Source organism: Pseudorasbora parva, chromosome 8 (genome assembly GCF_024679245.1).
Source record: "Pseudorasbora parva isolate DD20220531a chromosome 8, ASM2467924v1, whole genome shotgun sequence".
NCBI lineage: Eukaryota > Metazoa > Chordata > Actinopteri > Cypriniformes > Gobionidae > Pseudorasbora > Pseudorasbora parva.
The window spans coordinates 36,915,358-37,492,073 of NC_090179.1; the positions used below are offsets into that span (position 1 = coordinate 36,915,358).

The window sequence follows — 576,716 nt, forward strand, 5'->3', positions numbered from 1 at the left end:
TAATAAAACCTAAGATCACCAGCCACAATGTAAACGGATTCATTAACATGCTAAATTATGTTTTTTAGAAAGTAAAAATGCAGAATGGATAGGTTTAGGGGCAGGGGCAGTGTAGGATACAATACAGTTTGCACGGTGTAAATCGAATACGCCTATCGAAAGTCCCCACAATTCACGAAAACACAACTGTGTGTGTAGTTTTGGGATCACAACATATACGAAAGAAATAAACATATCATGCACAAGAAATAAAAATAACATTAACCTCACTGCCCCGTATGAATAGAAGAGTCAGAGTTTGTGAGACACACAGATGCAACTTCCCGGCTAACTAACCCCTTAATAGAGTGGAGTATCCGCCACACTGTCTGCCTCTGTTGGCTTCCACAAAGATCTCAATATCCATGTGGGGACATTTATAGGACCCCATGAAGAGAACAGCTCATAAATCACCAATTTATGTCTCGAAAATGTAAAAATGCTGGGTAGGTTTAGGGGTAGTTTTAAAGAGTTAGGGTGGATCTAGAGATTGAATGAGTGTTGATGAATCAATGAATGTTCTCACAAAGATAAACACATCTGTGTGTGTGTGTGTGTGTGTGTGTGTGTGTGTGTGTGTGTGTGTGTGTGTGTGTGTGTGTGTGTGTGTGTGTGTGTGTGTGTGTGTGTGTGTGTGTACGAGGAAAGTCAACAAACACCTCATCACTGGAAACTTAATGAGTGCTGATATGAAAGAAGGAAATGGGCAGAGAACACCACCACAGCCATCAGTACAACATGAACCATGCACTTTGAAAACTGACAAAGCAGCGAGCCTATTCATTCATCAAAGCACACAGAGATCATGTATACTGCCATGAATCAAAAAGTGGGCTTCATGATTCTGAGTCATGGACGTGATAAAATGAATGGTCAGCCTGAGACACAGTGATCATGTTTGAAAATACCAATTTTAAGCATTATAAGTAGTGCATCTATTATTTACAAGTAACTGTGGAAGAACTGTGACAAACTGTTTTTTTCCTCTGTTGTAAGTAGCTAACTTAGGCTAAAACCATCTGCTACAACATGCATCAATGTACAAAGATAAAGCTTTATCTTTAAAATGACGATGTAACTGAAATAGCGGCAGATGTTTTTTTTCCATATTGTGACGTACATCCAAATTGAGGGGGAAAAAAGTTGTACTTTTTTTGTTGTACACCACAGCCATCACGTTGTACTGATGGCTGTGGTGGTGTTCTCTGCCCATTTCCTTCTTTCTTATCAGCACTCATTAAGTTTCCAGAGTTGAGGTGTGTGTTGACTTTCCTCTTGCACACACATGCACGCAGGCACACGTCTGGATGGGAGCATATGTTGTTGTAGAACTTGGATATACCTTTCAGCATTGATGGTGCCTTTCCAGATGTGTAAGCTGCCCATGCCACACGCCCTCAATTATTATTATTGCATTCCTTTTTTATGCACAATTTTTACAGTGTTCGTCCCCCGGTGACCGGTCCCAGTATAGCCAACCCTCTGTGTTTTCTAATGGACGTGAGGCAAACTAAATAAAATTAGACTTCAAATATTTTTTCCCAAAAGTTAGTTTATGTCACTGAAGGCAGTTATCATCACGATGATTTCAGTTTTTAAGTGTTCGTTTTTAAAATAAGTTTAGTTTTAGTTAGTTATCTGATGCTATAAAAACGGAGGTGTGACGTCATGATTGACAGCTGAGATCGACGTCTTCTCTGAGTGAAGTTGTCATTGAGGCACTAACAGACTTTTTTAAGGATTTTTGGGAGCAGATTGGAGCTTTGGTTTTGATTTCAACATTTCCATAACTGTTTATTTCACACCAACATAATTAATTGTTCTGCATCTGTGAGAGTGTGGGCGGGCTTTTGATATCGCGACTGTACTTCCTGCTCTACTTCCTGCTCTCTACTGCTTAACTCCGGTCCTGAAATCTCTACTGCGCAGACTCGGTCCCAAGATGTCAGCGCTGTGCAGGCCGCCTGAAAGCTTCAACTCTGGCAAGTGGAAACAGATGATGTTGAGTCGTCCATATTTTTTTACAGTCTATTTCTGACCTGTAAGGTTGCCAGAATAATAATCATACACTGTTTGTAAATAGGCCAGAGGAGAACTGGCACCCAACTGAGTCTGGTTTCTCGCAAGGTTTATTTTTCTCCATCATGCCCTGGTGGAGTTTTGGTTCCTTGCCACTGTCGCCTTTGGCTTGGCTTGCTCAGTTGGGGACACTAAAATTATGATTAAGTTACTAAATATACAATCAAATTAATTAATTGGGTCTTATTTAATTCTATAAACTATAATACTGATCTGCCAACATTGTCGCTATATGATAAAAATAAGAGTATAACATCACTGTTTTCTTCAGAACGACTACATCCAAATCAAATTTGGTTACAATATTATCCTGTTTAACACTGTGAAGCTGCTTTAAAATGCCAGTGTAAAATCGCTATATAAATTGTATATTTATTACAATAAAGTAAAGTTAATTAAATTGATTGATTGATTGATTGATTGATTGATTGATTGATTGATTGATTGATTGATTGATTGATTGATTGATTGATTGATTGATTGATTGATTGATTGATTGATTGATTGATTGATTGATTGACACACACACACACACTGATCATAGATGCCTTTAGAGACTGTTCTTATGTAAGCTTGGCGTCACTGGAACAGTGAAAGACAGCCATGAACATTCGAGAGCAAGTTGACTAAGCATCTGCAACCATAGCTATATGCATGCATGAATATCTATATATCTGCAATAAACTTCAGCAGATGGTTTTGCTAAACTAACACAATACAACAAGATGTTGTCAGCTGACATGACATTAAAAAGTCGCCAGAGTAAAAACCTGTAATATAAAATTAATACATAAACACAAACTAATACATTCTCACCTGCAAGGTTATCCCATTTCTTTGGGAATTTAAATCTTGGTGGGTTTTCAACCACAAGCTGCGCAAAGTTGTGGCATTATTAGGTGTGTTCAACTTGAAGTGTTGCACAGGCCGATCGGCGACATCAAAACAGCAAGAGCTGACGGCTCCATATGCTTTCGAAATGCTCTCATTGTACATTAATGTCATACACAGATCGGTCTGCGCAGCGCCGTTTCACGTTGAACACACCGAATGATCCTGTGAGTGACGACAGGCTGATGACAGACGTTCCAAGATGGCGGGCGTTCCAAGGTGTCTGGAGCAGTTGAATGTGGCGCCTACGTATAAATGTCTATGTTTAAAATTACCATTAGCTAATATTGTTACCTGACTGCTCAAAAGATTTCTAAGCCCTGCACGCTCCTTCTTCACAGTGAACATCTTGAGCATGTTATGACCCATCACACTGGACCACATAACTAACACAACTCAACTGAAACCAATTCACTCAATCTCACACACACAGCACACACAGTGATATAATGATGTGATAATTAAAATCCCCCTCATTTCTCGGCCTGAGTGTCCTCTAAATTCTTCCACCAGCTGACTCACACACAGGGGCTGAATCAGTGACTCACACACACTTTGTGGAGCATGCTGGGATTTTTCTCCAGACATCAGCCACACAAAGCGGAACACAGGATAAGCTGACCTCAAAGTTAAGACCGAAATGAACCTGACAACCGGCGGATATTGATGATGACACTTTGAAAAAGCACTTCCTCCAAAGCAACGCAACTTTAGCGATATCATAATCATAAATGGAGAGAACATTTTTAATACTGGATTACCTGTCATATTACGCTGCGGAATTGGGAAGCAGCAGCTAAAGGTAGAGTTTATTGGAGCTAAAAAATGACTCCGGTTATGAAATAAGGAAATCGCAGTGTTATTCCTGTCAGACCGGCAGTGAAGATTGACTGAAGTGTTAGCCGTTCCAAACACACTTGCTTTTTTACCTGTCTCTGGAAATGTACTGCAGTGGGATGAGAAGCTTTTATCCGGTTTAACACTCATCTCAATTTTCCTTCACAAAGTGAGTGTGTCAGAGTGTGTGAATAATTTGAAAGAAATTAAAAAAGAGATTCATTCATTCTCACTAGCTAAGTAGGGCAAATGATACGCTCCAGCTAGCGCACAGACCTAGACACAAATGTAGAGTGCCTGTTGTTACACGAAACTTTTCTTCTTTTCAAAATCAGCATGTCAAAGCTAATACAATATATCCAACTTTCATATTTAAAGCTATGTGTTAGAAGCACAAAGAGATACTTTGTAGAATGTTCCTGACAGGGTCGGACTGGGGAAAAAAAGTGGCCCTGGACTTTCTGGCACAAAGCAACCGGTCCGCAGCACGTCAAGTCAAATCACCTTCATTTATATAGCACTTTTTACAACGCAGATTGCTTCAAAGCACCTTTACAGTGATAGTAGGAAATTAATTTTGCTTTTGAAGAAAAGTTTTTCATTCCACCATTAACTCACCAGCTCATTATGCACAGAGCAATTTTAAACACCACTTACTAACATAAAAATATACGTGATATTTATACAGAAATATAAATGTTTTTTTTTTAATTGAAATGCTTATCATTAAAATTAATGAATGACTGGCATAACTTCTAGGTTATAATTGGTCTTTCCTGGTGCACATGGCAATTAATACAATACAATACAATACAATACAATACATATATATATATATATATATATATATATATATATATATATATATATTTATATATATATATATATATATATATATATATATATAAAACATATATATAACACTAAGACTTAGTATGTAGTGCAGAATGTGGACTTATTGGTGCCTTTCTAGTGATTATTTGTCCTTTCAGGAGCTTGACATCTGTCATTTCATGAAATAGAGCTCCAATTGTTTAAAAATTAAAGTAAAAAAATATATTGGTCCTGCAATTTTTTTAAATGAAAAATACAGCATATGAGAATTATTAAAAATGATAATAAATTACATTTTACAATATATTCACAACAGCTGTTACAAATTTTACTAATATTTCTTAATATTTTGTTTTTACTGTATTCTTAATCAAATAAATTCAGCCTTCTTTCAAAAACTTTAAACGTCTTAATTATTTCAAACTGTTATTGCTATAATAATGCATGTGAACTAACTAGCAAATTATAGCCAATAGTTATTACAGGTCCTTCTCAAAAAATTAGCATATTGTGATAAAGTTCATTATTTTCCATAATGTAATGATAAAAATTAAACTTTCATATATTTTAGATTCATTGCACACCAACTGAAATATTTCAGGTCTTTTATTGTTTTAATACTGATGATTTTGGCATACAGCTGGCATCGTCTGAATCAACTAATGAACTCTAAACACCTGCAAAAGATTCCTGAGGCTTTTAAAAACTCCCAGCCTGGTTCATTACTCAAAACCACAATCATGGGTAAGACTGCCGACCTGACTGCTGTCCAGAAGGCCATCATTGACACCCTCAAGCGAGAGGGTAAGACACAGAAAGACATTTCTGAACGAATAGGCTGTTCCCCCCCCCAGAGTGCTGTATCAAGGCACCTCAGTGGGAAGTCTGTGGGAAGAAAAAAGTGTGGCAAAAAACACTGCACAACGAGAAGAGGTGAGCGGACCCTGTGGAGAAGGACCGATTCCAGACCTTGGGGGACCTGCGGAAGCAGTGGACTGAGTCTGGAGTAGAAACATCCAGAGCCACCGTGAACAGGCGTGTGCAGGAAATGGGCTACAGGTGCCGCGTTCCCCAGGTCAAGCTACTTTGGGCTACAGAGAAGCAGCACTGGACTGTTGCTCAGTGGTCCAAAGTACTTTTTTCGGATGAAAGCAAATTTTGCATGTCATTCGGAAATCAAGGTGCCAGAGTCTGGAGGAAGAGATGGGGAGAAGGAAATGCCAAAATGCCTGAAGTCCAGTGTCAAGTACCCACAGTCAGTGATGGTCTGGGGTGCCATGTCAGCTGCTGATGTTGGTCCACTGTGTTTTATCAAGGGCAGGGTCAATGCATCTAGTTATCAGGAGATTTTGGAGCACTTCATGCTTCCATCTGCTGAAAAGCTTTATGGAGATGAAGATTGGTAAATGGTTTACTGACCATGGTATTACTGTGCTCAACTGGCCTGCCAACTCTCCTGACCTGAACCCCATAGAGAATCTGTGGGATATTGTGAAGAGAAAGTTGAGAGACACAAGACCCAACACTCTGGATGAGCTTTAGGCCGCTATAAAAGACCTGAAATATTTCAGTTGGTGTGCAATGAATCTAAAATATATGAAAGTTTAATTTTTATCATTACATTATGGAAAATAATGAACTTTATTATAATATGCTAATTTTTTGAAAAGGACCTGTACACTAGACTTTGTAAATGTATTATTATTCATTCTTTATATATATTTTTATGTAGCAACGGACCGGCCTACCGGCCTACTTTGTCCAGCAGCCCACCGGGAAAACGCCCGGTGCTCCCGATGGCCAGTCCGCCCCTGGTTCCTGCTGCTCTTTTCCATACAATGAAACTGAACAGGAACCAAGAGCTGTACCAGTCTGGAAAGACATGAGGAGGAATACATTTTTTTTTTTTTTTTAGATGTAATATCCCTTTAACTTTACTAGTGCTGATCCAGTTACCCATACTGGTCATGCACAATTTCTCAAAACTCATGACAGCATTTCCAACACTGGAAATAATGCAAAGCTAATACCCTGCAGAATTAAAGGCATCCAGGTGGAACATGCTGTGTTTTCACAGGGAAATTTTATTATTATGAAGGATTTGGGGGATAAATATATTTGTGAGGGAAGGAAGTCTGAGCTACGGATGGAAGATGGCGTGTGTTGGGCTGAAGAGAAGATAAATGACACACAGGTGTGTCTCTGAGCTCTCCATTACACACTGGTTAATAACTGGCGCTCTGCTCACTGAGGCTTTACCGGTCTCTCGCTGTGTGTGTCAACACATGTTAAAGACACACTGTATCTTTGTTAAAACAAGGCCATCTTAACAGCATGACAACAGAAACTGAGCTAGGGATGGGCGATACTAATGCTTCTTCTTACCAAGCGTCAGGCAAATATCAGTACTATAATAGGCTAATGCTAATAGCTTTTTTTTAAATATTGGTTTGTTTTGATTGATTAAGCCAGAAGCCATTTCACCCTGTAGCCCAAGACTGAAGCTGCAGGGTAAAACCGGATCAGTACCTGGATGGGAGACTGTTGGAAGAGGTGTTAATGAGACCAGAAGGGGGTGCTGACCCTGTGATCTGTGTACTAACGCCCAACTATACTGATAGGGCCAATATACTGCCAAAAAGCACCGTCCGCGGGGATGAGAGGTTAAACTGAGGTCCTGACTCTTCATGAAAAAATCCCAGGACGTCCTTTGAAAAAGAGTAGGGTTTACCCCAGCATCCTAGCCAAATTTGCCCATTGGCATCTGTCCACCATCATGGCCTCCTAATCATTCCCATATATAGATCACTCTGTCTCTCTCCACTAATAAGCCGGTGTGTGGTGGGCGTTCTGGCGCACTATGGCTGCATCATGCAGGTGGATGCTGCACATAGGTGGTGGTTGAAGCGATTCCTACTGTAAGTAAAGAATTTTGAGAGCTGAATAAATTACTAAATTAATAACATAAAAATATCAGGCTGCGAATGGTGCAAGAGGTGCAGGATTTTATTAAGGCAACCGGTGTGAGAATCAGCTTCACGGACAGAGACCCTGTAGCGCTGAGGACACGTTTAGGTGTGACACTCGGTCAGCTGGCATCAAGCGCCGAGCCTGCTGTCCCTCTCTGCCTTAAGAGCAGCATATTCAGATCTATCTAAAGAAATAGTTCATCCAAAAAGTATGACTGAGGACATTGTTTGTCCCTCAGGCAATACAGCTTTTTAAGTCATCCCTGTAAGCAGGGCTTTATTTATTTATGTATTTTGGACTGACTGCTTGTCTTGATTGGTTTGTATTAATTGTTGCTACCGGAAACTTGAATTTACCTAGCGATGGATGGATGGATGGATGGATGGATGGATGGATGGATGGATGGATGGATGGATGGATGGATGGATGGATGGATGGATGGATGGATGGATGGATGGATGGATGGATGGAAGGAAGGAAGGAAGGAAGGAAGGATGGATGGATGGATGGATGGATGGATGGATGGATGGATGGATGGATGGATGGATGGATGGATGGATGGATGGATGGATGGATGGAAGGAAGGAAGGAAGGAAGGAAGGAAGGAAGGAAGGCAGCCATCCATCTATCTAGACCTTAGCAGCATGAAGATAAGATCTTACGGATCTATGAACCAACAGCTCATTTTAAAATCTTCCTGGTCGATTGAAATTTATGACTTGCGTTTCAAACATTACAATGCTCATGATTTCTTTAGTTAATTCTACAATAAGTAAATCCACTTCACTAGCTAATTACATTGGCCCTGTCTGAAATGGAACCCTAAGTTCTTGTGCTATTCATTAAAGTCTACAATTTCGTGACGTACTGCCTCTTTGACTTTTGGGTAGAAGTCTGCTGCGGAGGGGTTTGTCAAAATCGAGGGCGCATATGTGCTCACAAGCAGTCTTCTGAAACCTAAAATGACAATTGGGGCAGCCTACGGTCTTATGGACTTAACAGGCACGCTGTGAAGGTCATTGTAAGTCCACAGCACAGTAAGTGCACATAAAGTAGAGGCCCATTTGGGACAGCCCAAAGTGATGTCATACCTGCACCACTCTATTCTCGCTATTAACTAGTTGCTTATTAGCATGCTAGGATATTGCCTGTTTGGTACATAAAATATATTAATGCCTTATTCTGCATGAAAATGCTCTCATTAATTACTTACCCTAATGTCGTTTCGACACCCATAAGACCTCCGTTCATCTTCGGAACACAAGTGAAGATATTTTTGTTGAAATCCGATGGCTCAGAAAGGCCTTCATTGACACCAATGTCATTTCCTCTCTCAAGATGTCGTCACAAAGCCCATCTCACTACAGTGGCTCTACAATCCTTTTATGAAGTGATGAGAATAGTTTTTGTGTGCACAAAAAATTTAATATCTTATACAGTGATGGGCCGATTTCAAAACAAAGTATTGATTCATGATACGGATCGCCAGTGTCAAACTGCCAAACTGCTGAAATCACGTGACATTGGCGATCCGAATCATCAATATGGGGGCTATGACATTTTTGTGAAAATTTTGTCAAAAACTCAAAACAAAAATAAAAAACTAAGCTAAAGAACATGAAAAAACTCAATAGAACGACAGATTAAAACAAAACAAATAGACAGCAGAAAAAAGAACGCAACTACACTGAAAAAAAAGGAAAACACACATTGTCCAATTTATTTTATCTTATTATTTGCGATCTACGCAACAAAGTGGTGTTTCTCTTTTAAACGTGATTTCTTTGCGTTCGATTAATGTAATTCTCTAAAATGTGCAATCTACTAGATTACATTATTTGGGTTAAATGTAAACCAATGAAGTACTCGAAATTGATTTTTGCTTAAACTGTAGTTCCCAGCATGTTTGCTTGGGACTTGACGATAAGAGTAAAATTGTTAAACTTACGTGTTATTCTATGTGTTTTTTGGGCAAAATTAGATAAGGGAGAAGACTATAAACTGTTAAATAGTGTTTAATGTTTTATTATGTTGCAGTAATTAGAACCATTTAGTTATACTGGGTTACCATAGTGGAGAAGAGTGGAGCGATTGCTTAGGCTGTGGACTGAGACAGCACACATCATTAAAGAGCATTTCATAGCACTTCTTGACATGTTCTTTATGTGCTATTACAGTCTTATAAATCAGTCAAGTGACCACAAAAATATACAAAACCAAATTAAGCTTGTGATTTGATGAATGAGGCAGGGTCTCCAGCCCCCCTGTGGACACCACTGTTGTCAGGAAGCCATATTAAAATCATTTTGAGATTGGGTTACTTAAAAATTACTTAATTCCATGATGTTGAAGTTATGTGAACAAATCATGTTGGTTTAACTTAATTGAATCATGTGGAACAGACGTACATGATTAAATCATGTAAATCCAACACACCTTTTTTTTCAGTGTAGAATAAAACACACAAAAACAGAAGAAAATAAAAAAATACTATTTTTTGTTAGTGTGCTGTTATTTAAGCTGTTTCATGCTGTGAGCTGGCCATACAGTGTGCACAGGCAGTGATGTTGAAGATTGTTAGTCATTCACATATATTATTAGCCCCATTTCACCGGTCAGGACCCTGTGATGGCAGGAAGACCTGACACTGCCACATAATTAACCTACAGCCAGTAATAGAGGCCAGACACACACTCATGCATTCACTTGGCACTTGTTTATGGGCATTAAGATGGATTATGTGGGATACATTGTGTGATAAATATATTAAGTTGATTTTTAGTCAAAATGCAAATCTTCTAAGCAAAGAAACATCAATACGCCAGACAAAACTGTATTCCTTGCAGCTATACGATTAATTGACTGCTAATAAGGGAATTAGAGAGATGATTCTCCTATCACGGTCTCTCAATTGGTACTAATGTCGCACTTACAAAAAAATAAAAATAAAAAATAAAAACCTGTTATGAGGATGAATTTAGTATTCTGTAAGAAAGCAACCAGAAGCATTCTGTTAGGGTCTCCACTTGCGTCCCTCTCTAGGTGTTGCTGTCATTTTAAGCAGTTTCCTTTTTGGCAGTGGACAGCTCAGACTGGCTCCAGCTCCAGCAAAATCTGCCTGTTTGACAAGAAGCCCAGAGCTTTGGGCATCTCAGCCACAAAACAGAGCTGCCACTGGCTCCATCAGGCAGTGGGTTAGTGTTGGATTCAGAGAAAGGTAAGAAAGCAGTGGTGATGGCTGTGATTCTGCCAAGTAGGACATGTTCCTGGATCAACATCTATTGTTGATACTGGAACAACATAACTGTCTTCTTCTTACCCCTATAGACCTAGAACTAAAACTAGCGCACACTGCAAGACAAGCTCGTCTAGTCAACACAATTAAAGGTGGGTAAGTGTTATTTCAAAACCGTTTTAGAAAAAGAACTCGGGCCGAGTGGAATAACAAACTTGTAGCCAATCAGCAGGTACGGGGCGTGTCTATGGTGAGGAGAGAGGCTCTGTGTACGTCATTATTCAAAACGCACGAGTCACACATGACGGACAATAGGCGAGAACTAGCCTCATATGTGCTGGCTTTTGCTTGAATGCTCATGTGTCATGTTCGCTTGTTTGTCCATTTGCGATCGTATTGTGTCTCACTTTAGCGATGATAAAGACCTGTTCATTTCCACACCGTATGGAGCGTCTAAATCTCCTCACTGTGTGCTTCAAGCGTCAGCTCACACAATGTCTCCGACAAGTAAGATACTATACTCCTAATATATGTTTGTTTCCTCTTTTTTATGATCTATATAACCCTCATCCGGTCATAATTGTAATATGTCGTTAGCTGCACTATTGTGCTTGTGTACTATCGAGTTGTTCATGAGAACTATTTGTTTTGTGATCGCTATAACTCTAATCTCGTCATAATTGTAACATGTCGTTAGTTTTACTGTCGTGTTTGTGTTCTATCGAGTTGTTCATGAGAACTGTTTGTGTTTTTGTGATGAAGGGGTGACTTTTTCACTGAATATTCGACCTGGATTAGTTACACAGGTTTTGCTACAGTCGTTGCCTGGGTTACGTATGTGTGAGGCGGAGCTATCAAAATAGGGCCGAGACCCTTTTGGGGTTTGGGGCGTGTTTGTTTTGGTGATTTGAAATATCAACAACGGTTACCAGATAGCACTCACCCCATCTTTAATGAGGGCAATGGTCATTAACAGGTTTTTTTTTTTGTTCGGTAAGATAATTGTAGCAAGGTTTGTTGATAAGGGAAGGAAGAGGCCGGAACTATAGCAAACGTTCAACATAACTCTAATAATAACAAAATGAACAACAAAATGAACGTAAAGCGACAGCCACTGCAGGGATTAGTGCAAAGCCACATTAACTTAAATAAAGGCTTGCCACAATAATTAAACATACTGCTGACAAAAATATAATTCTTTGAAATACCCAATCATAGTAGATAATGTTGTGAATGATGCACTTAAACTGCGTGATATTACAACTTGTAAACTTGAACAAACTTGCTATTAGGTACTAACCACAATGTAAATCCAACACTCAAAACAAAGAATTGGTTTGAGTAGAGCAAACTCCAATTAAACAAATTAACTCCAAAAAACTATCTTTTCTCTTGAGTTCTCAAAACTGCCACATTTTAAGTAATCTACCAGATTACACAAGCACTGCTACGCGGGTGCAGAGATATCACGGCTCTCATCTTCACGTCCTCCGGCTGTTGAGCGATCGCAACGTGTTGCGTGATATCTCTGCGCCCATATCTAAATGTAGGAAAGTTGTTGAATAAGCCATATTTCTAAAAACGGTGGAGTGTTCCTTTAACAAGAGCAAAATTGTAATGGCTAGACGACTGGGTCAGAGCATCTCCAAAACTGCAGCTCTTGTGGAGTGTTTTCCATCTGCAGTGGTCAGTATCTGTCGTCTAGCAACTTTCAAATACCCTTCTGAGCTGTAAAAACCAAACTCTGGTCAGGCCAATCACATTGTGTATAGAGTCGGTGGGTGGGGCTTAACATAATGACGGCAGAGTTGCGCTTGCGTGCTTCTAGTAAACACAGAAACTGGCGAACGGCGGTCTTTCATCAGCTTTGACCGTGACTCTGGAAGACTTGGAGTTAAGCTTTTCTCTGAGAAAAGAACGGCACTGAAGTCATTCTTAAGACGGGAAGATGTGTTATGAGTTTTGCCGACCGGATACGGCGAAAGTTTATTCATCAACTCGCTCCTCTTCAACTTCGTTGCTCTAGTTGGTTGGGGCGCTATCCTATTGCGTCCAGAGGAAGTTGACAGATGGCCTCACTTTGTCTCTAGAATGCAAGCTACCCAGGTCCTTTGGCTGCAAAACAATCCCAAATCATCACCTTTCCCCAGCATGCTTGACTTTTGTATGGTGTTTTTGATTATGTTATTTTGGTTTTAACTAAATGTGGTGATGTGCATTTTTTCTTTGTCTCATCTGTCCAAAGAACATTGTTCTAGAAGTCTTAAGGTATGTTCAGATAAAACTTTGCAAACCTAAGCTGTGCTGCCATGTTCTTTTTAGAGAAGAGGGCTCCAAATAGGCCATACTTGTCTGGACTTTTTCTAATTGTACTGTCATAAAGTAACATTTAGCATGTTAACTGACACCTGTAGAGTCTGGGGTGTTCTTCTTAGGCTGTCTGTGATTTCTCTGACCATTGCACACTCAAATCCACACGTTTTGAATGCCTTACACTTGTGAATAATTTTACTCACTGTAGAATGATGGACTTGGCCATTTCACCCTTCTCAGATTGATGGACACCAACAATTGCTGCTCAAAGATCAATGCTGATGTCTTTCCTCCTTGGTATTGTATTAACACACAACTGAATACTCCAGATCAGCAAAACTGACAAAACTTTTGCTTTTATGGTGATGATTACACTGACGAATAATCAATCAATCAAAGCCATTTGATTAGCAGAGCCTGACTGTTATTTACCCTCCTAATTCCTGTTACAGTAAACTGTTTGGGTGCCCTTAGTTTGCAGCATACAAGTTAACTTCACAGAAACAACCCATTTCAATTCAGAATAAATTTCCCTTATGGACCAAAAAAAAAACCTTTTATTTGGATGATGAATTTCCTTCAGCTGGCTAAATTTACGGAAGACAGTGTGTGACATAAGCCTAGATCAGTGCGGCACCTATTTCATAGCGGTGTGAAATAGCTTTTCTGTCACTTGTCACAGATCATTACACTCACCGTTTGTGTTATGATTAAACAACTAGGAGACAAGGCACTTTAAAGGCTGGGATCAAAAGTGTAGTTTAAACATTCCAATAAATCCAATGAATGTTTAGCTGTATAAGTGCATTCAATGGCCACCTTGTCAGAATCCAGAGACGACTGAATAGCATTGCAGCTATTGTTAGTCATGTGTTACACCAAAGCACCACTATGTATATATAGTGTGTGACTGACTCAGATTAATTTAACAAGTGTTTTGCTTATTTCTTTGACAAAGAAAAAAAAACAGCATTGCCATTTCGTGCCTTCAGAGTTAAGCAAGACATTTATATTTTATAGATTAAAGCTATAAAGTAGGAATAACCCTATGACTTTGGATGAACGCAGCATTACTTTGAACAGAGACAGAAACTGGCAACTTCTGTGTCTGATCTTAATATTATGCCCCTTTTTCTTCACACAAGACCAAAGATTTCAGCTTCATTCAGTTGCAGAGCTCGGGAAATGGCTGTGACCTAGTTCACTCAGCATCAGGCACATTCTCTTTTCTTACAATAACATTCAAAGTGTATGACCGTTATTTAGTGTTGGATAATGTTTCTCTGTCTGCCAATCTGTTTGAATGAATGCTCTCAATAGTACCACCAAAATGGTACTGATATTCATGCCATTTGCCAGTTGTAAGTTCTAAACCTTTTTCATAAGAAGTATGTTTTGACGTCTGAAGTGGATTTAGAAATGTTGTGTCAATACAAGCTGCTATTGATGTTAACTGAAGGCACACAGGTTTATGCCCACCCCACAAAACAAGGGGGCGCTAATTCTGGGCTTGCTTTTCCAGACAGGGTTGCTTATTTCTCTAGCGAAACACTGCTCAAAACTGCATTTCAACATTTCTCAAGATAAAGGCAGTAAAGAATGATGAAATGGTACGAACAAATCGGATAATTTACTTGATGGCAATCTGTCAAAGCTGTGTAGAAATACCCAAGACAAAACAGAGGACAGCAAGAGACAATGCTTTAGAGACAAGGTTAGAGTTGCAATTTCACATTTCAATTACTTTTGTGGTTGTTACAGAGATATTTATGGGGTAGTTCTGATTCTAAAAAGCTTTCAGCTGTATCATCAGCTGACCTGTAAGAAAGAACCACTCCATTCAAAGTCCCATCTGACTCGACTGCCCTCTAAATGTCTAAAAGAGCGCACAAATCACAGTTGGATGTGACGTGTTATTAACGTAGGTAACTATAGTGATTTTTCTTTTGCAGTTCTTTCCTCTTGTGCTCTCTAAATTTAGGCCCTAAGTTGTTATGAGTAAATGAAGCCTTAAATTCAAGGCACTGGTTCTTCCGTTCTATCCTTCCTTCTGTATTTTTACTAGCGTTATTAGATCTAGAGCTGAACAGGACTTGGGAATTAAATTCTTTATTACCGTCACCACAACTAAAAACAGAAGCTTACATTCATTAAAACGACATGAATTTTTTTTATCAAGTATCTGCAAGGACAGCAAGGGTGTACTTTAAGCTAACCAGAATTGCATCCCTAAGGCGAGTCTTGGAATGCAAACTGAGCCTTGGCTAAAACAAGTCTTAATCTTGGGTACAGTCAATCAGGTGATCTATTCCATACATAAAAAAACACATTCCTCTACAGACTTAAAGTAGGGAGGCAAGAGTAACATCAACAACCAGAGATATCTTTGGTCTTGTTCTTTCTTTGGAAGCGTGTGTCCGAGGGATCGAATCCCCTTTCTCCGGCCCCAAATAAGGCCCAGCTGGGGGTCTTGGCCATATAGTCCATTGCCGAGAAGCTCTTGGTGCCCTCACTCTCCTCGTATTCTTGAATGAGCTCCTGGAAGCGCTCGTAGTTAATCCACGTCCACCACTCCCCACCGACTTTAAACTGCAGACACACAGGAAAGAAAAGAGGTAAGACAGCAAGTCATAGGGTACTGCGATGATTAACACACACAGGTGAAGATTGGCTCTCCCTGGCTGACAGGTGTTCACTTTGACTAATGATGCCTGATGGTGTTTTCCAAATGTATACACTGCCAACTGGGCAAAGCTCTGTTACTGAACAGCAAGACAAGTTGAATCAGAGGAAGCTGCTTTCGGAGAATACAGAGATGGTAGGCTTTCATTTAAAAGACTTTTGTAGCCCACACTCAGTACTTGACTATTCAGGGTCCCCACCAAGCCCCCAGGTGGCTGGCCCCAGTATAGGTCATCAACCCAGACCTCTTGGGACAAACTAAACAATCAAAATTACACTTCAATTTTTTTCTCCAAAGATGGTTTCTGTTAGCCTGACAAGCCAGATCCACGTCAAGATGTTTGATCTGGAAACTCACCATTAACAGGGCTCAATCTGAGGGGCGGGATAAACGGTTGTCTTTCAAACTCCCTCTGCACGCAATTGGATAGTGCTTTAACCAACCAGAGCAACGAAGGTGAAGCGGAGTGAGTTGATGATTAAACGTTTGCCGTATCCGGTCGGCAAAACTCTGAACACATCTTCCCTTCTTAAAGCCGGATGCACACTGTGCGATTTTGCCGCCTGAGACAAATTTAGCAAATTCTAAAAGATTCCTCTGATCCTAGGCTAAAATCTGATGTCTTTGGTCGTTAGTTTGACATGTTCACCGGCAGCCGATTAATGAGTGCTGCGATCAAATTTTACCTCAGACGAAATTCTGGCAGTGTCTGAAGATTTGGCACAATCCTGCAGTGTGACTTCTCCTACGATGATTGTCAAATATCTCGTTTTTTCAAGACAAACTATGACCAAAACGAGAGCTAGAGATTTCTTTGTTGCCAGCATTTTAGGCCCGCGTGTAATGCAGCTCACTGTCACCCAACGCGTCACTCCTTGATAATATAAAATCCGGACAAGTTTTCTTGCGCGTCCATTTTTAGCGCGCCTTCACTATCGTACAGTCTGACATTAATGCCAACTGACATCTTACAGTGTGACATGGCTTACATCAGTGATCATGTTCGTACAGTCTGACAAGGAACATTCGCAAAGGATTTAAAAAAATTAAAAATTAAAAAATAATCGCACTGCAGGACCCATAAGAATGACTTCAGTGCTGTTCTTTGTTCTTTTCTCAGAGAAAAGCTTAACCCCAAGTCTTCCAGAGTCGCGGTCAAAGCTGATTTGAAAGACCGCCGTTCGCCAGCTTCTGTTACTAGTAGCAAGCAAGCGCAACTTGGCCATCATGTTAAGTCCCGCCCACCGACTCTATACACGATGTGATTGGCCCGACCAGAGTTTGGATTTTACAGCTCAGAAGTGTATTGAGAGTGGCTAGACGACACTCGCGGCAGAATAAATTTGCTGCCGCTAGGGTGTTTCTAGATTTCTAGGCTAGGCTTCTGTCATTTTAGGCAGTTTTTAAAAATCACACAATGTTAGTTCAAGTGTTTGTTCTTTAAACAAGTTTGGTTTTAGTTAGTGTGATGATTGACAGCTTCTCTAAATGAAGTCGCCACTGGGGCGCCAAAATACTTTTTTTCTGAATCTTCAGGAGGAGATTGGAGCTTTTATTTTGAAATTTCCATAACTGTTTATTTTACATCAACACGAGTTCAGCAGTCTTCCAGACTCGGGCTCCAAGTTCACTACTTTGCAGACTTGAGACTCAAGATGTCAGCGCCATTTTGGGACTCTGGTGGCTTCACTTACTACAATGGAAGAGTAATGGACTTACTACTGTTTTTTTACAGTCAGGGGTGAACACTTGAAAACTGTACACTTCAGTACATTGGGAGTGCAGCTCCAAAGGAGGCACTTTCAGCACCTTTCACAATCACGAGATATCAAATGGGATGCTCTACAGTGCAGCAGCGGCTTCATCAAAAGTGCCAATTAGGGTGTGGGCTGTGCTAGATTATTGTTGAAATGCAGGGTTTTTTTTTTTTTTTGCACAGACCTTCTGTTTCAATCAATCTCGCCCAATCTTGACTTTGGTTGGACAAGCTTTGGTTCTATATGAGGGTGTAGGCACAGCTTACTTCTGCGTGTTTGCCCACCCTATACATTTAATCAATTTCCATCAACACCTCTAAACCATTCTCCAACAACAGCATAAAGAGTCCTAGTGGGGAGCTGCACTGATTACATTTCACACTGCACTGATGAGATGCTGTACTGTGATCCATGCTCAGCATGGTGATGCAATCAGCTATAGGTACCAGACTACTGTTTCTCCCATCTCTCTACATGCCCTTTCGTTCTTTCTCCTAATTGCCACAAAATCGATTTAGGTGTAGTAGATTTTGCACATTGCTGAGGTTTCTGATTGGGTTGCTAGAGGCTAGGGTCGAAGGACAAGCATTTAGGAGAGAGAAAAGTCTTGAATGGGAGTATAACGCTGTCAAAGGAAACATGCTTTCTAGTCGAGACTCGAGGAAACAGATCAGTCCAACAAGAAAAGGACATAAGCAGTCTTAGCTGCCCATATATTGCACATAAATTCAGGAAGAGAAATGTCCTCTCAACTACGGACTATGTCCAGCAACTAACAAAGCTTTCAAGAGTGGATCAGGCCAGAGACGGCTCTTGATAACAACAACTATTGTCCAGGTTGCTGAAAGCTGCCCAGTGCCTCAAAGACAACTTGGTCACGTGCACCACGACTGAGATGGAAGCTTAGCTTTGCACCTCCTCTTACCGCAGAGCCAAGCATGGGATTATTGTCCTTGTCTCATTTTATCTTTGTTTAGCTGCTATCCTGAAGCTTCCTAGTGGCAGCCTCAAATGCTATCTCAGTCTGCAGTCAGTCTGTAAAGCCTTAAGCAGGTTGCATACTCTGGGGAACCTTCTTCCTCAGCTGAACGTTTTCATTACAGAGTTATTTGCTGAGGTGAATCACTCCACAGATTCCTTCACAGATACTCAGCAGTCAGAAAATGAAGGTTCCCATGGGACCAAACTCGTCTCTCCGGAAAGGCCATGGATACACCCCAACCACTTTTAAGATCACTTCCCTTCATTGTCATTCTTACACATGTGATTCAGCTCAGCGTTCTCATATATTACTTACAAAGGAGACTATTGCTGGGGAGCAACTAAAAATAGCATTGCTACTAGGTTGTTCACACTTAGCAAAATGACTGGGCAATAATCACAATCACTCATCTCACTCCTAAATAGTGCCAAAAAGTCTAGTTGAACCAAATGGATTGATAACCAATAAAATTAATATAGGCATTCATAATATGCTGTAATCCTAATCGATATCCACATAGTGTTTTTGTCAGATAAATATCCCAAAAGGGTAGTGAACTATAAATTATAGATTGGCAAGCAATATTTTAAAGGTAACTTCCTCAACATAGTCCAAGATGAAGATAGGCAGGAATACTGAACTTTAGATGCCATATAAGTGAGTGGGAAAATAGCAGCCCTTTTATTTTCGGAGAGCAAGATTACCCACATCTGCCACACCAACAGATGGCCTTCCACTGAGAGAGAGTGCACTTTAAGGTTCCATTCATTTGTAAAATTACTTCTGCTACAGGAAGCACTAAGCATATGAAGCCATAATGCAAATTTGGTTTTGGGATGCCACATAACCCAACACAGATTGCAGCTCCTCTTTCATTCCCTAAACACTATAAACATCCCCCCAAATTAATGATGGTCTGTTCTGTAATGTTGTGCTGTGTGGGGGTTCTACATCTGGTGTAGTTACTGTGAGACTACTGGGATTCTAAAGCTTCGGTAATCTTATTTATGAATTAATAAAATGTTCATAAGGCCAGCTAAGGCTTTTGAAAAATGCAATATGCTTCAAGACCACATCTCTTATTAGCGGTGCTTGCTAAGCCAAGCATCTCTATTACTACAGCTCAAACTCAAGGCTGAAAGTACATCGTCCCTCAGTTTCACAGACAAGTCTTAACTCTAGCCCCAGACTAAAAGGCACATTTGAGCCGTTTTAACTGAAAGCCTTTTTCTTTTTTCTAAGGCACGTTTATATGGGATACTTAAAATGCCCTAAACAAAGGCCTGATCCTGGTATAACTGTCCTTACTGTAAACCAGGCCTGTAGTAAACATGTTATAGACATGAATTATATACCGTTCTGCTCGATGTAGAGAGGCGTGCTATTACTTTTCTAAGCAAAATGAAAGAGAAAAATGGCCTGAAAGAGGGACCCACATTTACATTTAGTAAATCACATAGAAATCACCCCCAAAAAACCTATATTACCTAAAGTAGCAGCATCTGTAAATTATGTTTGAGTGTTTTGCATGGGCCACCCATATTTAAGAAAATCAAGTTTCTTCTACCTGTAAAACTCTGGATTTAAATCCTTGTTTAAACCTGCCTTACATGCTTTTCTTCCTATAGAAAGTTGAGCATGGGAATTATGAGGGAACTTTATGAGGACACAACTTTAAGAGATTATAAATAATCACCTCCACACAGGCGAGAACTGTAAATTCATTCAAAGGGTCTTACCTCTTCAAGAACGTGGATAAAGGGCGAAAGTTTGCAACCCTGAAATAAGAAAAACCTGAACATGGCAGCTAAACAAATTCAATGCACTGAAATACTGTCGGTGGCCTTCCAAGGTCTAATGTGAAAAATGGCTTCTTATTATAGGAACAATGAGCCTTTTTAGCACCCTTGTGAGTCACGGCCGAGCCAAACAGAGGGCGAGAAAGACAGTCCCTGTGCGGTCTGCGGTGACGTGGTGAGGAATGAATTTTTACATCAAATTCAATGCCTTTTCATTCAGATGTCTGTCACAGGCAATGCAAAGAGAGCTCTTTAAGATGCATAAAGCAGGAAAAAAAAGCCTTTCAGAGGAAGGCATTGCAGCTCAGTGCCGGGGACTGGCTTTATCACAGCGTCATTTGAATTTCAGAGGCAGGACAGTGTGATATAGCTGCAGATGGAAGAAAGAAAAAAGTGATATGAATTTTAATAAAATTGGGGGGTTGCTGTTAAAGTTTTCCTATTACACCCTAACAAAGTAGGATAAGCAGATCTAAAATTTTCTGGGGCATCTTTCCCAACGAATCATGAATGCAGTGCGCACATTAATCTCCATCCTACAAACCACACACCTATGAAAATAAAGTCCTTCATTAGTCTGTTGTTGCCGTTACCACTGTACTGGCACTCTACCCTCATAAGTCTTGCATTCAGCCTCCTCGGCTGCCTACCAACAAACCTCTTCACCTTGTTTTCAAACAGCTGAGCACCTTCTCATGCTTGTGTGGGCTTGAGTAGTGTTTGCTCTGGGGATTCACACCAGCTATGGCTCTCCACTACTGCAGCTCGTTTTTAGCAGTCATGGTTGTAGGTTTTCATCATGACACAGGAATTGAATGAAGGGGTTTTAAAGGATGCAAACAAGTGAACACAAAGGGTGTAAACAGGTGTAATTACACATATAAGCTCTCCACGCCTGGGGAGAGAAAGAAAGCTGAATTAACTAAAGGGATGTTTAGAAATCAAGATAATAAATGAGCAACATGTTCAACAAAAGGAAGTAAACAGAATGGGAATGGAGAAGCTTGTTGCGTTATTAGATACTATTTTGAGGGGGGGGGGGGGGGGGGGGGGGTTGTTGAAAACTAAAATTCACATTGAACAGAAAGATATTTATACAAACAGTCTGACAAAATATGTTTTGACAGACAATGAGCTCTGACATGATGCACTATATGAGTTTTTCTCTTGATAAATATGCAAGTTTTGAGGTGTCCTATTTTACATTGTCTGTAAATGACTTGTTCCCACTGATTCTTAAAGGCACGTTTTCATATTAAACTATGTTATTCCCTCAACTAAGATGAGTTGATACCAGTGTTGGGTGTAACTAGTTACTAAGTAATTAGTTACTGTAATTTAATTACTTTTCCCTTGAAAAAGTAAAGTAAGGAATTACTCTTATTTTTTCTGTAATTTAATTACAGTTACTTCTGATGTAATTAAACTAAATACTAAATATAATTCTACATAATTCAATAGCTGAATTAACATCAACATTTAAAGTCTAACTTTAAAATATATGTTTTTATGTATCCTCACATTTTTAATACTTTGGTCAGTTAATAAGAGTAAATTATGTAGTTTTATATTATGTATTTAAATGATTTAAAAGAGCTGTTTCATGTCAACCCTTGAATTGCTTAACTTGTTGGTTTATATAGGATTTAGAAAGTAATTAAAAAGTAATTAGTAATAAGTAATTAAATATTTTTTGGAGAGAGTAATTTGTACAGTAATCTAATTACAATATCGAAGATGTAATTAGTAACTAGTAATTAATTACTTTTTTAAAGTAACTTACCCAACACTGGTTGATACATACCTCTCTCATCCCAGTGCATGCACTTAATGGCTCTGACGCGCGGTGACGATCTGATAGCATTTAGCTTAGCCCAGTTTATTCACTATAGTACCAAACAGAGATCAAGTTTTTATACTGTTGTCTGAGGTCAACTAATGATATTCGTGTTGTTTTTACATTCAAAAACATCATAACTAATAAGTAATAGGCTATTTTCTACACTAGTTTTGAGGCTATCTTCTGAACGCTGGGTTTTGATGGGCATGCCGCTTGGAAGTAAATGCCCACGGCTAGGATTGGAGAAGATTTACATATTTAATGAGCTTCAGCTCCGCTGTCATATCTATGCCCCTGTCAGTTCAGTTCACACGAGGGAGAGATTATTTTGAAAGTGGCAACTGCAATTTGTCTTTATCAAACAAACACAATGATTTATTTCTCATCCACCCGCAATTGTATTACATGGCCCGCACCTGCACGATCGGTCGATATAAGTGCGAACCGCGCTCATACACGCGCGCCCAGATCAAGAAAGACTTTCTGCCGACGGGCGTATATGTTTTGGTCTGGTACAGCCCCGGAACAAGTACAATTACATATAAAAAAGACGCTTTATTTACAAAAATGTTGGTTGCACCATTCCTGTCGGAGCCAATATAGAAGGCACAACATTGTGTCTCCAAATCCAGCACTTGAGACTTGTTTACAAACGATTCTGCAGTGAAATGAAGCGAACACACAAACGTTCTTCCCCACGTGAGCTGGAACTTCATTAAAAATAAATGAAGTATCACACATTCCTAATATTATGATCCGAAGGAAGCTTATGCAGCGCCCGTGTTCTTATCTTGCCATCATCTTCCACATGTTTATTGCTGCTGGCTTGAGATCGACCGATTAGCTCCATGAGTCGGTGGACGGGGCTTCTATATATGAAAAGCTCAAGGGAAAGTTGATTTCTCAATTCATCACCCCTTTAAAGGATTTGGACCACATCAACTTTCATAATTTGGCGAAAAGCTGCAGAAACATTCTTCAAAATATATTTTTATGTGAAAAAAACCCACATAGGTTATCATGACAGGATTTGCATTTTTGGGTGAACTATCCCTTTAAACCAAAGACTGTTTGCCGGTCTTAGCTGGTTAAAGCTGGTCTCCCAGTCAGGCTAAGCAGGTTTTCAGCTTGACCAGCTCACAAGTGCCCAAAACCCCTCTAAATCCAGCAAACAAAGCCTGACCAGGCTGGGAGAATCTGAAAATACTTGATAAAACATTTCCCATTGTGTGTGAGAACACTGAAATATTCACCATAGAATCACATGCAGAAATCTATGGTACTTGATTTCAGAATACAAATCATAAAAGGATACTAAAGCACCACATAACACTTGCACATAAATATGTTTTTTGTTTGTGAGAGAAGAGCGCTGGTAAGGGCTCACTGCCCACGCAAACCATTAGAGAAGCTGTCACAAGAAACGAATGTAAAACAAGAGCGGCTGTAAGAATGACTAGCCCTGTGTCAGGAGACGGCATAAAAAAACAGGAAGGAAGGTTTAACCCTTCACCTGAATGGCAGTTTATTGCAAGTGCCCATATCAACACTTTCTTTTCAATGACATTTACAGAAATGGCAGTAGCATCTTTACTTGTAACACCTTTAAGTGGTCGGAAAGAGAAATTACTGAGTTTCTGTGAAACGGTGCGGGAGCGGTGTGTCAAGTGCTGCAGTGTTACCTTGTGGTGTGCGAGTAACAGACAATTGGAGTGCTCGTGTTCGCAGGCAATTTCATAATCTGGGAGCAGGTTGGCTAGCTGCTGCACAAAGTAGATGACCTCCTCGTGCCAGGGTACGTTGGCCATTGTCAGGCTACTGGCTGAGCTCTCGCCACAGTACGTCACTCCCTGGATGAAGGGCAAAAAGACAAGAGGGACGAAGCTATTAAATGCAGTGCAAAAGTTAAAAACATTTGATGATAAATTTGTACAAATCTATAAAAATAAAATGCATTAATTTTATTTCAGGTAAAGCTTAGGGTGTTTTCGCATTTGGTTCCTAAACTCTGGAATAGCCTTCCTGATAATGTTCGGGGCTCAGAGACACTATTCCAGTTTAAATCTAGATTAAAGACATCTACACAATACATCTCATAACCTTGTACTCCAGTTATATCAGATCAAATGCATTATTATCTTTGCATGACATTATGAACAGCAGCTATGCTAATTATTAAAGGCCAAGCACTGAAGGTGCATAGGCACCTATTGTATCCATTGGTGTTCCTATTATTATTTTTCTGTTTCTTCTTCTTCCACTCTGGAAGTCTACGGCAGCCCATAGAATCATATGGTAAAGAGTTTCAGTGAAGGGTCAGTCTGAACATCAACCAGAAAAACCTTTTTCAAACTCCTCTTTTGGCAGTTGCACTGATTTTCATGAAAATCGAACCAGATCATCTTTAGAGCATGCAGACTTCAAGTTATTAAAGTCAATTTATCAAACCGTTCTTGAATAATGTGCGAACAAATTAGCCAAAGTGCCCACCAAAATGAGAGGCATCGTCTCCACAATGCTTTAGCATATTCTGACCAAACTTGAGGCTACATGCACAGTTTCAGCACAGTGTCACCTAGTGGTCGGCAGATATGAAAAATATTTATTATAACTTCTCAATGGTTAGGACTTCAGATGACGTAGACTCTGAATAAACATACACAACTTCTAAATTGTCATATATGTAATTATGTTCACAACTTCACAATAAGCATTACTTCAATAAGATCATCGTTTCTTTCTTAAATTAATACATTAGCTAACTGCAGGATTTGGTTTGGTAATCTCTTAGAACTGGAGATTTCTTAAATATAGACACACAGTACCCTCTGATAACAGATCACTCTAAATTGTAATGTAAAAACATGCATTTTCTGTAAAGCTGCTTTAAAACTATATTTATTGTGAAAATAGCAATACAAAGTAATTTGCATTTAATTATTTTAAATTTAATAAACTTGGACAAAACAGTATATATTTAAAAATAATCCTGTTATTAGATCTTTACTGTAATCCTGTTATTAGATCCTGTTATACATCTTTTTTTATTGTATTAGTAATGCTGTAAAGCTGTTCAAGGTGGCACTGTAATTTAGTTCTGAGTCAAATGAGGTTTAGGTTCTCCACTTTGGGATTAATCAATGTATGAAGATTATATATATATATTTTTTTTTTTTTTAAACTAACGCACAAACATGCTTTTTCAAAAACAGAGTTTTTAAGAGGCAGGCCAATATCAGCTGTTGAAGATTCATGCTGATGTAGAACTGTGCCTCTGTTCAAAAAAGGGACACAAAAACACTCAGAAACATATCTGCGCACACACAGCCTAAGGACACAGCGGCGCGTGGAGGCTGATTTGGTATTTCTATGGATGATGGAGACGACCAGATCATCTCATTCAACACCTACACACACACACACACGACAGGACAGCATTCACGTCACACCTCAAATATGTTGCTGTGATTAGAACAAACAGGCTATGATGGCTGCATGTACACCACATGCTGGGAATGAAATTTCAGTTTACATTAATAATACGATTTCGGTCATCATGAACTCTGATGTCTGATTGGATACTGAAACAAACTGGTGTCAAGTCAGGTCACGTACTCTATTTTAACCTTCACACACTATGAAATGTAGTCATTAATAATCCTTTGCAACCAAACGAGTGACGACACACCGCTGGATGAAAATGAACTCATTTGTAGCGTGGCCACCATCAGTTCATAGGTCTGTTTGTGTGTAGGAGTTGTGCTGTTGAAAAGACATTACTTATTCTGTGATAGAGTGAAAACCCATTCTGCAAGGCTTTATCCTATTTCTGTATTCATCACTAGCAGCTGTTAGGACTGTTACGCTGAAAAAACGATAGATGAACCAAGGCATTGAGAGAATAAAAAAAGACATCATATGAGAGAGATATCAGATACTTCATACCTGTAAACAATGTGTCAATGATTTAAATGGTTCATTTTGGCCTTGTGAAACACACCACAAGGCCAAAATAATGGAGATTAAAAGCATATTAATTCTAAATAATGTGAATTCTTAATGAATCTCAAGAGGCATTTTGTAAGCGAATGATTCATACAGAATTTCCCAAAGCTTTCTTTTACCTGAAGCTAATGGCTTATAATTATGTATAAGTATAATTATGAACATACTCATGATGAGAGATCATGTACAATACAGTTTTTTTAATTGCACATTATTTATGTGCAATTGTCAAATACTATTCAGAACTGAATTAGTTTGAACTCTACATTTAAAAAAAAAAATTATATATATATATATCGGTTGTCTCTCTTTAAAATGCCATGCAATCTTTAAAATGTCATTACATCGTTTCACAAATAACAGACTTCTAATACTCACATAATCATGGTCACACATTTAAAGAGTATAATGCAATATAACACAAAAATTGGTTCATTAATGTATTATGGTATGAGCTATGAACAGATAAGTATTATAAAGCATTATGGCTGTATTAGCATTCCAATGCATTTCATTCCTCTCTGAGAACATAGACAGTGGAAATGAAAGGACAGGTTTCTGGTCCATGGCTGATGTCCAAAGCTGATATTTGGGGTCAGGTACAGAATTAATGAGCCCAGCTCTTATCTGGCTGCTCTGTAGCCATAGAGAATAATGATTACCTACAGAAATGCCTTTATAAATCAATGAGGCGAGGAAAGCAAAGGCGTTTCTCCAGCCAGTCTACGCAATCTAACAATCCTACAGATTTTCTGCTATGGACTAACAGTCTGACTCTAATAAGACAATGTTTATACACTGATATAAAGCTGAACTGTAAAAGGTGCAATGAAAAATAATTTAACTGCAGGATGTTTTAATGTGGGATTAGTGGTAGATGAATAATTCTCTAATAGTTTCTCAGTTTAGTGTCCTCAAATGTCCAACCTTTTGAATAACTAAGGTGGAGATAATTTGGGAGCCCAGCACAGACGGTCCATCTTTGTGTCGGGACGAACATCTCCGAAATGCTCTAATTGTGCAGGAATAATGGTTTGATCAATAACTGCACAAAGAGGACGATTCCTCCTCAGCACTGGAGGAAGGAACAGGACACGTGCGCTACACATGGAGTCCTTCAACTACAAATTAAATTGTGTCATTACATTTTATTAGTGATGTACAATATATTGGTAGTATTTTTTTCCTGTTAGTCAGTTTTTTCATTCATATCAATTCATTTCCCTTGACCCAAAATTGACTCAACTCCTGACAGAAATAAGTTCCTGTTTACAGGATAGCGTTTTTGTTTTTAAAACGGGGTGTTGTGATGGTCAAGACCTTGTATTAACAATGCAAGAGACAAGCACTCTGTAAAGTTTCCTTTCAATGAATTTAAGGTCTGGACTCAGAGGTATCAATTTATGTGTGAAAATAATTCTTCATGCTCCCACCTAACCATTTTTTTTACAACATGAGCCTACTGAATCTTGACATTGTCACCCTGGAATATGGCCATGATGTGTCTTCCTACATGGTTGTTTAAGAAATGAAAAGCTACACAGGGTCAAAAATAAAAATGGCCCTGAAATGTCACAAACATTAAGCAATCATGTTCATTTCAAATACTTCTATCACTGACAACAGTAGTCCGGCCAGGATATTGTCATTAAAAGTTGTTGTTGCAGCCCTCAACTGATGTTGATGTTGTCTTGTTGTGTTTTGGCCTGAAGCTCCGCCCTGCACTTATCGACCAATCACAAAGTCAGTAGTGTTTGGGCATCCGGGTTGCCAGATCTGCTCTAGTTACCACAGCTGCAGCTACAAACGCTCCTGCTGATCCTGCAGCCTATCTGCAACCTCGAGTCAGGGGGGAGGGGGAGAGGGGTACACCTGCAGTACAAGTTTTGGCCACAATCTTACATAAGCCACGTTTCCACCCCAGGAACTTTCAAGGGCGGGACTTGGGCGCTGAACATGCTGATTGGTTTAGCTCACGCAGCATTTTATTTCAACTGGCATTTTTAAAAGTCTTTTGTGAGGTTCGTTCTGCGTTCAGTAAATATCAGTCTTGCTCTCTGTCTGATGGCGCGCATTCGTCTCAGCCATCTCACATTCAATGTCCGTAATAGCTGATAATAATATACATTGTCATTTTAAATCTAGTTTTACAAGCTTTCTGCATATGCTGCTCTTTTCTGTCATTGTTAATGACCTCTTTAGTAAACCTATACATAACCAGCAAAAGCAGCACAGCTTGAATCTCTTCCATACTCATTATTAATTTTTTTACAGTCTATTTTTCACCATGTAAACGACCTGACCGATTACTTTTAAGTGTGTGTCCTTACATGACGTGACAGCGCGCGCCGCGCTCATGATGACAAGAGAGGAAAGCTCATTTTTCTGAGGGGTAAACGTTTTATTTCGTAAGTTATGAAGATAATGTTGGAATAATGAGAGCGTATATTGCCCCAGGCAGTTTTTACTTTAACTGCGCCTGACAGAAGAATTTTTTTTTTCTGAGATGATTATTACACTTTACACTTTGCAGTCCTACATCACCGGAGTAATCTGCCTAATCTTCACAGAACTTTAGATCGCGGTGGAAATGCAGACAGTTGCAGGTCTGGGGGGAGAAAAGTTCCTGTAAAAAAGTTCCTGGTACAAATTGTTCCTGGTAATTTTGGTGGAAACGGGGCTATACACTTTCTTTAATATGTTTTTTTTCCTCCAATAAATATCATCTGTTTTCTGACAGTTTGAGTAAATATTTCACCAGGAGTGTGCAACAGGTCTGGCAGATCCCGCATGTACAAATAAAAAAGAAGGGCACACAAAGGTGTTGAGAAATGTGATAGGTAAGGAGCAGCTGTTGGGCACTGTAATTACTGCGAGGAGCTACACTTTGGGTTGAACACCTCCATAACTCACAAACACATATCAAACTTGCTCGGCTACCACCAAACTTAATGACCCTCTGCATATATCACTCACTACCCTGTTTCAGGTCTATAAAAGTGGCCAAACACAGACAAAACAATGTTGCCACTGCTGGTTGTTTGATGACTGGATCAATGGTGTCCAATAGAAGTAAATGAGATGTCAAGAAATTTGATGTCTGGCTACATACAAACAATGTATATTTGCTAGGAGAAACTTATGAGCTGATGATAAAGCATCAGCCCATAAATAAGAAATATGACTTTTAAAGTTGTGGCTAGAAACAAAGCAAGTCCCTTTAGTTCAAAACTAAACAAAGGTTCATAGGTTTTATTCCAAAAAAAGGCATGAATGGATAAAATGTCTAATATGAACGCAATGTCTACAAAATTGCCACCTTTTTTTAAAAAAATAACGAATTTTAGCCAGATTTAACGTCTTTGTGCTTCCCATATACTGGCTGCCATATAGATGCACAAAATGATTGACTAGCAGAAAGCATCTCATTAGTTCAAGAATGCAGAACTTTACAGCATTTTTAACTCCGACAATAAGGATTTTTTTTTTCAACAATAAGGCTTTTTGCCTGCTTGTCTGGTTGGGCCAATCTGATTTGCTGTTGAAGAAAGATTTTTATTATCAATGCTGAAAACATGGTTTTCCAACCATGATACATTTTTTTAGCATTTTGTCATGAATAAGAAGTTGGCAATGCATTACGAAATGGTTCGTAATTTTCAAATGATTCTTAAATGATGCTAGTTGTCAGTCAGCCATATAATTATTTTATTTTTTCACATAATACATTTTGCAACCAAATGTTTACGTTTGCAAAGCATAAAAAAAAACATGGTCATGCTTATAATCCAAAAAAAACGACAAAAAAATCTCCTAATGGCCCCAAAGCAAAATCCTTATTGTTGAGACAAAGCAATATATATATATATTTTTTTTTTTTTTTTTTTTTTTTTTTCTTCATTGGGATGTCAACATTAAGTTAAAGGTGTCATAACTGGCTTTTTTTCTTTTTTTATACTGTTGTCTGAGGTCAACAAATGATATTCGTGTGGTTTTTACATTCAAAAACATCATAACTAATGAGTAATAGGCTATTTTCTACACTAGTTTTGAGGCTATCTTCTGAACGCTGGGTTTTGATGGGCATGACGCTTGGGAGTAAACGCCCACGGCTAGGATTGGAAAAGATTTACATATTTAATGAGCTTCAGCTCCGCTGTCATATCTATGCCCCTGTCAGTTCAGTTCACACGAGGGAGAGATTTCTTTGAAAGTGGCAACTGCAATTTGTCTTTATCAAACAAACACAATGATTTCTGCTGACGGGTATAAGTTTTACCTAATAAAAAAGACATTTTACTCACATAAGTTTGTTGCACCATTCCTGTCGGATCCAATATAGAAGGCACAACATTGTGTCTGCAAATCCAGCACTTGAGACTTGTTTATAAACGATTCTGCAGTGAAATGAAGCGAACACACAAACGTTCTTCCCCACGTAAGCTGGAACTTCATTGAAAATAAATGAATCACACATTCCTAATATTATGATCCGAAGGAAGCTTATGCAGCGCCCGTGTTCTTCCACAATATCTTGCCATCTTCTTCCACATGTTCATTGCTGCTGGCTCGTGATCGACCGATTAGCTCCATGAGTCGGTGGGCGGGGCTACTAAATTACACGTTCTGTAGAGCCGGTGTTTCGTAGCGCTATGACGTAAGAATGAAGCACACGATCGTTTTCTGGGCCTGGTGTCTATAAAAGCTTTTCTTTGACTAAAAAGGACGTTTTCAGCTCTGAAACTTACAGGATAATCTTATATTATCATGAACTTTTATATATGAAAAGCTCAAGGGAAAGTTGATTTCTCAATTCATCACCCCTTTAAAAAATGAACAAACGATCTCTTTAAATTACTTATTCATTATTATTATTTAAATCTTACTGTTAGACCTAGTATGAGAACAATCCGTTCAAGTTTACATCTAACTACCCCACAGTAATGAAGCTCAAATGCCAAAAAGCAACAACAACAACTTGAAAGCAGAAGTCTAGTTAAGATAATTAACCCAGAGCTGACAAATGATTAAAATGTGAGTGCAGGCTCAGAGATTTAAGCCAGCCTGCCTCTGTTTGAGTAAACTGCAATATTTTCCTCACACTTTTTCATAGCCTTTATTTTATCCCATAGAAGGCGGCGTAAATCCTCGCCTTCTGCGGTCTATGAAAGTGGGCGATTATTGTTGCTAGGTAACAGCATGTCATAGTTGAAGTCGGCTTTACTTTGGAGTGGCTCTGCTTTGAATGTGAATGCGCTGAGGCGGGCTCCCTATGGGGCAGGTGCACACCGGTCACATGACTGGCTGTTGACTCGTAATGAGATTATGGGCAATTCTGTGCTCCTCTATTTAACAGCCCCCCTCTTTCCTCCGTTCGAAAAAAAAAAACCTGCTAATGTGAAGATAAGACCGCAGGAGAGAATACCTGAAAGAATTAATGCAAATTGCAGCTGAACAGGGAAAAGAGGAGAAACAAGGATGAATAAAACTGTAATTTAACTTTGGAAGATTGTTTTTCTTTTTAACATGAAAGATTGCGTTTTTCCATCTGGAGAAACTGCACGCATTTCTTAGAGATTTAACAAAATATGTGTCCCTCATCCGAGCAGGTTTCACGCCATGGTGGTCTGGGACGCACGAGTGAATCAGTTATCATATACAATTAAACCAGGACTGTGTAATTACACAGGTCAACACACTCCAGATGCATTAAGGCAAAGAAAAACTGACTGAGATGAGGACAGATTTAATCAACTGCATTAATCTTGAGGACAGGTTGATTAAGTAAGAGAAGGGGTTTATTTGCTGATAAAGAAACTAACTAACATTTAATTAAAAAGCCATTATCACTAGTTGACTATTTAAAAGCTACAATCTTGGCATTTCATGGAGGACTGACTCAGCCTTGATCTTCATGGATCATTATATAAATGGAATAAAACGTAAAATGCATTCTGAATCAGAACGTAATGATTTATAGCTCTTCATTTACTAAAATTAAAGAAGAAAATTTATATTAAATTAGGGCTGTGTGTGATATGGACAAAAAAAGATACCATAATGTTTTTTTTTATAAAAAGTGCAATATATTATCAATTTAATCATGATTTTGAAACAATATTCATTTATTATTTGTTTATTTGATCAGGGTCAATACACCGTAATAAAGCATAAAATATGTAAAATGAGACAAAATTGGCAAATGTTCATCTGTAGTCCCTTAGCAGGTTGATGAGAAGCTCTATGAAAATGCTCACACTTGATTTAACAGTAATGGCGGGCACCATATTCTTGCACAAATTGTATGTGACGGCATCAGTTACTTCATGCATTTTTTTTACTTTTGCATATGTTGTGCAGTTTGCAAATACCTTTTTATTCTATTATTATTTATGTTCAACTGGTTCGGAATGTGCCATTGTTTTTGTAAACTTTTTGTAATCTTGTTTCTTGTAGCATCTCACGCCTTACGGTGTTTTATGCAGCACTCAAAGTAAAACAAGTTAAAACGTGTCTGCATCTTGTGTTTTTAACCTCAAAATCACGTTTTGTGTGCCCTATACTCCGCTTTGCTGCAACAAAAGTTTGACAGGTCCTGCAAATTACCTGGCTCTATAATATATCATCTCTCCAGTATTAAAATGCCATCCTTTATGCTGCCCTGAATTCACCTTCCCTGGATCCGGTGCTTTTTTCCATGTCGTAACAGTAAACCCACTTTGTTCTGTTTCATCCATGCTACATTCTGCTGCACACTGAGGGGGCAGGTGGAAAAATCGTGCTATCTGTGGTTTAGAATTTGCGCATGCTCACATTTTTACTACGACTATTTCATCGCAAAACTAAAAAAGAAAAAGCCAACAAACTTTTTGAAGACAATCAGTTCCCTTAAGAGATGCATCCATATAAACTCCAACCCCCATTGCAAATGCAATATTTATACTTTCCGTCTTATATTTCATGCAACATGAACAGTGAGCTGGCTGTGCCTGGTACAGTTTCTCTGCTGGCCTGTCAGTGTTCTGCTCTCTGTGCCAGTCTCACATTCATGAGATTTCATTACAGAAGTAGAGATTCACAGGCAAATTCATTAAAAAAACTATGTATTCCAAGTCTTCAAATGCTTTGAATGGTTTGTTTATGAACTCACAACTAATCTGCTTTCGTTGAACTCATTGATCACAACGGTTAACAGCTCACTTAATTTTAAATCAGGGGATATGACTTAAATTTGAGTTTCTTCATAAAGTTATCATACCTCAAAACACTTGCAATACAACCCAGTCATGGATCACTTATGTGATGCCTTTGAATATTTTCTTTAAAGCTTCAGTACCAGTTGAAATTCAATGAAAAAGAGTGATGAGCACATTTTTCTAAATTTCTCCTTTTGTGTTCTACCAAAAAAGCCATACAGGTTTGGAAATGACAACGCGAGTAAAAGACAATTTTCATTCTTAGGTGAACTATTCAGTTAACTGGCATAAACTGAACAGAGATGAACTATTTTAATTATAAATGAGAAAATAGATATTATGCAACATTTCATAACAAAATGCACTAAAATTGTGAAGGATGCTTGATACAGCAATTCCAAGAAGATATTTTTAAAGTTTAATATCCTTTAATAATGTAGCATTCAAGTCAAAATCTCTGTAGCACAAATGTTTCATTAGTCACAACATTTTATGGAGTAGCACGTGCTGAAAAAAAGTAAATCTCATCTGAGATCAAATCAATCCAATCTAGATTCATTGGCTTTCAGTGAAGGACAGAGAACGAATTTAATTAGCCTGGTCATTACCTTGTTTTTCTGCAAAAAGGATTAGGAGGAAATGATTGGGATTCCATCAAAAGCTTAATAAAGATTTACCTATTAAAGCCAAAAGGGTTCAGAGACCCTCATTAGAAGCGGATGCCTGAATTAGGAAGGTGAGAAGCATACCTTGACCTCGATGAAATCTGGCTGGCCAAGGGCGATGAGATCTGAGTAGGCCTTCAGCTCATCCACATTCCAGGCCTTCACCAGGGTCAGTCTGTACACAGTGCGCTGTTGCTAGAATAGGAAACACAAGGAGGAGCTGTCAAATTACTGCTAAATTAATCCAACACCTGGGTTTGAGAAAACCAAATGATATATGCAGCCCACTTCTGTAATGTGATGAATGTCTGAGCGAACCCAGATGATCAATGAAAGAAAAGAAAAGAAAGGGGGAAAGGGGGGGGGAGTGGGGGGAGAATCATCTTTCACAAAAATAATACAGAGACTAATTGTTTCTTTTGGAATAGCATGCATTAATGAAGCACTATATAAGGGATGTGTTTGAAGAACATTCTTTTAAAATTATTAAGATAAGGATTTACTAGTAAAATATTGGGGAGACTCAGTGGCTGCATTATCGATATAAAATGATTTAATTACAGAAATAGAGACTGCTGAAATGTAAAATATTACCCAATAAACGTTTTTTTTTTTTTTTTTTTATACCTATGTGTATTTTTCTACCCAAACATGTAGAAAAAAGGTGTACAAATCATACATTTAGGGATATAACAGCTTGATTTCAAACAAACTTTTCACATTGTCATTATGGGGTACTGTTTGTAGAATTGGGGGGGGGGGGGGGTTAATAAATTTAATCCATTTTGTAATAAGGCTGTAACAATGTGGAAAATGTGGAAAAAGTGAAGCGATGTATGTAGGGATGGGCGATATGGACTCGATATGATGATATTTTCTGGTATTTATTGCGATAACGATATCAATGACGACATAAATTGTTTTTGACTACAAGTGATCTACAGTAAAACACACCCATCATCAAAAAGGCTCCTATAATAAACCAGTTACATAAAATAATAATATTTTTTAAAATAAAAATCCAGACACCAGCCTTTTCAGAAATGGAAAAGTTGCAGATATACTTTTCTTCTGTAAAAGTGCAAGTAATGTTTAAATAGTGCAACTGTGCTGAAAAACATTAACATTATACAACACAATACAAACAATGATAATTCAAATCAATAAGTTTGACATGTAAACACAGATTCTGCATTTATTCATATTCTCATGGTGCAAACCGTTACAAAAGTAGTGCAGAGAGCAAAATTAATAATCCCAACCATGTCTTCAGATTATTATTATTTTTTTTTTTTTTTTATAAAAATGCAAATAATGATTTAATGCTAGAATTTAGGTAATTTGAGCTAAAACTTGGTAATCATGTGCGAATAAAAACATATGAATGCATATGTCATTTTAACTGAATTTAGGACTGGTGGTGGTGCTTAAGACATTATTCGTCATTCAGTGTTTCCATAAAAAAAAAAGAATAATAATAATAATAATACTGATAAGATAATACAACAAATTCTTCTACTAATAAAAATAAACCGCACTAAGGTTGATGGGTTCATGGATATTAATCATGTTGTCAGAATTCACTCAAACCGATTTGCTGAAATCAAAACATGGACAGTAATAGATGAACAGCAGCCAATGAGATCGCTGTTTGCGCATTCGTTTTTTCAAACTGACAGCAGGTTGTGCGCCTCACAATAGTTTACTGTGCATCAAATACACTGTGCATTCATTGAGGTGAACTGAAATGGTGTGCTTGACAAAGAGAGAGTCTCTCAAGCGCTCAGCGCGTAAAAATGTGTGTTGTACAGGTTCCAGATTGAAGCGGTAACTCATCGTTTAGTGATAAACTCCTCCGCAGCTTCCGCCATAGTTGTTTTTGCTCTGCACATGAGCTTCAAATGGGTCGCGTCATCAACTAGGCTTTACTGTTATTATTGCAGGAAGACCAATTTTTATCGTGGGGAGAATTTTTACCAGTATATCGCAAAACGATATTGCAAAAAGATATTTTTGATTTTTTAAGATATTTTATTTTTGAAAAAGATATATTATAGCGCCATCCCTAATGCTGTGAATACTTTCTGGATGCGGATGCACTGTAATAAATAATAATAATAATACAAGTTCAAGAAAAGTTCTTGAAAAAAAAAAAAAAAAAAAATTAAACATATAAACCAACCAAAATGTACTAATGGTCACAGCCAAAGCATACACCTTGGAATGAAAAAGAAATAAATACCTAGCTAAACTTTTGATGTAATAAAGGTAAGATATTCAGCACATCTCAAGACTGACGAATAATTCAGAGCTTAAAGTGAGATTTCTCCATTTCTAGCTATTGCATCAATGTAATCTTGCTGATGGTGCTTAATATTATCACTGACAAGAGAGTCAGGTGAACATGGAGAGAAGGAGCAAGACATTTTAATAAGAGAGCTTCTCCAAGCTCCAGCCTCCGGTGTCTGGCCCTGGGGTCCTGGAGTTGGAAGTGCTCCGGCCCACATCGTTATTCACACACTGATGCCCTAAGGGGAGGAAGACCACACAAAACACAGCGAGTGATAATGGACGCTCATGCCTCCCGTTCCTGTTATTGCACCTTGTCAATCAAACAGTCCGACTGTCACAGTCTGACATTGCTCAGAATAACCATGTCCGTCCCAATGCCTTTGTATGTTTGATTGGTTGGTTTCTACCGTAGTACAGATGTCAGCACAGTCAGCATTGTTCCTGATCCATGCTAACTGGTTGATTTGCAAGGCAAGGACTGATAGGAGGGATGGAAGCCAGCAAAAGCTACGGAGGATCTGGCCTTCACAGGTATGCTCATGAATGTGTGTGCAAGAACCAGAGAGAGGAGGACAGACATGAGAGATGGATAATTGGAGTGATGTGGCAGCGGTTGAGGGTATTTAGAGCAGCAACCCATTTTAGACCTGTCAAGAGATCTTCATCTGTCCCATACCTGAGACTGAATCAGGAGCAGGTGAGCAGGTCTCCGTAAAAACAGACAGCCACATGCTAGATCAGAACAGAAGCATGCCAACATAGAGTCTGCTGTATGTGTAGCGTGAAGAAGTGCTGACACATAGCCTGAGGTTTCACAATAAGCCAAGCCTCACTATTATTATTGCACATATTTGGAGAAATCAATTAAAGCAATGTCTTCTATTTAAATATTTTTGTTCTAAAATCAACCAAAAAAGTGTCAGGGCATTTTTTAGGTTTCCACTTCTATGATATCCTGTCCACATCATATAATAAATATCAAATATGCTTACAAAATACACAAGACACTAATTAGACTTTATGAAGACATTTGAAATGTATATTTTGGTCCCTAGATATGGTTTGCTGCTTAGCTTCAGAGACATTTGACACGTCTTTAAATTAAATCAAAAGGAACTTTTAGTTGTCTCTGATGTCCCCAGAAAATGAAAGAGTTAAATAAGTCTCTGATGTCCCCAGAGTGTGTATGTTGAGTTTCAGCTCAAAATACCCCACAAATTATTTTTTGTTGCATGCTAAAAATGGGGGTAAGGAAAAACTCACCATTGTGTGTGTCCCTTTAAATGTAAATGCTTTTAGTTCATAGTCAGACAATGATGGGAAATGCAACAGGACATTTCTGAATGGTTAATCGATGAATATATGTAGATGATGAGGAGTTAACTATCTTTAAGATAGTTCGATAGCTCTTCAAGCATCAATTAGCATGTTCCTTCATGATAATCTATAAATCGCTGTACAGGTACTCGTGTAGGAACTTTTGTAAAAAGCCTACAAAGTTAGAGATTATAAGCTGTATGGACATAAAACAAGTATAGTTTAATTGCAGTTATAACTTAGTTTGTCATCTTGCTCTTATGACATGCTATTGCATATTGCAATAAAGATGAAAAGACGGATGCCACAGCTTGAGCAGACTGACAGATATATGAATGACCATCCTGGACTGGAGCACGTTTGTTTAAATGTGTATTCTCTTCAGAACACATGTAAAATTTATCAAGTCGACTATGGTCTATAGCAGTGGTTCTCAAACCTGTCCTGGGGACCCCTCACCACTGCACATTTTGCATGTCTCCCTTATCAGACACACCCAATTCAAATCTTAGAGTCTCTACTAATGAGCTGATGATTTGAATCAGGTGTGTTTGATGAGGGAGACATGCAAAATGTGTACTGGTTGGGGGTCCCCAGGACAGGTTTGAGAACCACTGGTCTATATGGTATGTATAAGACTTTGATTTTCTACAGGACATTACCCAATACTTTAGGCAATATAGTGTGTGTGTGTATATACACACACACACACACACACACACACACACACACACACACACACACACACACACAATTACATATACACAAGGATACTTCAAGGGGATTTATTTTTCTCAGCAAGACAAAATGTCTACATGCACAATAAAAGTAATGTTACTTTCCCTCAACGTTGTTTGACAGTTAAATTTTGCACCAAGTGAAGTGGTGATATTGATATCTTAACTGCAGCAGAAAAGCTTAAAAATTGTTAATATTCTGAATTAATAGTCTGCATAAACTAAATGTGAAATTTGGATGGAAACATAGGCTAAAACGACCCAGAACATCTTAGCAACTATATAGCAATGCTGTGGTAACTGTCCAAAATACCCTGGTATATAATTCTAGCACATGGCTCTTCATCTGTCATGTGCTGTATTTATACTATTTCCTTGGAAAACAAGAGAGATGTGCAATGCATTTTAACGCAAAATGCACTTATCAAGCATGAATGCTAGAGATCCCAAGGAGACACTTAGTATGGAGGGAAGGGTTCTGTCTATGTGCCCTTAACTAAACCCTACACCACTCAACCAAGCAAGGGCACACACAAACCCCTGTCTCCGATTTGTAGAGACATTGAGTACTTGAGATGAATTCCAATGGATTTTCTTAATTAAATATTGAAGACTCTGTTTAAGAATAAATAACTTATTTGCATTTCAGTATTGATGTTGATGTTAGTCCCCAACTAAACACAGAATTGCATGTGAAGTAAGATGAAGTTCATTATACTTTACCTCATACATTTTATTTGTTACTTTTCTAAGCCAAGGCAAAACACTGCATGCTGCATACAGAAGAGAACTAATCCATAAAGTTTGAAGTTTGATTAAAATCGATATGAACTTAAAAATCACTTCCTTAATAAATGTTCAAGTGTTCACAATTCAATGGGTTACGCCATTCCAAAAGGAAAAAAATCTAATTGATTCCCTATGAATAAAATGACATCTTGCATCATATTTTTTGTCATTTAAATAAATTTCACATTACAGTAATGTGCTGCAAATGACATTTAGTATTGACTTCAAATATAAAGGTACTAAATTTTTTATCTGACACATCTGAAGACAAATGACCCCATAAAGCCAGCTTTATTGACTTCCATCATTCAGAGGTCCCATATTAAAACTACAGCAAGTCGATCAGTCACTATCTGATTCCCTGCAAACTGCTGCTTTACACCTCGCTCTGTGCATTTGTGAGAGCTCAAACTATTTAAATGTGCAATAACAAATTAATCTTTCATCAATTTCATTGTACTTCATAGTACATAATCTCCAACAAGCCGCTTTAACACAAGTGTACTACAGTCAGCAATGGTTTATTCTACAAATTTGGAAAACCATAAGGTCTTTATTCAGGGGAAATAAAACTATTATAAACGATTTGCAGTTTATTTATAGTGTCATCTGTGATCTACATGTACATGTGTCCAATAGACAATCACACACACACACACACACAATAAAAGGCACTCATTGAGAAGAAAAAAAACAAAAAAATCAAATTAGTCATGTTTCCCTGCTCTGCAACAAAGCAGCACATTTAGATGAAATTATGTGAACGAAAAAAAAGACAACAAAGGAAGTGTCAGAGACCGGATGCAAAGATGTCCATTCCAGCATCTCCCAAAGGATTCTACCTATTTCTTAATTAACTAGGGTCAGAGCCCTAGTTTCATATTTCTCTCTTTCTGAGCAAGAAAAAATAAGAATTATTTATGAAAAACCTTTTTTGTTTGTGGTTCATCATAAATTTGTTTTCTGTATATTTATACACATAGAAACTATTAACATCCCCAAAGATGTTGATAGGATCATGATAAGATTCTTATTTTGAAATCAAATCTGTACTAATCTACTTATCTGCAAGTTTTTACTAACGTTGATTAGAAACATTTTTTAACATACACGCAATAATTCCATTCGTGAAATTTCCTCACTAGTAAATATTCCATGGTCAACTGTTAGTAGTATTAGAACAGTAGTATTAGTAGTGGAAGCATTTGGGAACAGTAGCAACTCAGCCATAAAGTGGTAGGCTAAGTTAAAAAAATAATTCACAGAAGCCCCTTTCACACTGCGATTCCGGCAAATACACGGATAATGCGACCCGGCATTTGTTCCCGGGCCACTATATTTGGTCCATTCACACAGCCAGCGAAATACCGTAATATGTGCGCTCACACACAACCCGTAACGGTCTCGGATCCTGATTTGACGTATAATGGCGAGCGATCTCAGCTTCAGCGCGGATAGTAAGGAGCTCCGTGGTCTCGACTTGTGTCCAGTTTGCGCACATTTCTGCTTGTTTAATTTTAGTTTCTTTTGTATAAGAACACTCTCTGCGTTTAAAACACCGACTAGCTCTTCTGGCACTGCAGGGTTGTATTATTGAAAAAACAAGCTCTTGGAGTTGCACGATAACTACGTACAGTTTGCGGCATTAGTTTTGGCTTTTGTTCACAGAGAGCTCGTTCCCGGATCGAAACCCGCAATGTTACTAAGTCCCGACCCGGGTTCAATTCGGTAATCAATTCCGGGACGTGGTTGCTTTCACACAGAAGGCGACCCGGCAATGTTCCGGGAATATTGCGAGTCCGACGTGCAGTGTGAAAGGGGCTAGAGTGGGGTCAGCCCATGCTGAGGGCGCAGATGTCAACAGCTTTCTGCAGATAAAATATTTACAGACCTTAAACTTTGTGTCCTTCAGATTAGCTTGAGAACAGTGTGTAGAGAGCTTCATGGAATGTAATGTAAAGCATGCCACCACTGGACTCTCAGAGCAGTGGAGACATTCTCTGGAGTAACGAATCATCCTTCTCTGTCTGGTGTGGGGTTGGGCTTGGCCGCTTAGTTCCAGTGAAAGGAAACCAAGACATTTTGGACAATTTCATGTTTACAACTTTGTGGGAACAGTTTGGGGATGCAACCTTCCTGTTCCAACATGACTGCCAACAGTCCACAAAACATTGTCCATAAAGACATGGATGAGCGAGCTTGGTGTGGAGGAACTTGACTGGCCTGCACAGAGTCCTGACCTCAACCCGATAGAACATCTTTGGGATGAATAAGAGCGGAGACAGCAAACCAAGCCTTCTCGTCCAACATTAGTGCCTGACCTCACAAATACGCTTCTCAAAGAATGGTAAAAAAATTGCCATAAATACACTCCCAAACCTTGTGGAAAGCCTTCCCAGAAGAGTTGAAGCTGTTATAGCTGCAAAGGGAGGGCTAACTCCATATTAAACCCTATAGATTAAGAATGGGATGTAACTGAAATTAATGTGCATTAAAAAGCAGACCTCCCAAAACGTTTGGCAATATAGTGTATATATGTGTGCGCATATAATATTCTACTAAATAATATCTACTAATTCCTTTTCAGGGTCATTAAGTAACACAGGAGAACATGCATCTCTGGCAGCGCAATTGTCAAGGTATATCAAATTATTCATGCATGTTTAATCACAAACGGGTTTTAGTTTTCCACAGTGCAGAGAAAACATGAAAAAAACAACACAATTAATCTAAACAAGATTAAAGTATATACAGACTGTTGGCCAATATCTGAGAAGAACCAATTAAGCAGAATGAAAACTAACAACAAAATTAACAAGGACGTTATGTTGTAGACATTGAACATGTGAAAGGAAAAAAGGAATCTAACTGTTATGGTGATGAATGTTGAGAATAAAACAGCCATTGATTTTGTTTTTATACTTGAGTCACATTTATCTCTGACTCAAATAGAAGCCAGAAACAAATCCACTGTAATTAAATCTTGTAGATGTGAAATGAATAAGCCATAGAAAAATTAGTATACATAATGGCTGGCAAATTCTCTCTCGTCTCACAGAGCCAGAGTTTCACCATCAGCATAAAGTCTGGAGAAACTGCAACTTATTCTGGTCACAAATCTCTCACGGAAACAGGAATGGAAAAAACAAATGTATACTTATTCCCTCGGTTTCATTGCTTCTTTTATTTGTCACTTTGAACAAAAGCCCAATTCTGAATGCCTCACAATCCTGCTGTCTACAGTGCCATCACTGTTGAGTTGCTCTCTTCAGTCAGAAAGCGACACTGCAGGTGATTTCAACTCATTAGAAAACAGAAGAGCACTTTCTTTTCGTGTCTTCCTTATGACTCACATATGCACATATGTACAGACACACACACACACACATAGACCAAGCGGTCTGTTCAGCGGAAAATGCAGGGAAGTCATTACAGAAGTTTAGCACACAGACGCAGTGAATCATCTCTGAATGATGGCACTTAAAATCATTAAGCAGTAATGCCAAGGCCTCCGTGTAACAAACGGCTTTTGTCATCACAGCTTTCTAAACTCTGATTAAAGGCCACTGATGGACAGCACCTACGCATCGGGCTAGCATTTTTAACAAAACTTCACCTTAATATCACATTTAAAACATTTGAGGGCATCCGGCAACTTTTATTCAACACCCATTTCTGATGTAAAAAAAGACATTGCTAGAGACAAAGCAGGTTTTGCTCTTATTACTCAGATAAATCAGAGGATTTAGGTTAAGATGAAATCAATCCTGGAGCTTTGTGGTCATGTTTAGAATTAACATAATCGATAGCAGGGATTTCCAGAGTATTTTGTACAAGCCTGATATGAATTACGGGAAAAATGATGAATGAGGCAAAGGGAGAGGAAAACAGATTTTGGCAATTAAACAATCAATTTTAGGGCCATCGACAACTGAGGTTTTACACGCAGCAATGCACAACAGAACTATTAACCTTGTAAAACACTGAATGTTGACTTTTTGACTGGCGACTGGGGAGACCATAATGATTTCTGAAAGAAATACCACATTCTCTTTCTGTCTTCATTACCTGGCCTGTGCAAAGACACAATGATTATTAGTGTCAATACAAGTAATTTAAGTGCAATGGTGTTGATGTGCTGATTCATTAAGATCTGTACACCATTTAAAGACCACAAGAAACAATGTTACCCTGGGTCTTGTACTCTTGGTAATTGCAGTTCTATTTAGGTTTCTTGCTAAGAGAGGGTCAAAAGTTGGCCAATATCTGAAACAATTAAGAAGAATGCAAACTAACAACAAAATTAACAAGGACGTAATGGTGTAGTTACAGGGAGAATGGAAAAAAGGAATATAAGTGGTATGGTGATGAATGGTGCGAATAAAATGGCCATTAATAATACTTGTGTCTTATTTATCTCTGACAAATAGAAGCCAGAAACAAATGCATTGTAATTAAATCTGGTAGATGTGAGAGATAAATAAGCCATTTAAAGTAATTTAAGGGCAATGGTGTTATTGATTCCTTAAGATCTGTACACTACTTAAAGGGATAGTTCACTTTGAAATTAAATTTTTATGTTTTAGCTTACCTCATGGGCATCCGAGATGTAGGGATATTTGTTTCCCCAGTAGTTTCAATTTTGATCATTTTAGGTCAAACCGTTCTTGTCTGTGCCTCACATAATGCAGGTCTATGGTCACCACCTCAAAGAGCATACACAGAGAAGTTCAAATTAAACAATCCCCCATCGTAAGTACACACTGATGGCCTAAGACACGAAACGAGCAGTTTGTGTGAGAAAACGAACAGTATTTATATCGTTTTTACCTCTTAACCACCACTACGTCCGACTGATCTGAGGGCGCGCGTGCGTGTTTCCTGTTGTGACATTCGCGCGTTCTGGCTTTAGTCTGCGCAAGCGCGGAAAACGCCGGAAGTGAATCTCTCACGCGTGTACTGTCTCTCATTCTCAGAAATTTGGGAAGTGTTACCTTTCACTGTGAAGATCTAAACACATTTAGACGTACAGGACATCGCAACGGAAGATTTCGATATTAACAGACAACGTTGAATTTTTTTCACAACCATATTTATTTGAACCAGAATACACTGATCAAGAACTCAGAGCAATGGCGGAAGCATCCACTGCATCTGCACGTCTTCGAGCCTCAGAGAGACAGAGATATCTTCAAAATTGGGGGTGTTCTTGTAGCAAGTGTTCTGCTACTCAACAGAAGTGGAGAGCATATGTTGTCACGAATGGAACATAGCAATGCCACAACTACAAGACGACGACGAGGACATTGACAGTATCGCATCACACACCTGCCTGACTGAAGATCCTGAGTTTTCTCCGCTGTTGAGTCGCAGCGTTTTGAACATTGTGTTTAGTTTGCTATGTACAAACTGGAGGCGACGTCCAAGGCCAGAGGGACCCAATGGCACGCTGTCAATAGAGTGAGTAATGTGTTGTAAAATTAAATATTTTTTTTTTATTATTATTGCAATGATTGTAGGTAGGTATGTCAGTACTATGCGATCCACTCCTTGCTTTGTAAAATCATCAGAGGAAAAATGATCGCTGCAGACCCTCCACAACTTTAGTACGTTTATGGGCGTGTTGATATCCAGCCAAAGAGCAATCAACCATAACTCCAAGAAAGCACCCTCATAAATTGGGAATTTGTGAAAACTCACCACTCCCGGATGAGTTCACGCAAGCATACGTAATTGTTTTCTTTTACATCTGTTTAAACATCCAAGATAAGCACAAATTAGTACCATTTTCTATTAGACATTTCACCTATAATCTCTGTTTTGTGTAAACAATGAGAGACGTACACGCGCAAGAAATTTCCAACGCTTTCCGCGCTTGCGCAGACTAAAGCCAGAATGCGCGAATGTCACAACAGGAAACACGCATGCGCTCCCTCGGATCAGTCGGACGTAGTGGTGTACAAAAGGTAAAAACGATATAAATACTGTTCGTTTTCTCACACAAACTGCTCGTTTCGTGTCTTAGGCCATCAGTGTGTACTTACGATGGGGGATTGTTTAATTTGGACTTCTCTGTGTATGCTCTTTGAGGTGGTGACCATAGTCATTATGGCATTATGTGAGGCACAGACAAGAACGGTTTGACCTAAAATGATCAAAATTGAAACTACTGGGGAAACAAATACTCCTACATCTCGCATGCCCATGACGTAAGCTAAAACATATCAACATTTAATTTTAAAGTGAACAATCCCTTAAAAGACCACAAGAAAAACACAATGTTACCCTGGTTCTAGTACTCTTGATAATTGCAGTTATATTTGGGTTTCTTGATAAGCAAGGGCCAGAATTGGTGATTGTTAACAACAGTTGGTCCTAAAAAGACTAAGAATGCAAAAGATGCCTTGTTTATCAGTCTAGGACAGTAATTTTGGACAATAGTTTTCCCCCATCTGACGTTAGTGAGATGGCAATATTACAAGCTTAGAACAAATAAACATTTCTAACACGGTCTTGTTTCATCTGGACTATGGCACAGTGGACCTACCTTTTCACCAAGCGCTCTGAGACTGTCCAAAAAGCGCTGCCAGAAGTCTTTGAAGAGGGGACGGTCAATTTTCTTCAGACTGTCTTTGGTGCTGGCATCAACGCTGACATAAAGCTGCGTAACAGGCACAAGGTTCCTATAAATAGAGAGAGTTGGAGGGAGAATAAAATTAACATTGAGCACAAAAACTATTGTTTTTTAACATATTAACAAGACTGAAGAAAATTTGAGTGCATAAGCATCAGGATCTAACCCATTTCTGGCCAGCCAGAGCAACTGGCTCTATTGTATGGGGTTCTTTGTCACTGTGCATGTGTACAACACAAAGCAATACACAGCTGAGTGATGCGATATATAAACTGGAGTTAAGCCAGGACTAGATAATGCGTGTTCAGACAATGCCATACCAACAACTGCCAAAACTGCATTAGCCAAATAAAAAACTCAATCACTCAGTTCAGCTCTAGACTGTCCAACCAGATCAACCCTATCATTTTAGTCAAGATATGGCATTTCTAATGAGGGGCTGTCAGTGTCCACGGTGTAAATGTTGCCGCCCACTATGAAGTACGAAGGGAAAGTATCTGAGTGATAACTTTTTTGGTTTCCCTATGGCCAAAGAGAACGAGTCAATACACCCACTGGTTTTCAGAACGGACAAGCTGACCTTTTGTGTCCTTCAAACATTGGAGTCATCCTACAAAACATATTGAAGAGTGGATTCACACATAAATCCCTATAGACAATATTGAGATTAGTTATTTATTAGCTATTGAGATTAGAGATATACTTAGTTATTTTAATCCTCTTTGTAAGGCTTTTAACACTAGCCCCGTTCCCGTTACCCTTCAAAATGTACAAATTGAAATTGCGAATTGGAAAAACGGCCAAAGGAAGCACGTCAATTTCGAAGAAGAAAAAAAAAAAAAAGTTTACCCGCTTGCAAAAAACTTTTTTTTTCAGGGAATGTTCGAATATTTCCTAAAACTGCAATGGACAGTTTTTTTTCTCTTGCATTTACAGGTCACTTTGCATACGTAAAAGTCGATCATTCTTTAAAGATAGCGCAGTATCTTTGGACAGAAGATGAGAGTTCTTTAAACTCATAAAAGACAAAAGAATTACGAGAATATTGGATTCAAAACAACAAAGAAATGCAACAATTTACCAAGTATAAGGGGCTTTCCTTGCCATTAATTGCCTTTGATTAAAAGTAATAGCTACACTCTCAGAAAAAAAGGTGCAGTGCTGTCACTGGGGCGGTACCCTAAGGTACAAAAGTGAAACGGTACATCTTTGTAAATGGTAAATGGACTGCATTTATATAGCGCCTTTATCCAAAGCGCTTTACATTTTTGCCTCACATTCACCCATTCATACACCGACGGCGATGTCAGCCATGCAAGGCGCCATCCAGCTCATCGGGAGCATGCTGGGGTTGGGTGTCTTGCTCATGGACACTTCGACACTTGGTCAGGTGGAACCGGGGATCGAACCACCAACCTTTCGGTTTGTAGACAATCTACATGAACCACTGAGCCACTGCCGCCCTCTTTGTACCTTACTAACCCCTAAATGGTACATATTAATACCTTAAAAGGTACATATCAGTACTTTAAGAGTGTGAATTAGTACGTTAAAGGAACATAGTAGTACCTTAGGGGTACATATTAGTACCTTTTTTGTTTTGTACCTTAGGGTACCGCCCCAGTGACAGCAATGTACCTTTTTACCTGAGTGTAGTACGGTGCTGTGATATACGTAAACCTACCAACATCTGTTGCCATGACGTTTGGAATGACTTCTCGTGAGAGATAAAAATGTATTACATTTTGGTTGCATAACATTGGTTAAGGGAAATGCTGTCATTTCGCAATAGTTTTATATCACCTTTTAGAAAATTTTGCAAAAGTTGTGTGCAAATCTGTAATGGAAATCCTGTCTGCCAGAATATTTTCCACATATTAGCATTTGGCATCACTGACACTGTTCTCCACTGGTTATTATCATTCAATAAAAAGGCACACATTTCTACTGAAAATAATAATAATAATAATAACATTTAATTCTGCTGCCATTGCTCACTGTTCTGGGTCCTTTCCTTGGGCAAATAATTTGGTGCCACGTACTCAGATTTCATTGCTATTTTCTCTTCCTATACCATTGCATCCATGAAATCAAAGTGTGTGTGTGGCTGCTAAAACAACCATGAAAAAAATAATCTATAAAAATCACTTTTGTGTATTTAAAAGTTTTATTAAAGCAGGGGTGGTGAACTTCAGTCCTGGACAGCCACAGTCTTGCATAATTTTGCTTCAGCTCTAATCAAACACACCTGAATAAGCTAATGAAGGTCTGAAGGGTTACTAGAAAGCTGCAGACAGGTGAGTTTTATCAGGGTTGGAGCTGAACTCTGCAGGAATTAGGCTACGTCTACACTAATCCGGATAAATTTAAAAGAGTTTTTGTCTAAAAACGCTCCACGTACACACTATCATTTCAATCGTTTTACAAAAAAATTTAATCTGCTGAAACTTTGACATTTTGCGGCAATGTCGAGAAAAGGAGTTTTTTAACAGTATGTACAAACTGAAATATTTAACAAGGCTGTCAAAACAGAAAGCATACAAAACAACTGCTGTACAATGTCTTTCACCATCTTGGCTGAATTGGTCATATGACTGCATCACATGGCTAAAAATGTGTTATCGTATTAAAATGCCTCTGTTTTCACAGTCCACACTACGACGCGAAGACGGCGTTTTCAAATGTATTCGCTTTGGAGATCATTTTCAAAACGATACGTTATCATTGATTTCAAACACTGTCTCAGTGTGGACGGAAGGCCAAAACGGAGAGAAAAATATACGTTTTCAAATTAAAACGTATTAGTGTGGACATGGCCTTAGGCTCTCCAGGACCGGAGTTCACCACCTCTGTATTAAAGGCTTTACCCACTATACCATTCAAGGTGTGATTTTCAAATGTCCTTTCTTCCACTTCCATAAAACTGGTCTTGCACCACAACATGAAGGTGATCTGATTCAAGTCCTCTCCTCCTCTGTCTAATTATTAACAGTTCCCAGGTTAAGAGACTGCTCTCCATTTTCAAAACCTAATTAAAACTCTTCATTTTACTCAGGATTATTTAAAAATGTTTATGAATCTAACTCAATATTGTGATTGCAATTATTTTATCTTGTTTGGGCCTGTACTTATTTCTCTAGCTTTTTTGTATGTGGCCATTTTATCTTTTTGGTAACACTTTACAATAAGGTTCCATTTATTAAAATTAACTACATAGTTTCAACATTTACTAATACATTATTAAAATCATAAGGTGTAACTGTTAATAAAATGCAATGGTCATGAGTGAACATGATCAAACAATAAACAGTTGTATTTTTTATTAACATGAACAGATTTTAATAAATACTGTAAGAAATATATATATAGTTAATTGTTAGGTAATGTTAGTTAATGCATTAACTGATGTTAACTAATGAGATTAGTTTAACTAATGAGATTAGTTAACAGTTTTTTTGTCACATGGTTTACATTTTTTTTGTATTTTTACTTTGTTTCAGTTGTTCAGTGTCATGCATTGTGATACTAAACTCTTTAAAGTCAAATACAAGCTCTTGAAATATAAAACCAACCAAGATGATGAGAAAATGCATTAAATCAGTAATGTTTTGAGTTGTTAGTGGCTTGTGTCTGTGTACCATTTCATCCTTTCCTCCAGAAACAAACACAATACAAAATTAGCATATTAATATGAGTAAAGCAGCAAGTCTGGGATCTCATTACAATGCCATTTGAGAAATAATTTTTGAGAGAAGGCTCAATGCTGTGAGGTTCATCATTGAGGCTCTGAGTGAATATATTTTTTTACTTTAGTTGGTTTGTTTATCATCAGAAAAGGCCTGCCTCAGCAGAGCAGCGTGACGAAGCTTGCAGCTACGAGATAAACAACAACAATTGACAAGTGTTTCTCACTTCCTCAGCACACTGCCAACACAATATTCCAGCAGCTGAGGTGACGTCCCCTCACCCTCGGATAACCTGCCCGATCTGTGAGAGGATTCAGCATGCAGCATTCGGAAGAATGAGGTGAGGATGTATTTTGCATTAAGCCGGGGAGCAGAAAGAGAGAGATAGTTAATAGCTTTTTGGCTGCTCCTTCTAGAGGAATTGGAGGAGCTGGGAGTCAAAGAAACTGTGATTTGCAATTCAGGGCCTGATTATGGCTTATCAGTCCTGTTACAGACCGAGTGGGACTTCAAAAGACGGAGGGAAAAACTTAAAGCTGGAGGATGTTCAGCAATTACATCTACTGCTGATACACAGAGAACAAACGCATACAAAAACAGCCTTTGTCTGTAGTCACCAGATCAGAATCACTGAATGATATATGACAAAACATATAACAACAGCTTGCACTCACAATCAGGGTCATAACATCATAGACATTGAGGGGAATGTGGCCCCACAATATTAAGATAGATTAGTGGTTGACTGATATGGGTTTTTCAGAAACTGATTCTTCATTTAATCTCCAAGATCATGAATATATGGTTCTTAACTCCCACCTGATCTCCTCAGGGAACTGGGCATTAGTGACCAAGAAGCTGGATATGTTCTGTTGGTGAAGCAGTCGAAGAAAGGAGTTGATCTCAGGATACATGATAGGTTCGCCCACCAGAGACAGAGCACAGTGCTTCACTGTAAGGCCCTCTTCAAAACGCTCGGGACGTACGCCTGGAACTCCTGTCAAGTGATAAAATACCACAAAGTTCAAATTTAAAGTGGTCCGATCGTTTATTAAAGCTTAAGTATTTAAATTCTTTGCAACTAGAGCCACAAACAGTATTGCAAATATACATTTCCAAATATTCCATTGGCAAATCAAAGCAGATAACCCAGGCTGAGGTGCGTTTCCCATACTGCATACACTGTTGGAAAAATGATCTTGTTAGACAAATCGGTTTCCAGAAAGCGCTGTAACTTGATCACAAATCATTCTTTCAGATCATGTCAGTAAAATGATATCAAACTGTGGTTAATTATGTCACATAGGTGACAGAGTAATAACTTCTAATTCGGTTCAAGATCAAATTAATGTCAGATTATTGCTGTGATAAACAAAGAATGTGAGGAATACATTTAGTTTTTTGCTTTATTTCTAGATGTCTGATCCAATGTTTGTCAATGGTACTGGAGCAAATTCACATGTGCACTATTCAAACAAGGCCCTTTCATTCTCCAAACAGACTAAAATATGAGATTCATTTTGTATATATACAGAATGACATAAGGAGTGTACTGCATGTTAGCTTGCTTATTTTGCTCAAAAGCAAAAAAATTATTTAAAACTACACAGCGTAACTTTTTTAGCTTATTCTTAGCTAAAAACACTTAGTTCTTTCAAAAATATATCTGCTCATTAATGTATATTTACTTCTTTCAAGTAATAAAGTATTCTCTTAAGTTTATAATATGCCATTGAAAATACATACAGGTGAGGGGTTTGAATGCTGGTCGCCATGTTGCCCCTCCATCTTGAAAGTACATTAGCCAAACAGGGACAGACCTATAAATTCAAGCTTCACCTTTCACGTTTTAACACTCAATGGCACCGTGTTGAATGTGAAGAGGGGGATTGCCATGTTAATCTTGGACTAAATCCGCCGCCGAAACTAATATTTCCTGGATGGTCATATACCTTTTCACCGATAGATGGGGGAAAATATCACACAGTGTAGCTTTAAGGCCAGTGGGTATTCCAGAAAGCAGGTTATGCCACATACCCAGGTAAGTTCATGGACAAGCAAGCGGATAACCTAAACTTTCAGTTGCAATTGAGAGTGAGAGAGTACATATGCATGTATATATTATAACGCAACTGGGACTCCTGGATTATGTTGTGAAAATCTGTGTTTTCACTGTGAACATACTCTGGGTTCACCGAACTTACTCACGGATGCATTTTTGAAACCAGTATACCTGGAGTAAGCAAGGTTCGTGTTAATCAACCGAGAGTTTTTCACATTTATATGTACAGCACTTTTCAGGGTATCTGTGATGTTAAGTAAACATTGCTTTCTGGAATACTATGCACAGGCTGAGAGATGTAGTTCCAACCACAAAACTTTGCGATGTTGTTTGCAAATGTTTATTTTTTTAGGAACAATGGTTTCATGAAATCACATAATTGCTCAACTATATTGGTAACAATAAAATATCATTTTCTGGGAAACACACTCTAGGTTGAGTTGCTCAAATGGAAAAGTTTTTAAAGCACCAATTAATAAGTGTTTACATTTTTAAAGAAAATCAACTGATCAATAAATATTTGAAAAGTTGTCTGTGCAAATAAAAAAAATGGAGAAATGTAAATACTTTATTCAATTCTAAGACCAAAGAGATACAGAAAATTGGTCATAAATTCAATATATATTGCCAAAACATTTCAGGAGGAACAGGAAGGACTGCATGCAAACTCAAACTTATTAATCTTACCAAGAAAACACTTAAACTGACCATCTAAGTTCTAGTAGCCAAACATTTTCTTCTCTCTTTCTTGATCACTCGGGAGTCTGGCTCCATGCTCTGTACCCTCGGCACAGTGTGCCTCTTGGCCTTTCATCCGCTCTTTCTGTTCAGTTGCTAGTGCGTTTGTTTACTCAGACCTGGGTCATCATGGCTTACTTCTGCTACAAGGAGCTGTGATGTCACTGCTAAATGTCAACTGTGCCACCAAGCCAGAGAGGACGCTGAGACCAAGACGAGGATGCGGAGGTGGTGCAACAGACACAAACTTGCACACATACACATCTGGCACTAACTCAGACACTGGAACAAAACCTACAGTCTCCATCAGGAGCCTCGATTTCTCTGGCTCAGGTGCATTAAAAGTGCGAAACTTTAGACCCAAAAAATATGTACTGCTTTATCAAAACATTTTCATGTCCATTTCTCGAAGTTTAAAGGGGAAAAAAGTTGCTAGACAGGAACATTATTAGATTTCTGAAAAATAATTCAACCAGAACAGTAGGCCATGAGCAATGCTCATTTCAGAAAAATACAAAAGTTTGACATCTGTACTTAAAGCAAATGATCAAAGACCGATGTCTTAAGTTTCAAAAAGCAGAAACTTTGATTTACGAATGATAAAATCGAATCAAACTGACTTTGGGACTGTTCCACTCCACCTAATAGCATTCCCAGCAGATATCATCAGAAAACTCCCTCTCTTTGCTGCAGATCTGTTTTGTAGCCATCTATGCTAGACATCTCTGATACATTTTTCAGACTACTGCAGATAAAGGGAAAAAAGCCACAAACAGTCTCCAAATCACCCCATATTCTGGAATACGAAAGCAGTGAGGTAAAACAAAACCAAGGATGTTAAGGGAGTCGCTTCAAACGCTAAGAAAAAGAACAAAAGGACTTAGTTCCCATCTTAAGGTTCTTGAAAACCCATCTGGTGTGCCCCCTCAATCCTAAAAAAAAGTCTGATCCAGATGTCCACCAAAGTACTGAGATGGAAGTTGAACTCTGGAACTGGCAGTGAAATCACAACTCATTATGAGTTGACGTCACCTGATTGTGGAGATGAGAAATGAGAGACAGGAATGCGTTACGTCCCAACGGGCACATTTTGGAGGGAGGAGGAAATTTGCTGGCATTAGAGAGTTTTATAACACAGTATTGGTATGTCATTGCAATAATAGTCCTAAGAGTGGAGGACATCATTTTCTACAAAGAATTTGCAAACAAAACATTTCTATTGGCAGTAACATGTAAAACATTTGAAAAGCAGCATGATTTATTCCACCGTTTAATTTACTAATCTGTCATTTAGCTGATGCTTTTATCCAAATAAATTTACAAACCAGTCAGGGTTTGGGAATTGGCTCACTTTCATGTAATGAGCTGTATTATTACAATTAAAATTACAGCAGTTACATCAATTTCTTACCATTTAAATTCTAATTCTTTGAACTCAATTGACAATTTTGCATCCTGTCTGCGACCTCAACTGAAGTTCAGGAAATTCAAGTTACGGGAGGTCTTATGATCGGGATGTGTGAAGTCACAAAACCCACTGAAATAAAGATGCATATATATGATTATATTCTAAAAAGACATGTCTAATTAAGGAAAGTATTTGCAAAATGTTCTAAACTCATGATGAAGATGCACACCCTGGCAATTCAATGATAGCAAATGCTGATTTATCTTCAGCTGTGGTATTTGATCAAGGTCAAAAAACATGTACCACCATGAAATACCACAATCACAAGCATTCCTATCCAGATAGAATTAGATTTCTCAGAGGATGACTGGATTAGAATGAAAACACTAGATCATTTGCTCCATTGTTTTTACCAAGGTTGTTTGATTCAGATGTTACCAGAAAAATCACAAAACACATCTGTGAAATAAATTTTCCGTAGGAAATCTAAATAGGGCTAAAGAATTTTCACTTTACCAAACAAAACAAACCGGAGTCCATGTCCCCTTAATACTTCTGTATGCTGTTTTGGGAATTATCTGCAACATAAGCAAATAAAAGCTCTCAACTGTTGCTTTACAAGAAGAAAGTCTCAGTAAAACACCCTTTTCATCAGATCTCTGCCTGTCAAACAAATCCAGCCACAAACCCAGACTCCTTAATGCTGCTGAAAGCTGATGGATCCACTACTGATCTGATGCAGCAGATGGCAAAGAAAGTGACAGGGTGCAAATGAATAAATTAGACCCAGTCGAACTGCACTTAGAGCCTGTCCTGTTACCGCCTTCTGCAAACCGTAGTGACAGCTAAATATACCCTGGTGTCTGTTGGACAATCTCTGAATCTGGGAGGGTTTTCAGAGTGTAAAGACGTCAACATGGTGTTATGTCACACAATGTTTGAATAGCTTCCAACTGGATACGTGCCTCTGAGGAAAAGGATTTAAATAAAACAAAAAGTTATTTCTGTAAAATTACAGTGTAAAGGCCTATTAACAGCAGGTGTACATTTTCTGCTCAGGTTTTTGGCACAATATTTCCAGAGTATACTTTCCAGAAACACTAAAAACTAACAGAGACCAAAATAATTCACATCGGATTTGGTGCACAGACAATTTATGGCATTTATTTTTAAATTATTATTACTTATTTATTACTTACACACACAAAATAATAATACAAATAATAAAAAATAAAATAAAAAATAATGGAAAAAGGTTAAAAGTAATGAATAAATCAGTAATGAATGAAATTTTATATTTATTAATCTTAGGTAACGTTAATTCCTACATTTTCTAATAAATTGTTAAAATCAATGGTTGTATCTGTTAAGATTAGTTAATGCACTGTGAAATAACATGAACAAACTATGAACATCTGTATTTTTATTAACAAATTATTAAATTTTATTAATAAATTATTAACATTAACAAAGATTTATAGATTCTGTAAAAAAATATATGTTAGTTTAGTACAATTACAGTATGAAGGCCTATTTACATCATGCCTTAATATTCCGCTCAGTTTTTTGACAGGTTTCCAAAAAATGTCCATTTCACATGTACACCAAAACTAAACAAGGACCAGAAAATTCACATTTCACAAATTCACTGGGATTTGGTGCAAAGACAACTTTTGTAATTTATTTACATAAAACTTGATTTGGTTAGATGCAATTGAAAATGAATAGTCCAGTTGGGTAGTGCACATATTAAATAATACCGTTACCGAGGTAATAAAAGCATAACATTTTACATGAGGCTCCTTTAGGACCTCCTGAATGATTTCAGCCTAGGAGCCCAGCTGAAATATTGAAATTGTGTGTCAAATCACTTAAAAAACAATATTCATGAAGAAAAATATTGTTTGTTTCACCTCAAAAAGCCCAGTATAACAGGCGAAATTATTAAAAAACGCAGCAAAAATGTTTACATTTGCCGTCCGTTACTTTTTGCACGGTTAATAAACAGAGCTGCATGCGTCTTGTGGAAGAACATTGCAGCCAGAGCTACTTCTCTCTGTTTATGTCTATGGGCGAGTCACGCAGGGACTATGCTCCTCCGCAAGGGTTCCTATCAAACCGATCAGAAATAATCCCAATATAAACACTTATTATAAGTGTAACATAATGATTCAGGGTAAGACAAAAACGCAAAAATGGATTCATGTTGTACAGTCTCATTATATCGTTTTTGTAAATCTTGAACACAAAAAAAAGTTACGGAGAGCAGCTTTAAATGTTAAGGGATCTCTTTTATTTTTATTTTCATATCTACGTAGTTCTTAGTTTGGTCATTAATTTTATTTTAGGCTGCATCACATCACATTAAATCTTATTTGTGTGTGACAGTACATAACTACAAAACAGAATCCAAAAAAGTTAGTAACTTGGGACACTGTACAAATTGTGAATAAAAACAGAATGCATGGATGTGGAAGTTTTAAATTTCTATATTTTATTCAGAATACAACATAGATGACATATCAAATGTTTAGACTGAGATAATGTATAATTTTAAGGGGAATTAAAATTCATGACATCAATACATTTAAAAAAAAGTTCGGACATGGCCATGTTACCACTGTGTGGCATCCCCTCTTCTTTTTATAACATCTGCAAACATCTGGGGACTGAGGAGACAAGTTGCTCAAGTTTAGGAATAGGAATGTTGTCCCATTCTTGTCTAATACAGGCTTCTAGTTGCTCAACTGTCTTAGGTCTTCTTTTTTTGCATCTTCCTCTTTATGATTAAAAAAAAAAATGTTTTCTATGGGTGAAAGATCTGCAGGCTGGCCATTTCAGTAACTGGATCCTTCTACGCAGCCATGATGATGTTGTAATTGATGCAGTTTGTGGTTTGGCATTGTCATGTTGGAAAATGCAAAGTCTTCCCTGAAAGAGATGACGTCTCAAGCTTCTGGATCATGTTTAGATATGGCTTCTTTTTTGACCTATAGAGGTTTAGCCGGCAATGGCGGATGGCATGGTGGATTGTGTTCACTAATGTTTTCTGGAGCCCATGTTGTGATTTCCATGACAGTAGCATTCCTGTATGTGATGCAGTGCCTTCTAAGGGCAGAAGATCATGGGCATCCAGTATGGTTTTCCGGCCTTGACCCTTACGCACAGATTGTTCCTGATTCTCTGAATCTTTGGATGACATTATGCACTGTAGATGATAACTTCAAACTCTTTGCAATTTTTCTCTGAAAAACTTTCCGATATTTTTCCACTATTTTTCGCCGCAGCATTGGGGGAATTGGTGATCCTCTGCCCATCTTGAATTCTGAGAGACACTGCCACTCTGAGAGGCTCTTCATTATGTTCACATCAGGGATTATGTTGCCAATTGACCTAATAAGTTCCTTATATGTGCATTTAACTTCCCTGGCCTCTTATTGCTACCTGTCCCAAATTTTTGGGAATGTGTAGCTCTCATGAAATCCAAAATGAGCCAATATTTGGCATTACATTTCTAAATGTCTCACTTTCAACATTTGATATTAGATATTGTGAATACAATACAAGTTTATGATTTGTATATTATTGCATTCCTTTTTTATTCACAATTTGTACAGTGTCCCAACTTTTTTGGAATCAGGTTTATAGATGTACTTTCAGTTATTTTCTTTTCCTATTGTTGCAGGTCGGAATGTCTTGATTTGTTTGTTCTTTTAAGCTTGCATAACATTAGTTTCTGAAACATCAACATGGAGCTGAACTGGGCTCTATGTATTATTTGCCAGAAAGACACCTGTGAACCCCTAAGATGTCCCTCACAGACACCTGGGACAAGTGATGTGAAATTTGATGCCTATAGATAATTTCTTGCTAATGTCGAGCAATTCTGGGCATTTGAAAATCTTCCAACTAAAGTCAATTTTGGGAACGATAAAACTGCTAGACTTACTGATTTTGCTTCTTAGTACAAATTTTGCCAACTTAAGTTGAACAATTCAAAGCATATGAAAGTGACAAACATACAGAATTCTGTTGAATCTGGAGGGGGAAAGCCAATGAAACGCCAACGACTGGATGTTCGAATGTGCTTCTTCTGTGAGGGTGGCATAGAGCAAGGTGCTCTCCACGCACCCCTACCCCCAATAGAAAATGGTATTAATGTTAAGAGATATTGTGTCTCGACAATATCATCGTCCATCGCAACGTTTTACTGTAAACATCATCAACTGCCAATTTAGGGGACATCACACAACCCTACTTTAGTAATGTACTAAAGTTAATAAACATAAATAAACATAAAATGTTAACTTAATTTGAAGTTTAATTTGATTCATTTGGACACTATCTTGTGCAGAAACTTGAAAATCACTTTTTTTTTTAGCATATTTCATTGATAATGGTATTCTTCTAATATGACATGTTACAAAGTTTTCTTCTGAGGGCTCCTAGGACAAAATTGCACTATATACCCTAAGGAAACACCATGCAAAATTTGGCACTTTTATCACTAAATTAACAATATGATTTTTTTTTTTAATAATTAAATGGCCTTTTAATCCTCCCTTGTTTGTTTAAAGGCAGCAGGAGAGGTTAGCTGAAGGTAACAGACAGTGGAGCTCCGGGGAGCCATTACCTCTGAATTGCCGAATCATGTTCCTGTGGTTCTCCATGGCCTCCTGAATGATCTTCTCGGCCGGGTCCATTTTCCAGCGCCACTCTGTGCCCACTGGGTTGGTGTGGTGTCTGTTCGGAGAGAATGAGAGAGGACAGCTCCTGTCAGCACGGCACAGTCACAGAATTACACACCCTGGACCACAGTCTCATTCCCCTGAGAACAACACCTGCACCCCCACTGCCAGCAAATTAGCATCCTGTGACCCTTTCAACAGCTCTCACATCACATAAAAGGGCATAAATGCCAGGCAATGTGGCTTTACTTCCTTCCCCTGCCATAAATAGCAACAGGAGATGTGAAAATGCTGGATGTGACGCCATATCTCTTCACTTCACCAGGGGTAGAGCCAAATCCTATTATGAGGATGTGCAAAACTACATTTTTAAAATTGACAACTCAGTGGGTTGTCTGAACAACTAGCCCACAAGCAGGTTGTATTTTTTCCATTTGTTTTCAGTTGCAAGCGTATTTAGTTATAGTAAAAAAATATATTAAAAAAATCACTTAAATAAATAAATGCTGTCAGGGCAAACTTAAACATGTCTGAGTAAAAAAGCTTTAAAAAAAGCATTGTTTTTACTGAGATTATAACTCTAAAACCCCGTGACTTCATCCATCCATGATCAATAAATAAAACCTAAGCATGTAGAAAATATTAAAAAATATAATAAAACAATACCATAGAATTTATTTATATTATTATTTATTATAGCAGGGTATATACAGCAATCCTTAAGGTAAATTTACTACTTTTTAATACCTTTTTTACTACCTTCAGAATATTTTTTAAAACCATCACGAAACTGAATTGCAAGTGTTAATCAGCGACCTTTCTATTATTTACACAGATTTTGACATATATAACAAACAAAAAAGAATAGATTTAGAATCAACACCAGGAGGAAATCTGTTATCATTCAGACACAGTAAAATAGATCTCAACATTCACAAAGGTTGGTTAAGGAGAAGCTTTACTGCACACACATTTAATTTCAATTAATAATTGGTAATTCAGCAATTAAATTATTTAGTGTTCTTTTCCAACAACAAAACCTGAGTCAAATATTACATTTCTATAACTGTGATAAGTTGAATTTAACAAAATACTAAAAACTAGTGCTGTCAATCGATTAAAAACTTGAACTAGATTAAATCACACATTTTTTCTGTGATTAATGGCAATAAAAAAAATGTTTTTGTACGTTTTTAATACATTTTTTTATATAATAATTTCACAGTTAATCAAATTAATGTAGAAACAACATAAAGACAGTATATTTTAAATACTTGTAAATGCATCTTTTTATGAACGAAGGCCAGTATTACTGATATTAACACAGCAACTGATGTTTTTTTTTACCTTCATTATTAGGCTTCAAAAATATAACAGTTTTAATTTAAGTAAACTTAAAACAATGCTAACATAAACCCATAATAAATATCATGTTTACTCCTGCCCTTCCTGTCTTAACAGTTAGGAAATATACAGAAATTTAATAAAGTTATCAAAGTTATATGCAGTCTGCACTGCATAAACTATAAATTAAATAGTTATTAAAGTCCTTATTAAAGCTACAAAAGTTATTTAGTCAAGAGCAGCGAGTTATTTTCTCTGTTCCCTTTGTTCTTTAACTTTACTGACAGGAAGCTTTATTGGCTTCTGTCCCTTTAAGAGCAGACAGACACACGGATCTCACTGTTTATATACTGTCTATGGACCGCGCCTCATTCTCTCACAACTCTTTTTGTTCATTTTAGACTATATATAAATCGTTTAAGATTGCTCTTATGAGGATAGTCGTTGAAGATATGCCTTGAAGCAAGTCTAAAATAAAACGTAAGCCAGCCACTTCTGTTGAGCGCGCAGTGTTCTGAGATGATGCCGAACGACCGCTGAATATGACGTCAGCATCAAACATACGTTGAGACGGAGACGAAAGATCTTTGATTATGTGCCCAGATATGCTAAAGCCCATATTTAAACGAACTAACGCAAACGCAGATAGAATTTAAATCAGAATAGGACACCTGATAGTTAGAAAAAAATAATACCTAATTTGGAAAAAAATAATACCTCTGAGACCACATTTAACACTTTTAATGGCCTTAAAATTGACAATTTTGATTGATCACTTTTTAAAACCCCGCGGACACCCTGTATGTATTTCATTATATTTGTACAAAAGTACATGCATACAATTATAACCTTACTAATTAGGCCACAGTGACATTCATATCCAAAATTTGTGAAAACACTATGTAAACAATGAGGCAAAAAAATGTATCCATTATAAAATCAAATTGTAGAAACCAAAATATGTAAAAAATAAAACTTAAAATAAATGTTATTTTTTATATATAAATTGTATATAAATATATACATCTATATTATAATAATACAACAAAAAACTACCATTAATATTATCATTAGTATGAATCAGTGCCAAGAACCAAACACACTGATGATGTCTGAGACAAATTAAGACCAATAGCAAATCCTGGTCTAGCAGTATTAACAATAAACAGACTTGATCTTTCTGCCCTCGTGCATTTATCAAGATGGGCTCCTGGGCTGAAGAGCCAATGTTTGAGATGGCTTTAAGAGCTTTTCCTCTAATGCTTTTGCTCAGTTTCAAGCGATACCACCTAAATTATCCAACCCATTCATATCAAGAGGCCTCTTCAAACTCATAAATTTCAAGTGCCACTTTTAACCAAATTACTCCCCTTATGCAAAGTTCAATATTTCCATCACATTCCATGAAAGCGGAGGACTAAACGACTTCCGCATTTTAAAGTTCTTCAGCACATTTATTTGCATTATGTCATTAACTGTGTGGCATTTGAGGACGCTCACAGCATGTGGCAACGAAACGGATGCAAAATTTGATTAGCGCAACGCTCTGAGTCACAGCGGCACAACACAAAACACAACCCACGATGCCAAAGACGAGATCCGATACACCGCTCATACACAAGGGCATAAAAATAGATTTCACTGACAATCTCAAAACGATGATTTCTCTTCATAATGTCCCATGACGCCTCAAAATCAGCTGATTCAATGAGGAAATTGAATGGGAAATGACAGATTTATTCAACAGCAGGAAAGTCAAAGTCTCTGAGACACCCTCAATCTGTTGCGTTAATCTGACAGCGCAGCTCAAACTACAGACACAGCAGTTGGGTTTTATTATTGGAGACCCTCCCCAGTATGTCCTGTCCAAAAGCTGTAGGACAGACACAGTGTCCTGTTAGTTTATTGGTGTCTTTTTGTGTCACATTCACAGTGATGTCTTTAAATCAAGTCCATCTCTGTCATAAGCTGTGCTGTAGGGCAACTAAGGGTCACACACAGTGGAAATCATCCCAGATGCACTCTTCAGAGGAGGTGCGCTGATGCTCTATGAAATCTCCCCCCTACCTCCAACATAAAACCTCACAGCCAAATGACAGGAATATTGAATACTACCTTCTTTCCACAAGTGTCACTATGAATCAGCAGTGCATCTACGTCGCACTTACAATTCATTCAGATGGACATCATAGTTTGCTCAGGCATCTCATATAATACAGGTTGATATTTTGAATTACAGTTTAAAAAGTGTGACTTTTTAACCTTTAACCCATTTTTTTATCCCACTTTATATTAGGTCCCAAATTACTTAAAAAGGGATTTGTTAGTTACAATGTACTTATTGCGTTCATGTTGTATTACAAAACAAACACTTTTGTAAGGTGTCCTAGTTACAGCATAATAGTATTAATATTATACTATTATAGTACATAACAGTACAGTAATATTAATTAACATGCACTTAATTACTTAGGGGTTAGTTGAAACCCTGAATTTGAAAAACTACCTCCAGCAGAAAACACATTTGTTGGCACAGGCCAGGCTCGGCGTGGTCTCCATACATCGATGTGATTCAATCCCGTAGAAGGTGTGTTTATAGCAGCCTCCTCTCCCTCTCAGCATTGACTAACACAAAACAAAGGGCAACATTTGTTTCATTTATACAAAGAAAAACTGTTCCTGCCTGGAAAGATTGTGCTGCTTTAAAACAGAAACTTGCTAAAGAGTCTTGACAACAAATCAATAAAAGAAAACAACCTACCTTAGTCCAACGACAGAGTTTCACCCCAGAGTGACTTCCTATTAGTTTATACCCTGGAAACAAGGCATGTAGACATTAGCAAGTTTTCTTAGTACTGACTGAGCTAAATAAACATAAAAAAGACATCTTACCGTGCCTTGCAAAGAAATCAAATACAAAAACACTTGTCTAAAAAATGCTTAGTATTTTAACCAATTAGTCACCAACATGATCGAGTTTAGAGTTAGGAAATCTCACTAATATGGTTGGCCTATTGTCTGGGAAAATATATCAATTATTGCTACCAATTATTGATCATAATAACATTTTAAAATGCAATTTTCTTTTTATTATTTTCATGTCATGGATAAAAACAAATTACTGATACATTCTTTCTTTTTGATTGTGCTGTTTGAATTTTAAAAAAAGTGCTCATGATAATAGAGGAGGGACTTTTGGGATGCTGGTTAGGTCCTGCAAACAACTTATCTTTTTTTTTTTTTTTAAACGTATCAACATATAACGGTTTCCACAATATTTAGCAGCACAGCTGTTTTCAACATTGATACCAATAAGAAATGTTTCTTGAGCAGCAAATCATCATATTAGAATGATTTCTGAAGGATTATGTGACACTGAAGACTGGAGTAATGATGCTAAAATTAAACTTGGCCATCACAGAAATCAATTACATTTTAAAATATTATAAAATATATATACATATATTTTTTTTACCATGTTCAAACTCAACATTTGAAAGCATCAACACTATTTTAATCTACAAAAGTGCAGTAGCTTAAAACAGCAGTATTTAACATATTTTGCATCAGAGATGCTATGGAAAGCAATGAAATAGGAAGCCTAAAAAAAAGGTGCATTTATAATGTACACCTTGTACTAGCACAAATCATTCCATTCTAAAGTTTGCTCAGGCTCTTAAACATCTGGCAGGAAAAATGGCAGAAATTTTCCAACAAAGCTCTTCAATACATCTAAGCAGTCTGGAAGGCCACATGTGCTTAAGCCTGCACTTTTCCAGTTAAGCACTTGACGCCCATTTCTAAGGTGCAAAGCCTCATTCTCCCACAACTGCGGTGCGTCCCCTTGGGGAATCCGACTCGATTTAGACTTTAATCCACATGTAAGGGCCATCACTGGGGAAACCATCACTCCCTATAGGAGTCTTAATAAAACTGCACAATATAAAGGCATCGCTCTGTGCTGAAAGGCCTATTAGAGTTCACATCACACCTAAACGAGTCTTCCTGTTGGAGGAGAAATAAACCTCTCCTAAAACCACTTGGCACTGCATTGCTAGTTTACCCAGTTTTTTAAATATCATAATTTGTGATGCATACAGACCTAAATAAGTCACTATTCACCAAACCTCATTACATTTGTCTCAAGATCAACAAGAACTAGTTGTTGTTCTTTTTTGTGGGTTAATAAATTATCATCCACTTTTGTTCTCTCTACAAAATCTTTTGTATGTGATGAAAGGAGTAAATATAATTGGGGGTGAGTAAACAATGTCAATTTTCATTTCTGGTGAGTTTTTTGCATAAAGGTGCATTAAGGAGTGCAAGTGGTAAGAAGAACCGAAGGAAAGAAGCACCATAATAATGATCCCAATCTTGAGTCTCTCTCCCATGTTCATTAGCTAAACTCCACATCAAACACATGTTCTTGTCTTTTATGTCTGCAAATAGCTCGCTGGGGCTGAGGATGTAGGGGAGGCGCTCGCTTGTCTCTCTCTGAAGAACCGCATCTGTTTGGATACAGCCGGGATCAGAGAGGTTTGGTTTCAGCTATGAAGGCTCTATATTTGGGCAGCTGAAAGTCAACACATGCTGAATCTTCACATGCTGAGGATTTATGTGCATAAAAACTGAAGCGTGGCACATCAGTGACCCTTAAAAACTGAGTTTACAGCCAGGTGATATAGCTAGAAATCATTACACTTCAAGATTTCCAAACTTTTGATCAGATTTGATATACAAATCATAGTATTTATAATGATTTTGAAATGTCAAATACTGAAGAATCCTTTATTTGTGGTGTTGGTTCATTGAAATTCTGGATCAGACTCGGACATGCATTTTGTCAGGGCTCGCAAAGTCCAGCTTCCCGGGGATATGTGCTTTTCAGATGGCTACCAAAACGTAAGCCTGGCCTGCTGATGATCTCTCTTACATAATGAAATGATATTCTTGATCATCATTGTTCACTGTCTTGACTTGAAGGGCAGGCATGTGTGTGTGATTACACAGTTTGCATTTATAGCCCCTTTTCGCATGGGCCAAGTAATAAAAAATAACATTCCAATCAATCGTGGGTGAATGAGAGATAAATCATTGTTTGTTTAAGAAATACATTTTGCGAGCCCAGTGAGAGAATCATTCCGGTTGCCATTTCCCCACACGCTACCAAAACAGTTCACACATGCACTGACAGGGGAGCAGAAGCTGATTAAATATGCAAAGCTTTTCCAATCATAGCAGTGAGCGTTTACTTCCAAGTCTTCAGTATGGCACGCGTTTCTTAAGAGAGAGTCAAATCCAGGGTAGAAAATAGCTTATTACTTATTCATTATGATGTTTTGAATGTAAAAACCATGCAAACATCATAAGTTGACCTCAGACAACAGTATAAAAAAAAACATTACTTCACTTCAGAAGGCCTTTATTAATCCTCTGGAGCTGTGTGGATAACTTTTATAATGGATGTATGCACTTTTTGGGGCTTTAAAATCTAATCCTCAATTCACTGCCATTATAAAGCTAAAACTAGGACGTTATTTCATATAGCCTCGATTGCATTTGTATGAATAAAGTAATATACACACAGGATGTCTTCAGGGTGAGTAAACCAAGGGGTAATTTTCATTTTTGGGAGAACTAACCCTTTAAAGCTTCATTATCTAGAACAGCAACAGCCTAAAACAATGACTTAACAGCTTTTTGGCTAAATGAATAAAGCTATTTTTGCCACCAGCACAATTGTTTTAGAGAAGAAAAACATTTTCTTTGGAGTAAAATGCACAATAAGACCAGGAGTGTGTTATAGCAAATGGGGTTACTTTGGAGTTAGTATGCTGAGCAACACCTACAAAAAAAATCCTATTGAAATTCGGGGATAAATTGCTGACTACTTTTTACAATATATCCATAAAAGGAATTCTGTCCGGTTTAAATAAGTTTAATCTATCAAGGTTAACCAGACATATCCTCCTTTTTCTTGGACTTAAGATTGAGATTGCGCTGAAAGAATATGCTGTACCGTGGTCGACTAAACCAACTCCTCATCCTATGATAAACTGGATAGATTCCAGTATGGATTCTTGAGGAATTGTGAGTATCATTTATTAATCACTTGTGGTATGTGGTACTCAAATATTCTGACTGTGGGCTTCTGGGAGAGAGAACTTATGATTGACTGGGACACTGTTTGGAGAAATATTTTTGCTACCTCAAAAAACCCAGCTTACCAAATGATTCATTATAAATTAATCCATAAGGCATATGCCACCCCGTTTATAAAAAATAAAAAAAAGATTGCCTGATCCATTTTGCCACCCTTTGCAACAGCGCAAGTCAAGGTACATATATGCATATGTTCTGGGACTGTTCTCAAATCGAGCTGTTCTGGTCCTCGGTGCAAGGCAAATTGACTGATCGTCTTAAGACTCGGATACAAAAGGACCCACTGCTTTTTTTTATTGTTGGACAATTCTTCATTTTCACTGTCTGTCAATCAAATGAGGATACAGTGTGCTGCCAAACAGGTTATCCTGAAACTCTGGTTGGAGCTACCCACGCCATGTTTACCTGGATGTCCTATTTGCTGGACATTGCCCTCTGTGTACCACAGCCAAAGTGCATGACACCACCAGAAGGACAGTACAATTTTGGTAGGACCTTATTGAGACTCCACCAGATCTCTTGAAATCTTGAGATGTACTAGTTACACTTGTAAATAATGCTTCCCCCTTTTTTCATCTTAGGCTCTAATGTAAACAGTTATAAAACGTAAAATGTTTAAATAAAGAATCCAAAAAAAAAAGGTTAAACATACATAAACAAGGGCACAGTTCATGGATAGTCTGCCAGATATGCAGCGTTTCCTTACAATTTATTCTCTCTCAGGACCATAGGAAGCTAACAGGAACAAAAACGTCACACCAATGATGACGAACAGCACCAAAAAACAACTTCACAAGATCAGTGACGCACTGTTATGGGATGATTTTAGTTTCATTACCTCAGGTTATTTATTTCAAGCTGTTATTTATGGCGTGAGGTGAATGAAGAGGCTTTAATAGAAAAAAAAGAGAAAAAAAATCCACCAGCCTCCATCACTCTGTCCAAACACATTTGCCCTCTTTTTCTGCTCTAGCTGCAGCATTTCTTCTGCTGTTAAGGGAAGTGAATTAAAGCAATCTCAGAGTTCTTAGCTCTCTCCCTCATTCATCTTTAAATCATCGCTAATAATGCCGGAGGGAATCATTTCAGTTTATCATTAAAAGAGCAAAAATAACAGCGAGCGAGAGGAGGTTACCAGTCAGCCCCACAGGAAATGAGTGTTATATAATCTCAAATCAAAACCTTCTCTAGACTGCAGGCAAGATCAGCTGAATTACACACATTTGATGTGCGTCCACAGTTCACAACTTCACAACCTCCAGGAGGTCACTTCATTTAGGGTGAATCTTACGATGAAATGTCTAGGTTAATATTTCCTTGCAAAATAAAATAGAAAAAATGTATATATTATAAAAGGGATACAAAATTCTAATAGTCAAATATGCAAATATTAATATGTAAATAAACACCTATTATGTGACTCATAATATATAAATAATATGAAACGAAACCCCCTTTTTTATATCCGTGTTTTAATCACACGGTGAGGGTTTATTTTGTGTGAATAACAAACAGACTGTACATTTATTATCTTCCATTATGATATAAAACCCAGCTATGTTCATGTTATAGCAGACAACAGATAAATGGCTGATATATAATTTTTAATAATTTTACTACTAAATGATTCAAGCTAATTTACATCTCACAACATTAATGTACAGCATGAACGGCGTATTCATTTTGAGATTTCATAAAATTTACATTTAAGATTATTCATTTTTTCTACTTTACTAAGTGAGCCTTGCATTTCATGTTGTCTAAATGTAAAAAAGTGTAATTATCATTAGAAATATTGACTGCTTGATTAATAAAAAAAAATCTCTAGTGCTATGGAAATTATGGAGTTATGTGAGAAAAATTAAACAAGCAAAAATGTTACTGCAAAATGCTGTCATTGAATAATTAGAAATTAAGTATTGCAGAGAACTGTGTAGTAAAGAAACGTATTTGTTCCTTATACATTTTGGATAAGAAATGACCTGGGGCCTTATGTATAAATGTTGCAAATGCAAAAAAATGGGGATAGAAGTGTGTCCAAGCAATTTTCCACGCACACATTGGGATTTATAAGAAATAAACTAGGTGTAAATATGCATTCTTTTACTAGAGTGAGTGAAGTAATAAAGTAAATATGATTTAAAGGATTAGTTCACCCAAAAACTGTTATTGTTATTAATTACTCACCCTCATGTCATTTCAAACCCATAAGACCTTCATTCATCTTCTGTGTTTGGCAGGAAAAGAGTTATGTTTGAACCACAGTGGTCACATGGACTATTTTAAAGGGGTTGTTGCATGCGATTTCACTTTTTTAACTTTAGTGTGTAATGTTGCTGCTTGAGCATAAACAGTATCTGCAAAGTTACAGCGCTGAAATTTCAATGCAAACGGAGATATTGTCTTTTAAAGTTAGGCAGTTTATTTCCTACAAAAACGTCCGGTTTGGACTACAGCGCGCTTCTTCCTGGGTTGGTGACATCATAAACCCTTGCTAGTCTCCACAGATTTGACTTCTGCCCGTAATGGTAAGGGCCCTGGTGTTTCCGGACAACCTGTGCTTGGCACTTCAGCCGATAAAAATACAGGAAACTATATTTGGCCATCTTACCAATCTAAGACCATTGCGTTTGAGGGATGGGCTTCATAGAAGCAGGAAGCAAACGTTCAAAGGACAGTGGAGACAGCGGTGTGGAATAAATATTTGAAGTTGAATTGCTTTTGAAGACTTTTCCTGTGACATGCTCTGTTTTTATGGTTTGCGTACGCACACTTTTAGGAAGGAATCTACGGAAAGTTTTATACATGAGGCCCCTGGACACATTCTAGACAGGTTGGGAAAAATTCCCCATAAAACAAACTGCATTACTCACGAAAGATTTCACGAAAAACAGGAAAATATTTGCTTAATGCGCATCTCGTACTGTGGAGATCTCGCGGACTCTAGTGATTGTGAGTTTGCAATATCAAGCATGTTAAACTAACAACATGCTCCGAGTTGTTGCACATTGCTGCAAGCACAGTGGACACTGATTGGTAGTACACACAACCTTGGTGGAAATGTGAGTGCTGGCCAGCCTCTGATGAGCAGTGTGTGTATGTGGCTGGAGGCAGACTGTGCTAATGAAAGGTGTGGAGCTAGAAACTCAAGGGAACTCCAGCAGCAGGAGAGGAGTAATTGGGCTTTGCTGCATCATTAAGCTCCGTTAGACACAGTCACACCATCAGAGGCTCCATCAGAAACCAGGAGACGGGGTGAAATTTTTAGCACACAATAGGAGAAAACTTGCAGCTCCACAGCCAGTTTATTAATAACAAACGTAAGAGAACACTTACGGAAAGTAGAAACTGTCAAAAGTCTGAAAAACAATCATAAATGGAACTAGGTTTACAACAACGGGGTGACACTTTGTCAGCGCCAAGGATCTAATTACCATCAGGGCCTTGGCATCCATTTTTTTTTTTTTTTTTTTTAATAGATGAAAACAACCATCTCAGACGTACTCATTTAAAGCAGCTAGAAAAACAGGAAACAACTGTCCATCATCAGGGAAATGGGACACAGTAAACAGTGAGGCGTTTGTGGAGCTTGTGTGCTTAAACTGATACAGAAGCTTATTTAAAGCTATAGCTGTTGATCTTGCAAAACTAGTTTAATTTAATTTCTATTGCTCATATTTTAGGTTAGGGATGTGAACAAACCTTAACCACATGTTTTAAAAATTAGTGCATAGTCTTGCAAACTCCGCACCATGTGTTATGGACATGACATTAAAATATCATTAATCCAGTCTGCAGTGTCACATAATCCTTCAGAAATCATCCTAATATGTTTAATATTTGTGTGTGGAAACTGTCAGACTTTCTTTGATGAATAGAAAGAACAGCATTTATTTGAAATAGATGTAAATGTAAATGTCTTTCCTGTCACTTTTGATAAATTATGCTGCATCCTTTTAATAATTTCTTAATACATTATTTTAAAAATATATATATACAATAAAAATCACTGACCCCAAACTTTGAACGATAGTGCAACATTTATTTAAAAAAAAAGTAATATTAATGTAAAATATTTTTTATATAATAATGTATAATTTTTTTTAATCAGATGTAGAATTAAAAGCAAAGCAGACAGATGAAAAAAGCATGTATGTACATGTGCAAATATCTGCCGTACAACAACTTTCATTCTGTCACAGACATCTTTCTTTGCGCGAGTGAATAATAACACAGCCGGGTTAAGGTCATGCTGTACCTTGTTTAGTCAGAGCATCTCTCAAGGCAGGAGTGATCATCTCTCTCCGCTCCTCCTCTGACTCGCTCTTCCTCACTCCATTCTGCTTTGACAGCTTCACCCTCTGGGACTCCTCTTCATCTCCCTCCATCCTCTGCAGCACATACAATCACAAAGAAAAAAAGACAGAAAACCAGTCACATATTGGAAAAATAAACCTCATTCATAGTCACACAACCAAAGGTGGTGTGTCAGTGAAACAAAAGGCGGAACAACACGCACACGCGATGGTCAGGTGTTTCAATCTCTGCCATCTCATATGAGGATATGAATGCATGAACTTCATCTCCAGTCACTTCATGAGCATTTTACCGTTTCATTTCAACTCGTATCATAAACACTTCCGAAGTCTTGATTACAAGCTCATTGCATTCAAAGTTTGACTTGAGAGGGCATTCATGTCTGAATTTTTAACTAGGAAACTAGTTATGATAATCCTGATAGCACATGAAATCAAAAATGTAAGTAATAATCACAATTTTCACTCCATGTTTTAACAGTATAAAGTTCAGTTATGCAGCATGTTGTTTTGACAAAAAGTTGTTTAATTTCATATGAATAAGAGATAAAATAAATACCAAAAAAATACACAACACAGAATTTGTTGGGGGGGGGTTCTTAGAAATTTAATTTTAATAAAAAAAATACATTTGATTTATAAATTCAATCAAGTAGCTAGTAGCCAGTTATTGAGGCAAAGATCACTAAGAAATCAAAAAAAAGTATTACCGAATTTAAGGGTAAAATGTGAATGGTACCTAAAGCTAGTAGTTTACATGAAAAAAGTAATATGGTGACTGTGAATCATGGAACGCCTCACTTATTTGATGTTATGGTGAAATTTGTTACTATTCATGTTAACTATTTTGACCCCAAAAAACACTGTGGCTTTAAATCAGCACAAACAGCACAGCAAAAATAGACTCAGCGCCGAAACGATCACAGCACTACTGCTTCTGCTCGGCTGCGTACTGCCACGCCACCTCGGTGTACAGTTGGAATGATCTAATCGGTTAACATGAGCACCAAAATAAAATAAAAAATACACTCTGCTTATGCATCCAGTGTGAAACAGGCCTTAAAACATGCAATATTTTAGGGAACAAATGAGGTTTTCCATTGGTCATATAATCCCACAACAAATTTAAAAACTCCACAGAGCTTAATTTCATAATGACCTGTAGTTAATTTCATAAATAAAAAGCTAGGAAACAGCTGCTTTGAAAATTATTGCACCAATGGGAAGATTTAAACAGATATGACACTTACAGCCATATGGTTCTGATGAGCCACACTGATGAAGGTCTTGGACTCCCATCACTGACCTTCAACACTGAAACACTCTTATGTGAACAGACTGCATTGAACTTTATTGTGATTCCAGGTTGCACACAGTCCAGAATATACAATCAGCTGGAAATCAACCCTGACTTATAGTTCCTGCTTCTTTTCCCTGAATGTCACCATTCCATATTTCTGGAAATCAAAGACGACTTATAGCTCCTGCTGCTTTTCCCTAAATGTTTCATACCAAGTATATGATGTTGGTATTTGCAATTTTTTCCTCTCTAAAAGGTCAGAGACAGTCTGGATTTCAGTTTCAGACACTGAGTCAAAGATGCAGTGCTGCATATGGCAGATGAAGAGAATAAGCTGTACTCCATAGGTCATATTAGATGTTCTAACCCTGACAGCATGTCACAGTGCATTCAAAGGATCTGTAAGAAATGTGCAGTACATAAAACAGGTTGTCAAAAAACTAAAAAACACACCAATTAATCAATGTAAGACACAGTTTCTGCTCTTACCATACCCTACAATCTACATCAATATACATCCAAAAAAAAAAAAAAAAAAAGACATAGTATCAATATTTTAGCTTATTCATCTTCAATAAATAAAATATTAAACAAAAAACAGAAGAACAAAAAACTATTTTAAGCCTGTTCTCACCAATGATCATTCAAACATGTTCATATATTGTGGGCGGCAGTGGCTCAATGGTTCATGTAGGTTGTCTACAAACCGGAAGGTTGGTGGTTCGATCCCCGGTTCCACCTGACCAAGTGTCGAGGTGTCCATGAGCAAGTCCCCAAACGCCAGCTGCTCCCGACGAGCTGGATGGCGCCTTGCATGGCAGACACCGCCGTAGGTTGTATGAATGAGTGTATGATTGGGTGAATGTGAGGCAATATGTAAAGCGCTTTGGATGGCCATAGGGTCTGTTGAAAGCGCTATATAAATGCAGTCCATTTACCATTTATATAAACAAACATGCACTCCTATCAAAACCTAATGCCTTTTTCAACTGTAATGTAGGGCTTCAATTCCTACAGGGGCTTCTTACTCATATTAAAGGTGCTGTATGTACATTTTTGACTGTACTAAAGCATAACAATACTATATGTTTGCAGATATTTAGGAAACATGTTGAGTTCACATACTCATTTCTCTGAAAAACAATGCTACAGTCAGTCATTTTACTTTTAAGCGTGCATTCCGTGTCGGAATGTCTTTTTTGTTTTGGTCTGTGCGATACCGCATGTTGCCAGTTTACCCAAAAGTATTTTGACAACACAGATTGCCAGTTGGTGTAGTAAAAAAAAAAAAAAAAACTGCCTGCCATGAAACCCAACAAACAAACTAGGCCAGAGATCACAGATTCTACCCGACCTTAAAAGCCTTGGCATACATCTAAAGAAAAAAAACTAAAAGAAGCACATTCAGATGCAGAACAGCACCTTTAAATTTCCTACAAGTGCCACATCTCTCCGCCATCATAATCGCTGCTTTGGTTTGTTCTTGCTCTAAACTTTAAGGGTTCCTCAACATCCGGTCTGAGAGACAGGTGCTAAACAAGCCACTGTGTTTCAGTGTTTGTGTTTCTGTGACTTTGTTTATTTGAGTACACAATGTCCCTTGAGCAAAATCCAACAACAAGAGCGGGTGGAAGGCACCAGGTGGGGTTGGGTTGGCAAGCTGACATTATGCCCTTTCACAGCGAGATCGGTCGTGGAACTGCCATGCACAACGTAGAGTTGACTAGGCTGCAATCTGTCATGCAAGATTTATCTCGCAGTCGCTGCGTTTTTATGATCCAAAGCTTCCTTACTGCAGAGCACTGGCTCTCTGCACCCCTCCTCTTTCAGACAGACAGAACTAAAGCAGCTCTCTTCTGCTGGAAACGCTCCATTTCCCACAAACCACCCATGCAAGTGACAGCGGCAATGCAGGCAGTGGCCTTGCAGAGTTCAGGCTGAGCAGCTGATACATTCAGACTGACAGCCAGCCAAAATGACAAGCCGCTCTAGCTGCCGCCGATGTGCCGCACACAGGCTGATGTGGCTGCGGGACAATGCCTATCCCTGAGCCGTTATCTCATTTCCCACCTTGCTAATACTGCACACTGAAAATACTGCCTCAAAACTGCACTAAATATATGCTTAACATTGAAATGTGTGCATTAATGTGGTGTATACACTGATCAGACATTATGCTCTAATATTGTGTCAGTCTCCCTTTTGCTGCCAAAACAGCCCCGACCCATCAAGCCATGGACTCCACTAGACCCCTGAAGGTGTGCTGTGTTATCTGGTACCAAGATGTCAGCAGCAGATCTTTTTGGTCCTGTAAGTTGCGAGTTAGGGCCTCTATGAATTTGTTTGTTCAGCACATGCCACAGAAGATCAATTGGATTAAGATATGGGAAATTCGGAGTCAACACTTCAAACTCATTGTGCTCCTCAAAGATGAACCATTTCTGCCTTTTGGCAGGATTCATTATCCTGCTGAAAGAGGCCACAGCCAGCTGGGAATACCCCTTCCATGAAAGGGTGTACATGGTCAGCCACAATGCTTAGGTAGGTGGTACATGTCAAAGTAACATCCACATGGATGGCAGGACCCACGGTTTCCCAGCAGAACATTGGTTAGTGATGAACAGTGTGATGCTTTAGGCATTTTCAATGGTGGACAGTGGTCAGCATGGGCACCCTGACTGCTCTGTGGCTATGAAGCCCCATACACAACAAACTGTGATGCACTGTGTATTCTGACACCTTTCTATGAGAACTAGCAATAACTTGAGCCATTTGAGCTACAGTAGCTCATCCGCTTGATCAGACCATAGGGGCCAGCCTTTGCTCCACACGTGCATCAATGAGCCTTGGCCGACCAATGACCCTGTCGCCGGTTCACCACTGTTCCTTCCTTGGACCCCTTTTGATAGATACTGATCACTGCAGACCGGGAACACTCCACAAGAGCTGCAGTTTTGGAGATGCTATGACCCAGTCGTCTAGCCATCACAATTTGGCCTTTGTCAAACTCACTCACATCCTTACGCTTGCCCATTTTTCCTGCTTCTAATGAATAAATTGAGGACAACATGTTCACTTACTGCCTAATATAAATCATACCCACTAACAGGTGCCGTGATGAAGAGATAAGTGTTATTCAATTCACCTGTCAGTGGTCATAATGTTAAGAATTATCGGTGTATACTAATCTGCAAAGACTCAGCGGACTATCAGGATAATGTCTCACACAGGAGACACATCATTCAAAAGTGGAATTTTGTCATGCTCCAGATTAGAACACAAAAAAGAGGATTTTTGGAGATAACTTTTACAGTTGCATGGAAAAGATTTGGTCAACGATTCTTCAAAAAAAAAAAGGATCAAATGGTTTTGTTTTACAGAATAATTCATACAGGTTTGCAGCAACATGAGGATGAGGGTGATTTTTAGTTTTTTGGGGGGGTGAGCTATCCCTTTAATAGGAGGCTCATAGATGTTGGGAGTGGGAGTGAGTCCAATTGGAAAGAAGTCAAGTGTCACTTATTTGGGTTTATTCTCAATTGTAGAGAGCATTTAACTGTGTAGAAATAAGGACTACAAGATATATCACATACTTTTTGTCCACTTTCCTGGGGGTTAAAAAACTGTTCAAACATAAAACTTCAAATATATTCAATGCTGTTTAAAAGTTTAAGGTCAGTAAGATTTTTAAGGAATTCATACTTAATTTGCATTAAATTGATAAAACATGAGTATAGACATTTATAATGTAAGATTTCTATTTCAAATAAACACTGTTCTAATGTAAAATGTTTCATGAACAACGAATCAGAATGCCGAAAATTCAGCTTTGCCATCGCACAAATTTCCTTTTAAAATATAGTACGATAGAAAACGTATTTTAAATTGTAATCTTATACAATATTACAGATTTGCTGATACTGATAAATGCAGCCTTTTTTTAATTAAAAAATATAGATCAGGGGGATCTTTAAAAGGTGCAGTGAGCAAATTCTGCACCACTAGCAGCACCATAAGAAACTTTTTTTTACAAAAATGTTGCCACTGGTAGAACAAACCTTTCGAAACTCATGCCAGTGTTTGAGCCAAATGTAACCTACATAGTGCCACTCCAACAAGCAATGCATAAACTGCCGCAGAGCCACACACACACAAGCCTATGAATGGCTTGCACATCGTCTTGCACCTCAAAGTGGTATGACCAAGTACTATAAATTAAACGTATTAACTTTACGGTCAGAAATACATAGGAACAGGAATCATAATGGGAGTTCATTTTATAAAAACGGCACAACTAAAGCAGTGCAGATAATAAAGGAATGCAGGGTTAGGAGTCTGCATTAGTAAAGCCAAGATACAATATGTCTCTAATGCCATCTGGAGCCAAAGCGGAGTAATTCTACACAAGCACGACCCATATCTACACAAACTAGACACTCTGTGTTTCACAACAGTTGTCATTATTCCAGTGTCACTAATAAATAATTATTCACTACTAATATGAATTATGCATGTATATAATGTCTTCTTGCATATTATCTAACATGAAATAATTTGCTAAGATCCTTTATATTATTAGCAAGAACTCTTTCAAAATATATCCACTGCTCCTAAATGACAAAAATGATAAACTACAGCAAAATTAAAGCAGATGAACACTTGAGCGACTGACAGATTCCTTATGTTACCTGAGTATTAAGTGATGGCATGTTTTTTCTCTGAGTTAAACTGTCCTGAAAGAGCGTGAAGATGAAACAAATTCACAGCTAAACGAACCAGTTTATCTAGATCAACATAAGAGCACTAAGGGCATTTGCTGAACCTAAGGGTTATAAGATGCTTGTGATTTTTGGTGGAGCATTGGGCAGTGACTCACACAAACAGTAAAAGGTATACAACAATACTTAAGACACTTCAACTTTGTTTCTAGTTTATGGACTTGTGTTAAAATACCTTATGTGGCAGGTCTCCTACTCTAAACAGTTTAATAAAATAAGCTACTTTACTTCAAATAATAAAATGATGTGCATACAAAAATTGCTAAGTAAAATATTTCGATAAGCCAATTTTTGGATTGTTTCAGTTCAGCATTCACGTGCAACAAATTGACCTTAGGATCTCTGACCGTTGCATCAGTATTTAGCCATAAGCACAGTGTTTTTAAAGACGTTTTTACATACACATGCACATTAACTAAACCCAGTTCAATTAAAATGAATCAGCAAGGTAACTAGCTGTAAGTGACCTCAATGTTTTGTTCACAAATGTAACTGGACTTAAAAGGAGACTCAATGGAACCAAAAAAAGCCCACTTTTGGAGTGCTCAAACAAACTAGTTGTGAAAATGCCCAGGGATACTACATCAAAAGTATTTCAACCTTGTAAAATATGTCTCGAAGCACAGCATTCCCCTTTAAAGGGGGGGGTGAAACACTCAGTTTCAGTCAATCTCATGTCAATCTTGAGTACCTATAGAGTAGTATTGCATCCTTCATATCGCCGAAAAGTCTTTAGTTTTATTATATTTATAAAAGAAAATAGGCTGTACCGAGTCTTTCCGGAAAAAAACGAGCGGCTGGAGGCGTATCGTGTGGGCGGAGCTAAAGAATGACGAGCGCGCAGCTACTGCACGAGAGCTTCTGAAAGCGGACATCGTCAAGCGTGGAAAAGAAAACGTTACCCTAAATAAACCATGGCTATCAATCAGATTCAACTAATACATATATGATCCAGAATCAGATCCGGAGGATGAAATAAATTGAACAGGAGAAACAGCAGCAGCAGGACGTCCGTCTCTGTGGTATGTACTGTATTTAGTGGCCTGTCAACATTTGCGTTTGTTTACTCGTGGTATATGATGACATGATTTGGTTTATGGACTATTGTATGCGACTAAACCTTAGCAGTAGCAAGCAAAACGGTTTTGCACGACAGACTAGTGTATATAAAAAAACAATGGAGTAACGTGCATTTGAATGAAGAAGCACGCTTTGTGAGAACGTCCCCATAAACAAACTGACACCTATATTGGTAAGCTAAACAAATGTATTTAAACACACCATACATTGCATGCTCCATTGATAAATTAACTAGCATTATACACGGTTGTGTTGTTTACTGATGTTTACTTACGCGACGATAGCCAACAGCATAGACATTTGAAGCAGTTTTACGCACCGCCTGCTTCCAAAGCACAAACGTGAACCTTTATCGCTGGGACCGCTCCATCAAAAACACACTTCTTGTTGATTTCGTGAAGTCCTGTGACAGCAGTGACCGTGGAGATCCGCTTTTGAGACACGACTGAAGCGTGATGTGACGCTTCTCATCATTTCTGCGTTCAAATCGGTTCAAATGCAGCGCTGCCTTCCCGGAATGCTGTGCGGGCACATTAAAAGTCGTTTGACGTCACCCATAGGAATAAAGAGAAGTGCGGCGCGACAGAAGTGTTGCTCGGACGAGTGGACCTGCACCTGAGAGCAGTGTTTATGGCCGTGCGTTTCGTCTCTCGTTCTAGTCGCGCGCGCCATACAAGGACCTTCCGTTCTTTCGACGTCAAGCCGACCCATACTCGGAAAAAACTCTCCGAAACTTGTGAGAAACCGGAAGGAGTATTTTTGACACAGAAATACTCCATCAAACGCCCAACTTAGTGTTTGAAACTTTGTCTATGTTTAGGATGGGAATCCAAGTCTTTAACAGTATAAAAAGCTCAGTATGCATGAAACAGCATTTCACCCCCCCCCCCCCCCCCCCCCAATTCTCAGTATTTCTGAACACAAATGCTTTTATTTTTGATGACTAATTTTACTACATTAAAGGATAAGTTCACTTCAAAATAAAAATTCCTGATATTTTACTCACCCCCATCTCATCCAAGATGTTCATGTCTTTTTTGTTCCGTCGAAAAGAAATATTTGAGGATTTTCCTCCATATAAATGGACTTCAACGGCATATGGCAAGCAACAGTTGAAGTTCCAAATTAAATGCAGTTTCAAAGGGCTTTGCACTAGTAAAATAATTTTCAAGAAAAAAAGAAAAATGTATATACTTTTTAACCACAAATGCGCGTCCCCGCACATGACGTCAGAAAGGTCACACAAGGTGACGTACGTGGAAGTACAGACCCAATGCAGAAAAACTCCACCAACTTTAAAATCATCCATCATCATTGTTTTACCTTTGTTTTTGTAAATAATGTTTGATTAAGTCTGTGCACACTCATTTTAACACTGGGTCGGTACTGCAACTTAAGTTGCGGTTCGACCTTTTCGGCGTAATGCCATGACACGCCGTGAAGAATCAAAACACTGAAGTAGAGCATTTGTGGTTTAAAAAGTATATAAATTTTTACTTTATTCTTGAAAACTACAGATCATTTCACTAGTTAACACTATTCCTCAGCTGGGATCGTGCAGAGTCTCTGAAGCCCTTTGAAACCGCATTGATTTGAGCCTTCAACCATTGGTTGCCATTGAAGACCATTATGTGGAGAAAAATCCTGAAATGTTTTCCTCAAAAAACAATTTCTTTCCTACTGAAAAAAAGAGAGACATGAACATCTTGGATGACACTGAGGTGAGTAAATTATCAGGAAATTTTCGTTTTAAAGTAAACTAATCATTTAAACTGACAGCCCCCGTAAATAGATCAATAACTGTATTAAATTCATCAGGTTCTCTCATAACCCTATTTGCTCTCTCCTGTAATTGACTGCCAGCGTATACAAATTCATAACTTCTGGCATTTCATTATGCAATCGGGAACGTCACAATTGACTGATTGCTTGAGCAGCAAACCTCATTTCCAAACACATCTCCTGAAGCCGTTTAAACACCTGAAGGCATCCATAAAGGGATCTTACTGGATTAAAGTGGGTTTGGATCCTCTCGGCTTCACGTTCACAGCCTCTCTATAGCGAATAGGATGTGAGAGAGTGTGTATGCGCGTGTATGGGAAGATTTGTCTGTGCTTCGGTCTCATGAATCACTCCTGCGCACAGGCCTGTAGAGTGGGCGTCAGTGATCACAGTTCACGGTTACGTAAGTCCTCCCAGCGCCTGCTGGAGCTGCTGTAGCAAACCATCTGCCACTCAGTCTCCTTCAATGAAGCCACCGCCGTTGACTGTCCAGCACTCTGTCCTTTTAAAGGAAGACTTCACCTAACTCTGTCATTATTTACTCACCCTCACGTCAGTCCAAAACATTTTTCTTTTCAGTCTAACACAAGTATAAATTTGAAGCATCTTTAAGCAGCTCTTGTCACACAACGTAATGCTCAAAAATAGTACCTTCAAAGTGGTCCATGCTAATTGTAGGCTATATTCCAAGTCCTCTGTGAGAGGAAAAGATAGAAATTTAAAGGGATAGTTCACCCAAAAATGAAAATTCTTTTTTTAAGTCGTTCCAAAACCATGACTTTTTTTGTTTTCTTTGAAACAAAAATTAAGATATTTTTAAATGAAACCAAAGAGATTTCCCTTTCTCCGTTGAAAGTCTACTCTCCTAAAACTTTGACAATTCAAAAAAGTCTATATAGCGATCGTAGAGAAATTCATTTAGGGTTTAATCAAATTCTTCCTAAGAGACCTGATCAATGTATATGATAAAGAAACTTCATTTAGGCTTTTAAAAAAAAAATTAATAAACATTTGATAAACAAATTCAACGCATTGAAACTTTTAAATTTAAAACTGCTTATTATGCAAGTAGCCAATGGGCCTGTTTAACTTGATGCAATGGTTTGTTTTTGTGATTAAAATAAATGTAAAATATTACCCTAACATCCGTCTTCCTGCATGCGGAAATTTGTTTTGCATATTGCCAGCGGCATCCTTGTCATTCCAGTGAGCGCAACTTCAGCGCTGTTGGCAGCAGGACAGCCTTGAAGCCATCCACAGTTGATGCAATCCTTTTTCTGCGTAAAACCTCGATTAGCCTAAACTTTGATGGATAGATTATGTAAATAGATCCCATGTTGCAGTTTAGGAACCATACAGTTTGAGAAAATTGGTAAGATGACTTTCAATTCAATAGTGTTACGTTAATGTTTTGTTCTGTTAGCTTGGGCCATTTTTAGCAGACCTTTGTTCATTTAATTTCAGTTGTCTATTTGATTGGGCCCTGTGTAACGTTTGATGCCCCATGCGCGTGCTGACACGCTCGTCTGTAAACATTTCAGAATGCCTTCCTACAGTTGCTTAATAAAAGCGGGCTTTCCACACAAACAAACGTACGTGTCATTAGTATTTGAGGGAAAAAAAATAGATTTTAACTGTCAGGCTCGGGTTGGGCTCGGACATAAATATTTGAATGCCTGTCGGGCTCGGGTCGGATTCGGTTACTGCTCTGTCGGACACGGGCCCGGCTCGGACAGAAAAATGCGGCCCGATCCGCACTCTAATGTGGTGATGTAAGGGTTGTTAGAATTTTTTTTTTAGGCTTTCTGACCCCAAGACTCAACAAATCTCTGCGATTCTCCATCTGTGATACTTGAAGAGTCTTTATCCACTCAAACGTTTCTCCTCAGCATGCATTAGGACGATACAGACACGTGTCCTCTTTTAGGCAGATTCGTAACATCTTTAGTTGAGTGGAGATTCTTGCCCCTGATGGTGGAAATGGGGATTTTCAATGCTTTGGCTATTTTCCTACAGCCACTTTCTATTTTGTGAAGCTCAACAATCTTTTGCTGCACATATATTCTGTAATTTTACACATTGTGATGAATGATTAAGGGAATTTGGCCTTTATGCCTCTTCATATTTATACTCCTGTGAAACAAGACATCATAGCTGGACAATTTCATGTTCCTTGTCACCCTGGTGTGCTAAATAATAATATTAATGTAAATATACTTTACATTAAAATACAGATATTTTACTCATAACAAATTCTAGGGGTACCAACAATTGTGGCCAATGTGTTTTGGAGAAAATCATTTATTTCATAATGTGATTTACCCCCCATTTTCAATTTTTTTTACTTCAATGAAAGGTTGGATTTTTGTGATTTTTTTTTCATAAAAGATCATAAGGATAAACACTGCAGATTAATTTTTTTTACAGCCATATTTGATCATATTTACCAGGGGTACCAACAATTTTGACCACCACTGTAATTGCTCGAACAGTGTTTCAACCACAGAAAGACAGATTGGAAAATTATATTTATTTCAGAAATGCCAGTCTGTTCAAGCTCATGGCAGCCACCAAATTAGAGTAGAAACATAATTATGTAATTATAAAGTTAGTTTTAAAGTAAGTTTAGCTTTATATTTAGAAAACCGTCCTTGACCCTAATTTAAAGTTCCCATTCTTCGCGTGTTTTCGAAGCTTTTATTATGTTTACAGTGTGCAATATAACATGAGTTCATGTTTCACGTGTAAAAAAACACAGTATTTTTTACACAATTTACTTATCTGTACAGCGCTGTTTCCTCTGTCCTAAAAACGGCCTGATGATTTCCTTGTTCTATGAAGTCCCTCCTTCAGAAATACGTAACGAGTTCTGATTGGGCCAGCGCTTCCCGTGTTGTGATTGGACAGCAGCTTAGCGCACTTTGCCCGGAAAGGTCCCGCCTCGGAGAGATGCAAGCGCTGAATGCGCGCTCTTCTCCACGTGGGAGAGTAACAACACCACACCCCATTTTTTGCGTGTTCTTGTGGGCGGAGGGTTAGTCAACAAACGGTTCTAATGATGTCATTACATCCCTGCACTTCCTGCTGTAGTCCAAACCGGCCGTTCACTGTAGGCTTTGAAAGGGAACTTCTTTCAAATAAAATATCTCGCTTGGCATTGAAATTTGAGCTTTATAATTTTATAGGTATTATTTATTAGGGGTGCACCGATCCGATATTAGGATCGGATATCGGCTGCGATACTGACGACAAAGCTGGATCGGGGATCGGAAAAATGAACAGATCCACAGGCCGATCCAGGTGTTTTTTTTTTTTGTTTTTTTTTTTATATAATCGCAGCAGAACCCTACGTCATTCGTCAGCTTCACGTGTGTCGCGTGCTGGAAGCAACATGGAGCGAGCCAGAGAGTCGGATGTGTAGAGATATTTTATGCTTGCCACGCCAACTAGTTCATCTGTCGGCAATAATACTACCAATTTAATCCAGAAACACCATGTTAAGGAGCACGCTGCATTCCTGCAGCTCAGTAAAACTAAAGGAGTGGACAATATAGCCCAGCAGCTAACTTTGCAGGATGCAAAGAATTAATTTAGTGTAAGTGGTGACTGATAGTCGATAATGCTAATGTAATGAACTGACGGTAACAACGCGCTGTTGACGCTCGCGCATCTTGAGGAGAAATCAAAAAAGCACCACTCACACATAGTAATTGCGGTAAACATTAAAAATGTTACGTTTTTATCTTTATAACATATGATACAGTTAAACAACTTCACACAACCAAATGTGCTATTTCCCTGAATACCATCACGATTGAAAATGTCACTGATTTCCTATGACAGCTCCATAAACAATCATTAACTTTAGTTACTTACATTTTAGATGCAATATTGAGTCTTTTTGTTCTATTTCAGCTGCGAAAATAGTTCCAAACAAAGATTCCAAGCAACAAAGTTCCAAAAAGCAGAACCATAACATGTCTCACGTGTTCTGAATGATTCAGTGGTTGAATCAAAGACTCAATAACCTGTTCGTAAACGACTGTCTCATTCTTAAAGGAATCAGTCGTTTGAATGAATCGTTTGAATTAATGACTCAATGACTCACTCATTAAGACTCACCTATACTGGTGGTTTAGTTTCCTATATTTTTTAACATTTATTTTGTTTATTCAAAAATACAAATCTCATAACATCATTTAATGCAGTAGTAATTTTTCTGGGTACATAATTTAATTTGATTGGTAACATCCCTATAGTGTCTTATTTAAATTTAATGTATAGATCAAATTTAAGAATATAATATAAAACCTGAAGCATAGCTTATATTTAATAAGATTAGGGGAAAATGCCCTTTATAAAGGTAAAATATCACTAATATGCAGATTTAAAATGTCAAATCTGATTGAACACTGAGAACATTGCTTCAGAATAAGTTATATTTACAACTCACACACACACACACACACACACACAAATCTAACTTTTTTCCCGGACAAGCACGACAAGTGAATGACCATTTTACTTATCCGAAGGACAGACATGAGCATGCTTAATGTCGAGCTCTAAATTATATTTTAGATTTGAATGCACAATTGTTTTTTAAATAAATAAGAATTCAACACTTTGCATACATCTGTTATTTTGTCTTATTATCTTTATTTAGTAAAGTCTGGTGCCTTTAGTCTCTTCAAGGAAGGTATACAGTTTATTATTAATTTAACAATAGTATCGGATTGGTATCGGGTATCGACAGATACACAAAGCCCAGGCATCGGTATCGGGACTGAAAAAGTCGGATCGGTGCACCCCTATTATTTATGCTCTAACAGCAACATTACACACTAACTAAAGTTTGAAAGATGGAATCGCGAAGAACGGGAACTTTAAGTGTTTGTAAACAAATCAGTTAACCCTTAAATGCATACCTCGGGTCGTTAGCGACCCGAGACGTCATTCACTACCCTGCTCCTCATTCATTTTTTAAAGTTAGACATCAACCTTATTAGTATTCCTCAATCAATCCATTTTAAACAATATAACAAGAAAAAAAAAAAATAGAATTATAATTGAATGCCTGTTTTTTCACTAGTTTTTTGTCAAAATTGTATAGGGTCGCTAACGACCCGAGGTGTGTAGGATTGTACGTATATTTTTTTGCACAAAAGTAAATGAATCTATAATGAAGAAATACGGTGCAATTAACCTTTATTCCACAAGGTGGCAATGTCTGATACCTAATGATGAAGTGACGTTTCACTCAAAGTTACCTCTGACAGAAAACGAAACAATAATAATTATAATCTGCAAAACTTGAATATGGCTCAGTGATTTACAGCAGAGAACAAGTACTAAACACAATCAAATATTAGTGTCACTGTCTCTTGATAATGGATGTAGTCAAGAAGCTGTCAGTGATCAAAATATTGATTTTGAAGACATTGAAAATGAGTTTGGAGAATATGCTGGAGATCGCGAATATGAGCAGATGCTGAATATACTGGTAAACGAGCTCTGACGAGGACAGATGATGATGGTATAGGTTTTATTCTTCTATAAGTGTTACTCTAATATCAGTAGTTTTATATATTATCACGACAGGTAGAGGTATATCCATGTTAAATATAGATCTGGGTCGCTAACGCCCCGAATATGTAAGAATGTTGAAACAGTCATGCATTTAAGGGTTAATTTTTTAATCTTCAATATTATAGTAATGTAAACTGAATCCCTATATAGTTACCGAATTAGTTAAGAGATTTTTTTTCTTGAGAAAATGTACTGTGCCTGATATATATCCAAATTAGTCAATAACAGAATAGCAAGCTTGTGATTTGGACTCGAATCTTGTGAGTAGACAAAGTGGGGCTGTTTTTGTTTTACCTTGGCTTTCTTCATTCGATTCATTACATTCCCAAGATCCTCCATGTCAATGACGGAGCCATGAGACTTCTCTTCCTCAGCAGAGGACTCAGCATCACTGCTGGACTCCATCAGCTCCTCCTGAAAAACAAACAAGAAAAATTTCAACTTATAGCATGTATTGTTCTGTGACGTTTTTAACAAAAAAATCCCTTATGTGCACCCTCAGATGAAATCAGTGAATTACATCATATTAAAAGTCAACATTTAAATGGCAATGGCAATGTTGGGCAGAATTTTATCCATCAAGATTTGGTTGGATCAAATATAGGATGTATTATTATTTGCTGAAACCTGTGTTCCAGGTGGCGAATTTCTGTCAATAAAGCCTTTATTATATTCTTGTGTCTAGATACGGCTCAAATCCCACCTTCTGCAAAAATTGCAAGTCTTTTTGCCACTTTTATAAATGTGGTTCAGGTCCAGATAAATGCAGTTAATAAATTGCATAAAGAACCGGAGTTAAATTATGGCTCATAACTATGTCTAAAATAAAATAGTCAAATGTTTTGTATGAATTTATAGCTATGGATTTTATTAGTTAGAACTTGATGATTGCATAAAGCTGAATGAAATAACTTAGTAAATAATAAATAGTGCATTTTAATAAATAGTGCATTTTAAACAAACTTGTAAACAAACAGGGATGCGCTCTGTTTATTTGTGGACAGGTTAGGTAGTAGCAGTCAGTTGCGTCATTGCTTAGCTCTGTAATCAATGGAAGCGCAGGCAAGTGTTCAAGTCAAACCCCTTTTGCCATGAAAACCTGAACATTTTCAGTGAGAAAAGGGAATTATAGGAGCTTAACTTTGTGAGAATGATGTTTCCTAGAAGTAAAATATATGAGAGGGGCATGTAAGAGAAGACAATCTCCTCAGAAGCCTGTAATGTCACCCCTGCTGTTCAGATCCCATTTACATGAGTGCACCACAGACTGCAGGGGAACAATCTGCTCTCTGGGTGTGCAGCGCGAGAGCTGTTACCATGACTACATGTGTTCAAAGACATCAGAGAGGAGGACCGGCTTGCCTCAGAGTTGTTCTTCTCAGAGAGCGAGTGACTGTCCTCTGCCTCTTCCTTATGTTTCTTCTTATTCTTGCAGCTGCCTTTCTTGCACTTGCCAGAGCAAGCTTTCTTCTCCCCTTTGGCCAGGGCCTGCATCCGGTTCAGGAACTTCGTTTTCCAGGCCTGAAAATCGGCCTGCACGCTGCCGTGTCGGCTCTTTACGACGTTGCAGTCGCCTTCTCCTCTGGTCATGATCCGTGCGGCACTCAGCATCCACAACCACTTATCTATGTTTTTGCTGACCTGAAAACAGAAAATGTCTTTAGTGCAAGACTAATGCAACACAATCCAATCAAAAACAGATGTTACAATGTAGGCGTGTCTCACGGTGTTGTAATGGCCCACATAAACGGAGTTCCCCAGCCCAAACACGGCATATCTCATTCCCTTCAGGTACGTTTTCCCATATCGGAAGTCAGTGGACGCTTCCTCAAGCCATTTACAGAACCATTCGGCGCTTTCGGTGGGCTGTCCGTCGGTGTATGTGGCCACCAGGAACACACAGATCATCTTGCTTGTACACTAGAGAAGAATGACATGTGAGCATGAAGAATTTTTATTTAAAGTAACATTACCAAGTACTAAATTGACATGATATTATTATTATAGAACCATTATAACTTTTATAAATATAATTTATAAAGGAACTTATGAAATTTAATGACAATTAAAACTTGTTTTATGTGATCCTTTTATAATATAGTATTAAAATTCTCTGCATGGACAATGATTTTATTTTTATTTTTTAATAAAAGAAATTCACAGGTGCCACCATGATGTGTACTTTTTAATTACCTTAGAATGTTTTTCTTCCATGGCATTAAAAGTAGACTTTATCAAAAAATAATGCAGGAGTTCTATGTAAAAATGATCTGGACATTTCTTGACAGTTTTTGAAATTCACCTAAACTTCTTGATGCACGTATATGATCGAGCACGTATAATGCTCCTGGAAGGACAACAACTTTGGTCTTTTAGACTATGAGCGGTACTGTGATGGATGGATTTAGCTTAAATCTGAGAATGGACAAATTCAAATCACATAAACTTTTTTAGTAGTAGTTAGGGATTTTCTTTTATTTCACAGTACTGAAGTCTTTTAAAGGGATGAAATGAAATACCCTCATGTCGTTCAACACCCGCAAGACCTCCGATCATCTTTAGAACACAAATGAAGATATTTTTGTTGAAATCCGATGGCTCAGAAAGGCCTCCATTGACACCAATGTCATTTCCTCTCTCAAGACCCATAAAGGCACTAAAGACGTCGTCACAAAGCCCATCTCACTACAGTGGTTCTACAGTCATGTTATTAAGCGATGAGAATAGTTTTTGTGCGCAAAAAAACTAAATAACGACTTGTATAGTGATGGCCGATTTCAAAACACAGCTTCGTAAAGCTTCTGAGCATTATCAATCAGTGTATCCAATCAGCAGTTCGCCTCGCCAGTCAGCAGTTTGGCACGCCGAACCGAATCATGAATCGATACGCTGATTCATTAGGCTCCGAGGCTTCAGGAAGATGTGTTTAGAAATCAGCTCATCACTGTATTTATCTTTATTTAGTTTTTTTTGTTGCACACAAACTAATTCTCATTGCTTCATAAAATGATTGTAGAGCCACTGTAGTGAGATGGGCTTTGTGACGACGTCTTTAGTGCCTTTATGGGTCTTGAGAGAGGAAATGACATTGGTGTCAATTGAGGCCTTTCTGAGCCGTCGGATTTCAACAAAAATATCTTAATTTGCGTTCTGAAGATGAACGGAGATCTTACAGGTGTTGAACGGCATGAGGGTGAGAAATTAAGGACAGTATTTTCATTTTTGGGTGAACTAACCCTTTAAGGGAACTTAAATTAAATTATGGTAATTTGCTCTTTAATCTCTGAGGGTTTCATTATTTAAGTTCTGGAGAGATAAAATGCTGGTCAGTCGTTTTCCATTCTGCTCAGGGAGAAGTACTGTGATTAACTGCCAGCCTTAATATCAATTTTCCCTTTAAATGTTACCGTGGTAAGTGGTAATTGAAAGATATGAGGCTCCCAGTAATTCCCATTATATTCTTAATTCAAAGAGATATTTATCATAAAATCATGACAAATCTTTAAGTTTAAATGATCCATTTCTATTTCCTCGAAGTTGAAAATCATCCGCCTGTCTGAAATGCAGTATGGGACCAGTCCACCACATTTTTTAGCAGTGAAATAACACCGTAGACATGCTATGCTCACCTCCTCGGACAGTCTGTCATCTGGGTCATACTCTTTCATATCTATAACCTCACACTGGATCCCCAGAGCGCTGACGTCTTCAGCAAGCTCTTTCGCAAACCCCTGAGCAGAGTTAAGAATAGTAAATCACATTTGCATGTCATTTTTTAAAACAGCCATACCGCGAAAGTATATGAAGCCCTTGCAGAATCTGTGAATAATTGTAACCAAATAAGAAAGATCTTATTTTTTAACATTCAGTTTACAAGACGAAAAAAAAGCTCCTTTCAAAAGTTTATAAACTCTTGATTCTTATGAAGATCCACGGCTGTTTTTTTTGTTTGTTTTTTTTGGGGGGGGGGGGGGGGGGGGTTTGGGGGGGGGGGGGGGTTGTGATGGTTGTTCTTGAGTCTCTTGTTTGTCCTGAATAGTTAAACTGATCAACATTCTTCAGAAAAATTGACCAAAATGTCTGCAGTTTTTCAGCATCTTTCACATATTTGAACCCTTTCCAGCAGTGGCTGTATGATTTTTGATATCCATCTTTTCACACTGCGGACAACTGAGGGACCCAAACACAACTGTTAAAAAAGTTTTAAACATTTCCTGATGCTCCTGAAAGGAAACACGATGCGTTAAGAGCCAGGGGGTGTCCAAGTACTGCCCTTCGGAAGAAACAGAAGATCCTGCATGATTCCCAGAAGACAAACTAAGCACAATTTCCCTTGATCTTTAAATTCAAAAAGTATTCACCCCCTGGCTCTTAATGCATCATGTGTCCTTCAGGAGCATCAGGAAATGTTTAAAACTTTTTTTAATAGTTGTGTCCGAGTCCCTCAGTTGGTCTCAGTGTAAAAAGATAGATATCAAAATCATACAGTCACTGCACAGTCACTGCTGGAGAGGGTTCAAATATGCAAAAAATGCTGAAAAAATGAAGAGTTTTTGGAGGATTTTTCTTAAAACACTAGTCAGTTTAAATGTTCAGGACAAACAAAGGGACTCAAGAACAACAATCACAAAAAAAAAAAAAGTTGTGATCATCCTGGTCACGACACACAGTATTAAGAATCAATGGTACAAACACTTTTGAACGGGTCATTTGAATTAATTCAGCTATTTTTAGTCAAACATAATCTGGACAGTACTAAATAAAAATTACATGCATTTTGTATGATCTCTTGTTTTGCCAAAATTATTCACATTTTCTGCAAGGGGTTTACATACTTTTTCTTACAACTTGCAGTGTGTATACAATGTATACAAACCTTTGCTGTTCCTGTCTGTGATCCATAGAAGACTTTGACCCCTGACACATGAAAGTCTTTTTCTGTTTCAGGTGAAAGCTCCTGCTTTTTCGCAGATTTATATAGCGATGGATTAACAGGGTTGACCGTTTTTTTCTATAAAAGAAATATTATATATAATGTTAATTTATTAGAAACTACAAGACATTGAAGGGATAGTTCACCCATAAATGAAAATTCTGTCATCATTTACTAACCCTTACAGTTGTTCCAAGTCGTGTATGAATATCCTTTTACTAATTTAATATTTTGAAGAATGTTGGTAACCAAACAGCATGCTCTTCATACCATAGCACTTTTTTCCCCCACTATGGAAGTCAAGGGGACACATCGACTGTTCGGTAACAAATATTCTTCAAAATATCTTCTTAATTATGTTCAGCAGAAGAAAGTAATTCATACAGGTTTGTAACTTGAGGGTGAGTACATTATGACAGAATTTTGACAGAAGAATTTTCATTTTTGGCTGAACTATACCTTTAATTAGAAGAAAATATTTTTTAGCGTAAACACAATTACCTGTTTGAAAAGCATGTTGACAATAAACCAGACTCCTATGAGAACAGCAGCAGTAGTATAGACATAAAACCTGTTCTGCCACACAGACAACAGGTAACTCCCGGTGTAATCCCAAACATCATTCAAAGTATCTGTGAATGCAAGCAAATACAGTTAGCGAAAACTAATAGCACTTAACCTGTCGGGAATGCAAGCACACAATAAGCGATATGTGTTATTGATGAGATAAACAAAAGATATGGAACAATGGCTCTCTCACAAAACCTAGTAACGTTAAGCTGCCTACCTAAACAGCATGTTTACCTAACCCGCGTAAAACAACAAAACAAAAAACTGCAGAGACTGATAAAGTAACGTTAGTTAGAGAGCTCACAGGGTTTGGCCAACCTAACCGTGCAAAAGTGCATGTGCACACTTTTTAGACAATGGCTACACTATTATATATAATTAGCAGTTTAATATAAGTCATATTATATTGGTTATTATAAGCCATGCGCTTCAAAATAAACCCACCTGACATCTCAGCGCCGACTGTAGAATACACCAAACCAGAAAAGACCGCTAACAACAACATGTTCTTTGGTCTAACAAACAAGACAGTACTGCTAATAAATCTATAACATTAGCCAGCTAAAAGTCCAACTTCATATGTCGCATATAAATAACTGGCTCACTTTACGGCTGCATGTCGAAGGACGCCGCCATATTGTTTTGACAGGAATGCTGGGAAAATGAGGTCATCTCAGGTCATTTAACTCCCCATTTGAGCATTTTGTTGATTTATTAATCATAATACGTAATATATTTAAATCATATCATAAACAATACATTATTATTAGCCTACTACTACTACAATTGTCGATATTATTATCATCCACGAGAGAGTTCATTGGTTGAATCAGTAATCATATAAAATCAATAAACCACAATTATTGTTGCTGTTATTATCATTATTATAATTGAAATAAGTTGATTTGTTTGTATCAATTAATGATCTTATTTCACATACATAGCAGTTTTATTCAAGTTTAGAAATTCCACTTAAATACAAATAACTTTATTACAGATTGTTCAACATCCCACTTTATACTCCTTTATTAAAAACAAAAAAAGTCTGCATGGTCAAAGATATTTTTTGTTTAAAAAAGGAAATACTTAATTTTTTTATTTCTGTCTTAAATTTACTTATTTTTCACACAAAAAACTATGGAAGAGTCTTTTGTCTTGATTGACATTTTTACATGAAACGCTCATAAAAATCATTGACTCTTGTTGTTTTGCTGGGTTTTGTGCTTGTGACGAACAACTGCAAGTGTAGTGAAAAAATTTCCCGCAAACAGAATCAGAAAGCAGAAGCCACTCATGGACACCTATAGTAAAAAGATGTGAAGATATTAGATATTAGATCATTCAAAATCACACTTTCAACACATTTATTCATAAATATGTGAGTGAATTTGGCTTATTTGATCACTTTAGTGTTTTGATGTTGTGGAAAGATGTGCAAAAACAACACTGACCTGCCATTCTTTACATTCAGGGAGCTGAGTCATTCTGAACAGGGAAATACTGTTCCAAAGCTGCCAGAACTGTGACCCAGACAACATTCAGGGTTCACTAAAATTATTATTCTGTTCATAAGGCATTTCATAAGCTGGTCCGTTTTCAATATGTATTCTTTAAAATCTGACTGATTATACTTTGAACATATTATTATTTGAACATATTATTAAAAGAAAAAATACTTACATGACCCAGGAAAAGAAAGGGAAGAAGAAATGTCAGTCCCCGCCACATCCACGACTGAAATCCCTCTGTTTAAACAAAAAGAGTTTAAAGCGGTTTAAAGTGATATACAGCTTTTTACTTAAACTCAGAAACCCTTACCAACAGTCAAATCCAAGTTGTGTCTTTCTCCTAGTGCTTTTAGCCTGTAGAGACACCCACTTTGATAGTAGTACTGAAGACACTGCACAAAGCCTAAAAGAAAAAGTGATACAATAAATTTGCCTTCAAAATTTCTCAATATTGCAGTGTTGGTATTTTTGCACCAACATATGTTTTGTTTGTAGGATTTGTAACTTACTTTGATACAAACAATAGGCCAGAAATTGGTTCCTGAAAGACTGGTATGTTTCACCATCTGGCCTAAATATACATATATAATAACACTATTGTTGTTTAAGTTCAACTGTAATTGCAATTCACTGATTCATAAATCATTCATCATCAAAAATCAAATCATCATTCATTGTTTTAGTTGTGATGCTGCATTTAATATCAAAAGTAAACTTCTGCCTATTCCTGAATTCCTTGTTCAAGATTTACAGTGTTTTTATGTTATTCCAAATAAAACAAGTAGTGTTATTTCAGTACCATATTAGAGTAGTATTCATATTTTAAATTAGCTTTTCAGTGTTCATTTTCATTTTAATTGAAGTGTTTAATGTCAATAAAATAAAATAAAAACACTTTACTTAAAGATTTTAAATAGAATGCATTATAAAAGTATTTTAATGCATTAATAATACTTGTAATTCATATTTTAATGCACTGTATGGTCTCTTATGAGCATGGCATGGTAGAATTGTAACCTCATTGTAATACTTGTTATGCTTTTTAATGCTTTTTAATGCTTTTTATATATTTTAATGTTGTGCCATTAAAATATATAATGCATTAAAACATGACAAACAACCAATTTCAGATGTAACAAGAAATCTGCAAATATTATAATGAATTTTAACTTTGGTTACCACTATTCATTTATGAAAATATATAATTAGTGCTGTCAAACTGATTAATCGCAATTAATTGCATCTAACATAAAAGTTTGTGAATATATGTATGTGTGTGTACAGTATATATATATATATATATATATATATATATATATATATATATATATATATATATATATATATATATATATACACACTGTATACACAAACAAATTTATATTTACAAGCTTTTGTTACATGCGATTAATCGATTTGCCAGCACTATTATAACGTACATTATGAATAACTTATAATGCATTACACATAAAGGATTTAAGTAAGTGTTAGCTTATTTTCTAATTTTTCATGAGCAGTAATATTTAATTTTATTTCAGCTTTATTGCACATCACATTACAAAAATAGAATGGGAATGGAAATGTATGATAACTTGAAGGACAGTAGACTGACCCTGCGTCTCAATCAGCTCCTCTAGTCCACTAGTCAGGGCACTGATTAGGACGTAAGTCAAAGGGCTGACTCCCTGATCAGTGCCCTGACTACTGAACTGAGGAGCTGATTGAGACGCACCCTGAATAAACCTAGCCTGATCTGTCACCGATTTGATTTCGCCCGGCATCTCAGTCTGGAAACCTGTACATTCATTTCTACTGCTTCTGTTACACTTTTGCAGGAACCAATCACAGACTGTCTTATCCACCTGGCAAGCTACTGGCGATTTAACACGATGACAGATAGAGAAAAAATGGCTCGTTGCCCGAGTCATTTGAATTATGCCAGTTGTTCACACCTCTTGTGCAGTAGAATATACAGAGCAGATTCCCCAGACCAATGTTCAATCTTAAATTGAGCTTGGTCTGGTGATAGCCAGACAAGGACAGTACAGCACAGTAACTGGAGACAATGTTTGAGTCAGTCTGAAATGAATAGTCTAAAAATACTCACCAGGTTAGCATGACACCAGACAGAAAGGTGGTAATGTAGTGGTGGAAAACCCACCAGCCTTTAATCCTAAAAATAAAAAAATTAAAGCACACACGGTTGTAGACATGGCACAACCCAGAAAGAGTAGGTCCTTGAGAGAGCTTATTAAATCCATCATTGATCAAACTTTTCTCGTGTGACAGCAGCAGTAGCAACTTCAAACCGGAAAAATCTTACAGTTTCATCTGACAGTTTCTGACCTGGATCCATTGCTGATGAGGACGCTTTCACGGATTGTCAGGGTGCAATAGTACCAAACCAACAGGAAGTTGAGAAGGGCATCAAAAACTCTACAGACACACAACAAAGTCAGGCATGAAATGTGATGTGAAGAAAGGCTCGTCAGACAGACCCTTTGTGAACTCTGTCTCACCTGTAGCTGATGAAGAAGCGACATATGAAGGTCAGCAGGAACAGAATCATGGTCACATACAGCTTGAACCTTTCATACTCATCTTTGTATTCAGCTCTAGATTAAAAAGTGTACAGGCATAAAAAGAAGATACATTGAGAAGCACAATTGTGTACATTTTAGTTTTAAGCATATTCTAAGTGTATTCAGACTTTTAACATGTATACATTTATTTTTTTAACTGGTAACATAAACATTATTTGCGAAAGATTATTTGTGTAATATAGCTTATAGCGACATACACTATATTGCCAAAAGTATTAGGACACCCCTCCAAATAATTAAATTCAGGTGTTCCAATCACTTCCATGGCCACAGGTGTATAATATCAAGCACCATGCAGACACTTTCTACAAACATCTGTGAAAGAATGGGTTGAGAATTTTCTCACTTGGTGTGGTTAAACTTTGTGTGGCCTTCAGATTAGCTCAAGAACAGTGTGTAGAGAGCTTCATGGAATGGGTTTCTATGGCCGAGCAGCTGCATCCAAGCCTTACATCACCAAGTGCAATGCAAAGCGTGGGATGCAGAGGAATAAAGCACTGGACAAGAGAGCAGTGGAGACGTGTTTTCTGGAGTGACGGATGGCCCCTTCCTGTTCCAACATGACTTCCAGACCTGACCTCAACCCAACAGAACACCTTTGGGATAAATTAGAGCGGAGACTGCGAGCCAGACCTTCTCATCCAACATCAGTGCCTGACCTCACAAATGCACTTCAAGAAGAATGGTTAAAAATTCTCATAAACACACTCCTAAACCTTGTGGAAAGCCTTCCCAGAAGAGTTAAAGCCGTTAAAGCTGCAAAGGGAACGCCAACTACGGATTAAGAATGGGATGTCCTTAAAGTTCATGTGCATGTAAAGGCAGGCGTCCCAAAACTTTTGGTAATATAGTGTACTCTCAAACGAAGCGTGCATTAAGTTACCATGTTATTGATACTCCATATATTTTAAATATATTTCAGTAGATCTTTTTTGGTGCTTACTTTGCCTCTTTGCTTGGAAGGTTGACATTCACACTCCCAAGGACAAGACTGAGATAAAGCCTTGAAAAGACAAGAAAAAATAACATGCAGCTTGTAACCACGAAGCTAACCTTGCAAAACAGACTCATTAATAATCTTACCCATTTTTCTTCGGAAGAAATGCTTCCATTTGAAAGATTAGGCTTGGCATATTTTTAATGTGATCTTTGACCTCCTTAACCTCATTCTTCTCCTCTTCAGTCAGTCCTTTATCAAATCTATAATTCAGAGCAGAAAAAACATTTTGAAATTGCTACAATCATCAGAATAACAGCTCATTAAGAAAATAAAATCATTTATTTACTTAGTCAAAGACTTTAAATTCTCCTTTAAATTCTTTTTCTGTCGAGCTATGGAGGCAGCAAAGCTTTTCTGAAGTTTGGAGACTTCCTCTAACTTCAGCAGGTAAAGTCGATGGGTCTCCTGGACACAGAAATATTTGATTTCAACAGAAAAGTTCAGTTTGTTTTGTATGGTCTAAATCTTTTGGACAATAACAAGTTCAGAAAGATAATATCATACCTGAAGCTGCTGTAATTCTTTCACCTGACTCTTGCATTCTTGAAGGGTTGTTGCGAGTGATGGCGGCATGTAAAACTCTGTTACCACTACTCAGTTAAACTAACCAGATTTATCTTTCTTGTATAACTAAGTAAATTCAGTAAAACAAACTGTGATGTAAACAGAAATTAAGATTTCTGTCGTCTTTAAAGAGAGCTTGAGTTTAGAAGCAATTCAATTGACAATCTTCGCCGTATCTCTTATTTTCTTAGCGATTGCAATACAGGCATAAACTTTGCAGTGAACTTTGACAGACCAACTTGCCTGACCTTTGACACACTTGGTTGCCTGCACTTTATGGGAACGACATATTCATGATTACAACACTGGGAATTCGGACATATGAAAAATAATGTGAAGTTGTATTACAGAAACTTCATTGCACATCTAAATCATTATTATACTAGAGAATGCAGTTCAGTTATTTATATACTATAGTCTCGTGCCTTAATTGCATAATCCAATAATACCTCATAAATTCCAGTGATGTTAAAAGAACATCTGAAACAATGAAAACTTGGACTTTGATCGAAAGATAACACCTTTCATACCTTATAGCAGCATTAAGGATAAGTTTGGTTTGGATTTGTTTCAATAATGTATTTAAACTGCCTGGTCATGTATTATAGGAACTTTCAAATCATATTTTTAATTATGTGTGTGTGTGTCTATGCCTTATTTAAATTACATTTTGGAGACCAAATGTCCCCATAAGGATAGTAAATCCTGAGATCACCTACATTGTGGGGACCAGCCAGCGGTCCCAACTTTTCAAAAGGCTTATAAATCATACAGGATGAGTTTTTTTTTTTTGAGAAAGTAAAAATGCAGAATGTTTCCTGTGATGGGTAGGGTTTTGGGGCAGGGGCAGTGTAAGGGGATAGAATATACGGTTTGTACGGTATAAAAACCATTACTGAGAGTCCCCACAAAGATAGTGAACCAGATGTGTGTGTGTGTGTGTGTGTGTGTGTGTGTGTGTGTGTGTGTGTGTGTGTGTGTGTGTGTGTGTGTGTGTGTGTGTGTGTGTGTGTGTATTCTGAAATCCACTGCTGCTTGGTCAGTATTTGGTCTCTGGGGAGTGACTGGGGGTCTGGCCGCTAACTCATTCAGCCCAGCTTCCAGAGATGAAATATGGATTTATTTACTTTTTACTGAAACACTAAAGAATAAAGAGCAATATTGCCTGTACTTCTCCCTGGGGAGAAGAACATGTTATCCGTATGTTTTGAATAACTATATTGTTTTCGGTTGACGCTCAACCAACTCCAACCTTGGAGAAGCTGTATGTGTATGTGCGCTATAGATTAGTATTGAAGGTGGATTACAGGTATCCTTGGGAGTTGGGAGAGTGACATTATGTTGTTCGGGACAAGCTGGCGCCTTCTCCCGACCTGGAAGGACACTATTTTCTCTTAGTCAATCAGAAACAATGCTAGAAGCTAAAGCTAGAAACCCCTTATGAAACAAAAATATAGCAGTATATTGGAAAATATCATGTGTGTGTGTGTATTTGTATTACATTGTTTATATTACATTGTGTGGACCAAATGTCCCAATAAGGATAGTAAAACCTGAGATCACCTACATTGTGGGGACGAGAGAGAGAGAGAGAGAGAGAGAGAGAGAGAGAGAGAGAGAGAGAGAGAGAGAGAGAGAGAGAGAGAGAGAGAGAGAGAGAGAGAGATTATATTTAAATTAGATTTATACATATATGTGTTATAGCAAAAAATATATAATATTTCGGTCCTACATTGTAAAAAATAAAAACGGAAATTGTACTGGTAATTATCTGCCAGTGCCAATACGTAAAATTCCTTCATATTTATGAAGTAACGTTAGGCCTACATTGTGCCATATTTTTACGGACTTTGTTTTACAGTGTAGACATTAATTATAATTAAACAACATTTATAAAAAAAAATATTTGACCTCCTGGGCAACACTGATTCTTGATCTCCTTCCTCGTTTTTAATCAAGAAAAATGTTTATTTTGCGTTTTCAGCCGAATGTGATCCGAAAGTTGTCCATTGGCATCCTCTTGCGTCATAAGATGCTCTTACTTGCGCATGCGCGTTAATGCGACCGTAGTATTATCGACCCAAGCAATATTTAAACTGCGCAGGGGGATGGCCTGTCAAAACACATTGGACTGCAGGACTATGGGTGGGTTTGCAAAGAAATGTATGACAGTGCAACTAAGGCAGGATCTAATCTGATACTATCTGCCAGTACTATTAGTGCGTCTCTCGGCATTCTTCTGATCGCTGATTGAGCGGCGGCACGGCGGCTGGCCAGAGGTGCTGGATGAGACCTACCGGTGTGTATGTTGACTCCAGAAGAGACTGTCGCGTTCTACGTCACTTTTCAATGAACTTGTAGTCATACAAGTTGCTTTACAGGACTGACTTGTTTGTCCGATTGCTAATAGTAATAATGAGCGCCGCGGTTTATGTTTTATCCACGGTTACCGGATATGTGCTAACCTCGGCGTTATTGCTGAAGTGTCCTTCACTGTTGCACCGGCGAAAGAGAGAAACCTTCCGGAGCAGACACATCTCACACCGCGGCGGTGAGTGGACAATATAACGTTACAGCTTATTTGTTTTGTTTATCCTGTCACTATTTTTATTTGTAGTCAAGTCAAAACCCAGTGGACTGTTGTACACTGTACATATGCTGACAATGTAGAATGAACCTTGGGGTCATAAGATTGCTGACTATAAAAACCATAAAGTACAAACTTCAATTTCAACACATCAGCTTACATGATGGATATACAAAGCACTCATCTGTGACCCTGTCGCTGGTTCACCAGTTCTTCATCCTTGGACCACTTTTGATAGACACTGACCACTGCAGAGTGCAGACCGGGAACACAACACAAGAGCTGCAGTTTTGGAGATGCTCTAAGTCTGGCCCAGTCATCTAGCCACCGCAATTTGGCCCTTGTCAAACTCGCTCAAATCCTTACGCTTGCCCATTTTTCCTGCTTCTAACATCAACTTTGAGGACTAAATGTTTACTTGTATCCCACCCACTAACAGGTGAAGCGATGAAGAGATAACTCACTTCACCTGTCATAATGTTATGCCTCATATGTGTATGTAGTCTATGTAATAGATTTTGTATGGGGTTACATTTTTAAGATCCATAATTTGTTGAAATGGCATTAGATTACCATCAATAAAGACGTCTTGGAACCTTATCACTCCCTTGTCACACCAGGACCTGAAGTTAGCATCCATCATCCCTGGTTGAACATCTGGGTTATGTCAAATGAGGGATATAAGATAAATTTCCTATTACCTTCATGTTGTGTCAGTGTTGGTTCAAAGGGTTCATCATTGAATTGATACTGGTCTTTATTGACTACACTGGAGTGTGGACTGTGAACCCTGGGATAATGTAGAAACTACATATAGTCTGAATGTAAACATCACCTAAAGTAACTATATCACTACCAAAATCAATGCTGTGGGCCAACATGGAGCACTGCTGCTACAAAATACATTTTGTCCGATACTTATTTTCTTAATCTTCAGGGGCTGGTGAGAACTTGGAGAACACAATGGAAGCCTTCAAGCAGTGAGTTCATCAATGGGCTGGTGTTTATTGCTTGGATTTGCATTGATGAGTGTGACTGTACTAAAACCTAGCATGCTTAGTTCATTTCATATACTTGATCTGGTGGACTTCAGAAGTATCTGAATTGTATTTTTTCTTCTTTTCCGAAAAAGTTTTATCCTTCCTCTAAGTGGCATTTTCAGTTGATGACTAAATTGTACAAACATATTGGTAGCACTTTACCATATTTAAAAGTCCTGTTTCCAATGTACCTACAATGTACTTATTACAGTTATTAATTACAATAACTGGCCCAGTTATTGTAATGAATTACTGCAATAAGTACATTGGGGTAATAACTAAGTACTATCCTTGAACCTACACCTTAACCTAACCTTAACCCCGGATATAGAGGGTATGCATTGATGACATTTTCCGCTGGAACACACCCCCTCAGCCGGACTGAGTGGCAAAAGAGCTGCTGCATGACTGAATTTAATAGGGGAAACTGAAAACGTGAGTAAAATAAATGATGATTAGTTTAAACTAAAGTTTGGACTCCATATAGTGTTCCATGGATATTGACATGCAGCCAAAAATCGTGTTTCCTCACATTTATATGAGCCTGATTTCAATGCCGGGGTGACGTCACGTGCATACCCTCTATTACCCAGTATTTTCTTAGATAAGTACACTGTAAGTAAATGCACATACACATGCCTTATGGACAGATGCTTTCTTAACTCATCTGTTGTATGTATTCTACTTCCTCAGCGCTGTAAAACTGGGCACTGACATGCTGGAGCTGGACTGTCATTTGACCAAGGATGAGCAGGTGGTGGTATTGCATGATTCCAACCTGAAGAGGTCGACTGGCATTAACGCATACATTTCTGATGTGGCTTACGCTGTGAGTGAAGAAACTTCAAACGTTTCAAGTCTTCTTGACTAATTTGTTGCAGACACAAAACTCTCATGTCAATATATAAATATATGCTGTGATGTAAAAGTATTTATGTGTGTTTCTTAGGAGCTTCCACCTTACCTCTGTAAGCTTGGGGTGACTTTCAAACGAGGTGAGTGTTCAACAAACATGATTTTTGGGTATTTTTTTTTTTTGCTATAATGTAAAACAAATAAGAAAATGTTTCTTTCTTCACTATTTATATCCCTAATTAAATTTGAGCAAATTTGTAACTGATCATGTGAATATCATGTATAGATGGTCCGATCGAAGCATGTGGCATTATTAAAGCTCAAAACCATGCAGGATAACATGATTATTATGAAGATTTTAAAATAAGAAACTTGTGGAACCGTGCAGTACAGTGCAGCTGTAATTAAAGCAAAAGGGAGATGTGCAAACGTAAGACATTATGGAATGAATCCTAACTTTTCGGTTCAACTTTTTAACTCAAATTGCAATGGAAAGAAAATCTAAACGGATGCTTTTACACATTTGAAACTAGCCACTGTTACATGTTTTGTATACATTCAATGGTAACTATGATATGTATGGCATGTCCTTCCAGTTTATTACATTACTCCTGTATTTCAGAGTGTTACTGTGAAGGAGGAGATGACAAACGCATCCCTTTGCTGAGAGACGTGTTTGAAGCTTTCCCAAAAACCCCTGTAAACATCGACATCAAGGTCAACGATGACACCCTCATCAAGAAGGTATGATGACCCTGCGTTCCTCCTCAAATTTTTAATTTCCTTGAATCTTCTGTCTGTGCAGCTGTTTGTCACCACTAAAATTAATCAGGTTAGTTAGACCAGTCTCTCAAAATAGAAGCAAAATAGAGTTTGACCTTTTTTCCGTCAGGTGTCCGAGCTGGTCATCCGATACAACAGGGAGCATTTGACCGTCTGGGGAAACTCCAGCAATGAAATCGTTAAGAAATGTTTCAAAGAGGTGAAACTGTTTTTTAGTAACAGTAAATGTGTATTTTTTGACGGTAAATTCTTTATGGTATGTGAAATGTCAATGTCTGATGTTTTCCTGTGTGTTTTGTAGAATCCACAAATCCCAATCTTGTTCAGTTTGCACAGAGTGCTGCTGTTACTGGGTCTTTTCTACACAGGCCTCCTGCCCTTCGTCCCGCTCAAAGAACAATTCTTGGAGATTCCGATGCCTTCAATCGTTTCCAAGTGAGGAACATATGCATTTGTCATACTAACAAACATTCTCCAGTCATCACAAAAAAAAACTTTAGATTTTGCCTCGGCAGATTCAGACTCTTTTAATTTCATACAGAGGATAAACATTGCTCATATAACTAGTGCTTTGCTAGACATTTTTTTACAAAGATTTTTTGGGAAATTTAAAAAGTGATGAATATTTTCTCTCTTGTAGACTCAAAGATCAAAAACGGAGTCAGCGCTTCATAACATGGGTGGCAGACACGTGAGTATATGTGTACTCTAGCCTAAATGAGCCATGTAACTAAATATTTACATGACAGGGTTTGTGTTTTTTAAAAGTAGTTAACTGCCTGGGGGGTATTCCAGAAAGCAGGTTATGCGACTTACCTGGGTAAATGTACTTAGAGTAAATTGATAATCCTAAATCCTAATTTAATCAAGGTTATATTATATAGTTAGTTTACTTCAGAGGTATTCAGCTCATGCGTGTCCTATTGATAAGTGACTTTGCAGGAAAATGTGTGTGTGTGTGTGTGTGTGTGTGTGTGTGTGTGTGTGTGTGTGTGTGTGTGTGTGTATATACATACACACCAATTAGGCATAAGGTTATGACCAGGTAAAGTGAATAACACTGATCAATATCTCTTCATCACGGTACCTGTTTGTGGGTGGGATATATTAGGCAGCAAGTGAACATTTTGTGACGTTTGATGTGCTGAAGCAGCTAAAATGGGCAAGCGTAAGGATTTGGGCGAGTTTGACAAGGGCCAAATTGTGATGGCTAGATGACTGGGTCAGACTCAGAGCATCTCCAAAACTGCACCTCTTGTGGGGTGTTCCCAGTCTGCAGTGGTCAGTATCTCTCAAAAGTGGTCCAAGGAAGGAACCGTGGTGAACCAGCAACAGGGTCATGGGTGGCTAAGGCTCATTGATGCACGTGGGGAGCAAAGGCGTGTGGTCCGATCAAATGGCTCAAGAAGCTAATGCTGGTTCTGATAGAAAGGTGTCAGAATACATAGTGCATCACAGTTTGTTGCGTATGGGGCTGCATAGCCGCAGACCAGTTAGGGTGCCCACGCTGACCTCCTGTTCATATGCTTTTGATTGATTCTCTTGTTTGAAAGCGCTAGGCTAAAACCTGTCTGAGAGTTGCCACCATGGCAAGTGATGATGTGTTCCAGTGCTGGGAAAATCGTTTAATCCAGGAATTACAAAAGGGCACAATATAACAATTCAGAGCAAAATATGTTTGTCAACAATTAAAATGCTATCGACCATCGAAGGTTTTCAGTCTCAAACCTGAGGGAACACCTCCTGTGATGAATGTTAACCTAAAGCGCTACCTAGGAGACAAATCTCGAATTAGAAATTGTCCTGTTTTGACTTGAAAAATAGAGCTATTTAACTACACAACGATTGGTCATTAAGTCTAAACATTTAAACACGTTTTTTATTTCAAAACAAAACAAGACCATGCATGTTATGAACGGTAGACTGAGGAGGTTTTTTTGGGGTTGCCAGTGAGTATGAAACTAGAACTAACCTTAAGCACTAACTTCTGTTAGTGAAGAACTAACCACTAACTTCTGTTAGTGAGAAATCAATTTTAGGCCTTATGTGGTATAATTTTTTATATCAGTAAGAAGAAAATGATAAACAGTTGAAAACATTCATTAGAAATGTTGAAAAGTAATCAAATGTTAATCAGTTGTATTACTTTAATAAAGTCATTGAAATAGATACGCTACTTATTACATTTTAAATCAGGTAACTTGTAATCTGTAACCCATTACATTTCCAAAGTAACCTTCCCAACACTGGCTCAGGGTATATGTGACGGTAAGTTAACCTTGCTGTCTGGAAACCCCCCTGCTTTAGTGTTTTTGTCCATGCTGGCCTCAGTGATAGTACAGAATAAAGTAACACTAAAGCTCCGCCCATCTTATTCTTCTTTCTATCTTATACTTATTTTAAATGAATGATAATATGGATGTATTTTCAGGCTCCTCATGAGAAAATCCCTATTCGATCATCTGACAAGCAGAGGAATACAGGTGAGTGAGTACTAATCTTCAAATGAGATATAGGTCATACACCACACACGTGCTTCATGAGTAAGCATTGTTTTGAGTGCTATGATGTGCGTGAGCAGGAGCTTTGAATGGAATCTCGCTCTTGTCTGGAATGTCATCATGGGACTTTTCAACTGGTCTTTTCCTTTCCAACCACAGGTGTATATCTGGGTGCTGAACGACGAGGAGGACTTTAAACGTGCCTTTGACCTTGGGGCTACAGGGATTATGACAGACTACCCCACCAAGCTAAAGGAGTTCATGGAGAAAAACAACTACGCTACCACCTTTAAATAAGACTTAAGGCCAAAGTAAACAACCAACACGCTTTTCCGCTGACCTTTGACCTCTGAATGGGTCTTTAAATTACCCAGCATACTTTGATGTTTATGTCCATGAGTGTAGAAGTGGCAGCTATCAGTTCTGCATTAATCTGCAATCAGCATCAGAGCCGTTTTAAAGCACACTGAATGAAATCATTCTGTAGCTTTAATTTCACAGCAATACACAGTTTCCATAAAAAGCTGGAGGACTTGTTAGAAACTATGCTGAATTATCATATTAGGGTGATGTCATGATTGTCATGACGTTTCTGTGAAATTTACCCTATTGGCACTTTCATTGTATTATTGAGTTGCAGTTGATTGTTTGATCACAGCGTGAGGATGTAAATCCTGGTACTCACTGTGCATCAGTTTCTGCAATAAAACTAAAGAGTTGATTGTCTAAAAATTACAATACCCAAGCTACTGTAGTTGTTCAAAGGCACTGGAAATAAACACTTTTTTAAGAGTGTATTATGGGATTGTTGAGAGACCAATAATCATCGTGAATTGGAGATTTTAATGTTTATTTGGTACTGTGTGGTTTGATTGACGTGTATAGTTTGTGTTTGTAAATTTGTTTACAAAACTTCTGAATTGTCAATTTCAAGATTTGTTAAGATAATAAATATAGGATGCCTCACTATTGCTTTATGCGTTGAGCTTAATATATGACCAGTCAGAATTTTTGACACCAATTCAATCTCCATTATTACTATTTCAGCCATATTGTAACATGCAATATTAAAGTGTGTCAAAGCTCATCTTTAAGTTTCATTTAATATCCACTCAAACTAATATATAATAATACAATAAATCTAAATCAGTCAAGTGTGTCCAAGCTTTTGACCGGTTGTGTATGTCTTGCACTGATGAAAGAGGGCGTGTAACTGGGTCACTGGCAAGTGTTGTGTGCGGTCGTGTGACTTGAATGTACTTTTGCTGGGACAGGAAAATATTTAATTTTTAAAATGTTGCTGGTTTTACAGTTAATTAAATATGGGATGCATTCAACATTTACATGACAGTAATTCACTCCTGAATGATGAAGTATTTGTGGAGCTCAAATGTTTCTCCCCCTTTTGTGAATCATATAGGGATATAGTAGCTTTTAGCCTTGTGTTGTGTTTAATTTTCTTGTTCATATTTTCTCCAAGCCACTTTAATTTGTTGTGTGTGAACTCAATGAACTGTTAAATTTGAAGTGATAGTAGGCTACAATACAAAGATGAATTCAAAGATTAGTTCTAGAGCGTATTTGGTTTCAGCAGCACAGTTCTGTTTTGGATTTGTGAATATACTGCTATTAAAGATATTTTATAAATGAATTTGATTTTGAACAATTATATTTTGCCTTGTGTTATTATGTGCTCTCAAATAAATTAAATGCCCCAATAAAACGCTTGTAACGCCATACACTGTTTGGGGTGTTTATCAAACTATGGGCCCTTTTGTGTCTGTGGAAGGACTTTTATTATTAGATTATATTAAACTTCAAAACGTCCAACAGTAGACAAACAGATAAACAATACTACTCAACTCCATGACACATTAAAGGGATAGTTCACCCCAAAATTCTGTAATCATTTACTCACCCACAAATTGTTCCAAACTTGTATGAATTATTTTTTTCTGAAATTCTTTCTTTTCTTGAAGAATATAGGGAGTTGATGGACCCTATTGACTTCCGTAATAAGGTGAAAAAACACCATAAAAATATATTCTTTTGTGTTCAGCAGAACAAAGAATGTTTTAATGTTTGGAATAACTTGACGGTGGGTAAACGATGAAAGAGTGTTCATTTTTGGGTGAACTGTTCCTTTACCGGTAAGTCCCTGTACCTGGAACAAAAAAAATAACACAATTTTACCAGAAGGGGGCGCTATATGATAAATAACAATGCAACGTGTTAGAAATAAGCACTGCGTGTAAAATGTATCACTTTATTGCTAAGAAATAACAAAATATATAATGTAACACCAAGACGTCTACAACCGTACATTTTCTACAAACGAATTGATTATATATAGTTTCCTGTTATTTATTCCCCAATGACGACAGTGCACTTAAACATATTGTTTACAAAGTTTTAAATCAACGATATACTTACATAAATGTATTTGGTCATTTCATCACGGAATACAGTCAGTGAATATCGTGTACCTTTTACTTCCAAGGAAACACTACTGGTCGAACAAACGAGATTTTCAAACACAAGTTCTGCCTAAACTCAGTTAGAGTTGCAGGTAGATACCAGCCCAATTTACGATTGGTTGTTTTTTCGTGTTCTGACCAATCAGCGTAGTGTTGCTATGCCTCTGCGTCTCAGTGATTGGCGGAAATGGGTGTCATTCGCCCTGTAGGTGATGTACAGTGTGATCGTGCCCATACAAAACTTAGTTTACATGCACCACGTCCACACTGACCGCGAGCGAAGCGGGAGAAGGGATTTGTCGTGACAGGAATGCACACGCAAAGTTTGCTGTGAATCCTGATTTACTTAAACGGAAGAGGAGCGCGTGCCACCATCTAGCAGCCCCGTTTTCTTCTTTTCAAAGGTAAATGCGAGTTATTTTAACAAGTAGTCAACATGCAAGTTTGTTATGGTCCCTCTGCTTTACGTAAACCATGTCAACTGATAGTGTCAGTTAGCTGTGTAAGAGCATCAGGTCAGGCTGACGGTGTTGCGTTGTAGTTCAGCTGGATGGTGTGATGTGATGCGCTGCAGGTCCGCAGTGGTGCTGCTGCTGCTGCTTGTTTATCAAAACATCTCCACTATCGCCACATCCAGCATCAGCATCACTGCAGCATCAGCAGTAGCACATGTGTCATCTCTGACAGTGATCTCCTTAAGCGTTCCGTTTGCATGGCGTGAAACGTTAAGTGCTTTCGGTCATAAATGAAGACATCTCTGCATTCATCGCAGCATTAGTGTGCACTTTATCCAGTCTGCGTCACGTCTGAGCTCTCCAGGAGATAAACATCGGAGTATTTGATCACAGACCTACTGGTTGTTAAATATAGTATATTAAACAAATATATATTTAAAAAAAAAAACATTAAGCATAAAGCATTTGAGGTTACACTTTATTATAAGGTTAAATATACTCTGTTACAGTGTAATTATATAATTTAACTACTGAGTAATATTTAGTAACTATGTTCTTTACTGGGGTTAGGGAAAATTTAGGGTTAGTTGCATGTAATTATGCTTAATTTACTGTTTTTACCACCATGGTAAGTGCATGTAACATCTAACAAGGACACTGCAAAATAAAGTGTTAGTGCTTCTGGTTACACTTTATTTTAGTGTTCTTGCTTGAATGTGATTCTAACTTTAAGTACTGAGTAATATTACTTAACTACATGTATTTACGATGGTTTAGGGGTTAGGACTAGGGTTTGATTTAGGGTTAGTTGTATGTTTATGCTAATAATTTATAGTTATTACTTGGCTATCGTAACTAGATGCACCCAAGGACAGTGCAAAACAAAGTGTTACTGAATATGTATTTATTTATGAATGGTATTCAGTAATATTTATGTTTAGAACGTGTCATAAAATGTTAGAGAATATTCAGCATAAATAAAATGAATAATTTAATATTAAAATAAAAATGTAATATACATTTCAGTATATGCTGCATATAGACCGAATAAAAATCTGTTATTTGAATATTTAATATTCAGAAAAAATAATAGAATATTTAGTATAACTGACCCACAGCATAACAATGCACTTCATGAGCACAAATAACATGAGCACATGTCATGGACTTTTTTGACTTCTGAATTTTTTACTTGGACTTGCTTGTGTTTCAAAACTTAGTAAGCTCCCTAACTAGTCAGTACTGGTGGGTTTGAGTTGATAGAGCTTGATGACAGAACTGCAGAACTGAGCAGTAGGTTGAGTTCTCAACATGCTTAAAAGTGCTGTATGAACGTTTTTAACTTTACTAAAGCATAAAAATACCATAATATGTTTGCAGATATTTAGGAAACATGTTCACATACTAATTCCTCTGAAAAAAACAATGCTACAGCCAGTTATTTTACTTTGAAATGTGTGTTCCGTGGAATGTCTGTTTTTGTTTTGGTCTATGCGATAACAGCACAAGTTGCCAGTTTACCCAATAGTATTTCAACAGGACAGGTTGCCAGTTGGCTGAAAACACAACATACTGCTGCAATGGAAGCCAACAAACAAACTGGGTCAGAGATCACTGATTCTACCCGACCTATAAAAAGCCTCAGAATCCATCAAAAAATCTCCACAAACGGAAGGATATTAAAACGTGAATAAATCAACTCATCAACTTCCAGAGTGAGTCTCCTTGCCTTCCATTGTCAATTGCACTCGTTCCTCAAACTGGCAACCCGTGTGAGCGTCGAGTCTGAGGAGGAGTGGGCAGGGGCAAACTATATTTTACTGCAGTACCCATTTCAACCACTAGCTGGCATTCCTACATACTGCACCTTTAAGTGTGATATTCTGATGTATCACCTTTTAACAAATGCCATGTTTAGTATCGATTTTCTCCAGTATGATAAATGTTTTCTATTGCTCTGTGTTGTTGTTCTGGTGCAACTTCACAAGATCAACAAGGTGTGTGGAAGAAAAGCGAAATAGTTTTGGGACGATACCAGCAATGAATCATATGGAGGGATCAAAATTGTCCGAAAATGGAGCTGAAAAGATATTACTCATTATTTTTCCAGCGCATTTTGGTGCTCAGGCCTTCATCAAGGCTAAACGATTTCAGGTGTACAAAAGCTCATTTGAATACAAACAAGGACAAAATTCAAACTTACGTCAGGAGACAAAATTTAAAGCTTCTTGCGCTTCCAGGAGAAAAAAACAGTGCCAGTAGTGCAGTGTGGCTGAAATCCAGCCCCACATAGTGTCTGCTGTCAGTGAATCAGCACTCAGACTTTGAGCTATTGCATGAAGCAATAATAAGAATTGATTACTTTTTTTATTTTCAACAAGCTCTCTCGCTCTTACACGATCGAATTCAGAGAGCTTGAATGCTGACAAGTAATTTCTGAAACACCGTCAAATCCAATCCGGTCTCCGGGGATTACGTTTTTCAATAGTATTGCCTGCAGGTCTTAAGCTATGGTATTATACTGTGACACTCTTCGCATGATAAACTGCATTTATGAATGCAAATGCAGGTCATCAGAAATGGATAATCACAAAAAGCAGAACATTTTAATTTGCATGACCCACTCAGGAAATTACAGGGGCTGTTTAATAATTTGCTATGATGTAACATCGTATTACAACATCTCTCAAAATTATATCCTTAAAAGTAAGGGGGAAGGCTGCAAAAATCATGTCAGAAATGCAGATTAGGAATCCTGTCTATAAGTAATTACAGTAAATGCATCATCAAAAAGACTGTTAAATAAGACGCTAAAGGCTGGACAGCCAGTGAAGGATGGGACGCGACACAAGGACACACATTTTCCCCTCTTTCTGTTGCTGCTGTTATCCCCAACAGCACTGCTCTGCTGGTTACATAAGAAAGGTCCTTGTGTTGCACAGGCCTTGAAGTGATGAGTGCTTACAAGCCCTCTGTCACAACACATGTCTAAGAGCATTCAGCAGAAGACATTAAGTCAATTCACCTTTATTTATATAGTGCTTTATACAGTGAACTTTACAGTGATAACAGGAAAGCAATTTAGTGATGCAAACAGAGTTCATTTCGGCTGTGTGATTGTTCAGCCAATGTCAGTTCAGTGTTGATTCAGCTCTGTTGTAAAGATCATCAATTGATAAATTAGTTCATTTCATCTATAAAGCAGCTCAGCAGAAAACAGCGATGTCATTGTCCAGCACAGTTCAGTTTTAATCCAATAATGTCAGTGCAGTCAAATCAATAAAACTGATGTGAATTAAGTGTCCCGAACTAAGCAAGCCAGAAGCGAGAGTGGCAAGTTCTCCTCTGGCCAACGAACGAACACTGTGATTGTGATTCAGGCTGCATCACAGGTCAGATTGTGGATCGGTAGCATTCAAATATTTCATCCAGTTCCTTTAGCTTGGAGATCGGATTCATCACGCCAGTATGGAGGACTTGTCTGGTTCTTGTGGTATTTGCCGAGGATCTGTGCCGATGGCTGTCGTGTCGACGAGGATTTCACAGGGGATTGTCTAGTTGACAGGATCTCGGCTGACATTCAGGGCTGCGTTGTGGTCGTGTCTAGGTGCAGGTCCACCATCTGATCTGGATATGGACTGGATGCGGCTGACTTACGGTAACCTCGGGATACTGTTCGTCATTATTTACAGTACTTACTATTATGGCTTTCCAGACCCATATGGTGTTTTTTTTCTCATGGAACACAAAAGTAAACATCTTTACACAACTCTTTATGTAAAACAAAGAGTATGGCTACAGAAGACTGTGAGCCTGTCCAAATACCCACACTTGCAGACTTGCAAGACTGTCCCAAGTCAGAAAAATCTCCAAAGCTCAGGGCCCTAAACACACACTAAATCTAAACTTTACTAATCTAAATAAAGTTACTAATATCTAAACTAATCTCTAATAGCGATTCAGAGTAATATTTGAGGCTAAGCGTATACCATTATCATGCATCATGTTCAGGAAATCACGAGAAAAATTCAGATATCATATATAATTTTGGTCGTAAAACATAATTTTTTGCATCTGCTTAATTAGAAGCACCACAATTATTAAATTGCGTTGTCTGTTACCGTGCGTTCACACCGCCGCCGGCGAGAGCATCAAAATTCGCTCTTGCCGCCCTGACAACGACGCTGTAGAAAGCTCCGTGGACGTGCTGCCGCTCTGACGTAGATCGAATGTTTTTTCTTTTTTTAAACTGTATTTAAAGAGGCCGCAAATCAAACAAGCATGTTGATGGATATACTGACCACAAGTAGGGTATAAATTAACTTCATGAAATCGTTTAAATGTGAAAGTAAGAATGAATTGCACACCCGCTGAACAACGAGCGTTCTAGCGCCTATAAAATAGTGTTGCGCGACTTCTTAACAAATTACACATCACTATGAATGATCTTGTCATAAATGATAGGGAAACCCGCACAGCAATGACCAACCTCTCCTACAAATTGCTTGGGAACTAATGTGGTCGGAACCAAAGTTTACAGGCCTGCGTTCTCTGGATTTCTCTCAAGCGGAGCACTTCTACATTCTGACTGGTTGCCGCCGAACCGCGTCATAGCTCATTACCATAAAGTTGAGCTGATTTCAACTCTCCTCGACGCCCAAATCGTCCAAGACGCGCCGTGCCGCTCTCGCCGGAGCTCGCCGCCCGGCTCCCATTGAAAATGAATGACTTCCGGCTAGCTTGACGCTCTCGCCGCCGGCGGTGTGAACGCACAGTTATAGGCTTGCTGTGTTACACAGTGTTCAGCCGCAACCCCCGTTACATCACCTTCCCACTTCGACAAGCCCCCCTCCCCCACTGTCGTTTAGATTTTGTTATAGTAATACATTTTTTTTAGTTCAGTTAGAGAACAGACACTACAATTAAACATTTTATGTGGCTGCTTAATGCAGCGTGAGATGAACAAGAGCCACAGCACCGATGAGCATCAGGAGTCAGATTTCACCTCGCTTTGCCAATTTTGGCTCACTCGACTGACAAGATGATGGCAGAAGGTGTGGTTTCAAAGCTAAATGTAAAATTGTCTATTTAAGCAAGTTTGTCATTGTACTGTGTAAACGTTGTTGTGTTTTGCATTAAGAATAATAATGAACCCACCATTCAAGCAATCCCTTCCATTGTAGAAAAATGAAGCCACCAATGTCCCAATATGGTGACATATTGGACTGATTGTGAAATAGACAGTTACGGAAATGTAGAAAAATTAAAGTTAAAGCTCCAATCTCCTCCTGATAAAATGTTAGTTGGTAGCCTGACGTGGTCATACTCAATTCTAGTCAGAAGAATATGAGTCTGAAACTGCTCCATTGGGCTGTGATTATGGGGCGTGTTTCAACCGAACTAGGAAAGACATCAGTTGGATAGACCTACAACCAATCAGAGCAACGAAGCGACGCATTGTCAAATGTCAACATAGTTCAACTGCACTGTGTTGCCAAGTCCTCGTTTTCCCCCCGCGGGTTGTTTTCTATCTCCGCGGGTTAAAGCGACTATTATGTGATATATAGACCCATGAGTGCGAATTTTAGCAGGCAACCTTGCCAAAATAACACACATTTTACCCCCAAACACCATTTTTCCCCCGGAGAACCCCCGAGAAGCTATTGTTTAGGGCTAGTAGTTGGCGGTTTTGTTGTAAAAACTTGGCAACCCTGTCTGCACGTGCGCTGGTATCAGGCTGGAATACACGATCTTTGCCGGTGTTGTAAAAAAATAAAATAATTTAATGATACACAGAGTACTTACCCAACATGATCATCATTTCTGAGAGAAATTGTGAAGGTGATGCAGATACAAACAAGCTCTCCGTTTAGGATTCAAACAAATATAATCCAAGCCCCTTTGATGACGTGATGATTATGTTAATGTTGATCATCTGTCCATCATCGTCTAAAGCCCGCCCTGATGATTTCATTGGTCGGAACAGTTTCTGTTCGGGGAGAATTACTCCTCTATGGAGCAAGGCCAGACCGAACTGCCCGACCTAAAAATTTCGTGGACGGGGCTAAGTTCGGCTGGCATCCAGGCTAGTTAGTTGGTACCTCAAGCTGTCAATCTCAACTGTCAAGCATGATGTCACACCCCTCTTATTTTTATAGCATCAAATAAATAACTAAAACCAAACGTATTAAAAAAAAAAAAAAAACACTTGAACTTACATCAACATGATAAAAACAACCTAAATGACAGACTATCTTAGGGAAAAAAAATATTTGAAGTGCACATTGATTGTTTAGTTTGTCTCATGCCCCATTCGATTACATGGAGAGGGCAGGTTTATGACCTATATTTAGTTTGTCTCATGCCCCATTCGATTACATGGAGAGGGCAGGTTTATGACCTATACTGGGCCCTGGCACATTGGGGAAACGTTTTAGCTTAACTTTTCATGACTTGTGCAGCACACTTGATTAGGACCACACAGACCACAGGGTGAGCACCCCTACTGGCTTCACTTCTAGCAACCTAGTTTTGTAAGGAGGTCCAGGTAGTGACCACTTAGCTTAGCTTCAGTGGAAACCAGTCTTGGGCTTCAGTGTGATAGCAAACAAGTCAATGGGACTACCTTTATGGTCCTTTTTGTCATTTTTGGAGCATGACAGACCTAGTCACTAAAAAATGTTGTTAAGGAAAGAGTAAAATCAATTTTTGTGTTCCATGGAAAAATAACAGCAAATGTGTTTAAGACGACATGAGGACGACAAATTATGTAATTTTTAGGGTGAATTATTCCTTTAATGCTGGTATTTATGATCTTTAGTAATGTTTTTTCTATGCAGACCCTAAAAACCCCAGCTTAAAAAATCTGATTGAATCTTCTGGCCTCTATCACCCTAGTTTAATCTCTTTAACACTACATACAATTACTATAAGGCTTCTTATAAGATGTGCTGCTCTCCATTCAGCTTGTGTCCAACTTTGTGATCTGTGGCACAGTTTAAGTGTTGGATCAGTGATCAGTATTTGAACTGTTTGTGCCTAAAGGTTCATCAGCGTTCGGATCAGAGCTCAGTGAATATGTTTTTGTCTGCATGATGAAACCATACTAGACTCTCTCCCTTTGCTTTTATCGATCTGCCTGTTATGACACTACAAAACCTGGACTCAATTTGCAGCTGAGTAACAAAGGAGGGATACAAACACGAAATCCCAGGAAAACATGTTGGAAAAAGCAGTCCAGAGGAATAAAAGGCGATTTGATCATTTCTTACTCGTTGGTTCCTTTAGCGTTAAAAAAAAGGATAGTTTACATACCCCTCATGAAATACTGCATTAGGTTTCTACTCTTCTTATGATAATTTATTGATGTTTCCATACAAACCATATTACATTTAAATATTATATACAGAACCAGTAGTCATAGTCTCTCCCAAAGCTTGTGGGAGAGAAAGATAAATCCATTATCTCATCTATTATGCAGTTAAAGCAGTGTCACAAAGTGCATCATTTGGTTGACGGTAAACTGTAAGAAAACACCTTGGGTCCTTTTCAGCATCATGTCCTGAGCAAACTCGCAGAGTCCTAAAATACCCGCATGGGTCAGAGTGTGGAACTGGGGCGAGAGCCGGTCACCAGAATGCTAGAGAGTTTATTTGTGGATGAGTACGAGTGTGCGTTTGCCCCAGTCGACGGTTGTGTGTTTGTGTGGGAAAGCGCTTCGATCCATCAGTAGCCTCTTTATTCCCCAGCCCCACGCTTTGACGGGAAAACAATGGACAGAACACAAGAGCCGCCTTTTTGCTCTGGACTCATAAGACGTGCTCACCCCTGCCTCATCAGAGCCTTCTGACTGATAGAGTAATATAACAATAAAGCATCAGACTGGTGCGTAAAAACAACTGCTAACCTCTGGAAATTCTTAAAGGGGAAGTGTGCTATATCTGCACTGCTGTAGTGAACTAAATGGAAAAGGGATCATGTCAAAGTAATGCCAGGGTGTTGTGGGTGGTTGCCAAAGCAGTTGCTATGCTGTTGCTAAGTTGTTTTGCGAGCGTTGCTGTATGGCAAGTAAAAAAGAGCCACCAAAGTATCTAGTGTCTAATTGCTTAGAAAAGTTATAGCACACCATTCCTCAACAAGCCACATGATTTAAGCAGTATTGTTTTGGGCCGCATGTCCACCAAAGCATTATTTCACACAGCTGGCTGGCATATTTAATTGTTTTCAATGGGAGCGCTGTGTTTTTAGAACGCCTGGAGCCTAACGAGATGCTGAGCGTTCAGCGTTTTTCTTACTGGTCGCCGAGAGTTGAATGTTCAACTTTTGAGTAAAACGAATAGACTGTAAAAAAAAATATGGACGTAGCGTCCGTGACGTCAGCCATAGGATTCTGAAGAGCAGTTCTGAAGCGTAAAATGGAGAAGCGCTGGCCGTTGCCATCTTGCCAGCACGTCACGCCCGGATAACAGAAAATGGGCAAAGAGGCGGGACGTGGGCGGAGCTCAGGTGACGCGATGACTAACAGACAGCAGATAAATGGCCATCCACCTGTCACTCAAAGTGGTCACGCCCTTAATTATGCAGACTTTTAAGGCTATATATAATATAAACGAATGCGTTATAAAAAAATCACCCCCCTCACAGTTTTCATGAAGGGCAAAATTAGCCGTTCAGACCAAAAATCTCAATTTGTACCAGGCTGTAAATATGTTTTTTTCTCCTGTAAAGTTGGGAATTTTAACAAGGTGGAGATTCTGCTCCCTTCTGGAGCCTGTCTAGAGTGGCCAGTTGATGAATTGCAATTTAAGTCACTTTTGTATTGGCTTCAACAGAAACTGGGGGATGTTGCCGCTTGGTAAAACGCAGCGCTAATCACTGTCACATTTCACCCAGCCGTCCAATCACAGTGGAGATGGGGCGGGACAAATACAACACCAACCAACCACCACATTCTGTTTGTACAACGTCAACAATAATTTAAAACCAAAGCCAGAGCAAATACTTTACCTTGTATAAGCAGTTTTATATAGAAACAATACAGAAAAAAATGAACTGTGAAATTAGATATTAGTAAAACTTCTCAAAGTCTCAACTGAAAAAAAACACTGCGCTGCCGAAATGCTCTAGAGCGCGCACAACAAGGCGTTTTCATTGGTGGATATGCGATCTTAGTATTATTTATATATTATTATAGTTTTTATTCATATTTTGAAGTTTTTTGAGTTTAAGTTTTTCACCTAATATTTATATTTTATTCTATTTCATTTGTATTTCAATGATGAAAATGAATTTTAATAACTTTAGTTTAGTTCACAACAACATCAACAACACTGGATTTAAGTTTTTGTTGATTTACTATAAACTGTTTAGAAAAGTTTAGATGATGATTACCAGTTCCACTTTTGATTACTCTTACCAAAGTTGAATCCTCAACGTTTTCATTAACAATTCGTTTAGTATTTTTGACTGCACTAAAACTTTTTTTTCCCCCTCCAAAACTACTGTATTCGATGGGAGCATTATGGGTTTTTTTAAACGGCAGCAGCATAACAAGGTGCTGAGTGTCTTTATGCTCTGCATATTTTTCTGGTCACCAATATTTGAGGACATAGGGCCGTATTTCAGTGATCTGAGCGCATGGTTTGAAGCGCATGTCGCAGGTGCACTTCCGAATCCATTTTTGCTAGTTTAATGATGGAAAAAACAGGTCGCTCACAGAAAAGTGCAATGCAATTCATATTGGCTATGATACTCATCTCAGGACATCCCTGTGTGTGCAGGTGTATACCTCCCACCCCGCCCCACCACGGCCCTCACCTGTGTGTTGCGGTGCTTCCCATGTGAGCCGACCTGGGCCGGCAGCCCCTTCTTGCACCGCCCTCCGACCCGGCCCATGGTCACCATGACGCGCTCCAAAACCTTCCAGGCGTACCTGCCCAGCTGCCACCGCACCTACAGCTGCATCCACTGCAGAGCACACCTGGCCAACCACGACGAGCTCATCTCCAAGGTGATCAATGAGCTGAGAAATTACCACCTGACAACAGGCGCAGGAACAGGACATGAACAAACATGACTGTTAAGCACACAGACTGGAAGATCAACACATGCTGTTTAATGTCACATCAGTTCTGCACGGATGAAAAGCTGGTCTTTAACACAGTTTCAGATTAACATTTAAGTGTGATATCACATGCAATTCTCTTTTTTTTCTCTAGTCCTTTCAAGGAAGTCAGGGCCGAGCTTATCTCTTCAACTCTGTGTAAGTTATTTCTGTTTTTACATGGATATTTGTTGGTACATTCATATTATTTGAAGGATTTTGACATGTGTGCATATACACTCTGCAAAAAATGCTTTTCTTACTTAGTATTTTTGTCTGGTTTCTAGTCAAACTATCTAAAAATTCTTACATTAAGAAAAAAATACTTGACAAGAAAAAAATACTGTTTTGTTTTGGGAAAATATAACTAAAAATTAAGAGAGCTTTGGTTTAAAATTAGCAAAATAATCTTCCAATGGGGTAAGCAAAATAATCTTGTTTTCTGTTTGAATTAAGATTATTTTTCTTAACCCATTGGCAGATTATTTATCTTATTTTAAGCAAAAACTCTCTTAATTTTGGTTATTTTTCCCAAAACAAGACAATTTTTTTCTTGTCTAGTAAATACTTCTTGTTTGAAGAATTTTTAGATGTTTGGACTAGAAACGAGACAAAAATACTAAGTAAGAAAAGCATTTTTTGCAGTGCACTACTGTTGAAAAAGTTTATATGATCAAAAATACAGTAAAACAATTAATGAAAATACAGTATATTCAATATTATGAAGTTTTATTGCACTTTAAAATGGTTGTTTTAATATATTAAATATATAGGATAAATGTCATTTATTCCTGTGGTGGCAAAGCTGAATTTTCAGCATCATTACTTATCATGATAATTTGCTGCTCAAGAAACATTGCTTAGTATTATCAATGTTAAAATTAATAGTTGTGGTGCTTAATATTTCTGTAAAAACCATGATGAATTTCATTTTTCAGGATTCGTTGATGAATAGAAAGTTCAAAAGATACGCATTTATTTTAAATAGGAGTATTTTGTAACATTAGAAATTTCTTCACTGTCACTTTTCATCACTTTAATGCAACCTTGGTGATTAAAACGTTTTGACCGGTAGTGTATAAACTCTGTTCATGTCACCTTCCTGTGCGTGATTATGTCTCACTGGTCTCCTCAGGGTGAACGTGGGATGTGGCCCTGCGGAGGAGAGGGTTCTGCTCACGGGGCTTCATGCAGTGGCAGACATCTACTGCGAAAACTGCAAAACCACACTGGGGTGGAAATATGTAAGAACACACAACACATGGAAAGTTAAAGCACATTTACATAAAGGTGATATCACCTCACAACACAGGTCATTTAAACATAGTAGTCTTAAACGTACAGTAGCAAAAACAGCGGACAGGTGGAAGATGGCTATAAAACTAAATTATACATTTTGTGCGAGACACTTTGGCTAACATTATAATTGGAGTTCACCCAAAAATGAAAACTTTGACTTTCTTCTGAGGCCATATAATGAATAGGGTCCAGAAAATAGAAGAAAGAAAGTCATACAGGTTTGTACAACTTGAGACCAACATAAAATTTTCATTTTTGGGTGAATTATCCCTTTATAGCTTATCGTTTACACCCATAAGCCCTGTGCTCAACACATAGCCTACTCGTAGCGGCATTTACCTGAAGAAACTGAATGTGTTTGCATGTTTACATTGAACGAAAAGAGTCATGATCACGTCGGGATAATAGCACATTGTTAATATGCACGGCTTTGCGCGTTTAAGCTTGCTCATAAAGGCTTGTCTAAGCAGGACACATTCTTTGCATGGTGTCCGTTTTTAATCAGCAGCTGTGCCGCATGCCGATTGTTTTTTTTGGGTGCTGATGGATTTCCGGTCGCCCTTGACATGGAGTGTGGACCGATGCAAACACCAAAATGCACACAAACAAGTATACGTTCCCATAGAGGCCTGGTTATTTATAAACATCTCAGATATTTATGTCAGTGTGAATGCAGACGTTTCAGAGAAGCTTGACCTAGTGCCCTTCTCCAGAAATCTGATGAGTCTCCCTGCTGCCTGCATTCATCAGCTATAAAAAGAAAGGACAAATATTAGATGCTGTGGTGAAACAGCATTTGTCCTACCTATTTAGTCATTAAAAAATACATTAAAATGCAATTTATAAAATACAGTGACTTGAATGCACATCTTATATGATGAGCATGTTTTTAATTACTGAATTAAAATTAATTATGATATTTTTGGGTGGGCATAAAGTCATGAATGTCAGAGATAAAACTGTCCTATATAATAATGAAGAAAAAAGCCTCATTAAAGGGATACTTCACAGCCTTTTAATATTAAACTGTTATTCCCTTAACTAAAACGAGTTGATACATACCTCTCTCGATCTCTCTGACGCACGGTGATGATCTGATAGCATTTAGCTTAGCCCACTAAGCCCAGTTCATTCACTATGGTACCAAACAGAGATCAAGTTAGAAGAGTCCAAACACCTCCACGTTTTCCCTATTTAAATACAGTTACACGAATAGTTGAACGATCAAGTATGGTGACATAAAATAAAACATGGCGCTTTTCTACGCGGATTAAAAAGGAGAACTATAATGTATGGCGGAATAGCACTTCTGAGAGTACTTTCGACTCGGCGCAGTAAAAAGTCTCGGCTGAAAAATCCTTCCTCACATCTCCCCGTCCCCCTTATTGACAGAACTGAGAGAGGGAGGGGGAGAGGTAAGGGAGGATTTTTCAGCCGAGACTTTTCACTGCGCTGAGTCGAAGTACTCTCAGAAGTGCTATTCTGCCATACATTATATTCCCTTTTAAATGAATTCATTTTTTTTTAACAAGATTGATGGTGCATCCAACATGCGTACAAATTAGGGCTGTCAAACGATTAATCATGATTAATCACATCCAAAATAATAGTTTGTGTTTACATAATATAATAATATAACTTATGTATATTTAAATACATACATGTATATATTGATGAAATATATATGACATTTTTCTTAAATATATACATGCATGTGTGTGTAGCATAATTATTATACACAGTACACTCACATATATTATGTAAACACAAACTTTTATTTTGGATGTGATTAATTATTTGACAGCACTAATAAAAATATATATAAAATTCAGAAATTATTTGAAAGAGAGGACATAATTTGACCTTTTTATGAAGTCTAGCTCAGCTAATAGGGAACATCTTCAGAGCTTTGGCTAAAATTCTGTCAAGGTTCTCTCAAAGTTCTTCCAGTAACGTTAATAGAATGTTAGTACAAATTATCTGGGGTGCGTTTCCCAAAACCATAGTTGCTAACTAATTTAGCAACTTTATTGATTGCAATGCGATTTCCCATTGCCAACCAACGAAGTTGCTAACAGGTTAGCAACTTATTTGGTTGGCAATGGGAAATTGTATTTTAACAGGTTAGCAACTATGGTTTTAGGAAACGCACCCCTCGTCTTTAATAATGTTCTCAAAATGTTAGCACAAAAACATTATTTATACATGGCTCACAGGGCACTTTTTCCTGAAAGGTTTCAGTCAGATGTTCGTCTAACTTTTTAAAAATGTTATTACTCGTTTCAGAATATTTAGAGAACATTTAAGTAAAATTCACATAACGTTTTCAAAATGATGAACTGGAATTTTCCCTAAACTTAGAAAATGGACAAAAAATATTCAGACAACATTAAACTTTAAATGGGAATGTTAGCAAAACGTTCTTACGACATATTTTTTGTTAACTGGGTTGGGTTGTAAAATTTCATGTGGTGCGACTCCCCAAAAAGCGCAATATATTTAAAATGAATAATTATTGATATTTGTAAAGATATTTTGTGACTTAAAAATATATCATAATGATTAAGATTTGTGCACACGTATACACGGTTGAAGGAAATTTTTATTTTATTTGATGGTCACACCACATGACATTTTAGAGATCTTTAAAAATGGCATGAATGTTTTTCAAAACGAAATGAAACCAACATGAACAATGAAAGATTTTTTCATGTTTTTCGTGAACAATCTGTCACTGACCCATATATGATGACAAGTTTCACATCCAAGTTAGTCCCGCGGTCAATATGGTTTCTCGCTCTCCTCCTGCCCCCAGGAACATGCCTTTGAAAGCAGTCAGAAGTACAAGGAGGGCAAGTTCATTATCGAGCTCGCCCACATGATCAAGGACAACGGCTGGGACTGAGCGTCCTGGAGAGAGCAAGCAGATGACGGGTGGATGGTGAATGTGTGGGTGAATGACTGACTTTGGTTTGCCATTACCCTCTTAAACCCTCTTCTACCCTCCATCTCCTGCTGACACACACGCCTCTAGCTGGACCGAAATCAGGAGAGCGGGCCGCCCCGGGGGGCTTTGTGTGTCTGGAGGAGAGAGCGCGCATATGTGTGTGTGTGTCCACCCTGGCACATGGGAGCACACAGATACATGAATGCTTACACAAGGTGTACAGACATATGTGTGTAAAAACAACAGCATACCGCATCTCACGCTCAGCTCAGCTCGACTGTTTATACCACAAGCGGGTCTATTCATACACGTATATGACATAAGGCAGGGCTCAGAGGGCACGTTGTGCTTGGCATGATCATGGTCACGAGTTTGCCGAGCTGATGGGGTTTTCTCCTCTTTGTGTCAGTGAGAAACTACCAAGCTGCCCTATCCGAATTCAGCTGAGGTTAGGACCATCTGCGCCAAGCAAGGAGACTTGGCATGATGTCTGAATGGAGCGCTGACGGACCAACACAGAGGCTTAAAGGGTTAGTTCACCCAAAAATTAAATTCTGTCATTAATTACTTACCCTCATGTCGTTCCAAAACCCGTAAGACCTTGGTTCATCTTCAGAACACAAATGAAGATATTTTTGATGAAATCCAAGAGATCCCTGTCCCCTCCATAGACAGCCATTTAATTGCCACTTTTCAAGGCTCAGAAAGGTAGTAAAGACATTGTTAAAATCATTCGACTGCAGTGGTTCAAACTGTATGATATGAAGCGTCGGGAATACATTTTATGTCCAAAAAGTTCATACATTCATACACGCATACATTGTGGTGCGATGCGAACGGCATTGGCCAATGGTGCGCTGAATGCAGATTTCATCAAAAATATCTTAATTTGTGTTCTGAAGATGAGCGGAGGTGTCATGGGTTTGGAATGACATGAGGGCAGAGGTGGACAAAGTACACAACTCTATTATTTGAGTAAAAGTAAAAGTACTACTGGTCAAATATTACTGCGTAACAAGTGAAAGTTGTAAAAACAGATTTTTACTCAAGTAAAAGTACAAAAGTATTTGTTTTCAAAAGTACTTAAGTATCAAAGTAAATTTCCTTTTTTATACCAATGCATTATTTTATTATTGTTGTATAAATGCACACTGTCATCATGGTCAGTGATGCTCCATCTGACGTACTAGCATATGGCTAACTTAAACTCATTTAAATACTTGTAGAAAAGTTACAAAGCTGCTCTACGGCCAAACAAGGCCAAATGCACGGATCCAATACACTGATACACATCTGATATTCTCCAACTTACTCTTCTCTTTCTCCCTGACGTTTTTATTTTTAATATTTTATAAGACATGCATCAAGTGTATGCCAACTAAACTAATCTTTTTTCTTTTTTTTTAACTGAAACATACTTTCAAAGTGTGGCTATGGGTGCACACAAACTTGTGCCTAAGAACCGTCTTCTTCCATTTTGCTATGAACTGATCAGTGTTCAAAAAATGTTGGGAAAATGTATATGACCCTATAAGAGTGATTCCTGACAGACTGTCTGAAACAACAACAACAGCAAAAAACCTTTTAAAAAAGGAAAAAAATCCACCGACTTTCAGAGCTGCTACAGAAACAACTTTCGACCTAGATAGAAATGTAGCGGAGTAAAAAATATGATATTTGTCTTTCAAATGTAGTGAAGTAAAAGTCATAAGTTTCCAGAAAAAATAATACTCAAGTAAAGTACAGATACTCAAAAAGTGTACTTAAGTACAGTACTCAAGTAAATGTACTAAGTTAGTGTCCACCTCTGCATGAGGGTGAGTAATTAATGACAGAACTTTCATTTCTGGGTGAATTGACCCTTTAAACCACCTAAATGTGCTTTCACATTTACTGTTGCTCGGTAAAATTTCACAGACAAAGTCATTTCCAGTCATTTCAATCTATGTGTTTCACATAAGGGCGAAAAAATCCCCTCATGTTCAAGTTGGTCGTGTGAATTCACTGCGCTGACCAACAGGAGACTGCTTTGTTAGGAAGTGACTGATGTGTGAGCTGTTTCATACATCGCTACGCTATTGATAAAAGTCAATGGAGCCTTTTTGACAGCGAAATTTTGCTGAAATATCACTAATGTGACTGCACCTTAAGAAGCGAAAAGTGAACTTTACTGACGTTTTGCATAAAACGACCATCTAACTGATTCGGGAATAAAAATGCGCAAAATTACATGAATGTAAACCTTTGTGTATTGCAGTTTACAAGGTGTTTTATCCGACATCTTTGTGTCTGTGTTCCATGTTCCAACAGTTTGTGCTGGTCCAAGTTTCAGTGTTAATTTCTACTGACTGTTCTTGCGTGCTAATGGACTCTTTAGGAAATAAGGACATAAGATGAGACCATACACTGCCTATCCATTAGGTTATTAAAATTAAAATATAAAAAAGAAAAAAAATACTATTTATCATAGCTCCTCTGTACCCTGAGAAAACTAATTGACACTTCACTGTCTCCAAAAATCACCAAAGACCCAACTGCTAATGAGTTGACCTAACAAAAAAAAAGGCTTTTTTTTATTTTGCTTGGGTGCAGAAAATGTCATGTCTGGTTGTGCATAGTGTAAAAACAAGCTCAACTAAATTTTGATTGACATGTGGATTGACATATATATATATGTGCATAAATGTATTTATTCACCATAACTGATTTTCATTTGTGTCAAGGACTAAGTTGTTGCATTTGTTATCACTTTATGTCTGGACACCAAAATTTACTACTTTTGTATTCCAGGAAGAAGTTTCAAATGTAGTGTATTTTATAAATGGATGATGAGAGGATTATGATATTATTGGAACTCCCATCAACATTGATATAAAATGTCAATAAAACTGAAATATTGATTGATGTGCTTTATGTTTTTATTTTTCAAGGCACTTTTTATGACTGCATGCTGTTTAAAGGTGCTGTATGTAGTAATGGCAGCTAGTGGATGAAATGGGTACTGCAGTCTAAATTAAAAATATAGTTTGCCCCACCCCGCTTTAGACTCGACGCTCACACGGGTTGCCAGTTTGAGGAACGAGTGCAATTGACAATGGAAGGCGGGGAAACTCACACTGGAAGTTGATGAGTTGATTTATTCACATTTTAATATCCTTCCGTTTGTGGAGATTTTTTGATGGATTCTGAGGCTTTTTAGGGTCGGGTAGAATCAGTGATCTCTGACCCAGTTTGTTTGTTGGCTTCCATTGCAGCAGTGTGTGTTATCTGCCCTGATGATTTCATTGGTCCGAACAGTTTCTGTTCGGGCATAATCACTCCTCTATGGATCAAGTCCAGACCGAACTTCCTGACCTAACAATGTTGTGGGCGGGGCTAAGTTCGGCTGGCATCCAGGCAACCGTTATCGCACAGACCAAAACAAAAAGACATTACGACACGGAACGCACATTTCAAAGTAAAATAACTGGCTGTAGTATTGTTTTTTAGAGAAAAGAGTGTGTGAACGCGTTTCCTAAATATCTGCAAACATATTAATTTTATTTTTAGTACAGTCAATATTGTACATGCAGCACCATTAAAAAGAAGGTTCACTCAAAAAAATGTATTTGGTGATTTACTTACCTTCATGAAGTTTCAATCACAATTTTTGATGCATTTTTTGTGGAACCCACTCTTTTTGGAACACAAAAAGAGATATTTAGCCTGTCCATGCTGCTCTTTTCCATACAATGAAGTGGAGTGGGGCTAAAATGTACAGTAGACCAACGTTTTAAGTGGATATAGTTGTTACATTTCTTCCTTTTCACAGGAGCCCTCAAATCTCATTCACACTTGTACATACTCAAACATGAAGGTGATCGAATTTAAAATATTTTTTCCCACTAAATAATGACTTAAACTTCTTCCCCTTTCACAGAACAATGATAATTCTCAAAGAGATAGTTCACCCAAAAATGTAAATTCTGCCATCATTTTACCTTTATGTTGGTTACTACTGACCTGCATTGTGTGGACAAAAAAACACTTTCTTCATCATCATATATGTACATCATATACAGTGCCTTGCGAAAGTATTCGGCCCCCTTGAACTTTGCGACCTTTTGCCACATTTCAGGCTTCAAACATAATGATATAAAACTGTATTTTTTGCGAAGAATCAACAACAAGTGGGACACAATCATGAAGTGGAACAAAATTGATTGGATATTGCAAACTTTTTTAACAAATCAAAAACTGAAAAATTGGGCGTGCAAAATTATTCAGCCCCCTTAAGTTAATACTTTGTAGCGCCACCTTTTGCTGCGATTACAGCTGTAAGTCGCTTGGGGTCTGTCTCTATCAGTTTTGCACATCGAGAAACTGAAATTTTTGCCCATTCCTCCTTGCAGAACAGCTCGAGCTCAGTGAGGTTGGATGGAGAGCGTTTGTGAACAGCAGTTTTCAGTTCTTTCCACAGATTCTCGATTGGATTCAGCTCTGGACTTTGACTTGGCCATTCTAACACCTGGATATGTTTATTTTTGAAGCCTTCCACTGTAGATTTTGCTTTATGTTTTGGATCGTTGTCTTGTTGGAAGACAAATCTTCGTCCCAGTCTCAGGTCTTTTGCAGACTCCATCAGGTTTTCTTCCAGAATGGTCCTGTTTTTGGCTCCATCCATCTTCCCATCAATTTTAACCATCTTCCCTGTCCCTGCTGAAGAAAAGCAGGCCCAAACCATGATGCTGCCACCACCATGTTTGACAGTGGGGATGGTGTGTTCAGGGTGATGAGCTGTGTTGCTTTTACGCCAAATATAACGTTTTGCATTGTTGCCAAAAAGTTCAATTTTGGTTTCATCTGACCAGAGCATCTTCTTCCACATGTTTGGTGTGTCTCCCAGGGGGCTTGTGGCAAACTTGAAACAACCCTTTTTTCTTCTTGCCACTCTTCCAGAAAGGCCAGATTTGTGCAGTACAAGACTGATTGTTGTCCTATGGACAGAGTCTCCCACCTCAGCTGTAGATCTCTGCAGTTCATCCAGAGTGATCATGGGCCTTTTGGCTGCATCTCTGATCAGTCTTCGCCTTGTATGAGCTGAAAGTTTAGAGGGACGGCCAGGTCTTGGTAGATTTGCAGTGGTCTGATACTCCTTCCATTTCAATATTATCGCTTGCACAGTGGTCCTTGGGATGTTTAAAGCTTGGGAAATCTTTTTGTATCCAAATCCACAACAGTATCTCGGACCTGCCTGGTGTGTTCCTTGTTCTTCATGATGCTCTCTGCGCTTTAAACGGACCTCTGAGACTATCACAGTGCAGGTGCATTTATACGGAGACTTGTTTACACACAGGTGGATTCTATTTATCATCATTAGTCATTTAGGTCAACATTGGATCATTCAGAGATCCTCACTGAACTTCTGGAGAGAGTTTGCTGCTCTGAAAGTAAAGGGGCCCAATAATTTTGCACGCCCAATTTTTCAGTTTTTGATTTGTTAAAAAAGTTTGAAATATCCAATAAATTTCATTCCACTTCATGATTGTGTCCCACTTGTTGATTCTTCACAAAAAATTACAGCTTTATATCATTATGTTTGAAGCCTGAAATGTGGCAAAAGGTTGCAAAGTTCAAGGGGGCCGAATACTTCCGCAGGGCACTGCATGTTTGGGAGGACATGAAGGTTAGTAAATGATGTCACAATTATTTTTTTTATTTTTTGGAGGGGGGGTTGAAATATCCCTTTAAAAAGACTTGTAATACAGGGTGCAATTCATATGGGACTATTGTATGTAGTATTTGGTCATTTACAGAGCTTGATTCGCAATTTCCCATTTATTTTTTTATTGTACTAAAAAGAGCAGCTTGGACATTATGCTAATCTCCTCCTTTTGTGTCCAACGGAAGATAGAATACCCTAAAAATTAGGAATGACATTATCATAAATAACGTAAGTAATTTTCATTTTGAGTGGAATATTGGTTGAATTAAAAAAATTTCTCTGTTTTGTCTTAAAACTAAGTTTACATTTTTAAATTCAGGCCCAACTTGATTAGCAGAGACACTGTAAATTAGGTGAAAATCCAGATGTGAGCTCACTCTAACAAAAAGAGCATTAATTCAATACGGAGGAGCTTAAAATACAAGATGGTGGCTGCTCTCCATTCCTCTGTTGTTCCAGGGAGTGTGCCAGCCTTTCAGTTGCCCTATGTCTCCTCTTTACACAGACAGATGGCTCTGTGTTTGCACTGGAGGCCGTGTCTCCTAGCAACTGGCTCTCTTTCTCTCCTCAAGTTGCGGAGGAGGCCGTGCAAGTGTGTGTGTCTGTGAAGGGCTGGTGTCATTCAGTGTCTGGGCCCGGAGTTTATCTCACACAGCTTGCTGACTGAGGTTGTTTAAGGTCTGTCAGAGGGTTGGTGGTGCTCTGGTGGAGTGTGTGGGCGAATAATATAATCTACAGTTGATTACACAGCTCTCCAATGGTTGATAGATGAATATGTAGACAGGAGGTACAAAGAAAAACACATACAGTGTGCATATATACACTGGATTATAACTGTGTGCTTTGTTCCAAGTCCTCAGATGACCTTCCTCTCTTGTAAAACAAGAGTTAACGCCATATGTCTTGTCTCGCCTTTCCCTCAGCACAGTGATTAAACAGAGCAAGGAAGTTATCACATCACAAATAATGTCTGTAGTCACAGAGCTGAATGCCAAGCCACAGCATTTCCAGGTAATTGTGAAACACAAAAAACTGTGAAAGAAATAGTTAAAGGCATAAAACATGAATTTGGATGACAATATTTTATGGCCGGATAAACAAATGAAAGGGTTAGTTCACCCAAAAATGAAAATTCTGTCACCCTCATGTCGTTCCAAACCTGTAAGACCATTGTTCATCTTCAGAACAAAAATGAAGATATTTTTGATAAAATCGGCAAGCTTTCTGATCCCTCCATAGGCAGCAATGTCATTGCAACCTTCAAGGTCCATAAAGGTAGTAAAGACATTGTTAAAATGATCCATGTGACTACAGTGGTTCAAACTTAATGTTATGAAGAAACAAGAATACTTTTTGTGTGCAAAAACATAAACTAACAGACAGCGGATAAATGGCTATCCACCTATCAATCAAAGTGGCCACACCCTTAATTATGCAGAATTTTAAGGCTTAATATAAGGTAAACAAATTTGTTATTTAAAAAAAATTACCCGTTTTACAGTTGTCATGAAGTGCAAAATTAGCTGTATATACCAAAACCACAATTTGTACCAGGCTGTAAATGTTTTTATCTGCTGTAAAGTTGGGCATTTTAAAAGACAACTCTGGTGAAAAATGAACCCAGGGGTAACTAACACATGGTGACCAAGTAGATTGTTCTCTGGGATGCGTTTTCATTAAAAAAAAAAAAAAAAAAAAAGTAAAGAGTTTTATCTCTAAAAACAGATTAGCTTATAACGCTTGTGTATGAGGTATAGAATAAGTCAAATTAAATCACTAGTTAATAGCACTAACAAGGCTCAAAATAGCCTCACACTAACAAGGTAGCAAAACGAGGGTCCCTACATGCAAACCAAAGCATTGAGAACTTTGTTAGCCTAGAAATCTAGACGCACCCTAGCGGTAGCAAATCTAATCTGCCGCAAGTGTCATCTAGCAACTCTCAATACACCTCTGTGCTGTAAACGCCAAACTCTGGTCGGGCCAATCACATCGTGTATAGAGTCGGTGGGCGGGGCTTAACATAATGATGGCCAAGTTGCACTTGCCTGCTTCTAGTAAACACAGAAACTGGCGAACGGCGGTCTTTCGAATCTGCTTTGACCGCGACTCTGGAAGACTTGAGTTAAAGGTCCCGTTCTTCGCGATTCCATCTTTCAAACTTTAGTTAGTGTGTAATGTTGCTGTTAGGGCATAAATAATACCTGTAAAATGATAAAGCTCAAAGTTCAATGCCAAGCGAGATATTTTATTTAACAGAAGTTCCCTTTCTAAGCCTACAGTGAACGGCCGGTTTGGACTACACCGCTGCACTTCCTTCAGGAATGACGTCACTAGAACCGTTTGTTAACTAACCCTCCACCCACAAGAACACGCAAAATAGGGGGAGTGGTCTTGTTGCTCTCCCACGTGGAGAAGAGCGCGCATTCAGCGCTTGCATCTCCCCGTTATGGTCAGAGCGGGACCTTTCCGGGCAAAGTGTGCTAAGCTGCTGTCCAATCACAACACTGGAAGCGCTGGCCCAATCAGAACTCGTTACGTATTTCTGAAGGAGGGACTTCATAGAACAAGGAAATCATCAGGCCGTTTTTAGGACAGAGAAAACAACGCTGTACAGATAAGTAAATTGGGTGAAAAATACTGTGTTTTTTTACATGCGAAACATGAACTAATGTTATATTGCACACTGTAAACATAATCAAAGCTTTGAAAACACACAAAGAACGGGACCTTTAAGAAAAGAATGGCACTGAAGTCATTCTTAAGAAGGGAAGATGTGGTCGGAGTTTTGCCGACCGGATACGGTAAAGTTTAATCTGTCATCTAGCTCCGCTTCACCTTCGTTGCTCTGGTTGGTGTAGCGCTATCCTATTGCGTGCTTTCAGTTTGAAAGACAACCGTTTATCTCGCCCCTCGGATTGAGCCCTGTCAATAGTGAGTTTCCAGACCAAACATCTTGATGTGGGTCTGGCTTGTCAGGCTAGAACTTTGTAAGTGTACAAACAGTTTAATAAGAAGATACTGTCAGGGTTTGTTGAATTGAAAGGAGTGAGGACTCAATTGCAAGAGGAACGGGTTTTATTTAAACCAAGGCAAACAAAATTTACCCCAAGGGGGAAAAACAAGACTTGCTTTCACTTGACGAGTAGTGAAACATGAGGTAGGCTACATATGACGACGATCCAGCACAGAACTGCAAACACAAGGAGACTAAATGGGGAGCAAACAAACGAGGGTAACGAGAGAAGACAGGTGGGGCAAATTAACCAACAATCAGGAAACAAGGTGGGCGGGGTTAGACAATCGACCTGAGCACATGGGACAAAGAAACACATGAACATGTGCTTACACCAAACATGACATGAACATGCAGCTAATGAAAACTCATAAGCTGCATGTTCACACAAAACATGACAACAGGAAAGCATGCAGCCAGTGAAAAACACCAGCTACATATTACACAACACAAGACATGAGCATGAATGTCCGAATCCCAATACCAAACCATAACCCAACTAGACCGAAGTGCTGAGATCTGAACACCACGCCCCACACAGAACTCTCACAAGGACAGAAGAGCACAGCTCGAGCATGCTCAAAAGCTGCGCGCTCAGCCGCTCACAAAAGACAAACAATAGGAGTGTCAGGGCTCCAAGAGAAAGCTAGCCCGAAGTGACAGAACCCTGACAGACTTTATAAAGGCGTATACTGACAGCAGCCATCTTGGAAAACAATTTCGACGAGTTGAGCCACGAACGCTGTGCTCATAATAGTTATGTCATGACAAACCGTAACAATCTACTCTGAGCTGTTTACGAATTGAAAACAATCTGCAGCAGTCAGGTGATACAGTGGTCACATGGTACAGCGCCTCATTTTTAAAACGTGTGTATACAACACACAATTTATGAGAACAGAGTTTGATGGGAAAAGTGTATAGAGCTACATCGGGGTCTGAGCAGACGTAAGCACTTTTCCGTGTGGCAAAGAGTCTGGGAAATGCGGGTATTTAGAAATCTAAGCATTTTTTTGTTGCTTTTGTTGACTGGTGCTGTTTTATCTGTTAATGACATTAATTAGAGACGCCGTTTATCAGGCGGAAATCTGATTCAGCTGCACACCATTACATGATAATTTGCGCTTCATAAATTTCACATCTGGAAAAGAGGCGTATATGTTTTTTCTCTGAATCACATGTACGTACATTTGAGATATGATCGTAAGATCGAATGTAGCATGGTTTCTACTCAACATTTTATAAACGAGGCCCACAGGGCTGAGCTTAAAATTTCAGTATTCCAGTTGTAATTTGTTCTGCAAGGACGTGAAAGTTTACCCTGGCTCCGCCCTCATATGTACTTCTGCTCAATTTTCATTTTCAGTACTCCGTCTGGGATTGCGGTACATTCTCTGTTTTTCTCCGATCAAATTTTAACCGGTCCAATCAGCGAACAGAGGCAGTGGCTGAGAACGATGACGTTGATGTCTTGGGCTACAGTCTATGGTTTCAGGTGACATACGTCACGACCAAACGTTAGCTATTGGCTACGTTAGCTATGATAATATGGCAGATCCAATAGTTTTAAACTTCAACAGAGTACCCGCCTTTAAGGAAGTTAATGCTTATCAATAGAGAGTGGCCAGATTCTCTGTACAAAGTACGAGAGTCTGGTAGGACCAGGCTAGTGGAAGCTTTTTACGATTCTGAACATGTAATAATGGTCATCCTGACATGTAATGAACGCACCTTTTTTACACACATTCTGTTAAATATATTTTGTGTTCCACAGAATGATTGTCATATAGGTATGGAACAACATGAGATGAATAAATGGGGACAGATATTCATTTGTAGGTCAACTATCCAATGAAAATAATGGAGGAATATGAGCAGCACAGAAGCAGAGGTGCTCTATCCAGCCATAGGATGAAGTGTCTAGGGACGTAATGACTCAGCAGAAAATCAAACAAAGAACACCAAGTGCTCATGTTCCAGAAACACAGACTGCAGTAAGGAATGATGATGGCGCTCCGAGCGGATCGGATTCTGTTTATTGGCTAGTGAAAGTGTAGTCCTCAGGGAGAACCGTCTTTTTTTGGCCAGTGACCTCACATCTGCATCCGCCTCCTCGTCCAGCAGCAGCGCTTTTCAGTGTTTACTTGGAACACAAGACTGTAGGCAAAAGAAACTCTTAAAGGGATAGTTCACCCAAAAGTATGAATATCAGTGGAAGGAGATGTTCAAAGCTTTTCCAAACAGAATGTGGATGGTGATCATCTGCTTTATGATGTCCTTTTTGCAGTTTGCCAGCCACAGTCCCTATTCACTTTCATTATATAGAACTGAGCAGCATGAACATTCTCATGAACTTCTTTTTTTGTGTACAGTGTGTGTTCATGTTTGGAACATCATAACGGTGTGTAAATAATGTTGATTTGTGTGTGATCTAGGCCTTTGAAATGCCAGAACCTGGCACACTTGTAGTTTGTCGACTGTTTTGAAGTGACCGCCTGTCCCCACCCTAATTCCTATTTAACAGAGACGCCATTCACAAGCATCTTTCCAGAAGCAATCCTCTCATTCTGGGTTTGGTGTTCAGCCCTCGTGGTGAAGGCAAGGCTTGCTGTAACCTGATGGAGTGTTAGCTGCAGAGGCTAAAAATAGAGCTGTTCAGTGAGTCAAAACTCTGCAGCAGAGACTGACTCAGACAGACTCACACAGACAGACTGGTGCATTGACACACTGAACAGAGAAATCACGAGAGATTCAAAGAGCGCTATGAGACGAGCATGTGGCATATTGCAGTTAAATACTAATGCACTGAGATCACTGGGAGGCGTAGAATTAAACAGGGACAAACTATATTTTCCATGTGGATTAGGGATTGTGGTAATCTCTGCATTTGTTTAAGATTATGCAGATTGATTTATTCCTGTGGTCTACATCGAGGTCCAGTCCATGGAGGGTGTATGTGTAATATTATGGAGGCATATAAGCCCTTTATATCTCACATTTAAAGAGGTCATGAACTGCATTTTTTTATTATTATTTTATACATTTTTGTGAGGTGCACTTATGACAGTATGATTTTTACATCAAAAATGAGGCATTACAGCAAAAAAAGGCATTTTTTTCTACCCTGATTTTAGCCTCTGATTTGAACAGTCTGTTGGAAGGGGTGTGTCTGCTGTGAGACTTTTTTTTCCACGTTTTTACAATTACAGCTGTCGAGAATCTGAAAAGTGTTGCAAGTTTTGAAAGTCTTTAGGATGTGCTGGAGGAGACTTTACAGAGTACTCAACTCTTGCATTGTACTCAACCTCTTGATGAAAACATCAGAGCTTTTATTTTCATCAGGTAGTACATTAATTTTTGGTCAGGATCTTGTACTAAAATGCAAGAGTCCAGCACTCTGTAAAGTCTCCTTCAGCACATCCCAACGACTTTTACTGAATTTAAGGTCTGAACTCAGAGTGTGAAATTTACGTGTGAAAATGATTCTTCATGCTCACTCCTATAACCATTCTTTCACAGTTTGAGCCTGATTAATCTTGACATTGTCATCCTGGAATATAGCCATGATGTGTCTTCCTACATGATTGTTTAAAGGGGGGGGGGGGGGGGGTGAAATGCTGTTTCATGCATACTGAGCTTTTTACACTGTTAAAGACTTGGATTCCCATCCTAAACATAGACAAAGTTTCAAAAACTAATGTTGGACGTTTGATGGAGTATTTCTGTGTCAAAAATACTCCTTCCGGTTTCTCACAAGTTTCGGAGAGATTTATTCGAGTATGGGTCGGCTTGACGTTAATAGAACGGAAGGTCCTTGTATGGGCCGTACGGGCTCTTCTCCCGGTAGGGTGCACATGCGTGACTAGAGCGAGAGAGGAAATGCACGCCCGTAAACACTCTCTCAGGTGCAGATCCAGTCGTCCGTGAACACTTATGTCGGTTATAGTCCGCGCTCCGCTTTATTCCTATGGTTGACGTCGAGCGACTTCAACGCTTCAGCACAGCATTCCGGGAAGGCAGCACTGCATTTGAACCAATTTGAACGCAGAAATGACGGGAAGCTTCACAACATCGCTTCAGTCGCGTCTCAAAGTTGATTTCCACGCCACTGCTGTCACAGGACTTCACCAAATCATACCAAAGAAGTGTGTTTTTGACGGAGCGGTCCCAGCGATAAAAGTTCGGTCCTGCTTTGGAAGCAGCTGGTGAGTAAAACTGCTTCAAATGTCTCTGCTATTGGCTACCGTCGCATGAGTAAACATCAGTAAACGACACGATCGCGTGCTTCTTCATTCAAATGCGCTAACGGTTACTCCATTGCTGTTCTCTGTATAACGTTACACTAGTCTGACGTGCAAAACCGTTATGCTTGCTACTGCTAAGGTTTAGTCGCATACAATAGTCCATATACCGAATCATGTCCTCATAAACTGCGAGTAAAGACACACAAATGTTGACAGGTCACTAAATACAGTACATACCACAGAGACGGATGTCCTGTGTTGCTGTTTCTCCTGTTCAATTTATTTCTGCCTCAGATTTGATTCTGGATCATTATCTGTATTAGCTGAGATAGCCATGGGTTTCTCCACGCTTGAGGACGTCACCGCTTTGTTCGCGATCGTCATTCTTTAGCTCCGCCCACACGATACGCCTCCAGGCGCTCGTTTTTTTCCGGAAAGACTCGGTACAGCCTATATTTCTTTTATAAATATAATAAAACTAAAGACTTTTCGGGAAGATATGAAGGATGCAATACTACTCTATAGGTACTCAAGATTGACATGAGATTGACTGAAACTGAGTGTTTCACCCCCCCTTTAAGAAATGAAAAGCTACACACTCCATCAATTATGGTTAGAAGAACTGATGCCAAACATATACCATGCTAGAAACATAATAATCACTGAAATAATGATCCAATCATTTGCTTGTTAGCATTTGCCAATTTAAATCCAAACAGTGACTTTTTTTTGTCTTTTTTTTGTGGTTAATTTTAACCACATCTCTTTTCTCTCCTCATCATCTCACTAATGTACCAGTGGGCCGCGCCAAATATGCAATGAGATGTGTGGGGTTGATTTGATTCTGCAGAGGCAGTCTTTTACGTCATATTACATCATAATGTGACAAAATTCCACACAAGTTGTTTTCTGAGCTTGGATACAATAAAAGCTAGCGTGACAAGCCAGTCCCACATCAAGATGTTTGGTCTGGAAACTCACCATAGACAGGGCTCAATCCGAGGGGCGGAATAAACGGCTGTCTTTCAAACTCCCTCTGCACGCGATAGGATAGCGCTACACCAACCAGAGCAACGAAGGTGAAACAGAGCTTGTTGATAGATTAAACTTTCGCCGTATCCGGTCAGCAAAACCCCGAACACATCTTCCCTTTTTAAGAATGACTTCAGTGCAGTTCTTTGTTCTTTTCTCAGAGAAAAGCTTAACTCCAAGTCTTCCAGAATCGCGGTCAAAGCGATGTGATTGGTCCGGCAAGAGTTAGGGGAATACAGCTCAGAAGTAGCCTGACAAGCCAGACCCACATCAAGATGCGGGCAGATTAAATTTGCTGCCGCTAGGGTGCGTCTAGATTTCTAGGCTAAATAAAAGCTGATACTAAATAAAAGTTGTACTAATGAGGAAGTTTTGAATTCTGAAACTTACAGGATGTTTTTACGGTGAATGGCCTCTGTCAAAAGATCAAGGATATTTTGATTTCTCAATTCATCACCCTTTAAAATTGTATGTTATAGATTATAGAATATAGAATTCAGTTTTAGATTTTTTGCACAAACTGAAGATGTAATACAATATAATATAATTCTGTATAATTTGTCTAATTTATGCCTGTGCATGACAGACAGACAGATAAATAGAGAGCTAGAGAGATAGATAGATAGATAGATAGATAGATAGATAGATAGATAGATAGATAGATAGATAGATAGATAGATAGATAGATAGATCTCGTTCTTAACCAGCAGAACAAAAGCACTAAACCACCTCTGGTTCATTTCAACAATGATGAAATTGTCTTCTAGAGATGAAAGACTTAAATACTTAGAAAGAAGAAAGATATTGAACACTACCGTTAAGAAATGTATCCCAACACAAAAATAATGCAGTACCTGTATTGTCCAATAGATGGCATAAGAAGCACAAACATGGCCTAGAAGCATCTTGGTCTTTTGCGAGATGTTGCTATCTTTGCAGCGTTCATTCCTTTAAAAAATAAATTTAAATAAAAGCTTTTTTAAACAAATGACAAAATCAGTTACTTACTAGTTTAGAGATGGCATCAGTAGGCTAGCAGGGCACTTGTAGCAGGTCTTGGCACTCAAACATATTCTCTGGAAGGCTGTGGCTTATATTTCATCAATGGAGGATGATTGTTGTCCAGTCTTAGCACCCTCAAAAACGAGTCTGTCAGCAAGCTATTGGGTCTTAATTTATTAGTAAATAATTAATATAAACAATTAAATATATAAGTAAATAAGATAAAATCTGAATGTAAATCATAACCAGTGTTCCATTAGTTTAGTTTTTCTGCAGTTTCTTTAAATGCCAGCAAACATCAAACAATTCACAATTCATACAATGACTCTCACTGCAACTTCCGTTAAAGCAAACTCAATAATACTGAGCAGACTGGCTCCAGTTTGGTTTACAGAAACAGACCAATGATGAGTTTAACGAGAATAATGGTTTAATATTTTGCCAATTTTTATTTTTATGTCCACTGAAAGATTTCAAATGCAGTGATGCCATAGCTCCTGGATATGAAGCATATCAAAATGTCAAAGTGTATGTTAGATCATCATGATCATCTTTTCACAAATGGTATTGCTTTTTACATACATCTAGTTAAAATTATTACATTAAGATTCATTATTAACTAGGCTGTTTAAAAATTTGGTGGCATTTTCTGCATCATATTTATCCCCATTTTTCTACAGATGAAAAAGTGGAAAGAGAAGCTTGACGAACTCCACTACACGAGTTGTAAGGAGTGTGTATATCCCTCACTGCTCCATCTCTATTTAAAAAAATAAATATACCATTGTTTATAAAATGCTCTCCCTGTACAGTATATAGTGGATGATCTATTTATCTTTAAGTATAGAAATTAACACAGATGATTGTTTAGATACAACATTTTACCTGTAATTTTACAGCAGCAGAAAGAAAATGGCTTGAGCAAACATTTCTTACCCTAAAAACTATTACTATTGTACAGCAGAAAAACTACAGCGGATATTTTAAGTTTGACAACAAGTATTCATAGCACTAAAAATTATTTTCATATTCGTATTAATATTTGGGTGTAAATGCATTTTATCTGACTTGTGAGATGATCAGTGGTGCTGGATTGTTATCTTTATTACATGGGCTGAAGTATGGAAAGAGTTTCTCAGTGAAAGACTGACCAGTGAAAGAATAAATGAGAGATCTGGATTCTACATCATAAAAGGAGACCAGACCCTCCTCATAATCCACAAACACACCCACGACCTGAGGCTTCACTCTCAGAGACAGAGAGACAGGAGAAGATTCACGAGCCTCATACTTATTCCCATACCTCAGAACTACAGTCCAGTATCCATTCTCAGGAGTTTCTGTGATATGCCCCTTCCTGTTAATGGATTCTGTGGCCACCCCTAAATCCCACTTAGTCTTTCCCTTTACCTGAACCTCAAAATAAAATCTCCCTGAGCTGAAACCCTGTTTTGCCAGGACACAATAACAAGTGTCAAACCGCTTTGGATTGTCTGGGAGTTTAAGCTCAATGTTTCTACATACCACTTGTTTTCCATCCTCAGACAGGTTGAGTATTGGATGAGCTGTATCAGGATCCAGAATCACGTCCACTGAGAGAGCAAAAAAAAGGTGAATCCACAACTTCACAATATGACAAATGTTTAATCTAAAAGAATCTATTGAGTAGACTTTGGTATGATTTAAAACTCTCATTGTGGAACAATGTAATCAAACAAACTCAAGACTGTACCTGCGTATCGCTGCATCCTCTTCAGCTCTGTGGAGACTAATGACAATAACAGACTATCAGAGAACTTTAATACAGTTTGTATGTTCAGCTTATGCTCTCATATGGATGTTTGTCTCTATTGGTTTTCCTTATTGCTTTTTATAAATGACTGAAACGAATGAATTTTCATGTTTGTGGTGAGATTGTAGTGCAGAGGAGATTCTCTAGAGGAGAAACAGTGTGTGAGGTGCCTTGGCAGAAATCATCCAAACAAAATTCTTTTAATAATATCTAAAATCATTTTTGAGAAAAGCACCTGATTTAAAATGACAAAGCAACACAAATGCGAAGATGAAATGTGAACGCAATTTACACACAAGGGAAAGTTGTCTTCTTCTGAGTAAAGCCCTTAATGTGATTGTACTCATGCACTAATAATGGATTTTAAATCATTAGGATTAGGATTATGTAAGTTTACATTGTATGTTTGATTAATTACTGTAAAAATATAGTCTGGCATTCTCTTACCAGTTTTGTTGAGTTTCTCATCTAGAGTCTCCTGCAGCTGAATCAGAGATCTCATCAGGATCTCCACACTCACGTGTGTGTCATTACTGATCTCAGTAAAGCTGCTGGTGTGTGCAGGTCTGCTCAGAGACGGGTAAATCTACAGCAGGAGAGAGCAGAAATCCCTCAGCATGAGGAGTGTTGTGCTGTGACGTGAGCAGACAGAAGGACCTACACTGACCTGTAGGAGGTGCAGATGATCCTCAGTGTGTGAGAGCTGCTCCAGCTCAGCGTCTCTCCTCTTTAGCTCAGTGATCTCCTGCTCCAGCTCTTTAATGAGCTCTTCGTTCTGCTTCTCTGCTGCTTTCTGCTTCTGCTCCATCATCTCCAGCAGCTCAGAATGACATCTCTCAATGGAGCCGATCAGATCAGTGAAGAGCTCAATACTCTCTGCTTTCTCTTTCTCTGACGTTTCCTGATCAATTAATGAATACATTATTTTTTGTCATTTCTGCACCTTTTTTAGAAAGCAAATTGAAACATTACTTTTTTTTAATTATTAAACTTGATATAAAAAAGGCGATTTTTGATATTTCAATTGTTTCTCATCAACAGCTAGCCTATAAGATTAAATGGAGATCCAATAAAGAAATTTTCTTCTCTAATACTTTTTCCATTACATTTTTTTTTTTAACTCCCAGTAATCTCACATTTACAGTACAGGCCAAAAGTTTGGACACATTATTATTTGTAATGTTGTTGAAAGAAGTTTCTTCTCCTCATCAAGCCTGCATTTATTTGATCAAAAATACAGATTTTTTTATATAATTGTGATATATTATTACACTTTAAAATATTTGGTTTTCAATTTATTATACTTTAAATGATCATTTATTTCTGTGATGCAAAGCTGAATTTTCAGTATCATTCCTCCAGTCTTCAGTGTCACATGATCCTTCAGAAATCATTCTAATATTCTGATTTATTATGAGTGTTGGAAACAGTTCTGCTGCCTAATACATTTGATGAATAAAAGGTTCAAAAGAACTGCATTTATTCAAAATAAAAACATTTTTAAATAATATAAATCTCATTTACTATCAATTTTTTATCAATTTAACACATCCTTGCTGAATACAATTATTGATTTATTTAAAAAAAAAAAAAAAAAATGACTGACCCCAAATTACTGACCAGTAGTGTATATTGTTGTTACAAAAGATGAATTGTTTCCAATTTTGAAAATGAATCATCATATTAGAATGATTTCTGAAGGATCGAGTGACACTGAAGACTGGAGGAATGATATGGAAAAATTCAGCTTTGCATCACAGAAAAAAAATATTAGTATAGTATAATAGTATAAAATAGTATAGTATAAAAGTATAATAAATTGAAAAACAATTATTTAAAATGGTAATAATATATGACAATATTTTTTTTTTTCTGTATTTTTGATCAAATAAATGCAGGCTTGATGAGCAGAAGAAACTTATTTCAAAAACATTACAAATAGTTATGTCTCCAAACTTTTGGCCTGTATTGTAAAAAATCTCAAGTGTCTCAAATGTGCTCAGATTAGCCAAGATACCAAAGTCTGCAAACATAAGTCAGAGATTTCTATATTAACTCAAACAAGTGATCTTGGCTATTCTTTTCATTGCTCAACATTCCTGTCACAGTGGTTTTGTTTTTTATTTCTAAGGAAATGTAACATTTCTCCTAAGGAATTTTATAAAACACCTCTTGAAAAAATATGTAATGAAAACATTGCGGTGACTCACTTTTCTGAGTTTTGCTGAGTGTTTGAGATCTTGAATCCTCTTCATTCTGTCCTGGATCATCTGCTGCACGTCTGTTTGCATCGTCATCAGCTGAGGCTATACAGACAGAAACGAAAAACACAGACACTCAACAGATTCAACACCGTCGGACGCAAATTACTAAAACGTGCTGCTGCTGTTGTTACCTTTCTCTCTGCGCTCGCCTCCTCTACAGAAACAGTGTTGTGAGTCTTGTGGTTTGTCACAGCGCAGAGGAAACACACACATGTCTGATCATCTCTACAGAACAGCTCCAGAGGTTTCTCATGTTTCTGACAGATAAAATCCTCAAGATTCTCCACAGGATCGATCAGTTTGTGTTTCTTTAACTTAGGGACTCTCTGATGAGGCTCCAGGTGAGTTTGACAGTAAGAGCTCTGACACACCAGACACAACTTCAGAGCTTTCATCTTTATATCATCACAGATGTCACAGAGAACCTCAGATGTACTCTCACCAGACTTTCCTTTAAAGAGGAGCACAACCTCTCTGAGTGCTGTGTTGATCTTGAGGTCGGGTCTTTTACTGAATGGCTCTTTACATAATGGACATCTGTAGGTCTGACTGTTGTCCCAGCTCTGGTTCAGGCAGCTCTTACAGAAGCTGTGTCCACATGGAGTGCTGACTGGATCAGTGAACACATCCAGACAGATCGAGCACTGGAGCTCCTCTGCCAGAGGACCACTGGAGGAGGACAGAGCTGAAGACGAAGATAAAAAAACACTTTTAATCATCTACATTTGGAACCGATTTATACAGAAAAATGATTAGGTAAAAACTCATCAACAAGGCTAGCAATTAGTAGGATATTATATGGATGAAATAAAAAAGTAAGCCTCGATCAGTGTCATTTGACCTGAGTTCTTTCTTTCAGTTACTGACTTGTTAGCGGTCTATCAAGACTCCTCCTGGCCTCGCTTTGTTTTGTTGATGATTCTGCCATTGCTCTTTTCTTCTCTTTAAGCCTATAGACAAAATATCCACGCATTAAAAAAAATCAGCACAAAGTTTAATCCTACACAACTGTTGTGTAGGATTAAAGTTTAACTCATAATGTAATCAAAATGTTCAACTTCAGATTTCCCCTCTGATTCTAATTCGCGTGCTATCGGAATTATAGTAAAGAGTTTCCTAGTTTAAAAAGTGCACATGAACAGCCTTTGAAGTCACTCAATTCAATGCAATGAGCTCGTAATTACGACTTTGGAATTGGGAATTACGAAATTTCCGATAGCACATGAAAGCAGCATAGTCTAAAGTTCAGGCTATTCCTGGTTCTAAAGTCTTGACACTATACTTTTTCTTTAAAACAAATCAAATTAAATCTCGATACAATTCTGATATAGGCCTAATTTCAATGACGCTAACTTCATTTAAAAAAATCTGAATTGAACTAGGCTATAGTTATGTAGGCCTATTGACTAATGCCTAAATCCTGGATTTCCCATATTCTAGTTACTGAAGCAGACCATTAAAAACCAATTCAGTAAAATCTTAAGTAGGTTGTTACCTTTGCGTATCAGCTGTGGTCTTTAGAGTATCTGAATAAAGCGTTCGTTGTTTAAGAGAAAAATCGGTTTTCACACTGCTGTTGATTTGACTTTCACTGAAGCTCTCGCTCACCTGCAGTGATGTCATAGCCCCGCCCACCTTATCTCTACAGTACAGAATTTACTTTTGTATTAAATGTCAAATTGTACTGTAGAAAACATCTTCCATATGAAAAAGACAAGTCCCCAAAATCAATAAAAATGTTCTTTGGTGGGCAAAACTTCCATGTACATTTTTTATGCAGCGCTTATATAAAGCACTAGAAGCAGCTAGACTAAGTGTTTGTCTGATTTATTAAATGACTCGGTTGATTGTAAATCGTATAGGCCTGATCATTCGCTGCCTTGATGTCCCACAATCCCGTGCTTTCCATTCACTGACAGCTGAGGCTGAGCTAGAATAAAAGATAGTGTCTAAATGTTGTAGTTGCTATTCAGTTTGTGTGTAATGTAGGCTACGTTTTATCGCCAGTCTATTATTAGATTCCCATCTATGCCCCATGATGATATGCAAAAAACTTTCATTAAACTGTGGTCAGTGAAAGGCTTGCTCATTAAAGGTGCTGTATGTAAAGGCCCAGGGGCGCAGCCATCTTTTCAGAAGTGAGGGGGACAGAAATGTCGTAATGCCATTTATTTAGTTTTGGACCAATATAATTTATCGCATCTCTTGCTTTTAATTGGGCAAAATATCAAATACACTGCTGAACAATAACCACTAATTAATATCTATATATAACATTATTCTCCTATTTTTTGTGCCAATTTTATGATTGGGTTATATACTACAAACACTTGTGCATTAAGACTCCATAGATTTTATGCAATGTAAAAAATATATATATATTCTGATGTAAACCCTGCTGTTCATATGTGAAGATATAGTAAAGAGTAATTTATTCCTGTGATCAAAGCTGAATTTATCATCATTACTCCAGTCTTCAGTGTCCTATGATCCTTCACTAATCATTCTCATATGAGGATCTGATGATCAACAAACATTTATGATTATTATCAGTTGTGCTGCTCATTGTGCTGCTTAATTTTTTGTGGAAACCATCTAAAAATTTGTGGTAAAATTAAAAAAGAGAGAAATTAATACTTTTGTTGATCAGACATGCATTAAATTGATCACAAGTGATATTTTTAATATTACAAAAGTTAATAATTTATTAAATAAATGCTGTCCATTGAACTTTCTATTCATTAAAGAATCCTGAAAAATAACATGTAGGCTATCATGGTTTCCACAACATTTTTAAGCTTCACAACTGTTTTCAACACAGATAATAATCATAAATGTTTCGTGATTATAAAATCATCATATGAGAATGATTAGTGAAGGATCATGTGGCACTGAAGACTGGAGTAATGATGATAAATTCAGCTTTGATCACAGGAATAAATTACTATATATTCACATAGGAAAAAAGCTGTTTTAATTTGTAATAATATTTCAAAATATTACTGTTTAACTATTTTTGATTACATAAATGCAGCCTTGGTGAGCAGAAGATACTAAACATTAAAAGCTGCGTTATTCAGGCTACTTTATTTTAAATAAATAGCCTACATTGAGATGGCTTGAAAAAAACACATAAAGCATATATTTTCACAATCGTCTGATTGTCGTCGTCACGTTTCATCGTCATAACGATTGTTTTCCTTCAGCTGCAGCTCCAGCGTGACTGGATATTACCTCTACGAATACACTTTTGGACTTTCTGTGAGAGAGCGCCCTCCTCATATTTAGATTCGAATAAAATTGTCATGCATAGATTATTTTTTGTCTCTGTATTTAAATCTTGATGTAGGCTATTCACATTGGTTTCTATGTAAATACACTTGCCCGTGACCTCAATAAGCGCGCTATCAACCGAGATTAAAGAAAGCTGTCTTTAGCGTCCCTGTTACCTTGCCCGCCCCCGCGCAGGGTAACGCTGGTTCGAATCCCGCTCGGAGCGGGTCGACTAGGATCGGTGAGACCCAGTAAAAGTGCGGGGGACGAAAATACATTTTATTAAAAGTGAGGGGGACACGTCCCCCGCGTAATCTACGCTCATAAAGGCCTTTGCACACTGAGTCCAATATTTTAGCATGCGTTTTTTCGTATTCGTGATCCGAAAAATTTGCCACTCACAGACACTTTCACACTGAGTGAGTCCGATGCGTATTAAAGGAATAGTTCACACAAAAAGGACAATTCTGTCATCATTTACTCACCCTAATGTTGTTCCAAGCCATGACTTTCTTTGTTCTGCTGAACACAAAAGAAGATATTTGGAGGAATGTTTGTAACCAAGCAGATTCACTACCATAGTAGGGGGAAAATATAGTTGTGAATGGTTGCTCTATCTAATTTGTTACAAACAATCTTCCAATATCTTCTTTTGTGTTAAGCAGAAGAAGAAACTCGTACAGGTTTGGAACAACATGAGGGTGAGGAAATGACAGAATTTTCATTTTTGTGTGAACTAACCCTTTAATATATGGGTTACGGGGAAAAAAGCAAAACAATACAAAATTACGTCTTCGAGTATTGAGGACGATTTTTTTAAAAAGAGAAAAAGAAAGAGGAAATATTGGGTCCATCATCCACTCCTGCGATCTTGTAAAGAGGAGAGTTCTTATCAAGGAGCTGCGGGATTTTATTGTGCATAGTCGATGCTTCAAGCTTTCATGACGTTCTCATGCGCGTTTCATCTGAAACACACGCGAGAACTGGGGTCTCTTGTCTTTTAGTCTTGTTTGTTTCTAATTGCTATTATCATATATTATGTTGTTTGTTTCTATACTGTTGTGAGCATAAAAAAAAAAAAACGACAGCATCTGACATAATCCGAATGACCAGTTTTACGGCGCACGTGTAGGCTACGTCACGCTTCAAGTTAGGTCAAGGTCGCTGCTGGTCGGAAGTGTTGTGAAAGGGAAGTGAAAATATTGTTATTTTTCTTACAAACGCTTATCGTTTAACTAAAGAAATTGATTCGTCCATTGGGATTGTATGGATTACTGTAGTTATTGCTGTATGTGCTGGTACTTTAACTCTTAGAAACCCAAATGAGTTTTCATTAGCAGAGATTATTTATTTATGTATACGACTTTATTCTTTATTTAGAATAAAGTCATATCTCGGACGGCATGAGGGTAAAAGACTAGTAAAAGGTGAGGACATTTCTGCTTGTAGGCTACTGTATTTTCAGTGTAACAGTTACATGAAACAGAATACTAGAGACATGGGATGTAAGATTGTGGCCAATACTGGTACTGCAATCACTCTCCCCTCTCCCCCTTGACTCGAGGTTGCCAGTTAGGCTGCAGGATCCAGCAGGAGCGTTTGTAGCTGCAGCTGTGGTTACTAGACCAGATCTGGCAACCCGGATGCAGAAACACTACTGACTTTGTGATTGGTAGATAGGTGGAGCTTCAGACCAAAACACAACATAACATCATTTGAGGGCTGCAACAACGACTTTTAAATGACAATATCCTCGCCAGACTACTGTTGTCAGGGATATAAGTATTTGAAATTAACATGATTTCTTAATGTCTCATGACATATCAGGGCAATTTTATGATTAATTGAAATACATTTCTTACATACAGTTCCTTTAAGATTCATCTGTGGCAAGGACGAAGGAACAAGAGAAGGATGAAGCCAAGCAAGAGAAATTGATGTTTTGTAAATCTGTTTTAAAAAAAACTTTATTTTTCATTTATAAATAAAGGTTTCCAAGTACTTACCCTGTAACTACACAAAACAAGTGCCACTTTAATTTACAGCCCGCACATTCGTACTTACCCTGTAACTACTCGGATAATTACCCCTTAATTAAAAAAATACTTATAGTATAAATAATTTGTTAATTTTCCTGATAGTTACCCCTTTATTCCCCTAATATTACATATTGTTTCATTATACCTACTTACTTTATAGTTACACTGCCTGCGTCTCAATCAGCTCCCTAGATCAGGAGTCAGGGCACTGATCAGGACATAAGTCAATGGGCTGACTCCCTGATCAGTGCCCTGACTCCTGATCTAGGGAGCTGATTGAGACGCAGGCAGTGTAATTACCGAAAGTTATGCTGTAAATTCACTTTAATAAGGCAGTACTTTCCGGGCTGTAATCTAAAGTGATACCGAAAAATGTTATAATGTAGATTTAGAAAAGATGAACTCAGGCTAGTAGGCTACTATTTAGTGACACCTGGTGGGATAATCTTCAACATGTCAACAGATTCAGTTTTTATTATTGCTCAAACCAATTATTTTACATAACTTAACTCCCTGGTTGCTTAATCTAAAATAGTTACACAACCCTACATCGAAATCTTTCCCTTTGACCTCCAAAAACCTCAGCAATGGCTGACTGTAAAGTTAAAAATGACAACACAAACATCTTACACAAGCAGCATTGAGACAAAACAACCAGCAGTTATATCAATGAGTGAAATATTTATTTAAAAACTGAAAAATAAAACAAACCACACACAGTTTTAGTATATATCATACAAAGATATTCTCCAAAATGTTATTGAGCGGTCTTGTTTTTTTCATTAACAAAAGTGAGAGGCAGTTTAGAGGCTGGCTGAGCTGGTAAGACTAGACAACCGAATCTAAATGGTGGAATAAACCATTACTGGAGGTGATGATGACACTCCAAAAAAAAAACGGAAATTAAATACCCAGTGTCGCAACTTAACATAACAGCCGAAGCAGTGCAACGAGTGAAACAATATGAGGGTATTAAGACATAACAACATGAGGGATATACAGTATATATCATATCTCAGTCACACAGCATCCACCCAAACAGACACACACACACAGAGACATTATATTAGTATTAAAGAACACTCACACATACACTCTCAGCACGTTCATACAGAGTCTACAGGACCCTAATGCAATCATTTTCTCTTTTTGTAGTTACTGACTGGTAGTTTGTGGAGAAGTTGAGGTAACCATGGTTTGTAGATGACTACAAGACTGCATGTCCCTGTGTCCGGCTGAGCGGAGGTTCAGCCGAGCCCTGGCAAGAGCGGTGCTGCTGGCAGACAGTGGTGGTCTACAAGGCGATGTGGTCTACATTGCTTTTACGGGGATGGACAGGCCTCTTGAACCAAATACATTTCATTTCACATTTTATGAAAACATTTTCAGAGCCCTAAGGGACATGGCAACAGGAAAAAATATATTTTAAAAACGGTGTTCCCTCAAGAAAACCTTGCGTTCCTCTAAAAAAAAAAATCTTTCCTATATAGCATACATATCTGAGCCTCATCTGGGCCAAATTTTGCACGTATGGGCCACATCTACGCCCCACACAGCAAGCCACAACTCTACACTAAACACTAAAACCAGCTTGCTGTGTGTGGCTTAGATGTGGCCCATGTGACCTTGCTGGTGCCAGAACTGAGCCAAATGTGCCATAGTGATGTGCCAGATGTGGCTTGAAGTCGGATATGTATGCTATTGCCAGCCACACTCAGGTCGAGTCACCGCTGTCATTCCATGAGGTATGTGGGCCAGAAAAATATGGGAGAGGAGGGCCACAACTGGGCAAGATGTTATTTACCATTATCTGGATTGCATTTGCGCATACAATTTTACTTTGTGTGGAGAAACTATGGGTTCGCTCACAATTTTTTTGCGTTCCCAGTGACACTTTGCCTTCACTCAAAAAACGTTTGTGATGGAAATATCATTTCAATGATTTTGCGAGCAAATACGTTTTCTTTGGGAAATCAACCCATTTGCAAAAGAATATTGAAGTGTAATTTTTCCTCCCATCTCAGTTTTTCCATCAGCATGTTCTCTAAGGGCTCTGCATTTCTTCTTTTTAAATTTGTTTTTTTTAGATATCCACCAAGTTGGATAAGGGGAGCTCAAAAAAACCAAACGAAACACCAGAGTTGAACACAGGGATGAGTACATCTGTTTTCACACCACATGGTTCCCTACTGATTTCATGATCTCAGTTTCGCAATACCAAACTACAACTTTAAAACACTGTCCTAATGCTACTCTAGAACACGATTTTAAAGGTCTCTATGAGGGAATGTGATCCTTGACCCTTTTTCCCTTTTGGAAGGCACAGATGTCTCTCCTCGCCTCGGTGTGAAGGGGGCATGTGTGTGGAGCTAGAAGAAGACAACAGGAATTAACAGATACTGTCGTATTAACAGCGTGTAAACCGTAAGGGACCGTTTTATGGACCTTCACTAATACAATATGGTGCATTATCTATCTGTGCTCAGGAAACCTAAATAGAGCTAATAAAACAAAAACGAGTGACGTGAGGTCTTACAAAAACAGTCAGTTCATAGTCAGTCATGGACTTGAAATTGGTGAAACGCATCAGGACACAAGTTGTGTCGAAATATCATATGTTAGATGAGCTATTTAGCGGGTTGTCCCTAAAAGTGAGCATTAAATCTATTTTGGGTTTCTTATAAAATCAATGCCTCGGGAACATAAGCAAGAGAAAACGGAAGATTTAAAAAAACTACACAGAAAAAGCAAGTCTGTTGAGTTTGCTAGTGTTTTTGGGTGTTAGTCCACAGTGGTCATCATCTACTACGCCCAATGCTCTCGTTTTAGTTCAGAGACCACAGCTAACGGAACTGGGGATGAGCGGACCAGGACGAAGGCAATCCTACACGACATTAAGGAATGCTTTAGAGAGTTGGAAGTCACACAGCTGCTGTTTGTAAAAGTTGAGTTTGGAAGGGTCACGGCACAGTGCCATTTCTTGCAAAAAGGGGTGACTCACCCTTGTGCAATGTATCATGGGATGTTTCACAGGGTGACGGGATTGTTCTAAATGGTTGAGGGTGGGGGAAGATTCTCCATTCCATAAGAAGAGGAAGAGGAAATGAAATACTCAGACAGTTCAGCGAGCCTGGACTTCTCTCTCTGTCCACTAGGTGGTGCCATCCACTTCCTGCCTTCCTCTCCCTCCCCCTTCGTCGCACACTATCATCACACTCCTCACGTCTCCTGACTCCACGGGCAGGGGAGGGAGCAGGTTAGAAAAAAGCACCTTTTATTTGGCTTAAAATGTACAATAAAAGAAATCAAAAAAATTAAAAAGTACAATAAAAAGGGAGATGGGAAAGATAGCGTGTATATAAAGATGTCAAGAGTCCCGTCTGTAGGGCCGCTGCACAGAACACGACAAGTCTCAACCCGTTCCTGCGGACAAACACAAAAGAAAGAGAGCGAATCACGCACAAGCAAAGAAACCACACCCTTTGCACCACCAATTAGCTTGCTGCTCCATCCTCAGCCCTAAAAAGCAGTTTTGGCTGATGGTCAGACAACATTGTTAACAACATGTATTCTTTACTTCAATGAGCCCATTGTTTTTCCCTTAAATGATTACATTGTTTGTTAATACATTGTTAGCTAACTGTGTGATTTGTATATGTACTTCAGAAATCCATAACTTGGACAGTCTCCTCGGATAACAAATCGCTTTAAATTGTAATGTAGAGGCATGCATTTTCTGTAAAGCTGCTTTGAAACGATATGTATTGTGAAAAGTGCTATATACAAATAAATGTGAATTGAATTGTGTTGTCCATGTTTCTGGTGTTACTGGGGGTCTTACCCTCATCCTCATCCTCCCCTCCCCATCCCTCCGCGACGCCCGCGAGCTTGTAATGCTTCTTCCTCAGTTCACCAAGTCGCTCCCTCTCTTTCTGCAGCCGGGTCTCCAGCTCCAACACCAGCACCTGAGACACAATAAATGGTCAGATTTGTTCACATGCTTGCACAAAGACATGGACAACAGGTAGACACTCGCTCACCTGTGCGTCCATCTCTTGCCTCTTGATCTGAGTGAGTGTCATTGCAGAAAAGTCCATAGTGTCTGAAACAAAGAGAGAATTCAGCATTAAATACTTATCAAATTTCATAAGCTTTCAGGCTATTGAGGATTGTTCGTGTTCGCCAGTGTTTTTGGAAAACAAGAACAATCCTCAATAGGATTCTCTTTAAAATGAGAATATGAATGTCTCTCAATTTAAAGAAGAAAGTCATGATTTCACCAGGCTTTTACGTCAATTAAAGGCTACTGGCTATCAATAGCGTCAACCAATCAAAATTCAATAAGCAAAGGAACTTCATTTAGACCCTGGTCCCTGTTGTCAAAACATACCAAGTATCACCCCAATGTCCCTAGATCCTGGGGAAAGTTTCGGCCATAGATATGTATACGTATATCTATGGTTTCCGTGGTGGAAATGTGGCTAATATAGCATATTATCGCAATATTTCACGTGAGGATATTCTATAAATTTACAGATGCAGAGTATCTATCATTTCGGCTCACGATTACGCAAACTGTGCATAACTTTAACCACATGCTCTGCACTTATAATGTAGGAAATAACAGTAATTATTTGAAATCATTCTTTCAGACTTAAATTTCACAAACAGTCTGAATAAATCAGCGCTACTGCATCTATCTCCATTCCATGTTTATATTAGCAAGAAGCATCCAGTTATAATGTTAGAATCACATTTTGACAGTTTTAGTAAATGTATCAGGTAATCCATGTAGTAAAATTTGCAAACTGTACATTGAGTTGTATATCATTCTGGATATAATGATCAATGAATCCAAAGCTTTTAATGAATGAAAGGACACAATGTCAATGTCACTGACTCCATGTGACTGGTCAATGTTGTTTAAATGCCTTTGCCTCCAGGGTAGTACATCAACACAACAGCTGGTATGGAGAAAAGCCTGACTGTGTGTGGACTTGCTCATTCCTGTATCTCTGGAGAGCACTATAAACCAGTTTCCATGGCTATAGTTAAATGTGAAATGGGGCAGTGTAACTGTGGAGGTCAATGAGAAGCAAAATGAGGCTGCTACCACTGTTACTAGTTACTTTTGGCCCTTATGTAATGAACGATGGAAAAAGGACAAAACCTTATGGAGGAAATGCTACAAGCAAGATTCAAACCTGCCCACATGAGCATTACAGCTCTAAAAATAATTGAGGCCCTTAAACACAAGAGGATGTGCTGTACATGCCTAGCAAGACCTTACCTGTATCCTCGATCTGAGACTTGCCGGACTTTGTTGATGCCACGACCCCTGCGGTGGCCTGGGTGACCCCTTTGGATGCCTGCTGGAGGCGGGAAAGGTTTGTACTGCCTTTGTCTGCTTTAACCTGAAAAATAAAATCGATTATGCTTTATTATATTGCTTTAAAATTAATTCAAGTGCAAATTTTGCTGTGGATTTGTAGGTGCTGTACCTTAGACGCTGCAACTAGCTGAGCCGTGCTGGCAGCGATCTCATGCGAACACACCATCAGCTCCTCAAACTTGCCCTTGCCTTGCACCACCTGATCAGCAGCATCACTGCAGGAAGAAAAATAACTTTACTGGAGGCTGCACAATGGAGATGGTTCATATATCAGTCAGTGTATGATTTGGGCAGAATCACAGAATCCAGTCATTAAAACGGAATTTACTGTAAATGCGGAATGCCACGGAATTTAGGCGCACTTTATGTTAAGAAATAAAAAAAGGGATGTACACTTAACAAAAGTAATTGTTTCCAGTGCTTTTTCTGTTGTATTATAAAATGTACTTCTTGAAGTAATAATAATAATCAATTTACAAGACCATTTTTAAAGGATTATCATACAATCAAGTGTTTTCTATGTTTTAATGTATACAGAAAATCTGTTTATTTGACAAAAAATGCAATGTTTTGTTGTAAAGGAACTGTATTTTCATTTGATCACAAGTTTCAGGAATTAATTTGATTACCTCAGTTTTGATGATAAATTTGTATTAAATCTTAAAATTAATCTTAAAAGATTATTTTAAAACATAACCGCAGAAATTCTGAAAATCATAGGGCCCTCTTGTTATTAATACGTTTTATGAAATCAACTGATTATATTTGACTTTTTTAAAAATGTAAGTAAGCCATTAAAATGGAAAACAGAAATCTGGGGGGAAAATACAACATAATTTGGGAAAAAATAAATAGGATTGAATTTTTAATCACTACACCACAGCATCCTACAAAAACAACAATGATTTTTAATTTTCTCACTATCTGTATTTACTCACACCAACATGGTGGCACCCCAGCCCACGGCCTTGGAGGCGGAAATAAGACCTTCTGTCCATCGGGAATTCTTGGCGTAGAACTCCTTCATAGATGCGGCGCCCTGTGAACACAGTACAAACTACATTAACATCTGTTTCCGTCATTTTTTGCTCTACAAAAAAAAAGGTTGCTCACCCTGCCGCTCTCCACAATGTCCCTCTGCAGATCTTTGGAGGACAGCACCAGCACTTTGATGGCCTGCATAAGATCTGTGCAGGACGCCAAGATCCTGCAGGGGGCGACAGAGAGCAACATTTAAATACTCCTAGGCCTGTTTTGCATGCTAATGCATCTGGGTGAATGTAAACGTGCAATGCTGTCCAAGTGAAATAAACTCAGCATTAAGACATTTTGATCACTCAACCTAGACTGGGTAAACCCAGCTTGTTCTGCCGGCGATTTGATTTCGCCCAGCAGCTCAGTCTAGGAACCTGTATATTTCATTTATCCTGCTTCTGTTACACTTTTTGGGGGAACCAATCACACACTGGCTAATTCACAGGCACGCTATTTGTGGGTTTAACACGACGATAAAGATAGAGAAGAGAGGGCAAGTAGCTTTTTGTTTATGCCGCTTGTCAATGGCGCTGTCGCAATTGTTTTAAAAGGTTTCAAAGGCAAGTTTTATTTGAAAAACAGAACAGAAACTTGCCCTGGAACAACTCCTACAAAAGAAGGATGTGTTTGCCTTACTACCGACCGGCTTTGCAAAGTACGTCACCTGGATTGTTGGTCTGATTGGTTGAAGGACTATCCAATTGTGTACAGAGTCATTTGAATTATGCTTGTTTATCACACCTCTTGTGCAGTAGAAAATACAGAGCAGACTCCCCAGACAAATGTTCAATCTAATATTGGTGATAGCCAGACAACACTTCATTCCAATAAGGAATATCACCTAAATAAATTCAGTAAACTATATTTGTTGTAACTGTAACGCTAATGAAATTAAAAATATTATATGCATTGCATGGATAACATGAGGCTCGGTCAGTCTGACCTTTCATTGACTTCCATTTTGATTCCCGTGTCAACTGCCCTGGACTTATTGAGCATTTCCTGTTGGAGAGCAAAGGGGAAAACATTAGGCAAGCAGACTGGAGCGCTTCATGTTTTATTAAACATCTGTCTGTATGGCAGAAAAAAAGCATACAGACTGATCACCTCAATCCTGGCGGCAGCCAACTCCACAGCTGATGATGTGGCTGCCATCTCCTGCTCCACCAGATCTCCCAGCTCCCCTTGCTGCAGTTCCAGACCCCGGGGACGCAACTTCTGCTCAGAGAAAACAGGAATAAGAGGAATTTCTCCACTATGAGGTTGTGTTTAAGATAACATAAGAACATACTTCATACTACTATCAATTGCAAGTATTTAAAGTTTTAATTACTAAAACTAAAAATATGCATTCAAATAATAATAATAATAATATATTAAAGTATTATTAAAGGCACAGTATGTAAGTTTCGCCACTAGAGGTCACTTATTCAAAATAAAGGCGTAGCTTGATGACGGGGGGAAATGAGTGTGGAATCTTTGGAGTTGTAGTCTTGACTCCATCTCCACAGCCGATGGAAAGTAATCGGACGGACTCAGGTAGAAATCATATTCATGAATGAGTGAATGTATTAAAGTTTTATTAATGTTACAGTGGTATGAAGCAGGAGAGCCCTTGAGAGCAAAATGCTAATGAGGGAGACCAACTCGAAACACTGATCTCTGAGCTTTTATTACGCTTATGCTGCAGTCGGCCGTTTCCACTCTTGTTGTCACTCTTCTCGTTGCGTATGTGTAGTAATGCAGTGCTGTTTTAGATGGTTAAAACAATCATACTAAATACATTTGAATGTGTTGAACGTTATGTATTAATGTTACTCTGTACGTTCGCTCTGTGGCTGGCATGAGAGACTTGTTGCACTTTGCAGTAATCTAGATCGATATTAGAATATCATATTAATAAAAACAGAATCACGAAATGAGCTGCTAAATGAAATGCAATTCATGTTAAAATATATTGTATGATGGAGAAAGCTCTCTCTGATTATGCTGTTAGCCACCTGACAAAATGTTGTCTCTGACGTATGGTAAAAACCTAACTCACGGTGAATCAAGAAAACAAGAGATTTAAACAATAAGACTTACTGTGTTGCGCTGTATAACAGTTGCTCACCTGTCTAATAAAATGCAAAATATATTAAAGTGTCTACGGTATTTCCAGGGTAGCGCGATTAAAACATCGTTGACAGGCCATGCAACGACATTGGTTAAAATAGCTGATCGCTCTGGATTTAAACATTGTTGGAAACGTTTTCGATAATGTAAGTACACAGGTCAACAAAATACAAACATTGTTCTAGTGGGTTTTTGGATATTTTAATCTAAAAATCGTACATATCGTGCCTTTAATAAATACTATAATAATTGATGAATAATATTAAAATAACACTGGGCATGCAGTGTGTAGTTAACAATTACTACTCCATACTAGCTTTGGCACAAGTTTAATAATTTAAGAAAAGTGCTAAAAATTGTTCTTTCTGCCAATAACATGCTGCTATTTTTCAATCCACTGATATATTATGCTAAAACAACCTAACTCACCTCGCCCAAAGCCATTACGGTATCCAGTGCCGACGTCAGCCGGCTGCAGTCTGCCGTCCCCATAGACTTCTGCTCCTTAAGCTGGCAAAGCAGCGCCATGGCCTCCGCGCCACACGCCTTCACATTGTCTGCCAAAGCTGACCACACACAAAGACAGAAATGAGAAAGCAGTCAGACGAGCCATCTGTCACCTGCAGACACTCCACATACGCTCGGGAAGACACACATTTCCTGCCGTGCACAGTCATGACGCGATCGCTTGTGCGTGTGGGAACCGCGCATTAGCCATTTTGAGTTATGTCATGTTCCTTTCAAGCATCTCTCCCGAAACAACCAGACCTCCGGCGACGGAGTTATTAACAGAACCGCAGTGACACTAATGACCTTCATGATGTATGGAGACTGACTCACTTTGGATGTCTCTCTATATGTGGATACGGCGGTATCGTAAAATATGAAGCAGTTTAATAATAGAAAAGACATTTATGCTGCCTAGATCAGACAGATAACTCTGTTTCTGGAGGCTGATTGGTCGATGCAGTGTATTAAAGCACAATGAATGTTTCTTTATGGAAGTGCATGCAAAAGCTCATTTGAATACATTTTCATGGCGCCTGGGTGACTGACGTCTCGTGCTTACCGTCAGCTTGTTCCACTGGCACCATGTGGGAGGTGGCGCTGCCCTGCACGATGACATCGCCCACCAGGTGAGCAAACTGAGTCACCGCCCGCACCAGTCCAGACACATCTATGACACACATCAGTGTGAAAATCAGTGTGAAACAGTTAGAGCATGATCATATAAGTGCCTTTCATCACAACTGACTAATTGTTCAAAAGTGATGAAATGGTGTCTGAATGTATACATGGTAGACTGTAATCATTTTACTAATGGATTTTTATCTTTATATCATTGTGATTTTTTTTTTTTTTAAACGTGCATGCTGAGTGGAGAACAGTGATGGAAGTAATATTCAGTAGTGTGAAAATAGCTCAACTGTCTTCAAAATAGTGTGGATTTTTCCGTAGAGACATTTTTTCCAACAGGTAGCAATGTAGGATGACAAATCACTACATCACAGATGTGTCACACAGCTTTCCTAGCATGCGAACCAGACAGAATGTTCTCCTCTGTAGGTTGTTCCAATGGTAAAGAAAACACATTTTGTTGTTTGTTGTAAAGAAAATAAACTCCAAATGAGGTAATCAATTAATTCTGTTCTTCAATTTACTTTTGGCAAAAATGTGAAAATTCTTATGAATGCTTTAGTGTACCTACATTTTTTTAATTAAATGTTAAAATTAAATGTTGTAAGTGTAAATGATGTAACACTTGAACACCTGAAATTTATAAATTACACACACATAGCCATAATGATTTTTATACTGTACAAACCCTATTTTCTATCTACACTGCCTCTTATCCCTAAACTTACCCATCTCAGGAAACATTCTGCATTCTTTCTTTCTCAAAAAAAAAAAAAAAACTCATCCTATCCTGCATGATAAGCCATTTGAAAAATGGGTAATGTCCTCATATTTCACCCTCTCCTTGTAATACCTATGTCATCCCCATGTCATTACACACATTGGTGTCCTGATATTTCAAAAAAACAAGCACACACACACACACACACACACACACACACACACACACACACAGAAACAGACACAGACAGACACAGACACAGACACAGACACAGACACAGACACAGACACAGACACAGACACAGACATAAAATAAAAAAATGTATGACGTATTTTTTAACTAAATTTATACTTTTATTCTCCAAGCATGCATTAAGGCATGGTTTCCCAGACAGGGCTTAGATTAGGGCAGGGTTAGGCATTTAGCTTTTATAAATATGCCTTAGAAAAAAACATTACTTGGTGTGCATCTTGAGACAAGACAGTGGCACTAACATATTTGAATAAATATGTCATGCAAGTTGCCTTCAGTTAAAACAGGTCAAACATGCATTTTAAGTCTAGGACTAGGCTTAAGCATTGTATGTGAAACCGGGCAAAAACTGATCAGTGACAGTAAACACATTTATAGTATAAATTGATTATATTAATTTAAGCAGCACAACTGTTCTCAACATTGATAATAATAAGAATTATTAAGAATGTTTTATTGAGCAGCAAATCAGCATATAAGAATGATTTCTGGCGGACCATGTGATTGAACACTGGGAATGATGCTGAAAATCCAGCTTTGCTATCACAGGAATGAATTACAATTACATTTAAAATGTATTCAAGTAGAAAACATTTAAACTTTATTTTAAATTTTAACTATATTTCACAATATTACTGTTTTACTGTATTTTTGATCAAATAAATGCAGCCATGGCGAGCATAAGACTTATTTCAAAAACAAATCTTACCAATTACAAACTTTTACATGGTAGTACACAATGAGAATTATCTAAAAGACATTTGTCATCTTACGCAGCTTCAACGTAGCTAATTACTATTTCAGTATAGACTAACTTTAATGTTATTTAACTACTTTAAATTATGTGTAACTTCATATCTTGGCAAGCTCCAGTTTCAAAGACACTTTCCCAACACTGTTGAAGTGAATGGTACATTAATGAACGGTAGTTGAGAAGGAAAATGAGAGTGTATGTACGTGTAATTCACCTGTGTTATCTGATACAAAGCCATCCCTGGCCGACTGCAGCCTCTCCACGCACTCCAGAGCCACCTGGCACCTGGACACCAGGTAATCTACACACACAAGAAGGTCCTTTAATATTAATTACGCTCTCGTAGCTGTATGTGTCATCATGTGAGGGTTGTCAGGACATGAGGGTAATTTGAGCTGGTCACTGACCAGCTGAACTGGTGCAGCTGATGTGTGCAGGGTCCTCCAGCTGATTCAGGCTGTCCTGTACAATCCTCCCCGCCTCCTCTAGAGCTGCCCGCAGAGCCGCCCAGCGCAGAGACACCAACTCGCTCTCCAAAGCCTGCTCACGACTCTCCTACAGGCAGAAATACAATCAAAACAGGCATTTAAGACTCCATGACGTCACTTAGCCCTTTCCTCCTAAAATCAAAAAAACTTTTAGCAGATTTACAGCCTTTTTCTTCTGGTATGAGAATTTGAATGGGTAATCTAAACAATTACATAACAATTAACCATAATTGAACAAATAAAATGAATAGTAAACAATCAATATCCCACCTTCTCATTGAGTTGGTTTTGCAGGGCCTCGGCAGCTTTCACACCACTCTCTCTCTCATTGGTCAGACTGCTCTGTACACGTTCTAACTCCACTCCCAAATTTACCAACTCCGCCTCCTTCTGAGAAACAGTCTCCAAAAGCCCCACCTTCTCAGCCTCTAAAGCAGACAGCTGAGTACTGAGCTGCTCACTTGACTATACGAGAAGAGAGAATAAAGTTCAATGAGACCCATCTGTAAAATGCACTCGTTTCTGGGTTTTGGCCTACAAACATACTTCATCCCTACAGCACTCTATAAAGCATTACATTAAAGTGAACTGATACAGTCATGATAAAGATGTTAAATGCGTGTTAATACACAGTTGTCTTTATTTGAGTCAGCAGTGGAGGTGTTGCAGCAGGTTTGTAGGAGACAGAGGGAAGTGGGATAGAGAGGGAGGGAGGCAGGGTTACATATTAACTCCCACATGCAGTCTGGAAACATCAACTCAGGTAATTTAGCACCACACATGCTAGCACAGAATCACCATATCAACCTGCACTGGACTAATCGCAGAGACATTGATACATGGATCCTGTGGTGGGCCGAGAGATGAACAGGGACGTGTGGAAGAGCGTGAAGTAGGGCTGAAAATCGATATGGCTTAGTGCGAATGTCACGTGCGTGCAGCCCACAACACAGTCCTTCAGCTTCTAAGAACAGCTTGGTTAATTTACCGTGAATCAAGCCAATCAGAGAAGCCGAAAACACAGGACCACAAGTTGCCCACATGCAAAGGGCTGAGTTTCAATCTAAAAAACCCACAGCGCATACATCAATTTACCATCAAACTCGTCAAAATAAAAGTTTGATGGCTTAATGTTTGAAAAAAATGAATTAAGATGTCAATGTTAGAACTATAATATAAGTTGTACATTAAATGTAAATTATTTTATTAAATACTCAATTTCTCATTTCATAGTACAACAGCTAAAATATTACAATACTTATTTTTTTTAGTATTTTAACCATAAATCACAATAAAAATCAGAATTACTTGTATTCATGTTTACTGTATTGGTCATGTATATTGCAGAAAAAGTAAATATCGCAATGTTTTTCCAGGATCGTGCAGCTAAAGCATGAAGATTTGCCAAGAATTGCTTGACATTTTATTATGCTTCTTTTATTTTCGACAAGGAGTGGAGAAAGATTCATGACAGAAGTGAAGAGGAAGAGAATAATGGGTGGAGGAGGGTAAGGTCCCACCTGTTGGGAGGAGGTGACGGTACTCTTCAGGGTCTCTAGTTCTGTTCTGCTGGACATGAGTTCGGCTTGTAGAGCTTGAAGCTGCTCTAACTGAGCCTTCTCCTACTCGTGCACATACATGAGGATAGGGACGTGTAAGACAAACATACTACGGATACATCAGGCAGAGGGAGTGTGTGTACAAAGTGTGTGTGTATGTGGCTTGTGTGCAACCTGCTGACTGGCAGAGTCCTGAGCAGCTCTCAATCTGTCCTGCATCTCTTTCTTCACATTCTCCACCTCGTCCTGGGCGGCACGCGCCACCGTCATCTGACGAGTCACCTCTGCGTTCTGAGAAACACATAGATATGTACAGTTTATTACATTCAAACTCTTGGCTGACCCAGTTCCTTTCCCAAGAACGTGGCACCCACTGTCAGATGGCTCTGGGATCAGAGTGTGCTGCTGTATGAGAGCGAGAGTGATGACGGCCTAAGAGTGGCAGAGGAACACAGTGCCAAGTTTCATCTGTGCAAGAAATGGAATCTACTGGGAAAAAATTCTGGAGGAGAAAATAACCACCTGCAGGTTTACTGACAGGCCTTGACACTGAAGCTGAAGCAAGCAGTATGCAAATTCTCCAACTTCATGGAAAACACAGATTTCCGACTGCATTTGCCAAAACAAGTTCGCTGAGTGAGATATTGTGTCCCACAACGCTATCCGCTAGACCCATCCATTTCCAGCATGATGAATTACATGGAAGCAAATATCAGCTACAGTTTTTAACATCTTTCTCCACTAAAAATGTGACTGAACAGCATAAGTTAATTTTTATAAACATATACAGGTCTTGACATTCACATTTTAGTAGTGGTGTGTAACACAGTCACTCCTACTAGCCACTTTGGTGGGTTAAATTTTATATAATATACATTTTTCAATAAAAATGCATTAGGTATAGGTATATTGGCTATATGTATAATGGGTATGTGGCATCAGGTCTTAAAGTGACAGCAGCCTAATATACTAATATAATATAATTACTAATTAAAAATACTGCATTAAATAATATACTAATTTAAATAATATACTAATATAAATTGTGAGATACTTTTAAAAATATCTACGTATAATGCCATTTTTCCCCATGGTATCAATGTCAAAATTGTGGCCAGTGAAAATGTTGAGTGGCTATAACCTTAATGCATGACATTAATTCAAAACCTTACTCAAAAATCATACTATTGATTTCTGAAGGGTGTTTTCTGAAGTGTTTCAATGGGTACTTTGGTGTGCATAAATTTATTAATTATATGGACTCCTTATAACATTTGGTTATTTGGTGTCCTTTTGGAGACTCTAAGTGTCCTTTTTTGGAAAGACACTTACATTTACCATGAAAAAAGCTTGCAGAAAATGTTTGTGATAATCACCCTCCAATCAGAAGGTCTACTTTGCTGGATATAGCAATTGATGTGTTAAACAAGATAAATGGTATATGCTTAATTTATCCACATAAATTAAATATATCCATATACAGCCAGTGCATGTTATCTGAATGGAGATGTTAGGACATCAATTTACCTTTCTTAGCAGATCAGCATGGCTCTGGACTAGCTCTGTGTATTTCTCCTTTAGCTTGGTATAGCGTTGCTCATTTGCTTGTGCTTTTCCTACCAAAAAAACAAACATAAATACAATAATGAATTCATATATCCATTATCAAAAACACAAGCCTCAGACCTTGCTCTCTGTGTCACAGAACAGTTAGCACCACTAAGAGCGTCAGCACAGGCCTTTGTATGTTGTCGTCTGGTGAATTGGACTGTAGATTATATGGTTTATTAGTGTTTGATTGGTGGCTGCTGTGGCTTGGGGTTCCTTCTGGCTATGTTCCCCAGCTCCAGAGAGTCTAAAGAACATCCATCTCTGTCCTGCATCTCTGCACTCTGAAAAGCCCTTTAATATCCACAGTGTTCAGTGGTGCTAAGGGCTTCTGTATAGTGATAGTAAAAGGATGACTGACATTCCAGAAATAGCAACAGTTTTGAACCAGTTAGTTTAAATAAACCAAAGAAGAAGGAAAGCCTGCTTTTTGATTTATGAAAGAGGAACAAAGCAATGATTTGTAGTGAAGCCCTTAATTACTGATATCAATCCAAGACCTTTGAATACTGTGGCGAGGTGGACGAGCGAGAGACATGGGAGGAGCAAGCAAGACCAGGGACGTGATTGTGAAAGTGTCACCTGCGAGACACACCTGTCTCGAGTCCTCTCATGAGGGAGCTCATAGGCATATAAGGAGAGCGAAACCAGTAAAGGACGAGAGAGGACCAGGCCTGGACTTTTTGTCATGTTTTGTTTACGTTTTATTAATTGTGCACGGGCAGTCGTCTGTGAAGGGCTGCCCGCGTTCGTTTTGTTTATTTATTTATTTTTTCCGAGCTCCCTCATGAGGACTCGAGACAGGTGTCTCTCGCAGGTGACACTTTCACAATCACGTCCCTGGTCTCGCTCACTCCTCCCGTGTCTCTCGCTCGTCCACCCCGCCACAAATACTAACTGGCTAATTTTACAAGAATGTCTCATTTTAAATACAATATTTCAAATAAGACATTTCAATTTAACTTTTTCTGACAAAAATATTGTAACTTGTAACATATAACCGATACCAAACTTACTCTCGATTTCGCTCAGGCTGCGCTGCTCTTTCTCTGTGTCCTCTTTGACCCTGCGCAGGTCGTCCAGCTCCACCCTCAGGAACTCGCTCTCACCCAACGCCTGCTGCTTCAAGTGAGTCTGCTCTGCAAGCTCTGCTTCCAACTCATTCACACGCCCCCGTAGTGCTTGACAAAGACGGCCACTCTGAGAAAGACCAAAAAAATCATTATTGAGATATACTACGTACTGTGTGGGTGTATATATATATATATATATATATATATATATATATATATATATATCCCATTACATCATCTGCTCTCATCTCCTGCTCATTACCTCCAATCTAAAAGACTCCAGCTCATCTTTCAGGGCCTGTAGCTCTGCTGTGAGCTGCTCAATCAAGCGGTCTCTGATGTGGATACACAGATTCGTGTCATCGTAATCTGCATCATGTCATCACGATCTTATAAACTCAAAGAGCTCTTTACTATTATTAATTATATTCCAGTATCTTCAAGTCTTACTTCTCATCTTTGCGCATGCCATTCTGATTGTTGAAGTTGAACGGGTCTGTGGCGGCTGAGGTGCCGAAAAGGTCGTCGAATTTGCTGTCCACAACACTCTAATGGAGATAAATCTTTAGATGCTCAAGTTTAAAGAAAATATACATGAGAGCTTTGGACAGTGAGATTGTGTGTGGTACCGGTAAAGGTGGGATGTCCGTGTCCACGAGGTCTTCTGTCTCTACTACATGTTCACTTTCAGGGGATGAAGACTCCACTGGAATCACCACCACCGGACTGATGTGCTCGGACAGGGCTGATGCTCGCAGGAAGTTTGGCGGATTCTGTAAGGCAAGGCAAGTTTACATTTCATACACAATGGCATTTCAAAGTGCTTTACATATAAATTAATTAAAATAGTGATAACATATGCATAAGAAATAAGAATACCATGTGTAAGAATTAAAAATTAAAAAAGGATAATTAAAACAGTTGTAAAGAGAATTAAAAAAAAAAAAAATGGTGATAAACAGATCCCTATCTGCCTGATTCTAAATTTGGGTACCCCTATCTGAGATGGAAGAGATGGAGCAGGTCGGTCTTACAAGTCGGTCCAAGAGAAATGGAGAGAAAAGGAGAGACCATTGGTTGAGCCAATGTCATCATGTAGGGTTGGTCAAAATGCTCAAAACAAATAACAAAAAATAGCTCACTTTTTCTTTAATGTTAATTTATATTATAAGAAATGCCATTAAAATATAAGAAAAATCGATGTTGTTTTATAGGACAGCTTGAAGCATTGTCATAGACTTAAAAATCCTTAAGCTAACAAACTAAGCAGCCAGATATGTAAATGAGTTACATCACTTCTTTCCACTAGCTGTATTTCTGGTCAGGCAGGAATCTGTTTGGTATGCAGGAGTCTCACCTCAGGAAGTTGTGGGATCTGAATCAGTCTCTTGAAATACTGCAGGTTACTGGAGCGATAGAACAGACTCTTCACCCTGGAGAGAGAGAGAGAGAGAGAGAGAGAGAGAGAGAGAGAGAGAGAGAGAGAGAGAGAGAGAGAGAGAGAGAGAGAGAGAGAGAGAGAGAGAGAGAGAGAGAGAGAGAGAGAGAGAGAGAGAGAGAGAGAGAGAGAGAGAGAGAGAGAGAGAGAGAGAGAGAGAGAGAGAAGAGAGAGAGAGAGAGAGCAAAAGATTTGAAATAGTGGCATTTGAAATAGTCTGTGTGACTTAAGTCAGCTGTTCTGACTGGATAGTGACTGACAGACTCACTTCTTAACTGCTCCTGGAAGCGATCCCTGTGGCCCTGTAGAGTATCTGCTGGCAGACCTGGAAGACACAAGAACAAGAGGACTGAGAGAGCCGCTCAACACCCATCACAAACCAGGAAAAGCTCAAGAAAATGACCCTCCACTAACTCCTACCACAATTAGTTACTAACTTGATCAATCTTTCTTTTCTTTTTTAATTCCATTTTATTTAAATTGTTTTATAATATCCAAAGAAACAACACAAACACATAATTACAACTTTTCCACCCAAAAAATCGAATTAATAAATAAATAAATAAATAATTACAACAATTATAATAAATTAACCTAAGAGCATGACCTAATTACACTTGCAGTTATTAGTGCAATAATAGTATCTATTATTTTTAAGAAAAATAATGTTTTTTTTAAAGCTTTCCAGGGTGTTTCCTCAACTATGGGCAGACTGAAATGTGGGGTCAGTTTGGTGGTTTCTACTTTATGTTCCTGTGTGTGTGTGTGTGTGTGTGTGTGTGTGTGTGTGTGTGTGTGTGTGTGTGTGTGTGTGTGTGTGTGTGATGGACTCACAGGAGTGGAGTTGAAGAGCAGTTTGACAGTATAGTCGTACAGATGACTAGAGTCCAGAATGACCTGTATAAGAGGGCCAGACGACACTGACCCGCTGCTGTCACTGACACAGAACGAGACATATCCAACGAGCTGAACACTGTGAAGAAACAAACATCAAAAAACTACCATCATTCCATTATGATACACATTTTTTTTATTATAGAATAATTACTCTCACTCTCCATCACAAAAATATTACTATAAATTATCATACATTTTCTATCCATCCATCTATCCATCTACCTAGAAACCACACAAACGTCATTAGTTGACCTCAGACAACAGTATAATTATTTTTAAAAGCCAGTTCATGACACCTTTACATTCACAAACAGCTATATTTAACATTGCTGAAAAAGGATATTAATTAATTATATTTATTTAATTAAATTAAAACTATATTGAAAGTACTCTAAAAAGCCTTAATTCTTAATCTCTAAATTACAATCCTTGATTTTTTGAATCCCTCAATCCCTCTAGTCCCTTCAACATGCTGTTTTTCTCAATTTATCCCTCTCATTGCCCATTTTCTCATTCACATTCACGCCCATACTCTCTCTCTCCCTCCCTCCCTCCCTCCCTCCATCCGTCCGTCTCTCTGGTGATCAGTGATGCAGGCTCCTGTGAGACCCAGTCGTCTAAGCACACAGAGGTGTGGTTTCCTGTGCCAAGTAGCTGTGTTTCAGCCAACAACACTCCCTTATGCTTCCAGCACGGGCACACAGATATCTATCAGTGTTCAAGCTAGATTTTACTGCATTTTCAGCAGATAGATCTTTACAAAAAAGAGATATCCCCCATTTCTTTCTTTTTTTTTTTACTCTAGAATGCACCTTTTTAGTCTGATCTGAGATTTAAAAAAAGACACATTTTATTGTTCACTTGACATGCTCTTCAAATATAATTTTGACAGATATCAGTCTTTCTCTATTCAAGTAGACTGAAGCTATACATGTCTGCCTACTACCTACTTAGAAAATAGCAGTCAGGTGGGACAACCAAAATACCCGCCAAGTGAAAGGACTTTGCTGATGTTCAAACACCTGCACTCCACCTTAAACTTACCTCCGAGGAAAAGATTCAGCTCACACTCCAAGTAATCAAACATCTCCACCGTCAACTGGAAGCTACTCGTGTTGAGAGGAAAGGGAAACATGATTAAGTCCCATCCCACAAACAAACAGAGCAATTTTGGAGCTTTATTTAATAAAACAGACTGAGAAAATACAAAGCTTGCGAGAAACAAAGCAATACTCACAAATTATTGACGTCGTTTTCACCCGCCTCATCAAGCTGTCTGTTTGACATCTGAAGGTTGCCTGGGAAACGAGGATTCTGGGAAAGCAAGTGGGATAAATGTAATATCTGTGAGTCTGACAGCACAGAGTTTAAAAGAGTTTAAATGCTAGCCGCAGTTGGAACCAGCTTCCTGAACAGATCAGATGTGCTCCAACAGTAGCCACATTCAAATCCAGACTTAAAACACATCTATTTACCTGTGCATTTACTGAATGAGCACTGTACCACTGTATGTCCGACTGATTGCACCCCATCTTATCTGTTTATTCTTTTGATAATTGTTTTACTTTACCTTTGTTCTTATCTCTGGTTATTGTTATTTTATATGTTCCTTGCTTTGCCTAAAAAAAATTTTTTTTTAAAGGCTTGAGAAAGCAATTGCGATTAGATGATTAGATCTAAGTCAATTAGTACATATATTTGTCCCAAATCATTGTACTTGTATTTAAATTGAAAAACGTATGTGACGTGGCATTTAGAAAAGCCAGAGTAGCAAAAGCTTCTTTTAGGGGAAGGGCTCTGATGGCGATGCCATGCCAAGTGATAGAACATGTATATTAATCATAACCCGCCATATTGGCTTGTGTGTTGATATGCGTTACCCACCACGATGGGAACACAAAATATCTGTGAGCTCTGAATAAAGACTTGAAATGGTCTGGAAATTAAAGAGAGGAGATGTGAGGAGGAGAGTTAGAAGATGGATGTTTTGCTTAAATCAACTTCAAGGGCTCAGTCACTCACTTTGATGTGAAACTCCATTTTGGTGATGAGCAGTTTGAGGTAGATGCTGCACAACTTCCCATAGCCTTCACTCAGATGACCCTGAGAAGAGAGAACGAAGTGTAAGGGCGAGAAAAACACAGAATGCTTTAAAAGGAAATGATGTCGTTTCCCTTCTAAAGCCACAGTAGCAGCTAATGAGTACTTGTCTCACTCTCAGCTCATCACTTCACCACTCAAAGTATGAGTCATTAGGGGCAGATTAAGGTCAGGTTGTGTGTGTTTGTTCACATGTTTGTGTACACACATAATAGAGCCAGCTGCATGTCAAGATAATGATCTCATTCTTTCACTTCCTGTTCCCTTCACCACTTACTGTGACGACATAACAGGAAGGGGACAGAGTTGTTCGCAGGAAATGTTTCTACTGAGACTAATCCTAAATCAGCGAATACTCAAAGGGATCCAACTAAAGCTCTTTCCAGTAAACAAAAGATGCAACTCAGCATCCAGTTCCATCTGATCATTCCTTTTGGCTGCCAATACACAGCTGATCGTAAACTGCATCAGAAGCACTTCCATGGCAGACAATCAAGTTAAAATCAACATGAAATTGCATTAACAGTTCACTGTATTAGGGCTGCACAATTAATCAGTGAAAAAATGTTTTCAGAGTCTCAAAGCTGCTCAGTTCGCAGCTCCATGAGCTCCCTCTTTGCATCTGGGACACAATAATATATATGCTATGTGAGAGAAACAGTTAACTGCTTAAATATATATTGGTTTAAACAAAGAAATAACCAAAATATGATTTGGCATATACTGTCTGATCTATTAGATATATCAACTTGAATTGAGCTTCACAAGATATCAAGGATGTTTGATTGGTAAACTAATAACAAGCAAAGTTCTGTAAGCGTTCCTCGAGTGACAAACGCATGCTCACATCATCATTAGCTAATTACAGATCATCTCTGTGCTGAGGTTAGTGTGTCTGACTCATAAACAGAATGCCAAGCTATTCAGCTGTCAATCAGCAATAACGAAATGACTTGTCGACTGATACACTGACAGTTTCCACAATGAGATGGAAACTCAAGGGAACTTGACAAGGCCACATTCAATAATGACAGCGCTATATTGAGCGAGCCTCTGTTTTAGTGGGAAATCATTAAAACCAGCAGCTACAAAACTTGTGTTCATGCACTTACCCACATCCTGCTCATGTCGTTTAGGTCAGCCTTGTGCCGCATGGAGTCCTTAATGACCTGAGGTGACAAAGAAAGACAAGGAGAGCTTAGACAGGGAGAGTTTATTTAAATAAAAAATAAATGAAATTAAAAAATAATAATGATAATGATAAATAAATATAAACCCTAAGATATTACCCTCAAATGAGATAACTCAAAATAAAATAATGAATAGATACCTCATGATATTACCCTCAAAATAAAATAGAATCTGTTATTGGTATTGCCGAATATTGACAGATTCATTTGTCTGTCCATTTTTTGGGACCTCAGATTTTAAAGGGTTAGTTTACCCAAAAATGAAATTTATGTCATTAATGACTCACCCTAATGTCATTCCTCACCCGTAAGACCTCCGTTCATCATTGGAACACAATTTAAGATATTTTATATTTTAGTCTTTTGAACAGACTTTAATTCAGGGGTGTGTCTATGGTGTCTTAAAATGCTGTCTAAGTAGACAGCTGATTATATTTTTTGTAACAGAGCTGTGAGAGTCAATGTGGGATAGCTCATATGGATTACACACACATCACCCGTCAACGATGCATGCTGCGTTTACTCTGGGGAGCTGTTTTGAGTGTGTGAGAAAAATTAATTAATCAAAGGGAGAGGCAGAGTTATCAAGAGACTAAGAGATTGAGAGAACGTGAGAGTGAGGTGGAATTAGACGCGTAAGAGATAATATGGCTGTGTGTACTCACGCTTGGATGGCCGTCCCTCAGCAGCTTGTGGAAGACGTGGCAAAATTTCCAGCAGAGCACTGCATTGCTGGAAAGGGGCAGGCGGTTGACTGCAAGCCAGAATGTGTGAGCCCCCTTCTCATGATGCGTGCCCAATATGCATGGTGAAGACCGTAGTCAAGGACAAAAATGAGGGTCATGCTGTTTAAAGTCTGCATCTCTGAATCATCTTAATCCAGATGCTCAATTACCAGATGCTGATAACCTTTAAGTGGCCAAATATTGGCAGATTACTTGGTCTGTCCAGTATTCTGATACCTAGTATATGGATGGATGGATGGATGGATGGATGGATGGATGGATGGATGGATGGATGGATGGATGGATGGATGGATGGATGGATGGATGGATGGATGGATGGATGGATGGATGGATGGATGGATGGATGGATACAGAGCGGCAGATAGATATATCTCTGTCAGACAGACAGACATACAGAGACAGACAGACAGACAGATAGACAGATAGATAGATAGATAGATAGATAGATAGATAGATAGATAGATAGATAGATAGATAGATAGATAGATAGATAGATAGATAGATAGATAGATAGATAGATAGATAGATAGATAGATAGATAGATAGATAGATAGATAGATAGATAGATAGATAGATAGATAGATAGATAGATGGATAGATAGATAGATAGATAGATAGATAGATAGATAGATAGATAGATAGATAGATAGATAGATAGATAGCAGTTATTTGTGATGCCAATAACCAGCAAATTGCGATTTTGGCTATTTTGAGGTTATCAGGTGATGCCACCTACCTATTCATTGCAAAATATGCTTCTTAATTCTCTTCTATCCTCATATTCCTAAATACAGTATTTATCTTTCAGGGTAACGCAAACAAAAGGATATTCCTGGCATGTTTCTCTTTGACAGCCACCTCCTGTGTGTTGATGGCTTTGTTGATGCTCACTGCCTGTGGAAGAGAAAGAGAGAAGGAAAATTCATTTTTGGGCCCTTCGTTCAGGGTTAAAGATTAAAAAGCAACTCATAGCAGAAGAGTGTTCCTGTGTGCTGAAGGAAACAGTGAGTTTTAGTGTTTCACTGGAGCCTTATTGAGCAACTTTAACCATCGCTGCACAACCACACTGAATACTAATGAAGTTCGGCTCAAGGAGTGTTTAAAGGGGTGGTTTCGTGTTTTTTTTCTAGGCTTAGTTGTGTTTATGGAGCGCAGTATAACATGTCTTAATACTTCTTTTTTTACGACAATTTTTTCTCTTATATTTTTCCTTTATTCCACACCGCTGTCTCCACTGTCCTTTGAATGGCTCGTTTGCTTCCTGCTTCTGTGAAGCCCATCCCTCTGAAAAACGCAATGGTCTTAGATTGGTTAGATGGCCAAATGTAGTTTCCTGTATTTTTATCGGCTGAAGTGCCAAGCACAGGTTGTCCGGAAACGCCACGCCCCTTACCATTACGGGCAGAAGTCAAATCTGTGGAGACTAGCAAGGGTTTATGATGTTACCAACCCAGGAAGAAGCTCGTTGTAGTCCAAACCAGACGTTTTTGTAGGCAATAAACTGCCATAACTTTAAAAGACAATATCTCCGTTTGCATTGAACTTTCAGCGCTGTAACTTTGCAGATACTGTTTATGCTCAAGCAGCAACATTACACACTAACTAAAGTTAAAAAAGTGAAATCGCATGCAACAACCCCTTTAAGAGGCAGCATGACCTAAAATATTATTAGCACTTGGCATTAGCATCCTGCTAGTTTATGATTCATCTCTTAACCATATACCATGCTCATGTCGTTGAGAGCTCTAGATCAGAACAAACTGGAGAGAGGTATTGAGAAAGCACTAGCCATAATGTTCTCTACATACTGTCTTTTTCCTGTTCCTGTCATGCCAAACCACCATCAGTTCTTGGTACCTTCACAGCATAAACAGTGTTCCTTTTTAAACAAGAATCACACATTCAGTCATGGTCAGCTGAATGTAATGAACCCTTTACCGGCCCATCAGATAATGCAAATGGTTTCATAAGCCTATTAAGGTGTGGCAGTTGATTCTCAGTCTTACTTCCTCTAAATCCCAGAATCTCTACAAACACTTTACTTCTAAAATAGCAGCTCTAAAAGGCTACTGCAGTGTCCTTGTGATGCACAAGCTGTCCAAAAAGTGTTTGCATGTATCCATCACAGAGCGGTCAATTCCATGATCGATTGTGAATAACCATAAAATTATGCAAGATAGTAAATTACTATTTTAAATGATTTTAAATTAAAAGGTATGAACTTTTTTTTTTACCAAATATGTGTGCTATGTATTTTTATGCTTAGAGCATCACGTTATCTTAGCAATATGCTAAACTAAACTATCATTTAAAAATTTGAGGTTAGTGCAAATTTTTTAGGTAAAAATTATACTTTGATTTAGCAACAATCCGTTCAATTGATCAAGTGACACTAAAGACTTTTTAAATGGTTACAAATAAATGCTGTTTGTTTGAACCTTAAATTCATCAAAGAATCCTGTTAAAAAATGCTTCGCGGTTTCCATGAAAACTGTTTTCAACATTGGTAATAAGAAGTTTCTTGATCAGCAAATCATCATATTAGAATGATTTCTGAAGGATCACAGGAATAAATTACATTCATTACAAATTTAATTAAAGTTTAATTTAAAAGGTTAAATTGTCATGAATATTTCATAATATTACTGCTTTTAAATTAATTAAAGTTTAATTTAAAAGGTTAAATTGTCATGAATATTTCATAATATTACTGCTTTTACTTTTAATTGAATTTTTTCATACCGACCCCAAACTTTTGTGTAGGTTTTGAAACTGATGCATATGCTTTGGAGCAAAAATTATTTTTGTTGAAGAGGCCAGGGATCATCCTGACAGGAAAGTTTGGCATGGATGCTGAGAGAATGCCGTTGTAGTGCATATAAAAGTGCTGTTGTACACACACAGTGTTCAGTCTTCATCCCCTGTGTCAGCTTCTGCTGCCAGACACACTGTTAAAGGTGACAAGGCATGGCTTTGTGTAGACGAGATAGATCCATGGAATGAGAGTCTCATTAAGTCACAGCTGTGTTTCAAGCATGAGGGAAAGGATGAAGAAGGTTGGAAAAATTCTCATAGACCAACCTGGGGTGCGAATTACACAATGGCCACAAATGCATCTTCATATTTAGAGGTAAACCTTTACCAAACCCTGCCGTAATACGCACCCTGGACCAACCCAACAGAATTTTTTTGCCAATGCGCTTATGCTAAAAAAGGCATTAGGTTTCTTCCATCCCTCTCCAACAACCAATGATGCATTCAGCCCAGATAAACATATGACTAAAACAGTCCATGAGCCATCAAGTCTATAAAAACGAGATCAGTAGAAATGACAACAAATATCCATCAAAACCTTCAAAAATAAAGGACTATATAAACATGGCAGCCTAAGAGAATGCTAGTGTTAGGAGAGGTGTGACCTAATTTGTTCACACTGAGACTTTGTCGTCTGTGTGAATGAGTAGTGCCAGCTGCCCAGGCCTCTTGGCACTGGCGAGAGAATTTACTGGCATCCCAGACCCATTATCTCTCTCACAGTCATGGGCGAATGATAAGATGAAGTGATAACCACTTCATAAAATAACAGGGCTCAGCGCTCGAGATTGTTTGGGCCAGTGATTCAAATTTTTACTTGCCCTGACAGAGCTTTCACTGGCCTCAACACAAAATAAAAGGGTTTTGTTGTTGGTTTGACCCATGTAACAACATTGCATTCCAGTTTTGGCCACAATCTTACATAAACTTCCTTTAATACAATAAAAATATACATCCTACTCAAACCAAACTTTTGAAAGGTAGCGTTTATTTAAAATCTTTTTTGAAAATAAGAATAGAGCTCACTAAAATGTTTCCAAGTAGGAATGTATTAAGGAAAATATTCGTAGCACATGACATTTCTTTTAACAAGAGGTTTCTCTTTTCTAAATTCTTATTTGCAACTTATTCACATTCAAGCACACTATTCCTCACCCACCCACCCTAAAAAACAACAAAGTTCAGTTGCACGATTTGATAGATTAGTTATCCACTAACTATTTTGCATAACATCCCAGCCTGTGTAATCATGGAGCAGCGTGGGTTAAAAGATAACACTCAATATGAGGAGAGCTATTTCCTTACAGTCTCCTCTCCAGGCAGATGGGTCACATGAGGACAGCTGGCCTTAATATCCCTGTAGTGCATTACTCCTGTCTAAGATCCTATTGATTTGATTGATATTGTGCCTTCGGCAGTTCCGTGCAACATGACTGTCAGAATGGTTCACAGCGCAGATGTTTGCAGATCGTCCGTCACATATGCTTTGCTTAACAAGCTTGTGTCAGCTCCATATAGAAATAGTGCTACAGTAATTAAGTGTCTAATAGGTTGATATTGCTGTAGGCAAGGGATTGAATAAACTATTTGTGGCATAACAAGCTGTTTGTAGAGCTTGCTTTGAAATGCAAAAGCAGTTATTCATTCACCATGGTTTCAAGGGAAGAAATAATAAAGCAGGTGCATTGTTTTTGCGTAGGATGGCAGTGCATTTCTGAATGCAAAGCTGAGTGTTGTATATAGATGTGAAGATGATTAAGGACCTGCCAGGCCCCCTGTGAGTCAAAAAATGACCCTTTCTTCTTTCCACTTATAATGAATAAAGAATGTAGCCTAGTACAGAATGGCAAAAAGTAAATTATGACACAGCTGTATTTTTTGCATGAAATATAATTTTAACCCCATGGAGGCTACTGTATCATTTGATGTGCACATTTGATAAACATGTGAAAAAAAATTTTTTTACACAATCCTCTACATGCCTTTTGTTATCTGATTGATAGTTTGTACTTTAACAGGTAACGGTCATATTCAGTATTAGTTGTAAAAACATTACTTTTCAGGTTGTGGTACATATGTCTTTATGCTGTAAATGTAGTATTAATATAAATATCAAATTTAAGTATATGTATTATGTAAGTATCAATATTGTTCTTAATATTTCCAGATGAACACTTACTGCAATGAAGCAACTTCAGTCTAATTATCTATCATCAGTAATTGGAATTAACATGATTTCTTAATGTCTAGTGATATATCAGGACCCTTTTATGATAAATTGAAATACATTTCTTACATACAGTTCCTTTAATTGACCAAAGGTGAAAGACATTTGTGTTTCGAAATGTTCCAAAGACTTTGATATTGTTAAAGATATTGTCCTTAAACGGATGGTTCATCCAAAAATGCCCCATACACTTTAATCCTGATACTGTGAACCTGTCATCAAACTGTGGTCATGTTCTCTATTGTCTCCTGTTTCCGAGGTAGTTTCACAAGGGCCTTCTGATGTCTCGCTCTTCTAGAGCTTACCATCTTGGATCACCCTGACTTTCCCATATCCTGTTGACTGAAGAATGCAGACTCTACCCACAGTCCTCTAAAGGACATCGCAGCCAACCCAAACAACATTCCCAGCTTCCCATTTTGGGTAATCTCACTATTTGAGGTGGTTCAGAGAATAGGCTTCCAGTTTAAAGTGCACCATCTCTCGAAGCACTGCTGATCTGCGGCTTCTCTTCAGTTTTTTCTGAGGTGTGGGTGTAAACCTAAAGTTGAAAGAACTAAAAATACCTCTCAACTTCCTGAGGTGGCACTCTGTTCTCAAGATTAGGTCTGAACACCATAAAATACCAAAACTCTCTCACACTCTACAAGAACATATGCAAGCTTGTTGATGAGTGGGGGATTGATGCTCACACTGAGCCACTAGTGTTTTTTCAGCTAACGCAGTCTCCTACAAACAACTCCACCCCTTTTAAAGGTCACTCCTGTGAAAGGCAACTGTGTACAGAGTTGCGAAAATACTTTTTCTTCCCTTTTAAAAAAAAATTAATAAATTTGACTCATTTATGACTCAGACTTCCTCTTGCCATGAACATTTAGTCAACACTAGTAAGGACTCTGGGGTGGAGGGGGAAAAAACGCACTGCCAACCCTGACTGGACTGGCTTCAGGTGCTGTCACAACAAGTTTTGCACAAATGTAAAGGGGTAGTTAATATCACCTTGCTAAGCAGCAATACTTGACTAGTGGAACTGATTTTCAGGTCTACATTTATGAGGGTATACATTTACTAACACATAGTAAATCATCCGGCTGTCAAAATACTTTGAATACATCTTCACTTTGACCAAATACAGCTGCTAAAAGCAAACCAACATCAAATGCAAACGGATCCTCAATTAATGCACGATTATTCATGACACAATAAATGCAGAATCATCCACAATGCAATAAATGCAGCATCATCAACAACACTTGTCTTTGAGACAGCAAATACCACATGTGTAGAAACACTAAAACACGAGCTTTTTACACAATCCAAAAAACGCATTAAATTAAAGGCCACTGTGAGAATATATATATATATATATATATATATATACACACACACACACACTTGATGGATGAACCAATCTCTCTAAATCCCTCCTTTCCGCTAGCTACTCTGCTCTGATTGGACAGAAGGCCCGTCTGTTGCTGTGATTGGTCTACCGCATACTGCAAGTGCAAACATCCATTACCATAACCGAACTTCAGCTCCGTCTGGAAGTTTCCTAAAGCTCAGCGATTGTACACGCGGTAAAGACAGTAACGATGACGTCAATTTTACCATATCAATCTGAGCTCGTCTGATAATGAAACATTGGACGAACTAGTTTTTTATTCAACCCAAGTCTCCACCGCAGGGACGACTTGAAAGGGATGTTTCTCAGTGATATGTTACTCTAGTATAACTATGCTAGTTTGAGGTACATTATGAGATGTTGCAACTGTAATTCCTCACCATCAGCTAGGGCTGGGGTATTTTTCCAATTAATTTGAATTTAACCTTTTGCCACGATTTTAATATTTTTAAATCGAGAAATCATAAAAATGAATTAATAAATAAAAATTTAAGGAAAAGTTATTGTTATTACTTTTTGGCTAAAAAGTATTTAGGATTTTTCTTATACTATATTATTCCTGAGAATGTAAGATTTAATTTCAGATACATTTGTTGTACAATATTTGCCTTCATATTTCATGTATATTTTCTGCAAAAATATATTAAATAAGTCATTTGTTTAACATTTATATCATGATGATCACTTCAGATGTGTGCACTTTGAATATAATTTTTTTAACCAGATGGTTAATAAAGAGAATCATATTGTAGTTATGCTTTTTAAGGTAACTAGCTAAACTTTCTTTTTTTATTATTGATTAAAGAGTTTGTCGAGACAAACTTTATGTTGGCTTGTGAATGCCGGACCAGAAAGTTTGAAAAAGTTTTCTAAAAAGCTTAAAGTTCAAAGGTTTGAAGTTAAAAGTAATTCAAAAATTAAAGTTTGAAAGTTTTGAAGTCAATACAGATCAGAAAACAGACAGACAGATAGGTTACTATTACTCAGTAGATTTACCACGTTCTACACTGTAAAAAAAATTGGTTGGTTTTTGTTGGTTCAACTTAAAAAAGTAAGTAACCTGGTTGCCTTAAAATTGTGAGTTTATTGAAATTAGAACTTTGAGTTGATACAATGAAGGAAATTAGTTTAATAAATAGAAACTCAAAATATTATTGTATCTGAACCACATAAAAAAATTGATAAATCATGAAAATAGCACTATTTGGCATGTTTCACTGCATCATCAGAAATAACACACACACAATTACCCAATATGCTTACAAAATCTTTTAATAATATTTTAATAAAGGTTGTCGAATCTAAAAAATTTCATTGTATTAACTCAAAATTTTAATTTCAATTAACTCAAAATTAAGGCAACCAGGTAACTTTTTTTCTAAATAATTTTTTACAGTGTAGAATTACCGTACCATGATTCACCACAGTTACATGATTTAACAGTTTACCACAATTTACCATAGTTTACCTCATTTGCCATAGTTTACCTTGCATGGTAAACTAGCATGGTCCTAGCATGATTTACCACATTCTAGTATGATGTACCATAGATAGATAGATAGATAGATAGATAGATAGATAGATAGATAGATAGATAGATAGATAGATAGATAGATAGATAGATAGATAGATAGATAGATAGATAGATAGATAGATAGATAGATAGATAGATAGATAGATAGATAGATAGGTAGATAGATAATGAAGCAGAACTGTGATACATTGAGATTCTAATAAAAAACGACTTGGCAAAAGACTTTATCATGAACTTTCAACTTTGCAGAATGTTTACATTACCAAACAGCTACATTACACACAGCATTAAAGTGAATATTAAAAAATACACAATTGTGGTACTTGTGTTACCTAGTAAACACATCTGAGACGGACAAGTGGAGCAGGTTTCTAAAAAAGCCTCACAGGTTTAGGCCAAAAGGACTGAAGTGCTGTAACAGCACCACTATTGAAAGAAAACTTGAGTTTTATGAGCTTGCTAACAAGAGACCTTCTGAGGACATATCAAAAACTCTAGCAAACCCAGAAGACAGATCAAATTCAATCACTGCTCCTGCTTCTCTGCAAATTACATCAGTTATTGACTTTCTATAAAGCGCGATTTAGCGTCATCGTGGGCAGCACAAACACACACACACACAAATCTCCATTGGGGATCGTAAGTTGGACCCCACTCAAGTAAAAACATGTTTTCATACCATTGTCAAGCAGAGCATGACATGGGGGATTTGAGAACAAGCAGATATTACACATACAATGTTGATAGCAGGTCGGGAGTCAAAGCAGAAAACGGGATGCGGTGATTCAAGTCAAAACTGTGAAATCACGTGTTCAAAAAAAGGTACAGATACCGTCTCTGATCCTACAAGAATCTACAAAGCAACTCAGTCAAAATTCAACATTTAAGTCCTCAAACCCTAAAGTTTATAGGCTATTATGTGCGCATTTAAAAAAGGACAGTTCACCAAAACAAAAGAAAATGTCACTGCTTGCTTAATGTAATAAATAGGCTATTAATGACTTATTAGGCTACTTTCTTCTGCGAAACACAAAATGTGATCTTAGGAGGAATATTAACGACTGACATTCATAAAGTATCAGTCACCATTTACGTTCATTGAGTATTTTACTTACAATGAAAATGAATGGTGACTCAATATGGATAGCATGCCTTGTATTGCAAAGAAATGGTACAAGCACATGAGGGTAAGTAAATGATGACAGCATTTGTATTTTGGGTTGAACTATCCATTAAAGTAAGCTACGTTAGATAAAAACAGGTCGTGTGCTCCATGTTGACAAAACATTAAGACATTAAGAGTCCATTTAAACGCAGTTTCCCACGAAAAAAAAAAGACACATTAGCGCCCTCGCTGTGACTTTCTAAATCCTGGAATGTTTTTGGAAATACTTAATGAGCCCAAACACCCTAATATTGGCTAAAATGCGCAAACGGCTATTGCGCGAGATCGCTGCAACTTGTTTAAACGTAACGGTCTAAGCAGTGGGCGCTCGCGACGGTCAAGGTAAACAAATACACAGGACTGTTGCTCCAAATCATAAAATCCATGATACAAAACAACCCCGCGCGAATCTCTCCCCACCCCCCAAAACGTGTAGATGCACAACACCCGCTAAACATCAGCATTTCATCGACCACCTACCATTTTATTTGAGTCCATAGTTCAAACGGGGTTATGGAAGGGGAGGCGAACCGAACCGGTTCCCTGCTCGGGAATCAAAAGCAGACTGCGAATCCGCTGAGGGAGGCGGAGGGAGCAGGAACGGCCCGTTAACTCAACATGTGTCCGGTTCAGTATCGAACAGTCCCCCTCTCTCCTTTTCTTTCCCGTTCCGTTCTCTTATTTCCTCCCCGTCCTCCTCGCGCGCCGAAGATCCGATTGGCAGATGGCGAGACTCACGCGAGTGGCTTTTCTAAAGCGTTCTTGAGTCACAAGCGTTTAATGGAAGCGCTAGACGATGGACTACATATTATGTGACAGGTACAAAAAACGGATTGTAATGCTAGAGGAGGAGTTCTTCATACACACTGATGTCATTTGCCACAGCTTTGGGCTTAAAAGGGCAAAAATGAGAGCGAGAGCAAAATTCTGTCGAATGTTACATCACTAAAAAGAAACAGAAGTGGACATGTTTGTATCGCAAGACTGATGCAAGGTCTTCGTTCTTACACATACCGTGTCAAAAAAAATAGCATGTGAATGCTTCAGAAGCAAATCAGAATGCACTAAAACTTAACTGCAATGATACAAAAGATCCAAGAGACACACAGCAAGCATAATGCATTATGCCATGTACAGATTTACAGATGAATTATTATCTAGAATTGTTTGCCTAATAAGAGAGTTGTTGTATGCTAAAATATACAGGCTATTATCGATGTGCAGAATCAATGACGTGATTGAAACAATTCCAGTTAAATACTCCTGCACATGATAACGTATGTGATGTTGGTAAATGGCGCCCTCCTCTGGTTACTTTTCCGTCAAGGCATATATTAGAGAAAAAAATGTTTGTACATAACTTGCTAACTGTTAGTGTTACTTTATAAATAACAAGCAAAAATAGTATATTTATTTACCACAGAACTCGTGTTTGCTTTAAAGGATATGCATTTAATTCAAGATGACCTTATGTTCCCATGGCCCATATTAAATTAAACTTTAAACTTAAATTAAACAATTTTTTATTTGGTTCAGATACAATAATATTTTGAGTTTCTATTTATTAAACAAATTTACTTCACTGTATCAACTCAATTTTTTAATTTCAATAAACTAACATTTTTAAGGCAACTAGGTTACTTACTTTTTGAGTAAAACCAACAAAAAACAAAAAAGAATTTTACAGTGTACATATTTTTTTTAAATACTAAACATTAAAAAAATTATTTTAAAAACCCCATAAGAATACAAACATATTAGAATACTTGAATGTTCAAAAGTGAATGTAGGTTTTTTTTTTTTTAAGAAATTAATATTTTTATATACAGGTGCTGGTTATATAATTAAAATATCATCCAAAAATTGATTTTACAAATTCCATTCAAAAAGTGAAAAGTAAAACAAACATTGTATAATCATTTTGTCTGCATCCATTGCATATTACTTCCTTTTCCGGTTAAGAATGTCTTGGGCTGTCTCGCCAGTGTACAGTGCAAAAGCAAATATCGGATACGAGACGCTTTTAAAAGATGATTTAAGTGGGTCAAAAAAAAATCTGATATAGTCACCAAATCGATTTGTGCATCAAGACCTGCAGTGTAAATGCAGCCTAAGTGTACTAACAATAGGGATAACCACACCCAGGATTGTGAAACAAAACCCATTCAAAAATGTGGGGGAGGTTAACAAAGAGTGGACTGCAGCTGGAGTCAGTGCTTCAAGAACCACTACACACAGACGTATGCAAGACATTTTAGCTGTCACACTGTGTCAAGCCACTCTTGAACAGCAGACAGCATCAGAAGCGTCTGGTCTGGGCTAAAGACAAAAAAGTACTGCTGAGTGGTCCAAAGTTATGTTCTCTGATGAAAGTACATTTTGCATTTCCTTTTGAAATCAAGGCCCCAGAGTCTGGAGGGAGAGAGGAGAGGCACACAATCCACATTGCTTGAGGTCCAGTGTAAAGTTTCCACAGCCAGTGATGGTTTGGGGTGCCATGTCATCTGCTGGTGTTGGTCCACTGTGTTTTCTTAGGTCAAAGGTCAACGCAGCCGTATACCAGGAACTTTTAGAGCACTTCATGCTTCCTGATGCTGACCAACTTTATGGAGATGGAGATTTAATTTTCCAACAGGACTTGGCACCTGCACACAGTGCCAAAGCAAACAGTACCTGGTTTAAGGACCATGGTATCGCTGCTCTTAATTTGCCAGCAAACTCACCTGACCTTAACCCCAAAGAAAATCTATGGGCTTTTGTGAAGAGGAAGGTGATATGCCAGACCCAACAATGCAGAAGAGCTGAAGGCCACTATCAGAGCAACCTTGGCTCTCATAACACCTGAGCAGTGCCACAGACTGATCGACTGCATGCCATGCTGCATTGCTAATTCAGGCAAAAGGAGCCCCAACTAAGTATTGAGTGCTGTACATGCTCATACTTCTCATGTCCATATTTCTCAGTTGGCCAAGATTTCTAAAAATCCTTTCTTTGTATTGGTCTTAAATAATATTCTAATTTTCTTAGTTGAGCCTTAGTTGTAGTAGGATTTTCCTTAGTTGTCCGTTATAATCATCAAAATTAAAAGAAATAAACATTTGAAATATATCAGTCTGTGTGTAATAAATAAATATAATATACAAGTTTAACTTTTTGAATTGGATTAGTGAAATAAATCAACTTTTTGATGATATTCTAATTATATGACTATGCAGCACCTGTACATGCCAAGGACAAATTATTCAATTGATCAAAGTGACAGTAAAGACAAAGGCTGTTTTGTAAACTTTCTATTCAATTAAAAAAAATGCATCTCAAAATGTTTCTGAAGCATCACATGACACTGACTAGAAATTGTAAAATGTTACAATTGAGTTCTCATTTCGTGCATTTTAAAATGTAATTTACTCCTGTGATTTATTCACATGAATATATTTAATTTACATTTTAAAATAACATACGTTGCAATAATAGGTTGTAATAATATTTACAATATTACTGCTTTACTGTATATAAATGCAGCCTTGGTGCGCATAATTTCCTTCTGAAACTAAATAAATAAATAATATAAATAATATATATATATATATATATATATATATATATATATATATATATATATATATATATATATATAAATTATTCTATTATTATTTTTCTTCTAATTAACATAAATCCTAAATATAAAATCTAGAGACATCCAAAAATGGTAAAAGATCAAATGTTATAATTATATGCTACCCATGGAGGAACAAATGGGGGGGTCCAAACAAAGCATGCTCTCTAAAGAGAAATCACTTCCTGGTACTGTGTGGTAGGCCCATCGGGGCAGTTTACACTGATGTGTTTCATTGGTCAAGCATATTCAACCCAGTGAGACGCTACGGCAGTGTAGTGTGACTGCCAGTGAGTCAGTGCCCACACACTGTCTATGTCTGTTCATCTCGCACTGACCACAAGCAACAAACAAGTTTCAGACAGACAAGTTTACTGCCCACTTTAAATAATGAATTGAAATGGAAAAAAATGATAACATTACAGTGGATATTAACTGTTCACATTCATTGTGTAAATGTGACCTTTGCTTCTACCCACAGGATTCCGAGATTTAGACCAAGGAATTTTCATGACTTCTCAAAGACTTCATTAAATGCTATTTCTAGATGCTAAATTATTTTGTAGATAGCAATTAAAATATATATTTTATAGAAATGTAAATTATTTTAATAATAAAACAAAAACAATAAAAAAAAGATTTTTCATAAGAAAGACTTTTCAAACTAGGGTGGTGAACAGGAATATTTAGAAGACAAAAAATACAGTTAAGACAGTAAGAAATAAAAACAAAACATACAAATATTTTATATTGTTTACATATTTTATTATATTGCTTATATATTATTTTTTATTAATATTATATATATATATATATATATATATATATAAATGCTGAAAAATCACAGGTTCCAAAAAAATGTTAAGCAGCACAATTGATTCCAACAATGATAAAAATGGAGTATCAAAATGATTTCTGAAGGATCATGTCACAGATGGCTGATGAAAATTCAGTTTTGCATCACATAAATTATATTTTAAAAGTAAAATAATATAGAAAACAATTGTAATAATATTTCAGAATATTCTTTTCAGTATTTTTGATCAAATAAATGCAGCCTAGATGAGCATAAAGTAGTGTGTGTGTGTGAGCCTGTTTATGTGGTTTATGAGGACACATTTGTATAACTACATGGGTATTACACTGGTATTACACTATAAATGTGGTTTATGAGGACATTTCAAATGTCTTCATATTTCAAATAGCTTTAAAAACATACTAAATTATGTTTTTTTTTTTAGAAAATAAAAATACAGAATGTTTCCTGTGATGGGTAGGTTTAGGGGCAGGGGCACTGTAAGGGGATAGAAAATATGGTTTGTACGGTATAAACACCATTACGCCTATGGAGAGTCCCTGTAAACCACATTAGACCAACCAGCAGGTTCAAAGGGCTTCTAAATCATACAGGATTATGTTTTTTGAAAATGTAAAAATGCAGAATGTTTCCTGTGATGGGTAGGTTTAGGGGCAGGGGCAGTGTAAGTGGGATAGAATATACAGTTTGTACAGTATAAAAAACATTACGTCTATGGAGAGTCCCCACAAAAACAGTGAACCAGACGTGTGTATGTGTGTGTGTGTGTATACACAGTATACTGTAAATGGGTCTGAATACAAGAAAATGCATAGTAAGGGGGTCCACCATAAGAGGATCATCATATTTGATCATCATAATTTGCATTCAAAAGTTAGGCTATGCACACAAAAAAAAAAAATGTGTTTTTATTTTAAGGCCTAAAATAATAAATCAACAATCTGCATTTAATATGACTACATCCCCTGCCTTAGATGCATTAATGGTCTGTATGACAGCAGTATGACCCGAACGCTGTTTCTGGCACAGACATCTGGCCGCCACCCAAACTGCATAGGATTTTTAATCCACAGCGAGCGAACGGAGGCCACAGGCCAGGGTCGGTGTGTTTTGCTGTCTCAGGGCTTTTCATACATGCCCTCCTGCTGTCGATGACCCCAACAAACCCTCCTCACCCTCTAAGCCACAGGAGGAGCCACAGTAAATGTCAACATACGTGATGGAAAGAGTGTGAAAACTTAATTTAAACTGAGAAATAGTGAATTACTTAAAGCAGAAAGAGATACTAAAAGGATATTATAACAACTGTAGGAAGTGACACGCTGAAAGTAAAGATTGGCTGCGGAGAGGGAGGCGAGATTACGACTGTCTAGCTCTGTGTGGGTGAGTCCTGGAAAAACAGAGTGGGGCAAGATTAGGCTCCTCCCGAGAATTCCTCCACAGGTACGGTATCAACACAGGAAGAAACACAAGCACAAGAGATGCAGGGTCATAAACTTCACTGTACAGTAATAGAACCCAAATTACCTAAATTTGCATTAAAGTGACAATCTGGCAAATAGAAACTGACAGGTCTTGATTTTGACAGGTTTGGTTCGATTAAAACAAACTCTGCAATTTCTCTGTTGGTGCGATTAATTTGAAGCGTGAACTCTGGTGCACACCAAACAAGCAGACAGAAACGTCTGGAAAGGTGGGTCTCTCGGTCCACTTGCAAAAGAACTCTGGTGTGGTCAGAGGAGCTACGTTGCCCATCACAGTTTCATCCAGGTGTTGAAAATGCCATCAAATTAATTTTAGTTTATAAATACATGCAACAAACAAATTCCTGCCACTATTTTGACTCCTTTAGGGTGCGTTCACACATGAGCTTTTTTTGTGTGTGTGTCAGAACTTGGTGTATTTTCTCCCTGGGTTCAGTTCATTTAGACATATGTGAACACGGCAATCACCCTCAGAACCGCACCAAAACAATTACTCCGAGACTGCCTAAACGAGGCGGTCTCGGCCCATTTGCAAATGAACTGGAACGGTTCCCTTGAGGTATGAAAGCAATCCGACCCAACGGACCAAATCGTTTTATAATTCAAAAGGGGAAATGTTCTATATAAAAAGCAGTAGTGTCTGATTCTGTGAGCACATTATTATCACATTTTGAAACCAAAAGAGCACCTCTGTATCTTAAACTTTTGTGCGATTGCACTTAATGCGAGAATGCTGTCCTGATGAAGCCTTGATTCCTGCTTTAGCTGAATTATAATATTCAAATAGTGTTTGCGTGTCTTGACCATAGACTGTAAAAAAAATTATGGATGTATTGTCCATGACATCACCCATATCCGAATAGCCGTTCTGAAGCGTAAAGCAGAGACAAGCTGGCCGTTTCCATCTTGCCACATTATCACGTTATCTCGCAAAGGAAACTCTGACCAATAAGAGGACAGTTGTACTTGCATGCGACTTGCGTGAATACATTTTGGTACGCTTTGAAAGGTTGCCTTATGAAAGCTAACCGAACCAAGAAGAAAATGCAACATTGTAACAAATGAAGTCTGTGTTTTGGAACAAAACAAATGATCACGAGTTCTCAGTTGGTAAAAATATGTATGTTTATCATATGTATGCACATACAGTGAGTTCTGTCACAAAATATACATCATAATTTTCATAGTTACATGAGTTTTTACATAGCTACACTATGTAACTTTTCTGTCCGCTAGAGGGCGCCTTTTCAAAACAAAGGTGTAGTTTGATGACGCCAAGTTTGAGCACAGCATCTTGGGACGTGATCTTCACCTCACAGCCGGTGGACAAGAATCGGGATAAGACTCGGGCAGAAATCATGTTCATGGATGCGATTATTAATGTTACTGTAGTATGAAGCAGAGCAGGGGCGAGTGTTGAGGTAGCTGAACAAGGCCGCTGGAGCGATCGCAAGCAAGCAGCGGGACTTTTATTATGAAGGGACACAGTCGGCGGGGCCATTTCTGCTTTTCCAGTCATGAGTATGAGGTAACGCAGCTCTGTTTATCATATCAGATCAAGCGGCAACCTCCCGCGATCTCTCTTGAAGCCAATACGGAAGTAATGTAAACTGAAATTCCTCAACTGGCCACTAGGGACAGGCTCCAGAAGGGAGCAGAATCTCATTGAGCCCCATGTTAAAATTCTCAACTTTAAAGCAGAAAAAAACATGTTTACAGCCTGGTACAAATTGTGGTTTTGGCTTATAAGGCTAAATTTGATCTTCATGACAACTGTGAGGGGGTGAATTTTTTTATAACTCATTCGTTTACGTTATAAAAAGCCTTAAAGTTCTGCATAATTAAGGGTGTGGTTACAAGTGGATAGCCATTTATCTGCCGTCTATAGTCATTTCGTCACCTTGCCCATTTTCTGTTATCCGGGAGTGACACGCGATGACTTGCTCACAAGATGGCAACACCCAGCTCGCCCATACTTTAAGCTTCAGAACGGCTTATCGGAATCCTATGGGTGACGTCACGGACACTACGTCCATATGTTTTTAACAGTCTATGTATCAGATACATTGAAGTGTGTTTAAAAAAAATTATGTTAAGACGTTACTCTGTGCGTTCGCTCAGTGGCTGCTGTGACACTTGCTGCACACTGCTAAGAGTAAAGCGTGTCTGCCAAATAAAACCGGAAACCGAGGGTACCGGAGAAATGACGCAATTGGCAGGCGACTCCCTTGGACGTCCAGGGTCCTTGGTTAAAATAGCAATTTTCTCACAATTTACAAATAGTTTGGGATATTGTAAGAATTAAACTGAACAAAATATATAACACTGGCCTCGTGGTTTGGGGATATAATACTGCAAAAATCCTACATAGTGCACCTTTCAGTAATATAAACAAGGATGATTTGAGTGCAACTAACAAAAGTGAAAGTTAATTTTTTGTGTGCGCACTTTGTTTGCTATTCTGATCATTTTTTTAATTTCTTTTTCATTTTGTTCAATATATTTTTATCTTAAATTTTAAATCACACATTATTTGATCTGTGACTGCAATACATTTGGAGGGAATTTAATCCCACAATACAACCCTAACTTTCCTTAACAATTTTAAAAAAACATGCATGAGGATCAACTTTACTTTCAGATTGACTATCTTGAACATTGCCTAATACAAAATGTTCTGCAGGATGTTTACTATACTATGATATGCAGAGGACTTATTTTGGCAGCACTCGCTTAACATGTTTTTATCGGCATAGATTCTGAGGCTGGCCGGATGTCCCTCTGTTAGACTCAGACCACAACAAAGGTTCCCTGCTTAGATTTCCTCCATATAAACCCCAAGTTAAGTAGATGCTGATCTTCTAACATCAAGCCACAAGGCAAACCATGCTTGTGTCATTACAGAGCACCACACTAACATCCTCTCATTTAAAACAGGCTGAACTCACACCACAGAAGGCTCATTAATCTAAACATAGTGTTCCAAGAGCAGAAAAGAGACGGGATATTATGGGATCAGACTTCCTTCAGGCAAACTAGCTGATAAGGATTGCTCACAATAGCATTTCCTACAGAGACCTGATCAGTTTGTGCTGTTTGAAGTATTATTTTTAGATATGAATGTTCATTTTAGGCTTTATAGTTAAAGAACCCCTCTGAAAATCAAGTTTATCATGTTGATTATGTCTGTGTGGTGCTTTAAGACAAACCATAACACCATATTTTGTCTTTAAAACTGTAGTGAGTGTAGCAAAGACCATCTTAGTTTGAAACTGCCCCTCTCCTACCATCACAAATTTCTAACCAACCCCGTCAATGTGTGGGGCGAGTGCTTTTTCAATGATTTTTTTTCTAAAGATGCTGATTTTCAGAAGGCAGCTGTCTGACTCTGAGTTGGCGATCGGGAACATGGTTTGTGTAACATTAGCAAAACATTCTTAGCTGTTTGATCATGTAGTCAAGCTAAAGGCTAATCGTATCAATTACCATTATGTGTCAACTTTTAATCGAATTCTGAATGGATTGTATCTAGCAGGGGTTGGACGATAACCGGCAGACACGTCTCTATCACGGTTACAATTATGTGACGTTGCTGCGCTGTGCGGTCATGTTTGCATGCGTGTTTAAGCGCTGTGGTTTAAACAGTGGTTTAAACGGATTTTAAACCGTTAAAGCACAATTGGCAGCGAAAGAAAACTCATAGCACCACCTGAGAGACGTGCGACATGAAGCCGCTGCTCAAAAGGCATAGGAAATTAACTGATTGCTTTTTGCTGCCTAATAGGGCTTGAACGGTTAAAACCACATACCTGTGTCTCAAAGTGACCATGTATTTGCATGAGTCATTTAGGCCTTAAGTGAACATTAACAGTTGAGAAAGAACTAAGAAACTGAGAAAGAAAAACGCACAAGTATATTGGATCTGTGCAGTCAGTCTTAAAGTAACAGCATTCAAATTTACCTGCTGTCATTTTGTGGCCAAAACTAGTACTGCAATCACTATCCCTCTCCCTCTCCCAATCCCAACTGACACAAGGTTGCCAGATCCAGCAGGAGCGTTTGTAGCTGCAGCTGTGGTAACTAGAGCAGATCTGTCAGCAGAAACACTACTGACTTCGTGATTGGTAGATAGGTGGAGGGCGGAGCTTCAGGCCAAAACACAACATGTCAACATCAACATCAGTTAAGGGCTGCAACAACAACTTTTAAATGACAATATCCTCGCCAGACTACTGTTGTCAGGGATATAAGTATTTGAAATTAACATGATTTCTTAATGTCTAATGACATATCACGGCCATTTTATGATTGATTGAAATATATTTCTTCAAACAGTTCCTTTAATCAAACAACAAAAAAGAGAGACAATCTCTCACTACTCTTGACAGAATCACTTTTGTAACTTTAATAAGAATACATTTAATTTACACAGTAAAGACTATGCATTGCTTTTTTATACATTTGATTACTTTATACATTTTATGTAGTATTTCTAGTGCTTGAAATGTTTCACTTCATTTCATTTGTATCTTTGTTCTGTTGTAGTTTTTTTCTTTGCTCTGTCTTTATCACTGTTTATTTGTCTTCAGTAAGCTCAAGTAAGAGTTTTTTGGGCTAGTATTAGTTTGTGATAAGAACTATGACATTTCAGTGGTATCAAATTTTGATATCCTAAAAATCTAATTTAAAACATAAATGATTATATTGTGATATATATATCATTATTGTGAAATAAGATTTTGGTCATATCACCTAGAAATGACTAAAAAGCTGTCACTATAGTTCGGTTATATTCAATGAAGTTGCCTACATTGTACAATGAATTTCTCATTAACATTGTGTAACTTTGTACTTTGTAACACTTTGTTTAGGAGAGGAATCACGAGCGCTGAACAAAAACTCCGGCGTTTTGACCATGAGTGGATTCTGACTAAATTAAACAAACCTGATTGGTCACTGCATTCAAGAGATCAACAAACATATCTGTGAATGGCTACTTTGCTCAAGGCTGCAAAAACATATAGTAAATAAAAATATTTGATGTTCGCTAGACCGCAAATACGTGCTGGAGAGTTAACCAAATCGTCAATATGACACTACAATATCATCTGAGAATGTTCTTGCTCTCGTTGGAGGGTGCTTAGCACTGCCTGTATAATTTCGCTCTTCCTCTTTCACTTCTGAATCAGTATCTGGTTCAAACATATATGGATGAATGAATCCAATATTTACACTTGGCACTGTGTAGCGTTTACTAGTTGACCAAGTGGATCACTTGCCAAAGCTGATGTGACTGAGTGGAAGTGGCCAGGGACTAATTTGCATATTGATGGATTGTTCATAGAGTTACATTCAAGCTATTTTAAGGCATGAAGAAATTATCTTTAATGAAAAAAATATATACATATTGGTTAGGGTTTGTTCTTAAGGCATAAAAGGATTGACAGGGGGACTTTTGCAACACTCAGGGCCTATTTTGGTTAAACTAAAAATCAGATTGATCAAATAAATTCTAAAAATCAAAAAATGAACAATTAAACTCACGTTTCTGAGTCTGACCCAGAGAGCGGTCCTAAAGGAGTTCAAGAGCGCATGCGTCACATGAGTCGTGCTAATCCATGTCATTGTCCTAATTGTAAACAGGACTGAACTATGCACACTTGAATCAAACATTATGCTGCATATTGTGGACATTGTTATGAAACAAGAAATTAAGCCAATTTTAGTTGATGTCTCAAGAAATCTCTGCAAGAACGAGGTCATGCTGTTTTCAAACACTCTGAAACCCACCAGTAGGGCAGTCGGCTGCTGCTTCATTCATGTGACCTACTTTTCGTGATGGCTGTCTCTGGATGGGGAGGGCAAAGACCCCCAGAGAAGTGAAAAGAGTGCACGTCTGCACGAACAATGAGAATGCATTTCTCCATACTTCACACACTTTCAGCTTGGAGCACCCAGACACTGACTGCATAATTCAATGTGCACTTTAAAAAAGGTCACGATAAACAAGATATTGTTAATTTCTCTCTAAAGACTGAAGACACATCAAAATACACTATAGGCTAATGGCAAGAACCAAAATGCATGACCATCAAACTCAGCCCCTTGGTTTTAGTGCTGCATCTCTGAGCCACTAAAAGCTTTTACATCTGCTCGATACATGGGCATCCGTTTGGAAACACAAGACTCAAGAGGATCTCTTTGATTTTGAAACAGTCTCATACTAATGACTTAAACATCTCATAATGCACATTAATATCATTTTATGAAAAAAGTGTACATGTAATTGAACTCTTAATGGCACTTTGAAAACCATTACCTATATTATCCTATACTGAAGGTCGAGAGTACCAGGTAGAACTTTGTTCCCGTCAAGACACTAGAATGTGGACTGATAAAATTAAGGTGTGATATGTGCAAAGGTTCACTGAACTGAAAGCTGAATTTAAAAGGCCATCAGTTATCTTATTGTAAACATGACAGTTTGCATGCTCGCAATTAAATTTTCATTTTATGATTTGGATAAACACACATTAGTAGGCAGCTTCAGCCAACAAAAATTGTGCACCCTAGCAAGTAAGTATTATGGGGTAACTCAAAACGTGAAAACACTTCCAATAGCTTCACATTTCAACAGATCATTAGACAATGACCTCTCATAAAGCATGCAGATTAGCTTGATTTACTGATACATTGAATTAAAAACTAATGCAATTTCCGACTACTTTTCTCTATAGCACAGTTTGCTTTAGCTCACAGCCATATATTTGCTGCTATAGGAAGAATATTTTTTTAAAAGATGGAAATAATAAATGTTGTTACTAATACTTGTTTCAATCATTAGTAATAATCCAATAGTGACTAGTAGCCTTTTCAATCTCAGTAGTATATATTAGGTATCATTACACAAAATATGGTGTGGGATTTACTTTGAGATCATTTTCTCTCAGAAATTGCTAGTACATTTCACAAATAATTGCAAAGAGATAACAAGTAATACACTGAATTAAAAGTGACATTTTGAAGTAGAAAGACTGAAATTGTACTTTGTTAAATAAGGGTCTATATTTAAGTAATAGGGGTGCAACAATACATACCATCAGCATCATGTCACGATTCAATCCATATCACAATACTGAACTTACGATACGATATTATTGCAATACACCAAAGCATATGTTAAAAGGTTAATAAAAAATGTACTGTTGATTAAAATGCTAAACTTGGTAATACATTGGGGGTGAAATTACTAGGCTTGGACTTGGTGCTGGTAACCCAATGCAGAGGACAAAGGTGACACCATAATACAAATATTCATGATTCTGAAGCTGAAAATACAGAATTATTCTAGACGATATAATAATGTAGGCCACTCTTTACTGGAAAATAAGACATTTGGTATTATCAGGACCCATTATATAGCAGTTTAATGTAGGTAGTACTGACAGTAAAACTCTGTAAAGTTGAACTTTTCCCCTCACATAACTATTAAAAATTAATATTGTCACTATCCACGATACACATTGTTGCATTTTTGTATTGAGATATATTGTATTGCAATATATTGGTATATTTTTACAACCCAATTAAGAAGTCACAACTAGGAAATTCCTTCCATAATTGCAAGAAAGAAATTTTTATTTAACTTAATTAGGTCAAGATCTGTAAGTGGGATTTCAATTCAATTTCGACTAGTTTGTTGCTGGTACAACTGATTTCACTGACTGAATATACTATTCAGCTGAATATTGAGTATATTACAATATATTTTATATAGCCTATTATTAGGCCAATAATTAATTTGGTAAAATGTAAAATATTACTATTAAGAACCACCAAATATAACTACTGAGATAAGACATGCTAATTCTAAAATAGCTAGCTTTACTACTAATAGAAAATGAATAGTAGCCTACTGGAAAAATGACTATTCAGTTTTGGAATAGATAGGCCACATTATCGGAATACTAGTATTAGAAGTACTAATACTAGTATTAATTATAAAAGTAGGCTACTAGTAAACAAACAACTAAAAAAAATCTAGTTAGTTAAGGAATAATTGTAAAAAAAAAAGGGTTGCAAACTCGTTGGCACTGCATTGACTGCATGAAAAAACTTGTCCCGCGGTTGTTACAGTTCCTTACCTGACTTCGCTCGAAGTTTTCCTTTTCAAGTTCCAAACTGTTGGCACCGCCAGGGCGACGGCTGAGCACTTTGGGAATCGGGTTGGGGACTTGCTGCATGGAACTCTTGACGCGGTCCATTCTGGAAAGAAAATCCAAACAGCGCGGGCGACGGAGACTTTTTAAATCAACATAAATAGAGTGCAATAAAAGAGATTTAATCTAGAAATGAGCACGAAAAATCCAAGCCCTCGTCGTTATCACAAAAGGTCATTTTCTGAGTCCACCGCCCATGAATATCATTCCAGTGCTATCCGCTGTCTACTTCGGGAGCGTGCAAAACATGCGTCTCTGCGCACAACCACAGATCTGTAAGCGAAACACACAGTGTCAGTTCGCCCGATATACTATACAAATCGAGTCAACTAAAAGCAGCGCCTGTCAAAGGCTCCTCCCAGCGCTTCCACACACTGACTGGAGGAAAATCATTAGCTCCCGCCCTTTGCCCAAAACAGTTATCTGCCCTGCATCCCAGTGTGCATACTATGCACCCTGTCCCTGTCTACCCTAAATAGTTTTGAATATTAGCCTACTAATGTCACATACTATGGCAAGCCGTTTTAACATTTCATCTTTAAAGCGTACTAGTATCTATTGTCATGCTACTTGTAGAATGCAAATTGAGATGCAGGCCTGGATTAACATTGTTTTAGAACCATGAATATCACATGAATATTTCTCAGATTTATTGTTTTGATTTTTATCAACCATTAAAAAGCATATTTTTGGTATAACAGTTAAACAATCACGTACGAAACGAAAAAATCTAATAAAAATTCATATTTAAGCACAGTAAAAAATACAATGACTCTGAACCATATAAATTGATACAAGTTACAAATAATAGACTACTGATGTTTATCACTTATATTTATCAAATACTTTTGAATGAATGCAGGAAATGGGTCAAATATGTTGATGCTACAAAAAGATTCATATTTTATACTTAATGCCAAAATATGATAACTTAAAAATACAACATAAATATTATTATTATGTTATTATTTAATGCATTTAATACATTCGTTCTTTCTTTTAAAAAAATAATTTAGTGCACTAATAAAAATGTTCTGTGGTGAAGTAAAATACAGAAGAAAAAAAACTATTTTAGTTCAAGAATTTTAAAAACAAAGTCAAGTTTATATAAGTGCTCAATTTAAGATTGTATTAAATTGTAAATATCAACATTATACAACTATAACACTTTCTGAAACTTGTGTTTTCATCATACAATGGGGGATGAATAATTAATAAGGTTGCATTTGTTTGCCAGCTGCATGTATTATCATTGCTTTTGTTGTTAAGTTTAGTAACTTAACAACAACATCTGGAGTTAATTTTCTTCTCAAAATTTGATTCTACTCAAATTGTCAGATCCAGTGAATGTTACTGTTATCGTGTAGTACCAAGTATTGAGGTATCTGTATTTGGATGGGTACAATCACTTATGTTGATATGTTGTACACTATCTACTGCATTATTTACTTAGATGTTCTGAGTAAACTTACAGTTTAAAAGCATTTCTTAATTCAGTGTTGGTGTCCTTAACAGAGTATTGCAAAGTAACTTGAGTAGAAATGACTCAAAAACTTTAACTGGCCAAGTTAAAGGTACTTTTTTGTGTGTGTGTGAATTTTACTTAACTATTAACTTAACTTAACTATTGGGATATTTCACCCAAAAATTTAAATGATCCCATAATTTTCCCACACTCAAGCCCTCCTAGAAGGATTACAATCTGTATACAATCTTCTTTCAGACTAATACAATCGGAGTTATATTATATTAAATTATACTAAATTTCCTGGCTAATCCAAGATTATAATGGCAGTAAATGGCTGCCGAAAATTTGAAGCCCTCAAAAGTGGATCCATCCATTATCGTAAGTTGAACACAGAAGGCAGTCTGGTGAAAGCTAGATATTTTACTTTATAACATGTTAAATATGGATATTTTTCTTACACAAACCTTTATTAACCCCCGGAGCCTTTTATAATGGATACAATTTTTTTAGGCTATACATTTTGGGCCATGCTTGGATTAGGACATTTTCTAATATAACCTCAATTGTATTCATCTGAAAGAAGAAAGTCATATACACCTAGGATGGCTTCAGGGTGAGTAAATCATGAGGTCATTTTCATTTTTGGGTGAACTATCCCTCTGATTCCATATGTGAAATTAACTTAAAAAATCTGGTGCAAAAACTTAAAAAATTAAGTAAATTGTTTTTTAGTGTTTATTTGTTTAATTTTTTTTTTTTGATCTACAGATGTACAAGTCCTTTTCAAACTTAGTTATTTATGTATATGCATATTTTAGAGAACTGAAACAGAGTTAACCTCAACCATAAAAATAAACCCTTCAATCTGACGCTCTCCTAAGTGAGGCCCATATCTACTATCTTTAACTTGTTTTTGTTCCATTTCAAAGTTAAAGCTACACTGTGTAACTTTTTTAGTTTATTCTTAGCTAAAAACACTTAGTTCTTTCAAAAATACATGTGCTCATTAATGTATATTTACTTCTTTCAAGTAATAAAGTATTCTCATAAGTTTATAATATGCCATTGAAAATGTGAGGGGATTGAATGCTGGTCGCCATGTTGCCCCTCCATCTTGAAAGTACATTAGCCAAAGAGGGACATACCCGTAAATTCAAGCTTCGCCTTTCGCGTTTTAGCACTCGATGGCACTGATGGATGAGGTCGAACTGGAAGCCATGTTAATCTTGGAGTAAATCGGCCACCGTAGGAGTTAAAACGAAATTGGAATTGAGAGGAACAGAAACTTGATGGTCATATACCTTTTCACCGCTAGATGGGGGAAAATATCACACAGTGTAGCTTCTGTTGGCAATTAACTATATTTTACTGTAAGACAGTTATAGAGTATGTTACTGTAACATACAAATATAAATTAACATACAACATTTAAAGTTGCATTGTGGGAAATATCCCTCTGGCACCACTAAAATACAGTATTTTTAATTTACTGTAAATCAAAACAAACAGAATTTTTACTGTAAGTTAGTTTACAGTAAGTTACTGGTAACCAGCCGCCAGTAAGTTACTGTAATTTCTACAGGAAATGTTTAACAGTCCAGATTGTATGGTCAGCATATGATGTAGTAGCCATAGGCAGATGCTAGATTTGCCTGTCTGACTTGCGTTATTTTATTTGTATTCTCTTTGTATTTTGCTGCACCAATGAATCTCATTATTCCTTTATCAACAAATATCACTGCCAAACTTTTAGGAGTGGCACCTGCAATCACTAACTGTGTCCTATCTCTATGGGCAGAGGCCAGATTCAATTTCCCTGCAAAGCAAATTCTATCAGAAGGCCGAGTCAGAGTTTTGTTTCAATGATTCAGTGGAATGACGGTGTGAACTGTGAAGTCATTTTGCTCTGTGACCTGCATGAGTGATCATTATCTTCTCTGCTGTCAGTAGAAGATGCCAACCGCAGTCTACACCACTATATATGTCAGCAGAGGAACCTTGAAAACCGACTATATGATTGCTTAACTTAAATATATGTGAAGGGGGAAAATATGTTTCCTTTCAATACCATGCAATACATGTGCAGGCTTTGAGTACACTGTCCTATAGTGCTATTGTCCCACTTAGTGCAATGGGTCTTGTGTCTTATCCTGACACTATCTGACGTCTGACACTTTGAGTGTGTGTTGTTCTGCAATATTCAAAATAGATTAATATGTGGAAACAAGCCCGACACTACTGACCTATATTAGTCGGACATCCTTTTTAAAACCAACCACATCATAATGAAAAATGTCAGTAACTGCAACAGTTGTAGGAGTAGAAATGAAACACTGTAAATAAAGATATTTTATAATATAAGCCTGATATAACAACATACTGAACTCCTTGGCCATAACTAAATGCTAACCTTCAGTTTCACCTTTGTTGGTATTGATTTTATTTACAGTATTTGTGTTGCTGGTATATTTGTATTTATTTTTATTTGCAAATGTATTCAGTTATTCATCTTTTCTTTCTTTCAGTCAGTCACTGTCCTTGTCACTGTCCTTGTGTTTCTCCAATAACTGAAATATCATATTTTGTGTCATATGGCTATATTATAAAATAGATCCTAAATGTGTCGGTCTGCCATCCAGTATAAACAATTTGACAGGATTGTTTTGATGAATGAGGTCTAATGGTGGTTCAGTGTTTCTTGTTTACCTTTCCAAGCCACTATATGATTATGGGACATGGGGTTGTTTGGTTGGCGCAGGGTTAATTACTGGTTCACTGGATGCTGTTACAAAAATATATCACCTAAATGTTTGCCCCCACTATTAAAGCCTGTCAAGGTTCATAAACTAATCATAGCCTATCATAAAAAAATATAGGTTATAAATAAAAAATATTGGGTTGGTTGGTTGGCACAATTTAAATATATAACATTAGTCATATATGATCAGGGGAAAAGCTTTCATCTGTTCCTAGTTATCTATTAATGTTTGTTTCTGCCTGAGATATTCATCAAAGAATAAACATTGTGGCTAGCTAGCTGGATGCATAAAGAAAAGCGGCTAAAGAAAAGTTCTCAATTCTTTTAATTTAGCTACATCTAGTGGTTATACAACGCTACAACACACACATGATAGACATATAAATATATATATATATATATATATATATATATATATATATATATATGTATTTCATTTTTAAAAAGGTCTAATTCAAGAGAAAAAAATATGAATCCTATTAACTATAATTCTGTCGAATTTTCTTTCCAAATAAAATGAAAATATAGCAACATGTGTGTGTTTATAATTGAAATAGAAAATTGCCCCACTGACTCTTTTGAGTCGGTTCTTTTAAGTGAATAGATTCACAAAAGGTGTTTGAACGGTTTGTTTATGAATCACTTTGAACCGTTCCGAGTGGTGCACATTAAATCCTGAATTTTTTGTATATTTAACGCTAAATTTGAGTATAATTTAAAGGTTTACTTATTCATGCTTGGAATTCACTTAATGACTTTATTGCACATTTTTTTCAGAAAGTGTTAAAATTACTAATGCATTAAAAGCCTATTTTTAAATATTTGCAGCGTAGCTGCTGTTTCGTATTGCTTTAACAAATGAAAATAAAGGTTTTGGTTTGATATCTCTATTTTCTGTGGTAATGTTAGAGGTTTATGGCACGAGTATAGGCAGCACCAAAACGCGCTTTTCATTTGTACAAAATTCATTCATAAAGAGTCGCTCGCTACTGTATATACTGTATGTGTTTGACTATGTACTGGAAACAATATTGACGTAAAGTACTGATACTTTTCCTTACTGATAATCCTCATTTATTGATCAAAATATTATTGGTTCAGTACAGAATTTAGACTAATGTAAACGTAATAAAAAAAAATTATGAACATGCAGTCTAACCCTATCTCTTGTAAATTTAGTTTTTGTATTTGTGTAGAGAGTCAGTATGGCATTGGTCCAATATAAGTTCATTTCGATCAGTTGTGCTGAAACCATGTGAAGTTTAAATGAAAACCACTGGTTGGACTGGTTACTTGTACGTTATTTATTTTAATTGCCTTGAAAACAAATGCATTCAACATTGGACAATTGTTTCCTTTTTAATTCATTAAAATGCAGTTAAATGGTATAGCACTTTAAAACACTATATTGTGTGAGATTATGTAATTCAAAGTTTATTGTACAAAGTATAGCTAATAACAATGTATATTCTTATTGGTCACAAAGTGTGTAATTTTTAATATTTGGAATAAGCCAAAGGTACTGAGCATTCAGTATATCATTACCTGTAAAATAATATATTCCTAATATATTGCTTGTGTGTTCTGAAGACATTTGTAATTCCTTTGTAATCTACTTAAAACAGAAATAAATTATACTTATAATAGAAGTAAAGTATACTTAATACCAGTAAGGTGGTTAAGTGATGCCAGTAACGTGTTACTTAGTAACGCGTTACTCTAATCTGACTACTTTTTTCCAGTAACACGCTATTTCCAAACCAGTAATCAGATTAAAGTAATTTATCCAAGTCACTGTGAGTTACTATTTTAGTCATTTTCCTTATAAACAATAAAAATGTGGAGTGCAGTAAGTGATGAGACAAGAGACGGAGATGCGTCGAGTCAGCTTTACTAACACTTCAACATAATTTTCCAACTGTACAGCGAGCAATGTAAACAACTCTCACACAACGTGAAACCGGAACTTCTCTCCCGGAAAAACCCGCTCCCTTAAAGGGGCCGCGTCTGGGTGAATGTCTCATACCGTCTAACTTGTAGGTCACCACACAGGCCCCCCCAGAATTCACCCCCTATAACACGCCCAGCCCGAACAGGTACCCCAAACCGAACAGTCCCGCTCCTCACAGTCCCTAAGAGTCAACGTATAGGGGGGCGGACCACGCGGCCATACCGGCTGCGCTTAACAGGAGGGGGGCAAAGGGCCAGGGGCGGGGCAGGGACAGTGCTAGGGGCATGAGCAGGTGCCGAGGCTGCCGCCGGCGGGCGTCCTCTCCTTGGGGGTTGGCCCAGCTGAATGGGTTCACCAATATCCAGATGAGCAGGTTTGAGACGGTCTATAGCCACCCGCTCAGGCCTACCTCCCATATCCACAACAAAGTTCTTAGACCCTCCGGCCAGGACACGGAAAGGCCCATCGTAGGGGGGCTGCAATGGTGTGCGATGGCCGTCATGGCGGATAAAAACATACTTGGCTGATGGTAAGTCCTTAGGCACGTAGGGCTGGGGGAGGCCATGGTGAGACGTTGGAATAGGGACAAAGGCATCTGCAATTTTCCGGGACACGGCACGATGGGAGGCCCCCGACCACGGGCCCGTGGCATCTGGAAGGAACTCCCCTGGAACGCGCAGGGGCTGGCCATACACCAGCTCGGCCGAAGAGGCCTGAAGATCTTCCTTAGGGGCGGAGCGAAGGCCCAGCATGACCCACGGAAGACGGTCAGCCCAGTTGTTGTCCGTAAGGCTGGCCCTGAGCGCAGCCTTCATGTCCCGATGAAAGCGCTCACAAAGTCCATTGCTTTGTGGGTTGTAGGCTGTGGTACGGTGGACCTTCACCCCCAGGACCTCGGCGAGCGCCGTCCAAAGCTCTGATGTAAACTGCGGACCTCTGTCCGAGGAGAGGTCTGACGGTGTGCCGAAACGGGCCACCCAAGACATAATGAACGCCCGGGCTACTTCAGCTGACGTAATGGAGGACAGGGGACACACTTCTGGCCACCTCGTGGTCCTGTCGACCATAGTGAGGAGGTAAGTATAACCACGGGAGGGGGGAAGCGGGCCCACCAGGTCCACATTCACATGATCAAAACGTCTCTCCGGCACTTTGAAGGGTGCCAAAGGGGCCTTGGTATGACGAGTCACCTTTGCGCGCTGGCATGCAACACAGGCAGCAGCCCAGGCCCTAACGTCCCTCCGTAGGCCTGGCCATACGAACTTGGCCCCCACCAGCTTGGTGGAGGCCTTCCCCCCGGGGTGGGAAAGGCTGTGGATGGCGTCAAAAACCTTTCGCCTCCAGCTAGCAGGAACCATGGGGCGCGGTTGGCCCGTGGAGACGTCACAGAGGAGTGTAGCGTTGGCCGTGTCAAACGCCACATCTTCCATGAGCAGCGCCGTAGGGGCTGTTCTGTAGGCTTGCACCTCAGAGTCCGCAGCCTGCTCCTCAGCCATGGCTGCGTAGTCAAGGCCCAAGTGGACAGACCCAGTGATCGCCCGGGAGAGGCAGTCTGCGACGAAATTGTCTTTGCCAGCCACATGCTGTATGTCAGTAGTGTATTCGGAGATGGCAGAGAGCTGGCGCTGCTGTCGACCAGACCATGGCTCCGAAGACTTGGCCATGGCGAACGTCAGCGGCTTGTGGTCAACGAAAGCCGTGAACTGCCGGCCCTCCAACAGGAAACGGAAATGCCGAGTAGCGAGGAAAATACCAAGGAGTTCCCTGTCGAAGGTGCTGTACTTCCTCTCATTGTCACGGAGCTTCCTGCTGAAAAAGGCTAGCGGCTGCCAGGCTCCGCCCACCCACTGTTCACACACAGCCCCCACGGCATAATCAGAGGCATCCGTGGTAAGAGCAATGGGGGTGGTTGGAGACGGGTGCGCCAGCAGAGCAGCGTTGGCCAGTGCAGTTTTGGCAGCATGAAAAGACTCTGTCATCTCTGGGGACCAATCCAACACGTCTGCCGGTTTTCCACCCCGCAAGGCGTCGTACAAGGGTCGCATGAGTTGGGCTGCATGGGGGAGGAAACGGTTGTAGAAGTTCACCATGCCCAGAAACTCCTGCAGGGACTTTACAGTGCGCGGGCATGGGAAACTGGCTACGGCGTCCACCTTAGCTGGGAGGGGAACGGCCCCCTGTGGGGTGACATGGTGGCCGAGGAAAGTAATGGATGACCGGCCAAACTCGCACTTGGCCGGGTTGATGATGAGACCATGCTCACTGAGTCGGCCGAACAACTGCCTGAGATGCAACAGGTGGTCGTCTGCGGACGCGCTGGCCACAAGAATGTCATCCAAATAAACAAACAGGAAAGGCATGTCCCGCAGCACAGAGTCCATCAGGCGCTGAAACGTCTGCGCTGCCCCCTTGAGGCCGAAAGGCATCCGTAGAAACTCGAAAAGGCCAAAGGGCGTGATGACTGCTGTCTTGGGGACATCCTGCGGGTGGACTGGCACCTGGTGGTAACCACGAACCAGGTCCACCTTTGAAAAGATGGTGGCGCCGGCCAGGTGGGAGAAGTCCTGTATGTGCAGCACAGGGTACCGATCGGGGGTGGTGGCGTTGTTCAGGCGACGGAAATCACCACAGGGACGCCAACTGCCATCAGCTTTGGTCACCATGTGCAGGGGGGAAGCCCACGGGCTGTTGGAGCGTCGCACAATGCCGAGGTGCTCCATAGTGGCGAACTCCTCCCTGGCGATCGCGAGCTTGGCAGAGTCAAGGCGTCGGGGCCGTGCGTAGACTGGGGGGCCCACCGTGGTGATGTAGTGCTCCACGCCGTGCTTAGCCACAGCCGATGAGAATGTGGGCGTGGTGATGTCTGGGAACTCAGCCAGTAGGCGTTGATACAGGTCTCTGGTGGCCAGCGTATTCGACAGACAAAGTGCCCCCGGCCCTCCCAGCGTGCAGGGGTATGAAGCAAAAGAAAGTGCGTCGATAAGGCGGCAGTTTGTAACATCCACCAACAGTCTGTAAGCGCAGAGGAAATCTGCCCCCAGGAGAGACGTAGACACAGCGGCCATGACGAAATCCCAGCCGAAACGCCCCCCGCCGAAACATACTTCCACATACCTCGTGCCATAAGTACGAATGGGTGTGCCGTTAGCGGCATCCATCGGGGGGCCATGCCCGCCAGCCATAGTATCCACAATTTTCGCCGGCAGGATGCTGCGCTGAGCCCCAGAATCAACCAGCAGCCGCCGGCCAGACAAGGCGTCAGTGATGAATAACAGCTTGCAGTCACGGCCAGCACCCATAGCTGCTAATGAGCGCCGGCCCTGGCTTTTCCCTGGGCTCCAAAACTGCAAGGCTGATGACACTGTTTGGCCTTGGCCCCAAACCTGGAATGGTAATAACACCAGCCGTCCTCACGCTGTCGGCGGGCTGTCACAGCAGCTGCCGTGCCATGGTCGTCCCCCGGGGGCGGACATGGGGCAGACGTGTGATGAGGGGGCAACAGCGCATGCACAAACTGCTGCCGGTTGGCAAGGAAAATCCTGTCTGCTTCCACAGCCAGCGCCCGGTAGTCCCTGGAGGAAAGGAGGGAAGAACTGGCCAGTGCGGTGCGCACGGGTGCTGGAAGCTGCCGCAGGAAAATGTGGGCGAAGAGGAATGACGGATCCGCTGCTCCCAACACCGTCAGCATCCTCTCCATTAACTCTGACGGTTTGCTATCGCCAAGGCCATTCAGGGACAGCAGGCGGTCTGCTTTCTCCAGCTCTGACAGCTCAAAGAGGCGCAACAGGAATGCTTTAAGTGCATCGTATTTGCCGTCAGCCGGAGGAGCCTCTAATAGTGCCATAGCCCTGGCTGTCGTCGAGGCATCCAAAGCTGTTACCACATGGAAATACTTCGTAACGTCCTGCGTTATTCCTCTTAACTGGAACTGGGCCTCGATGTGTTGAAACCATGGCCGTGGATTGTTCTGCCAAAAGTCCGGCAATTTGATGGTGGCCGCGTAGATCGCGCCGACATTAGCTGCGCCGACATTAGCCGCGCCGATAGCAGCGGCGGGCGCCGCAACGGCATCATTTTCACCACCGCCGTCGTGTAACATAATCCAACCTTATTCAACTCGCGTCGGGGTCACCAATGTGGAGTGCAGTAAGTGATGAGACAAGAGACGGAGATGCGTCGAGTCAGCTTTACTAACACTTCAACATAATTTTCCAACTGTACAGCGAGCAATGTAAACAACTCTCACACAACGTGAAACCGGAACTTCTCTCCCGGAAAAACCCGCTCCCTTAAAGGGGCCGCGTCTGGGTGAATGTCTCATACCGTCTAACTTGTAGGTCACCACAAAAATATATATTTTTGCTTTCTTCTTCCGTCTCGGGGAGAGTATTTTTTCAGGATATATTTTTTAATTTCAACTTAAAATGTCAGGAGATACATTGTTGACGTTACTGTAAAAAATGCACTTCCAAAAAAGTGAGTGTTGGTAAAAACGGTTGTCATTTCTATTTTGAGGCGGTGGCGGTGTTGTCCGCAACTGCTGAATGTAACTAATAAAATAACTTGTAATATTACTTAGTTACTTTTAAAATCTAGTAATCTGTAAAGTAACTAAGTTACTTTTTAAAGGAGTAATCAGTAATCAGATTACTTTTTCAAAGTAACTGTGGCAACACTGTAGCCTGACGTGGTCATACTCAATTCTAGTCAGAATATGAGTCTGAAACTGCTCCATTGGGCTGTGATTATGGGGCGTGTTTCAACCGAACCAGGAAAGACCTCAGTTGGATAGACCTACAACCAATCAGAGCAACGAAGCGACGCATTGTCAAATGTCAACAGACAGAGCGCAACTGCACTGTGTTGCCAAGTCCGCTTTTTTTCCCACAGGGGTTGTTTTCTATGTCCGCGGGTTGAAGCGACTATGTGATATATAGACCCATGAGTGAGAATTTTAGCAGGCAACCTTGCCAAAATAACACACATTTTACCACCGGAGAACCCCCAAGAAGCTCTTGTTTAGGGCTAGTAGTTGGCGGGTTTTGTTGTAAAAACTTGGCAACCCTGTCTGCACGCGCACTGAAATCAGGCTGGAATACACGATCTTTGCCGGTGTTGTAAAAAAATAAATTAATTTAATGATACACAGAGTACTTACCCAACATGATCATCCTTTCTGAGAGAAATTGTGAAGGTGAATACAAACAAGCTCTCCGTTTAGGATTCGAAAAAATATAATCCAAGCCCCTATGATGACGTGATGATTGCGTTACTGTTGATCATCTGTCCATCATCGCCTAAAGCCCGGCCTGATGATTTCATTGGTCCGAACTGCCTGACCTAAAAAAATTGTGGGCGGGGCTAAGTTCAGCTGGCATACAGGCTAACTGCCACCCGGTGGCTTTATGAAAACGGAGCACGGAGGGCAATATGCATTTAAAGGTATAGATTACCAAAAAATGAAATTTTGATGTTTATCTGCTTACCCACAGGGCATCCAAGATGTAGGTGTGTTTGTTTCTTCAGTAGAACACAAATGAAGATTTCTAACTCCAACCATTGCTCGTATAATGCATGTCAATGGGGTGCTTTCTATGAGAGTCACTAAGATAGTAAAAAACACACAGACATACGAATCCATATTAAACACAGCAGCTCATGGCAACACACTGATGTTTTAAGACACTGATGTTTTTTTTGTGAGAAACCGAACAGTATTTATATAATTTTGTACCTCAAATACAACACTATGTATAAAAGCTGTGCCTGCGCCATCACTTCCGGCAAGACTGAAGTCTTGCTAGCATGTTTTAGAATGTTTCATGTTTTGTACTCAATTGCATATTTTAGTATGTTGCTAGTAGTGCACCACAGTGTTAAACATGTCACTTTCTGTTGCCAGCAGGTGGCGCTATGAGTAACTGAATATCGGCATATAGATGTGTTCAGGTCAGGACCAAGCGGCAACCCCCACGGTTTCTCTTTGAATTCATCGACTGTCCGCTATAGACAGGCTCCAGAAGGGAGCAGAATCTTTTTTTATTCAGAAGGGGGTGAATTTTTTTATAACTCATCCTTTTAATTTATATTAAGCCTTAAAGGTCTGCATAATTAGGGGCGTGGCCACTTGAGTGACACGTGGATTGACACTATGGTCGCTAGGCAGGCATGGTTTCAGCAACCAGGCAACCTCAGCTCCATCCATGTCACGGCTCTTTGCCCATTTTAAGTTATTCAAGAGTGACACGTCATGGCGCGCAGCCAAGATGGCAACAGAGGGGTCCCTAAGTATTTGAAGTATACTTGGTCTGTTTCTTTTGATTGATTAGTCTACTTCAGACATAGGAAGGCCTACTGTTTTATAAACTTGAACTGTTTGAAAATATTGATTTATAAAGAAAACAGATCTGTTCATAATACTTTTATACGCTTAAAAAAGTGTCTATTTAATCCTTACTGAAACACTACAATTACAAGTAGGCCTATACTTCTAATAGGCTACATTGATATTATATACTAACTACGTAAAGTATACTTAAAAATATACTTGAACTTTACTTTATAAAAGTTATAATTAATAAAATTATCTTAAAGTATTTTTGTAAGGGCCATGATGATGATGATGTCAGACAGATGAACACATCTTGAGAATGACCTTTGCCACGAATTGCGATGACTATTATATTTGAGCTTCTGATAACTAGGGCAACAATAGTTCAATTAACTTAAATGCCCCACATCACCTGAACTCTACAGTAAGTGTGAACTTTCACCCAGAAAACTCAGTTATTAGGTCAGCTTAACAGGAAGTTGCTGCAATATGTCAGACGCTAGTTTCATAAAACATGCTCTAGTCTAGTCACAAGTTTAAGACGTGAAAAGATTACTTTAAGCACGATTCACGAAACCATGAATGTTTCTCACAGGATCTTTTAAAAGTTTAAGAATAGGCTACCACCGTTGAATGATCTTTGTACGCTGGGTTTTGTCATTCCTCTCGTACAGTGAAATCCCCTCAGCACACGACCTTTGGACTACATCACTCGTCGCGACGTCATCCACAGTAGGCTATGTCATCAGAATTCCTTCCTATAAAATCCCGAACAGCGCTCGTTCCTCATTAGAGCAACTGAGTCGGCTTGTGAATTTTGTTCAGACAGCACAACAGGTAAATAATACTTTTGGTTACACTGTACTTACTCAAATAAGTAGGCTACTGAGTAATATTAATAAACTATGCACTTATATAGAGTTTGGTCGTTTAAAGTTAATTACTGTATTTATACATGGGCTAATTTACTGTTACTATAGTAACAGTAAAACTACATCGTAACTACGTCACCTAAAAACAATGCTTATTGATAATCATAACTTTTATTGTGTTTTAATTATCCTTGTTTTATTTTTAATTCTTACAGATGGTATCTCATCCAAATGTTATCACTATTTTAATTTATATGTAAAGCACTTTGAATTGCCATTGGGTATAAAATGTGCTATAAGTTCGTCTTGCCTTGTTCAGTTTTCTTTTTGTTTCTGTGAGATGTTATTTACTGGATTAAATAATATTTTGAGTAAATTAAATAATATTAAGTAAATCCATCCATAAAATTAAGTAAATCCAGTAATATTTACTGGATTAAATAATAGTTTGAAGTTTAAAGAAAAATTTGCTATGAATTTGCTATGACAGTTTGAATGTTTTTTTGCAGATTTTCTGCTAATTACAGTAACATGGCTTCTGAGGACATTGTGAGTAACCAGGTGTGCCATTTCATTCTCATTTATACAATTTAATTAGAACAAAATTTACTATGTTTGTTGGTTTGAATGTCCCTTAATCTGTTCATCCCTGTCCGTTCCTTTCTAGAATGTGGTTGACCGAATAGTTCACCTTCCCTTGGTTATTTCCACCTATGGCATGGTATCAAATGTGTACTGCAGCACCAAGAATAACTATCCATACTTAAAGTCTGTGTGTGAGGTGGCTGAGAATGGTGTGAAATCCATAACCTCAGCTGCTATGTACGGTGCTTTACCAATCATTGGCAAACTAGAGCCTCAGAGTAAGTCGACTGTTGTCTGTCAGTAGAGATCAGGACAGATTACAGTGTCTTTAACAAAAGTTATTGTGTCCCCCCTTTAGCCTCTAAGGCAAATGACCTGGCGTGCAAAGGACTGGATAAGATAGAGAAGACTCTGCCGATCCTACGCAAGCCGTCTGATCAGGTATTTAGTCAACTTCACTTCAATATTGTCTAAATTTTAAGCATAAGAGAGTAAAAAGAAAAAAATGTGCGCACATCCAGTAAAACTTTTGCAGATGTGCTAGATTCAATAGAGCATAAATCAAAGTAAACAAATAACAAATTTTTGCTCCCAAAAATATATTTAAAAAGGACAACGTTTCAACCCAAAGGGTCTACGTCAGGCAGTAGCCTATTCGCAACTGTCTGACGAAGACCCTTTGGGTTGAAACGTTGTCCTTTTAAAATAAATTGTTGGGAGCAGCAATAGCAGTTGTGCAGATTTTTGTTTACTTTGATTTAAGCATAAGAGAGGTACCACAGCTTTAAGCACTGCTCTAATGCATTCTTATCTTTCAGATTGTTAAAGAAGCAGTGACGGGAGCCAAGGAAACTGTCAGCGGTACCATGAACGGTGCCAAAGAGTCCCTCAGTGAAGTGATGGACCGAACACGAGGGGCAGTTCAGGACGGCGTGGAAAAAACCAAGACGGTGGTTAGTGGTGGAGTCCAAACGGTGATGGAGAGCAGGGCGGTCAAACTGATGAGCAGCAGAGTGGACACCGCACTGAGCACATCTGAGACTCTGCTGGAGCAGTACTTACCTGAAACTGAGCAGGAGAAAGGTGAGGATAGACCATGTTTATTGGTACTAGGATATGTTGATGATATTTAAACTGGGACAGTTGCTTAGCTTAAGGGTAATTTCTAAAAGATAGCCTCTTTTCTTCCCTATTGTGATGGATATCCTAGTAAAACGATTTCTCAAATAAGGAAAATGTAGGGCGAGAAAAAAATGGCATAGTTTTGTCTATCGGGAATTGATTAGATGTTTGTGGGTTGCTATTGGTCGAGTTCATGTGAGTGACAGGTTGCTCCCCCCTCGCGCCAGTAAACACATCATCAGAGGAGAGATGTTGCTTCAAGAGGGAAGGGGAGTTATTTTAATTAAAGATTATGAGGGCACATTCATTTAAAAACATTAATGATGTGCACAGATCATTTAAAACATATACTGAAATATTAAATAAATAAAGAATTGTCAATTTTGATTTCATGGTGACTTTAAAAGATGCTGTTAACTCAGTCCTCAAAAATGAAACGTCTGTCATCATTCATTCACTGTCATATTGTTCCAAACCTGTATGACTTTCTTTCATCTGAGGATCACAAAGTCAAATAGGGTCAAAATATTGTTTTAGACCTACTGACATTCATTGTATGGACGAAACAAGTCGAAATGGTAACAACATGAGTGTGACTGAATTATAACAGTTTTCATTTATTTTGTGTGACTATTCCTTTTCTTCTATAAAAGCCTCTTGCACTCGTGTACACATACAATTCCTCATATCTTGTGATAGTATTTTGATATGCCTATTATAAAGTATGACTTTTCAGATTACATCGAAAGAACATCCATACTGTTTGCTCTGTTATGAGCACTAAATACATCAAAAGACTGCATTTATAGTACTGGGAATTATATTCCTGAATTCCAATTTCCTGAAAAGAAGTATTAATCCTATTCATGTGTAGAACATCAGAATTAAACACATCTCAAAGAGATCATTGACTAGGAATCTGAAAGTAATTCTTGTTTCAAAAGCCTTACTAATCTTCATTTATAAAATGTAGATGGAAAATTATGAAATCTAACAAATGCTTCTTTGTCCTGTTTCTGTGGTTGTCTTTTTAAAATCTCTCTCAGAGTGTGAAGTGAAGAACACCGAAGGATTTGAAAATAACACTGAAGCACCCAGTTACTACGTGCGACTGGGGTCGCTCTCCAGCAAAGTCAAGGACAGGACTTACCAGAGAGCAGTAGATAAGGTTCGTAATGCCATGCAACGCAGCCAACCAGATAGTCCAGATATCAGCCGCTGAACCACACCAAGGTTAAAAACACAAAGCGATGATGTTAATTCATAATTATGACATAAAAAGTCTAAATTATGACTATCATTATTATGAATGCTAAAAATAAAAAAAGGGTCAAAAGTATGACAAAAAGTTGAAATTATGACACTAATGTCAGACATTTTGAAGTTTTTTGTAATAAATATGACAAAAAATGAAATTATTTATTGAAATATTATTTTTAAACAATTGGAATTTTATGAGATAAAAAAATCAAAAGGATGCTATAAATTAAATAAATTGTATGCTATAATTATGACTTAGTATATTATAATTTTTACTTTTACTTTTTATAGCCATTATTTTGACTGATATCTCTTAATTTTCACTTCTGTCATAACTATGATTTAGAATGTCCAAATTTTTACTTTTCATTGCATAAATTACTTAGCATTTGTCATAAGCGTCTTTTCAAGGCATACTTAATTAGCCCTAGTGTCTTTATTTCGAATTTTTGTCCATTATCATTTAGTATGTCATTATTATGACTTTTCATCTCATAAAGTATGTCTTAATTTTCACTTTTTATGTCTTAGTTATTTAGTCTTTTTATTTAGACTACTTAGTCTTAGTTAATTTAATGTCATCATTTTCACTTGATCTCATCTTACTCATCTTTTTAATCTCATAATTATGACTTAGTATGTCATTTATTATGACCTTTTAAGTCAGAATTTTGACTTTTTTGCCATCATTTTAATTGTTTAATGTCATAATTCTGACTTTTCATTTCATGGCTGTCATAATTTATCTCATAATTATTACTTAGTGTGTAATAATTATGACTTTTCATCTCATAAATTAAGGTCATAATATTGACTTTTTTGTCTCATAAATGACTTATTATTACTTAGAATCTCATAATTATGCTTTAATGTCATAACTGAACATATGTCATGACTTAGTATGTCATTATTTCAATTTTCTTATGTGACGGAAATGGTTATTATCCTAATGTTATTTCCTTTTCTTATTAGATTGAATATACCTGGAAGAGTATTGATATGTCTAACCAGAAGCTACATGATAAACTGAGTTCACTGATGGGCTGGAAGACTGTGACTCGGAGTCAAGAAGAGAACGAGTCAGTCACAGACAATGAAGCTGAGGTATTCAAGATATCATGTAACTTGAAATTATCTCAAAGATACAATCTGAATTTCATGTTTTTAGATAGGTGAATTTCAGTTAACATACTCAGATCTTTTTTTTTCTACAAACGTTTCTTTCAATCAGAAAACAGAATCACGCACATTGACCATTGCCCACAACCTCAGCCAGCAACTCCAGACCACATATCTGGTCTTGGTGTCCAGCCTCAAAGGTCTCCCACAGCACGTTCAGGTCCAGGTCACCTCTGTCAGCCACTCTGCTTTGGAGGTATACAGCAGCTTCAGAAAGACTGCAACCATAGGAGATATGTCCAGTACCATACTCGTCATCAGTCGATCTCAGCTGAGCAAAATAGGAGATTCCATGGATAACGTCATGGACTACCTGCTCAACAATACACCTCTCAATTGGCTGGTAGGTCCGTTTTACCCACGTGCGGGACGCAATACTACAAACGGCCCTAAATCTAACAAACAAAGGACCCTTGAGCCTGAAGTGGAGATGCAGTCAGTGAATGAAGAGCGATGAAATGTCATAATATTAACTATTTGTTTATATCTATATACAAATATAAGAACAAACACACATTCCTGCCAATAAAATATATTCTGTGATAACAATCATATTAAATAAACAACATTTTCCTGAATAATATTTCTGAAGTATTCTAAGCCTGCAGATTCCTAATGTTAGGCATAAAAAGTGCCTTTTACAGTGTTGTCTTTTTATTGTTTTTGTACATTTCTAATAAAAAAATACACTTACAATATTATTTTTTGTGGTATGTGTTGTTTCGAGGATAAACATTTTTTATTCGGCAATAGTATTTTTATTGACATTTTGCAGTAGGATATGCTAGATGAATTAGATTAAAATGTCATAGACCCATGAAGCATCTTAAATGAAACATGGTTGCAGTCATATTCAGTGTTATAAATTAAATGTCAGTAATTTTAATAGACAAAAATAAATAAAGTTACTTTTGCTGTTCTTTAAGCCAGCAAATCGGATTGTCTTGATTGATTGGTGGTTGTGTCATTTTCCGGACTGAACGTTTTTATAGAACACCTCACAGTGTAATGGACATTTGGTTTTAGAGCCACATGATTTGCATCATGTCATGCCCTATTTCCTCTTTTCAGATCTGGCATCAGAGAACAAAAGCTATGCTGATTGTGCAGGATTCAGAGAATGACCTCCGACCTCTAGTGATACAGAACTATTATGATTTGCTTTTAGGACAATTAAACCACAAACCAATCATCATTTACTAATCAAACATCCAAGTCTTATAATTAGTTTGTTTGCAATTATAAACCATTAAGAATACATTACCTTACAATCATCTTCACCCACACGGTGGCACAGAGCACATTTGTCACAAGTCCAAGCAAGGGATCTTTTCTGTGTGAGTTTGCATGTTCTCGCTGTCTCGCTCCGGTTTCCCCCACAGTCCAAACTAAGACATAGCAGGTTAGGTGGATTCGGTATGCCAAAATTGGAGTAGGAGTGAGTACACTTCCAGCAATCTCAATGCTGGATTGTGTTAGTCAGGAAGGGCATCCGGCGTAAAACCTGTGCCAAATCAAATGTGTGTGAAGCGGACCCTGCAAATGAGTGGGAATAATGCTAGGAATATGGATATATGGATGGACAATCATTTTCACCCAAGATAGCGCTCTTTTATTCAAAATAATACCAAGAAGAAGAACGTTTAGTTGATGTGCCGCTAGATGGCGCTCTAAAATCTCTATCCCCACTGCATCGCACATCACAAACATTGCAACAAAATTATTTTTTTTTTTTTAAACTTTACTTTCCAGCCACCTTTAAAAACAAAATATTAGGGATTTCTGTATATATTATGTAAATGTATGTATGTACTTTGAAAAAGTAGCCTGTATACATCACTGTAAAAATGTATTGTTGGTTTTACTTTTTAAAAATAAACTAGGTTAACGTTACCTGCATGGTTGCCTTTAAATGTTGAGTTCAGGTGAAATTTAAAAAATGAGTTAATATAACAAAGGAGATTGGTTTAATAAACATAAACTCAAAATGTTATGTTATCTGAATCATATTAATTATCTAAGTTGATTTGACAAATTATCAAAAGTTGTAAGAAATCATTAAAAAAATATGTACAGTGCAGTTTTAATCTCATTCTAGTCATACTTCAACATAAATCCTTCAACTCAACATTTTCTAGTGACTGGTCACATTTAAATTGTTTAATTTGCCTAATTGAAATTTCTGTGAACTGAATATGATCAATTGTGGCAACATGGGCAATATCTGAAACAATAAGTTGAGCCAATGGAAAAATGCAGTTTACCAAATCGTATTATTGGTCCAATTCAATATTTTAAATTGTAGAAGCAATTGCTTGATTCTCATTGTCCCAAAAGAAAAAATAAATGTACAAAAAACATAAAGACATTAAACAAAATACAGAACACTGACAACAGTGTTGACATTTAGCCAACATATTAACCACACAAGGATTCAGAGGATTATAGGCATTGCATAAATATTCTTTTATATATTATACATGTTTCTAGATTTATATTAATTCTCTCTCTATTTAACAATTGAGTACAGTAAATAACCACTACAAAAGTCTCCACACATAGGTTTAAGGTAATCACACATTACTTCATTTTTAGTTTAGTGAGCTTAGATAACAAGACTTACAGTAGAATAAAGTACAGTTCATCAAACAACACGCTTTTCACAATTCAAATGATTTACAATAAGATTTCATTTGTTAACATTAAATGGATAGTTCACCAAAAAATGAAAATTAGCCCATGATTTACTCACTCTCAAGTCATCCTAGGTGTATATGACATTCTTCTTTCAGACGAATAAAAGCGGAGTTATATTAAAAATGTCCTCGCTCTTCCAAGATTTATTACGGCAGTGTCTTAGTTAATCTAGTTAAGTTAATCTATCCATCATATAACTGCTCCACACAACTCTGTATTGAACTTACGGAAAAATGCTTACGCTACGTCTGACGACATTGCACACCAGTTCCACTTTTTTTCGATAAAGAACAGCATTTATTAATCTTAGATAATATTAATTTTAACGTTTACTAATAAATTATTTAAAATAAAATGTTTTAATATTAATATTAATTAATGGACCTGATTTAATATGAACTAAAAATTAACAGAATGTTAACAAAGATGAATAAATATTGAAATAAATGCATTGCTCATTGTAAGTTGATGTTATCTAATCCATTACATAATGGGAACTAAATGGATACTAAAGTATTACCGTTTAAAAATTAAAATCAGAACAATTTCAATTCATTTGAAAAACATTAAATAAAATAAGAGAAAAAGAGTAATGAGGCTTACAGGAGGCATACTCATTGTAGCTTTACCTAAAGTGAGTGAGAGTGAAAGAAATAAATAAATAGAAAAAGGGTCAGAAACAGGAACTCCATCCATTCTAATCAACGTATGTTTAATTCAGTCAAGTAATGATAACACGATCTGGGTTCAGCTTACCTAATGCAGAATGTATTTGCAGAGCATCTGATTCTTTTGCTAGAACAGGTTCTACAATTAAGAAAAAGATTAACACAGTCTTGTAACAGTAAACACTCATATACAATCATAATAAATCAGTGAAAGGGTTAGTTCATCCAATAATTTTAATTATTTAGTTACTCACCTTCATGTCGTTCCAAACCTGTAAGACTTTCGTTCATCTTTGAAACACAAATGAAGATCTTTTTAATGAATCATGAGAGATTTCTGTCCATCAATTGACAGTTTGCGCAACTACCATTTTAACACTTCAAAAAGTTAAAGATATCGTAAATCTAATCTCATATGAACTGAGCGGTTAAAGGGTTACTTCAGCACTGGAAAGATGAATCTGTATTTAAACTGGGTCCTTAATGTAGTAGAAATAGGAAATTATTTTTGAATTTGGTGCCTTCTAGACTGAGAAAAGTCAGAAAATGTATTTTTGTCTCATGGGGATGAAAGACTACAACTCCCAGAATGCTCCGCTGCCCTGTGAGGCCATTCCCAAAGCCACCACTACTGGATTACTGTGACTGAGTTAGAGAACAGACCCTACAATTAAATACTGAACGTGTCTGTTCATTATAATGATTGAGTCGCCGTGTGAGTCTCACAGCACTAACGCTGCAGGAGTGAGATTACATTTAACATTTTACTTATGAGAGCTGAGGTAAACCCACTCGCGGCATACATTCACAGCATGTCTCCAGTCTGGCACGTTTTCAGTTCATGCCTTTGGAAGCTTAACTTTCATAGAAATTAATTTGAGAAGTTAAAACACTTACATTGCTCAGCATCCGTTTAAATAAATGCCTGCAGCTGCGAGCTAAGACTGTGAGTGCGCTCTCCATCCCTCATGCGCGGGTTGAAAACATGAGGAAATGGCTCCCTCTGCTGGCTGTAGTCTTTAGCCTTTGGCCGAACATTCCGTGGGGGGGGGGGGATTAGATAGGGTTACTAATCACTGAAGTAACCCTTTAAGTGCAAAATTGTCTGAAGAGACTTGATCGCTTTATACGCTGATCAGATTTAATTCAGTCACTTATCCACATATAAACATTCCTCACCACTCACATTATTTAAACGGAAGCTCAAGCATGTTCAACCAATGAGGAACCTTCTCGTGTGTCACACATCACATTTGAGCTTCTAAAAGGACTACTGAGGATCATTCTCTTGTTACGCAGCACATTTGAGCTTCAGCAAGAACCAATGAGGAACCTTCTCATGTGTTGCACATCACATTTATGCTTCTGCAAGAACCAATGAGGTTCATTCTTGTGTTACACATCATGTTTGACGTTCCTTCCACAATAACCAATGTGGTTTATTCTCGTAGGTCTTACGTTTGGAACGACTTGAGGGTGAGTAAGTAACAACAGAATTACCATTAAAAGAAAAATCATGTGAAGATTATTTTCATAATCCTATAAGCCTATAAAGAATCTTTAAAGAACTGTACTCAACAAAAGTTACATACCTGTAACCACGACTTTCACTGTGCTGAGCGCCAAACCCTGCGCGTCTAGAACTTTGTATGTTCCGGCACTGCTGGCCGTAACCTCCCTAAAAATCAACTTGTCGTCTCTCTCTTTTGGATAACTTTTCTCTGTTATGTCTGCATCTCTTTCCCACAGGACTGCCCACCTGGTGTCATTATTGTTTTGAAAAATCACTTGCACAGCTTGATCCGTGTACAGATCCAAGATCAGGTCTGCTCCAGTCTGCACAGACTTGATGGTCTTGTGATCTACCGTGGGAAGACACAAGCCAGATGGAGGGTAAAATAAAGCATACATTTTGATATTCGGCATCATGCTATATAGAAAGAAAAAGTATTTGACATTTACAGTTTGGCTCTATTTTAAATGTCTTACTGCAACCCAGATTTTTGTCAAAATAATATAAAAGTATGGTAATACATGTGATGTTGAATTAGTTTAACTTGTACTGAACATGGAAAGTTTCTTTAAAACTGTTCTTTTTTTTTTATTTTGTTTGTCCAAACATGGTTTTTTTGCGTTTGATACACTGTACAGTGAGGTGTGTTTCAGTGTTAAAGTATTAAGCTCTCACCAGTAACTGCAAGTTGGACGCTCTGAATGAAAATTCGGTTCTTGATACTTGATTCACCAACCACCAGGTAACTTTCGTAAACGCCTGCATCGCTGAATCTGACATCCCGCAAGAACAGAGAGCAGTTTCCCCTCATAAGCATTTCCTCAGGCACATCTGCCCGGTCTCTGTAGTCCTCTCTTTGAAACAGCTCCTCTCCCATTCGCTCAAACACTGAATCTCTTATGGTCTGCCACTGAATGTGAGGCGTGTGAGCAGAGTCCAGTTGTGATGCCAGAGTACATGGCAGCACAGCTGGCAGACCAACCTTTGATGAGGTGTGGACGACCATTGTGAGGGGAGAGGAGCCTATGGGGATAAATTATTATATAAAAAAACACAAATGCTTATAATCAAAATGCTTTTGTCATTGTCTACTTACCAACACAAATGAGAAGCCATAGTATTAGAAAGGCTGAAACCCTGTGAAGAAATGTTGTTATCATTACAGAGGCTTAAATTACCTTGAACCATTATTATCTGATCTGGATAGGCCTACAAGAGACTGAACGTTACGAACGTTGACTGATCGCAGCCAACTATGGACTCAATACATTCTGGCAAGCTTCTCTTAAAGTTATGACCAAACATGACAGAAACGTTAATAGAACGTTCGTATCGTCTTTAATAATGTTCTCAAAACATTAACACAAAAATACATTGTTCATTAAACGTTCTCAACGTCTATAACATTTTGTTAATGTTACAGATTGTTTAGAGAACATTCAAAAGTAACGTTGGCCTAGGCTAATGTTTGCAAAATGATAAAATGTTCCCTTAACCAAGACAAAATTAAAACAGTTTAAACCTGGAACATTTTGAACGTTAAGAGATCATTCAGAATAATGTTTTTGGGAACGTTTGTAAAACGTCTTAAGAACGTATTTGTGTTAGCTGTGGACTAAACTGTGGACTAAACTAGTTAAGTTATCTATTCAGTCGGAAAGGTTCTGTCTGCATGCTTAGCCTATGTCCTCAGCCTTTAAAGCGTCCCGACAGCCGACGGCCGTTTTTAAGTTTAAAATACCCTGGTCTAACGTCTCAAAACGACTGCACTGCATTGTAGCTACAATGTGCTGTGCTCAGTCTGTGTCTGAACCAGTCTTGCTTCCCTCAATTTCAGAGATTCCTGATTAAACTACAGCCGCTGCGTTGGTGAAATGAAACTTAACTCAAGTCCAGCCAGTAACGTTATAGGCTATAGCCTGCAATACCCGATGCTGCAGTTTCAGGACCGCGGGGTTATGCTAGCCTAGAATTTTATATTTTATAGCATTTACCATTTAATTCTGTATGTGGATTAGGCTATGCTACCCAATCAAGCGACAACCGGTTTTTTTTTTAATCCAGTTGATACGATTTTTTTAAAATGTGACAATATTCTCAGTAGACTATAATCTAGTTTCTATTGTGCTAGGCTACTATTAAAGAAATTTTCTCTCACCAGTTACTTATGTCCATGGTGCATTTGTGTCGGCTCCTGCTCCTGTCAGGCTATGCTCATGCTCTGACTGCAAATTCTCAGCAGAGGCTTTATATCTAGAAGAACGGTCGCTCTCCATTTCTCAAAAACGAAACCTAACGTTTCCACCGCATGATTCTCTCTCCTATATTACGTTTGCCCAGGGGTCCTCTAGAAGGTAAGGGGTCCCCACTCCCCAGAAAATGTCTGATAATAAATAAAATCAATAAAAAGATAAAGTCATTCTAACATCCGTAGCCTACGGTTTCTCTCCTTTATTCTTGCCGTAGGATAAGCTACTTTCCAGAATCGTATATAGGTTTGCTTTATTTTTAATTTTTTTACACAATAGGCTATCCTGCTAACTAAGGCAGTGTAGCTGCTTGTGAAACAATACTCTTTAGGTTTATACATCCAACATTAAGTAGCCTTTGTTTGACAATGTGTTGTTTTTTGGCACACTTACTATTTATCTAACAGTTTAAAATGTATATATATATATATATATATATATATATATATATATATATTAGGCTTGGGCGGTATCCAAATTTTGATACCGTCAAACCTCCTCCCTATTTTACCTCGGTATACGGTATTACCGTGAATAATTAACCTTATGATGTAAGGCTCAGACAGCGTCAACAAACTGTTGGCTTGGCTTATATATATATATATATATATATATATATATATATATATATATATATATATATATATATATATATATATATATATATATATATATATATATAATATATATAATATATAGGCCTATATTTTTATTTTATTTTTTACATTTGAGCCCCTGCCCCTGAGAAACTCTCTGCACGTTTTATGCTTACCGTTATGAGACAATTGTCAGACAATTGACTTTTTTTTGTGTGAAGTTAATCATGAACAATTAACTTTTGTGGAGTTAATCATGAACTCCACATGATTTTTGTGGAGTTCATGCTTATTGCTTACATTGCCAGCTGTGTGACAAAAGGCTTCGGCAATATTACAGCATAGTCCGAGGGTGCGCTCAGTTTTTCATCCACGCAGCAGTGAGTGGATGGTGGTTTCGGATATGCGCCCTTAGGTTCAAGGTATTTCCATCTCTCGCGGTCATCTTTTTGTTGCACAATTTGCAAATTGCCTCGTCTGTATTTACCGTCAAAACCCAAAATACTTCCAAACTGCAGAAGTTGTGTTCTTTTTCGATAATAACTCAGTGCCCGACTCACCGTCTTTTCCCCTCTCTCTCTCTCTCTTTCTTATCCACGCTGTCACAACAACGCATACACATATTTAGGCATTTAATAAATAAATAGTATTTAATATGTAAATAGTTTAATTAGTTCAACTTATTAAATATTTAATAATTAATTGTTGATCAGCAATATGTAAGTTGATCTGTTTTTTTTGTTTTTTTTGACGGTTTGACGGTATTGAAACTGATACCGTTGCTATTTTTAGATCCCGCGGTATACCATTTTACCGTATTACCGCCCAAGCCTAATATATATATATATATATATATATATATATATATATATATATATATATATATATATATATATATATATATATAAATGCATTTAAGAAAGGGGGTCCCCCATAAAGGTTCATATTTGGGGGTCCTTGCATCATAAAGTTTGAAAACCCCTGCCTTAGATAGGCCAAATCTCATATAATCACATTTGGTGAATGGCTGCACTTCTTAAAGGTATAGTTTACCCACATTTACTCAATTTACTCTCTCTCAAGCTGTTCCAACCATATGAGTTTCTTTATTCTTCTGAAAAACAAAAGAAGACATTTTGAAGAATGTTGGTTACCACAGTCGATTGCACCCATTAAATTAGTAACAAAAATACTATGGAAAAAAAAAAAAAAGTGAGATGTATGATAGGGTATTCCCTCGCAAAGTCAACTGATTACAAGGTGTTTGGTTTCATTTCTTTGCAATTGATGACTGGCCTGTGGTTAGACGTCTATTACATTTTATCCTACGACACTCAGGGCTGTGTTTGGACAGCTATAAGACTTTGTCTTTTAATAAAGGATTTGTGGAGTAAAATTGTTTTTGTTTTAAAGTGGAAAGATAAAAAAATCTTGTGGTAAGATTTGAGTGCCATGTTTTGCATACAGTCGTCATTAGCGGGACAGATGGTCACAAAACATGAGGCTAAGTCTAAATAAGTATTATCATTTTTGGGTAAACCATCCCTTTAAAACTTTAAATATTTGCAAATATACAGTACTGCATCAAAGTTTAAAGTATTGCACAAGTGATTACATAATTAAATATTGAATACTGACTAAATATCCAGTACTGATGTGATGCTAACAAGGCAAGTCAGTGCTATGCACCCTTGAGTGAACCTGCACCCACATGGACCCCAGTCCAAAAAGTCAGGACACACACTGTCTCAGCCTTGTTGTTGTATTAGATATTTGTGAATTACTGGACATGCAGAGTAATACATAGCTAGTTTGTTTAATCACATCATCCATTGTTCTGTTCAAAAATAAAGGGATACAAATTTACCAAATTTCAACAAGTTTCTACCATGTTGGATGTCAATAATAGGCTACACTAGACCTATATGTGTATTATGGAGAGAATAAGGATTAATTAAAATGGAAAGTGGACTCATATTCAACCTTTAAATTTAGATGAATCGCATATGATATTTCAAATGAATGTGAAGATTTAATTTGCAGCTTCTATTAAAAGCATTAACCACAAGTCCCTTTTAATTTGTATAATTTATTTATATATGTTTCTATAAAACATTATGTTTGCAGTTGAACCTATGTGTTATTCATGTCATAATAAATGTTTTAGAAATTTTGTAATAGCTTATATTGTGGAAAAGACATAACAAATATTTTTTTTATTTTTTTATTTTTTTATGGACAGCATTTAAATTGTATCATTGTCATTTACTGAGCTTCATGATGTTCTAGATAAACCTGTATGAGTTTAAACATAGAACATAATTTTAAAGAATGTTGGTAACTGGCACCCATTGATTTCCATTGTATTTTTTCCTACTATGTAAGTCAATGGGTGTCGTTAACAGTCTGGTTACCAACATTCTTTAAAATATATTATTTTGTGTTCAGTAGAAGAAAGAAACGGATTTGGAACTATTTGAGGATAAAGACAACATTTTAATTTTCGGCTGAACTATCCCTTTAAGAGAATCATAGAATCAACAAATGGAACTTGGACTTACAGAAAACAGCATTATTTAAAAAACATAATAAACAGTATGTTTAATTTTACATCGTTGAAGCTTAAAATATATAACATTTTTATTGAACCGAACCGGTTCGTTGACATGAACTGCTCGAAAGAACCGATTCGCAGAAATTGGTAGTTCCCATAAAGAAAATCTCGCGATATATCAGATTACATACCACCACATTACAGTGCGATAGAGACAGGTAAGATGGCGGCGCAGGAGACTCAAGCAACACAGCAGTCGTCCGTAAGCAACGGAGAGGTAAGAATAGTCGAAGTGATAGAATGTAGCCGTCAGATGGACTTGACAACGAAGAGCTTTCATGTAGTCCACAAATTCACGAGAGTAAAGACTTGCTTCCTGTCCGTTTTAAAGAAGAAATCCAGATTGCCGGTCTGAATCAGCGACCCCTTTAATTCAGCATGCAGTGGGGGAGAAATACTGTCTGAGTCACGAAGGGTCTGTCCGATTGTATGACTTATTTTTACCGGGACATCTCATTTTTTAAAAGCGCATTGCATTCAATTTATCTATCTTAGAGGCTGTATTTCAAAGACAAGTAAACTACTGCTTCATTTGACAGCTTTTTTTTGCGTCATCACGTTTGAACGCACCTTTGATGCCCTCAAACGCTGTCTAGGTAGTCAGCTGACTAGGCTTTAAGAAACAGCCTATACATTGTATAAGGTTGTTCAGAAACCGCTCTATATAGTGTAATGAGCTGATGTCTATCAGTTGATCAGTCTTAGCATGCTGGCTAACTAGCTGCCTAGCTCTCATGTTAGCTTCACATGTCAAAGCAGTTTAAAGATGGCAGTATTGTGCAATCCTGGCCATTAATCCTCTAGTAGTCCAGTTAAACCGTGTAGTGATACAATAGCACGTGTCTTGGACATAGATTGAGAAACTGTAGTGGTTGTTAGAAGTTTTGTAATGATTATAGCATGTTGTGTGCAGTCAGCCACTTGAGAGATGATGATCAGCCCTGCTTCGAGATCTGCTTTTTTACATATACTTCATTCTGTAATTTTGTAGTGAACAAAGACTTTGGTTATCAATTTCTGGTGGGGTTGGTCTGAGTTAGATTTACAGCAGATAAGGAGGGAGAACTTAGTATTGGCCTGCTACTGAATTAAGTAGCCTTGCTTGATAGCAAGGTTAGCTTCACTCATCTGGATGAATAACCCAGCTAGTGGTTACTGATTACACAGATTATAAAGGTCATATAGGTGCTATGAATCAGGTTCACAAACCTTTTTTCCAAAACAAATGTGGGCTGCCAAATGTAAACACATGGATAACCATTTCGCAGTATTTCTGTTCACTTCTCAATTTTGGTAATTTTATTGGAATCAAAGACAACTGACCTGATGTAATTTATCCATCTTTTTGTTTAATTAATCATCCTTTTTTTTTTGCATTGTCATCTTGTTCATTAACTCTAACCAAACTCTAGATGGGGTAAATAATTGAAGTGCTTTTGTTGACAGGTAACAAAATTACTGTGGCAACACAGCATTAGGGTCTCTACCTTTTCCAAATAGTCCATTCCATCATCTGTGATTAGGTTAACCATAACCATATCATCAGAAAGCTACAATGGAATTTTGGATGTATATGCGAACAATAGAGGACTCGGGGCTTAGCCCCGGGGGACCCCGTATTCAGAAAAAGGGTTGTCAATGAGTTTTTGGCCCGGAAAATATATTCTACATTGGCTTAATATACATATAATATACTCTAAGTGCATAAACATTAACAGAAAGCAAAGTTTGATTGCACATTTTGTGCTCAGACCACAATCCATAAGGTTTTTTTGGTGTGTTTTTGTATTATAGCTGCAACTTGTCGACAAGCCTTTTGGGATGCATTATTATGTCAGAGCTGTTATCTCTCATCTTTAAACATCTGGATTCTAAATAGAATCATAGTAAATCAGATCGTTGTCTTCTGCCTCCGTTTAGTTGACCTAAATCCAGTCAGAAGCAATTCTGTACTCACCCTGCTGTTATAAATATTTTAATATTTACCCTGTTCAGTAGTGTGTCAAATCTAAATCATTTTCCTAGGCAAATTGCTTTCAGCTGATTAAAGAAAAAGGGGGAACGGTGGGAATACAAAGCTAGATGAAAGCTACAATTGTTACTTTATGAGCTTGTGTAAATACATTTATGGTAATCATATCTAACTTTCTAAGTCATGGTTGGTCGACTGGTCGTGCTTTTTTTTTTATAGATTGAATTGATACCTCTTCTCAGGCTTGAGGAATGAATAGTGTGTTTTTCTTCTTCTTTTTTTGCAGTAAGCAGCCATTTTTGTCGGTATAGCATGGTTGGTTAGTTGGTTTTATGGTCAGAGAGAGATCCGTTTTAAAATGCCTGTGGCTTTGTGTGCACTTATATTTCCTGGTTTGTTTTTTAGCTTGCACCAGACAATAAAAATAAAGTCATGTATAATTGATATAGTTGTAATATTTGACCGCCTTTTCTCTGCATAGTTAATAATCAATTATACAACCAAAACTGAATTGTTCAGAGATGGTGTAAAACATAACCTGTTTTAAGGCCACAATGATAAGATTTGTTCCGGCTTTATCATAATATGTGCTAAATGTTTATAGCCATTTTGTTGATCACTGAATGCTCTGTGCAGGTGAGCAGTAATGGGGCAGCTGCCTCAGGTCAGGTAGTTCAGACAGATGCGACTGCACAGGACGCCCAACAACAGCAGCCGCAACAGCAGCCCAATGCCTGGCAGGTGATTAAAGGTGTCCTCTTCAGGTACGTCCTTAATGTGAACCTAACTGATTGCTTAACTTTAGAATTGTTTATTTTTTTCTCTCCGTAGTGTCCTCATTATGTACTTTCAGAACATCCTGATCCATCATTTCAGTCTTTATTTGACAGAGATGGTTTGTTTTGTAAAACGTGGATGGCAACTTATTATCAATCATGTTTTAGCTGGGTATGCTATAATTTTTCAATGCACTTGGAGCAGTTTAATTTGGTAATATTTATGCAAATAAATGACCGGGGGGTATTCCAGAAAGCAGGATACATTTAGAGTATGTAAGCGGATAACCTCAACTTTCGGTTCCAAAAATTGAGGTAACTTTCAGGGTATGTAAGTAGCCATAGCGACTCACTCTCTGAACATTACCTGCTCCTGAGCAGCTTAAGAGTTATTCAAGTATGTGCTATATAATTAATATAGTTATATTAATATAACAAAATTTATGTTTTATACAATATTATATATTTTAAAGCACTTATAACAAGGTAATGTTTACATTTTCATTCAATTCAAATATCTTTATTTATTATTTTATTGTCATCTCAAACATGGAGCATCAGACAAACAATATAATCCTTATTTTCAGTGAATAAAGATTGACAAAATGATTGAATAACCACCAAATAGGTGGTTATGTGCACTAAGTAGGTTATGAAGAGTCGCTTTTAAACAAAAGGAGGAAGTAGAATAGCACACCTTTTCTTTCCATGGTGAATCCTCGATTTGTTGCTTTGTGGAGAATGTCTTAAATGTTAAATGGGAACATACTACTCTGAGTTGTCTGAACTTACACAAGGTTGTTTTTTTTTGGGAACCAGCATACCTTGAGTAAGCAAGGTGGTAATTTAACCTTGCTTTCTGGAATATCCCCCAGGGTTGCTGTGCTATCAACATTGGTTTTTAAGAATCGTCAGCTTTCATGGGTTTTGCATGGCTATTGCCTGCTGAGAATATTGTAACAACCTCTGTGTGAGCCCAGTAGGCTGTATTTCTCAATGGACGTCCCGTGAGGGGAAATCAACTGAACCTCAGAGTTGTTCTGGGTGTGCTAATTGATGTCAGGGGGGTTGCGTACTCATGTTAAAATCATACTTATGCAATATATAGTTTTTTTGGTCAGTATTTTAATTTATTGTCGCATGTACAGTAATTATCTTCTCCAGTGGTATTTCAAATTCACTTTACTCATTTAAGGTCGGGTGAAATTTTTATGGAAATGTCTTTTCCCCCTCAAATCATAGTTGACAGAATAAGGCAACAGTGTTGCATCGTGAGTTTTGGGATTACACTTACTGAACATAGAACTGAAGTCTAATATGAGTCTGCTCTTGTGTTTGTGTATTACTCAGGATTTTTATCATCTGGGCTATAAGCAGCTGGTTCCGCAGAGGTCCATCAACTCCAGATCCCAGCACTCCTGCTGGAGCTCCTCGAGTGGCCAGCCGAAACCTCTTCCCCAAGGACACCCTAATGGTATTTATAATCAAGACCATACCTATCTGCATTTTACTTGTATAATAACATAAGCAAGATACCTAACCAAATCCTGAGTAGGTTCAGGTTTGTACCTGCTTTGATAACATGATGTCCTCCGTTACCTTTTCACAGGATTTATATATATATCTCTCTGAGGATGAGATATTTACAGATTTTAACAATACAGAAGCATTGTTCTGGAACCAGCAAGATCTGGTTTATGGAGACTGGACCACAGGGGAGTTGGGGGATGGCTGCTACGAGCACTACCAAGAGCTGGACCTCTCTGAGGTGGGACCTGAATGCAATAGATCTGAGATGTACTTGGCTTTGAAAGTGACATTTTGTTTTTTTTAATGAATTAACAGAAATATGTTTAGTGGGCACTGTAAAAATCCAATAATATAATTTGATGTATATAAAATCCTTGTTGAGTGACTGTTGCTGATAGCCTGTCTCTTTTTGCTTGTACAGAGTTTGAAGCAGAATGGATCTATATACATCCACATTTATTTCACGAAGAGTGGTTTTCACCCAGACCCCAAACGCAAGGGCCAGTATCGCAGGTTATCCACCGTCCATGCCACACGAAGTGAGTGTGTCCAGTTTTTCTTGCATCGTCTCACTCACCCTGTGACGCGTGTTTTTGCTGCTCACACATTTGGTTGTGTCAGCAGGCCTGTAATAACGCATTACATTGCATGGGTGAGCCCACTTTAAAGCCTAGAGCCTGTTTTCACACACTTCCACTTCAACAGTGCTCAACAAGTACAAGAGGAGGAAGTTCCTCAAGACCAAGAATCTGCTGACGGGAGAAACCGAAGCTGATCCAGAAATGATCAAGGTAAGTTTGAGAGATGAGCTCTTTTCCAAAACCTTGTGAGCTGCCTCGTTGAAATAAAGTTAATCGACGTTGCTCTTGGATCTTCCACCATCCATTTTCCCAATGCTGTACATTCTGGGATTGCCTTGTCAATGAAGGCCACGTGGGATGTGAAGTTTTGCTATGTTTGTGCATTCTCAGCGGGCTGAGAGTCATGGGCCTGTGGAAATCATATCCCATTGGCATCCCAACCTCACTATCAACATGGTGGACGATCACACAGCTTGGGTGAAAGGCTCTGTCCCCCCTCCCCTTGACCAGCGTAAGCTTTATTTTGTGTCAAACTGCCTCATATTATTGAAACAATTTATTGACCAAAGCCATAGGTTGATCTAGAATCACCTCTGGTTAACCTGAGCACTTCTGTTTCTCTCAGATGTGAAGTTTGATGCAGTCAGTGGAGACTACTATCCTATTGTTTACTTCAATGACTACTGGAACCTGCAGAAGGACTATTACCCTATTAATGAGACCCTGGAGAATCTGCCCCTTCGGATCACCTACTGCCCCCTGTCCTTGTGGCGCTGGCAGTTATATGCCGCCCAGAATGCACGCTCCCCCTGGAACTTCCTGGGAGAGGACACTTACGAACAGTCAGATGAGGACCAGGATTCTGTTAAGGTCTGTCAAGAGAATATCTGTTTTAGAGAGCCACATATCCAGCTGAGAGATGGGATTTTCTTACCGTACTCATGCTTAAATTCAAATGAGGTTGGAAATATGTTTATAGAGCAGCGATTTCATTTGTAGTTGATGGGGGTGGGCGATAGACACGATTAACTGGTGGAGATTTTGTCTCTATTACAGTTACGTTTACGGGGCATCACGGAAGCTTCTAGCTTACATGCGATTTTAAGTATTGTGGTTTAAAAAAAAAAGGTGATTTTTAAAACATTAAAGTGATACATGCTCATATGAAGCGGCTGCTCTTAAAGCGTGTGAGAACCGAACTAAGTGTTTTTTGCAGTAGTGTATATTTTTGTCTTTTAGTTTATTGTTAAAATGCAGAAATAATGCATTTTGGCTACTGGAACACTTAAAAAAAATTTTGTTTTAATCTGTATTGTTGTAGATCTGTAATCTGTTGTAGATTGTATAGATCTGTAAGTCTACATGTTCTATACCTTCTCAACCTGGCTCATAAATATTCATTGAGTGATATAATGTTAAAATTACAAGCTGAGTAACTAATGCCATTAAAAGATCTTGTGCTAATATGCTTGCTTGTTGCCTGAACAGGTGGCTCTACTTGAGACCAATCCATACCTCCTGGGCCTGACTATTGTTGTTTCCATCGTCCACAGCATTTTTGAGTTCTTGGCCTTCAAGAATGGTAAATAAATACTGATGTATACGTGTGGTAATTGATTGAGCCTTGTCGGTTCTGGTTTCTGAGCTGTGCGGTGTTTCTCATTTCACTTTCTCTGCAGATATCCAGTTCTGGAACAGCCGTCAGTCTCTCGAGGGCCTGTCTGTGCGCTCCATCATATTCGGGGTGTTCCAGTCTCTGGTTGTACTGCTCTATATCCTGGACAACGAGACCAACTTTGTCGTCCAGGTCAGCGTATTCATCGGCCTGCTCATCGATTTCTGGAAGATTACCAAAGTCATGGACGTCAGGGTGAGATGATGCCACTGCCAGGCATTGTGGATTACTTCAGTTAAATGCCTAGACTTGAATTCCTAGATCTTGATGTTGATTCTTGTTTTTCTTTTCCTAGCTGGACAGAGAGAACAAGATTGCAGGAATTTTGCCACGATTAAGTTTTAAAGACAAGTCCACATATGTGCAGTCTTCAACCAAAATCTATGATGATGTAAGAGACTTTTAAGCTGCATTTTAGAGATCAATCATCAAATTCACATCATTTATACAAGTTTAACATTAATGTTTGTTTGTTTTTCCCCTAGATGGCCTTTAAGTACCTGTCCTGGCTGTTGTACCCTCTCTTTGGGTGCTATGCAGTTTATAGTTTATTATATGTGGAACACAAAGGCTGGTACTCATGGGTGTTGAGTATGCTTTATGGGTTCTTGTTAACCTTCGGTAAGTATGGCTTCATTTGATTGCATTTTTTTAATAATTGCAAGAATGCTTAGTCTATGCCAGCATCACATCAGAAACTGTGATTAGATGGAAAAAGCTCACAAAGGGAAATTCTTCTTTTTAATCTTGTAGGCCCAAAGGATTTTCTACAGTTTTGTAAATAGAATAAGAGAGCGTTGTCTGCAAGGACAGTCACGTGTGAAATCCAGTAGTTTGCCCGGAGGCCTTGAATGCGTCTTGACACATTTATGTTTAATGATTACAAAATGAAAGTAATAGGAAAACTTTTCGTTTTAGCACTTAGATGTAGCTTTTTGATCTTTATATGGGGTTTCTCAGTTAGTTTGAACTTCTTGTACTTTCCATTTATGCATTTGGCTGATGCTTTTATCCAAAAACCCTTTCATTTCATTCAAGATTTAGATTTGTATGCCTTTCCTGGGAATCAAACCTATGACCATAGCATCACTAATTTGTGCTGCTAATGGTGTTGTTTGTAATTCTGTTTAGTGATGCTAGCAGTAGACACATTTCTGCATTAAGAAGTTACAAAAGTTGTGCTTTGCCCTGGGTTTTGTGCTTTTGTTAAAAATGTATTTTGTTTTTAGCTTCTCTCCACAAGCATTGGATTTTTCTGTTGGCATGTCACATTAAATAGTCTAGATATGTAAAAGAAAATGCATCTTAAGAATCCTGACTACTTAAAGGGATAGTTCACCCAAAAATGAAAATTACCTATGATTTACTCACCCTCGAGCCATCCAAGGCGTATATGACGTTCTTCTTTCAGACAAATACAATCGGAGTTGTATTAAAAAATGTCCTGGCTCTTCCAAGCTTTATAATGGCAGCCCAAAATTTGAAGACCAAAAAAGTGCATCCGTTTATTATACATTAGAAAGTGTAACGCCTCTCGCAGTTCAAATCACTTACACTACATCCGACGTCCACGTTGTGCCAGTTACGTTTTTTCGGTAAGTTGAATACGGAAGGCGGTCTGGCGGAGGCTAGATATTTTACTTTATGATGTGTTAAATATGAATATTTTTCATACAAAAACCTGGTTGAGTTGCATTTGTTGTGTCAACTTGTGGTAAGAGGCATAACTTTTTGAAATGCGCTTGAAGCAGATGACCAATCACAATACACTGGTCCATTGCGCTTTTCAAGCGGAGGGGTTTCATAGAAACAGGAACTAGAAAGAGCATTACTGACAGACTAGGGCGTGAGATGTTACAATGTGAAAAATAATGTGCTTTTTGAGCAATCAAGCATTAAAACTTATTCTGGAACTCCTCAAGTTTCAGACTCCACTATTACTTTTTATTTGTTCTTATGACATGAGTTCCATGTTTCCTACAGGTTTCATCACCATGACACCGCAGCTCTTCATCAACTACAAGATGAAGTCAGTAGCTCATCTTCCCTGGAGGATGCTCACCTACAAGGCCCTGAATACCTTTATAGATGACTTGTTTGCCTTTGTCATCAAGATGCCAATGATGTACAGAATAGGTTGCCTCAGAGATGGTACATTTTCCTTTGACGTTTTGAATTTCACAATATGATTCAGTGTTATGTCAATAGTATCTTGATGCTGCTAGTATTTTACACTAAATAACTGGCTGTGCTGCCATTTCTCCACAGACGTTGTCTTCTTCATCTATCTGTACCAGCGCTGGATTTACAGAGTGGATCCCAACCGTGTCAACGAGTTTGGGACCAGCGGAGTTGACCAGAGCAAGGACAGCTCAGCAGAGCCAGCGGCTGCTGACACAACCGCTGCCATCACAGATAAATCAGAGGGGGAGAAGAAAAATGATTAATCCCTTTTAACCCCCTCCCTTGCCCCTCTGGTCTTGCGAAGGTGTAACAAGGCATCTGCAAGGCTGAATTTATGTTTAATTGTCAGGGAAGGGAACTGGATTAATGGTATTACGTAAAAGACTGCAGGAAACATGTTCAGTTCGATGTTCCTCCTTTGTGTGGGATCCACAGGAAAAGAAATATTTAATGTAGAGTTCCTAAAATCATTCTTTTTCAATCTCCCATATTTTTGCAGTCAAAGTGAAGTAAAATGTGATGTACTGTATTGTATATTTTTGGGTTGGTAACACTAATAATTTGAAGGGTTAGGTGGTCCATAATTAAATCCCATTGGCTGGAGTGAATAGGGCGATTACAGTACATATCATTTTGTTTTTTTAAGTATAAGAGTGAGGAAAAGAGGCCAAACATAGCCTCACTGTTCTCCTGATTCTGTGTACGTACTTTCTGTTCATTCCATGTGTGAAGGGATACCAGGAAGCAGTTGTGTAGCGTAGGATGAAGGCGGCCAAGAAAAAAAAAGCCAATTCTGTTCAAACGCTACCCGTGCGAGACAGAGACTTTCCACATTTTTAAAAAAGAATTGATGTTGCAAACTTGAACAAAAATAAAGAAATAACAGCCTTGTAGGTATTAATATATAATTATATTAATATTATTAATAACTGATCTTTTTTTTTTCTAAGCCTCTGAATTTTCTTTTGTATGTCCTGAAACTGTACAGCATTTCAGCTTGTAAAACGTAATCATACTGACGTCAAACACCTAGCAATAGCTGAAGTGCCAGTTTTCTAACTGAGAACTAGTTCCATTACATTCACACTCCACAGCTGGACCACCCTGTCACGTCTGGTTCGGCTCGACAGCACAGTTCAAGAATGCGTGAGACGCAATGCCTGGTTTTGTCTTTTATTTTGGTGCCGTAATTCTGAACTGATTAAGCTTTTATTTTGGTATGTTCCAAAATGTCATCACTCATGTTTATAGTAAAGCATCAGTGCAGTTTAAAGTGGACATTGTTTTATTCATGTCTCAAGACTTGGGTATTTGCAAAAAGGTGTGACAGTGGGCTCATAAAAACATTCAATATAACACACATTTTGCAAAGATTATAAACTGAAGCCACGTGATAATGAACATGTTAATCATTTGGTTGCACCATACAAAGTGCATACTTGCTCTTTGGGTTAGGCATGAATCTCTTGCCTGAAAACAAATGTTTTGCCTCCACAACTGCTTTTTATGTAAGTAGTATTAAAATGTAATACCGGTAATATTTTAACTATTAAAATAGAAATAGTGAAGTTATTGCTTGAATTCACAGGGCCATGTTGGTTTTAGTATAAAATGTCAGATTTACATTTGAGCAACACATTTGGATTTAACGGGTTGTGAATTATTTGGCTGATTATAGTGTTTTTGTAATGAAGCAGTATAAAAATGGGCCCTAAAAATTAAAGTATTACCTTCTAGGCATGTTTCCACTTTTAGGAGCCTCAAATGTATGGAATGTAGTTTTTGGTTGTCACTCAAGAGAAACTTAATCTGTAGGACTGTCTCTGTAAAGCTTGGCATAATTATGGATGATACAAATGAGTTAATCATGTGTACCGTACATTATGAGCAAAAACATTTACAGGTACTGGCAGGGAGCTGCACGAAAGTAAATTATATGATCGTGATCACATTGAATATGCACAATATATGAATATGCTGACACCTAGCGCCGTAGATGCAGCATTACGCAAAGGTTTTTGTCTCCAAGAGAAAAGCTCAATTCGTCGCGATTTATCTATTCTGCGAGATGATGAGTCCAACAACAAAGTGATTGTTGTGATAAAGTGAGGTTTTTTTTCAATTGTCGTGTGACCTCAAAATGGCGGCCACTGTAAGGCGACTGCTCCATGTAAAATTGTAAAAATACACATTTCTCAAGAATGTAACTGCGTGCTAAATTAGTAACATACAGAACCTTAGCGGGTATTTGCTAATAAATAAGTGTTACAAAAGTAAAAACCAATTTGCCAACGTTCACCTTCTCACATTTAAATAAGTAATAATCTTATACATTTATATTCAGAAACATTAAAATAAAATCACAAAAGGCTCGCTTTAAACAAGAAAATATTTAATTAAAGCTCTTTAAAAATAATTTGATTCACAATAAAATTACAAACATGTACAATATTAAACTCCCAAAACATATTTTTTTAAATAATAATAATAAAAAACTTTTTTTAAATCTGTGGTGCAAAATCACAAGATCAAAGAAAGTTCATCGATGAGCTGATCTGCGGTCGGTCGGATGTTGGGGTCGCCGTCCCAACACCGACTGATCAGCTTTTGACAAGTCTGTCCAGAAAATGACTGAATAAAAACATCCCGAGTGATGGATGGGCGCAGATTGTACGCCACAACAGCGTACATAACATACTGTCTGTCTCCCTCATACGGCTGCTCTCGGGTGAGGAGCTGCCACATTGTGACGCCAAAAGAATAAATGTCCACGCGCGTAGAAACCTCCTCACCTTTCAGCAGCTCGGGCGCGCGGTGCGTGAACGTGCCACCGATTTCACTCAGATGCGTCGCGGTGTCGCCTTTGCTCGATAGTTTACAAGAGCACCCAAAGTCTGCGAGCTTACAAACACCCAGTTCTGATACCAAAACATTGGCGGGTTTTAAATCCAAGTGGACTATGCCGTGCAAGTGCAAGTGCTGGAGCGCGCGCGAGATGTCTATTGAGTATTTCACGCACTTGTCCATAGGCAGCGGGTCTGAGAGCCCGTAAATGACCTGATGTAGGTTTAGGGCGCCTGCGAACTCCATTACAATCGTGCCGATGTTGTCTTTGGTGCTGAGGTGCGTAGGAGTGCACGTGGTAGCCGCGATCACACGCACAATGTTTTGATGGCGCAAGTGCGCTGCATTAAGTTCCGCCCAGAAACTCTGCCTCGAAGCCAGTTTGTTTCTCACGCACCTGACTTTTTTCATAGCAACAGTCTCGCCAAAGTATGTGCCTTTGAACACCATGCCGAATCCACCGCAGCCGACGGGCTCCAGAGTCTGCAGTTCCCGCCAGTGGATCACAGAGGACCAAAGTCGCTGGGCGATTTTACCGTGAAACGTGTTTGTAGGAACACGCAGAGTATATCCACTCGCAGTTTTAGTTAGCGGGCTACTGCATGCCCCAAACTCGAGCCCAAAGTTCTTTGGCAACAGTCTAGTGATGGGGATTGGTGACGGCATAGTGCATGGTAACCGTGAACTCAAAGAGCTGTTCTCTAAATTTTAGGTTTTGCTTCGCGAGGGGGGAGTTCACGTGATCCCTTTATGCACTTCTGTCATATGACCATCATTAGCCTAAAATGCCAAGACTCATGAGATGTAATTTGTATGTTGAATGAAACTTGTGTGTAGGCGGAATTTGAACAGGTCTTCCGATAAATAATGTTTATTGTCTAGTTAAAGGGATAGTTAACCTAAAAATAATTCTGTCAGAATTTACTCACCCTCAAGTTGTTACAAAACTGTACGAGGTTCTTTGTTCTGCAGAACTAAAAATAAGATATTTTGAAGAATGTCGGTAACCAAACAGTATAGTATGTATTTTTTTTTTAGTCAAATGTCTGGTTGCAACATTCTTTAAAAACATTTTTAGTTCTGCAGAGGAAAGAAACTCGTACAGGTTTGGAGCATCTTGAGGGTGAGTAAATTCTGAGTTTATTTTTTTTTTAGGGAGAACTATCACGTTAACTATAGTATTAATAGAGGCTGACACAAGGATAAAAACAAAACTAGCGCAATGTGCCCTCATTACATCCATCTGTTATTCTGCTAAATTTACTCTAGATCACGTGACTAACTCTCACTCCTCCGAGTTGAGTAATACTTGATAGAAAGGTGTTCTATAAATAGTCAATTATAATAACATATACTACTACAGTTGTTTTATTGGTATATATTAATACGCAATTTAATATATTAAATCATACGTTTTAATTAAGTATGTGTATATAGGCTATAATATAGGTAAATACGTAAAATACATCACTTATTACTTGAGGTGTGGAAAGATACACGGGGTTATTTGAGGACGGTGCTCGTTGTTTACATAGATATGTATACGTATACACATATATGGTTGTTTATCTAAGTTCTACCTCTTATAATAACCGATCCGCTTTCTTGAAAGAAACTCACCTGTTGTTAGTCGTTGACATGGCGACAGTTCTTGGGGGTTTCCCCAGTTGTGACGTAGGGGGATTTCCACCCACAGACCAGAGCGCAGTAGATCTTAAGAGAAAAAGTGAAAGAATTGCGACTGTTGGTCATGTAACAGTCGTTGGTGGACGAGCCATAGATAAAGCGGCATCTCTCCTTCTCTCGCGATTTCTGTCCCAGAAGCTTCCGTTAACTTCAGGGCTTCCAAAAAACAACAGGCGAAGCACACCCGGAAATGGGTCCATACGCGAGTCTGGTGATCTGACGCGGTTTCGGTGGATTTTCAAGCGCTGCGATTCAACACAATAACGACGTACGAGTGCGTGTAGAAACCAAATTGACTCTTTTATTAATCTGTATCGTGCTTGCCATGAGAAACATGAGCATTCGGAACGGCACAGCGGAAGGTCAGTTCACTTTCTTCCACATCGGCCCTGTTGTCACTCTGATTCAGCATGTTTTGGTAATATCGCGAACTTACTTTGAGATTAAGAAAATGATACTGCACATGACGCATTGAACTCGAACAAAGGATAACAACGACATATCACTTGATATTACGTTTTATAAAGTATCATCGAAAGTGAGTTGTTTTCTAAGAAGAGTGGGTGTTTCCAAAGTTACAGACACAGGCCCGCGATTGTCTTTATTGTTGTATTGTCTTCAAACGGTCTTAATGGTTTAGTATGTCTCTACTGTAGTCCGATCAAAATGCATGCTTATCATCTAGAATGCTTTTTTGATTACTTGCTGCTGGTTTGTTTATTAACTGATGATAAAGGCAAGATGTTGCAGGCACGACATTGTTTGTCCTTAACTGCTAGTTTTATTTTATATAAATAAAGAACAAGTTACTTTCAGTTTCGCTTTGAGGAAATGCGCATGTTTAACTGTTTTTTGTCTTGTTTTTCTCTCCCGTCTACCTGGGCAGCCTTAGATCTAGGTGAGTGACGTCATCGTGAGATGACATTGCTTGTCCACTTTTCTGTCCTTTTCCCAAATTATACTTGTTTTATTATGTTAAAGGGATAGTTTAACAAAAATACAAATCTTATGTCATTATTATGCCTTTTCAACCCATTGTTTTTTTCTTGGAACACAAAAGGAGATGTATTATAGCATGACAGCCCTAGTTACCATCTTTTTCCATGAAGTGAAAGTGCACGAGACTGTCATCTTCTTTTGTGTTCCACGGAAAAGTGAAATGATGCCGTCATTTGACTTTTTAGGTGACCTCTTTATCTACACCTTGTGTTTATATTTATATGAAAACTCTCTCTGAACAGATATCATCAATGAATACCTTTTGGAGAAAACAACCAAAGAGCCGAGTCAGCTGACGCTCCCTGGTCCTCCTCCTCCACCTGCGGACCAAGACATCCAGCCAGCTGATCCACCATGTAGAAGCAGGAGAAGCGCTCCACAGTTGGTCTCCAGAGGATTAGCTCCAAACGTGAGTCTGCTAGTTTCACTAAAATCAACAGGAAGAGCAGGCATTACTATTATTATTTGTTATACCTCTATGAAACCCTTGCAAGGATTGTTCACCCCATAATTAAAATTCTGCTTTCTTGTACTCACCCTCATTTCAACTTATTTTATTTATTCTGCAAAACACAAAAGAAGAATCCTGATAACCGAATAGTTTTGGTGAGCATTGAGTTTCATTGTATGGAGAAAAAAACCTGACATATCTCAAAATATCTTCTTTTATGTTCCAGTTTAGTTTGAAACAACAATATAATGACAAGTTTGTCATGAAATATCCCAATATATCATTATTTTTTCCACAAGAGGTCAGGAAAGCCACCCGATCTAAGATATTTTGAGCTGAAATAAAATGGTTATGCCTGAAAAGTTGAAAGAATGTGAACAATGTGCTTACATTATTTATTTATTAATAAAATCTAGTAATTTATAGGTACATAAAACAAAAATAATTATCAAAATGAAATAAGCTTTCTGGACAAAAAAGGTATAATTTTAGGACTTTGTGTCATTTTGGCCTGTGAGGGAAGGATTTGTTACAAAGAGCTAGAGGGATGAGGGTCAAACGAATAGTTTTGGTGACCATTGACTTTCATTGTATGGGGAAAAATAATACGGAGACATTTCTCGAAATATTTTCTTTTATGTTCCTCAGTTTGGTTTGAAACATCATAATGATAACTTCAATTTCTGGGTGAAATTCCCCTTTACCCTAACAATAAATGTTTGGCATAACTCATCCCACCCTGTTTGTGCTATGTCCATGAATGATGCCTGAAAATCTATGGCTTATTTAGTGTATTCACTTTCCATACTAGCTGTCTTGTGTTTATTGGTAGATATTGAAACTCTCATGACATCAAGCTTTTTTTTTTTTTTACCCACGGAAGGGTGGTTGTAATTCGATGCCTGATTTCAGTTAGCATTTACTCTGCTCATGCTTCTCTCCCCCATACAAAAGGCAGACAGGCACATACCCTCCTCTCTGTTTCTTATGTTCTCATTGGCTGGTTTTTCATTCAGCTATGTGAGCTTCCTGTTTCTTCACCGTGCTCTTTCTGGCTCTTCGCAGCGATTCTTTGTGTAAGCGATCTGAGTCCATTGTCAGGCATGTCCAGACTCTGTGTTTGTCTGTTGTTTCCTCAAAAATTCAGCATTCTGAAACTTGTTACTGTATTAGTTTTTATAATCATGCTCATTTGTGTTTGGTTTCTTTGAATGTTCTGCATGTGTCAAACAAACTGTTAATCTCTCTCTTTTGCACACTCGCTTTCTCTTTCTCTCTCACTGTTGTTTGACATTGGTTATATTTTCATTTGCTGGCTGTTGTTTGAGTGTGAACTGTTTGTCTTTTTGATTAATGAGTTGATTTCAGATATTGGAAAGTCCGAAAAGGAACATGTGATGTAGTAGTAACAAGCTGGTTTTCAGTGTGGGTTTCTGAACCCTTTTGTGTGGCTGATTCATTGTGCAGGTGTTTGAAAATAAATGATTCAGCCATTGGCAAACAGTTTATTATATCTAAATAAGTCAACCCTTTTGGCATTGCTTACTTTATCCGTTTATTTAAATATTTTGTCTCTTGCTCTTCATTTGTTTAATTTATTTGATATCGATAAAGTTGTAATAGTCTTAATACAGTAACAGTAACATTGGAATCACTTGAGTAAAATGTTTTTTTTTTTCAACGGATGAATGATTAAAACCAATAAAAGCCAATCAAAAAACCAAATGACAAACTCCACAGCAAGTTTAAAAGTTGGTGTGGTGTTCACTAATAAAAATATAATTATAGTTATCTTTATAGTTATTGGTGTGAAATAAGCCTGTCAAAAATGGTTTAGAACACATAAGCAACCACATAGCAACACCAAAGCGACTGGAAGGTGAGCTTTTAGCCAAAACAGCAAAATGGTTAATGCTAACGCTGTTAAACGGAGATTTCAGTTAAGAAGGGGCTTTCATTACACTGAATAAACCGCTTATTAATTAAAAAAAAATTAATAAAGGAAATAGCTTATTATTTATCAATCTTAAGCTGAACAACACTTTTGTTGGGAACGATATGTGGATTTTACTATGATTAAAAAGTTAAGAGAAGGCAGAAAAGGGAATGGTGCGACAGGTAGGACTCATTTATGGCGTTACCATATATTTAATAGTAATACTGAGTGATATTGTATATTGTCTAAAGAAAGTAAAAAATTATGATAAGACCTGAATGTTAATGACTGCTATAACTGCATGTATGCATATTATGTTGAATATGCATTTTAATGAATAAAGAGAAAATCAATCTTTTAATTATAAATATTGCTGTATTGTATGTTGTTTAAACTTTTTTAGTTTATTCTTAGCTAAAAACACTTAGTTCTTTCAAAAATATATGTGCTCATTAATGTATATTTACTTCTTTAAAGTAATAAAGTATTCTCGTAAGTTAATAATATGCCATTGAAAATACATACGAGTGAGGGGTTTGAATGCTGGTCGCCATGTTGCCCCTCCATCTTGAAAGTACTTTAGCCAAAGAGGGACATACCCGTAAATTCAAGCCTTGCGTTTCGCGTTTTAACACTTGATGGCACTGATGGACGAGGTCGAACTGGAAGCCATGTTAATTTTGGACTAAATCGGCCACCGTAGGAGTTAAAACGAAATCAGAATTGAGAGGAACAGAAATATTCACTAGATGGTCATATACCGTTACACCGCTAGATGGGGGAAAATATCACACAGTGTAGCTTTAATGAAAAAAATAATTATTTCTATCACTGTCATGCTAAGCCCAATATTTTACTTCTGCGTCTAGTGTACGCCGTAGCTAAGTCGTAGGCTGTGTGTTGCACGCGTAGCCTATGATTTACCCTGACGTGCACCTCTCCACAAATGTAACGCGTCAATTCTATGTGGACCGCGAGCGCTGTGATTTGGTCTCCCAGAACCCCTCCCTCTGGATGTGTAACTAACTACACGTCGACGCAGAAGTATAAATCAGCCTTTAGACTTGTATTGTAATGATTTATGGCTCTGCTGTGTGCCTAATGATGATATAGTGTATTTTAAAGAATGAAGGTAAAGAAAAATAGATATGCTTTAAATTACAATCAAGTTTTTAGTGTGATCTTAAGTGTAGTTTTATATGCCCTGCAGTCACTAGTAATTTGCAGCGAAATTCACACTTTTTCCCCACAGTAAATTACACAAACAATGTAGTCCTACTGTACATTTGCTAGTGATATAACATCAAATACCGAACATTTATTCACAAGTCAGTAAATGACTGTCATAAAAATCTGAATGACGGGCACTGATGATGCCATAGGCTTAGATCCCTCACGTGATCTAAGTAAGCCATTACGCTTTTTCCAAAGGTAAAAGATACAGACCCTATCATCTCCCTATAATAAGACAATCCCTGACATCACCCATGTCACACTTACTTTAGCAACTGCATAGTAACACCCTGGCAACCAACCATAAAATTCTAGTAACCTATAGTGATGTGATGAAAACACAACACTTAAGCAATATAGTCACACTATAGTCACTTGTCAAAAAACTGACTACCTTTCAGGAATTTCTAGTAACTGTATAGTTGCTTGCTAAAAAACTATTCAGGTAGCATCTGAATACCAGCAATTTCCCAGTACCCACCTAGAACAACTTTTGAATAAAAGCAATCAATTTTCTTCAAATGCTTCAAATCTGTTTTCACAGAATCCATACAGCTTTGACCAAACACCCACCACACTCCCTGATGGTATGGCATCGATGCATTCCATGCGAGGCCACAAAGCGTCGTCTCAGCGACGTGGACCGGCATCTGTAGCGCCCCAGCGTCTGCATCCTCAGCAGTCTGGAACAGAACACCTGGAGCGCTTCCTGGAAAAGCCAGAGCTGGTGGTGGTGGAGCAGCCAAAGGAGCGTGGCATGCGATTTCGCTATGAGTGTGAAGGACGATCAGCGGGCAGTATCCTTGGAGCCTCCAGCACTGATACCAACAAAACCCTGCCCGCTATCGAAGTAAGTCAGAGGATGAACATTTGGCAATGGTGCCTATGAATGAGCTGAAAATTGTATTTTTTAGTAGTTGAAGGGATAGTTAACCCCCCTAGTTTACTCTCCCTCAAGTTGTTTCAAACCTGTATGTTTCCTCTGCTGAACACAAATGATTATAATTTTAAGAATTTCTGTAACGAAACAGTTGATGGATCCCAATGACTTCCATAGCAGGGATAAAAATACTGTGGAAGACATTGGGGTCCATCAACTGTTTGGTTTCTAACATTCTTTCAAATCTATCTATCCATCCATCCATCCATCATCAGTTAGACCTTGTCAACCTCTCATTTTAATTTCCATCATGTATTCATATTTTTCCATTCACATGAATTCAAAATTGATTTGAGCACCTTATTTGATTTGGTGAGTGTCTGGAATGCACCAGCTATCCCAAGACAGTGGGGCTTCCCCCATTATGGTTTGTGGTATTGTAAGTTAAATCAAGTTAAACTAGTCTTTGCAGCTTAAAATGAAATCTCCCTGGAGAGGCGTGCAACGCGTGGGCTTTGATGGAGGGAATTACCTTTAAACCACACAAATAAACATACTCAGTAGTCATTTTTGCCAATGGCGAATGTCCGTACATGAGTACTTTCAACAAAACAGCCTGTGCCAGCAATGCAACCACAAAGAAGTCATGCAACCCATTTTAACAGTGTTACAAAAGCAAAAGTAAAACTTTTTCATCATTCTTTTTTTTTTCCATCTTTTTTTAGATTCAAGGCCCCATTGACAATATCAAGAAAGTGATGGTCACCGTGTCTCTTGTGACAAAGGACATCCCATACCGCCCACACCCACACTGCTTGGTTGGGAAAGACTGTTCTGAAGGCATCTGCGTCATCCACATCAATCCCCACAGTTCTCGTCGACACAGGTACATTTCCACACTCACACCTACACTCACCCACACACACCTTTATATTTACACACTTTTATTTTTCTAGAATTATGTAATTACTCAATTGTCAGTTACTGCACTATTATGGTTTGTATGTCTGTTTGTCAATAAAAAAGAGGGGGGGGGGGGGGTATATTTCCTTTAGCCTCACTGGGACAGCATGCTTAGCAGAATGTGATCTGAGTGTAATAATGTTATTTCCTGCCTGACTATGTTGCTGGTTTTTTCCAGCTTTGCAAATCTGGGCATCCAGTGTGTGAGGAGGAAGGAACTTGATGCCTCACTACAGAAGAGGAGGAATAAGAATATTGATCCTTTTAACAGTGAGTTGTTAAATGATATTGCAGACTCACTAGTAACTTAGGCAGCATACTAACAGAAATGGAACGTCATACATAAGTAGCAACTCTCTATGCTACATGAAGTTAGCATTAGCATCATGTTGCTAAGCTTACAGCACAATACTCTAAGTATAAAATACATATTTAGTTTAATTACATTAAAGCACATATTGTTTCAAAGCTGCTTTACAGAAATTGCTTTTCATATTTGGTAAAATAGCCTAGTTTTTCTGTATTGAATTGATTGTTGTTGTTGTTTTTAACTGAGGTCATTTCCATATTCTAATTAGGCTTTGGAATAGGTCCTAATAACACTGTTGAATGTTTTTGTCTCGTTCTCTCCCCAGCGGGCCACTCTAAGAGCATTGAAGACATGGACATGAACGTGGTGAGACTGTGCTTCCAGTGTGAGCTAGAAAGAAAGGAAGGAGACAGGACCCTCCTCGCCCCTGTGATATCCAACCCCATCTACGACAAGAGTAAGAGCTAGATATACATTGGGCCAAAATCATACTCTTATCCAAGTATTAAATTCTCTTTAGTTTCTAGGCAGATAATATTTGGGTTGTTTGTATTTGTCTGATTAGAGGCGACCACGACGGCAGAGCTGAAAATCAATCGGCTTAATGTGGTCAGAGGCCCTTGCACAGGAAAAACAGAAATTTACATGCTGTGTGACAAAGTGCAGAAAGGTACACTACATTTAATTGCTCAAATCTCACTTGTTGCTACCTTTACAGAACAGTTGAAGCAAAAAACTAATTTGTATATCTGGAAACCTCTATAGATGACATTGAAATAATCTTCAGCACGGAGGACTGGGAGAGCAAGGCAGAGTTTGCTCAGACTGATGTCCACAGGCAAATCGCCATCGTCTTCAAGACCCCACCATTCAGGGAGCAGAATATATCTGAGGAGGTGGATGTCAACGTGTGTCTACGTCGCATGTCTGACCGGATGGATAGCGAGCCAGTGAAGTTTACCTACGTTCCAAGTAACGCTGGTGAGTTTTCAGACATGGCTGAATGTTGTGTGGAATTCCACCTCAAAATCTAAAGATAAAAATATAATTATTAAATGTATAAATTAATTAAATATTATCCTGCTAGGATAGACTCCAGCATCCCCGCGGTTTGACAAATAGATTACTTCAATAGAATAGATTAATTCAATCATTATTATTTTTATTTTTCTATTAAGATAAACAAATGTAAAAAGTTTAAAGTGATAGTTTACTTTAAAATGAAATTTCTGTCATCCTTTACTCACCCTCAAGTTGTTTATAACCTGTATGAATTTCTTTCTTCAGCTGAACACAAGGGAAGATTTTTTTGAAGAATGTCAGTAACCAATCAGTTAACTGGAGCCATTGACTGCCATAGTATTTTTTTTCTTCCTACTATGGAAGTCAATGGCTCCAGTTAACTGATTGGTTACTGACATTCTTCAAAATATCTTCCATTGTGTTCAGCTGAAGAAAGAAATTCATACAGGTTGGAAACAACTTGAGGGTGAATAAAGGATGACAGAATTTTCATTTTAAAGCGAACTATCCCTTTAATACATTCCACCACAATATATACACTACTGTTCAAAAGTTTGGGTTCGGTAATATTTTTTACTGTTTTTAAATGGAGTATCTTCTGCTTACCAAGGCTGCATTTATTTGATCAAAATGGTAATATTGTTGAATATTACAATTTAAAGTAATTTTTTTCTGTTAATATATTTGTAAGTTATTCATGTGATGCATTCAGAAATGTAATGTGCTGATTTGGTGTTTGTTGAAAACATTGTTGAAAACTGCAATGTTGTGCTGCTTTTTTCCATCAGGATTCTTTGAATATAAAGTTCAAAAGAACAGAATTGATTTGAAATCACTTTTGATCACATTAATGTATAGTTTCTGAATAAAAGTATTAGTTTCTTTTTTTTTTTAAATCTTACTGACCCCAAACTTTTTAATGGTATTGAATTATCATTTGTTATTACGATATTGAGATTTTAGCCGAGTCCTGCGGTTAAAAAGATTTTATCAAAGTTTTGTAAACGGTCCTAAAAATGTTAATTATATGGGTGTATGTTGCTAAGTACTAGCACACGATAGCAGATCAGTAGCATGAATAACTGAAGCCTCTGATTCAGAAATGAATCACCTCCTCTCTTGCTAGTTTCTAAAATACTGCAAAAGAAGGTGTGTCACCATGCCAGTTATTTAAGGGGATTTATGTAGCACTGTGGTAGTTTAAACTGAAAGTATGCATGAGGAAACTGTAATGCTTCATAATAGATCTTTCTTTGTACAGAACACAAACAATTCTTTTATAATCTGTGCCATTTTAGCCAGTGCCATCACATGCTCACATCGCCCTATAACACTGAAGGGAGGTTAATTTGATTTGCACTTTTGATCCGCAGATCCCTACGGAGTGAACCGCAAGAGGAAAATTAAATCTGATGTGAAGTTCAGCGAGCCATGCAGCGGTCCTCAAAGTGAGGATGTTTTTAAAATAACACTGATACCTTTATACCATTCTCTGAAACTTTGTTGACTAACATCAGTGTTTTATCTTCCTTGCTCACTCAGGCCAAGACCTCATCATGAACGAGCCCGGCATGTCACATAATTTTGACCCATTCTACACTCTTCCCGATTGTACCGTTCCCAATGCTTCCATGCCAATCACTGTTCAGGACGGAGGCATCCACATGCCATCCCAGGGCATGGAGGAAATTCATTATAATGAAGACTTTAAACAAGAGGATAGTTGTATTAGCATGGACCCAGAGACTTTGGAAAACTTCTTCCAAGGCTTGGTTCAGCAAGGTCAAGAGCAGATTTTAAATCAGATCCTTCTAAATGCTGATTTCAACTTCGGTTTAGACAGCACAGATACAAAATCAAACGTCAACCAACCTATGATGAACATGGCGTCTATAAACGATGCACACTTTAGTCAGATGGTGAGTGAGAATCAGGCCTATCCAGCAGATCTGGAGAACATCGACGGCATCATTTTCTCCCCTGTGAAGAGCGAGAATGACATGGACCATTGAAAACCACTGTGGACTTTATTTTTTTTGTCTTGACAATTGGATTTGGACATTCAGTCGCTGCTGACTATAAAATCATTTCGGACCAGGAAAAGACCAAGTCAGACTTGACTGAAAAAACTGTTCAGCTGGTACTACGATGCCCACTTTGTTAATATGTGCCTACTAATGAAGTAAGTCCCCTCCTGTAAATAGACAGTAAACTAAGACTGATGACAGCCAACAAAACGCAGGAGAAGCATGTAGCCATTGCGTTTTCTAGGAAAAAGGGAGCCTCAGATGCTGCTCAACTACTTGTAATGCACCAGTTATGAAATGTGTCTGTCATTTGCTTATTTATTGTGTGAGTTTTAGAACCGATTAGTATCAAGTAGAAGGTCCCAGAGCCAAGTGTTATACATAAGATTTGTTTTGAACAGTACAGCCGTAGAGGAATTTGAATTAACAGCATTAAGGGTCTGAAGTAGCAATTGAATTAATTCATGTAATTTATACCAATTTGACGCCATGTTCCAGCCAGCTGTGAAAAGCCATTTCTTTAATCTATTTATTAACTATTCAAATCCTCCACCAAATCATCTGCCCGTTGCTGGCCGTTTGTAATTCCTGAACAAATATCTGGTTAACCAGTTAGCACAATGCTAAGCTGTAATGATCCTTTCACACTTGTTTTTGCATTCTGAGTTGCTTTTCTATATCACAAAATATACATAACAGGTGCTAGATGGAAGTTTGATCGTTGTGTTTGTGGCTTGCATCTTTTGAGGCGTCTTGTGTATCTAGAAACATACCCATCGAGTTCACCTTTTCCATTCCGCTAATATGCATCGCATGGTTTTAAATGCAAAATCATGTTCTGTGAACGTCCCCTCAATTTCCTAACCGAAATTTCAGTTTAATAACTGAAAAACATAAAGAAAGTGAAATTTGTGGCTTTGGTAGTATAATGTCATATGTCATTTGAAATACATCATTAACATATCTTCAAGGCATCTCTAATCAGGCACCAAATAGAGTAACCATTAAAATAATAGCTTCAGCCAATGGAATTACTTTGGTGTCCAAAGGGGATTGGATTCTGTTGGGAAATAGTAGTTTGTGGACATGACAGTGGACATGACTGGTTTCCTAATATAGTTTGGTACTTCAGTCAAGTACTCCGCAGCTATCATGCAACTAGTTTAAACAAGGTTAAACTCCACTAATTGAATTGCTGTCAATGTGAAAACAACTTAAGATTTGTGAAGAGCAATAGGATCATTTGTCAGTTACTGGGATTTCTGGTTAGCCCCACTCACTGAGAATTTCATTGGTCTAAAATTCTAATTTAGTTGTATATTAAAAATCAAATATGTAATGATTGGCAGCATTTTAGCTTTCAGTGGGAATAGTCACACATTTTCACTGGAAACTTGTCCATGTCTGGTTATGTCATGCTGTGAAGTAATACAGGAATCTGAAATGAATGTAAGTCAAAATGAGTCAGTGGCAAAAAGGTTATAGCGCTTTTGTCTTTGTAACTACATTTCTCTTTCCATCAGCGTTGAAGGAAGTTGGATTCATGGTCTTATTCATTGGAAAGCATTTTGTTCATTTATACATACATTTATATAATGTCTGTAATACTGCTGTGATTCTTTTTTGTTTTATGTAGAAGTCCTGTAGTTTGCTGCAAATATTGTTGCTTTATGCTTCTTATAGTATGTTGTTGCTGTTAATATTAAATTGTGTTTGGGAAAATAAATATGTTGACTACATTTGGCTGTCCCTATGTGTAATATTAGACACCAGATAAATCCAAATGTATTTCTATCTTGAGAGTGGGTAAAAGTCTATGGCTAAAGTATAGCCAAATGTCAAATTAACAGTGTGAATTCAAACCTTCCAAACTGTTGATTTCATGTGTGTTTCCAGATTCAAGAGACACAATGGAAGCAGATAATGAAATGCAGTCACTTCCTCAACTCGTGCTATTGCTATGCTTTGTTGCACTTCTCTGATGCTATAAATAGGGTAAAAAAAACAATAGCTGCACACATTCAGCATATCACAATCTAACAAAATGCCTCCCACAGTTTTTCATTGAACTTTATACACGATGCTTAAACTGGTGTTCTGTTTTTAAAAGGTAATTTGTTCATTATGACCCAATATCCAAATGTCAGTTATTGTTGTTTTTTAAGTGTGTGTGTGTGCGCGCGTGGGAAGTGAGTTCCCACACGCCAGTCCACATGACTAATGACCTTTAAAAACTCTCTCTGTGTTCTCTCTCTCTCTCTCTCTCTCTCTCTCTCTCTCTCTCTCTCTCTCTCTCTCTCTCTCTCTCTCTCTCTCTCTCTCTCTCTCTCTCTCTCTCTCTCTCTCTCTCTCTCTCTCTCTCTCTCTCTCTCTCTCTCTCTCTCTCTCTCTCTCTCTCTCTCTCTCTCTCTCTCTCTCTCTCTCTCTCTCTCTCTCTCTCTCTCTGTGTGTGTGTGTGTGTAAGTGGGTGGGTGTGGATATATCGCGTCTAAAAACAGGGTTAAAAATTGACCAGCTCAAGGGAAATTATGCCTCACAGGCTCACACACAGAAAGTCCAGTATTGGGCAATAGCTCTTGTAATAAAGTATACGGTGCCAGAAGGTCCGGCATTGGGCAATAGCAACACAACTAGATGCATCATTTCTATAATTTTTTGACAAATGACATAATGTAATACAAGTTACAACCTGCTTACATCTCTGCTTTTATCTCGAACAAAACATGTATTACTTTTATACAACAGCTTTAAATCAAGACGTTAATGAGTAACTTGCAGAAATTAAACCTTATATTGCCACTTGACTTAACTTACTTGTGTAACGTTATGTTCTTTCACCGACCACTTTCCAGACGACGGCCATATTTGCAAGGACTCACGCGTGATTTCGGGCATTCCAAGTCCTGTCTATTTGAATGGGCGAATGCTGAAGTCTCAAAAATGCACGCCAAACTCACAATTAAATAACATATTTTAAAACAACAACAAAATCTGACATGAACTGTCCCATAAATGTTGTTTCTTATGATCAAAAAAGCTTTAAAATGCAAATTTTTCAGGCTTGACCAGCCAATGCGCATGTGCAGTCCTAAGCGCCTCAAGTTTCTATGGAAACCGGACCTTCTAACGGCAGCTGTACTGAATACAATGGTAGAGGTGCTCGATTCAAGGTTTTTTGGAGTCGACTGCAATTCCCGACTCCCACTGCAGGAGTCTATGGAATCGACTCCTCGACTCCCACTTAATTAATAACACTTAATAAATAATTAATATCTACACAGTATAACCTTTAAACTTCCCTGCCAATAGTCACAGTTAAAACCCTCCACATTCAATTTAATTCTACCGCAAAATGTAGTAGCACATTGATCTGTCTGTCTTGGGTCTTTAATGCAGAGACTCTCCATGTGTATTCAATTTAAATAATGATGCATTTAAAAGTTAAATGGCCAAACGTGTCATAACAAAAGTTCTCAATGTTGCTGCAGATGTCAAGTTTTTTTTTAGGACACATTGTCAGTAAATAAAATACACCCGTTTTCACTCAAAAACCTAGAAACGGCTAGAATAATATTGCAATAAATGGCTATAACTTGCTGAGTGATTGTTACATGTAGACATAATTTCATCTGGAAGTCTAAACCAAGTCCAAGTCCTTTCTCTAAAAGGAAAAAAATCCAAACTTCATGAAGTTCTGTTTGAGTTCACAGTAAAAATACATTTTTGCTGCCCTTTTTCTTAAAATTATATTAATTTACTCCATTCTCAGAATAAACAAATGTAAAATTAGGACATCAGATGAGTTAGATGGAAACATCAGGTTCTCCTGTTTAAAATGATATATGGCACTTATACTAACTGCTAGAATGTGTGAGAAAAACAAAGAAAAGTAGAGGTACGTCAGGCGCTCAAAAGTGTTCTAGGTCTTTAAGGGTTAAAGGAACTGTATGTAAGAAATGTAGTTCAATTAATCATAAAATGGCCCTGATAGGGATATGTCACTAGACATTAAGAAATCATATTAATTTCAAATACTTATATCACTGACAACAGTAGTCCGGCCAGGATATTGTCATTTAAAAGTTGTCCTCGACCAACTTGCAATGGGTTGCGGGCAATATTACCCGTTAGAGTGAGTGTCGAGCTGCACTTCAAATTCTTACTGGAAATATTAGACCATCTGGGTATCTTTGAAATACACTTTTCAACATACTACGATTTGGGATGGATAGTATGCGAATTGGGACGCACCAATATTCTTTGGCAATACAATAATGGCAGTAATGGCGTTTAGTTTCTATCTTTGAATGAATCGGTTGAGTAATTCAATGATTAATTCATAAATAGTCACTTGGCGCCACATACTGGTGTAAATATGCAGCTTGCAGAATGTGTCACTGAAATCATAATCACTAATTCACACAACTTTCCTAAATACGCTCTAGACTAGAGGAATTATTTAAACTAATTCGGTAACCAGAACTACCTGTTGTGTAACGTGCAATAGCATAAAAGGAAATAGACTGTTTTAAATTGTATAGTAATAAACATCCTCATTATGTAGCATCCAGCTAACCAGGTTCCCAGAGTGTTCTGATGGTTAAAAAAACTTAAAAAAAAAAAACTAAAAATAGCCATTAGAGAACATTCTGTATAAATTCTCATAAAAATAAAAAAACTCCCTAATATGTTCACTGAGAATATTAGTTAATGGCTACACAAAAATAGAACCTAGAGAACTTTCCTAGAACGTTAGAAAAATATGCTGTTCCCGTTTTACAAACACAGCCAGAAAAATAAGGTATTCCAGTCAGATTGGAAAATGCATCTCTGAATCAATTTATTATTAAGTATAAATGAGATATTTACAGAATACAAGCACATAGTTGTTGGTGATGTTGGTGACATACAAATAAATAAATTCTTCAGACTGTATGACAGACATGGAGAATGGCAGAGAAGCGAACGTCATCATTTTTTCTCCACAATCTGAGGCTCCGAGAGCTTCTTAATGGTGAGCTCCTCCACAAACTGCTTTACCAAACTCTTGTGGAGAGGCTCTGGATCCTAAGAAAGAAAAAAATGGAGAAAGATTTATCCGATGACAGTGAGCGGACATGCAGTGCCCATCTTTCACAGTCCTGTTCATTTCATTACCTTCTTTTCCAGTAGTCTCTGTTTCTCTACTGCTTCCTCCAGACTCAATCCCACCCATTCAGCCTCTTCCTCTGCGATCTCAAACTGCTGCTTTAAAGAAATGTGAGAAAGGCAAATGGAAGAAAACATACAGGCTGATTATCAACACCTTAGGCAGCAAAATATACATCCCGTAATCAACTTATCTCACCTTGTAGCGGTTGTAGATTTTCTCCCTGCGGGACGGATCATCAGGAAACAGATCCGTGTTTTTCCGGGCCAGGCGTAAAAGCATTGCACGTTTTAGATCCATTCCGAACTTGGAGTTCAAATCTTGCTTTGGGGTCTGATTTAAGATACGGACACAAAAACGGTTTTACAAAAAATGTACATATACAATAAATAAAACAATTTTAAATATTAGGTTATAAACATGTATTATTATATAGAATTATTGTAATTTTGTATAATAGTGACTAGTGAGGATTCTCACCTTCAGAATGTAGAAGTCAAAGCCAAAAGCGGCATCAATAAGGTCCAGTGTGCGCGACGTGACTGTTACAGTGAACTTTTGGTCGAGGATCTCACTGTATAGCTCTCTTTTAAACAACTGGGGCTTCCAGGTTTTGCGCAGTCTTGTAGAAAGCTGATGCCATCATTCATATCATATAAAAATAGGGGGTTAATATTCACATCAACTTAAATTCAGCATTAGAGTTGTTCTCTCTTTGGTCTCACCTTGTCACCTTTGGCATATCTAAAGCCAGATATCCAGCCTTCTCCACCCCAGAGTCCATCCTGTGACTCTGGCGGATAATAAACTGGGATAGGCACATCCTGGACCCGCTCTCTGTGTCCAGTTTCAGGATTGACTCTGTATTTGACACCCAGAGGTTTCCAGTGCACTGGAGTAGGAGGGGTTGTGTCCTGCAGAGAGCGCAGGTAGTGCTGGGGTAGACGGGAATAGATGCCCGTCTGCAGCTTCAGGGCTTCCCATATTTTTGGTGGATACTTGTGTAGAGGCATTTTGTTGGACAAACCTTAGAAAGAAGGGTCCATGCATTACACAATGTACAAAAATAAATACATACATATATATTATTGTATCTACACAACACACACATTTTAAACTATCTGATAAGCTACAAAAATGCAAGCTAAGATGCAAATATTTGCTTTATAATATACAAATCTAAAAAGTGCAAATATAATAACTATAAGCAAAAAAGTGTAACGTTATACAATTCAATATTCTTACCGGTGACTGAAGCAATCTGAGAACGTTTAATTTAATGTTACATGATAAGTTTAAGCCTGCTAGCCTCTCAGTCCAGCACACGCTGTACAGTTAACCAAGGGCACCAAACGTCATTTCCTATGACGGATACTAGTGTGAGAACTGCGATTGGTTCAGTGGACTGTTTACTGCGTTGATTGGTGGTTTTCACGGGCTGAGCTTCCGGGTTTAAAAAACGTTGTTCTCGTGGTTGTCTAAAATAATATAAGTTTTGTACACAATCTTATTAAAATTACACATCTTATTTTTCCCTGTCGGGACGCCCGAAAGGTGGAATTGAACCACTCTGCCGCTAGGCAGCTACAGGTTTGAAGCCTGCACCCCGGACCACCGAGGTTCATCCGGGCACTTCAAGTTGTCGAAACAACTCCTATATAAAGGTCTCTGCTGTGCTATGTGTTACTTCTACGGTGAGTATATTTGTGAAACTGTATTTAACAGCGTATCATCATTAGGTTATGATATAGTAATCCCTCCCACAGTAATGAAGTTTATGGAAACACGAAATGCGTAGAAATACTACATCAAACCCAGTGTTGCACCACATGCAAATTAGTTTCTTGCCATTGGTTCAAACCTGGGGCGGAGTTTCACATTCTTTGTTGCATATTTTATTGTTTTATTCTTCGCTAGAACTTCAAACAAATCAGGCATGGTATATTGTTTTTCTAGAATTTGTTTTTCTTATTTATGTAGTATCTTTTTCTAGTCAAACAATAGATATTCAGCTTAGAGAACCGTTCTAAAGTTTCAACTATCACTAACTTAATTCAATTTAATACTAATAAATATCTAATTCACAACCAATTTCTTTAGGCTATATATAGGCTATACATACACATTCACTTCAACTGTCAGTGGCAATAATGTTATGCCTGATCGGTATGTGTGTGTGTGTGTGTGTGTGTGTGTGTGTGTGTGTGTGTGTGTGTGTGTGTGTGTGTGTGTGTGTGTGTGTGTGTATATATATATATATATATATATATATATATATATATATATATATATATATATATATATATATATATATATATATATATATACACACACACACACACACACACACACACACCGATCAGGCATAACATTATTTTGCCACTGACAGTTGAAGTGAATAACACTGATTATCTCTTCATCACGGCAACTGTTAGTGGGTGGGATATATTAGGCAGCAAGTGAACATTTTTCCTCAAAGTTGATTTGTTAGAAGCAGGAAAAATGGACAAGAGTAAGAATCTGAGCGAGTTTGACAAGGTCCAAATTGTGATGGCTAGAGGACTGGGTCAGAGCATCTCCAAAACTGCAGCTCTTTTTTTTCAGTTTCCTTTCTAGACACCCAAATGGAGGAATTGACCCATTCTGATGAAAGGCAGCAGCTGGTTTGAAGTCTGCACCCCAGACCACTAAGGTTCTTCCAGCTATTTAAAAATATTGAAACGACTCCTATTTAAAGGTCACTGCTGTGCTATGTGTAACGTTTTATTTGTGAAACTGTATTTAACAGCATATCATCAGGTCATAACATATTAATCCCTCTCCCAGTAAAGTTTATGGAAACACATAGAAATCCTACATTAAAGTTTGCAACACATGTAATTTGCTTTCTTGCTGTTGGTTCAAGGTGGAGTTTCACATTAATTTAGCTGCATATGGGGCTGCATAGCCACAGGCTAGTCAAGGTCCTCATGCTGACCCCGTCCACTGCCGAATGTGCCAACAGTGAGCATCAGAACTGGACCAGGGCGCCAAATGCATGCGTTGCTTTCTTGGGGAACACATGGCACCAGGATGCACTATGGGAAGGAAAGCTGGCAGAGGCTGTGTGATACTTTGGGCAATGTTCTGCTGGTCCTGCCATCCATGTGGATGTTACTTCGACAAGTACCACCTACCTAAGCAGTTCTCGCAGTGATCAAAAATAATATAGCATTTTAAAACAATATTATTAAAATAACATTTTTATAAGGTTCCTTTCTAGACGCCCGAAGGGTGGATTTGAACCACTCTGCCGCTAGGCAGCTACAGGTTTGAAGCCTGCACCCCGGACCACCGAGGTTCATCCGGGCGTTTCAGAGGGTTGTATTGACTCCTATATAAAGGTCGCTGCTGTGCTATGTGTTACTTTTACGGTGAGTTTTATTTGTGAAACTGTATTTAACAGCGTATCATCATTAGGTCATGACATATTAATCCTTCCTACAGTATGAAGTTTATGGAAACACGAAATGCGTAGAAATACTACATCAAACCCAGTGTTGCACCACATGCAAATTAGTTTCTTGCTATTGGTTCAAATCTGGGGCGGAGTTTCACATTCTTTGTTGCATATTTTATTGTTTTGTTAATCATTCTTTACTGGGACTTCAAACAAATTGTAATGGCTAGACGACTGGGTCAGAGCATCTCCAAAACTGCAGCTCTTGTGGGGTGTTCCCGATCTCCAGTGATCAGTATCTATCAAAAGTGGTCTAAGGAAGGAACAGTGGTGAACCGGTGACAGGGTCATGGCTGTCATTTATGCACCTAGGGAGTGAAGGCTGGCCTGTGTGGTCTGATCAAACAGACGAGCTACTGGAGCTCAAATCTCTAAAGAAGTTAATATTGGTTCTAATAGACAGGTGTCAGAATACACATTGCATCGCAGTTTGTTCAGTATGGGGCTGCATAGCCGCAGACCAGTCCAGGTGCTCATGCTGACCCCTGTCCACCACTGAAAGGCCCAACAGTGGACAGGTGAGCATCAGAAATGGACCACGGAGCAATTGAAGAAGGTGGCCTGATCTGATGAATCACGTTTTCTTTTACATCACGTGGATGGCCGGGTCTGGGTCCGTGTGCGTTGCTTACCTGGAGAACACATGGCACCAGGATGCACTATGGGACGAAGGTAAGCCGGCAGAGGCTGTGTGATGCTTTGGGCAATGTTCTGCTGGTCCTGCCATCCATGTGGATGTTACTTTGACAAGTACCACCTACCTAAGCAGTTCTCGCAGTGATCAAAAATAATATAGCATTTTAAAACAATATTATTAAAATAACATTTTTATAAGGTTCCTTTCTAGACGCCCGAAGGGTGGAATTGAACCACTCTGCCGCTAGGCAGCTACAGGTTTGAAGCCTGCACCCCGGACCACCGAGGTTCATCCGGGCGTTTCAGAGGGTTGAATTGACTCCTATATAAAGGTCGCTGCTGTGCTATGTGTTACTTTTACGGTGAGTTTTATTTGTGAAACTGTATTTAACAGCGTATCATCATTAGGTCATGACATATTAATCCTTCCTACAGTATGAAGTTTATGGAAACACGAAATGCGTAGAAATACTACATCAAACCCAGTGTTGCACCACATGCAAATTAGTTTCTTGCTATTGGTTCAAATCTGGGGCGGAGTTTCACATTCTTTGTTGCATATTTTATTGTTTTGTTAATCATTCTTTACTGGGACTTCAAACAAATTGTAATGGCTAGACGACTGGGTCAGAGCATCTCCAAAACTGCAGCTCTTGTGGGGTGTTCCCGATCTCCAGTGATCAGTATCTATCAAAAGTGGTCTAAGGAAGGAACAGTGGTGAACCGGTGACAGGGTCTTGAGTGGCCAAGGCTCATTGATGCACGTGGGGAGTGAAGGCTGGCCTGTGTGGTATAATCAAACAGACAAGTTACTGTAGCTCAAATTGCTAAAGAAGTTAATATTGGTTCTAATAGACAGGTGTCAGAATACACATTGCATTGTAATTTGTTAAGTATGGGGCTGTATAGCCGCAAGGTGCACATGCTGACCCCTGTCCACCACTGAAAGAGCCAACAGTGGACAGGTGAGCATCAAAACTGAACCACGGAGCAATTGAAGAAGGTGGCCTGATCTGATGAATCACGTTTTCTTTTACATCACGTGGATGGCCGGGTCTGGGTCCGTGTGCGTTGCTTACCTGGAGAACACATGGCACCAGGATGCACTATGGGAAGAAGGCAAGCCGGCAGAGGCTGTGTGATGCTTTGGGCAATGTTCTGCTGGTCCTGCCATCCATGTGGATGTTACTTTGACAAGTAGCCTACCACCTACCTTAGCAGTTCTCGCAGTGGTCTAAAATCATATAGCATTTTTATACAATATTATTAAAATAATATTTTGGTAAGGTTCCTTTCTGGACGCCCGAAAGGTGGAATTGAACCACTCTGCCGCTAGGCAGCTACAGGTTTGAAGCCTGCACCCCGGACCACAGAGGTTCATCCGGGCGTTCCTGAGGGTTGAAATGACTCCTATATAAAGGTCGCTGCTGTGCTATGTGTTACTTTTACGGTGAGTTTTATTTGTGAAACTGTATTTAACAGCGTATCATCATTAGGTCATGACATATTAATCCTTCCTACAGCATGAAGTTTATGGAAACACGAAATGCGTAGAAATACTACATCAAACCCAGTGTTGCACCACATGCAAATTAGTTTCTTGCTATTGGTTCAAATCTGGGGCGGAGTTTCACATTCTTTGTTGCATATTTTATTGTTTTGTTAATCATTCTTTACTGGGACTTCAAACAAATTGTAATGGCTAGACGACTGGGTCAGAGCATCTCCAAAACTGCAGCTCTTGTGGGGTGTTCCCGATCTCCAGTGATCAGTATCTATCAAAAGTGCTCCAAAGAAGGAACAGTGGTGAACCGGCGACAGGGTCATGGCTGTCATTTATGCACCTAGGGAGTGAAGGCTGGCCTGTGTGGTCTGATCAAACAGACGAGCTACTGGAGCTCAAATCTCTAAAGAAGTTAATATTGGTTCTAATAGACAGGTGTCAGAATACACATTGCATCGCAGTTTGTTCAGTATGGGGCTGCATAGCCGCAGACCAGTCCAGGTGCTCATGCTGACCCCTGTCCACCACTGAAAGGCCCAACAGTGGACAGGTGAGCATCAGAAATGGACCACGGAGCAATTGAAGAAGGTGGCCTGATCTGATGAATCACGTTTTCTTTTACATCACGTGGATGGCCGGGTCTGGGTCCGTGTGCGTTGCTTACCTGGAGAACACATGGCACCAGGATGCACTATGGGACGAAGGCCAGCCGGCAGAGGCTGTGTGATGCTTTGGGCAATGTTCTGCTGGTCCTGCCATCCATGTGGATGTTACTTTGACAAGTACCACCTACCTAAGCAGTTCTCGCAGTGATCAAAAATAATATAGCATTTTAAAACAATATTATTAAAATAACATTTTTATAAGGTTCCTTTCTAGACGCCCGAAGGGTGGAATTGAACCACTCTGCCGCTAGGCAGCTACAGGTTTGAAGCCTGCACCCCGGACCACCGAGGTTCATCCGGGCGTTTCAGAGGGTTGAATTGACTCCTATATAAAGGTCGCTGCTGTGCTATGTGTTACTTTTACGGTGAGTTTTATTTGTGAAACTGTATTTAACAGCGTATCATCATTAGGTCATGACATATTAATCCTTCCTACAGTATGAAGTTTATGGAAACACGAAATGCGTAGAAATACTACATCAAACCCAGTGTTGCACCACATGCAAATTAGTTTCTTGCTATTGGTTCAAATCTGGGGCGGAGTTTCACATTCTTTGTTGCATATTTTATTGTTTTGTTAATCATTCTTTACTGGGACTTCAAACAAATTGTAATGGCTAGACGACTGGGTCAGAGCATCTCCAAAACTGCAGCTCTTGTGGGGTGTTCCCGATCTCCAGTGATCAGTATCTATCAAAAGTGGTCTAAGGAAGGAACAGTGGTGAACCGGTGACAGGGTCTTGAGTGGCCAAGGCTCATTGATGCACGTGGGGAGTGAAGGCTGGCCTGTGTGGTATAATCAAACAGACAAGTTACTGTAGCTCAAATTGCTAAAGAAGTTAATATTGGTTCTAATAGACAGGTGTCAGAATACACATTGCATTGTAATTTGTTAAGTATGGGGCTGTATAGCCGCAAGGTGCTCATGCTGACCCCTGTCCACCACTGAAAGGCCCAACAGTGGACAGGTGAGCATCAAAACTGAACCACGGAGCAATTGAAGAAGGTGGCCTGATCTGATGAATCACGTTTTCTTTTACATCACGTGGATGGCCGGGTCTGGGTCCGTGTGCGTTGCTTACCTGGAGAACACATGGCACCAGGATGCACTATGGGAAGAAAGCAAGCCGGCAGAGGCTGTGTGATGCTTTGGGCAATGTTCTGCTGGTCCTGCCATCCATGTGGATGTTACTTTGACAAGTAGCCTACCACCTACCTTAGCAGTTCTCGCAGTGGTCTAAAATCATATAGCATTTTTATACAATATTATTAAAATAATATTTTGGTAAGGTTCCTTTCTGGACGCCCGAAAGGTGGAATTGAACCACTCTGCCGCTAGGCAGCTACAGGTTTGAAGCCTGCACCCCGGACCACCGAGGTTCATCCGGGCGTTTCAGAGGGTTGTATTGACTCCTATATAAAGGTCGCTGCTGTGCTATGTGTTACTTTTACGGTGAGTTTTATTTGTGAAACTGTATTTAACAGCGTATCATCATTAGGTCATGACATATTAATCCTTCCTACAGTATGAAGTTTATGGAAACACGAAATGCGTAGAAATACTACATCAAACCCAGTGTTGCACCACATGCAAATTAGTTTCTTGCTATTGGTTCAAATCTGGGGCGGAGTTTCACATTCTTTGTTGCATATTTTATTGCTTTGTTAATCATTCTTTACTGGGACTTCAAACAAATTGTGATGGCTAGACGACTGGGTCAGAGCATCTCCAAAACTGCAGCTCTTGTGGAGTGTTCCCGATCTCCAGTGATCAGTATCTATCAAAAGTGCTCCAAAGAAGGAACAGTGGTGAACCGGCGACAGGGTCATGGCTGTCATTGATGCACCTGGGGAGTGAAGGCTGGCCTGTGTGGTCTGATCAAACAGACGAGCTACTGGAGCTCAGATTTCTAAAGAAGTTAATATTGGTTCTAATAGACAGGTGTCAGAATACACATTGCATCGCAGTTTGTTCAGTATGGGGCTGCATAGCCGCAGACCAGTCAAGGTGCTCATGCTGACCCCTGTCCACCACTGAAAGAGCCAACAATGGACAGGTGAGCATCAGAACTGGACCACGGAGCAATTGAAGAAGGTGGCCCTATCTGATGAATCACGTTTTCTTTTACATCATGTGGATGGCCGAGTGCGTGTGCATCACTTGGGGAACACATGACACTAGGATGCACTATGGGAAGAAGGTAAACCAGTGGAGGCAGTGTGATGCTTTTGGCAATGTTCTGCTGGGAAAGCTTGGGTCCTGCCATCCATTTGGATGTTTTGACATGTACCACCTATTGTCTACTGCATTGTTACAGACCATGTACACCCTTTCATATTCCCTGGCGACTGTGGTCTCTTTCAGCAGGATAATGCACCCTGCTACAAAGCATTAATGGTTCAGGAATGGTTTGAGAAGCACAACCATGAGTTTGATGTGTTGACTTGGCTTCCAAATTCACAAGATCTCATTCCAATCGAGCATCTGTGAGATGTGCTAAACAAACAAGTCAGATCTGCGAAGGCCCCACCTCACAACTTATAGGACTTAAAGGATCTTCTGCTGACATCTTGGTGCCAGATACCACAGCACACCTTCAGGGGTCTAGTGGAGTCCATGCCTCAGTGGGTCAGGGCAACAAAAAGGGAACCAACACAATATTAGGAAGGTGGTCAAAATGTTATGTCTGATCAGTATATATATAAAACATAACTAATGTAAATATCATATTTTTAATGGCATATTCACATATTCAATCTGAATCTGAAAAAAAACTTCATTTTGTTGCAGTGTTTATGGCATTGCCTTTTATTTGTTCCAGTTGCTGTGGAAACAGATCCAAAAAAAAGAAGAAAAAATGAAAAAATAATTAACACATCAGCCTCACTCATCAAATAATATTTTCTTTTTATTTTGCCAGTAAATAAATTATGCAACATAAAAAAAATGCAGTACATGAAAATGGTTCACTCAAGAATAGCATCCGTTCCAGATCTTCACTGTACAATGGCACACATTCACTTCATAATTTTCAAATATTCTTGAAGCTTTTAAGGCTTCAGGCAAGAAATCTTGAAAACAGACAGTCATAGGCAGAGCATTTGCACCTTCTCAGAACCACACCTACATTTTGCTTGTCTCACACTACAGGGAACTTGCGTGTTCAGTTTTCTATTGAAATTGTTTACCAGAAAGTGTATGTGGGAATAATTGCAGAACTGTCCTCACGTGTCATACAAACGAATACTGTAGAAACCATCACCAGTACATATCTGACTAAAGTAACAAGTAAATGGTGATCTGACTGAGATGATGCTTTTAAGAATAAACACAAACCTTTACACTTTAGTCAGTACTTGGATAAAGATCATAGAACGTTTGTAATGAACAAAACTTTTATCCTTTGTAAACGATGGAAGACACTACAAAAAAAGGAGACAAACACCACTCCTCCTGGTATGTGATATAGTGAAGTGACAAATGGACAATAAGAACACAATCATATTAGAATGACGAAATACTAATGTGCCGCCCATGAAGTTGAAAAAATAATTATCGCCCCATCTCAACATAATAGTGAGTGTTTATATGTGTACGCACTTTATTACAGAAAATTCCATTGACAGATTTGAAAATGTTCAGTTTCACGCTCACTTATTGCATTATATCATAATGATGTGCACAGACTCTAGTTACAGGAACATTCCATGTCCATCAGAGATAAAAATTTGCAAACAATAAAGAATAATAATTCATAATTTCTTGTAGCATTCCCTTGTAAGGTCATTCACACCATTTTATTCAGTTTCATATTCGTCTACTACAATGAACTGACATTTCAGCTTTTGGGAATTCCAAAAAAAAACAAAGAGAGAACAAAAAATGCTCCAGAATAACAAGCACACAACAAATGCCAACTGTGATTGATAAATATGAAAATCATAGTGCTTGTCCTAATAAAAATCATATGCCTAGAGTAATTGATAGAGGAAAACATACAGTCAGCAGAAACATCAATTTTAAATTCCAAAAATGAAAATGCATAAACGTAACAGGATACGACATCACCCTGTTGTAAAAAGGCTACAAAGAGACACACAATCTCTCTCTCTCTCTCTCTCTCTCTCTCGTCCTCACAAACATGTTTAAGTTATCAATAAATAAAGAGGACAATCGAATGACACCTTGTTCTCAGACAGCGTTGTACATCTGGATCTTTCAAACAACGCTTTAGCAGTACAACCAAAGGGAACCTTTTTCGCTATTTTGAGTTACCATGTGAAATCAAACCACTAGGGATGCAAATGAGTGACTGATCTGTGTTAAAAACAGAAGTAACAAACATAACCGACAGGATATGTCACAGTGGAGATGGACAGCAATTATAGATTTCATTGGGACCTCAGAAACTCATTATTCGCCCCTTTAGTTTGAGTTTGGATGAATTTACAATCAAAACTTGATGGCATCATCCAGTGAAAATGGTATTTTAGTTTTTTTAAAGACAACACACTGACCGACTGATATATGGTGAACACATTGACGTGTGATTTAACCGTCATCCCAGAATGACCAGAGACTGTCAATATTTGGGATCTGCCTGGATAATACTTTTTGCACTTACTAAAATGCTAATAATCATGAGACAGTTCATTTGATTATAATAAACAGCTGATCAGTAATTGCACAAGCTTTTGTTCAGAGACACTCTGTCATTATAGGATAATAACGAATAAACCCCCATGTGGCGACAAATGACGAGGCTTTCTCAAGGGACCTTGGAAATGGAGGGGAAAACAATCACTATAATGATTTTGAGATCAGCACTCTTGTGCTTTGCTTTGGCAATGTGTGTTTAGCAAGAACCACGAGGCGCTAATTAAAGTTAGCACAACCTAATAAAATAACTCTGCCCTACTTTACCTGAGGTTGGAGCAGCGTTTGCTTTACTCGGACTCATGTAACTGTGCTTTCCTGCTTGTGTGTGCTCAGGTGTGATCGGGCAATGAGAACAAATTGGAATTGTGATTCAGATTCAACGGGTTCAATGAGTCCTCAGGCTCCTGGAACAAATCAGTCGGCATCTCAGTCGCTATTCGAGATAGATAACGGAAATTTCTCCTCTAAAGCAAACAAACAAAAATCTGCAACTACGTTACACTGACCTTCTGACTTGGGGCACACTGGTAATGCATTTACACCAACAACAAAAAAAACTAAAACACTTCAAACCGCCAGATTTTTCTCTGCAGACCTTGACCCTTTGTGACCTCTGAGCACCAGTATTTCCTGGCATTTTGAAGAGTATTGTCTTCTAAGGTGCAATTAGCCAATCAAATCTTTCGTGGCTTAGAGATGGTTCAACGTTTGCAAACTTTTGACGAAGAAAAAAGTGAAAACGAAACCCAAAGCCGTGGAAAAACAACCCAAATAAAGCCATGCTGACGTATTGTGGCAGAGAGCGTGAAAAGTGCTAATGCTAGTCCTCCATCCTGGCACGCGCTCCTCAGCCACTCCAGTGTCTGCATGCGCGGCCAGGTGTTTGTAGCGGCGACGATGGGACGGCTCTCGGCCCGGGCTGTGCGGTGAGGATGGGTCGTGGCGGCGTCCAGACGGAGGATGTGGGAGGGAGAAAAAAACTCGTAACACGGCACACACAAGCAAGTCCTCGGATGAATGTGACATTCCCACTGACCGCATGCTGCTGGAGATGTACACATACAAAAGGCCAAACGCCCACCATGCATACTGACTACCAATGGCAAAAATAGAATCCTTTTGTCTTTTTTCCTATTTTTTTTAAATCTCCTATTCTGATCCCCATGTGTCTTCACTGTAAGGTAAGGCAGGGATTTATTTTTTTAAATACATTTTTTTATCTGATGTGTGACAGTCTGTCGTTAAAACAAGCTCATGACTACGCCACCAGACCAGCAGCATAAGCAGTATCTTCGAGACATCACCATCCCTCCCCCCGCTGCTGATCCTTGACAGGTACGTCGTCCTTGGGAACGGTTACAGATCATCTCCGGAGTCGTTTCCGCGCTACGCCATGTAGATGAAGGTGTTAATGTCTGTCTCGTCTCTCTTGATGTACTTGTGCTCAATGAGCCACTCGATCTGCTCCTTGATCATTTTCTTCTGAGGGAGGAACATGTTCTTGAGGATCTCAACCAGCTCGGTCTGCAGCTGAGCGTTTGTGATCTTCTTGCGCATCTTCATGATCTGAATGATGGCCTCCTGAAATGAGCGGTAGGGGGGGAAAAAAGACACATTAACTCTTGTGCATCAATTAAAAAAAGGACAAAAATGTCTATGTCAAAAAACTATTGTCAATAACTATATTGGGAGCGGACTAAAAAGTAAAAGTTTAAAAAGTGGAAGTTATAGAGGTTTAAGTTTATGAAAAATATTAATGAATTATCTTTTATATAAAATATATATTTTATGATACTCTTGAAGTGCTAGAAAATTAAATCCATAAATTAAAATTTAAAAAGCTGTGTTCCAAATTTGAAGTGGATCTTTCAAAAAATAAGCTTTCAGTAAGGGCGTAGAACCAAATTTTCCCTACACAGTGTTTGGACACACACACACACCCTTTCTTATTACACATCACACTCTGACATCCACACTAACACACTCACACCTTTATGGCCGCATAATTTATCCAATTGGCTTTAAGATATACATAAACAGAATAAAGCGAGTATTTGCTTTTTAGGCCAAACCTGAAAAAAATGGCATAATTTGGTAAAATAATTCTAAAAAAAATAATTTTGAAGCCTTGCCAACAGAATGAAAGCCTATTAACAAAGACTGGATCATTTTAAATTTCCCTGGGCTTAAAATCGTCATGAAATCAAAATCGATCTTATTCACTTCGTTAGCACATGTAACTTGTTTTAGGGTGAATAATTATTCTGTGCAAGTTTATAAACAGAAAAAAAAATTCCGTGGTAATCTTTAATCAGAATCTGAAAAGCAATTTCCGGTTTGGAATGGCGTTCCCTTTCTGATGACGGCAGTTTGACGGCTTGGGTTTGAATATCCTTTAACACTCCCCTCCAACCGTTAGTCTGCTATGAGCGCGAGATGGAGAGGAGGCTCGCTGAAGTCAAACCCTGCCCTCTATTCAATACTCCGTTTCACTTTGAAAAATGTCACAGCACTGAAGAAAACTCAGTTGCAACTTCCGGTTCACTGGGACTTTAAATGTTTCAATGTTTTAAAAAATATTGTGTGTGCAAAATTGGTAATAAAAAAATTGGGGTAAAATTCTAATAAAAATGAACATCTGTGCCAAAATGTATGTAGCTAGCATTAACAAAATGATCAAAAACAGAAAACAGAAAAAGACAAAAATGTCTATAAGGATGCACAAGAAGCCCAAAGTACACTGTAAAAAATAAATCCCTGATATTTATGGTAAAATAAACAACAACAACAAAACATCATATGCTCAAGTTGATTGTGAAACAATCGTCATCATTGAATCTATGATCAATTTAGGCTTACAATGCTTTTGGGAAACACAGCCCAGGTTTAAAACCTTGTCAGTGGGCTGTGGGCAGTAGATTATTTGTCAATACCTGCTCTTTTTCTCCCTTATCTTAACCTGTCTCTTGCCCTCCTAAAGCGGAGCTTTGACTGATATAGTCTTTTCATTTTCGTCTGTGTCAGTTTTATGAATCATTTTCTTAGATACGTGAATTTACTGAAGGCTACCAGGAAAGCAAAGTTAATTAAATTAATTCACAATATGTACACATTCATTATTAATCTTATGCCTAATATGATGAAAATGGCTTTGTTAATGTTTCTTGCCCTCACATTGACAGTTACTAATTATTACATTACATGAATCATGTAAATTAGGCCTATTTCAAAATCAAAATGGCAAAATTATTAGTTTGTCATTCATTATTTTTGTTGGTTTCTTAATATTTCAATCTTTAAACAGCTGTAAAATATGAAATGCTATTTTATCTCGCACTATGACTGTAGCGTCAAGTTGAGCTGGAATTCATGCTCAGCAGCTTCTGTGAACATAAATCCCACCTACTTTAATGTGATTGGTCATTTCAGATATTTTGACATTGACAGACCCATGAGAAAGCTCAAATGAGACGATCTTGGTGCTGTGCAAATTCCTTGCAGCGCTATAAAGTAGAGTTAATACTATATTAGGCAATTATTTCATAACCTGTTTTATATATAATTCTAAAAAAATACCTCAAAGCTGGCTACGGCCATTAGAACAACAACAGACACTTGTATTGATGCGCGTTTGAGTGGTTAAGTAGTTAAGAGACACTCGCAATTCTAATCTTATTGTGGACATTTTTATCAGCTATACCTCCAGGAGAGAAATAGCAGAGAGAATGGACAGGATGATTCAATTAAGTATACTTAATTATTAAATTAAGTAGACTTTGAAAGCTATGCATTCGGCTGTACGCATACACTAAAACGCTCACGTCAAAACTGAAGTATACTTTGGGCTTTAGTGACTAGTGTTAGTGAACAGAGAGCACTAGTAATGATTTTGAACTTTTCGTACCTGTGTTCTTAATATTCTAAGCTGGACGATGCCTTCGTTCTCTTCTTCTCTCATTCGCTCCGTCGTCAGCTGCAATCGGCCGATTAGGTTTATCTTCCCCCTCTTTTGAACCTTGGAATTTTTTCTGAGGAGAAACAAAAATGATTGTTTCCCAAATAAAAGGACAAAGAACACGTAAGTGTTAAAGCAGGAGATGAGATGTTCTTACATCAAGGAGAATTCCTGGTTAACAAAAAACAATGTACTGTCCGTGAAGTCTTTGGGAGAGCTCACTTGAGGTTCATAAGACAGCACTTGACGTTTGAGCTTTGGGAAGGCAACAAGAGACTGAACAAAAAGACAGGGAAAACAAGTTAAGTAGATGATGATGTTACAACATCTATAGACAAAGATATTTTAACTGCTAATTAATTGAGAAACACTGATAAATGTAAATCAAATTTAAAAATGAGTATCCATTTTTCATACTGTACATTATAATGTGATATCTTAATTTACATGTAGCATTATGATTTATTTTATTTCTTAGTTTTTTATTCTTCATTTATCTACACAAAATATTTTTTTAACATTAGTTATTTATCAGTTATCGAATATAAAAAACAGTATTATTGGTATAACCATATCGGTCAGAATTTTAATATCAGTGCCTCCTCAGTTCTCAACCAGGGGGCTTGGAAAGCATAGAAAGCATTTAAATGAATAAATAATTTTTAATATATAAAAATAATCTAAATTTAATCTAAATTCAGGGAATAAAGAAAAAAAAACTTTTTCCAGGCTAAGGCATTTTCCTCTAAGCATCACTTTATGTAAATACTAGAGGCATTTAGCATTTTAAGTGAATTAGATGTTCAGCTTTTCTGTTGTAAGTTTGCATAATTTCAAAGCGGTTTTCATTACCAAATATAATTTTTGCAATCTTTACGCATATTTAAAAAAGAAAATCTGCAATCTATGCAACTTTTCAGTGCATGTTCTTTTTGAAATATTGTAAATGCAAACAATGTTCTGTTTTAAGTAAACATCAACGAAAAAAACATTATTTGCACAAAAAGTGCAATTCTTGTGCAAAAGTTTTCCAGAGTGCATTTCAATTTTTCTTCAATGAACTTTCTGTTGATTAATGGAATACCCAGAGAGTTCGTCTCAGTTCGGCATCAGGCAGCTCAGTGGCAAGTTTCAGATTCTCAAAGCTGATCCTCTCTCGTGGTCTTTGGTTCCAGGCAAAAAGTACAGCCAGTTGGAAGGTTGTGACCTCCAGGTCGTACTGCCCTACTTCATTCTTGAAAGTGATCTACCAGAGAGCACATCACATGTCTGATTAGCCTCAAGTTGCAAGCATTTACAGTTGCAAATCACTAAACACGTTGAGTGCATAAAATACACCCACAATGCCATTGGACATGAGGTGGTGCCAGTGGAGTTTGCGGCCGCTGTGATTCTTCTTGTAGAAGTCCTCCACCTCAGGGATGAGATCTTCCAGCTCGGTGGGCAGAGACACAAACACTTTCTCTGAGCTACGTGACCAAGCTCCAGCATTAAGGATCTTTATGTTCACAGAGTCCGCTGAGTAACAGAAGGGGAGTGAGAGAGACATTAGGGACTACTCTCCAAATGAAAACAAGCCACATCACATCATCACTAACATTTATCACAAATGTTCACTATAGATATTAGATATTTTTTTAGATATTATTAGGTTACACTATTTCAAGGTGTCCATGTTACATTGTAATGATACATTTAATGAATGAGTAATAATAATTAACTACGTGTACTTACTATAGGGTAAGGGTCAGGATTAGATTTTGGCTTAGGGTTAGTTGCATGTAATTATGAATAATTTATAGTTATTAGTTACTACTACAGTAAATACATGTAACCTGTACCAAGGACACTTTAAAATAAAGTGTTACCTATTATTAATTTCTGTGACATTTACAGACCTGTAAATCACAATTTAATTCACTAATATTTTCATATTTTCAGTCAACACAGGAACTCTGGATTTACTTGCAACATAAACTATCTCTACCCATACTTATGAAAATTAAATTATGCAAATAAAAAGAATATCTCAGAACATACTGTAGACCTGTACAAATTAATTTTATTGGTATTACATTATAATATACACTACTGTTCTAAAGTTTGGGGTTGGTAAGATAATGTTTGTGAAAAGTTTCTTATGCTCACCTAGGCTCCATTTCTTGGATTATTATTATTTTTTTAAAACAGTAACATTGTGAAATATTTCAAAGGATGTCCAGCTGAGTGTTGCCAAGTCTGTGGTTTCACATGGAATTGGGGCTACTTTTAGGTTGCTGCCGCGAGTAGATTTTTTTTCTGCTGGTTGATTTCCATATGCTTAAGTACAGTTTTGGCACTCAATCCCCAGAAGTGTTAAGCTACCTGATTGAGAAAAATGCACTGGGATATTTTTGGGATACTTTTGAATGGCCACTGGGCTACTTCTGTTGCACAGACCTGGCAACCCTGGTCTAGCTCCCCCTCTCTGGATACAATGCATGGAGCTTTACCTAGTCCACCTTTACCTTTGTGGGCCTAATTGGTGGAGCTTGACCTAATTTGGTATATGGTTCTGGGTAGAATTAGGGTGTGGCTGGACCTTAAAGCTCCTCCCCTAAAATCTAAAGAGGGAGAGCTGGACATATGCTCTTGGAGTAAGCCTCTCAAATTTTCAGCATCATTACTCCAATCTCAGTGTCACATGATCCTTCAGAATTCATTTTAATATGCTGATTTGCTGCTCAAGATTGTTAAAAAAAAAAGAGAGAGAGGGGCTTGTAAGTCACCTGGTAAAGCCAGCTTGTTATGTTTGTGCACCTCCTTGAAAACCTGGTTAAGATCTTCAGACACTTTGATGTCTTGGAACATTCTAGCTAATTTGTTCACATAGTCTGCAGGCATCCCAACTTCCTGAAACGTGCCAGACCGAAGCAAACAATAAGCCATTAAAATACAAAACACTCAAATTGAGTTTCAGTCACTCATTTTTCTTTTATTCTCACCCTTAGCCACTCGACCATGTTCTCCTCAATCTCACTGTCCGCTGAGATGTCCAGTATCAGACGCCTGGTCAGGTGAGCTTTGTGGTACCTCATGAACACATCCTTATTCTGGACGTATTTTAGCACAAGCAGCTACGGGAAGGAATTAGTAGTATTTACATTTCAAAACTCTTTTGATGACAACAACAACATGTGACGTGTTATAATAGTCTCACCACTTCCTTCAGTTTGAGCTCGATCTCCTCTGAGGTCAGCTTTTTGCTGAGTGGCGTCTTTCTTAACAGCATGTCACAATAGTTGGCGAGCAGCTCCGGACACTTTGACTCTGGCTGTGTTTTGAGGCCCACTCTGCATTTAGAAACATTAAAGGGACTGTTCACCCAAACATGAAAATTCTGTCATCATTTACTCACCATCATGTCGTTCCAACCATGTAAGACTTTTGTTCATCTTCAGAACACAAATTAAGATGTTTTTAATGAAATCTGAGAGATTTCCGTCTCTCCATTGACAGTCTACGCAACTACCACTTTGACGCTTCATAAACGGATCGTAAAACAAATCAATACGAGTTGAGCGGTTTAGTCCAAATTCTTCAGTCACAATTTTTTTATATGATGAACAGATTTAATTTAGTCTTTTATTCACATAAAAACATTCATAACCGCACACATCAAGACATTTTCTTGACATGCAAAAACCAATGACTTCATTCTCGTGTTACGCTGCATATTTGAGCTTCAACAAGAACCAATGAGGTTTGCTTTTACACATCAAGCAAGTACTATTGAGTTTCTGTTTCTGTTCACTGATTCATATTTATAAATGAATAAGAGCCTAAATTCAATATATTAACCATATAAAGTGATTGAGTCTCTTTATATGTCTAAATCGCTCAATTCATATGGATTAGTTTTACGATCTCTTTCTGAATTTTGAAGCATCAGAGTGGTAGTTGCGTAGCTGTCAATGGAAGGACAAAAATAACTCAGATCTTCATTTCATTTGTGTTCCGATGATGAACGAAAGACTTACGGTATTGGAAATAGCTGAGGGGGAAAAATTTATGACAGCTGGGTTTTTTGTTTTGTTTTTAGGTGAATTAAACCTTTAAAGGGTCATCAAACATTTTTTATATGAATTGAACTCTGAAACATGGATCGCAAATGCTCAAATGCATATGGACCTTTTACACAGACTATGAATCAAGAAAGTTTCAAGAAAAATCAAGAATGTTTTTTTTTTTACATCTTTCTTCTGACCAACCTAATTAATCTCTTAATATTTTTTGCCTTATTTTGAAAGTCATAGAAATGTTATCATGGATTTCTTCTCTTGCTATTGCAGCAAATGGAAGCACACACACACACACACACATATACATATACATATATATATATATATATATATATATATATATATATATATATATATATATATATATATATATATATATATATGTTGTAGTTTCTGTTCACTTCTACTGAAGTTTACCCAACTATGACAACTTCCTTTTCTGAGAAGCTTTTAAATGTGAAAAAGTTCCATTAGCAGCACTCCATTAGTTAAGTCAAAAGGTTATTTTGTGCTTCTCGCTGTCAACAGAAGCCCAGAAGGCAGCAGTTACTCACCCCTTCTGTTTCAATGGCAGCTCCAACTTAAATATTGTGGCATCATTCACAACTGCTTTATATGCCTGGGGGAAATTAAAAACTTCATTAAAAAACACTTAAATCATGTAAAGTCAATTGATTTTCCAGTAACACCAACAGCCCTTCTAATGGACTTATTGTTATGAAACCTTCCAATGTACTCCTGTGTCATCACAGATCTCTGGTAACCATCTGCGGTGTGATCTAGTCATGCAGGCTACTTACTGAGACCAGTAGTAAATTATGAGAATGAATACGGATGGGGTGGCATGCTCACTTTGTCTCTGGCTGTCAGGAACCGAGGATCATCCTGGAACGCTTCCTTCACTAATTTACTAAAGCGATTGAACAGAGTCAGGAGCTGCTCCACGTACTTCTCAGAGTCCTGAGGAAAAACAAGAATGTCAACACCAGCACGGCACAGTGGTGGCCTAATAGTTGAGAATCATCTGACACAAAGGTCAGGACTTTAAACCCAGACAGAGAGGATACAGAAATCAAGGCAACAAGTCTCACAAGAAAAAGTCATTTTCTTTGGAATAAAATAAGTAAAACTATGACCATCAATTTAATATTCAACTTCATCCAATAACTTTAAGTGCTCACGGTTGTGATGGTCTCGGCAGCGGCCACCATGTCTGCCAGTCCAGCACTGATGATGTGCTCCTCAAGGTCTTTCAGCATGGGCTCAATCCCATTGGGAACTTTATCCATGAGAGAGAACATCAGGTGAAGCTCTGTGGATGAAGAGTTCACTGAGGTTTAAAAGCTTATTTTTGAAGATATTATACAGCTATTTAGAAAATATGGAAACTCCAACTTTGTGGAAAATGCACTAGTGCTCAAAAGCAGGTCAGTAAGATTTTTCTTTTAGAAGGAATCCATAATTTTATTAAAATTAACTGAACTGAATACTACAACTGAATATTGAATAGTACAAAAGATTTGTTCTATTCTTAAAAGAATTCTGAAAAATGATGATGCTCACACATATTAAGCAACACAACTGTTTTCAACATTGATAATAAAAATAAATGTTTCTTGAGCAGCAAATCAGCATACTATAATGATTTCTGAAGGATCGTGTGACACTGAAGACTGGAGTCATGGCGCTGAAAATTCAGCTTTTACATCAGAGGAATAAATTACATTTTAAAATATATTCAAAAAGAAAAGTAAAAAAATTATACAATATTCCAGTTTTTACTGTATTTTTAATTTTTTTTTTAAATGCAGCCTTGGTGAGCATAATAAACATCTTTCAAATCCATTTTCACACACATAAAAATCCATCCCACCCCAACATTTTGAGTGGTAGTTTATATAAAACCTAAAAGGGATAGTTTTAAATATATAAATTTCCAAATCTCATACTCACTGTCAGTCTCATTCCGTTTGATCATGCCAGGACATTCAGCCAAGATAGTTTCTTTAAATGACGTTACAAGTGCATTCACACAACATTCCATAAGCTGGGGGAAAAAAACAATCCCCAATATCAGACTGACATATAATCACTTAAAAATAATACAAATTGTAATATATTTACATTTATTTTAATGATTGATGTCCTATTTTGTGAATGAATTATTTAAAAGCCAATCATATACTCAACTGCTTGTACAGAGTTACATTCACGTCGCGTCTCTAAATATCGTAGTGCACGTTTCTCCTCTTCCCTTAACTTAGCGTCTGCCTGTAAACAGAGATATGAGAATATATGACAGCAAACGCAAGTAAAAAAGAAATGTAGAGTGTTAGCAGGAGTCATAAGTCTCCTCGTGGCTGTGCAGTTTTTATCTAATCTGTTTAGTATGGAATATGTAGTCTAAAATTTGATCTCTGGCAGACCGTACATATTTCATGTAGTTTTGTACTCCGTTCTGCTGCAGGTAGGACGGTGCTTGGGTCCTGTAGAACCTCTCAGTGGAGTCTAGGTAGGCTTTCTCAAAGTTATCCCTGTAAATCTGCAGTTTATCATCAGGATTGGAGCAGAGGTTCACTGAAAAAAGAGATTATAAGAGACTAACTAATAACAGCATGAAAAATCACTCAATCCAATAAAAGAACAGCAGCAAATCTTACCATACGACTCTCTGACCCCGATGACCAACTGGGAGTCAAACGCCTCTCCCAGCCGTTCGGCATGGACTAATTTCATTGCACTATCCTGCAGTCTATTCTTGATGTTGGAGAATATAGATTCGTTCCAAGTGTCCAGCATCAACTGCAAGAACATAACATGAAGAACAAAAGAATGAATCCCATTCTAGGTAAACAATAGGGCTGGGCATTGACACACATTTCACCATTCGATTCAATTTACATTCATAAGCTTGTGATTCAATTCAGTTCCGATATCAATTCAATTCGATATTGAATCATTTGGATACCAATTTTTCTCAAATAATGCTGTAAATAACTTAGGGAACAGCTGGCACATTACTATAATATTACAAAATACATTTAACAACTGATTTATAAAACCAAAACACCAATATCTGAATTGCAGATAAGGCAATAATCACAATTATTTTATAATGATTACTTTTTATGACAATTATGCTAGTGTGGCTATAGGAACATAATTAAATATTGATGCACAGGTTAAGTAAAATGTAATGAATATTTAATATAGTACATATATGGTAACACTTAATTTTATAGTTGCATGAAATTAACCCTTAACCAAACCTAACCCTATAGTACTCAGTACTTAAATGTAACAAGAACACCTTAAAGTAAAGTGTAACAGCATATAGTTATCAAAATGCATTGAATGGCTTTCCTGATGTAAATTTAATTTGACATGACATTTTATTGAGGTCTTTCCGCAGTTGAAACATTGAGTTCTAATGTTTTTTTCAGCATACTTTCTGATGTTCATTCATGTTTATTTGGTGCTGTAACTAGTAGGAAATAGAAAGAGATGACCAGTTCATGTGCCGCTTGAACTGAGGCGTCATGCCACATTAAAGAGAACCAAAACTGTATTTATTGTTTGCAAATTCATAATAAAATTGACAGAATTTGAAATCTGAGATTTTGTTTCATATCAGCACAAAGCTTATTTCAATTATTGTATGATTTGTTCACATATTATCTGGAAACAGCATAGACTAAAAGATTGATTCTTGGGATTTAAGAGATATTTTCAACCTAGCCCTAAAACAAGTTTGAATCCACTGACCTTCCTAACAATGCTGTCTTCTACATTGGACTTCTTGTTGCTGCCCTGTTTGCCCATTAGGGTGATCTCCAGCTGGCAGAACGGCTTGGGCAGAATGTCACACTGCGTGAAGAACTTCCTCCACTCCACGATATAAGCCTTGAGTAACGCCGTGTCATCTTGGTGACTGAGCACTCTCTAAACACCAATGATCAAGAATGAGAGATGATTCTGCCGAAGAACATCAACTGGTCACTTAATCCTGGACCTCTCTTACCGCTTGAGCTTGCTTAATAAAATCTAAGATGTCCTCCTTGAGGGCCTGGTGGATCTTTGCTGGGCCTTTGTCATCCCATAGACAAACTGCATGAACATCTCTATGGGAATGAAGGAGAATAGAAAGACAGACTGAACACTCAGACTATAGTTAATGTGAAGGATATAAAAAGATCTGACTGTATAAGTTCTTACGAGAAAAGATCGAACCACTGCTGCTTAGTTACAGACTCTTGGCGAAGCAACTTAAGGACAATGGGGCGCATAAGATCCCACTTGTCCTCAAACTGGAGGGAACCCTTGTTCTAAGAAAAAAGACACGGAAGAGGAACGAGATGATTAAGAGCATGCCTTATTCATGATGAACCAAACATTATGGAAAACTTTTGTGTCTAATATTTCCAGAAAACAAGGCGTCTCAAAGCATTTACAATAAGGCAAGCCAAGTAGTGTTTCTTTTACTTCTTATGTCTTTTTTTTTTATAAGCACCTTAAGTATATATTTAAAGGGTTAGTTTGCCCAAAAATGAAAATTCTATCATAAATTCATGTCGTTACAAACTCGTAAAACTTGTTCATCTTCTGAACCCAAATGAAGATATCTTTAAAGAAATCGGGAGAGATTTCTGAGACACTATTGCTTTATATGCTGAACTGATTTCATTTAGTCTTTTAATCACATATAAACATTAATAACCACACACATCAGTTGTGGTAAACGGAAGCTCTAACATACTTGACATGCGAAAACCATTGAGGATCATTCTCGTGTTACTCAGCATGTCTGAGCTTCTGCAAGAAACAATGAGATTTGTTCTCAAGCAGGTTTGTTTGAGCTTTTATTTAAGTTCAATGATCATTGTTTATCTTCTCAATTCATATGGATTAGTTATAAAATCTATTTATGAACTTTTCGAAGCGTTCAAAGTGGTAGTTGCGTATCTGTCAATATAGAGTGGAGAGGTGGCTCAGATTTTATTTAAAATATCTTCATTTGTGTTCCGAAGATTAACGAAAGTCTTACAGATTTGTCACGACATGAGTGTGAGTTATAGGTGAACTATCCTTTAACTTACCATTGCACCAGACTTAGACTTAAAATATGAAATATGAAAAATATGCAATTTCAAATGTGTTAGTGTACAGATATTGTGGTGTACTTTCCATTAACAATACAGCAACTAATCAAGTTTTCCATTTTTAAAACATTATTGTACTTGTTTACCAGAGACAGTGAAGAGCTTGAAATTAAATATTAGACAAAAAAGTACAAAAAGTAAACATCAAGGTAAATATTACTTTTAAACACAAAATTTTATTATACATAATTTCCCATTCTAATAAGTGTAAATATATTGTTTAAGTGTGCATATTTTGGATAAATGAAATCGCTTGCTATGAAATTAGTTTTTTAACCAAAAAAGAAGTCTGTTTAAAATGTAATTTCCATCCAACATAAAATAGCAAGCAATGGGCTGAATGGCTTTTAAAATGCCTCTGGTAAATTATGCCTCCAGACAGCATTTTGGATATCACTGGTGCATTTGAACACATCTATGACACCCAGCATATTGACTAGATACTCAGAACACTAGGTTTTCCCACACAGCCACTGTGTTTAACTAAATGAAAACAGACATCCTCAAAACAACTGGAATGTCTCTACTATCTCCAATTCAAAATGCCTCAATCATTTTTTCCAGATATTTTAACTTCTTAAAATATCTGACCCTATATATCTGTGACATGACATGTAAGTCAAGAAAAGATTCGCACATGAAACTTGATATGATCAACACATATTGACATTTCCTGAGCTCAGTCATAACACTCAGTGTCATTTAATCATTTGCCAAGCTAGCATCATGCGTGCTAACTGTCATCAGACACATGCCCCTTTGTGATATACATTTATAAACAACATAAGACTGAGGGGGCAACACCCGGTGGCGTGAAAACTGTCTTCAAGTAATCTGCATGCAGTCCAGCATTACTGTGATTATTGGCTTTATGAATCTCAGCTAGCTCACAGCCTGCTAGCTAAACATAGGCTGCAAGACAGTCTTTAAAACTCACTGGACATGCACGCAAGAGTCTAAGCAAGCCGCTAAACATCAATGGTAAAACATAGACACTTGAAGGTTACAGGCGTCTACGCGGGTTTTTGGCTGTTTCTGGAAAATTTGGAGGCAAAGAGAATAAGTGTCTCTTACCTTTAACAAATTAGACATCGCCATGTTTCCTTAACTTATCCCCTCGTCCGGTCTCGCGAGATTTGGTTCGGTATTAGAAATAGTGATGGGATCTTCTGTTCTTTGCTGCAAATGGATTCTTTCGAGCAGTTCGTTTCAAAAAACATGTTCAAAAAGTGTCTTTATGTCATGCAAATATAATTAATCCCACAATATCTCATAATGAAATAGTTTTCTTTTTTTGCATAAAACAATGAACCTGTATATAATTTCAATATTAAAAACAGAATGTATCCAATATTCAACAATTTTGCATTAATAAATGCTATTATATTATTTAATAAAACATTTTAGTAAAACCAATTTGTTTCGTATATGTCAAAAATGCAAAAACATATTTTCATGACATTTTATTTGTGGCATTTAATCACAGACTGTTTCAGAAAAATATTCTGAAAGTTATACCCCAAAAATGATCAAAAATGAAAAATGAAAAACGGAGTATATCCATAATTCAACAATTTTGCATTAATAAATAATATTTATTAAAACATTTTAGTCAAACCAATTTAGTTTCATATATGTCAAAAACACACCAACATTTTCATGACACTGTATTTATGGCATTAACATATTCTGCTCCTATTATACCCTAAAAATCATCTCGATATAATTAACATATTAAAAACTGAATACATCCGATAGCAAATAAATGCTATTTATTAAAACATTTTAGTAAGACTAATTTTTTTTATATATGTCAAAAATGCACAAACATATACACATGATAGTGTATTTGTGGCAGATTGAGAACGTATGGTGGATTAGCATTTTGTGACTTTGGCATAATTGCACATAACATAGCCTATTATAATCTGTATGTATTATAATTCAAGGTTATTTTAAAACTTTAAGATACAATGAAAAATCTTTGTGTGCTGTCATATTTTCGCACATGCTGTGACATTCAATAATCAGATGTAAGCCTAAACATAGCCAGACATGTGACAGCTCCATATAAGGGCATATCACATGACCACGTGTATGTGTGGCTGTGTGTGTGTGTACCATGTTGACCTGATTAACCTTTAGGTTATTTCCCATTTCAAATGAGTATGAGATCTCTGCTGGTCTCCCAGACTGGTCAAGTTGGATATGCTGACTTTAAAGCACTTTTTTAACTCGTCAGAACAGTCAGCCAACCAGTTAAAAAGCACTTTGACTTGCACTGGGAAATCATGATTATGGGATATTTAGGATTTACTTTTTTTTTTAGATAGCTAGAGATATTTTGTCTAACATTCTTTCTGTACAAACTCCGTTAAATACAATCAGTCATTACACTCTCCTTAATACTATAACAAGAATTTAACTTTTATCTCAAAAATCCCCATTTCTTGACACAAACAAAAGTAAGATATATGGGAATATTCCCTCCTGGGCATTGGCAGTCTTCAGTTTGGACTCGTTTGGACTTGTGCTTGGTCCACTTTATGGCGACGACGGAAAAAGCCACACTAAAAAAAAAAAAATAAGATCACAAAGAGTCAGTGCATGTTGAGAAATTCTTCTGTTCGGTATAGCATCTTACAACTCTTAGTATTTCTGCAGTAAATATGCAGAGAATGCAGATTTGATACAGAAAATACAAAGTCCAACTGCATTCACAATGTATACCTTTATGAGAATGATAATAATGATGAAAAGGAACAGAAATCCTCCTATGGATCCTCCAATGATGGCACCTTTAGATGACGTCACAATCAGCTTCGTAATCATCACCTCCACCTGCATTGCATGAAAACAATCTCAGCCACTAAATGCTTGATAACGTGTTTATGCTTGAAAAGGGTCTGACATTCACCGTAACGGTCCTTGATTGATCCTTCGTAGCATAGACGGTCTCATTAAAGCTGTATTGTCCTACAGCAGTGATCTTGTCTGATTTTTCCTATAGGTTTGAAAAGTTATATTATATAAACAGTATGTTGATGCACATGATTATCACTATACCTGGACTAACTTTTGTAATTACTGTAATTCTGAGATGAAAACATGTGACATTCTACTCGGAGCTGTATTATGCGTTTAGAAATTATGTGTTTTTATGACAACACTAACAGCTAAAGTGAATCTGCACTGGTCAGGTGGTACACCGGTCACATGGTACGAGTAGGAGTGAACTCGTTTTTCCAGTTGAAATCTCCTAATTACTGTAATTATGACATGCGTGGACACACTTGTACAACTATACCTGAACATCATGTATCAAAACACTGGCATCAATGACAATTTTCTGCAGCTCTTTCATGGTACATCTGATGATATAGGGTTCCTACAGGCACACAAAAATATAAATTTAATTTTAAATATTTAATAATAACAATTTAAACAATCTGAACAGCATGATCATTGTTTCAGGGTGAAATCTTACCGTCACATAATTTTCTTTCCAAACACATTCCTAATGCGAAAGGAGCAATAGTTGTTAATTTGAAAGCTTTCATGTTTATGGTCACTCTATGCACTTTATATTTAATGTGTGGTACCTCTGGTTTGACACTTGTGATTTTCAGATCAGTTTTGTGGGTGTCCTTTGTTATGTTTACAACTACGTCGACTGTAGCGCCATAATTATTTTTACCTGCAAACTAAATCAGAATACAACAAAATGTATTAAATGTATGATATAAATACACTATATTGCCAAAAGTTTGGGATGTCTGCCTTTAAATGCACAAGAACTATGCACATTCATTTTTGACCATTCTTCTAGAAGCGCATTTGTGAGGTCAGGCACTGATGTCAGACGAGAAGGCTTGGCTCGCAGTCTCCGCTCTAATTCATCGCAAAGGTGTTGTCGGGTTGAGGTCAGGACTCTGTGCAGGCCAGTCAAGTTCCTCCACACCAAACTCGCTCATCCATGTCTTTATGGACCTTGCTTTGTGCACTGGTGCGCAGTCATGTTGGAACAGGAAGCGACCATCCCCAAACTGTTCCCACAAATTTGAGAGCATGATGTTGTTCCAAATGACTTATGCTGAAACATTGAGAGTTCCTTTCACTGGAACCATGGAGGCAAGGTCAACCCCTGAAAAAACAACAACAACAACAACCACACACCATAACCCCCTCTCCACCAAACTTAACACCTGGCACAATGCAGTCAGGCAAGTACCGTTCTCCTGACAACCGCCAAACCCAGACTAGTCCATTGGTTTGCCAGACAGAGAAGCGTGATTGGTCACTCAAGAGAACACGTCTCCACTGCCCCAGAGTCCAGTGACAGTGTGCTTTACACCACTTCATCCGATGCTTTGCATTACACTTGGTGATGTAAGACTTGGATGCAGCTGCTCGACCATGGAAACCCATTCCATGAAGCTCTACACACTGTTCTTGAGCTAATCTGAAGGCCACACAAAGTTTAGCGGACTGTAGCTATTGACTCTGCGGAAAGTTGGCAACTTCTGTGCACTGTGTGCCTCAGCATGCGCTGACCACGCTCTGTGATTTTACTTGGCCTACCAATTCGTGGCTGAATTGTTGTTGTTCCCGATTGCTTCTTTGTTATAATACCACGAACAGTTGACCATGGAATATTTAGTGGTGAAGAAATTTTACTAATGGACTTATTGCACAGGTGCTACGCTTGAATTGACTGAGCTCCTGAGAGGGACCCATTCTTTCACAAATGTTTGTAGAAGCGTTCGCATGCCTAGGTGCTTGATTTTATACACCTGTGGCAATGGAAGTGATTGGAACATCAAATTCAATGATTTGGGGTGTCCCAATACTTTTGGCAATATAGTGTATATGAACATAACAATTAGCCAGATCTAATGTGATTTATATACTGTACCTGAAATACAAACTGCATCATTTGAGTGTCTTTATTTCCCCCCTCTTCAATACGGAGTCTATTTGGGGAGGCTGTGCTGATGTTGCGAAATAAATATGCTTCAATATTACAAAGTCAAGAGGTTTAATGCTAAATACTTATCAGATTGTTTGTACACTTACCCAGTCAGCTGGATTGGTAGAGAATACATCACATTAAATGCAAATATTTTTGAGTCCAGAAACTGAGAGCCTTGATTCTGACTAAAACCCAGATAAAAACATTTTTAATGCACATTTAAAAATTAGAAACTGATTTTCATATAAAAAGCAAGAGAAATAGCTCTCCAACCTGGTTAGATTGGCGATAATCTCAGAATTCCTCAACTCAGATTGGATGTCGTTGAGCTGCCAGGAGAAGAAGACGTTGGTCTGAGAAATGAAAAATAAAACGACAACAACATTTCATTAGTGAAAAAAAATCAGTGCAAATGATACCAGAATTCTTCTGTTTCAAAGATAAAGTCATACCTGTGTGTTTGTTTCGAAAACAGGGTGTTGAATATTACACTGTATCTGATTGTCAGTCTTCACGGGGCAGGGGGCACCTTCTATTTTCTGTAAGTGAGACACCTAAGCAGGTTATCCTGTATATACTAAATGTATCAGCAGCAGATGTAATTGTCTTTTGCAAGTCTTATGAAAATGAGGACATGTTTTTTACCCTCTGACTGAGTATACTGGGGTAGGTCAAAGTCAGGGTGGTCATATAGGAAGGGTCTTCAGTATTTGTGAGATTGAAGTTGATATTCAAGCTTTGTGTTTCTCCAATGATGATCTTAGTTTCACTGCAATGTAAATTATTTTAGTTACAAAAAAAAAAAAATAATCTAACTATAATTGACATTTCTTGTAGATAGCTGGGGCTGGGGCAGGAGCCCCTTTAAAAATCAAAATGGAATAAATTGAATTAAGGTCATCAGTACATACCTAATTTTTGAATCAGATAATGTAATACTTGGTTTGCAAACACCTGTGCAATTATTTTCAAAGGTAATCTAAAAATAACAAAACATGTAAATATCATTTTAAATGTTATTACAGAAATTGAATGACATTTAATGAAAAATGGCCTTGTATAGATAATGGTCAGGGCCTTTTTCAAATCAAATAATGCTTGGTATTCAGTAAAAACATTTATATTGTTACAAAGGATTTCTATTTCAAATAAATGCTCTTCTTTCGAACAGTGGTGTAGCAAATAGTGAAATATTTTCACAAGTGCTTGTGAAACTTTTATATTATAAATTTTCTGAGAAATATGCATTTACCTCCTCAGAAACCTCAGTTGGACTAAATATGTCATGAATTCGGATGGGGGGTCCATTTGGGTTGGGGGCCAAAGAAAAATTCATCTTGATTTTTATAGGTGAAAAACAATCAAAACACCCCTGGAAGGAAGACAATATTTCAGTATCACAAAGAAAGGATCTTAGCTCTCAAATGAGTTTTGCAACAAATAATTAGCTGAGTGGAATAGGCTGGATGTCTGATCCTCTTGTAACATTTCATTTTCTTTAAAAAAAGAAACAAGTTGGGTAGGGGAAAAAGAACCAAACAAAGAGACAACGTACCAAATATTGTAGTTTGATATTTGTGCACTCTTCTTCTGGCGTCAAAATAAAAGTGTTTTTTACTTGATCGCTGTTGTCAGCAGTGACACGCTTTTTATTTGCATCATAATCCAAGTCAATTTGGTACTCAAGAGGGAGTGTTTCAGCTAAAATGACAGAAAGTAAACTGTGGTTAAAATAACCATGAGGATTGTTTTGGATCAAGAATACTCACTCAAACCAAACAAAACCCTTACATTGAAGTCTTCCCTTTTTCACCTTAAAACATGCATCTATGCTAATCTTGCTGGATTTCATCTGTTGTTCCAGGGGAATGATTTTTGTTTGAATAGTTATTTCTGGTTTGATGAGCACAACAGGGATAGTCCTGCAGAAAAACAGTATAAACATGAAACAACATCCAAAGAGAAGGTTCCCCTATTCAGTGAAACAGAATGTATACTGAAATATAATTTAAAAACATTTTTTACTCACTCAAAAACAGTCACTCCCTTTTGACTTCCAACAGCGATGCAGGGCTTATTTGGTGCCATGGCAGAAGCGCCACTTACTGACTGACCAAAGTGCACAAGTTTCATTCCAAAATTTGAGGGGGCAATTTTCTAGATAGGAAACAGCAAAATATATGTTAAAACAGTCGCACTGAGATGGAATATGTTGTCACACTGAGATGGAACTTTTTTTATTATTATTTAAAAAAAAAAAAATCAAATTTAAATTAGGAATAAAATGAAATATAAAAGGGTGTATTTTGTGTCTACACAATAAGTTACCTAGTTGCCTTAAAATTTTGAGTTCATTGAAATACATTTTTTTGTTAATAGAATGAACATTTTTGAGAATTGACAACCTTTATTCAAACATTATTAAAATATTTTGTAAGCATATTGGGTAATTGTATGTGTTTTATTTGTGATGACGTAGTGAAGCTATTTTCATGATTTATTTAATTTTTTATGTGGTTTAGAATACAATACTATTTTGAGTTTCTATTTATTAAACCAATTTCCTTTATTGTATCAACTCAACATTTTTAATTTCAATAAAAATTAAAGGCAGTCAGGTTACTAAACTTTTTTTAAGTTAAACCAACATTTTTTTACAGTGTATAGAAAAAAGCAGGCTCATAATTGTTCGTACCATTTCATAATTTTGGGGAAATTATAACGAATCAGTTGTATTACATATAAAAAATAAAATAAAAGAGTGGCTTTTTACGTAAGGGTGATGATTTTCTCCATCAAGCGTCTATATGAAGAGATTCAAACGGAAATCAGTTCTACATATTATTATGGTATATTAATTGTTTAATTATTTTAATTATTCTCTATTTTTTTTTTATGAATTTGACAAATAAATTGTCTTTAAATAATGAATATAAAATATTGCTCTAATAATTATCTACTTCATGTCTACACTAAAATTGTCCAGATATTGTCCAAAACTTATTAAAAATCTCAAGTGTAAAGAAAACTTTCTGATACTCACTTGTGAAAACTTAAGGCCATCTTCGAATCCACTGTAAATGTAAATGCTTCCTGAGCCATCTGTTTCCAGAGGAGCGCCCACTGCTACATCATTGTACTTGTTCCTATCGATATCTCCTATAGAGCCAATGGCTGCACCAAACCTGGCAAAGGTCTGCCCCGCATCCCCCTGCAGCTCCATGGTCACGCTCTCAAACCTGCCATGCTTTTGGGAGGATTTCAAAATAACCCCATTAGATAGAAATTATATTATACTATTTCCCACACATATCCAGGAGCTGAAAGGAGAGTGTGATCTTACTTGATTCAATCTGTACACTAGCACTTTGCCTTCTTCCCCATTTTTATGGAAATGTGGTGCTCCAACTAATAGATGATCTGTGTATTGATTCTTGTCAATGTCCAAGGCACAAAGAACTGATCCAAAATATGATCCAACCTGACAATTATACATCACTTAATTATTATCATATTTTACATACTTTACATACATTTGGTAATAAAAAAGGTAACATTTAAATTATATATGACCCTGGACCACAAAACCAATCTATGAAACTGAATAAATAAGCTTTCCATTAATGTATGGTTTGTCAGGATATGAAAATATTTGGCCAATATACAACAATTTGAAAATCTTTAATCTAACGGGAGCAAAAAAATCTAAAATTAGAGAAAAACACCTTTAAAGTTGTCCAAAATATCTTCATGGAACATGATCTTTGCTTAAAGCTACACCGTGTGATATTTCCCCTCATCTAGCGGTGAAAAGGTATATGACCATCCAGTGAATCTGTTTCTCTCAATTCTGATTTCGCTTTAACTCCTACGGTGGCCGATTTAGTCCAAGATATTAACATTGCAATCCCCCTCTTTACATTCGACACGGTGCCATCGAGTGTTAAAACGCGAAAGGCGAAGATTGAATTTATGGGTATGTCCCTCTTTGGCTAAAGTACTTTCAAGATGGAGAGGCAACATGGCGACCAGCATTCAAACCCCTCACCCGTATGTATTTTCAATGGCATATTATAAACTTACGAGAATACTTTATTACTTGAAAAAAGTAAATATACGTTAATGAGCACATATATTTTGAAAGAACTAAGTGTTTTTAGCTAGGAATAAACTAAAAAAGCTACACAGTGTAGCTTTAATATCCAAATGATTTTAGGCATTACAAAAAATCTATAATTTTGACCCAAAATGTATTGTTGGTTACTGCCAAAAATATACCTGTGGAACTTATGACTTGTGGTCCACAGTCATATACTACAGAATATACTACAGAATATATATATATATATATATATATATATATATATATATATTCTGTAGTATATGTCTGTGGACTGTATATATATATATATATATATATATATATATATATATATATATATATATATATATATATATATATATATGAAAGGTGCCCTAGAATGAAAAACTGAATTAACCTTGCCATGGTGAAATAATAAGAGTTCAGTATGGACATCACATACTGTGAGTCTCAAACACCATTGCCTCCTACTACTTATGTAAATCTCGTAAACCAAAAACACCACAAAAAAAGTGCTTCTCAACATAAACCCAACCGTGATATAAGCGTTGGGGATCATTTATATGCATGCCCCCAACATTTGCATCTGTCCAAACATGTGCATTGTCAGGAGGAACTGGGAGCCGAATCATCGGGTAAATTGATCGGGTTGCAACAGCAGGTAAACAAACTTCGCTCATGGACACGTCATGTTCCAGGCTGTGCAAGAGACGTGAGGACTTTTCTAACCTTCCCACAGATAAAACATGTCAACAGTCTTGGTTGATGTTTATAATCCGATACCACAACAATTTAATTCAAGATTGTTCGTTTGTTAGGCCCATTTCAAGCAAGCTTCGCTCAGTGTCTTAAGCTGAAGAAAGTGGCAACTGTATTCCAGCAAGCAGTAAGGAGCGATTTATCCACTTATTGACTGTTTAAACAATTTCTGATTAAATTGAAAGTTTCTTAGAAAGACTGCATTGTCTGGATAACGCAAGATGCTAGTACAGTAACAATAGGAAACACAAAGTACCATACAAATCTAAATAGTGTGTCTAATGACAAAGGGTAATATTATTTTGTATTACAAACAGATACCGTTCACTGGATCCTTCTAGCAAACGTCCCCTTTTCCACCATATAAGTTAAAATGACAGTCATTTGACAAGGCTATTCGTTTTGTAAAAATATAAGTTATATATTTATATTTTTGAGAACTGAAGTAGGCCTATGATGTTTTCGCATGCTTTTAGAGTACATCACAGTCACTGAGTAACCTTAGCCTACATTGTGACTAACATTATATAAACATGCAATATCGTTGATGAAAAAAGACAAGTCTAAAATGTAGGCTGAATGACACTTTAAGCAGAACATCTCAAATGGAGATTGCTGAAATGCAGCTTACTTGTTCATTGGTGTTTTCAGATCGTCCGTGCGTGAGAGAGAGCTCACCACGTGCATATGGTTGCCAGATTGGACTTGGACATGTTTAGGCAAAATACTGGAGAGTATACAATTTTCTTTTCACAGAAAAGTTCTGTTTGGGGGATTTAATGACTCAAATCTGGCAACCAGAAGGCTGCAAGCTCTCTCGCGCGTGCAGATGATCTGAAAACACCAAATAAACAAGTAAGCTGCATTTCACCAATCTCCATTTGAGATGTTTTGCTTAAAGTGTGTCAGTCTGTCTGTGTTCTGTCAGGACGAGCCGGTTCACTGAACTGCTGTGAGCTGCTGAAATAAGCCAATCAGAGCAGAGCTCAATATTAATATTCATGACTCTTCCAAATAAGGCAAAAACAGAGCATTACATCCTAGGGACAATTTATAGGGTTGTAAATGGACCTGTAAAACTGTATCTGGACATTTTTTTCCCTTAAATAAGCCACATACCCTCTATGTAGGTATCAGAGAACAATTTAACACATTGTTTCAAATCATTCTAGGGCACCTTGAACACCTACAATTATTTTAGACTTTTAAACTTTCAAAACTTAAAACAGTCAGCGTTAATATCAATAGTATTGACTACAAATACCTGATCTCCCTGGAGCACATACTCTTCAGAATCGTCAAAAATAAATACTCCACCAGTCAGGTTATACCGTGGTGCACCAGATATGTAGAGCGTTTTACTGGATAAATGAGCAGAAGTGACGCTGTAACCTGTGATAAGGAAGGAAATTCAACAAACTGAGATATAGGCCTACTGAATACATCAATGCTTCTATTGTACTTTCTCCTTGATGGATTCCCCCCAGGAAAGATTATACTAATACATATATTATTAAAGGCTGCGCGAAAGATGGATGTGAACTGGATGACACTGCATGAACCTAACTAACCAGAATGGACACGCAGACTGAAACAGATACATGTATACCAGTATATAGGCCTATATATATATCAGTGGCGAGCAGTGACTTTTTAAAACAGATATGCTGGGTGACACAATATGTCAAAAACGCACCTGGTGCACACTGCATGGGTCTATAATAAGTGTGTTAGCTCTATACAGATTGTTAGCTGCTCAGTTCCTTACTCTCATGACACATGAAAACACAGCTAAAAGTTTCCTAATATATTTGACCATTTATTGAAAGCAGTCTGCATTTTACTGTTAATGTCTTCACAAGTAAAAGCTGTTGAGTTGAGTCAGGCATGACACGGGAAAGGAGCAATTGCAAAATATGCTGTATGTCGCAGAAATTACATGGATCACCTTTAAACGGTACGACACATCGGCTGAGGACACGCTAATCTAAATTAGCGACAACAAATAAGAAACAAAACGGCAGGCATCTAAATGTATGTGTTTATTTATTTATTAAGAATTAAAAATAGGTATACTATAATATATATTATAGCCTATTATAAATAAAATAAGTAAAAAGTAAAATATCATTAAAATGAATGTAAAAATAATAAAAATATAAGTATTACAGTAGTATATATTATAAGTTTTAGTTAAATTTCCCTAGGGAGAAAATCAAATACTATGAAAATGGCTTCAGTTATGAATAGTTTCATGGAATTTTGTATCAAATACAGTGTGATTTTGGTTTACTTTTAATATATGTATAAATTCTGCAGATCATTTTATTTTTATTGCTTTAATGTTTATTTTATTACTTTATTTATTTACTTTTTCCTTCTACTTTCCTTGTGTTTGAATCAGATGATAAAGCCAATACAACCACCTGGGTTTTGTACATATATAAATCACATCACTCACCTAAATATGAAAATTTGGGTCCATTTTTATTGTCATTCATAAATCTCGCAGTGCCATCAGATTTCAAAATGACCCCACCACTCCAGTCAGAGGCACCAACTGCTCCAAAAAGAACAGATTTCTATGCAAAAAGTAAAACAAATTAATGTTAATTTTATATCCACGTTCTTAGATGTTCTTGAAAAATAATCATACTTACGTCCTGCACAATATGGGAACTGAATCCAGCTTCTGCGAGCTGGAATTGGAATCCTGCACCTTTCTGAGTGCCTGAGACACAAAGTGGTCATATATTGCATGAAACTCACTTTATTTGGTAAAATATATATATTCAGTAACAATGTTTTTTACAGCATGTTACATATTTACTTGTTTTTATGGACAAGTTATTGAATCATTCACTCAACCGATTCCTTGATTTTATGCACAAAACACCATCATACGTGTGTTGATTAGATGTGCAACGCTTGATTCTGCTTTGCCTTTGAACAATTTTCATTGTTGGGGCAAAATAGATAACTTAACAGGAATTATTATTTTTAAAGGGGGGGTGAAACACTCAGTTTCAGTCAATCTCTGTCAATCTTGAGTACCTATAGAGTAGTATTGCATCCTTCATATCTCCGAAAAGTCTTTAGTTTTATTATATTTATAAAAGAAATATGGGCTGTACCGAGTCTTTCCGGAAAAAACTGAGCGCCTGGAGGCGTATCGTGTGGGCGGAGCTAAAGAATGACGAGCGCAAAGTGGTGACGTCCTCAAGCGTGGAGAAACCCCATAGCTATCGAGCTCAGCTAATAGATATATGATCCAGAATCATTCGGAGGCTGAAATAAATTGAACAGGAGAAACAGCAACAGCAGGACGTCCGTCTCTGTGGTATGTACTGTATTTAGTGGCCTGTCAACATTTGTGTGTCTTTACTCGCAGTTTATGAGGACATGATTCGGTTTATGGACTATTATATGCGACTAAACCTTAGCAGTAGCAAGCAAAACGGTTTTGCACGTCAGACTAGTGTATACAAACAATGGAGTCCGTTAGCGCATTTGAATGACGAAGCACGCGATCGTGTCGTTTACTGATGTTTCACGTCTCACGCGACGGTAGCCAATAGCAGAGACATTTGAAGCAGTTTTACTCACCGGCTGCTTCCAAAGCAGGACCGAACTTTTATCGCTGGGACCGCTCCGTCAAAAACACACTTCTATGGTATGATTTGGTTAAGTCCTGTGACAGCAGTGACTTGCTGTGCTGAAGCGTTGAAGTCACTTGATGTCACAGATAGGAATAAAGTGGAGCGCGGCGGGAGTGTATGGGCGTGCATTTCCTCTCTCGCTCTAGTCACGCGCGCGCACCCTACCGGGAGAAGAGCCCGTATGGCCCATACAAGGACCTTCCGCTCTACGTCAAGCCGAGCCATACTCGAAAAAAACTCTCCGAAACTTGTGAGAAACCAGAAGGAGTATTTTTGACACAGAAATACTCCATCATACGTCCAACATTACTTTTTGAAACTTTATCTATGTTTAGGATGGGAATCCAAGTCTTTAACAGTGTAAAAAGCTCAGTATGCATGAAACAGCATTTCACCCCCCCCTTAAAATGTTTTACTCAATATTTACTTGTTTACTGAAATGCTATATAAAAAGCAGTACTTTGGGGTTTTGTTTGGGTAGTTTTTAGGTTACAGCAGGTCATCCAATCAGATTTTTCAATTGGAACAATCCACCTAACTACCTTTCTCGATTATATAGCAAAATGTTTGATGAAAACTCTCTTACCTTCAACCTCAATTATACTTTTCTCCAGTTTGGACAGAATGTCATCTAATGCAGCATAATTGGAAACATTGAAAAACTGACCAGGATCTGCTATTTCCATCATCTCATTAATTGCTTCTTTTTTAGACAGAATGCCTTCACCAACCTAAAGATAACATGATGTTATTAAGTGTACAGTATAGGTTTTAAATAGGGTTGCAAAGATATCCTGGAAAGTTTCCAAAAACTGGAAAGTGAACCTAAAATATCTACAAGGACAGATTCAAATAATTGACAGCAATATACAATTGTAACTTTAAAACCTTACAAAAGTAGATTTTTAAAACATCTAAAATGCTTGAGAAACAAGCAGTAAACAGGACACTTACTCCTATGGCATAGCGATTGACATCTTTCATTTGTGGCATGTTCAAAACATCAGTAAGGGTCATATTGTCTCCCAAAATTTGTCCGTCAGACAAAACAATTATAATTTTTTTGGAGTTCTTATTTGATCCATTCTCAGGGACGAAAATATGTGTACTGTAAACAACCAATGAAACCATGATATTAACATATCACCAACAAAAGCTAATCAAACACTCAATGTCTTTGTCAATGTCAGGTATAAAATGTCTAGTATTCTCTAATTGGTAAACTCACAGGACATGATGGATGGCCGAGGCAGTCTTTGTGACACTCCCAATTTGCTGTATTTCCTTGACCTTATCCAATGCTCTGCCACCATCCTCATTTTCTAGAAGTGAGAGCTCTGTCCTGGTAAAGTTGCCATATTGCACTATTGCGAAGTCACACTGAGGAGAGAGTTTTAGATAAAATACCTCTTAAATTGTACAAAACAGAATGTGTCATACAATCCTTTAAGTTTATACTTGCATTGAAACATGCATCCCAAACATTATACATGACATTGGACATGAAGTCTTTGGCTCTCTTGAAGTCTTCATAGTCAATGCTACCAGAGCCATCCAGCACAAAAGCAATCTCTGTCCCAGCATCTAAACAAGATAAAATAATGGTTCTTTTAAAGCATTGTTCTATCTGTAGTTATGATACTGATTTAAACATATAGACTAGCACCTTCATCAACGTCATCTACTGTTTTTGTGTCACTGTCCGCCTGGGCTTCTCTTCTCTTCCTCTGTTTAACTGTATATTGACAGAAATATAAATTAGCAATCAGATTCTTTAAATGAGTCCCAACAGTTTATTTAGTTTAATCTCAGATAGGCTCACCTTGATCGAGACTTCTACGTCGTTTGTTGTTGTTGTTGTTGTTGTTGTTGTTGTTATTGCTGCTGTTTTTGACGACTGAGATAAAAAAAGAGATTTAGGAAAATCAGGGGTATGATTTTGTGTTCGAATCTGAAATACTATTATTATCCATACATACCTAATTCAACAGGATTCAGTTCGACTTTCCCAATGGGAGTCATCAGTTGGCAATTTCCATTCAAATACTCGGTCCCAGACTTCCGTTTGAGAACTTGATTACACATCTTGGGAGGGGAAAAAACACAGAAATTGAAATATTTCGATTGTATCTTTCACCGAAGTCGTTCCTCTTTGCATTCGGCCATCATTTCATTCTAACTGAATAAACAGATGTTAACCTAGGTGTATATATACACCTGTGACATTCTTCTTTCAGACGAATAAAATCGCAAAAATGTCCAGGATCTTCCAAGCTTCATAATGGCAGTAAATTGTTATTTAATTTTAAGGTGCATCCATCCACCATATAACTGCTCCACCCAGCTCCGGGGGATTAAAACAAATATTTAAAACTTTATAAAGTAAAATATCTAGCTTCCGATATATTGTTCCAATATTCTGGAAAAAACATAACTGGTGTGCAATGTCGTCAGACGTAATCCTTGACTAATTAACATTTTGGGGTGAACTAACCCTTTCATTTGTGGTAAATTTGAAACTTGCAATGACAGAATCGCTCTGAGACTTGACTAAGAGAACATTGTTTTATTTTAGAGATGTTCACTAGGGAAGTGCCGTCACTATGGTTTTGGCTGAAGTTACATTTTTGACTCACAACGTTTATGACATGCTCCTGATAGTCACAAGCATGATCCTGAACAATTTCCCTAAATGTCCCAATACATATACACAAATACAATTTCCCAGAAATAACTGTGATATCCCAACATTTCTGGTCCTATTTTACTTTAAAAACTATTCTCCCACTATTTTCCTACTCTCTAAAAGACTATTTCCTGTACTCTGAAAGAGAACTGACACATTTATGTCTGTCGGATGTGAAGGGGAAGCCGACATTCTGTGGTTTTACTGTGAAAATGTTGTGAGACAGACACCAAACCTTTAGCGAATTACACGCTATATGATTCTGAACAGATTACTTCTCGTTTTCAATAGCTCAACCTTTTGTGAGATTATGTTGTGAATGTCTACCATATTTAACATCCCTGTTTTCATACATACCACAACGTGTTCCTCTTCTGATATCATGGCAGCAGCTACGGATGCCACTGTATTTAGGCCTTTGGGTTTTTCATCTTTAAACAATATATTGATAATTAGATTTTTGCAGTGAAAGCAAAGTGAGGACATTATTATGAAATTAACAAAGTTACGTTTACATTTTGAAATGAGCTTCTTTATGATAAAGGATAAAGACAAACTTACCGTTCAAATTTACTTTGACGCATTCATCTTTTAAAGTGCAGCTGAAAAGTTCTCCATTTGATGGGGAAGGAACAAAAACTCTAGAACAGGACAAATTAGGACAATTTGACTAAAATAGATAAATAAATGCTCTTTACAATGACCTATAAGGTCATAAAGAACATTGATAAGGTCATCGTAAAGAACATTTATTTATCTACATCAGTAAAATGACAGAATTATCTAAAATAAACATTCATAAATGACTAACCCATTTTTTGATTGGATAACAGTTTGCCCAAAGAGAGGATCATCATTTGTGAAATGCTTGACTGGAGATATTTGAATGTTGAACCCGGTCACACTGCATATGACTGTAACATACGAAATAATGAGAAACATTTGAAATGATTCAGACTGCAATTTACCACAGTGATAAGATTATGTTTTTAGGATAATCACTTTTATAATGATTTCTACTTTAGCCCATTTTCATATTTAAATAACCAAGTGTTTAAAACATGCCCAAACACACATCAATGTTTTAAATAATTCATTGTAAACACTGATTTTAAACACTTTAAATAAATACATACCAAACAACAACGGCAGTCCTTTGTACATTTTGTGAATTTGATCAATTCCACGCTTTAAAAAAAAGACATATCGGCACTCTGAGACAGACAGCAGCTCGTTGTGGTCTTGAAACAACAGCACGCACTGTTAAACCCTCCTCCTTGACACACTTTTCACACAGCACATTTACGCTACAGTGAAGGGGATTTAAAATGATCAGCTGTTTATAACCGTTTTTTTGTTCTTTTTCTTTTGTTATTGCGAAATATGTATAAACTACAAGCCTCTGTAATGAATTTTAAGTACATGCCAACACCATCAGAACATAACTATACTTGGGCAGGATCACAAAAAGCATTTTCACACACAACACAGACAGGGTTCTCCAAATTATAAGGCAAAATGTCAGTGTTTCATTTTTAAGTGATCGTCACATGATTTGTGTGCTTCTCATACAGATGTGAAAATAAACTAGCTATTGGCTCAATGTTTTAATCACTAGCTCAAAACAATATGATTTGTGATCTTTTAAACTTAATTAATTTTCTTTAAAAAAAAAAAAAAATGGACCACTGGAAAAAAAAAATGTGGTCATTTTATTTTAGAAATATTTTTAAGTGAGTGAGATCCCCATTAATTATCACTGGCTTAATATAGTTGCTCACTAGTTTTGCAAGAAATGTATCTTAACCAACAGTGACGATCTCACACTGACATTGTTACAGGATGTGGTGAATATGGAAACCAGACACTCAAACTGTGACGGTAAAGTAGGCTACCCTCAGCCATCAGTTTTTAACCTGATACAGACATGTATTTTATGTAACGGGTGTACAAGCAATTTCAGTTCACACAGTAGAAAATGGTATGGTTAGGGGTAGGCTAGATGAACTGAAAACAAAATCTTGAAAGGAACAGAATCACATTGATTAGTATTATTGTTTCTTTCTAATGACTATTCAGTCTATTATAGGTGATGCCCTTTTAGAGTTAGCTATGATGAGTTCAAACGGTTTGAGGCACCGCTGTAGACGTACATGTGTAACGGAGTGTTAAATGATGTAAATGGGAAATGGGGACAGCGTTTAGCACATGGAATGAGTAATGAGTTGCATGTTTTATGTAGTTAGAGAATAGCAACTCTTCGTTGGATTGTGAGCTGGAAAAACCAAACTCTGGTCAGGCCAATCACATTCCTAGACAGCATGGTAACATTAATACAATGTTGACTTTTGATCCAAACCATCATTTTGGTTAAGATTGACATTTCAATGTTTTAAGTGTGTTGGGTCAGCATTGAAACTTTGATGAAAGTCAACAGCAGCACATGGTTGCCTTAAAACACCTGGTTGCCTTAAAATTTTTGAGTTTATTTAAATTATAAATTTGAGCTGATACAATGAAGGAAATTTGTTTAATAAATAGAAACTCAAAATATAATTGTATCTGAACCACATAAAACATTTGATAAATCATGAAAATAGCACTATTTTGCATGTTTCACTGCATTATCACAAATAAACACACACAAATACCCAATATGCTTACACAACTTTTAATAATATTTTAATAAAGGTTGGTGAATCTCAAAAAATACAATTGTATTTACTCAAAATTTTAATTTCAATGAACTCAAAATTTTAAGGCAACCAGGTGTTTCCCAATCAGTGCGGCGTTTTCAAACCACAATCAGCATTTTAATCGCTCTCCCTGATTTTCACCAAAGTTTGTTTGGAAGTGGACCGAGACCCATATTTTCAGGGGTCTTGGTCCACCTGTTTGGTGTACGCCAGGGTTCAGATGACAGTGATTCAAACGATGAACAGATCAAACGTGCAATGGTTCGTTTTAATCGAATCGAACATGCCAAGTGTGAACACACCCTGAAGGTACATATTAAAAGTACAAAGTTGTCTCGTTAAGGGTACTGCCCCTAAAGGTACTATTTGTGAACATTTTGTCTGACAATGAACGGATACATTTTAAAATGACTTCTTATTTTGTACATGCACAGTAAATATCAAATATTAGAGGAAACTGTGTGGTTTGACATCTTCAGGGCTGTCACATGCTTTGGGCCTGAAAAAAATGGATGTATTTTGTAAATATATATCGTCTGGAAGGCGTAGGACCATAACATGTTCGTTTAATCATTGCATTTGGTCTGAATTAAATTATACCATGTGTTCAAGTGGAAAAAATATACACTCATACTTTTTCACAAGGATAAAGAGTTGGGCAGAGAAATCACACCTTGCCCCATATATCATGAAAAGCAATGTGTGAGTGTGTGTGCACGCTTTTACCGGAAATATCAAGTGACTAGACTTAACAGGGTTATTTGAATGAGGCGATACCATTAGTTGTTGGTGACTGTCAAAGACATCTTGCTTGACAAATATGGCATACAATTTACAGCTTTGGATATTAATTGGTGCTCTGGGGTCTACCAACGGTAAGTTATAGGGTAACACTTTACAATAAGGTTCATTAGTTAATAATAATAATTAATTGAACCTATAAAGCATTCATTTATCTTTGTTAATGTCAATTTTAACATTTACTAATGCATTATCTAAATCTTGTTAACATTAGTTAATGCACTGTGAACTAACATGAACAAACCATAAACAGCTGGATTTGTATGAAAGGGATAGTTCACCCAAAAAATGAAATTTCTGTCATCATTTCCTCCCCCACAGGTTGTTCCAAATCTGTATGAGTTTCTTTGTTCTGCTGAACACAAAAGAAGATATTTTGAAGAATGTTTGTAAAAAAGCAGATAGATTCCCTGCCATAGTATTTTCCCCCTATACTATTTGTAGTGAATGGTTGCTCTAAATATCTACTTTTGTTTTCAGCAGAACAAAGAAACTCATACAGGGATGCGTCTCCCGTACAACGACGTAACTCACTGCTGAACTAGTACTATGCATCGTTGAAGAAATCAACTAGCTAGTCATGACTGTTTCCCGAAACCGTATTGTCGCAAATCTGTCGTTCAACCACGTTGGTTAATGATTTCGGGTGGTGGAGTAATAACTGCTTTTAATGAATTTTTTTGAGATCGAATTCATGCTAGATCTTTTGCTATAAATTATGGACATGGCACCTGAGGACTAATTCTTATTTTTCTCAGTTATTTTGCTTTATTTCCTGATTCAATAATAGGCTTGTTCTTACGTACCAGAGCGCGTTTGCACATGCACACTCCACACTAAAAAGGTGATTTAATTCTCTTGACAAACTAAAAGACATAAAGGACATTTGTATGTATTCGAATACTAAATGTCAGCTTGCTTATTTTGCTCAAGATAAGTATTTATTAAGTCCAAGTCATGCAAACAAGAAACTATGCTTCTAACCTTAGGTCAAGAGCTGTTGTTCCAACCACACAAGTTTACGATGCAGTTTGCGAACGTTCGTTGGAACGATGGTGTCAGAAAACACCAAATCATTGAACTATATAAGTAACGACGGAACTTGCGACCATAGTTTTGGAACAACCTGAGGGTGAGGAAATGAAGGAATTTTCATTTTACAGTGAACTATCCCTTTAACTAAAGTTAACAAAGCTTAACTAATGCTGGACTGATGTGTTTTTCATGGTTAGTTCATACTAAGGCATTAACCAATGTTAACTAATAAAACCTTATTGTAAAGCGTTCCCAGAAATGTCTCTTCAATCTCCATATCTATGGCTTTGCTTGTGTGAGATGAAAAGCTGAATGTCACATTTTAATGCTTCTTCCACTGTTTAGCTTTGGACCGCTGGAACAGAAGATGTACAGAGGTCGCCATCAGCGCCTCTCTGAAATCTGAAGTCTTTCTCTCGTGCCACTTTAATATAAGCTTTGGCAGGGAAACAGTGACATGGAGCCACTTTTCCAATGGAACCTTTTCTAGTCTTCTAAGGATCATGCACAATGGCAGTATCTACTTTGATAGTCCTCAAAGACAAGTGAGTGTTTTCCCTCTTCTGTTTAATGACGGAAACTTCTCCATCCTCATCCATGATCTGGAGCCTTCAGACATCGGCCCGTACTTTTGTGAGCTGAGCAGTGAATGCCGAAGACTGGAAATCAGAGAATCAGAGCGTCCAGTTGAGAGTAAGTTCAGTCTTTTAAATTAAAAATATAAAAAAAATAATTATGACTAAATATAACTACTGAATCATTTTACATTTATAAAACATAACATTTCTATGTGTGGCACAGAAACTGTGGAGTTGAACTCTAATCTGAACTCCTGGTTATTCTTTTTTGCTGGAGCCGGATTTTTCACTCTGCTTTTTATTGTTTTTAAACGCACTGGTGAGTTTATACTATTTATTTATTATCCAATGTAAAAAATATAATGAACCATTATTTAGACAAACAATAAACCAACTCCTATTTATCTGTTTATAAAATAATATTTAGGCTTACAGAACCGTTGTATGAGATATATGAGATCATCCTCTTGCTCTATTAATGAAGGTAAGTTCAGTAAAAAAAAATGTGTGTGAGATTTTAAGATCAGGGTTTGTTTGTTTTTCTGAAGAGTGGATTGATATATTTATTAATGCCATTTATTACTGCCACACATGCCAGTTGATATGTTTATACAAAATATGATATATGACTGCAAAAACAAAATTCACATTTAATTTACATTTAATTTAATTACAGTTTGCAAGTGTTTTTAATTTCTGTGTGAAATTCCTGCTGAAAGTGTTAACAAGTAATAAATATATAATGAGATGTAATATACTCTTTTGTTTGAAGAACACGATTCTTCAAGTCAAACTTGAAGGCATTGATTGAGTTCTATGCTAACTAAAATTAAGCAAGCTAAAATTTTGCTATTAGGCTATCTTTGTTTTAATTTTTTTATCAGGATTCAGAGCTTCAGATCCAAATGACTCTATCACGACAGTATATGAACATGGTAAGATTATTGCATAATCAAAGAAATTCTAAAACAGCGGGAAAAAGATAAATTATGTTATCTGTTTTTAAATGTATTATCAATATCACAAATGCTCTCTCCGGAGCAGCGGCAGCGCACAGATTTGAATGTTCTGCTGTGATTGTAAAAGTTTAGAAATGAATTGTCCGAATTAACTGTTTTCATAGGAATAAGATTACCTAAATGCAGCTTTATCCGTATCAAAACTTTTCTGTTATCACATTTATTAAAACAACACTTTCTGTAAATAGGCTAGCCTGCTCACCAAGGTTGCATTTGTTATTAAAATACAAAAAAAAAAAAAGCTGTTTTCTATGTGAATATAGTAAAGTCTATTTATTCCTCATAATCCTCAAAGCTGAATTTATCATCATAGGATTTCTTTAGCCTGACAAGCCAGACCCACATCAAGATCATAGTATGGGAAGCCAAACAATCCAAAAGTGGGACGAGACAGAGCAGGGCTGTTAAAGAGCTTGCGCCGCGCGGACATGTCATCTGCGCGGTTCAATAGACCGAGCCGCGCGGACATGTCATCTGCGCGGTTTCAATAGACCGAGCCGCGCGGACATGTCATCTGTGCAGTTCAATAGACCGAGCCGCGCGGACATGTCATCTGTGCAGTTCAATAGACCGAGCCGCGCGGACATGTCATCTGCGCGGTTTCAATAGACCGAGCCGCGCGGACATGTCATCTGTGCAGTTCAATAGACCGAGCCGCGCGGACATGTCATCTGCGCGGTTTCAATAGACCGAGCCGCACGGAACAATTTAAACAGATAAAAGTTCATGTGGCATTTTACAATTATTGTTAATTAACATTTTACCCATAAACCTCTGCTATTTAATGTAAATGTGTCAGGTAACATGGCTATAGGCACATTGTAGAAACTATTTTAACTACTCCTGACATTTTAAACAGAATTGATGAGGCTTTAGATGACAGAGTCATTAATTCAAAAGTTTAGGCGTTTTCCCCTTGAAAACAAATTAAATTATATTTAATAGTGTTACAAGTCAATAGTGTTGTGCATGTATAGAGGCTGTAAGGAAAGAGCTGTAGGCCTACAAAGCAGACAAGCAATGGCTTTGTTATCAATATAATATATATATATATATATATATATATATATATATATATATATATATATATATATATATATATATATATATATATATATATATATATATATATATATATACACTGTTGTGTGACTTGACTTTTCAAGATAATAAACACAATAAAATGCATTTCATCCCCAATCCCAATTCCCCAATTCCACTACTGTAGGGGAAAACAATTAAACTTAGCAGAGAACCAATGTTTGTAAGGAATGAGGGGTTTCTTTATTGTATATTTGAGTGCATTTATGGTTCGCGCCGCGCTGCTCATTGGGTAGCGCTAGTAAACACGCGCTGCGCTGACGAGTCGGCCGCGCGGCTCGGTCTATTGAACCGCGCAGATGACATGTCCGCGAGGCGCGAGGTCTGTAACAGCCCGCTGTCTCATCCCACTTTTGGATTGTTTGGCTTCCCGTACAATGTGATAGAGCTTCAACAAATCAGAGTAACGAAGGTGCCGTTCTTTTCTCAGAGAAAAGCTTAACTCCAAATCTTCCAGAGTCGCCGTCAAAGCTGATTTGAAAGACCGCCGTTCGCCAGCTTCTGTGTTTACTAGTAACACACAAGCCAACTCGTTAAGCCCCGCCTACCGACTCTATACACGATGTGATTGGCCCGAGCAGAGTAGTGTCCGTGAAGTCACCCAATGGATTCTGATAAGCCGTTCTGAAGCTTAAAGGTCCCGTTCTTCTCGATTTCATCTTTCAAACTTTAGTTAGTGTGTAATGTTGTGTTAGAGCATAAATTATTCCTGTAAAATTATAAAGCTCAAAGTTCAATGCCAAGCGAGATATTTTATTTAACAGAAGTTCCCTTTCAAAGCCTACAGCGAAACGGCCTTTGTCATGACAAATCCTGTCCCCCTGTGAAATCGTGTCCGCTGGTAGCGGTTTTAAATGCCTGATCAAAAGTTGTTATACATGGTTCTGGACAATCAATTGTTTAAAAATAACTAAATAATAAACTAATAAACTATGAATTCATTGCCATACTAAGTACACACTCAAAACATTTATTTGAAATATTTAATTGATTGCTATAATGGGAGCAAAAACATGTTCTGAATTATATACTTATATAAGCACTTATAGCTTCAGTTATATACTACTAATATATGAAACATATGCTTTGTAAGACATTAAAGACTATTTTAACACAATTTAAACAGCAAAAATCAAAACACGATTGTGTAAGTATTGTAATCAGGCTCTGAACAGATTACCTATTAAAATTTCTTTCAGCCAATAGAATCGCTCTGGGGGTCCTTGCGGACACGATTTCACAGGGGGACAGGATTTGTCATGACACCGGTTTGGACTCTGCACTTCCTGCAGGAATGACGTCACTAGAACCATTTGTTGACTAACCCTCCGCCCACAAGAACATGCAAAATAAGGGGCGTGGTCTTGTTGCTCTCCCACGTGGAGAAGAGCACGCATTCAGAGCTTGCATGGGGGAGTATCACAACACGGGAAGCGCTGGCCCAATCAGAACTCGTTACGTGTTTCTGAAGGAGGGACTTCATAAAACAAGGAAATCATCAGGCCGTTTTTAGGACAGAGAAAACAGCGCTGTACAGATAAGTAAATAGTGTGAAAAATACTGTGTTTTTTTACACGCGAAACATGAACTCATGTTATATTGCACACTGTAAACATAATCAAAGCTTCGAAAACACTCAAAGTGTTTTCGAGCTGCGTCGGAGGACACATTTGAAGGCAGGAAGGCATCAAGCTGCGTCCGAATCTAAAAATCCAATAGCGGTTCTCCACCCAGGGATTGACACTCACTTGCACTGCGGTTCATCTCACATCTGATGAAGCATCTTTAATATGGGTTACATGCTGGTTCTTCAGTGATACAATAGCAAATCGCGATAATAAAAGAACATGTCTCTCTTTGTAAACTTTGTTCAATGCATGCGAGTGCTGCCGTATGTTCCAATATGACCAGTCATTTTCGCTGTCATCACCTGGATGTAGAGCCAGAAGAAGCGAATGAGGTGCGCTGTGAGAAGATCTGTCTCTGTGGACTCATCCGAATGCATGCACACATCTCATCCCATAGCTCTTTCAAGTCTTGCGCTTAAAACGGACAAAATCACACAAAAAGTATGTCAACATGTCCATCTTGATGAGTATTCAAGCAGACAGTCTGTATATGCCTTAAGAGATCTTTATACAGTCGAGAAAGACGACGCATATCCGTGCATTAGGTCTTAAAGGAGCAGTAGCCTTTACTGCTGTCTGTTTAAAGGTGTCATGAACTGGCTCTTTTTATTTTTTATACTGTTGTCTGAGGTCAACTAATGACGTTCGTGTGGTTTTTACATTCAAAAACATCAAAAGTAATAAGTAATAGGCTACACTGCTTTTGAGGTTCTCTCCTGAATGCTGGGTTCTGATGGGCGCACAGCACTGGAGACTTAGATGTAAACACTCACGGCTAGGATTGGAGAAGATTTGCATATTTAATGAGCTTCAGCTCCCCTGTCAGTTCACATGAGGGAGAGATTGTTTTGAAAGCGGCAACTAGAATGATTCTCGACCAGGGGCCTATTGCACAAAACTAGGATAAAGGATTAAGCCGGGATATCTTGGTGATCATTGTTCAATTTTTCCACTAATAAAGAGTTATTTTTCATTATCGTTATCATTCTTGGTGTGAGTGTGCCTTCAGGGTACGTTTACATGACAGCGGTGTATTACATTTTGACAAGATCACCAAGATTTCCCGGCCTAATCCCTTATCCTATTTTTCTGCAATAGGCCCCAAATGCAAAATTATGCAAAATTTTGTACACCACTGTCTTCTCACAGAGCAGACCTCCACACACACATACACACACACACACACACATACACACACACACACACCCTCTGTGTCTGGCAAGGTACTGCTTAAATCCATTCCGTGAGGACATACACAAACAATAAATATATGTCATACTCTTATATTTTGCAAAAACATGATTCATCAAGCCAAACTTAAGTAATTGAGCTCAAATGTGTTAATTAAGAATATTATAAAATTAGTAAGCTAAAATGTATTATTTATTTATTTTCAGCATCCAGAACTTCTGACTCTACGGCAATATATGGTAAGATATAATTAATGTTTGTGGAAATGTTTCTATCATATGGCCGAGAATAACTAACACAGTTGTTTCAGTCAACCAGGCGAGACGCTGCAATCGGCGAGATGCTGACAAGAGTGGGAAATAAAAACAGGATTCCCTTTAACAGATTATTAATCCTGTGACTGTTATCTGTTTTAAAATGTTTTTCTATTTTAATTTATTGATTTCTACTTATAAAAAAAGGTTGATACTGAATACATTTGTAAACCATATATGTAAATTGAACTCCCTTTGAAATTATTTGTCAGTATTTACAAGTTATGTGCACAAATCATGTAAATGCAAACAAACAGGAACACTGCTCGGCTGTATTTAGGCTACTGTATATTAAATGCATGTCAGCTTTTCTATATTTTAAGTTATTGCTATAGTTGTTCTGAATATTCTTATTCTGGATCATTGGATTTAAGATTCTCTCATCTCGTGTGCTTCTCTGCAGAACTAATTTTGTGCTTTCAATGACCTTTCAGATATAAAATCTTCTATAAACATGTTTTCCCCATATATGAGTGCCAAGATGAAAGATAAATGAAAAACTTTTATGAATTCTGTGTGGCACAAACTCTTCATTGAACAGAATCTCTGCTTGGAGATTTATCTGTGGCATTTTGGCCAATGGTGTGGAAATCTGAATATGTGGTGAATTCAGAATTGAACAGCTCAAACAAACCTTATAAAAACATTTGTCCTCAGGTTAAATAAAACTGAATGTTTTGGATGGAAGCGTCTTAGTTTAGTGTTTTGAAAATCAAAAATTATAAAACACAAATGTAAAGGTGAATTAAGCAACTTTCTAAAAATCTAACCAATCTGGATAATAATATATAATAAGATTGATTCATCACTTTTCTTAAACAATAGTTAAAGGGTTGAAATGTTATGTTTATCATTTTACATAAAAAAAAGTTTTGTGTTGGCAATGTAAGACTCTAAAAAATGCTGGGTTAAAAACAACCCAGGTTGGGTTGAGAATGGACAAACCCAGAAATTGGGTTGTTTGAATAGGTGCATTTACTGGGTTCAAAGAATCCAATGTCTGGGTATGTCCATTTTGGGTATGTCCATCTGGATATGGAGTTTAAAAATATGTGGCTACCTAAATGTGCATTTCTGTTCTAATATAGCCTATAATAAATACAATTTTGAATGCTGATTCCATTCCATTCCACTCCTGCTTCATCACATGAGGTTATATCACAGTTTTTTTTAGAGATCGCAATTTTCCCACAAATAAACAAAATGTATGTGATTTATTAGAGGTTCTGACAAAAAAAAGTTAATTGCTTTAAACTATTTAGATTTTCCCCCCAATATCATTTATTTTAAATCGCATTGAATGAATGATAAAATAACTTGCTTAAAAAGACTTAATTTGTTTCAATACTGGATGAATCAGCACTTTTTAACTAATCTCTTGATTAATTCTTTTTTAAAGCTGCAGTACGTTTTGGCTCTTTGTCGCCATCTCTGTTTGAAACCTGCAGTTGCAGTTATTTTCAGAATTATCATCTTTACGTTGGTTGTGCATCTGCATGGCTCCTCAGTGTGGATGAATCTGTTTTGAGGAGTATGTGTGGCTGTCAGTCACCCCACCGGTGTGGAGACTGTACTGTACTTCACAATTAGATTCTACATCTTGGAGTATGACCAAAATAAGAATTTCCCCAGTAAAATGTCAACTGAACAAGTAAGTAACATGTCTGCCAATTTTGTTCTGACCAAGTAAATAATTTGCGCTACCAACAGTCGCTTAGCTCATATCACATCAAACCGTGCAAATTATTATTATACTTTGTTCGAAAATTGTTAATGTTAACAACATCATTATGACTACATGTAGGCTAATTAGTGTGTTTACCTTTACCAGTAGATTTATATTTCAGTACAGTGAATCTCCAGTTGTCACTGATGATTATTGTTTGGACATTTCTGGATTATATTGTTTGCTTCATGTATTAATATATTATTTATTGTAGATGTTTTTCTGTTTTAAATGTAAAGCACCTTAGTCCTCCTTTTGGTTGTTGGAAAGTGCTATACAAATAAAGTTTGATTGATTGATTGATTGATTGGATTACAGTATGCCATCAAAATTATAAATTTAATTCCAGCTGCTGCGAAAAAAAGGCTATAAATGATCCGCCACCTGCAGCATCCTTACATGCAATATAACGTTAGCCTACTAGCTGGGACTCTTTCTTTACCACTCAAATTAGAACACATTATCACAAGCGTCTGTTGTGAACAGCTTAAGATGTACTTGCTCAAAAATGATTTTGGTTAATTTTTAACCCCAAAAAAGTTACGGACTGCAACTTTAACAGTTGCTTGACGCTGATCGTTATCGTGGATCAGTATTTATCCCAGTAGCCTACTTATTGTAATGTGTAAATACTTATATAGGCCTATGTGAAGCTGTTTACTTACCTCAATAACTGCTCTCTCTGGCTCAGGGGCAGTTGTTCTGCTGTGATCGTACAAAGGTTTAATAGACATAACTTAGCCAATTATTTATCCATATCAAATTTTCTGTTATCACATCTATTAAAGTCACGTTTTCTGTTAATATTTTCGGCCAAAATCTCGGTTTATCTCTGAACTGGAGAGTCTGATTGGTTTAGTGAGGTCGCGCACTGACAGAGAAGCATTTCTATTGGCTGCAACCTGCGTATATTATAGCCAATCAAGAAAGTCGACATTGTGCAACCAAGCATTGAAACTGTATAGTTTGCTTTAACTGCATTTATTTTATATTTTTATTGCGTTTGTGCTTAGTTCGGATAGCTTTCTTTGGCTATTTAGTGACTAATATAATTAGTATAACTTTTTTTTTTTTTGAGCAACAGCCGAAATGCATAATTTTCCTGTTATCACTATCTGTATTGTATAAAGCGTCTTATAAATAAAGATGACTAACCTTGACTTGAATATTGCTATCGACTATTGTCCAGTAGGTGACGCAATTACTTTTAGTAAACTTTTATCTAGCTTTGAAAGGAAGTCATGTAAACAGTCTCTACGTGAGAGGTAGAATAATGCTTTTCAACATAGCAGCATTTTCTGCAAATTTATTTAGCAACCTCTGACATGGACCTTCTTTCTCATATCTTCTCGTTAAATCCCCTGTCTCATCTCTCTCTTATTTGTTGTTGGTTCACTGATATTCAATGTATTATTTGCATTCTGAGTAGAAATTTCAGTTTTAAAAGTACTAGTGGCTATTAAGTTCCTGTATCCTTGGTCTGAAAAGTTACCTTAAAAAATAACTAGCCTAGGCCTAGTAAATATTTTTTCTGGTAGGCCTAATGTAAAATAAAATACTCACTATTCGATTAAAATCAAGTGTCTAATCTTTAAAATGGTAGCCTACACTAAAGTTAAGTCAATTATCTTTATTTATAAAGCACTTTATACAATACAGATTGTTTTAAAGCAGCTTTACAGTGATAACAGGAAAAAAATCCAATGATGCAAACAGTTGTTCAGCTGAAGTCAGTTAAGTGTTGATTCAGTTCCATTGTAAAGATAATCAATTATTAAATTAGTTTATTTCATTTAAAGAATAAGCATTATTAACGGAATAAGTTATAGTACCTAAAGAATAAGTAGGTAGCTAAAGCTAAAAAACAAGTTGACAAGTTGCATGCTAAAATATATTTTAAGGATTAAATGTTAACAGCAACAGCTTGCTATAAAACATGTAATTTATTTAGATGAACTTGTAATATGAAGCACACTATAAGAAAGCTAAAGGGGAAAACTAAAACCCCCAATGTTATTTTTAAGGTTATTGAAACACTGTGGTTATACTTTCACATGCTCATGTTGTGGATGTTGCAAACGGATCTTAAAATAAACTATAGCTTATGCAGTAAGCAAGTTACACATACTGTACACTTTCAAAACGGGGAAAAATCTGCTGTAGCTGGGGAACAATCTTCATTTCAGTTAAATAACTTGCATGTTTGATGTGATAGTAAATGTGATTTTGCAGTGTATAATGATATATGATAAATAAACTAATGCAATACCTCCAACAAGATGTATTTTCTATCATAAGGTAAGTAGAAACTGCAGCCTATGACATCAGTGATGTCAGTGATTAAATGCTTTGTGAATGAGTTAGAGAAGAATCTTCTCTGGCATAACCGTATTGTTTTGCAACAGGGCATGCATCTAACTAAGATGATCTCACTTTGATTTTGCTACAGGATGTGGTAGTGGAAATGGAAACCTGTTGTTTAAACTGAGGTAGCCTGGGGTTTGACTCTGCAACCTCAAAGCATTAATGCAAAATAAACTCGATCTGCCCTCAGTCATGTTATCAAATATTGCAAAGCACATTTTTCACTGTCTTTATAATTACATCACCTGCATAGCAGCATATATACTAGTTACAGGTAAAAAAAAAGTTGAGTCATTTGCGCTGTGACTGTGCACCTCTGGCACATTTAAGAGGCATTGTGTGTGAATTCACAGGAAATAACATGCGAAGGACACCAGTCTACACATTCTCAGTCTCTGACTTGGTCTTGTCATCATGTACATTACACATCTTTGGATATTTTTTGGTGCTTTGGTGTCTTCACATGGTAGGTTCAAAATACCATATAATTAATTATGATGTAGCATAGGCTGATGAACAAAATCATAATATTGACTACATTGTTATTAATAATGGTGCAAAAGAATAGTATGATATTGTACTTTTTTTTAAATAATTTATTTCTTTATTGCTGTATTTTTATTTTAGTTTTACATTGTTGTGTTAAAGATTAATGACATCTTTAAAAACATCTTTAAAACAATTTAAGAGTTGAAAATGTGTCTGTGTGATATGATATCATATATTTATATGATATATAATATAGTTATATTTTGCTGCCCCTCCATTTTAGCTTTGGACCGCTGGAACAGAAGATGTACAGAGGTCGCCATCAGCGCCTCTCTGAAATCTGAAGTCTTTCTCTCGTGCCACTTTAATATAAGCTTTGGCAGGGAAACAGTGACATGGAGCCACTTTTCCAATGGAGCCTTTTCTAGTCTTCTAAGGATCATGCACAATGGCAGTATCTACTTTGATAGTCCTCAAAGACAAGTGAGTGTTTTCCCTCTTCTGTTTAATGACGGAAACTTCTCCATCCTCATCCATGATCTGGAGCCTTCAGACATCGGCCCGTACTTTTGTGAGCTAAGCAGTGAATGCCGGAGACTGGAAATCAGAGAATCAGAGCGTCCAGTTGAGAGTAAGTTCAGTAATTGGAAATATCTGGAGCTTATTGTGACTGGGGGAAGTTGCCACAAATATCAATGCAGAACAGTTATCACATGTTTCTAGATGCTACACTGTAAAAAAACATTTACTACATATAGGTTTCACAACATGATGAATCTATGGCTTGTTCATAAAACATTGCCAACACAGGGTGACACACGTGATGCTAAAACAATGGAATAAATATGAACTAAGTAACAGAAAAACACAGTGTACAAAACTGTTAACAAAACTTAGACGGAACAAAAATATTTATATGCGCTCATGCACTTCTTCGTTTTTCACCATAATTCAATGGTCATTCAGTTTACTTGCAAAAAACATACATTTGACAGCATTTAAATGCAAAATGATATAATGTGATGTAAAACAAGTGTTTACTTTGCCATTTTAACTGTAATTTTTTTTTTCTTTTTTCGGGCACTTTATATTAGGTATCTTTACTACTAAAATTGTACTTGTTTGGTTTCATACTGTATTGCAAAACACTTTTGCTGCTACTGAGGTGTGACAGGTGTGGTTGTGTAAGTTTAAGGGTAAGGTTAGTCAGTTGTAAGGGATGAGTCAACAGTGTAATTACACTGTTATAGAAATTAATTACTTGGGTATTTTTAAGTAACATGTAAGAATATATATGTACACAATTACGTGCATTGTATCAAATTATTAATTGAAATGTTACTACATTGTAGTTAAAGACACTTAATATAAAGTGGCATGTTTTTATCCAGGGTTTACATTTTTACAAGTAATTAATTATGAGCCTCAACAATACTTTGATTTGTTAATCCCTTTAATAATTTTGTGTTTTATAAACATCATACTGTCCAAATTTTGCTGAAATCCTCTAATATGCTGTAATTGTCCCTGTAGAGAGTCTCGATGAGCTAAATCCCTGGTTCTACTTTGCTGCTGGAGCTGGACTGCTTATTCTCCTTTTTATTACATTCAGCTTGTTTTCAAAATTTTGTGGTGAGCACTAAAATAATAATTCTTGTTTTTACAAAAAAACTAAAGTTCTCATCTCTGATTAAAAGTATTCTCTTCTTTTGGACAGGAAAACATACAAATAGATCGTCCAAATCTAATCATGTTAACGAAGTGCAGAGTGAAGGTGAGCAGAGACGTTCAGTGAGTGGCATTTTGTGGAGTTTCTTGACCTTTATGAAAACCATTTGACTCTTAGGTAATAACCCCCCAGTGGAAACACAGAATACAGAGAGCAGTGAACCGAGAAACAGAAACAACAGGGGTAAGAAACATCACTTAGGCTACTTACAAGCCAGTGGTTTTGAAAAAACACAAGGTGCACGTAAACATCTATAAATGTCATTATATAAGAAACAGCAAATGCGAAAAGGTCTAGCATAATTTGTTTGCCGCTTTGACATCCGTTTTCTAGACCAGGAGTTTCAAACTGGAGTCTAAGGAAAGTTTAGAGCAAAAAAGTAACTGTAACTGTAAGATGTAAAGTTTTAGCAATCCAAGTGAGCAAGCAGGAAGACGATTAAATTGACTTACACACACACACAACTTTAACACTAGACAAGGAACTGAAGGAAAACAAAGGGCTTAAAGTTGGGGGGAGTGCTATCTGGTAACCGTTGTTGATATTTCAAACCAACAAAACAAACACACCCTACCCACAAAAGGGTCTCGGCCCTATTTTGATAGCTCCGCCCCACACATACGTAACCCAGGCAATGACTATGGCAGAATCTGTGTGTAACTAATCCAGGTTGAATATTCAATGAAAAAGTCACCCCTTCATCACAAAAACACAAACCGTTCTCATGAACAACTCGATAGAACACGAACACGACAGTCCAACTATGAACAATATTACAATTATGACAAGATTAGAGTTATAGCGATCACAAAAACATAAACTGTTCGAATGAACAACTCGATAGTAGACGGGCATGACAGTACAACTAATGAACAAATTACAATTATGACAAGATTAGAGTTATATCGATCACAAAACAAATAGTTCTCAAATTTTTATTACAATTATGACTGGGTAAGGGTTATATATAGATCATAAAAAAGAGGAAACAAACATATATTAGGAGTATAGTATCTTACTTGTCGGAGACATTTTGTGAGCTGACACTTGAAACAGACAGTGAGGAGATTTAGACGCTCCATACGGTGTGGAAAGGAACGGGTCTTTATCATCGCTGAAGTGAGACACAATACGATCGCAAATGGACAAACAAGCGAACATGACACAAAAAAGCCAAAAGCCAGCATATAACGTTATTAGTTCTCGGCTAATGTCCGTCCTGTGTGACTCGTGTCTTTTGAATAATGACGTGCATTGAGCCTTTCTTTTCACCATCAATAGTAGACACGCCCCTTACCTGCTGATTGGCTACAAGTTTGTTATTGGACGTGGCCCGAGTCCTTTTTCTAAAATGGTTTTGAAATAACACTTACACCACCTTTAAATACGCTCGGGAAGGTAATAGAAGAGGGAACAGGTTTGTAATTCAATTAGAAACCAAGGCAAGAACTAACAATGGCTGCGGCTACACACCTGTAAATAGGGCACTATTTGTTGGGAAAGCCATTTGTAGTAGTGTCCAAATTAATAGTGGATGTTATTAAGTGCACTAATTCTATCCCACAATGCTCAACAGCTAGAGAATATCCATAATGCACTGTGAGAGTTGCTCCCTGAATGAATTCCCGTGTCTCATTACCGGAGCTGCCAGTTTGCTACATTTAAAAAAATTATTAAACAGCAAGCACAAACTATACAAAAGCAGCCCTCGGTGTACAAATTCACTCACTCGTTTTGTTTCACTCCTTAGAGTGGACTATTTTAGTGGGGTAATGTAAGGAATAATGAAAGAGGATAGAGAGGGCAATTTCGAACACAGCAAATGAATAAGAACACAGGCAAACAGGGAAAACCAAACTAAACGATCATTTACATGACAATGATGTACTAAAAACTTTTTTTTTTTTTTTTTTGTGATGCACTTTTCTCATACAGACGACAGCATTGTCAAAATAATCCTCGTTAAAACGGGCCACGAAAACAAGTAAAAACGCTGTATTATTCATGCCATGACGTCACAGTTTTCACCAATTCCTGTTTTTAGTTTACACAGAAATGATAGAGGTATATAGTTTTCAAAACTCATTTTCAAAAGTTTGCGTTTTCAGGCCCCTAAAACACGAAAGAGCTAAACATATCCTTAGTAACAAATTATAACAGAAATATAGTACATATACTGAAAATAATCATGTTTGTATCTTTTCTGAAGGTCTGAGAAGGGGTTTTACAACTGTTTATGGTATGTGATTCTTCTGGTCATCATTCACTGCTAGTGACAAACGTGCGCAAACTATAAGGTTCTGCATTAGCCTTCATTTTCAAGTTTGTTTCAAATGACCTTTTTATGATTTTTGTTAAAATAATACATTTACTTTTTCATGTCAAGAAAATGATGTACCTGCTCCAGCTCAAAGATCCGCTGTGCAGCAGGGGCAACATCCTCAGAAAGGTGACTCGTCATTTTTTGGGTTTTGATTCAGGCTATTTATTATTATTTGATAAGATAAATGATACAAATCTAATTGTGAAAAAAAACACCAGCTTTTAGACCCATTCCTGAGCCAACTGCAAGTCGTCCTTCAGATGTAAAACCATACTATGGTAAGACAATGTCTGTGTTTGGTAAAACAGATTAAATGTGAATGGAAATAACCCAAATATATTTTTGAAAATTTTCAGTCAACCAGGCAGAGCTCTCCATCCAAGGCAATCCTGGGAAAAAACGGAACAAACAAAAACGTAATTGTTCATTGTTTGGTTTAAAATGTCATTTGATTGAAACAAGGTATATTACAATGTTTTTCAACTCAATTATTATTGCCAAAATATCTTAATTGTCCTTTTATTTCATTTCACTTGCAGATTTTAATTTTAAAAATCCAATATATGGAGACTGCAGTGAATAGCAGTCAGATTGTGATGACAGAATCCAGTTCCACAGAATCCAGAATCCACATGTTTCCGTCTGTATATATATTTCAATCATTGGAAACAGTTCAATATCTCAATAAATTCTGATGTTGCATTTCAATAAAATAATCAATGTTAAATGACATACACAAATCAATAAATAAAAATGAAAAATTCGTTACCCTGCTACCTCCCTTGTTTTGCACATTACAAACAGCATGGGTGCATTTTAGTATCAGTTGTTCAGCAAACATATTGGTGAGAATTGTTTGTCATAAAAACAGGTGATCTTAACATTTTTAAGAAGTTGTAATTTCTGTTTCCCAATAGGCTAATAAAAGAGCTGTTTGATATCTTAACTAAACATAATCAGTCAATACAAATATCTCTCTTTTCAAATCATCAATTATATTTCATCTAACTTGTTGCAAACAAATGTAGGCCTGTTTAGCCAAGCCTGCAGCGCCCCTCTCAGAAACTGAAGCTTTGGCGCCTCGATCGCCCCCCGGTGACCGGTCCCAGTATAGCCGCCCCTCTGTGTTTTCTAATTGGACGCGAGGCAAACAAAACAATAAAATAAATATTTTCCCACCTAAGTTAGAAGGCAGTTATCATCACGATGATTTAATTTCAAGTGTTCGTTTTTAAACTAAGTTTAGTTTTAGTTAGTTATTTAATGCTATAAAAAAAACAGTTTTTATAACCCCCCCGTTTTCAATCGTATGACGTCATGATTGACAGCTGAGATCGACGTCTTCTCTGAGTGAAGTTGTCACTGAGGTACTAACAGACTTTTTTCTGGATTTTTGGGAGCAGATTGGAGCTTTAGCTTTAATTGTTTATTTCACACCAACATAATTAATTGTTCTGCATCTGTGAGAGTGTGGGCGGGCTTTTGATATTACGACTGTACTTCCTGCTCTACTTCCTGCTCTCTATTGCACAACTCCCGTCCCGAAATCGCTACTGCGCAGACTCGGCCCAGATATCAGCTATCATGGCGCAGATTTTTTCCTATCCAGCCCTATATCTGAAGATCTTTGTGTTCAAACGGTGGACACAAGTTTAAAAAAAAAACGCAGAAGTTTCCAGGGCATGTTCTCTCGGACTTTGTTGATATGGCAGCAATGTGGCTAAAATGCAATCGTGTGCAAATGAGTTTCCGTACTACTTATTGTGAAATTGATTTATTTATATTTGCTATTATTATTCTCCACACTGCAAAATCCTTATGTGTGGACCTATGTAAAATACAGGACAAATCGTGTCCCATATTGGTTTAATACGGGACGTGTCATTTAGCTTGTAAATACCAAGGGGGTAATCTAGCACTCGGAAAGCGTTCCACCCATAGGGGCTACCATTGCTAACCAAGCCGTCACCTGCTGTTAGCATCCCATTGACTCCCATTCATTTTTGAGTCACTTTGACAGTGAATAACTTTACATCTGAGGCGTTTAAAGACTTCATTTGTCCATTGTTTATTTCTAAAGAAACACGACAATGCATAAAAGGCTCCATTACCTTGTATCTTACACTATCGCCCCGTAGAAGCTGTTTTTGTAAAAATAGGCTAACGATTGCGTCATAACCAACGCGACTCTGTCGCACAGTTGAGAAATTACCGCATAGACCTGAGGAGACACTCGCAGGCAATCTTTTACTGTCTATGAGACAGTCGGGGGGATGTGGAGACATAAAGTCTGATAAAGTCAAGGGAGAAGAATGGGGAGAAGCCCATAGTGAGCCAAAAGCAACGGGAGAAAATATTTAAACAACGTGATTCAGATTTCACTTTCCACAACTACTAGAAGACCTACAGCTGTCAGACAGGAGGCTCACGTCACATCTACATCGTCAAGCTCAGTCTGAGCCTGCGCAGTTCGCTCAGCCATCAGAAAGTGAGTGCTCCTTTACTGACATCACTTTCCGCCATTGAAGTCAATGGGATAGCTCTGTCCATTTCTTTTACTGTCTATGGTAAATACGGGATGATTCTGTAATTCACGGGATGGGTGGCAACCCTATAGACGACAGTAAGGATGACATAGCATGATGACATAAACAGAGAGCATACACATCAGCATATAGCCTACTAATTTATAAGAAAAATAAGGAACAATACCATAAGGACAACAAAGCAAGAGATGACATAAAGAGAGAGCATACACAGCAATTTGTCTAAAAAGTAGGTACAATACAGTAGAGACGACATAGCAAGACGACATAAACAAAGAGCGCATCAGCATATTAAAAATGAATCGTAACAATTAATCTGAACAAGTAGGCAATGATTGTTGAACAAATGTAGGCTAGCTATACAAAGCACAAAGCAATATAGTTTTTGCCACAGATGGAACCCCATACTACAGTACCAAAAGGTTCTAGTTTGTCTGTATTTATGTGATGTTTTTGTTTATTTTTTTGCACATACATAATATGATGCACACTCCATACTACAATTATAAAAATGTATACACATCTTCGTGCACACACCATTACAAAACTGAAGCGAGGACTTCTTGGAGAACACAGCGGCCTTGAGTCATCCTGTGCAGCAGGCGGCGCTGATGTGTTTTCGTGAGTTGTGATAGATGGAAGTTCAAACGCTCACCAACAAGTTGTAAACAAGATGAAATCCGGTCTTCTGTGACATTTATATTAATATTCTGCTGAGTTTTTAGTCGTTCAAGAGCTGAAACGTCCTTTCGAGCAACGTTAGGAAGTGGATAAATAGCACATGAACGGGCAGACATGTCAAAAGCAGAGAAGAGCAGTGAAGCGGAGCATCATGAACCAAAAAAGCTGCCTATTTATCAGCAAAAAGACAAACTTATTCAGGCTGTAAAGGAAAACACATTCCTGATCGTAACGGGTGAAACGGGCAGTGGAAAAACAACTCAACTTCCTCAGTATTTGTATAAAGCAGGTATGTATGCTCATGACCGCTAATGGAAACGCTGAATTTGCATCAGGATCTATCATTCCTCTTCAGGATGACTCTGTTTCTGTTCAGGTCTTTGCATTAAGGGCAGGATTGGTGTGACTCAGCCCAGGAGGGTTGCAGCCATCACTGTAGCTCAGAGGGTGTCCCATGAGATGGGGGTCAGACTGGGTGCTGAGGTGGGCTACCAAGTGCGCTTTGATGACTGCTCAACAAAGGTAGGAGATAACAAGCACAGGTTATCACTGTTACCTCACCACTATGCAGAATTTGCAAGAATATACTCAACCGTTCAAATTTTGGGGGACAGTAAGTGTGTGTGTGTGTGTGTTCAATTTTGGGGGACAGTAAGTGTGTGTGTGTGGGTGGGTGGGTGGGGGGTGGGGAAAGAGATTAATAGTTTTATTCAGCAAGGATGCATTTAACTGATTAAATAATTGTAAGGATGTATATAATGTCAAAATTGCATTATTTTACTGTTTAACACTGTAAAGCTGCTTTGAAACAAAAGGCATTGTAAAAAGCGCCATATAAATAAAAGTGACCTGACAAATTTCTAATCCTAAAATCCTACAAAAAATAAAATAATTATCACAGTTTCCACAAAAATATTAAGCAGCACAACTGTTTTCAACATTTATAATAATAATAAAAGTAAATGTAATAAATGTTTCTTGAGCAGCAAATCATATAATGTTTTCTGAAGGATCATGTGACACTGAGTCATGAAGCTGAACATTCATTATAGGAATAAATTACTATTTTAAAATATCTAAAAATTTTGTCTTTTTCTTTTTCCAAATTGTATTTGTTTTTACTGTCTTTTTGATCAAATAAATACAGCTTTGGTGAACATCGTCTTTCGATAGCGACAAAAGTCGTACTGACCCCGAACTTTCAAACGGTAGTTTACATCACAAATATCATTCATATTTCTTTCTTTTATTTGATGCTGTGATTTTTTTTAATCCAAATCTATATAATGTCAGGGAAGTACAAAAAATATTTCCACAATTCTAAAGGATATTTAATGTTTTCTTAAATAATCTTTTTCACATTGTGCTACTGTCAAAATGGGGGAAAAAAACTGTAATGGATTTGTGAAAATGGCCTTTTGCCAATAAGTTATGTGCAATTAATTTATATTATTTTTGTAACAAATAGTTTTTCCCCCTTTCAGGACACTGTAGTTAAATACTTGACCGATGGTTGTATGCTGAGGGAGATTCTTGCAGACCCCAGTTTAACACAGTACAGCATTGTGATCCTGGATGAAGCCCACGAGAGGAGTCTGAATACAGTATGTGGACTTTATATGTGCAATTTTTACTTGTGAAATTAAAACATTTGTCAGAAGGTTTATTTTTTATTTTATTTTTTTATTTATATAAATATAGTGGTTTATAGATTCCACTTACAAAAAAGCACTGCAGTGTTACCATGGTCCATTGACTGTAGCAGATTTATAATAACATGGTACTCCAATTTACTTAAAATAATACAATGTAATTATCATGATACTATATATATATATATATATATATATATATATATATATATATATATATATATATATATATATATATATATATATATATAAATAATCTACAAAATACTGTGGTAATTTTTGCCATTTTTTGCTGGTTTCAACTTAGTATAATGTAGAACATATTTCACTGAATCTTTAATAAAATTGTTTGTTTTGCAGGATGTTTTGCTTGGGTTACTCAAGAAGACTCTGTCAAAAGGGTCCCATGGCCGTAAAACACCGCTCAAAGTGGTTGTGATGTCAGCAACATTAGAAACGGAAAAGCTTAGCTCATTTTATGGAAACTGTCCAGTATTTACGATTCCTGGGCGTACGTATCCGGTGAAGGAGAAATTCTGCAATTTGATTGGTCCCAAAGACAAAGAAAGTTCTGTCTATGTCAAAGAGGTGTGTTGTGAAAATATACGTTATTACAAAATATTACAAATAGTGTGTTTAAAGCCTACTAGAATCTTCACAGAGTGTAAATGTGTTGTTTGTGATCCATAGGTGGTAAAGGTGGCTTTAGATGTGCACACAAACGAAGCAGCTGGGGATATTTTGGTCTTCCTGACTGGTAAGCTCAGCGGAGATTTAATATATTCATCTAAATGGTGCTCTTATCAGTGTTGGCGGCGTTGGGATGTTCGCTAACAGTATACCCAAAAGCAAAGAGAGAAAAAGCAGTTCGCTGTGTATATCGGGCCCTTGAGAGATTTCTTTCTAAAATATGAAAAATCTTACCCACCTCTAAATTCTGAATGGTTGTGTACAATATCTATTTAAGAGTTTCACAGTTCTTTTGCATATTTTCAGTGGTAAGAATACCTTTATTTATGATGTTTCCAATATTCCTCTTTAGTTTGTAGCTCTGTGTTTATGTTTTGAACAGGACAGTCTGAAATCGAGAAAGCCTGTGATTTGCTTTTTGAGAAGGCCGAGATCTTAGACTACCGTTATGACGTCCACGACCAAACTGTTGAAGGCCTTCTCATCCTTCCTTTGTATGGATCCATGCCAACAGGTTAGCCTGTCTTAAGATTTGTTTTAAAGCTAAAACAGAGTGAAATCTTGTGTATAATCATAAAGTGAGCAATATGTTGTTATATCTATATTTTATTTTATTTTATTGTTTTTAACAGATCAGCAAAGGCAAATATTTCAGCCTCCGCCAAAAGGTGTGAGGAAGTGTGTGGTAGCAACGAATATTGCTGCAACTTCACTCACAATTGATGGAATCAGGTAGAAACAACTCACACAGTATCACACAAGCATCATATTGCAGTTTTATTTAAGTTTAACATTTCTTTTTTTATGTTGTGTTACAGATATATCGTTGACAGTGGATTTGTGAAACAACTTAACCACAACTCAAGGGTTGGATTGGATATTCTAGAAGTGGTACCAATTTCAAAGTGTGTGACCTGGAAATATTTCTACAATTTTGATTGTTTATTAATTAATTTTTTTTAAATTTAATTTTTAAATTTATTATTTTATTATCTTTTATTATTAGTATAATTACTTATAATTTTTTTCCATGATTATAGCTTTTGATGCTGATATTATGAATGTATAAAATTGATTTATTTCTAATAGAGTGTCTGTTATGCTACTTGTAAAAAGCAGTTTAGTGGGGTATTGACTATTTTGTCTATTTTGACCAGTAATGAAAAACCAGTTTGGTTCCACTTTTAATCTATTCTGATAATGTTTCCACACAGAAGCGAGGCTCAGCAGAGAGCGGGCAGGGCTGGACGAACATCTGCAGGAAAATGCTTCAGGATTTACAGTAAAGACTTCTGGGACAAATGCATGCCAGAGTACACCATTCCAGAGATTCAACGGACCAGTCTTACGTCTGTCATTCTCACACTGAAATGTCTCGGTGTCCATGATGTGATTAGGTATCATCAGGGCTGCATGGTTATTTTTGTATAGATTCGGTTTCATTATAATCGAAATGAATACTTTCTCTTTGTTTTTGTTTTTGATGGTATCTTTAGATTTCCTTACCTTGACTGTCCAGAGGAACGGTTTATCCTGGCCGCTCTGAAGCAGCTGTATCAGTATGATGCCATTGACAGGTGAAGTGACATTCTCTCACAAACTCTTGCCCGTTATATAAATAGTACATTGCAAAGACAGCAGAATATAGCGTCATCATTTTTTCCTTAGAAGCCCATCCAATATCCCAGTATATGTTTGTTGTTCAATGTGTCCCTTCTGTAATCTGAATGAAATACTGTACAATGCTAATATTAGCTTTTTGTGGCAGGAGAGGTGATGTGACCAGACTGGGGAGGTTGATGGTGGAGTTCCCTCTTCCTCCTAATCTTACTCGTGCTCTACTCAAAGCTGCCGCTCTCGGGTATGAAGACATAATGCTGCCTGTGGCTGCCATGCTGTCAGTAGAAAATATCTTCATTCGACCAGGTAATAGATTTTGATGTAATCTTATTTTCATATTATGTCAGAACCAATAAATGGCCCATATTAATATCTTCTACTATTCTACTACTAGTCTAAATAAAAAAAAAAATGAAAGTGAAATTAGCCAACACAACCTTAAGTTATATGATAATTCATACTTTTCCCCCAATACTAATAATGTTTTACAGTAAAATGTCCTGTCTCATTATAATACATTAGATAATTCCAATATTGCCTTTTTTAGGTAAACCAGACGGACAAAAGGAAGCAGAGATCCGACATAACGAGATAGCAGCTTCTGTTGGGAGCTCCAATGATTTCCTCATGCTGCTCTGTGTCTTTGAGAAGTGCAGAGCAAGGTAAACCGTGAAGTTTGAATGACTAAATAAATCCAACACGCTTTATGAAAATCATGTATTCATTCTTACTTTGGCCAATCTAATAGTGACCATCCATCTGCCTGGTGCAAAGAGCACTGGATCCATTGGCGAGCAGTGAAGTCAGCCTTCAGCGTGGAGACACAGCTGAAGGAGATTCTTCTACGCCTGAAGCAGGTAATTCAGATTTTCTCTACAACAGTATTTGCTTTCACTTTCATTATTTAAATTCTTAAGACTTGTTCTTTGACTATTTGTGTAGCAGAAAGACTTTCCACATGAGAAGTTTGAGGGAAGTAGGAATGAAGTACTGCGCCAGTGCCTTTGCCTGGGTTATTTCACCAATGTAGCCAGGCGGTGAGTGACACATTGTCATTTTATTACATAAAATGTATTTATTAAAGCCAGTATTAAAGCTGTTCTGTTTTCCACAGATCTGTTGGAAAATCATTCTGCACCATGGACGGACATGGGTCCAGCATTGTTATTCACCCTTCATCATGTGTAAGGAATTAAATCCATCCTAAAATGAAATTTTCTGTTATTTTTTTGTCATTTTTTAAAGATTGTTTATATATCTGTGTGGTTATTTTAACTTTGTGTATACAGCTCTTTGGTCAAGAATTGCAGCTGGATTGGATCATCTTCCATGACGTGTTGGTCACCTCACGGGTGTACGTGAGAACGGTTTGCCCCATCCGTTATGAGTGGGTGAAGGACCTTTTGCCGAAGCTGCATGAAATCGACGTCTACGAGCTGAGTAGTGTTGCAAGGGAAGAAGTAACGGATGAAGAGATGGACCAATGGAAAAAGAAAGAGGCAGCAAAAAGACAAGCAGGTGCGTTTGAAAAGGCTGAGCTACATTTCGATTCTGTCATATATTTGTAACACTTTTTTGTTTGTTTAAATAGAAGCCACAGAGGATGCGGCAAAAAAGATGGAAAAGAGAAATGATGACAGCTCAATCACAGAGGCTCGTGCTCGCTATTTGGAGCGAAAACAGCATCGGTTACAAAGAAAGGGCACATGAGAGGGTCAGATTTTCACCACAGATTCTTCAGCTGCTGAATACAAATATAAAAGACTTTTTAATCTCAGATTTCAGAGCATAATCTAGGTTTACTGCCACAGATTTCTGAACCTGTGGATTTTGATAGGGCACATTGTGTAATAAACACATTTAAAATATTTTGCGTAAATAAATTGCTTTTTATTACTTTTTCATATTGGCTGTTGTTTTATTACATCTTTATTTCCTCCCAATGACTTGAATCGTTTGAGTTGTCGAGTTGTGACATTGAAAGGGATGTGTTGACGTGAACATGGAGGAAACACTGATCATAGATTTATGTTAGGTAATATCACAATTCTAGATCAGTCTGTGGAAATAAAGTCTGTGAATGCTGTGCAGAGAATGCTCAAATTTGACAGTTTTCTTTATGTAACAAAAGCATTTAGGTGTAATACAATGTATGAATAATTGATTTAAATTAATATTGTTCCTCATTTTAAATTCAGGTGCATTCAGTTATTATTTGCGTTTATTGAGCACATTCTTTGGTTTGTTTAGACTGTTATGTATTTGACTTGGATTGGAGGAATGTGTTTCTTGGGTCCACTTGAAAACTGTAATGCACTTACAACATTTATAAATACTCAAAAAAAGATTAAGTGAAGGATTCATTCTCTTAAAAGATTCATTCAAAAACAACAACGATTCGTTCACGAGCGCACCATCAACTAGAGCGCAGCCGGAACTGACGTACATAGAATATGAAGAGCTGAATGATGTGGCAAAAATGAAACGAATTATTTAACATTTATTAGACTATTCCTACCGGCGCTTATAAATCAAAGCTAAACTATTAAGTGTCCAAACGCTTACATATACCAAACCAGTGCTTCGTTCATCGCCCCACTGATATACAAAATCGCTGAAATCGCGAATGTCCTTCCGCCGCAAAGTCCGCGCTGCTGCTTCCGGATTGTCAGTCTGAGCTGTTTCCGCCGCCATTGCGGGTCTGAGCGAGTCCCATCCGTGCAGAGAGGGGAGGAAAAAACATCAACCATCTGGCGGATTGGCTTGACACGACGAAAACACGACACTTGTATTCTCTGTATAATATAACCAACATTCCTGTATTTGGTCGGTTTTGAATCGCGGGTGTCAGCGGAGAGGAGGTCGTCGCTCGCTAAAGCTAGGGAGAAATTTTGCGAGGAGTCCGGCCGGGAGGATTGAGAACAGAAAGCCCAAACCATGGCTCAGATCCTTCCTATCCGCTTCCAGGAGCACCTGCAGGTGGGTTTTCGTTTCAGATAAATATTAACTTAATTAATAATCGCTGGCGCTGCTATAACAGAGGTGACAGTGCTAGTTAGCTTTAGCGCTAGCTCAATGAATGACCTCCCATCCATTTCAATGGCTGTGTCTCGCGAGCTGCCGATCAACATCTTCCAATCACACACGCATGTGCTTCTAAATAAATACTGTATGTTTGAATAAAAATCTCGAACCCGCAATTAAGACCCCGAGAATACTAATGTTCAAATCTAACGAGTTTATGGTACTCAAAATATGTAATCTGGATAGGCAGGTCACTAGGTTTTTAGACAGCCTTTGCAGGTGGATGCAGTGAAAGGATTATACCAGCTTTATAAAGCTGCATACATGCTGTCATTTATTTTGTCGGGTGAATAAAACGTGACTAGGATTGTCCACCTTTACCTCACTCTATCTGTCTTTTTTGTTGACTATAGATAACCAGAAAATGAAAAATGTCACTCTTAATTGTATAGTTCACCCAAAAATGAAAATTGTCATCATTTACTCTTCTTCAAGTTGTTCCAAACCTGTATGAATTTTTCGGTTTGAACACAAAATAAGATATTGTGAAGAATGTCAGTAACTAAACAGTTGATGGAACCCATTTACTTCATAGTATTTTTTTCCTTCTATAGAAGTCAGTGGGGTCCATCAACTGTTTGGTAAACCATAATCTTGGTAATTTATTATTGTCACAATTGTCATTTTATGTGACCTACCCCACTAAAAACCCATATGTAAGATGTTGACCAAAAATTGATGTGTACATATGACTGGGTATTTGCACAGATTTCACAAATCAATTTCGATTAACTCTTGTTTCACACATATTAGGCATTTCATTGTACACTGTCTCTTAAAAACCTTTCAGATAGTGTGTATAGATGGTGTTTATCAATATTGATGTATTTATTCAAAAGGTTTGGAATGCTATCATGGATATTTGTTGCCTGACTGGCTTGACTTGAGCCATTACAGTGTATTGTGTCATTGCACAGGTGCATCTCAGTGGGGGATGATGATGGGGCTTGTGTTGTGAGAGTGTATCCATATCTCCTTTTATTTTTTTAAATCACAAAACCTCCAATGAACATTGACATTATCTTGCAGCAGACACATTTAGGATTTCCAGGTTGTTTATTAAAAATAAAGCATTGCTAGACAGTCTAGGTAAGCAGTTCACTAGGTTTTCAGTGATAACCTTAGTTTATAAAGGCTTTCAAATCTCATGAATAGTAGAACATTCTAGTACTGTATTTAACATTGATAAACATTGTCTGTCCACCTCTTACAGCTCCAGAACCTGGGCATAAACCCAGCAAATATTGGGTTTAGCACCCTCACGATGGAGTCAGATAAGTTCATCTGCATCCGGGAAAAGGTGGGCGAACAGGCCCAGGTTGTGATCATTGACATGAGCGATCCCAACACGCCCATCCGCAGGCCCATCTCTGCAGACAGTGCCATCATGAACCCAGCCAGCAAAGTCATTGCTCTAAAAGGTAAGACACAAGGGTGTTGTAGACGTCTGAAAAGTGGGGGGGGTGTGTTAAGGCATGGATTTTTGAAATGTAATGATAATATAGATATTTCCATGTGGTTCTTTTCCTGCAACCCCCTCCCACCCACCCACTGATTAAATAACATTACACTTTTGCTGATTGTTTCTCATCGAGACAGTTTATTGTAACATAGTGTATTACTTTTGTCACGTCAAATTACATTGTTATTGTAAAATACTCTTCATATTTCCAATTCCAACAAATATGTTCATATTCTCAGCCATCTCTGTCTCGTTACGTATAAAAAATTCTTGTTGTATTTTTTATTTTTTTTTTAGTTAAGAATAGCCTTTAAAATGCTCATTGGAAATGTCTTGCCGTCATAAATGCTTTGTCTGTTCTTGCTTGTTTTTGTTCTTTTTTTATTTCTTGTTTCTTACTGCTTTCTTATGTTTGCAGACGGTGAGTTCAATTTCATCTATCCTGAGTTGTGGGATTTTGAGTTGTGAATTGTGGGGTCAATCTGAATGCATTTGATGTTGAATGATAGGTTAGCCATGTAAGGAGGGGGTCGGGATCATGTAACATGCATGTAACTTGGCAGCAGCCTGTTTTCCTCTTGTTTAGCATAAAATGAAATCTATTTTGTTGTTGTCAGTCAACAACAATATTCAGCTGAGCCTTTTAATTTAATTTTGTTTTGGCACTTGTCAGTCTACTGTTAATGCAATGCAAAGGTCTTCTATGTCTGTAATGTGATAGATTATGACTTAAGTGGATTATGACTTTGAAAATAGCAAGATCACAATAAATACTGAATATTGTAAGATTGTCTTATAGTTGCAGTTCTGATTTGTATATAATTATAATCTTGTGTATAGCCATCAGAGGCTATAACACATAAACTACTGTTCAAATGTTTAGGGTCAGTAAGAGATATATATATATTTTAAGAAATTGACACTTGCATTCAGCAAGAACGCATTAAATTGGTCAAATATCACAGTAAAGACATTTATAATGTTACAAATAATTTCCATAAAAAAAAAAAAATCCCGGAAAAGTGTCATTTAAAAAAATATCAAATGTTAAGCACAACTGTTTTCAACATTTATGATAATAAGAAATGTTTCTTGGGCAGCAAATAAGAAACATTCAAATGATTTCTAAAGGATCATGTGACACTGAAGACTGGAGTAATGATGCTAAAAATTTGGCTCCATCACAGGAATAAATTAAATTTGACAACATACTAAAATAGAAAACGGTTTCTTTATAATGTTTTTTACTGTATTTGTGATCAAATAAATGCAGCCTTGGTGAGAATAACAGACCCTGAACTGTAGTGTGTGTGTGTGTGTATGTATATACAGGCAAACCAAAAATTATTCAGACACCAAATATAATTTTTTCCTAGTGGGTGCAGTATGTGAGGATAGAAAAATAAAGTAAACTGTGACCTATTATACACAAAAATTCTTTATACAGTGGACTAACAGTAAAATTTATAATAATTTGGGACCAAAATTATTCAGACACTTTGACCTGATCATGTTTTGCATAAGTGTTTTTTTAATTTATTGCTAATGCAACCTTTTACACTACAGACTGAACAAAATGAAGCATTTTTTGGTCATTGGTTGGTCTAAATTGGTATTATCTAATTGTGTACTTAAATTTAACAGCTGATTGGTTGATTACGATCCATTACATACCTTTCTATCAAAGTTATTTGACAATATCAACATGAATTTGTTCTGACACAATTTAACTCTTGAGTTGTTGTCATATTTTATTACCATTTTCTAAACTATAGCGAATAAACTGTGATAATGGGAGAAAATGTTGAAGGTGTCTGAATACATTTTGGTTTGACATAAATAATATACTGACTCCCACTGAGCACATAAAGTTAACTTTAGCTTTTAGTTTACATAATAAACACTTATTTCACAGTAATGTTTCCCCCTTCGTGACATAATTGCTTACCAGGCCAGATGTTTAAAAAATATATCATTATTACCTAACAATGATTCACAAAAATTAGATAAAATATACAGTGACCCTTAAAATATTTGGACACTTAAAATGTCTTAAGGCCTGTTTACACCTGGTAGCGTCATGCGTTTCTACTGATCGGATAACTATCTGATTTGTTAAAACGGTTCCATTTACACTTGGCCACATAATTGTGGCTCGGCAAAACGAATATAAATCTATCTTTAATTCCTGCGCTATATGCACATTTAACGGAGTTCACGTCAACGAAGCAACAGATATGCGCTGCATTTTATTTATCATCAGCTAATTTCAAGATCAAAGACCGCAATAGGAGAGAGCGGCATCAGCACTGGTAAGATCATTAAGTCTCACTACTTTTAATGAAGATGATTGTGTGTTGGACATCTGCGACTTACTTTGTTTCATTTGCGGCAATTTGCGCGAGGGCTTGCTGAAGAGGTCAGCTACTCATCTGCAGCGATGCCTGTTGTAGTAGTGCTGTCATATCTGGCTATAACATTTAAAGGGATAGTTCACCCAAAAATATTTTTTTTTGTCATTAATTACTCACCCTCATGTCGCTCCAAACCCGTAAGACCTTCGTTCATCTTCAGAACACAAATGAAGATATTTTTGATGAAATCAGAGAGGTTTCCACTCATTGGCAGCAATGTCATTGTAACTTTAAAGGTCCAAAAAGGTAGTAAAGACTTTGTTATAATAGTCCATGTGACTACTGTGGTTCAACATTAATGTTTTGAAGTGACAAGAATACTTTTTGTGCGCAAAAAAAATTAGAAACTAAAATGGCGACTTTATTCAACAATTTCTTCTCTTCCATGTCAGTCTCCTACATTGCTCATGTAGTAAATACAGTGCAGTGCTAGTTTAGTTTTTTTTTGCCGCACAAAAAGTATTGGCCTTGAAAGTGGAAATAACGTTGCAGTCTATCGGAGGTCAGAAATCTCTCAGATCTCTCTGATTTCATTAAAATCTCAATTTGTGTTCCGAAGATGAACGAAGGTCATTTTTGGAGAACTAACCCTTTATATGTTGTAGGCCATTTGACATTGTTTATTTTTGTGTACATTTTGTGAGGAAAATTTCATAAATGTACATGTGTGGTTTGGTTTCAACAACCAGACGCACTAAAGCTTGTCCAGTTTTGCCTGGACTGCATCTCCTGATTTGGTTTGAGTGGTCTTGAAAGCGCTCCTGTGGGCGTTTACACCTGGTCGCGATGTATCAATGTATCAAATCAAGTGGCATCTGCAAAAAATCATGCTTTAGCCTTTCTCAGACTAACCTAAATTTTTAGTGGATGTGTGAAGTTAAATCCCAAATGACATTTGACAATTTACACCAAATTATTTGTTTAAAATAAATGCTATGCCACTTTGATATGTTAATATTTTTTGCAGTGAGATATATACATTAAGTGTCCTAATGCGTTTTGGGGCCACTGTATCTCGATTAAAAATACAGGTTTACAGATTTAGCCAATTGTGCTCCGCATTTTAGAAGAAGAAAAGCTTTTAAACATGCTTATACATGTTTAACAAATTGTATTCCCACATACTTGAGCTAAGGTGATGATTCGTGTTATTGCAGATGGGAATAACAGTAAAGTTTTTCCCTTTAAACAATCTGCATTGCATTTTTTGAGTAAAGACAGAGTTGTTTACTAATTAATAATCGATAAGCGTACTAGGTTTAGAACATCACTAAAAGTGGTCAAAAATAAGTGCAGATCAAAAAAACTCGGCTTGATGTTTGTAAATGTTTGCAGTGTTTGTCTTATAGTTGTTCCTTTTGCATTGTAACTGCTTTGTCATGTTTTCCATATTTGTCTTTTCAATTACAATTTAACATACATTATGTTATTAACGCTTGTTGTCTGTATGTTTAACTAATTTAAATCACACCATTCATGAACTAGAAAAAAATATTGCCGTTTTATTCAAATTACCTCTGTTCCTGACTTTCAGCTGCAAAAACCCTTCAGATTTTCAACATTGAAATGAAGAGCAAGATGAAGGCCCACACCATGACAGAGGACGTTACATTTTGGAAGTGGATCTCTCTCAATACCGTAGCACTTGTGACAGACAATGCGGTCTATCACTGGAGTATGGAAGGAGACTCGCAGCCCATCAAAGTCTTTGACCGACATTCTAGTTTAGCAGGCTGTCAAATTATTAACTATCGCACTGACGCCAAACAAAAATGGCTACTTCTGATTGGAATTTCCGCACAGGTAAAATAAATATTTTGTGGATTTAAATGGTCTTATCCATGTGCAGTAACCTGCATGTCAGTGTGGTTGTCGTTTTCCTGCTGAAATGCCTTTTAAAACCCTTCCCTGTCAGCAAAACCGTGTTGTGGGCGCAATGCAACTTTACTCAGTGGACAGAAAGGTGTCGCAGCCAATCGAAGGCCATGCTGCTGGATTTGCTCAGTTTAAAATGGAGGGAAACGCTGAGGAATCCACACTTTTCTGCTTTGCGGTTCGGGGACAAGCTGGAGGAAAGGTCTGGTTATTTTTCAATGTTGAAGTAATACTAATTATGTTTTAATGACTAAATTGAATGTCGCTCTTGTGTTTCCCCCCCGTAGTTGCATATTATTGAGGTTGGAACACCTCCAACTGGTAATCAACCTTTTCCGAAGAAAGCCGTCGATGTATTTTTCCCTCCAGAGGCCCAGAATGATTTTCCGGTTGCCATGCAGGTATACATAGTTTTGAATATTTAATTAATATTATTCAAATTTGTCTGGTGGTGCAGTTAGGTTAAACCACACAATTTCTATGACCAACAGAACTACAACCAATTTATACTTGACTGTATATAGAGCTGTTAATCGATTAAACAAATGAACATATTAATCACACATTTTCTGTGTGAATTTTTTTGACCCATGTAACCTACAATTTTAAAGCTGCAGTCCGTAACTTTTGGGCGCTCTAGTGATTAATAAACAGAACTGCGTGTATCTTGCGAAAGATCATTACAGCCGGAGCTACTTCTCTCTGTTTATGTCTATGGACGAGTCACACAGGGCCTGTGCTCCTCCACAAGGGTTCGTACCAGACCGGTCTGTAATAGTCCCAGTATAAACACTTATTATAAGTGTAGCATAATGATTCAGGGTAAGACAAAAACACAGTTTGGAAAATGGATTCATGTTGTAAATTCTCATTATATAATTTTTGTAAATCTTGAACACAAACAAAGTTACGGACAGCAGCTTTAAGTTTACAGTCTTCACTGCATAAATAATAAATGAAATGTATATTATTCCTTATTAAAGCTACAAAAGTTTTTCAGTGAGTGATTCTTTGATTATCCTAAATGACAAACAGCTGGTTTATTAGGTTACTGTCTCTTTAAGACCTGCTGTACATGACATGGATCTGACACGCATACCATTTTCTTTGTGTTCATTTAAAGCCTAGTTCACACTGCCCGATTTTTGCCCCGATTTTGAGTCGCCGACAGGTTTTGTGAAATCGCCGACAAATGCCCGAGATCACAGGCAAATCGGTGCTCGTGCACGCGAGTGACAATCATGCAGTGTGAATGATCAGGGAGAATCGCCGAGATATTTGGCATGCTAAATATCTGGACCTGTCGGTGATTCAAACTCCTGCTGTGTGAACAGCGTTCTGACTGAAAATTACACCGACAGCCAATGAAAGAGTGAGATACAGGGCAGCGGGAGGTTCAGGGAGGAGTTATAGAGCAGAATATCAGTATTTTAATAGATATATTTACAATTCTATCAAACAGAAACAAAGGCCAAACATTTGCACATCCAACCACAGCAGCAGCACATTACAAAATTGTTTATTTACCTCAAACTGTCTTTGCAGAACACAATCCTGGCTCCCTCTGTCTCTCCAAAAAATGTCTTCCGCCATAATCTTTTTTCTTTTTCTCCACAAATCAGCGCACACACAATTTGAAGCAAACTTTGTGCAGTTTATCATTTTTAATAACAATTCCAAGTCTCGCGCGAGAACTCCGGTCTGACGCACGTGTGATCTCGCGTTGTTTACTTGTCACATCGCACGTGTTTTTGGGAAACGTAGTTTGCGCACTGGAGAGAGAGTTGTCGGCGATTCTTCCTCTTGTTCAGTCATGCAGTGTGAACTCCTCTGTCGTCAAACCATCATGCAGTGTGAACACAGCAGAGACTGAATGATACCCCAGATAATCATGCAGTGTGAAAAGAGCAGTGACCCGACGAGTTTGAAAATAGTGCAGTCTGAACTAGGCTTAAGACTGTTTGCGAGGATACGCAACAAAATTTTGTGTTTTTGTCCGTTCAAGTGCTGTGTGAAGCGGCTTTCTGTGTGTCACAGACAGGAGATCTCTTTTGTGTCATATCGCATTTGAATGGTTTAAAAGCATTTGTATGAATAAAAGCCTGGTCATACAATATAATGCTAGCCAAAGGATGACCGGGGAAAAACGAATGCTGCATTAAATATTTTTAATGCGTTAAACTGGAAAAATTTATTGTGCGTTAACGTATTAATTTTGAAAGCACTATATACACATTAAAAATGTTTTTTATAACAGTAACTAATTTTCAGTATTGGAGGCTCAGTCATGTCTTTTTTTGTCTTTTCTTCTAGATAAGCTCCAAACATGATGTTGTCTTTCTCATCACCAAATATGGCTACATCCATTTGTATGACCTTGAGACGGGCACCTGCATCTACATGAACAGGATCAGTGGAGAGACCATTTTTGTCACTGCCCCTCATGAAGCCACATCTGGAATAATTGGCGTGAATCGGAAGGGACAGGTACTGACTAACTTTATCTGCTGTAGTGGACATAAAGAATGAAAGTGGTGCATTGGCTTTGTTTTAGCTTGAACATTTAAGGGTTGTTTAGTCAGCACATTTGAATGGACCAGCTGAGCTTGTTCCAGAAACACACCAGGTTTTTTTCCATATAGTTGGCCCCAGTTTGAGCTGCCTTTTACATGTGCAAACAGACTAGCTTGTGGTCTGTAATCTACTGTAATAGGATGCCATCAGTTGATGAATTATTTTGGAGCTCAGACCCAAGTGACATTAAATATGCAAAGAGAGCGTAGAAATGTGATCCCTGCTCATTGATATTCTTCAGTTTGTTTTCCCCTCCTCATAAGGGAAACCTCCCCGATCAAACCACAAGACTGTCGGTACAAACTAGGACTGGATGAAATATTGAACATTCACAATGCAATATAAAATGAAGCGAAACTGTAAATATGTCTATCTATAGAATCTATCAACATATTGCTCTTAAATATCTTTAGTACCCATTAAATTTTTTTATAACCAATATATGGCTTTTGCCAGAAACAAAAGTCTAAGCAAGTATGGGAATGTTAAGTTTTATATATATATATATATATATATATATATATATATATATATATATATATATATATATATATATATATATATATATATATATATATTTATTTATTTATTTTTATTTTTTATTTTAATTTTATTTTTTTTAATTAAATTTCTTGAATAATGTCAAACTGTCCATTTGATGAATCGATTCATTTCTGCAATTTGAGTCATCGTTAGCAACTACTCATGGATATCATGATAGACGGATAGATAGATAAGGATGCTGCGACTAGGGATGAAGGAATCCCTGTAAATAACAGTGTTCGTTGATCCCCCAACACATACAGTGAGAACAGCCTGTGACCGTCAGTAAGAGATAGAGACAGCCTCTGTAATCCTCTTACCGAGTCTGCGGTGTGTTCGTTCGGCTTCAGTCTCTGACTGATGACCGCTTCAGCTCTGACACTGGCTCTTCTGCAGACTTAAACAAGTGCATAATGGGATACCGGCCCATTCATTCATTACCCTGAGGGTTGCTTTAGATGCTTATGGGCCCAGATCCGCATAATTTGCAGCCAATCAGTTCATTATTAGGTGCTTATGAATAGAGATTAGTCAGCGTTAAAACTGATGTGGTAATGCAACAGATTATGGACTGGTCTTGGCACACCGAGATTTGATTATCTGAAGAAAAAAATAAAAAATAAGCCAAACAAACTTCACAACAAACATTTCTAATACAGAAAAAGCACAGAATATACAGAAAGGTAGATTTGTCTAATTCTGTCTATCTGTCTATCTATCTATCTATCTATCTATCTATCTATCTATCTATCTATCTATCTATCTATCTATCTATCTATCTATCTATCTATCTATCTGTCTGTCTGTCTGTCTGTCTGTCTGTCTGTCTGTCTGTCTGTCTGTCTGTCTGTCTGTCTGTCTGTCTGTCTGTCTGTCTGTCTGTCTGTCTGTCTGTCTGTCTGAATGTCTGAATGTCTGTCTGTGTTATTTATATATTTTAAATTGTTTTATATATCATTTTTCTCATTAATATAATCAATTATTATTCCCCCCTCCAATTTCTCTGGTTTTCCTAAAACAAAACATTTTAAAATAGTTTTACAATTTTATTTTTAAATTGTAATAATATTTCAGTGTTTTTATATATATATATATATTATTACTTTGATCCAGATGTAGACATGGCGAGCATAAGAGACTTTCAAAAACATACACCAAAAAATCAACCCTAAACTTAGGGTAGTGTAAATTGTATTGTGACTTGCACTGTCAGTTTCTCTATTCTGCATCTGTCACAATATGTTTGTCGTCTGCTGTTTATCAGGTGCTGTCTGTCTGTGTGGAGGAAGAAAACATCATCCCTTACATCACTAACGTGCTGCAGAACCCTGACCTGGCCCTCAGGATGGCCGTCCGCAACAATCTGGCAGGTGCCGAGGAGCTCTTCGCCCGCAAATTCAACAACCTGTTTGCTAGTGGCAGCTACTCTGAAGCTGCCAAAGTGGCTGCCAATGCACCAAAGGTACAGCAGACTGCATCACACTACCTGATGCCTCATTAGTCTTTGTCAGGCAAATACTGAGGTTTCTGATTGGCTGTTGGGTTTTGTAGGGCATCCTGCGCACCCCAGACACCATCCGTCGGTTCCAGAGTGTTCCTGCCCAGCCTGGTCAGACTTCTCCCCTACTGCAGTACTTTGGGATTCTGCTGGACCAGGGCCAGTTGAACAAGTTTGAGTCATTGGAGCTTTGCAGGCCTGTCCTGCAGCAAGGCCGCAAACAGCTCCTGGAGAAATGGCTGAAGGAAGATAAGGTACATCCTCCTCTGAAAATAAATAAGTAGCAATAGATGATCCAAAATTGTATTAAATTCAAAATACTTTATTGGCATGATAGTTAAACATATAGTATAACCAAAGCATCAATACATCAAAATCAGATACAAAAAATGACAGACAAATGTATCACTTAAAGGGATAGTTTACCAAAAAAATAATGATCCCATAATTTACTCAGCCTCAAGCCATCCTAGGTGTACATGACTAGCCGAACATAATCTGAGTTATATTAAATAATATCCTGGCTCTTCTCAGCTTTGTAATGGCATTGAATAGTGCCCGAGTTTTTGAAGCTCCAAAAATATGATTTTGATGATTCCCCGCTTATGATTTTGTGATGAAAACCTGTTGTTTTCACCCCTTGCAGCTGGAGTGTTCGGAAGAATTGGGTGATTTGGTGAAGTCTGTGGATCCAACTCTTGCTCTTAGCGTTTATTTAAGAGCCAACGTTCCCAACAAAGTGATCCAGTGTTTTGCAGAGACTGGGCAGTTCCAAAAAATTGTACTGTATGCAAAAAAGGTGAGTTGAAATGTGTTTCCTGGCAATATATTTAACACTGTAAACTGCTTTATTTGTGTGAGAGATTTCAAATTTGAGCTCCATCCTCTAATGTGTGGCCATCTGTGTGCAGGTTGGCTACACTCCAGACTGGATCTTCCTGTTGAGGAACGTCATGCGGATCAGTCCAGAACAAGGCCTGCAGTTCTCCCAAATGCTCGTTCAAGATGAAGAACCTCTGGCTGATATCACTCAGGTCTAAGAGCATATAACATTTACTCTGATGTATAGCTTGTATTTAGTTAGTTTCATAAAATGTTAAATTTGGACTCTATATATTACTACATAACATGGAGAAAAAAAGATAATTCAGGGCTCCAGACTAACTTTGAGAGCAGTCGCACCAGTTTGGTAGCACTGCATATTAGGGCTGGGACAACGCGTCGACGTCATCGATGACGTCGACGCAAAAAATACGTCGACGCAAAATATGCGCGTCGATTCGTCAGACTCAAAATAAAGATGGCGGCGCCGGAGAGTAGTAGCAACCATAGATGTACATAATAAAGTATATTATGTAATTAAGTATATTATTTATATCTATGGTTGCAACACGAGTGGCTCCTCAGACTTTCAGAAGTGCAAGGCTTGCGGGTTGGCCACAGTCTATGGGGTTGGCGCGCGGTGCGCACGGAGCATCACAGGCATGCGCGCACGCGTTTTGTTGTCACGGCTACATAAACAAATTTCTGCACACAGGAAGACAGATGTTTTGGTAATATTTGATGTATTTTAATCACAAAAACAAACGTTTGCATCAAGTGAAAGCATCGGACACATTGGCTACGTTACCTACATTATAAGCTGTTTTAAATTTAAAATGTTCAATGTCTAATCGCGCTGATGTGACCGAGGGTATCCATCCTCTAAGTGAGCAGTTTCATCCCAGGACTATTCCGGTTTTAAACGGAATATTGGCGCCCATAATGCACTCTACATGTAACTGTTTTCACTGTCATGCCGCGGATGCGCGTGGCGTTTCTGTTGCGGGTCAGCCACGGGGCTGCGTGGCGTTTTCTCTGCCTTTGCACACTAGAAGCGTGTCTGACGCGGCGCTGCTGCTGCTATTGATGCGGAGGGAAGCCCTATTCCTAATGTTAAACATAAATAGCCTACTGATACAGCAAAGACAATGTCGGCAGTAGCCACATATCTATGGTATTGACGGCAAAATAGGCTACAGAATATTTCGTTCTGTATTGACAGTTGCAATATTTCAAAATCGATAATTGTCGTTTTTTATTATTACAATTAGGCCTATATCTGCATTTATGTAAACCTACAGACTTTCAAACATGAAAATGTAATTTAATAATATGTATTCGTGTCAAAATGATATATAAACATCTTTTCCTATTCTATTTTGCCTGGAGACGCTCCCAACACGCGTGAAAAATAGGCGCTCTTCTATTTCTAGCATGCACGCGTTTTCCGCGCGTCACAGGCAATGTGCAAACTCCAACCTGTTAACAAGGGAGCCGAAACAAAAACGGACACGCCACACAGCCGAGACGCTCACGCTTGCAGTGTGTCCCTGGATTTGATTAACCAACTTGTTGATATTTAATCGATGGGCATAGCCTGTAGGCTGAGTTGCATACATAGAAAAATCGTATAATATGTTTCTTTGTTGTAGGTTAATACTTAGTTATTTGTGTGTGTGTGTGTGTGTGTGTGTGTGTGTGTGTGTGTGTGTGTGTGTGTGTGTGTGTGTGTGTGTGTGTGTGTGTGTGTGTGTGTGTGTGTGTGTGTGTGTAGCCTACTTTATGTTTTCAAAGTTTTATTGAATGCATTGCTCTTGTATAGTCTTACTTCGGAATTTTAAGAGCAATAAACATATATTGCAATGTTAAGGAATTCGTTTTTTCATTCAGATAATTAAATCAACATGTATAAATTGCTATTAGGCAATTAATGGGGAGATAATCGGTAATCGAATCGAATCTTAACCGAATCGGACAGGAAAAATTAATCGTTAGATTAATCGATGCATCGAAAAAATAATCGCTAGATTAATCGTTTAAAAAATAATCGTTTATCCCAGCCCTACTGCATATGCAATATTAATAATGCTGCATGTTTTGTATTTCAGAAATGGAAGTATCTCTCGTTGACTGTAGCAGTAGCTTTTCATTGAAAAAAACAAACAAAAAAACCCAAATCAAACACCTATAACATGTAAAATGGTCTTTTATAGTGTCATACATTTTGTAGATGAGGATAATCACAGGTAAAACGATGCATTGCACCTTACTATCACAGTAAAGTAACTGGTTTCTATGGTATTATGAAAACAGTAGCTTAAACATGTATTTATTTAGTTTAAATATAAATGCACAAAAACTGGCATAGCTTAATAAAAAGAAATGTAATTCCATTCCTTTATTCCTTGATTATATTTAATACACATCTACATTTATGCCACAATACCATGGTTACAGTTAGTGTTTCTACAGTAACACCATGGTAAATGTTGGTGATTTGTGGATTTAAAAGCCTAGCTGGATCTTTCTGATAGAACCGAAATGGCAGCACTCATCAATTAGACAAATTAGTAGTGCAATACCTCTAACAATTCAGTCCCTCCTGCAGCAAAAATGGTTTGCTAAATGTGACGATTTAGTTGCAGCTTGCAGCACTGTATTTCTTTTATTTACTAACAGTTTTTTTATCCTACAGATTGTGGATGTGTTTATGGAGTATAACCTGATCCAGCAGTGCACTTCTTTCCTGTTGGATGCCCTGAAGAACAACCGCCCCACAGAGGGTCCTTTGCAGACTCGTCTGTTGGAGATGAATTTAATGCATGCTCCACAGGTGCTCGCTACAAACAGCAGCAACACACACCTTGCTTACTTTTAAAAATATTGACCTGTTTTGCAAAGGTTTGTTTTCTAAGGTGGTTTTTGTCATGATATTGTCTTATTCAGGTGGCTGATGCCATCCTGGGGAACCAGATGTTCACTCACTATGACCGGGCGCATGTGGCTCAGCTGTGTGAGAAGGCGGGTCTTCTGCAGAGAGCTCTGGAGCACTACACTGATCTGTATGACATCAAGCGGGCTGTGGTTCACACGCACCTGCTCAACCCAGAGGTAAGGCCCACAGTCTGCTTGGAACTTTTGGACCTGATGCTACTGTATCATTCATTTGGATACATTGCAGTTTACCAACACACTGCGCTGTTTACAGCTTGTATTGAGATGAGTTTTGGTTAAAAACTTTTTGAGCTTGTCCACTTTTGACCATTTCCAGAGGTAGTCGAAACACATTCAAACGGATTGCTTTTGTAGTGTAAACACTCATGAGGTCGAATGTGTTCGAACGGCCACAAAAGACTGCTGATCTGAAAAACAACAACATGCGTTTACCTGCTCATATACCCACCCCTCGAAGAAATCAGAACCGAAATGGACAAAAGAGACAAATTAAAACACCAGGTGTAAACGGTCTTCATCATCTACTTGAGATCCGATCAGCCAAAACGCATCTTAATACCAGATGTAAACAGGGCCTCTGATGTTGATGGGTGTCTATAACATATCTGGTCCACACACCTGATCATTGTTTTTAATGGGGAGTAATATGTTCTGCTCTGGTTGCAGTGGCTGGTGAACTTCTTTGGCTCTCTGTCTGTGGAGGACTCTCTGGAGTGTCTGAGAGCCATGCTATCTGCCAACATCAGGCAAAACCTCCAGATCTGCGTCCAGGTAGCCTCCAAGTATCACGAGCAGCTCTCCACCCAGTCGCTCACAGAGCTCTTTGAGTCCTTCAAGAGCTTCGAGGGTAACAATGCTAAAATCAGTTTTAATACACCACAATTGATATGTTCTGAAATTAGGGCAGTATGATTTTGTTTTTCAATCAGAGGAACCATAATTTTGAACAAACAGTAGATTCAGAATGTTTAATCCATGCTTATACAATACATAAAAATGAAATCTAGTTAAAGTAAATGGCCCTGTCCCAAACGGCACACTTCATATGGACTTTTGGCCTTGTGAACTTACAATGGCTGCCATGTACTGCTCTTTTAAGGCAGAACGCGCACACGCCGTAGGGTGTGCATTTATCATTTTAGGTTTCAGAAGCGTGCTTATGAGTGCCCCCTTTGCGGTCGATATGTGCTCTCGATGCACACTTTTACGCTATGAAATCACAGACTCCTAGGAAGACTGCGAGTGTTCAGTGTACCATTTGGAACAGGGCCAATGAACCATAAATACATTTTTTTTTCTTCATATAATTAATAATAATATACTTTTAATTTATATTCACCAGTATAACACCACATAGTAATAAACAAAAAAATATATATATACATACATACACACATGGTATTTGTGTACAAAATTGGTTATTGGCGTATTAGAGAATATTTAATTTATCAGTGTTTTTATATTTTGTTCATTCTAATTTATTCTTGTTTTATTTTTGATAAAAAGATTTTTGATATCAGACATTTATTGGTTATGAGCCACAACAAACCACAATCAATGGGTTGTTGGGATAATTTTGAATTTTAATATCGGTACATCCCTTTTTTTTTATTTTTTACAACATTTTAACACTAATGAAGTGAGTTTGAATGATCTAGCCAACAAATTATTGAACATCGTTTTAATTTGATTATGTGAAATGGTCAGTTTGAACTGAATCATGGAAATGAATCAGATGTAAAGAGCAGTATGTATTATAATTTGCTCTGCAGGACTGTTCTACTTCCTGGGGTCCATTGTGAACTTCAGCCAGGATCCAGAGGTTCACTTCAAATACATCCAGGCTGCCTGTAAAACTGGTCAAATCAAAGAAGTGGAGAGAATCTGCAGAGAGAGCAACTGTTACGATCCTGAGCGTGTGAAGAACTTCCTCAAAGTATGACGTCTAAGGGGTTTTGAATTTCTTTTAATGCATTTGACAAGCATCTTAATAGTGCATTGTTATTAAAAACAATAATTGACCTTGTCTTTAACAGGAAGCAAAACTGACCGACCAGCTGCCTCTCATCATTGTCTGCGACCGCTTTGACTTTGTCCACGACCTTGTGCTTTACTTGTACCGTAACAACCTGCAGAAGTACATTGAGATCTACGTTCAGAAGGTACTTGAGGGCTGGTTATGATACTCTTGTGATGAAGTGATCATCTCGGCTCTTTGTTCCTGTAGCAGTGGGTGGTGATGACTGATTGATTGATGAACCATTTTTGTCAGGTGAACCCCAGCCGCTTACCTGTGGTGATTGGAGGGCTGCTGGATGTGGACTGCTCTGAGGATGTCATTAAGAACCTTATTCTGGTTGTCAGAGGGCAGTTCTCCACTGATGAGCTCGTGGCCGAAGTGGAGAAAAGAAACAGGTTCGACACTGGTGCTTTAAGACACCCCGTCACTGTTTAGGGATGTTCTTTCAATGACAATTATATGGTCAAAATAATACTGATGCAATTTAAATGATAACAAATGAGTCAAATATTTTAGACAGTACAATTTATGGAAGTATAGAAACGGTTATTCTGTTCTATATATATATATTTTTTTAAATAACTTATTTTTTTCAAAAAAGCATTAAAAAATATTAATTTGATTTAAAAGTAAAAGTAAAAACATTTATAATCTTACATAAGATTTCTATTTCAAATAAATTATTTTTATTTCTTAAAAAAACATGGGGGAAAAAAATCAAAAATAGTTGTCAACATTGATAATAATAATAGATGTTTCTTGAGCAGCAAATCATCATGTTTGAATGATTTCTGAAGGATCATGTGACACTGAAGACTGGGGTAATGATGCTGAAAAATCTGCTTTCCCATCAAAAGAATAAATTACATTTTAAAATGTATTCAAATAGAAAGATATTGATTAAATAATACAATTTCGCAATATGACTGTTTTTGATCAAATAAATGTAGCCTTGCTGATCATAAGAGACAATAAAAAACATTATAAAATATATCTGACCCTCAAACTTTTGAATGTAGTGTACATATGTACACTACAGAATGTACTGTATATAATAACACTTCTGTAAATCTGCTAAATGGGCACAATGATTGCAAACAAATATTGGTTGATTGATTGGTCTATCACCAATCTTAGTCATATTAGTATATGATAATATTGGGCACTTAGTGTTTTGTCGGTCTGATTTAGCTGATTTTGGCTGTTGGTCCAACATTGACTGTTTTGATCTGTATAACAGACTGAAGCTGCTTCTGCCATGGTTGGAGGCACGCATCCACGAGGGCTGTGAGGAACCTGCTACCCATAATGCCCTGGCTAAGATCTACATCGACAGCAACAACAACCCAGAGCGCTTCCTCAGAGAGAACCCCTTTTATGACAGCCGCGTGGTGGGCAAGTACTGCGAAAAGAGGGACCCCCATCTGGCCTGTGTGGCTTATGAGAGAGGACAGTGTGACCAAGAGCTCATCCATGTAAGGAACAATGACACTTTTGTTTTAGTATTTGTTGCAGTGGAATATTTTAAGTGGCTTTGTTCCGAGTGTGTTCATTGTATATTCAGTGTCTAAAATGGAAAAACATTGCTGTAAATGTGTGTTTGTTTCACATTTGTAGGTTTGCAATGAGAACTCGCTCTTCAAGAGTCTGTCCCGATATCTTGTGCGTCGTAAGGACCCTGAGCTGTGGGCTAGTGTGCTTCTGGAAAGCAACCCTTACAGGAGACCCCTAATCGATCAGGTGCAAATTAGTAAAAGACATAGAAGTGAACATCAATCTGTATTTCCTTAATGCCACATTCCGATGTAGGAACACCTAAAAAAATCCTTTGAGGATTGATTGGATAATGTAACAAAATGGTTGAAAGAGAGGGGCTAAAAAATAAGAGGGATTAGTGATCTCATCAGAAAAGGAACTTTGTTTAGCACGTTTTCAAAAAGAGAATAGTATTGTTTATGCATTAAAAAAAGAAAATGGGACCTATTTTGATTTCATTGATTTTCATCACATTTATAGTTATGTCAAAAAGTGTTTCAAATATAAAGATTAAACCCAGTTTATCTTCCCGCCCACGACAGGTTGTGCAAACGGCCCTCTCTGAGACCCAGGACCCTGAAGAAGTCTCTGTTACTGTCAAAGCTTTCATGACTGCTGACCTACCCAATGAACTCATTGAGCTCCTGGAGAAGATCGTCCTGGACAACTCCGTTTTCAGCGAACACCGGTAATTTCATCTGGTAGAAACATTTATGAGGTGACATGACAAAATGATTTCCATAAATGCCTTTTGTGGTGTTAAACATTTGCTTTTCCATTATTTGTGTCCCAGGAACCTGCAAAACCTTCTGATCTTAACGGCGATCAAAGCTGACCGCACGCGTGTCATGGAGTACATCAACCGCCTCGACAACTACGACGCCCCGGACATCGCTAACATCGCCATTAGCAATGAGCTCTTCGAGGAGGCTTTTGCGATCTTCAGGAAGTTCGATGTGAACACATCAGCAGTGCAGGTACATCTTATCTCTTAACTCTATGACCTCAAATATATTCTACACAAGTAAAAGAATGCAGTTGTTTCTGGCCTTGTTAGCCTCAAATCATTTGTTGTCCTTCTTGAATTTAGGTTCTTATCGAGCACATTGGGAATTTGGACCGGGCCTATGAGTTTGCGGAGCGCTGTAATGAGCCGGCCGTGTGGAGTCAGCTGGCTAAAGCACAGCTGCAAAAGGGGCTGGTGAAAGAGGCCATTGACTCTTACATCAAAGCTGACGATCCCTCAGCCTACATGGAAGTGGGACAAGCTGCAGCCCAAAGCGGTAAGAACCAATAAAAAGTGCCCGATTCATGACTAAATCCGTAGCGTTCAATGTACGGTGTTTATAAATGTGGAAAATGGTCTAATAGTTTACTAATTGTTTTCTCAATTTTTTCTCCTCAGGAAACTGGGAGGATCTGGTCAAGTTTCTGCAGATGGCTCGCAAAAAGGCCCGTGAATCTTATGTAGAGACCGAGCTGATCTTTGCCTTGGCCAAGACTAACCGTCTAGCTGAACTGGAGGAGTTTATCAATGGGCCAAACAATGCACACATTCAACAAGTAAGAGTCTCCTACTTGCTGAAAGGTCAGAAATGAATAGGGTCAAAATGCAACCAAATGGGTGAAAATGGGCCAATAATGAATTCTTGTATAAGACAATCCTGATTATAAGACAACCCCCCCTTTTTCAAGGTACATTTGGAAAAAGGCTTTTGTAAGAATTTCCATATTGCATGTTTTTTTATATTTAAATTTGTATGGTAGATACTGGTAAAGTGGATTTAGATACTGGTAAATGAGATTAAAACATTTAATCACATTTAAAAATAAACACTTTTTGGCACAACCGTAGACCATCTGAATTATTTAACAATTAGGTTATCCGTCTCATAGTGAAAACCATGTAGCCCACCAACATTTCATTAACAGCAGAAGTACATTCTTAGTGTAGTTTTGTAATCTGGGTACCGTCTTACATTTTAAAATCACGTACGGGAGAAGTTTGGTCCCGTCAGTGAGGCACGCAAACACGCGGCTCTTACATGACTGCATTTTTTACACTACTTTTTTTGCACTCTTGATCTTCTGATATTACACGTTGACACACCGTACTTCTTGGCACATTCGTTTTATGCGTATTTGGCGCCACCTATAGTTGTGGGTGTATTACTGACATGAAAAAGTCTAGACCCTGAACATAAGACGAACCCGTTTGTGTTTCTAAGAAAAAAAACATTCTTATATTTGAAACAATATGTAATTTTTTTTGTAATTTGCAGCTGTTAGATATTGTAATTATTCAAATATAAAGAAAAAAGTTCTAAATTGAAGTGTTTTGCATAAAAAATAAATATAAAAAATAAGCCCTTGAAAATAAATATTACATTTTTTATTAAAAAGTAAATATTGCAATTCAATAATAAAAAGTAATTATCTTGCATTTTTTTTGAATATCTGATTGATAACCTCTTTTGCTCTTTTTCTAGGTTGGTGACCGATGCTATGACGAGAAGATGTACGACGCAGCTAAACTACTTTATAACAATGTGTCCAACTTTGGCCGTCTGGCCTCCACTCTGGTGCATCTTGGGGAGTATCAGGCTGCTGTCGATGGCGCCCGCAAAGCCAATAGCACAAGGACCTGGAAAGAGGTTTGGTTATACATTCTGAGATGATTTCTTGCACGTTCCTTCTGTAACAAATATTCTACCTTTTAGACGTGGTGGTACATTAGCGACAAAGATGTTCTCTGCTCGTAGGTTTGCTTTGCCTGTGTGGATGGGAAGGAGTTTCGTCTGGCTCAGATGTGTGGATTACATATTGTCGTTCATGCTGATGAACTTGAGGAGCTCATCAACTACTACCAGGTTAGGCTCAGAATTGTTTTATTTGGTTTGATCTGAAATATTAACCGGATTCTTACAGTCATGGAAAACCTGGAAATATTAAAATATTGTTTAAAATTTAATTTACAAATATCTAAAACTATAAATGCTATAGGATTAATAACAAAAGTAGTAGTATAATAATTGCCATGATGTTTGCTTTTTTTAAAACCCTTATCCAGTAAACACAAACAACTTGAAAAACCATGGAAATGAATTTGCCAGGAGGAACATTTTAGTTTTTGCTTTCAGAAGAACCTTGGGCTGGGCAATTTGGCCAAAAAAAAAATCTCTATTTTTGGGCTGAATGGCGATTTACGGTATATATCTCGGTATTTTCTACATTTTACTATTTGGATAAAAAATTCTGCATTAACTTAAAAAATATTTATTTCACACTCTCCCCAATGTTGTCCTACAATGTTCATATTGAAGGCTAATGATGACTGATTGGTTAATTGATATTAACCAATAAACACTGACTAATTGTGAATTGTCACCATGTGCAAAAAAGGGTTCAAATCATTCTAACATTTGAATTCTTCTTAAAGCACAAGTTAAATTCACTAAACTAGAAATAAAACATAAATTAAAAACAAAAACATAGACTATGGGCCCAGTGGCGGCTCCAGACAATTGGGGTGGCTGTATGAGCCCTATCATACACCTGGCGCAATATAAAGCATGTGCCATGTTTAGATCCATGATCCAAGTTATTCAACTAAATATACAAATGAAATTAATTAATTAGGTCTTATTTAATTCTATAAACTATAATACTGATCTGCAAACATTGCCGCTATATGATAAATTAAAATAAGCTGATGACATCACGGTTTTCTCCAGAACGACTGTACAGCCAATTCAAATTTTATTGCAATATTTTCCTGTTTAACACTGTGAAGCTGTTTTGAAACAATCGCCATTGTAAAAGCGCTATATAAATAAAGTTGATTGATTGATTGATTGATTTAGGACAAATTGGTTTATGCACTTTCTGCGCAGCATCTCACTCTGTTTCCTTCTCTATTTTTCAAAAGCATTTGTAATAGCTACTGTATATTGGTATATAAATGGTATTGCCTCATTCAATATCGTTTATAAAAAAATTAATTGATATATCGTACAAACTCAATATACCGCCCAGCCCTAAAAGAACCTCCTTAGTGGATCCATCCATCTTGGAGTCCAGCAGGGCTGATTGATGTTTGTTCCTCCTCCATCAGGACCGTGGCTATTTCGAGGAACTGATCACCATGCTGGAGGCGGCGCTGGGGTTGGAGCGCGCTCACATGGGCATGTTCACAGAACTGGCCATCCTCTATTCCAAATTCAAACCGCAGAAGATGAGGGAGCACCTAGAGCTCTTCTGGTCCAGAGTCAACATTCCCAAGGTCAGTGAACTAAACACTGTTCTGTCACTGTCTGATTGATTTAAGTGGAGTTAATATTTGTGGGGCCAAACAATCTATCATTTAAAATAAGCACACAATATCCCTCTATTTAGGCACTCTCTATGTATTTTGCATATCTCTGTGTTGATTTGATGGAACAAAGTACATTTGATGTATCTGTTTAGGTTTTGAGGGCAGCTGAGCAGGCTCACCTGTGGGGGGAGCTAGTATTCCTGTATGATAAATATGAGGAGTATGACAATGCTATCATCACCATGATGAACCATCCTGCAGATGCCTGGAAAGAGAGCCAGTTCAAGGACATCATAACCAAGGTATTGTTACACTTTTGGTTTTTGCTCAAACTTAGTTTGCTCTCACATTCATTAAAAAAAAGTTTTCGTAATTTTTTGTTGCAGGTGGCTAACGTTGAGCTGTATTACAAAGCCGTGCAGTTTTACCTGGAGTTTAAACCGCTGTTACTGAACGACCTGTTGATCGTACTGTCCCCACGTCTTGACCACACTCGTGCCGTCAACTTTTTCAGCAAGGTACTGTGCTTAAACTTTTATTGTTACAACCAGTTGGTTGTTTCTTACCAGGAAATAACTAATCCTTTTGATTTTGTTTCTTTTAGGTCAAGCAGTTGCCGTTGGTGAAACCTTACCTGAGATCTGTACAGAACCACAACAACAAGGCTGTAAATGAGGCACTAAATAATCTCTTCATCACAGAGGAGGACTATCAGGTATATATCAAATGTACAATTTCGGACCCGGACTGTTATTTTCTAAACTTGGTTAGAAGCTTTGCAATCTATCACCTCTTGGTATTTTTTCTCCCCCCATAGGCTCTGCGTACATCCATCGATGCCTACGACAACTTCGACAACATATCTCTGGCTCAGAGTCTGGAGAAGCATGAACTCATCGAGTTCAGGCGAATCGCTGCCTACCTGTTCAAAGGCAACAACCGCTGGAAGCAGAGCGTGGAGCTCTGCAAGAAAGACAAACTCTACAAGGTCTCACCCTTAGCCAACCGTCTCTTATACCAGGGATTTTCAGTAGTTTAGATGTCATGGACCACCGAATGTGATTTGTGAGGGACCTCACATAAAAAAATAAAAATAAAATAAAAAGTATTTATTGTAATCAAATTTTATTTATTTATAAAAAAAAGAGTAAATAAATAAATAGGCCCTCTGACCCCAATTTGAAAATCTCAATCCACATAGGCCATTATATTTTTTGGCAGGACAGTTAACTGAATCTTTCCTTTTTTTTACTTTTCCACAGGACGCGATGCAGTACGCTTCAGAGTCAAAGGACACAGAGCTAGCGGAGGAGCTGCTGCAGTGGTTCTTGCAGGATGACAAGAAAGAGTGTTTTGCTGCCTGCCTGTTCACCTGTTACGACCTGCTGAGGCCCGACGTGGTGCTGGAGACCGCGTGGAGGCACAACCTCATGGATTTCTCCATGCCCTACTTCATCCAGGTCATGAGGGAGTACCTCACCAAGGTGAGCCCCCATCCAGAGGATCCGCTGGGTCTGATGGCAGACACGGTTTTGGATGATGGATGCTTTAGAACAGGGGTCTTCAACATTTTTCAGGGCAGCGACCCCTTAGGCAATAGAGACATGGAGCAGGGACCCCCAATACGAAATGTGTAAAACAGAGCTACATATTAAGCTTATAGCCTTCGATATCATCAAAACCAACCATATAGTTATGTTAAGACGGTAGATTAGAACTATGCACTTTATTGATGTTGCATTGTTGTCTGTATGTTACTTTTCATTGTTAAAATTTGAGATTTATGTATCATAGCAAGCATACATGTTGTGAAAAAAAATCCATAGTTGTTTACAGTTGATTATTTTAACGGATTTGCAGAGTCAGAAATTAAAATTTTACTAGTAAGATTAAACATTACTAGGACAATTAAACATTTACTTTAACTTTAGCTTAATGTTTACTAAAACTAAAAATGGTCAATTAAGAATCAAATCACTGAGCTTTTGAAATAGGTGAGGGTTTTCTCGTAAAGTGCATATGTAATGTGTAAGCATCCGCTCCACCATAACAAGAATAGCAATGTATAATGAGATATTTTATTTATTTATTTATTTATTTATTAGATTATTTAGTCATTACTTTCCCTTGCTTGTTATCACTATATCAATAGTAATTTCGAGAGTGAATCCCATATTTATATGTAGATGTCACTTCTGAAATTTTGCAGTGTGTAATTGGCCGCCGGTCCTCTTAGCAGCCTGAAAAACTAAATGTATATAGCCACAAAAGCACATAAAAGACCGCTCTCTTTAAAATCACTAAAACGTTGTCTCGCATCTCAGTTTGCGATCTCCATTAAAATCAATACATTTGTTTACACTGCATATAATGAATCTCTCTCTTATTTACATCGTGTCTTTGTTAATGAGAGGATTTGCGAGTATTTAGAAGTCATCGCTGAACAAAAAATCCATAGTTTTTAGTTGATTTTGAATGAATTAAATGTCTCTGTTTGGCCATTGCATTCAAGAGATCAACAAACTTGACTGTAATTGACTTCATTGCTCACTGCTGCAAAAACATTTTTAAAATTGTAATTGGCCCTACGGCGCTTCAATTCCCCTGATTGAAGACCCTTGCTTTAAAACAAGCCTTTTTTCAGTGGAAATACTTAAGCTCTGTTCCAAAACCTTGTGAGCTGCTACATGGAGCGGTGGCCTTCTACTGAATTTGACTCGCAAATATTCCAATAAAGTTTGAACTTAGGATGTTCCTAAGCTATCAACACATTATTCTATTAAACAAAAATACATGTCACCCTACCTGTTTGCTAAAAAACAAACATTTCTCTAGGACATTTCTATCGTTCTTTATTTTTCATTGATAAACCCTGATATTAAAATCTTGTATTTTCTACAAGTAAATAAAAAAATAAAAGACTTAAAGGTAAAATAATTAGTTTAAAATGCCACAAGTTTAGGCATCACAAATGTACATTATGAAAAATGAATATAGATAGTATATACGTGACGTCACAGTAGGCGGAAGTCACTGCGGTCACACCCTTTGTGGGTCAAAACGACTTTGTGGTGGCATTGGTTTTACAGACTGCTGAAAGCTACAGAAAAGAGAAACAAATGAATCACTGCAATTCACATCAACTGGACTTCAGCAAATGTGCATTTGCAGTTTCCGTTTTGTGTCAGAGATATGTTGAATTTTGGGGTCAAATCATACCCTAGGTCATATATTGTATTGAAAAAAACATCAATTAAATATTTACCATCTTATATTCTGCGTAACTAAAGTTTTTGGGAGCATTTATTAAAACATCCATTCATGATGAGCCTGTTCTACAGATGGGTATGGTTAGATGTTAGACAAACATTTTTCTCTTCACAAAGCAAGGATGGATGGGTGGATGGATGGATGGATGGATGGATAGATAGATAGATCTAAAATAAAATAGACTATTAGAAGTTTCAACAATATATATTGAAATAACTAGAATATCCATGGATGAATTGTGAAATTTGATTTGTCAAGTCAAATGTATTTGTATAACGCTCCACTATACACATTACATCCAAGCAGCTTCATAGAAAGTAATAAAATCATTAATATTATGTCTATAATGCCTACGTTTTAGGCCTGGGTGATATGTGTATATACAAATAAGTGGTCATCCCAGTTTAGATATGGCTATATTGTATTTATAGTGTTGTCTGGCAGATTACGCATTCACAGGCTTTGCTTTATGTATTTCCCTGGTGTTGAAATTCGGTATATATAAATGTAAAGGAACCTGACTCCTGGCCACATGTCAATGTCCATGTTCCTTGGTGAGTTGTAAGGTTGTAAGTTGTAACACTATCAAGTCCAATTGTCATACATTTAAGAAGATAATCATTTGTTTGACTCCCGTTTTTGCAGTTTCCCCTATTCTGTTTAATATTTTTGCGTATATCGCAGTGCATTTTTTTCAGGATCCTTTGATGAAATTGGTTTTAACATTTAAAAAATGTCTTTACTATCAAATTTGATCAACCTTGTCCTTGCTGAATAAAATTATTAATTTATTTGGGAAAAAATTATTTATTGACTGCAAAATTTTAAATGTGTACACATATATGTGTATATATTTAAGTGTATACGATGCCTTAAAATGCTGTCTATGTAGGCTGCTTGCTTGTTTTTGGAACAGAATTCTCCGTATATGGATAATTTGAATTCATTTTCCATGTGCTGCTGCATGTTACGTTTCGTGGAAGTTTAAAATCTTCTGTCATTCATGAACATTTTCAGACCAGACATTTATTCATTAAGAATATTTAATCACCACAACAAGAGTTTCGATTCATAGTTACACTAGGTAATGTCCATTCATTCATTTAAACAGCTAGTGAAGTAACAGGGAGGACATTTGATTTGTATCTTCTATGATTTCCCGCTGTTATTTTCCTTTAACATTTGTTCTCTACCTGCTTTTTGCAATACTGGACTGTTAAGTTTGCTTTTTTTCTTAAGCTGCCACTCTTAAATTTCCTTTCAGGTTGATGCAATTAAGGAAAAGGTGAAGGTTCACTCTTATTCCATCTTTAACCCTTGTAGTTTGGAAGACTGAAACTTTGAAGAATCTGCATGAGTTCTTCCCTCCCATGTCACATTGCTGCTTTTAAATACACACTCTAACTAGACTTTCCTTGAGTTTCTTCTAGATTACTGACCATTCGTTTGCCAGACGCTGTGGTAGTTCGCCTCAGACCTGTAGATGCTAGAAAGCTGGAATTAGCTGATGGACGCCACTAAGCGGTCATTTCGTCGATTGTCGTCATTGTCGACCCATTAAATTTAAAATCATAGATCGTTAATGTTCATCAGCTAATTCAGTTGTAGGTAATTATGTTAAACATTAGATGACAGCAAAAAGAAGAGACCACATTTTCACAAATCTTATTTATTTTAGTACAGAATTGAATGTTATTTGTCTCGGACTAAGAGGTGCATGGTTGCTCGATTTGCTTTCAAGCTACAATCTAGCGACAGCTATGAGAAAGTGTGGTCCTTCACAAAAATAAAACCATTGTTTGCTTTAGATACTTTACAAGCATGTGTTTTACCATATTAGTAGCACCCTTGACGGTCAGGGTTCATGGCTGTTGGCTTTGCCTGCCTCTGGAAGCCGTGAATGGCTAAATAAACCATCTCTCACCCGTCACACCTTCACTCTTTCTCTGCCTTTCTCTCATGCACTCTTTAACATAGGAATAACAAACTACACCTGTGGCATGATTTCTCCCTCTCAACGAAACTTTGGCCTGCCTATCTCTTTAAAGCCTACTCAACAAAATAACTCTTTAACTTTGAAATGTTGACACCAGCTCTATGTAGAGAACTGAACCCAAATGCCTTTTTTAACTTTTAAAGGGATAGTTCACTCAAAAAAATGTACTCGGCTCAAATCATTCCAAAGGGTGTCATTTTTTCACCTTTGAAATTCAAAAAGAAGACATTTTGAAGAATATTCCAAGTGCTCTTTTCCATAAAATAAAATGTACAACAGAAGTCAAATTTTAGTCGGTTCCTCATACAGAGTTATCATCTGACTTCAGAAGAACCACGGTTACTTTAAAAAAAACACACAAAAAACATTTGGACAACCCTAGTCCCCATTCATGTTGATTATATGAGAAAGGTCAGCTTGAAAATTCTTCAAAATTGTTAATTTTGTGTTCCATGGTAAAAATAAAAAAATTATACAGATTTAAAACAATTTAAGGGTGATAAGGACAGAATTGCACTTTTGAGGTGAACTATTGCTTTTAAGTGATAGCTCACCCAAAATCTGTCATTTACTCAGCCTCAAGTTGTTCCAAATCCGTATGCATTTCTTTGTTCTGCTGAACACTATTTGGAAGATATTTGGCAGAATGTTTGTAACCTTGCAGATCTCACCCCCCCATTCACTATCATAGTTTTTCTCTCTACTATGGTACAATGGGGGATCTGCTTGGGGGCAAAAATATCCAAATATCTCTCTTTGTGTTCAGAAGAACAAAGAAATGTATACGGGTTTGGAACAATTTATGGGATGAAAGTAAATGATGACAGAATTTCATTTTTGGGTGAACTGTCCCTTTAAGTCATAATTCAAATCACTCAAGGATTGGTAAGACACTCAGGAGACTACCCTTTGTAACTTGGCTTTTACTTATTGGTCATCAGCTCTATCAGTTTACAATTTTGGTTATTTCATGGTGGTAAGACGCCTATAGGACTTAAGTAAATTTTCATTTATATAGTTTTTGCAGTGACCCTTCTTTTTCTCACAGGGGCATCTTTCACAGAACCTATCCAATGAACTGCGTCCTCCCATTTAAATATTCACACAGCATTTATTGCCACATACCATCGTTTGACTGAAGGTGTGGTCACATTTACTGTTACTCTGCGAATTTTTCTTGAGACGAAATCCAGTCATATTAATATGAATCTATGCTTTTTGTAGTTTAACGTGAGGATGAAAGATTTCTCCACACAGATTTTGCATCACGTCTAGTTGGTCATTAGAATTTATTGTATTGACCGATAGAAAGCTGCTTGCTGATTTATGCTTTGATACACTTGACAACAGACTTCTTTTCCCTGTGAAATTTCACCGATATTTCACTAATGTGACCGCACCTTAAGAGGGTTCTGTTTTCTACATATGCACTGTTAAATAATATGATACTGACTGACTGTATGGGGGACCATCTACTATTAGTACCATGTCCTTTCTTGTTATTGCCTGAATCATAGAAGACATATAAAGCCATAGTGTCCGTGATTACTAATAGTTTGTGAATAGACTAATAGTATGTAATAGGATGCTTATTTTAGTGGTGGGGTATGGAGTGCCTTGGTAAGAAGCTTGTGCCCTGAGACCTGCTTTGAGAGCGTGTGCACCTTGTATTAAGCTTGGCTTTATGCATCTCCCATGAATGGTCCCACCCATCAGTCATTATCCCCGTTCTTCGGGGTATTTTATAGAATACTTCTCACTTTTCCTCTTTTGTCCTTTTTTCTTGCTCTTCTTCATTCAGGTTGATAAGTTGGATGCTTCTGAATCTTTGAGGAAAGAGGAAGAGCAGCTCACGGAGGCACAACCAATTGTCTATGGTAAGCTCCTCTTACTGCCTTGAACTGTAATTTAAATTAAATGTATTACTTATTGCCTAAATAATTAGCCTTTTTGTTTTGTGTATTTGTGTTTTAGCTTTTGGTTGTTTTTGTTGTTTTGTTTAAAGTTGCACTATGTAACATTTTTCAGTAAAATATCCAAAAACCACTAGGCCAGTGTTATATATTTTGTTCAGTTGAGTAATTACAATATCCCAAATGTTTCCAACTATTTGTAAAATGTGAGAGAACTGCTATTTTAACCTAGGAACCAGGACACGTGAGAGAGTCGCCTGTCAATTGCGTCATATCGGCGTTACGCTCGGTTTCCGGTTTTATTGGGCAGAAACGCTTTACTCTTAGCAGTTTGAACAAGTGTCACAGCAGCCGTTGAGCGAACACACAGTAACGTCATAACATAATTTTAAACACACTTAAATGTATCTGATAAGATATATGATAAGAGCTGCGTCACCTTATACTCATGACCGGAAAAGTGGAAATGGCACCGCAACTGTGGCATAATAAAATTCCCGCTGCTCGCGGGGAAAGTTTTGCGTTCATCTTTTTAACAATCTCTCCAGCAGCCTTGCTCAGCTCCTTCAAAATTTGGACCTGCTCTGCTTCATACTACAGTAACGTTTATAACTGCATCCATGAACATGATTTCTGCTAGAGTCCTGTCTGATTCTTTTCCACCGCCTGTTAAGTGAAGACCACGTCCTAAGATTCTGCGCTCAAACTTGGCATCATCAAACTATGCCTTTGTTTTGAATAGGCGCCCTCTAGCGGATGGAAAATTTACATAGTGCTCCTTTAAATAGCAAGTATGAATTTTATATTTAATTTACGTATATAATGTATTATTTTTCACTTAAAAATATATACAGTAACCTCAAAATACCAAATATGCACAGTATCACTAACTACATTTACACAGGCAACTTTTAAATCAGAATTAAATTGTTTTGACTGATGAATCCAAATGTAGTGTTTACATGAACGCTAAATAAAGTGATTAGGCATTTCTATGTCCCAAGCTTCAAACCGGATTTAATCTTGACATTACAGATACTGAGTTTCCCGCGGTTGTCACGTACGAACCATCATCCTATTCTTTGTTTTAAAAACCATATGTTTACATGGCACTGTTTTGAATTAAAAACTGGAAACTTGTGCGTTTTGGCTGTTCATTCACACAAAAACAGCGTTTTGAGGGCCTTTAAATTTTATTTGAAAACTATACTGTTATTGTCTCAGTGTTAAACTACAAAAGCAGTGACATGGATGCCATGCGCACGCTTATTACATGTTCAGTCTATAGGCGTGAAGTCTTTACAAAGTGACACCGCCAACTACTGGCCTGCCACGAATATTATATTTTTTTCATCGTTGTCACCTATCCGTGTAAATAGGGCTCGTTTTGACAACTTTGTCGCCTGTACGTGAACATTTTTATAAGACAATGTTATTTCTTAGAAGTGCATCTGAAAAAATGGGTCGACTTACCGTTATATTAAGGATCTAGGTTTTTTACATGTAAAAAAAAAACCCACCTGTAAAGAGTGTGCCAAGAAATACGGTGTGGTGAGTACTGGAGACCGCGTGGAGGCACAACCTCATGGATTTCTCCATGCCCTACTTCCCCCGTATGTGATTTTAAAACGTAAGACGGTACCCAGATTATTCTACTGTTAATGAAATTTTGGTGGACTACATGGTTTACACTGAGACGGACAATCAAATTGTTAAATAATTCATATGGTCTATGGGTTATTTTTATGGTATTCAAAACAGTGTTTATTTTTATATGTAGTTGTTTGTAAATTTGACCAGTATTTACCATACTTTCAATAAAATAAATCAAATATGAAACATGAAAATATGCGACATGATAATTTTCAAATAAAAGCATTTGTTTAATTAAAAAAATGTCTCTATAGCATATAAGATTTGTTCTTAAAGGGGGGGTGAAACACTCAGTTTCAGTCAATCTCATGTCAATCTTGAGTACCTATAGAGTAGTATTGCATCCTTCATATCTCCGAAAAGTCTTTCGTTTTATTATATTTGTAAAAGAAATATGGGCTGTACCGAGTCTTTCCGGAAAAAACCGAGCGCCTGGAGGCGTATCGTGTGGGCGGAGCTAAAGAATGACATATGCGCAAAGCGGTGACGTCCTCAAGCGTGGAGAAACCCTTGCTATCATCTCAGCTAATAGATATGATCCAGAATCTAATTCGGAGGCTGAAATAGAAACAGCAACAGCAGGACGTCCGTCTCTGTGGTAAGTACTGTATTTAGAGGCCTGTCAACATGACATGATTCAGTTTATGGACTATTGTATGCGACCAAACCTTAGCAGCAAGCAAAACGGTTTTGCACGTCAGAGTAGTGTAACGTTATAAGTTACATAGAACAGCAATGAAGTCCGTTAGTGCATTTGAATGACGAAGCACGCGATCGTGTTGTTTACTGATGTTTACATACGCGACGATAAGCACAGCACAGACATTTGAAGCATTTTTACTTACCGGCTGCTTCCAGGACCGAACCTTTATCGCTGGGACGGCTCCGTCAAAAACACACTTCTTGGAGTGTGGAGATCCACTTTGTGATGCGACTGAAGCATTTCTGCGTTCAAATCGGTTCAAATGCAGCGCTGCCTTCCCGGAATGCTGTGCTGAAGCGTTGAAGTCGCTTAATGTCAAAGTGGAGGAATGAAGTGGAGCGCGGCGCGGACTATAACCGACATTAGTGTTCACGGACGACTGGATCTGCAGCTGAGAGACTGTTTACAGCATGCATTTCCTCTCTCGCGCTAGTGACGCGCGCGCGCACCCTACCGGGAGAAGAGCCCGTACGGCCCATACAAGGACCTTCCGATCTTTTAACGTCAAGTAGACCCATACTCGAAAAAAAACTCTCCGAAACTTGTGAGAAACCGGAAGGAGTATTTTTGACACAGAAATACTCTATCAAACGTCCAACATTAGTTTTTGAAACTTTGACTATGTTTAGGAAGGGAATCCAAGTGTTTAACAGTGTAAAAAGCTCAGTATGCATGAAACAGCATTTCACCCCCCCATTTAAAAAAGCCTTTTTCCAAAAGGTACATCTTGATAATATCGTCTTCTATTCGGAACAATGCAATATATTGTTGTCATGTAAACTTGCCCTTAATGTTTCAGGACAACGAGCACATGAAGCTTTGCGCCATGGTGCTTAAATTTATTAAGCAGTAAAAACGCCCCTTCCCGCACCAAAAACAAGGCGTCTTAAGTCCGAAGCAAGCACTGGTGGGATGTTGTCCTGCTGCACTCCACAGACAATAAGTGAAAAGAGATTTTTAGATTGACACGACTATATTCAACAACAGCAGCAGCAGCTCTGTGCGTCATTACGTCATTGCACGTGTGCAGAACTTTCCACTGTCAGTTTTTAATCCAGTCAAGTGTTTATATTTCCTGTCAAACTGATTAGAAAAGGTTTAAACCACCTCTTACAATCAAAATGTTTTTCTAAATGCAATTTTCATTGCGATTGACATGGTTACATATGACTTTTTATTTTGTTTATTTTTTATTCCGACTGCTACTAATCCGATGTAAACACAGCTACTGTTACAAATGCGGATGTCTGATATCAGATCATTTACAACTGCATACTAAACCTTAGAGGATCAACCTGATGTAGATTGTTTTTGTAATAATGCTCAACCATTTTTCATTTTTCCCAGGCACACCCCAGCTGATGCTCACTGCAGGTCCCAATGTGGCAGTACCCCCACAGCAGCCTTACGGCTACGGATACCCCTCGGCGACCGGCTACGGTCAACCCGCACAGCCAGGCTTCGGCTATGGCATGTAAAGCCCTCCTGCCCACAGCTGTCCATCCATCTCTCCTTAAGTTCCTTACTAGCTTACTGTGGTCTACACACAAGGTTCTATAAAGAAAAAAATAAAAAAAAGGTTGCGTGTTTTAAATTATTTTCCTTAAAATGCAATGAAGGACATTTTTATTTGTGTTGTCAAAGAAAATAATTGGACCACATTTTTTGTTTCTGTTTTGTTATTTCACATTCCAAATATTTAAAGCTACTTATATCACTAGTTTTTTTTTTTTTTTTTTTTTTTGTGAGCTGATTTTTTGTTAAAGGGGAAATGGGTTGTGTATGTAAATGGAGTGTTGAGAAGAGCAATTAACCTTAAAATATGTCGTGAAGCATCTGATTTGCACTCTGTCGTGAGAGGAAACTAATGTAGAATCTCTTAATTTTGATGTATTGTATGTGAAGAGCTTACACTGTCAGTCTGTTTAATGCATTTCATTATTGTATATTCTGAAAAAGGTTAAAACAATATTTGCATCCATGGGTACATTTAGCTAACACTAAGTAATAATCTGATATTCTACACAGATATGTAGCTGTATGGACATTTTAAGCACATACAGACATGAATATAGTTAACGATTTTAATCCCTTAGCCTAAACGGGTTTCCCCGATCGACCTCGTAGTTGTTAACATCTCATTCACTCCATGTGTAACAGGTGACCTTTCCTTGTATTGAATACAGTGCTCTTTCTTGTGTGAGTCCATTTCCATAAATGAGCAAGGGATACATTGATTCTTCTGACTTCTGTGTTTACTCATTCAATTCTTTGTATTGAGGTTTGTGTGTGCCAGGTGTCGTGCTGTTCTAGCTCATTATTTGAAGTGTACAGAAGAACGAATACACAAATGGATACCAATGCTTGTCCACCCTGTAAGATTTGTGCAGAATCAGAAAATAGGGAAATAAATTTAAAGGATTGTGATCATTTTGGTGGCTTGATTGTAAATTGGCGAAAGATTAAAATGAAACTCGTCCATTCTCCATCATATATCTTGCCACTTTATTATTTCACATAACACATTAGCCATTAAAGATGTTTTTTCAATGTTGTGTTGGTCAATATGGCAGTCATCTAGGAAGAATTGAAGAAATACTTTATTTACATTTAGTCAACATGGACGCCCCCATGAGGCGACCCCCCACCCCCTCTTCTACTAATGTGAGCGGTTTCATCATCTCATTAACTCCATCTGAAATATATTTTTTACAAAAGTATTAATTTCTTAAGCTTTTTATAGTGATGTAAAATTACTAGTGTGCACCTTTAAAAATCGCAGAAATGTGTAACTAGATTTGTAAAAAAAAAAAAAAAAAAAAAAAAAATATATATATATATATATATATATATATATATATATATATAATACAAACCTGTTGTTTTTGTATAAGTCTTTAAGAGAGATGTAAGAAATGTTTAAAAACCCAAATACAATTTAGACGTCTATAAATAGGCGCACTGAAAAAGGACATTAGATAGTACGGTAGATAAATGAAAAGTCTGCTATACCGGAAGCGCAGTTGGCAGCGTAAAAGTCAGGACTCAAAAATATAAATTGCTTTCTGGGTCATCCTAAAATATCTTTTCTATTTTCGTCTCATTGAGTAAAACTCAATGTTAACTCAAACAAATTATAAAAGAAACTATTGATAAGAACATGGTGAAAATTACGTCAATATGAAGCTCGAATAATTTTAGTGTTAATGATAAAAATTGGCTAAAAATAGATGACAGTAGGACAGGCCAGTCAGCACCGTATACATATCTATGGTCAGCAACGTCTTTTATTTTGAAAAACAACATTGCGCTGCTCCACAGCTGAGCATGAGTCATTTCCTGTGGCCGTTGTTTGTCGCTTACTGCTGTCAGGACGGAAGACTGGTTGCAGGTATGAATGTGCCCCTTCACTTTACCTGACCTCTGTTATGATACTTTTACCTTCTTATTTTTTTTCCTGAAAAGTGTGTAAGCATCACTATACACTCGTTGTCGAGTCAGGAATAAAATCTAAACCGTGTTAGTGGACTCAAAGCTAACATAGACAGCTAATTCTTGCCGGTTCATCACCCACATGTGCTTTTTGAAAAGAAGATAATCTGTAAAAGGAATCTAAAAACGAAATTTTGTTATTTTAAGACGATTATTAATTGTCAAGCAAGAGCTTCAAAGTCTTCTATAGTATAACCCCACTTGGTGAATCTTTTACCAAGAAGTTCAGTCTTAGTTAGGTTAGCTTAAGTGCTAGTTAAAGGTCCTATTACAAACTATACAGGTGATCAGAGTCCTGTGGTCGAAATAAATATACTGCTATTAGAATACATTTATATTCCTCTTTATTTGTCAGTACCATTGACAGTAACAATTTGTTTATGATCTAAAGATTATTTTATACATCAGTATTTATCACATTTCTTCTCAAAAGATTAATAACAAACCACCATCATCACTTCAAAAGTTTGCTTTGGGATGTTTATCTGCCCTCGGCAAACTTACCAAGACCTTATTGAGTAATATGTTCACTGGTGTCATTTATGATGGCATTACCGAGTTTGTTTTATGTGTGTGCAGGTGTTTGAACAGTAAACAGCAGTGGGAGATGGATGCAAATGGAGCAGAATGTGAACAGCCACAGAAAAGACTAGGACCTAAAGACAAGCAGAATGGCAGTTCTACAGGTTTGTTAAGTTGAGAGAAAGCTGATGTAATCAATTACCGGCTGGCAGCCACCATGTAAGCCTCAGCTGAGCAGATCAAGGGTCAGGACCAGAGATAAAACCTCCCGTGGAGATAAACAGACCTGCCATCATCACTAATGGATTCGTCATTGATCTTAAAGTCTGCCTTAAGTGAAAATTCACCCTATGTGTCATCTGTATATATGTTATAAATCTTAATGTAATTTTACTATTTGGTAAGCCGTTACACTCAGATGTATGTCACATGATCTGTTGCTAATTTCATTTCATTTTGACTTTAATCATAATCACAAAATGAAAGATGCGTGTTTTTTTTTTAAATGTAATAATTACATCACATATTAAAACCCTGTGGATTGTACCCACAGATTCATCTCTGAGAGAGAGAAAGCAGCAGGACAGGGAAGAGCGTCTCTCTTTAGTGTTGTGGAGGAGGCCTTTAATCACACTACAGTATTTCTTCCTAGAAACCCTCCTTACCCTGAAAGAATGGACGTGGAAGTAAGCAATTAAACCTTTATATTGTACCATTATCTTTTTAGGTAGTGACTTTGTATTGTGAAACTAAAGTCAGGTTTGCATCACAACGTTGTAACCAGAAGCCAGACAGACGACAATGTTGTCAAAAGGCTCCCCATTCACACGGATCTGCGAAAACAATTATAAGTGCTGTATTGTGCAGCCTGGCCAGTAGTCGGTAATGTCATTTTGTGAATAAACACTACGCACCTATAGATTCGACATGTAATACGCATGTGTGCGATTTCACAAATTTGTGCTTTGTAGTTTACACTGAGAAAGTAACTTTCAAAATGTCAGGTTTTAGGACCCCAAAATGCTGTTGTCGTGTAATTGAACGGCCAAAACGCAGAGGTTTTTCATTTTTAGTTGAACGGTGTTGTGTAAACGGCCACTTAATTACTGTCAATGCTCAACAAGTGAAAAATAGGGATATATTTACAAGTATCATTCAGATTCTTTGCTTAAAAAAGAACTGAATGCAATATACAGTTACAAGATAAAGTATGTGAACCGCTTGCAGAATCTGAAAATGTGAATAATTTTAACTAAGCGAGATCATAAAAAAATGCATGTAAATTGTTTTATATAGTACTGTCCTGAATAAGATATTTTACACAAACATTTTTTACATATAGTACACAAGAATAAAAAATCGGAATTTGTTAAAATTACCCTATTTATGAACTATTGACTTTCAATACTTTGTGTTGTTCCCTGGATGATCCATGGCTGTTTTTGTGTTTTGTGATGGTTGTTCTTGTGTCTCTTGTTTGTCCTGAGCAGATTAACTGACCAATAATCTTCAGAAAAATCCTCCATGTCTTGCACAATCTTCAGTTTTCCAGCACCTTTTGCCTATTTGAACCCTCTCCAGCAGTCACTGTATGATTTTAAGATTCATCTTTTCACACTGAGGACAACTAAGGGACTCAAACACAACTATTAAAAAAGGTTCAAATATTCACTGATGCTCCAGAAGGAAACACGATGCATTAAGAGCCAGGGGGTAAATTTGAAAATTAAGGTAAATTGTACTTGATTTGTCTTCCAGGAAACATGCAAATATCTTCTGTTGCTTCCGAAGGGCAATACTAAATTAATAAAATTGATATTTATACTAAATAAGAAACATTTGATCCTCATCCTCCTGTTCAAAAGTTTTTCCTCCTGTCTTAATGCATTGTTTCCTTCAGGAGCATCAATGAATGTTTGAACCTCCTTTAATAGTTGTTTGAGTCCGTCAATTGTCTTTAGTGTGAAAAGATGGATCTTAAAATCAGACAGTCACCGCTGGAGAGAGTTCAAATATGCAAAAGATGCTGGAAAACTGAATAATGTGCAGGACCTGAAGGATTTTTTGGTCAGTTTAACTGCTCAGGAAAAACAAGAGACTCAAGAACAACCATCACAAAATGATAAAACAGCCGTGGATCACATTATTAAGGATTGATGGTTCACAAACTTTGACTGATGGGGTCATTTGAATAAATTCAGCACATTTTTTGGTCTTGTGGACTATATGTAAACATGTGAAATATCTTATTCAGGACAGTACTAAATAAAATAAAAATATGCATTTTGTTTGATCTCTTATTTAGTTCAAATTATTCACATTTTCACAGATTCTGCAAGCAGTTTGCATACTTTTTCTTGCAACTGTACATAACCGTTCAAAAGATATATATTTATAGATATATATTTTTAAACTGAATAACGTTTAAAAAAAAAAAAAAAAAAAATATATATATATATATATATATATATATATATATATATATATATATATATATATATATATATATATATATATATATATATATATATATATATATATATAATTTTTATTTTATTTTATTTTTTTTTACTTTATTCAGCAAGGGTGCATTAAATTGATCAAAAGTGACAGTTAAGACATTTTAAATGTTACAAATAATTTATATATTTCAAATATTTTTTTTAACCTTCTGATTATTAAATAATCCTAAAAAATGCATCATGGTTCCCACAAAAATATTAAGCAGTGCAACTGTTTTAAACATTGATAATAATCATAAATGTTTCTTGAGCATGTTTTCTGAAGGAAGTGACGCTGAAGACTGGAGTAATGATGCTGAAAATCCAGCTTTGCCATCATATCAAAATATACAAAAATAATAGAGAACAGTTATTTTAAAATGTAATCATATTTTACAATATTACTGTTTTTTTTTTTACTGTAGTTATCAAATATATGCAGCCTCTATGAGCATACGAGGCATCTTTGAAAAACATTAAAACATTTTACCGACTCATCACTATTTTCTCATCATTCAAACGTTTTTTAAATTTTTTATTATTATTTTCATTTACAGTCTTATATTCAAATCTACCTTTAATAATGCATATTCTATCATTAATATAAAAATATTGATTCTATTTATTTATTTATTTATTTTTACAGGCTTTGGCAGAGAAGAGGTGTGGTATTTTTGATCGTAGTCCTTTTTTCACTTTTCTCAATGGCTTACTCAATAGAAGGAGCACATCAACAGGTCAGTATTTACCTTTTGCTCACAAATCTGTAGTCATGATTTTGTTGCTTGTACAATTTTTTTTTTTTTCAATATTTTTTTTTTTAAGATTCTGCTAGGTAGTAATTTTAGCAACTGATTTTTTCACATGCTCCAATAAAGTTGTAGCTACTCTGAAGCATCTTACTTACTCTGTATTTCGTAATGTGTTTGCCATTGTTTGTAGTATGTACAGTACCTGGAGAAGAAGTTCCTGTGGTGTGCCTACTGGGTAGGCCTGGGTATTTTGTCTTCGGTTGGTCTCGGCACTGGATTGCACACGTTCCTCCTGTACCTGGTAAGAGTTCAAACAGTGGACTGAAATTTAGTTTTATTTTCTAATTCTAAAGAGCAAGATTTTTTTGTATTTTTTTCAGTAGATACAAAGCAAACGTTTACTGTATATACACCGATCAGGCATAACATTATGGCAGGTGAAGTAAATAACACTGATTATCTCTTCAGTGAGTCGGATATATTTGGCAGCAAGTAAACATTTTGTCTGTAAAGTTGATGTGTTAGAAGCAGAAAAAAGGGCAAGCGTAAGGATTTGAGCGAGTTTGTCTAGCCATCACCAAATTGTGATGGCTAGACGACTGGGTCAGAGCATCTCCAAAACTGCAGCTCTTGTGGAGTGTTCCCGATCTGCAGTGATCAGCATCTATCAAAAGTGTTTCAAAGAAGGAACAGTGGTGAACCGCGGACAGCGTCATGGGCAGCCAAGGCTCATTGATGCACGTGGGGAGTGAAGGCTGACCTGTGTGGTCTGATCAATCAGACAAGCTACTGTAGCTCAAACTTCTCAAGAAGTAAATGCTAGTTCTGATAAAAAGGTGTCAGAATACACAGTGCAGCACAGTTTGTTGTGTATGGGGCTGTATAGCAGCAGACCAGTCAGGGTGCCCATGCTGACCCCTGTCCACTGCTGAAAGCGCCAATAGTGGGCACGTGAGCATCAGAACTGGACCATGGAGCAATGGAAGAAGGTGGCCAGATCTGATGAATCATTCATGTCCTGCCATCCATGTGGATGTTACTTTGACATGTACCACCTACCTAAGAATTGTTGTAGACCATGTACACCCTTTCATGGAAACAGTATACCCTGGTGGCTGTGGCGTCTTTCAGCAGGATAATGTGCCCTATCACAAAGCAAAAAGGGTTCAGGAATGGTTTGAGGAGCCCAACAATGAGTTTGAGGTGTTGAATTGGCCTCCACATTTCCCAGATCTCAATCCAATCGAGCATCTTTGGGATGTGCTGAACAAACAAGCCTGAATCCTACCTTGTGACTTACAGGACTTAAAAGATCTGCTGCTACCATCTTGGTGCCAGATACCACAGCACACCTTCAGGGGTCTAGTGGAGTCCATGCCTTGACTGGTCAGGGCAAAAGGGTAACGAACATATTAGGAAGGTGGTCATTGTTATGCCTGATGTATACCTGGTGTATGCGTGCCAAAATGCACAACTTGTGTATCCAAGCTAATAAACATAAAATTTGAGTTTTGACTTTATTGGGCCTTTGAGTTTGAATGCAGTAGCATCAGGGATTCCCCTAAAAGATTAATTGTCAGGGGCCCAGTAAGGTCCTCTGTCAAAAGGGAAGAGTATTTGTGCTTGATGTTCCTCCAAAGTTTATTAATAGTGTGACAGCGACTTCTCTGCAGCAGATCTCGTAAGCAGAACCTTTCACCAGTTTCCACTGACTCAGATTGAACTGCTAGACAGTGGTCAGGAGTGTCCACTTTCACTGGCTGTTTGTGAAGTCACACCCCTCTTTTGTCACTGGGGAAATTCTAGTACTTTGTGCTCGGTTTGTGTGTCTATGGGCGGCATTGTGAAAGAACGGGATGTGAAAGTGCAAATACGCACAGTTTCAACACCAGCCCTTTGTATTAAGATGAGCATTTTTTCATATGTCGAGCTATTTTTTTGTTGTTGTTGTCTTTTTAAATGTTAAAAGGACATTCTAGTAAAAGGGCTGTCGAAACAAAAGTAATGAACTGTTCTGGAATTATATATATTTTATATAACTATATTTAACTGCAACCATTGATTTCCTTAGTATTTTCTTCCTATTATGGAAGTCATTGGCTACCGTACATTTTCTGCTTATCAACATTGTTTAAAATATCCTATTTTGTGTTTAACATAAGAAACTCATACAGGTTTACCATTAACCATTATACATTTTTCAGGATTCTTTGATCAAAGGTCTTTTTTTTTTTAAATAGATTTTTGTTTTTTTAAGCAAAACCCTTTTTAAAATAATGTAGAAAAAACTCTTAATATAAGGAATCGATTAAAAAAAAAAACAGAACTACTCATCTGCATGCATCTAATGATTGAGTTTGGGAAGTGGTCTGTGTCAGGTTTCAGTGCCTGGGAAATAAACTCAATTGCACTGAGTAACCAGATAAAGCAGTTGGCATATCAGGCTCTTTGCCGCGACACTGTCATGAGCTCATTCCTCTGAATGTAAACCGATGGTGGTCCTGACTGGCTGACATCACCTCTGACTGTAAAGATCCCAACAGTCAGCAGAGTAACCCAAGACCAACATTAATATTTAGACTGGGTTTAGGTTTAACAAGCTTTTTAGTTCAGGTCTTGCATTTCTATTCATTATAAAACAACGTTTGATGTGACAATAAAGGTTTCTGTGTCATTTGTTGCATCTGTATAGTATTTCCTATTGGATTATGGTTGATTTTGATGGAGTCATTTGTTCCTCCTTAAGTTAAGGAAGGTTAATTAAAGGTTAAAAATGCTAGACATGGTATATTGACCAGTCTCCTCTCCCACATATATTCTCCCACGGACTGACTGTGGGAAGGAATGACATCAGTGCCTGTTTTCACTTAGCAAATTAATTGTCATTTTGATTTTGTGTTTTTTCCATTGCAGTACATTGAGGTCACAAGCTTTTTGCAGTTGCATTGAACCACATGTACATTTGTGGTAGCAAACATTTATTTTACTTGTGAGGAACTATTCTTAGAAATGCATCAAACTGTGCACGTGATAGTGCTTATTTTCAAGAAACGGTCGTTCATGGTCATGTGAAGTATTATTTCAGTCTGTAAACATGTGATTGCATCATTTCCTCCAGGGTCCACACATAGCTTCTGTCACCTTGGCTGCATATGAATGTGGCTCAGTGAACTTCCCTGAGCCGCCCTACCCAGCTCAGCTAGTGTGTCCGGAGGAGGAGATCCTACAGGAGAGCATCTCACTGTGGACCATCATGTCGAAGGTTCGCCTAGAGGCCTGCATGTGGGTGAGTGCTTTCACAGTGCGGTCTTGGCCTGTTAAATACTAAAGCTGATCAGTCCTGCTCTTAGTTTTAACACACCTGATCAGGCTAATTGACCTGTTTGGTTTCAGTAGAGCAAGGTTCGAACTAAACTCTGCTGGTAGTTGACCTTCTGTAATGGGATTCAGTCAATCTGCAATGGCAGCCAAAAAGTGTAGAAACTCATTTAGGTCATTCACACTAGATTTTAAGCATGTTAACTTATTTTGCAGGGTGCGGGCACTGCCATTGGAGAGCTGCCTCCTTACTTCATGGCACGGGCGGCACGGCTGTCTGGAGCCGATCCTGATGATGAGGATTATGAGGAATTTGAGGAGATGTTGGAGCAGGCACAGAGCGCACAGGTCTGGATTTCATCTCAAAAGCTCAAGTCATATACCTGGACCCATGTGTCACTAACGGTTGACCTTCATACAGACAGCAGCTCATTTTAATCATCAGGATCTCCAGTAGATGTTCAAAGCTGAACTATTTCCTTCTAGTGGTCATGCCTTTATGAAGCTGACAGTGATGCCCCCCACGGTGCAGCAGACTCTGTATCCTGTTGGTGGGAGGGGTCCCTGTATCCTATTCCCATGAGTCCCCACTATTGTGGTTCACTTATGCGGGTCACATGATTTCTTGGAAGGGCTCTCCCCTGACTTCCAGTAAACCCTTTGAGCAACGGGTGACTCAGAGTCAGAGCTTCCCTTTAATCACGGCCTCTTAGTGTCTAAGTGGGACCCCACATGGTCTGAACCTTCACAAGACTTTTAATTGGTCATTTTTAATAATGTTGTGTTGACCTCAAGCTCTGGTTATTAATGCCACCTTTTTTGATAGCAGTTTTTTTTGCATAGTTTTAGCAGTCATAGTTTTAGCAGTCATTTATTTTAGGAATAATGTTGAAAATGTTTTCTTAAAATATTATAGCCTAACTGAAAGCTGATTCCAGAAATTGTTCTACTAAAATGATCTATCTATTTTTTGTAAATTAGTGAATGTATTATTTAATGTTTTTAATCATTTATATTATTTTATTTTTATATAAACACATTTTTTAAACAATATAAAATCTATTTTACAGTGTGTATATAACTGAAAATTTGTACAAATTGTCCTAAAACAGTCCTTGCAAACTTGAGATCAGTTTTCCATGTCAAGTCAACATTTATAAATTGTCAAATTTCTTACAGGACTTTGCATCAAGAGCCAAGCTTGCAGTGCAAAACATGGTGCAGAAAGTGGGATTTTTTGGAATTCTAGCTTGTGCCTCTGTAAGTTTTCTCCCCCCCCTCCCCTCTTTTCCTGTACTTAATGCCTTTATCATTGCTTGTTTTGTAATTGCAGAATTTAAATGGTTCACACACAGCAGGGGCATAGTTTTTTTGGGGGGTGGGGGGAGGTAACACCCCAAATTATCAAAACTAGCAAGTACAACCCCTTATATACACAATGGTTAATGGAAACATGTAGAATTATAAAATAAATTATACAGACCCTAATGGAGTGTTTAGAGCTTTTATAAACGGCACAATTATCAGCTCAAAATGACTGAAGCCCGGTTTATTTACACAAGTGGTGCGCTAATCACCATATACTGTGCACGCTCCAAAAGTGTGATACAATTTGCCTGTATTGCTCTTATCATGACACCATGACATCTACCATATATATCCACATTGGCCTAAGCATGGTAATGACTCACTATCAGTGGTCTTACAGTAATTATAGACTTAATGGAACAAATGCGACAGTTAAACAAGAACTTTATCAAAAGTTAAATCAAGTGCTTTAAAGACGACCTTCTTGAATTGTTGACCAAACAATCAGTTTTCCCCATGTTTACAGTGTGTTCTGTACTAATGATGACTGATGTTAGGAAGTTGGATGAGATGACAGAATCACTAAGATGAACTGTTAAGAAGTAGGAAATAAACTATTTCAATATAAGAAAATGTTAAGTAAATGTTGGACTTACCATGGCTCTTTGAATTTGAACATTGTCAAACTGACAAGGTTCCAGGCACTTAAATAATATATTTAATATTTACAATATAAAATAGAAATGGTAAACTAGACTTTTACTCTTTTCCAGTAACACTATATTGCCAAACGCCTTTTGGGACGCCTGCCTTTATCTGCACATGAACTTTATTGACATCCCATTTTTAATCCGTTGGGTTTAATATGGAGTTTGTCCACCCTTTGCAGCTAAAATAGCTTTAACTCTTTTGCGAAGGCTTTCCAAAGGTTTAGGAGTGTGTTTATGGGAATTTTAGAAGTGCATTTGTGAGGTCCCTAACAGGTTCTCTGGAGGGACTTTAAAGGGTTACTTCAGCGATTAGCATAGTATGGCTTTGTATCAGTAGAAATCCTGGAGTATATTCAAATGATTGTGCTTTCCCCCCTCATATCCCCCTGAGACAAAATATTTATGCATTTTATTTCTGGAAAAATTCCTCCCATGACGCAAATTGACGATATTTGCATCATAGGAGGAATGTTTGGCCAAAGGCTAAAGACTACAGCCAGCAGAGGGAGCCATTTCCGCATGTTTTGAACCCGCACATGGGGGATGGAGATCACACTCACAGCTCAGCTCACAGGTACTCATTTAAACGGAGCTATGGTGAGCAATTTAAGTCTTTTAACTTCTCAAATTAATTTCTATGAAAGTTAAGCTTGCAAAGGCATGAACTGAAAGGCGCCAGACTGAACTCGCGTTGTGAATGTATCCCGCAAGTGTAGTCGCGATTACCTCAGCTCTCATCATGAGAGCTCATTTATCTGACTTCTGCAGTCAGTGCTCAGTGCTGTGACACTCACGCGGTGACTCACTCATTATATTGAACAGACATGTTCAGTTTGTAATTGTAGTGTCTTCTCCAACTCACAATAATCAAGTTGGTGGCTTTGGGAATGGCCTCACAGGGCAGCGAAGCATTCTGGGAAATGTAGTCTTTCATCCCCATGAGACAAATACATTTTCTGTCTTTTCTCAATCTAGAAGGCACCAAATTCAAAAATAATTCTAAATCCTATAATATAATCCTATAATTCTATAATAATAAATCACATTTCTACTACATTGATGACCCAGTTTAAATACAAATTCATCTTCCCAGCACTGAAGTACCCCTTTAATAGTCCGTCCAGAGATAACGCCTCCACTGCTATACAGTCCAGTGATGTTGTGCCTTAAACCACTTGCATTGCACTTGATGTAAGGCTTGGATGCAGCTGCTCAGCCATGGAAACCCATTCCATGAAGCTCTCTACACACTGTTCTTGACCTAATCTGAAGGCTACACAAAGTTTGGAGGTCTAGCTATTGACAGAAAGTTATGCCACTGTGCCTCAGCATGCGCTGACCCCACTGAGATTTATTTTTATTTTTACGTGGCCTACCACTTTGTGGCTGACTTATTGCACAGTGACAGGGGGCAACCTATCATGGTGCCACACTTGAATTGACTGAGCTCCTGAGAGCCTAGGTGCTTGATTTTATGGACCTGTGGCCCTGGAAGTGATTGGAATGCAATGATTTGGAGGGGTGTCCCAATACTTTTGGCAATATAGTGTTAACAACCACAAAAGACCATTTAGCAAAAATAAACAAACATATAAATCTCATGAGGGACCGTTCCCCCGCTAACTCGGGTCACGTATCAAACCAAACACGCCCTTGGTTTACAGAAGCTTTATTTATTTAATGTTTTATATAGTTGGTTCAATGTACACCGGGTTTTATGTAAGAATAGTTCTGGGTTTTAAAATGCATTTGTCAGGGTATTGTCTTTTGGTGCTTACCAATACTTACGCATATCTGTTTCTCAGATCCCAAATCCCTTGTTTGACCTGGCTGGAATCACCTGTGGTCATTTCCTGATTCCATTTTGGACCTTCTTTGGAGCAACTCTCATTGGAAAGGCTGTTATTAAGATGCACATTCAGGTATAAGAGAGTAATGTTAAACATTTTTTAAACACTTTTTAGTGTGTCATTCCTAAAGAAATCGATTCCCATAATTCTCAAAGTATTTTTTCAGTTGCTCGGTGCAATTAGATCATCAAAGACAGACCTTTGCATGTGCCTCTTGAGTTTTGAACGCTGACTCAGAAAATTCTAGACAGCGGTGTATCTGATGTCTATAGAGCTTCTCCTGTCATCCAAATGATCAAATCATGAGCGTGAGCGAGTCAGTGATCTCACCGGGTGTCACGTCTCCTTAAGATGCTATCTGCCCCCCCACAAAATCAATCTGCTGCCCTCGCCGTCTTGAGGAACATTGATTCACTGTCTGACAATGAACTTTTTGTTTCTCCACAGAAACTATTTGTTATCATAACATTCAGCAAGCACATAGTGGAGCAGATGGTCTCTCTGATCGGGTGAGTAATGACACCACCGTGAGGTGAATATGGACACTCTGTGTAAACATTATAGCGAATAAACAAGACCTACATCAATCAGAAACACATGAAATTATAGTAGTCATGCGAAGATGGTTTTGTTCATATTCCGCTTGATAAGTGCCAATTCAAAATTACATGCAAGAATAAATGTATTATTAATTATTTACATTTTTTTGCACATGAATTAAGAATACGAGTGAAGTTATTATATACAATATACATTACTCTTCAAAAGTTTTGGTGTCAGTAATATTTTTTTCTTAAAAGAATACTTTAATTCATTAAGGATTCATGTGACATTTTTTGTAATACTATAAATGTCTTTTTTCATGATTCTTTGAAGAACTTTTTTTTAAATAGTAATCAGTTTCCACTAAAATATTCCACTACAATACATTAAATATAATAAAATATATAGCAGCACAACTGTTTTCAACATTGATAATAATCACAGCAGAAAATCATATTAGAATGATTTCCTGAAGGATCATGTGACACTGAATACTGGAGTAATGGTGCTGAAAATTCAGCTTGGCCATCATAGGAATAAATTACATTTTAAAATATATTAAAGTAATACAATTTTCAATATTATGTTTTTTACTGTATTACTTTGATCAAATAAGTATAGGCTTGTTGCATATGTTTTCAAAAAATCTTACCAAACCTTAACTTTTGAACAGTAGTGCATAGATGAAGTGATTGTATACATTTCTTCGCCAGTAAGAAACAAATGTCATTGTAACGTATAAATCCCCAAGAGGAAACAAAAAAAGGATCTAGCAGAGTTTATTGAACTCTTTGATGAACTGTGGGCAGCTCATTTTAATGCTTGCATGCAAATCCCTCTCGCACAGTCAGATGCTTACCATTGTTTAGTCTGAATCATCTAAAGAATCGCATATGGTTTCTGTTCCTCTACACTGCTATATAGGACATTTGAATGACTAAATATGTCCAGATCACATTTCATTCCAAAATCAGTTAGAAAAAAGATATTTTGCTTTATCTTTTAAGGCCAGTTGTTCAAAAGTAATCTGATAGGATTTCGGCTTTCAGATTGGATCAAATCTTGAAAATGGGTTGTTCATAACATAAAATCAGATTCTGAAATCAGATTAGATCACAAAATCCAGTCTTGGTTTTGATCTGGATCAAATCATCAGATTGTGTTGTTCAAAAGTAAGATCAGGATACCTTTGATCCAAAAAAAAAAGAAAAAAAAATGGATTATACTGATTCCAGCAAAAGGGTGGATTTCAGAAACAAAAAAATTAATAAATTTGTAAAAAAAAATTGGTTAAAAAAAATACAACATTTATATTGTGTAACACACACTTTTTAATTGTATTTTGATCTTGAATAGTTAAAGCTGCTGTACCGTAACTTTTTTTGTGTTCAATATTTACAAAAATGATATAATGAGAATGTACAACATGAATCCATTTTCCAAACCGTGTTTTTGTCTTACCAAATCATTGATACACTTATAATAAGTCTTTATATTGGGACTATTTCAGGCCAGACTAGTAGGTACCGCTGCGGAGGAGCACAGTCCCTGCGTGATCCGCCATAGACATAAACAGAGAGAAGTAGCTCCGGCTGCAATGTTCTTCTGCAAGATGCATGCAGTTCTGTTTATTAACCACTAGAGTACAAAAAGTTACGGACTGCTGCTTTAAAGTATTAAATAAGAAGTAGACATTATTATGCTACTTATTAAACCTTTTGGTAGGTTGGTAGTAAAAAAAAAAAAGATTTTGGTGCCATAAACTAATCCCCAAACAGCTGTAAATATCAAACAAAAAATTATATAATTTTATCATTTATAAGACTCTTTACTTTTTATCAACTATAAGAAATTAACCAGTCAAAGGTTCTTTTTTTTTTTTTTTTTGCGAATGCAAGGTTTCTCAGGTGAAAACTACGTGAAACTTTTCTGAGAGAACACACAAGCATTGAAATAGAGCACAAGTAATCTAGATTTGGTAATCTGAAAAGGTGTGTACCTGGATCAGGGTGATAGTCCAATTTTGCTTTGGAAAACCGGCACAAAAGTAAAATGGATTACCTGATCCTGGATAGCAAAACATAGGATTTCCAAATCCAGATCATTCTAATCCCAGATTAAAATTTTTGAACAAATGGCCCTAAATTTATCATATTTTAAGACCATTAAGGTTTTTTTCCTTCTATTCTGACATTTTTGACATTTAACTACATGCTCAAAAGTAAGTTATTAAGGGCTGGGCCGGAAGGGTTGGGGGAGGAAGAATTGCTTAACTATTTCCCTGCCATTAGGTGTATATGCTTTCCAAATGTTCTAGCGGTACTTTGTCATACACCGATTGGTCTGCGCAGTGTAGCTTCAAGCAAACACCTGTCTGTAAAACACCTAAATTATGTAAAACACCTAAATTATGTAAAAATTTTACTTAATTTATGACAACGTTTCCCTACCATTGACACATTTTTGGCAATCTGTGTTTTCACTGTTATACAGTAGGGGGGATATTACGCCTCTTCTGAAATGGTACTGAATCTCCAGATCAAAACACAGGCGAAGAATATGGAAAAACAAGCGATTAGAAGCATTGCTTGAGCACATTCAAAACTGCCTAATGTTATAGTATGACATGTCGACCCAGGAAGAGGTAGGCCCAATATAGGACTGCAATTGCTTTGGGTGTGTTGATGAACTCGATCTACAAAAAGGCACTTTGATTAACATTCTGAATCTGATTTGATCTTTTGACAAAACCAATATTTTTCTCAGCTTTTTGTTCAAAATGTTTCTTTTTCTATGAAATATATCTACATTCAAGTTTTTATATATATATAGCATGTTCAGATAATCATACAACAAAATATTTTATTTGAATGTGACCATGTGATTGGCCTTAACACTGTTTGTACCACACACTGAGGCCACTTATTAGTAAGCCTGAGGAAATCTTCACCATTTATGGTGATGTCTGTGCACAGATAGAGTTTAGATTATGTAGCAGTGACTCAAAAGTAGAGATGTGGTCTCCATGTTGGAATTTTGAACGACACTCAAAAGTACAAATGAAATTACTGTTCATCTTTGAATAAGGCACAATTGTGGCTTTATAATTAAGCCACATCGAAAGCACTTCATACGTACGATCTAAGAATGTGGTCAGCATGTTTCATCACATGATCTGGGCTCAAACTTGAGGTTCTTAATCATCAGCCTGTTTGTGGTGAGGTCATGTGACTGAGACAGTAACGTGCAGAATTTGTGTTGTGGTTCCTTTCAGTAGTATTTCTTTGCTTTTTGATGAAATAAAGTCATGATAATTGTACCTTGAACTGCAAAGATGTGCGGTGCAGAAATATTCTAATTGATCCTACATGATTTTTCAGTTTCACTGACATTCACACCCACCCAAAACTGGGTGGTTCTTCCTACATTGCAGTGATGACACGACATTGAGTCACTTCCTCATTAATTGGTTTAGAGCAGTTCGTACAGAAGCCTTTCTGCTATAAGTGAGGGTTTAGAGATCTCATACCTCATTGTTCTGGAGGCTTCGCTGAAGGAAAGCTGGTGTGCGCTTTGGGAGATCTAGTGGACCTCTGGCTGCTTTCGCTTTCGGTAAGAATTTGCTAATCATATCTTAATTTTTTTGGACAGTATTATCCCTGGAGTTGGAGCATCTCTTCAGAAGCCTTTTAGAGAGTACTTGGAAGCCCAGAGAGCCAAGCTTCATAATCCAGCCAGCGAAGGAACATCAGCGGTAAAAGTCAATCAATTATTTATTTTTATTTGTTTATATATTTTTTTAAATCAAGAAAATACTTCTGTGATTTTTAGTTAATGTTAAAATAAAGTAAAAAAAAAAAATATATATATATATATACAAAAAATATAAAATATAAACTTATTTATATATATTTTTATTTTAACAGACTAGAAAAAAAAAAAAGAGATTGAGGCCAAAAAAAAAAAAATATATAGAGAGAGAGAGAGAGAGAGAGAGAGAGAGAGAGAGAGAGAGAGAGAGAGAGAGAGAGAGAGAGAGAGAGAGAGAGAGAGAGACATACAGACATACACACATAGATGCATACATTTTTTCTATTCAAAGTGAGAGCCGTCTCGTATTACATATTTTTTCAATTTTTATTTTATTTTTAATATATAGTTTTAATATAGACTAAAGGCAAATAATGTTTTAAGAATTTTAGTTTGGCCTCAATCTTCATTAATTTAGACTAATTAAAATTATTTATTTAATATAAAATGTCATTTTTATAAATTAATATAAAATTTATTTACACTTTATTTTATTTTATTTTTTATATAGGTTTAACATGGACTAGAAGCACAGAAAATCTAAACATTTAAATATTCTATTTTTATATACGTTTTTTTTTCTTCCTCCCTCCCTTTCCCATGCAGGGTGAAAGCTGGCTCTCGTGGGTATTTGAGAAAGTGGTGCTGGTCATGGTGTGCTATTTTATTCTGTCCATCATTAACTCCATGGCACAGAGCTACGGCAAGCGTCTCCAGCAGAAGAAGTACTTGGAGGAGAAAACAAAATGACGGACTCACAGAAAAACATCTCACGCTCCTGTTTCGGAACCTACGAAATATTTAAGCTAAAACTGCTACATGAGCACTGATTTCTGTGCGCTTCTGTATGTTAACGGTCATTCAGATCCCTTTAGTTACGTGAAGTCCCTCTTCATTTGTCTGTAGTGTGCTCAACTATTTAAAATCAGATTTAACATTGAGATTTTTGTCTTTACCGAACCAAGGCAGTCTAGCTAACAGGCTGTGTGGAGTCATATTTGTTGCAATGCCTTATGCAACATTTGGAGGTCATGCTTCCATTGAAGTGAATACAGTTCTTAATCAATAGATTGACTTATTTAATTTCTAACATACAGGTATGGATGGGCAGGGTCTGTTTCGCGAGGTGATGTGATTGGAATTTTCAGGGATAGTTTTTTTTAATCAATATTGATGTCATTTTGTATTTCTTTAACTGTATGAAGAGGATAGCAATATCAACTCAGATCATCGTGGTTTCTAAATAGTTTGCACATCTTGTAAATAATGTTTTGACTATACGCACATAATGTTTATTCTCCGGAGATCTTAAACCAAAATGTCACACACTAGTGGATGTAACTTTTAACCCAAGAAACTGAAGATGTGATATTTGCATTTGTTTGTGCATTTCAACCTTTGACATTTGAACTAAAACCATAAGTTGCTCCGTCCTTTCCTCCTCTTATTTTGGGCTGAAATATTTGTGTGGCTAACTATAATTTCTCTCAGAAGTAACATTAAATTGATTAATACATCTGCTGTGTTACATGTGCCTTTTACATTCATCTGTGAATTACCCTCCCCAAAAAAACGATGAAAAAAAAAATCTAACCAACGGATGACAAGTTATAGGATGCAGCCCAAAAAAGGTATGTGAAAGGCATCTATCTATCTATCTATCTATCTATCTATCTATCTATCTATCTATCTATCTATCTATCTATCTATCTATCTGTCTGTCTGTCTGTCTGTCTGTCTGTCTGTCTGTCTGTCTGTCTGTCTGTCTGTCTGTCTGTGTCTGCTTTGTAAGGAAAAAATCTGTGCCTGTCTTTCGTTTTATTCATCTGTCTTTCATTCTATTTATCTGTCATTCGTTCTGTCTGTTTTATGTCTTGTTTTATTCATCTGTCATTCTGTTTGTCTTCCAATCTTTTCATCTGTTGTTTGGTCTGTCTTGTGTTCGATTCGTCTGTGTTCTTTTTATCTGTCTATTGTTCTCTGTCTTCAGTTCTATTCGTCTCGTTTTATCTGTCTGTCTTGTGTTCTTTTCATCTGTCTATTTGTCTGTCGTTCTGTCTTTATAACTGTCATTCTGTCTGTTGTTCTCTCTCTCTCTCTCTCTCTCTCAGCATATGTACTCACTTGGATAAACTTTCAGATGTAGCATGTTCCAGTATGTTGTGCTCATACAGCCACAAGTGTCCCATTCTGTCAGGTAGCTTATCAGACTGGTGTTGGCTGTAAGTCATATGGCAACAGCAGTCTAATAGGCTGCCTGAAATGTTGGGCTTGATCACCATCCACGTTTTCAGGGCTGAATTTTGTGCCATTTTGTGAAATGTCCAACTGAACAATATTTACTCATTGATGAATATGGGTCTGAGGAGCATGTTGTGGAGGCAGATAGATGAGACTATGTTTAAGTAGCTTACAACGAAGATTTAGCTTTTTATTTTAAAACCAACCATAACTGCGCAGTTGTATGATGAATATCTACTTTTTCTCATTGCATTTAGCTATTTAGGAGAAATATGTAAAGACATTTTACAGAAAATGTTTTCAGTTTGTTAGTTTGCTGCTATAAATTAATATATTTTACATGTCAAATTCCAATAAAAAGCATTTTTGTCCTCATGTGTTTCCCCCCACTGATTAAAAAAGCACTTAACTAATCGTGACCCCTGCAACCTATTCTTGGCGGGAAGACCGCTTGGCTTTACATCGAAGACAAAAACTAGCTTCTCGTTATTATTCAAAAGACAACAAAAATGAAAATAGGTTTTTCTGAAGATTATTAGTTATATTAGCAAGTGAGGAGTTTAATATTAGCACGACTTGCTTAATCTTCGCTAAACACGCAAAAAGAGGCCTATGTACCTTTTCTTCACAAAAACAGGCCTATAAGTACTTTTAGAGTATAAGTAACGTTAGACCAGTTGGGACGCCGCACTTGGGAAAGTGCTCTCCTGCATTGAAAGTGATTGACAGCAGTTATTTGGCACCACGAATCAAGTGACCGCTAGATCGAAGCATGTCGGAAATGTATTTCACTGGCTCTGGCCTGTAGGCTACTGGGGGAGCCGCATATCGAGGTGAATCCAAAGACGGCAGCAACTCTGGACCTCCAGGTCTCTCTCTCATTACTGGAACCGTTTTGGTACATTATTGTATTAACAAATCTCTCTGAATTGCAATGTATAATCAATTAAACATGTAATCATAAATATCAGATGAATACCAAAAACAACAGGTAAAACAAAAAATAGGGTGTCTATTTACATGTACTAACCATAGTAATAAAAGTAAATTATTCATAATTACATGCAACTAACCCTCAACCAAAACCTAACCCTATAGTAAGTATATTAAAATAACTGTATACTATGTAGTTATGGGTTACACATTATTTTATGGTGTCAGTGTTACATGTACTAGCAACTATAAATTATGCAAAATGAAATGCATTTAACCCTACAACAAACCTAATGCCAACCATAACCTTATATAGTATGTACACAGTTAATTAATATTACTCATTACCTTAAAAAAGTGTACCAATAGAGTGCCGAAGTTCTGACGTCACTTTGTAGGCCAAAACGCGGAAGTGAGTTAGCATTTTAGCACTTCCGGTTCCCTCGCTCAAAAGTCTGGGTTTTTTGAATGGGTTTTTGCTAAATCGCCTGAAATAAGGTCTGTGGTTAACAAAGCCTCTAAATATTTTCACGTTTTGATCTATGACATAAAACACACTAGTTCTAACCTGCTTGTGATTTTTTTAAACTTTATTGTGTCTTAAAAACGGCGGTTGCTAATAAGTTGCTAAAAGGGACTACATCCTTTGGCCAGGACTTTAGACGTCATCGTGACAAACGGGAAATCTCACCAGCCCGCGTTTCATTCACTTTTGAATTCTGTAAGTAAATGTTTATTAAAAATAAAAAACTATCCCGCGTTTCAGCCTCACGTTCTTAGAAGTGTATCTTTCAGTTAATTTACATAGTTATATATTTAGTCCGGGCACGATGATCACAAAGACAATAATATTAAGCTTTATATAAACTAACAAAATAATATACGAATAAATAAAACATTAACAAACGAGAAAACAAATCTCAGAGAGGCACGCATAAACCCAATTAGTTTCTAACATGAGCGAATGAGCAATATTTCTCATGAAAAAGTGGATAAGTGTTCAAACAGAGCGCAGATCATAATGAGCTAACGTGTTTTTTAAATAAAGTTTGAGGAAGCTTGATGATGACGTAGAGCCGCGACTGTGTGCTGTGTAGTCCGTTTATAGACTACCGTTAGCATTTTATATCTGACGGCTTTATTTAGGCTTCAAACGGTATACATTTTGGATTCACTTGTAAAGATTATCTTGATAGACAAAATGTGTAAGGGTCATAACTCTTTGTTGAACACAGATCTTATTTTTTGCGATTGTCCAAAAGTCTATGGGGAAAATGCATAGGTTTTTGATCGAGGGAACCCATGCGCCGCTAACTTCCGGGTTGGCCTACAAAGTGACGTCATGACTTCGGCACTCTATTACTGTACTGTAATTAGACTGTTATACTGTACCAATTACAACCAAAATTGTAATTGGTACAGTAATTAGTATTTTGTATAACATGCACATACAAAATAAAAAACAAATTAGAAACACTAAACCTGACAATCATTAATTTTATATTCGGTAATAAATATCAGAGACAAAATAAATAAATAAATAATATTAGCTCAATAGAAGCTCAAGATGCTATTTGAATCATTCTCATATGCTGGAGAAAAACACTGGGCAAATTAAGACATTTTGAAAGTCTTGTTATTTTTCCAGTTCAACTTTCTGCAAAATTAGTATTCATACGTGGCTTTTATTTCATTCAACTATTTTCAAATACATTATAAATGATATTTTATAGCTAGAGCATTAAAAGCATATATAAATATATCACAAAACGATAAATTTAACAGCCCTATTTTAACAAATATAATCCTCCAGAGGCCAGTTAAGTCATATCATATGAAATCAGTAAATCAGAGGTGTGTGTAGCTGGAGATGATCTGCTCTAAAGCAGTAAAACTGTCCAGAAAATCCTCCTCAGCGATTCCAAACTTTGTATACTGATGAATATAAGCCCTACAGGAAAAAAAGAATGTTTTTTAAATAGACTGCAGAAATTTGGCCAGTATTTATGCTTCTGTATTTCTCACCTTGAGGCAAACATGTCCCAAGCCTTCCTGACTATATTGTCCAGTGGTTTTAAAAGGGACTGGCTGTTGCTGACCAAAGTGGCAGACTTTTCATACCCATTGAAGGCTACAGGGGAGTGCCATGTGCTGAAACTATTTTCTGTTTTAAGCCATGGCACATACAACGCAGGATCCTTAAAACCATCTGTTGATTGAAGCATTTGTCATGTTAGTTAACTATCCACATATTTTTAAACACAGAAGTAAGCTGTTTTCTGTGAATGTGCGAGACTTCCGATTTATTAGCCACTATAGGGAAATAACAGAATGAAAGTGCAGTGAACGGTAAAACAATTTGTGCTACAAATCAGCACATTTTTTAATTAAGACAATATATTAAAATATAAGTTTGCAAAATCAACAAGCTGCTTTGTAGAGCTTAAAAAAACTGGAAGCCAGACACATTCAACTGACCAGTTAAAAATGAGGTGGGAACAAATAAGGATAAGCCACGGCTAGCTGTTCCTCCACGTCGTGCATTGAAATCATTAATGCAAAGATCCGCAAGCAGTTTCACAAGTGCTAATCGACTGCTTATACTATGCCCTTAGAGTATGTACCGGTACTGTTTTTGTCAAGGAAATAGTACATACTTTTGAGTGTGTAGTGGAAGAGTAGGCAAGACTAACATCCTTATAATAAACTTCTCACTTCCTCACATATAAAATTATTTAATGCACAGCTAGCTGAGGATTATCCCGCTTATACCGTGGTTGTTTGCCAGCATTGCCAACTTAAAGCTGTTATTGTTTGCAGCCCAATATTTGACCAGAAGGGTAAAATTGACGCTAGATTCAGCGTTCTGCCCACTTTTAATCAGACACAGAGATAAAGTAGTGTGTAACATTACGTTGAATTATAGCAATTATTTGAAATAATGAAAGAGCGAGCGAGCAAGATTCTTATCTATCTCTGCGTTTCTCCACAACAACGAACTGGCTGGTTGTAATTATGTCACAACTGCGATTTAACCCCTTCACTGATGAGAAATACATTATGGAACTATCTGTGCATTAAATGTTTTTTGCACACTTTTGAGCCAATCAGAATCGAGTATTCAGACAAACCATGGAATAATATTTTTTATAAAACCAAAGAACCAAAAATGACAATCTAATATTCTTATGGCAAATTTGAACAATTTTGGCCTCAATTTTTTTTTGTGTGTGTGTGAGAAATTATTTGGTAGTTAGAGGTGGGTGCCAGATTCTTTAAAAAAAATGAGAACCACCATCTTCCTTAGATTCACTATGGCAAGCCTATTATAAGGGTGGGAAATTGCATACATGTCATTCGCCCGGTGTGTCTCGTCATGTAAATAAAGACTATTTGCTCCGGTGTATAGTGTGGGAGTGGCATAGGTTAGGCTGTGTTCACACTTGGTGTCTTTTTAGACAAGAAAAAGTTGACATGGGCACTTTTTAAATAAAGAACAAAAACAAATTTGGCAGCGTTTGGTTCTAAACAGCAGCGAAGGGCAACTTTTGTTGCTTTAACAACAGCTACTACAGTAGCCTATCCAAGAGTATTGTGTGGTGCAGATATCAGCTGGATACAGTATTGATAACTGTTGCTGAGCAAATGTCAATGTTAAGCTAACGTTAACAGATAGTTTTATTCATGACAAGTAGCAAATGACACGCTTATCTGAACAAACCTGCTCAATCTGTGCCCACAGGCCCCACACAGCCTCTTTATGGTGTATATTATGGTAGAATTTTGTGCTCATGTCATTCAACACCTTGTGCTCCGACACTAGAACATCTACTGTCCCCTTCTCCATTTTTTTATGTTGTTATAGAAATGACAGGTCTACTCGCTTGTCATTGGTCAGCTGTCGAAAAGGTGCCATAGGGCGATTTCTTTCAGAAAAGTTGAACTTTATTTAAAGGCTTAGTTCACCCAAAAATTAAATTTGTTATTTAATGACTCTTTCTGGACATGGACAGTATAGTGTGCATACACTTAGATACACTGTCGGACTAGATATAAAATATCTTAAAGGTCCCATTCTTTGCGATTCCATCTTTCAAACTTTAGTTAGTGTGTAATGTTGCTGTTAGAGCATAAATAATACCTGTAAAATTATAAAGCTCAAAGCTCAATGCCAAGCGAGATATTTTATTTAACAGAAGTTCCCTTTCAAAGCCTACAGCGAACGGCCGGTTTGGACTACACCCCTGCACTTCCTGCTTTAATGACGCAACTAAAACCGTTTGTTAACGAACCCTCCGCCCACAAGAACACGCAAATTCGGGGGCGCTGTCCTTTTGCTCTCGCAGGTCGAGAATAGGAAGCGTTTTTGTAGAGTGTGTTTGTTGTCATGCCATTGAAAAGTTGTTATTTTCATCCCGGAGTCAAATCACCTTTGTTTGGCCTTCCCACGGACGATGTACGAGATCAATGGCTACAGTTTATGGTTAACTCGGTTCCGGAAAATTATAATCACAATTTAAAACTATGTGCAGCACATTTTGCTGAGGACTGCTTCCTCAATCTCAATCAGTTTAATGCCGCATTCGCAGAAAGATTATTCTTAAAAGACGACGCAGTTCCCTCTTTGTCTGGAGAAGGCGTTGTTTATGGTGCACAACCGGTAAGTGTATTTTATTATTGAAGTTGGTCCGGTAAACAGTTTATGTAACTCATTACACAAAGTGCAACGCTGTTTAGCTTTGTTAACTAACGTTAGGTGGTAATTAAAACTAATCCGAAAAACTTAGCATATAAAAGTGTAGTAATTCATTCAGACACCATCGATTGTTGGGGTTTGTAATGATCAGTTTAAACTACTGAATAGACAGCTTACCATTCTGAAACATCCAGCAAAAGTCTTTCCTGAGCAGGTTGTAATCGATCCTCTTCGATATTCTCCGGGTCTGATTCCGGCTCAAATTGATAAGGCAATATAGACATTTTTGGCAATAACATTGAGTGCGCGTATCTCCCCGTTATGGTAAGAGGCGGGACCTTTCCGTGCAAACGTGCACTAAGCTGCTGTCCAATCACAGCGCGGGAAGCGCTGGCCTAATCTGAATTTGTTACGTATTTTTGAAGGAGGGACTTCATAGAACAAGGAAATCATCAGGCCGTTTTTAGGACAGAGGAAACAGTGCTGTACAGATAAGTAAATTGTGTGAAAAATACTGTTTTTTTTACACGCGAAACATGAACTCATGTTATATTCCACACTGTAAACATAATCAAAGCTTCGAAAACACGCAAAGAATGGGACCTTTAAAGCTACAATGTGTAACTTTACTTTATACTTAGCTAAAAACACTTATTTCAAAAATATGTGCTCATAAATGTATATTTACTTCTTTCAAGTAATAAAGTATTTTCATAAGTTTATAATATGCCATTGAAAATACATACGGGTGAGGGGTTCGAATGCCGGTTGCCATGTTGCAACCGGCATTGTCCTCCATCTTGAAAGTACATTAGCCAAAGAGGGACATACCCGTAAATTCAAGCTTCGCTTTTCGCATTTAAACACTCGATGGCAGTCATGAACGAGGTCGAACTGGAAGCCATGTTAATCTTTGACTAAATAGGCCACCGTAGCCGCAAAACTAATATTCACTGGATTGTCATATACCTTTACACCGCTAGATGGGGGAAAATATCACACAGTGTAGCTTTAAACTGTGTTCTGAAAATGAACAGAGGTCTTACAGGTGTGGAACGACATTAGGGTGAGTCATTAATGACATAAATTTCCTTTTTGGGTGAACTAACCCTTTAAAACTTGAAAAGATGTCGGTAGTGGCGGCGTTTAAAAAAAAACGCTCGGTTTACTTCATAGGATTATAATGTAAAACAGACACAGGCAGCTTTTCAAAAAAGATGCCGAGTGTGAAGTTCTGTGAACATGGCCTTAGTTGTCACAACAAGCCAGAAAGGTTGACATGGAGTACCCAAATCTCGAACCTCACTAGTTTAAAAAAAAAGTTAAACAGAAGAGAGTCTGATAGCAAAAAAGAGAACGTAGCAGAGCTCGTAATAAAACAAGAATCAACATTAGCTTGACTTTTCGGAGGTCAAGAACTGATGGATTTGAAATGTTGTAAAAGCTATGCGAAGATGTGTTTGTTTTACTCAATTGCCACGTGTCGCTCTTTAACAGAGTTGACTGTAAAGCAGTATCTATTGTGAAGAATCATTTCATTATGGCTATAGTAGCGCTGTGCTACACTTCAACTTCAAGGAAGTACCGTGTCTATTAATGGGTAAAACTACAGTAATGTTTTCAGCTAGTCAGCTGGAGATCATTTCCCTTAAAACTGGTTATATCTCCTAAGCCTAGTAGTGAATGTTTTAGGAGCAGTAGGAAAGCCACATTCATCTGCACAGTCACACAGAGCTGAAGCGCAAACAAAACAATGTTCTTCTGCAAAATGCATGGAAGTACACTGAAGGGCTACCTGCCTGTAACCGCAGTAGAGACGTCTTTCCCCCGCAGTATTAGAAGATTAGCAAGTGACGAATTAAAACTTTTATGCCTGCTGTTTGTCACGCTCTCTCCTCCTGATGTGACGCTTACTGTCCAGTCAATTCCTTTGAAAAAAAAAAAACACATTTTAATTCCACAAAATCAATATGTATCCAAATCCATGAAGAAACATTTAGCATTTGTTCTGTGTCGTATGTATAGCATCCTTCCTAACCTAACATTACATGAATGTGACATCACAGCGCTCACCTTCTTCCATTCTAGCGCTGGCGATGAGCATTTGACGTAAATGCTTGAGCAGGCCAGGCCAGTTAAACACACTATAGGCCAGAGACGTGCTGGACATCTGAGGAATGTTACTCAAGCTGAGCAGTTTGTACTCGGGGTGACACACCAGAGAACTCAGTAATTCCCCTGCAGACAGCAGATAAACACCGTTAAAGGAGTGACATTTTTGCCTGACGATTCTCTGAAATTGGATGTGAACGGTGAGTCATTTGTACCTATGGGGTTTCTGCTATAATGGCAGGGTGAATCAGCAGTATACGCGGGCTGAAGCACGCTGGCCAGCTGGTGAGCGATCACCTTATTAACGTCACTGATGGAGATGTGTTTGATGTTCATCAGCTGGCTGCAGATTTTGTGCACAGTGTCATTCTCGTGAACCAGAATAGCATCAGAGAGCTGGTAGAGATGTGACAGCGTGAGCACAGAGTTGTAGTTTTGCACGATCACCTGGAAAGAAAGACAAAAATCACAAAAACAAGAATAAGGAAATGCAAAATAATAGTGTCCATCATAATGATAAAGGAAAAATCTAGTCCTTAGAAATGTAGTCTTTGCATTCATGTTGGTTTAATATGGTTTTGATGGCAGGACAAGACACCATCGATGAATTGGGTAAATATTTGAACAGATATCACCATACTTCAGTTGATTAATCAATTTTAAATGCAAGTTTTCTTAATATGTATATGTGCCATTAATTAAATTTGCATACATTTCTAGAACAGACCTCTGAACATTGGATGAAGCCAGGTTCAAAGTTATTGAATCACTTATCTTACTTTTTTTTCAAGAGGGGGATTTGGGATATCTATTTTTATCACTTAACATAGTGAGAGAAAAAAATTAGCCATGCTTTTAGGAATAACATTTTATATACATCAGGCAAATGATATATGAACAAAAAAAGAACATAGATCAGAATAAAACTGTACAGTTTGGTGTAACTGTTATGTAAATGCTACTGTACTGTACTTGAATGTGCAATAAAATAAACACTGTACTTTGGATGTTTTCTTTCTACTTGTTGAAAACAGGCATGGAAGAAAAATAACTAAAAATGTCTGTCTTTGATCCTTACAAAAAATAAAAAAATAAAAAATAATGTAATTGAACCAACTATTAAAGCTAATTACCTCACCAGCTCCATAGGGCCATGTTATTTGATTTAGGATGAAGGACTGGGGGTATATGTCCCTCAAACATTGAGTGATGTAGGTACCCACACCAGAACCGGTCCCACCAGCGACACTCATCATGGTGAAAATCCCTGCAAGACGATCACATCGCTCGATCTCCATCCGCACCAGATCCTCCACAGCCTCTTCATGACGTGGCCCATGAACACAAAACCTTCAGAGAAGAATGGTAAACTGAAGTTGAACTCACACAGTATTAACACATTGAAAGCCTAAACTTAGAGCTGATCTTCTTACCCATTTGCCCAGTTGTTTCCAGAGCCCTGCTTCTGGGAGAAATGTGCTCTGTCTCCATACCTCCATCTTCCAGATTTTGAAGCTTTTGCTATGGCTTGAGAGATAACCTTGGGCTCCATATCCACAAGCACCGACCGCGCCACAAGTTCTGCGAGACATAAACATATGGAACATAATAGATATCATATATTACAGAAGTATTAGCAGGGTGAGTTGTGTTGAAGATACCTCCAGCTGAGCTTTCATAAAAGAATCTCTCATCACTGCATTGCTTGTAGCTCTTTCTGTTTGGTCCATTTGAGTCACCGCTTATGACACTGAAGAGCTCGTGTCCGATCTGATTCCCACACTGACCCACCTGTAAGCTTACAACCGACATATCTATAACCTACGGGCTTTGTCTGTCCACGTGTCCCATTAAACGCTACGAAAAACGTCTCACACGCGCTCAAGGCAGCATTATGTAAATACACACTACACAAAAGTGTAGCTATAGCAACGTTTACCTTAATCTAACCTATGCTTCTAACTCAAAGAGACACATTCCCTGAATGCCATTTTACTGTACAGGGTCAAAACAAAGCCACGGAATACACATTATCAAGTAGCATTAAGTCACTACACTAAAAAACTAAAACTTTTACAAAGTAAAAGAAGATATGTTGTGCCTCTAGAGTTGAAGGCGGGCGCAGGTTTGCAAGAGTCGGAACTGATGCATGATGGGACCGGGATCTAGAGTGAAAAACATCTCTGCATCCATCAGATGGCGCACAAAACATATGGGCAAATGTCACGATAGCATGTAAAGTCACATTTCAAGTCTGATTTAAACACATCAAACTAAAATTAGAGAAGTAATTAATTTGTTTAAGATTTAAGAAAGTTTTTATTTTATTTTATAAATTTTGACATTATTCCCATGCCCAGCTAAGCCACATTTCCCCCCTCAAATTAATTTTACTTGGTGACTTTGCTTAGTCGCATTACTGCAGATTGCAACAAATAATACCATTATAATTTAAATAATATTGCATTGCAATAATAAGAATGTCTTTTTTTAGTATTTCTTTTATTTTAATTATTGTATTTATTTGTATTACAGTAAATTTGAGGAAACGTGTGTTTTTTTTAAATTCAGGATTAAAATTTGATAACGTTGATTAAGTTTGTCATTAAGGATAATTTGGTACTAAAATATTTACGTGGAAGCTTATTCTATTGGTTTTAATTCATTACTTAATTTAATTTGTTTTAAGTAATTATTTAACAAAATGTGTGATGTAAAACACACACATATATGTGTATATTATTTTATGTATATATATATATATATATATATATATATATATATATATATATATATATATATATATATATATATATATATATATATATATATGTGTGTGTGTGTGTGTGTGTGTGTGTGTGTGTGTGTGTGTGTGTGTGTTGTATTTATTTTTATGTTTTACAACATCACACAAGTTAAACAAATTATAAAAAATATACAAAAATGATTTATATTATTTATACATACTATTTTATATATTATTTATGTATTCGTTGGTCGCGTATTCCGATACTGACAGCTAAGTTACACATAAAGACAGTTTGAAGTCCAGCGTGAGTTAGGTATTTTCCTGCATTCCTCCGCGCGGGGGTGTCAGTTTGCGTCCATGCCGGTCATGGCGACTGTGCGTTCATGTCCATGAGGCGGGAAGCGCGAGCTCCTCACGCGGTTTGAAGTGATCCCGGACGGCGAAATTAACGATGGCTGGCGTTTTCGACATCGATCTGGACCAGCCGGAGGAAAATGTCTCCGATGATGAGCTGGAGGAGGTAACGGACGGATGGTTTTGAAAGTTAACGGCACGCGGGAGTGTTCCACCCAGAGCCGAGTGCAGGCCTGAGGCCCGAGGAATAACGCTACGCGTCTGGCTGCTTTATGTTATGCTAACATGCTAACACGATTACCGTACAGTGTGCTTTACTTAGTGAATACCTTTGATATTCTGCCTGTCACCACACGTGTCAAAGATATCCGAGTTGTACTACCTGAAATGTGTTTTATATGTACTAGTTGAAGATATGAGCTGGAGATAATAAGGTGTTAGCCTACTACTTGACAGTACAGTACAGTACAGTACAGTTTGGGCGATTTAAAGGGCTGGACGTGTGTGTTATCTTTCACATAGGATGCTGCAGTGCAGCATACCTTAGATATATCATTTTTTTTATGCATATCGCTTTAAGTTGTCTTTAAGAACTGTCTTCTTATTTTCACGAGGATCAGTCAATTAGGAGTTGCAACGCCATAGATGGTGCATGTCACCTTATTAGATCTCTGGGAATAGTATTTCGAAATCCGACCCCTTATGCTTTCATGTTCAGACTAGAAGTGCTGCCAACTGTTGCCTCGTAACGTTATCTCTTCGTGCACTGATCATCTCTTCACCCAACACCTAAGTGTTCACCATTGCAGTGAAATGAGCTTTTATTGATCATGCATTTAATACTTCTCTTCTGCAGGCTCAGATCAATGACCTTATGGATCAGTGCAGTGGTTTTGAATTGTGAGTATATGTTGTGGTTGCAATTACATTTCTGACTGTTTTTAATTTTTATATTTAAAATTAAAATATTAAGTTAATAAAGGTGCATAGACAGATGACACAAAATACAATGTCAATGTTCTAATGCTGATGACAGGAATAATGCACACTATTATTTGTCATTTTTGGTTCGTCCTAATAGTAACATGGACGACTGTGAGAAGATTGAAATATCGGAGGACAATGTTAACCAGGGAACTGAAAACATCCGTCCAGAGTGCTTCGAGCTTCTCCGTGTGTTGGGGAAAGGTGGTTATGGAAAGGTATTGTAACCGGTTATTATATACCAACTAAAATTATTAAAAACTTTTAGTTTTGTTTATTGAAATGAAGCTGAAATAAAATGCAATAGAGATAATTTAACAAAACATTTGAAATGTTGCCTGAAAATTAGTTGAAGCACTGGAAATAAAAACTGAAATGAAACAAATTGAACCTAAATATTAATATTTAAAAAGATTGGAAGCCTAATTAAATGACCAAAGCACATTATAAAATTATTTAAAATGAAACCAATTAAAATGAAAACATGTGCTTGAAAATAAAATAATACAATCGAATTGAAAATAGTAATAAAATAAATGTACATAACATTTTCTGTTTTTCCTATTAAATAGGTTTTCCAGGTCCGGAAAGTATCCGGTGCAGCAACAGGAAAAATATTTGCAATGAAAGTCTTAAAAAAGGTTAAGCAAATTCCTTTCATTTGAATGCAGTAATTAACATTTGTCGCGCTGTCTCAATGTCATCTTATTCTCCTTCTCGTAGGCTATGATTGTACGCAATGCCAAGGACACAGCGCATACTAAAGCAGAGCGGAACATCTTAGAGGAAGTCAAGCATCCTTTCATCGTTGATCTAATCTATGCCTTTCAGACGGGCGGCAAGCTTTACCTCATCCTTGAATACCTAAGTGGTTCGTGAATCAAGAACAACCTTTGTCTCGTAGAGATAGATGACTTCTCATTCTTTCCAGTCTCCTCCTGTTGCTGCGGAGTTGCTAAAGAATATATTCCACCATTGGCGGCATTCCTTCTTTGAATGCCTTAGGGTTTTTTTGCATAGAGGGAATTTATTGTTTGCTGAAATGCTAAATATGTCAATGTAAAACATCACTTTTGCAGTGCGATCTTGTTTTGAAATCTAACGTGGTAAAGCTTTGCTATCAGTCCATCTCTGTGTTTGCTCTTAAAACTGATGTTTGTGGTAAAAACGGTTTTCTTTTGCAGGTGGGGAGCTTTTTATGCAGCTTGAGCGAGAAGGGATTTTCATGGAGGACACAGCCTGGTAAGAGAGGCCAATGTGTTTGTTTTTGTGACTTTAATGAACTTGCTATGTTAAAATGTAACTGGTTAGCACTTAAAAACACCTTTCACAGACAAGGCTTAGAATAAAAGGCTAGTTCACACAAAAATGAAAATTCTGTCAATAATTCCTTACACTCATGTCGCTCGACACCCGTAAGACCTCCGTTCATCTTCGGAACACAAATGAAGATATTTTTGTTGAAATCCGATGGCTCAGAAAGGCCTTCATTGACACTAAAGGCGTCGTCACAAAGCCCATCTCACTACAGTGGCTCTACAATTATTTTATGAAGCGACGAGAATTAGTTTTTGTGTGCAAAAAAACTAAAAATAATGACTTGTATAGTGATGGGCCGATTTCAAAACAAAGTTTCGAACTTTATAAATCAGTGTATTGATTCATGATTTGGATACGCTGATTTAAAACCTTTCATTACTTTGTTTTGAAATCGGCCCATCACTATACATTATTTAGTTGTTTTTTTGCACACAAAAGCTATTCTTGTCGGTTGTAACAGTTTCTGATAGTCTCATGTTAATATTGAGTACCAGTAGAGTAGTATTGCATTCTTCATATCTCTGAAGAATCTTTAGTTTTATCATATTTATAAAATTAATTTATGTAATTTCTGAAAACAGCCGAACTCGTGGAGGCGTGCAGTGGGCGGAACAAAAGAGTCACACACAAACGTTTTTGTGACATATGGGGACATTCCATTGGTTTAATGGTTTTTATCCCGTACAAACTGTATTTTCTATCCTCTAACACTGCCCCTGCCCCTAAACCTACCCATCACAGGAAACATTCTGCATTTTTACTTTCTAAAAAAATTCATCCTGTATGATTTATAAGCAATTTGAAAAGTAGGGATATGGGTAATGTCCTCATATTTCATCCTCTCCTTTTAATACCAGTGTCATACCCATGTCATTATACACCTTTGTGTCCTCATATGTCACAAAAAACATGCCCACACACATACAAAATACATCATGGAATTATCCCTGGATAACTTGCGATCCCCTTTTCGTTTGTGTAGTTTACGATTTAACTCACCGCCTGCAGTTAACTCCCCCCACCTCAATCATGCATTTTATTCTAGGACTTGTTTATGAAATCTGAGAAGTGTTTTATTGAAGTTTAAATTTTTTTACAACAATTTACAAGGTCGCATGGACAGATACATGCATATACAGTAAGCCTTAAATTCAACATGATGAGATGAGCAAAGATAATCAGAATGATGAGAGCTTTTTACATGCAGCTTTTACTTGGCTGAAATCTCTATGGCTCTCGGACACCTGCATCAGAAAGGCATCATCTACAGAGATCTCAAACCTGAGAACATCATGCTCAATAACCAAGGTCTCTTCATTTTGTAATTTCGAAAGGAGTAAATTAACAATGGAATTTTTAATAATCTATTTTCTTATCACAGGACATGTAAAACTGACTGATTTCGGGCTGTGTAAGGAGTCTATTCATGACGGCACAGTGACCCACACTTTCTGCGGCACAATTGAGTACATGTGAGAGACGTTTAAAGAAGCCCGTAACATCCTTGTAATGTCTGAGTTGCTAATTTCCTGTTTTGCATTGCCCGACATGCCTGTGTCACATGCATTTAGATGAATTTTACAGTAGCGTGAGAAGTTCCTTTTAATTTCAGGGCCCCGGAGATCCTCATGAGAAGCGGGCACAATCGGGCTGTTGATTGGTGGAGTCTGGGGGCTTTGATGTATGACATGTTAACAGGAGCAGTGAGTATACGTGTCTCATCAGTGTGTCTTCGTGCACCGCACTATGAAAAAAAAAGAAGCTAATTTTAATTCATTTTTTTCTCCTTAAAGCAAGTACTTGTCAGTTTACTGAAATTAAAACAAGACCGGTTATTCAGAGCTTCACTCACTTAATTATGGCCCTCTAACAGTTAAACAAAACCGCATCTATTTTGTGGAAGAACATTGTTTTGGTTGTGCTCCGGCTCTGTGTCAAAAACACATTTTGTAAGGACTAATGTATTGAACCCTTATTTAAATTTTGAAGAAAAAAAGAGTTACAAAGTGTACCTTTTTTAAGTGTGATTAGTTGACTAGTTATTTAGGCAACACGTCAGCGAATCCGCTATGGGGGTGCAAGGGTTGGTAGGATATCAGTGAAATTTATCAAAAATATAAATATATTTTTTCAAAATATATTTTTGGGGACTGTCAAAGTTAATGTGTGCTTTTAAGATATTAATGAAATACTGTATATTAACAATGTTGTATTATTTTTTATTGTATTTATTTGTCTCAATTTATTTGACTAAATACTTAGATTTTGTTGTAAAATAATGTTTGTTAATATTTATTAGCAGGGTCCCTTACAAGGGAATCATTGTATTTGGGGTCCTTGGCATTAAACCCAAAATCTAGTTAAGTTTTTGAACATCCCTATTTTAAAGTGTTTCTATTTGACATGGATGTTTTTTTGCGTTTCTAGCCCCCCTTCACAGGAGAGAACCGGAAGAAAACCATTGACAAAATTCTTAAATGCAAACTGAACCTCCCACCCTACCTCACACAAGAAGCCAGGGACCTTCTCAAAAGGGTAGGCTAATATTTTCTTCTCCTTCTCCTTCTCCTTCTCCTTCTTCTTCTTCTTCTTCTCCTTCTCTCCCCCCCCCCCATGTTTTATTGTAATAATAATTTTATTAAATTTGTGTTCAGCTACTTAAAAGAAGTGCCTCATCTCGACTTGGGGCTGGAGCTGGAGATGCAACAGAAGTACAGGTCTGGTTCAGCTCTTATATCTAACAATATTAATGTTGAATTCAACATTAAATCTTTTCCTTTTTTAAGCCTGATGTATGAAACAATGTATAGCGGGAAAAATATATATCAATATTTATATATTTATTAATAGTTATATAGGTATATTAATAGTTATGAGAAATTCTAGTTAAAATTGCAATTTGCATTTTTTAGGGGTTTTTTTACAAATGAAAAATGTGTATATATTGTGCTTGTGTATATATATCAATATTTATATATTGTGACTAATAATAATATTATTATTATTGGAAAAATATATTAATTTATATTTTATATATATATTTATATAAATATATATATATATATATATTTTATATATTATTATGACTAATAATAATTATAACTATTATTATTATTATTGCTAATAATGTAAAATATTTAAACAATCTAACTAAAAGTCCCTAGAAATGTCTAAGGATTTATTATTAAATATTATAATAATAATATAATTATTATAAAAATCTGTGATTTCAATTTCTTAATTGTCAAGAGGTATGCATAATCAAGAAAGAGTCTATCTTTAATATGAAATATGAGCCTCTTATGCATCCACTGCGGGGGAAAACACTGAAGAAAAACATGATTTGTCATTTACATTTATTTAAATTTTACCCAAAATAGGATGGGAGTGATCACTGCTGGGCTCTAAACACACTTGCGTTTCATTCATACTGGAGGTCAGAGGGTGCCCTCGAGCAGAAACGCCACATATGCCTCAGAGAGAAGTAATATAAGGATGTTTTCAGGACATCCCTAATGTAAGCTAGCGCTGTGTAGCTGAATAAAAAGAAGACAGAAACGCTTTGATTAAACATGAAGACCGTAAACGCACAATATATTGTATTATAATGCTAGTCGACAGACTTCATCTCTGTATAGAATACTGTAAAATGATTCTGTAATAAGAAGCCACATCAGCTCACGAAAGGGCATTTCAAACACTCGACTGATGATATGAAGTGAGTTAAAACATATTATATATTGTTTTTTCAAACGCACGTTAGACACGACTCAAACTTGCAGTCTTTCAGACAGAGCAGCGTTTACTCTTGATCACAGAGCCGCTCTTCACTAACGCTGCGCATATTTATTTCATTAAAATTGCAGCCTTTACGCTTTCATAATCGCACATAAGCTAAATTCTGATTAATCGTGCCGCCCTAATTAGTCTCTTTGTGCAGATGCCAGTTGTAATGTTATGTTGATGTTGTGTATATAGGATGTCTAATTAATATAATATAGGATGTGTCATATAGAACGAGCTTCAGCTGACTGGTGCTCTACAGATGCTATTCCTTTTATAGACTTCTTTTTTGGAAACATTGCATTATTTATAATCTAGCAGTTACTTTTCTAGTCCTATCTTCATATTTTTATTTTTTTATTTGTCAAAAAAAAAATTGTATCAGCATTTTAAATAAAATATTTTCATCATTTTTGCCATGTTGGCCCGGCCCTGTCCCCCATTTGTAATCTAAATGAAACAATGCTTACCCCAGTTTTCATCATCTTGATAACTAGAGGTCTTAGAAAATGTGCATATCAAATATGATACAGTAGGATTTATAGGGTTAATTTATAGGGGGCTTTTAACTGTGAATTTATTTTTTATTATTATTTTTTTAATTTGCTTCAATTTGTCTCCTAGACTCATCCCTTCTTCCGACATGTAAATTGGGATGACCTTCTCGCGCGTAAAGTAGAACCACCATTCAAGCCTTTCTTGGTAACTATTGCCACTTTTGTGGTACTTAAGAGTTAATGGGGTATATATGAATATCTAATGACTCATTTTGACAGCAATCTGCTGAGGATGTGAGCCAGTTTGATTCAAAGTTCACCAGCCAGACTCCCGTTGACAGTCCTGATGACTCCACACTGAGCGAAAGTGCAAATCAGGTCTTTTTGGTAAGGAAGCTGATCATGGTTTTTACTTTTGTCTTCTGTGGAAGCTTCTTTCTGCCATGGAGTAAAATGATATTGTGACTTTTATTATACAATTTCGTTGTTTGTATATCAGATTTGAGGAAATGAGTTTATAACTCGCTATTGATTTTTTTTTTTTTGGTGAGAAAATTGAGATACACGTCACAATTACTTTTTTTGTTTTTAGCTTGTTGCGGAAATAAGCTTCCTAAGTTATCTTTGCCTGTTTTGAGAAAAAACTGTGCTTTTATCTTTTCATTCTTACAGGGTTTTACCTATGTAGCTCCATCGGTTTTGGAAAATTTAAAGGAGAAGTTCTCATTTGAGCCAAAAATTCGTTCACCTCGCCGTTTTTTGGGAAGCCCTCGAACGCCTGTCAGGTAATCAGATTTGTTTTACTTACAACCCCAAATCAGAAAAGGTTGGGATATTTTGGAAAACGCAAATAAAAAAAGAAAGTAGTGATTTCTAAATTTACTTTGACTTGTATTTCATTGCAGACAATATGAACACAAAATATTTCATGTTTTGTCTGGTCAACTTCATGTCATTTGTAAATATGCATCCTTTCCTGTCATTCAGACCTGCAACACATTTAAAAAAAAGTTGGGACAGGAGCAATTTAGGGCTAGTAATGAGGTAAAAGGGTTAAATAATGATGTGATTTGAAACAAGTGATGTCAACAGGTGATTGAAATTATGATTTGGTACAAAAGCAGCATCCAAGAAAGATCTAATCCTTTAGGAGCAAAGATGGGCCGAGGATCGCCAGTTTGCCAACAAATACGTGAGAAAATTATTGAAATGTTTAAAAACAATGTTCCTCAAAGAAAGATAGGAAGAGATTTGGATATTTCACATTCAACAGTGCATAACATAATTACAAGATTCAAGGAATCTGGAGGAATTTCAGTGCGTAAAGGACAAGGCCGCAAGCCTAAGCTGAACAACCGTGATCTCCGATCCCTCAGGCGGCACTGCATCAAGAATCGTCATTCATCTATAAGCGATATCACCACATGGGCTCAGGACTACTTTGGCAAACCTTTGTCAAGTACCACAATATGTAGTTACATCCACAAATGCCAGTTAAAACTGTACTGTGCCAAAAGGAAGCCTTATGTTAACAGTGTCCAGAAGCGCCGTCGACTTGTCTGGGCTCGGAGGCATCTGGGATGGACCATCACACAGTGGAAATGTGTACTGTGGTCAGATGAATCAGTATTTCAGGTATTTTTTGGGAGGAATGGACGCCGTGTGCTCCGGACCAAAGAAGAAAAGGATCATCCAGACTGTTACCAGCAACAAGTCCAAAAGCCAGGGTCTGTCATGGTATGGGGTTGTGTCAGTGCCCTTGGCAAAGGTAACTTGCACTTCTGTGAAGGCACCATTAATGCTGAAAAGTACATAGAGATTTTGGAGCATAATATTCTGCCTTCAAGAAGATATCTTTTCCAGGGACGTCCATGCATATTTCAACAAGACAATGCAAAACCACATTCTGCACACATTACAAAGTCCTGGCTGCGGAGGAAGAGGGTACGGGTACTTGACTGGCCTGCCTGCAGTCCAGACCTGTCTCCAATAGAGAATGTGTGGCGCATTTTGAAGCGCAAAATGCGACAACGAAGACCCCGTACTGTTGCCCACCTTAAGACTTGTTTGCAGGAAGAATGGGACAAAATAACACCTGAAACACTTCATCACTTGGTGTCTTCAGTCCCTAAACGTCTTTTAAGTGTTGTGAAAAGGAATGGCAACATTACAAAGTGGTAAATGCTTTACTGTCCCAACTTTTTTTTAAATGTGTTGCAGGTCTGAATGACAGGAAAGGATGCATATTTACAAATGACATGAAGTTGACCAGACAAAACATGAAATATTTTGTGTTCATATTGTCTGCAATGAAATACAAGTCAAAGTAATTTTAGAAATCACTTCTTTTTTATTTTATTTGCACATTCCATACTGTCCCAACTTTTTCTGATTTGGGGTTGTATAAATAGGGGTGTGTGATATTGACACACATCTGAATTTTCTGGGATTTCATATAACAATAACTGACACACATATTATGGGGATTTTTACCTTTTTATAAAGCCATTTTTTCTAAACTAATTAAATGCATACATCAGCTTTTGTCTCAAATTATTACATTTAATCAATAAATTAAGACGGTCACCTGCTTCCACCTACTGGAGGTTTAGTTTCATGTTTGCACATACTTTCCAACATTTCTTAATATCACGGAATGGTAATTATTGACTTTAGCCTGGATTGATGGCTCTCAATACCGCAATATATATCGTTGGGGGGAAAAATATCGCAATGTAATTTTTTTCCAATATCGTGCAGCCCTAACATGCATAATGTCAGATCGCACATCGCTAAAACAACAATTATGATATTATCGATATTATATTAATACGATGCATATCGCACATCTCTACTTATAAATGTAACCATAAAAAAATTAATACAAAAAATTAAATACATTTTTAACCTTGTTTGCTTCTGTCTTTCAGCCCGATTAAGTTCTCAGGAGATTGTTGGCCACGAGGTCCCCCCTTGCCCGAACCTTCCTCCCTCCAGTCCCCCACAGAGCTCGCTATGGAGGTCTCCACCATGGATCAGATGGATGTCCAGGCTAGTTCCGAGGCCACCGCCCCTCTTCCCATCAGGCAACCCGCTGGCTCCAACGTGGGCCAGTTTAAGCAGCAGGCCTACCCCGTCATCTCTAAAAGGCCAGAGCATCTACGTATGAACCTATGACCATTAGTCCGACTTAGAGTTTTCCTTTGCTTTCTCTATTTCTTTTATATGGACACTTGGGGAGAAGAAAGCTCTCCACCATCACTTCCATCTGCTATATACTGTCCTTCACATCCGATGAGCATGTGTCTTTCACTGAGTTTGAGAAACTGTTACAGTTCCTCACGTCCCAAAAACAAAACACTCATTCTTAGATGATTCCTGTCATCACATATCAGATGGACTATCAGGATTCTTTTGGATTATCAACTTTTTTTTTTTACATGATTTTACCATAAAAAGAACACTCAAAAAAACAATCACAAAAAAGACAATATTTGCAAATGTGCAGATAAGTAGATGGTCCCGTCAAGATGATCAAGTGATGTTGAGGAATTGCTTCCAATGGGATGCTTTAAGTTTTTACAGTATTTCCAAGGAAAGTTAAATTGCTTTCCAGCTGTTAATGAATTGTACAAATCATTGTGGATCACAAAATGAGATGCATTTGTGGGAGTTTCACCCAGTGGAGGTTCGCAGCCTGACTGAAGTCTTACACATTTTTAAATAAGTGTATCCCACAGTGCTGTATAGATGGATAATACACGAGCCTCAATAAAAACAAATACGTTGACTTTTGAAACTTTATTACATGCTGGGGTGTCAAATTAGTTGAATTGAGAGTTTGTAAGATCTCTGCGGTGGCCAACAGTGGTAATGATGTCCATTACAAGTTGATGTTGGGCGGTAAAATGTTTTGTTTATTTTTTATGTTAAAAAGTCTTATGCTCAGCAAGGCTGCATTCATTCATCAAACATACAGTAAAAACAGTACTATTGTGCAATATTACAACATAAAATAACCATTTTTTATTTTAATGTTTTGTTTTTGTTCCTGTGATGGCAAAGCTGAATTTTTCAGCGTCATTACTCCAGTTTTTTGTCACATGATCCTTCAGAAATCATTCAACTGTGCTGATTTATGCTGATTTGCTGCTCAGGAAACACTCATTACCAATGTGCATTAGAAACATAAAAAAATAATAAAACTGCATTCATTGGAAATTTTAAAACTAACTACCACAAATGTGTAATTTTTGATCAATGTAATGCTTACTAGCTGAATCAATTTCTTTAAAAAACAAAACAAACCTTGTGTACCCCAGTTTTGTAAGGTAATATGCATAAGAAAATGTGAATGCATCGATACACTTTGTTTTAATCAAATTAATTTGCTCTTATTTGGGGGTGAAAATTTCAGAATTGTTTTTTTGACACATCTGGAAACAATGCATTAGCTGTCATGAACAAACATTGGCACGTGCTTTAACCTAGATTAATAAATGCTTTCATTTTTACATCTTAACATTTTATAAATTAACAGTTATTTGAACAGTTAAATGCATTATTAAATTACATATATATTTTATAAATAAGCATTAACCTAGATTATTTTTTCATTTTTAGTTCATGATGCCTAATGAGTTTGTTGTACAGTGATACAGTTCACTTCTCAGCCTTTTTGACGTCAAGGAAGGCTCCCCATTGTCCATATCAATTTTCAAAGTCCCCTTGACATTTCCAGTTTTTCATGATTAAAGCAGCAGTACCTTTTTTTTGGTTAAAAACTATCCAAACTCACTTTTGAGCAAGTACATAACCAGCCATTGTTAAAACTACCCCCTTACCGTAGCCTGGTACAAAAATGTATGTCCTGCATAAAGTTCCCTTGCAAGGCCAGCCAAATCGTCCCATTGAAGGCTTGAAGTTGGTGGGTGAAGGTTCCTTGCGCGTTTGGTCTTTTCAGCCGGCCAAAGTGATTTAATTCCAATTTACCTTTATCTGACTCCATTTTATCATGACCTCGAATTTAGGTTGGAATGCAAATTGATTATTAGGTATTTTGTATAACAATTTAACTACACATTTGATTGTTCTATTTAACCCTTCAGTCTTATTGAAATCATTGATTTGGTTCTCTGAGTTTGTTTTTGTAATGTCTGTTTTGTCTTATTTGAAATCATTTCAAGTCATCTTGATTCTCGTATTTTTGCAGCGACGGCATAGAGTAACTATTTTTGGTTCCCCAAAGAGCACAGTGAACAGTTCCTAAAGGAACCATTTCTTCTGACTGTGTTTTAATGTGTAGAACATTTTTAAGATCTTGAGAACTATTTTCCTCTTTGGAAAGGAACGCTTTCATGCATATTAAAGGTTCTTCATGGAACCATCAATGCAAAAACTTGAGTCTTGAGGCCCTCTGGTTGTGGACACTGGTGTAGATTTTCCCCATGCAACAACACAACCGAGTTCTGCCTTTTCGAATACAAATGAGCAAGGACTGACCATATTGACATTTAGTTGATGTAAATCATTTTGATATGAACACTAATGCAGATGTAGCTATGCGCTTAATCATTTTTCCCCTCAGGATGCAGCTCTTGCGCAATATGCCAAGGAAAACTCAAATACTGCTTTTATACAGTGCAATATAATGCCAGGAAAATCTCTTTTGTATTCGATCAACAGAGAGAACAGACTTGACAAATATGTTTTACCTGATGGAGAAACTAGTCTAATATCTGTGTGTTTGGTGGTTTGTATCGAGGGATGGGCACATAGGCCTACTGTACATCACTACTGTGCTCTTGTTAGTTATCAGAATAATCCACAATATAGGTCACTGTCCAGCTGGACAGGATTCAAACAGCATTGCAGGCTGGATCAATGAGTTCTAGGAAGAAAAAAAGTGGCCCAGTTTACCCGGATTCACCCTATTTATTTGGTTATGTTCAGTGAAATGTGTGCTTTTTCACACTTTGTGTTTTTTTTAATAATCATGTGATGGCTGTAGAGGAGAGTTCTTGGTTGTATATGTGTTGTAAATGTGTATTTAAATCTTGTCTGTTGTTTAGAGGAAGTGCAATCTGTGGAGAACAATAATGGCATACGTTTTTTTTCCCAGGGGATTCCCTAAAATTTACGGCATAACGGAAATAACTGTCTGTTTCTGAGGAACACCAGTTGTAGAAGGACTAACAGTTTTAACAGCACTGGATGATTCAACCATGTTCAAATAGGCAGCTGTGGCTGTTTTAACTCCTGTTGCTTTCACATTTATGTGCTTGACTTTTTTTTAAATTTTTTATACTGTTCACTGACATTTTGTTCAACAATTTAATTTAGAATTTATATATATATATATATATATATATATATATATATATATATATATATATATATATATATATATATATATATATATATATATATATATACACTATCTTAAAAACAATGTTTCTTTTCCATTGCACAAAAGGTTCCTTGTAGTGCAGAAAGGTTTTTTTAAGAACTTTTCACAAAATGGTTCTTCTGGGAAACTAAAATGGTTCTTAAATGGCATTGCTGTGGAAACCTCTTTTTGGTTATTCCTTACACCTTTATTTTTTAAGGGTGTAGATAAAATGTATGTATGTAAGCATTACTATTTTTAATGTTTTTGAAAGAAGTCTCATGTTCATCAAGCCTGCATTTCTTTGATCAATACAGAAAAAAACAGTAATATTGTGAAAATTATTATAATTTAAAATATTGGTTTTCTATTTTAATATACTTTAATTTTTCATCAGTTGGTACTCCAGTCTTCAGTGTCACATGATCCTTCAGAAATCATTCTAATATGCTGATTTATTATCAATGTTGGAAACTGTTTCAGGATTCATTAATGAATACAAAGTAAAAAAAACAAAAAAACAACTGCATTTATTTAAAATAGAAATCTTTTTAAATAATATATATGCTACTGTTACCGTATATTGTTTTTTTAAAAATAAATTAATATTTCTTTTTCAGCAAAGATATGTTAAATTGATCAAAAGTGATAATAAAGATTTATATTGTTAGAAAAGATTTATAATGATTTCTGAAGGATCATGTAAGTAATGGGTGCTTTGCCATGCCATCACAGGAATAATTACATTTTAAAATATATTAATATTAATGTTAAATTGTAATAGCCTATAGGCTAAGAATGTTAGCTAGAATGACCGCCCGTCTCCTATTAGTAGTGTGTCATTGTGTGTGTGGAAAATGGCGAGAAAGTGAATGGTGACTGAAGTTGTCACTTGCACTTTCTCAGGGCGCTGCAGGGATCGCAATGACCTCTAGAGGACGACAGAACGCCGAATGCAGTTCATCATCTGAGGCGGAGATGACGAGGAAGAAGCTGTCAAAACACTGCAAGGCCGTTCGAGTCGGCGTTTAAACATGAATTGGTTAGGCTCCAAATTTGCACCTTACGTCTACCGCCTATGCTGTTAAGGTAAGTTCATTTTGATTCGACAATATTTCACTGTAGCACATATTACATATGTTTACTAGTACGAAACGCCAGCTTGATAGGCTACCTATCAAAACATACATCAACGGCATTATATGCAAATGTAAACTAACCTAGTCTTTTCTGTTTTTGTAATTTCAACTATATAGCTGCTCTTAACAGTTTTAAGTGTTTTTTGTATCAAATCGTTACTCGTTAGACGTCTCTTACAAACAATTGTCATGGTGACCATAGGTTAGGCTACCTGCTGTGAAAACCACGATAAATTATATCATATTAATATAAATATTATATTGTCAACATTTAAGGATGACAGCGGTGGCTACTGCCTAGTTACCAAGTTGTATTGTAGTAACGTGTGACTCCCAATGTTAAGACTACTGATCCATCAATCTAGATTTTTCATAAACCGATTCTTAAAGGGATAGTACATCCAAAAATGAACATGTCCCCATGATTTACTCACCCTCAAGCCATCCTAGTTGTATATATCAGTATATGACTTTCTTATTTGAAACGGACACAATTGGACTTGTATTAAAAAAAATGTCCTGGCTCTTCAAATCTTTATAATGGAATGGAAGGGAATAATTTTGGAGCTCCCCAAAAAAGCACAATCATCCATCCTTAAAGCACTCCACATGGCTTCAGGAGGTTAAAAAAAACCTTCTGAAGCGAATTAATTCACTTGTGTAAGAAATATATTCATATTTAAAAATGTTTAAACTAAAATAACTAACGTTAGTGATTTTAAAGTAAAAGAGTAACCCCTGACATGATCATGATGTATTGCCGAACACAGAAGCGCAGAGGATAGAGCAAAACAAGATACCAGTCACAAATTAGAAGTCAAAAAAAAAAAAAACAAGTCTTTTTTTAAGAGAAATGTCAGATGATTTGGATATAAGAGAAGAGGAGCTCGAGTTTGTTGCCCAGCCCTATTTGTTTGAACCTGTGCCACTGTACGTCTGACTGATTGCACCTTACCTATGCATCATTTTTCAAATTATTTTTTTATAACTGTTTTAGTTTACCTTTGTTCTTTTCTTTGGTTATCATCATTTTATTATTTTTAATTCTCTTTACATTGTATTCTTTTTATTGTGCATTTTTATCCCTATTTTAATTCCTTTCTATTTAAAGCACTTTGAATTGCCATTGTGTTTGAAATGTGCTATATAAATAAACTTGCCTTGCCTTAAACCATGAGAGGCGTCAAAGCTTACACTACTCCTACATTCTACTTCTTACATCGCGTCAGGGGTTACTCTTTTGGCTGCTGGAAGCTAGTTATTTTAATCTATAAAGTTTTAAATATGGATAATTTTCTTACTAAAACCCATCATTTTGATCCAGAAGGCCTTTATTAACCCCCTGGAGTCGAATGGATTACTTTTTTGATGGATGGATGTGCTTTTTTGGACTTCAAAAGCAGGACCGCCATTCACTACCATTATAAAGATTGGAAGAGCAATTCAATTTTTTTTTTATATAACTCAACAATTATATTCGTCTGAAAGAAGATAGGATGGCTTGAGGGCTAATTATTATTATTGTTTTAATGTAAGGGATAATGCACACCCAGCCGGTTGTTATCACAAAATAAACCCCTACAGAGCGGGTCTTGCATCATACAGGTTTGGAACAACATGAGAGTGAGTAAATGATGACAACATGTTTATTTCTGGGTGAACTATCCCTTTAAACATTTACAATTTGTCCCTGAAGTATTGAGTATTTGACTACATACTTGACAATAATTGTGAATTTTTCTGGATACTATGGTTATACTTTTGTAAAAACGTGAAAATGGTCTGTTTCTCTATTTTCCCTTACAGGTGCATGTAAATCTCTGCAATGTCTCAGCCTGAGCTTCTCAACCCAAGCCCCTGGGGCTTGTCTGAGTTTTTGGTCCAGAAGAGGCTTCTTGGTTTTGGGGCACTGCTGGCCTGGATGGTCTTGTTCCATCTGCTGGTCAACGTGTGGCTCCTCTGTGTCTTCACAAGCCTCTTGGTGGTCTTAGGTGGTTGGCTGGGTTCCAAGGCTGTCCTGGACTCTGACAGCGTTTTTCATTTGGAGCGTTTTTTTAAGCTGGAGGAGATCCCACATAGTGCCGAGAATGAGCAACAACTGGAAGATGAAATCCAGAAGACAGTTGGCAAGATCATACGTGACTTTGTCACCTCGTGGTACGCCACAGTTTCCAGAGAACAGGAGTTTGAGGATGAGGTGCACAATGCCATGATCTCCATGGCAATGGAGCTCAAAGGTCGTGCAGCAAGGGTCGACAGGAAAGCTTTATCCCAGAGGGTGTTAGATCTATCTGGATGCCACCTTCAGTGCTACTTGAGTGCCAAGGAAGGACAAGAGATGGAAAAAGATGGAGCTCTCTGGAAGGCGTACAGCAAATTCTGCCCACCTCACCCTGCTCTTCAGAGCTCTGCTGTCGAGGTGAATTACGTACGGGCCATTGTAGATCTCCTTCTACATGTTCTTGTACCTCCTCCACATTTAGAAACCCGAACAGGTCGATTTGTGGTGGGCGAACTTATCACGTGCAACGTTCTATTGCCTTTAATTACAAAACTGTCAGACCCAGACTGGCTAAATATGTTGATAGTAAGCATCTTCACTCAATCCAGCAAACCAGCCCCAGAACCAGAACCAGTAAAAGTTCAGGCTCCACCTCAAGTTGTATATACTCAAGAAAACGCACCACAAGAACTTAAGGTTCCCTGTGTTCTGACCCTAAAAGTCACCCCAGAGATGCCCACAGTAACAGAGGCCCCAACACCAGAACTTGCAGCTTATGATGTCATTGATTCCACTGAGCTTTATTCTCCACACCACCTGGAGGAAGATGAACCGCGACTGACGAAACCGTTTCCGTTGGGTTTTAGCCCCAGAGATTACCTGCGACTCGGCAAGCCCAATCCGTTCTATCAAGAAACAGACTCTGATTTGGAATCTCCTGTGACCGACTTCAAGCGGAGCTCTATGGAATCGCTGGTTCTGATTGGCACAGAGGAGACCCTTTCCGAAAGACTCATCAGTTGCACCACTCCAGTTGACACTGCGTTAGATCTTGAGGATGAACTTCCAACTTACACCAATTCAACTGAGAAAGAGCAATCAGCAAATTCCACCTGTGTGCCAGAGGAAGAGTCATCAAGCTTTTGCACTCTTCAGCCGTTGGAGAAAAGTGTAGACCACCATGGCCTGGTGAACCCCAGTGAGCTGTCTTTGACTGTGCCCATCCAAGCTTCTTCACCAGCTGGGATGGCACTGGCACCTTTCAACTTTGAGCCCCTCAGCAGCCCAGAGGGTCCGGTCATTATTCAGAACCTCCGCATCACTGGTACCATCACTGCCAAGGAGCACAGAGGCACTGGCTCACATCCCTACACTCTCTACACTGTAAAGGTGAATGAGCTCTCCTTTACTCTGCAGGATGTTTAAAGGTTTACCAATATTGGCTTGTATTAGATGTTTAGGGCCAGATTTACTAACAGCTTGCACATGCGCAGACCCTCTTTTGGCATTAAACTACGGTCAGGATTTACTAAAGACACAGTGAAGAATTTGCGCTGAAAAGTTGTGGGCACAGTTATTTTTGCATATGCATTTTGCAGAAGTTTCCCTTTCAGAAGCAACATTCATGGGATGAGAGTAGTTAAATGTCCACAGTGTAATATTTAGGAGGATTTATTGACAGAACTGCAATATAATATACTTTAATATACTAATAAACTATGTTTTCATTGGTGTATAAAGATCTTACATAATGAACCATTATGTTTTTATTACCTTAGAATGAGCCATTTCTATCTACATATACCGCTGATCCCCTTACAGTGAAGTCACCATTTTGGGCTGCCATGTTTCTACGGTGGCCCTAAATGGACAAACTGCTCTAGCATTTTAACTCCGCTAGCTACGCTCTGCTGTCTAAGGCCATGTCCACACTAATACGTTTTCATTTAAAACGTATATTTTTCTCTCCGTTTTGGCCTTCCGTCCACACTGAGACAGCGTTTTCAGTCAATGAAAACGTATCGTTTTAAATACGCTCTCCAGAGTGGATAAATTTGAAAACGCCTTCTTCGCGTGGTAATGTGGACTGTGAAAACGGAGGCTTTTTAATACGATGACGCATTTTTAGCATGAGATGCAGTCATATGACCAATTCAGCCAAGATGGTGAATGGCATTGTACAGCAGTTGTTTTGTATGCTTTCTGTTTTGACAGCCTTGTTAAATATGTCAGTTTGTACATACTGTTAAAAAACTCAGTGCCTTTTCTCGACATTGTCACAAAATGAGTATATAAACGAGTAGCGGAAATGACCCAAGTCGAAGCGTCTTGGATTTGCTCATGTGCAGTACGGGGATGCAAGCGTTTTCAGACGTTTCAGTTTAGATGAACACTTTTTGTAAAACAATTGAAAATGATAGTGTGGACACGGAGCGTTTTTAGACGAAAACTCAGTTTTTAAATTTATCCGGATTAGTTGGATTATTGGAAATTTATTAATAGTTGATTATTATTGGCCACTCTAGATTCTCTATGTGCTTCAAAAGGGAGGGGTGAGCAGTGGATGGTTGCAATTTGCAACCTCACCATTAGATGCCACTAAGGTGTACTCATGAACCTTTAAATCAGGCGTCTCAAACTCGCGGGCCACTTGCAGGGTGATATTTTATGGCCCCCTACTTGACATCAAATTTTAGTGTTGGTTAGTGCGGCCCGCACGTTGTTCTGAAAAATATCTTTTTGCGGAGGCGTTGCGTATGCTGCGCTTGGCACGCTTTCTGCCTCCCTTCTTATGTATGTGTGTGTGTTTGAGAGAGTAGCTCGGCCCTCCCTGCAGTATAATTGGTTGACACTGTGTGATTGACAGGAACATAGGCTGATCAGGCAGTCGAAACGAATGTGGTCTAACAGCGCTCAGATGGCCAATCAAATCAAAGAAGGCGGGGTTTACATTCTCTTTTGCCTCATGCAGTTTACACACACACACACACACCACTAAAAGACTATTATTTCCGGTGAAATCACAAAACTAAATGCACACACAAAATGCAACATGTCAATGCTCTTAATATACAATCACTGATAAACATTTTAATGAAGAAGAACTATATGGGAGTGGTTTAGAACTCTGAACATTTGAGACGATTTACTAAAAGTGTACTATTAGACTGAGGAACTCAAATATAAGCAGCGGATATATGCATTTATTCACTCATGCGAAGAATCTCGGGTCTAATAATATATTTAATACAAATTAATGTAACTATTGTTGGCGCATATTCCCAAATAGATTATTTCCCAACTACAATTAGACCTAGAATTTGTTTTTACTGTTCTGTTTGACCTGGTTATGGCCTTGCTTTGAATTAGTCTATTATTTTAAATAGAAAATACAAACATTTATTGTTCCAGTATTACATAATGATTTAATTTTTACAGGCTATATTTAAAAAAAAAAAAGAATAGGTAAGAGAAGCCTATATGAACAGTTCATGCTCAGAAGAAACATTCATGTTGAAGAACTGTTAATAATAAAGATTGAGAAGATTGGATCAGTTCTTGTTTTTTTTTTTTTGTTTTTTTTTTGTGGAATCCTTGATGCAGCCCAGCCCATGTAAATTGAGTTTTAGACACCTGCTTTAAATGAATCATAAAAGGTGATTTACTAAGGTTTGTGCTTGTCAATTTAATAGTGTTTGTGCCACTTTATCGCCCCAAAAAAGCACGTCTTAAACCAGATGCTTACTGGTAGCTTGCATTGGTCATTATGAAAATGATCTGGCTGTGTCTGTGTCGTTTAATTTGAGCATCATCAGTAGATCAAACACAGAGCTTTCCACTTCCATCTGTGCTTTCTTGAAATTGCGCTCCTCGTGCTATTTTGCCCTATTTAGTAAATCTGGCCCTTAATTGTTTATGCTCATTTCTTCTAATTTTACATTTATAGTCCCTTTGCTGTCATCTAACACTGACTCATATAACATGAAAATAATTACTCTTTCATTTCAGTCTCTGCAGACAGATAAGACTGAGCACATATTAGGGAAAACTATTACACTATCATTCTGTCCATGAAAATCTCCAGTTCTGTAAAGCAGTAACCTAGGCTAGGGGACGGGGTTTAGCAAAAAGTAATTCCAATGTTTACTTGATAATGATGCTGTGTTTGTCTTGCAGTATGAGACAGCCGTGGACTCAGATAATCCAGAATCTTTGCAGCCCTTGGCCTATCACACTGTCAACCGACGATACAGCGAATTCCTCAACCTTCAGACGCGCTTGGAGGAGAAACCAGAATTACGCAAAATTATTAAAAGTGAGTGGAGAAAATGAGTCCCGTCTACGGAAAAGTTTTTCCAAAACTGTCAAAATTGTTTTGATTATTTTTCTTGTTCTGCTAAATGTAGATGTGAAGGGACCAAAGAAAATCTTTCCTGAGCTTCCATTTGGAAACATGGACAGCGACAAAGTGGAGGCCAGGAAAAGTCTTTTGGAGACATTCCTTAGAGTACGTTCTTTGAATTTCTTTATTTTAATTCAAATTATGTAAAGTAGTATTCCATTCCACACAACTTCTTTTAAATAGTCATTCCTGTCTTCTTTCATTACTAGCAACTATGTGCCATTCCTGAAACGGCCAACAGTGAGGAAATTCAAGAATTTCTCGCTCTAAATACTGATGCAAGAATTGCCTTTGTGAAGAAACCTTTCATTGTTTCGCGCATAGACAAGGTACTTTTCATAATGCACATTGTATGCTCTGACTAAACCACTTCACAAAAATACCTTTTACGCTTTGTATTCAATATGTCACTCGGCAGATAGTGGTGAATGCTATAGTGGACACCCTGAAGACGGCCTTCCCTCGCTCAGAACCACAGAGCCCTACTGAGGACATGGACGCAGAGCCTGATGGGAAAATGTCCACTGACAAGAAATCCAAGTATGGCAAGAGAGCTGCTTTTTTACTGTCTTTCTGAATGTTTATAGCTATAAATAATTTCCTTTATGACTCGATTCTCTCTTTATTTCTAGGTCTAGAATGAGGTTCTCTAGTAAAATTTCCCCAGCTCTCAATGTATCTGACATGAAACCCAAAGTGCTTTACTGCTGTGATGAAAGCAGCACTGTAAGTATAGCAGTCATCATTAATCGTTTCTTTCTTCTTTTGCACTCTGATCTGCAATAGTTACTGTGAAGCAACAGGGAATATGCACTGATTTGTCATTGTTTTTGAAGATTTTCAATGGCTTCTTGTTGAATGGACTGGAGAGCTTCATCTCAGAGAAGGAGCGATTTGAGGTTAACACTCCAGGGTTTGATGCTGATTCAGAAAGAAGCGGAGGCCTGGGACCCAGATGGGATATGAAGATCTGCACATGTGCCAAGGCACCGCTACAGAGTGAACCTTCCTTCAGTGACTCTGGTAATGACTGTTGTATAAGATAAATATTTATAATTATTATAATAATACTTAAGGGTCAACTCTATGCAATGATGCAATCATAGCTGTTTTTGTGTTACAGCTTGCTTGAGAGGAATGTTTCTCAAACAAGTAAAAATATAGTCATATGGACCACTTAAATTATTTTGAATTATTTTATTTTGGGTAGTAAATGGTTGACTTTTCACCCAAGTGAGTGTTAGTTCACCCAAAAAAGAAATTTCTTTCATTAATTACTCACCCTCATGTCGTTCCCAACCTGTAAGACCTTTGTTCATCTTCAGAACACAAATTAAGATATTTCTGATGAAATCTGAGAGCGTTCTGACCCCTGCATAGACCATTTAATTAACACGTTCGAGGCCAAGAAAGGTAGTAAAGACATGATTAAAAATGTCCATGTGACTACAGTGGTTCAACATTAATGTTATGAAGCGACAAGAATACTGGTTGTGTGCAATAACACAACAACAACAACTTTATTCAACAATTTTTTCTCTTCTGTGTCAGTCTCCTACGTTGTTTACCTTGTAACTGCAGCACTTCCGGGTTCTACGTCAGAATGCCTGCTCTGCATTGGCTGATGCTGTTTATATAAGCACCGTGACAAATACACGTAATGCTAACACAGGAGCTGGCCAATACAAAGCTGCCGTTCTTACGGGTTTGGAATGTCATGAGGGTAAATTAATGATTCATTTATTTATTTTCATTTCTAGATGAACTAAGTCTTCTAAGTCTCGTCAACTTAAGACCCTTTAAGCCAGTAGAACACCCCCCCCCCCCACACACACACACACACAGACACACACACTTTAACCCTCAGTACTCCCAGAAATAATTTTGTGACTCCAGAAGTTTCAAGAACTGTATGTTTTCAATAAAAATGATTCAGATAAGAAAAGAGATATGATTTCATTTTATATCTTTTTGTTGTTTTTTTAAATTAGAACGGGGCTTCTGGTGGAGAATCACTGCTTTTAGGACTTTGGATAAGTAGAACTGATCTGTGATGTTATGTACAGCAGCTCTAGAGGGCAGCATTGCACTTTCATGAGTGTCCCTTGCATTGACAAAAACCTGACAAAAAGATTTCATATTTCTGTTTAGGAAAAAATAAATGTCATTTCAGGCTCCATTTTATATTAAAAAAAAAACAACAACATTTGAGTGATTGGAGTGTTCATATTTGGTATTTTAGTTGTACTTTAGTTTGTACATTTTGGAAATCATTTTACAAATACATTTTCAAAGATTCTGACCGACATCTCAGTCATTTCCAGCTGTGACTCTATCATGTTTTTTCCAGCTTCTATCATGTGTACCTGTGTGTTTGTGTACAGTTCGTGAGACGGCTCTGTCTGACCAGGCCCTGAATATCCTGTGCATGATCTTGAAGGATCAATGGAGCTGGCTCTGCACGGAAAACATCCAGAGGACCATCAGACTGCTGTTTGGGACCCTCATAGAAAAGTAGGTCCGGTCCACCCCAATAATAGCATTTCCCTGTATACCTTTGGTAGCTTGTTGAATTTAAACCACAGATTTGCCCAGTTTTGCTGTCCTCGGATTAGACCTCAAAGCTGAATTTTCTCCAGTACATTTTGAAGTACACCGTTGTCTGTTTCTTTCATTATGCAGAATAGATCAAACATGTTTTAGCGCCATTAGCAGACAGACATTTCATCACTGCTGAGGACATTCAGTGCATTCATTTTTTCTCCCCCTCTTGAATCAGTTGCTGAGAGATTTTGGAGAGGTTGTCCAACACGTCTCTCATCTACGATGTGGAAAGAAGTGTGTTTTCTACTTAGTAAAGGTCATAAATCTGGACCACATCTATGAATATAAGATACATAATTGCATAAAGTAAAGTTGCACATTTCCTGGACTTATGTTTGCCAGCTAGTGCATAGTGGTGGAAAGCTTGTCTACTTTATAGATTGTGTCCTCCTGCAACATTTGTATAAAAGATGGGGCAGGATTTGTGATACTCTAGGCCATGATTGGCTCGAGGAGAGCATTTCATTAAACCTTTAACTCCATAGACTTGAAACGGGCTCATTCAAAGAAGTTTTGCATTCCTCTGTGTTCCAAATCTTTTGAAATTTGACTTCTTGTATTCAAAGAACAAACTTCAAAGTTGCAGGTGTGCTGGAAAGTAGATAGAATATCTTAGTTTCTGATTTATCATTATGTTTATTAATGTTATTAAAAAAAAGACATTTTAAAGTGTTCTTTGCTTTGTCCTAATACATTTTATGTGGCCATGTGTGGCCATGACAGTCTTCATTAATGTTCAGTATTAAAAACAGAGGCTTATAACCTATATAGTGGGAATGGAAAGTATTTAGACTCCCGTACATTTTTCACTCTTAGTTATATTGCAGCCATTTGCTAAAATCTTTTAAGTTCTATTTTTTTTCATTAATGTACACACAGCATCTCATATTGACAGAAAGACACAGAATTGTTGACATTTTTGCAGATATATATATTATATATTAAACACTGAAATAGCACGTGATTCTAAGTATTCAAACCCTTTGCTGTGACACTCATATATTTAACTCAGGTGCTGTCCATTTCTTCTGATCATCCTTGAGATGGTTCTACACCTTCATTTGAGTCCAGCTATGTTTGATTATACTGATTGGACTTGATTAGGAAAGCCACACACCTGTCTATATAAGACCTTACAGCTCAGTGCATGTCAGTGCAAATGAGAATCAATTCGGTCAAAGGAACTGCCTGAAGAGCTCAGAGATAAAAATTTGTGGCAAGGCACAGTTACACGAACATTTCTGCTGAACTTAAGGTTCCTAAGAGCACCGTGGCCTCCATAATCCTTAAATGGAAGACGTTTGGTACGACCAGAACCCTTCCTAGAGCTGGCCGTCCGGGAAAAATTAGCTATTGGGGGAGAAGAGCCTTGGTGAGAGAGGTAAAGAAGAACCAAAAGATCAATGCGGCTGAGCTCCAGAGATGCAGGCTTTATGACAGAGTGGCCCAAAGGAAGCCTTTCATGTGCAAGACACATGAAAGTTTGCTATAAAAAAACACCCGAAGGACTCTAAGATGGTGAGAAATAAGATTCTCTGGTCTGATGAGACCAATATAGAACTTTTTGGCCTTAATTCTAAGCGGTATGTGTGGAGGAAAATATCACCTGTTCAATACAATCCCAATTGTGAAGCATGGTAGTGGCAGCATCATGCTGAGGAGGGGGTGTTTTTCAGCTGCAGGGACAGAATGACTGATTGCAATCGAGGGAAAAATAATAATATCCTGGACAAAAACCTTCTTCAGAGTGCTCAAGCCAGAGTTCCAACAAGACAATGACCCTAAGCACACAGCTAAAATAACAAAGGAGTGGCTTCACAACAACTCTGTAGCTGTTCTTGAATGGCCCAGCCAGAGCCCTGACTTAAACCCAATTGAGCATCTCTGGAGAGACCTGAAAATGGCTGTCCTCCAACGTTTACCATCCAACCTGACAGAACTGGAGAGGATCTGCAGGAGGAATGGCAGAGAATCCCTAAATCCAGGTGTGAAAAACTTGTTGCATCTTTCCCAAAAAGACTCATGGCTGTATTAGATCAAAAGGCTGCTTCTACTAAATACTGAGCAAAGGGTCTGAATACTTAGGACCATGTGATATTTCAGTTTTTCTTTTTTAATAAATCAGCAAAATGTCAACAATTCTGTGTTTTTCTGTCAGTATGGGGCGCTGTGTGTACATTAATGAGAAAAAATGAACTTAAACGATTTAGGCAAATGGCTGCAAAATAAAAAAAGTAAAAAAATGTGAGGGCGTCTGAATACTTTCCGTATCCACTGTATATTATGCACTACCGTTCCAAAGTTTGGGGTCAGTAAAATGAATACGATGGATGTCATTTTTATAATTTATAATTAGAATAGTTAGAATTAATAATTGTATTAATGTTATTACAATTTATATTATAATTTTAATTAATAATGGCATATCTCACAGAATATTTAAAATAAATGTGGTTTTATTTCTATTCACCAAGAAATCCTGATTCCACAAAAAATATTAGGCAGCTTAACTGTTTTTAACTTTTATAATAATGAGAAATTTTTCTTGAGCAGCATATTAGAATGATTTATGAAAGATCATATGACACTGAATGATGCAGAAAATTCAGCTTTTTTTTCTCTGCATCTGTGATCAAATAAATGCAGCCTTGATGATTAAAAGAGACCTCTTACAAAAACATTTAAAAAATCTTACCAACCCCAAACAAAAAATGTAAGTAAAACACCATTATTTTATAATAATTGTGTAAATCTGTATTATGCTAGATTGTAAGCGTCCACTTTGAATCATCTTGGAAATTTAAATGGTTCTTTATTCAATTTAGTGTAAAAATATCTTCCTGTTTGGCAGTCTGTTGAAATAATTAGTCCAGAAAAAGGTTTCATGTAGTATGTGTTTATGCGGTACATGCGATGTTGATTGTTGTATTCTGCTCATTTTGGTAAATATAGTAGGCTATCTTTATATTTTATGCACATTTAAATTATACATAGAGCGTTCGTTGCGTTGTCTGAAGACTAGTGTGACCATGACATAAGTCTTCATTAATGTTTGGAATTAACTAAAAATAGCTTATAACGTACGTATTATGCGCTACTGTTCCAAAGTTTGGGGTTTAATAAGATTAATACGATGGATATCATTTCACTATACAGTGCAGCAATAGTATGATAGTTTGTTTTTCTAAAGATAGCCACGAGGCTCAACAGGGCCTAAAGACATGAGCGACAGATGGATTGACTTAATGAGGTGTCACCTGAAGGCATCATTCATCCGGTCCCCAAACTGCTGTACAATTGTGTGATCATTTGTATTTTTAAACATGAATATAAATACTTTATTAAACAAGTTGTGTTGTGGGGGCCGATGACAACTTGATGTAGGACGTGAGAACTGTGTGTTTTAAAGCTGTCAACAGGTGGCTTTTCCCCATCCTCTGCTCCACTTCTCTTGGAGTTAATAACAGTCACGGGACATCCCGCAGAGACACATTCGGTTTCAGCTCTCTGTTGTAGCTTTCTTCTTTGCTTTAATTAAAGTACTTGGAGTTTTTGCTACTCTGTTTAGCGATGACCGCATGTCTGCGATGCGCAGAGTTATCCCGTGGCACTGTAATGCCTTTCTAATGCAGAGAGGTTACTGAAACCTTGTGCTATAAAAGAGACATTTTTTTCTTCGTTTCTTTGAAACCGTCCCGTCCATCCTCGAGGATTCAAGCTGAAAGGTCAGCCCTCGCATTAAATCGCGCACGCAAGCCCTCAGCTCTAAAAGCATCTGTTTTGCAGATCCTCGTGGTGTGATGTCTAGCCATTTCAAATGACTCGTTTGTGCGGTGGTGTATTAAACACCTGCTAGCAGACCGGCTTCCTGCCATGTTTAGCTGATGGCGTACAGCCATCAGATGGGAAAGCTGGAGTGAGACCTGTGTTTTTCCTAAACAGTTGGATAGAGCCAGTCTCAAAAGTGTGTCTTTTGTGGGTTCAAACTGATGAGTACAGTGGTTATTTGTTCTCCGTTTGAAATAAATGTTCACAATGGTGCTATTTATTCACGATAATTTCATAGTTTTCTTTTGCAGGCTAGAACGCATTAAATCTTTATTCTGCTTTGAACCAGGGGTCTACAGTCTTTTTCCAGGATAAGGACACTGTGGAGGATCACATGTCTAATTCAGTTGTAAAGTTTTGTGGAAGTTTTTGTGGATCTTTTTCTCAAACCAGTTTAGTGCAATCCTGCCTAATTGCTGATAGCCTGCCCTTACCTACACCAATATCCATCTTTTTTTTTAAAAAGAGCAGGCCATTTGTAACTTGAATATGCAAGGCTTCTATTGTCATCCGCTTCCAGTTGTTTTAACTGTACAAAAATAGTCCATTATGCTGCTTGATGTTGCAAACTGGTATTTGTTATATTATTATAATGTATTGATGTAGTTTTAATCACATTGGTTTGTAGTGCACAGTTTTACCATTTACTGGACAATATTACTTATAGGCCCGGCTTCATAGACGAGGCATAGATTAAGCCAGGATCAGGCCTTAGTTCAATCGGGACATTTAATTCGCTTTTATAAATGTACCTAAGGAAAAACACATTACTGGTGTGCCTCTTTAGACAAAACGATGACACTGATATTTTAAAGGGCACCTATTATGCCCCTTTTTACAAGATGCAATATAAGGCTTAGATGTCCCCAAAGTGTATCTGTGAAGTTTTAGATCTAAATTCTTCAAAATGTCAATTTTTAGATTTGAGAAAAATGAGCTGCTTTGTGTTAGCCTGACAAGCCAGACCCACATCAAGATGTTTGGTCTGGAAACTCACCTTTGACAGGGCTCAATCCGAGGGGCGGGATAAACCAGTGGTGTAGTCTAGATTTTTGAAGTGAGTATACTGTGATTTTGTTTTTTTTTCTTTTTTTTTTTTTGTCCCCTATGCCAGCCTCATACGCATCCATCGCAGAGCGACACACAACAGGCACCACCCCACCCACTAATGCATAAAGTATGCATCTACATGTAATTGAGAGCATTAATAAAGACTGCTTATGTACAATTACTAAGTAAGAAGAGCATTTTTTGCAGTGTGTGTTTACTGCAGTTCCGTGTTGCGCATGCGTTCATATGCATATTCAGTAAGCTTGCCGCTGAGAGCGCACCAGAACCACACCATACCTGGAGGAGGAATATAGCGCGGCCCCTTTAAGAGATGCGTGTCCCCCATTGAACTGCCGGTATTTTGTGTGTGTGTGCAGAACTGTGCCGCGATTCACTTGAACAGTGTGAGAAACACGGACTTGGAGCGCTTTTGTTCAGAAAAGTAAACTGCGTATTCGTTTCGGCCGATTGCAATGTATTTAGTTCAATAAAACTGATTTACCTCATATATGAGCAAGTGAGCTTCAGTGCATCGCGCCCAGACTGCAGAGATGTGCTCTTGTAAAAATCAGGATGCAGCGAATAATTGATCAAAGTGCAGAAAAGTTGTGGTGATTGGTCAAAATTGCGAGTCGCACTGGATTTTCTGTAACGTCGGTGTCATCTGCTACAGCTGAAGTGTCACGCGAAGCTGCTGTAGCTTTAGGGGCAGGCTTCCGAAAACACTCAAAGAGTCTACTTTCGTTTCATATCTTCTTTTACATTAGTTAGTTAATTTCAAACATGCGCCAAAAAAGACCGCCAAGCAACTTGCTGACGTCAGATCAATGTCACAGGCCACGGAAGCCCAAATGGTCCAAAAATGTTATTGATTCGCAATTGCAACCACAGTCTGTGTTCGCAACACAGACGGGGTGAATTTATGAATGAAAGTTCTGTCACAAAACGATATTGTTACGTATCCTCACGCTTTTTTAAGTGGGTATATGGAAATCCTTGTCCTTTCCTAGTGGGTATACGGCGTATACCTGCGTATCACGTAGACTACACCACTGGGATAAACGGTTGTCTTAACTGCCTCTGCACGCGATAGGATAGCGCTACAACCAACCAGAGCAACGAAGGTGAAGCGGAGCTCGTTGATAGATTAAACATTCACCGTATCCGGTTGGCAAAACTCTGAACACATCTTCCCTTCTTAAGAATGACTTCAGTGCCGCTCTTTGTTCTTTTCTCAGAGAAAAGCTTAACTCCAAGACTTCCAGAGTCGTGGTCAAAGCTGATTCGAAAGACCGCCGCCGTTCGCCAGTTTCTGTGTTTACTAGAAGCACGTCGCAAACGCAACTCGGCCGTCGTCATTATGGCCCCGCCCACCGACTCTATACACGATGTGATTAGCCCAGCAAGAGTTAGGGGATTACAGCTCAGAAGGGTATTGAAAGTTGCTAGACGACACTCGCGGGCAGATTAGATTTGCTGCCGCTAGGGTGCGTCTAGATTTCTAGGTCAGAGGTATATGTCAGTGCAAGTTGCTTTTAAAACTAGGGATGTAACCAAGGGGGTAATCTAGCGCTCGGAAAGCGTTCCACCCCTAGGGGCTGCCATTGCTAACCAAGCCATCACCTGCTGTTAGCATCCCATTGACTCCCATTTATTTTTGAGTCACTTTGACAGTGAATAACTTTACATCAGAGGCGTTTAAAGACTCCATTTGTCCATTGTTTATTTATAAAGAAACACGACAATGCATAAAAGGCTCCGTTACCTTGTATCTTACACTATCGCCCCGCAGAAGCTGTTTTTGTAAAAATAGGCTAACTATTGCGTCATAACCAACGCGACTCTGACGCACAGTTGAGAAATTACCGTATAGACCTGAGGAGACGCTCGCAGGCAATCTTCTACTGTCTATGAGACAGTCGGGGGGACGTGGAGACATAAAGTCTGATAAAGTCAAGGGGGAAGAATGGGGAGAAGCCCGTAGTGAGCCAAAAGCAACGGGAGAAAATATTTAAACAACGTGATTCAGCTTTCACTTTCCACAACTACTAGAAGACCTACAGCTGTCAGACAGGAGGCTCACGTCACATCTACGTCGTCAAGCTCAGTCTGAGCCTGCGCAGTTCGCTCAGCCATCAGGAAGTGAGTGCTCCTTACTGACATCACTTAAAGCCGTAGAAGGCAATGGGATCCCTCCGTCCATTTCTTTTACTGTCTATGGATGTAACGATGCCCTCATCTCACGATTCGATACATATGCAATACAATATTATTGCGATACTCCAAGATATATGGTAAAAGGTTAACAAAAAATGTACTTTTGATTAAAATGCTACATTTGGAAAATGCAAAATGCTAATTTTATAGCATTTATGGTATTTCATCCTGATAGATAGCATTATTGTTTATTGCAATCCTATCCATCCATAATTTTTCTGAACTCTGAACTGAATCTATTAAGTCAGAATTTTTTGAAAGATGACTGTGTGATTGAGTTGACCAATGAAATCAGCTGAGGGGCAGGATTTGTTTTATCCTATCCTGGTTTGAGGGGAAAAACAGGTAAAAGTTCAAGATTAATTAATTTTTTTGACTTAATATTGCGATTTTGCCGAAACATTTTTATTTTATTTATAAAAAAGTAGTTTTAGATCAAACGATACTTTGTGGACCCCAGGCAATGCCAGCGCGGAACCACCTAGGAGTCACCACATGATATAGGCATAATTTCTTCACATTTGTTTTTTTAGTCGTAATGTTTTTTATTGACAGTGTAATTACTTTGCTCAAAATAGACACTGGCTGCATCCAAAATCGCATACTACTCTACTATATAGTAGGCTGATTCACAGAACTCATAGGAAAAAGACTAGGAAAAATACCTGGATGATCTACTTCTTTCAGAGATAATGATGGATTTGTTAATGGCATTGAAGCGCTGCAACTGTCGCTGCTAGGTTACATGATAATGAAAGCATAGCGAATGTAGTATGTCCAGATTAAACTTAAACTGGTTAGACAGCGTAGACATACTATATAGAACAAACTTTTTAGCGTTTGTGAAGTAATTACTTATTCAAAATAAGTCGCTCCTCAAGAGAGAAAGTGATTTTGGATGCATCCACTGTACAGAGAAGAATGAAGACATTTTGATTGAACAGTTTTATTTTGTATTGCAATGTTGAGTATTCAAACATAGTATCGTTGGAGGAGAGACAGGTTTTGGACTGAATTCCTTTTTTTGTGACTGGTGGCTTGGTTTAGATATTGACCTTTTGAGTTAGAGTTGTTGTTTTTAACTGCGTGCTGTAAAATCAGTCTAGAGAATTACTACTAATTCACTTGAACACCGTTTGACGTCTGAAACAGGATTGGTCCTGCAAGAATGTGTAAACAAGCTAGAGACTTAATTCTGTTGAGCTTTAGTATAGAGTCAGTCATCTTTGTTGAGCTTATGAAGCCACAATTATGCAAAGATTTCGTTTTGCATTTGATAAGATTAAAACCGCTGCCAAATTGTGTCATCAAAATTCTGCACATCTGCATTGTGTTTACAGTCATTACTTGTTACACACTTTTCTTGTAATTCCCAGTAATTAATTATGTCCTGGAAGAATGTAAAAACATGTTTCTTATTCTGTTGTTTGCATAGGAAAAAATCAAAACCGTTATAGAGTTGCAATTTAAAATGAGGAAAATTTGTTTACATAACATACTTTTTTGTTAATGAGTTGCAGAAATTATGGACCAATCAAGGAGAATTAATAATTAATATTTTCTCTTTGCTGACAGAATAGTAGAATGTAAAATTTGGTGTAGAGCAAAAAGTAAAAAAAAAAAAAGAAGTCATTATTTGTTACATTTTGATTATTATTTATGTTCTTTTCTAGTTATGGGTTTGGTATGTTTGGGACTGTGTTAAGTTATTGTTAGAAAAATTTAATTTGAGCTACAGTAGCTCGTCTGCTTGGGGCCAGCCTTCGCTCCCCATGTGCATCAATGAGCCTTGGTCGCCCATGACCCTCTCGCCGGTTCACCACTGTTCCTTTCTTGGACCACTTTTGATAGATACTGACCACTGCAGACTGGGAAAATACCACAAGAGCTGCAGTTTTGGAGATTCTCTGACCCAGTCGTCTAGCCATCGCAATTTCGCCCCCTTGTCAAACTCGCTCAAATCCTTACGCTTGCCCATTTTTCTTGTTTCTAACACGTCAACTTTGAGGTGTAATTTTCCCTTGCTGCCTAATATATCCTAACAGGTGCCGTGATGAAGAGATAATCGGTGTTATTCACTTCACCTCTCATAATGTTATGCCTGAGTGGTGTATATTCAAATAAAACTAGGGAAAAAAAGAAAGAAAATAGCTCGTATAATATTTAGTTAGATTTAATGAAGCAGACAAGCCTAATTTCCTGAAGGTTAAGCACCTCTTTGTGACATTTTCTGGGAAAAGAATGACTTTATGTAAGTCAGGGGTGTCAAACTTTTCTATTGAATGGCCATGGTCCTGCAGTTGAGCTTCAACCTGTTCCAACACACTTGCCTGGAAGTCTCTATTTGATACAAGGGTCTCAGCTTCAGCTATTTGTTTCAACAATTCAAAAATGTCCTGAAAGCTACTGTAGAAAAAAGCAGTTTCACAAAATATTCAGGTACTTGGCAGAGTCTGTCAGACAATTTTGCTTAAAATCGGTCTATTAAAGTATAACGCCTGCCACATGAATTGGTCCACATATTAGATGACAGATTGTGTGCAGTGACACTCTAAATAAAAACATGCTGGACAGGTCGTGTTGAAATGGCAGTGTGTTTTTGTGTGGATATAAGGGAGACACAAGGGGGCCAGCTGCTGCTCGTGCCTCGATGCAAACAGACACATTGGACGTCATCTGAGGGAAAGAATTAGTTTACTTATCCGATGTCTGCGGCTCTTCTGGCAATGAAACGGATGTCTTTGTCTGCCTAATTATCCATAGGCGAGCTGTTTCCAAATGGAAATTTACACATTCTGCCACACAAACCTCTGGTGATGGTGAAGGGAGCAGATATATATTTTTACAAAGTCACCCAGAATGAAAGCAAAAGGACTTACTTAATGTATCCGTTATCATTTCAGTGCAGACTTACAGATCTTACAGCCACAATATGTTTGTGGTTACATAATTCGGTCGCCTGATGAGAATTATTTTTAAACATTTGGCTGTGGCCTTGATAACAGCAGTGGAATGCTAAATATTTAGTCACCATATTGATCCCTTATTTTAGACTGCTGCTCGGAAATGACTGCGAAACCTGCACCGGATTTGACTCAAAGTAACTCCTGAGACAAACATGCGAACTGTCTGTTCTTATATAAGGGATTCCTGCTTTAGCACTAACACACCTGTCTGTAATTTTCGAGCGGACTTTAAGACCTTGATTTTCCGGCTAAGGTGTGTTTGATTAGAGTTAGATCTAAACTCTGCATGAGGGTAGATCACAAGGGGATTTGAGCACTCTCTGCTTTACATTAGTCATCATGTTTGTAAAGCCACTTGGTGGCAGTGTATACTGTCAAAAAAAGACAATAAGCTGTAGAGATTGTTTCATGTTTTGATTGGCTGTTATCAAATGTTCTTTTCACAACATAAATGTCATATGTTGTGATGGAAGATTTACCCGACATGTGATAGATCATGATAAATCGGTTGCTATTATTGATAATGGAGGTTTACATGGAGGTTTTCCATAGTTTCTATTACATGGCGGTTTTCCATTGTTAAAGAAATAGTTCTATCAAAAGTGACAGTAAAAACATGTATAATGTTACAAAAGATTTGTATTACAAATAAATGTTGTTCTTTTGAACTGTCTATTCATCAAAGAATCCTGAAATAAAATGTATTACGGTTTTCACAAAAATATTAAGCAGCACAACTGTTTTCAAGAAGAAATGTTTCTTGAGCAACTAATCTGCCTATAGAATGAGTTCTGATGGATCATGTGACTGAAGATGGAGCTTTGCCATCACAGGAATAAATTAAAAGCTGCTAAAATAGTTAGTTAGATAGTTTGCCCCAAAATTATTTCAGACAAATACAATCAAATTTTTTTTGTGTGGCTAATCCTAGCATTATAATGGCAGTGAATGGCAGCCCAAAATTTGAAAAAAAAGAAGTGTATCCATCCATTGAAAAAGTAATCCACACGATCCGGGGTGTTAATAAAGGCCTTCTGAAGTGAATCAGTGGGTTTCTGTAAGAAGAATATCCATATTTAAAACTTTATAAAGTAAAATATCCAGCAGACCGCTTACTGTATTTAACTTACAAAGAAAGTGTAATGACTTTCGGAGTTCAAAACACTTACGCTACTTCCGACGTCATCGTCACACCACTTTTTTCATGAGTTGAATACGAAAGCCAGTTCACCGGAAGCTATATATTTTACTTTAAAACGTTTTATATATGGATATTTTTCTTACAAAATCTGATCGATTCATTTCAAAAGGCCTTTATTAACCTCTTGGAGCTGTGTGGAGTACTTTTATTATGAGTGGATTCATAATATATAATGGATTTTTTTATGCTTCAAATTTTGGGCTGTTATTATAATGCTTGGAAGAGCCAGGACATTTTTTTTATATAACTCAGACTGTATTCGTCTGAAAGAAGAATGTCATATATACCTAGGATGGCTTGAAGGTGAGTACATTTTGGGGGAACTTATCAAAGTGACTTGCCAGGAGAAGGGTATCCCCTTAACTATCCCCAAACAAATGAGCTACTGTAGCTATTTTCTAACAAAAACTTAACAGGGTTCCAAACATAACAAACCCATAACTAGAAAAATATATAAATAATAATTAAAATGTAACAAATAATTATAATAATGACAATTTATTTGCCCTACGCCTAATTTTACATTTTACAATATGCAAATTCTGCAAGTCATTAACAAAAAACAATGCTACGTAAACAATTCTTTTTACTTTTATGTGGCTTTTTAGTGCTGTGAAAAGGGTGCGAAAATGTTTGGTGCTGAAATGCTATGATAGATTCTTCTGCTGTGCCTGCAATATTTATTTCATAAACAGGAAGTTTGGTAAATGCTTGAGGTAAGAAAGGCTGCCAACCATGGTTTTATTCCACCACAAAACATTTGCTTTTTCTTTCTCTTCCTCTGATCCATCTACCCGCAGTCCATCCTTGGTTTATGCTTATAGCCATATTAAGAAGGCAAGACACAAAAACACAGTCTGTCCTGTTTTTTGAACAGCTACTTAAGCTTCCAAGCGTTAATTTAATCTGATGTATTTCCTACAACACACTACAGAATGTAAATTAATAGATACACCTTTGTGCAAAATTTTTACTGGCATAGTTTTTTCTTTTCAAGTCAATTTATCCCAAACGCGGTAGCAAGAACTTCATAACTTTCTGATTTGTTTAAGAATATTATATCTAAAACAGGCATGAGAACGTGCCTGTAACAAAGGAATTGTTTTTCCACCCAGGTCTTCCATAACAACACTGTTAAGAAAACAGTGTTGGTATTGTACTCTTTTTGTACATGCAACCACATAACCAGACACTCAGAAATATCTGATTGGAGATATGCAAGTTTAGTCAGTGCCGAAAGAAACTGAACATCTTCCCTGCATTCTTACAAGATGATGTGCATTGATTAGAAAAGCCAGCATTCATCATGCTCCATCATTACAAGATGCACACGGCACGGTATAGACAGATCTGCAGATCACTTTGAGTATGAAAGATTATAAATATTGGTATGACAGCAGTACCAAGATTCTTGCTAAAGACATAACGGCAACATTTTTAATGAACCTCTCAGTAGACCCATGTGGAAAAAAGACCACACAGCCTTGTTATCGTGCTCCTATGGAAAATCTCAGTAATGACACTTTGATCTCATCTCACATCTCATCTTGTCTCAGTTTGTGTTTGTCTTTTTTCTTTTGCCGATGTTCTTTTGAGATGCTTCCTTATAAACAAATGTACCCATACAAGATGCTATCCGTGCCAAGAAACTATTTCTAGCTTAGGATGTGGCCTCTGAGGTGAAAGCACTTGCTTGTTTTGCAGTAGTTTGCATGTAGTTGGATTAATCTTAAATAAACCAGTTTGTTTGGGTTCAATATTCCTCTGGGTTTTGAAACAGACTGCTAACTTGTAATAGCTTGTTTAAAAAGCTGGCGCACAACCCAGAGCGTTTGATTATTTCACAGCGCAAATTGATGCAATTCAGCTCTTGGCAGCTCATAAAGGTCATTATGTTCCATTTGGTAAGAAAGCAGGAGCTGAATTGGTTTCCTTGTTACCTCTATTTGGACAAGAATCTCAGAATAATCAGTCTGACACCTGTTACAGACACCTGCACTAGACTCCGCTTCTGTCTTTGCAATTTCACTGTCTTAGACTTAGCTTTGGGGAAAAAAAGTCAAACTAAAATATATAATATTTACAGATCATATGTAATTAGATGTATGCTATCTATATACCTACACTATATTGACAACAGTTTTGGGACACCTGCCTTTACATGCACATGAATTTTAATGATCCCGTTCTTAAACCGTATAGGGTTTAATATGGAGTACAAGCCCACCCTGTTGGACGAGAAGGCCTGGCTTGCATTCTCCACTCTAATTTATCCCAAAGGTGTTGTATCAGGTTGAGGTCAGTGAAGTTCCTCCACACCAAACTTGCGTATGTCTTGATGGACCTTGCTTTGTGCACTGGTGTTTGGGCCAATTCCAAACTGTTCCCACAAAGTTGGGAGCATGAAACTGTTCAAAATGTCTTGGTATGCTGACGCATTAAGAGTTCCTTTCACTGGAACTAAGGGGCCAAGCCCAACACCTGAAATAACAACCCCACACCATAATCCCCCTTCACTAAACTTTACACTTGGCACAATGCAGTCAAGCAAGTACTGTTCTCCTGGCAACCGCCAAACACAGACTCGTACATCGGATTGCCAGACAGAGAAGCGTGATTCGTCACTCTAGAGAACATGTTTCCACTGCTCTAGAGTGGCCTGACAAGCCAGACCCACATCACGATGTTTGGTCTGGAAATTCACCATTGACAGGGCTCAATCCGAGGGGCAGTATAAATGGTTGTCTTTCAAACTCCCTCTGCACGCAATAGGATAGTGCTACAACCAACCAGAGCAACGTGAAGCGGAGCTCGTTGACAGATTAAACTTTCGCCGTATCCGGTCGGTAAAACTACGATCACATATTCCCTTTTTAAGAATTACTTCAGTGCCATTCTTTTTTTCAGAGAAAAGCTTAACTCCAAGTCTTCCAGAGTCGTGGTCAAAGCTAATTCAAAAGACCGCCGTTCGCCAGTTTCTGTGTTTACTAGAAGCACGCAAGCGCAACTCTGACCTCATTATGTTAAGCCCCACCCAGCGACTCTATACATGATATGATTGGCCTGACCAGAGTTAGTTTTTTACAGCTCAGAACTGTATTGAGAGTTGCTAGACGACACTCGCGGCATATTAGATTTGCTGCCGCTAGGGTGCGTCTAGATTTTTAGGCTAGCTACAGAGTCCAGTGCCAGCGTGCTTTACACCACTGCATCCGATGCTTTGCATTACACTTGTTGATGTAAGGCTTGGATATAGCTGCTTGGCCATGGAAACCCATTCCATGAAGCTCTCTACACACTGTTCCTAAACTAATCTGAAGGCCACGAAAAGTTTAGAGGTTTTTAGCTATTGACTTTTACTCACGGTGCTCCTCAGCATGTGCTGATCCCGCTCTTTGATTTTAGGTTACCTACCACTTTGTGGATTAGTTGCTATTGTTCACAGTTGCTTCCACTTTGCTATAATAACACTAACAGTTGACCATGGAATATTTAGTAGTGAGGAAATTTCAAGAACGGACTTATTGCACGGGACAGCTTATCACGGTACCACGCTTGAATTCACCAAGCTCCTGAGAAAGACCCTTTCTTTCACAAATGTTTGTAAAAGTGTTTGCATGCCTAGATGCTTGGTTTTATTTAATTGTGGCCATGGAAGTGATTGGAAACCTGAATTCAATTATTCAGAGTGTTGGCCCAATACTTTTGGCAATATTATCTATCTATCTGTCTGTCAGTCTGTTATATTTACCTTTTAAATATATTTTATATCTATATTTTAGTTAGTAATTGACAGATTTTAACTATCAACTAACTTTCTAGGAACTAAGCAACTAAGATCTAAATTGGTAGTTACTAGTTGACAGCATTACTACCAACTATCAGCTAACTTATTTAAACTAAGTAACTATCAGCTAAATATCAGCTTTAAAACTCTCAATGAGCTACCAATATTTTACAAGGTGATCTAAAATAATTGTGGATCCCCTGAATATAACAAGTATTCACCCCTTTTTATATGATACTCCTACATTATTACTGGTGTAATCAGCTGGTTTTAGAATTCACATAAATAGTTAAATGGAGATCACGTGTAGTGCAGGGTTTTCTGTTAGCTGTCATTAATTGAATTAAGTTAAATCAGTAATTGGAAATGGAAAGTGTCTGTGTAAGGAGACTGGTGAGGGAGGCCACTGATGACAACTCTCTAGAGTTATTGGCTTTATATAGAAACTACTTACAACTACTGCTTCACCAGTCACAGCTTAATGAGTGAGTGGCGAAGAGAAAGCCACTGTTGAAAAATGTCATAGGACATCTCAGCTACAGTTTACATGAAGGCATATGGGAGACTCTGTAGCCAGCTGGGTGGAGGTTCTGTGGTCTGATGAGACCAAAAATTTAGCTTTTTGGCCATCCGACTAAATGGCATGTCTGGTGCTGAACATCAAAAACACATTATCCTGACTGTGAAGCATGGTGGTGGCAGACTCATGCTGTGTGGATGCTACTTTTCAGCAGGCCCTAGAAAGAGTATGAGAGTAAAATAAACAGGGAAATCATGGAAGAAAATAGGATGGGTGATGGAGTCTGCTGGACACCTGTGATTTGGGAGATTTGTTTTCCATCAAGATAGTGCCCGCAAACCTAAAGCCATGGCTTCAAAACAATGTTAATGTCTTGGAGTGGCCTGTGCATTGTGCCCAGATCCAGTTCTCAATCAAATTGAAAATGTATGGCTGTCTGCTCACAATCTCCATGCAATCTGACTGAGACAGTTGCCAGATATGCAAAGCAGAGACACGTCTACACAAACACGTCTGTCAGTCAGTCGTTCAATTGTTCCATCTTTCGTTCTGTCAGTCATTCTATCAATCGTTCTGTCTGTCTTGTGACTCTTCTTCCATCACATCAGTTTTTCCAAATTTATTTAAGATGTCGATCAGGCAAGACTGTGAATGGAATATACTTATCATGTTTATATTTTTAGAGTGTCTGAAGAAGTGAAGGCTCACAATGAAATCTGAAAAGGGTAGTTTAAACTTAATTGGCTCCAGTGAGCTCCAGCCACCCTTGTTTTCCACTCCTGTTGGCTTGAGAAATGTCTTCCTCCTCTAATGCTGCACGTCTCCATCAAAGGCCATGCCAGTCCACATTAACTGCCCTTTATAATGGCAGAAATGCCATTAATGGAATAAAATGCTCCACTTGTTGCTTTGGAACAGCTGGTTTTTGTTCCATCATCTTACATCAGAGCTTCTCGAGGATTATTTCTTCAGTCCGACCGGTACAAGTCCTTTCAGAAGTTCTATTAGACCCGCAGGCTTACTTAGTACTCTTGTTTTGGATTTTGCCTGAAACATTTATAGAAGTGAGTCTTGGATATCATTCCAGGAAATAACTTGTTTGACTTATTTTAAAATGTATTTAGCTGATGCAAAAACTACTGTTTAAACCTACTGCAGGCTCTAAAAATACAATTTTGTCATGGAACAGAATAGCAATTGTTGAAAACACAGAAGCGAAGACCAGGAGACTTGGATGTATCTTCAGCAGGATTCTTTATTGAGAACACTTGCAGTCGGTAGCTGCAGTCCATCAAGTCTATTCATTTTATGGTGCAGGGAAGACAAAGCAAATGGGTGACAACTTTAACAAAGCATGCAAATGAAGTATCCTGGTGAAGAGACCTGCCGCAGACTCTAGAGTGTCACCAGTCCTAATCCAATCATAATTAAAAAATGAGACAGCGGCTCCAAGAGCCATTCAAGAAGAAAGGTGAGATTCTCAGGAATCTGGCTCATTTGACTTCTAATAAACAGAACAAGAACAGACAGAAAACTCTTACTGGAAACTTTGCTGAACAGAATAATTAAACCATTGACAGGGCTCAATCCGATGGGCGGGATAAACGGTTGTCTTTCAAACTCCCTCTGCATGCAGTTGGATAGCGCTACAATCAACCAGAGCAACATGAAGCGGAGCTAGTTTATAGATTAAACTTTCACCGTATCCGGTCGGCAAAACTCAGAACACATCTTTCCTTCTTAAGAATGATTTCAGTGTCGTTCTTTGTTCTTTTCTCAAAGAAAAGCTTAACTCCAAGTCTTCCAGAGTCGCGGCCAAAGCAGATTCCAAAGACCGCCGATCACCAGCTTTTTTGTTAACAAGTAGCACGCAACTCTGGCCTCATTATGTTAAGCCCACCCACCGACTCTATACACGATGTGATTGGCCTGACCAGAGTTTGGTTTTTCCAGCTCAGAAGTCTATTGAGAGTTGATAGACTACACTCACGGCAAAATAGATTTGCTGTCGCTAGGGTGGGTCTAGATTTCTAGGTAGGAAAAGCAGCTATTATATTGAATATCTTGGAAATATAGAATGTGTGAAGTTTGTAGGAACGAAAAACTACAACAAAGTAAAAGAAGTACTTCCCAGAAAAACACAAAAGCAGAAGTGGTTTTGAACTATTTGTTGCAGCAAAAAAGGCTATAATGGCATTTTGAATGGCACTACACTTTCTTCCTGTTTCGACATTGTGACAGTAACCATCCTGGAACAATAGGGGCGAGCCTCTGTGGCGGGAGTGGAAGATCACGTGTTTCACTACAGGCAAGCCACCGCCGATCAAAGACCCAAGCATGACTAGCGGTAGTATTCTATACTCTGCCCGCTGGCCCTTTGGCATTGTATAGAATGTCTAGGAAATGTGGATTGCCGGATTTCACACATTGCCTGTAACATATACACTATGTTGCCAAAAGTATTGGGACATCCCTTCAAATAAATACATTCAGGTGTTCCAATCACTTCCATAGCCACATACTGATAAAATCAAGCACCTAGGCATGCAGACTTTGTCTGGATATCACCAGACCAAGCTCAATTTAAGATTGAACAGTGGTCTGGGGAGTCTGATATGTATTTTCTACTGAACAAGAGGTGTGAACAAAAATTACTCTGTATGCAATTGTATAGTTCTTCAACCAATCAGACCACAAGAGGCGTGATTAACGAGCATTGGTCCATTGCTTCTCTATCCATCATTGTGTTAAACCTGCCAATAGTGCACCAGGTGGATAAGACAGTCTGTGATTGGTTCCTGCAAAAGTGTAACAGAAGCAGTAGAAATGTACAGGTTTCCAGACCGAGCTGCAGGGTGAAATCAAATCGCCAGTAGATCAGGCTGGGTTTACCCAGTCTAATGCAGACTGCTTCTACAAACATTTGCGAAAGATTGTGTTGCTCTCAGGAGCTCAGTGAATTCAAGCGTGGTATTGTGATAGGTCGCCACCTATGAAATAAGTTAATTGGTGAAATGTCCTCACTACCAAATATTCCATTTTATGGAAAATTGTTAGTGGCAAAAGTTTGGTGGAGGGGGGGGGGGTTATGGTGTGGTTTTGGCCCCTTAGGTCCAGTGAAAAGATCTCTGCATAAGACATTTTAGACAATTTCATGCTCCCAACTATTTCATGCTCCCAACAAGGCTAGGCCTTCTCATCCAACATCAGTGCCTGACCTCACAAATGCGCTTCTAGAAGAATTGTTAAAAATTCTCATAAACACACTGCTAAACCTTGTGGAAAGCCTTTCCAAAAGCGTTGAAGCTGTTATAGCAGCTAAAGGGTGGGCCAACTCCATATTAAACCCTATGGATTAAGAATGGGACGTCATTCAAGTTCATGTGCATGTAAAGCAGACGTCCTGAAACTTTAGCAAGATAGTGTATATTTCTCAGACAGGCAATGCAAAGGAAACTTGTCATGTTGTTACTGGGTCATTGAAATCTGACCATAATTGTAGTTTAATGGCTACTGGGAAATCCATCATTACGTTCGAGAGTCTGAAGGGATCTATGCTAGACACACTGTAGCCATGAAGTAGAGCAGGTTTTGGCATCCACGTCTTCCATACATGCTGTGTTAATTTCCTCTGACATAAAAATAATATACAGTGTATGCATAGACAACTCTATGTCCAGGTTCTAAGGATTTGACAGAAAATGAAATTGCTAAAAACGGACTCGTTTTTTTGCCCTGCGGTAAGATGACCATATAAGGTTCTCTGGATCTCAGGTTCTGTCACCATGTAGCGTCTGCGGCATTTCAAAGAGTCAGAACCAAAATAAACCAGCTATGTAATCGAAGAGCAGGACAGATTTAAATCAATGACACATGAAATTCCTGGGCCCACTTCATATAGTATTCATGAGAGGAGAACCCTCAGGTGAGGCCCTCATGTTCAAACAGAAATTCTCATGTTTTCCCAATTGTTTATGTGATTTGAGCCCAGATTATGTTATATAAGGATATCATTATTTTATGATTTTCTGACTATTTGTCACTTGTTTCCAACATAACTTTGGACTGAAATCGCTTAGTTGTTGTTTATATATTGATCATATTTTTCTGCTGTGTTAAACCAACTGCTTAAGTCACAGAATGCTTTATTTTTTAGAAATAATTATAAATTTTGACAAAAGTGTGGTGGTGGAGGTAATTTTTAGCCTAGAAATAGCCGCGAATGTCGTCTAGCAACTCTCAATACACTTCTGAGCTGTAAACGCCAAACTCTGGTCGGGCCAATCACATCGTGAGAGTCGGTGGGCGGGGCTTAACATAATGACGGCCGAGTTGCGCTTGCGTGCTTCTAGTAAACACAGAAATTGGCGAACGGCGGTCTTTCGAATCAGCTTTGACCGCGACTCTGGAAGACTTGGAGTTAAGCTTTTCTCTGAGAAAAGAACAAAGAACGGCACTGAAGTCATTCTTAAGAAGGGAAGATGTGTTCTGAGTTTTGCCGACCGGATATGGTGAAAATTTAATCTTCCAACTAGCTCTGCTTCACCTTCGTTGCTCTTATTGGTTGTAGCGCTATCCTATCGCGTGCAGCGCTATCCTATCGCGTGTATCCTATCGCGGTGGTTAAAAGACAACCGTTTATCCCGCCCCTCGGATTGAGCCCTGTCAATGGTGAGTTTCCAGACCAAACATCTTGATGTGGGTCTGGCTTGTCAGGCTAGGTAATTTTACCTACTGTCACCAAACTCTGTACATATATTGAGCTCATCGAGCCAGACAACTTTCTAATTTACAGTCATTAGCTCTAACCAACCGGAAGTGTGCTATATTTTTTTTTATGTGATTTATTTTTTTTGTAATTTTTTTTAAATCAAACTGAATTTGCTACTGCTCCAAAGGGCTTCATACAGTTAACCCCAGACTTATTAGTTGTGTTTGACTGTTGTGCTTGTATCTTTTGCAGCTTGTTGACATCACATAGCATCTTAAAAATGAATGGTCAAATTAAAGTAGTTCAACTTTAAAAAAAACACACAAAAAAACATGTCTTTAGACATCGCTTTATTTTTTTTAAATTTTGTATAGCCCTTGTGGTTCCAGGAAAATTTGTCTTCAAGGGTACTGTTTAAATGCACAGTTACCTGACAAATATAAATAGTACAATCACGAGGCTATTGTGAATGAAATGTGCTATTTTAATAATCTTGCCTTGCCTTTATTTTCAGCCTCTCTCATAAAAATGTAGTGTCTTATAATTCTTTTTTTCCACATCTTTTTTTCAGTTCTTTTGGCTATGATGACTGTCTGCCAAAATGGTAGTGATTATTAAAAGATTAAACAGTCTCATCCACAGTAATGTTATGCAATCCCTCAGTTATCCGCAATTTCTTAAGCTTAAAGTGGCCAAAAGTAATTTTAAAGAATTGATTCTCTGAAATTATGCAATTTTTTTAAGGATAAACTATATCCATATGTGGCCCATCACAGATTTTTATTAGAATGGACAAAGAACATTTCAGTGGCAAATGTGAATGTGACTATGCTGAAGGATATTCGTGAAAGATGGAGTACAAACATGTGGTTATTTTTGACTTCTCCTTTCCATTTGGTAGAATTTATTTTAATGTATTTTGATCACATGTGGTTTGAAGCCTGTTTTTTGCAGTTTGCATGCAGCATATCATTTCAAAGGGGCATTTGTACACAACAATGTTTTCAACTAAAACTGCAGTGTTCATTTACACCGCAACGTTGTTCTGGGGCCCTCCGTGTAAACTACAAAAACACAAATTTGTGAAAACAGTGACATCATGCGTATGTGTACTATATGTTTAGTTTGACAACCAAAACAACAATGGTAGACAGATTTACTGCACCACTACTATGTTAGAGATTATTTACAAATTTAATTGAATTTAATTAGTTACATGTATATAGCGCTTTTCTGGGTACTCAAAGTGCTTTACATATAGTAGGGGGGGAATCTCCTCAACCACCACCAATGTGCAGCATCCACCTGGATGATGTGACGGCAGCCATATTGCGCCAGAACGCTCACCACACACCAGCTGATTGGTGGAGAGGAGACAGTGTGATGAAGCCAATCAGGAGAGTGGGATGATTAGGAGGCCATGATGGACAGCGGCCTATGGGCAAATGTGGCCAGGATGCCAGGGTTACACCCCTACTCTTTATCGAAGGACAAAGCCAAACTTGGTTTAACGTCTCTTAGACAGTATAGTGTCCCCATCACTATACTGGGGCGTTAGGAACCACACAGACCACAGGGTGAGCGCCTCTACCAGCAGCAACCTAGTTTTCCCAGTTGGTCTCCCAATCAGGTACTGACCAGGCTCAGCCCTGCTTAGCTTCAGTGGAAAACCAGTCTTGGGCTACAGGGTGATATGGCTGCTGGTTGAAAAAATGTTAAAGAATGTGTATTTGCATGGGTGTGTAAAGTTTCTTTACGAAGTGACATCGCTAATTACTGGCCTGGCATGTGTAATATAATTTTTTTTGTCGTTTTTATGTGAGAAATTGTCATTTTGACAATGTTAACGCACAAACCCTTTCAAGCATGCAGAAGGAAAAACTTTCCAGGTTTTTAAATCGTTGTTGTGTAAACTTTTTTTTCTTTTCATGCATCATATTAAATTCTTTGTGTTGTTGTGATTGACCTGTAGGTGGCTAGAGGTGGGTGTGATCAACCTGACCTGTACACAGTATTGGGTGATTTATCTGCGGGTGCTGCAGGAGGCCATCTGGCCTGGAGGAAGTCTGCCAGCTCAACCCCGACCCCAACGCAGCCCGCAGCAGAAAGAGGAGAGCAAAAAGGAGGCTCAGCAGTGCCTTATGAAACTTCTGCCAGGTGAGATGCCACATTATATTCACACATACACTACCGTTTGTGGTCAGTATGAATTTTTTTAATACTTTTAATCAGCAGAGATTCATTCAATTTTATGACAGCGAAGACATTTAAAATAAATGAGAGATTTCTAGAGTAGGCAGTTTTTGAGCGGCTAGCAATAGCAAGCTAGCTTTGAAAGCATGAGATTCCGCCCTCCCTTCAGAGCTTCTCCAAAGCCACACCTCCTTCATAACACATGAACGCACACAGCAGAGTCTGCAAAGCGTTATGAGACGAGAGATGACTCAAATCAGATAACATTGCAATAATAATGAGACATCTTACTTGTACCACCTGGCTGATTAATTTTGGCGTTGATAATGTTGACATAGAAACTCATAAATCCAAGTCTGAGGAACAGCACTGGGTAGAACGCCATGGGTTGCCATCTCTTAATTACGGTTACGACATGACATGAACACAGCATAAGCTCATTGTTTTGGTTCAGGAGGAACTGTTAAAGGGCAGCTGCTGTTTCTTTGTGGCTCTCGTGATTGAACTCTGCTCATGGTTAACTCATGGAATGGCGCTGATGACATGTGATGTCTGCATGAACAGGGTGTGAAGCGGTATTGAAATATATATGTTTATAGGCAGGTAGGACATCGAATCACTGCATTCTGGCCAAATGCAATGATTGGATGAACATTTTTCGATCATGAGACTTTCATAGAAGACATATACATCTTTTAAAGGGGTACTTCAGCGCTGGGAAGATGAATGTGTATTTAAAAATTATTTTTAAATTTGGTGCCTTCTGGAAAAGCTGAGAAAAGCCAGAAAATGTTTTTTTGGCTCATGTGGATGAAAAACAACAACTCCCACAATGCACTTGCTTCGCTGCCCTACGAGGCCACTCCCAAAGCCACTGGTTCACTGGATCACTTTCCTACCGTGGCAACGCCCCTACGGTTGTTTACATTTTTTATAGTAATAAAACATTTAGTTTAGTTAGATAACAGACACAAATAAAAAATGAATGTGTCTGTTCAATATAATGTGAGTGAGCCAAACGAGAGTCACAGCACAAACGCTGCAGGAGTCCGATTACATTCATCACACAAGTAAAGAGCTGAGATGAGCTGAGGTAAGCGCGGGCAATTCATACATTAACGGCGCGTTTTTTGTCTGGCACATTTTCAGATCATGCCTATGGAAGCTTAACTTTCATAGGAATTCATTTGAACACTTGAAACACTCTGCTCCGCACAGCTCCGTTTATGTGAATGCCTGCTGCTGTCCGAGTGCTGTGAGTGAGATCCCTCTCCCAAACAAGGTGTCCGCGGGATTTTAAAAAGTATTAAAAAGTGATAAATCAAAATTGTCAAATTTAAGGCCATTAAAAGTGTTAAATGTGGTCTCAGAGGTATTATTTTTTTTCCAAATAGTCTACACTATCAGGTGTCCTATTCTGATTTAAATTCTATCTGCGTTCGCGTTAGTCGTTTAAATATGGGCTTTAGCATATCTGGGCACATAATCAAAGATCTTTCGTCTCCGTCTCAACGTATGTTTGATGCTGACGTCATATTCAGTGGTCGTTCGGCATCATCTCAGAACACTGCGCGCTCAACAGAAGTGGCTGGCTTACGTTTTATTTTAGACTTGCTTCAAGGCATATCTTCAACGACTATCCTCATAAGAGCAATCTTAAATGATTTATATAAAGTCTAAAATGAACAAAAAGAGTTGTGAGAGAATGAGGCGCGGTCCATAGACAGTATATAAACAGTGAGATCCGCGTGTCTCTCTGCTCTTAAAGGGACAGAAGCCAATAAAGCTTCCTGTCAGGTAACAGAGAAAATGACTCGCTGCGCTTGACTAAATAACTTTTGTAGCTTTAATAAGGACTTTAATAACTATTTAATTTATAGTTTATGCAGTGCAGACTGCATATAACTTTGATAACTTTATTAAATTTCTGTATATTTCCTAACTGTTAAGACAGGAAGGGCAGGAAACATGACATTTATTATGGGTTTATGTTAGCATTGTTTTAAGTTTACTTAAATTAAAAACTGTTATATTTTTGAAGCCTAATAATAAATGTAAAAAAATAATTAAAAAAAATCAGTAGCTGTATTAATATCAGTAATAGGCTACTGGCCTTCATTCATAAAAAGATGCCATTTAAACAAGTATTTAAAATACACTGTCTTTATGTTGTTTCTACATTAATTTGATTAACTGAAATTATTTTATTAAAATATATAAATATATATATATATATATATATATATATATATATATATATATATTAAAAACGTACAAAAACATTTCTTTTTTATTGCGATTAATCACAGAAAAAATGTGTGATTAATCTAGTTAAAGTTTTTAATCGATTGACAGCACTAGTTTTTAGTATTTTGTTAAATTCAACAACTTATCACAGTTATAGAAATGTAATATTTGGCTCAGGTTTTGTTGTTGGAAAAAAACACTAAATAATTTAATTGCGTAATGCTTCTCCTTAACCAACCGTTGTGAATGTTGAGATCTATTTTACTGTGTCTGAATGATAACTTATGACAGATTTCCTCCTGGTGTCGATTCTAAATCTATTCTTTTTTTTATGTTATATATGTCAAAATCTGTGTAAATAACAGAAAGGTCGCTGATTAACACTTGCAATTTAGTGTCGTGACGGTTTTTAAAAATATTCTCAAGGTAGTAAAAAATGCACCGGTTGAAAACATGCGGAAATAGCTCCCTCTACTGGCTGTAGTCTTTAGCCTCTGACCAAAAATCCTCTTATTACGCAAGATGACGATAGTTGCATCATCTGAGGATTTTTTTCCAGAAATAAAATGCATAAAACTCAGAGGGATATGAGGGGGAAGCACGATCATTCGAATATATTCCCGGATTTCTACCGATACAAAGCTTAATGCTAATCGCTGAAGTAACCCTTTAATATTTAGACCACTTTTACTGATTGCTATCTGGATGTAAAGCAAGTTTCAACCAGTATAACAAAAATTGCCTACCCTACCTTTAATTCTGCAGGATCATGTGATACTGAAGACTGGAGTAATGTCAAAAATTCAGCTTTACCTCACAGGAATAATATGAAGGAAATTAAGAGATTAATCATGCTTAAATATTGTAATCAATTGATTTTTGTGGGTGGCAGTGGCTCAGTGGTTCATGTAGATTGTCTACAAACCAGAAGGTTGGTGGTTCGATCCCCGGTTCCACTTGACCAAGTGTCGAAGTGTCCATGAGCAAGACACCGAACCCCAGCATGCTCCCGATGAGCTGGATGGCGCCTTGCATGGCTGACATCGCCGTCGGTGTATGAATGGGTGAATGTGAGGCAAAAATGTAAAGCGCTTTGGATAAAAGCGCTATATAAATGCAGTCCATATAAATGCAGTCCATTTACCATTTTTAACTTCTGAGTGAACATTTTCTTTCCTATATGTTTTTAGCATTTAATAATTTGTTTTGGATGTAACACGTCAGATTTGACGTTTGAAAAATAAATAGGGTTTACAACTCATTTTGTGATTGAGACAAAAAACTGTTCATTAACACCACACCATTGCTCAATCTAAACATAAGAATCAGAACAGGGGAGGGTCAGATGAAAGCGACGCAACAGAAAAATGGTTGTTCTTCATCAATAGCGGGGTGTGGTCCAGCAGATCTTCATCTCTGTGTTCCATGACTGAGTTTATTGTGTGTTGCTGTGTTTTTACAGATCTGGTCTGTGATATGCTGGGCTCTGAGAAGTACAAGACATCTTGGCAGACGGTTGTGGATTCTTTTCAGGACCCCACCATAAACAGGTGCGTTTGAGCACTAAACACAGATGAAGATAAAGATCAGCACCGCAGCCACTTGTGCAATATGTTCCTAGATGCATATTTATGAGAATAATAACGTTGATTTGGAAATTCCAAATCCTTTGGAAATGTCACAACCCAGATGGAAAAATATTGTAGCATCTTGTCATCAACATTTTCAACTGTTTGTAGCTGTAAAAAGCACATAAATATTTCACGAGCAAGCAGATATGGCCTAGTGAACATGTGGCTTTAATGGTTAAAATGGTCAGGCTGTAATTTACTTACATCATTCTTAAAATGGCACAGTAAGCAAGCAATGCTGATAAGAAAAATGCAGAAATGTGCTTTCAATAGATACATCTATTGAATCTATTGCTGTGCTGTGTTATCAGGACACCTCGTGACATCTTTGTAGACTGTTACCACAGTGGGGATACATGATTTATTCTCACCAGCTTGGGTTTTGAGAGAGCTAGTCTTTGATTTACTAGAACATGCTGAAGTCTGCTGTAGATGTCAAGATGAAGCATATGCTGTTACAATCAGTTATACATTGACTTAGTATCCTTTGCTTTATGAGCTGTGTCCTCAGCAGACAGTATAAAGAGGGGGAAGGCAACAAGGCATGTCCGAATCCAGTGTCTGCGTGACATCCTGTCTAGGATCTTGAGGGTCTTGAAAATACAATGTTGTGGGATCTATGTGCAGGATGTAGCTGTGCTTGTGACCTCCTGTGACTGTTTTTTGCAGGCATCTTGTGTACTGCATCTGGGATCTGCTAATCGAGTTTCTTGTCCCTGAGCTGTCTGACGAGGACTTTCAGAAAACACTTCTGCACAGCCTGTCCAAAAATGCTGAGAGGCTTCCACCATAAATGTGCTGGGGGGCGGGGGGGAACGGGGGGGGACTGGCTACCTAAAAATGCTTGCATACATACATACATGCATGCGTATCGCGTACAAACGTTTGGTCAGTTGCGATGGAAATACAGGCAGAAACGTGATCAGGAAAGTTTGGATTTTCTCCACTATAGCCTGTGTCTGGCACCAATTTGGTCTCTCTGTTTCTGGGACACACTACGCACATCCGGGCGAGCATTGATTAATGGACACCTGTTTTGTGTTTTATCAAACCACAAGTCCAATCTCTAAAGCCCGACATACCGGATCTGAATTAGTCGCAAGTTCTCCAACTTTTATCCACCTTGTTCTCACTTCAGCTTTGGGCAAAGCTCTTACAGATGGACTGCTCAAATAATTTCCTCCCCATCTTATTACGTGTTTATAGCCTTTCAGTCTTGTTATACCTTGAGTTTACACGCATTGATTCTTCAGACGCTGTCCCAGTTTAATCTCTTCAGCCTTCTATAGGAGGAAAAGCCTATTTTTCCTTCAGATTCCACTTTAAGATTGAATTATCGTCACATCTGCTTCTGGTGTCACGGTAAAGTTGTACGTGCTTTGTGTGCTTTCGGCCAACTTATGAAGCCTTTCAACATAATTTCACTCTTCACAACTTCTAATTAAGTGGTTAGATGCTGACATATAAAGCCTCAAAAGAAAAAAAATCATGTTGATTCATTAAAAACTGACAGTTTTCTGAACACTTGTCTAAATATGTTTATTGACTTATTGCACTATGTAAGTTATCTTAAAGGAATAGTCCACCCAAAAATGAAAATGTTGTCATCATTTAATCACCCTCATGTTGTTCCAACCCTGTATGAGTTAATTTCTTCTCTTGAACACAAAGTTATTTTAAAGAATGTTTGTAACTAGACTGTTGACGGCACCTATTGACTTCCAAAGTATTTTTCGACTATGGAAGTCAATGGGTGCCATCGACTGTCTTCAAAATATCTTATTTTATTCCAAAACTCTCTTACTTCTTCTTACTCTCTTACTTGGTTACCAACATTCTTCAAAATGCCCTTGTTTTGGGCAGATGGAAAAAAAGTTTTTGATCTGTGAGTTTTTGTGTGTATATATATATATATATATATATATATATATATATATATATATATATATATATATATATATATATATATATATATATATAATAAATTCAGCCGTAGTTGGCATAAGAGACTTCTTCTAAAAACAAAAATCTAAAACTGTAATATTGTGAAATGTCATTAAAATGTAAAATAACTGTTTTCTATTTGAATATATTTTGCAAAGCTGGATTTTCAGCATCATTACTCAAGTCTTCAGACTTGATCCTTCAGAAATTATTCTAATATGATGATTTGATGTCAAAGGTTCAAAAGAACAGCATTTATTTTAAATAGTATCTTTTGTAAAATTATAAATGTCTATACTGTCACTTGATTAATTTAATGCATCCTTGTTGAATAAATGTATTCATTTTTTTAAGTAATTATTTATTATAAAAAAAATACTGACCCAAACTTTTGAACGGTAGTGCAATTTTTTAAAAGCTTTCTATTTCAGATAAATACTATAAAATAAATAGTATAATATTTAGAATGATTTCTGAAGGATCATGTGACGATCCTGAAAAATCAGCTTTGCTTCACAGATATTAGCTACATTTTAAAACATATTCAAATTGAAAACCGTTATTTGACATTTTAATAACATTTGAAAATATTGCAGGTTTTTATTTTTAATAAAATAGATGCAGCCTTGGTGAGCATAAGAGACTTCTAAAAAAATAAAAAATCTTACTAATCAAAAATTTTTAACCATGCATATCATACAGGTTTGGTACAAGACGGTAAATAATGATAATGCTCATTTTTGGTAGAACTGCTCCTTTAAATGTTTAATTTATTTAAATGTAAATTTGTTTAGATGTACATTATCAAGAGGCAAATTGAGTTTTAACAACAAATAAATGAGAATACATGGTTCTGGTTTCTATATTTTCTTAGAAACACAAAGAGATGCTGTCTTTATTGCCTTAATGTGTGTATATAATTTAAATCAGTTAAAAATCAGTAACACGTGATTCTTAAAAAGTCTGAAAAAACAGCCTTTTTGTCATTTTCAGTTCATTTGTCAAGATAATGTGTAATCAATTTCCAAATCTTAAAAGTATTACCGTCAGTTCATGTCTTTTTAGCATCATCTAGTCACCATTCTGCACCAAACCTCCCAGTGTTTGCTTAAAATGACCATGTCCTTTCCGTACGTGATCGTGTGAGCTTTGTCTCAATGCATGCTGATTTAGATTCCGGTTTTGCACTGTAAGCCCTGTAGCCCAAGTAAGCTTTACAATGGCTTTGTTACACTGTACTCGTGTTTAATGCGCTGAATTTTGCACTATTTGTAACTTTGTAAATGATCTGGTGCGTGTATATTGTAGGCCTTATGTTGTTATGATGTATATTGTAAAGAGTATTAAGCAGTCGATATTGTCTTTGAATTCAGTGCATTTTACAGGGAAATTGTCACTTATTTTTCAAAGTGCTTTCAATTTTGATTAGCATGTAACACTTGTTTGAAACGACTTATTCAAACTTGATTCAATTTACATTTAAAACAGCTGGTACCAAAAAATATACATATACTAATATATGTTAAACAATGCAAACATACAAATCTTTTAACAACACAAAAAAAAAAAAGGTAAAGAGAAACTGCTTCTTTTGGTCACATAGACCCACAGGTCATGTTTAGTTCAGATACAATGGAACCTAATGGAAAATAATGTAATAAAAGAATGAATAAATGACATCAACCACAATGTGAAATAAAACTATTGACTTGTTTTATCAAATATTTCAACAATATGATCAATGGTTGTCAGTACATGTTGACAATGAACATGTTGTGTTGTGAATAGTTGAAGTTGAGTGAGCTATGATTTGAAACAGTGCTTCTCAACAGAAATTACGTAATAAAAACAGAAAATGATGTAATTCTGCTGGCAGCATTTTGAATGAACAGAATTTTGTAGCACTTAACAAGGAAACCCTACTGCTATCAGCTATCAAGTGTTTTTATTCCATCTATTTTATGAATATTCTTTTTTTTTCTTTCTTGTTTTCTTCATTTTAGTGGAATGTCATATTGTGTCATCATGCTAATACACATGGTCAAAGGGTAAGCATATGCCAAAACGCATCCCTTGCTACAGTAAATCGTCCTCATGCTAAATAATACTGCACTGCTGTTCCATGATACCAGATTACAAGCACAGGCATCTTGGAGCTAAACATCCAGATTTCCTAGAATTTGGTGGAAAACATCTCTAAACCTTTGTTCATTGTTGCCCTTGAAAAAATAGGTCCATACGTCTGGGAATAATTCTGGGGTCTACAAAAGGAGTCTGGCAAGTTGGCGAGTCTTCAGGTTTGTGTAGTCATGACCCTTAACCTTCACTGATTTCTGTCATAACATATCTATCTCTCTGTCTGTCTGCCCATCCGTCATTCTATCTATCTATCGTTCTATCTATCTGCTTGTCTGTCCGTTCAGCCAGCCATCCATCTGTCTCATCTGTCTGCCAGTGTGAAACTGGCCACTTATCTGATAATAGAACTTTACCAATTAATGCCTGACTTCAGTCTAGTTTTCTGTCTGTCTGTATCACGCGGCAACCTCCCCAGTTTCTCTTGAAGCCAATACAGAAGGGACATAAAATGCAATTCATCGACTGGCCTCTAGGGACAGGCTCCAGAAGGGAGCAGAATCTCATTCAGCCCCATGTTAAAATCAAGGGGGTAATCTAGCACTCGGAAAGCGTTCCACCCATAGGGGCGGCCATTGCTAACCAAGCCATCACCTGCTGTTAGCATCCCATTCATTTTTGAGTCACTTTGACAGTGAATAACTTTACATCTGAGGCGTTTAAAGACTTCATTTGTCCATTGTTTATTTATAAAGAAACACGACAATTCATAAAAGGCTCCATTACCTTGTATCTTACACTATTGCCCCGTATCGCCCCTGTTTTTGTAAAAATAGGCTAACGATTGCGTCATAACCAACACGACTCTGTCGCACAGTTGAGAAATTACCGTATAGACAGGAGGAGACGCTCAGAAGCAATCTTTTACTGTCTATGAGACAGTCGGGGGGGTGTGGAGACATAAAGTCTGATAAAGTCAAGGGGGAAGAATGGGGAGAAGCCCATAGTGCCCAAAGATGGCAATGGCCAGCTCAACCCTACTTTACGCTACAAAACTGCTCTTCAGAATCCTATGTGTGATGTCACGAGCACTGTCCTTTTTTTTTTTTTTACAGTCTATGATCTGTATATTACATATTTTTGTAATACAGACTTCTACTTAATTGCATGATATCAAAACAAAAAAGGAAGCCCTTTAAGCTGTCAAAATGTATGACGTCATGGTGTACAAGCACCAAATATCATTATGATTAGATAGGCCTTTCTTGTACTTGCATGATCCAGAATGTTGTTAACTGTCTAATGCCGAGTGCCAAAGGCAAGCTGGCATATAAACAGGTCAAGTGCACTTTAAAGGACTTTGGCAATAAACTGAAACTAACTTAGCTGGAAATAACAGAAATAAAACCTGATCTCAGACAAAGAGGAATTTTAAAAGATTAATGATCCTTAAATCCTGCTGTTTTATTCTGGAACTAGTGATGTTGTGCTCACGGAAACTAGAAAAAAAACCCCATAAAAAGACGTCTAATGTTCAAATACGAGCAAATTAAATGAGCAACCCCACAGTTCAATGACATGTTTTTATATTCGTTTTGAATGTGTCTTTTTAAAGTTAACACATGTGACATGTAATTACAAACTAACAATTTTAATTCATCTAGTATATTATACTTGGCTTTATTAGTAATTATTTTAGTAATTTAATTGATTTTGCTTACAAAAACCTTAAATCATGTTCCTTTGAACTGATCTGTATGTGAAATGTGTTAAATTACAGTACACCCCCACAAGCAGTTCCTACAAATATTGAGAAACACTCAACAGAATAGCAATACGGTGATGTTAGACCACACAGTACAGAATGTTTCCTGAAGTGCTACAGACCTGGAACTGCTCACAGCTGGTCTCCAATAAGACCCTGTCAATAACCAATGTCCACAGCATGTTTGGTAAATATGCAGATGTTTCATAGGCTATTTAATACACTAGTTTATTAATTTATAGTGGAGTGATATTGCCCAATGGTTAAAGATTTGAGCTGGTGTTTGAATATGGCTTTTCACACTTTAAATAGTGTGAAAATAGTGTGAAATAAATAGTCATTCTAAACCCTGGGTAAATGGAACCAGGGTTATTTTGCTGCACATTTCACACTGGTCATAATTTCCCTGGGGGTAACAATTAATCCAGGGTGTTCACATTATAATAATAATTTATAATAATTCATTACATTTAAATAGCACTTTTTCTAGACACCCAAAGCGCTTTACATATGGAAGGGAGAATCTCCTCAACCACCCCCAATGTGCAGCATCCACCTGGATGATGCAACGGCAGCCATATTGCACCAGAACGCTCACCACACACCAGCTGATTGGTGGAGAGGAGACAATTTGGTGGAGGAGACATTGTAGCTACATTCCTAAATCCCATGTTAAAGCGATGGTTCATCGTCATTTACTCACCCTCCTCAGGTTTTTCCAAACCTGTATGAGTTCTTTGTCTACTGAACACAAAATTAGATCTGTTTCTAACCATGCAGATAGCGTAACATATGGGGAAATACTAGGGTAGAGAATGGTTGCTCAATCTGCTTTGTTACAAATTTTTCCTCAAATATCTTTTGTGTGTGTGTGTGTGTGTGTGTGTGTGTGTGTGTGTGTGTGTGTGTGTGTGTGTGTGTGTGTGTGTGTGTGTGTGTGTGTGTGTGTGTGTGTGTGTGTGTGTGTGTGTGTGTGTGTGTGTGTTCAGCAGTAAAGCTTTTGAACAGCACGAGGGTGAGTAAATGATGACAGAATTGTCATTTTTGGGTGAACTATCCCTTTAAGGGTGACCATATTTTGATTACCGAAAGGACAGGCCCGGCAATGATACTACTCAAATGGTAGTCGAAGTTTACTCAAAGATGCCTTATTAATTTCAATACATTTAAAGTATGCCCCCTCTCTGTATAGATTGAAATTTGTTATATTACAAAATTCTATAACTAAAATGTCTCCTGGGAAAACAGGACGTTTGGTCACCCGTGTTAACTGCTCTTATTTAGTCAGTGTCTTGGGTGAAAGCAGCACGCGCGACCTGTTTGTATAAAAGCTTGCCGACTATGTGCCGAGTTATTGAATGGCTACTTCGGACTATAAAGGTAAGAATGAAAAAATTGTCATTCTTTTTCATTCGATTTGTCCCGTTTCCTGTCAGCATTTGACATTTTTCCCCTCAGACGTTGAATTTACTTTTACAATGTATTTCCGTGACTGTCCAAAAGTAACTTAGCCTATGATTGGTTAACACAGCGCCGAGAACCCTGCAGTGGAACAGTTTCATAACCCCAGGTTAAAAAAAAAAGTATTAACCCTCTTCTAAATTACAAGTAGGACTTTTCACACTGGCCTTTAAAAATACAACTTTTAAGACCCGGGTAAAGGAATATTTCACATAGCAGGGTTAGCTTCGCTTTTTAAACAGACGTCGCAATCACTCCCCCTACTGGCTGGATCAGTTTCTTTATTGTTACATTTTGAATTCTGCTTTCATCATTGGCAATGTCAAGTTGCATTTTTTTTGGTGATTTTTGCAACGTTTAACGTTAACTCTATCGTGTTGTCCAAAGGAGCGGGCTTAGAGTAAAACACGCGCTGGTTTTGCAGTAAAAACAGGTAAATACCAATTAATTTACTTAAGGGACATTTTTGAAAATAAGGCATTTCAATGACTGATTAATAACCTTTTCTTTGCCTTTAAAGTGAAATTACTGAACTTAAACAGCCTGATTTAAAAAAAAAAAAAGAAGAAGCTAATTTAAAAGAAAATGTCAATTGGACTTTGATCTTTTGCATCTGATTTATTTATTTATTATTATTAATATTATCAAGCATGAATTTGAAATATAACTTTTTGTAATAATGTAAAAGCTAAAGTTGCATGGGCTACGATACTTTTAAGGTGCCTTTTGTCCATCTTGGAGCTTGCCAGCTGTTGGTCACCATCCACTTTCATTGTATGGAAAACAGCAGCTTGGACAATCTGATAAATATCTCCATTTGTGTTCAACGGTAGAAACTCGTACGGGTTTGGCTCCGTTTAGTGCGTGTGAAAAGACAGGATGAGAATGTCAACACATTAGAGCAGCAGGTAAAGATGAAGTATAACCTGTTGAAGAATGTTGTGTCTGATTATTTCTGGCTCGGGATTTAGATTTTTTTGAGTCATTTCAAAATATTTTCGTTTGACTGAATATTATGTTACATCCTGCTCAAGCTGGCTAGCAGTAGCGTTCTCTTCATCCATGTGGCACATGAGCGGTTCAGTAATTTAAATCAATAAATCATCATCTGCACTTCAGGACTAAACACTGATTAATTGATCCTGCCTTTTTGTATCTTTGGCCATGTTTAAAATTTTTACCCTTCACATATTTATTCAGTGATAGCTGATGTCACAAGGCCTCAGGCTTTTTTCTCTTTGTATAGCTTGTTGAATAATTGAAGATTAGCATGAACTTCAAACCCCTCTATGTGGAAAACACGTGGCCTTACTGAAGATATTTGTTTGACGTGCTTTATTTTTGGCAAAAATTAGATTAATTTTTTTTTTATATTTGGTTTTTTTTCTTTCCCTATCTTATGCAACAAAATACAAGCATGTATGCGTCCAATTAAGACTCTTGAGTCGAGCCAACGAAAGTTTCATTTGGTCTCTGTTTTGTGTTATCCTGCGGCTTTAGTCTTGGCCAACTAGATGTGTTTAACACATCAATGGTTCTGTCATGTCCTTTTAAATTGTGCCTTATATATTTGTAATTATGCAGGACCGTATATTTTACCTGTCTTGTATTATAGGGAGGAATTTTTGCGATGTAGATCTCTCTCACTGCTCCTCCTGGTGATCATCCAGCTCTTATAATAAGTATTTGCTCTTCTCAAAATGTTTGTATAGTCTATAGTCAGCAGTATGAAAACACAAAGCAATGAATCTTTGAGCTTGCAGTTGTTTATTCATCATATAATTAGTGTTTACTTGCATTTACAGAGTTCATAACACATCTGAATGGAGCTTTTGTTCTTTTTCTGTCTATAAAGAAGGAGCCCTAGAGCAGTTGGGATTTTTAGGATAGTTTGTTTTGTTTTTTTAATCCAGAAGGTGGCGGTATAAGCAAAGACTAAAAAATCTAGTCGTTCACTGAGACCCAAAAATACTTTTGGACATTTATATCACACTTAAATGTGTGAATGTCATTCTTTACATGACAAAATATCAAATCAAGTGAAAACAAAGGAGCTTTTCTCAGAATTATACATTTTTTGAGTAAATTTACTTTGACGTCGAGGTGATTTTTTTTTTCTTACCGATGTTTGACAACCACAGTTTCCAAATACTAATAATATAATTTATGCTTTACCATTTACAAATTTGAGTTTAGTATATATATTTTTTTAATGTTTTGAAAAGAAAGTCTCTTATTCTCTCCATGGCTTTTATTTATTTGATCAAAAATGACAGTAAAATCAGTAATATTGTGGACAGTGGCGTAGCACCAAATTTTTGGCCCCCGGGTACAAATCATCTTGCTGGGCCCCCGTACCCAGCCCTGCCTTGGGCCCTGGGTACTCAGTACCCCTTATCCCCCCAGTCCGACGCCCCTGATTGTGGAATATTTTCCTAATGTATTTTGAAATATAATTTATTAAAGCTGAATTTTTAGCATCATTACTCCTGTCTTCAGTATGACATGATCCTTTAGAAATCATTCTAATATGCTGATTTGCTGCACAAGAAACCTTTTGCTTCTTAATATTGTTGTGGAAACGGTGATAATTTCTTTCCGGAGTGTTTAGTGAATAGAAAATTCAAAAGAACTGGATTTATTTATTTAGTAATAAATGCCTTTCCTGTAATTTTTATACATTTAATGTGTCCTTGATGAATACAAGTATTTTCTTAAAAAAAAAAAAAAAAAATACTCCAAATGGAAGTGGACGGGTGTGTGTATTATCATTTAAAACATAAAAAATGTATTGCCTGTAAAGTTTATTTGTGCTAAAAACGTGATATTTTCTTGCATAATACTAAGACACTGATACGTTTTGAGTGTTGCTAAGTTTCCAAATACTTTTTGTGGTCACTATATGAATATTTCCTAACATCACCAGCTGTATTTTCACTGACCTGACCTGAATCTTCTGAATCTCCCTTTATCTCGAAACATTCAGCTGTAGTTTTGTGCACAAGGTGCCATTGATTCATTTAATTTAGCATCAGTCAACTCCCCCACTTTCCTACATGATGTAAACAACATTGAGAGTAGCTCTGAATCCCAACTGATCGCGTTACTTTTAGATGAATGACTTTTAAATGTGCTATGCTGGAAAGATCCTAACAGTGGTCCCCCAAACACAGACTTGCATGTGCTTGCTCGAAGCCTGCTTGAGGGAATACAGCAAAACAACATTAGATCATAATCTCCGCCATCTTCGCAGTTAATATAAATCTTTATTGTTTTTCTCATTTTTGGTGTCCTGAGGTCAATTTGCCCTTTTCTTGCTTTCTTCAACATCTCATCCGACATCTGCACACCTAAATGAAAGCTTGGCTTTCATGATGATGCATTCATTTTTAACTAGAACCACACTGAACTCAAGCTGGATAAGAAATATGAAGGCGTCTAATAGTAGAGGAGTGTTATGAGAATAGGGAGGTACTCAAGCACCTCATGACATGTCTCGGACAGCGTGTCCCTAAATGACTGCGCTCTTCAGGTCAACATGTCTCCGTTTAACACAGTTTAAAGGGGCTGTGATCATGCTCGGGTAGATTTTTTCGGACGGCCGCTGTCTGTACTGTGCTTTACATTGGCGCGTGATCAAAGGCTGAACCTGTTTTGACCTTCCATGTTTCAGGGGACATTTACATAGCAGCATTTACAAGCAGATCGAGAGCAGAATTAGCCATTATCTGCCGAGGGGCTTGTAGGGGCCGTTCCGGGATACAGACACTGTGTTCTGTGCTGCTCTTCCTGCTTTGAATTCCAGCAGAGCCTTTGGTGGACTTTGTGTAAGAACAAAAGAACGTTTTTCCATTATTGTAAACCATACAGATGTTATCAGTGGAAACAGACAATAGCACCTCAGTTTGATGGAGAAATTGTGGATGATATATTGCCACATTGTGAAAGTTATATACATAGTGATTTATTTATTAGCCATCCGTAGCCAACGATTCATTTGTTTTTCACTGCAAGAGCTGCAAACATTCTGGTCATTTTCAAAAACAAGAGCACATTGACTAGCTAAGCAAAAGTGATTCAAGGCAAACTGATGTTACTCGAAAAGCTTAAAGGGGGGGTGAAATGCTGTTTCATGCATACTGAGCTTTTTACACCTTTAAAGACTTGGATTCCCATCCTAAACATAGACAAAGTTTCAAAAACTAATGTTGGACGTTTGATGGAGTATTTCTGTGTTAAAAATACTCCTTCCGGTTTCTCACAAGTTTCGGCAAGTTTTTTTCGAGTATGGGTCTACTTGACGTTAAATAGAGCGGAAGGTCCTTGTATGGGCCGTACGGGCTCTTCTCCCGGTAGGGTGCGCGCGCGCGTGACTAGAGGGAGAGAGAGGAAATGCACGCTGTAAACAGTCTCTCAGGTGCAGATCCAGTCCTCCGTGAACACTTATGACGCGTCGCGCTCCACTTTATTCCTATGGGTGACGTCGAGCAACTTCAACGCTTCAGCACAGCATTCCGGGAAGGCAGCGCTGCATTTGAACCGATTTGAACGCAGAAATGACGGGAAGCTTCACAACATCGCTTCAGTCGCGTCGCAAAGTGGATTTCCACGGTCACTGCTGTCACAGGACTTCACCAAATCATACCAAAGAAGTGTGTTTTTGACAGAGCGGTCCTGCTTTGGAAGATGCCGGTGAGTAAATCAACTTCAAATGTCTCTGCTATTGGCTACCGTCGCTTGAGTAAACATCAGTAAACGATACGATTGCGTGCTTCGTCATTCAAATGCGCTAACGGTTACTCCATTGTTGTTCTGTATAACGTTACACTATTCTGACTCTGACGTGCAAAACCGTTTTGCTTGCTACCTCTAAGATCTAGTCACATACAATAGTCCATAAACCGAATCATGTCCTCATAAACTGCACACAAAGGCCCCTAAATACAGTACATACCACAGAGACGGACATCCTGATGTTGCCGTTTCTCCTGTTCAATTTATTTCAGCCTCAGATTTGATTGTGGATCATTATCTGTATTAGCTGAGATAGCCATGGGTTTCTCCACGCTTGAGGACGTCACCGCTTTGCGCGCTTGTCATTCTTTAGCTCCGCCCACACGATACGCCTCCAGGCGCTCGGTTTTTTCCGGAAAGACTCGGTACAGCCCATATTTCTTTTATAAATATGATAAAACTAAAGACTTTTCGGAGATATGAAGGATGCAATACTACTCTATAGGTACTCAAGATTGACATGAGATTGACTGAAACTGAGTGTTTCACCCCCCCTTTAATATCATCTAAATCTGTGTTTCTGGTGTTGGGTGGGTCGTTGAGTGTGCTTTCATATGCAAGACTTTTATTTTGAAAGACGTGCATGAACGCTGTTGACTCTTCTGTCAGATGCAGTTTAAAGGCACAATGTCATATTTTTGGATTACAATATCTGAAAATCACTTGAACAATGTTTCCAAGAATGTTTAAATCCAGAGAATTTAAGCATTTTTAACCAGGACACAGAACGTGTTCATGCGTCGTCTATCAATGACATCATACCCGCGTTACCTTTGATATCCAGTTCATTTTGTAGAAACCATAGAAACACCAAAGACTAGGGCTGCACGTTTTCAAGTTTTTCATTAACCGTTAACCGAGGCCCTTAGCGGTTAATACTCGGTTAACCATAGTGTGCGTCAGGGTTATTTTTAGCTTATTAATTTGACGACCACCATCTCCGTAGTGAACGCGCCTATAGAGAGAAATGCACATCATGGATTACACAATCAGAGAGTAGCCTATTTCTTTTCGTTTTAAATTGTTAAAAGACATTTCAAGTTTCTTAAGATCTATTTCATGTCTGCGAGGCGTACGCTGAGTTTCGTTAAATTAGGATGAGATGCGCTCCAGTTCACGAGCAATGCGAGTGGCCGCCTGCACGATTAGAGCATGTAACGTTAGTAAAATATGCAGCCGAGAATGATTCACACAGACTCAGCGTTTGACTCGCGCGGCTGATGAGCCTCTCCCGGCAGAGAGTTCAAGCATCTGTGGACTCGTCCCTTCAGCTCTGGCCATCTTGCTCTCAGTCCGCGATCAGCTTTTTTGTTTTCTTCATTACAGTTAAAGTAACGTCTGCTTTTCTCTAGTCATTCAGAAGTTTCTCACTTCAAACTTTCTTTCTTCTGATCCGTTATGCACAGCGCGCGCGGCTCGCGCTCTGCCCTAATGCGACTTTTAGTCCAGTGTGACTTATGTTATTTTCCTCTTCATGACGCATATTTTGACTGATGCGACTCATACTCCGGAGCAACGTATAGCCTGAAAAATGCGGTAAGCACTGCATTGCAATACTTGCATTTCGCCCCGTCACTCTCATTTTTAAAGTGCTCCCACGCTTTCTTTGCCCGCTTAGAAAGCTGGTCATGACTTCTTCTTGTGGATACTACCCTAACCCTATGGATACTACAAATGTCTGGGAGCCCTCTGGCGGTCTATAGGGGTGCAAACATATATTACAACTAAATTCAAGGCACGTCATTGACGCCACTTAACCGAGCAAAATGTTTCACTCGGTTACGCAATTTTTAACGGTTAATCGGTCAATCGGTTAAACATGGACACCCTTACCAAAGACGCTTTAAAGGGGTGATGAATTGAGAAATCAACTTTCCCTTCAGCTTTTGAAATATAAAATAGATTAGTTAGTTTCAGAGCTGAAAACTTCCTTGTTAAGCCGGGTGCACACTGTGCGATTTTTGCCCACGATTTGGCCGTCTGAGACAAATTTAGCAAATCCTAAAAGATTCCTCAGATCCTAGGCTAAAATCTGACGTCTTTGGTCGTTAGTTTGACATGTCCACCGGCAGCCGATTAATGAGCGTTGCGATCAAATTTTACCTCAGACGAAATTCTGCCAGTGTCAGAAGATTTGCCGCACAATCCTGCAGTGTGACTTCTCCTACGACAACAGTCAAATATCTCCGTTTTTCAAGACAAACTATGACCAAAACGAGAGCTAGAGATTTATTTGTAGCCAGCATTTCAGTCCCGCGTGTAATACAGCTCACTGTCACCCAACGCGTCATTCATTGATGATATAAAGCTCCGGGTGAGTTTTCTTGCGTGCGTCCGTTTTTAGCGCGCCTTAACTATCGTGCAGTCTGACATTAATGACAACTGAGATCTTACAGTGTGACACGACTTACATCGGGGATCATGTTCTTACAGTCTGACAAGGGACATTCGCAAAGGATTTTGAAAAATCGCACAGTGTGCAGGACCCATTAGTCAAAGAAAAGTTTTATAAACACCAGGCACAGAAAACGACCGTGTGCTTCATCCTTAAAGGGGGGGTGAAACACTCAGTTTCAGTCAATCTCATGTCAATCTTGAGTACCTATAGAGTAGTATTGCATCCTTCATATCTCCGAAAAGTCTTTAGTTTTATTATATTTATAAAAGAAATATGGGCTGTACCGAGTCTTTCCGGAAAAAACCGAGCGCCTGGAGGCGTATCGTGTGGGCGGAGCTAAAGAATGACGATCGCGAACAAAGCGGTGACGTCCTCAAGCGTGGAGAAACCCATGGCTATCTCAGCTAATACAGATAATGACACGCGATCGTGTCGTTTACTGATGTTTACTCATGGGATGATAACCAACAGCACAGACATTTGAGGACTGCTGGGACCGCTCCGTCAAAAACACACTTCTTGGAATGATTTGGTGAAGTCCTGTGACAGCAGTGGCGTAGAAATCCACTTTGAGACGCGACTGAAGCGATGTTGTGAAGCTTCCCGTCATTTCTGCGTTCATATCGGTTCAAATGCAGCGCTGCCTTCCCGGAATGCTGTGCTGAAGCGTTGAAGTTGCTCGACGTCACCCATAGGAATAAAGTGGAGCGCGGCGTGTGACATAAGTGTTTATGGACGACTGGATCTGCACCTGAGAGACTGTTTACAGCATAGACACGGGCGTGCATTTCCTCTCCCGCTCTAGTCACGCGCGCGCACCCTACCGGGAGAAGAGCCCGTACGGCCCATACAAGGACCTTCCGCTCTTATTAACGGCAAGTCGAGCCATACTCGAAAAAAACTCTCCGAAACTTGTGAGAAACCGGAAGGAGTATTTTTGACACAGAAATACTCCATCAAACGTCCAACATTAGTTTTTGAATCTTTGTCTATGTTTAGGATGGGAATCCAAGTCTTTAACAGTGTAAAAGCAGCATTTCACTCCCCCTTTAAGTCATCTAGTGTAATAATCGTGCGGGCCATGTAATACAGAAATAATATTCCAATCAATCGTGGGTGGATGGGAAATAAATCATTGTGTTTGTTTGATAAAGACATTCACGAGCCCTGTGATCGAGAGAATCATTCCGGTTTGCTGCTTTCAAATGAATCCCCCCCTCATGTGAAGCTGGAGCTGGAGCTCATTAAATATGCAAATCTTATCCAATCCTAGCCGTGGGTGTTTACTTCCAAGTCTCCAGTGCGTCACGCCCATCAAAATACAATACAACATACTAACTGGTGATTTTGAATTTGATTTGTGATTATGAATTTGTGCGACCTCTCGCATGTGATTTAAAAAAAAAAAGGTATGATTTATAGGTAGAACGTCACCCCTAACTCTAACTCTCTAAAAAAGTATGAATGACAAAATTCCTAAAAGTGTATAATACTTAAATTATTTATTTTATTTAAAAGTTAAATGTGTGTGTGTGTGTGTGTGTGTGTGTGTGTGTGTGTGTGTGTGTGTGTGTGTGTGTGTGTGTGTGTGTGTGTGTGTGTGTGTGTGTGTGTGTGTTTTTAAAGCTTTTTTGGTGCCATAGTCATTGAACAAACAATGTTATTTATTTAGTTATCACTGATTTAGTATTGTATTAGTTAATTTTGCATTGATTCGTACAATTTGACTCATTTAAAAACATACACTTTAAACATACATGAAAAAATTAGTCGATAGAAAGCCCCCGCTAAAACTAACCCTAAATAAGCAGATCATAAAAAACTATGAATGAGATTGTACAAATTCATATAACCAAATTACAAAATCACATAATACTTCTGAATTGTCACAAGACTGTGTTGCCATTAAAACATAATGCTTATATTTCTACAGTCTTTTTTTGAAAGGCATAGTGTGCATGTCTATAGCATTCAGGAGATGACTATGACTTTCACTTCCGATAGACAGCTGGTCAGCTGCAGAAAACTCAACAGACAATACCATCTGTTTGAGAGGAAAGTTTCTCAGGAATCTGGTGGAATGTGTTTATTAAATTTCCAATTAATAGCAAACTTTCAGCTGCAGCTGCTGGCTGGTTCAATCATTCTTTCATTCAGTTATTCTCTCTTTGTTGCTCATTTATACACATGAACACAAAAGACTGATTTAAGAAAATGCATGGTGTATTGTTTGCCGCATAAATTAATAATTTGTAGTTTTTCTGTAATAGCTCTATGAATTTGAAATTGTGTTCTAGAACATCTTATAGGGATAGTTCCCCAAAAATTACAATTCGGTCATCATTTACTATTGTTCCAAACCTGCATGAATTTTTTCCTTCTGTTGAACATGAGAAGATATTTTGCAGAAAATGGGGAACTAAACTGTTGATGGGCCCCATTGACTTCCATAGCCATTGTATGGGGAAAGATACTATCGAAGTCAATGGGGCACATCAACTGTTACAGACATTCTTTAAAATATCTTCTTTTGTGTTCAGCAGAAGAGAGAAATGGGTTTGGACATCATACAGGTTTAGAACAACTTGAGGGAGACTAAATGCTGACGAAATTTTCATTTTTGAGTGAACTATCCCTTTAATTCAGCAATAAAACTTTTTTGTAGCCACACAAAACCACCAAGCCTTGTTTCTTTCCCTCATCACTAGAGCGTGAAACAGGATTTGTCAGGTTTGTCGTCTGATTAAAAACAAGTGCACTTCTTCCATTTGGACTTCTCAGTTAAACCACCCCCCCAAGTAAGCCAAGGCATGTTTAATAGTTTTCCCTGTACAAATCCAGTATATTAAAACAAAATAAACCAGACAAATGCTTATATTTATTCAGGAAAATTAGGAGATTCTCAAGAGTTTAGTTGCTACAACAAAACTGTATTTATAATCATTTCCTGTGATTTTCATGTAATAGTTTCATATAGTCACTGTGAATAATGGATGTCAGATTTCGCTGAATGTAATGTTGTGGCACTTTGCTATTACAAGGAACATGAGAACACTTAATAGCGGTCAACGGAAGAAAGTTCTAACGCTACAGTATGTTACAACATTCACAGTGAGATCATGCGCTCTTCGGGAAGGAAACAAATGCAGTCAGATGTTTCAGTGATTAGCGATGCATCCTTCATCTGGCTTGGCACGTGTGCAGGGGAAGTTTGGTGCTTTTGCATCACTTTTGCATGGATGTGCTGGTCCTTAGATGCGTGAGAGTGCAGTGGTGATGTTGTTTCTCTGATTGCTAAAAAGCAAGAAACGGAGATCCTGCGAGAGGAGCGCACGCACACACACACAGACACTGCGCTCCAGCACGTTGCATTGTTTTGCAGTGAGGCAATGAAAGACAAGATCCCTCACAGCCAGGTTTCAGAGCGTCAGTTCACTCATCGGTTTAAAGGCGGGGGATTTAAGATGCCCTAAGAGGACAAGAAAATAAGTAATTCCGTATTTCTTGTGCATTTTTTCCCTCTCTGTTCCTGTTTGGTCTTGTATTGCACTAATCAGTTCACCTACATATTTACAATACACTATTGTATTACTGTTGTCGTAATTATTGGAGCTTTAAAAGGAGATTTACAATTTTTGCACAGACATTTTCAAGAATGTTGGGATACAAACAATGTTAGACCCCATTGACTTTCATGTGGACAAAATAAAAAAAGAAATTAAATATCTAAACGTAATTTACTATTAAAAAAAAATCCATAGAAGAACGAAAGCCATACTGTTTTAAACAACATAAGTGTACGTATAGGACAGAATTTTTTTTTTTCACACTGTTAAAAATTTCAAACCTCTACAATTGAAAATTATCTAGTGACTGATCACATCTACATTTTTCAGTTGACCAAATTTAATTTCTGTGAATTGATACAATTTAATTCAGAAATTCAATTTGGCCAACTGAAAAAATTAGACGTGACCAGTCACTAGAACATTTTCAATTGGAGACATGATTTTTTCTTTTTCTTTCTACAGTGCTAGTACTACTTTATTTGTTAGTTGAACATAAAATATTTAAATAATTAAACAACCCTTATATAAATAGTACGCATATGAATAGTTTTGTTAAATTGTTTTATATATACATGTGTAACCCATCTTGTTCGAACCGCCAGCTCCAAGTGGGCCTCGAACCGCTAGAGCATCTCTTGAGGTCAGAGGAGTGAGGTTTTGGCACCCTTGGTAAATATGAACAAATAAGCCTATAAAATAATCCTGCATTGATTATCCTTTGATCTTTTATTTAAAAAAATATATATATTCCAGAGTATTTCCTCCAATAACAGCTTGAAGAAAAGAAAGAGCTTTCAGAGTTTTCTTCTACAATGCCTGATGAGTTTGGAAAACACCTGACAAGAGATCAGAGGCCATTCCTCCATTATATTTAACTGTGGGCATGGGGTACTTGTTATCCCTGTTTGACCCAAACCCATCTGGTGTGTTTGCTGCCAAAAAACTCTAATTTTCATCTGACCACAGAACCAAGTCCCTTTTGAAGTTCCAGTATGTCTGACCACTGAATCTGCTGGAGAGTTTGTTTCTGGATGAGCGAGGAGGATTTTTCTTGAAACCATCCCAAACAACAAGTGGTGATGTAGGTGCTGTTTGATATTTTAGTCTTTCTGACCCCCAAGACTCAACTAATCCCTGCAATTCTCCATCTGTGATCTTTGGAAAGTCTTTGTCCACTCAAACTCTCATCCTCGCTGTGCATTAGAACAATACAGACACACATCCTCTTTCAGGTTTGTTGATTAAAACTTACGAATTATTGCCGTGATGGTGGAAATGGAGATTTTTAATGCCGTGGCTATTTTCCTACAGCCTATTTTGCCATTTTGTGAAGCTCAACAATCTTTTGCTCCACATCAGAACTAAATTCTTTGGTTTTACTCATTGTGATGAATGATTAAGGGAATTTTGCCTTGGAAATGTTTTGTCTTGTGGAACAGGAAGTTATAACTAGACAATTTCATGTTCTTAGTCACCCTGGTGGGCTAAAAAAATATTAATGGGAACATATTCAGATATATTTTACTCATAAGAATTTCTAGAGCTGCCAATAATTGTGGCCAACATGTTTTGGTGGAAAAAAAGAAAGAAAAAAATTATATACATATATATTTCATAATGTGATTTTTCTCTTATTTTCAATTGTTTTACTTCAATGAAAGGCTACTTTTTATTTTTTATGAAAGATCCAAAGGATAAACAATCCAGATTTGCTGCTACTGCTAATGGAAATGGTTACATTTACGGGTGTTGACACTTGAGTTCAATCTTTACGAGAACCACTTAATACTACCAGTTACAAATCAAATATTTATCTATTAAAATTCTTTACTTTCAAACAAGCTTTTATTTTGACTAAATAATGGTGAAATGTTGAAAATAATGTAAATAAACAAAGTGATGGAGTTGGAGAGAGTACAGTGCTGTGCTTCACTATGAAATACACACTGCAACAGACTATATACTTTATTAAGTTGCAACATCTGATTTGATTTTGATAAGCTTTGATCCCCCTGATCCCCAGATCTGACTGTCCAAACTGTCCCTTAAAGACTGCAGGTATTGCACAGGGTCGGTTTGATCTCTGTTGGCCTGGTCAGAACCTGCTGTATGTTCAAAACACCTCACTCACTTTTTGTCCTCATTGTATGTTATTTTAATCATGCGGTCATCATGTAACTGCATTATTCCCATGCCAGCTAAATGTGTTTTTCCTGGAGCGCTTCTTTTGCTCTCCTGGAGTGTGTGTCGGTGTGTAGGCAGCAATGGGCACCCTGGATCATCTGGCACTGTGACCTGATGAGGTGATGAGGAACATTCTGCACCAAACTCACTTTATTCAACAGGCAGGACAGGGAATGACACACTGCTGACCAAAGCCAAAGGCATAGGATTAGCTGATGCTGTCATTTAGTTTTAAAGGGATAGTTCAGCCAAAAAATGAAAATCCTGTCATCATTTGCTCACACTCATGTTATTCCTAACGTGAATGACTTGTTCTTCTGTGGAACAAAATGCCTGTGTGTGATATAAAAGAGTAAATGATGAAAGAATTTAAATTTTTGTCCCTTTCACAAAAAAAGTTGAAATTAACTTATTTGCAGTGTGTTTCTGATGTCCGCTGTAGATTATTGTTTTGTGTGATTCATAGGCCTTTATTAAAACCCCTGGAGTTGTATGGATTACTTTTATGATGGATGTATGCACTTTTTTGGACTTCAAAATCAGGACACATAAAGCTTGGAAGAGCAATGATATTTTGTTTTATATCTCCTATAGCAGGGGTTTTCAAAACCATTACTGGAGCCTCCCCAGCACTGCACATTTTGGATATCTCCCTTATTGGACACACCCAGCTCAGCTCATGGAGTACTAAACTAATCAGCTGATGAGTTAATACACCTGTGTTAAATAAGACACTAATAAGGGAGACATCCAAAATGTGCAGTGCTGGGGAGGCTCCAGGAATGATTTGAAAACCCCTGTCCTATAGTGTTCGTCTGAAAGAAGAAAGTCATGTACACCTAGTATAATTTTTCAACACCCAGAGGTTGAGTAAATCATGGGATAATTTGTATTTTTGGCTGAACTATCCCTTCAAGTAACACCTGACCATGCATATTCTGATTGAGGATGTAAGGAGGGTTGTTAAAATATATCTTGATTATGGAAGTGTGCTTCTGTCAGGAATGACTAAATGTGATGTGAGGAGAATGTTTTTTTTTTTTTTTAGTTCTGTCAACACTGATTAAAAATTCAATTCGGTTTTATTTGAATTAGTCAAGCAATTAATTAATTAAGCTGCAGGCTAATACTGTGGTACATTGTGTTTTATTCAATAAATAGTAGGCTTGTATTCCAATTACAAACATAGCCTATATATTTGCGACATACTCCTTAACTTTTGAACTATTACCAATCTTCCACTTTGATGAAGAATGATTAATGACACTCATCTGACTATTGCTCAAACAATATAAAACCTGATCCTAGAAGTTTTTCTTGCAATCAATTTATTTGTCAACCACACCTGCTCCTTCTTCTCAGCTCTTTGGTGGGAAAACGCTTTTATATTTTGTCATCCTCCTCTGGGAGTCTCTGGTAACTGCTGTAGACTTTCATTAGAGCCACTTTCTAGCCAAATCTTGCTTGGTTGTTGTAATCACAGAATGTTCCTAGGAAATATTTATAAATTCTGTTACCTTAGCATTTTAAGGGTCAAGAAAATTTCCTGACAGCGTGATTACACTGAACATTTTGTCTGAGTGAGTCCAGGTTTTGTGGCAAAGACTTAAGAAGCATTTATAAACGATTAAGTGACAGTATTTCCTAACGCGAGTGTTGATATGCATCGGTCTTTATTATTTGAAATGTTCTTGGCATCATGTCACAGGTCAGTTCGCGAAATAGAAATACAGTATCTGTCGTCGGCTCACATGCTCGGTTAATGAGGTAAGGCGGTCTTGCAGAGCAACAGTGCCCTTCTGACCTCACTTTATAGACTGAGGGATGCTGGGTGTTGATGTGTCTCATAGGCACGTATCCTCCGGTGTGTCTCAGGTTTCAGCTGAATGGTACGATTATACAGACTCAATCAAACTTCCCACCATGTGCTTTGAATCTTGACAGCAGCTATGTGTGATTTGCCGTGGGAGACTGGTTGGAAATGAAGTGCCCTGTACTGCCAGTTTAATGATAAGTTAGTTGAATCCTGAATGAAATAGGATGGGAGCCGTCTGTCCTCCTCAGTCAGCAGGAAACGAGCAAGATATAATTATCACACATGAAAAATGATTGCATTAGTATGACTCACCGTTTATGGAATTTGCCATAAATTATTCCCATTTCAGTGGATCTCAGATACAAGCACGAAGCACCATAACAATACTGTATGTTCAACTGTGTAGAATGGAACATTATGTATAACTTCTTAATCATACTTTTTCATAAAACAGCTGGACTTGACTAACAATTTTTACATTGTGAACAATTTTTACAAAAGTTTTGGGCATTATGGTGGGGAGTTTTTGCATGGACAAATGGAAATTACATTTACTTTAGAAAAAAAAATCTATGCATTAAAATAGTTACATAATGATACTTAAATTAAAATAGTTAAATATCATTTTTAGATTCACTAATATTCTTATACAGTATATTCATATTTGAATACACATTAACTACTGAAGTATATATATATATATATATATATATATATATATATATATATATATATATATATATATATATATATAATAAATCTTATTATAGTTATAATTAATTATATATTATCATTATAATACATTTAATAAAAATTATTCATGTTAATGAATTTAATTATATTAATTATTAATTAATGAATTAAAGTAGAACATAAAATAAAGTATATTATAAATAACTACACTCACTGAAAGGATTATTAGGAACACCATATTAATACTGTGTTTGACCCCCTTTCACCTTCAGAACTGCCTTAATTCTACATGGCATTAATTCAACAAGGTGCTGAAAGCATTCTATAGAAATGTTGGCCCATATTGATAGGATAGCATCTTGCAGTTGATGGAGATTTGTGGGATGCACATCCAGGACACGAAGCTCCCGTTCCACCACATCCCAAAGATGCTCTATTGGGTTGAGATCTGGTGACTGTGGGGGCCATTTTAGTACAGTGAACTCATTGTCATGTTCAAGAAACCAATTTGAAATGATTCGAACTTTGTGACATGGGGCATTATCCTGCTGGAAGTAGCCATCAGAGGATAGGTACATGGTGGTGATAAAGGGATGGACATGGTCAGAAACAATGCTCAGGTAGGCCGTGGCATTTAAACGATGCCCAGTTGGCACTAAGGGGCCTAAAGTGTGCCAAGAAAACATCCCCCACACCATTACACCACCACCACCAGCCTGCACAGTGGTAACAAGGCATGATGGATGCATGTTCTCATTCTGTTTTCGACAAATTCTGACTCTGAATGTCTCAACAGAATCGAGACTCATCAGACCAGGAAACATTTTTCCAGTCTTTAACTGTCCAATTTTGCTGAGCTTGTGCAAATTGTAGCCTCTTTTTCCTATTTGTAGTTGAGATGAGTGGTACCCGGTGGGGTCTTCTGCTGTTGTAGCCCATCCACCTCAAGGTTGTGCGTGTTGTGGCTTCACAAATACTTTGCTGCATACCTCGGTTGTAACGTGTTTTTTTCAGTCAAAGTTGCTCTTCTATCAGCGTGAATGAGTCGACCTATTCTCCTCTGACCTCGAGCATCAACAAGGCATTTTCGCCCACAGGACTGCCGTATACTGGATGTTTTTCCCTTTTCACACCATTCTTTGTAAACCCTACAAATGGTTGTGCGTGAAAATCCCAGTAACTTATCAGATTGTGAAATACTTAGACCGGCCCGTCTGGCACCAACAACCATGCCACGCTAAAAATTGCTTAAATCACCTTTCTTTCCCATTCTGGCATTCAGTTTGGAGTTCAGGAGATTGTCTTGACCAGGACCACACCCCTAAATGCATTGAAGCAACTGCCATGTGATTGGTTGATTAGATAATTACATTAATGAGAAATTGAACAGGTGTTCCTAATAATCCTTTAGGTGAGTGTATATGTAATTATACAGTATATACTATTATTATATGAAAATGTAAAAAAATATTTTTTTATTTATAATTATTTATTCTTAATATTAATAATTTAATGTTTTTAAATTAAATTAATTATAGTAATTAATGTCTTAAAGTATAATATATTTATTGTGTGTGTGTGTGTGTGTGTGTGTGTGTGTGTGTGTGTGTGTGTGTGTGTGTGTGTGTGTGTGTGTGTGTGTGTGTGTGTGTGTGTGTGTGTGTGTGTATGTATATGTATGTATGTATGTATGTATGTATAAACACATACATACTACATATTTTATAGTTATAATCACATATTATATATATATATATATCATTTTAATAAAAATTAAAATACAAAATAATAAAAATATAGAAATAATTTATCCTTAATGTTAATGATTTTATATATTTTAATATATTTAATTATATTAATTAGTTATGACTATTTTGTATTAATGTGAAGTATTAAAGTAGAATATAAACTAAAGTATATTTATTGTAGTTACACTGTAATTATGTTACTTAATGTTACTTAAAGTTCAATTAAAATATATTAAGATATTCATTTTATACATATACATTTGTAAGTTTGCAATAAGGTTCACTTAGTTTACATCAGTTAATTAAATGCTATCAGTGAATTGAAATAACCTATTTGTAATTATAACTATTCATTGTTTTGTTATTTTGTGCCTTTTGTGAATTAGGTTTAGATATGGTTCAGGTGTTTATACTTGTTCGTGCAATAATATATTCTTTCCAAGCTCTGTGGTGTGAGCGGAGCAGGCATGTATTGCTCTTGACAGTCATGTTTTCAATGAGCCGCTGTTCTGTAGGACAGAGTGTAGTAGTTTCTGCCAGACTCCTGCACCTGTGCTCGTATAGAGAGACAAGCAGGATCCCTGCTCCTTCTGGACACTTAATGACAACAGTGACCTCATCTCAAATGACATCATGGGAGAGGCTCTGCACGACCACCACACCATAAGGAAACAGCAAAATAAAGTAAAGAATAGTAGTTCTAAACGTTTACAATTTGACATCAAGTGGTCACATTAACACAATGAGGACAAAAGTAAACAAAAATGTAAAAAAATAAAAATGACACTCCTGGTGTTGAGTACCACCAGAGCTCCAGCCCACCCGGTCCACTAGACCACCTCTGATTGTGCAATTACCATAAGACCACCAAATCCTCAAAGCACTTGCTGAGCTGAGCATTATATGTAATCTCTGCACATGCTTTTAGTTTTCATGCGTAAATGAATGCATTAAAAATCCATTCTGAGCGGAACTCTCGTGAGATAAGGTCAATTTTATCCAGCCAAGCACAATTAAATGAGAGATTGTTTTCATTGCTAATCTCCATAACCGTATGATGAAAGCATTAGCATACTCATATTCTCAAATATGAGCTTAAAGGACGGGCAATAAAGGACTCTCAGATTTCATTATCGTCCACCACACCTTCTCCCTAGATGCTCATTTTGTTCTTCTGAACTGCAAATGACCATAATAAGCATTTCTGCTAGAGAGGCAAAGAGTCCACATCTGATAATGCATCTCAAGGGAAAGGTTATTGTGGTCTAGCTCATATTATGATCTAAGGGCCAGTTGTGTCAAGAAGGTTACTCTTTTTTCTGTCTTTGGCTTTAGAGCTGAAATTGGTCCTTCTTATTTAGACGCTGAATTTGCCATCCTGAAGCCCAAGTGTCTACGATTCTGAGAATAAGTGGTTTAATAGAACTGAGATTGATTCATTTTGTACTGTGTACATAATAGCTGTTTTGCAAGTGTGAAAGGTCTGCAAAGTTTTAAATTGCACAGTAAATAAAGTGATTCTCCTTGAAGAAAGAATAGATTCTGAACTTCCGAAACGAGTCGTTAGAAAATTCCAGTCTCACTTCCGTAGCGTATCTACGTAGGTTTGTAACACATTTGCATAATGTCAGCCTATGGTCTTCATTGGCTGCCTGCGAACAATGTCTGCTTTGTCCCGCCAACAAACACTAGTTGTAGCCGAGAAGCAACATGTAGCGATATGTCATTTTGTCGACATGTTGAGAAGATGCTATTTTCTGTACTAAGAATCCACTCACGCAGATAAGGCAAATCAATGGCATCATTACTGTTCATATCACTGTGTATCAAGTGCTGAGGAAGCCTCTGGATCTGAAATTTAGATGGGCGTGGTACAACAAACACAGCAAACTGGATCTTCTGACCAATCAGAGCAGAGCAGGCCTTCTGAGAGGAGGAGATTAGAGAGACTGAGGCTGCATTCACACTGCATTTCCTACTCAAATGTGCCGCACAAATCCTGAAAAGTGAGCCCTGCCAAAGCATCTTGATCGCCCCCATGTGGTTGGTCCCAGTATAGGTAATAATCTCCGCCCTCTCCATATAATACTATAATTGGACGCGATATAAACTAAACAATCAAATTATACTTCAAATAACTTTTGTTTCGTTTCTGTCATTTTAGGTGTTTTTATCACGCTGATGTAAGTTCAAGTGTTTGTCTTTTAAAAACTTTTTGTTTAAGTTGATGCTATAAAAACGGGGGGTTTGATGGTTTCTCTGAGTGATGCATACACGTAAAAAAATATGGACGACGCAACTTCATCCCTTTCCGCTGACCAGAGTTGAAGCTTTCAGACGGCCCTGCACAGCGCTGACATCTTGGGACCGAGTCTGTGCAGTAGTGATTTCAGGACCGGAGTTTCGCAGTAGAGAGCAGGAAGTAGGAAGTACAGTCGCGATATCAAAAGCCTGCCAACGCTTTCACAGATGCAGCACAATTCATTATGTTGGTGTGAAATAAACAGTTATGGAAATGTAGGAATTAAAGCTAAAGCTCCAATCTGCTCCCAAAAAAAGTCTGTTAGTGCTACAGACTTGGAGTGAAGTAATCACTGAGACACCAACAGACATTTTTCTGGATTTTTAGGAGGAGGATTGGATCCTCCACTCTAATTTCTTATAGATTGCAGTTTATTTCATACCAACATAATAAGTTATTGTGCAGCAAACTGTGCTTTGGGAGTGTGGGCGGGGTTTCGATATTGCGGATCTACTGTGCAGACGCAGGCCCGAGATCAGCGCAAGATGTCAGCGCTGTATTGGGGCATTGGCGGCTTCACTTTTCATCAGTGGAAGAGAGTGAAGGCGCGTCGTCCATTATTTTTTTACGGTCTATGGTCTTATGCACAGATCCGATCCGATTTTTCAGCCTGCGTGTTTACATTCACTTTAGACACGACTGGTATCCAATATCTGTGTTTACAATAGTTCCCGCCCAAATGATTGTCAGTGAATGCTTTACCATGCGCATGGTAGACCCACTTGTTTTGAATGGCCGTGCTATGAAAATTATAATTCATGTTGGTGGCCATGATTATTTGGCAGCACGGACAAGATAACAGCTGTCATTGATGTTTGCAGTGCAAAATCGGACCAAACGGAAATAGACCGGAAAGCGGTAATTTTCAGTTGTTATTTATTTTTTCAAGCTTGTTAGATCTAGAATTCTGAAAATGGGATATTTTGTCAGTGTAAATGCAACCTGAATACTTTTTCGAAGAGACGATGCTGCAATGTGTATTATGAGAAAATGAAAGTGTTTGTTGAAAAAATCTCAGAAAGTTTAAAAGATAAAAAAAGTATTTTTTATTGAAAAAAACATTTCAGTCCATTTCTTACATTTCCCCAGAGCATGCAGAATGTAGGATGGGCTATTACACTCTTTTTACGGTTAAGAGCAGCTTGAAGATTTTGCCAAGACAAACAAACAAAAAATCTGTTGTTATAAAGACAGAAATTACATTCAGATGATAAAATGGGATGCAATTTAATAACAAGAGTTTTCATTTTAACTCTAAAGGTTTAGCCTCGGATGAAGTAATGCGATCCTCTTAAGTCAAATGAATAGACTGAATCAGGGCTCTACGCTAACTTTTTTCTTGAGGAGCACTTGTACTCCTAATAAAAAAAATTTAGGAGCACTTTCTAATCCTTCAATTGCATTCCAATTATAACTTTCCCATTACAGGACGATATATGTCTGCTTAAATTAATGCCCAGGGGCATTTTTACCATTATAAGAGCAATGTTTTCTAATCTTATTAAATGTTTGCATCATCTGTCAATTTCTTAAATTAAAATAGAAAAGTTGTTTTTAAAATCTTAATTTAAACAATAAATTCAGTTAGAACAATTAGACACAATCAGACTGTTTCCAATCAAATGAGATGTGCATCAAACGATCCATCTTTCCACTGCAGAAGTAGCACACAGAAGCTCTATCTGAAGTGGGATTTAGACACATTTACATGTGTAAATAATGTTGTATGAATGTTTTACATGTAAGTTTTTGAATTTAGAAATATGTTTAAACTTTAAAAGTTTAATATTTTAAATAAAAAGTCCATGCAAAGTATAAATCTGAAAATAAAACCGCCAGTGCGGGAATTCATTCAGTCAATAGTTCAAAACACAAGTTTATTTGAATCGAATCACTTAAAGATGTGCATCAGTTCTGGTGTAGCTTTGATTTTCGCCAAATAGACAGTGTTGAGGCTAAAACGGTGTTAGGCTACTAAATATCAACTTGTCTATTGGACTTTTGTACAAGATCAGTATCACATATGCAATCATGCCAATACTCGGAGCAATAGCAAGCCGTAACTTTTGGCGCAGGTACTGTGCTAATCCGCAGCGGGAATATAAACACTTATTTTATGTGTACCATAGTGATTCAGGATAAGACAAAAAAACGGTTTGGAAAGAATCTTCATGATATACTTGCTCATTATACATACATTTAGTAATTTTTTAAACAGCATGTGTGATAAAGATTGAACTCAAGGGCTTTTTAAATGTATTATTAAAGGTGGGATAAGTGTTATTTCAAAACCGTTTTAGAAAAAGGACACGGGCCGAGTAGCATAACAAACTTGTAGCAATCAGCAGGTAAGGGGCGTGTCTACTAATGATGGTGAGAAGAGCGCTTGCTTTCTCTCTGTGCACGTCATTACTCAAAACACACGAGTCACACATGACGGACAATAGGCGAGAACTAGCCTAATATATGCTGCTTGAATATGCTCGTGTGTCATGTTCACTTGTTTGTCCATTTGCGATCGTATTGTGTCTCACTTTAGCGATGATAAAGACCCGTTCATTTCCACACTGTATGGAGCGTCTAAATCTCCTCACTGTCTGTTTCAAGCATCAGCTCACAAAATGTCTCCGACAAGTAAGATACTATACTCCTAATATATGTTTGTTTACTCTTTTCATGATCTATATAACCCTTATCCAGTCATAATTGTAATATATCGTTAGTTGGACTGTCGGCTTGTGCTATCGAGTTGTTCATGAGAACAGTTTGTAAAATTTTGTGATCGCTATAACTCTAATCTTGTCATAATTGTAATATGTTCGTTAGTTGGACTGTCTTGCTCGTGTACTATCGAGTTGTTCACAAGAACGGTTTGTGTTTTTGTGATAGAAGGGATGACTTTCTCTTTAAATATTAGACCTGGATTAGATACACAGAGATTCTGCCATAGCCGTTGATGCCTCTGGGTTTACGTATGTGTGGGGCGGAGCTATCAAAATAGGGGCGAGACCCTTTTAGGGGTTGGGGCGTGTTTGTTTTGATGATTTGAAATATCAACAACTGTTACCACAAAGCACTTACCCCACCTTTAATACATCATTTTTGATGGCATCCGTTAATTTCTGAGCTTGTTTATGATAATCCAATGTGGTATTTCCAGTTCATTTTGATTTGGCTGTAAATCATCAGCACGAGGCGTCTGATTAGTGCACATGGCTGCGTCCTCACAGCCGTTTCACCGTAAACAGTCCATCCGTAGCACACGTTTTTGCACTTATTCTGCTGACTGAAGGCATGAAAAGCAGTTTATTGCAGTAGGAAACGTAGCCTAACAGTTTCTCAGTGTTGATACACTTTGGGAGTTGTAGTTTTTATTACGATTGTATTACACATCCATTCATGAGAATCGATTGGTTCACTCGCACCAGTGCGCCTAAATATTTTTTCACAGTCGCTTGCAGTAATTTTCAGGCGTAAATGTAGAGCCCTGTGAATGCCGTTTGAATACAGCACCGGTGTTGATTTGGTTGCGCAGAATATGTGTACATAGCTGTGAGGTTTCTTCAAGAGAGTGTTGCCAGAGCACACAGAGTACCTAAACTCTGAAAATCTGCTGGAAAGATTTGAATTATCAAAATGCACTGGCGTGTCATATGTGGCAGCTTGTCCCTTTTCGTTTACACTGAATCGCAGGCAGGAACCTGGACATTCTGTGTGAATGACGTAATATAGCTCACGTTAGGTGGGCCTTCATTTGACATAATTAAAAACATACATGTGAAATATGAGCGCTAGATGTTTAATCGCTGTATTTGTTTAATAACGACTGTAAATGATGGTGCAGTATTACATATGAAATCATCTGTCTGTTTAAACTTCACAATGACATAATTAGGACCATAACCGGCGGAGAACTAAAACAACACTTGATATAGCATTTTTTGTAAACACATGTAACTGATGTGGTGAGTAATGAGTGAGAAGTTTGGCTGCGTTGTGAGAGAGCTGGAGACAGGTGTTCAGCTGACCTCCAGCATACATCTGCCAGACATTGGCAGCTTCTCTCGCTCTCTTCTGCTATATAAACTCCCTTTCCACCCAGTCTGAGTGCTGAAACACTGGGTTGCCATGGCGTTTTCCCGTGGCGTTGGGGAAACAGGCCAGCCCTGTTCGGGCACGAGTCCCACCTTCCAGCTCAGAGATTACTGGCCTCTTTCTCCCTGCATTCCTCATGTGCTCTTGCTTTTATGACATGGTCAAAGAAGAGCCAGTAAGTTAGATCATCTAATGGAGGAGAGCCGGTGGAGCTCTGCAGTGCATTGTGGGTGAAGGATATTAGGGGTGAGTCATGTCTCAGAAATGGTCAGAGAATCCAAATGGATTAATCATCTGCAAATCAATCAAACCTGTCACATGAGTGCTTATCTCAGTACATCATAAGAAGAATAAAAGTGTTATAATCAAAATGAGTAGAACCAAAGAATATAGTTCTGACGTGCAGAAAAATCCCCATTTCCACCATCAGGGCAATGATTAAGAAGTTCAAATCAACTTAAGATTTTACAGATCTGCCTGAAAGAGGATGTGTGTCTATATCGTCCTAATGCACGGCGAGGAGGAGAGTTTGAGTGGACAAAGACTCAAAGATCACAGATGGAGAATTGCAGAGATTAGTTGAGTCTTGGGTCAGAATTTCTTTTGTTTTATTAAACAACCCATATCACCACATGGGATTCAAGAAAAATCCTCCTCGCTCATCCAAATACAAACTCCAGCAGATTCAGTTGTCAGACATGACTGGAAATTCAAAATGGACTTGGTTGTCAGATGAAACTATAAAAAAGAGCTTTTTGGCAGCAAACACACCAGATGGGTTTGGTGCAAACAGGAATTAAAGTACCCAATGCCCACAGTTAAATATACCGCTGGATCTTTGATGTTGTGGGCCTATTTTTGCTGGAGGTACCGGATATCTTGTTTCAGATACATGTCATCAAAACGCCTCTGCTAGAAATCTCATAATGTGGTTGGATCTTCCATCAGGACAATGATTCAAAACAAACATCAAAATCAATACAAACATGTGTCACTGAGCACAAAATGAAGCTTCTGCCATGGCCGTCCCAGTCCCCTGACCTGAACCCTACAGTCCCTGACAAAAGTCTTGTCGCTTGTGTACAAATTGACCTAAAGTGCCGCTGAAATATATTTCTAATCAAGATTTTTTAAAATATTTTAATCCCACCAGCTTTTGTGATAATGTTTCAGTGAAAAACTAAACTTTCAAAAAGTATTCTAATATTCACAGCTTGGTAAAGCCCATTGAGTCAATTTTTGCAAAGACATAAGTGTGGTCACCTTGTCATATGAGCTTCACCTGTGACTAATAATGGATCAATTAGGTCTCAAGTGTGTATAAAAAGAACCCCAGTACGCTAGACCGTCACATCAACTGCAACTAGACCTCTGCAAACATGCCTAAGATTCACCCAGAGACTAAAGTTTTGATTATCAAGAGGCTGAAGACCAAATCCACTGATGATGTGGCAGACACCTTCAATGTGTCTCAGCGTCAAGTACAGAGGATAAAAAAAAGATTTGAAGAGACTGGAGACGTTTTTGACAAGCCCAGGTCAGGCAGACCCCGCAAGACAACTGCTCGAGAGGACCGTTTGTTGGCTCGAAAATCCAAGGCCAGCCCATTTTCCACTGCAGCAGAGCTCCACGAGACCTGGTCACCTGAAGTCCATGTGTCAACCAGAACAGTTTGTCGGATTCTGTTTTGAAATGGCCTCCATGGTCGAATCAGTGCCCAGAAGCCAGCACTAAACAAAAGACAATTGAAAAAACGTGTGGCATTTGCCAAGGCCCACAGCCTGCTAAAAGGATGGACGCAGGAAAAGTGGCAGAAGGTGGATTTTTCAGATGAATCTTCTGTTGAATTACACCACAGTCGCCGCAAATATTGCAGGAGACCTACTGGAGCCAGAATGGATCCGAGATTCACCCAGAAAACAGTGAAGTTTGGCGGTGGAAAATTCATGTTCTGGGGTTACATCCAGTATGGGGGTGTGCGAGAGATCTGCAGGGTGGAAGGCAACATCAATAGTCTAAAATACCAAGAAATCTTAGCTACCTCTTATTCCCAGCCATAAAAGAGGCCAAATTCTGCAGCAGGACGGTGCTCCATCGCATATTTCCATCTCCACATCAAAGTTCCTCAAGGCGAAGAAGATCAAGGATTGGCCAGCCCAGTCACCAGACATGAACATCATTGAGCATATGTGGGGTAGGATGAAAGAGGACGCATGGAAGACCAAACCAAAGAATATTGATGAACTCTAGGAGGCATGCAAGACTGCTTTCTTAGCTATTCCTGATGACTTCATCAATAAATTGTATGAATCCTTGCCAAACCGCATGGATGCAGTCCTTCAAGCTCATGGAAGTCATACAAGATATTAAATTTGGATCTCACAGCACCACAACTTATTTTGCTGACATATTTTTGTATTTGCAGTAAATTTGTTCAATTTCTGTATAGGCGACAAAACTTTTGTCTTGCCAAAATTTGACCTTTCTGTCTTGATTAAATGATAAATATTTTTTCTGTGAAAATTATTTATTTCAGTGCATTAAACATCATTTGGGAGGGTTTTAGCTTTTCATATGAGCTATTTCTAACACCAATGAATTAATTAAAAGTCAGGTTAATATCAGGTATTTCTAGAAAATAGATAAGCGACAAGACTTTTGTCAGGGACTGTATAGAAAATGAGAGGGTGAAGAGAAGAGCTGTGAATCTGAAGGATATGGAGAGATTCAGTATGGAGGAATGGTCTCTGATGTCTTGTCAGGTGTTCTTCAAACTCATTATAGAAGAAAACTCAGAGTTGTTATCTTGGAGAAAAGACTTTGGAATGATTGGGTGCCAATAATTGTAGCCAACATGCACTAGAGAAAAACATTTTCATAATGCGAGTTTCCCCACATTTTCAGTAATTTCACTTCAATGAAAGGTTAGAATTTTGTGAACCGTGAATGAAAGATCAAAAGGATAAACAATACACATTTACAGCCGCCTTTGCTCAAATTTGCCAATATTTGGATTTCAATGGCTCTTTAAAAGATGACATTCATTGGTATAGCCTAATGCAATCAAGATTATTCAGTCATATTAAATAATACTTTCTGACTTTAACAAATCTGTTAATGTAGATGTTTCCCCATAAAAAGCAAGGTTTTTTTTTACAGTGCATAGTTTAAATGAGATGGAAAATCAAGTGGCCTGATCCAATTTGCAGTCATCATTGTAAATGGAATAGAAAATAAAAATAGAAATACTGATGCATGTTGATTAAGAAAAAGATATAGTTAGATTTATGTGTTTAGGGTAAATGGTTTCAATAAACACTCATTTGTCACGCCATTAGTAGACGTTTGGTTTTACTCAAGGGTTCTTAGCATAATTGAGTGACACTAATGGCCCATATGACCTCTCTCATTCCCAAAGGCCTGTAATGTTTAACAACTGCTTTTAAATGGTCTTATCAGCTTACATGATCAAAACAAGAACTGAGATCTTAAGTTTATGTATGTTCCCTCGAAGTTAAGTGGATTGAGGAAAGGAAAAAAGGCCAAATTGTTACTTTAAGCAAGTGTTTCGAGCCAAAAACAAATAGTTGAAACACATTGTCATATATTTGAAAGTCAATTATTCTTGAATAGTTCTCAAGAGGCATCATAAATCATGAGAGGGCCGATTGTAGGATCCACAGCAACAGACATAACCCAGTGTACATGATGAGAAACCAATTTATTTTGTGTTTACTCACTGACCGTTACAGGCAATTTCTTACCCAAGCGAATTCACAAATAGTAAAATAACTTTAATTGTTTAATTAACAAAACTGTGTTGGCTGTGATTTTGTTTACATTGATAAGGTGGTCTGAAACATTTAAATAATGTTTGGCTACAACAGGCGAGAGACTGTCGGTCTCCATTTACTCACTTTGCTGTAAGTTGGGGGGAAAAAATGTTACTGAGAAACAACTAAAGCATTGAATTAGACATGCAATTTTGAAGTGGAAAACTTTTCTTGTAACATGTACTCTCACTCAATCCTAAACATTTCTGTCTGGTTCTCCTAGCAATGCAATTCCTTTTTTTTCGGGATAACTGTCAAGAACACTATAGCATTGCTCTGTTTTTAGATATATCCCTATTTGTGCAATCTGTCACTTTTAAAAGCTCAATATACACAAACAGATTTGATATAGTGTATTTTGACAGAACATTTATTAATATGTCTAGAAGTATGTCCTCTCAAAAGCTGATATGATGCATATTCCGCATCAAAAGACAATTCGGTTTCAATAAACATGAAGTACTAAGCCTTTATGAGTTTAAGCTGTGCCCTTTATTGTACAGAACGACTTATTGCAGGTATTCAGCCATTACACATGTCTGCATTTATGTGAATCTGTTTTCAATTTTTTTTTCCAAGGGCAGAACATGTATTTTCCCTAAACGCATGTTCTCATGCAGATGAAGCTAATGTTCTGTATGAATGATCCAGAACAGGGGCTCTCTCCTACAACATTGTATTCTGCATAAAATGCTTTAGCCACTGAAATTTTGAGGCTGTAATGCATGCGTTTTCACATTTTTCAGCGAATTAGCCTGTCTAAATCGAGCTATTGATATTTAAATGAGAAATGCTGGTGACATGCAAGAGAAAGGTCAAGGGAATATTGCGAGCGGATCTGCATGTTGTCACCTTTGAGAAAGTTGCTGTTCCACCATCTAAAGGCTTTATTTAATTAGTGACCTCGGGGAGGCACATGGTTGTATTAGCATAGTTGTTTTGACAGCTTTTAAAACATCTGTGACCACAGTTTTTTTTTCTGTGTGTGAGCCATGCTTACATTTCTGAAAAGGAAATTGTCTTTGTACCAGTACTAAACCTTTTACAGATGTTGAGGAGATACAATCGCCTTTGAGTTGGTTGTGCATTAAAACAATTACTATTAATGAGAACTTTACAATTGAACGGGCAAAATATGTTAGCCTTTGAAGTTCAGCATTAATACTGGTTGAACAATGCCAAAGACTAACAGTACCTGTTTATTAATACTCAAGGGTTTTTCTTAATTTTAAGGGTTAATATTTTATTTCAACAGAATTTTTTATATATAAACTTTTTAAAATGCCAAAATGATTTAGTATCTTTTCAACTGCTTTTTGATGTTTTTTTTAATGGTTTTATTGATTTATAATGTTTCCTGTGGTGCACTTGTTAGTATGATTTTTTTTACATAAAAAATTATTTAGAAATAAAATGCATTTTCCTGCCCTGCTTTTAGCCTCTGATCTGTAGGCTCTGTTTGAAGTGGGTGTGTCTGCTGTGAGACTTCAGTCTAAACGCCCTGCTGTGATTGGCTGACATCTTTGCATATGAAATAGCTACACTGTAAAAAATTATTGTTGGTTTTTGTTGTTTTAACTTAAAAAAGTAAGAGTTTATTGAAATTAAATATTTGAGTTGATACAATGAAGGACACTTGTTTAATAAATAGAAAATTTTTAATAAATCATGAAAATAGCACTATTTGGCATTTTCACTGCGTCATCAGAAATAAAACACAAAATTACCCAATATGCTTACAAAATCTTTTAATAATATTTTTATAAAGGTTGCCGAATCTCAAAAAATGTTCATTGTATTAATTCAATTTTAATTTCAATGAACTCAAAATTTTAAGGCAACCAGGTAACTTTTTTTCTAAATATTTTTTTACAGTGTAGGATTACATGTGGAACTCTCTCAAAATTGTTTTTGCAAGTTTTCACTATTACAACTCTCCAGGTTAACTAGTCGTGAAAATTGTTGATTATAGCATTATATTTATAGCATTATAGCATTATATTTGATATATATCAGTGTTGAGCATTGTAGCTAATCACAGACATGTTAAGCGCATGAATGCAGTGATCTCCGCATTGCAACTCCTTTAGTCACTGGTTTGATTTACTGACACATAGACAAAGAACATCTGACTGTGCATCATTCATATCAGCAGAAATCACTGGTCCCAGATCAGGCATTAGAGTCCATTACAGTTACTTGTTGTTTCATTACTGTCCATACACTCTAAAAAATTCTGGGTAAAAAACAACCCATGGGTTAAAACAAACCAATCGCTGGGGTTAAAACAACCTAATTGTCGGGTTAGTCCATATTTGACCCAACATTGGGTTAAAACAACCCAGCATTTTTTAGAGTGTATCAAAAAAATAAGTGTGCAAAGCTTGTGCAATTTACCAAAGAATCCACAGTGAAATGCTCAACGGAGGCATTCACATTTTTGAAAATAAATAACACATTCCTAGCATTAGGATCCTTTGGAAGGTAATGTTATTTGTAGTCCATCCGGTATCGCTCTTCTCTCCTCGTCATCTCACTAACACACCAGTGGGAGGGGCCAAAGTTGCAATGTTGAAGTACATTGTTCACTTGCTGCCTAATATATCCCACCCACTAACAGGTGCCAGTCAGTCAGTGGTCATAATGTTATGCTGATTAGTATATAACAAACTTATACATGACAAGCATTGCTAGGTAGTAACTGATTACATGTAATCTAGATTACATAATCAGATTCCAAAAAATAAGTACTTAGATTAGATACATAATAAGATTATATTACAGTTTAAAATATTATAATACTTTTTAAGAACTATAATGAATAGTTACTAATAATATCTAATATCTAACTAAGTTACTTTTTATCAAAATGATCTTGAATTTCATGAAGAAACAAATCTTAGTGGACAAATTAAAATATTTAGAGTGTGAAAGTCATATGAGTTTGAAATAACATAAGGGGGAATAAATAAATCCTTTTTGGATTTTTTTGGGGTAAAGGATCCCCTTTTGATGTCACATTTAAACATTCATTTTGTCAGGATGATATATAATTCAAACACCATCTTTTCGTCTTGTTCCATCTTTATGAATTTCTTCTAAATTTGGGTATTTATTTTTAAGAAACCTAAGCTGCAAATTATCTTATAAGCCAATTAAAGAACGACTGCATGCACCGTAGCTTTTGAAAATTGTCTTCAAAGAAGACCTTTTCTCAGGCAGTTCCTAAGAAGTTACATGTTAAATACTGCTGAATGCAGAAAAGGAGTGTAGTACTGAAATGCCATGAATGCCCTAACAACACTTCATTATGTCAAGTCTGAAAGGACATTGTAAGCAGTGAATGAATAAGTGCTCTAGCTCCAAGAGAGTCCAAAACACAGTTTAAGGATCTTGCAGAATCACTCCCTTGAGCGGCCAATTAGAATATGATGGATGAAAGAGCTAAATGAAAACAGCAAGCCTATTATTTGCAGCGTAGCACAGATTGGAATGTCAGTGGTCTTAAAGGCTCTTATAGAAACTTCAGTGTATTTCAGCTCTTGATTAATGACTCAGTCCTGTCTTGTAGCGAAAGGTTTTGAAATACCACTTCAATATATACGTGTATGTGGAAAACAGTGATCCGAGCTCTCCCAGGAATCAGTGGGAAACACCTGAACACATTTCCAACTACAGCCAGCTGGTGCGGAAGTGCTACAATAGTAATTGTTTATTAGTTATTCTTATAAAACGTAATGTGCGTGTGGGTGGTGGTGATGGTGGTAGGGGTTAAACTTTTCCTCCCTGGTTGTTATTGGAAGACTTTGCTCATAAAACACATATAGACAGTTGCATATATGCATGAATTAGATATATCCGTGCATGCATTAGAGGAAATGTTTAATGCAGTAGTCTGGAAAATATTGGGAATCCTTCCATAGAAGAGAATGATAACTTTAGTTACTAGTGTTTATTGTGATAATGTTCAAACATGTTTGAACTGGTCCAAGGTAGAAAACCGATGTCAGTGATCTGTTGCTCTACATGGAGTCGACAGACTTTGAAGTTTGGTTCCACTTCACTAATGTTGTGCAATTTGACATTATATAGGCAATGATGACAGTCTAATGCACGATTATTCTTCATGATGGGCGTCAACACTCTCATGACTTCAAGGGATAGTTCACTAAAAATGAAATACCTGCCATCATGTCATTCCAAAACTTTGAAAGAAAAATGTCTTTTCATACAATGAATTTTTTTTTTTTTTTCACACAATGAAAGTCAGTGGGGTGTAGTGTTGTTTTGGACACCATTGACTTTCATTGTGTGAAAAAAACATTCCTAAAAGTGTTATTTTGTGCTACAAAGAAAGTACTTCAGTTTTGGAATGACACGGGAGGGAGTAAATAATGACAGAATATTTGAATTGTCCCTTTGATGCTAGTTTTATAAAGAAAATTATTATAATTTATTGTTCTTTATTGCTTTAATTCTGCAGTGAATGCGATTCTCAAAGTGGCGCTATATTTTTAAAAGAAATTAGTGATTTTATTCAGCAAAGATGCATTCAATTTATTAAAAGTGACATTAAATGCATTAAAAGTTGAGTATACGTTTTCTGAGAAACGCTGTTGAAAGTGGAATACCAAAACACACTTGTAGCCAATCAGCAGTAGGGGGCGTATACACTAAAGATGCACCGATCCACCAGCCTGGGAATGTAATTGGCAGATTTTTCACAGGATCGGTCTTGATCTGTGAACGTTCTCACCGATTCCTTGTTACTCTGTTTTGTTGCCAGTGGCACAGACAATAACGCCAACTGCATATCCTCGCTCTCTTTTCTCCGAAAAACACACACCCACTTCTTTTCACTTTGGTAAAATAGTGTTTGTATTGTGCATCATTTTACTAGTTTTCGCAGGTTTGGTGCTCACATTAATAGTCTGAACATCGCTGATCTATATAAGTGGAGTGCACATAAGCCACCTCTCAAGCAGCGTGTGAGCTTAAACAAATAAACACAAAATGATGTCTTGGCGAGTATTCGGTTAAACAGTCAGTTTTGGAACCTAATTAGTTGAGAAAGATAATGCAAGTTTCATAACAATATATTGGATCTGTGCATAAACTCTAAAAGTGACAGCAATCTAATATTCCTGCTGTTAGGGGTTAACAGCTTATGACCCAGGACCAGTAGTGAAGAAATGAAGACAGAGTCAGGATTCCAATTAAATAAAAGAAAAATTTACTTAAGAATAGTTTGCAGTTTCAAAAGCAGAAGCCAGCTTCAAGTCTCACAAGGAGTTCGTAGGCCGCGCTCCCTCTCTCACCGTCTCGTTGCCTCGCCCTATCGTACATACAATTGTCCCAACAGTTATACCATTTTCAAGGTCTATCCACGTCATTACTGCAATGTGGATGCTTCTGATTGGCTCAGAGACAATGCACAGTCATGGCAAATTTCCACTCGAGTCAGTTAATCTGATGCACGTTTCCACTGATGTGTCACTTGTTGACGCTTTCACCCAGAATTAGGCCCGTAGTGGCCTTCCAGATCTGGAGCAGGCGCCAGCTTGCCCAGAACAACAAGTCCACCCATCTCTTAGGGTGCCCATTGAACACCATTCTGATCTGTAACACAGAATATTACGCACATACACAGATACACAGTCTATCCAAGGTTGGAGCTGATTAAGCTCCAGTTCTAACCAGTTCTTACCAAAACATACTGATAGCATGTGCTTTCATTTAGTGAGAGGAACACACAATAGTACAGGCAATATTCATCTTGACTTTTTAGTGTTTCAGTAAAAGGAAATATAAAAGGAATAAAACAATAAATTAAATGAAAGACAAATCCATATTTCATATCTGGAAGCCGGGCTAAGTGAGCAAACGCTGTTACTGCACTCCTGACATGTTAGGGGTGTGTGATACCTCCAAACTCCAAACACATGACCTTGTTGCCAGTGTTTAGTGACACATCACACATCTCTAGGCCAGACCCTCAGTCACTCCTCAGAGACCAAATACACACTTTAGAAAACAAGAAACTAAAAGCAAAATCATAACTGGATAGAATCATTATAATAATATAGGTAATATAGGAAGATAAATATTAATTAAGGTTTTGATTATGAAGTTAATTAGGATATAAATATATACAGGTATATTGAAGCGGCAGTGGATTTCAAAATCCCCCCTTCACTGCTTAGGTCTGTAATGTTATTCGAAGAACAAATGGTTCTGCTCTTGACTGAATAACTTTTGTAACTAATTGTAGGCATTATTCTCTGTCATTTTGACAATGAAGACTATCCAGTGTTATTTAACATTTGATTTCTGTAGAATTTCTTACCTGAATATACAGTGTGTGTATATATATATATATATATATATATATATATATATATATATATATATATATATATATATATATATATATATATATATATATATATATATATATATATATATATATATATAAAATATAGACTGGGTAACCCCATCCTGATCTGCCTGTGATTTGATTTCGCCCTGCAACTCAGTATGGAAACCTGTACATTAATTTCTACTGCTTTTGTTACACTTTTGCAGGAACCAATCATAGACTGGTTTATCAACCTGTCGTGCAATTGGCGGGTTTAACATGAAGACGATAGCGTAGCAATGGGTTGTTGCCCGTTGATCACGCCTCTTGTGGTCTGATTGGTTGAAAGACTATCCAATGGTGTACAGAGTAATTAGAATTATGCTCGTTTATCCCGCCTCTTGTCCAGTAGAAAATACAGAGCAGACTCAACAATGTTCAATCTTAAATTGAGCTTGGTTTGGTGATAGTCAGACAACCGTATACCCACCTGAAAAACTTAAAGCAGTGTTTATTTCATATCTCTATTTAATCTATTGCATTTATTTGTGCTTTTGTTTGAAATTTCTTTATTTGTCTTTTTACTTGTTTTTTATGAAAATAAAATTTCTTTATTTGTCTATTTACTTGTTTTTTAAAAGTAGAGTTTTTTTGTATATGCTGTCAATTGGAATCTGCAAAAATAGGTATTGGCAGCTCACATTTACAACCAGCTAGTTGATAGATTAATCTTTCTTCTTATCTGGTCGGCAAAACTTGGAACACATCTTCCCTTCTTAAGAATGTTATCAGTGCCGTTCTTTGTTTTTTTCTCAAAGAAAAGCTCCAAGTCTTCCAGAGTCATGGCCAAAGCCGCTTCGAAAGACCGCTGTTCGCCAGCTTCTTTTTTTACAAGTAGCACGCAACTCTGGCCTCATTATGTTAAGCCCCACCCACCGACTCTATGCACGATGGGATTGGCCTGACCAGAGTTTGGTTTTTCCAGCTCAGAAGTCTATTGAGAGTTGCTAGACTACACTCGCGGGAAAATAGATTTGCTGCCGCTAGGGTGGGTCTATTTCTAGGCTATAATACTGTATAAATAAAGTAAACAATCATTATATAAATTCTTTGAATCTGTGCAGAACATTGGAATCATTTGTTGTCACTTCTCAGTAACTGTGGCCTGATGATGCAGAAGATTACATTTATATGCACACAGGGAGAAATGACAGCATGACTGTGATTTAATTCACATACAGCATGATATGTGATTCACTTTCACAGGCCGATTATGCAATGGATGTTCCATTGACTCATTCTGCCGGCAGTCCAATGCATTCGTGATTTCTGGAATGGAAATCCCCATTTCAGCCCAGTAGAAAATATTCATAAGAATTTCTTTATTCTGCTTACCCAGATAGTCACAATTACAGGTCTGTAATTCTAAACACACTGCTTTTTGTGGCTGTAATTAAACATTTTATACTCCTGCTCAAATTTCATCTTGTTATAATTATCTACTGCAATTAAAAATAAAGGAGTAAGAGGAATTCATTTCAGGAACCTTGTTTTAGATCCACAATTATCAATGTTCATATGTGAGGTTCATTTAACAATGTCAAAAGCTTTAAAAAACAAAACAAAAAAACATCCGACTACAATCTAGACTTAAACAGACCACTTTACCTGAACAAATTGTAGGTGGAAAACACATTTGCGATAACATCATTGCTGGAGCACTTGAAAATTGGCTTGATCTCTGTTAAAAATGAAACTGCTGTAAAATCTAACCGCACGTCCCCCACTGCCTTTAATCTGAGCCAACACAAAATGACTACATGTGCAAAAGTAGTACTATGTCCTTATAGACCAAGGAAAAGAGATGGAATGGGCATATGACCTTGCAAATCAGCTAATAAGACAGCTGAGTAGTAGAAGTAGTGTAAAAGAGAACTTGTCTTACACTATGTTATGCTATATGATTTTGTTTCTGCTTAACAACCCAATTTGTGTCGTCTCATCATGCTGTTATACAGTCTTCAGGAATGTATGTCACCAAGATGGATTACAAGCAGTCATGCATGAATATGTCATGTATGGTGTTTCATTCCATTTGTGAAAATCATACGGTCAGAGAACTGGAATTTCCATAAGCCAGTGGAAATCAGATCAAACAGAAATCAAAGCAACCTTTTGGCAATGCAGCTTCAGTGGCAATCACGTCTAACCAGAACCAGTCTTTTGTTGGTGCAGAACTGAATCAATTTTAATCATTTTATTTCAATTTTTTCCCATAAATGTTAGACTAATGTTTTGTACATGAACAACCCTTTATATTTAAGAAGATAGCTGTTCATTTTAAATGAATTGAGAAATCAACTTTCCCTTCAGCTTTTGATGTATAAAAGGTCATGATATAAGAATATCCTCTAAGTTTCAGAGCTGAAAACTTCCTCGTCAGTCAAAGAAAAGCTTTTATAGACACCAGGCCCAGCAAACGATCCTGTGCTTCATTCTTACGTCATAGCGCTACGAAACACACACCTCTACAGAACATCTAATCCAGTAGCCCCGCCCACTGACTCATGGAGGGCTCGTGCTAGCTGGTCAACAACAATAAACATGCAGAGGAAGATAGCAAGATATTGCGATATGGATATGTGGAAGAACACAATCACTGCATAAGCTTCCTTCGGATCCTAATATTAGGAATGTGTGGTTGAACTTTATTTTTAATGAAGTTCCAGCTCACGTGGGGAAGGCAGTGGTGTTCACTTAATTTCACTGCGGGATCGTTTTGTAAACAAATCTCCGGTCGATGCTGGATTTGGATCCGACAGGAATGGTGCAGCACACTTATGTGAGTAAAATGTGTTTTTAAATGTAATAGTATTGCATTGTTATAGGTCGTTTTGCTTATGTTTACGTGTCTAACAGAACCTACCTTTAGCACGCTGGACTCAGACACGTATGGGCTAGGGCTCGCAAAGCCCGGCAGGCCAATCAATCTCATAATATTCCATTCTTGATCTGTGCTGTTGTCTCTCTCGACTTGACATTTGAAGGGTGGCGCACGCTAGGGATGGCTCGATACCACAATTTTGGCTTCGGTATGGTACCACAATCTAATACCGAAGTACCGATATTAAATCGATACCACGCGGTCTGATATTAGGGCGGGTATATTGCACGCAAATGAGTACAATTATGCAAGTTTTGAGTTTATAAAGTGGGAAATTACCGCATGTTTATTAGTAAATTAATCAGCAAAGCTTATCACATCAAATCAGTCATTTGAAAACTTTCTTGTGAGAAATAATTTCAGCAAAAATCTCAAAGTTATTAAATTGTTTCTGGTTTCAAAAGACATCGCACTACACTAAAGCAATTTGCATAATCCGATTCAACATTTCACGTTCGTCTCGGGATTGATAATGAAAAATCATTTGAACATGCAAGTGATTTTATAGCATTTTGTAATAGGAGATATGAGCTCATAACAACAACACACACACACGCCTGTAACTTAGAGCTCGCACATTACAAATTAAGTTTCCTTAAACAGTTAAATACACAGAATTATGTACAAATGTCCGTCTTTAGTGAGTGTTCACATAAACACAGTCGGTTGTGTCTAACACAAATGTAAATAGTGCAATAGTACGTATGCAAATATTATGAGATCTAAATGTCATTGGTCGAAACGAAAGCTGGAGATTTTGTGATATTCGATCTTATGTTAGGCTATGTATGTGTGTTGATCAGTGTAAAAAGAAAATAAATGTCTAAATGAGATGGTGTGAATGATTCACTGACCTGTCGATCTCTTAAGAAGTCTTAAAGTCAGAATAGTGACAGATGCTTCTTGGCTAGGTTTGATGGTTCTTCATCAGTTTTATAAGCAAAGTAATTACAAATTTCACTTCTACTCCTCTCTTTATTAATTAATTTTGGGCATCTTGAGTGAGATTCTACTGCTTTATCCATTTTGTTCATCTAGGTTGTCACATTTGGCGGTTGTTTCGGGTCAGTTTGGGTAGCGCGCTATCATCTAGTGGTGAACTTCGGAACAGCAGCATGTACCGAAATGTGCAAAATTATGATATCGTACCGTTTTAAATAAAATATATACCGGTATTTTTCCAGTACCGGTATACTGCGCATCTCTAGAGCACGCGCACGTGGGTGTGTGTGTGTGTGCGGTTCGCGCTTATATCGACCGATCATGCGGGCTATGTGTAATATAAAAATAATAGTCCAATCAATTGCGGGTGGATGAGAAATAAATCATTGTGTGTGTTTGATAAAGACGTTTACGAGCCCTGTGATCGAGAGAATCATTCTGGTTGCCGCTTCTCCCTCATTCTCTCCTCTGTCATGTGAACTGAACAGACAGGGGAGCTTAAGCTCATTAAATATGCAAATCTTAGCCGTGGGCGTTTACTTCCAAGTCTCCAGAGTGACACACCCATCAAAACCGCGCGTTCTGGAGAGAGGCTCAAAACCAGTGTAGAAAATAGCCTATTACTTAAAAACCACACGAACATCATTAGTTGACCTTAGACAGTAACACTTTAGATTACGGCCCGGAAAGTATTGCATAATTAAAGTGAATTTACAGCATAACTTTTCAGGAATTAGGGTAACTATAAAGTAAGTACTTGTAGGTATATCGGAACAATATGTAATATTGGGGGAATAAATGGGTAACTAACTTTAATTAAGGTGTAATTATCAGTGTAGTTACAGGGTAATTATGAATGTGGGCTGTAAATTAAATTGGCTCTTGTTCCCCTCTTGTTTCATACAGAGGAAGTAGCCTAAAACACAAATATCAGATTATCACTCTGAAACCATTATTTAAAAAAGAAAGAGAAAGGGACAAAACGTGCCTCTTTCTGTCAGGATGTCATCATTTGAAATGAAAAGTTTATTTAAAAAATAAATAAATAAGAAGTGTCATAAATCTGTTTTGAATTAAGTGTTTTTTCAATTAAATATTCTTGAGTGATATCAGATTGTGTTTTTATTGTACTTACCCTGTAACTACATGAAACAAGAGGGAACCATCTATATAATAACTACACGGATAATTACCCCTTAATTAAAAAAATACTTACTGTATAAATAATTTGTTAATTTTCCTGATAGTTACCCCTTTATTCCCCAAATATTACATATTGTTCCCTTACAAGTACTTACTTTATAGTTACACTGTAATTACCGAAAGTTATGCTGTAAATTCACTTTAATTATGTAGTACTTTCTGGCCGTAATCTAAACGGAAAGTGTATGGATTACTAAGATTTTCATTACCTTGCAGAATTACACACAAAAAAATACAGAATAAACATATTTTAGCTGTGGACGTAAAAGGAGCTTCTTTGAATGGGATGCCATTATTTACATCTGCCCAACTCTACTATGAGATAAAAGTTTATTACAGTTTACATTAATTACCACTAAATATTTGTTTTGCTGTATTTCTCAAATTGACTGTTTTACCCCTTCAATATACAAAGAAACCATACAAAGATGCATAGACATACCTGAGGGCAGTCATATAATAGTAAATATTGCATGAGTCTTAGAGGATTATGTTCTGAAAGGGATGTCAGTCATAGAGACAAGCCATCCTCAGGTCTCATGGTGGACAGATCAGAACACTTTCACTCTCTCTGGTTTTCAGAGTTCATCTGTTTTGCAAAGTTTGGCCATCTCAGCCTGTTGGGCCTTGTTTGAGTTTGAGTTCAGGGGCCTTTGTGTTTACTGAACACAGAGGTATTCTGAGCATGAGCTGGCAGAAGAATCCATCTCAGACTCTCATTCCTGGAGTCTGCATCTCAATGACTGTTTTGAATTGCTTAAGCGACAAAAAATGCATTCTCCCTTTATAGATGAAATAGGTCTGATAAACTAGTTGACATCACTAACTTGTGGAATAAAGACCAGCAAGTTTATATAATATAATAGCTTAGAAAAGTAGTTCTTACTACTTTTTTCACAAAGCTGCTGTGTGGAAGTAAGTCATGAATGAGGCTCAGTTTGCCGAAGGAACAGTGGTCGTACCATAAAATCAGCTCAAATGAACGGTAAACTTGTCACAATCAGACTTGCATTCTGCAGGTTGGTGTAGTTTGTAAATGGCAGCTGTTAACCATAAAAGTTAATACTTTGTCTATCCCATGTGGGTCATGATCTTAACAGCCAGTATTTGGTAGTGAGGTAATTGAGGATCAATTCTTTGGTTTTCACAGCCTAATCAGCTCCATGTGCTGTTATGGATATGTGCTATATTGGATTAAATCCAAATACAAAGGTACATGTTCCTTCAGTCATGGTCATATGTATCTAATGATGAAGGATAAGTATTGAACATTAAAACATGTTTTATACATTATATATATATATATATATATATATATATATATATATATATATATATATATATATATATATATATATATATATATATATATATATATATATAGATAGATAGATAGATAGATAGATAGATAGATATAGATATATATATATAAATTTAATATAATTTAAAAATACACACACATGAAAAAAATATATTTATATAAAATAATGCATATTTATATAGGCCAAATATAAATTATATAAATATATATTTACACAATTTTTTTATATACATGTATGTGTGTATAGTCTTCATTCCCTACGTGCATCAATGAGCCTGGGCCACCCATGACCCTATAGCCGGTTCACCACTGTTCCTTCCTTGGACCACTTTTGATAGCTGATCACTGCAGATCAGGAACACCCCACAAGAGCTGCAGTTTTGGAGATGCTCTGACCCTGTCGTCTAGCCATCACAATTTGGCCCTAGTCAAACTCGCTCAAATCCTTACACTTGCCCATTTTTCTTGCTTCTAACACATCGACTTTGAGAACAAATTTTTTCACTTGCTGCCTAATATATTCCACCCACTAACAGTTGCCGTTATGAAGAGATAATCAGTGTTTTTCACTACATCCATCATAATGTTATGCGTATATAAGTACAGTATATATACTTATACATTTGCATTGTTACTAACTGCATTATTATAAAAATGTTGAAGCTGAAATTGAAGATGGTGAAATTAACAATGTTAAGAATAGAACTTGGTTGCATTTCACAATAATCAAAACACAGGTACATCTCCTCCCATTAGAAGCAAGATACCACGATGAGGTCATGTTTTTTTTTTTTATATTTCCACAATGAGCGCTTTGTTTTTGCTCTCTTTTGTTTAGGAGTTGATGTGCACTAAGGGTCTTCGGCATGTCACTCTTCACACTGAAGCGTAACCAAACCACTGAAGTCGACACACAGAGTGATTGAAAAGAGAAGACAACCGAGATTTACTGTATCAGTATTTACAATAACTGTGTGCAAGCACCATGGTTACAAACTAGGAGAAGGGACTTATTGTTTTGGCTCTGAGCAGGTGTGTTTCGCACTAAATAGATTGTATGACACATCTTTTACTGGTTTGTTGCAGATAATCAACATCTTTTTATCTATCTATCTATCTATCTATCTATCTATCTATCTATCTATCTATCTATCTATCTATCTATCTATCTATCTATCTATCTATCTATCTATCTATCTATCTATCTATCTATCTATCTATCTATCTATCTGTCTATCTGTCTGTCTGTCTGTCTGTCTGTCTGTCTGTGGTAGTTGTATTTTTTGTTCTGTCCATAAGGCCTATGAAACTTATACAGCAAGTCTACAGAAAGGCAACATTTTTATCACTCGTTCCTAGCAATTTATCAAATGCTAGTACATGATTGATTACAAAAGCTGTCTTTTGGAAATAACTACAATTCTAAATAGACTTTAGCAAGTAGTTTCTAGAGGGGTTGAAACGATTAAATCCAGTTCATTTTAGACATGTAGTGGCCAGATAAGACCGAGCACTGCTGACAGATAGATGACAAGGTTAATGACCCCTTTACAACCTCTGCATGTTTCGTATACCATGTAGAGGCCTACTGTGTATATTTGCATCTCCACACTGCACATGTTCTGTGTATTTAGTAAAAATCAGACAAGAACCGCAACATTTAAAAACAGACAACAGCCGCATTTCCACTACCCTTCAAATTGAAATTGCGAATTGAAAATACCCACAATGGAAACACGTCAATATCACACACACAAAAAAACATATATCTCAAAAAACTTTTTCCGCATTTACAGATCACTTGGCGAATGTAAAAGTCAATCTTTCTTTAAAGATGGCGCTGTATATTTGGACAGAAGGAGAGAAGGAGTTATTTATTAAAGACAAAAGAATGATGGGAATACTGGATTCTAAACAACAAAGAAATGCCACAATAATATCTTAAAGCAGATAGGAGGGAGAAACACACGGAAAACACCTCATACTTGGCCGCTCTGAAGTATAAGGGGCTTTCCTGGCCATTAATGTTTGGAGAACACACATCTCCTTTGATTAAAAATAATGGATAGTGTGATGGCTGCAATATAGGCTACGTAAACCAACATCCGTGGACATGATTTTTGGAATAACTTATCACGTAAGGGAAAAAATATTGCTGCATCCCAATTTGCCTACTTACTACATCCTAAAAATACTCTTTTTGAGGAGAAAAAGTACATACTTTTGAGGGTGTTGCAGAATGGTAGGCAAGCTTTGGGATGTACTTCTCCTTTAGCAGACAACTTGTCACCTTTAAACTGCCGCCAATCATCTTGTCACAGTTAAAACCCTCAACATTCAATTTAATTTAATTTCCTACCGTATCGGAGAGAATTGTTGCAGTAGCAGCTTGTTGATCTGCCAGTCGTGGGTATTTAATGCTGAGACTCCCCAAATGTATCATTACAAAAGTCATCAATGCTGTTGCAGATGAAATATAATGTGGATTACTAATATTTTCGTCAGGTTACTGATAATCATTCACTAAAACCACTGCATAACCGTTGGACTTGCATATCCGCCATGTTTGTAGTTTTTTAACACTTTTTATCCACGTTTGTAGTTTAATCAAATCCCTGTCCAACTCACATTATGTTGTGAGCAATATTAGCCGTTAGAGTGAGCATCAGTCTGCACTCCGGAAATAGATCATCAGGGTATCTTTAGGGGTATCGGGTATCTCTTTTCAACATAATACGATTTGGGACATACTAATTCTATTTTTTGAATACTATTTAGGACAGATAGTATGTGAATTGGGATGCACCATTTGTTTTAATCACATAACATTGTTTTTTTTTAAGTGGCATTAAGAAAATATCGCAAAAGCTTTGTGCAAATCTGTAATGGAAACACGGCTAGTGATTTCGGATGTAATACCCTGAAAAACAGTTTGAATACATGCCAAAGGTTGCAGCGAGTATAAACACTGAATAAGAAACAGGTGATTGTTATTAACTGCTGGATTTGGAGGTCCAGTGAGAGAGCCCTTTGGTAGCGAACTGAGTGAGTAGTCGGTCTGAACGTGACGTGTTCCCCTCTATGAGTGCTTCCTGCCGCTGATCTCATGTATCTCCTGGGTCTTCCTCTGGGTTTAGAAGTGGTAGTAGTTTGTTGAATGGCTCTGGAACAAATAGGATTACCATCAACAGCTGTGACACGAGCAGACTGAAGCAAAGAAGTTGTTGAAATGTGAAGTTGTTGAAACCTGGTCAGTGTCAATGGAATGAGTTTATGGCTGCTCTTGAGTTTCTTAGTGCTGCACTTTTGTGATACCCAGTAAATCTTACCTGTAGGAAGAATTGCTCACTAAATGTTTTTTCGTTTTTCGAGTCAGGAGACATACCACAGTTTTTAAGTAAATAGCTTGAAGGATGATGTTTTAATGTATCCTAAATGTATCTGACAAACATTTTTAGATCGTTATAATGTTTAATACATGTCTGGAAAATGGGAGAACCATTGTGTAATATTATATTCTTTACGTGTCTATCTGTCAGGAAAAAAAGGGAGAAATAAAATAATTCCACAGCTCTGAGACCTTTTTTATTGTTGCCCATATTTATAGCTCCAGATATTAGTCCAACTATGAAAGAAACAATTTATGCTTCTGTTGGAAACATAGCTGGGAATGGTTGACCGCTGGTTTGTTGACAGCGTTTCTAGAAGACATTGCTCTGAGACAATTGCAGCGTTTTCTTCGAACTGTTGCTTTACCCATTTTTGGGAAAAGTCTTCAATCTCACTTAGATGGAAATTGAGGATCCACAAGCAGAGACTTATTTACAATTAAGCTAAACAAAATCCAGAATCCAGCACTCGTAAGTAGAATAAATCATGCAAGAATCAGAATCAACAAAACAAAGAGTGAACCGGAATGACATTCTCAGAATTACAGAGTGCTTGCTGGACTTTACAGTTTACTGAGATGCTTTTAAAGGGTTAGTTCACCCAAAAATTACATTCCCACATTGACATCAATATAATTAACACTTTTAAGGTCCAGAAAGATAGTAAAGACATCTGTAAAATCCTCCATGGGACTACAGTGGTTCAACCTTAATGTTATGAAGCGACGAGTACTTTATGTGCGCAAAAAACAAACAAAAATTATGACTTTATTCAACAATATTGTGTGTGTCAGACTCTTATGCTGTTGATGCAGTGTAGACAGTGCAGCACCTTCTATATCTTTGGAAGAACGACTTGTGTGCGTGCGTGGTATTCACATTAACACCGTTGGCCAATGGTAAGCCACCCTTCTGTTTACACTGCTTCAAACAGCGTAAGAGTCTGACACAGGCTAGAAGAAATGCTTGGATGAAGTCGTTATTTTGTGCACAAACATTAACATAACATTAAGGTTGAACCACTGGAGACACATGGACTATTTAACAATGTCTTTATTACCTTTCTGGACCTTGAAAGTAGTAATTACATTGCTGTCTATATGTGGGGGTCAGAAAGCTCTCGGATTTCATCAAAAATCTTCATTTGTGTTCCGATGTTTGGAAAGACATGAGAGTGAGTAAATGACAGAATTTGTGTTTTTGGGTGTAAATTAAAATGCTTAAATCTAAAGAATTATTAATGTAGACAAGACACCTTTATTTATATAGCGCTTTGATATTGTATTATCACAGTGTTAACAGGAAAATAATGCAACAGAATTTGATTCGGCTGTACAGCCACTCTGGAGAAAACGGTGATGTCATGCAGCTCATTTCCGTCAACAATGCGGGCAGATCAGTAATTTAGTTGCAAATTTATTTGAATATTTAGTTGAATATGTAGTGTCCCCAACTGAGCAATCCAAAACCAAACAGTGGCAAGGAACCAAAAATCCATCAGGTGGCATGATGGAGAAAGAAAAACCTTGGGAGAAGCCAGGCTCAGTCAGGGTGCCAGTTCTCCTCTTGGCCAATGAACAAACAGTGTATGATTATGATAATAACATTATAATCATTTAATTAGCTTATACCTAATTCTTTCTCAGGTTTCCAAAGTCTTTTTGGCCATTTCTTCAGAAATTAATTCTCGGAAATTATCTTTTCAGTCACCATGCCAAGTTTCCACACACAGTCCATGTGACAATTCCTGGTGTCTTAGTTCAAGCTAAAAAAAATATGATGATGCTAAATGTCAAATTGAGTTATTTTTATGGGATAAAATGTAAACTAATATTGACTAATTGTATAAAAATTCACTTGGCATTAGTTCAAGGTGTTGGCTGTGTTTACATTAAACTGGTTACCTCAAAACATACATCAGGTCATATCCAGAGGAATGTCAGCAAAATGTCATCATAGAGGTCTGTGTGTTTCCTTCAAGCACCTGACTGAAAACAAAAAGTGCGGTAAGGAGCACAGATGGATATCCCACAGACAGATTTGTGTTTCTCTTGAAGCGATTAGCCTTTTATCCCTGTTGATGCATTAGGAGCAGCTGAACTCTGTAATTTCGTAATGGTAATGTAAGCTGAAGGGTTGCAGACTGCAGTTAAATTGCAACAGTGAGATGTACAGTGAGCCATTTACCTCAGTCTGTCTCAAACAGTGTTTATACTGAGGTTGCATAACTGTTATTTCAGTACTTACAGTGAAACACATACATTGAGTTTTAACTATGGGAGATTGTTTGTCTTGTCATAGATACTGCGGTATGGAAAGCAGGTTTAAACAGAGGGTCAGAAGGACATGGGCATGCTTGCAGAGAAAAGCCTTAAAGGGACAGCTCACCCCAAAATAAAAGCTCATGTCCTTCAAAAACTATGACTTTAAAAAAGAGAAAATTTGAAGAATATGTTGGCTGCTCTTCTCCATGCAGTTATAATTCATGTGAACTCGCCGGATTGACTTAAGTAGTTTTAATAGTTATTGTTGCTTTTTATTAATTTGCACTCTCCAGTCTAGAGCGAATGCGACCTGTGTTGATTAGTAATGTCCTCTAATGGTATTAAATGTATTATATAAATCTAGTGTTATTGGGTTGTAATGATTAATTACAACAATTAATTTGAAACAACCCAATACATACATTAAATAACTTACTGGGATTTAAGGCTAGTTGGAAGTTATCCTAACGTTAAGAGGTTCTTTACGGTTCATTTCAAGAAGATTCATTTCAGGAATTTGTATTCTTTTAAAGTTCTGTCTTATGAGCAATCTTAAAGGGTTAGTTCACCCAAAAATGAAATTTAATGACTCACCCTAATGTTGTTCCACACCCGTAAAACCTCCGTTCATCTTCAGAACACAGTTTAAGATATTTTATATTTTGTCTGAGAGGGTATACAAGTGTATGCACACTATACTGTCCATGTCCAGAAAGGGAATAAAAACATCATCAAAGTAGTCCATATGTAACATCAGTTAGTTAATTAGAATTTCTTGAAGCATCGAAAATACATTTTGGTCCAAAAATTGACTTTATTCAGCATTTTCTTCTCTTCCCTGTTTTTTTTAAACCTCAAATAAAGATTCAAACGGTTATGAATCAGCATATTGATTCATGATTCGGATCATGTGTCAAACTGTCATAATCATTTAAATCTTTTATTTGAGGATTAAAAAAAACAAGGAAGAGAAGACAATGCTGAATAAAGTCATAGTTTTAGTTTTCTTTTCTTTTTTGAGTTCACAAAACTGACACATTTTAAGTAAACTGAATTGTTTCATTGTATTGATTTTTTTTATGAACTGAAACTGGGCTGGGATTTCCATTTCCCAGCATGCTTTGCCATGGCATTTGAAAGTGATTTTTTGTTTCTTTTGCAAGATTAATGTGAAGTAGTAGATGTATTAGTGTGTAATGTTTTATGCTAATTTAAAAGAGTTTCTGTTATGATAGGTATTTGGTGGGTTACCTTCATGGTGACAAGTGAAGCATGAGCTTGGTTGAGCACAGGTTGTATATTCTATATTGCTGTACTCATTTAGTAATTGCTATGCTTAAATGCTGTCAAAACATTGTGTTACCAAGTTAACATTTACTGCAATAGCTAGTTAAAGCTTTTAAAAATATTTAAGTTAAGATTACATGATAATTTTAAGTTAGTATACTCATATATTTTAAGTTAATAGCAATTAAAATATACAAAATAAAAACCTGTCAGTTCTGCTTACTTAAACTTTACATTTCTTAACTCAACAATTTTTTGACAATTTTAACAATTAATTTTTTTTTTTTTTGCAAACATATTCGGGCTCACAGTGTTGACAATGTGCAAATTCAATGTCATGTCAGGCGCAAAATTGTTTAAGACATGCCGTTAAATAATTGCGCAAATACCACTATATGGACTACCACAAACCTAAGTAAATCACGTTGAATTATTCATTTAAACACTCTCCACCCATAAATTTACCGGTCTGACAGAGAAACTCCTACATATTCATATGCAATAAAAACAGCTGCAAAAATAACCGTGTCCATGCCTTTTCATCACTAATATCCCACTGCGTATATCTTTAGTAAATCCTGACAATAGTTTTTTATTGCCAAAAGAGCGTTTGCACTGGGGAAAGCTGTTACTAAATCTGGCCCCTAGTCTTCTGAAGCAACGCAATAGTTAGTGTGATAAAAAGGCTGAAATTGAGTCCTTATTTTTTTGAAAATATTAGGGTAATTAAACATAATCTTTCTTTTGCACTCAAGAAGGTAAACAGAAAATATCTCTCAGTCTCTTTTTCTCAATCATGCCAATAGAATTTTATCCTGTGTTTGTCTATTCAGAGAAAAACTGTTTATTATAGATGTTCCCTCAAATACTCGAGCCATGAGTGCTTTAGACTGATGAGTTGAGACAGCTGAGATATGTGGGGTGTTAGATACTGATTTTCCTTGGCTGTAATCCGTAAAGGAGAATATAAGATTTCAGACAGTGCAAATGCTGGAAAACAAGAATCCATCATTTAGACATCAAAAATCCTTTTGGCTTCAAAAGAGACGCGAAGATATTGGATCTGCCTGGTGGTGTTGAAAACACATCCATACAGCTGAAAATAAAGGGTATAGCTGTGGCCTTTTATGTTTAGTGAATGATAAGGACCACAGGGTGACTAATTATCCCATTAGTAAGCACAACCATCCAGGTCTCAAGAGAGCTCTTTGCTGTTCTGTATTACCAATGCAGGAAATTAAAGAACTGACGGAGTGACTTCTCTGAACTATTTGATCTAAATGCCTTTTTAAATTTGTTTAGCCCTGTGTAATACTTTAACTGCAATTATAATGACAAAATATAAAGTGTTTACGTTATATTAGCTGATCTTTCTCAGTGAAAACACACAGCTGGCAAGCCAATGGGGTGAGAAGTTGTGACTTATGATCTGAGAATGTCAGCCCTTGTGAAAAATTAACTTAATTGTATTGAATGTGCACTTGTAGTTATTTTTTAAATCCGTTCTTGCAGAAAATATAATATTTAGAAATAAAGGCTACTTAAGAACTTTCATGTATTAATCACTTGTTTATTTCCAACGTGTAAACAGCTTGTAACGAAGAAAAAAAATTCCTAGGTTGTCTATGAAAGCCTGTAAACAGATTTTTATGTGAAGTGAAGTGTAATGTTAGTGTAATTTAAATGTCCACATCTGTCAACATGATGCCAGTCAATTTCAGAGCTGGTGCAAACCTATCCAGACGCTTTCTTAACTGCTGTTTTCTCACCGTTGTCATTTTTGCTGTGTGTTCGTTTTGTTATTGAGAGGAAAGTGCACACCACATATTTACATATTCATCTAAACGTTGCTCTCAGCAGTGTGGGCGGTGTTTGGATGTTCGCTAACAGTATATCACTATCAATGTATTTTAAACTTCTTTTTACTTCTAAGTAAAGAACAAAAAAACAACTTTTCTGTCAGTATATCAGGACATTGAAGCAGGTTCGGTCTTATGCGTGCATGAGTGTGAGCACAAGCAATAAATTGCTGACTGCAGTTCACTTAATGGCCACCGGAGTTTCTGGCCTGTCCAAAAGCCCACACTTGCAGTTTTTGTATTTCCTGTATTTCCGGTCCAAGTATTTAAGTAGCTGTTAAGACTACAAGTGTGTATAGAATTTTTGATTACTCGATGTGACACACTTATATTGTTAGGGATATTAGTTTTCTGAACATAATGCATGATGGATACTGTTTGCCATGAACACCGCTCTGAAGCGTGAGTTTAGTATGCATTAACGGCACTGCACTTTGGCATTTTTAAGGCCCTTTCTTAAATGGCTCCCTAAACACTCATGGTCTTCTTATGAGTCTGCACTTTCGTGACGTAATGCCACAAGTCTCTACGGAGCTTGCACCAGTGCGGGCTCTGCAAAAGTGCGCATTGAGGGCGCATATCGACTGCAAAAGTCCTAAAATTACAAACGTGACACCCTTCGGTCTCATAGACTTAACAGAAACGCGCACCCGGCAGCCATTGTAAGTCCAAAAGTCCGAAAGTGCATATGAAGTGTGCCATTTGGGATAGGGTCTTTTAAGACACTGGACAGTCTTGCACACTTACTTCCTGTCGCGTGCACACGCTCTCACATGGCCAAGACTGCAAGTGTGGGTATTTGGACAGGGCATACATGTAGCCCTTTTAAGTGTACTTAAATGTGTACACTTTCATGACTGTTAAGTACACTTTTTAAGATAACTTTGTAATAATTATTTTTTTATTTTAAGTGTAGTGTGGTATTAGATATTACATTTAAATGTCATATATTTTAGATGTACTAAATTGCAGCTTCATCATTTCAAATGTGTATTTATGACACAAGTTTCAATAGAAAATACATGAAGGTATATTTTGTTACAAATATTTGGCAGTACACCGTAGCCATACTTCAAAAACAATAGAAGTAATTATGAAATTACATATAATAAAAGGGGTCAAGGCTCTTAAGCTCAACTTAATGCATTTAATATCAATTTAAACTATAGTAAATTCTTATTTAATTGTAAATATCATGCAGTTAATAGTCCAAAGACATTAAATTTTTTTAGAGTGTATTATTTCCACAATAAGTACTGTTTTTCTTTTTAAGTATGCAATGTACTTCTTTTTCACAAGGGAGAAGCACAATTTTTAACTATAGATAAATTAACTTGATTGTTGTTTATAAATGGAAAGCACATTGTTTACACATTTTAAATGTCAGTATGTGAAAAGATTGCTGGGAAGTATTGTGGGAATGTTCTAGGTGTGTACTGGATTTGTGCCGGGACTTAACTCACAGGGATTGTAGTAATGTAGTTGGGCGTACATGAACTGTGCCGTGAATGTGCTGGGAATGTGGTGGTGGGAGTACACTGTCAATGAAAGAAATTTGAAACAAATGTTCATTTCTTCCAAACTAAAAGTGTTGAAGTTACAATTAATTCTACACATTAGGTAGATTTTTGATTAAGAATGCTTTGAAAAGCCATATGATGGCTTAGCAAGTGAGATGCTGTCATGTATGAGTTTTTGTAGTAACATTGATGCATAGCCCAAAACAATGCCTTGATTAAGTCTTCCCTGAAGCCACACACACTACTTAAACACGTCCAATATTTGTTTCTTTGGTGTGGATGGCCTCTTAAATTTAACTACTAAAGCAGTGTACTGAATAATACAGGTCCCCTCCATGAGAGAAACCTGGTGTAGCGAAGAAAAATACAACTCTGTGGAGCTGATAAAGTTAAGCTGTTGTGCAAGAGCTGGGATTTGGGCAGGAAACCGTCTCAAGGCCTCGGGACAAGCATTACCTCATGCACTGACAGACCATTGATTGAGAACACTGACAAAACACTGAGGGCTACCTGACCCAGGTGTATGATTTGTAACCTTCCCGAAACAGCAGATAAACCCACTAAAAGAATGAGTTATGTGAAAGTTTCTTTTCTTTCCGTTTTCTTTTGTTTAATATTGGCCTATTTATGTCAGAATACCATAATTAAACTGTTGTGAATATGTATCTTTTAATTCCCAAATAACTTTGAACCAAAAAATTGATTTGTGGTTTAGTGAGGGAGTCTGTTGCAATCTCTGTAACGGTTCTGAATAATTCACTAACTGAGTGATTCAAACCACTAACTCACAAGCAAGATCATAAGACTCATTATAAAAGAAGTGTCATTTGTCAGTATTGTGCTGTGTTCATTGGAAAATTTCCTGTGGATTCTAAAGATGTAATTAATCAACGTGATCTCATTAGTATTTGTATGTATTTTTATAAAGTGTGATTCATTTACATTTCCATAGACACCAAAGTGTACAATATTGACGTATTGATAGCACTAAAACATAAAGGGCCCTATTTTAATGATCTGAGCACATATGGTCTGAAGCGCATGACGCAGCTGCACTTAGGGTGTGTCTGAATCCACTTTTGCTAGTTTAACGACGGAAAAAACGGTCGGTGCACCAGGCACATGGTCCAAAAGGGTTGTACCTAGTCTTTTAATGAGTCATGTGCAATAAATCAACATGTCTCATCTTCCATTCCATTTATAAAAAACACTAAAAATACTGTGTTATTGACTTTAGGAAATAGGCACAGTTGATTTCAGTTGCCTTAAAATAGCAACTCGCCACCAATGCGCCTGAACACACCTCATTTTCAGACCAGCATGGGCAAACAGATGAGCGCGAGTGCATTTGCTATTTGGTCAGATTGTTAAAATAGCGTCCTTAAACAACGTGGCGCTGGACGTGAAAATGAGAACTACATCAGACTGAAACTAGGAAAAAGCAATTGCTTGTGCCTGGCATCGCATTGTGCCGGGTGTATGATGGGCCCAATAAAGTTTACAGATGAACAACTTTTCTGATGTACCAATGTTTACGAATCCTTATTTTTGAATATTAAAATCATGGCATAAATATTTTTAATCTATTGTATTCAATTGTCATATCGATGACATTGTTTTAAGTCACATTTATAGTCTTGTGCCTGACAGTAGAACCATAAATACACCAATACGCAACGTAAATTTACAAAAGTACCTGTATTGTTCCGAATATAAGACACTGTTTTGTCTCTTATAAATACATTTACGTGTTTTTAGAATGCCTTGTCATACACGAGACAATGCAAAAGACAGAATCGCTTGATCATACATGTCCATGTAGCAAGTTACATTTAAAAATAATGGGAAAAAAGTGCAGTGGAATGGAAAAACGCATTTTTAACGTTCTTAACATGGGTTCATTTATATTCAGGGTCTAGACGTTTACATGTCAGTAATACACCCACAACTATAGGTGGCGCCAAATACGCGTAAAACGAGTGTTCCAGGAAGTACGGCGTCAGAGTGTAGTTATAAGATCGCAAACACAGTCACAGTGATAAAATCACTAACACAGTCAAACAAACACAAAAATGGGAGGTGCGGGCAGTGGAATAGGGAAAAAATGCAAGGTCTTGAGACGCCTTCTAGTGGTGAGGTTGTGCCCACGTTCACCCCTCCCTTTCGAAGCACATAGAGAAGCTATGGTGGCCGACACAGGACAAATATGTCATCGTCTAAAACAGCAGATAGTAGCTAGCGCTCTGTAGAGCAGTTTGTCCATTTAGGGCTACTGTAGAAACATGGCGGTGCAAAGTGGCGGTGTATGCAGGTGTATGCAGATAGAAACGACTCATTCAAAGGTAATAAAAACCTAACGATTCATTATGAAAGATCTTTATACAACACTGAAAACATATGCATATTATATTGCATTTCTGTCAATAGATCCTTATAAATATTACACACTGCATCTTTAACTTGAGCGCCACTTTTTTAGGATGCCATACACGAGACAATGCAAAAGACAAGATCGCTATGATCATGCATGTCCATGTAGCACGTTACATTGATAAATAATGGGGCAGTGGAATGAAAAAACACGTTCTTAACAGGGAACCTAAACGTAAAATCCTGCATTCAAGAAGAAGTCTATCCAAAGGTACAAAAGTTTACATTTTGTACCTGCTGAACCACATATGGATACAATTTGATTTGGAATCCATGGTGCATTTTTTTGTCTTATTACACCAGGCATTACACCAGACAGATATGCAAGGACTGCAATAAATCTTGCAACATATTTATAAATGTAATGAATGGTATATGATGTAATATTATTTATGCTTAAAACCAAACAAGAACATAGAATACCAGATAACACACTCATGCCCCTTATTTGTATCACTAATTAAGTAAAAAAAAAAAAAGTCTATACTCTGCGAGGCCATCTGGCTTCATTCACAGAAAAAGGGCATTATGGGAAAGACTGTTATTAAACAGCAGGAGAGATCAGTTCACTGGATTCCTTCTTAATAAGGTGTCTCTCAACAATATTGTTAAAATCATTTGAAGGGTGAAAGCCACATGATTTCATTACTCCCATCCAGTCATGGCAGAGCAAGTGTCTGGTAAATTGCCTCCTCTGCCAACACAGATCTTGGTTCACTACCTCTCTTTACGCTGCACTCTTATCAGACCCTGTGTCTGCACAGCGTGTGAGAAGAGGGGGTAATCGGCCGCTTGTCATCTTGCCATGCACACACAGCAAATTAAGATTTAACCCTTGCGGTTCTCTTAATTCAAGAAACAAGCAGGCTTGCCCATTGAGGAACTTTATTTCGATGCAATTGTTCCCTTGATTAGCTACTACTGTAGAGGCCATTCATTATGTCATTTTGCGTATAATTTAATGCACGTGTGAGTTAATATCTTATTTTGATGAAGAACTACTGCTGTCAGCTTGAAAAAGGCCAAGCATCAGTGGAGACGGTCCAAGGGATCAAAGCTTTGGCATTGATTGTGGATTCCTGGCATCCACTGGTTCCATCTTTTTAAGATAACAAAAGGCAGTTTTGTTGTGCAAGGGCATAAGAGCGGCTGGCCAGAGAAGCAGCCATGGTTCACATCTTCAGCTCATTGCTGGAAGAGAAGCGCAGGATCAACTGCGGATGATCCTTCCTGGCATTTGAAAATTATATCTGAAACCTCCCTCAGTTCAGGCTAATCAAAATATTGTATTTCTTGCTCACTAAAACATTTGGAAATAAAACGAAAATTAAAAGTCTGTTATACAGAGTAAAGCAGAGTTTCTAAATATTTTATTTTTTGGAGCAGCCCGTAAAAAGAAGTACTTATTAGAGAAATAATAAGCTATACTTCAAAAGAATGTTTTTTTTTTTAGAAACTAATTTGCATGTTAATTGCAATTATATATTAAAGGGGTCATGAACTGCATTGGTTTATGTTTCCTGGGGTGCAGTTAAAATGTTACTATTATTACAGTACATTTGTGCTTCTGATCTGAACGCTCTTTGATAAGGGGCGTGTCTGCTGTGAGACTTCAGTCTAAATGCCCTGCTGTGATTGGCTAACATATTTTCATATGAAATAGCTAGTATTACACATGAAACTCTCTCGAAAACTTTTAGCACGTTTTTACTGTTACAACTCTCTAGGTTAAAGGCCCACTGAAGTGCCTTGAAACGCGCAGCATTATTCAATGTGCTGACGTAATTTCCCCTGAAATGGCTCCAGCTGATAGCAGCTCCTCCCCTTTTTTGAAACAACCAATAGCGTTTCGTTAATATACAGTTTGACTAGAGCGGACCTTCTCTCTCTGTTTGGTAAAGCCAGTTTCCTCTAACACTGTTTACCATCATAATCTCCTCCATATCGCTTTGAAATGCAGCATTCTGTGCAGAATTCAAATGGGTCGATATGATGTTGTCTGCGCAGACTCGTGCATATGATCCGTTCTGCGCTCTCGTGTCTGTAGTCTAAATTTAGACCAGAGGCGTTGGGGTGTGTGCGCTGCTGCGGTGCGTGAAACTAACGTGAAAACAGACTTCATTTGCCTCAAATGAAACCATATTTACAACAAATCGTTTCCTATTTCTATGTGCTGTTCACCATGTAGAAATTAGTAAATGTGTGTTAAAGGTAGGGTAGGTAAGAATTGGTTAAAAACGTTTTTTTCCAAATTTGTTTAAACGTTCTTTATATATCAATACATAATTAAAATGTAAGTACTCAAAAAAAGAAAGTATAAAATTTGAGTGTCTGTAGACCTCTCACCACTGTTTTAAAGACAGCTCATTATTTCCATTCACTCCACCTTCTTCCTTTTGTGCTCTTTCCAAAGCCCCCAAAACACATAAACACGCCTCACCGACCGCTCAGCTGGAAGACGCATTATTGACCTGAGACGAGCAGTGTGCATGTAGTGACATCATGTCAGAATCACATGTAATAAAACATCAAACTTTATCAGTATGAATATAAAAAAATAAGGGGCCCTATCTTGCACCCAGCGCAATTGACTTTGTACACCGACGCATGTGTCATTCCTATTTTGCACCCGCTCAAAGCGCGCTTTTCCCTCCACAGAAGCACGTCACTAAACTAGTGAATGACCTTGCGCTCCCTGGGCGGTTCAGCGCAAAAAAGGAGGCGTGTTCCGGCGCAAACAATCCCTGGTGCTATTTTGCTGTTCCATTAAACAATTGCGCCACTGACCAGAAAAAACCTAGTCTAAAGTCAGTGGCGCGTTGCTCGTTGTTCATTATGCTATTTTAAGGGCGCATGCTTGACCATAATGTATAATCTACACAGATGCAGCAGTTATTTTTGCAAATCATAAATTGTTACACTAAAAAAATATTAACACATGAGATGACGGAAATCACTGTGGTGTGCCACGAAGATGAGAAAAAAATAGCCATAAATCTAGCTTACAAATTATTCAGGCTAATTGTTCAAGTTCAAGAGTTTTATTTGTCACACACAGTTATACAGAATACAACCGGCAGTGAAATGTAAACAGGTCCGCTCCATGGACAGCAAATAACAATTAACAAAAAAGCACAATAAATTATAAAATAGGAATAGGATAAAATAGGAATAGGATAAGGTGCTATATATATACATATGTAGAATTATGAATAAATCAAGTAAAAGAAATAAGAGATGTGGAATAAAATAAGTGAGATAAGTAAACTGGAGACTATAAAAATAAATACGTGGATAATAGAAGTGCAGGAGTGTAATGTGCAAACAGCATTATAATGAGTAGTTACATGGAACAACAAGAATAAAGTGCAGTGCAATATCAGTATGTGAGTTTGTTAATACTGAGTGAGGTGAAGTCACGTGTTGTTAAGTGACAGCGTTCAGGAGTCTGATGGCCTGTGGGAAGAAACTCCTCCTGAGTCTCTCAGTTTTGGCCATCAGGCTACGGAAGCGCTTACCAGAAGGCAGCCGGGTGAAGTGGGGGTTGGCCGGGTGATTAATGTCTTTGATGATTTTTGTTGCTCTGCCTCTGCATCGTTTGATGTAGATGTCCTGCAGAGACGGGAGAGCTGACCCTGAGATGCGCTCGGACAAGCGCACCACTCTATGCAGGGCTTTGCAGTCGTGACTCGTGCTGTTACCATACCACGCTGTGATGCACTGAGTCAGTAAACTTTCTATCGCCCCTGAATAGAAAGTTTTCAGGATAGCTGGTGAGACCCGGAATTTCCTCAGCTGGCGCAGGTGGTACAGTCTTTGCCTGGCCTTTTTCACCTGAGACTGGATATGTGCAGTCCAGGTCAGGTCCTCGGAGATGTTGACACCCAGGTATTTGAAGCTGCTCACTCTCTCTACTGGTGTCCCGCTGATCATGAGAGGGGAATATGACCGTTGCTGTCTCTTCCTGAAGTCCACAGTCAGTTCTTTGGTCTTGTTCACATTCAGAAGGAGACAGTTGTCTTGGCACCATGATGTCAGTTGCTCCACCTCATCCAAGTATGCGGTCTCATTGTTGTCGGAAATGAGGCCCAGGACAACAGTATCATAAGCAAACTTGATGACAGAGGTGGAGCTGTGTGTGGACAAACAGTCATGCGTATAGAGAGAGTAGAGCAGGGGACTGAGGACACAGCCCTGTGGAGCTCCCACACTCGCGGTGATGGAGGTGGAGGTGAACTGTCCTACTCTCACCACCTGAGGTCTGCCAGTGAGGAAATCTTCAATCCAGTGACAGAGAGAAGAGTTCAGTCCGAGATCCAGGAGTTTGTTAGTTAGCTTAATGGGAACTATGGTGTTAAAGGCTGAACTATAGTCAATAAATAGCAGTCTTACATAGTTCCCATTCTTGCTGTCGATGTGTGTGAGGGAGGAGTGGAGGACGTGAGAGATGGCATCTTCAGTCGATCTATTGGGACGATAGGCGAACTGAAGAGGGTCCAAGGTGTCAGGGATGGAGGAGCAAATGTTGTTTTTGATGAGTCTCTCAAAGACCTTCATGACTAAAGACGTGAGAGCCACTGGGCGATAGTCATTTAGGCAAGAGGGTTTACTGTTCTTAGGGACAGGGATGATGGTGGATTTTTTGAATGAGGTTGGGACCACAGATGTAGCAAGGGACTCATTGAAGATGGATGTGAGGAGTCCAGCGAGCTGATCAGCACAGGACCGCAGGACACGACCTGAAACGCCATCCGGACCAGCAGCTTTCCTAACATCCACACGTTTGAGTGTCCTACGAACTTCATCCTCCGAGACAGAGATCACGTGATTGTAGTAATAAGGATCAGACCTGTTTGCCCAATAGTGGCAAGACATATATGTATATAAGGGCATCTGACAAATTGGTTTGTCCGTCAAGAACCAGAAAAAAAAAATCAACTGAAAAACTGAAAAAACTGTTTAACCGACGCCTGTTTAACCGACGCTATTTTGGGTGGGTTTCTCCCATCCCCATACAACACAACTTTTCTGTCTTTCACTGCTCCTACAAGAACATCAGTCTCCTCGGCTGTGAACCGCTCCTGGCGTGCGCCTGGTAAATACGCCATAATAATAGCAATCCATAATGGAACCTGCGCACCTGCTTTTAAAGGGAATGTTGGATGACGCTCTGATTGGTTTATTCACGTTACGCCCAAACCACACCTATTGAAGCTACTTCAGACCAACCCATTTTAGATTTGCACCGGGCGCAAGAGCCATTTATCCTGCCGGGAAAATAGCAACAGCGCCGAGACCCGCCCACATAGTTACTTGCGCTTCGTGCTTTGACACTTGCGCTTCAGATCGTTAAAATAGGGCCCATGATGTCTTTTAGTACTCACTATCAAGCTAGAATACCGATACTGGTAAAGTTTAAAATATATTTTTGTTTTATTTCGGTAATGAGCTAGTTATATTTATAAGGCAAAGCTAAAAACGGGTAACATTGATAATTTTTTCCCCCCCAACAACAACAGTTATACTGTAATGAAGATGAATTCCGTGTAAGATTCATAACATATACTGTGTTTTGCATGTAAGAGTTTCCATGATGAAAGCATTGTTGATTATTAGCTAAAGTTAACTTAGCTCTAAAAAAAGTTCCTGGATGAGGTGTACTAGCTTTTACACAGGCATTTTGTTATCTAAAGTTTAATTTTGCGCAATTCAACACGACAGCAATCAACTTCAACTAAGCATATTGAGTATTTATCATCTCTACTAATGGCTAAGTGTATAACATTGTAACTTTATGTTAAGTAATGTTATGTTAGCTATATTAGGCAGCTTTATGTGCTCCTGATACATGCTTCATGAAAACATAAACCGAAAAAATGTATAATCAAAATGAAAGATTACCTGTCCAGCAGAAATACAGCCAGCAATGAGTCTGAGTTTTTCAGCCCCTTTAGGTCCCTCAGTTCTCGACATCGTTGGAAAGCCACACTGATATTTACTCACGTTTGATTTCTTTGTTTATCCAAAGACTTCTTGTGCATTGCCTTTACTTGTAGGCCTACTGTCTTCCTTTTTTTTGTGCATTGTTTGCCTTCGCTGACTGCAAAACCTGGCACTGTGCATTTTGAATGCTTTTGCTCTTCCTGCGCGCATGTGTGGGCAGTGGTCGCCATGGTAGTGAGAGAGAGTGACAGTCGCCCAAGCCAATCATATGTTTCGTCCCGAATGAAAATAATGAGCGGTGTTTATTGCAGATTAAACAGTCTAGATTTACTTGATTTTTATACTCTCTTTTTCAGAGTACTTACATTTTAATTATGTGTTGACATATAAAGAAATTTTAAACAAATTTGGACAAAAGTGTTTTAGATCATTCCTACCTACCCTACCTTTAACAACTGACCGATTTCAGCCGCAGCTTCAGCAGTGTAGGGGGCGGGCTTTAGATTCTAGAGAGCATTTGATTGGACAGGAAAAGATTTGATGAGAAGGTGAAGTCTGCAATGATGTCATCAAAATCTGGGTGAGAGACTGTAAATTTTGAATGCTTATATCTCCTAAATGCAAATTTTGTCATTGTTTTGGAACATACCTAGCCTAGAAATCTAGACGCACCCTAGCGGCAGCAAATCTAATCTGCCCGCGAGTGTCGTCTAGCAACTCTCAATACCCTTCTGAGCTGTATTCACCTAACTCTTGCCGAGCCAATAACATCCCGTATAGACTCGGTGGGCGGGGCCATAATGACGACGGCCGAGTTGCGTTTGCGTGCTTCTAGTAAGCACAGAAACTGGCAAACGGCGGCCTTTCAAATCAGCTTTGACCGCGACTCTGGAAGACTTGGAGTTAAGCTTTTCTCTGAGAAAAGAACAAAGAACGGCACTGAAGTCATTCTTAAGAAGGGAAGATGTGTTCAGAGTTTTGCTGACCGGATACGGCGAATGTTTAATCTATCAACAAGCTCTGTTTCACCTTCGTTGCTCTGGTTGGCTGTAGCGCTATCCTATCGCGTGCAGAGGGAGTTTGAAAGACAACCGTTTATCCCGCCCCTCGGATTGAGCCCTGTCTATGGTGAGTTTCCAGACCAAACATCTTGATGTGGGTCTGTGTTACGTCCCCAGTAGTCTAGAGGTATCAAGGGGACATGAACATAAAACTAGAACCTGAGTTCAGCTAAGACGAGTTCAGGTTACACAGAGAACAGAAGACTTAAGCAGACCAACCGAGTTTGGGGCAAAATAAGTAAAGTTTTACTGAAAGTAATTAAACATATATTTACATATTTACAGTCCCACAAAAGGGAACAAAATTCAACAATTCAAAAACAATTCAAACAAATTGAAAAACTTTACAACAAAGGCCACAGGCCAGCACAAAGGAAAGAGGAAAAAACAGTCTTCTTGTGTAGCAGCCATCTTGGGGTTTTTATAGTGTTTGATGATCTCAGGTTCCTGTGTGTGATTGGCTAATCACACAAGACAGGCAGAGATTGGCTGGAGCAAGTACACATGATGGAACCAATGAGGGAACAGGCTCCTGCAAAAGAACATACACACAAAAAAACAAAACACATATGCCTAAAAGGCGTAACAGTCTGGCTTGTCAGGCTAGAACATACCAGCTTATTCATAACTTTGAGGCTAACACAGTCATATTAAAAGCTAAAAAACTTAAGTTTGATTTCAGTGGGCCATTAAAGTCTGACAGGTGTTGATTATAGTGTTATATTTAGATCTATGGCATTATATTTAGACTGTGGCATGAAAGGTTGCAGTGGTGAGCATTGTAGCCGATCGGACATGTTAAGCGCATGAAAGCTGTGATCTCGTCATTGCAACTCGATTTCTGCACACTAACGAATGCTTTTATCATAACTAGCAGTGCAAACACAATGTACATAAGAGATTTGTTGATTATAATAAGTCCAGAACTCATTCACTGATACATTTATGCTGTTTGATTGACAGCTTAGAATTAACACGGTTACTTACATGTTGTCGCATTACTGTTGAGTCCACATTGTAAAAGTCTGTTTAAGTCTGTTAAATTGTGACTGATTTACCAAAGAATCCACAGTGAAATGTACTGAACACTAATGCTTAACTGAGGAAGTGTTGAAAATAAATAACACATTCCTAGCATTAGGATCTTTTGGAAGGAAATGTTATTTGTAGTCCATCCGGTATCGCTCTTCTCTCCACGTCATCTCACTAACACACCAGTGGGCGGAGCCAAAGTTGCAATGATGAAGTCAGGGTTGCCAACTCTCACGCATCTGGCGTGATTCTCACGCTTTCAGGCTCTGTCTCACGCTCTCACTCCGCCCAACTCAATCTCACGCCAAATTGCCAAACCTGCTTTTGATATTAAACAAAGCTATAAGCTTTAATTTTTTTAAATGTGTTTTAATGAAATTCAAACAATAAATAGCGTTTTGGCGCTAATGTGGCACAATGTTAAAGCCAGAGGCGTTGAAAAGCGGAGTTGCAGGCTCTCTTCTCCCTGCGGTGCGCGCTGGTCACGTGGCCCATGAGCGCTCAATACTTCTAGCGCTGTGCCAATGCATCAAAATGGCTTAAGCGAATACACAACAGTTTCACCATATAGATGTTTGCTGCAAGTTTTGGTAAACAGTACAGCATAGTGTTAGTGTTTATTGATTATTAAGTCAGCCATATTTACAGGATCGTTTTATTATGGAGAGTGAATAACATTAATGTTATTCTTGTATTTAGCCCTCAGGTATTCCTTACTAATAGGCATAGACTGTAAAAAAATACACTAATAGGTCACACTCATACTCATTAAATGATATTTATTGAATATTTTGAGGAGATCTTTTGGTACTAAATACTATTTGTGCAACAATTATTGTCAATAAATGACCACTTAAAATATTTTTCTTCTAATATTTGTATTTCTTCTAAAATGTATATAACAATTAGTGTAGTAATTAATATTAAAATAGAGAATTCCAATTCAAAGAGGCAAATTAGAGTCATTTTGTGGCTAAAAAATATTAATGTTTATTTGTAATGCCATTAGGTGCCTTATGGCTCTTTAATAAATATACATGTATCTAATCTAGTTGCTCAAAAATATATTGCAGTCTTTGCATTCTAATAAATATTTAGATATGATGATCAAACACTAGATTTCTTTAAATGTGAAATTTCAAAACTTAAATAACTAATTGATTCAGTATCAGTTTTAGATATAAACTGATACTGAATCAAGATCAAAAGCATTACCCCCCCCCCCCCCCCCCCCGGCCCCCCAAAAATCTCACTCCAACCTGAACTTAAAAGTTGGCAACCCTGTGAAGTAGGTTTTGATTTTCTTCTGCAGAGGCGTTCTTTTTCCACAACGAGTCATTATCTGGGCTTGGTTACAATAAAAGCTGTTTTTGGACTAACAAGGAAGTTTTCATTTCTGAAATATACAGGATATTATTATAGTATAATGACCTATGTCAAATTCTCAAGGAAAATTTGATTTCTTAGTTCATGACCACTTTAAACTATGACAAAAAAAAAAAAAACTTTTTGACATTATAACAGTGCACTTTTTAAGTGTTAAAAACAAAAGTACACTTAATTGGTTCCGTGTTTTTTTTCTAGGCTCGGTTGTGTTTATGGGGCACAATATAATATGTTGTAATACTTCTTTCTTTAAAAAAGTTCTGTATTTTTCTTATATTTGACATTTATTCCACACCGCTGTCTCCACTGTCCTTTGAACGGCTCGTTTGCTTCCTGCTTCTGTGAAGCCCATCCCTCTGAAAAACGCAATGGTCTTAGATTGGTTAGATGGCCAAATGTAGTTTCCTGTATTTTTATCGGCTGAAGTGCCAAGCACAGGTTGTCCGGAAACGCCACGCCCCTTACCATTACGGGCAGAAGTCAAATCTGTGGAGACTAGCGAGGGTTAATGAGGTCACCAACCCAGGAAGAAGCGCGCTGTAGTCCAAACCGGACGTTTTTGTAGGCAATAAACTGACATAACTTTAAAAGACAATATCTCCGTTTGTATTGAATGTTTAGCGCTGTAACTTTGCAGATACTGTTTATGCTCAAGCAGCAACATTACACACTAACTAAAGTTAAAAAAGTGAAATCGCATGCAACCACCCCTTTCATATTAGATACTTAATATGTATACTCCCTGCAAGTAGAGTATTTTAAAGTGTATACTTAATATTTGTTTATAAGTAATAAGTGCTCTTAATAAGTGCTCATTAAAAACAATTAAGCAACTTTCATAGGAGCCCATAAAACATGGAGAAAATTTTTTTTTTTTATTGTTTTAGTATTAGTTTTGTTTCAGTTAACTAATAATCATGTTTCTCTGTTCACTTATAAGGGGGAAGAGAATGTCAGATGATTCATGTAAAGGTTCAGTGTTTTACATCAGAAACCTTTTTCATCCCAGGCCTCATTATTTCCACTTAAACATTCAGTATATCAGCTATTACTTCTCTCTCCATCACAGTTTGCAACAGTAAATTTAGTTGTCATCAACAGGTGCCATTTGCTTCGAATTCTGCCTGGGCAAATGATGATGGCTGCACAATGTCACAATGTGAGGCTATTTCTGTGTTGATGATCAGGGAGTGCCTGTGATCTCACTCGTTACAGTTCTCTGTACCTTGCTCTGATGTCTCTAAGGTTTCACACACATTAGGCACAACCCTTATTTTGATGTGCATTATACCTTTTCACCATAGCAACTTAAATCTGCAGTAGCTCTGGAAAATCCCTAATTATAGCCACTAACTAATGCAGAGGGTGAGGTCGATGTGGTGTTTTTGCCATTTTTCACTTTCCAAATAAGTATTTGCAATGCCTTGTGATGGCGTATTAAATAATTTTGTAGAATACCCTATTTGCACATTATTACTGACATTTTAAAATTCAGATTTTGTGAAGTTGGCTGAACATACAGCAAAATAATGGTTCTTAAGTGTTTTTATTTTATTTTATAGTGATTATCTATGGAAGCTTGTTTCCACCACAGAATAAAAAATAAAAAAGAGAATTGCTTTTTATATCTTTTGTTTATAGATACGTTATCTCGCAATTTCTCACTTTTTTCTTGCATCTGCGAGTTTATATCTCGCAATTCTGACTTCTTTTCCCGTATAAAGTTGAAATTGCGAGTTATAGTCAGAATTGTGTGATTTAAAGTTGCAAATGCGAGTTATAAAGTCAGAGTTGAACTTTTATATATAAGCGTTTATATCTCGTAATTCTGACTTTATAACACGCAATTGTGAAGAAAAAAAGTTTTGTGAAAAATTTGACTTTATATCTCACAATTCTGAGAAAAGAAGCCAGAATTGCTGTTATAAAGTCAGAATTGTAAGATGTAAGATATAAGTCACAATTATCTTTTAAATAGTTTTATTCCATGGCAGAAACAATCTTTTCTGACCTGATACCATGTTACAAAATGAGGTTTACTGCTATTTGTGCCATTTATTTACCATAATTTTTAACTATGTGTCTTTATAGTAAACCCTGGCAGTAGTTTGTTTAACACCAAAAAATGGGTTTGCACTGGCACACGCTGTTAGTTAATCTGGTCCTTAAAGGTTAACTTAAAACAAGAGACTTCAAATAAATGAGCTTATCTGAAACTAATTTTGGGTCTTCCCTTGTACAACCTCATTGGCGGTATCATGTAATCTCTAGAATTAGTTTTTGAGCTTTGGATCATTTTAAACGTTCAGTTTAGATGTGGAGATTTTTTTGTGCAATTTATTTTACAGTCCAACAGCTCATTATGTGAGACCCCGTAACAGAAGGTCCTGTTCATTTTCTAAGCTTGAACTCTCAAATGACCTTGTAAAAGCAGTGTCTCGAATGACGTGGATTTAAAGCAGCTCTCTGAAACGGGCAAGTGAAGCCAAAGAAAGAAAATGTGGCCTCTTGGTTCACAGTGCTTTTTTCCCCTCCTGCTTAACTATTGCTGGCCGCCTTCACGCTTGGCTTTTGATTTGTATGGTGGTCCAAACAAAGAATTAATGGGTAACAATAGGTTAACAGCTTACAAAAAGGATATGCCATCCACTAACATTCACTGAATGTGTGAAAGTACACATAGTGAGTTCATTTTAAAATCGCTAAGAAATTTTCAATTGAAGGATTTATGAGATTGAATGCACAACGGATACAGACTCGTTCGACAAAAAACCCATTCTTTTATTTATTTGACTTTAAAAAGGGTCCAAACTTCCCTGTGCCATCTTGAAGCATTAACTTCAGCAACGCTGATCATATAGATTTTCATGGGTGTTCTCAAGGTTCAAGAGCAGTTGAGGTCAATCCTGTGGAACAATAGATCCAAAGCAGCTGAGAGTTTTAATATCGTGGAGTTGGACAAACTGTGTGCACTGTTTGGATAGGAGAGTGACCATTTTTATTGGCAGTCAGTCAAACATGGATAAACCTCTTGAAGTTTATTACAATGCATTAATGTTTTCCAGATTCATCAAGCCAAAAAAAGAGTTTTAGATTTAAGTATTAAATAAATGCTTTAAATCTGCTGTCATCATGCTTATTAAATGGATTGTATACTGCTGAAAAACACTGACTATTTTTTTCCTTTAGGTGTTGAGCGTAATCCCTATGCATTACACATGCAATACAGAGCTGTTAGTTTCATAGCCAAAGACTTTTTTATTGCATCTATGGTGTGTGTGTGTGTGTGTGTGTGTGTGTGTGTGTGTGTGTGTGTGTGTGTGTGTGTGTGTGTGTGTGTGTGTGTGTGTGTGTGTGTGTGTGTGTGTGTCTGCATCATGAAGTAAGAATAATATTTATTAGTAGTTCATATGACCTCATGAAAACTCATTTGCTCCCTTGCAGCCAATATCTTCAGCTGTAAAAATGTTGCTTTTGTCGTCAGTGGAAATATACTTTGTTTTCACTATATGACACCATATTTACCAAATTTTTCAGGCTGAAATAATCACTGTTGGAAAAGTTGTTGAATATTTTAACTAAGCATACATGTAGTAGTTTTAATTATATTTGAATGTACAGGCTTGCTCAAAAGTTTACACACCCCTAGCAGAATCTATGAAAATGTGAATAATATTAACAAAATAAGAGGAATATTTATATTTATTTATATGTAGTACTGTCCTGAATATGATATTGTAAATAAAATATGTTTACATATAGTCCACAAGATGACAAATAAATAACATCCACTGTTTTTTTTTGTTTTGTTTTGTGATGGTTGTTCTTGAGTCTCTTGTTTGTCCTGAGCAGTTAAACTGCCCAACGTTCCTTTTAGAACAATCCTCCAGGTCCTGCAAATTCCTGTTTTCCAGCATCTTTTACATATTTGAACCCTCTCCAGCAGTCACTGTATGATTTTGAGATCCTTTCACACTGAGGACAACTGAGGGACTCAAACACAACTATTAAAAAAGGATCAAATATTCACTGATGCTCCAGAAGGAAACACAATGAATTAAGAGCCAGGGGGTGAAAACTTTTTGAATCTGAAGATCAAGGTAAATTGTATTTAGTTTGTCTTTGGGGAAACGTGTAAGTATCTTCTGTTGCTTCCAAAGGGCAATACTAAATTATATAATTTTCTTCCTGTTCAAAAGTTTTAACCCTCCGGCTCTATCGAAGCCGAGTTGTTGTAGTTGGAGAATTTCTTTCATTGGTAAAATGGTAGCCTACACTCTTGTTCTGTGAAAAGCTGCCATTGTAAGTCCCACTGTAGGACATTTTTAAAACTTTACTACGAAGCAAGATTATGTACGTTTTGCTGTCAGAATTGGGAGATACAAACTCACAATTGCAAAAAATAAGAAGGAATTATAAGTCAAAATATAGGTTTTAAATATTATTTCATGCTGTAACTGAATGTGAGTCTTCAAATTTGTGTGTTCACATCAAATTTGTGCTTTAAAAGTAATTGTCACAGGATTCATCAGATATATAGTATGTTGTTGAAAGCAAGTGTGTCCCGGGCAAGTGACTCATGCCTCCCCTGACAGAACCGTCCTGTGTCTGAATCATCCCGACAGTCCTCCATCTGCACGCTGATCACACCAGATAGGCATTAGCATACTGTGATGATGAGGGACATTGTGCCATGTGTAATTCACATGTATACCTTTAAAAGAAATACAGGACAGTAAAAAAAAAAAAAAAAAAAACTATATAAAGTATATGATATGATGGCTCAAGAAGGTAGTGTTTTGATTTTTTAACACTGTGATTTTAATGCCAAGTTAGTGATTGCTGCGACGAATGTTATAATCCTGACGGGGGAAATTCATTTGTTATGAAATCACTGAGTTGGATATAGTTGAGTTGGAAATAGCTGACCACCACTGGTTTTAATTGACAGGGGATGTGCAGGGCTGACAAAGAGAAATAGTCCCATTTAATATGACTGCTTATGAATGCAGATATTTTTTGCTTTCCATACTTATAGGTTAGACCTGAAAAAGCATCTATCCTTTCCAATGCATTCCTATCTATCTATCTATCTATCTATCTATCTATCTATCTATCTATCTATCTATCTATCTATCTATCTATCTATCTATCTATCTATCTATCTATCTATCTATCTATCTATCTATCTATCTATCTATGTCCGTCCGTCCGTCCGTCCGTCCGTCCGTCCGACCGACCGACCGACCGACCGACCGACCGACCGACATGTTTAACATTGTAGATAGTTGATCTCTGTCAAACAAATTTAGAGTATTATCAAACCTAAGGTGGTCAGTTTTTTCAGTCAACTCAGCAGAATTCCAGTTTCACTGAAAATGGATGGTCCATGATGCTTCATCTGGCCTTTGGTAAAGTGATTATCTGTAGTGTGACCAAATGACTTTTCAGCACAGTTTGAGGCTTATCGTTAACACATGATTCATACACACTCCCCCAGAGCCCAACAGAGTGAGGCGATCCCTTTTTCATTTCTGTATTTATTTGTGCACAGTTGATGGATGTATACATAGTATACAATGAATTCAAATAGAAAAACATAAGTGCCTTTTGCTGTATTAACATCAAAAGATGGAAAAATAACAATAAGGGAGCACCTTTTAAATGAATGAGATGCTTTCAGCAACAATCCGGTTTACATGGGTTGTGTGCACAAATGACAAACTATCTTCATAAATCCAGCAGAGAATACATCTAATTCATTTACGACAAGACAATTAACTTACCATCCAAGAGACATGGTGACTTTACTAAACTCATAGTGGCCATAGCAGCTGCATGTGTAGTATGAATACACAGAAAATAAGACACATGTATATTTTTGTGTATTATTTCTTTTTCTTTTTTCTATTTAAAATGGTATTGTATAAGAGGTTCAGCCACTTGGCATCACATTTTAAAATGGCAATGGCAAAGAATCAGAAAGTGTCCCACTTCATCTGTATTCATCAAAACTAGCCTTTGTACAATATTTGCATCAGTGCCTTTTAGCAGAGTTCAGTTTTATGGGACCCAAAATCACCATAAAGTATATGAACTGATTTATTTATAGTGTGTTAACTATGTTATCCCATTGTGTATAGTACCATTATAATAAACATTAACATTGTTTTTTTTATTAATGTAAATATGTTTTCAGGATGTACTTTTCAGCCTTAATTGACAGGGTGAGATGCTGATTACTTTTAATATAGCCTGCTTTTGGCGTCTTGTTTCGTCTTCTCTAAACTTATATATAATCCTAAATTCTGCTTGTTGAAACTTCAGTGATTATGAACACTTTAATCTACTGACTAGCTCATCTTAATATACGAATATGAATGATCAATAGTGCACGGACCAAGATGCCCTATTTTTGCATACAATATGCTTCACATTTAGATCAAATTATTCACATGTATATAAAGTCTGAATACAAACTAAAACGTGCCACAAATCGGATATCTTCACTTTATGTGCAAACCACATGCAAAGGAGATGCTGTAAAGTCGTTTTTTGTGACAGTGTTAATGCCATAACGTAACATTTTACAACTTCACGTGGTCTGTGTTATTTGGTTGCTTTAAAACACCCTGTCCTTTTTGAGGTAGGTGATATCTAACTATACCTTAAAATGTAACATGGTAAAATTCCTCTTCGTCTTGCTAAAAGACATCAGTTGTCTTTATGTCATGACGATATTCCCATTACAAAAAGTGAGGCACCACAGGACACACAAGTAAAATGAGCGCTGCCTTTGTTTTGGCTCCATAAAAATGGGTCCCAGAACACACAGAATGGGACACTAGCAGGGCCGAATGTTGCAAAAGTCCAGTTCCTGTGGCTTTTTTTTGCTTGAACAGTGGTCTCTAGGTAAAAGCAGCCCTGTCTGAGTGATGCATCGCAGTGGGCGTCTCTTATAGCCTTTCCCGCACGTTTTAGAGCATGAGGACCATTCGCCGATGCTCCACGTTGGGCAAGGGTCACCACACACCCTCATGGTACTGGGCATTTGGGTGCCATCACAGTGTGTGGCTGTTTCCCCATCTGAGTCCAAACACTGTATTAATCTACTCTGGACCCCGTTACCACAGGTAACTGAGCACTTGTTCCAATCCGCAGCTACCCACTTATAAGACGGCGTCTGATAGGGCGGCTTCTTTAATTCCACTTTATTGCTGTCTTCCAGCACGCTGTTATGCGTAGGGTTATGCGTAGGGTTCTTCTCCTCCTTCTTTAAGATCTTGCCCTCTTTATTTCCCACAGCCAGGTAGTAAGAGTAGCGCACGCGAGGCGGCGTCATTTTCCCCACCGACAACAGTTCCACGGAGAGAGACTCTTTCAGAGGTCTAGTGGCCTGCAGCGTCTCCACCGATGTGCCGGTTCCACTGTAGCGCAGCAAACTTCCCTTTACGATAATGTCTTTTTCTACTGCTGAAACCACAAAGTTTCCATTCAGGAGATAGTTGCCTTGGACGTTCTTTACTGCTAAATAGTTGTCATCATTAATCAAACCCCGGTAGCCACGCTGCCTTACGTCCACGTTTGCAGCTCCGACCGGTAGAGTCACCACAAAGTTATACCCATGCCTGTAAAATGAGATCACAGGATTGGACAATATTCAGAATAAAAGATTTGGCTTCTTTTTGATTCATGAATCAGAATTTTTGATGCCATTCAGGAATTTGGATTAGAAGTTAAACTGAAAGTTGAAATGGAATGGCAGGTGAAATAATAAGAATTTCTACCAGTTAACATTTCCAGTTTCAAAACAAAATCACCTTGTAACCATACTTTAAACTCCCTGGTAATAACACCAAATTTGGCACACATCAAGTCAGACCCAAATATCTAAACCACAACTTTTTGATTTAACATTAATGAAGCAGACAGCCTATATATTAACTACTACTGTACTGCACGGATGTTTTATAATGTTACACATCAGATGTTTTCCCCAACAGTTAACCAAACATTCACTTTAGACGATGTTTGTGTAAATACTCACCAAGACAGATATTTTGAAATACTGTAATTCTGTGTATGTGTGTATATCGGGATTGCACGAGTAAGATCATTTTCATGGACCAAGACAAGTATTCCTCTCAGAAAATGTACAAATAAAGATACTTTTAGATGTTTAATTGCTATTTGTAGCATTGGGATCGCTACACAAGGGTTTAATTAACTCATTTTTGTGAAAACCTCAAAATCGACCAAAATCTAATTTTTTCACTTGTTTTGCCTGAAGCCGAAATTATCCTGTGTGCATTCCGACTCATTTGCCAGCATGGGTCACATATATAAATTAGATTCATATTTTTTTCTGTTATTAGTCTTGATTAATCGCAATAAAAAAAGTCTTAATATATTTCATAATAATTTCTCCAAATGAATGTAGAAAAAACATAAAGACAGTATATTTTAAATATATGTTTAATGGTATTATTATTATTTTTACATTTATTAGGCTTGAAATATATAACAACTTTTAATTTATGTGAACTTAATCCTCACTTAAACCCATAATAAATGTCATACTTATGTGTGGGGTGTGGAATTTTTATTAGGGGTCATCAATCAAATTAGGCAGCCTTTAATTTTCTCTAAAGCTGTGTCATAAAGCGTCGCTGGAATGCATGCTCACTGAACTACATCTAAAGTCTGAAAGCTTCAACTGTTGAAATGACCAGTTTAAACAACTAACAGGGAACTATATCAGTAACTCACACATAAATCAACCAACAAACAATTATAAAAGTATAACATTTTCTCAGTTACTTTTGTTCTTTGTTGAACCTTATAACAGACAGCATTAGTGGCTGCTGTCACTTTAAAACCTGCCGCTGCAGCACGACGCAGAACTCACATATCATTTACTCACAACTTTGAACATCAAGATACTCAACAAAACGGGTATTTTGGCATAATTCTGTGTATTATTGTTCATTCAAGTGTGGAAGAGAACTTGATTTTTGCGTTCTGTGTGGGCACGATACTAGAGCGTTCTCTTTTGTCTTTTCACGCTTGAATGATTTAAAAGCATTCACATGAATAAGAGCGTGATTACGGCAAGCCGATTTGATATCTGTCTTGATATCAGTAATTGTATTTTCAGTAGTGAAATGTCACCATAGGCTGCCATTTGAAATCATTTTTTTTTTTCTATCAACAATAAGCATTTCTGATATGAAGAATTAAATTCCTGATGTCAATATAATTTCAGATATATAAAATGGCTTTCTTACTAGTAACAATAACATTCATTTTATCAGAAATTAACATTGAGTGTGTTTACAGTAAGCTGATAACTTACAAATATCATCTTATTAAAAATAAACAGTTTTACCCATTTACATGCAAACCAGTAAACGGACAACACAAGTTAAGCAAGTTTACATGACTTAACTAATAAACCAGGTTATTTCCTTGTAGTGACGTCAAACATATTTACTGTCCGTATCTGAATTGGAGTACTTTTGCTGTATTAAATGAGTACACATCTTTACAATTTTCTGGGTCTTAAAAGAGTCTGCGTTTGTGATGTCCTTATTTCATGCAAAACGCTAGCTCGCTCTGTCTGGATGCATTTAAATCTACTCAGTTTGTGTTTTATTCCACCTATCACACATGCTCACTTCAATAAGCTGACAGAAAGCAGGTTAATGCGTTTACATGCATCGATAAATCGGGGTAAGAGGCCAAAAAAGTACCTGTCCCGAACGGGCGGTTTATGCACAAGCGAGTTAGCGTGTTAGCATTTTAGCACACCCGGTCCCCTCGTCCCTAAGGCAATGGGTTTTTTTGAATCCGGTTTTGGGTAAATGGCTGAAGTAAGATTATTCACAGTTTGTTCTATGACATAAAATACCTCTTTATTACTCCACTTGTGATTTTTTTGAAGTGGTTACGCGTGTTGAAAATGGCAGTTGCTAACAAGTGGCTAAATGGGACTACAGAGGCTGTTGAGGAGATTAAACGTCATCCTGCAGAACAGGTAGTTTACAGCCTTGTTATGCTTATAATTGTGCTCTTATAAACTATTCTAGCTTGAAGTTTCTGGGGAAATGTTTGTCGGAAAGAGTTGTCGGAAACTTTAGTGATGGTGACTGTAGTGTGGTTCGTTTATAGCGTACCTTTAGCTTTTTACTTCTGGTGACTGCATTTAGACTTCCAAATTCATACTGTAAATAAACCATCCACATGTTTCTAATGCTGGGGGTATGTCCGAATCTGAACGTGCATCTGTATACTGTATCCAGTGTAGACAGCCTCAGTGATTATAATAGGTTTTATTTGCTTTTGACGTGATGCTCACATCCTGTGTAGGAAAATGCCAGCCGTTAAGCAACTGAACACCAGTGTGTGGGGCCTAAAGTGCGATGTTGTATCAAATATTTGTCGGTGTCTTGCTCTGGAAACTGTCATGTGCAAATGTATCACAGATCCCGCGATATCAAAAGCAACGTTTGGCCCTTGATTAAATAAATGCTTTGTTTATAATGAGGAGGATGATTTAAGGTATGACAGTTGCAGGATGTTTTAATGTTACAAAGACCTCTTAAATGTCAAAAGATCAAGGCAAATGTGATTTCTCATGTCATGACCCCTTTTAAACCATATATTCAGAGATAAAGCACTTACATGGGTTTTGTGAACATTCCAGAGACTTTCTTGCAGTTTTGGTTGTCACCACCACACACCCCACACTTGTCAAACTTCATGTTGGAGCTCACTTTGCCATCACAGCCAGCCTTGATGCACTTTCCTTGAACACAGACCGCTGAGGTATCAGGGGAACAAGAGGTTCCGTCCACCACCTGTCACACAGATAACATTCACCATCGCTACACCATCGGCCTCTTTTTAAGTATGGTAACTTAAAGGAACACGCCACTTTTTTTTGTGTAAAATTAGCTCAGTTTCAAACTCCCCTAGAGTTTTACTAATTTCGACTCTATTCAGCCGGGTCTGGCGGTAGCACTTTTAGCATAGCTTAGCATAGATCATTGAATCTGATTAGACTGTTAGCATCTCGCTCAAAAATGACCAAAGAGTTTAGATATTTTTCCTATTTAAAACTTGACTCTTCTCATAGTGTATTAATACTGTGTACTAAATGGATGCAGCAGGCGCAATAATATTAGGCAGCATTTTCAGGTGCTGCGTAATATCATTGCGCCGCTGCACCCATGGTATGGCAGCAAAGTTCCTTGATTATTACGCAGGAATGAGAGTATAATTCCTAGCCATATTGGTCTAGAAAATCACAACTTTTTCTCAGTACACGATGTTACTACAGAAGAGTCAATTTGATAAATAGGAAAAATGTACACCTAAAGTGGACCTAAAATATATTAGGTCATTTTTGAGCGAGATGCTAATGGTCTAATTCAATGATCGATTCAATGAATTCTCAGATTCAATGATCTATGCTAAGCTATGCTAAAGGTTCTTTGCATAAAAGAGATTGGCTGAATGGATTCGAAAATGGTAAAACTCAACTGTTTATCTCCTGGAGACGGGAAAAATGCCTATTTTCAAAACAAAGTGGAGTGTTCCTTTAGAGGTGTTGAGTTATACAAGAGTAGTTCCCAGTAAAACCTATGACCTTGGTGTTGCTAGTGGCATGTTCTGCCAAATAAGAAACACTTCTAGCTCTCCTTGTCCTTGCTTCATCAAGTCAAACATTTAATTTATTTGAGATAGTGTTGGTTTAGTGTGCATTAAGGGCACAGCACTTGGGCATTTTTACGGCATGGGACAAGTCTTGCGCACTTACTTCATGCCGCGTACACACACTTTCGAGAGGCAAGACAAAATTAAACTTTCACTCTATGATCATATAGCGAACTATGAAAATGTGAGACAATGTTGAAGGTCTCTGAATAAATTTTGCTTTGACTGTACGTAACGTATATAAAATACATACAATTAAAAGTATTATGAAATATACAGAAGTTAGTATATTACTAAATAAGCACAAAGGTATAGTGTGTGGCATGTTGACCAAGCAGTGCAAAATATTATGATGATAATATGAACAAATTTCATTTTTACTAAGAAGCAGGATTTTGGTCCAATGGCTCCGAAACCAAGCTACTAACCGAATGTAGCATCACTTTGTTGCGTTTCAGCCGGTTAGGACATGGTTTTAGTTGTGTGACTATTGAAAGCTGATGCTTGCTGTATAGTTTGCTGATACTGTGGCAGATTCTTTCTTCTCGTCTACAGAATGAGTGATTGTGCAAAGCAGCCCTGCACTGTGTCAGTCCACACGACATATCCGAGAGATAAGCTCCCACCATTCCTTTTTAATAGTATCTTGTTCGCTTTGAAAAAGGGATGTTATTCCTTTCATGAGATAAAAACTGGCTCAGAATCTCTCCCGCATATAAACCACTAATGTCAAACAACTTTGAAGTATTTAAGCAGGTATATCAATGTATTTACCTTCGGTGCGAGCACATAGAAATATCCAGTGCCATTGGCCCGGCAGATGAGCTTGCATCGGTCCTTAACAGAGACTCCAGAGTATTTCGGGACCCAGACCACAGACGGACTCAGTCTGTTAGTATTCAGACTGAAGCCATTGAATGCCTCGCACTGCTCCTCTCGAAAGCTCTTCCCTGTCACAAATAATCATCGTCAGAAACGAATATTGACTCAGTGTTTTTTAACATGCAACTGGAAGATTTTTTGTTTACCTGAATCTTTACAAGGCTCCAAATTGCAGGAGCGATACTTCACTCTCAGTCCTTGGCAGTACTTGCCCCCGTTTTCAGGGACGGGGTTGTTGCAGTCCCTTTTGGCGAGCTGCACCCCTCCCCCACACATACGGGAACACGGCCCATACAGACCCCAGCGACCCCAATGGCCATCTACCTGCGGAAAGAGTCCACGCGGCTCAGAAATGATTACATCTCTGAAAAGACTGGGAAGCAAAAAATATATTAAGCTATCCTAGACTTACATCAAATTGAACCACTGCTTATTAATCATGCTAACAAATGACTGAATATATCAATGATTTTGTGGATGATATATTCAGTCATTTTTTAGCGTGATTACTAATCAGTGGTTCTCTTCAGTGATTGGTCATGTGATTTTGTTTAAAATGTGATGGAGTTTAAGTAATTTTTCTATATGTCTGATGAAGGTCATGAGACCGAAACGTTACTAATAAACAAGCTTTTATATATTTTTTGCAAGTAACTATAGTGTGCAGGATTATATATATATATATATATATATATATATATATATATATATATATATATATAGGGGTTCCAAACAAATATTAAAGTGTTAGTTCACCCAAAAATTTAAATTCTGTCATTAATTACTTACCCTAATGTCGTTCGACACCTGTAAGACCTCCATTCATCTTCGGAACACAAATGAAGATATTTTTGTTGAAATCCGATGGCTCAGAAAGGCCTTCATTGACACCAATGTCATTTGCTCTTAGCCTAGAAATCTAGACGCACCCTAGCGGCAGCAAATTTAATTTGCCCGCAAGTGTGGTCTAGCAACTCTCAATTCCTATCTGAGCTGTATTCCTCAGAATCTGGACGGCCCAATCACATCGTGTAGGTAGGCTATAGAGTCAGCGGGCGGGGCCATAATGACGACGGCCGAGTTGCGTTTGCGTGCTTCTAGTAACACAGAAACTGGCGAACTGCGGCGGTCTTTCGAATCAGCTCTGCCCGCGCCTCCGGAAGACTTGGAGTTAAGCTTTCCTCTGAGAAAAGAACAAAGAGTGGCACTGAAGTCATTCTTAAAAAGGGAAGATGTGTTCGGAGTTTAGCCGACCGGATACGGCGAATGTTTAATCAGTCAGCGAGGAGCGAGCTCCCCTTCACCGTCGTTGCTCCGGTTGGTGTACCGCTATCCTATATCGCGTGCAGAGGGAGTTTGAAAGACAACCGTTTATCCCGCCCCTCGGACTGAGCCCTGTCTATGGTGAGTTTCCAGACCAAACATCTTGATGTGGGTCTGGCTTGTCAGGCTAATTTGCTCTCTCAAGACCCATAAAGGCACTAAAGACGTCGTCACAAAGCCCATCTCACTGCAGTGGCTCTACAATCATTTTATGAAGCGATGAGAATTAGTTTTTGTGCGCAAAAAAACTAAATAACGACTTATATCGTGATGGGCGAATTCAAAACAATGTTTTGAACGGTTATGAATCAGTGTATTGATTCATGATTCGGATCGCCAATGTCACGTGATTTCAGCAAGTTGACACGCAATCCGATTCATGAATCAATACTCTGATTCATAACCGTTTGAAACCGTTTGTTTTTGAATTCGGCCCATCACTATATAAGTCGTTATTTAGTTTTTTTTGCGCACAAAAACTATTCTCGTTGCTTCATAAAATGATTGTAGAGCCACTGTAGTGAGATGGGCTTTGTAACGACGTCTTTAGTGCCTTTATGGTTCTTGAAAGAGGAAATGAAATGTCAATGGAAGCCTGTCTGAGCCATCGGATTTCAACAAAAATATCTTCATTTGTGTTCTGAAGATGAACGGAAGTCTTACGATTGTCGAACGACATTAGGGAAAGTAATTAATGAGAGAATTTTAATTTTTGAGTGAACTAACCCTATAAGCAGCTAAATGGTTTTCAACAAAAAGTTTCTTGAGCAGCAAATCAGCATATTAGAATGATTTCTGAAGGCTCATGTGACACTGAAGACTGCCAAAATCAGCTTTGCCATCACAGGAATAAATTACATTTAAAATGATATTACGATAGAAAACAGTTGTTTTAAATTGTAATAATATTTCACAATATTGCTGCTTATGATCAAAATAAATGCAGTTGTGGTGAGCATATAGTATACCTATTTTAATATCCAGGGGTGAGTGGCATGTGTCCAAACATACACATCAAGAGCATTTGTCTCTAACGCTGTACACTGTTAACACATCACTCACCTTGTCTTTGGTAGTATTTTGCTTATCGGTACAAATCCCTCTGTAGCACAACTTGTTGCTTCCACAGGTAGTACCGTCGGCCCAGGGAAAGTGGCGAGTCTGGCACACCAGTTGTCCTTTAGCTTTCCCCGTGCACCACAGTTTGGAGCAGGACTGCATATACGGGCACGGCTTAGACCCTGAGCCGAAGGCCAGCTCGCACTGACGGCTGAGCGAGTAGCCGACACCCGGAGGGTCCTCTGGAAGAGCCAATAGCTTTTGAGGCTGATCCAGCAGACAGTCTCCTAGAGAGCAAAGAATACATTTGTGCTGAGCATATCCTTGATGTGTTTGTTCGATGTCAAATGTCAGAGTTGATTGGAACAGAGTAGTCAGCAAACTAACCATGGCCGGCATCCAGGAAGTCTGTGATGATGGCAGCACTGCAGACAGACCATGGCATGTTGTGGTCAATCTGAATCAGTGTGGGAGACATCATATGGTTGTCCTTCAACTTTCCAAAAACCTCCTCGCAAGCCTTCACACTGTCATGTGGCATACTGAAGACATGGCCTGGATAAGAGCCAAATAAATAGTCAAGCCATTTCAGTTATAATTTTGATACAGGAAATTATGAATTAGTGGAAATTGGAAATGTATTATATTTTTTTACACAGTTTTAGTTTTTGTCTATTGAATATACTTTAAATACATACTTTAACATTTCATCTTGTCACATTAATTAATTGTAGGATCAATCTATCTGTCTATCTGTCTGTCTGTCTGTCTGTCTGTCTGTCTGTCTGTCTGTCTGTCTGTCTGTCTGTCTGTCTGTCTATCTATCTATCTATCTATCTATCTATCTATCTATCTATCTATCTATCTATCTATCTATCTATCTATCTATCTATCTATCTATCTATCTATCTATCTATCTATCTACCTACCTACCTACCTACCTACCTACCTACCTACCTACCTACCTACCCACCCACCCACCTACACACCTACACACCTGCCTACCTACACACCTACCTACCTACACACCTACACACCTGCCTACCTACACACACTGTAAAGCTAAACCTTTTGGTACGTCTGCTTTTACATGCACATGAACTTTAATGATATACCATTCTTAATCTATAGGGTTTAATATGGAGTTGGCCCACCCTTTGCAGCTATAACGGCTTCAACTCTTCTGGGAAGGCTTTCCACAAGGTTTAGGGGTGTGTTTATGGGGATTTTTGGCCATTCTTCTAGAAATGCATTTGTGAGGTCACCCACTAATGTTGGACGAGAAGGCTCACAGTCTCCGTTCTAATTCATCCCAAAGGTGTTGTCGGGTTGAGGACAGGACTCTGTGCAGGCCAGTCAAGTTCCTTCACACCAAACTCGCTCATCCATGTCTTTATGGACCTTGCTTTGTGCATTGGTGCGCAGTCATGTTAGAACAGGAAGGGGCCATCCACAAACTGTTCCCACAAAGTTGGTAGCATGAAATGGTCCAAAATGTTTGGGTATGCTGAAGCATTAAGAGTTCCTTTCAATGGAACTAAGGGGCAAAGCTCAACCCCTGAAAAACAACCCCCACACCATAATCCCCCCTCTACCAAACTTTACAATCGGCACAATGCAGTCAGACAAGTACCGTTCTCCTGGCAACCGACAAACCCAGACTCATTCATCGGATTGCCAGACAGATAAGCGTGATTCATCACACCAGAGAACACGTCTCCACTGCTCTAGAGTTCAGGGGCAGCGTTCTTTACACCACTGCGCACTGTGAGCCTCATCATGCGCTGACCCCGCTTAAATTTAGGTGGCCTTCACTTTGTGGCTGAGTTGCTCTCTATCTTTCTCTCATCAGCCTGTTTACAAGTTGTACAATGACTAACACATTCAAATATGTTCAATGAGTTTATTAGGTCTGTACACACCATATAAGGTTGGCACTGATAGACCAACCTCGGTGAATGTAGTTCTCTCAGCATCTGCTAATGTTTTTCCATCTGTTTTTTATTAAACCTTTGTTTTTACAGGGATCAAGAGATGAAGGAAAACTCTTGAATGCTGTTGTCATTGTTCTACTAAATTAATAATAGAGTATGACAGGGCTTTTTTCCTTAAAACAGCTGGCACAACATTTATGTTTAAGATCAAGGAATCAGAGACAGACTTTCAGGAGTGAGGAATCACTCTGAAGGATTACACCACAAACAGTCTCAGGGTTGGCACTGGGCAAAGATCTCAGAAAGGGACCTTTCGGGTCACCTTGTTTTTTTTTCTGACTTTGAAACCAAACATAGCTCTCACCTAGTTCATGTGCAGTGGTGAAGGCAGAGGGGAGACCATCGTCTTCAATAACTGAGCAGCTCCTCTTAGGATCACACATGGTGCCTACATCAGCCATTCCCAGAGTGTCACACGTGGTGGCCCCACACAGGTCCTGTGGAATCAGTGATCGTATTGAGACTTAACAAGCCTCAGGTCAGGTGTTTCAGGAGCAGTACGAAGATTGAACAACACTAAAAAAAAATCATAATCTCTGAAATCATTTGGTCTGATCCGAAGCGTATATGTGTAAACTTTCTATTTTCAATACAAGCTTGGCTTGCCTTGTATAATGAGAAGCACAGGATTTGCAAGGGTGGCCAAGAATGCCTTTTAACAGCTGTAGTTACGACATTGTTAACAGGACAGATGAACCCATGTGAGAACATCATAATGCAGCCACCTGGAGTCTTCAGGGATAACACTGACACTACATTGGGGAACATTGACACTACATCTCAAAGCGTCTTAACATAGCTTTAAAACATGAGGGGTGTTGCAGTTTGAAGGAAATAGCCATGAGAAGACATCTGTTCAAATTTCACTTTTGAATACTTTACCAATATTTGCAGCATTGACGTTTGTATTGCTTTAATTACAGGTAATATAAAGGCGTGGAGTTAATTTAGCTCAAATAACAGGTGCAGTGCAGGTATCTTGGCATAGCAGGCAGCAGTAGAGACAGCTGACTTGGATCACTCCTCTGCTTGAGTCAATACAGATTTAGTATTTTTGTAACTCCTGACGTGTGCCTTCAGCTTTCTGATGATGTAATGGTGCTTTATAATTTGTATTGGAATCAAATGGTAGAAAATTACATTTTCTCCACCCTAGCACTCCCTAGATTCGACATTTTTCCAGACATGTTATTATATTTTCTAATATACTATTAGAAAAACTGTTATACTATTTTCTATCCAGATGGCATGTCATGTTTATTTAGAAAGGGTTTCTATTATGGCAAAACCACTGAAGGGTGTAATGCTCTCACACACACACACTCCAGGAGACTAAGGGTCAGTGACTAATCAGGATATCAGAGGTGATAAACAGGGAAATCTAGCTTAACGTTTTGTGTGCTTTAGTTGAAATGTTATATTTGTTGGATTCATACATTTTACATGCAAATATAAATATGTAGGCTACATGCATGTGTGTATTTAAATATACATAATTATATAAAGTACACATATATTGTTAAGACAAACTTTTGTTTTGGATGCGATTATTCGTTTGACAGCCCTAACCTTAATCAACAACAACAATGTTCATCATAGAAGGGATGCATTTAAGTCATTTATGAATGACATTTTTTCAGTATTTAAGTGACCTAATATAGCATTGACCCATGAGTATTTCTTACCTGCTTTGTAAATAAAATAGCTGTGTCCCAATACTCTGGGTGTTTGTCGTTGTTCTTATTCAGCTTCTTCTGCCAGGTGCAGAAATTGCGCAGCGTTAGTGCCGCGTTACTGGATACTTTGGGTCCTTTTTCTGCCTCATTAATCACCATAAGCTTTACAACCACTATGCTGATGGCGTTCAAGATACTGTGGTGTTTGTACAGCTTTGCAGTGACAGACATGAGAGTCAAAAGGTAATGCTTCAGGTCGTCACCGTGGAATTTTGCCATAGACTCGTCAGCAACAACCAGAACCTCTACGTATCTCGGTATAGATGCGAATCTTTTCGATCTGCTCAAAGTTTCTGTGAAGTTCCTCGAATGTCCGTGCACATGTTTGTACTTTTCTAAGGACTCCACAACGCCCGGGTTTAAACTAGATGGAACTCCGCACCGAGGTGCTGAGTCCGGGGCGTGAAGGTGTCTTCTCTTGCGGATGATGTGCGTTTTTTCAGCATCATCTGAGATCAGTCCTGGTGCTGTATTGGTCGACCTCCTCTCTATGAGGTACTCCATCCCGTTATAAGAAAACGCTCCTCGAACACCTCCACAGAGACTGACAGCTGCGTATGAATCCCTGTCTGCGTTAATATCACCGGAGTAAAAGCATCTTCTAAAAGCAGGTCCTAAAAAAGCACTTGAAGATGAGGTATCATTTTGAAACGTGCCGCCAGGAGCCAGAAAACTTGAGTCAGGCAGAAGATTAAGATAAAATTCCTGATTAAAAGCGTTTATTCTGTAAACAACAAGTGCTGTGTTCAGTTTGTCATTAGTTGGGAAATTGTCACGATCAAGTCGAACAGGTTCACAAAAATCAGTTTCCATACAGAGGTAAATTTTCGTTAAAAAAAGCAAGTGGCAAAACAAAACAACGGGGAAAGCCGACATCGTTGTTGGTGGTGAATATATAGCCCTCAAAGTGTAAATCACACCGTGATGCTCTCGAACATGGTTCTGTAGGCTACATCCGTCATGAATTAAGCATTTCCATCCATCGCCATGGTGTATCTCTCTGTGAAATCGGCTCTCTCTTTTTTATTCTTTTGCGTCATATGTAAACATTGCAGACTGTAATATAAGTTTTGGGGAGGTTCAGATAAGAGCTCATAGTTCATGTTGAACACCGCAGACACTTCTGGCTCTCTAAATATGAGCATCAAGCCAGGCGCGCTTCAGAGGTTACCTCCCACTCTATAGAAATGCATGTCATTTGTAGAGATGTGGAAAGCTTGGCAAATTACTTTGAGGGAACTGTGTGAACGGGCTTTATATATATATATATATATATATATATATATATATATATATATATATATATATATATATATATATATATATATATATATATATATATATATATATATATATATATATATATATATATATATTAATTTCTCCTAATTTTTGAACTTTTTATTTAAAAAAGTGATTTATTAAATAAAATGTCTTCTAAAATGAAATGCATAATATTCGTGTTAATCATTTCAAATACTAATAGGCCTAATGAGAGGATGTGTAATGAAAGCATTAAAACACATAATCCTAATAATTTTGATTATTTTACTTTTAGTTATTGACAGCCATGAGAGTAGATAAACGTAATAATGAACAAAATCAAAGAAAAAAGATTCCAACAAGACTCCAGGGGACTATGTCTGTTCAATATCCGTTTAATTTCATAACATTTTGGAAATATTTTTTCTTATGATGCATTTAGAACTGCCCATTAGCCTACTGTAGGCTAAAATGTAAACAAAAATATCTGTATAAATATGAAGGGATTTTATATATAGATATATATATATATATATATATTTAGATATAGATATATAGTCTGGAAACTCACCATTGACAGGTCTCAATCCGAGGGGCGGGATAAACTATTGTCTTTCAAACTCCCTCTGCGAGCAATAGGATAGCTCTACAACCAACCAGAGCAACGAAGGTGAAGCGGAGCTAGTTGACAGATTAAACTTTCACCGTACGCGGTCGGCAAAACTCTGAACACATCTTCCCTTCTTAAGAATGACTTCAGTGCCGTTCTTTGTTCTTTTCTCAGAGAAAAGCTTAACTCCAAGTCTTCCAGAGTCGCGGTCAAAGCTGATTTGAAAGACCGCCGTTCGCCAGTTTCTGTGTTTACTAGAAGAACACAAGCTCAACTCTGGCGTCATTATGTTAAGCCCCGCCCACCGACTCTATACACGATGTGATTGGCCTGACCAGAGTTTGGTTTTTACAGCTAAGTCTATTGAGAGTTGCTAGACGACACTTGCGGCAGATTAGATTTGCTGCCTCTAGGGTGCGGCTAGATTTCTAGGCTACATTTTTATATGATGTAATATAATGTCCCCAGAGTGTGCCTGTGAAGCTTCAGATGGAAATTCCTAACAGATCATTTAATATACAATTTTGAAAATGCCAATTTTTGGGTTTAATTTTTTTTTGCTGTTTTGTGTGTGTCTCCTCTTAATACAAATGTGCTGCTGCTCCCCATCCCATAATATATGTTTAGCACACTCATGTGACATTGCAGTTCTTCCTCATCTTTAAATAAGATAATCTGCATGCATTTTAAAGCCTTATCACTTTCAACTTTAGGACACACTCCTGGATGGATGTCGGCACGTCCGTGAGTAGGCTATTAAACTAGTCCTCTTTCATGTTTTTTTTTTTTGCGATTAAACTGTCAAGTGCTCACAAGGTTATGTCAGAAACTGCTCTTGAATGAATAACTTTAGTTTTTCATTTATTAGAACACATTTCTTACTTTAAATGCTTCTGTTAAATGCTCTGGCGAGGAGATAAACATGGCCGACTGTGTACTGCCCTATGAGGGCGGGGTCTACACTAATAAGGCTGTGTCCATCACAAACTTGTGGGCAGAGCCTGTGAAATGTGTTTGTTCTGAGACACTAATTATGATTTATGGGGATAAATAAAAAGGAGTGGGTGGATTTTTACCATTATAGGGTGGTTGTGTACACACACTGCCAACACACATTTATGTTCAAACACCTTCTAAAAGGGAATTTTGCATAATAGGTGCCCTTAAAGGGGTGATGAATTGAGAAATCAACTTTTCCTTGAGCTTTTGATATATAAAAGGTAATGGTAATATAAGATTATCCTGTAAGTTTCAGAGCTGAAAACATCCTTGTTTGTCAAAGAAAAGCTTTTATAGACACCAGGCCCAGCAAACAATCCTGTGCTTCATTCTTACGCCATAGCGCTACGAAACACACACCTCTACAGAACGTGTAATCCAGTAGCGCCCCCCCCCACACACTGACTCATGCAAGTCTTATCCAATCCTAGCCGTGGGCGTTTACTTCCAAGTCTCCAGTGCAAAACCCAGCGTTCAGAAGAGATCCTCAAAACCAGTGTAGAAAATAGCCTATTACTTATTAGTTATGATGTTTTTGAATGTAAAAACCACACAAACATCATTAGTTGACCTCAGACAACAGTATACACACATTTTAAAAGCCAGTTCATGACACCTTTAAGGGTTAAAGGAAACGTCCTTAAAACTACTGGGTAATGTCCTGGCAAAAAATTACCAGTAACCTATTTTTTCCTTTTTCCCCCCCTTTTTTTTTAAACATAGTACTAGTTCAAATTATACATGACAAGTACAAGCTTCATACATGTAGACTATCTTGTCTGTGTTTACAGACATGACGTTAGCAAAATAACATAGTTTCCTGCGAAATCCGACCTGACTGCTCAAATTTTAAATGAACATTTGAGGCTTGCCGAAGTGCATTGTTGTAAGAACACATTTTGACCATTTTTAATGTGCTTGCTCAATAGAATTTTAATTCTTCTGTACTTCTTTAATGGGTAGTTATAAACTGTAAAAAAATGTCTCCAATTGAAAATGTTCTAGTGACTGATCACATCTAAATTTTTCAGTTGGCTAAATTGTATTTCTGTGAATTGATGCAATTTAATTAATAGAAATTCAATTTGGCCAACTGAAAATTTTTGATGTGATTGGTCACTAGAAAATGTTCAATTGGGGCCTGATTTTTTTTTTTTTTATTTATTTATTTATTTATTTATTTATTTATTTATTTATTTATTTATTTATTTATTTATTTATTGTTATTTTGCAGTGTAGTATTGCATCATAATGTTTGAATAAATGAGCCTATATTTTGAATAGATAAAGTTACCATTTTTATTGCCATTTGACAATAAATAAAGAATAAATAATGAAAGTATATGTTGCTCATACACAATATTGTTACAATACATCTCTAAGCAAATGCAACAAATCAAATAATTATGTAGGCCTATTCATGTTATTAATAATTAGCTATGTATGTATTATATGGTATTCAAAAATATATGCGCAGTGTTAACACCTATACAGCCTTTCCTCATTTTAGCCATCATGGATTCCCTTGATTTCCCTTTTCCCTTGCCGAGCAGAACTTCAGGCTCTGCAAGTGTGTGTACTGCATCTGGATGCTGTAGCAAAGTCCTTCTAATTTCCCCCAACCCCTCTCTTATCAGCTGAACGCCACACATGTGGTCCAACAGGGCTTTGAAATCGCTTTGGAAGCAGCACAAACAGTAGATTGCTGTCCATTATGACACCTAACTGTGAACTCTTGCATGAACTGCCAAATGGTCATCCACATGTAGAACATTGCAGCTTCTTTGCCCTTGCCCACAGATAAACATGTCACATTTGATAGCGAGTCTATGGACTAGCCTGTCCAGTTATTGGAAAAGATCCATCGGTTCGCTGCTTTTAGAATGCACATCAGAACCTTTCCTGGAGGTTGTGATCCTATTTGTGACCCAAATGCCATACAGATTCTGTATTATTTTGCTTGAGGCTTATAGAGAATGTAGTTTTCTTTATGCCATAAACCAATGAATATCTTTTTTTACATTTACAAAATTGATGCATAAAGACTTGTTGTGAATTATATTAGTTAACAAAAATACTCGGTATAAAAAGGTTGTTTACTGTAACCTTCTTGGTGGAGTTCAATGACAATAAAACCATTTTAGAATGCAAATGTTTTATTGCAACCTTAGACAATATAGATAATGGAAAATTGTATGCAAATTATTAATCCTAATAAGTACATTAGGTACACTGATGTAAATAGGAACAGTTAGAGGGACTATGATCATGCAGATTATATTTAAAATAAATAGGACTACATTTGAGGTAATATCTTCAGTGTAGACTTCTAATAGCCTAGTCTATCGTGAATGCAGTCTTTCAACTTATCTCTACCTCATTTAAATCATCTTCGCCATCTGGTGTCTGAGTCAGAGAATATATTAACGGTTTCAGATTCATACTGGTACAAATCAGAACGAAACATAAGGCGATGCAGTGCACATCCATATTCAATGTCTTACTGCCATCTTGTGGAGACTGAACATTATATCCCCTTTTTACATTGGGTCAACTACAATGACGATCATTTTCAAGAGAAGAGCACTGTAAAAAATAAATAAAGATGTAGCTGATGCCTAAACAATTTGAATACAACCTACGTTTTTATAGCCTCCTTGAGCAGATTTCCAGATTGCTCAACCCAGCACAATGGTGATAGGCTAGTTTATCAATCCGCATTTAGGCCTGGTTTCATAGACAGAGCTTAGATTAAGCCAGGATTAGACCTTAGGTCAATCAGGACGTTCAAGTAGCTTTTATAAACTAGTGTCCACATTACTGTTCTACATCTTGAGGCAACCCAATGAAACTGACTTATTTAAAGCTGATAAAGTTAAAACAGTGCATGAATTTTAGTTTGAGACTAGACTGCATTGTCTGTGAAACCTGGGGTTAGTCGTTTTACATAAATATGCTATTTATCACTTTATCAAGAAAAAAAATATAGGTGTATATATATGTATGAACATGTTAAAAACGTTTACATTATAAAATATTTGACGTTTTGCGGGAACATATTACTAGCACATCAAAACTAGAAATACACTGTAATTAACTACTCAGTTAACAAACTGTTGCTATTTAGGAAGGGGTGTGCTTCTCAGTTTTCATTGGGCAAACCCGATCCAGAGGTTTTTCATGAGGGCACAGTGGGAGGAGAGACTGCAGCAGCGCTGGATATCAAAAATAAACCTCTCATTTCTCCGAAAGTATAAATACCAGCGCCTCAATCCGTGAGACAGTCCTGGACTTTAGAGCTCACGAGCTTGGCTCCGATTTGACTTCAGTTCAATAAGTGTAGTCTATAGGCTAGTGATATTGCATTAAATAATTACATAGCCTACTCAGTGTCAAAATAGATTTAAGATAATTAAGGCATGTGCTGGATAGTAGCTAAATTTAAACGTTAAGGATATTACAATTTTTCAGACAAGGGATGAACCAATGAGTCCGTTTCTTAAAGTTTATCATTAGCCAATAGTAATCAGTTCGTTATATTTATGATTTGCTTTTTGGAACAGCGCCGTTTAAACAAAATGTGGTTGTTTTTAGTCATATCTACGTTAATAGTTTGGCACTTCGCTGAAACATCTGCTCATTCGTTTGAGAGTGAGGAGATTATACCTGTACGGCTGACTGGAAGGACCGGTGGACGAGTGGCAAAGAGGAGTGAAGAACAACCCAGCTTCAGACTCACGGCTTTCGGCAGGAATTTCACACTTAATTTGACGCCGGACAGCACCTTTATATCGCCAGCACTGACGGTATATCGCATTAAAGTCAAACCACAAGAAAGACTCGAGTCAACCAGCAACCTGACAGATTTTTTTAAGTCCTTGAGTCAAACTGAAGAGACTGGAGCAGAATTATTAAAGGGTTGTTTTTACACCGGGGCTGTTGACTCCAATGAGGACTCTATTGTTTCTGTCAGTTTATGTCGTGGGATTTTAGGATCATTCATTACAGATGGCCAAGAATATACAGTCGAGCCTAAAGTTTTCGGCTTGGGAACATACGGAAAGTTAACCGAGCAGCTGCATGTCATTAAAAGAAGACGTTTTACAAAGTCCCCGCAGGTCTCCAAACAGCTGACAGAAATCAGAGATGATCATCAAAAATCGATGATCCAGATGCCGTCAAGGCACAGGCGCTTTGTCTCTACGCCCAGGTTTATTGAGACTTTGGTGGTCGGTGACGCTTCTCTGACACATTTCTATGGAGATGAGATCAAGGTAAGGGCTCGCACGTGTTAATACAGATTAGATTTAGCAATTTTGACAGCTGAGAAATATAGATGAAGCTGTTTCAGAATAGCTGGTTTAAAAGCTGGTGCAAGATGATCCAAGCTGGTCATTTGAATCTATCATTTTCAAAGACCAGCCTGACCTGGCCTGACTTTCTGATGGCATGCTCAACTCTTAGCAGGGGTTTACTGTTCTTATGGTCTACCAGCTTGCACGAGCTAATACATAGGTGGGAATGCACAATATATTGGCCAGCACATGGATATCGGCTGATATATGTATTTATGTTTAATGTTATCGCCCAATAAGACATTTTGGCCGATATATTAAAGCCGATAAATATTGGATTATTTCTTTCTGCTGATACACTTCAGATGCGCATTGTTCGGCATGATGGTTTTGAATTGCTTGAAATATGATTGCAATCACTTTAAAAAGGAAAATACAGGTAAGTGCAACATGTGCAGAGTAAGTCTAGGCTACATAACATTTTAATGAGAACATTATAATTGTGTGCTTGGGACATGGCTTTTAATGGAGGTCTTGAGAGCTTAATTGCAAATTATATATATATATATTGTAATAAAGCCCTCAAAAATTATATAAAGATTAATTATGGGCCAATATTTCGTCTTTCCAATATAGCCTACATAATAATCATTGGCCAAAATGTTCATATCAGTGCATCCCTAACATACAGTATAAAGAAGGTTGTTTTTGACCTTAAGGTTTGACTTAAGATTGTTTGCCGATCTTATCAGTTTTAAGGTGGTCTTATCTAGTTTAAGATGGTCTCCCAGCATGGCCAAGCTGGTCTTCAGCCTAACTAATTGAAAAACCAGTCAACAGACAAGACAGTCTATACTGATAGTCTATCTTGCAAACATCTTTGCTTTACAAATACTAATTATTATAGGCTACCCCACCCTTATAAGACAAAACTTGTTCTTATATTCAATGGATACAACTTTTAACTTTTTAATGTACCTTGAGGGACCTGTCAAAATGTACATACCAAAGACTACAGTTGTACAAGAATGAGTCATGATTCATACGAACTGTACTTTACTGATCTTTACACCCACTTATAATCCACCACCCCCTGAAATTCTCCTTCATTGAGTCATCGAAAACAAATGATTGGAAAAAGTGTGAAAAAATGCACCGTCTGGGTCGGGATCATGAAGCAGATAGCAATCCAGATGTTGATATTGGGATCCAAATTTTCAGATGCCTCATAAAACCATGGACCACCAGCTGCTTCTACTGTTGACGTCAGGGCTTTAAACAAACAAACCTTGTATTTATGTGGGGAGTAAACAGGAAAAAAAATCTGTTCAATTGGTACAGGTATACATATCAACATACTTAATTCTCTCTCCATTATCAAAATATTAACTTTTTTATTATCCATTGTCTATTGCTGTGTACTGCATCTCAAAAGCTGGATATATCATTGACTACTATAACTTGGAAAAATATGCAGAGTAAAAGCCATTCCATTCCAGCAGTTCTGAGCTGTCCTGCCAATAATGTTGTGCTTTTACACTTAAAGGTGCACTAAGTGATTTCTGAGAATCTGTTTAAAATCAACCCAAATGAACACACCTGTCCCTTTATTGTTCTGTCCCCAAAATGCATGAACATGCAATGCTAGATTTGATGTCTCTTTATCATAGCAGAAGCAAAGCAAAATTTAGTGAAAAGATGGCGAACTAATGACAAGGATGAACAAAAAATTAACATACAGTAAACAAGAGTATAAACAAGTAAGATTTCATTGTTAGTCGCTGGCAGCACACACTCAAACCAATGTTACTCATGTATTGAGCAGAAACAACACAACTTCTGTGTCTATTTGCAGGCCTTTCTGCTTCTGTTTCTCCAGCGCTGGAAAGTTTTTCTAATATGAACACGGGAACATGGGTCCTAAAGCTTTTGTCTGATCCTGACCATTCTTTTCCTGTAATATTCCTCTGACCTTTTTTCTTTTGTAATGTCTCTCAGCCATCTCTCTTTCTACAGTCTTTGATCACTCTCTCTCCTCCCCATCATGAGTGTATATGAGCGGCTACCAGTGTGTTTTGGTGCTCGATCCAGTCCACTTTCAACAGAGTTTCTCAGAAATCATTCATCACACCTTTAGCATTCTGCTGCACAGTTGCTGAATAGTGAGCTGTTGGTTTTCTCTCTTTAGCACTACATGCTGACCCTGATGTCAGTGGCTGCTCAGATCTACAGACATCCCAGCATTAAGAACTCCATCAACATAGTGCTTGTGAAGATGTTGATAGTGGAGGACGAAGAGGTTGGACCGTCAGTCTCCAGCAATGCAGGCGTTGCATTGCGCAACTTCTGTGCCTGGCAACAACTCTTCAACCCGCCCAGCCACAGGCATCCGGAGCACTATGATACAGCCATACTTTTTACTAGAGAGGTGAGCAGTGATTTATGATGTATTTTATGGGATCATGATGAAGTGAGATTCTTGATGGTAGCTGAATTTAGAATAGCTATCTCTTGTGAAAAAGAAGTTCAAAGCATACTTTTTAACAATGATGTTGCAAATTAGGATGATTAAAAGTATTTTAACTTTAAATGTAATATCGAATAACATACAACTAGAATTACAACTTTACTTGTGCTTTAACGTGTTAGTCAAAATATCATAATCATAAATGTACTCCTGTACAGCGTGACAAAAGATAAAAACAACAACAACATAATGATTTAAAAGGATAGTTAACCCAAAAATGAACATTTTGTCATTAATTACTCACCTTCATGATGCTACAAACACATAAGACGTTCGTTCATCTTTGGAATAAGAGATTTCTGTCCCTCTGTTGATGCTTCAAAAAGTTCATAAAGAGATGAATTGAGAGATTTAGTCCAAATTTTCTGAAGAGACACGATCGATTTTATATGAATAATGAATTTAATTTAGGCTTTTATCCACATATAAGCATTCATCAATGGACACATCAGTTATGGTAAACGGAATCACAAGCATGTTCGCATGATGTGCAAGAATCACTGAGGTTCTTTCTCATGTTACGCAGGTTCGGTTGAGCTTCTGTATATGTTCACTGGTCAATACTTAAATGTGAATAAAAGCCTAAATTCAATCTGCTTGTTATATAAAGCATGGACTGAACCGCTCAATTCATATGGATTCATTTTACAATCACTTTGTGAACTCTTTGAAGCATCAAAGTGGAAGTTGCGAAGCTGTCAATGGCTTTTATCAAAAAGATGAGAATGAACAGGTTTAAAAGAATTGTTTTTACGGGTCTGGAACAACATGAGGGTGAGAATTTTTATTTTTGGATGAACTATCCCTTTAAGTATGAGCTTGACCTGTCTTGAAAAGTGTGTCAAAAAGTGTATGGTGCATTGCTCATTACTAGAGCAGACGTTATGGCATATTGAAACTGAAAACGAGGCTGAAAATAGGAGCAGATCGACTACGGACAGCAGCTCCTCTGAAAGGTGAACACATGTGAGACCGGCTCTAGGACTGTGCCAAGGCCAGATGTGCCTTGAATCGTGTGTTTTGTGGTTTTCTGTTTTGGAAACATTCGTCTCCATCTCTGAAGCCTGGGCAAAGGATGGATAGGCTCCAGTCATGTTTTTGAGATACATTTAAGACGCCACATTGTAAAATTTTCTCACCTCATACGACTTCTGTCTGCCAAAACTATTTATTTGCTTGGTTTTATAATGGAAACACTGGCAAATATGTTATTCACTCTTAGTATTAACCAGACTGGAACAGCAATAAGAATATTATATATATATATATATATATATATATATATATATATATATATATATATATATATATATATATATATATATATATATATATATATATATATATATATATATATATATATATATATATATATATATATATATACATACTAAACTGCCTTTCAGGACATCTGTGGACCTCAGAGCTGTGACACATTGGGTGTAGCTGATGTTGGAACCATGTGTGACACCAAAAGGAGCTGTTCTGTTATTGAAGACAACGGTCTACAGGCCGCTTACACGACTGCCCATGAGCTAGGTGTGGATGTCCTCTGGTAAACAACAAGTAATTGTTAAATAATTGATCAGACCTTCCATAATGTGAGTTTGTTCTTCTTTCAGGCCATGTTTTGAGTATGCCGCACGATGACACTAAGAACTGTGAGCAGCTTTTTGGACATCTAGCTGAGGACCATATCATGGCCCCTGTATTCACTCAGCTCAGTAAGACCTCGCCTTGGTCTCCCTGCAGTGCTTTGTACGTCACAGAGTTTTTCGACAATGGACATGGTATGTGCACAAAATATTATCTGGGTCAATGATGTGATGCCATTTTTTTTGTCCAGATATATTCATTTATTTAAACATATGTGAAAAACGCATGTGGACATGCTGTCCTGATTCTGAACATGTAGTCCATAAGAATAGTAAAAATTTGTAATAATAATGATTTGTGATGCTGTGTGTTACCTGGATGATCCACAGGGATATTTTTTTTTGTTTTTGTTTTTAATATTTTGCCCCACCCAGGCTCTTAATCCATCATGTTTCCTTTTAGAGCATCAGTCAATGAAAAAAAAAAAAAAACACAAACCATATTATTATAAAATATTATTATTAGTAGAAGTAGTATGATGTTACGTGGTGTGACTCTCCAAAAATGTAACATGAATAAATTGATTAATAATACTAAAAAATACTATTTGTCTTGAAGTACATTTAAAAACCTAATAAAATAACAATTAAGATGTCATTTAAATGTATTATAATTATTAATATATAAATATATATTAATATAATATATTAATATATTATATTTTACTTTATCTTTTACTTACATCTCATTATATTTTTAGATATATTTTGTCCTTTTCTTCATCATGGATACTTTTATTTGTCAGTGCCCCAGTTTCAGTAAATGGTAGAGTTTGCAACGGCGCAGGAAACAGATTTTTGTGAAAGCCGTTAAAAAGTCAGCTTAACTTATGTGTTGCGCACCGGTGGTTCCCCTCGTTTATAGTAAAACACTTTTACATCACTTTTTGCTTGTAATTATGTAGATTCATGATTTTCAGTTCCTTTCCATTGAGTCAGAAAGAATGCATTCCCTGTCACTTCACTCCAACTCATAAAAAGGAATGTAACAAATGTTTTCTTTCCACCAGGCCACGTCTCTTTAGTATTGGTCTCGCACATTTCCTTTTTAACTGCTGTATCATTTAAAGTGGGCAGTGGCCCATGTTCTCCACGTGCATTTCTGCTCACTCGTGTTCCTCCTCACGGCTCACTCCCCCAGATGTGCATTCCTGCAAGTCTCCCTAAATGTCAGCTCCAGGAGCCCAATGTTCCTACTGTTACACAATCCTTTGATTTCATGATTTACTGCCCTCTAACTCTTCCTCTGGATAATAACAGGAGACTGTTTACTGGACACCCCTGAGACGATAGTGGCCTTACCCACTGAGCTGCCAGGCATGACTTACAGTCTGGACCGCCAGTGCCAACAGATATTTGGAGAGGAGTTTTCACATTGTCCCAACACTTCAGCCAGTGAGGTGTGCGGACAGCTCTGGTGCCAGCAAGAAGGGCAGTCTGTGTGCACAACCAGGAACGGGAGTCTTCCCTGGGCAGACGGCACAAGCTGTGGCCTCAACAGGACCTGCCTGAACAGTGTATGCATGTCCTCTGAGGAAGTCATGAGGCCTAAGGTATTTGAGGCTGCTCTTGCGTAACGTACATTTTTAGACTTTCGTTTAATCATTTTATCAGTACTAGGAACCCAAAAGATTATAAAGGCAATTAAATAAAAGGGATTTCAAAAACACGTTAAAACGGTTTGGTTTTTAAAAGAAATCTCTTTTGTTTACCAAAGTTGCATTTATTTGGTCTAAAATACAGTAAGCTAATATTGTGAAATTGTATTACAATTTAACTAGGATTACAATAGACCAATTTGGAATCGACGCCATGGGTCATTTGCAGCTGCGCGAGTATTGTTGTGGAAGAAAATGTGTAAAATCCACGGAATAGAAAAAAAACGTCTTGGGTGTCAGAATCTGAATGCAAAAAAGATGGTCTTCATATTTATGACGCTCTGTGAAGACCGCAGACATTTGTGGTTGTAAGCCACAGACTAGTAGCCTGACAAGCCAGACCCACATCAAGATGAAGTTGGGTCTGAGGACTCACCATTGACAGGGGCGGGATAATCAATCCGAGGGGCGGGATAAACGTTGTCTTTAAATTCCCTCTACACGCAATATGATAGCGCTTCAACCAACCAGAGCAACGTGAAGCGGAGCTAGTTGACAGATTAAACTTTCGCTGTATCCGGTCGGCAAAACTCAGAACACATCTTTCCTTCTTAAGAATGACTTCAGTGCCGTTCTTTGTTCTTTTCTCAGAGAAAAGCTTAACTCCAAGTCTTCCAGAGTTGCGGTCAAAGCTGATTCAAAAGACCGCCGTTCGCCAGCTTCTGTGTTTACTAGCAGCAGGCAAGCGCATCTCGACCGTCATTATGTTAAGCCCCGCCCACCAACTCTATACACGATGTGATTGGCCCGACCAGTTTGGTTTTTCCAGCTCAGATGTGTATTGAGAGTTGCTAGACGACACTCGTGGCAGATTAGATTTGCTGCTGCTATAGGGTAGGATAGATTTCTAGACTAACAGACTGGACTGATGAAACCTGCGATGATTAGCACTATTAAAGTATGAATTTGCATAGATCTACATAATATTCACATATGCAGTTCATAGGGGCATAATAGGTTTACAGATAAAGTATGACATAATATTTAAACCTATTTTATATAGGTAACATTTAAAAAAAAAATTTCACAATTCACCATCTCACAATTATCTTTTCTCGCAATAGCGAGTTGATATCACAATTTTGAAGGGGAAAAAGTCAGAATTGAGTGTAGAGTGCTTCCTTAGAGTGCTGTGGCAGATCTGTGATTTTCTGCCACCAGGTAGGCTCCGCCCACAAAACAAGTCATCACTGTTTACAAACACCAAATTCTTCTATTAAGCTCTTTCTGATTTAAAAGAACAGTTTTTTTTATTTTAATATAGTTTAAATTTTCTCCTGTGATGGAAAAGCTGTATTTTAAGCATCATTACTCCATTCTTATGTGTCGCATGATCCTTCAGAAATCATTCCAATAAGATGATTTGCTGCTTAAGAAACATTTTATGATTATCAATGTCGAAAAAAACGTATTGCTGCTTAATATTTTTATGGGAACCATCATTTTTTCAGGATTCTTTGATTAATTGATAAAAAAAGAAAAAAAGAACAGCATTTATTCGAAATATAAATCTTTTGTAACATTATATATATATAACATTATAGGAACTTTTGTTTATGTGAATATAAATGTCCCTTTGCTGAATTGTAGTATAATGAATGAATTAATTGTCTTAAGAGTAATTTAAGTATTAACGCAGCGCACATTAAAAACAATTCATATAACACTGAATTATCTACACCTGTTTTATTTTGAGCATGTTTAATTTCTGAATTTAAATTCATTTAGATATTTTTGTGGCAAAAATTAAATAAATAAATAAATCCAACTGCCCTGATTTTTTATTAATTCATAATTTGTGATAAAGTATACTTTTGGTGAAAGGAAAATATGCTTTTTTGAACAGGTTTTTTTTTAATCATGGATACTCATATGTTAGTGGTCATTATTTTTGCTATTTGGTTGGGTGACACTAGTGCTGCTAAAATCCCACTAGGAGGGTCTAGGACATTCATTTAGTTGTGTGGTTTGTCTGGTTCAGCTGGCTGTGGATGGAGGCTGGGGCGAGTGGGGGCCATGGCAACCGTGTTCCAGATCATGCGGAGGCGGAGTGATGTTCTCCTACCGAGAGTGCAGTCGGCCATCCCCTCAAAACGGTGGAAAATACTGTGTGGGCCAGAGAGTGAATTACCAGTCCTGCAACAAACAGACCTGCGAGAATAACCGAGGTGGGTTCTTCCCTCTGTCATTTCATACTGAATTATTCTACTAGGTAACAATACTTTACTATTGCAGGAAAAAGTTTCAGGGAGGAACAATGTGAGAAGTACAACAATCCCAATCACTTCGATGTGCATGGCAATGTGAAGCAGTGGATACCAAAATACGCTGCAGTGTCGCTGCGGGATAGATGTAAACTCGTTTGCAGAGCACGAGGCAGCAGTGAATTCAGAGTATTTGCACCTAAAGTAAGTTACACTCCCGCCACTCCAAGGCAACAATTCATTTGATCAGTTCTTGCTTTCCCTGGGAATCAAAACACTTTAAAAAGGAAAATTTGGTTAATTGCAATGTGGTGTCATATTGGCTAAATAAAATTATAATAATAACATTACAATTGTGTAATGCTGATAATTGTAATCAGACTCTCAAAAATTATATAAAAATGTATGATTAGGTTATTGGCCAATATATTGGATATTGGCTTTCAAATATAAAGAATGATTGGAACTGGGCAAAATCTTTATATTTTAAAGTTTTTATATTGGTGCACCTAATAGGGAGACTATAAAAAGTAGCTTTTTGTTACATAATTTGTCCCAAACAAAATCTGTTACAATACAGAAAACACAAAAAATGAAGGTGCGATACCACAACACATCCCTCAGGATAATTAAACACACACAACAGGAGAGCCCAACATCCTGAATGTACATTAAAAAACAATAGCTTATAAGGGTTAACAACATAAACGCCTAATGTATAGAACGGATTAGAAAAATAGAATAAACCATTAAAAAACATCAACTATGAGCTGTTACACAGAATTCTGGGAATGTCAATTTACATTTTTTCACTTTAAAGCAGCACTTGGCAACTTTTGCTCTCGGGGTCCCCCTACAGTTGGGAAAAAATAATGTCCTCAACTACTGTCGTAAGCTCTGTCATCCTACAACAGGGGATGCCATCGCGCGTAAATTTGTTGACATGACAACCCTGATAGCCCTGAACTAGTAATGCGCGGGTCGTCTCATAACCCGCGGACCCCGTATGTCTATTTAATGGTCGCGGGTGCGGGGCGGCTTGTAAAAATATATACAGTGGTGCGGGGCGGGCCAAATAACTTCTTAAAAGCGTCCCCGTGGGTTGGTGCAGCACTAACAGTTCCCCTGAACACTGCAGGAGGAGTTCACATGCAGGTGTTCTTCTGGCGGCACGTGTCGTGTGAAATGTCTTCATCCCAGGTACAGTCAGTGGCATATGTTTCAGCATGTCATATGAATATAATTTCATGGGTTTTATTTTTTTCAAACACCAAATAATCAGGATGCTCACGTTTAAAAGCCAGCGTCATTATAGTAGTCTATTGGTTACCGTTTTACAGAATCTATATGATACTTCAGTTCAATGTTTGAGTGGTAGGTAATCACCATAACAAGCAGGACAGCATCGGTCGGACACGCCTCCTTCAGCTCACGCCGACGAGCAAACGCTGGTCCAATGTTGATCCTCATCCTGCCTTTAATCCCATCACTTTTTCGTTTCCTCTTATTGCTTTCCTCCAACAAAACCTTTTCTTTCTTATTTGTCTGTGCTGCTTCGGACATGACTATATTATCCGACGAACAAAGTTGGGCTCGCACGTCCGAATTTAAGGAAATGTGGGTGTTGGTGGAAGTGACGTATATGCCGTAAGGCAGTCGAATTTGGTAGTTCTTTTTTTTCTCGGGGTACTACCCGAAACGCAAAGTTTAAAAGTACGATTAAAAACGATACAGACCCCATCAAGCTATGGCAGACGTGTCATTCAACCTATTGTAAGTCGATGTATCATCACAAGAGTCTTGAAAATATATTATGAAGGTTGAAAAGTTACCTGGTGTTGCTTTAAATTATAAGATGAATAGTTCTTTTTCACTTCCAAAAGCTGTACAATTTAACAGTATTTCACTGTAAAATTACATGAAAAGTCCCATTAGATGTATTACAGTTTTTCAGCATGTAGAGTAAGGGAACAAACAATTAACTGTTTTTTACCATAGCATTTTTAGTCTTTCACTGCTAAAATAATGATAATCTTTTTACACCGTCTCAATCTTAGGTAATTGATGGGACCCTATGCGGTCCAGATACCACATCATTCTGTGTGCAAGGCCAATGTATCAAAGCTGGTTGTGACCTGGAGATCGATTCTAACAAGAAGCTCGACAAATGCGGCGTGTGTGGAGGTGACGGTCAGAGCTGCAGGATGATATCTGGCTCGTTCAATAAAGTCGTGTAAGAATATCTCGCTAAATTTTTTTTAACTAAAAAGCTTTGTTCAGTTTGGCCACAGTAATTCAGATCTCTACTGTTTTTTTTAGCCATGGATATAGGGACATTGTGACGATTCCAAGTGGAGCCACTAACATAAACATCAAACAGCAGAGCCATGGAAGTATACCACACGATGGCCATTACTTGGCTGTACGACGAGAAACCGGCGATTATATCTTGAATGGCAACTTCTCGGTCTCCACAGTGGAGCAGTATATTCCAGTGCTTGGGGCTGTGCTGAAGTACAGTGGCTCGTCCACCACATTGGAGAGACTTCAGAGCTTCCGCCAACTACAAGAACCAATCACAATACAGCTGCTCTCCACCGCTGGGGAATCCATCCCACCGAAGGTCAAATACACCTTCTACATTCCTAAAACCATGTCTTTCAGCAAACCTAAAGACAAGAAGACTGCTGGCAAACTGATCCATCCCTTTGGGGTGCCACAGTGGGTCTCAGGCGAGTGGTCTGAATGCTCCAAAACGTGTGGTTCAGGATGGTCCAGGAGAAATGTGGAATGTAAAGACAGTGCTGGCTTCTATTCGAACCACTGCAATAAAGACCTCAGACCTTCTGATATCAGGCCCTGCGCAGACCTGCCGTGTCCCATGTGGCAAATAGGACCTTGGTCTTCCTGCTCACAAACTTGTGGCCACGGCGAACGCCTGCGTAGGATGCTCTGCATCGATTACGCTGGGAAGACTGTGGAAGCGGAGAATTGTGACCCTGCCAAGATGCCTCAATCGGTATCTGAAAAGTGTTTCTACCAAGAGTGTTGAGGACATCACGCAAGCTTTCCGAGGTGATAAGACGTTCCTGTGAAAGAATATGCCGATTATCATTTGACCGTGCTTCAGGTTGGAGCAGGAAATATTCAGCTTTAGATGGAGAATAGTTGAGCGGTGTGGAGTGAACTTGGTCATGAATGTTGCACGGACTGATCACTTAGGCTTTGGTTTTGCAAATATACATTAATAACCACTATTGAAGTTTTATCCAATAGATATCTACCTCAGCAAGCAATGCTGTCTCCTAATTGCTTTTTCAGATCATTCCATATAAATTATGATTCTGAACAACACAAAACACACCAATCAGCCTTGGCTTTCACATTAATCTCAGGCTGAATGTTTTAAATGAGGACAGAAATAATTTAGGCCCACGTTTGCACTAGTGCGGTTTCATTTTAAAACAGCGTTTTAAAAACGAAAACGATCCTGGTCTATACTAGCGTTTCCACTGCGTTTCAGAAACGAACTCCGTCCACACTACATGACCCAATACACGTCACATGACCATTCATTCACACAGGGCATGATGGAACAAGTGTAAACCTCTTGCTCATGTAGACAGCTAGCCTGGATGCCAGCCGAACTTAGCCCCGCCCACACATTTTTGAGGTCGGGCGATTCGGTCTGGCCTCGATCCATAGAGGAGTAATTATCTCCGAACAGAAACTGTTCGGACCAATGAAATCATCTTTAGACGATGACGGACAGATGATTAACAGTAACACAATCATGCACGTCATCAAAGGGGCTTGGTTTGTATATGTATTCACCTTCCCAATTTCTCTCAAAAATGATGATCATGTTGGGTAAGTACTCTGTGTATCATTAAAATCTTTTATTTTTTTACAACACCAGCAAACGCGTGTGCAGACAGGGTTGCCAAGTTTTTACAACAAAACCCGCCAACTACTAGCCCTAAACAATAGCTTCTCGGGGGGTTCTCCGGGGGAAAAAAGGTGTTTGGGGGGTAAAATGTGTGTTATTTTGGCAAGGTTGCCTGCTAAAATTCACACTCATGGGTCTATATATCACATAATAGTCGCTTCAACCCGAGGAAAAAAACGCGGACTTGGCAACACAGTGCAGTTGAGCTCTGTTGACATCGCTTCGTTTCTCTGATTGGTTGTAGGTCTATCCAGGTGAGGTCTTTCCTGGTTCGTTTGAAACATGCCGCATAATCACAGCCCAATGGAGCAGTTTCAGACTCATATTCTGACTAGCATTGAGTATGACCACGTCAGGCTAATAGACAGCTGCAGTATTATAAAATACAGTGTTTAACTGCACAACTGCTGCTAGAAAGGACCACAAAGTCAGCAAAGCATGCAGTTCCGTCTCCGTGTTATTGTTTACACGGTCGTCGAGGCTGGTATGTTACATAGCTCTCGAGAGCGACCCAAAAGCAACGCAATATGATAGACCAAATCTATGATTAACTTAAGTGCACAGTGTTTTTGGGAAACGCAGCCCTGGTCTGTTATTGTCGTGTTCCGGTAGCGTAATGTGGGCAGCCATTCCATCGGTTTCAAAAGTCTCCGTTTTGGTCCGTTTACTCAAAGTTTTCTAACTAAAGTCTCAGTTTTCGAGGTTCAAAAATGCCGGAGTAGTGTAGACGACGGGCTTAACCGTTGCAAACGTTATTCGTTGTTTTAAAATGAAAACACGCTAGTGTAAACTGGACTTTGGTTCCAAACATTTAAAGCTACTAAAAATTCAGTTTTGAAAGGAATTTGGAATTACAAAATGGAATTATTTTAACTTGTAATGGGAAGATTTTACTTGGAACTGTCACTCGCTAAGCCACTATGAAGGTGCTATCATGTTTTATTGATTTACTTTAAGATTGGGTCAATAATTATTGATTTTTACTTTATTTTATTTATGGCTTGCAGAGGTTATTTTCACTTTTAGAGTTGAAGTGCAAGAACAGTTGATTAAAGCATGATCATATAAAGCTATTAGTCCTATTTTCATGTATATTGAAAACTGTATCAGAGGTACACAGTGGTTGAGCCTAATTTACTTTCTGGAACATTAATAATTAGATCTAGTTTGGGAACTACTTTTAAAAATTCCTCAACAACATGTTGTTTGTGTACATTCAAAGGGTTATACAATGGTTATGCAATTTACCATGTACTATCGCTGTTCTTTGTATTAAACACTGTTTTATTTCAAAAGTGCACATAGCTAATGGTTGTGAATTGCTACGCGAATGAAAACATGATGGTTTGGAAACATCCGACCTTCCAGTGTTTTCATGCTCGATGAGTACGTGTGTCTGCTGAGATTGTGAAAGAGCTGTGTAGTTGAACGTTATTGAGACAAAAAAAAACAGTACAGCATGAAACTAATCTGACAAATAATGCTCCTTTAAAATGATTGTATATGAATGTTAATATGGCTTTGGCAATTCCAGTTGTGTACATTAGTCATATTAAAATGCGGCAAAACATATCCCTTCAGTGAAGGATTGTACTTTGTTACTTCTTCATTGTAAAGCTATTTATTTTTGTAAATGTTTATTGTATAAAATAGATACAACTTATGCAATGTTGTCCTGATGCTGCTTACTTTTTGTTTTGTAACTTATCAATGAAATGTCTGAAAATAAAAATACCTAAACAATACAAAATATATATTTTTTGGATGAATGTATGTAATTAAAGCTAGACCAGAAGTGTACTTGCTAAACACAAACCATCAGATATTTACATTTAAAATGAATGGTTATAAAAGTGTGTGGACCAAGATCTGCACGGCATCATGAGACAAGGAGACTCTGCTTTCCCTGATAATATATGGAGCACGGATCTGCTTGCTAGGATGTGGTTTGTAAAGTTCAGCTGGATGTCAAATATGATAAGATTCCTGGCTAGCTGTAGAGTTGTTGACATTAGTAAGGATGAGATAGAGGTGGTGTTCCTTCATTTAGTACAAAATGTCATAAAGATTTCCTGAGATATATGTTGAGATTGTAGGGTTGTTGGACTGGTATCATCTGCATAGAAGTAATGGGAAAAGTCATGAGACTTTATAACAGGGCGCAAAGATGTTACAGAACGAGAAAAGGAGTGGGCTAAGCACCGAACCCTGAGGTACGCCAACGGTGAGCTGGAGTGATTTAGGTCACCTCTCCACTCCACAAAGCCTTGAAGGATAGGTCTCACAGACATATCCCCAAGACAACCGTTTGTGGTACTACAGATTTCCAAGAAAGGATAAACTGAGAGCCAGGAAATGTTCGAAACATTTGACCTGAACTCCTTACAGACCTTTAGCATTCAACAGGCTATTGTTTCAACTATATCATTTAAATTAAAAATCAAAATCATGACTGTTAAAGGTGCCTTTGAAACCCATCACTGCCAAAGGAACCTGATGGTCTACTAACACTGTGGTCCTGATGTGCGGCTTGGATTTGCAAGAAACATTTTTTGGCATTGCATTCAAATAGTAACAACAACTCCAAACTTCGGTCTCTGCCTTAATCAGATTGGATTTTATTGGGCCAGCATAGCCTCAGAGTTTTTTCCCTAATTTTGAAGAGGTACTCTTTCCTAAAAGAGGGCCCCTTTGAGAGAATGTTTGTTTGATGGAAAATCCTATTCCTCAGAGAAAGCACATGTCTGAGAGGCAGCTGCTCTCTATCTCTTAGAAAGGGTTGCATGAGTTTGGCTCTGAATGAGATGCATCTGCTACAATTGTTACATAAATTCGCACTATATCTTCTGTCTAGCTCTTCCTTTCCACTGATAAAATGAACATAACTGCACTTTTAAAACAAAGTGTAACAGTTTCACAAATTGTCAAACTCAGCTAATAACATTGTGAAGCGCTGCAGTACTGTCTAATTTGTTAAAGTATTTCCTTAAAGTACTTTATATGGGCTGAATTTATAACATGATAGTGGAAACAAAGTGTTTTGTGAACTGTTAATAGCTTACCTACTTCTCCAGACACCATGTTCTCATAAACTTCCGCATAACAACAGCCTGCATATTAGTGTGTTCTGCAAATCTACCTTAAAGGAATAGTTCACCAAAAAAATGAAGATTATCTCTTAATTTACTCACCCTCAAGCCATCAGGGGCCTGTTGCACAAAACTAGGATAAGGGATTAAGCAGATTTAAACAAATTTAGTACACCGCTCTTGTGTAAACTTACCCTGAAGGCACACTCAAACCAAGAACGATGACGAAAATTGAAGATAACTCTATATTGGTGGATAAATAGAGCCAGGATCACCAAGATATCCCAGCTTAATTCCTTATCCTAATTTTGTGCAATAGGCCCCTGGTGTATATTATTTTCTTCTTTCAGCCAAACACAATAGTTATATTTAAAAAATCCTGGCTCTTTCAAACTTTATAAAGGGAGTGAATAATAACATTTTGAGATTTTGAAGCCCAAAAAGTGCATCGATTCATTATAAAAGTAATCCATACAGCTCCAGGGGGTTAATAAAGGCCTTCTGAAGCAGGCGATGCATTTTTGTAAGAAAAATGTCCATAATTATAACCGGTTCTGTTTCGTCGGGTCAGAGTTCACCCTTCGGTCGGAAGCCAGTGATTAGTTATTAATATTAGTATTTCTCTTACAAAAATGCATCACTTCGCTTCAGAAGGCATTTATTAATCCGTTGGAGTCGTGTGGATTCTTTTTTATGATGGATAGATTCACTTTTTTGGGCTTCAAAATCTCAGTTAATATTCACTGCCATTATAAAGCTTGGAAGAGCCAGGACATTTTTTAATATAACTCTGATTGCGTTTGGCTGAATGAAGAAAGTCAGATATGGCTTGAGGGTGAGTAAATTCTGGAATCATTTTTAATTTTGGGTGAAGAATCTAGGGTTTTCAATAACATCTTTGTTTTACTTTAAGAAAGTAACCATACATTAGTTTTATTTTCTTTATTATTTTCTTTATCATAATTTATAATCATTAGTAATTTATATAGGTGATTAATCATTTATTCATATTATTGTTATTATTTAATTTCCATCATTTATTCATTTAATAATTGTATTGGCCTATTATTATTATTAATTTGTCATTTTATGCCATCTTATTTTACTTATTTCCTTGCTCTTGCAATGCTTGCTATTGTTGTTAAATCTTACAACTGTGTTTTTTCAAGGGAGGTTTCTCCTCGCGAGAAGGAGATAAGAGAATGTCTGAATTTCAAGGTTTTATCGTCACAGGATGATGTTGTGAAGTAGTAATTTTCCATCATTTTTCCCTTGGTGCAATAACACTTGTTGGAAATGTACTGGTCAGACGAACATCCAGACGGAGTCAGATCATTGAAACAAACGCAACTCATATTCAAATGAACTCTGCTCTTTTATTATCATCACTACGTCTCCTGGTTCTGCTCTTCTCTGGCTTTCTCAGTCAGACTCTCAGGCTGATTTTTTGTTTGCAGGGTTGCGCACAGCAGACAAACGGATATTTTTTGACAAGATCCGTCGTCCGGGGCTGGATTTGATATTTCTGATGTGGAGATTTCATCTGATCTAACATAACCCTTTAAGGATGTGGAATAGAGCTTTTAACCACAACTCCACCCAGAAACACAAAGCAAAAATATCTGCACTAAATTACAGCAACACACGCTGTTTTAATATGTGGGTGTTATTAACTGGTTAGTTTTTAGCCAGCACTTTCTATCCAAATTCAATTATACGGATTACGTGCCTGATTTAGTAAAGCTCACATAGTTGAGAAAATGAACCAGTGGAAATTTTCAGAAACCAGGCCAAGACAAATCTATTGTGTCCCTGCTGAGCCAGTGGAAATGACCATCAATAAAAAGAGGTTCATTTATTTTCACCTGTTGTTATATAATCATGGAGATACCATTCTCTATCGTACACGTCGTCTTCATAAAATATGTATTTTTAATTACAGTCGTTAGCTGTTCTAGCATGCTTATGTGATTGTTGGTTACTTGTTTACCAAGCACCTTTTTTAATCAAAACTGAGTTACAATCTTCTGTTTGTGTGCCTTGCTCAAGGGCTCAATGGTGACAGATTTGTGTTGTGAGCTCAGAAAAATTCCTATTCTCACATCAACTCACAAGCTAATTGCTATTTTCATGTAGACTCTTGAACATAAAGACTCCAAACACACCCTTATTTGTTTCTAAACAAGGCCACACAGAGATAATGTAAAATGCATAAAAAAATATATGAATCTGACCATTTTTAAGTGCTAGGCAAACATGAGCAAAAAAAGATACATTTTTTTGCAATCCAGCGAGGAAAGCTATTTGCACTCCCATTCATCTCAATGGCACTTTCTGAAGTCGTGGTTTATTTAGCATTCGGCTTTGTTGCCAGAAGCCAATCACCTGAACATAAATGCTCCGAGGGCTTCAGGATTTATGTGAGTAATGACTCCGGGGTTTCAGGAAAATGACATCATGACAATGCTGATTGCCCCAGGACAACCCTTAACTAGCGACTATGCTAAGCTCTAATGTCAAAGGCAACAGACAGGGAAAAATATGTAATTTGTTGGTTTTAACAGTCCTTCAAAAAGTTTTGTTTTTGTGAAAGGCGTGAATTATCATTTCCTTCAGCCTGATCTTATTGATTTAAATTGCTAGTTCACTCAAAAAATAAAAATTCTGCCATTAATTACTCACCCTCATGTCGTTCGACACCAGTAAGACCTCCGTTCATCTTCAGAACACAAATGAAGATATTTTTGTTGAAATCCGACGGCTCAGAAAGGCCTTCATTGACACCAATGTCATTTCCTATCTCAAGACCCATAAAGGCACTAAAGACGTCGTCATAAAGCCCATCTCATGGCTCTACAATCATTTTATGAAGAGATGAGAATAGTTTTTGTGTGCAAAAATAAATAAATAATGACTTATTTAGTGATAGCTGATTTCAAAACACCGCTTCATGAAGCCTTTCTTTTTCAGCACAATACAATCAAATAATAATTTCATAAATTGATTGTAGAACCACTGTAGTGAGATGGACTATTTGTTCCTTGAGATAGGAAATGACATTGGTGTCAATGAAGGCCTTTCTGAGCCATCGGATTTCAACAAAAATATCTTCATTTGTGCTCCGAAGATGTCCAACGACATGAGGGTGAGTTATTAATGACAGAATTGTAATTTTTGCCTTAACTAACCCTTTAACATTTGGTGTGGAATGGGTTACATTGTAGCATAGAGGTCTAGACGCACCCTAGCGTCAGAAAATCAAATTTGCAGCAAGGGTTGTCTAGAAACTCTAGGATTGTGAGCTGGAAAAATCAAACTCTAGTCAGGCCGATCACATTCCCTGCGTCCCAATTCGCATACTATCCACCCTAAATAGTACTCGAAAATAGAATTAGTATGTCCCAAATCGTAGTATGTTGAAAAGAGTATTCCAAAGATTCCCGGATGGTTTACTATTTCCGGTCCGAATTCGTAGTATGGATCGATGGGCACTCTAACGGCTGATATTGCCCACAACCCATTGCGAGTTGGCCGAGGATTCGATTAGAACTACAAACGTGGATAAAAAGCGTTAAAAAACTACAAACATGACGGATGTGCGAGTTCGACGGTTAAGTAGAAAAGTTTAGATAAAGGGGTTTGAGTGACCAACTATCAATATTTAACCCGACAAAAATATATTTATTCAGTGTTGTCCACATTATATTTCACCTGCAGCAGCATTGTGAACTTTTGCAATGACACGTTTGGCCATTAACTTTTAAATGCATCATTATATTTAAACTGCAAACACATGAGGAGAGTCTCTGACCCACAAAGCCCCACACATGGCAGATCAACGAGCGGCTACATTTCTCTCCGATACGGTAGGAGATTAAATTGAATGTGGAGGATTTGAACTGTGACGAATCTGACGATGATTGACAGGGCAGATAAACGGTGACGGGATGCACGTAACTAAGCGACAGAGTCGAAGTAGTATGTCCCGAAGCTTGCGTACTTTTCTGCTACACACTCAAAAGTATATACCTTTTCTTCACAAAAAGAGTGCGTACTTTTAGGACGCAGCAACTGTGTATAGAGTCGGTGGGCGGGGCTTAACATAATGACGGCGAGTTCTGCTCGCGTGCTTCTAGTAAACACAGAAACTGGCGAACGGCGGTCTTAAATCAGCTTTGACCGCGACTCTGGAAGACTTGAGTTAAGCTTTTCTCTGAGAAAAGAACAAAGAACGGCACTGAAGTCATTCTTAAGAAGGGAAGATGTGTTCTGAGTTTTGCTGACCAGATACAGCGAAAGTTTAATCTTCACATGTCACATGCGCTATCCTATAGCGAGGGAGTTTGAAAGACAACCGTTTATCCCGCCCCTCGGATTGAGCCCTGTCAATGGTGAGTTTCCAGACCAAACATCTTGATGTGGGTCTGGCTTGTTAGGCTATATTAATGCCTTATTCAGCATATCCTTATTCTACATCCCTTAATCCTACCCAACACCTAAATGAAAACACTACAGAACTACTGTACTAAACTATTAATAAGCAGTAAATTAGGAGATTATCAGGGCAAGAATCATAGTTAATAGTAAAAATGTGTCTCCATACTAAAGTGTTACCTTTTTTTTATTTTTTATTTTTTTTACAAAGCATTTTATTTTACCCTCGGAAAAGTAAAGTATGATGTTAATTGTGGAAATCTTGCGTCATAGCTTCAGTTCAGGAGAGAGGCAGATGATGGCTTACATCAGCCATTATGATCAGCCAATACTGGCAGGCAGAGCGATGCTGATGAAAGGTATAGCTAGGGCGTTGAGTTTCCCATTATAACTCTGGTTAATCCCAGGAAAAGGGAGCATGGAAAATCAATTGAATCAGAGCACCTCTCCACATGCCTCAGCAAGTTTGAGTCAGAAGTTCAATATCAAAGGAACATTTTAATATGCAGTATTTCAAATTTTCTAGCTAATCAGTGGCTAAAATAAAATGTACAGTACTATTTCTACCCAATCTGTGACCCAAACGTCGACAAATTACAAAATAAATGTTTATAAAACTGCAGTGGACTGCATCACGCATGTAAAATGTATTTAGCAGATTATTAATCAGCCATTGCTTATATCCTGTTTATACTTGTGCAAATGATATGACTCTTTAAAGATGTGTTAGCTTCAGTAACGTTAACCGCTGTCTCTGCAGATTAGTCTTTTGGTGGAAAAATAGTTTGGAATTACTTCTGCAATCTTTGTGGCAATAAGTTTAACAGCTCTATCAATTTAATTAATTTTCAAGCTGTCCTTATGTTTGACCAACAGCCTTTATGATTTATAACACTGTCCATGTGTCTTAAAGAGACAGTGTCAAATTTGCATTCGAAATTCTGCACAGCTCACATCATCATAAGCCAATGAACGCATATATTATTGTCTATGTAATTTTTCACCTCTCTGAACCTGCATGTACAACCTTGCAGACATTATGCCATTCTAAATCTGCCAGAAGGAAAGATTTACTTACAAACACTTCATGAATAAGGCTCAGATTTGCAAAAATCCTATGAAATAATTAGTTTTGCACAGACTTCTGGAAAATCCTGATGATGATTTTGGCTTTACTTTCTCTTTTAAGAACGCACAGTAAAAATGGTTTATAAGCTCAGCTCAGCTCAGCCTGTGTTGACAAAGTCGTTCATTTATTAAATTCCATTAATGAGAATTATTCTTTTAAAACCCATGTTTGAATTGTACTCTTTCACTTGCATTTCACAGTGTTTTTTTAATATAGCCTAACATGCAATATATGACCAAGATACTTTTAAAATGTACAGTTTAAGGGTTTATGTATATTTACTAGTAAATTGCAGTACATGGTGACTTCCATTTGTATAATGCACTGTCCTTTCCTTTTCCTTTTTTTGTGTTCAGAATTTGAACCCGAAACAGGAGTGAAAGGTCAGGATTTGATTAGGCTTTATCTATTTGCTCTTGTCCTGGTATTTATTTTCCCTTGAGTACTTACAGATTTTGTGTGTTGATGCACATTTCTTTCTTTTTACTGCATTTCATTTTGACAACTGTGTCCTATTTAAACAACTAATACCACAAGTTTACCTCAGGCTTAGTTCTGCTCTTTGACTATGCACAAAACATTCAAATATTCATGGTCAGTGTTCATCATTATGAAACATGAGAGATTTATAACAAAGACATTCAAATTGCATTTAGTCCATTTTTAACTATTTATTGGTGAATGGCAAAAATATGCTCTAAATGTGATTTACTCTCTCAAATAAAAGATTGGTGCCTTGTGAACAATACACAAGATAAAATATAAAGGCATAAAACAGCAGGCTCCCTCTTATTGAGCAGGTCAACTGAAGTAACTCGAGTCGATATTCATATTGTTTTCTAATAAAGACGTTCTCTAACACTTAAAACACTTCTAGTACTTTTATGGATTTTCTTCTGCTAAATTTCCATTTGTAATTGATTTCACAAGTTTTTATTGTTTTATTTTGATAACATGGAAATGTTGCACGCTCATGTTTTACACACACACACACACACACACACACACACACACACACACACACACACACACACACACGTCTGGTGCGCTATCTTTCTGGGGACTCACCATAGACGTAATGGTTTTTATACTGTACAAACCATATATTCTGTCCCCCTACACTGCCCCTGCCCCTAAACCTACGAATCAAAGGAAACTTTTTGCATTTTTACATTTTCAAAAGAACTCATTATGTATGATTTATAATCTTTTGTACCCATGGGGACCTCAATTTAGGTCCCCACAGTGACACGAGTCCCCACACTGTAAAAAAAATATTTAGAAAAAAAGTTACCTGGTTGCCTTAAAATTTTGAGTTCATTGAAATTGAAATTTTGAGTAAATACAATAAAATATTTTTGAGATTCGACAACCTTTATTAAAATATTATTAAAAGATTTTGTAAGCATATTGGGTAATTGTGTGTGTTTTATTTCTGATGACGCAGTGACACATGCCAAATTGTGCTATTTTCATGCTTTATCAAATTTTTTATGTGGTTCAGATACAATAATATTTTGAGTTTCTATTTATTAAACAAATTTCCTTCATTGTATCAACTCAAATGTTTAATTTCAATAAACTCAAAATTTTAAGGCAACCAGGTTACTTACTTTTTTAAGTTAAACCAACAAAAAACAACCAATTTTTTTTTTTACAGTGCATGAGTCTGTGTGCATTCAGGTTGAAGTCCCCATCAGGCTAGAATAACATGTACACACACACACACACACATTTTATGGGGACTTTGCATAGGCGTAATGGATTATATAATGTACAAACCGTATTTTCTATCCCCCTACACTAACCCTGCCCCTAAACCTACCCATCACAGGAAACATTCTGCATTTTTACTTTCTCAAAAAAACTCCTTCTGTATGATTTATAAGATGTTTTCTTCATGGGGACCAAAAAATGTCTCAAGTGAAAAAAAAGTATGTGTCAAGCATCACAATACTGAATCTTCATTTACATATAACAGCGATTTTATGGGTGGGATACACATAAACGAACTGGGACATCTTGAGATATTACGTAATGGACAGGTAGCTAGTAGAAAATTCATTTTCCACTTTTAAATTGCAGTCTAGATTAAAATTTAATATATTTGACCAGCCGCTATAAGTTCACCCCTTATGGCAAATGCACACTGAATTCACCAACAAAAATGCAATGATGAAATGAAACTATGACTGAAAAGCAGATTTATTCCACTGCAGATGAGGAGCAATGGAAAACCAAACCTGACACGATGACAGTAAACACCCCAGTGACATTTTCCACTAGCCATTATTTAGTCCAACACTTGCAGCACACATGCACATCATCTCCTGAAGACTGAAAATGTGCGTATAATTCACTGGAAAGAGCAAACACCAAACGCTTCACATCCATCATGCTTAAGGGAGTGTATCCCTTAAAAACAGACTTCTGTTGATTCGATCAAAACAAAAAGAGGAGAAAATGAAAAATAGACATAATTTGATGGGTGAGGGCTTTAGAACAGACCTGAACAGAGTTTTGGACTAAACTATACAACTGCCATTCATTTAAGTGTTGTGCAAGTGGATATAAAAGATAATAGATTGAAGAAATCGAATAAGGTATTGTTTTTCTTTATTTTTTTTGACTGCAAGCTCACAGGCCTGCACTTTATGTCCTGAATTTCAATTTGGCATGACTAATTTATTATGATGGCTGCCTGGATCATTTAACTGAGAAGAAAGTTATTTATGTCACATGTGATCACTACTGTGCTGAAATCAGCTACTGTAACAATGAGTATTTTATATAAGTAGGTTCATTTAGGTGTTTGTTTTAATCAAAACTGTTTACAAGCATGCTATAAAGCTATAAAGCTGCCACAGGAAATTTTATAGATTCCTTTCCTTGGAAAATAACCAGTTTTCCCCCAGATTAATGTGGAGATATCACAAACTAAGCCTGATAAATGGTCAAGGATAAGAGTCTAGCATCGGTCAGGTCATGCACCTCACAGGACTAAAGTATTGGTCTTAATCCAAACGAAAAAGACATGATCCTGCTGTGAGTTACTTTAGGAAGAGCTGGAAATATGTTACATATGGAAACCTAGTTGCCTAGCGGAAACATTTTTAGACATTTGAAATGTTTTTAAATCGAAATCTTTAAACACAGAGTGGCCACACACACAACACAGTTGTTTATGGGGACATTATTATTTTTTCTTATTTGTATATTGTAGGCTACATATTACTACCCCTAAACCTAGCCATCAAGGAAAACTTTCTGCAGTTTTACATTTTCAAAAACACAATTTCGTATGATTTATGAGCCGTTTTCTTCATTGAGATCAAAATATTTTCCCATAAGGTAACTGTATTGCTATCCTTGTAGTTTTGTCCCCATGTGTATTGACAGCATCGGGACATTTCACTTGTAGAAATTTGTGAAACTTCCTGTGTTTACGTGTTTCAGGCAGACTGTTTTTCCCCCGTTACTTTTTCTGCACATTACGTGGTTATGCCAATTTAAGAGTCTGTCATGCGTTCACTCATTCAACCGATTCGTTCAAAACATTGGTTCATTCAGAAGCAAGACACCGGTCTCAGAGACACTAAACATTGTTTTGGGAAAATTTTCGTTGGCTGAACAAAAGAGACAAGCACAATACTCTGTCTAAAATGTAAGTAACTCAATATTAACTTCTTTTTTTATTGAACTGTAGGCTAAAGGCTATACAAGCCCACACACAATCATGCTGTTTTGTTTGTTTACCTGCGGCCTCGCGCCTAAAGCACACAGTGGTTTTTATGACTTTTTTTATATTGTGAAAAACAGCACTGTTGTTCGTGTGATATTGCTTAATACGTTAACAGCCTCTAGACATGTTTAGGCTACAAAATGTAGCTATATGGCAACATTACAAAACACGCAATTAAGTCCCTCTCTTTGCACATGGGCTACACATCAAAACATATTATTTTATTACATTTCGATCATTTTTGGAACTATTGAGTCATTGTAGAGAACTATATAACCACTTGATAGAAATAATCAGTGCCAATATAACAGTCTAAGTAGCTATAAGATTCAAACGCACCCTGAGGGCTGTATACTGCGAGGCTCTTTAGGCAGAGCGCTGGAAAATTCCTTTGAGTGAGCCAACAGAATGTTCCTGTGATAAGACCAGCCACTGCTCATGGTGACAAATGATTTCACATCATTCCCCTGCAATCTACAGAGATCAAACAAACTGTTTAATGAGAAGCATCAGCACACATTTATCATTGCACATGAGATGAGACTGTTATAGATATAGGAGTGTCTCCTTTTATAGACATATGCCTGTGAGAATTTGTGTCTGTGTTTCTGAAAGAGAACCCCCTTATATGTCCCTTTTAAACACTGCCATCAAAAGTTTGGAATAATTAAGAATTTTTTGCTTTTCTTGTTAGCTTTGCAGTCACGGGAGTACATTACATTTTAAAATATAGTCAAATATAAAAGTTATTATAGATTATAATAATATTTCACAACATTGCTGTTTTGGGGTTTTATTAATCAGATTTGAAGCCTCGGTGACCAGAGTTCCTCGGCTAAAGTTTTGTTTTTTCTGTTGAAATTCAGAAAAGTTGCATGGGACATTTTGTAAAATGCAATAACACCAATAATCTGTGATTTGTTAACCTTTATTTAACTGACAAAGGTACATAGAAAAGATTTTAAAAGTTTTCTTTGACCAACTTAAGTAGTGCTGGGCGGTATATCTGCACCAAAAGAGATAACATACACAATTTAATTTTTATTTAACAATGCTATCCTTCTATAAATTAATGACGTTATCAAATGTTGCCAGACTAGAAAATATATTGAAATCATGCAGAAATATATTTGTGGAAATAAAATTATAAAATGCACACACAACATGAGACGAGTTTACTAGAAAGTGTGCCGCTCATTACTCTTTTCTCTCTCAGTGCACTCTTAAAGTTGAACAAACAGTTGACTTTACAAGAGTAAACTTTGGAAATAAATTATGTTACTTTTCTGAAGTAAAAATTCGGATGAAAGTGGGGAATCTTGTAGCTTTCCTTGGCTGAAAAAAAATCTTCTCGAAATTGCTTATTGTGATTCACAGAAGAAGAAAAAAATACTGTAGAATTTACCCGCCATTGAAAAAAGACCATGATGCTTTGCAGATCTACAGCAACATGCTGTATACAGGTTCTACAGTAAGTATTTGCTCATTTTACAGTAATAATGCTGTGAAAACTACAGAAATTTGTTACAGTGTAGCTACCGGTTCATACCAAAGACTGTTTTTTAAAAATGTTTTATTATATATTTTGATGATACCGCAATATATATATATATATATTTATAAACAACAAATATTCTTAAACAACGTTCGGAACACGGCGCAGTGCACTTGCAGCAAACTTAGGCTACGTGTGTCATTTTTTCAAAGACTGTAGAGCTCTTAAATATATTTAAAATATTATTAGATCTTTTAAATGCTCTTCCGCGTTTCTCCCTCGCTTTGGCAGTTTGTTGTTATATAAGGTTAGATTTTTAAAATGCTTAAGAGGCCCTCAACTCAACTTTTTTTTCTCTCCGTGGTCATATTTTAATATTCATGTCGGAAATTAGTGTTTTATTGGTGGTTGTCATTCACAGCATCATTTTGTGGGGCTTTGCAAACCTGCAAACTGTGGAATTTTTCTACAATATTCACTCATGACAGTAAAATAGTGCATTCTAGTCAATCTAGTGCAGTAGGCTATATTTCCTCTCTCAATCAAAAAATGGTTAACACCTGGTCATGCATAGGGAACAAATACCGTCATATACCATGAAACCAATATATTTTAGAAAAATACAGTGATATAAATTTTGGTCATACCACCCTGCACTAAACTTAAGTTTATTTTGTAAATAGAAACAAATTTGAATTTTGATGGCTGCAACACACTCCAAAACGAAAGGGACCATCCAGACTTTCATTAGTGACAGGTGCCAAAGCAAACATCTGTTATAGGGGTTCATCTGTGCAAACAGTGACGTGTGACGCAGAGGAGGCATAAATTGGGATTGTACAGAGCCATATACTGACATATACTGACATCTTGGAAGCAAGACAATGCCAGGCCTCATTCTCTGCATGCTAAAACTCTAGACACGCTACACCGTAGAAGGGATGTGCTTGACCGCCTGCCTGCAGTACAGATCTGTCTCTTATGAAAATGTATCATGAAAAGGAGAATCAAACAACAATGACCACAGACTGTTGAGCATTTAAAAAGTGTCATCAAAAGGAAAACGTGATGCGACACTGGTAAAGTGCCTCTGTCTTTTTTTGGAGTGTGTAGCAGCCATCGAAATCGATATCTATATTTATACACGTGTTGGTCAGTGAAAACTTTGAAAGTGTTTTTTTTGTACTTTGTCAGATAAATAAATGTTAAAGAGAATTAACAAATCACACACACATTTCCTGGATTAGGGGTTGTACATAAATGAAGATATATTAACATATTAAATGGATGAATACTTTACAGAGTAATCAACTATTTTGTAAAGGCGGTTAAAATGACAATTTTCACCTGAAACTTGAAAGTAAACACCCACGGCTAGGATTGGATAAGATGATTCTCTCTCAGGGCTCGCAAAACGTCTTAATCAAATAAACACAATGATTTATCTATCATCCACCCGCAATTGATTGGAATATAATATTTGTATTACTTGACACGCCTGGTTGGTGGATCTAAGAGAGTGAACAACACACATCCAGTCTCGACCTGTGTTTTATTTACAAACGATTCTGCAGTGAAATTAAACAAGCTTTCTCCATCATTCATTTAAAAATAATAATAATTTAGCAACAGCCTATTGTCATCCTGTTTTCATATGATAAATATAACTTAAATCGATCTAGATTACTGCAAAGTGACTGCAGCTGCAACCCGATCACACATAAATGCGTATTAATAGTAGGAGTGTGCAATGTCATGGAATTTATACGCCAAAACTCATTTTGGCGTGCATATGATAAGCTGTTTTTCGCGTGCATATGATACGCACTTTATGGCGTAGGCTATATATGACACGCTCTCTTGGGTAGGTTTAGGGTAGTGGGTGTGGGGGGGAAAGCTCAGAGATCTGTGTTTCGTGCAGGTCTCTCTCATTAACATTCGATCTAAAGGGCTCTCGTGCGTCCTGCTTCATACCACCGTAAGGTTAATTCGTTCACTTATTCATGAACATAATTTTTGCCCGAGTCCGTCAAGACTACAACTCCCATGATTCCACGCTCACTCGCGTTGTCACCAAGCTACGCATTTGTTTTTAATTAGCGACTGCTAGAAACTTCCATTCTGAGCATTTTAAAATTACTTTAGAAAGGTGGCAGCATCATTATTTATTTTATTTTTACAAAGGGATTGGTCTATTAGTAAATTCTCATTAGAATCATTAATTAAACTTTCTTCTGGTCTTAGAGGAAGAAGAGCTTAATTTTTAATTTCCTATGTTGTCAAACCTTCTCGATCTTTACACTTGTTTGTGAAGCAAATGAAAACTCATATAATTTCATTCTGCTGGCCACTTTCATGGATCTAGAATGTCTGAGTAATCAAACTTTCTGCCACTTCTTTTGAATAAAGTGTTCAAAAGAAACATCAAAAGTTATGAAATTGAAATGGTTCAAATGGTTCAAATAAAAAGTGATTAAAAGGAAGATGATAAATGAAATTAATTTTTAGCTTTCGAAGCAAAAACTCTAAGGATTAGTTTGCCTATCCGAAGATAGCAGCAAAGCGAGTGTGCTTTTTTCTCAATAAGAAAAATGTTGTCAAACTTAAACATTAATTCATTATATGTTTAACTTTATTGAATCAGTGAAAAGTTATTTAATGTAATAAATATATATTTTTAGTAATTAAGGATTTATTTAAATAAATCTCAGCTGCACAGTACCCTTGTCAATCAAGAGTAAAAAGTGGGAAACTTTTTGAAACGTAGTTTCTTTCATTGTCCACTAGAGGACAGTATTGATCACGAATTGAATCACTGAAGTTGGTTGTGTGTGGGCAAGTGAGGTTCATGTATTTACATACTGTAGCACGCATTGACTGATTTTAAATGTAGCCTATAAAAACGAGAGAGAGAGCGAGAGAGAGAGAGAGAGAGAGAGAGAGAGAGAGAGAGAGAGAGAGAGAGAGAGAGAGAGAGAGAGAGAGAGAGAGAGAGAGAGAGAATTCCCTTGTTCACCATTGTAGCTATAAAGTGTTTTGTTCTTGGAACATAATTTGGTTGACTGATTTGTATACAGCACAGATACACTGATTTATGTCTTTCAAAGAATGTAAATAGCAAAAAGGCAGGATTCCTCAGTTATAGTGAGCTATTTCTGTCCCTGTGAGCCACAATCTTACAATAAACATCAAATCTATCCTAGTCTCCAAAAGTAATTGACCTGTGGTCTTTCATTGGAAGTCTCTCAGTCTGCCACAGTCAGATTTGCATTTTTATTTCTATAATTAACATCTAGTCATACAAAAGTCACGTGTGACTTTTATGTTATAAGCTGTGCATAACTTTATCTAATTTTATGCACATGAATTATTAAGAGTAGAGTTTGATGCCCTGATGCCATGGTGCCTGATGGTTTTGTAAGTAATTTGTCTTGAGTGATTGTCCCCCCAAAAAATCCAGTGATTATTTTTTATTTATTTATTTATTTATTTTTTTTTGTGTGTGTGTATGTGTGTGCACGTTTAAGCATATTTACATATACCCTCAGTAATTACTTTATTGTCTTTTTTAGTTTTAAGAGTGTTTCATGGGTTTTCATGTTCTGTTCAGTGGTTGGCACTCTTACCAAAGTAAGCACAATTTATGTCACAAAGACCCTTAGTCTTTAGTCAAAGACGGCATGCCCACACACACACACACACACACACACACACACACACACACACACACACATACACACACGTTTTGAAAGAAGTTACTTTTGCTCATCAAGCCTGCATTTATTTGAAAATAAAATACAGTTTTTTTTTTCAATATTGTGATATATTATTACAGTTTAAAATAATTGGTTTTCTATTTATTATACTTTAAATGATCATTTATTTCCGTGATGCAAAGCTGAATTTTCAGGATCATTCCTCCAGTCTTCAGTGTCACTCGATCCTTCAGAAATCATCTAATATGAGGATTCATTTTCAAAGTTGGAAACAGTTCTGCTGCTTAATATTTTTTCATAACCTGTGATACTTTTTTTTTTATAATACTTTGATGAATAAAAAGTAAAAAATAAAAAAGCAAATGTTTTAAAAATAGAAATCTTTTGTAAAAACAATATACACTTCTGGTCAGTAATTTGGGGTCAGTAATTTCTTTTTTAATAAATCAATAATTTTATTCAGCAAGGATGTGTTAAATTGATAAAAATTGATAGTAAAGGAAATGTATATTATATGAAAATTGTTTTTATTTTGAATAAATGCAGTTCTTTTGAACCTTTTATTCATCAAATATATTAGGCAGCAGAACTGTTTCCAACACTCATAATAAATCAGAATATTAGAATGATTTCTGAAGGATCATGTGGCACTGAAGACTGGAGGAACGATCCTGAAAATTCAGCTTTGCATCACAGAAATAAATTATAATTTAAAGTATAATAAATTGAAACCCAAATATTTTAAATTGTAATAATATATCCCAATATTAAAAAAATATATATTCTACACAAAAAAAATTTACACACACACACACATGTTGGTCTATGTGGTTTACAGGGACTCTCCATAGGCGTAATGGTTTTTATACTGTACAAACTGTATTTTCTATCCCCTTACACTGCCCCTGCCCCTAAACCTACCCATCACATGAAACATTCTGCATTTTTACTTTCTCAAAAAAACATCATTTAGTATGTTTTTAAGGCCATTTGAATTATGAGGACATTTGATATGTCCTCATAAACCACATTTATAGTGTAATACCAGTGTAATACCCATGTAGTTATACAAATTTGTGTCCTCATAAACCACATAAACAGGCTCACACACACACACACACACACATGTTTGTTTTTGTGAATTGTGGGGACATTCCATAGGCGTAATGTGTTTTATACTGTACAAACCGTATTGTCTATCCCCTTACACTGCCCCTAAACCTAAACCTACCCATCACAGGAAACATTCTGCATTTTTACTTTTTCTAAAAAACTCATCCTGTATGATTTATAAGCATTTTGAAAAGTGGGGACATGGGGTAATGTCCTGATATGTCACCATTTTCTGTAATACCTGTGTCATACACATATTATACACATTTTTGTCCTGATATGTCACAAAAACAAGCACACACACACACACACACACACACACACACACACCTGTTTACAACCTCAAACGATCAGACTCCAAACTCCACTATGGCCAAGACCAAAGAGCTGTCACCAGAAACAAAACTGCAGACCTGCACCAGCTGGGAAGACTGAATCTGCAATAGGTAAGCAGCTTGGTGTGAAGAAATCAATGGCGGGAACAAACGGTGGGGAAGACATACAAGACCACTAATAATCTCCCTTGATCTGGAGCTCCACGCAAGATCTCACACTGTGGGTCAAAATGATCACAAGAACAGTGAGCAAAAATCCCAGAACCACATGGGGGGGAACATAGTGAATGACCTGCAGAGAGCTGGTACCAAAGTAACAAAGGTTACCTTCAGTAACACACTACGCCGCCAGGGACTCAAATCCTGCAGTGTCAGATGTGTCCCACCTGCTTAAGCCAGTACATGTCCAGGCCCATCTGAAGTTTGCTAGAGAGCATTTTGATGATCCAGAAGAAGATTGGGAGAACGTCATATGGTCAGATGAAACCAAAAAATAATTTTTTGGAAAAATTTTAACTAGTCGTGTTTGGAGAAGAAAGAATGTTGAGTTGCACCATACCTACTCTGAAGCATGGGGGTGGACACATCATGCTTTGGGACTGTTGTTCTGCAAAGGGACCAGGACAACTGATCCGTGTAAAGGAAAGAAGGAATGGCGCCATGTATCGTGAGATTTTGAGTAAAAATCTCCTCCCATCAGCAAGGGCATTGAAGATAAAACGTGGTTGGGTCTTTCAGCATGACAATGATCCCAAACACACTGCCCGGGCAATGAAAGAGTGGCTTCGTAAGAAGCATTTCAAGGTTCTGGAGTCTCCAGATCTCAACCCCATAGAAAATCTTTGGAGGGAGTTGAAAATCCGTGTTGCCCAGCAACAGCCCCAAAACATCACTGCTCTAGAGGAGATCTGCATGGAGGAATGAGCCAAACTACAAGCAACAGTGTGTAATAACCTTGTGGCCACTTAGATAAAACGTTTGACCACTTTTATTGCCAAAAAAGGGTATTTAACAAAGAATTGAGATAAACTTTTGTTATTGCAGTTTTTGCCCGTTGCTCGAAAACATTTTGCAAAATTTCACTCGTTGTGCAAAAACTCTACACACAAGTAAACATGACACAACACTGGGGAATATACCATTCACTTCTGTGTCAAATTGAAACACTGCTATCAAAATCTAACATTCAAACCTTTGTCAAAATGTAACTCTGATGACAAAATAATACACACTTGCATCGTATGAATACACTTTCAGATCAGGGGGAACGCACTAGTCTACTTTATATAAAACACTGTAGTCTTTAATTTTCACTGTTTTTATTCAGTTCATCAGTTAGCATTCTGCAAAGCAATGCAACACTTACAGTTTCTGTTCTTTTTTTCCAACAAATGTTTTCACAACAACCAAAAATGAAAGTACTGAAATGTTACAAATGACATACTACTGTACATCACAGTACTTTACTTCACACTACAGTACAATCTCAATGGTACAGTGCTATGTACTGTGCTGTATGTTACACAAAAATAAAAATTAATTGTTACTAAAAGAGCACTAGCCAACTTGCAATACAGTAAAGTGATACGGTACAGTATGTACAGTCCCCTGACAAAAGTCTTGTCGCTTGTGTACAAATTGACCTAAAGTGCCACTGAAATATATTTCTAATCAAGATATTTTTTAAAAGAAATGGCTTATTTTAATCCCACCAGCTTTGTGATAATGTTTTAGTGAAAAACTAAACTTTCAAAAAGTATTCTAATATTCACAGCTTGGTAAAGCCCACTGAGTCAATTTTTGCAAAGACATAAGTGTTGTCACCTTGTCATATGAGCTTCACCTGTGACTAATAATGGATCAATTAGGTCTCAAGTGTGTATAAAAAGAACCCCAGTACACTAGACCTTCACATCAACTGCAACTAGGACCTCTGCAAACATGCCTAAGATTCACCCTGAGACTAAAGTTTTGATTATCAAGAGGCTGAAGACCAGATCCACTGCTGATGTGGCAGACACCTTCAATGTGTCTCAGCGTCAAGTAAAGAGGATAAAAAAAAAAGATTTGAAGAGACTGGAGACGTTTTTGACAAGCCCAGGTCAGGCAGACCCCACAAGACAACTGCTCGAGAGGACCGTTTGTTGGCTCGAAAATCCAAGGCCAGCCCATTTTCCACTGCAGCAGAGCTCCACGAGACCTGGTCACCTGAAGTCCCTCTGTCAACCAGAACAGTTTGTCGGATTCTGTCTCGAAATGGCCTCCATGGTCGAATCAGTGCCCAGAAGCCAGCACTAAACAAAAGACAATTGAAAAACCGTGTGGCATTTGCCAAGGCCCACAGCCTGCTAAAAGGATGGATGCTGGAAAAGTGGCAGAAGGTGGATTTTCAGATGATTCTTCTGTTGAATTACACCACAGTCGACGCAAATATTGCAGGAGACCTACTGGAGCCAGAATGGATCCGAGATTCACCCAGAAAACAGTGAAGTTTGGTGGCAGAAAAATCATGGTCTGGGGTTACATCCAGTATGGGGGGTGTGCGAGAGATCTGCAGGGTGGAAGGCAACATCAATAGTCTAAAATACCAAGAAATCTTAGCTACCTCTTATTCCCAACCATAAAAGAGGCCAAATTCTGCAGCAGGACGGTGCTCCATCGCATACTTCCATCTCCACATCAAAGTTCCTCAAGGCGAAGAAGATCAAGATGCTCCAGGATTGGCCAGCCCAGTCACCAGATATGAACATCATTGAGCATATGTGGGGTAGAATGAAAGAGGACGCATGGAAGACGAAACCAAAGAATATTTATGAACTCTGGGAGGCATGCAAGACTGCTTTCTTAGCTATTCCTGATGACTTCATCAATAAATTGTATGAATCCTTGCCAAACCGCATGGATGCAGTCCTTCAAGCTCATGGAAGTCATACAAGATATTAAATTTGTATCTCACAGCACCACAACTTAATTTGCTGACATATTTTTGTATTTGCAGTAAATTTGTTCAATTTCTGTATAGGCGACAAAACTTTTGTCTTGCCAAAATTTGACCTTTCTGTCTTGATTAAATGATAAATATTTTTTCTGTGAAAATTATTTATTTCAGTGCATTAAACACCATTTGGGAGGGTTTTAGCTTTTCATATGAGCTATTTCTAACACCAATTAATTAATTAAAAGTCAGGTTAATATCAGGTATTTCTAGAAAATAGATAAGTGACAAGACTTTTGTCAGGGACTGTAGATAGATACAGTCTGGAATGGAGAGTTGCTGTTTTCCAATCTGAATGTCCTTATGATGGATGATACTGTGAACCGGCTTAGATGTGGGTGGACTCTCTGCCCAGGTTCCCTCACTGTCAGGCCACATGACTTACCACATGAACCACCAAAATTGCTCTAACATCATCTGAAATATTGTTCTGTGTATAGCCTATTTGACCATCTCTCTCTCTCTCTCTCTCTCTCTCTCTCTCTCTCTCTCTCTCTCTCTCTCTCTCTCTCTCTCTCTCTCTCTCTCTCTCTCTCTCTCTCTCTCTCTCTCTCTCTCTCTCTCTCTCTCTCTCTCTCTCTCTCTCTCTCTCTCTCTCTCTCTCTCTCTCTCTAGAGAGAGAGAGGATGATACACCTATGATGGCTTGAGGGTGAGTAAATCATGGGGTAATTTTCAGTGAACTATCCCTTTAAGGAGCTTTTTAACTGTAGTGTACCTCCATTTAATTTTCTTATAGCCACTTTCTATTTTGTGAAGCTCAACTATCTTTTGCTGCACATCAGAAGGTTATTTGGTTTTACTCATTATGATAAATTATTAAGGGAATTTGACCTTTGTGTTTCCTCATATTTATACTCCTGTGTAACAGGAAGTCATGGCTGAACATGAGAAAATGTGAATATGGATGGACTTTAAAGATATTTTACTCATCCAAATTTCTAGGGGTGCCAATAAATGTGGCCAATGTGAACTAGAGAAAAACATTTATTTCATAATTAGATGATGTCACAAGGATGCCCCCCCCACACACACACACTCTCTCTTTAATTGTTTTACTTCAATATGAAAGGTTAGAGTTTTTATTTATTTATTTATTTTATTGAAAGCTCAAAAGGATAAACAATACCGATTTACTTTCACAGTCAGCTACCGTTGCTCATATTTACCAAGGATGCCAATATAAATGGAGGTCACTCCACATAATATTATATACCTGTGTTTGTCTTTATTTTTATTTTTTTTATTTTTTTGTTAACCAAATATTTTTAGGGCACATTTACAACTACATTTCCTATTTAGATTTCTAAGAGATAAAGTCAGTGTTAATAATGGGATGATATCCTGGAACCCATTTAGAAACAGGAAGAAGTGCTTTTTGGAAGTCATGACTCATGAGTCACTTGAAAAGACAAACAAACACTAATCCTTTTTAGTCCCAACAACCCAACATAATTCACTAAAATAACTTTCATGAAGCAGTACTAACGCCAAGGCCTTTGAACTCACTGTGTGTAGACATAAGGCTTCATCAGAGAGGGCTGGTCCACAAGTTGTGCATCTATATCTACCAAGCCATCTATCTAGGATAAATCTAAATTCATCCTTAGTGGGTTTAGCCAATTATATAAAGTAAGTATTGTAAGAGATTCACACAATGCAGACTTGACTTCATGGCTATAAAAACATAAAATGACCAGCAAAGGTTGGTCTTGACATCACCAATGATGATGGCGTGTCATTCGTGCTCGTTTTTCGCTAATCTAGAAAGCTGATGCAAATGCTGGAAAACGTCCTGCCAGTTATTTGCATGCAAGCAAATGTGTGAGGGTCATTTCATAAGCTGACTTCTGATCAGCATCTGTAGTATAGTTTACTAAAGCGGAGTTGGATTTCGTGTCTTTGGTATAATGGTCAAATTCAGCTGGAGTTTGGGAGTAGACACAGTTGTTTCACTGGGATAGGTAGCTGAGTATATTTCCTGCCACTTACAGCTGAGGTATCTGCATCATGGAAACTGGTAAGGTGACATTTTCCCTGTTATTGGTGAAACTCTGTAGCTTGAGTTCAGTTTTTGTTTTGCTGTTTAATTTTTAAGTCAAGATTAATCTTGGAATGGTCAAACTGCATCTTTTAATGTTTAACTCTAATGTTAACCGGTCTGATTATTTATTTTCAAGACATCTTCATGATATATGGGGCTCTGTGAACTTTGAGCCTGTTTGCACTTTCAATGCACAAAAATAGGATAAATGTGATATTCCGGACAAAACCGCTTTCAGTGCTTAAAAACCAGCAGAACTTCAGAGCTCCACAACTTCATTCATGAAGCTGGGATCTTTTACATAACACTACAATGATTTTTGCATGCAATGTCCTATCACAGACATTTTAAATTGCAAATACACTGTTGTATTGACTAGGTCCTGTGCTTCCCAGGAATCATCTTTTTGTATTTTTGGGAAATAAACTTTAAACATAAGTTCATATGTAACTAGAGGGATTGAGCTGGAGACACCAAAATTGGTGTATAATGTTGGGACTGTCATTTATCAGAATGTCAAACCGTTACAACTTTCCCGCAAACGGTTCTATTGGCTGCCATAGGCTTCAATGGCGGAAGAAAAAAGTACGAGAACGGATAAAATAGGTGCCTCCGCACCTTCGGTGCTTGGCCCCTAATTATAACTTTGCACTTGCACAGATACTCTACATGCAAATGGTTAAAGAGACATATCAGGCTGACATTTTGAGTCCGATTTGACTTAAACATAAAATGATAATCGGACCACTTGTGATGTTTCAACTGGACAGAGTTAGTGTTTGTAAACTGACCAATTTGCATTGACCAAAACCAAAGATAATTTCCATGCCAGTTATAGATGCATGCCATAAAACTGACTAGATATACTGTACCTGAAGCTGCAAATGAGAAATAATGATGTAAGTGATGTAATAAATGCAATTATTAAACAAATCTGAGCTTATGAATATCTAAAGTTTTATATTCAATGCATGCTGCATTTGTGATTTGTGTGCTACTGATTTCATGTGAATTCATCTGACAGACATTCATTTATGGTTTTTATACTTTTTTTGTTTTTTTTTGCAGAATGCTCAAAAAGAGTGTATCAGGGAGTCCGGGTCAAGCACACTGTGAAAGATCTGCTGGCAGAAAAGAGGTCACAGCAGACGAGCGGGCCGCACTACACGGTAAGTCCACGGCTTAATCTTACCTGGTCAATGCCCTCAACTGAAATATACCCCGCCCTGTCATTCACAATGCTTCCTTTCACTCTATTCACCCTGCCACTCTGCTCTTCTTTCATATATGCAAACAGTCAGTTTAAAACAGTTGGTATTTTCTGTGCCCCACCACTTTATTTGCTCATCGGCTTATCTTTTTTTTATTCTAATGATGAACCTATGGCCTCTGATACAAGCCCTCTGAGTCTTGTCTTTTTCTCACACGGGTGGGATGAAGCAAAGCCCGTTAGTGAATACCTGCACATAAGCGGCAAACAATAGCAGCAGTGCTGCTGGTCATGATCTCCTATGGTTTAGGAGTAAATCATCCTTTTGCTGCTGTAGTATGGCTATGCAAAATCAACCACTCGCACACCTGCTCCACTGTATTGTTCCTCCTGCAGACCACAGACAAGTCGCCTGTTGTCACTCTAGACAAGCACAAATCAGACTTGCAGACATCTGGCTGCACAAGAGGGAAAGCTTTTCTCCGTGTCTATGGCACACTGAACGCGCTTTTGTTTGAATAAGTAGAGTAATGACTTCTGGCTCGTCAATGCACAGACTAATAGTTTTAACGGTTTTAAAAAGAATGACTTACACAAACATTTATATTAAGTTATAATACATAGCAACATTAAGCATTGTGGAAAAAATATTAACCTTTCTAAACATGTATTTGTATTAATCTATGCAATTACAAATGATATATAAGAAATTAATAGTAAAATTAAATATTCTTAACTTTAACATAAATACAAATATTATATATGTGCATGTTAGTGCGTCATTTAATTGAAAATATTCTTATGTTATTAAACTCCAACTCCAATTTATCATTACAAAAATGTAAAAATATTCTAATGTCATTATATGATTTTATTTGAAATATTCTAATGTCTAATATTTCATTTTAATACATTTTACATTTTATATATGTGTGTGTATAATACTGATATTAATCACATCCAAATAAAAGGTTTGTGTACACATTGTATGTGTACTGTGTATAATTTTTATTTATATATAAATGCACACACATGCATGTATATACAGTCCCTGACAAAAGTCTTGTCGCTTGTGTACAAATTCACCTAAAGTGCTGCTGAAATATATTTCTAATCAAGATTTTTTTACAAGAAATGGCTCTTTTTAATCCCACCAGCTTTTGTGATAATGTTTCAGTGAAAAACGAAACTTTCAAAAAGTATTCTAATATTCACAGCTTGGTAAAGCCCATTGAGTCAATTTTTGCAAAGACATAAGTGTTGTCACCTTGTCATATGAGCTTCACCTGTGACTAATAATGGATCAATTAGGTCTCAAGTGTGTATAAAAAGAACCCCAGTACGCTAGATCTTCACATCAACTGCAACTAGACCTCTGCAAACATGCCTAAGATTCACCCTGAGACTAAAGTTTTGATTATCAAGAGGCTGAAGACCAGATCCACTGCTGATGTGGCAGACACCTTCAATGTGTCTCAGCGTCAAGTACAGAGGATAAAAAAAAGATTTGAAGAGACTGAAGACGTTTTTGACAAGCCCAGGTCAGGCAGACCCCACAAGACAACTGCTCAAGAGGACCGTTTGTTGGCTGAAAAAATCCAAGGCCAGCCCATTTTCCACTGCAGCAGAGCTCCACGAGACCTGGTCACCTGAAGTCCATGTGTCAACCAGAACAGTTTGTCGGATTCTGTCTCGAAATGGCCTCCATGGTCGAATCAGTGCCCAGAAGCCAGCACTAAACAAAAGACAATTGAAAAACCGTGTGGCATTTGCCAAGGCCCACAGCCTGCTAAATAGATGGACGCAGGAAAAGTGGCAGAAGGTGGATTTTCAGATGAATCTTCTGTTGAATTACACCACAGTCGCCGCAAATATTGCAGGAGACTTACTGGTGCCTGAATGGATCCGAGATTCACCCAGAAAACAGTGAAGTTTGGTGGCGGAAAAATCATGGTCTGGGGTTACATCCAGTATGGGGGTGTGCGAGAGATCTGCAGGGTGGAAGGCAACATCAATAGTCTAAAATACCAAGAAATCTTAGCTACCTCTTATTCCCAACCATAAAAGAGGCCAAATTCTGCAGCAGGACGGTGCTCCATCGCATACTTCCATCTCCACATCAAAGTTCCTCTAGGCAAAGAAGATCAAGATGCTCCAGGATTGGCCAGCCCAGTCACCAGACATGAACATCATTGAGCATATGTGGGGTAGGATGAAAGAGGACGCATGGAAGACCAAACCAAAGAATATTGATGAACTCTGGGAGGCATGCAAGACTGCTTTCTTAGCTATTCCTGATGACTTCATCAATAAATTGTATGAATCCTTGCCAAACCGCATGGATGCAGTCCTTCAAGCTCATGGAAGTCATACAAGATATTAAATTTGAATCTCACAGCACCACAACTTAATTTGCTGACATATTTTTGTATTTGCAGTAAATTTGTTCAATTTCTGTATAGGCGACAAAACTTTTGTCTTGCCAAAATTTGACCTTTCTGTCTTGATTAAATGATAAATATTTTTTCTATGAAAATTATTTATTTCAGTGCATTAAACATCATTTGGGAGGGTTTAAGCTTTTCATATGAGCTATTTCTAACACCAATGAATTAATTAAAAGTCAGGTTAATATCAGGTATTTCTAGAAAATAGATAAGCGACAAGACTTTTGTCAGGGACTGTATTTAAGAAAACTTGTTATTTATAAATAAAATATTTATATTTATATACAATATAAATTACATACATGTATATATGCACACAGATATTTCTTAAATATGTACAATATATGTGTGTGTATTCAAATATTAATAATAATAATATACAGTACACGCATATATATTATTTAAACACAAACTTTTATTTTGGATATTAATCGTTTGACAGCCCTATATAAAATATTGCACACACACACACACACACACACACACACACACACACACACACACACTCTCTCTCTCTCTCTCTTCCAAGCTTATGTTATGGGATTACTTATTTATTAAAATGTTATATATGTATAACATTCCCCATAACATTTTACTAAATAAGTAATCTCATAACATAAGCTTGGAAGAATTAGATAAAATCAGTTTAATTTCCTCATGTACGAGTTTTGTGACAGTTATGACTTCAGATTTCCATGTGTGATGTGTTATTGGTTCTTTGAGCCATGGCTGGTAATTAATCTTTTGTATGTTATGTAACAGCTGAAAAGTAACTATGTTTTCAAAGCATAAAAAGTGTATGTAGGTGTCAATCATTGTGATCCTACTGGGACACGACTGAGTCCAAACACATACAACAATGGCGGAGCAGGGGGAGGGTTGCACAGGAGAATCGGAGCATGTCGAGACCACGCAGAACAAAAATAGCTTTATAATAAGCTTACTTCTGTATCTATGGCCTTTTATTTAGGGTAGAAGAGCCATCTGCAGACTTCAGCAAACACTGTCCACAGAAATCATGTCCAAACACAGGACCAAAACAATACAGACACTTGCCAGAGTTTCCAGACGAACAATAGTAAAATACCACTCTTGTATTATCTTTGCTTTTAAAAAAAGTTGAAATAATAAAAGTGGCATTAAGAGAATAACAAAGCCAGTGAGAATTGATATTTCAGAATATTATTTGATTTTAGTTTACATATTGTGTTGTTAAGATGAGCTTTCATGGCAAAACATTTTAGGCATTAATTGGTAAAGTTGTATTACCAAATCAGTGGCCACTAGTTTCACAAAAAAATTAAATACAAACAGACAGGTTTTATATGTGGACTGATGTTCAGCTGTTCTTTTTAATAGTCAACTAATTTTCGGATCATCAGTCATCATGCTCGGTACACACTGGTCACAGACATGAAGATTTATCTTTAATTTCACCAAGCTGATGGTTTAATAAAACCCTCTCAGTCATCATGTTTTTAAGGCCATTTTAAGTTTGATTTTGATGTGACATAAGAGGTAATATCTTGGTGAGTGAGCTGTTTACTTATTTTTTAATTTATCTTCCCATTAACTGCATAATTTTGAGTGATTTTCGAACCTAGAACACAGAAAAACGAGACGGGATTTATCTTGTGAACAGAATCATAGCCAATCATGTCCAGTCATAGCCGATAGAGATATTGCCTCTTCTGGCGTAACTTACCCCCATTCATTCTCAATTACCCCCCGCCAAACCCTGAGTAAGCTTTTAGGGGGTCTGTTAAAACTCAATGGGCTCAGGAGAGGCAAGAGAGACTCGGACTCCCACTGTAACTTCACTTTCTCATCCATTTTTTTTTTGAGGAGGCACTGTGCTTCCCTTGCCTCCTCAGAGGAAAGGATGGATGGATGGATGGATGGATGGATGGATGGATGGATGGATGGATGGATGGATGGATGGATGGATGGATGGATGGATGGAACAACAGAGATAACGCAGGATGGATGGATGGAACGACAGAGAGAACACCAGAGAGAGAAAGATGGGTGGGTGGGTGGATGGATGGATGGATGGATGGATGGATGGATGGATGGATGGATGGATGGATGGAAGGATGGATGGATGGATGGATGGCTGGATGGAACGAATGGATGGATGGATGGATGGATGGATGGATGGATGGATGGATGGATGGATGGATGGAACGACAGAGAGAATGCCAGAGATAGAGAGAGAGATGGATGGATGGAACGAACGGGATGGATGGATGGTAGGATGGAATGACAGAGAGAATGCCAGAGATAGAGAGAGAGATGGATGGAACGAACGGGATGGATGTATGGATGGATGGATGGATGTATGGATGGATGGATGGATGGATGGATAGATAGATAGATAGATAGATAGATAGATAGATAGATAGATAGATAGATAGATAGATAGATAGATAGATAGATAGATAGAAAATGAACTTTTATAAGGAGTAAAAAGATGTTTGCATGGTATTGACCTTTATTCCTGTATGCCACTCTGGTGAAGTTGAGCTCTTTCACAAGCAGCCACAAGCCCCCACCCCACCCCAGCCCACCCCACCCCACCCCCTCACTTCCACCTACTCCTGCGTGGTTTATCTGGAGGCTGGATCAGGTGCAGCGCTGCAGCCTTGGAGCTCTTCAACAGCCTGATTTCCATACCATGCCTTCAAAGAGGCACTGAGGCGTAGGTTGTTCACATAGGAAAGTCTTGGAACGAGCAAATGACATTCAAATGCTAGCCTCAAAATTTGCTTGCCCTCCAGCCAGTGCTGCCTTGATATCAGCTCATTTATTCTTGCAGTATGCAAACGGAAAAAAGCATGCGTTTGTCTGTATTGCCTCACCAATAGCATTCAGTAACACAATTGCATGATATGCTACAAATCTCTAGCTCCCACTGTCCCACAGAAGAATAATTGAACCTTAACTAGTCTCATCCTCCAGCCTTGAAAAAATGTGTTGCAAGAGAAAGTCAGATCAAATTGGATTCATATTTTAAAGGCTGTGCTAATGAAAATAATTGCGTTTTTGATTTTGGATATTCATCGGATTGGGTTGTTTATTTTGGACACTTGCATTATCTGTCTAAATCTGTCTAAGATTTGGGGGCAGGCATGCAAATATTTCGTGCTTTAGCTGTCACGTGCCATTAAGACTAGATTGCGTTAGTCAAATGAAGTGATCACTGAACACTGATGATTAATGTAAATCGTTCTGATTTTTTTCTAGGGTGTATCCTCTCCTCCGAATCCATTTGTACAAATGAATGGTGAGTCTCTTAACAAGTATATTTCTATATACTGTAAATAATGTGTCAGTCATAAGTTGTTTTCATGTATTAATCAAAATTGTTGTGGTCTGTTCAGGTTCTCACATGCTTCCGAGTTACTACGGCATGAGAAGACCTTTCATTTCAGACTCTGAGTTCTGTTCCTCAACCAAACCCTTCTCTACGGATGTCTACCCCTCATCGCTGACGGGGAAGCCTCTCTCGTGCGACACCGGATGTGTGTCTGGTTATTCCTCTCTCATAGACAGCTACTACCCCGAGTCTTTCGGAGACTACCGCAGCACAGCTTTCTCCAGTGGAGGAAGTGCCATATTCTCGCCCTCTGCATTGTCTTCTTTGATCCCACCTTACTCCAGTGACCCTTCACATTATTTGCTGGTAAGATCTGGCACATAGTGCGGAAAGGCACAGTCAGAGAAGATGTGTGTGATGTTTAAGTGTAGTCAGAATCACTCATATGTCCATCCGCCCAAGTCTATATATGGGGGATGAAGTCTGTTCCGCTTAGTAGTCGTTCAGCTGTTTGTATTCTCTAAAGGGCATATCTTTAAGGTAAGGTGAATGTTATGGGCATAGGGCCCAAAGTTCAAATGAATCAATACGTTAAATAGCATGTTTGCGGACAGATTTATTCAAGTAGTACATGTAAAAAAAACAACAACAAAAAAACAAACATTATTTAAATATTTATATAACACATTTTTAAAGAACTTTTAAATATTGTGATGTTATATCATATTATATTTTCTATACTCTATATGTATTTATATTTAAATTGAATTTTAAAAAAATAACTAAAAATATGCAGAAAAAATAGATTGGGGGGGGGTATATATTCATATTTTTTTATTGGACAAAATTAGAATTGCTAAATAACATCACTGTAAACTGTCTCCAATTGAAAATTTTCTACACTGTAAACAAAAGGCAAATTTTGAACTTTTGCAGTAAAATCGACTTGGATGTTTAAGTTATTTCAACTTAAATTATGTTAAACTGACTTTAAAAAATGAGTTACATCTTGTATAACTAATAAAAAACAGTGTAACATTTCTTAACTGATTTTGATGAGTTAAACCAATGTAATAACATATGTTTTCATAACTTATTTAACATATTTTTTTTACAGTGTAGTGACTTATCACATCTAAAAAATTTCAGTTAAATTCTGTAAATTGATGCAGTTTAATTCACAGAAATTCAATTCAGCCAACTGAAAAAATTAGATCTGATCAGTCACTAGAAATTTTTCAATTGGAGACAGTTTTTTTTACAGTGATGTTATTTAATAACATCAATGACAAAATAATAACATCATTAATTTACTATTTTTTTTACAGTGATACTTGCATTTTCATCCAAGTATGAGTTCTAAAAATGTAATAATTATGTAATTGTATTAATTGTATATATTTTCAATATTTTTATATTTAGGAAAATTGTATTCATTTTTTATTTATATTTAGGGGAAAAAAGAAGAAATGTTTCTGTAATATAATTTGATTCGATTTTATTTTATTTAATTGTCATATTGATTTTTTTTAAAAATATATATATATTTATATTTAACTAAAAAAAACTTTATTTATATTTTTTTATAAAACCTAAATCTAAAAACATATAACGGCTGCAAACGGTATATGCCTTTATAATTTTTTATGCGCATTTTTTTTTTTACTTAATATTTTCTCCTGACTATAGATGGCACAAAATCCCATCTAAGCACAATTTTGTCATTTCATCTGTCGCCATCTTACACCCCTTTTTAATATTTCACATTTTCTGCCGTGACAACTAAATTAGAAAATATTTCTATGTATTTCCTATAATAATACATTGGCTGAAGCATCATCATCTTGCCACGTGCTTATATTTAAATATGTTATGATTTAAAATGAAATCCACATTGTTCTTAAAGTGTTAGTTCACCCAAAAATGAAAATTCTGTCATTAATTACTTAGCCTCATGCTGTTCGACACCCGTAAGACCTCTGTTCGCCTTCGGAACACAAATGACGATATTTTTGTTGAAATCTGATGGCTCAGACAGGCCATTGGCTCTATAATTTCCAACGGCTCTACAATAATTGTATGAAGCGACAAGTATAGTTTTTGTGTGCAAAAAATAAATAAAAAAATAACTTATAGTGATGTCCGATTTCAAAACAAAGATTCAAACCGTTATGAATCGATTCATGTTTCAGGTCGCGTGTCAAACCGCCAAACTGCTGAAATCATGTGACTTTGGCATGATCTGAATCATGAATCAATACACTGATTCATAACAGTTCTAAGCTTTGTTTTGAAATCCCCACATATAAGTCATTATTTCGTTTTTTTTTTTCTTTACACACTATTCTTGTCGCTTCATAAAATGATTGATTTTAGGTAAACTGGCCCTTTAAGGGAGGCATCTTCCCCAGTTGTTTCGGAAAAGAAAATATTTATATAGGTTTATTCTGGCCTTGATATCAAAACTCTCTGTGCCAATTGTTTTGCATATCGATTGTTCAAACTATTGTCTGTTGTCTCTACCACTTTTCTTTATTCATCTGGTTTTAAAGGATACCGGCTTGAGCACAATGTGGTGCATTTAGTGTCTTGTTAATCCAAAAATGTAAATCATCATTTACTCACCCTCAAGTTGTTCCAAACTTGTATGAGTTTCTTTCTATTGCTGAACACAAAAGAAGATATTTAAAAATATGTTTGTAACCAAACAGTTGATGGGCCCTAAAATGTTCCCCCTATAGTTCCCCATATTCTTCTTTTGTGTTCAGTAGGAGAACGAAACTCATACAGGTTTGGAACAACTTTAGGGTAAGTAAATGATGACAGAATTTTCATTTTGGGGTGAACTTTCCCTTTAAGGGTAATCAATTTTTGCTTGTGTCGACAGCAGAGGGACTCCTGGGAGCCCACAGGGACCGAGGTGGCGGAGGGTTTGTGTGGAGACGGTCTGGCTCCCATGCCCCTGTCTACACCCAATTCTCTGGTCAACCCTGAGACCGTCAGCCCGACCCAGTTCCGCTCATCTTCCCGGGGTTCTTCACAGTCATACTCTCTCCATTCACTGGATGAAGTCAATTATCACTCCTCGTTTCAACCTTCGTCTGGCAGTTTTGCTTCCACTTCATTCATGACTGAGCCTGTGACCAAGCTAGTGTCAGTTCTACCATCGGAAGATACAGAAAGTGCCCCATCAGCCTTGAGTGACAGTCTGGTGTGGGGGAAGGAGGACACTGGGAGCACTTGGTCACAGTATGAGGTCAGGAGGGCGTTCTGAGATTGAACTGTGTAATGAAGTAAAGGCTTACAAGCCTAGCAGATCAACACTTCTCCAAAACACAAGTAAGACCTTTAGCACTAAAAATCGTTTGTCAGTTTTACTTAGCAGAGCTAAGGCTTAACATTGGGGAACAAAAATGACTACATTATATATTAACGTTTTATTTGTCTGGTTTATTATAATGGTATCTTCAATTTTCTAGTCACAAGTTATATTGACTCACCAGGATAATCAGTATAAGGAGTCTGTATATCAGATTTTTTATTTCGATGACAAATGAAGTGAGTGTGCGTCTATTTAAATGTATATTATCTGCAAAAAAATGAAGTGTTAAATATTTATAGTTGATGTGTAATATCTAGCTAGTCTTATTTCTCTTCTTTTGACTGTTTCATTCAAAAGCTTGCTGTGAAAATTGTCTGAAAGGTTAATAAACTAGAATTACACACAAAAAAAAGCATTCTTGTAACTCAACAGCACAATGAAATTCACAGGCCAGAAATGCAAAAACAAAAGCCTCATGTGAACACAACAGGAAAAAAAAACATGCAATGAAAACTCAAACCTTTTATTAAAAATGAAATGTACATTTTCAAGACAGGCAATTAAAAAAAGATATACACCGATCAGGCCTAACATTATGACCTAATATTATGTTGGTTCCCCCTTTGCTGCCAAAACAGCCCTGACCCGTCGAGACATGGACTCCACTAGACCCCTGAAGGTGTGCTGTGGTATCTGGCACCAAGTTAGCAGCAGATCCTTTAAGGTCTGTAAGTTGTGAGGTGGGGCCTCCATGGCTCAGACTTGTTTGATCGGACCACATGGGTCAGCATTCGCTCCCCACATGCATCAGTGACCCATGACCCTGTCACTGGTTCACCACTGTTCCTTCTTTGGACCCCTTTTGATAGATACACTGCAGACCGGGAACACCCCACAAGAGCTGCAGTTTTGGAGATGCTCTGACCCAGTCGTCTAGCCATCACAATTTGGCCCTAGTCAAACTCGCTCAAATCCTTACACTTGCCCATTTTTCCTGCTTCTTACACATCAACTTTGAGGACAAATGTTCACTTGCTGCCTAATATATCCTAACAGGTGCCGTGATGAAGAGATAATCAGTGTTATTCACTTCACCTGTTATAATGCTGATAATCGGTGTATATTTACAGTATATCCTCAGTATATTCAAATATACAACATTACATGACTAGGATATATATATATATATATATATATATATATATATATATATATATATATATATATATATATATATATATATATATATATATATATATATATATATATATATATATATTTCTTTTTTTTTCTTTTTTTTTTTCTTTATATATATATATATATATATGTATGTATTCTTTCAGTATTTAATTGTGGATTAATAAAGTTTTTAATTGAATTCAATTGAATAATAAAGTTTTTAAAAGAATTCAGTATTTAATTGTGGCTATAGTAAAGCATATCATATGCTTTACTATAGCATTTTTTTTTTTTTAGATCAAAGGACTAAGTAATTTCAGAAGGCTTAATGAGATGAGCAAAAATCAGACCAGAATACCTGCCATTTTCCACAATTAAATACTGAATTCACAATGAATTCACAAAATAAATACTGCTATCAAGTGGGTGCATTTAATGCAATATTTAAAAACCTTTTTTTTTCTCTCCACTAACATACTGATGAGCCAATAGCCATATCTATCTTCAATCCAGTAGAATTTACCTCTGCACGGGAAAAATGTGTTTATTATCAATTTGTTTATTATGATGATGATGATTATGATGATGATGATTATTATTATTTATTACCAAACCAATTGTATTGAATGACTCTTATAGTTATTCTCAATCGCCTTGGCTCAATTCTCAAATGAGGCTCGTTCTTCTCACAACATGTTCAAATATCTGAACAATTTTGAATTTCTTATTGATTTACGCAGACTGCATGTATTTTGGCACGTGTGCAACAAGAGTAAGTACAATTATCTACACTTTGTACAATAACTAAATGCTCATGGTTCATTACTGCAAGCATAAATGGCACATGATTCTCAATAATATTGTCAAGCTATTTATAACTTCTAAACATTCTTTCATTGTGTGAGCCATCACATGCAAAATGATCCAGTCAGTGATTAAAAAAAGTGATCTTTGATTTTGAAGATCAAGGTAAATAGTGCTTCGGGGAAACTTAAATATTTTCTTTGGCTTAAATTATGTTGCAGTATTAAATAGAAAAAAAAGATATTTAAACAAAATAAGACACATTTGGACATCATCCTCCAGTTCAAACCTTTTCACACCCCCACCCCCTTGTGGTGTTTGAGTCCCTCAGTTGTCCTCAGTGTGAGAAGATGGTTCTCAAAATCATACAGTCACTGCTGGAGAGGGTTCAAATATGCACATAAATAAATAAATAAACCCTGAAGAATTTACAGGACCTAAAGGATTTTTCTGAAGAACGTTGGGCAGTTTAACTGATCAGAACAAACAGGACTCAAGAACAACCATCACAAAAAAAAACAAAAAAACGCAGGTCATAAACATTTGAACAGGATGATTTTATTTTTAATTAAATAAATGTAGCTTTTTTTGTCTTGTCTTGTGGACTATGTGTAAACATCTTTAATGTAAAAGATCAGTACTAAATAAAAAAATAACATGCTTTTTGTAAGACAACGCAATTTGAGCAAGGAAGGGACAACACAGCTCTAAACAGCAGCAGCTACAATAGTACTGTATAAATAGGCTACATTTGTATTTTTACAGTAGCATTTATTTTGTAGAAATGTGTTGTAAATTAAAAGTTATCGTCATGGAGGAGCAATAGGAAGATGTGTAAGAAGATATGTATATTTTAAAGTAAGACATAATTGTGTAGGCCTATGTAAAAATGCAACTGAGAATTTTTAGTTTAGATGGAACAAATGCTCAGTGTGATACAGACAAACTGGTATATCTTGTATAGTTGCACTTGTATAGTTGTAAATTTGCACTTATAGTTTAGAGAATATTAAGACTGATCGAGAAAAACTGTAATAAACCGTGTCAGACCGGCATAGTTCGGTCTGAAGGTCTTGTGACAGGACCTGATCCTTCCCCGGTTTAATCACCAGAGGGCGACATTCAACTGGCCAGATCCCCTAACAACCGACATCTCCAACTAGTGTTTCTCAGAGAGATTTCTTAGGATTCTGAAAGATCTGCCCATCAAGGTAACTGGTAATGAGAGACTGGTAAGAAAATTACATTTTGAAACTGGAGGTCTATTTGCAGCGGATTGATTTTACAAATCAATTTCACAAAGGAGTTAAACGTCTGGGTGTTTGACACAATTGAATTCGGACTGTAGGCCACAAGATGCTTTAAGAAGTATTGATAAAATACCCCCAGTTTTATCAACACTTTAATCTCCAATTATTCTGCACTTGAGAGCGAAATGTTCGATTCGGCTGCACTTCACATCACATGGACGCGTTTTCCAACTTCTTTTCTAAGACAGAACACCTGCATGTCTTCTTAAATACGCGCCCATTAAATATGACACGTAAATAAAAAAACAGCACAAGGCTCTCGAATAAATTTAAATATGCCACTCGGAGCTTTTTCGTTTAAATTATTAAAAATAAATAAATGAATAAAAGTGGCATGTGTGTGAGATTCTGTTTGTGAGCATCACTCCGCATCAAACAGCAGTCTATTTATTTTGGGCATCAATATGATGATTATGATGACGATGATAAATATGCAATATCCACCTTTTAACGAAAATATTACATTAAAACAGAAAATAACGCTGGAAAGGAAATGAATGGCCTAAATATCATTGTGAACATCGCTTGCAGATAGCTTGCTTTTGACCTTCAACTGCAGTTGCAACTGATCATTTTAATTTAATATATAAATATAACCGAATAAATGTCATATTTAGCATTTGTCTACCTGCCTCTACTATCCCAGAAACTTAAATTTAGCAGACGGCCCAATTGTTCTAATGACAAACATGGCTGCTATGATATGCCACGCCCACAACTCCAATAATTCTTAAAATACTGCATAAATATGATCTACACGACGTAATAATTATTATTTTTTTCAAGACTGCCTATTACAGAAGTCAGTTACAATGTGTCATGGCATGTAAAGCTTCATTTGTGCCTTCAGTCTCACTGCAAAGTTGAAATAGTGCTTCTAAGGGAGACTCCAACCACCAACAGCAAAAGGATGATAAAATGTTAAAAATATATATTTGTTTGATGTCAAAATGTGAAATAACACAACATTCTATTAAAAGAGATGTTATTATATGCACTGCAATAGCGAATATCACTCAGAAATAAGTCTTTTTACGAAGCCTTTGAATATTCAAATTGAAAGTATCGCGCAATCAAATCATTGTCAAATCATTGAGTTCTTGGGGTTTTAAATAGTAGGGATGAGGGGAGAAAAACTCAAACTAAAATATCCCTAGCTATATTACTGTATAATTGTATGTCCTGAGAGTGTTTTGAGTTTACTTTGTTGAGACTTTTTGAGACTTTTGTGAATAATTCGTTCTTGCCCATATAATAGAGCAAAGAACTGACGTTGGGGTATTTCACTGTAGATCTTCCAGAGTTTTTCTCCTTTTCAGGCCAAAATGTCTGGTAAGTCAATATTCTTTTTTTCTTTCGTATGAGATGTTTTGTCTTCAGCAACCTGAAAAACATTGAGAAAAAAAATATGTTAATTAAAATCAATAAATAGGCTACATTGGTAAACTTTGCTTGGGAAATGTGTAGTTCAATGGAGGCAGCCTTGCTAATATTTTAAACACATGTGCACATGAAGGATTACATTCAAACAATTTGGTGATTTTTACATGGATTTGTATTTTTAGATGAATTGGGCAAAGTTGAATTTCTTGCAGTTTAAGGGAACAATATCTCTGGTGATTTATTTAGAGCTCGAGCTGGATTGATAGCTTGGATTTTCTGTATGACTTGTGCTTTTACACAGCTTTTCTTCAAGTAAAACTGAATCTGAAGATTTATTTACTGTGTCATTTTAACCTTTTTAAACGTCGACCAGCGTGCCCAGTTGA

General features: G+C 37.6%; 25 protein-coding genes, 2 long non-coding RNA genes and 6 other non-coding genes across 45 annotated transcripts in view; 14 read left to right on the forward strand and 19 right to left on the reverse strand.

Moving 5' to 3' along the window:
- Window positions 1-14,882: 14,882 nt before the first annotated feature.
- Window positions 14,883-90,997, reverse strand: tyw1 (tRNA-yW synthesizing protein 1 homolog (S. cerevisiae)). The gene is made up of 17 exons (XM_067451101.1): window positions 90,936-90,997; window positions 90,775-90,845; window positions 90,262-90,392; window positions 89,704-89,838; window positions 88,457-88,558; window positions 86,553-86,747; window positions 86,190-86,468; window positions 85,122-85,241; window positions 70,241-70,373; window positions 62,582-62,634; window positions 62,327-62,445; window positions 58,422-58,531; window positions 50,400-50,577; window positions 45,808-45,943; window positions 34,210-34,320; window positions 23,942-24,109; window positions 14,883-15,787 (listed from the first exon to the last, which is right to left on the reverse strand). The coding sequence occupies exons 2-17, from the start codon at window positions 90,833-90,835 to the stop codon at window positions 15,566-15,568; spliced, it is 2,253 nt and encodes a 750-aa protein (XP_067307202.1). The 5' UTR covers window positions 90,836-90,845; window positions 90,936-90,997; the 3' UTR covers window positions 14,883-15,565.
- Window positions 90,998-91,340: 343 nt separating this feature from the next.
- On the reverse strand, window positions 91,341-96,629 carry tmem120ab (transmembrane protein 120Ab). Its single transcript, XM_067451102.1, has 12 exons — window positions 95,946-96,629; window positions 95,728-95,846; window positions 95,525-95,641; window positions 95,385-95,444; window positions 94,358-94,453; window positions 94,185-94,274; window positions 93,946-94,011; window positions 92,348-92,409; window positions 92,149-92,241; window positions 92,011-92,075; window positions 91,782-91,850; window positions 91,341-91,631 (listed from the first exon to the last, which is right to left on the reverse strand). The coding sequence occupies exons 1-12, from the start codon at window positions 96,012-96,014 to the stop codon at window positions 91,521-91,523; spliced, it is 1,017 nt and encodes a 338-aa protein (XP_067307203.1). The 5' UTR covers window positions 96,015-96,629; the 3' UTR covers window positions 91,341-91,520.
- Window positions 96,630-98,052: 1,423 nt separating this feature from the next.
- On the forward strand, window positions 98,053-104,070 carry gdpd1 (glycerophosphodiester phosphodiesterase domain containing 1). Its single transcript, XM_067451104.1, has 10 exons — window positions 98,053-98,556; window positions 99,530-99,572; window positions 100,326-100,461; window positions 100,582-100,627; window positions 101,110-101,231; window positions 101,380-101,469; window positions 101,572-101,705; window positions 101,911-101,961; window positions 103,702-103,753; window positions 103,931-104,070. Exons 1-10 carry the CDS (start codon window positions 98,421-98,423, stop codon window positions 104,066-104,068), a joined length of 948 nt encoding a protein of 315 aa, XP_067307205.1. The 5' UTR covers window positions 98,053-98,420; the 3' UTR covers window positions 104,069-104,070.
- A 2,417-nt stretch (window positions 104,071-106,487) lies between these two features.
- ypel2b (yippee-like 2b) lies at window positions 106,488-123,951 on the forward strand. Its single transcript, XM_067451105.1, has 5 exons — window positions 106,488-106,652; window positions 116,483-116,712; window positions 116,921-116,964; window positions 117,941-118,049; window positions 120,920-123,951. The coding sequence occupies exons 2-5, from the start codon at window positions 116,596-116,598 to the stop codon at window positions 121,007-121,009; spliced, it is 360 nt and encodes a 119-aa protein (XP_067307206.1). The 5' UTR covers window positions 106,488-106,652; window positions 116,483-116,595; the 3' UTR covers window positions 121,010-123,951.
- Window positions 123,952-135,953: 12,002 nt separating this feature from the next.
- LOC137084713 (E3 ubiquitin-protein ligase TRIM39-like) lies at window positions 135,954-141,701 on the reverse strand. 4 transcript variants are annotated; one of them, XM_067451109.1, is made up of 9 exons: window positions 141,601-141,701; window positions 140,973-141,055; window positions 140,237-140,790; window positions 140,052-140,147; window positions 138,509-138,742; window positions 138,289-138,427; window positions 137,782-137,817; window positions 137,574-137,641; window positions 135,954-135,995 (listed from the first exon to the last, which is right to left on the reverse strand). In XM_067451109.1, exons 2-9 carry the CDS (start codon window positions 141,031-141,033, stop codon window positions 135,990-135,992), a joined length of 1,194 nt encoding a protein of 397 aa, XP_067307210.1. In that variant the 5' UTR covers window positions 141,034-141,055; window positions 141,601-141,701; the 3' UTR covers window positions 135,954-135,989. The 4 variants fall into 4 exon arrangements, with proteins under 4 accessions (XP_067307210.1, XP_067307208.1, XP_067307209.1 ...); XM_067451107.1 differs by lacking the exon at window positions 135,954-135,995 and adding an exon at window positions 136,028-136,207; XM_067451108.1 differs by lacking the exon at window positions 135,954-135,995 and adding an exon at window positions 136,496-136,809.
- A 4,352-nt stretch (window positions 141,702-146,053) lies between these two features.
- On the reverse strand, window positions 146,054-191,483 carry hip1 (huntingtin interacting protein 1). Its single transcript, XM_067451110.1, is given in 33 exon segments — window positions 146,054-148,840; window positions 149,259-149,382; window positions 149,458-149,519; window positions 150,708-150,831; window positions 150,919-151,024; window positions 151,748-151,848; window positions 151,923-152,016; window positions 152,788-152,846; window positions 152,952-153,062; window positions 154,389-154,525; window positions 155,029-155,136; window positions 157,038-157,124; window positions 157,231-157,378; window positions 157,582-157,776; window positions 158,832-158,933; window positions 159,045-159,161; window positions 160,398-160,486; window positions 161,495-161,678; window positions 161,814-161,886; window positions 162,002-162,099; window positions 162,181-162,324; window positions 162,909-162,977; window positions 163,250-163,314; window positions 163,824-163,835; window positions 163,838-163,900; window positions 163,903-163,962; window positions 164,931-164,992; window positions 165,124-165,200; window positions 165,909-165,989; window positions 167,099-167,155; window positions 167,842-167,984; window positions 168,753-168,816; window positions 191,126-191,483. Coding segments are annotated over 33 exon segments (3,147 nt in total). The 5' UTR covers window positions 191,246-191,483; the 3' UTR covers window positions 146,054-148,829.
- Window positions 191,484-204,461: 12,978 nt separating this feature from the next.
- Window positions 204,462-209,427, forward strand: plin2 (perilipin 2). 2 transcript variants are annotated; one of them, XM_067451111.1, is made up of 8 exons: window positions 204,462-204,545; window positions 205,090-205,141; window positions 205,248-205,443; window positions 205,524-205,606; window positions 205,984-206,248; window positions 207,334-207,455; window positions 208,520-208,651; window positions 208,779-209,427. In XM_067451111.1, exons 2-8 carry the CDS (start codon window positions 205,112-205,114, stop codon window positions 209,181-209,183), a joined length of 1,233 nt encoding a protein of 410 aa, XP_067307212.1. In that variant the 5' UTR covers window positions 204,462-204,545; window positions 205,090-205,111; the 3' UTR covers window positions 209,184-209,427. The 2 variants fall into 2 exon arrangements, with proteins under 2 accessions (XP_067307212.1, XP_067307213.1); XM_067451112.1 differs by having other exon boundaries at window positions 204,518-204,545; window positions 205,090-205,129.
- A 494-nt stretch (window positions 209,428-209,921) lies between these two features.
- igldcp (Ig-like domain-containing protein) lies at window positions 209,922-216,023 on the reverse strand. Of its 2 annotated transcripts, XR_010906784.1 has the most exons (7): window positions 215,763-216,021; window positions 214,701-214,741; window positions 214,280-214,627; window positions 213,684-213,953; window positions 212,346-212,382; window positions 212,180-212,230; window positions 212,008-212,052 (listed from the first exon to the last, which is right to left on the reverse strand). XR_010906784.1 is itself a non-coding variant. In XM_067451113.1 (6 exons), the coding sequence occupies exons 1-6, from the start codon at window positions 215,777-215,779 to the stop codon at window positions 211,976-211,978; spliced, it is 804 nt and encodes a 267-aa protein (XP_067307214.1). In that variant the 5' UTR covers window positions 215,780-216,023; the 3' UTR covers window positions 209,922-211,975. The 2 variants fall into 2 exon arrangements, 1 of the variants encoding a protein (XP_067307214.1); XM_067451113.1 differs by lacking the exon at window positions 212,346-212,382 and having other exon boundaries at window positions 209,922-212,052; window positions 215,763-216,023.
- Window positions 216,024-219,167: 3,144 nt separating this feature from the next.
- On the forward strand, window positions 219,168-229,069 carry clptm1 (CLPTM1 regulator of GABA type A receptor forward trafficking). Its single transcript, XM_067451114.1, has 14 exons — window positions 219,168-219,280; window positions 221,672-221,799; window positions 223,162-223,285; window positions 223,421-223,579; window positions 223,763-223,880; window positions 224,047-224,132; window positions 224,313-224,433; window positions 224,548-224,792; window positions 225,411-225,504; window positions 225,602-225,792; window positions 225,893-225,988; window positions 226,083-226,218; window positions 227,581-227,748; window positions 227,866-229,069. Exons 1-14 carry the CDS (start codon window positions 219,227-219,229, stop codon window positions 228,042-228,044), a joined length of 1,899 nt encoding a protein of 632 aa, XP_067307215.1. The 5' UTR covers window positions 219,168-219,226; the 3' UTR covers window positions 228,045-229,069.
- LOC137084720 (uncharacterized) lies at window positions 225,787-245,151 on the reverse strand. Of its 2 annotated transcripts, none has more exons than XR_010906785.1 (3): window positions 244,948-245,151; window positions 233,570-233,737; window positions 225,787-225,892 (listed from the first exon to the last, which is right to left on the reverse strand). It is a non-coding gene; the product is annotated as an uncharacterized lncRNA (long non-coding RNA). The 2 variants fall into 2 exon arrangements; XR_010906786.1 differs by lacking the exon at window positions 225,787-225,892 and adding an exon at window positions 231,829-232,338.
- On the reverse strand, window positions 230,173-231,519 carry mos (v-mos Moloney murine sarcoma viral oncogene homolog). Its single transcript, XM_067451836.1, has one exon. It carries the CDS (start codon window positions 231,289-231,291, stop codon window positions 230,302-230,304), a length of 990 nt encoding a protein of 329 aa, XP_067307937.1. The 5' UTR covers window positions 231,292-231,519; the 3' UTR covers window positions 230,173-230,301.
- relb (v-rel avian reticuloendotheliosis viral oncogene homolog B) lies at window positions 232,345-243,872 on the forward strand. The gene is made up of 11 exons (XM_067451116.1): window positions 232,345-232,673; window positions 233,198-233,209; window positions 233,553-233,719; window positions 237,475-237,780; window positions 238,536-238,696; window positions 238,952-239,043; window positions 239,409-239,540; window positions 239,649-239,753; window positions 239,849-240,064; window positions 241,480-241,554; window positions 241,649-243,872. The coding sequence occupies exons 1-11, from the start codon at window positions 232,637-232,639 to the stop codon at window positions 242,116-242,118; spliced, it is 1,773 nt and encodes a 590-aa protein (XP_067307217.1). The 5' UTR covers window positions 232,345-232,636; the 3' UTR covers window positions 242,119-243,872.
- A 1,797-nt stretch (window positions 245,152-246,948) lies between the features above and the next one.
- mrpl28 (mitochondrial ribosomal protein L28) lies at window positions 246,949-248,666 on the reverse strand. 2 transcript variants are annotated; one of them, XM_067451120.1, is made up of 6 exons: window positions 248,528-248,666; window positions 248,008-248,309; window positions 247,763-247,915; window positions 247,481-247,615; window positions 247,291-247,377; window positions 246,949-247,200 (listed from the first exon to the last, which is right to left on the reverse strand). In XM_067451120.1, the coding sequence occupies exons 2-6, from the start codon at window positions 248,293-248,295 to the stop codon at window positions 247,105-247,107; spliced, it is 759 nt and encodes a 252-aa protein (XP_067307221.1). In that variant the 5' UTR covers window positions 248,296-248,309; window positions 248,528-248,666; the 3' UTR covers window positions 246,949-247,104. The 2 variants fall into 2 exon arrangements, with proteins under 2 accessions (XP_067307221.1, XP_067307220.1); XM_067451119.1 differs by having other exon boundaries at window positions 247,291-247,380.
- A 160-nt stretch (window positions 248,667-248,826) lies between these two features.
- trnastop-uca (transfer RNA opal suppressor (anticodon UCA)) lies at window positions 248,827-248,913 on the reverse strand. Its single transcript has one exon. It is a non-coding gene; the product is annotated as a tRNA-Sec (tRNA).
- A 1,632-nt stretch (window positions 248,914-250,545) lies between these two features.
- Window positions 250,546-250,632, reverse strand: trnastop-uca (transfer RNA opal suppressor (anticodon UCA)). The gene has a single exon. It is a non-coding gene; the product is annotated as a tRNA-Sec (tRNA).
- Window positions 250,633-251,629: 997 nt separating this feature from the next.
- On the reverse strand, window positions 251,630-251,716 carry trnastop-uca (transfer RNA opal suppressor (anticodon UCA)). Its single transcript has one exon. It is a non-coding gene; the product is annotated as a tRNA-Sec (tRNA).
- Window positions 251,717-252,717: 1,001 nt separating this feature from the next.
- On the reverse strand, window positions 252,718-252,804 carry trnastop-uca (transfer RNA opal suppressor (anticodon UCA)). The gene has a single exon. It is a non-coding gene; the product is annotated as a tRNA-Sec (tRNA).
- Window positions 252,805-253,801: 997 nt separating this feature from the next.
- On the reverse strand, window positions 253,802-253,888 carry trnastop-uca (transfer RNA opal suppressor (anticodon UCA)). Its single transcript has one exon. It is a non-coding gene; the product is annotated as a tRNA-Sec (tRNA).
- Window positions 253,889-254,889: 1,001 nt separating this feature from the next.
- Window positions 254,890-254,976, reverse strand: trnastop-uca (transfer RNA opal suppressor (anticodon UCA)). The gene has a single exon. It is a non-coding gene; the product is annotated as a tRNA-Sec (tRNA).
- A 3,670-nt stretch (window positions 254,977-258,646) lies between these two features.
- cul5a (cullin 5a) lies at window positions 258,647-272,615 on the reverse strand. Its single transcript, XM_067451122.1, has 19 exons — window positions 272,496-272,615; window positions 270,478-270,587; window positions 270,284-270,383; window positions 270,028-270,204; window positions 268,923-269,064; window positions 268,694-268,839; window positions 268,453-268,533; window positions 268,216-268,309; window positions 267,444-267,574; window positions 267,115-267,222; window positions 266,817-266,881; window positions 265,401-265,533; window positions 265,186-265,317; window positions 264,970-265,093; window positions 263,544-263,719; window positions 263,286-263,447; window positions 262,359-262,477; window positions 262,151-262,274; window positions 258,647-259,827 (listed from the first exon to the last, which is right to left on the reverse strand). Exons 1-19 carry the CDS (start codon window positions 272,517-272,519, stop codon window positions 259,633-259,635), a joined length of 2,343 nt encoding a protein of 780 aa, XP_067307223.1. The 5' UTR covers window positions 272,520-272,615; the 3' UTR covers window positions 258,647-259,632.
- A 332-nt stretch (window positions 272,616-272,947) lies between these two features.
- On the reverse strand, window positions 272,948-288,873 carry LOC137084723 (integrin alpha-E-like). Its single transcript, XM_067451121.1, has 32 exons — window positions 288,736-288,873; window positions 288,411-288,513; window positions 288,161-288,240; window positions 287,957-288,030; window positions 286,893-286,998; window positions 286,736-286,810; window positions 286,580-286,648; window positions 286,376-286,497; window positions 286,142-286,293; window positions 285,868-286,021; window positions 285,500-285,644; window positions 283,915-283,985; window positions 283,716-283,836; window positions 282,519-282,646; window positions 279,737-279,874; window positions 279,437-279,640; window positions 278,423-278,550; window positions 278,185-278,315; window positions 277,949-278,094; window positions 277,646-277,765; window positions 277,305-277,372; window positions 277,039-277,162; window positions 276,846-276,932; window positions 276,667-276,746; window positions 276,498-276,578; window positions 276,337-276,412; window positions 275,024-275,125; window positions 274,909-274,938; window positions 274,729-274,809; window positions 274,339-274,425; window positions 274,152-274,262; window positions 272,948-273,991 (listed from the first exon to the last, which is right to left on the reverse strand). Exons 1-32 carry the CDS (start codon window positions 288,761-288,763, stop codon window positions 273,929-273,931), a joined length of 3,285 nt encoding a protein of 1,094 aa, XP_067307222.1. The 5' UTR covers window positions 288,764-288,873; the 3' UTR covers window positions 272,948-273,928.
- A 13,501-nt stretch (window positions 288,874-302,374) lies between these two features.
- On the forward strand, window positions 302,375-307,474 carry LOC137085284 (uncharacterized). The gene is made up of 10 exons (XM_067451837.1): window positions 302,375-302,518; window positions 302,825-303,172; window positions 304,075-304,173; window positions 304,259-304,315; window positions 304,388-304,453; window positions 306,480-306,509; window positions 306,657-306,719; window positions 306,812-306,871; window positions 306,950-307,009; window positions 307,133-307,474. Exons 1-10 carry the CDS (start codon window positions 302,467-302,469, stop codon window positions 307,174-307,176), a joined length of 879 nt encoding a protein of 292 aa, XP_067307938.1. The 5' UTR covers window positions 302,375-302,466; the 3' UTR covers window positions 307,177-307,474.
- Window positions 307,475-309,747: 2,273 nt separating this feature from the next.
- dhx40 (DEAH (Asp-Glu-Ala-His) box polypeptide 40) lies at window positions 309,748-315,688 on the forward strand. 2 transcript variants are annotated; one of them, XM_067451125.1, is made up of 17 exons: window positions 309,748-310,109; window positions 310,197-310,342; window positions 311,305-311,424; window positions 311,833-312,060; window positions 312,163-312,229; window positions 312,545-312,676; window positions 312,795-312,894; window positions 312,981-313,067; window positions 313,377-313,559; window positions 313,659-313,739; window positions 313,931-314,088; window positions 314,330-314,444; window positions 314,531-314,639; window positions 314,725-314,819; window positions 314,897-314,966; window positions 315,072-315,300; window positions 315,374-315,688. In XM_067451125.1, exons 1-17 carry the CDS (start codon window positions 309,935-309,937, stop codon window positions 315,490-315,492), a joined length of 2,214 nt encoding a protein of 737 aa, XP_067307226.1. In that variant the 5' UTR covers window positions 309,748-309,934; the 3' UTR covers window positions 315,493-315,688. The 2 variants fall into 2 exon arrangements, with proteins under 2 accessions (XP_067307226.1, XP_067307228.1); XM_067451127.1 differs by having other exon boundaries at window positions 314,728-314,819.
- A 538-nt stretch (window positions 315,689-316,226) lies between these two features.
- Window positions 316,227-350,904, forward strand: cltcb (clathrin, heavy chain b (Hc)). 2 transcript variants are annotated; one of them, XM_067451123.1, is made up of 33 exons: window positions 316,227-316,761; window positions 318,080-318,287; window positions 322,277-322,545; window positions 322,658-322,819; window positions 322,905-323,018; window positions 324,931-325,104; window positions 326,999-327,196; window positions 327,286-327,486; window positions 327,879-328,031; window positions 328,144-328,266; window positions 330,750-330,887; window positions 331,001-331,165; window positions 331,676-331,856; window positions 332,782-332,945; window positions 333,046-333,171; window positions 333,282-333,424; window positions 334,270-334,504; window positions 334,647-334,769; window positions 335,108-335,253; window positions 335,359-335,542; window positions 335,656-335,848; window positions 335,971-336,128; window positions 337,055-337,219; window positions 337,328-337,435; window positions 338,680-338,847; window positions 339,033-339,182; window positions 339,267-339,398; window positions 339,485-339,595; window positions 339,698-339,868; window positions 340,143-340,364; window positions 343,415-343,435; window positions 345,948-346,023; window positions 349,763-350,904. In XM_067451123.1, the coding sequence occupies exons 1-33, from the start codon at window positions 316,720-316,722 to the stop codon at window positions 349,891-349,893; spliced, it is 5,055 nt and encodes a 1,684-aa protein (XP_067307224.1). In that variant the 5' UTR covers window positions 316,227-316,719; the 3' UTR covers window positions 349,894-350,904. The 2 variants fall into 2 exon arrangements, with proteins under 2 accessions (XP_067307224.1, XP_067307225.1); XM_067451124.1 differs by lacking the exon at window positions 343,415-343,435 and having other exon boundaries at window positions 316,228-316,761.
- A 799-nt stretch (window positions 350,905-351,703) lies between these two features.
- vmp1 (vacuole membrane protein 1) lies at window positions 351,704-368,737 on the forward strand. Its single transcript, XM_067451128.1, has 12 exons — window positions 351,704-351,806; window positions 352,487-352,593; window positions 352,983-353,115; window positions 355,577-355,667; window positions 355,873-355,983; window positions 358,801-358,968; window positions 359,217-359,348; window positions 360,180-360,260; window positions 362,824-362,940; window positions 363,316-363,377; window positions 367,063-367,165; window positions 367,828-368,737. Exons 2-12 carry the CDS (start codon window positions 352,515-352,517, stop codon window positions 367,969-367,971), a joined length of 1,221 nt encoding a protein of 406 aa, XP_067307229.1. The 5' UTR covers window positions 351,704-351,806; window positions 352,487-352,514; the 3' UTR covers window positions 367,972-368,737.
- Window positions 368,738-372,083: 3,346 nt separating this feature from the next.
- Window positions 372,084-379,349, reverse strand: tubd1 (tubulin, delta 1). Its single transcript, XM_067451838.1, has 8 exons — window positions 378,865-379,349; window positions 378,637-378,784; window positions 378,337-378,553; window positions 377,419-377,650; window positions 377,165-377,329; window positions 376,891-377,019; window positions 372,421-372,604; window positions 372,084-372,346 (listed from the first exon to the last, which is right to left on the reverse strand). The coding sequence occupies exons 1-8, from the start codon at window positions 379,013-379,015 to the stop codon at window positions 372,244-372,246; spliced, it is 1,329 nt and encodes a 442-aa protein (XP_067307939.1). The 5' UTR covers window positions 379,016-379,349; the 3' UTR covers window positions 372,084-372,243.
- A 938-nt stretch (window positions 379,350-380,287) lies between these two features.
- Window positions 380,288-390,680, forward strand: rps6kb1b (ribosomal protein S6 kinase b, polypeptide 1b). The gene is made up of 15 exons (XM_067451129.1): window positions 380,288-380,472; window positions 381,163-381,206; window positions 381,388-381,508; window positions 381,863-381,931; window positions 382,014-382,161; window positions 382,475-382,532; window positions 383,818-383,918; window positions 383,992-384,082; window positions 384,223-384,313; window positions 385,038-385,145; window positions 385,265-385,327; window positions 387,018-387,095; window positions 387,170-387,277; window positions 387,563-387,675; window positions 389,821-390,680. The coding sequence occupies exons 1-15, from the start codon at window positions 380,404-380,406 to the stop codon at window positions 390,065-390,067; spliced, it is 1,509 nt and encodes a 502-aa protein (XP_067307230.1). The 5' UTR covers window positions 380,288-380,403; the 3' UTR covers window positions 390,068-390,680.
- Window positions 390,681-394,226: 3,546 nt separating this feature from the next.
- On the forward strand, window positions 394,227-431,658 carry snx19b (sorting nexin 19b). Its single transcript, XM_067451130.1, has 12 exons — window positions 394,227-394,367; window positions 396,224-397,808; window positions 400,596-400,734; window positions 400,826-400,926; window positions 401,031-401,150; window positions 401,240-401,361; window positions 401,454-401,547; window positions 401,658-401,844; window positions 403,206-403,335; window positions 425,678-425,862; window positions 429,608-429,695; window positions 430,446-431,658. Exons 2-12 carry the CDS (start codon window positions 396,243-396,245, stop codon window positions 430,567-430,569), a joined length of 2,856 nt encoding a protein of 951 aa, XP_067307231.1. The 5' UTR covers window positions 394,227-394,367; window positions 396,224-396,242; the 3' UTR covers window positions 430,570-431,658.
- A 73,294-nt stretch (window positions 431,659-504,952) lies between these two features.
- LOC137085286 (A disintegrin and metalloproteinase with thrombospondin motifs 15) lies at window positions 504,953-519,195 on the reverse strand. The gene is made up of 8 exons (XM_067451839.1): window positions 518,055-519,195; window positions 516,674-516,806; window positions 514,763-514,930; window positions 514,379-514,662; window positions 512,140-512,317; window positions 511,886-512,061; window positions 510,077-510,252; window positions 504,953-507,021 (listed from the first exon to the last, which is right to left on the reverse strand). The coding sequence occupies exons 1-8, from the start codon at window positions 518,979-518,981 to the stop codon at window positions 506,238-506,240; spliced, it is 2,826 nt and encodes a 941-aa protein (XP_067307940.1). The 5' UTR covers window positions 518,982-519,195; the 3' UTR covers window positions 504,953-506,237.
- Window positions 519,196-524,237: 5,042 nt separating this feature from the next.
- On the forward strand, window positions 524,238-537,430 carry LOC137084731 (A disintegrin and metalloproteinase with thrombospondin motifs 8). Its single transcript, XM_067451131.1, has 9 exons — window positions 524,238-525,251; window positions 527,461-527,700; window positions 529,206-529,338; window positions 529,422-529,589; window positions 530,715-531,007; window positions 533,094-533,280; window positions 533,348-533,520; window positions 535,374-535,549; window positions 535,636-537,430. The coding sequence occupies exons 1-9, from the start codon at window positions 524,520-524,522 to the stop codon at window positions 536,366-536,368; spliced, it is 2,835 nt and encodes a 944-aa protein (XP_067307232.1). The 5' UTR covers window positions 524,238-524,519; the 3' UTR covers window positions 536,369-537,430.
- A 12,018-nt stretch (window positions 537,431-549,448) lies between these two features.
- si:ch211-213d14.1 (POU class 2 homeobox associating-factor 2) lies at window positions 549,449-571,978 on the forward strand. Of its 2 annotated transcripts, none has more exons than XM_067451842.1 (5): window positions 549,449-549,581; window positions 562,425-562,525; window positions 568,260-568,299; window positions 568,397-568,698; window positions 571,220-571,978. In XM_067451842.1, exons 3-5 carry the CDS (start codon window positions 568,293-568,295, stop codon window positions 571,604-571,606), a joined length of 696 nt encoding a protein of 231 aa, XP_067307943.1. In that variant the 5' UTR covers window positions 549,449-549,581; window positions 562,425-562,525; window positions 568,260-568,292; the 3' UTR covers window positions 571,607-571,978. The 2 variants fall into 2 exon arrangements, with proteins under 2 accessions (XP_067307943.1, XP_067307942.1); XM_067451841.1 differs by lacking the exon at window positions 549,449-549,581 and adding an exon at window positions 561,194-561,332 and having other exon boundaries at window positions 571,220-571,977.
- Window positions 571,979-576,139: 4,161 nt separating this feature from the next.
- The window catches only part of linc.pou2af1 (lnc RNA pou2af1), a 3,981-nt gene continuing 3,404 nt past the window's right edge, over window positions 576,140-576,716 (forward strand). For both annotated transcript variants that reach the window (XM_067451135.1, XM_067451136.1), the window contains exon 1: window positions 576,140-576,279. In XM_067451135.1, the coding sequence (XP_067307236.1) occupies window positions 576,273-576,279 (7 nt within the window). In that variant the 5' untranslated portion in view covers window positions 576,140-576,272. The remainder of the gene's footprint in view (window positions 576,280-576,716) is intronic.
- Window positions 576,193-576,716, reverse strand: part of LOC137084734 (uncharacterized) — a 3,219-nt gene continuing 2,695 nt past the window's right edge. For both annotated transcript variants that reach the window (XR_010906788.1, XR_010906787.1), the window contains exon 3: window positions 576,193-576,331. This is a non-coding gene — a long non-coding RNA (uncharacterized lncRNA). The remainder of the gene's footprint in view (window positions 576,332-576,716) is intronic.

Excerpts from the sequence above, each read along its gene's own strand:
- tyw1 (XM_067451101.1), bottom strand. The coding sequence starts at position 90,835 with ATGTTGTTGTTAGCGGTCTTTTCTGGTTTGGTGTATTCTACAGTCGGC. Across the intron at positions 58,532-62,326 it reads AAATGTGTTTTCTGCTGGAG|ACACCACACCAACCCAGTGG; the intron begins GTAGTTTTTCAA and ends CTCTCCGAACAG. Across the intron at positions 24,110-34,209 it reads CAGATTTCATCGAGGTCAAG|GGAGTGACGTACTGTGGCGA; the intron begins GTATGCTTCTCA and ends CCCTTCATCCAG.
- tmem120ab (XM_067451102.1), bottom strand. The coding sequence starts at position 96,014 with ATGCCGCCATCACTCGCAACAACCCTTCAAGAATGCAAGAGTCAGGTG. Across the intron at positions 95,445-95,524 it reads TTTCTTCCGAAGAAAAATGG|GCTTTATCTCAGTCTTGTCC; the intron begins GTAAGATTATTA and ends TGTCTTTTCAAG. Across the intron at positions 91,851-92,010 it reads CCTTTCTTTTCCTGGGTCAT|TTCTGGCAGCTTTGGAACAG; the intron begins GTAAGTATTTTT and ends TCTGGGTCACAG.
- gdpd1 (XM_067451104.1), top strand. The coding sequence starts at position 98,421 with ATGAGCGCCGCGGTTTATGTTTTATCCACGGTTACCGGATATGTGCTA. Across the intron at positions 99,573-100,325 it reads ACAATGGAAGCCTTCAAGCA|CGCTGTAAAACTGGGCACTG; the intron begins GTGAGTTCATCA and ends CTACTTCCTCAG. Across the intron at positions 101,962-103,701 it reads ATAACATGGGTGGCAGACAC|GCTCCTCATGAGAAAATCCC; the intron begins GTGAGTATATGT and ends ATGTATTTTCAG.
- ypel2b (XM_067451105.1), top strand. The coding sequence starts at position 116,596 with ATGGTCACCATGACGCGCTCCAAAACCTTCCAGGCGTACCTGCCCAGC. Across the intron at positions 116,713-116,920 it reads ACGACGAGCTCATCTCCAAG|TCCTTTCAAGGAAGTCAGGG; the intron begins GTGATCAATGAG and ends TTTTTTCTCTAG. Across the intron at positions 118,050-120,919 it reads CCACACTGGGGTGGAAATAT|GAACATGCCTTTGAAAGCAG; the intron begins GTAAGAACACAC and ends TCCTGCCCCCAG.
- LOC137084713 (XM_067451106.1), bottom strand. The coding sequence starts at position 141,033 with ATGGCAGAATCATCAACAAAACAAAGCGAGGCCAGGAGGAGTCTTGAT. Across the intron at positions 140,791-140,972 it reads TCTTGATAGACCGCTAACAA|CTCTGTCCTCCTCCAGTGGT; the intron begins GTCAGTAACTGA and ends CTTCGTCTTCAG. Across the intron at positions 138,743-140,051 it reads ACTCAGCAAAACTCAGAAAA|GAAACGTCAGAGAAAGAGAA; the intron begins GTGAGTCACCGC and ends TTAATTGATCAG.
- plin2 (XM_067451111.1), top strand. The coding sequence starts at position 205,112 with ATGGCTTCTGAGGACATTGTGAGTAACCAG. Across the intron at positions 205,607-205,983 it reads TACGCAAGCCGTCTGATCAG|ATTGTTAAAGAAGCAGTGAC; the intron begins GTATTTAGTCAA and ends CTTATCTTTCAG. Across the intron at positions 206,249-207,333 it reads TGAAACTGAGCAGGAGAAAG|AGTGTGAAGTGAAGAACACC; the intron begins GTGAGGATAGAC and ends AATCTCTCTCAG.
- igldcp (XM_067451113.1), bottom strand. Across the intron at positions 214,628-214,700 it reads ATGGCTTCTCATTTGTGTTG|GCTCCTCTCCCCTCACAATG; the intron begins GTAAGTAGACAA and ends TTATCCCCATAG. Across the intron at positions 212,053-212,179 it reads GCAAATACATTCTGCATTAG|GTAAAGCTACAATGAGTATG; the intron begins GTAAGCTGAACC and ends CACTCACTTTAG.
- clptm1 (XM_067451114.1), top strand. The coding sequence starts at position 219,227 with ATGGCGGCGCAGGAGACTCAAGCAACACAGCAGTCGTCCGTAAGCAAC. Across the intron at positions 223,881-224,046 it reads CACCGTCCATGCCACACGAA|TGCTCAACAAGTACAAGAGG; the intron begins GTGAGTGTGTCC and ends CCACTTCAACAG. Across the intron at positions 227,749-227,865 it reads AATAGGTTGCCTCAGAGATG|ACGTTGTCTTCTTCATCTAT; the intron begins GTACATTTTCCT and ends ATTTCTCCACAG.
- mos (XM_067451836.1), bottom strand. The coding sequence starts at position 231,291 with ATGCCGTCACCAATCCCCATCACTAGACTGTTGCCAAAGAACTTTGGG.
- relb (XM_067451116.1), top strand. The coding sequence starts at position 232,637 with ATGAGAAACATGAGCATTCGGAACGGCACAGCGGAAG. Across the intron at positions 233,720-237,474 it reads CCAGAGGATTAGCTCCAAAC|AATCCATACAGCTTTGACCA; the intron begins GTGAGTCTGCTA and ends CTGTTTTCACAG. Across the intron at positions 238,697-238,951 it reads CACAGTTCTCGTCGACACAG|CTTTGCAAATCTGGGCATCC; the intron begins GTACATTTCCAC and ends GGTTTTTTCCAG.
- mrpl28 (XM_067451119.1), bottom strand. The coding sequence starts at position 248,295 with ATGCCTCTACACAAGTATCCACCAAAAATATGGGAAGCCCTGAAGCTG. Across the intron at positions 247,916-248,007 it reads GATATGCCAAAGGTGACAAG|CTTTCTACAAGACTGCGCAA; the intron begins GTGAGACCAAAG and ends TGATGGCATCAG. Across the intron at positions 247,616-247,762 it reads TTGACTTCTACATTCTGAAG|ACCCCAAAGCAAGATTTGAA; the intron begins GTGAGAATCCTC and ends ATCTTAAATCAG.
- cul5a (XM_067451122.1), bottom strand. The coding sequence starts at position 272,519 with ATGGCGATGTCTAATTTGTTAAAG. Across the intron at positions 263,720-264,969 it reads TAACAAGCTGGCTTTACCAG|CGGACTCTGTGAACATAAAG; the intron begins GTGACTTACAAG and ends TCTGTTACTCAG. Across the intron at positions 263,448-263,543 it reads ACCTCATGTCCAATGGCATT|ATCACTTTCAAGAATGAAGT; the intron begins GTGGGTGTATTT and ends GCTCTCTGGTAG.
- LOC137084723 (XM_067451121.1), bottom strand. The coding sequence starts at position 288,763 with ATGTACAAAGGACTGCCGTTGTTGTTTG. Across the intron at positions 286,022-286,141 it reads TCGGCCATCCATCATGTCCT|TACACATATTTTCGTCCCTG; the intron begins GTGAGTTTACCA and ends GGTTGTTTACAG. Across the intron at positions 274,939-275,023 it reads TCACAAGTGTCAAACCAGAG|GAATGTGTTTGGAAAGAAAA; the intron begins GTACCACACATT and ends CTTTCGCATTAG.
- LOC137085284 (XM_067451837.1), top strand. The coding sequence starts at position 302,467 with ATGTACATTACACATCTTTGGATATTTTTTGGTGCTTTGGTGTCTTCA. Across the intron at positions 302,519-302,824 it reads TGCTTTGGTGTCTTCACATG|CTTTGGACCGCTGGAACAGA; the intron begins GTAGGTTCAAAA and ends CCTCCATTTTAG. Across the intron at positions 306,720-306,811 it reads GGGGCAACATCCTCAGAAAG|CTTTTAGACCCATTCCTGAG; the intron begins GTGACTCGTCAT and ends AAAAAACACCAG.
- dhx40 (XM_067451125.1), top strand. The coding sequence starts at position 309,935 with ATGTCAAAAGCAGAGAAGAGCAGTGAAGCGGAGCATCATGAACCAAAA. Across the intron at positions 312,677-312,794 it reads GTATGGATCCATGCCAACAG|ATCAGCAAAGGCAAATATTT; the intron begins GTTAGCCTGTCT and ends TGTTTTTAACAG. Across the intron at positions 314,089-314,329 it reads AAATATCTTCATTCGACCAG|GTAAACCAGACGGACAAAAG; the intron begins GTAATAGATTTT and ends TGCCTTTTTTAG.
- cltcb (XM_067451123.1), top strand. The coding sequence starts at position 316,720 with ATGGCTCAGATCCTTCCTATCCGCTTCCAGGAGCACCTGCAG. Across the intron at positions 333,172-333,281 it reads TTGAGATCTACGTTCAGAAG|GTGAACCCCAGCCGCTTACC; the intron begins GTACTTGAGGGC and ends CATTTTTGTCAG. Across the intron at positions 335,543-335,655 it reads TGAACACATCAGCAGTGCAG|GTTCTTATCGAGCACATTGG; the intron begins GTACATCTTATC and ends TCTTGAATTTAG.
- vmp1 (XM_067451128.1), top strand. The coding sequence starts at position 352,515 with ATGGATGCAAATGGAGCAGAATGTGAACAGCCACAGAAAAGACTAGGA. Across the intron at positions 352,594-352,982 it reads GCAGAATGGCAGTTCTACAG|ATTCATCTCTGAGAGAGAGA; the intron begins GTTTGTTAAGTT and ends TTGTACCCACAG. Across the intron at positions 362,941-363,315 it reads TTATTAAGATGCACATTCAG|AAACTATTTGTTATCATAAC; the intron begins GTATAAGAGAGT and ends GTTTCTCCACAG.
- tubd1 (XM_067451838.1), bottom strand. The coding sequence starts at position 379,015 with ATGTCGGTTGTAAGCTTACAGGTGGGTCAGTGTGGGAATCAGATCGGA. Across the intron at positions 377,330-377,418 it reads TTATAGCAGAAACCCCATAG|GGGAATTACTGAGTTCTCTG; the intron begins GTACAAATGACT and ends TGCTGTCTGCAG. Across the intron at positions 372,605-376,890 it reads CGTCTCTACTGCGGTTACAG|ATGGTTTTAAGGATCCTGCG; the intron begins GCAGGTAGCCCT and ends TTCAATCAACAG.
- rps6kb1b (XM_067451129.1), top strand. The coding sequence starts at position 380,404 with ATGGCTGGCGTTTTCGACATCGATCTGGACCAGCCGGAGGAAAATGTC. Across the intron at positions 384,314-385,037 it reads ATGACATGTTAACAGGAGCA|CCCCCCTTCACAGGAGAGAA; the intron begins GTGAGTATACGT and ends TTGCGTTTCTAG. Across the intron at positions 387,278-387,562 it reads GTGCAAATCAGGTCTTTTTG|GGTTTTACCTATGTAGCTCC; the intron begins GTAAGGAAGCTG and ends TCATTCTTACAG.
- snx19b (XM_067451130.1), top strand. The coding sequence starts at position 396,243 with ATGTCTCAGCCTGAGCTTCTCAACCCAAGCCCCTGGGGCTTGTCTGAG. Across the intron at positions 401,845-403,205 it reads ACCTTCCTTCAGTGACTCTG|TTCGTGAGACGGCTCTGTCT; the intron begins GTAATGACTGTT and ends GTTTGTGTACAG. Across the intron at positions 425,863-429,607 it reads CCTTATGAAACTTCTGCCAG|ATCTGGTCTGTGATATGCTG; the intron begins GTGAGATGCCAC and ends GTGTTTTTACAG.
- LOC137085286 (XM_067451839.1), bottom strand. The coding sequence starts at position 518,981 with ATGTCGGCTTTCCCCGTTGTTTTGTTTTGCCACTTGCTTTTTTTAACG. Across the intron at positions 514,663-514,762 it reads CTTCCTGGATGCCGGCCATG|GAGACTGTCTGCTGGATCAG; the intron begins GTTAGTTTGCTG and ends TTTGCTCTCTAG. Across the intron at positions 512,318-514,378 it reads AAAATACTACCAAAGACAAG|GTAGATGGCCATTGGGGTCG; the intron begins GTGAGTGATGTG and ends CTCTTTCCGCAG.
- LOC137084731 (XM_067451131.1), top strand. The coding sequence starts at position 524,520 with ATGATTTGCTTTTTGGAACAGCGCCGTTTAAACAAAATGTGGTTGTTT. Across the intron at positions 529,590-530,714 it reads GTTTTTCGACAATGGACATG|GAGACTGTTTACTGGACACC; the intron begins GTATGTGCACAA and ends GGATAATAACAG. Across the intron at positions 533,281-533,347 it reads GACCTGCGAGAATAACCGAG|GAAAAAGTTTCAGGGAGGAA; the intron begins GTGGGTTCTTCC and ends TTACTATTGCAG.
- si:ch211-213d14.1 (XM_067451841.1), top strand. Across the intron at positions 568,300-568,396 it reads TCCATTTGTACAAATGAATG|GTTCTCACATGCTTCCGAGT; the intron begins GTGAGTCTCTTA and ends TGGTCTGTTCAG. Across the intron at positions 568,699-571,219 it reads ACCCTTCACATTATTTGCTG|CAGAGGGACTCCTGGGAGCC; the intron begins GTAAGATCTGGC and ends TTGTGTCGACAG.